Below are 536629 nucleotides of genomic sequence, written 5' to 3' on the forward strand. Positions count from 1 at the left end.
TAGGCTATGAAATGGATGAATCTCAAAAGGATTATGCTCAGTAATAGAAACCTTATACATTTAGTATGTATAGATGATTCCGTTTATAAAAAGTTCTAAAACTGGAGAAGCTATTCCATGGTGAAAAAAAATCCAAATAGTGATTAAATCGGAGTGGGGAAGTAGCAGCAGGGGATTGACTAGAACAGGACAAGAGAGAATTTTCTGCAGTGATGATAATGTTCTATATTTTAATAACTATTCAGATACACAGACAGGCACTTCTCAAAACTTATCAAATGAAGTACTGAAGATTTACATATTTTGATATACATATATTTTTCAAAAATTCCATAACAAAATAGAGAACTCCAGCTATTATATGCACAGTGAAGTATTTATAAGAGAGTATACTATTATTTGTAACTTAATCTGATTTTCATTTTAAAAAGTAGCTTGATGGATGGATAGAGGGACGACTAGATGAATAGTTATGTGATAACTATTTTTTGCAAATATAGCAAAATACTAATCATAGAGTTTAGAGAGGGATATAGAGGGATTTACCATAGAACTGTATAACTTACTCTGTATGTTGAATTTTTTTGTAATAAAGTATTGGAGGGAAAAAGACTACTATTCTGGTTGGACCACACTAATAGTGAGAATCCAATAAAAGCTTACAAAGAACTTTCCACATATTATTGTCCCAGTGTGCAGACCACCATGTCTTCCCAACTCCGATACAGCACACATTTATTAAAAGCAAAGTTTAAACAAAGATTTCTACAAGGTAGTCTGAAGTTAGGAAAAAGACAATCTCTAAACTTTTCAGAAAATGACATTTGTTCTTGGCAGGACAGATACTGAACAATTAGTGTCATTAATGTGAATTTATCAGTGGTAGCCATATCTTTAGAAATTTTCTATAGTTGGAGCTCAGTACCTGGATGGCTAGTTCTAAATACAGCAACATGTTGCCTAAAATGATAAATCATAAAACATCAAGTCATGAATAAAGACAAGACTTTCAAAAATAATGCTAACATTTGAGAATTTTAACACTAATTGCTTTAATACTATATAATTGTACATACTTTTATCCTTTAAGTTTAATTTGCTCTTGATTAGAAAGAAGGAAAAATTGTCATCTATGGTAAGATAAGATTTTTAAACAACTGTAGCAAATTCATAGTACTGCTAATATTTTTAAAGTCCCTCTAGCCCTAAATAGCTCCAGGCTGATTAAAAGCCATATTTAATTCTCATTCTCACAAATGAAATAATTTTCTACTCACAAAATGCACATGCTTTAAACTAAAAGGTGATTACATTTCCAAAGCACTTCACCAAATGGGAGACATAAATGGTTATTAATTAGAGTAAGTTATTGTTTCACTATGGTGGTTCTTTTAGATCTTTAAATTTATTGCTTTCCAATTATATAATTTACAGGAGGGAGTGAGGATCCGTTCCTTTCCTGATAAAACCCTCAATGTGGTTTGAAAGGCAGAGGACAGACACGATGAACTTAGAGGACATTAGTCTTTTTGCAAATAGAAGAAGAGATGAAGACTGTGTCAATCTAGTTGTATTTGAAAGGACCACCCACTGCAGAATGTTAAATAGTTTTTTTAACCTTTGCTTCCTTCTTTCTCTTCTTCATGATGAGCAAGATTATCAAAGAGATCTCACGGCATCATAATGTCTTCCGGTAGGTCTGATTCTTGTAAGAAAAAATGCAAGTCACATCAACACTCGTCTTGAATTTCATCCATGTATTTTTGCCCTGATTCTAACTAGGACACATGCTAGACTGCTCATGGAAGATGTGCGAGGTGGAAGGATAAAGGTTCTTGAAAATAAATGGAAGAGTTTTAAAACCAGTGATCCAAGGCACAGAGTAGGAGGTGGAGAAGATGGTAAGAGATGTAGCTTTACTTGCCACCTGTGGAGTGTCTTCTGTGTGTTCATCGCCTCAAAGGGGCCCCTCCCTCTCCTGAAGCCCTAAGGAACCCATTCCCTAGTCACTCTCCATTGTACTAGTGATTTGTAAGGTGTAAAGTGCTCAGAACATTAAAACTGTGTTCGTATATCATCAAATCATCTACCAACAGTTCCTGGGCACCTTCTCTGTGTAGGGCATTTTGGGAGATTGACAGACATGAAGAGAAATTAGAGCCTCTTCCCTAGGCAGTTTATAACACGAAAGCATGAACACAGCAAGTATTCAATCTACATCCTGGCAATCTCAGCACCTGAATGTCTGACTGCCTGGAACACCGAGGGACAGACAAATGATTCACCGAGGAGTGTTAGGAAACCGAGCTACTGTGGCCCCTAGTCTATTTGACTCTTTTCATAGAAAACTTTGCTCTATTAATGTAAAGCAAAGTACGAAATAGAAATTGGTCCAAAGAGGAGTCACTGAATAATAAAATACTAGAGTTGGGGGAAGGGGGACTCACTGAAAAATCAGTTAGTCAAGTAATTTTTTAAAGTGTGTAGTGCTCCCTAGGATTCCTCAGAGATGGAGAGAAGGAGGAAGGGAGGGTGGGAGGTGGAGAGGAGAGGGGAATATCACTGAGCTAAGCGAACTTGCTCATTTGATTCAAAGGCAGAATGGCTACGCAACTAATCCAAGACTATGCATATGCCTTTGTGCTAAATCGCTGTCGTGTCCGATTCTTTGCGGCCCCATGGACTATAGCTTGCCAGGCTCCTCTGTCCATGGAATTCTCCAGGCAAAAATACTGGAGTGGGTTGCCATGCCCTCCTCCAGGGGATTTTCCCAACCCGGGGATCAAACCTGCGTCTCCTGAAGCTCCTGCATTGTAGGCAGATTCTTTACCAGTGAGTCACCGAGGAAGCCCCCAAGACTATACAGATAGCATACAAATCTGATTTCCAGATCATGTCACTTTCAAAGGTAACTATCACACTGACTCTTTAACATCTGTGGCAATAACTATGGGTTACCATCCCAGCAGCCACCTCCTGCATGGCTCTCCCTATCCCAACCCTTTTCTTCCTTGCCATTAGAACCCTGTATTAGTCAGGTGTTGGTGTTTAGTCTCTGCAGTCATGTGTGACTCTTTGCGGCCCCATGGACTGTAGCTTACCAGGCTCCTCTGTCCCTGGGATTCTCTAGGCAAGAATGCTGAAATGGGTTGCCATTTCCTCCTCCAGGGGATTTGCCCAACCCAGGGATCAAACCTGTGTCTCTTAGGTCTCCTGCTTTGGCAGGCAGGCTCTTTACCATTAGTACCATTCAGAGGGCTGGAAAGCCCTCTGAAACCAGGGATGACTGAGTCTCTCTCCAGCCTGAAAGATGAATCTTAATCTATGGTGATTATTGTGTAGGATATAGTGGACATCTGCACTAGGCATGGGAACCCATCATCTTTTGGATAGCCTTTCTACATTTGAGGAAGATTGGGATATGCTACATGTTGGTATTACATATTCTGCCTTGCTCATGTATCAGTCAGGGCTTAAATTCAAACTCCCTTGAAGCTAGGACACAGCAGAGACTCCACCCATCAGATGTGCTTGTATAAAACTTCAATTCAAAAGTGAGCAATATGAGGAAACAGGCTATGTGTGATGTTTCCGTCTTTTGCTGACTCTGAGGAGGAATTGAGATGTCTGTCTTTTAGTGTCAAAAGTACCAGTTTTAAAGACAGTTCCTGGTTCGGAAGAGGCAACAGTTTCCTCTGGTGCTCAGTGAGAGTGGAGTGACTGAGGCTGTCTCCTATCACGCCAGTTCTGAGACATAGTCTGGGGAACTGGTTGTTAGGGATAACCTTAAAGCCTAGCTCTTAGGTCTTCCTCCAAATACAATGAGCTACCCAGTATTTGTTCAACATTTTGTAATGTATTATAGAAAGATCAAAAGCTAGACAAAAGCAAGTGTTAGTTGCTCAGTCATGTTCGACTCTTTGCAACCCCATGGACTATATAGCCCACTAGGCTCCTCTGTCCACGGAATTCTCCAGGCAAGAATACCGGAGTGGATTATCATTCCTTTCTCTAGAGGATCTTCCCAACCCAGGGATTGAACCCAGGTCTCCTGCACTGTAGGGAGATTCTTCACTGTCTGAGCTACCAGGGAAGACTGTCTAATGTCCTTTATATCATCTAATACCCAGTTTATCTGAATTTCCCTTGTTGTCTCAAATATGTCATTTCATGGTCAGCTTCCTTGAATCAGGATCCAAAAATGTTCACATTATTGAGTTTGATTGTCATGTCTTCTAAGTCTCTTATTCTAACAGTCTCCCTCCCTCCATTTTTCCCCCCACGCAATTGGTTTCTTGGAAAACGTGAATCATTTGCCCCAAATAATGGCCTATATCCTAGATTCAGCTGATTTTCCCCTTGTGGTGCTGTTAGCTAGTTCCTCTAGCTCCAGTGTTTCCTTTAAACTGGTAGTTGGACCTGCTGCTGCTAAGTGGCTTCAGTCGTGTCCGACTCTGTGCGACCCCATAGACAGCAGCCCACCAGGCTCCTCTGTCCCTGGGGTTCTCCAGGCAAGAATACTGGAGTGGGTTGCCATTTCCTTCTCCAGTTGGACCTAGAGACTTGATAATATTCAGGTTCAATTTCATGATTTTGCAAGGACACTTCACAGAATGTGCTGGTTACTTGTATCACCTCATTGTAAGGTGCACTTTGGCTGGTCCTCCTTTTAATGGTGCTAAGATTATTAGTGAGTCAAAACCAATATCCTTTATAAACTTCCTCTCCTTCGGTATCAGCCAGGATCAACTTCTGAGGCCTACAATGGAACATTCTGATTTATGTGGTAATTCATTTTCTGGGAAGTGGCATGAATAAATTCTGATCATTGAGATGTGATGGAAAGTTTGCAAGGAAATTTCTATGAGAGCTTTTCTTGCCCTGAGGATGGGCCTGAAGAAAGGACACTCTTCCTTCCAACATTCTGATATTATTGCATAAGGGTATAATGCTCAAGATTGCTACAGCCAGCATGCAACCATGAAGGGATATAATGGAACAGAAGCTAAGCTACAGAGGATGGCAGGGTCAAGACAGAACTGTGGGCACTTAATGTCATTATGCATCTAATGAAATTAAACCAAGAATTGTACTTCTTCCAAACTTCTTATGTGAGATAATAAATAGCCCTGTTTCAAAATGCTTGCTTCTTTTTAATGAGATGGTACACATAGAAAATGATAATGTTTGTATAATATGCTGGCATAGATGTTCTATGAGAGCTTATACTATATGGAAAATAAAATGCATTGAGGAGGGAATATACTGAATATAGAATTTATGTAAAATTTCCAAATAATAGCATTTCAAACATTTTAATGAGGAATTCAGACTTGCTTTTGTGAACATAATTTATTTTAATCAGAGATTTATGCTTTATGGAAATTACTGACCATAATCTGTAATAATGATATCTTCAAATACTTGAATGTGACTGTCGACTAGAAATTTTGTGAAAGTAGTTGAAGAAATGTTAAATCATTAAAAAAGACTATTTAAAAATACAATAGTTGAAATTGTATTGGTAAGTTCCACAGCTCATTTTTTTTTTTTTTGTCATTGACAATTTAGTGCTAAAATTTTTTGGATTAATAAGAAATGGATTTCTCATCTAATAAAAAAAATTCACATAAAATATTTCAAAACCATGTGGAGCTATAATTTATAGATACACTGTTAAAGTAGAGATGCTACAGCTAGCTCAGATGCCATTAGGTGGTTACAGTAGCTGCACATGCACAGAAGCATCTCATACAAATAAAGACAAATGTTTGGGCCACCACTTGGAGCTGTGCTACTAGGAGACCCTACTTTACCTTGCTGCCCCTCCTCAAAGCTCAGACTCTTCGGGCTATTCTCTCTGGGTACCGAGAACGTGAACATTCCAGCAGTTTCTCTGGAGAAGTCTCCATTCAGTGGTGGAGCACCTCCTTGGCTAAATTCAGCAAGTTATAATGATGCTGTGGAACCCACCCCCTCAGGCCAGCCTGCCAGGAGTCCCTGATGAGGCTTCTCACAGCAGAAGTGAGCCTGCAGAAGGATCCCCAGCTATCTTCGTGAGGCTAAAAGTGTTGCTATCTCACAGCACAGAATGCCATACCAGCCTCTGTTCCTCTCTTCACACCATCCCGATTTGGATCTTCTTGTACTGCTGCTGAGCACATCTGAGCTGATGCGATACTACCTAAAAATACTTTAATTGCCTTTTACTTGTAAAAGAAATATGCTGTATGCCATTTCTAATTCATAGAGTGGCTAGCTTTTAGGTGATGACCAGAGTGAAGATAACATCCTTGATGAAAAGAAGGAATTCCAATACAGCAGATGCTTTTGGTCCCTGTGCAATCTTCCCCTGGCCCCCTTCTGACGGGAATCCTCAGCCCTGGTGCACAGTTACGTGGAAGTGAAGCCTTGTCATGTACTGCCAGCACCTTCTCCCAGGCAGGTACAGATCAGAAGTGTGAAGGATGCCCAGAGGCAGAACTCGTTTGATGGTGAGAAGGGCCTGTGGAAGTACTCCAGCCTCTGGTCTTTTGAGAGGATGATTTTGGGCAGGTGTTCTCTACAGTTCTCCAGAGTCCTGGGCAACCAAGCTTCTCTCACACACAGGAGTGACCTTGATCATGCACTTCATTTTGTCTTTTCCTTTTGCCTGTCTCTTGCTCTCCTTGTTCCCGCACTCCTACTTCCCAGGATCATCTCCCAAATTAACCACCTGGATGTAAGACCTCCCAGGCTCTGATTTTAGAAGAACCCATACTAAATAATATCATATTGGAATTCTTAGCATGCAGGTTAGAATCTTATCTAATAAATGAACTGATTTTTATGAGTCTCCCCAGAATAAAATTTTTATATTTGATGAAGATACTCATTTCTTAAAAATCAAAGACAGAGTTATCTGAAGCGATTACACTGAAGCTGGATTCCCGCTGTGGTTCTGATGACAGTCCAAAACCCTGCGTGATGTCTCATTAACAATACAGGCAGCCCCCAACGTGGAGCTGACAGCGTTTCTAAAAATAGTTTCTAAATTGACTGTTTGCAACTTGAAATGTATTTTCTAAGAGAAAATATTGCCTTTTCCAATGGAGAGTGTTCCAAGTGGCAAAGCACAGCTCCAAGGCGAAGATTTATTCGCTCCTGCTTTGCTTTGCCAAAAAAGAGGTAAAAACAGTGCAGAAGTGGGCTTCTAAAGCATTCCCTTGTGAGGTAGCTATGCCTCAAGGCACAGTTAACAGTGAGAGGAGCAGAGAGGGTGCCAAAGTCAGAAGACTAGGACATAAAAGATAGTGATGACCTGAAGCTACAGTTGGGAAAGTGTGACCATAAATAGCTATGCTGGGTTAGATAGTGTCTCCCGAAATTCGTGTCCACAGTATTGGACGTGAAGCTCGCCGCACGAACTTGTCTGGAAGCAGGGTCTTTGCATATGCAATTCGTGGGGTCGCACAGAGTCGGACATGGCTGAAGCGACTTAGCAGCAGCAGCAGCAAGATGAGGTCACATGGGTCCAGATCGACCCTAAATCCAGTCACCGGCCATGTCAAGACACAGACACACACACAGAGCGAAGAAGGTCATGTGATGACACAGGGAGAGATTGGAGTAAGGCAGCTACGAGCCAAAGAAAGAGCTCCAAGGATAGCTGGGAGCCACCCCAAACTGGAAGAAACAAGGAGGGTCTCTCCTGTAGAACCTTCTTTCCTGGAGGGTATAAGACCCAACAGAAACCTTGGTTTCAGACTTCTAGCCTCCTGACCTGCAAGCTAAAGCATTTTTATTGTTTTAACCCACTTAGTGTGTGGTAATTTTTATGGCATCCCTCAGAAACTAATGTAATAACTACCAAATACTTGGAACTGGGTCTTGGATCAAAACATATTAATCATTTATTTTCGAGTATCCGTTTTCTCCCTTATTCTCAAGGCAGGGTGCAAGAGTACAGAAGAGAGCAGTGGCCACTTCCTTGTTTCTAAATTTACCAAGTAGCTGGAACATAACAGAATCTCTCATTTTACTTTCAAATGTGTGTGTAATGTGGTGAGTTAACATGTAAAGTAGTGTAATGTAACTCCATGTCGAGAGTCAGGATTCAACTCCATCTTAATGCTTCTAGTAATGGGAATGAGGAGTATTTAAGTGCTTGTTGTCCTTGTTCAGTCATGTCTGACTCTTTGCGACCTCATGGACTGCAGCACGCCAGGCTTTCCTGTCCTTCCGTACCTCCTGGAGTTTGCTCAAACTCATGTCCATTGAGTTAGTGATGCCATCCAAACATCTCATTCTCTGTCACCCCCTTCTCCTGCCCTCCATCTTTCCCAGCTTCAGAGTCTTTTCCAATGAGTTGGCTCCTCTCATCAGGTGACCAAATTATTGGAGATCAGCTTCAGCTTCAGTCCTTCCAATGAATATTCAGGGTTGATTTCCTTTAGAATTGACCAGTTTGATCTCCTTGCAGTCCAAGGGACTCTCAGGAGTCTTCTCCAGCACCACAATTCAAAAGCATCAAGTCTTTGGCACTCAGCCTTTGGCACTCAACCCAGCTCTCACATCTGTACACGACTACTGAGTGATAACAACAGCATAATTCAATCACCTTCACAACAACATTATTATAAGGTTGGTCTTAGTATTATTATCCCTCTTTGACAGAGAGGAAATTAAGCTATGTGGCCATAGCCAGGCTTTGATGCAGAAGCTGACTTCAGAGCCATGCTCTGGACCACTATGCTACATGCTTCATGAACACAGGGATGCCGTGTGAAATGATTCTTTTAAGTAAATAAAAATGTCTCAGCTACTCTCCTCACTCCTGACTCATCCTTAACCCAGTTGCCTGGAACTTGTCTCAACTAAGTGTGGGGAATGATTTGCTCTTTATTAGAATATTGGAACATTTGCTATTGTCGGAGCAAATACTGGAGTGGGCTATTTCCTCCTCTGGGGGATCTTGCTGACCCAGGAGTTGAACCAGTGTCTCTTGCTTCTCCTGCACTGGCAGACAGATGCCTTACCACTGCACAACCTGAGAAGTCCCATACAATTTTTTTTAAAGGATAAGTAACATAGTGTTCCAATTTGAGGCTTATCTATGTATTATTAAACTCAACAGTAACAATAGCACATGCACTAAAATCTGCTCTGCCTGGAAAGTCAATGCCAAGCACTTCATTACCTAAGACAGATCGAGTACACAGTTAACTCTTCCTTGAAACCTTTCTATGTGTTCTGCCATGAAATTGTCTTTCCTGAGGTGGTATGGGTTCCATGACAAGTCAAATAATTTTTACCTTTAAAGAACTGAGACTAGTACTTGTGAAGTAATTTTATTAAGGGATCCTCATCCTAATTTTTAAATGATTTGTTTGCATTTTGCTATTTTATTGTAGGCATTAAAAAAAAAAAAGACCCTACATCAAATCTTTGTATAACAAACAAGATTTGTTCATTTATCAATATGTATCCATCCACAGATAAATCATTATTTTCCTTTGATCACTTTTTGTACTTTTTCAGAGTAGAAACACTCTTGTGTATTTGGTTTAGAACCAAGTGGTGTACTTGGTATATTTGATGCTTAGAGCAGGTCATCTTCCAAGACACTTCTTCCCCAAATGAGAAAATTTTTTTCAGGAATAATCATGAAATGAAATGAATGACAATAATAGCCAGAAGAAAACACGGTGAAATTTTTCCTCTGATGAACTTTGTATCACAGGTACTAGAGAAAGAACTGTATCCAAAGGGAGTGGCAATAACTCTGAGCCATAAACTTACATTGAGACGAATGTTGTCCGTAAGCTGTGTCCAGCGTGTCAAGAGTAGCTGTATCACCGGAAGTTCTACAACCTAACTTCCTGGGGAATGCAGTGTTTCAGTTTTTTTAGTGTCTTCAGTGTTCAGTGGCTCAGTCATGTCTCTTTGCGACCCCATATACTGTAGCCCACCAGGCTCTCCTCTGTCCATGGGATTCTCCAGGCAAGAATATTGGAGTGGGCCATTTCCTCCTCTGGGGGATCTTGCTGACCCAGGGATTGAACCAGTGTCTCTTGCTTCTCCTGCCCTGGCAGACAGATGCCTTACCACCGCTCCACCTGAGAAGTCCCATACAATTTTTTTTAAAGGATAAGTAACAGTGTTCCAATTTGAGGCTTATCTATGTATTATTAAACTCAACAGTAACAATAGCACATGTTTAGAACTTAGATTAATAAAAGATTTTTTTTTTTTTTTGAGTAAAGGAGTTTTATCTCTAACATTGTTGAGAATGGTTCAGCACATAGTAACAATAAGAAAACAAACATGTCATCTCTTAATTGCCTTTATTTTTGTTCTTTAAAGGACAGAAATGGTATGGACGTAACAGAAGCAGAAAATATTAAGAAGAGATGGCAAGAATACACAGAAGAACTATAAAAAAAAAGGTCTTCATGACCCAGATAATCACGATGGTGTGATCACTCACCTAGAGCCAGACATCCTGGAATGCGAAGTCAAATGAGTCTCAGAAAGCATCACTAAGAATAAAGCTAGTGGAGGTGATGGAATTCTAGTTGAGCTATTTTAAATCCTAGAAGTTGGGTGATGCTGTGAAAGTGCTGTACTCAATATGCCAGCAAATTTGGAAAACTCAGCAGTGGCCACAGGACTGGAATAGGTTCAGTTTTCATTCCAATCCCAAAGAAAGGCAATGCCGAAGAACGTTCAAACTACCACGCAATTGCACTCATCTCACATGCTAAGAAAGTAAAGTTCAAACTTCTCCAAGCCAGGCTTCAATAGTACGGGAACCATGAACTTCCAGATGTTCAAGCTGGATTTAGAAAAGGCATACGATCCAGAGATCAAATTGCCAACATCCACTGGATCATCAAAAAAGCAAGAGAGTTGGAGAAAAATATCTACTTATGCTTTATTGACTACACCAAAGCCTTTGACTACGTGGATCACAACAAACTGTGGAAAATTCTTAAAGTGATGGGAATACCAGACCACTTTACCTGCCTCCTGAGAAATCTGTATGCAGGTCAAGAAGCAACAGTTAGAACTAGACATGAAACAACAGACTGGTTCCAAATTGGGAAAGGAGTACATCAAGGCTGTATATTGTCACCCTGCCTATTTAACTTATATGCAGAGTACATCATGAGAAATGCTTGGCTGGATGAAGCACAAGCTGGAATCAAGATTGCCAGGAGAAATATCAATAACTTCAGATGCAGATGACAACACCCTTATGGCCAAAAGCGAAGAACTAAATAGCCTCTTGATGAAAGTAAAAGAGGAGAGTGAAAAAGTTGGCTTAAAACTCAACATTCAGAAAACTAAGATCATGGCATCTGGTTCCATCACTTCATGGCAAATACATGGGGAAACAGTGGAAACAGTGACAGACTATTTTCTTGGGCTCCATAATCACTGCAGATGATGACTGTAGTCATGAAATTAAAAGACACTTGTTCCTTGGAAGAAAAGCTATGACCAAGCTAGACAGTATATTAAAAAGCAGAGACATTACTTTGCCAACAAAGGTCAATCTAGTCAAAGCTATGGTTTTCCCAGTAGTATGTATGGATGTGAGAGTTGGACTTTAAAGAAAGCTGAGCACCAAAGAATTGATGCTTTTGAACTGTGGTGTTGGAGAAGACCACAGTTGAGAGTCCCATGGACTGCAAGGAGATCCAACCTGTCAATCCTAAAGGAAATCAATCCTGAATATTCATTGGAAGGACTGATGCTGAAAGTCCAATACTTTGGCCACCTGATGTGAAGAACTGACTCATTGGAAAAGATCCTCATGCTGGGAAAGATTGAAAGCAGGAGGAGAAGGGGATGACAGAGGGTGAGATGGTTGGATGGCACACTGATGCAATGGGCATGAGTTTGAGTAGGCTTCTGGAGTTGGTGATGGACAGGGAAGCCTGGCGTGCTGAAGTCCATGGGGTCGTAAAGAGTCAGACACGACTGAATGACTGAATTGAACTGAACTGAATTTTTTCACAAAAATGTCCACCTTCTCCCCGCACATCCCCCCACCCCACCACACACACACACACACACACACACACACACACACACACACACACACACACACACAGGAAAATCATTGCTAGTCTTTGAACTGGTAGATTGAAACTTCAAATTTGGAAGTTTCATGTTGAAAATATAGCAAAATTGTATCCAGTCTGCTTTGCTGGGATGCATTTTCCCTTAGACTCTGTTAAATATATTCCTCCTCCCTCACTAGTTAACCATCTCCAGGTGTTAATCCAACCCTTGGGTCTGACAACATGTTTAGATTGACTTTAGGAATGTCAGCAATTTTCTGCCATGACAGTTCTACTTCAGACTTGGACTCAGGATCCCTGTTCAGGTAAGAAGCCTCTCCAAATTCAGAAAAGCAGGGAGATGCCTAACTTGGAACAAATGAGCATGTATAAATCACTCTTTAAATGAGTCATGGAAAAATGAAGCTTGGTGAAGAGAACCTACTTTATTAAAGCTGAAATAAAAATTTATATCTAAAATAGGCATGATGGGAGTCCCTAGAACAGACAAGTTTTTAGAAGGACAGTGTAACAACCTTCATGTTTTATTTTCTGAAGTAGCTGAACTTCAGTAAAATGAAGGCCTAAAGAGGGATACTGAGTTTGTTTAGTTGGGAACCTGAGGCCTGGACAAAATTCTCTTGTTGTTTGAACTCTAGCAGTTACTTTTCTCACCTAGATAAACACAGAAGTCCTATGCCATGATTAATATTCAAGAGTTGCATAACCCCTCTACTTGCTCATTGCAACAACTCTAGCATAATTATAAATGTAGAGGGGGTACAGATTCAATTTAAAAGTATTAATCTGTTTTCCAAGGGTCTATTATCATGAGGTTAGATGTGTCAATGTGGTCTTCCCTAGGACAGATTTTGGATGCTGCTTATCTATTCTGCTTTCGCTCTATAAAAAAAAATTTCTGGTTATCATTTACTTCTTTCTTTATCCCATAATGGAGAAACAGACGATAGTCCAGATAACTAAGTGCTCAGGTGAGCCTGTTTCCATTTAATCGAACCAGATAGCAGAAGCAATTGCAGTAATTTTTAATAATTTTTGTATTTAAAGAAGCCATTTTTGAGACATGCAGGCACAGATGCTGATGGTCATCCCTACTCTGTGAAAAGTGAACTTTCATGAGATTCTCATACTCTCAAGCTGTAATAGATAGAGTAGAGCATTCCAAACTCTTATATCCCCAGAGGGATATTTGAAATTGGGCTGTAATGAACATCTCCCGTTTGTATTAAGAGTACCCTTGCTCTGACCCCATGAGCATCCCCCGCTGTTCTCTCTCCTCTGGCAGATAACCAGATGTGGCATGTTCAATATGGGCTTCCTTTCCTCTTGGCAGATCCTGAATGAAACCAAGGGGAACAGTTACAGAACAGAAAATTGCCTACGATGGAGCACTCTTTGGTGCTACATCTGATATGATTAACAATTTATTTTGGCAATGCCCGGGATGGGTTTCATATGGTTTTCCTGAATTCAGCAGGACTCCTGCCAGGAGAATCAGGAACAGTACGAAGTAATCCAGGCTGAGGGAGAAAAAAAAAATGTGCCATCTTGCAAAGTGTTTCATAGCCTTGACTCTGTGATCTGGAAACCAGCCATCACTTCAGTCCCTCTATTTCCAACTGCTCTTCAACCCTTGTCTTACTAGACTTGAGTTGATGGATGATTTTATAATCAGCAGAGTAGACAACCTAGAGGAGAAAGCCCTGTAAGAAGAAACTTAAAACATGTGGCAACCAAACATTTTGCAATATATGAGTATTCTTAAAATATGGATATTTCATCCAAATCATCATCTTTAAGAAGTACAGTTGTGTGATATTTTGGATTTCAGAGTTAATGCCTCTTACAGAAATTTACTTTTGGCTGAAAAAGATGGTCGATGTATTATAGAGGAATGCTTCTTTCCTGGCGTTGATCTTTCCATCCATGTGGAAGGACTTCCACTGGCATTACATTCTGCTTTCCATCCTTTATTCTTCCTCAGGGTGAATTTGAGGGCTGAGCATACATTCTTGAATTCCTTCCTCTTCCCTTTCTCTTGGGAAGAAGCCCACTTGTAGAGAGAACAAGTCATTATTGCTCTCAGACACAGAATAAGTCAGCAGTGAGGGAAGCCCAGTGGCATGTAGAGATGAAGCAGGCTTTTAACTGTTAGAAAGAATTAGGAAGCCCACTTAGAGTGATTAGCCATGCTCTTAAATTTAATATTATCAATAATAAAGGTGATGGTTTGGTTGTCTACCTGTCTTAACCTCTTGTTTGACTTCTAGGTTCAGAGCATGCACAAGAAAAAGCCGAGCTAGTTATTGGTTCCCCACAAACCTCAACAGACTCTTAGTAGGTTTCATCTGCCAGAAAATATATTTTCATTTTTTTTTTGACTTAACTTTCAGGTTAATTAATGGATTAACATTTCCTTTACTCTCCAGTGGATTAAAAGAAATAGTTTGGTATTCCATTTTGAGCTTTTATAGATAAACGGACCCTCGAAATCAGTAAGACTGACGTACAGAGAACCATTTGGCTTTTACATTTTGCTATAACCCTTGTGAGTTCCTTTTCCATTCACTCAGAGCTTCAAGACTGTTCCACATTTCCCTCTACTCTTCCTGTGACTTAGATTCTTAGGAACATACTGAGGTATATAAAAGGCTCTCTAACTGGCTAGCAGTTAGGTGGGCCTAAAATTGTCAGTGAGACTCTGGGTTTTGATCTTCAACGAGATGTTAGCCAAGAAAGGCATGACCACAATTAAATATTGAAACTTGAGACAGGAAGAGGGAAGCCAAGAAGGAAAGGATAGATCTTAATTTTGATCTTCAGCTAAAAACTTTGAAATTAGTGTTTGTGGTAAGGACATATTTGAGAGTTTCCAATATCATAATTGTATCTGTAAATAGGACAGTTGTCTGTGACTATAACACACAATCAATAAGGAAAGGCCCTAACATTATTTGCTTATTTAACTTACATGCAGAGTACATCATGGAAAACACCAGGCTGGATAAAGCACAAGCTGGAATCAAGATTGCTGGGAGAAATATCAATAACCTCAGATATGCAGATGACAACACTCTTAAGGCACAAAGAGAAGAGGAACTGAGGGGCCTCTTGATGAAAGTGAAAGAGAGCAAAAAGGCTGGCTTAAAACTCAACATTCAAAAAACGAAGATCATGGCATCCAGTCCCATCACTTCATGGCAAATAGATGGGGAAACCATGGAAACAGTGACAGACTTTATTTTCTTGGGCTCCAGAATCACTGCAGATGGTGACTGCAGCCATGAAATCAAAAGATGCTTGCTCCTTGGAAGAAAAGCTATGACCAACCTAGACAGCATATTAAAAAGCAGAGACATTACTTTGTCAACAAAGGTCCCTCTAGTCAAAGCTATGGTTTTCCAGTAGTCATATATGGATGTTAGAGTTGGACCATAAAGAAAACTGAGCACTGAAGAATTGATGCTTTTGAACTGTGGTGTTGGAGAAGACTCTTGAGAATCCCTTAGACTGCAAGGAGATGAAACCAGTCAGTTCTAAAGGAAATAATTCCTGAATATTCACTGGAAGGACTAATGCTGAAGCTGAAGCTCCAGTACTTTGGGCACCTGATGTGAAGAACTAACTCACTGGAAAACACCCTGATGCTGGACAAAATTGAAGGCAGGAGGAGAAGGAGATGACAAAGGATGAGATGGTTGGATGGTATCCCAACTTGATGGACATGAGTTTGAGCAGGCTCCAGGAGTTGGTGATAGACAGGGAAGGCTGGCGTGCCTCAGTCCTTGGGGTTGCAAAGAGTGGGACATGACTAAGCGACTGAACCAAACTGAACATTATTTTTCAAAGCTCTTACATCCACAATATCTCATTTGATCCTTGCCCTGTGAAGTAAATGCTATCATCCCCATTTTATGAAAAGAGCTTGGTAAACTGCAGCCCAGGGGGATAGAGTAACTTGCTCAGAATTCCTCAACTATTAGGTATTATATTCAAACTATATTTTTTGACCTCAAACATGGTGATCTTTTTACTGTACAACTGCCTCTGTGCCTAAACACTTCAAATACATGAAACTTTGGTATACTTAAAAGAAGTAGATAAAACAGCTGGACTTAAAATAGTTGCATTTTCTTATTAGATATATTGTGGACAACACAGTCAATTTCACTCCATAATTTGAAAAATGACTAATATTCCTTTGGTTCTATGATGTATAATGATAAAGAAAATGATACAGATCATACTGGAGTACTGTTAATGTAGTGTTATTGAAAAGACATTAGAGCCTCCTTCATAAATCCTTGTCATTTAATTTTGAAAATTACACTGCTGAGGATATATCTGTGTGTGCATGGGCAACTGAAACCTGATGTCAGCCAAGTTCCATTTTATCCACTTGTTAGAGGGTATAGGACATCCAACCTCAATAAATGGAATCCTGGTGCTGTAGGAGTACATGGAGAGGGTTTTTCAGAACATCCACTTGCTTAAATGAAGAATAGTTTGTTTGATCTCGGATGCAAGAAAGAATGAGGTTTGGGGTGAGGCTGGTTGGGTGGAGGCCTGAAAAACAATTTGGCGTCATGGAGAGGAGGCACAGATGTGGTATCAGAACGTCAGTGTGTACCCTGGCTAAGGCCTAATTGACCACACATTTGTCTTTTGTCCCTTGTTCCCCAAATGCCTTGGATCTTGACTCTGCTTATCCTCCATCATCTTTCTAAATAATCCAAGCTCTCTCTGCCCTCTAGTCCCATGCCTCTTGAAAGTCCAATTTTATGTTAATTCTTGTAAATTTCCAGCACCAGCATCATCTCCATGTGGAGTGTAAGGTCAGAAGCTTCTATGGGTATGGTAATAGCTCTTGAAATACACACAACCCTTGAAATGCACATAGCTCTTTATAAAGCCCTTTTATGTATAGTATTTTATTTGGTGTTCTCAATTACTTCATGAGGTAGGCAAGGAAGATGTTGACCCCAACCTCAAAGAAGTTGAGGTTTGTAGAAGTTAATAACTGGCCAAACTATCACCATCTACTATATCTTTAAGTCTTTTCCTTCTCAACAGAGATTCATAAACCTTTGCACCAATGGTTCTTAAATATCCATGGGAATAACTCTGTAGTGATGATAAAAAATATTCCCTTCATTGTAAAGAGATAAAAAAAACAATGCTATACAATTATATTAAGTCTACTGAAGCTAACACTGTATTCAAGCGCAATAAAGTAACTATATAAATGCTTTGCTTAAAAGACAGCACCCTAATTAAGATTTTTAAGAGGATGGAGCATACGAATACATCTATTACACAGGATTTACTAGAACTCATTGTACCCACAGCAGTAGAGTGAGACCAGCTGTTGCCTGAAACATAGCAACAGCCTTATGAAGTGGAAACTGGATATTTCAGTGATTCTTGTTAAAAAACGGAAGAGTGCCTGCACGTTACCTTAATCCTTTCTTTCATTGTGTATCATTCAACCAAGTTTCATAGCACTTTCTGTCTTCCAGGTTCTGCATTTGTGTGCAGTCAGTCCTTGAATATTTGTTTAAAGCTTGAATTTGTAAAGACTGTTTGCAGCTTTGGCTCTGTCCTCCTCTAAAAATGGCATCTTTATTTGAAAAGTCTTTTGGCTTTTAATGGCTACAAATCCAAGTGATTTTTGAGTTCTAAAAGTTTATTACTTTTCTCCATTTCTTGGGAATGGGATTCCTGAGGCCCGTAAAGCGTTCTTCATTCATTGCTTTTGGTGCCTACAACTTTAGCTGAGTGAGTGAGTGAGTGAAAGTCGCTCAGTCATGTATGACTCTTTGCTCAGTCCATGTACGACCATGGACTGTAGCCCACCAACCTGGAATGCTCCAGGCAAGAATACTGGAGTGGGTAGCCATTCATTTCTCCAGGGCATCTTCCCAACCCAGGAATCAAACCCAGGTCTCTTGCATTCTTTACCACGTGAGCCGTCAACACTTGGTTAATTGCCAGTGGTCTTGGGCGCCTGCACATCTGCTTTATCAGAGAAGCATCTTATCAACACAGTGTGCTGGGAAGTATCCTGACCACCTGGTGGGATTTCATGCCTCACCTCTCTGTGGCTGCATGGCGAAGAATAGATCTATGCTGGCACCACATGTCATGGTCAGAAGGGTTGAATATTATAATCCAGACAGCAAGACGAGGCTCCAAGTCCACCCATTGTCACTGGTTTCCCTGGAAGAATCATCTCATATTTAGGGACTTGGTTTGTTCTGTGTTTCTCTCCAGTAAGAACTTTCTTTCCCCAATTGTGTCAGTTGTGTGGGTGTGTGAAGCAAAGCCAGGGACTCTGGCTTCACCCTGGGGGTGTGTGATGAGATTCTGCACAGGAAAAAGAAAACCACAGTAAATATTTCAAACAGAAAGAGACATTGGCTTAATATAGGAAATTAAGTGCTAACAAAATTCTTGGAAGGGCTGGAGAGGTTGAAATCGGGGGACATCTCCTGGCCCTTTGGCTTCAAAATCAACAATTGTAGCTATAAGCTGTAGGTCAGGAAAAGGTTGTTGTTGATGCCAGCTCTGTTCCTGCCACCGATTACCAGGCAGAAGATGTGGAGTCTGGATGCTGCTCCTTCCTTTTGTCCACTGTCTCATTTATAGGAAAATGGTCACCTTCTCTCTTCTGCCTTCCAAACGTCATGAAAGTACATTTCCCTGGCAGACCTTAACTCTCACCCAGAAACCTAGCCATTGTTGCTTAGTCGCTCAGTCCTGTCCGACTTTGTGACCCTATGGACTGCAGCATGCCAGGCTTCCCTGTTCTTCACCATCTCCCAGAGCTTGCTCAAACTCATGTCCATTGAGTGGGTGATGCCATCCAACCATTTCATCCTCTCCCCTTCTCCTCCTGCCTTCAATCTTTACTAGCATCAGGGTCTTTTCCAATGAGTCAGCTCTTCACATCAGATGGCCAAAGTATTGGAGCTTCAGCTTCAGCATCAGTCCTTTCAGGGTTGATTTCCTTTAGGAATGTCTGGTTTGATCTCCTTGCAGTCCAAGGGACTCTAAAGAGTCTTCTCCAGCACCATGGTTCAAAGACATCAGTTCTTCAGCACTCAGCTGGTTTATTGTCCAGCTCTCACATCCCCATACATGACTACTGGAAAAGCCATATCTTTGGTCATATGGATGTTTGTAGGCAAAGTACGGAAGGGCCTGGTGGGCTGCAGTCCATGGGGTCGCTAGGAGTTGGACACGACTGAGCGACTTCACTTTATTTTTTCACTTTCATGCATTGGAGAAGGAAATGGCAACCCACTCCAGTGTTCTTGCCTGGAGACGGCGGAGCCTGGTGGGCTGCTGTCTATGGGGTCGCACAGAGTCAGACACGACTGAAGTGACTTAGCAGCAGCAGCAGCAGGCAAAGTAATGTCTCTGCTTTTTAATATGCTGTCTAGGTTTTGTCACTACTTTTCTTCCAAGGAACAGGCATGTTTTAATTTTTTGGCTGCATTCACCATCCACAGTGATTTTGGAACCTAGGAGGGAACATAAGTGAAAGTAGGGATAGGTGCTTCATATCAAAGATAACACCCAGCATGGGGCTTTGATTGCTGTTTAGTGGTCCTGTTTGCTTTTTTTTTTTTTTTTTTTTTTGCACAGGAGTATAGGGAAAGACTCTTTTACAAATGGAGGTTCCAGTTGGACTCCATTGTCCCAAATCCTGGTTAGACTGAGAGTTCTTGAGAAAATCTTCCAAAGTGATATGCCTCAAAATGTTAAATCTACCAGGCCTTACTCTGGTTCTTAGATAGTTTGCCTGTTCCTGAGGGTTTGTCTGTTCCTCTGCATCATTCCACATGGTGCAGGCCAAGTAACAGGATTTGGAATTATGAAGACTAAGGCTTGAGTTTCATGTCCACCACTTTCGATCATTCATTTAATATTTCTATGCCTCAATTTCTTATTCGAACTTTGAAGAAAATCAGCAGATTATTAGTAGATTTTTGGGGAATAATGGCTTTCCAAACTGTAAAGATCATTGTGGAGATTGAAAGTGCTGGTGGCTGACAGTTTCTGCTGCATCTCTGGCTAGATATGGCTCTCAACCTGACAGTCACCTTACCCAAGGATATGCCCCGTCCTGGGACAGCCTATGTCCAGTGACTGGATAGTGGAGGTCATGGGGATAAAAAATTCTAGCCTCCTCAGCTCAATTCAGGGCAACTCTGAAGAGCCCCCAAGGTCTAGAGCTCCCCATAGGATCAGATGATGACGATTCAAGTTCTTCCACTGCCCAATCCTGCATCCCTCACCCTTCACAGATGTTGATCCTGGAGGCTGCTCCACCCAAAAACCTCCTGCACACAAATCTCTGTCTGTCTGTTTCCTAGGAAACCCAAATATCAACACTGGTTTAGCAGAAAAGGATCACAGAATTTCCAAGAAGGCCAGCAAACCAAGCGTGGAGAATGCGCTAAAAAAAAAATTCCCTATGACTGCATAGACAACTCCAGTGGAAATGCTTCTACTTCCCCCTGTACATTCTGCATCACTGACAGTACTAAGAGCTGTCACTCCTGGCTCTAGAGTGAATGTGGCTGCAACTACCTTCTCCAGAATGGATGGGGGTCAGAATCTGCAACTTTATGCCTCTAGCTTCCTGCTGGAAGTCTGGGGTGGAAACCAGGTCACCTGCCTGCACTATAGGAAATCCAGAGAGGAAGGAAGAACTCACAAAGTGGGGACTTCTTCCAATGCAGGGAGGAGATTCAAAGATGCTGGACTCACCAAAATAGAATGACAAGAGCCCATGGAAGCATCATTGTGACGTTATTATGGGATGTATGGGAATGGGTCCTTGTAAATAGGATAATTGCATTTTCTCAGAAGCCTTATGAGGTCACATTTTACCACATAATTTATCAGAGCGGCTGTTTGGGGTTAGAGATACACTCTAATGTTGGAAGTGCCTTAGGGTACATGCAAAAACCTGAAAGTACAGACCTAAAAAGGGTGCACAATAAATAATTTTTAAAAATTCTAAATACTTGCTTTCCGTAGGGTTCAAATCAGACCCATTCTTTTCTGTATAAGCACTGTTCTTGTTTGATCTCACTCAATCCATGGCTAAAATACCATCTCTATGATGGTGAGTCCAACATTTATGGTCTTAACTTCTTCACTGAGCTTCAAATTCATATATACGACCATCTTTACTTCAACACCTAAAGGGTATTAATACAACTAAAATATGTCTTGATTCTGTGCCAAATCAATTTCCCCCACTATTCTTCCATCTCAGTAAGTCACATTACCTGAGTCACTCAGGAAATGTTTTCTTTCCTTGGTGCTCTCTAACTGTAGCTGATCAGCTCTACTTGGAAACGTTCACCTCTCTCTCTGTATTGTGACTTCATAGTCATCAGCTACCTTCTCCTTGCACTTGAAAGACTTAAACAGCCTCCTGCATGAACTTCCTGCTTCCACTTACCCATTTCATCCATTCTTTACCAAGAGGGTCATGCAACCATTTTTCACTGTGAGTTGACTTAGAATAAAATCTGAATTCCCTACCACATGTGATGACAACTCACAGATTCTAGCACCGACTCAGGCCCTCTCCATCTTTCTGACCTCAATTCCAGGGTGCTCTCTCTCGTTGATTATGCTCCTCCCGTCACCAACTCCCTTTAGCTCTAGGGCCTTTCTATTCACTGTTCCCAGGCTCAAAAGGTGCTGTCTCCAGATTTCATGTGGCTGGATCCTTCCATTAAAGCCTCAACTCAAATGTCAGTTTCTCTAGAGACCTTGCTGACCACCCAATCTAAAATAGCCACCCTGAGTCACTTTCTATCAGATCAACCTGTTAGGTACTCTTCACAGCATTTCCTGCCATCTGAAATGATTGAATTATTGATTCATCATATTTCCTCTCTACTGAAATATAAGCTTATTGAAAACACACAAGAATTCCAACTTGTCTGTCTTATTTACAACTGCAACTCAAGCATCTAGAATGGTACCTGGCATAAAGAATGCATTCCATAAGTATTTCTTCAAATGTGTCAACCTAACTCATCAACCTGTCTTGTTTACATAAGTCTAGAGCACGGATTTTTAGCATACGTTCCTGTATCTTCAACAGATCTGTGAAGAGAATTCAGGAGGTTTGTAAACATTGATGGGAAAAAGTTGTACTTGTTTTTTTTCCCCCCTAACTCCTAACTGAACCCAAACCACAACAGTATTAGCGGTATCTGTGACTTTATCACCTATGTAAGTCATAGACATTTTCATATCACATTACATGACCTCAAAATACTGTTTATGTTCATCACTAGTTCACAATTGCGATGATTAGGCTCACTGCTAGATTGATATTTAATGCATGAATAAAGAAGAAAATAGAGTACTATATTACCAACCTTTTTAAAAATAACTTTAAATTTAAGATTGCTGCTGCTGCTGCTGCTAAGTTGCTTCAGTCGTGTCCAACTCTGTGCAACCCCATAGACGGCAGCCCCCCAGGTCCCCCCATCCCTGGGATTCTCCAGGCAAGAACACTGGAGTGGGTTGCCATTTCCTTCTCCAATGCATGAAAGTGAAAAGTGAAAGTGAAGTCGCTCAGTCGTGTCCAACTCTTAGCGACCCCCATGGACTCCTACCCCATGGAGCAGCCTACCAGGCTCCTCCGTCCATGGGATTTTCCAGGCAAGAGTACTGGAGTGGGGTGCCATCACCTTCTCTGAAATTTAAGACTAATAACACATAAATGTAAAATTAGTTGGTTTCCATCATAATCCTATCTATTTTATACATTAATTTAAGAAGGAGTTCATGAGCTTCACCAAAGTACCCAAGGGATTCGGGATACATATAGGTTAAGATTTAAGCTATCTAAATTTAGCTTTAAGTTAATTAAAAATAAACTAAGCTCAAAATTCATATCTTTAGTGACACCAATCACATTTAAAGTGCTCAATAACCACATGTGACTAGTGGTTACTATAGTATAGGGGTCCTCAACCTCTAGGATCTAATGCCTGATGATCTGAGGCAGAGCTAATGTAATAATAACAGAAATAGAGTGGATAATAAGTGTAATGCACTTGAATCATCCTGAAACCGTCTCCCAACCCCAGTCTGTAGAAAAAGTGTCTTCCATGAAACTGGTCCCTGATGCCAAAAAGGTTGGGGAACCACTGCATAGGGGACAATTAGAGACACAGAGTATGTCCATCTCTGCAGAAAATCCTATTGGAGAGCACTGGTCTAGGGCATAGTGCTTCATTTCTGATTTGTCTTTTCAGTGCCACGCTTTGCCCTCACCCCAGTATTATGGACTACATTTTCCCACAGTAATATTGGGATTGGGTTGGGAGTACTGTGACTTTCTCTTAAAGCTCTTGCTGTCTTCCTGTTTATGTTCAAGCATTTACTCCACCTCTAGTCTCTGACCCCCACCCCAACCATCCATGGTTCAGAGGGTGGAGCGAGCCAGGGTAGTGTGGCAATACATAATTTCTTTTACGTCATTCACACACTGCAGTCCTGGTCCTGTGCAGAGGATATAGCTGAGAATTATTAAAGATGGGTGGAGTGGCCCAGAAGGGGACAATTGGGGCCATACGCCTCTGTCTTCTTGAGAGCCTCCTGGTGCCTGTGGGGGGAACAGTGGCCATGCTGGGGCATGTGGTAGGGCCCTCTGCCAAGCTAGGTCTTGAGAAGCAGTGCGTTAGAGTGCCACGAGGACTGTGGTGGGGCTGAGTCAGCAGGGAGGACCTTGAGTCTTGTCCAAACAGAGAGACCAGACCTCAAGGGCCCCAAATGCACACTTCAGCAGTGGACTTCTGAACAGCCTGAGCTAATAGCAGATCAGTCATCACTGCAGACACTTGCTAGCTCCTGGCTATGGAGAAGTGCAAGGCTCCCTCTCCCCAGCTGACCCAAAATTTGTGAGCTTCCCACATGCCCAGATACCGTCTTGGAGAGGCAACAGGGAGAGTGATGTAAACTGGAAAAACTGACTCACTCAAAAAGACTGCTTCCTGGGATAGCCTGAGTCTACCAGGTTGGACTATAATTCAGTTCCACCAGCACTTCTCACCAGTCAGTGGCACTGGGTCAGGGGACACTTAAGGACAATTGAGTCAGTTATACAAAGTTAAGAACTTACTTTTTTCTTTTGGACACCTGAGCCTGGGACAAGTCTGAGACTGGATTTTACCTGTCCTGAATCTTACAGGCTCCCTGATTTGATGAAAATATGGTCTTAGGCATCTTCTGGCATTCGGTGAATGAGGTTCTTGTAAGAAAGACTCAGCTAAGGGGGTTGGAAGTCATCTTCTGGTGCACAATCCCAATGTCTCTTACCCTTTCCACCTTCCTGTGGAAGATTTCAGATAAATAAAAACTTGAAGGTTTCAGAACAATTCCTTCCCCAAGCAGAACACCGCTGACTTTGTTTCTAAAACAACACATTAGAGTATGAAAACTAAATTTAATTGGTTAGTAGCTTTGTGTATGTGTGTGTTTCTTTATGTTTTATCTGTTCTGAGTTGAATAATGCTCCCCCCACCCTCCCAAAAAAACTCATGTTCACCCAGAACCTCAGAATGTGCTCTTATTTGGAAACAGGGTTTTTGCAGATGTAATTAGCTAAGGTGAGGTCCTATGGGGCTAGTACTGCCTAAATTGACATGGCTGGTGTCCTTATAATGAGGGGATGACACAGAGGACACATATACACACACAGAGAGAATACAAGTGATAATAGAGGCAGTGAATGGAGTGATGTGTTTGCAAGCCAAGAAATGCCAAGGATATCCAACAAACACCAGAAGCTAGGAAGATGCAAGGAAGAATTCTTTTGTAGGTTTCAGGGGGATCAGGACCCTGCTGACATTTTGCTTTTGGACTTTAGCTTCCAGAACTGTGGAATAGTACATTTGTGTTGTTTTAAGCCACCTAATTTGTGGCATTTTGTGAAGACAGCTGGAAGAGATCATGCTGGGGTGGAGAGAGGTCATGATACTACGTGCTTGCATGTAATAATACATGCTTTGGGGGACCAGAGTGATGTAACACTTAAATAAACCCAGTCTAAATAGAATCACTGATCTTCATTAACAGTTCCCTCAAACATTGAAGAGAGTCCAAGTATAAGGTCTAGAGCCACTGTTACTAAAACCCCCTGCCCAGCCCTAACTTCCTCCCACCCAATTCCTGGTCCTCCCAAACTTTTATCTGAGTGCATTCTGTTTCTCTCCTGGTTTCTGTTTCATCTTGCCTGTCAATGAAGATCTCAATTCCCCAAACACAGTCCCGGGCTAGATCCACTCCCCACCACCCCCACCCTCTGGGGAACAGTCTTTTATTTCCCAGTCTGGTTTCTCTGGCAAATCTTTCTGCAATTCTTTTCTTTCCCTTAGATAAGTGGGTGGGGGGCAAGAAACCAAGCAGGCAAGAGGAAGAGGATAGGCTTTGAACACATTAAATGTTTTTCTCCCACCATCTTCACTGTGCACTTACAACATTTAGCCTTGGTTCAAAAAACTAAGACCATGGCATCCGGTCCCATCACTTCATGGCAAATAGATGGGGAAACAGTGGAAACAGTAACAGACTTTATTTTCTTGGGCTCCAAAGTCACTGCAGATGGTGATTGCAGCCATGAAATTAAAAGATGTTTGCTCCTTGGAAGAAAAGCTATGACCAACCTAGACAGCATATTAAAAAGCAGAGACATTACTTTGCCGACAAAAGTCCACATAGTCAAAGCTATGGTTTTTCCAGTAGTCATTTATGGGTGTGAGAGTTGGACCATAAAGAAGGCTAAGCATCAAAGAATTGATGATTTTTAACTGCAATGTTGGAGAAAACTCTTTTTTTAATTAATTTATTTTTTAAATTGAAGGATAATTGCTTTACAGAATTTTGTGGTTTTCTGTCAAAGATCAACATGAATCAGCCATAAGTATACATGTCTCCTCCCTCTTGAATCTCCTTCCCATCTCCCTCCCCATTCCACCCCTCTAAGCTGATACAGAGCCCCTGTTTGAGTTCCCTGAGACATACAGCAAATTCCCATTGGCTGTCTGTTTTACATATGTCAATGTAAGTTTCCATGTTACTCTCTACATACATTTCACCCTCTCCTCCCCTTTCCCTGCATCCATACGTCTGTTCTTGGAGAAGACTCTTGAGAGTCCCTTGGACTGCAAAGAGATCAAACCAGTCAATCCTAAAGGAAATCAACCCTGAATACTCATTGGAAGGATTGATGCTGAAGCTGAAGTTCCAATACTTTGGCCACCTGGGCTGGCTCATTAGAAAAGACCCTGATGCCGGGAAATATTGAAGGCAGGAGAAGGGTACGACAGAGGATGAGATGGTTGGATGGCATCACTGACTCAATGGACGTGAGTTTGAGCAAGCTCCAGGAGATGGTGAAGGACAGGGAAGCCTGGAGTGCTGTATTCCATGGGGTGGCAAAGAGTCGAACATGACTGAGTAACTGAACAACAGCCCTTGGAAGGGATAAGCTGAACAGTGACGCAGTTACATAGAACTTAAGCCTTTAAAATCTGTACAGTGTTGTGTAACTGAAGCTGACTATCTTCCAGTCATTTATCATACTTTCCCCTGGGCCATCAGCTTGTTTTTCTCTAAATATGGGTCAGGAAAGGGAACCAATTGGAAGACAAGAAGGGGAGTAAGGCTAAGTGTTTTAAGAGATCTTTTCCCCTTACCCTTCCTCCAAGGTTTTTTGATGCAATCTTAAATGATGTTCATTGTGGACAATGAGGGGAAGATACATGAAATGCACAATGTTTTCCTGAGAAAATGCTGTGTTATAGCTGCTTTACAATGAAGGTAGTGATTGACTGCACTACAAAGAAGGTGTGAAATAATAATAATAAAATAGAGGCTCAAAAGGGAGGGGTTATATGTATAATTATGGCTGGTTTGCATTGTTGTATGGCACATCACTGTAAAGCAATTTTCCTCCAATTAGAAGATAAATTTAAGAAAAAAATATATAAAAAATTAAAAAATAATAATTAAAAAATTTAAAAGAAGGTGTGTAATATGCAACCTAAACTCTCCCTAGAGTTTTGAAAAGGAAGATAAAATTGCGGACATTGATGGGGAAATTCTTTAGTGCCCATTTTTAATAACACGATTTCTATCATGTTTTTGAAGAACATTTTAAACTGCCTGCCTCCCTTTGTGCTTTTTAAATTCTTCAAAGGGCTGTGGAGGCTCATGGCTAGGTCTTCAGGGAGATAGTAATTAGAGACATAAGAATAGTGAGCACAACTTCACATGGAAAATGTCTCAGCTATGGTCATCATGACATGGGTTTGGGAATAAGCCACCTCATTCCACAAGACAAAATTGGGAGAAAATAACTGAGTCATAGGGATGTAGAACTGAATTCCCAGGAAGACATGAACCACTTGCTCCAGGGTGCACCTTCGATGATGCCACATTTATCACAGGGCCAGGGATTGTTTACAGAATGTTGTGTCATTCACCTCCAGTTGAAATGAGAGACATAGGAAGACTATTTTTAGGCTGATGAGTTTCAGATTTTTACATTTTCCCATCTTCAGCCCCCTTGATTACTCATGTGGAAAGCACTTTAAGGAGAGAAATTTCAGAGTTGTTTACCATGATGAAGAGACTTTGGGTGGCCCTCACGATCCCCACATCTTGGTTTTCCTGTGTTTGTGTAATTCCCTCCCTTTGAGTGTAGCTGGGACCTATGACTTGCTTCTAATATGGCAAAAGTGGTGGGGTGCCATGGGCATAATTAGATTCTGTTATATGGCAAAGTGGATGGGCTGCCACTGTCATGATTACGTTACACTGTGTAAGACTCTGTCTTGTTAGCAGATACACTGTGAAGCCTTACTCTCCTTGCTGGCTTTGAAGAATCAAGCTTCTATGAGTCCTATAGCAGTAAGTGGAGTGAGCTGAGAAGCCCACCTTTTCCTGGCTGATTCTCTAGATGAGAACCCAGTCCTAGCTACCATCTCAACTACAACCTTTTAGAAATCCCAGATAAGGTATGCCAAGACTCCTGACTTAAAGAAACTGTGAGATAGCAGATGTGTGTTGTTTTAAATTACTAAGTGTGATAATTTGTCATGCAGCTGTGAAAATTGAATACTCTTACTTTGATAACTTGTTTTTCTGACCAAGGATTCTTGGACAGGGTTTATTTCTTTAGAGTTTGAAAACCACTGGGTTTTGGTTGCTTTCATGATCAGTGTATATTGTGTCTACATACACAGGATATTTTTTCCTTTTGGTAGAATTGACCTAGGTCACAGCATCAAAGAGCCTTGTAGGAACAACAGTATTTTCCGTTTTGCACTTACCTCAAGCCATCTTGTGATTTTTAGCAGCAAGTGATTCTCAAACTCCTTCTTAGGACTGAGCTTGGCCTGAAAGCTTTGCTCAAAAATCCAATGTGACTGCTGGTGAAACTGTAATGGATTAAAACTTTTTGGAAGGTATTGTTGTAGTAGGGTTTTCCAGGTAGCACAGTGGTAAAGCATCCACCTGCCAGTGCAGGAGACAGGGATTCCATCCCTGGGACAGGAACATCTCCTGTAGTAGAAAATGGCAACCTGCTCCAGTATTCTTTCCTGGAAAATTCCATAGAGAGAGGAGCCTGGCAGACTACAGTCCATGGGGTCACAAAGAGTTAGATAAGACTGAGCGACTAAGCACTGCGCTCATAGTTGTAGTAGGTAATTAAGCTCTGAAGATTTGCATGCCATTTGACCTCGAAATTCCTTTTTTAGATCGTTATCTCAAGGATATAGTCAGGCAAATGTTCAATGTCCAAGGATGTTCATGACATCACTATTTATAATAATGAAAAATTAAAAACAACCCAAATAATCAAATATGTTAATTACCTATTAATCTATTTGATCATTTGACTGTCCACACAGTGAAATGCCAAGTAACCATTTAACCTTTTGCTGTGGATGTCTAATTTTTGGTCACAAGACAGTGCAAGCAAAAAAAATTTTTTAAACTGCAAGAGAATTTTTCCCCATTTGCATGTGTGTAAAATATAAGTACACATGGAAAATAAAACTGGATCTACATCAAAATGTTAACAGTGGTTATATCTGGGTAGTGAAATTATGGATAATTTTATTTATTAATTTCCTGGCTATGTTTTCTAATGTTTCTGCAATGTTCACACATAATTTGGTTCATTTGAAAAACTCATTGTGTGTTTTATTGATTTTTTTTTTGATGAGTCTGTCTGTTTCAAATTCCTGGTCTCTTGATGGATTAGGTCTGGCTGATGATCCAGAGACCCCATGAACCTTGCTACTTGACACTGAGAACATGGTCTCTGCGTACTAGGCCTGCATCCTCCCACTCTGTCCCCCAAAGAGTTTGCCAAATGCATGTAGCTGTCACCAGCCTTGGCTTAATCTCAGCCAACTGACTCATACTTCAACAAGAACACTATTTGAAAAGCAAATACTTCCCCACAGTATCGTGTTAGGATCAGTCCCTAAAATGCTATACAACAGATCCAACCTAAATCACCCCAGATTATGTCTATTCTGAGTGTTGGTGGTACAGATTGCTTTGTAAAAACTTTAAATGTTCAAACAGCAGAAGGCTGTAAATACACAATTATGTGTCCTATAAACACTTATTAGATTATCACTGTCATCTGTAAAACCATTTACAAAAAAACACACATTATGTATTCTTTATTGTTTAGAAAATAAAATTATTAAGTACTCTTTAGTCTTTGCTTTTATTTTCTTTCTCTAGGTTTTTCATAGATATATTTTAAGAGTAAAAAGAGATGCAGAGAGTGTGGGAGAGAAGGGTTAGGATGGCAGAAGAAAAAGAATGCTGGGGTGAAGAGTCTGGGAATTTATGGTGATTGTGTGCCTACCAAGCACCAGGAGCTGGGATGAACCTCCCACTGACAAAAGAGACAGTGGGGAGGCTCAGAGAGGGCCAGACAACACAAAGAAAGATTGGGGCAAAAAGAAGAAAGAGAAAACACAGCAAACTGGGACATTATAAGCCCAGAGCTATTGGGGAGTCACTGAACAGGAATGCTCTGCTGGGTTAGAAAGGGAGAAGGAAGTCACAGAGGCAAGACTCCCTCAAGCTTTCATTTTTACAAGCCTGTGATCTCAAATGGGCACATTTGGAAGGAGGTCAAATGTACAGTTTGTTATTCTTGTTGAAATGGGACACGGGGCTGAAGTGATGGAGGAACTAGGTAGGGTAAGGAGAGGGGAAGGAAGTGGGGAAGAGGGAAGAGAACAGAGTTACCATTTTTAGATAGTAATCTGGTCTGAGTGAGGAAGAGAAAGGGCTGGGGAGAGGCAGTAATCATTCCATTATGTGACAGTGAGGTCTCCCCTGCTTTATTAAAAGGAAAGATGGAAAGCTAAAAACAAAACAAACAAAAAAGCTTAGCCATTTTGCTCGGCTTCAAAGAGTAGGGAAATCATTGAATAATCAAGTTTCACCAAAAGAAAGACAGGAGACAGAGAGATACAGTTTGAAAGCTGTGCCCCTCCAAAATTCATATGTTGGAATCCTACCTCTTGAAGTGGTGGTGTGAAAAGACAGGGCCTTTGAGAGGGGATAAGATCACTAGGGCAGGACCATCGTGATCAGGATTTGTGTCTTTGTGAAAGACAGCTAGCTTGCCCCTTCTGCCTGTGAGGTTACAGTAGGAGACGGCTGTCTATGAAAGAACAGGTTCTCACCAGACATTGAATCTGCTGCCACCTGGATCTCAGATTTCCCACCCTCCAGAAGTGTGGGAAGTAAGTTTCTGTGGCTTTCAAGCTGCCCAGTTATGGTATTTTCTTACAGCAGCCCAAGCAGACTGACACAGAGAGACCTTGAGGTCAGGGCTCTCGGAGACAATGGGACAGCATGCCTCCTTGTGCCCTGACTGACTGACACTCCTTGCTGTCCCAGTAGCTGCCATTAGCCTGCCTCTGTTAACTCTTTGCGTCTGCCTCTACAGGTCACTCCATGGCTGCTTCCACGACTTTAACTGACAGATTCTCTGTATCCTAAGCTCAGATTCCTGAGACAAAGGACCTGATTGGTGAAGTTAGTCATTATTATCACCAAAGGAAAAAGCTTGCATGTTAGACCGCTTCATGGACTACTATCTAGCCCATAGATTGTTTGCCTTTGATCCACATGCTTGTCCTATTCAAGCAGAAGGATCGTGTGATAGAGACCTGGGCCACCCACTCCCCAAGAACCACCTAGGACTGCTTGCCCAACAAGGGACTGTGAGAGGAGAAGGAACCTGGACTGTAAATAATAGTTGTGTCTAGAACCTTGAAGATCTGAGACTTTACCTTACTTGCTGCTGCTGCTGCTGCTAAGTCGCTTCAGTCGTGTCCGACTCTGTGCGACCCATAGACGGCAGCCCACGAGGTTCCCCCGTCCCTGGGATTCTCCAGGCAAGAACACTGGAGTGGGCTGCCATTTATCTTACTTGCAAGCTAACAAATTAGTCTGCTGCATTTTCATGGGAGTTAGTAGAAGTTTGAGACTCTGGGTTCAGAAACAAAGAACAGTTTATTCCTCACAGCAATAGTAGCAACCAGAGCATCAGCCTTTGTGTCAGCTGACCCCCAGTTCCCATAGGATGATGAGAAGAGGGCCAGATGATCCTGTTGTCATGGGAACGTCATTACAGGGGAGGAACCTGAGCTTAGGGAACCTGAACATTTATAATGGCAGCAAACATTCTGCTCTTCAAACTGGAGGGAGACACTATTTCTATCTTCCAAGGCTGTTCACTATACAAGCATCCTCAAAAAGATATTCCCAAAGGGCGTCAGTCTCCCTCCTCACAAGATGTGCAAAACTCAGTAGATCCATGGAAACTATTTCTCCCAGCAAGTTTCTTTCTTGAAACACACCAAATGATGGCGTATTTGTTTTGGAGGTGGTTTATTAGAGCCCAGAACTCAGAATAAAGAAAGTACATGCGGCCACATTGAAAAAAAAAAACCAAAAACACTTTTTTTCAAGTAGTCAAAATTAATACTTGGATTTTCTTCTGGCCTCTCCTTAATGTCTTCAAAGGCTTCCTGCTTCATCTGCTCCTTGAGTCAGGGCCCCTGAACCCACTCAAAACTCACCTGCTCTGAGTCATACTCTCTTTGACTCCATTGTGATATTTCAACAAACTTTATTTTTATTTATTTATCAAACATACAAATCTATACTGCATTCTAAGCATTTTTCTATTAACTCGTTTAATGTTTGTGCCAGTCCTGGAAGGTAGGTATTAGTATTATCCCCATTCTTCAGATGAAGCTATTGTGCTATAACAGTCATTCCAATAAAATACACACTTTTTAATGGAAATAGTAATAGCTGAAGCTTTAAAAGAGTTTAGAAATGTTGAAAGGAGTTGTAGAAAAACAGGAAGCAACACTAGCCACTCTAGAAGTACTCTGGCAAGAATTTCAGGACAATGGAGAGTACACCTTTGGAGAAAGGGACCCATTAACATTCTTGCAATTTTTCTTCTAGTGTGGTCCACGTGCAGGGAGAGTCCAGAACTACCTGTTTCAACCCATCCCTTCCTGCCATTCAGAATCACTGTGAGTAGCTGGCTGGTTATTTGTCCACATCGAGGACGAGGTCTAGTTCACTGCTGTATACTCCAGTGTTCAGCCAGGACTCAGTTCCTTATAGGGGGCCCCAAAGTGCACTGAAAGACTGGCAGTCTGACCGAAAGAATGAATGGGAACCAAGAGGCTTCGACCTTCCCTTAAGCAAGAAAGACTTCCTGGACTAGAAACAACTGATGTAATTGCATCTTAAATCAAAGGGTGAAGCTATGTCTCAGTCCAAAAAGTAAGGAAGTTATTCCAGACGTATAACATAATAGGAAAAAGGAGGACCAAATGGATATTTTTTTTGAAGAATTTGATTAGAAAAACAAAACAGAGAATTAGGGAGAGAGGAAAGAGGATGTGGTTGAGGGCAAACTATATGTTCCCTAGGTCAATCAGAATCAATTTTAAAAAATCGAATGGCAGTGGGTAAAACTATCAGGCAGCCAGAGATTCTGGATGCTCCAGTTCCAGGAAATGACTAAAGAGGGAAGTTAGTAGATGAGGGAAGACTCAATAATGATGATGGCTAACACGTGTGGATAGCATGCTGTTCCAGGCAGGATTCTCACTGCTCTGCGCTTACCAACTCGTGTCAGCCCAACTCTGTGAATTAGATTCCATTATTCTAATTCACCATTTTACAAAAAAATTTTACAAAAAATAAGACTGAGTAACTGAGAGGTTAAATAACTTGTTCAAGGTCACACAGCTTGTAAGTAGCAAAGCTGAGGTTTGAAGGTAGACAGTTTGTTCAGTCTGTATCATTCACCATTTATCACCTGAAAGGGAAGCAGCCATGTCAAATAAATCAACAATTTAAGCCTTTTAAAATGCTTTTGTTATGCAGAAGTCCTCTCACCCGCCCACTCCTTATTACTACATTGCAACCCCCAAGCCCATCCCACATGGGAAGTCTAGAGCTGCCTTCTCACTAGCAGTTGGATAAGAGTTGAAAGTAGAGACTGGCAGAGACCCTTAGGAACAGGAAGCAATTCAGCTGTGCCCATACTAGACAGAGTCTTAGAAAACTAAATGTAGTGTAGGAAAAAAATAAAGATGGAGACGGAGGTGATTCCAGATTACCAGTGACTACCCTGCTTATTTAACTTATATGCAGAGTACATCATGAGAAACGCTGGACTGGAAGAAGCACAAGCTGGAATCAAGATTGCCGGGAGAAATATCAATAACCTCAGATATGCAGGTGACACCACCCTTATGGCAGAAAGTGAAGAGGAACTCAAAAGCCTCTTGATGAAAGTGAAAGTGGAGAGTGAAAAAGTTGGCTTAAAGCTCAACATTCAGAAAACAAAGATTATGGCATCCCGTCCCATCACTTCATGGGAAATAGATGGGGAAACAGTGGAAACAGTGTCAGATTTTATTTTTGGGGGGCTCCAAAATCACTGCAGATGGTGACTGCAGCCATGAAATTAAAAGACGCTTACTTCTTGGAAGGAAAGTTATGACCAACCTAGATAGCATATTCAAAAGCAGAGACATTACTTTCCCAACAAAGGTCCGTCTAGTCAAGGCTATGGTTTTTCCTGACTGGTCATGTATGGATGTGAGAATTGGACTGTGAAGAAGGCTGAGCACCGAAGAATTGATGCTTTTGAACTGTGGTGTTGGAGAAGACTCTTGAGAGTCCCTTGGACTGCAAGGAGATCCAACCAGTCCATTCTGAAGGAGATCAGCCCTGGGATTTCTTTGGAAGGACTGATGCTAAAGCTGAAACTCCAGTACTTTGGCCACCTCATGCGAAAAGATGACTCACTGGAAAAGACTCTGATGCTGGGAGGGATTGGGGGCAAGAGGAGAAGGGGACGACAGAGGATGAGATGGCTGGATGGCATCACAGACTCGATGGACGTGAGTCTGAGTGAACTCCGGGAGTTGGTGATGGACAGGGAGGCCTGGCGTGCTTCGGTTCATGGGGTTGCAAAGAGTTGGACATGACTGAGCGACTGAACTGAACTGAACTGAAAGAGACATTACTACCAATACCATGCGTGAAATTAATTTTTAAAAATCCATAAAAGTTAAAGAATGGTTAAGAGATCTATCGTTGAGCTAGATAATAGATGATATTAAGGAATTATAATTTCTCAGGTCTGATCTTGTAGGAAATGCTCTATATTCTTAGGAGATGCACATTGAATGATGCTTTGGGCTGACATAGCGATTTCTGAGGCTAACTTCCCAATGGCTCAGAAAGAAAAATAGAAAAGTTGACTGATTAGTTGATCAAATATGGCAGCATGTCGACAACAATTGTTGGATTTGGTGGAGGATAAACACATGTGCACTGAAATATTCTTTTAGTTTAAAAAAAAATTATTTTCATACATTCTGGGGGGAAGAATCTACTAGAAGGAGGCAGTGATTACTTACAGACTGGCTGAAGAAGGCAGGGAACTTGGCCAATGTGAAGGCCTTCTGAATTGAGTTACAAAGTTCAAGATTGGCCACACGGGGTTGGATGCAAATACTTTCTCAATAAAACAGAATCCAGACGTAGGACCAGACGGGAGATTTGGCAGCATTTCCAATAGAGATAGCATGGGGCAGCTGTAGAAGTCATAAAACTGCCTGGACTCATCTGTGAAGTCAAGAACAGACTCAAGATGGGGAAACATGGGTGTTCCAGTGTTTTTCTTTGAACAGCTGGAGCTGGTCCACCAGAATTGAAAGCCTTACTCCACTGCTCACTAGTCCTAGAACCCTGGGCCAGTTACTTATCTTCTCTGACACCCAGCTCCCTCCACTGGTACTTAACTCCGTTGCACATGAAGATGAACTAGAACCATGTATGGAAAATGCTTAATGTAGAGCATGGCCCCACGGTGAATGCTCAGTAAATGTTGCTGTCCTTTTCATCACACAATGGAGAAGGAGCCGGTAAAAGGGAACACTTGTTTGCCATTGACTATAGCAGCAAAAACATCCCAGCCCACATCTCCTGCAGCTCTGTTTACAATTGCATGTATGTTTTGGTGATTTAATTTCCTTCTTTTAAGTGAAATTGTGTGGCCCTGGGGTTAGCAGTGATGCTGATGAAGTTAAACAGTGGAGGAGATTAAGCTGCAGCGTGGAAAATAAACACTGAGGTCCCTCCTTCACTGTTTATCTTCAGCGATACCTCATCTTTGCCTGGGTAATTATTCAGCCGACAGTTATCCAGCATCAGCTGATAATTCCATTAGCATTACCATTTAAACCCAGCAGCTCTGGCTGTTCAGGATCCTCTGGCTGCTTGTGAAATCTTAGGGCCTCGTATCGTTTTAGAATTAAAAAGGGAAAATAAATTATTCAAATACATTAATTTTTTCCCTGAACAGACCTTGACTGTTCCTAAAAAAATTTTGCTGCCAAGAATATTATCTGTAGCCATTCAGTGCCAGCTTTAGAATGGACTTGAGGTGGGGGGCGGGGTAACTAGTCGAACATGACTAGTCCCTGGTGAGCTGGTTTCTAACTGAGGATGAGAAATAATAGGTACAGGAACATGATTTCTAATGCTTTTGAAATGTTAGAACGCTTTCTGGCAACAAAACCCAGATCATACATACAGGCAGCAGATGTGATGGTGACCCAGAGATTTACCAAAGAAAATAAATGAAGCAAATTTCACAAGAAATTACACTTTTGCTTCCATGATTTAAAATAAGAGTGTCTACTGTTCGATCAGAAGCCCTTCTGTTATGGTCTCAGAGCTGGTTGGTAGTTTTAGCAGTGTGTGAGAATTATTAGCAGTAATCTCCTGCGTGTGAGGAGCTTTACAGTTTACAAGGAGCTCCCCTCCACAGTATGGCACTTAATCCTCAAGTCCTCACAATAGCCTTGCCAGTTAGGGTTGTTACTCCTTCCCCTCCACCTCCCCCACAACAGACCCCGGTCTCCTTATCACATGAGGCCCAGAGAACTTAAATAGATATCTGACACAGTGTGTCAAATACAGAGGAGGGAGGATTTGAATGGAAGTCTTTGGACTGCAAAGATCCTACATGGCTTCTTTTTGAGAGAAGGGAAATGTTTATCATTTCATTTTCCTGTGCACAAGAGGTTTCAGGCTTTCTGTCAGAGCTAAAGATTTATCTTCTTTCAAAGATAGGAAGTCAGGGTGTCTGCAGAGCACACATTTCCCCCACCAGACCGACCCTGAGATGACCTTTACACTCATCTTCACTATCTGTTAATTCCTCATGTCTGGGTTCCCACCAAAGTGTTGACAGAATGAATGAATGAGGTGAGATAAAGGATATGTTGCACAAAGCTGACACATAGTAGGCATTCAAAAAAGCTTCTTTTAATGGAAAAACAATATTTATTTACTAACTCTGGCAGCAGATTTGGTCAGGTAAGAGGTCAAAGGGTTGACTTAAATTAGGTTGGAAGGTTGGCTGGAATTCAATTACCCATAACCCTCTAGTCTCTGCTGCCAGCCATGATGAATGGAAGCCGGCTAAAGCAGGTTGAGATTAGCAACACTGCAATCCGTTGTTTCTGGAGAATGAAGACCTGGGAATTATCTAACAAGCATTCTGAGGCTGGATGAGACTTCTTAGGTTGGAATTATCTTTGTGGATAATTTAGCCTAATAACAGCAGGGCTTGCATTTGGAGACAAAGGGCATGCATGACAAACCTGGGCAGTCCTTGCTCCTAGTTTTCCTCACAGTCACACTGGCTTAGTAGCTCCTGCCTGATGTACGTAAATTCTCATCGAGGGCTGTGGGTGGTTTGGATACAGATCTTTAGAGAATATCTTGCTCTTGGATATTTGGGACATATATTAGGGAAAAGAGGCCAATTGAAAATTGAAAAACTGCATCAGTTAAAATCAGAAAAAAATCTATCTTATCATCCATGCTTTCCTTTTTTCCAGTATGGATTTCTCTTCCCAATCTCACCCTGAGGCTTATCTAATCTCATTCCAAGATGGAGAACCCAGGACCCTGCTACAGGTTTTTGTTTGTTTGCTTGTTTGTTTTAATATAAAAGTATTCTTTTGGAGCTTTTGGAAGATATTTTGAAAATATGGTGATAGTAATGTTACCAGCTTGTTTGTTTTTTCATTATCCACTGACTTTATAGAACCTGTTTTCCAAAACTTCCAGTCCTCCTGCCTCTGTCTAGCAACTGTGTAACTTATGTTAGCAGCTGAGGGAAGCCCAAGAAGAGGCGACATTTATTCTCCCTTTTTGTTATTATTCTAACCTTGCCCCTCCGTTTCTGTCCAGCCCTGATTTCGGAGTCATAGCCTGTCCTGATTTGCATAGCTGGCTTCTGCAGGCAAGTTAAGGAATCATTAAGACACCTACCCTTTGCCCCCTCCTTGGCCCAGTTGCTTAATTAACTTAGTTAAAATGCAGCCCAGGGTTATGAGAGTAATTGCATTTATGTGTCTTAATAACTTATCTGTTACTATGCAATTGCCCACTTCACTCTAATAAAAAATATATACATGCGATGTGATGTATGGATCTTCAAGCTCACAAAATAAGCTCAAACTTGAAAGAGATCCAGACTACAACACCGTTTATTATTTTTAGAGCATTACCTAGTCATTTTGATTAATTCGCTTGGAATGCTTTTCCCTGCAGCTCCCCAGGGAGAAGGGGGGGGGAAAGATGGTAAAACATAAATTTCCTTTGGTGACAAGTTCACATCTGTTTAGAACTGTAACATGGCAAATCATTGTGAAATCTTCTAATGGATGCCTGTCCAATGCCAAATAAACCCAGGACCAAAAGCACATAAAGAAATAATTGAAAGACACTGGACTGAATCCAAAAGGCCACGGCTAATGTTTCACTTAATCTCTCTCCTGGTCTCTTCTGCCTGCGGCGGTCGCCCTACCTACAAGATTGGCACTTCAGAGCTTCCTTGCAGCTGCTTCTTGGCTGTTTGCACCCTCTAACCTCCTGGCAGAAGAATGAGATCTACTGTGAAGCCAAAAGCATAAAAGGGGGAAAGATTAGTACTCGAAATAGGAAGGTGGGTCTGTTGGAGGTTACCTCCTGCCTTTTGAAAGGGTTAATTCCCCTTGGATGGCCTTAAGGGTTGATCTGGAATGGACTTCAGCCTGCACAGGCCTGGCCCTAGGCCAGGGAGAGGTCCCCAGGTGGCACAGGTCAGGGACAGATAGATCCCAGATCCCTGGACTTCAATTTAGGGGAGGTGGGGTATAAGAGCTGGGAACAAAAGTTTAAAAAAAAAAAAGCCCATTTTCTTTTCAGTTCTTTATATTTTGGCTCTGTCTCTTGCACTGCTGACTCCAGAACATTAGAAACTAAGGGTGGGGTTGGGTGGGGCTTAGAGATCTTTTTTTTTTTTCTTTTTTTCTTAAAGGGCAAGAATAGAGAACTCTCCTGAAACATTTACATTTTGCTTGAACTTGATCAGAGTCACAAAGGAAACCATTGAGCTATGTCTGGTTGCATCTCTTTGGAACTGGCATTTCAAAGGTGGCATTAACACTGCAGAGAGGAGGAATGGAGGAATTTGACCTGCAAGATATTTATGATGTTAGTTATGCACAATTTCAACTGGTTTAAGCCAGGCTTTGAGCTTCAAGACAGTATGCCTGGAAGTGGCAACAAAATGGTCATTTATTGCTAATAAGGGTTATGTGAGTGTCCTAGGTCGTGTCCGACTCTTTGCAACCTCATGGACTGTAGCCTGCCAGGCTTCTCTGTCTATGGGATTCTCCAGGCAAGAATACTGGAGTGGGTTGCCATTCCCTTCTCCAGGGAATATTCCTGATCCAAGGATCAAACCCACATCTCTTATGTCTCCTGCTTTGGCAGGTGGGTTCTTTACCACTGGTGCCACCTGAGACATGGGAATAAGGGTTATAAGCTTCAGCTGTTTTCAAGGGTACATCCTATATTTGGATACTATATTCTACACTTCAAAAAACACATACACACACACAGACACAAACAAACAAACAAGGGCAAAAAAGTCCACTAACACTCCTTCCTCCCCACTACCCTACAAAAGAATTTTAGCTGGAGTTTCAGCCTTGGAATTTATTTTTTAAACAAGAGAGACACACTATATATTGTAAGAAAACACAATATATGAAAGTTCAAATTTGCCAAATTAAATATAGATAAATACAGCATTTTACAGAAGGATTTGTGATAGGGTCTTTTAAGTACAAAGTCTTTTTCAACTAGGGATTGATGTATATGTTAAACCTTTTACGATTTGTACAGGAAAGTTGCCCTGTGTAAATATCTTAACATGTAACATTCAGGGTATGGGGTTGAATCCCAACATATGACTGTGGCCTAATTACTCCATTCCTCTGAGCCTCAGTTTCCCCACCTGTAAAATGAAGACAATATATACCTGCCTCATAAGATTTAATGAACTGCTTGCTACACCACCCAGAAGGTGTTCCATAGCTCTTAGCTTCCTGTGGGTTCTCCTCTGCCTCCCCTGCTCCCTACTGAGACCAAGTTGGGTGGCTGGCAGGGAACAGGAAAAAAATTCAGCCCTTCTTTGTAGCTTTAGGTGTTTCAGATTTATGTCATGTAAGATGTGACTTCAAACAAATAGGATCCAGACAGCAATGGCTGTTTCTGCCTTTCTTACATTTATTTTCTAAACAAATACTTCCATAGCATTTACCATGTGATAGGTACATTGTAGGCATTTGACAAATACTGACTCATCTAACCTTTCAAAACAACCCTATGAAATGCACACTATTATTATTGCCATTTAACAGTTGAAGAAGCAAAACATAGATTGCTTAAGTAACTGGTCCAAGATCACATAACAGGTAAGTGGCACAGCCAGGATCTAGAGCCAGGCAATCTGGGTCCAGTCTCTCAGTAGGAGTCATGAACATGTTCTTTATGCTCATTAGGAAGCCCTGCTGAGCCCAGAGTAAGCTTGATGAACTACCAAAGCCAGCTCTGCACACTACAAAATAACAGCAGGGCCAAAAGTATCGACGTTGCAAAAGTCTCTGTTGATAAGCTTTGTGTAGCCACACAGATCAGGGACACCTAGATGAAGCTGGCTGAACAAGCAACAGGCTGATTTCCCAGGTCTCTGGCACTCTGCCCATCTCTCCACTCCCTCCACCTAGAGGGTGCAGCCTCCACTCAAGTTTCTTCATCCTTCCCCACCCTTTTGGCTCAGTGAATATGATTTTCTAGCTATTGCAGCCAGAGTGGATGGGAGGGTGGCAGAGGAGGCATTAAGGTAAATCGCCCCCCCCCCAAATTTTTTTTTGTTTGAAATGTTTTAATAACCTTTATTTTTTATGACAAAAGCAATCTATGTTTGTGGCAGATGTTGCAAAGGGGCTGACTCACCTCCATTTCCCACCTCCCTTCTCTCTTCAGCTTTACAGCTAGCCGTAGTCATGTGGCACCAGTCTGGCCAGTGGGACGTAAGTCTGTCCTGGAGTCCCTGGGAAAGCTCTTGTTTTCCTGAGAAAGGCACAAGTCCTTCTGGTCCCGTTTTGTACTCTGAAAACACATGTGATGACTGGAGGGGCTGTGGACGCATCAAGATCATGAAGGAAAAACCATAAAAATTTCAGACTTTGGTCCTCACTTTGTTGAGCCACTGAACCACTGAGTTTGGCTTTTTGTTACTTGTAGCCAAGAGCAATCCTATCTACACAATGTTCCATACAATGTTCTGTATCATGTTCCTTGTAGGAAAGTCAGAAAATCCAGGGGGAAAAAAAAAAACAGAGGAAAATATCAACTATATTCCTACCATCCAGAAATAACCAAAATTTGTATTCCAATACATCAGATCAGATCAGTCTCTCAGTCGTGCCTGACTCTTTGTGACCCCATGAACCGCAGCACGCCAGGCCTCCCTGTCCATCACCAACTCCCGGAGTTCACTCAGACTCACATCCATTGAGTCAGTGATGCCATCCAGCCATCTCATCCTCTGTCGTCCCCTTCTCCTCCTGCCCCCAATCCCTCCTAGCATCAGAGTCTTTTCCAATGAGTCAACTCTTTGCATGAGGTGGCCAAAGTACTGGAGTTTCAGCTTTAGCATCAGTCCTTCCAAAGAAATCCCAGGGCTGATCTCCTTCAGAATGGACTGGTTGGATCTCCTTGCAGTCCAAGGGACTCTCAAGAGTCTTCTCCAACACCACAGTTCAAAAGCATCAATTCTTTGGCGCTCAGCTTTCTTCACAGTCCAACTCTCACATCCATACATGACCACTGGAAAAACCATAGCCTTGACTAGACAAACCTTTGTTGGCAAAGTAATGTCTCTGCTTTTGAATATGCTATCTAGGTTGGTCATAACTTTCCTTCCAAGGAATAAGCGTCTTTTAATTGCATGGCTGCAGTGACCATCTGCAGTGATTTTGGAGCCCAGAAAAATAAAGTCTGACAATGTTTCCACTGTTTCCCCATCTACTTGCCATGAAGTGGTGGGACCGGATGCCATGATCTTCGTCTTCTGAATGTTGAGCTTTAAGCCAACTTTTTCACTCTCCACTTTCACTTTCATCAAGAGGCTTTTTAGTTCCTCTTCATTTTCTGCCATAAAGGTGGTGTCATCTGCATATCTGAGGTTATTGATATTTCTCCTGGCAGTCTTGATTCCAGCTTGTGTTTCTTCCAGTCCAGCGTTTCTCATGATGTACTCTGCATAGAAGTTAAATAAACTGGGTGACAATATACAGCCTTGATGAACTCCTTTTCTTATTTGGAACCAGTCTGTTGTTCCATGTCCAGTTCTAACTGTTGCTTCCTGACCTGCATACAAATTTCTCAAGAGGCAGGTCAGGTGGTCTGGTATTCCCAGCTCTTTCAGAATTTTCCACAGTTTATTGTGATCCACACAGTCAAAGGCTTTGGCATAGTCAATAAAGCAGAAATAGATGCTTTTCTGGAACTCTCTCGCTTTTTCGATGATCCAGCGGATGTTGGCAATTTGATCTCTGGTTCCTCTGCCTTTTCTAAAACCAGCTTGAACATCAGGAAGTTCATGGTTCACGTATTGCTGAAGCCTGGCTTGGAGAATTTTGAGCATTACTTTACTAGTGTGTGAGATGAGTGCAATTGTGCAGTAGTTTGAGCATTCTTTGGCATTGCCTTTCTTTGGGATTGGAATGAAAACTGACCGTTTCCAGTCCTGTGGCCACTGCTGAATTTTCCAAATTTGCTGGCATGTTGAATGCAGCACTTTCACAGCATCATCTTTCAGGATTTAGAATAGCTCAACTGGAATTCCATCACCTCCACTAGCTTTGTTCGTAGTGATGCTTTCTAAGGCCCACTTGACTTCACATTCCAGGATGTCTGGCTCTAGGTCAGTGATCACACCATCGTGATTATCTGGGTCGTGAAGATCTTTTTTGTACAGTTCTTCTGTGTATTCTTGCCATCTCTTCTTAATATCTTCTGCTTCTGTTAGGTCCATACCATTTCTGTCCTTTATCAAGCCCATCTTTGCATGAAATGTTCCTTTGGTATCTCTGATTTTCTTGAAGAGATCCCTAGTCTTTCTCATTCTGTTGTTTTCCTCTATTTCTTTGCATTGATTGCTGAGGAAGGCTTTCTTATCTCTTCTTGCTATTCTTTGGAACTCTGCATTCAGATGTTTGTATCTTTCCTTTTCTCCTTTGCTTTTCGCTTCTCTTATTTTCACAGCTATTTGTAAGGCCTCCCCAGACAGCCATTTTGCTTTTTTGCGTTTCTTTTCCATGGGGATGGTCTTGATCCCTGTCTCCTGTTCAATGTCACGAACCTCAGTCCATAATTCATCAGGCACTCTATCTATCAGATCTAGGCCCTTAAATCTATTTCTCACTTCCACTGTATAATCATAAGGGATTTGATTTAGGTCATACCTGAATGGTCTAGTGGTTTTCCCTACTTTCTTCTATTTAAGTCTGAATTTGGCAATAAGGAGTTCATGGTCTGAGCCACAGTCAGCTCCTGGTCTTGTTTTTGCTGACTGTATAGAGCTTCTCCATCTTTGGCTGCAAAGAATATAATCAATCTGATTTCGGTGTTGACCATCTCGTGATGTCCATGTATAGAGTCTTCTCTTGTGTTGTTGGAAGAGGGTGTTTGCTATGACCAGTGCATTTTCTTGGCAAAGCTTTATATACCTATAGATAAAATGCCCTTCAGAAATGCTTCCCTGAATTTTATTATTTCACTTGTAGTGTGTGCCTTCCCCTATATCACTGTCAATACTGGGGATTATCATCTTTTAAAAAGCCGTCTGTCAGTTTAATAAACTGTTTATAGACTAATTTATTTTAATTTAATAATTAAGTTTGACATACTTTCATGACAGTATCTGCCATTTCTAATTCTATTAATCACCAGTTATGCGCAGAACATGGGGCTAGTTTGCATATAATTTTTAATTCTCCCTAATCCATTATCTTTGATTTTGTGAGTAAGTAAACTACAGCTCAGAGAGATTGAATAACTTGCTTAAAATCATATAACTAGTAAGAGATCAAACTGGGTTTCATAACTAGGGCTTCTTGACTCAAAGCAGCTACTCTAATAGATAAAGGGGTAGTGGCACTGTGTAAGCTCTCAAGTGCTAGCTGGATCAGCCAGAAACCAGTAGGAAAGAGGTGGCACTCTATAAGGGATAACTGGGGAGAATTGTTTACAGGGATGTGGGGAGGGTTAAGGGACTGGAGAAGACTCTTGAGAGTCGCTTGGACAGCAAGGAGATCAAACCAGTCAATCCTAAAGGAAATCAACCCTGAATATTCATTGGAAAGACTAATGCTGAAGCTGAAGCTCCAATACTTTGGCCACCTGATGCAAAGAGCTGACTCATTGGAAAAGACTGATCCTGGGAAAGATTGAAGGCAAGACGAGAAGGGGGCAACAAGGGATGAGATGGTTGGATGGCATCACTGACTCAATGGACACGAGTTCGAGCAAGCTCCGGGAGATGGTGAAGGATAAGGAAACCTGGCCTGGCGTGCTGCAGTTCATGGGGTCTCAAAGAGTCAGACATGGCTTAGTGACTGAACGACAGCAACAGGGGCTGATGAAGTACCAAGAGATTATCAATGACTGGAAGTCACAGTCATCCCAGGTCTGAAAGGGCAGAAGGAAAAGCTCTTATGGGGATCTGGTGATATCTGTAGCTGGGGGAGAGTGGCTACCTGACAAGAGCCCTGCTCACTGATAGAGAAGCCCAGCCATTGCCAAAGCTCAGAGCAGGGGGGACACAACTCTACACCCAACTCTCATCTTCTGCTGGGGACACACTTTAACTGAATCTGACCGGAAGCCAAAGGACAAGAAATCCTGGATGAATCGTACAAGAAAACCAACCTCTGAGACACATGACAAGGGAAAGGAGGGTGGAGAATGGGGCAGGTTGGCTCTGTATTATCTTAAGAAGAACAGAACAATACTATCCTGCAACTTAACAACCATGTACATGTGTGCTCAGTCGCTTCAGTCGTGTCTGACTCTTTGTGACCCCAAGGACCATAGCCAGCCAGGGTCCTCTGTCCATAGGATTCTCCAGGCAAGAATACTGGAGCGGGTTGGATGCCCTCCTCCAGGGGATCTTCCTGACCCAAGAATTAAACCCATGTCTCTTAAGTCTCCAGCACTGGCAGATAGGTTCTTTACCACTACCACTAGAGCCACCTGGAAATCCCTTAAAACCCATGGTAAAACTTTAAAACCCATGTGCAGCTGGTATACGATGAAATGCAACCATGCAGTGAAGGGCTGAGAACAACCTGGTATATAAAAAACGTTCAGTAAAAATGAGATACTATTGTTTTCACACTTAGAAGTAGCACCAGACATGGATCGCTCCAGATTCTTCTCAGTTCAGTTCAGTCGCTCAGTCGTGTCTGACTCTTTGCGACCCCATTGAATCACAGCACGCCAGGCCTCCCTGTCCATCACTAACTCCTGGAGTTCACTCTGACTCATGTCCATCGAGTCAGTGATGCCATCCAGCCATCTCATCCTCTGTCGTCCCCTTCTCCTCCTGCCCCCAATCCCTCCCAGCATCAGAGTCTTTTCCAATGAATCAACTCTTCGCATGAGGTGGTCAAAGTACTGGAGTTTAAGCTTTAGCATCATTCCTTCCAAAGTACACCCTGGGCTGATCTCCTTCAGAATGGACTGGTTGGATCTCCCTGCAGTCCAAAGGACTTTCGAGAGTCTTCTCCAACACCACAGTTCAAAAGCATCAATTCTTTGGTGCTCAGCTTTCTTCACAGTCCAACTCTTACATCCATACATGACCACAGGAAAAACCATAGCCTTGACTAGACGGACCTTTGTTGGGAAAGTAATGTCTTTGCTTTTGAATATGTTATCTAGGTTGGATATAACTTTCCTTCCAAGGAGTAAGCGTCTTTTAATTTCATGGCTGCAGTCACCATCTGCAGTGATTTTTGAGCCCCCAAAAATAAAGTCTGACACTGTTTCCACTGTTTCTCCATCTATTTCCCATGAAGTGATGGGACCGGAGCCCTTCCCAATTTGGAACCAGTCTGTTGTTCCATGTCCAGTTCTAACTGTTGCTTCTTGACCTGCATACAGATTTCTCAGGAGGAAGGTAAGGTGGTCTGGTGTTTCCATCTTTTTCAGAATTTTATGCAGCTTGTTGTGATCCACACAGTCAAAGGCTTTGGCATACTCAAGAAAGCAGAAGTAGATGTTTTTCTGCAACTCTCTTGCTTTTTCGATGATCCAACCAGTGTTGGTAATTTGATCTCTGGTTCCTCTGCCTTTTCTAAATCCAGCTTGAACATCTGGAAGTTCATGGTTCATGTACTGTTGGAGCCTGGCTTGGAGAATTTTGAGCCTTACTTTGCTAGCATGTGACATGAGTGCAATTGTGTGGTAATTTGAACATTCTTTGGAATTGCTTTTCTTTGGGATCGGAATGAAACCTGAACTTTTCCAATCCTGTGGCCACTGCTGAGTTTTCCAAATTTGTTGGTATATTGAGTGCAGCACTTTCACTTTCAGAAAGTGAAGAGGAACTCAAAAGCCTCTTGATGAAAGTGAAAGTGGAGAGTGAAAAAGTTGGCTTAAAGCTCAACATTCAGAAAACGAAGATCATGGCAACTGGTCCCATCACTTCATGGGAAATAGATGGGGAAAGAGTGGAAACAGTGTCAGACTTTATTTTTGGGGGCTCCAAAATCACTGCAGATGGTGACTGCAGCCATGAAATTAAAAGACGCTTACTCCTTGGAAGGAAAGTTATGACCAACCTGGATAGCATATTCAAAAGAAAAGACATTACTTTGCCAGCAAAGGTCTGTCTAGTCAAGGCTATGCTTTTTCCAGTGGTCATGTATGGATGTGAGAGTTGGACTGTGAAGAAGGCTGAGCACCGAAGAACTGATGCTTTTGAACTGTGGTGTTGGAGAAGACTCTCGAGAGTCCCTTGGACTGCAACGAGATCCAACCAGTCCATTCCGAAGGAGATCAGCCCTGGGATTTCTTCGGAAGGAATGATGCTCAAGCTGAAACTCCAGTACTTTGACCACCTCATGCAAAGAGTTGACTCATTGGAAAAGACTCTGATGCTGGGAGGGATTGGGGGCAGGAGGAGAAGGGGACGACAGAGGATGAGATGGTTGGATGGCATCACTGACTCAATGGACATGAGTCTGAGTGAACTCCGGGAGTTGGTGATGGACAGGAAGGCCTGGCGTGCTGCGATTCATTGGGGTCGCAAAGAGTCGGACACGACTGAGTGACTGAACTTAACTGAACTGAACTTTCAGAGCATCATTGTTTAGGATCTGAAATAGCTCAACTGAAATTCCATCACCTCCACTAGCTTTGTTCGTAGCGATGCTTCCTATGGCCCACTTGACTTCACATGCCAGCATGTCTGACTATAGGTGAGTGATCACACTATCATGGTTATCTGGGTCATGAAGATCTTTTTTGTATAGTTGTTCTGTGTATTCTTGCCACCTCTTCTTAATATTTTCTGCTTCTGTTAGGTCCATACCATTTCTGTCCTTTATCAAGCCCATCTTTGCATGAAATGTTCCCTTGGTATCTTTAATTATCTTGAAGAAATCTCTAGTCTTTCCCATTCTATTATTTTCCTCTATTTCTTTGCATTGATCACTGAGGAAGGCTTTCTTATCTCTCCTTGCTATTCTTTGGAACTCTACATTCAGATGGGTATATCTTTCCTTTTCTCCTTTGCTTTTCGCTTCTCTTCTTTTCATAGCTGTGTGTAAGGCCTCCTCAGACAACCATTTTGCCTTTTTGCTCTCCTTTTTCTTGGGGATGGCCTTGATCACTGCCTCCTATACAATGTCATGAACCTCTGTCCATAGTTCTTCAGGCTCCCTGTCTATCAGATCTAATCCCTTGAATCTATTTGTCACTTCCACTGTATAATCCTAAGGGATTTGATTCAGGTCATACCTGAATGGTCTAGGGGTTTCCTTATTTTCTTCAACTTGGTAAACAATAATTGGGAAGAAAAGGAAGACAAAGGAAGGATAAAAGCATGGTGACCCCACTTCCTCTTTAGCATCCCTGCAGCCCACTGGTAGCTCCCAAAATATAACCATGAAGTTAGAAACCAGATTCTGGATTCAGACCGCCTGGGTTTGAATCCTGGCTCTCTCTCTCACCAACATGCACTTCAGACAATGCCTGGACTAAGAGGCTGCAGTAAACATTAGCTATCATTACTATTATTGCTTCAGTCAAACGCTTCAGAACCTGTCAGCAGATGGAGGCATTCTGAACAATGTCATTTCCTTTCCTCCTTGGAAGGTGCCAACATTTGTTCCACTCCAAGGAGGCCTCCAAGGTGGTAGAGTTTGTAAAGGATCTATCTGCCAATGCACAAGATGCCAGAGACATGAGTTCAATCCCTGGGTCAGGAAGATCCCCTGCAACAGGAAATGGTAACCCACCCCATTATTCTTGCCTGGAAAATTCCATGGACAGAGGAGCCTGCTGGGCTGCAGTCCATGGGGTCACAAAGAGTCGTACACATTGGAGCATGCAAGCGATGAAGGAGGCATCTTGTCTTAAAGCTCCTGCTCCCATTCATATCCTGTTTGAATGAATGTCACCAAGTCAGAAAAACATTTTTTAACGATTTGCAAGTCTCATAAATATACTAGAAGAAAGGGGGAAACTTCAGAATTACTAGGGCACAGGCCTCTGTTCTAGTCTTATGAAGACAGTGATGAATGGATAGATGATCTGGTTATACAAGGTTTCAACTTTGTGAGTGGGCAGTGCCACTAAAGCCAACATTGTTGTTGGTGTTGTTCAGTCACTAAGTCATGTCCAACCCTTTTCAACCCCATGGACTGCAGCACACCAGGCTTCCCTGTCCTTCACTATCTCTTCAAGTTTGCTCGAATTCACATCCATTGAGTCAGGGATGCTATCTAACCATCTCATCTTTTGCCACCCCCTTCTCCTTTTGCTTTCAATCTTCCCAAGTATCAGGGTCTTTTCCAGTGAGTCTGCTCTTCACATCAGGTGGCCAAAGTACTGGAGCTCAGTCAGCTTAAGCAATAATCCTTCCAACGAATATTCAGGGTTGATTTCCTTTAGGATTGACTGGTTTGATCTCCTTGCAGTCTGAGGGACTCTGAAGTGTCTTTTCTAGCACCACAAGTCCAAACATCAATTCTTTGGCTCTCAGACTTCTTTATGGTCCAACTCTCACATCCATGCATTACTACTTGAAAAACCATAGCTTTAACTATATGGACCTTTGTCAGCAAAGTGATGTCTCTGCTTTTTAATACGTTGTCTAGGTTTGCCATAGTTCCTTCCACAGAGCAAGTGTCTTTTAATTTTATGGCTGCAGGCATTGTTTGTAGTGATTTTGGAACCCAAGAAAATAAAATTTGTCACTGCTTCCACTTTTCCCCCTTCTATTTTCCATGATGGAATCAGAAGTCTTCATCTAAGTTTTTTTAACTTTCCATGAGTTAAATGGAGAATTATACCATTCTATAATGACAAGAGAGAAGTAATGACTGCTGCTGCTGCTAAGTTGCTTCAGTGGTGTCCGACTCTGTATGACCCCATAGACGGCAGCCCACCAGGCTCCCCCGTCCCCGGGATTTTTCCAGGCAAGAACACTGGAGTTGGTTGCCTTCTCCTTCTCCAATGCATGAAAATGAAAAGTGAAAGTGAAGGCACTCAGTCATGTCTGACTGCAGAGCATTAAAACATCTTTAACATGATTGCAATGGGTAAAAAGACATATTTTTATATATAGTCCATCAATTTAAGTGGCCTAAAACCTAATATCCCATACAATGAAATTACAAAGTAACATGGTTACTGTTACATTATGCTACTGGAGATCAGAGGAGAAATAACTTCAGAAAGAATGAAGGGATGGAGCCAAAGCAAAAACAATACCCAGTTGTGGATGTGATTGGTGATAGAAGCAAGGTCCAATGCTGTAAAGAGCAATATTGCATAGGAACATTCATGGAATGTTAGATCCATGAATCAAGACAAATTGGAAGTGGTCAAACAGGAGATGGCAAGAGTGAATGTAGATATTCTAGGATTCAGCGAACTAAAATGGACTGGAATGGGTGAATTTAACTCAGATGACCATTATATCTACTACTGTGGGCAGGAATCCCTTAGAAGAAATGGAGTAGCCATCATGGTCAACAAAAGAGTCCAAAATGCAGTACTTGGATGCAATCTCAAAAATGACAGAATGATCTCTGTTCATTTCCAAGGCAAACCATTCAATATCACAGTAATCCAAGTCTATGCCCCAACCAGTAACACTGAAGAAGCTGAAGTTGAACGGTTCTGTGAAGACCTACAAGACCTTTTAGAACTAACACCCAAAACAGACGTCCTTTTCATTATAGGAGACTGGAATGCAAAGTAGGAAGTCAAGAAACACCTGGAGTAACAGGCAAATTTGGCCTTGGAATACAGAATGAAGCAGGGCAAAGACTATAGAGTTTTGCCAAGAAAATGCACTGGTCATAGCAAACACCCTCTTCCAACAACACAAGAGAAGACTCTACACATGGACATCACGAGATGGTCAACACCGAAATCAGATTGATTATATTCTTTGCAGCCAAAGATGGAAAAGCTCTATACAGTCAGCAAAAGCAAGACCAGGGGCTGACTGTGGCTCAGATCATGAGCTCCTTATTGCCAAATTCAGACTTAAATTGAAGAAAGTAGGGAAAACCACTAGACCATTCAGGTATGACCTAAATCAAATCCCTTATGATTATACAATGGAAGTGAGAAATAGATTTAAGGGGCTAGATCTGATAGAGTGCCTGATGAACTGTGGACTGAGGTTCGTGACATTGTACAGGAGACAGGGATCAAGACTATCTCCATGGAAAAGAAATGCAAAAAAGCAAAATGGCTGTCTGGGGAGGCCTTACAAATAGCTGTGAAAATAAGAGAAGCGAAAAGGAAAGGAGAAAAGGAAAGATATAAACATCTGAATGCAGAGTTCCAAAGAATAGCAAGAAGAGATAAGAAAGCCTTCCTCAGGGATCAAAGCAAAGAAATAGAGGAAAACAACAGAATGGGAAAGACTAGAGATCTTTCAAGAAAATTAGAGATACCAAGGGAACATTTCATGCAAAGATGGGCTTGATAAAGGACAGAAATGGTATGGACCTAACAGAAGCAGAAGATATTAAGAAGAGATGGCAAGAATACACAGAAGAACTGTACAAAAAAGAACTTCACAACCCAGATAATCACGATGGTGTGATCACTGACCTAGAGCCAGACATCCTGGAATGGGAAGTCAAGTGGGCCTTAGAAAGCATCACTACGAACAAAGTTAGTGGAGGTGATGGAATTCCAGTTGAGCTATTTCAAATCCTGAAAGATGATGCTGTGAAAGTGCCGCACTCAATATGCCAGCAATTTTGGAAAACTCAGCAGTGGCCATAGGACTGGAAACGGTCAGTTTTCATTCCAATCCCAAAGAAAGGCAATGCCAAAGAATGCTCAAACTACTGCACAATTGCACTCATCTCACACACTAGTAAAGTAATGCTCAAAATTCTCCAAGCCAGGCTTCAGCAATACATGAACCGTGAACTTCCTGATGTTCAAGCTGGTTTTAGAAAAGGCAGAGGAACCAGAGATCAAATTGCCAACATCCGCTGGATCATCGAAAAAGCAAGAGAGTTCCAGAAAAACATCTATTTCTGCTTTATTGACCATGCCAAAGCCTTTGACTATGTGGATCCCAATGGGCATACTAGCCCACCTGACCTGCCTCTTGAGAAACCTATATGCAGGTCAGGAAGCAACAGTTAGAACTGGACATGGAACAACAGACTGGTTCCAAATAGGAAAAGGAGTACATCAAGGCTGTATACTGTCACCCTGCTTATTTAACTTCTATGCAGAGTACATCATGAGAAACGCTGGACTGGAAGAAGCACAAGCTGGAATCAAGATTGCCGGGAGAAATATCAATAACCTCAGATATGCAGATGACACCACCCTTATGGCAGAAAGTGAAGAGGAACTAAAAAGCCTCTTGATGAAAGTGAAAGAGGAGGGTGAAAAAGTTGGCTTAAAGCTCAACATTCAGAAAATGAAGATCATGGCATCTGGTCCCATCATTTCATGGGAAATAGATGGGGAAACAGTGGAAACAGTGTCAGACTTTATTTTTGGGGGCTCCAAAATCACTGCAGATGGTGACTGCAGCCATGAAATTAAAAGATGCTTACTCCTTGGAAGGAAAGTTATGACCAACCTAGATAGCATATTCAAAAGCAGAGACGTTACTTTGCCAACAAAGGTCCGTCTAGTCAAGGCTATGGTTTTTCCTGTGGTCATGTATGGATGTGAGAGTTGGACTGTGAAGAAGGCTGAGCGCCGAAGAATTGATGCTTTTAAACTGTGGTGCTGGAGAAGACTCTTGAGAGTCCCTTGGACTGCAAGGAGATCCAAACAGTCCATTCTAAAGGAGATCAACCTGGGTGTTCTTTGGAAGAACTGATGCTAAAGCTGAAACTCCAGTACTTTGGCCACCTCATGTGAACAGTTGACTCATTGGAAAAGACTCTGATGCTGGGAGGGATTGGGGGCAGGAGGAGAAGGGGATGACAGAGGATGAGATGGCTGGATGGCATCACAGACTCGATGTTCGTGAGTCTGAGTGAACTCCGGGAGTTGGTGATGGACAGGGAGGCCTGGCGTGCTTCGGTTCATGGGGTCGCAAAGAGTCGGACAAGACTGAGCAACTGAACTGAAACTGATGGTTAATGTATAAAGAAGGCGTAATGACTGTGTAGTCGCTGAGGTTAACCCAAAGTTCCCTAACCTAAAGTCTTGGTGTCATGTCATAGCATGGCCAGAAGGAACGTTCTAGATAAATGAATAGGCAGAGAAATGAGTAATAGAGATTATTCAGGCCCATCTCCTATGTACCAGGTGCTTGATGGTGACTCCTTTGATCATCACTGAATCTGTGTTTTATAGATAGTTTTCAGGAAGCCATATGTTCCTACAATGAAAGTATAGCTTTAAATCCAGGAATTACAAGGACCTGGATTTAAAGCTATGCTTTGCCACTTTCCAGCTGTGATTTTTAGAAAAGTTATAGAGCCTCTCTGAGTTGGAAGGAGAAAAAGGGCTAGTGTACGTAAAACCCTGGTACATAATAGGAGTCTAAGCAGTACGGTTTTTTTCTCTTGCTTTTATTAGTGGTTTTCAACTTTAGCTACGCATCATATCTTTAAAAAATACTCTATATTGTGTCCTTTCTTTGGAAGGTTGGATTTAATTGGTCTAGGGTGCAGGCTGGCCATGGGCAGGGGGATTTTGAAAAATTTCCCCTGGGGGAAATCTAAAGTGAAACTAGATTGAAAACCATTTGTCTTAATTGAATCCAGTGTCTGAAGGGAGTCAGCAGGTGACGAGATAATAGGATCGCTGATCATCTTGGGCCGTGGTATCAGAACCGGGAATTCTGGAAATGCTGATGTTCCATCTTCCGTTCAGGAAAAGGACACAGAAATCCTGCATCCCTCTGCTGACTGTCCTCCAGGAGAGCCGATTTATGCAGCTGAAGGAAAAGACTGGTGGTTTTATCTTAATGAAGGATGCCATATGGGGTAAACCAGTTTCTTAGAACTAAGTATCTGAGTCAAAGAGCCTGTGGGTGTTAATTCTTCAAATGAAATGCATGTTCCAGGAAGCACGAGAAGTCAGTTCCAGGAGTCGGTGATGGACAGGAAAGACTGGCATGCTGCAGTCCATGGTGTTGCAAAGAGTCAGACACGACTGAGTGACTGGACTGAACTGAACAAACCACATTAAATATTTCCTGATTAAATAAGCCCTAAATTCCCTTCCAACTTTATAAAATTTACTCCAATTAAAATATTGTTTAAGGTTATACTATCTGGGTGGGCTCTACTGGGAGGTTGCTAAAGGGAGGGGGACTTCTGGAGATGGAGGATCTGAGCAGGAACTCAGTTCAGTTCCGTTCAGTCGCTCAGTCATGTCTGACTCTTTGCGACCTCGTGGACTGCAGTACGCCAGGGCTCCCTGTCCATAGCCAGCTCCTGGAGTTTACTCAAATTCATGTCTGTTGAGTCGGTGATGCCATCCAGCCATCTCATTCTCTGTCTTTCCCTTCTCCTCCCGCCTTCAATCTTTCCCAGCATCAAGGTCTTTTCCAATGAGTCAGTTCTTGGCATCAGGTGGCCAAAGTATTGGAGTTTCAGCTTCAGCATTAATCTTTCCAATGAACATTCAGGACTGATTTCCTTTAGGATAGACTGGTTGGATCTCCTTGCCGTCCAAGGGACTCTCAAGAGTCTTCTTCAACACCGTAGTTCAAAAGCATTAATTCTTCGGTGCTCAGCGTTCTTTGTAGTCCAACTCTCACATCCATACAGGACTACTGGAAAAACCATAGGTCGACTAGATGGACCTTTGTTGGCAAAGTAATGTCTCTGTTTTTTAACATGTTGTCTAGGTTGGTCATAGCTTTTCTTCCAAGGAGCAAGCATCTTTTAATTTCACGGCTGCAGTCACTATCCACAGTGATTTTGCAGACCCCAAAAATAAAGTCTGTCACTGTTTCTATTGTTTCCCCATCTATTTCCCATGAAGTGATGGGACCAGATGCCATGATCTTAGTTTTCTGAGTGTTGAGTTTTAAGCCAACTTTTTCACTCTCTTTCACTTTCATCAAGAGGCTCTTTAGTTCTTCTTCGCTTTCTGCCATAGATCAGATCAGATCAGATCAGATCAGTCACTCAGTCGTGTCTGACTCTTTGTGACCCCATGAATCGCAGCACACCAGGCCTCCCTGTCCATCACCAACTCCCGGAATTCTCTCAGACTCACGTCCATCGAGTCTGTGATGCCATCCAGCTATCTCATCCTCTGTCGTCCCCTTCTCCTCTTGCCCCCAATCCCTCCCAGCATCAGAGTCTTTTCCAATGAGTCAACTGTTCACATGAGGTGGCCAAAGTACTGGAGTTTCAGCTTTAGCATCAGTTCTTCCAAAGAACACCCAGGTTGATCTCCTTCAGAATGGACTGGTTGGATCTCCTTGCAGTCCAAGGGACTCTCAAGAGTCTTCTCCAACACCACAGTTCAAAAGCATCCATTCTTCGGTGCTCAGCTTTCTTCACAGTCCAACTCTCACATCCATACATGACCACTGGAAAAACCATAGCCTTGACTAGACGAACCTTTGTTGGCAAAGTAATGTCTCTGCTTTTCAATATGCTATCTAGGTTGGACATAACTTTCCTTCCAAGGAGTAAGCGTCTTTTAATTTCATAGCTGCAGTCACCATCTGCAGTGACTTTGGAGCCCAGAAAAATAAAGTCTGACACCGTTTCCACTGTTTCCCCATCTATTTCCCATGAAGTGATGGGACCGGATGCCCTGATCTTCGTTTTCTGAATGTTGAGCTTTAAGCCAACCTTTTCACTCTCCACTTTCACTTTCATCAAGAGGCTTTTGAGTTCCTCTTCACTTTCTGCCATAAGCGTGGTGTCATCTGCATATCTGAGGTTATTGATATTTCTCCTGGCAATCTTGATTCCAGTTTGTGCTTCATCCAACCCAGCGTTTTTGATGATGTACTCTGTATATAAGTTAAATAAACAGTTTAGAGTAGGAACTAAAGGTGCTGAATCTCTAGATAGAATGAGTCATTTCAAAGAACTTGAACCTAGGCAGCCCTCGTGTGCGTGCTTAGTTGCTCATTCATGTCTGATTCTTTGAGACCCCATGGACTATAGCTCTCCAGACTACCCTGTCCATGGCGTTTCCCTGCAAGAATACTGGAGGGGGTTGCCATTTCCTCCTCCAGGGGATCTTCCCCACCTAAGGATCGAACCCACATCACCTGTGCCTCCTGCATTGCAGGCAGATTCTTACCTCTGAGCCATCAGGGAAGCCCAGGCAGCCAGGCAGTAGCTAAAAAATTCTCAGGAAAAGGAATCAGGCCAAAGAATTACAATCCTATCTCTTTCTTCTTGGAATAAATGTCTTTAAAATGGTTTTCAAAGTCTGGTATAGAAAATCCACATTTATTATCTTGTTGGAAGCCACACACTCTTTGGACCAGCAAAGCTGGCTGGAGAGGGAACCAGTGCACTCACATCCCACCCCTCCCAGCAGCTCATTGTGGATCCTGACCTGGGCAAATGGCTTCACCTCCCAGTGCCCTTGCCTGTAACATGCAGATAACAGCGCTAACCTCACAGGGCTGGTATGAGAAATAGCTAATAAAATGGGATAGAGATACGCCCAGTTTAAATGCAAACGGCTGTAAAACAACAAAAAGCATACTTAAAGATTTCCACTGCTGAGAGATTGTGGGGGATGGTGAGGGAGGAGAGACAATAGGCCTTTGAGAGAAGCTCATTTACTTTTCTCTCTAGTGTACACTTCAGTTAATCAATGAAAATACATTATTCCATGTGCCAGACACCAAGCCCGACTGGGAAACACAGAACAGTCCTGGTTCTCATGTAATTTGTTAGTCAACCATTCCAGGAAACACACGCAAAAACTCACTGAAAAGTATTTGAAATCACAGCTCGCTGCCTCTCTCTCTTTCTATGGTATTACCAAATTCTATCTCTCTTCAGAAAATAGTGCTAGAGTTATAAGAAATGCAAAGTCTTATAAGACGCATCACCACCCTTGAAGAGTTTGAAATCTCATCTTAAAGAGAAAAGGGGAAAATAGTCCAAGGCAATGTAAGACCCAAGGCCAAGTGAATATTCAACCTCTTTGGTTTGTGTTTATTTTCCATTTGAATGGCTCCCTTCTCCATTCTCTCCTTTCCTTCTTAAGACTCAATTCGACACTCCTCCCATTTTCTAGGTCTCTCTCAGGACTGATGTAAACCAACTAGTATGTTTGCAGTGCTATAAATAGCCAGGATCTATAAAGTGCCTGCCCTGTCAAAGCATTCAAATTCATCTTCTTGCACGGTTATTTACATGTAATAAAATGCTCAGATTCTAAGTATACAGCTGAGTGAGTTTTTTGACAAATACATGCACCCGGATTAACATACAGAACATTTTTATCCCCCAGGAAGTTTTCTCCAGTTCCCTTCCATCAGTTACCTCTCATCGAGAGCCCCTTGCTGTTCTGATTTCCATCACTGCAGCTTAGTTTTACCTGTAGATCTTTATATAAATGGCATTATCAGGTATGTACTCTTTTGTGTCTAGCTTTCTTTGATGCAGCATACTGTTTTTGAAATCCATTCACTTTTGTTGTATGTATCATTAATATGCTTCTTTGCACTGCTGAGTAGTATTTCTTTGTATAAATATAGGATAATGTGTTTACCCTTCAATTGTTTAGGGACATTTAGCTTGTTACCAGGTTTTTACCATTTATGACAAAGTTGTTATAAACATTCTTGTACAAGTCTTTGTGGACATATGTGGTTTTCCCCTTAGTTTTATTGAGATATAATTGACCTCATATTGTGTAAGTTTAAGATAAATAATGTGATGATTTTATACACATATATTTTGAAGTGTTTACCACAATAGAGTTAGTTAACACCTCCATCACCTCACATAATTACCATTTCTTTTCTGTGGAAAGAATATTTGAGATCTACTCTTTTAGCAACTTTCCAGCATATAATAAAACATTGTTGGAAATTCCCCAGTGGTCCAGTGGTTAAAACTCTGTGCTCTTACTGCTGAGGACCTGGGTTCAATCCCTGGTAGGTGAGCTAAGATGTGGAGGAAAATACACACACACAGTTAACTATAGTCCCCCCGATGTACATTAGATCCATAGAACTTACTCATCTTATAGATGGGAGTTTGTACCCTTTGACCAGGATCTCCCCATTTCTTCCAGCCCCAGTTCTTGGTAACCACTAATCTACTCTCTGCTCCTATAAATTTGGCTTTTTAAAATTTCACACATAAGTGATATTGTATGATGTTTGTCTTTTTCTGTCTGACTTATTTCATTTAACATTATGTCTTCAGGATCCACTCGTATCATCAAAATGACAGAATTTTCTTCTTTCTCATTGCCAAATAATATATTCATATGTATATCCCACATCTTTATTTATTCATCAGCCTGTCTAAGAAATCTTTGCCCACCCCAAGGTATTCTCTGTATCCTACCTTGAATTATTTTTGGTGGTTGGTATGTCAAAGAGTCTACTAACACCATTCTTTGGAGAGACTGCCCTCTTTGAATTATATTGGTCCCTTGGTCAAAAATCCATTGACTTTATGTGTGGGTCTATTTCTGAATTCTATTGTGTTCCATTGAGCTATTTTCAATCCTTATGTCAATACCACACTGTCTCGATTACTATAAGTTAAATGTAAGTCTTTGCATTTGTCTTCTATTGCTGTATAACAATTATCTCATTACAACAATTAGCAGCATAAAGCAACAGACAATAATTATTTCACACCATTTCTGACAGTTGGGAATGTGAGAGCACCTAAACTGAGTAGTTCCATCTCAGAATCTCTCATGAGCTTGTAGTCAAACTATTGGCCAGGACTGCAGTCATAGGAAGACTGAGCAGGGCCTGCAGAGTTTATTTCCAAGTTCACTAATGCGGCTGCTGACAGAGGCCTCAGGTTCTTGCTGGCTGGTGGCCATGAGCTTCAGTTCCTCACCATGTGGGGCTGTCCATAGGACTGTTCAGGACCGACTGGTTTCTCTCAGAACAAGTGGTCAAAGAGAGAATAAGAGAGGGAAGGAAATGAAAGAGAGAGAGATCACAATATCTTTCATAACTTAATCTGGGAACCAACATATCATCACTCTGTCATAGACTCTTGGCCACACAGACCAACCTGTTATCACCTGGGAAGGGACCACCCAAGGATAATATCAGCAAGCAGGGATGATTGGGAGCTATTTGAATGCTGGTCACAATCTTGAAATCATAATCTTGAAGTCATATGTATGAGTCACTTAACTTGGTTTTTCTCTTTCAAAATAATTTTGACTACTCTAGATTCTTTGAATTTTCAGATAAGTTTTAGAATAGGCTTGTTGATTTCTAAAAGTATACTGCTGGAACTTTCAGTGGGATAGCATTGAATCTATAGTCAGTTTGGTTAGTATTAACATCTCATCAATCTTGAGTCTTAAGTATATGAATATAGTACTTCTCTCTTTTTCTTTAGGTCTTTGGGCTTCCCTGGTGGCTCAGATGGTAAAGCCATCTGCCTGCAGTGCAGGAGACCTGTGTTCAGTCCCTGGTTTGGGAAGATCCTCTAGAGAAGGGAATGGCTACTGCTCCAGCATTCTTGCCTGGAGAATTCCATGGACAGAGAAGCCTGGCAAGCCCCAGTCCATGGGGTTGCAAAGAGTAGGACACAACTAAGCGACTTGCACTTTTCACTTCCATTTAAGTCTTTAATTTCTCTCAGCATTTTTTTCTCTTTTTTGATGTAGAAGGATTGCACATTTTAATTTATTTCTAAGCATGTTTCCTGACAATATTTTAATGAAATTAAAAATATTGTCTACCAATTGTTGCTTACATAGAGTAGCAAGACTGGGTTTTTTTGTACCTACCTTATATTCTGCAGCTTTGCTACATTCAATTATTAGTTCTAGCAGTTATTCTATAGACTCCTTAGGAGTTTCCATGAAAGCAATAAAATACACTAAAACTAGTGTTCTTCCTTTCTGATATTTATTCTTTTCATTTCTTTTTCTTCCCTTCTAGTACTGTCTCACACAAGGGTCAAAAAAGATTTTCCATAGAGGGCCTAGAAGTAAATATTGTAGGTTTTGCCCGCCATATGGTCTCTGTCACAACTACTCAGCTCTGCTGTTGTAGCCCCAAATCAGCCTTAGGCAATATGTAAATGAACGTATGTAACTGGGTTCCGGTAAAATATTCTTTCTAAAACTGAGTGACCAGGCTGGATGTGGCCGGTGAGCCCGGTTTAAAAGTATTAAGGTCATGAAAGTTAAGGAAAGACTAGGAATTTTTTTGCACTGAAGATGACAGAAGAAACATGACAATTCAATGTAGCATGTAAGCATAAATCATATCCTTTTGTTTGAAGGACCCCATTGAGATTGTTGGTGGAACTAGGTGGGTCTGAGGATTAGGTGGTAGTGGTGTCAATGTTAATTTTCTGATTTTTATGGTTGTGCTGTGATTCATGTCTTTGTGTAGAGGAAAATTGTACTCAAATATCAAAGGTGATGGGGCATTATGTCGGCAGCTCACTTTCAGATGGTTCAGGAAAAAAAGTTCTTTGTGCTATTCTTGCAAAACAAAAACTTATTATTAGGCCACATAATATAAAGAGCAATTCTAGATCTGTGGCATATAAGAAGGATAAAGCCAGAAAACTGTGAGCCTATCTAAACATCCTAAAGCTAGAATGAGGCCTGGAAAGATGGCTGTTTAGGTTTTAAATGTAGCACAACTCTGCTGACACCTCGATTTTAGACTTCTAAGCTCCATAATTATGAGGCAATAAATTTCTGGGTTTTCTTAAAGTCATCTAGTTTATGATACTTTGTGATGACAGCCTGAGAAACTACTACAGACACCTTGCCTTTGTGGTCCAACTATCATACCCACTCAGATCCTCACACCACCTCCCTCTTGAAAACTGGTGTTCTCACGAAATATGGTTCTTAGACTGCTCTGCCTTTTCCTCCTGCCTTCTTCCCCAATTTGCACTCAAAAATTCATTAAAAAAAAAAATATGGAGGCTCTACTATTTGCCAGACCCTGTTCTAGGGGCTGGGAATATAACATTTTTAAAGACTTTTATCCCCCTCATAGCAATCAAAAGCAATTGACTGCTTTTCTTACTATTTCTCCTAAATTGTTAATAAATTTCAAGAGAACACTTCATATTTCCATCATTTTTCTATAGTCTTTTTCAAAACTCTAAAAAATATCTTCCTCCACTTCTACTCCAGGTTTAGAACTTTCACACATAAAATGGCACTTTTAATTTCATAGCTACATTTCATCAGATGGAAATTACAGCATGTTAGAATTATGGAAATAGGATCTATTATAACTCACATCTTTTCCTCAAACATGATGTGCTACAATTTTATGCAGGCTTTGATTAGTATTCATGTGAACAAAATTGAATGTTTTATAAAATAGATATTATTAATATTTATTTCCCTTTTTATTTCCCTTGATAGCTGCTAATTAAAGGTCAGGTGGTCTCAGGCTCCCAGATTAAGCCTATAAGACAGAAAACTCACTGACTGATTGCCTATACTTTTGGTGATGTAGTAGTGAAAAATCTGGGCTTGGGGGATGGAGTAGGGGATGGGGCCTGCAGAAATAGCTTGAGATTCACAGATCCAGGTGGCTTGCTTTTCCTGCTGTTTCTCTTACACAGTTTGAGTTTCCTCTGGAATTTGAGCAGTAGAGTAAGACTTTCAATCTGAAAATTGGACTTTCTTAACAGTTAAGTTAGTTGTTTTGCAACCCAATGGATTGTATGCCAAGCTCTTCTGTCCATGATATTGTCCAAGCAAGAATATTGGAGTGGGTAACCATTCCCTTCTCCAGGCATCTTTCCAACCCATGGGTAGAACCCTGGTCTCCTGCATTGCAGGTGGATTCTTTACCGTCTGAGCCACCAGGAACAGTAAAAAGTTAAACCATTGAGAAGGAACTTGTCGTACACTGAAAGTTTTTGTCTCTCTGGAAATTCATACCTTAAAATTTACTTCCCAAAGTGATGGTATTTGGAGGTGAGGCCTTTGGGAGGTGATTAGGTCATGAGGGTAGGACCCTCATGAATGAGATTAGTGCCCTTATAATAGAGACCGAGGTGAGCTCCCTTGCCGCTCTGCCAGGTAAGAACACAAGGAAAAGACAGCTGTCTATGAACCAGAAAGTGGATCCTCATCAGATACTGAATCAGCCAGACCCCTGGACTTCTCAGCCTCCGGAACTGTGAGGAACAAATATTTGTTGTTTATAAGCCACTCAATCTATGATATTCCATTAGAGCAACCCAGCTGACTAAAACAAAACTTTCTAGAGCAGTTCTGAGAGACCATCAGAACTCTATCTTAGACACTAAGCCAAAACACCTGGTAAGAAATCAATGCAACTAGAATTATGTTCAACAAAAATATTCGTCAAAAGTTTCATCAATGCATAGTTGAATCCATAATTTCATAATGACTCTTTTCAATAGGTCAAGACAGTTCAATGTTAGTCTTCAAATGACATCAAACTTTTGATGTTTTCTTTTTTAAAAAAAAAGGAAAAAAGGAAGGAAGGAAGAATGGGAGTAAGTACGGGAAGAAAGAAGTAAGTTTGGAGGGTAGGAAGATGGGAAGGAGAAAAAGATATGTAAAATTTCCTTATTTTAATGCTTCAAGTATAACTGCAAAGTCAAAGACATAACTAACACTGGTGCCTCACCTCCTGATAAACACCTCACTTTTCTGATAAACACCTCACCTTTCTGATAAACAAAAGCATTGCTGAGGCTGTGTGTTCTGGGACATGCTTGGAAACAGCCACTTTCCTTGAGACACAGTGAAGACTTTAGGAGAAGACATGTCAGAATTGTACTATTTCTTGTTCACTTGCTAAGCAGAGTTGCTTACCCAGCCACAATGCTGTAGGGTGCTCCTGTTAAGGATGGATGAAGCACAAGAAGACTTGGGCCCACTGTTGTCCCTAAGGCATCTGATACTGGAGTAAGGCAACAGGGTTCACGTTTGGGCAAATCTAAAGTGACAGCAGAGCCTCAGAAAGACTGGATCTGTACCTTTGAACTTCTCCTTGGACTTCTCTGGTAGTCCAGTGGTTAAAACTTCACCTTCCAAGGCAGGGGGTGCAAGTTCAATCCCTAGTCAGGCACCTAAGATCCCACATCTCTTGAGGCCAAAACACCAAAACACTAAACAGAAACAATATTGTAACAAATTCAATACAGACTTTTAAAATGGTATAAACACACACACACACAAATAATCTTAAAAAAAATAAATAAAACATAAACTTCTCCTACCACCCTGGCCCATTGGAATGAGTCCCTCAACTGATCTGAAGCTTTCCTTTTTTTCATGAAGGGGAGATTACAGTTCCTGCCCAAGTAGGAATCTGCCTTCTCTTCCTTTCCTTACCTGGTCCCTCCCTCATGTCCTCTGTTCATCATATCCACTGGGGATGAGTAGACCTCTTCCTCAAAGCAGATTTCAGAGCAAAGAGCAGAAGATGGATCATAGATTTGGAAGTCTGACAGCAAGAGAGAGAGATGGTCTTTCTTGATCATGTACTACTTTTGTGACCCTGGGCAAACGACTTAACTTATCCAAGCTCTTAGCTATAATATGAAGACAATAATAGCACCTGTCTTTGGTTTTGTAAGGCTTCAATGAAGTGATATATTTTAAGTGCTTGGCACATATGCTCCATAAACAGTGGATATCATTATGCACTTGGCACAGAGTAAATGTTCAGAAATGAGAGCTATTATGATTTATTCATTTAAAAATGAATTTCAAGGTAAGATCATCTCTATTGATACAGGAGTACCATGTCATTTTTAAAGACCCTGTGTCAACCAGCAAACTATTTGTATCAGTTGATAGGTGTCCCCAGCAAATAACCAATCAAAACTGTCACTCCTACACTCTGGGAAATAACCAGAGTTGTCACTCCCACATTCTGGTGTGGAAGTTTGCTCATTGTTGGGGGAACTAGGGTAGGAGTGGAGGGGAAGACTAACTGAAGGAAGCAAGACTTCCTGCCTGGAGCAGGGATCGATCAGAGTAGCTTCAGGAAATTACTAGGTATATTGTCCCCTTCATTCAATATATATGTTTTGGATACCTACAAGTTTTGGGGTTTTTTTTTTTTTTTTTTTTTTGAGATTCTGAGTAGAGCATAGAATAGACATGGGTTTGCCCCATGGATTTTACAATCTAGTTGGAAAGACAATAAATAAGAAGGGAATCTAGTAAATGTACAGTTGCTGCTGTTGCTGCTAAGTCGCTTCAGTTGTGTCCGACTCTGGGCGACCCCATAGATGGCAGCCCACCAGGCTCCCCCGTCCCTGGGATTCTCCAGGCAAGAACACTGGAGTGGGTTGCCGTTTCCTTCTGCAATGCATGAAAGTGAAAAGTGAAAGTGAAGTCACTCAGTCGTCTCCGACTCCAATTTTCCAGGCAAGAATACTGGAGTGGGGTGCCATTGACAGTTGCTAACTGTGCAGTGATAGAAAAGAATGGGATGTGCTGGGAAAATAATAGGAGTGGACAAGTTTAGTTCAGGGCAAGAGGATCACTCTGAGGAAGTGTCCTCTGAACCTGCCAGGGGCAAGCAGCCCCCCACTTTCTGCTCTCCTACCTTCCTGTGGTCCCCACCTTGGTCTTCCTTCATCCTTCACTGGGCACTGTGCTTGTTGCTGAGAGCACAGATTCAGGAGCCAGAACTGCTCCTTTGGAGGGTGGGGGTGGGCAGGCGGGCCAGCAGGTGTTGATGATAGAGTGGTGGCCGGCCACACAGGAGTGGTGGCAGGGGGACTGCTCATTACACTGGGGTGTCCTTCCTCAGGCAGTTTATGAGCTTCATTGATTACAGTGCTGCAGCGTGAGGTCAGATGCAGCTGTGTGCTTTGGGGAAGGCTACTGGAGGCTAGTGATGATGCTGCAGCGTGAGGTCAGGTGCAGCTGTATGCTTTGGAGAAGGCTGCTGGAGGCTAGTGATGATGGGCGGGAGAGGGGAGTGGAGGGGGTTGATGCAGGGTTCCCACGCTATGGCCTCTTCAGGAAGGAAGGCTGAGCTAGGGCTTTAGGAGCATCATTGAGAAGCTGCTCTTAAATCCCTCCACTTTGATGGGGAGAAAATTGGGTTGTAAATTCTCACTGGGTTTGGGTGATGGGGGAGGCCACAGTTACCCTCTGGAGGCAGAGGGTAATTATATGGAAACATAATTTCATAATTGGAAAATGAAGAGCAATTCTAATCATTGTGTAATAGATAGCCATCTAGTCTCTAAATAAATGTTTACTAAGAGACTTCAATGTGCCAGGCATATCTTCCCTGCTGAACCTACAACTGTGAACAAATCAGGTAAAAATAACTGCTCTCAAAAGAAACTTGACATGTTCTTCTTGGATGTTACCAAAAAGTATTAGAGGGATTAAATTAACAAAGCATATGGCTAACATTGAGTTCCCTACAAGGCACGGGGTGCACTGGAATTCTGTGCTGAACATGACTGACATGGTTTCTCTATATCTGGAAACTTAGAGCCAGTGCCAAGATTCCTCTAAATATCCCCTCTGGACACTGAATCACCTTGTGTGATTGTTCATGCAATTCCTAGCATCTCCCCAAACCTGCTATAGAATCTCAGGAATTTGCATTTTTAAAAATTTATTTATATTTTGGCCCTAGTTCCCCGACTAGGGATTGAACTCATGTCCTCTGTAGTGAAAATTCAGAGTCTTAACCACTGGATCACCAGGGAAGTCTCAGGAGTCTGCATTTGAAATGAGCCTCTCCAAATGATTCTTCTGCCCAGTATGATTTAAGAAGTGCTGTGTGGGGCCCTTAAGTAGAGTTAACTCTTACCACATGTGCAAATGTGAACATTTTCTGTTTTATTCACCAAAGTATAACATTGATCCTAATTCTATTGATGCTTTAGGAGGAAGTTTGATTTTGCAGTGACCGTGATGTAGATCCAATAAGGACATGAGATTTTTATATTTATCAAAAGGGAGACTGATTCAGTTGAATGCTTCCATACACCTGAGTAAACAGAAACTCATAGATGCTAAAAGACTCACCTAAGGTCACATATCTGGGCAGGATGGCAGTTGCCCTGACCCTGTGCTGGGCCCTTTTACTGCCCCTGTAAAAGGCACTGGGGGTTTGAAGCAGTTGGTCTTGACTCCAGGAAAGACAGAGCTGTCCCCTACTTTCAGCCCTTAGGGACAGACATTCCTATACTGGGTGAGCACAGCCCTGACTTCCCAGGACTCTAGCACAAGTTCCAAGAGATAAGGAGCCAGGAAAGTCCAGTTTCGCCCCGGGGCAAGGGTTCCTGCCAGCTGTCTCCTCGGCTGAGCTGACCCTAGTAAGGGTGCTGGATCCTTTGAAGTCAAATGGACTTTTTAAAAATGGATTTCCTGAAGTGAGGAATAATTATTCTCATATGCGAACCTGGGAAAATGTAGGTAGTGATGCCAGTGAACAAATGCAGGTTGAAAAACAAAATTTTCTCACTGCCCAAAGAATTTCAGGGTTCTCTCCTCTTTTCCACCCACTTCCACAGGAAAAGAGCTTAAGACAAGGCAATCAAGATAGAAGAAATAACTAAAATTGGCTAAAATACAACCCCTAACTTGTTAATATATAATGACTCTAGAAGCCCTCTGCCCTCTCGTATTCTTGGGAACAGCATTGGAAATTAAAGGATATGTGTGTTTGTGTGTGTGTGTGTGTGTGTGTTACTGAGCTCAAAGGTGAATATTTAATGACTGTACCTGCATAAATAATATGGATATTTAAGCTGAGATGGTAAATTTAGAATTGTCAGCCAAACATGACAAAAGCCAAACAATTCTCTCAGGTCTGATTTACCTCAGCAGGCCTTCTATGTTCATCAGATAAACTCAGTCATTGTCAGGTCTCCCTGAGTCCTGTAATATTTGGAGAGAGTCAGAAGGTACTCTACCCACCCACATTGTAATGGGATGCTAATTTTTATCTGGCAAGTTCTTCATTGCTTTATTGTTAGTTACTGTCACCAGGTTTGATCCTTTTGGTTCTGCCCTGACCCCCCCACTGTATATTCACAGCTGCAGACGACAGAAAATCAGTTTTATTTTTCTACAGTTTTTCCCTCTAATGCAGAACTCTAACTGAAACCCACTCTTCTGTACAAGTAACTTTATAAGATGCTATTTACACAAACACAGTCTCTGTCATTTTCATGTTACTCCTTCCTTTGCAAAGAACACACACACACACACTCACACACACACTCAATTCAAGATACTTCAGTGAGTCAGTGATCAACTAGGATAGGTTTCAATTCCCACAATTTACTGACAGAGTTTTTTAGCCAACCTAACACCACCCATATGGCAGAAAGTGAAGAGGAACTAAAAAGCCTCTTGATGAAAGTGAAAGTGGAGAGTGAAAAAGTTGGCTTAAAGCTCAACATTCAGAAAACTAAGATCATGGCATCTGGTCCCATCACTTCATGGGAAATAGATGGGGAAACAGTGGAAACAATGTCAGACTTTATTTTTTTGGGCTCCAAAATCACTGCAGATGGTGACTGCAACCATGCAATTAAAAGACGCTTACTCCTTGGAAGGAAAGTTATGACCAACCTAGATAGCATATTGTAAAGCAGAGACATTACTTTGCCAACAAAGGTTCGTCTAGTCAAGGCTATGGTTTTTCCAGTGGTCATGTATGGATGTGAGAGTTGGACTGTGAAGAAAGTTGAGCACCAAAGAACTGATGCTTTTGAACTGTGGTGTTGGAGAAGACTCTTGAGAGTCCCTTGGACTGCACGGAGATCCAACCAGTCCATTCTGAAGGAGATCAGCCCTAAGTGTTCTTTGGAAGGAATGATGCTCAAGCTGAAACTCCAGTACTTTGGCCACCTCATGTGAAGAGTTGACTCCTTGGAAAAGACCCTGACGCTGGGAGGGATTGGGGATAGGAGGAGAAGGGGACGACAGAGGATAAGATGGCTGGATGGCATCACGGACTCGATGGACGTGAGTTTGAGTGAACCCCGGGAGTTGGTGATGGACAGGGAGGCCTGGAGTGCTGTGATTCATGGGGTCGCAAAGAGTCAGACACAACTGAGCAACTGAACTGAACTGAACTGAACATAAGTTGCAAATAGAAATGCCTGAAGAGTGAGGCAGACAGCAGGAAGGAGTGGGGCTACCTCAAGGAGGGGAAAGCAGTGACTAGTGGGCACACAGGATCTAACAGCAACATTGTCCAATAGAAATTTTGTGATGATAAAAATGGTCTATACCTGTACTGACCAATATGGTAGACATCAGTTACATGTGGCTATCAAACACTTGAAATATGGCTACTTGAAACTGAACTTTCAATTAAATTTCAATTTTAAGAGCTGAATGTACTAGGGGCAATCCCGTGGGACAGCATACAGGGAGTGCCTGCTCATCAGTACCAGCCAACTACTCCCATGTATGAGTACAGACTGAGGGGAGCAAGGCCTTACTTTTCTAGAGGAACCGGAAATCCCAATCTTTGTGAGAACGTCTTAATTTTAAAAACAGCAGACTAGTCTAAGCAAACCTCTATGGTTCAGTTTTAGCCAATACACATGTAGTTTGCAATTATAGATCCACTCTCCTCATCTTGTTCTCTCCTGGATCCTGCTCCTTCGATCCTACCAGAAGATTTCCACAAGTCTACCTTCATCAGCCATTTGCAACTTGGGTTTTCTTCTCCCAGCCTGTGAGGTTGGAAAAGCCACCATTTCCTATCTCCTTAGACTCTGACCTCCCTCTTCAGAGTCCTTCTTTGACCTCATCTCAGAAATGCACCCTCACTAACCAGAAGAGTAGAGCCACTTACTCCTATTACAATTCCTCTCTCCTAATACTCCCTGCAGAAACACCTGTATAGAATTCCCCTAACACCTTTAGAACATCAAGAAAGTTCATTCTGTCTTGTAGTGCACGTTCTCAGATGGTAGCGAAAAAGCCTTTGGCTACTTCCATTGCTCTTCAATGTATTGTATTGTATTGTATTGCTCTTCAATACAGAGCAGTATTTTTCAAACACTTTTTGAACGTAATGCATAGTAAGAGAGACAGTTTACATTGCAGCTTATTATAGACATTCTGTATACACACACATTTAGAAAAGTTTCACAAAACTCTATCTGTTGTTTTTCTGTGTCATGCATTCTGATATTTTCTATTCTTCTCTTTTAATTTTTAAAATTTCTTTTAACACTGACCATAGAGTCCACTAATGGGTCCCAGTCTATAGTCTGAAAACATTGCTATGGAGAGTCCAGCCCATGTTTTGTAACCAAGAAATAGTCATTGACTAATCTAAATGCTTTTTATCATTTCCTTCATCAGCCCTCAACTTCTTGCTGCTTCCCTGATATGCACACCCCATTAGTAGTAGTAAGTCAGAGACCAGCACAAATGAAATTATTCTCTAATATGCTGGGGGTCTTTGTAGTCTCCACTTAAAGAACCTCATTACACTCAGATTGTTCTTCATGGGAAGTGATTTACATTAAAAAAAAGAAAGAAAGAAAAAGATCAAACAAGTATTTTCCCTTCACAGTATATTACTTCCTGCAATTCATCAAAATTCTTTTCATGGGTAAAGGTCACTTTTCATTTATATATGGCATCTGTGTATGCTTTGTTGAAAAGGGTGTGGCTCTCAAAACATAAATCAGGCCTTGTGTGTTGATGAAAAAACTTATGAAAAGCGATGAGAGGGAAGGGAGAGCAGTAATATGGTGAAAAGAGGCACAGATGCCATCAGACTTTCCAGAACAATGAACTCAGACCTTCTGACTTCAAAAGGGAAAGATGCAAATAAAATACCTGCACAGAATTATAGGACTCTGCATTCATTTGCTACGAGCTGTAATAATTTTCCTCAAGTATTTTGAAAAAAGAAAGAAAAGCATTTGTGTCTAATGTAAAGAGTCAAAAATTGATGTTAGTCCTGGAAACACTAAACTGACTCATTAGAAAGTCTTTTCTTTTTAATTAATTAATCAATTTATTTAGTTTGGCTATGTCGGGTCTTCGTTGCTTCAGACAAGCCTTCTCTAGTTGCAGCAAATGGGGCTGCTGTCTAGCTGAGGTGCACAGGCTTCTCATCGCAGGCTTCTCCTGTTGCAGAGCACAGCCTCAGTAGTTGTGGTGCATGGGCTTAGTTGCTCTGAGGCATGTGGAATCTTCCCCAATCAGGGATTGAACCCATGTCCCCTGCAGGGAATTGGCAAGTGGATTCTTAACCAGAAAGCCTTAAAGCAAGAAATTCATGCCCCATTTCCCCGCCATAATATCGTGGTTAACAGTCTGGATACAGTATCTGAATGTCTGGATTTGAATCCCAACCCTGCTGCTTATCAGACATGTGATTTTGTACACGGCAATGGCACCCCACTCCAGTACTCTTGCTTGGAAAATCCCATGGATGGAGGAGCTTGGTGGGCTGCAGTCCATGGGGTCGCAAGAGTAGGACATGACTGAGCGACTTCACTTTCACTTTTCACTTTCATGCATTGCAGAAGGAAATGGCAACTCACTCCAGTGTTCTTGCCTGGAGAATCCCAGGGACGGGGGAGCCTGGTGGGCTGCTGTCTATGGGGTCACACAGAGTTGGACACTACTGAAGTGACTTAGCAACAGCAGCAGTTTACTTCTTAGTGCTACCATTTCCCCAGCTACATAACATGAAGAATCTCAGCACCATCCTCAGGAGGTTGTCCTGGGGATGGAATTGGCTCATATTTGGAAAGCATTGTGCCCTAGTGCCTGGTATATGGTAAGGACAATATAAGCACTTGTTAAATAAATCGTCCAAGAGAAGATTAAAATACATCAACTCTTCTGTCCCCTAGCTTCAGGGCAGGAGAAATAGGAGAAATATATATATATATATATATATATATATATATATATATGTAAAATGAGACTGAAGAAGTTATGTAACTGCTGTCCTGTTTGTTTATCTATGCACAGATTTGATACCCAAGGTGACAAAGCTTAAATGTCATCCTCTGTGAAAAATTACAAGCCATTAAGAAAGAAGAACAAGGAATAATATCTCAGTCCCTAAGCCCAGACGGAAAAGTGAACTGTGTGAAAAACATAAAACAGAGCTGTTCGTGATACCCGAAGACCAGACAAGGCAGAGAGACCACCCAGTGTCAGCCGAGGAAGAACGAACTGAGAAAGCCGAAAGCCTAAACCTGGGGGTGTGGGGAGGACGTCGGCATACCAGACACAATTTGGGAGGACAATTAAAAGCCACACGGGCAAAATTGGTTTTAAAAAAAATTCCTGGGATAGAGCTTACAGAAATGAATGATTATATGTGCAAAAGTCTACTGAAAGGGGTAAAATTAAAAACCGTAAGAGGGGCCTATCAAAGTGTGGTCCCAGAAAATTGTCTAGAGAGCTAAGAAATGTATCTCACTGAAAGACATACTCTCTAAGATAATAAAAGTCGAAATGAAAGAGGGACTCTGGATTATTCAGAAGTACCCTGCAATGCTTTGTTCTTGGTTTCCTAGAAACTGTATGTGGAAGCCTTATGAGAGTGTGGGTGTGTATACGTGTGTATGTGTATGTACCCACAAAATGTTTCCATATTCAACGTATGCATACATATATACAAATAAAGAAATGTCTCCTTTTTAAAAAACTTCTTTTTAAGTGACACCAAGAGGTGAAAAGATCACCCAGAACCAACTGACTATTGGCGGTAAACTAAACAAAACCCACACCCTGGAAAGCATAGAAATCATTACAAATTTGGGCATAGGGTCTACTTCCCTAAAGATGACCGGTTTAAACAGTTACAAAGATGGCCTGAGACTGAAAGAGAGGCCTCTGAGCTTGAACAGTGAACACCACGGGTCACAGGGAGCCACTTTGATGTCCATAGCAGCTTTGTGTAAAGAGAGCAGAGCCTCTGACCATATGGGAGTTCCTCGGTGTCTCCAGCTGCGTTCCGCCCTGACCCGTGAGTGCAGCCCCGCAGCCCGGGGCAGTGCTGTGGAACTGGGCTGATGCCGCAGATGGCTTCTGGCCTGTGAAGTTCAGCTCTACTCAGTGTCAGCTATGGAAAGAAAGGAAGTTCAGTTTAGGCTCACTGCTTGCTTTGCTTTTTGTCTCTTTTCTTTCCCCACCTCTCCTCCTGGGTCCCTTCAAACCCCAGACTGCTTGCTTCTTTCCTTCCCTTTCTTCCTCCCTTCCTTTTTTCTATAAACATCCCTCTCTCCCTCCCTGTTGACATCCTCAGGTCCGTTAGTGCGCTTGCGCCTTTCCGCCTCCTCTCCCTTCTTGGTCTCTATTTCTCTCCTCATCCAGGCACTTTTCCCAGATGCTGCTCATTCTCTCCCACATGTATTGATAGTTTCTGCAGAGCATCAGAATCACCAACTCTGGTGAAAGCAAACAATCCCAGCCAACAGTTTCATTGTCTCCAGACATTCTGAGGGAAAAACAAAAGGGGGGGGGACACCTATTAGTTGGGCTTGAAGTCTCTTCCACAATCACTTTGAATCCTGTGATTTCTTGAAAGTGTGAAAAAAATTCTCCCGATCTCTGTCTTTCCTGCATTACACAGCAATGGGGCCAGACACTGCTGCCTGCCTAACTTCACTGGTGGCCCCTTCCATCTTCCCATCTTCAAAGCCGGTCGAGTCTCGCTCAAGTTGTGTCCCTCTAACACGCTGCTTCTGTCATCCCATTTCCTTCTCTGACTCTCCTTTTAGGACCCTTGGAGTTCTACACAATCCACTCAAATAGTCCAAGATAATCTTTCCATCTCAAGATTCTTAACTTAATCATGGCTGCAGTGTTCCTTTGGCCATAAAAGTAACATATTCACAAAAAAGTGACGTTCTGAGATTAGGGTATGGACATCTTTGAGGGGGTTATTATTCTACCTACCACAGGGCTCATAAAATGTTTCCATTTCTTTTAAAATCACAAAGAAACAGACTTTCAGGTAGAAGAAAATGGTTTAACATCGATTATTAATATATTTGTCTTTATACCAATGTATGTGTATGTTAATAGCTCAGTTGTGTCTGGCTCTTTGAGACCCCATGGACTGTAGCTCACCAGGCTCTTCTGTCCATGGAATTCTCCAGGCAAGACTGCTGGAGTGGGTTTACCGTTCCCTTTTCCAGAGGATCTTCCCAACCCAGGGATTGAACCTGGGTCTCCCACACTGCAGGCAGACTCTACTGTCTGAGACACCAGGAAAGACCTCTTCAGACCAATAGAGCAAGATGTAATTTTTAGTATTAAAGAGGAAATGGGTTCCCAAATTTAAAAATGCTTGTCTCGGTGCAACATACAGGCCAATTCCTCCAGTATGGCCAAAGCAGCTTCTATGATAAGGGGAACGCAGTGGAGAGCACATGCCTTGAAATCATAAGAGGTAGGCCCTGGCCTAGCACTGCCATCAATAATTTCAGCTATTATCAGCTGAAATCTCAGCTATTATCAAGGAAATAATGTTCTGATGAAAAACACAGTTTATTAGCATCCTCTGGGATAGCACAGTGGTTACAGTAAGGGGTTTGTAGCAGACAGAACCAGAGTCACGTTATGCCTCATTCACTCATACTTGCGTGACCTTGTAAATTACATAAACTTCACAAGCATCATTTCTTCATATAGGATAATGCACCCTCATGAAATTAATGTGAATAAGTGGGATAAGGTATACAAAGTGCTTCTCACAGTACCAAGTACTGCAGCCTACCACACTCCTCCGTCCATGGGATTTTCCAGGCAAGAGTACTGGAGTAGGGTGCCATTGCCTTCTCCACCAAGTACACAGTAAGCACTTAATAAGTGGCTGCTACTGTTGTTACTATTTATTACTTTTATTATTACTATTGCAATTATTAAATAATAGTTATTATATTTTTGTCTGTATAGTTAAAAAATCACATAATCTTCTTCAAGCAATTTTTAATCTGAAAAAGCACAAATCAGTGGGGATAAGAACCTGATGGCGGGGTGGTAGGCTCAGGAGGGAGGGAATATATGTATACATATAGCTGATTCACATTGCCATACAGCAGAAACTAGTACAACACTAAAAGCAATTATAGTCCAATTAAAAATAAATAAAAAAGAACAACAACAATAAAAGAACTTGGAGGGTTCATATGTAGAAGCTGGATAAATTTGTTTCTAGCAATGATCTGGACCCAAAAAAGTAAACTGTTCTGAGCATATTGAGTGGCAGCCTGCCTTGCTCTTAAGGGTTCAATGCCTGAATTAGATGATTCTATCAGGCCAATGGACATTCTAGTGTGGAAAATGAAAAAGAGCCAACCTTCTTTCAAGATACACATTCTAAAGTCTAGAGCTACACTGTCCAACACGCACATGTGGCTACTTAAATTTAAGTTGATTAAAATTAAAAATCCAGGTCATCAGTCACACTGGTACATTTTGAATAATGAAGACCCATGTGTGGCTAGCTGTTTCTCGAGTGTATAAGGCAGATACAGAATTTTCCACTGACAGAAGTTCTATTGTATGGTGCTGATCTAGTCTAAAGTAGTTGCTCTAAAAATCAATGTGTGTGCTAAGTTGTTTCAGTCATGTCTGACTCTTTGCAACTGCACGGACTGTAGCCTGCCTGGCTCTTCTGTCCATGGAATTTTCCAGGCAAGAATACTGGAGTGTGTTGCCATGTCTCCTCCAGGGGATCCTCTTGACCCAGGGATTGAACCTGTATTATGTCTCCTGCATTAGCAGGCAGGTTCTTTACCACTAGTGCCACCTGGGGAGCCCCCAAAATCTATGTAAATAAGTCCGATTATTATTTAATATGATCTAACATGCAACTATGCAATCTAGTGGATTATAGGTCTTAGATCATTAAGTCTTAAAATACCAAGAAGATTGATCTCTTCTTCCATTTCAACTAGATGCTTTATTCCTTTATTACAGATCTTTTACAAGGATTCATAGGGATCCATGTTATAAAACTCAACATTCAAAAACTAAGGTCACGGCATCTGGTCCCATCACTTCATGGCAAATAGATGGGGAAACAATGGAAACAGTGACAGACTTTATTTTCTTGGGCTCCAAAATCACTGCAGATTGTGACTGCAGCCATGAAATTAAAAGACGCTTGCTCCTTGAAGAAAAGCTATGAACAACCTAGATAGCATATTAAAAAGCAGAGACATTACTTTGCCAACAAAGGTCCATCTAGTCAAACCTACGGTTTTTCTAGTAGTCATGTATGAATGTGAGAGTTGGACTATAAAGAAAGCTGAGTGCTGAAGAATTAATGCTTTTGAACTGTGGTGTTGGAGAAGACTCTTGAGAGTCCCATGGACTGCAAGGAGATCCAATCAGTCAGTCCTAAAGGAAACCAGTCTTGAATATTCATTGGAAGGACTGATGCTGAAGCTGAAGCTCCAACACTTTGGCCACCTGATGCAAAGAACTGACTCATTGGAAAAGACCCTGATGTTGGGCAAGATTGAAGGCAAGAGGAGAAGGGGACGACAGAGGATGAGATGGTTGGATGGCATCATCAACTCGATGGACACGAATTTGAGCAAGCTCTGGGAGTTGGTGATAGACAGGGAAGCCTGGCATGCTGCAGTCCATGGGGTCACAAAGAGTCAGACATGACTCATCAACTGAACTGAACTGATATTATCATGTTGGTTTGAATTCTGTAGTTATGATTATATAACAAATAAAGCCCCACTCCTGATGTATTCAGGTAATTTAAGGAAAAACTTTGTTACACAAAGAGTACGCTAATATAGCAAACTAACTGTTTAACCAAAAAGTTGAATTATTTAAATTTTCATTAGTCTTGGCTTTCAAACATGTTATTGCAACTCATAGGGAGAAATACATTTTCTAATATAATCTATGTGCAAGCAACACAAAAAACCATAGAAACAAAATTTCATCCAATACAACAAACCCTTACTGCAGGTGGTAAATTCTGATAGCTTCCATTTCTTCCTCTTCCTCTTCTTTCTCATTCCCTTTCTTCCCCTTTTCCTTCATTTAGTGTTGGCTATCTACTATACTGATTTCATGACCCACAAAGGGGTCATAATCTGTAGTTTGAAAAGCACTGATCTAGGTTGTAAGCTCAAATGCTTGAAGCCATGGAACAAGTAGCATATATGAATAGAAAGAGCTGTGTGGGATTATGGGAAATGGAGGGCACATATGGGAAATGAAAGGGCACAGTGGTTCCTTGGCTCCAGCCAATCTTTCCCATGTAGGAATACAGGTCTCTGTTGCTAGAATTTGTGATGGTTCAAGAAAAGCCTAATATCCAGATACTTTTGTGAGGCTTCCCAATTTAAAAGTGTAGTAAATAATTCATAAAAATTTTAAATGCTTGCCAGCTGAACAAAACAAGTATTTCACGTGGTATTGGTCGGGATAAATTAAGGATAAATTTTCTTTTTTCCTCTAAAGGAGAATCTAGACTCCCCATAAAGGGGTATAGCATAATCCTCTATCTTCTCATGACCTGATGGGGAATAAAAACAGGATCTCAGCTGAAGAAGGGAGTTGAAAGTGATATTCTCTTTTTGAATGAGGCCATGTTGGGTGCCCACTGACTGCCAAGAAGAGCAGGGAAACTCAGTCATTCCAGTAGCATAGAGTCCTCAAGAAATTGGCTTTTTTCTCAGACAATCAGGGAGGACAGAGAAGCTGAACAGCAGGTCTTGCTCAACACAGTCCCTCGGTAGTGGCCACTGGGCTCTCTGTCTTTGAAGGTCAGCTTATGTGCTTCTCTTACCTAGACTGACCAGGCATCCAGGGTACAAATACTTAGTCAATCATTTTAAAACAACTAAAGGTAAAACTTAAATTTCAAACATAAATCTCATTACTGTATAATTAGGAGATTGAGTCAGCAATCTACTTTATATTCAAGGCCTCTAGACTTTACCAAATTATGTAAAATGGTTAATATTCAAATATTTTTTAAAATGAACTTCTATTTTGGAAAAAAATTTATAGAAAAGCTACAAAAATTGTCTGAAAGCATTCTGTATATACCCACTGTTTCCCCCAGTGTTAACAGATTACATAAGCATGGCACACTTGGCATACTACAAAATTAGTATTAGTGCATTACTACTAACCAAACTATTTTATTTGGATTTCATAATTTTTTTCACTAGTCTCTTTTTTCTGTTTCAGGATGCAGTCTAGCAAACTCGTATTTAGTAGGGCTTTTTAACCAATGCTAAAAAACAACAACAATTTTATATAGTTGCACTTAATACTTTAGGACGGTAAGGAGATCAAACCAGTCAACCCTAAGGGAAGTCAACCCTGAATACTCATTGGAAGGACGGATGCTAAAGCTAGAGCTCCCATACTTTGGCCACCTGATTCAAAGAGCCAACTCATTGGAAAAGACCCTGATCCTGGGAAGGATTGAAGGCAGAAGGAGAAGAGGGCAGCAGAGGAGGAGATGGTTGGATGGCATCACCGATTCAATGGACATCAACTTGGGTGAACTCCAGGAGATGGTGAGGGACAGGGAGGCCTGGCGTGCAGTCCATGGTGTCTCAAAGAGTCGGACACAACTTAGCGACTGAACAAAGCAATACTTTAGCAAACAGTCTAGCGACCAAAGAAGAAAAACCTTGTTACGATGCACCCATTAGGCCCTAGGGAGGAGGTGTCTTTGGGACTCCACATCAACACACATCCATTGCCAGAGTGAGATGCTAACCTCATCTAGAATCTAGACAGAGTCACTGACTTCTGAGTCTCTGCCCACTGCCAGGCATGTGCTAGGTACCCAATAAACACATGCTGAATATCTACTGCTTGTCCCCAAACGAGAATTCCATACCTAAAAACCCATACGGGGACAGAAGAACCACTTCCTGCCCAGAAAGTGCTCTTTGATTAATTTCATTGTCCATATAGAACTAACACCATTTGAATATTAAAGCTTGTGTTCGCTTTCTAGGGCTGCTATAACAAAGTACCACAGTCTGGGTGGCTTAAACAAAGGAAATTTATTTTCTCACAGACCAGGAGGCCAGAAATCTGAGATTAAGGTGTCTGCAGGGTTGGTTTCATCTGAAGTCTCCCACCTTGGCTTGCAGACGTCCATCTTCTCTTCTCCGTGTCTTCTCATGGTTTTCCTCTGCACATGCCTGTGTCCCAAGTCCCTCTTCTTACAAGGACCCCAAACCACCAGGTTTGGGGCCCTCACTAAGTAACCAGAAGTTACTTTCTGTGTATATGTTTGAGTAACTGGAGAAAAATAAAGGCCCTTTCCAACAACTTGCAAAACAGGAGAGCGGGTATGAAGGTGGTGTTGCTGATAAGGTCAAAGGGCAGTGCCTAAAGCCCTTTCATCACTGAAATTCTGTGCTTCGAAGAATGTGGGTGGGTCTGAAGCGCATCTTCCTAATGCGCTTCTGTGTGTCCATCTGCGCAGGCGCAGGGGAAGTGTTACACCTTAAAAGCTTCTCCTCAAGGCTGTCCACGATGGGTGTTTGGAGACTTGGAAAAATGAAAACAATCACAGCATGCAGACATTACCAGACAGACAGGGGTCTGAAAGAAAAATTAAATAATGAACAGGCCAAAGGCACCAGGGGCAGGAATCTGAGGTGTAAGCCTTCAGTGCAGGCACGTTTATAAAGAGAGGCTGCAGGGGGAGAGCAATTCACCAGGAAGAAGCCAGCACAAAAATGGGCCCAGGAAAGCTGTCCAGGGACCCGGGAGGAAAGGGAGAGTGGCCGCCAGTGTGCGGGCTGGGCTGTTATTAGCCCAGAATTATCAGGCACCTGAAACAACAAGGTCAAGAATGTGACCCGAACGATACGTAAAATATTTGGTTAGGAAACCACGTGCTGGGAGAAAGACCTAAGAAAGAGTTAAACTGGGGCGCTTACCTTTTCTGATTGCAGAAGGAAAGGGCAATCGTTCAAGCAAAGCCTTTGGGCTGGGGGAATTCTTTTCACTGACACGCTGAAGAAGAGTGAGAGGAGACGGAGAGAGGGCAGGGCTCTGAGACCGCGGGACTTCTTGGTGTCTGCAGAGGGCAGGGGGAGGAATCTGGGGGACAGGTTGGGCCTCAGCCCCTCCCTGCATGGGCCCACAGCCCTGCCTGCTTAGGCATCCGGATTCCAGGCCTTCAGTCCTCCAGGACAAAGGGACCCTCCCCCCTTGTCAGCCTTCCTGTTCCTGGGATTGTGTGGCCCGGCCCTTTGATCAAGCTAAGGGCATTATGTCTGCGGACAACTGCTTTAAATACGAAGGTTTCAGGGCTGGCTCTCAGGTCCCCTTCGTGTTCCCAGGCAAATGGATTATGCATGACTTCTTAAGATTTCTGCTTTTCCCTCTGAAGTAACCAGGTCTCTAAACAGAGCTTTCAGACACTGTCCCAACCCTTCGAAAGAAGGTGTTGTTAAAACGTGGGCCTAGTGGATACATTCCCATTATAAATCCTCCATCTTTAAAGTGGCTGTGGCTTAAATGTTTTTTTTTATAAACTCCCACAATCGAATGAGAATCACCCAAGCCCATAGTGAATCTATGGAAAGATGCACTTAAAATAACAGGCTGGGAGCCAGGACTCCTGGTTCCAGACCTGGCTCCACAGCTTCCTGACTGAGTCATCTTTAGGCATTCAGTCCCTCTGGGTCTGAGTTTTCACTCTTTGAAAAATTAGAAGTTTAAACTTGGCAAGCTCTGGGAGCTAGATTTTAAAATTCTGTGATTCCTTCATTGAAATATGTGCTTTGACCCAGCAATGACATAAATACGATGTAGTTCATTGGCTTCAAGAAGCAGGTAAATAGAAAGAGGAAAATAAACAGCTTCAAAAACCGTTTCCGATGGTGACATGTTTCTCCACAACTTACTGATTTAATAAAAAGTTGATATCCTAACAAAGTTGGATGCAAGGTCTCTAGGTGACACTTTATGATTTTATTGGAGAAAATATAATGCAACTCTATTCTAGAAGGATCCTTTTCTCTTGCTCCTTGGATCACGACTCTTTCTAGTCAAAGGGAATCCCCTCCTCATAGCATAAGTTGCAAGACAAGAGAAATAGACATGAGATCTCCCGAGAACTGTTGAAGATTCAACATAAAATTGTATTCTTTTAACAGAGCAACCTATCCAGAACTCTATCTGAAAGTAGCTTTGCTAAGTAATGATTGGATTAAGCGCACTTGGAGAAATGTTGAGATTCTTAGAGTTGTTTTATCATCATTATTGGTGACAAAATTTCATGTCTTCTATTAGATGAACACAAAGAAATTATTCTAGTCTTACGTATCAGAACTTTTAAGAGTTCAGAAGCGCACTAAGTGTCTTTTCCTCAGGATTGCATGGGAGTAGTTTCTGGACATAAGAATCTCAGGGTTTATCTAATTCTTTTCCTGATCTTTGTTTTTAGGTTTTAAAAAGCGCTGTGAGACTTTGCAATCTCTCTGTGCTTTTATTGCAGTAAAATTCACAATGAACTAGAGGGATGACTTTAAATTTCTGAAGAAAGCCCTTGTCTCTGACTTGGTCCCTACACCAGAGACCTATTTTGATCTTTAGATCTCATCCAGAGTCAAGAGTCCATCCATTCTCACAAGCCATCACTTTATGAGGCTGATGTCTAAATCTCTGCTTCCTGATTCAATTTCTTTCTTGAGCCCATCGTATTGTACAAAACATTTCCACATGGATGTTCCTCAGGGATGCTAAATTCAAGTACTGAAGACTAATTTGTGACTTTTCCTCCAAAAAGCAGCCTCCCTGCTATCCTTTATTCTATCATGGTAACTTAGTTCTCCTGGCCACCTGACTTTACTTGACATCACCACTATCTAGTCCTCTCTCTTGCTTGCAGTTCAGTCATCAGGTCATGTCAGTTCTTCCTTCTTAGTGTCTTTTCCATACATCCTTTCTGGCCAATTCTCATTGTCATCACCTTGGTCTGAATCCTTATCCTCTGATCTTTTGTTTGCCATTTTCTGCCCAACCATCATGTAAATTCACTTCCAATGGATTCATTTACTCAGCAAATATCTGTTGAGTGCCTTCTATGTTCTCCTCAACTACCATTGATTGACATCTATGGAATTAAGATGCAAACTCCTGAACCCAACATTCAGCCCCCCCATCTCCCTACTTAAACTTGGCTTCCACTTATTCTTCTCATATGCACCTGTCTTCCCCAGACAAACAGTTCCACTCAGCTTCCTCTGAAAATATTTAGAGCATTCCCCTTCCTACCTGGAAGTTCTTTCTTCTTTCCTTGCTTAACAGTAACCATTTCTCTTATGGTAGCTGTACCAGGCAATTCCTATAACTTGATGGCTATTCTGTTGCCCTCACAACTGGCACCTGCAAAATTGTATTGCTGTATATATATCTATAGAGCTTCCCTGGTGGCTCAGAGGTTAAAGCGTCTGCCTGCAATGTGGGAGACCTGGGTTCGATCCCTGAGTTGGGAAGATCCCCTGGAGAAGGAAATGGCAACCCACTCCAGTATTCTTGCCTGAAGAATCCCATGGACAGAGGAGCCTGGTAGGCTATAATCCACAGGGTCGCAAAGAGTGGGATACGACTGAGTGACTTGTGTCTCATTGCTCTAAGTGGCCTATGAGCTCCTCAAGAGAAAGATCCAATGATTGCTTGAAGCTTTGTGATCTATTGGAATAAATTGCAAGAAGGAAGGAAAATGAACAGTTATTAAGTGCCTGCTGCTGCTGCTGCTGCTAAGTCGCTTCAGTCGTGTCTGACTCTGTGCGACCCCATAGATGGCAGCCCACCAGGCTCCACTGCCCCTGGGATTCTCCAGGAAAGAACACCGGAGTGGGTTGCCATTTCCCTCTCCAATGCAGGAAAGTGAAAAGGAAGTTGCTCAGTCGTGTCCAACTCTTCTCGACCCCATGGACTGCAGCCTACCAGGCTTTTCCGCCCATGGGATTTTCCAGGCAAGAGTGCTGGAGTGGGGTATACCAAAAACTCTCATGTGTTGGGTTTTTTTTGTTTTTTGTTTTTTTTATCCTTTCAACATCTCATTTAGTGCTGTGATCCCAGGATTGGCAAGCTATAACCTGTGAGCCAAATTTAGCACTCCAGTACTCTTGCCTGGAAAATCCCATGGGCGGAAGAGCCTGGTAGGCTGCAGTCCATGGGATCGCGAAGAGTTGGACATGACTGAGCGACTTGACTTTCACTTTTCACTTTCATGCATTGGAGAAGGAAATGGCAACCCACTCCCGTGTTCTTGCCTGGAGAATCCCAGGGACGGTGGAGCCTGGTTGGCTGCCGTCTATGGGGTCGCACAGAGTCAGACACGACTGAAGTGACTTAGCAGCAGCAGCAGTTCTTATAAAGCATTACAGAAACAGAGCCACATCCATCATTTACATTTTGTGTATGGCAAGCTTTGTACTACACTGGTGGAGCTAAGTAGCTGTGGTGGAGACTGCACGGCCAGCAAAACCTAAAACATTTACTCTTTCTCTCTAAGAAAAAGTTTGCTAGGACTTCCCTGGGGCTCCAGTGGTTAGGAGTATGCCCGCCAGTGCACTGGATGCAGGTTAGATCCCTGGTCCTGGAAGATCCTACATGCCTAGGAGCAACTGAGCCCATGAGCCACAACCACTGAGCCTGCTCCAGAGCCTGTGCTCCACGACGAGAAGCCACCACTATGAGAAATCCTGTGCACCACATCTAAAGAGGAGCCCCTGCTTGCCACAACTAGAGAAAGGTTACATGCAGCAATAAAGACTGAGCCCAGCCAAAAACAATTTTTAAAACAGAATAGAAAAAGTTAGCTGTCTAAAAATAAAAGCAGAGAAGGTAAAATCTGTTATCAACTGTTTCTATAGGTGAGGACACAGAAGTTCAGAGAGTCTGAGTAAATTGTTTAAGGTCACACAGCAAGTAAAGAACCCAGCAAAAATGTCAAGCCAGGTCCATGGATTCTAGAACTCACAAGTTTTTCATGTGACCACAGGATATACATGGGAGATAAAAGTGAAGCTATCATCTATGTAATATACCATGGCTCATCTTCATACTTTTGCAGGAAGCAATCTAGTAGCTGGAATTGCCTGGATTTTCAGACACATATCAAATCCCTATTACTGACCACATTAACATCATTTTAAAAGATATTTTCAGGGATTTCCCACCATACAGTTACCTCCCACTCCTATAATTGCTTCCAGAAGGACATGACTCCTTGAGGGCTGGAGGCAGATCTTGTTCCCTGAGCCTTCAGGTAGACCTGGCACATAATAAACCCCAACACGTGCAAGTTGCAGGATATCCATTTTCAGGAATGACTTATTTTGAGAAAGATAAGTGCTTTTCACAACCACCAGATTCAGTAGAAGTTAGTATGGAAAAGCTCCCACTGTGGGGTCACTGACCACCTAGATTCAACTCCTGTGCTGTTACTTACTAGCTCTACTATTATGGGCAAGATGCCTAATCCATGTAGACTTTTATATTTTTATCTGCAAGATGAAAATCATATAGTTATTTTGATGAGATAAAATAAGACAAGTAAAGCACTTACAGCAATTCTTGGCACAGTAGGTCATCAGCCTAGACATAAGTTGTTATTATCATTGGCTAAAGTCTTTGCATCAGTGCTCAAAAACTTAAATTCATCTTTGAAGAGGCATAGAATCACACAGAAATGGAAAAGGCAGCAAAAACAAATAAACATGGAAAGGAGACAAGAGAAAGATGATGAAGAGAACAAAGAAGTCCTTCCTCTGATTTATCTCTGAAAAAATATTTTCAAAAAATCTTTTTTTATCAGTGCATAGAGATACTTGTATTCTCAGGAAAGTATCCTGCCCTACAAAGGGAAATGAGGGGAAGGAAACATTGCTCAACAATAGTTTCAGAAGACCAGCTCCAAATATTAGTACAAAGAGGCGGGTTAAAGAATTTCTAAAGCAGCACACTTAGTCGTGTTAATTATTGCATATAATAGCCAGCAATGCCCAAACTGGCCCCTCACTGAGATTCACATCATTACCCTGAAGTAATTAAGCTTCTGCCAAGATCCCACATCATTTGAATCAGTTCTACCTGGAAAAGCTATTAGAGTTATAATCATGCCCCATTTGAAGTCTTGACTTCATGAAAGTGATTGAGAGCTTGTTGAATGAGGCAAAATTTGTCTCAGCCTCCAAGGGAGGAAAGGCATGGACCTGCTGGCGATGGCAGGCATCAGTCACTGGGTTACAAGCTCGGGTCCTTTCTGCCGACTCTCAGAAATCCAATACAGAATGAGTCCCTCATGGATTCTCAGATTATTCTTGGATCACATCATTAAGATGTGATTCCCATTGATTTCCTGTTGCCTTAACTTTTTGTTTAAGTTCAACTGTAGAAGTCTGCACTTTATCTAAAATGTTGTTTAAAAAACACACACACGCACAAGATGGGGAGTGGGAACAATTGCTCAAACTCTGAATTTCTCCTCTCTCCAGGTTTCTTTTTCCTCCAGAATATAAAAGTATCCTCTTTACACACACTTTATTCTTTAGTAATTTGGGTTTATATATTAATTAAGTGATTTCAAATGATACAAAAACAGAAGTCTATGCTTTAGTTTTGTAAAATTTAGTCCTTGGAGTTGGAAAATGCATTTGTTCTCTACAATGGATTATGTATATTCTGGACCAGTTACCAGCAAAAGGAAGTGAGAGTTGCCAATATGGTTGCTATTCTGCTCTCATGACATCAGTCTTCACAACAGGCCTCTGAGAACCCCAGATGGATCCACAAAGTCTGGTACCAGCCTTCCCACATGAAACTATCAGAAAGAGAAATTAAGAAAATTCTATTTCCAATTGCATCACAAAGAATAAAATACCTAGGAATAAATCTAACCAGAAGAAATGAAAGACTTATATTCAAAAAAAACTGTAAGACTTTGGTGAAATAAATTGAAAATACAAACAAATTCATATTTATATATTAAAAGAATTAATATTGTTAAAATGACCATACTACCCAAGGCAATCTACAGATTCAATGCAATCCCTAACAAAATATCAATGGCATTTTCATAGAAATAGAAAGAATAATTCTAAATTTGTATGAAAACACAAAAGGACCCCAAATAGTCAAAGAAATTTTGAGAAAGAAGAACATAGCTAGATTCACCCACCTCACTACAATTGACCCAAATTCATTCCTTTTTATAGCTGAGCAATATTCCATTGTATATGTGTAGCACAACTTCTTTATCCTATTATACAGAGTGAAGTTAGTCAGAAAGAGAAAAACAAATATCACATATTATTACATATATGTGGAATCTAAAAAAGTACTGAAAGTGTTAGTCTCTCAGTCATATCCGACTCTTTGTGACCCCATGGACTATAGCCCTCCAGGCTCCTCTGTCCATGGAATTCTCCAGCAAGAATACTGGACTGGGTAGCCATTGCCTTCTCCAGGGGATCTTTCTAACCCATGGATCAAACCCAAATCTCCTGCATTGCTGTCAGATTCTTTACCATCTAAGCCACCAAGGAAGGCCCACTGATGAACCTATTTACCGAGAAGAAATGGAAACAAAGATATAGAGAATGGTCTGCTGGGCACAACAAGGGAAGGAGAGGGTAAGACAAGTTGAGGAAATAGCATTGTCATACTACATTATCATATGTAAAATAGGTAACTAGTGGGAACTGCTGCATAACACAGGGAGCCCAGCCTAGCATTCTGATGACCCAGAGGGGTGAAATGGAGAGGGGGGCAGGCATAAGAGGGAAGGAATATATATTTAATTATGACAGATTGATGTTGATGTGTGGCAGGGACTATCATAACATTGTAAAGCAATTATCCTCCAATTTAAAAAAGAAAAAATGAAGAAGAAGAACAAAGCTAGCGGTATCACACTCTGATTTCACACTATTCATCAAAGCTACAGTAATCAAAACAGTATCTTACTGGCACAAAAACATATACATAGATCAAAGAGATAGAATAGGGAGCCAGAAATAAACCCACACTTATATGGTCAATTAACTTGCAACAAAGATGGTAAGAATATACAATGTGGAAAAGACAACCTCTTTAATATATGGTATTGGGAACACTCAACAGTTAGAGGCAGAAGAATCAAATGGGACTACTTTCTCACACCATATACAAACAAGCAAAACTCAAAATGGATTAAAAGCTTTAACATAAGACTTGAAACCACAGAATTCCTAGAAGAAAATGTAGGCGGTGCACTCTTTGACATTAGTTTTAGCAGTATATTTTTGGATCTGTTTCCTCAGTCAAGAAAAACAAAAGTAAAAATAAACAAATGTGACTTCATCAAACTAAAAAGCTTTTGCACAGTGAAAGAAACTATGAAACAAAAAGGTATCCTACTGAATAGGAGAAGATATTTGCAAATGGTATATTTCACAAGGGGTTGATATCTAAGATACGCAAAGAACTTATACAATTCAGCATCTCCCCCCCCACACACACAAAAAAACCTGATTAAAAAATTGGCAGAGGACATGACTATGAATAGACATCTTTCAAAGAAGACACACAGATGGCCAACAGATACATGAAAAGATACTCAACGTCACTAACCATTAGTGAAATGTAAATTAAAACCACAGTGTGACACCATCTAACAGCTATCAGAATGGCTATCATCAAAAAGCATATTCAAAAGCAGAGACATTACTTTGCCAACAAAGTTTCGTCTAGTCAAGGCTGTGGTTTTTCCTGTGGTCATGTATGGATGTGAGAGTTGGACTGTGAAGAAGGCTAGCATATTCAAAAGCGTATTAGATAGCATATTCAAAAGCAGAGACATTACTTTGCCAACAAAGGTTCGTCTAGTTAAGGTTGTGGTTTTTCCTGTGGTCATGTATGGATGTGAGAGTTGGACTATGAAGAAGGCTGAGCGCCGAAGAATTGATGCTTTTGAACTGTGGTGTTGGAGAAGACTCTTGAGAGTCCCTTGGACTGCGAGGAGATCCAACCAGTCCATTCTAAAGGAGAGCAGCCCTGGGTGTTCTTTGGAAGGACTGATGCTAAAGTTGAAACTCCAGTACTTTGGCCACCTCATGCGAAGAGTTGACTCATTGGAAAAGACTCTGATGCTGGGAGGGATTGGGGACAGGAGGAGAAGGGGACGACAGAGGATGAGATGGCTGGATGGCATCACTGACTCGACGGATGTGAGTCTGAGAGAATTCTGGGAGTTGGTGATGGACAGGGAGGCCTGGCGTGCTGTGATTCATGGGGTCGAGAAGAGTCAGACACGACTGAGCGACTGATCTGATCTGATCTAATCTGATCATCAAAAAGACAATAAAAATACAAATGTTGGTGAGGATGTGGAATAAAGGGAATCCTTATGTATTGTTGACAGGAATGTGAAGTAGTGCAGCCACTGTGGAAAACAGTATGGAGATTCCTCAAAAAATTAAAAATAAGACTGTCATATGATTGAGCAATTTCACTTCTTAATATTTACTTGAAGAAAATGAAAACAGTAATTTGAAAAGATATATGAATTCCCATGTTCACTGCAGCATTATTTGCAATAGCCTAAATATGAAAACAACCTAAGTGTCCATTGATAGATGAATGGAAGAATATGTGGTGTATGTGAGCCTTCATAACGGTGGTGTATGGCATATGTACATAGATGTGTGTGTGTATATATACATATATAGGTACAGTGGAATATCACTTAGCCATAATAAATGAAATTATGTTATTTGTGACAACATGGTTGGATCTAGAGGGTATTACACTAAGTGAAATAAGTCCAACAGAGAAAGACAAATACTACATGATAATACTTACCTGTGGAATCTAAAATACAAAACAAATAAATAAACAAACAACACAAAATGAAAACTCATTCACAGATACAAAGAATAAGTGAGTGGTTACCAGAAGGAAGGGGTGTGGGAGACTGGCAAAATAGGTTAAGGAAATTTAGAGGTACAAACTTTTATTTACATGATAAATGAGTCATAGGGATATAATATATAACATAAGAAATATGGTTGATAATATTGCATTGCTTTATATGGGGACAGATGGTTACTAGATACATTGTGATGATCATTTCACAATGTATGCAAATGTCAAATCATTACGTAGCATATTTTGATACTAACATAATGTCATACATTGACTATATATCCATTTTTTAAAAAGAACCACAATAAGTATTAGAAAAAAAGAGCAGAAATGGGGACAGAATGATGACATAGATAGTATAGAAATAAATTTGTGTCCATGGTGTTCTTATAATCATTATAACAATATTATTATGTTTCTGCTTTTTAAGGTGTATAAAACATTTAAATGGATATACTTGGAAAAGATTAATATTAAGTTTGTAATCAATGTATAATTGTTTGGGAGAATCCAATTTCCTAAACTAATAGACTTTGACTTAGCTGTATGAGGAGTAGACTGTTTCAAGGAAATATTGATAATTGAAATGTTAAAAACAAAATGAAAACAAACTCACAGAAACATCCAGAATCATGTATAACCAAATATCTAGGTACGTAGCCAAGGTGACACATAAAAATTAACTATTGTGCAGTGCTTGGCACTTAGTAAGTGCTTCTCGGGTGGCACAGCGGTAAAGAATCCACCTGCCAATGCAGAACACGCAAGAGATACAGGTTCGACCCTGGAGTAGGAATGGCAACTGTCTCCAGTATTCTTGCCTGAAAAATTCCACAGACAGAGGAGCCTGGTGAGCTACAGTCCATGGGGTGGCAAAAAGTCGGACACGACTGAGAAACTGAGCACTGTAAACCAGTGAATACTATGATTACTTTTTATCATTCTTATGAGTATGAAAAAAGAGCTTTCTTTCTCTTATTGGCTCAAATGTGTTCAAACACAATTGGCATGTTCAGAGTTAAAGGGGGAAAAAATTGCATGGTCTAAATAAAGAGTAGCAAAAATGACCAAACTGTTATTAACCTAAACCATTATTTGAACCACTGTTTTTTTCTCAGAAAGCAAAGAGGAAAAAGGACTGTTACATCTGGATAAATAGTAGCTATATGACACTCCCTCTGGGGAAAAAAAAAATTATCAGTGTTACAATTCATTTGAAAAGAATGTAACCTCCTCTATTATAAGTGGCAACACTTTCTCAGATGACTAAGATGTGGTCAGACCCTCACTTCAACCCTTTGCTCTAATTAGGGTAGTTTGGCTAAAAACTTTTCATTCATGGCCCTCAATTACTCTCACTGAAACTAAATGTTCATAGGATTTAAGAGATGGAACAAACAAGAGTCATCCACTCAAGAAGATGCTACAACAGTAGGTAAAAGATGGGGCCAAGCAGGCAGGGCTCTGAGAACTCAAATTTGTTTTTAAGAAATGCTTCTTCATCTTCTCTAATATTTGTCTTCCACCTAAGATTTTATTCATTTGTAGGAAAAGTTTTATGACTTATATATATTTAAAAAAAAAAAAACCAGATTGAAGCCACTGTTTGGCCCAGCATCACGTCTGATGCTACTATGTCCCTGTCAAGTATTCATTTAGTCTATGCTGGGGAATCCCAGAGATAGATGTTTCCCTATTTTATGAAATAGCTCATTCCCTTGCATATTTTGAGAACAGAAAATGTCAGAAAGTCCTTTATTATATTGATGCCATAGACATCTTATACATGGTGATCTTACACAAACTGTTCCCTGGAGAGAAGAGAAGGAAGGGCCTGAACAAAAGAATAAGATAGGAAGGATGGGCAAAAAAAAAAGCAACAAATAATAATCTTCGGCTGTGTTTCCAAAATTTCATCACTCAATATCCAATTTTTGCCGTATCCAGCTCTAGTTAAATTTTTTTAACTTCACTAAGGTATAATTGACATACAATTGACTGCCTATATTTAAAGTATATATACTTATGAACTCATCACCACAATTGAGATGCTGAATGTATTAATCACCCCCAAGGGTTTTTTGGTGCAACGTTGTAATCTCTCACTCCCACCCCTCTCTGACCTCTGTCAGATAGAAAGATCTGCTTTCAATCACTACAGATTCGTTCGCACTTTCTGGAATTTTATGCAAATAGAATCATTCTGTATGTACATTCTTTTTGTCTGGCTTCATTAACTCAATTGTATTGAAATTCACCCATGATGTGTGTATCACTAATGCATTTCTTTTTATGACTGAGAAATTTGCCATTGTATGAGCATACTGCAATTTGTTTATCCATTCACCTATTGATGAACCTTTGAGTTCTCTTATCTATTTGACTATTATACACAGAGGTACCAGAAACATGTTTGTACCAGTCTCTGTATGGATATATGCTTTTATTTCTGTTGTATATGCAGCAATAAGATGGCTGAATCATTGAGTAGGTGTATATTTAACTTTCTAAGAAACTGTCAAATTGGTTTTCAAATTGATTGTGAAGGAAGGAAGGGAGAGAAAGAAAGGAAAAGGAAAGAATCTAGTAGCATAAACTAGTGGACTGGACCATAGGACTCCATTTAGCAAACATGCGGCAAACCTTTATCAAGGGTAGTCTGTATTTGAAGCGTCCCTGGCACTGTTCTATAAAGAAGGTGATCCCTCTTTATCAGCTGAGCTGGGTTGTGTGGGGGATCAAAAGAGTGAGAGGTGGAAGGCATCAGATTACCTACTCTTATTTTAGGTTGAACTATATTAAAGTTTTGGAGAAGGCGATGGCACCCCACTCCAGTACTCTTGCCTGGAAAATCCCATGGGCGGAGGAGCCTGGTAGGCTGTAGTCCATGGGGTCGCACAGAGTCGGACACGACCGAATCGACTTAGCAGCAGCAGCAGCAGCAGCGTATTAAACTTCGGGCTTCCCAGGTGGTCCAAGCGGTAAAAGAATCTGCCTGCCAAGAGTACGGGATGCAGGTTCAATCCCTGGGTCAGGAAGATCTTCTGGAGAAGGAAATGGCAATCCACTCCAGTGTTCTTGCTGGGATAATACCCTGGACAGCAGAGCCTGGCAGGTTACAGTACATGAGGTTGCAAAGATTTGGACATGACTGAAGTGACTCAGTCTATATGAAAGTTCTACTTTTTTTTTTAAGTCAGAAAGTGTGGAATATCTGCAGTGTCAAAAGGATTAGCCTAGTAGAGTTGCTGATAAACACCATGACCTTGGGCATAGTCCTATGACCGAGTTAACAATTCTTGAAATTTAGTGGCTGAAAATGAAGAGTATTACAGAGGAGAAAGTTGCTCAGGCATGTCTGACTCTTTGTGACCCCATGGACTATGCTATACAGTCCATGGAATTCTCCATGGAGTGGGTAGCCTTTCCCTTCTCCAGGGGATCTTCCCAACCTTGGGATTGAACCCAGGTCTCCCGCATTGCAGGTTGATTCTTTATTACCTGAGCCACCAGGGAAGCCCAGGAATACTGGAGTGGGTAGCCTATCCCTTCTCCAGGGGATCTTCCTGAACCAGTAATTGAACCAGGATCTCCTGCATTGCAGGCGGATTCTTTACCAACTGAGCTATCAGGGAAGCCTGTAGTACAGACATAGGCTAACTGCTATTACCGATAGACTCGAGAGACCAAGATGGCCCAAACACAGTAAGCTTATGCCTCCCTCATCACACAGTCCAAAGCAGCTTCAGCTTGCCAGGAGGCTCTGTTTAACACTGAGGCAGAAGTTCTCCAACTTCAGCATTCAGCTTTCAAGGTCACTCCACGTGCCCATATCTAGCAGCAGCAGAAAAAAGTATATGAGAGGTTTTTGCGGGCCAGCTCTGGGAGTGGCCCACCTCATTTTTGCTCACATTCCACTGCAAGGGAAACTGAAAAATGCCTTTTCGTTGTGTGCCAAAAAAGAAGGGAAAAAAATGTTGGTGACTGACTGGCAATCTCTGCCTAAAAAAGGAAGACTTGAAGTAAGTTGTCAACTGGGTTAAAACATAGGAGATTAGGCACATTGACCTTTAGGAGATGTCTGGCTCTGAGTCCTCAGAATTTAAGCACAAATTCTGGAAAGACAGTTTTCCAGAGAACTTATAGAATGTCAGGTTTGGAAAAAAATCTTTTAAGCCATTTTGTAAGTCAACTTTAACAGTGATTGGTGGAAAGAAAATGCGCTGTGCTACTAACTAGCCCTGTGACCTTTGGTAAGTTTTAACCTGCCTGAGACTTAGACTCCCTTTCTAACCTATGGAGGTAAAATATGTATAATTTTTAGTGTTATTCTGAGAATTTGAGATGACTGACGTCATTACGTCATAATGACACACAGTCATTATGAAATCCAGCCAAATGGCTGGCCATGCTCCGTTAAGATGTCTCCACAGGCAGGGAGCTCAATGCTTCCAGGGTAGCCCTTTTCATTTCTATGCAGAGCTGACAGCCAGGAATGCTCTTTGTCTCAAGCAAAATCTGTTTTCACCTTGAGTCCTCCTTCTACCCACTAAAACCACACAGAATGAGGGGAATCATTCTGCATGCTAGCCCTTTGGATGACTAAAAATAGCACTTGTACTCTGAGACTTCTCTTCCAGTTTCTTCTTCTATGACTCCCTCACCATTCCTGTTGATTTTATCTGAAAAACCTAGGCTTTGTATTTATGCTCTTATAATGTGATTCACTTACACTCCAAGTAAGATCTGAGTAGCACAGAGCACAGTGGGAGCACCTTCTCTTTTGTTTAAAAAATATATTAGTCAGGGTTAGGGTAACAGCTATGGTACTGTAACAGAGACTTCGAGATACGCGCATTCAAATAAGAGAAATCTATTTTTCTCTCGTGTAAGAGTCTAGGCAGGTAAAACCACAGGCAGGTGGTCCAGGAGAGGTGTGTAGCTTATTCAAGCACTAAGGTTTCTTTTACTTTCAAGGTCTTCCTGTCAGCTAGGATGTTGTCTTTATGTATGGTTACAGTTGGCTCATCAGTGCCACATCCAGGTCCCAGCCTATGTTGAAGAAGAAGTGGTAGGTGAACAAGTGTTCTTATACGGAAGCAAATACAATGCATGCTCAACACATCTGCTCTATCCATTAGTGAGAACTTAGTCACATGGTTGCAACTAGCTGCAAGGGAGATTGGGAAACGTAATTCTTCTTTGGAGGAAGGAAAAGAGGATGGAACACTGTATTTTGCTCTAACGGAAGTAGGTGCTATTACCAGGAAGAAGGGGAGAATTGATACAGAAAGAAAACTAAGAGTCTGCCATAAGAAACTGAAAAATTAAAAGGCCCTCCAATTAAAAGAAATTAGGAATAATTAGCAAGAATAAGTAAAAATTTCTAAGAATAAGTGGTGGAAAATATTAAATAGGGTGTTGGTAGCCCAGCTATGGGGTGAGCTAGAACGTAATGACAACAAATAGCTATATGCATTGAATAGTCTTTGCCTAGAAAGTGAATGACTAAAGTTGGTGGAGGCTTCCACTGGAAAGTTGTTAGAGGTTAAATGTTTTTTTAAGTCCTATATGTTACAGTTATGAAACAATCTAGTAGAAGTCATCTTTCCAAGAAAAAAAAGGTAAGAAACCTCTATGAAATGAGAAAAATGACTATCTTTCCTGTTCTCGGAGGAAGAAAGAGATTAACTGAACGAAACAGAATTTTCCAAACTCCAGTGTCAGTGATCCTGCCCTTGGTAGAATGGGCAATTTCATCTGAAAATCCCCCAAGTGTCAATAATTGAAAAAAGCAGACAAATTGGGGAAAACAAAACATTTTCATTTTGGAGTGGGATGGGAATAATTACTGTGAAATATGCTAATTGCCTAGCTTGGTTTCTGGTGGTTTCTTGAGGTTTTAAGATTTCATTTTCATGATTCATTGGCCACAAATCATCAAAAATACCAAGAAGTAAAATATGCTTTAGGCTGAATGCATAAATTCCCCCTTAGCTTTTAGTAGGACTCAAGTATTGACATTTAGAAGGAGGAATTCTTTTTATACGATAACTGCAATCAAGCCTTAACATTATTACTGAAAAATACACCTCCAAGTGTACATACCCTATTGAACAGTAGTGAATTCAGCAAAATCATCTCATTTTTTAAAAAAGGATGCTCTACTCATCAATTTCTTTTCCATGGGGATGGTCCTGATCCCTGTCTCCTGTACAATGTCACGAACCTCATTCCACAGTTCATCAGGCACTCTGTCTATCAGATCTAGTCCCTTAAATCTATTTCTCACTTCCACTGTATAATCATAAGGGATTTGATTTAGGTCATACCTGAATGGTCTAGTGGTTTTCCCTACTTTCTTCTATTTAAGTCTGAATTTGGCAATAAGGAGTTCATGGTCTGAGCCACAGTCAGCTCCTGGTCTTGTTTTTGCTGACTGTATAGAGCTTCTCCATCTTTGGCTGCAAAGAATATAATCAATCTGATTTCGGTGTTGACCATCTCGTGATGTCCGTGTGTAGAGTCTTCTCTTGTGTTGTTGGAAGAGGGTGTTTGCTATGACCAGTGCGTTTTCTTGGCAAAACTCTATTAATCTTTGCTCTGCTTCATTCCGTATTCCAAGGCCAAATTTGCCTGTTACTCCAGGTGTTTCTTGACTTCCTACTTTTGCATTCCAGTCCCCTATAATGAAAAGGACATCTGTTTTGGATGTTAGTTCTAAAAGGTCTTGTAGGTCTTTATAGAACTGTTCAACTTCAGCTTCTTCAGCATTACTGGCTGGGGCATAGACTTGGACTACTGTGATACTGAATGGTTTTCCTTGGAAATGAACAGAGATCATTCTGTCGTTTTTGAGATTGCATCCAAGTACTGCATTTTGGACTCTTGTTGACCATGATGGCTACTCCATTTCTTCTAAGGGATTCCTGCCCACAGTAGTAGATATAATGGTCATCTGAGTTAAATTCACCCATTCCAGTCCATTTTAGTTCACTGATTCCTAGAATGTCAACGTTGACTCTAGCCATCTCCTGTTTGACCACTTCCAATTTGCCTTGATTCATGGACCTGACATTCCAGATTCCTATGCAATATTGCTCTTTACAGCATCGGACCTTGCTTCTATCACCAGTCACATCCACAACTGGGTATTGTTTTTGCTTTGGCTCCATCCCTTCATTCTTCCTGGAGTTATTTCTCCACTGATCTCCAGTGGCATATTGGGCCCCTACTGACCTGGGGAGTTCCTCTTTCAGTATCCTATCATTTTGCCTTTTCAAGACCATCCCCATGGAAAAGAAATGCAAAAAAGCAAAATGGCTGCCTGAAGAGGCTTTACAAATAGCTGTGAAAAGAAGAGAAGTGAAAAGCAAAGGAGAAAAGGAAAGATATAAGCATCTGAATGCAGAGTTCCAAAGAATAGCAAGAAGAGATAAGAAAGCCTTCCTCAGCAACCAATGCAAAGAAATAGACAAAAACAACAGAATGGGAAAAACTAGAGATCTCGTCAAGAAAATTAGATACCAAGGGAACATTTCATGCAAAGATGGGCTCAATAAAGGACAGAAATGGTATGGACCTAACAGAAGCAAAAGATATTAAGAAGAGATGGCAAGAATACACAGAAGAACTCTACAAAAAAGATCTTCACAACCAAGATAATGACGATGGTGTGATCACTCACCTAGAGACAGACATCCTGGAATGGGAAGTCAAGTGGGCCTTAGAAAGCATCACTATGAACAAAGCTAGTGGAGGTGATGGAATTCCAGTTGAGCTATTTCAGATTCTGAAAGATGATGCTGTGAAAGTGCTGCACTCAATATGCCAGCAAATTTGGAAAACTCAGCAGTGGCCACAGGTCTGGAAAAGGTCAGTTTTCATTCCAATCCCAAAGAAAGGCAATGCCAAAGAATGCTCAAACTACCGCACAATTGCACTCATCTCACATGCTAGTAAAGTAATGCTCAAAATTCTCCAAGCCAGGCTTCAGCAATATGTGAACCGTGAACTTCCTGATGTTCAAGCTGGTTTTAGAAAAGGCAGAGGAACCAGAGATCAAATTGCCAACATCTGCTGGATAATGGAAAAAGCAAGAGAGTTCCAGAAAAACATGTATTTCTGCTTTATTGACTATACCAAAGCCTTTGACTGTGTGGATCACAATAAACTGTGGACAATTCTGAAAGAGATGGGAGTACCAGACCACCTGACCTGCCTCTTGAGAAACCTGTATGCAGGTCAGGAAGCAACAGTTAGAACTGGACATGGAACAACAGACTGGTTCCAAATAGGAAAAGGAGTACGTCAAGGCTGTATATTGTCACCCTGCTTATTTAACTTATATGCAGAGTACATCATGAGAAACGCTGGGCTGGAAGAAGCACAAGCTGGAATCAAGATTTCCAGGAGAAATATCAATAACCTCAGATATGCAGATGACACCACCCTTATGGCAAAAAGTGAAGAGGAACTAAAAAGCCTCTTGATGAAAGTAAAAGAGGAGAGTGAAAAAGTTGGCTTAAAGCTCAACATTCAGAAGACGAAGATCATGGCATTTGGTCCCATCACTTCATGGGAAATAGATGGGGAAACAGTGGAAACAGTGTCAGACTTTATTTTTGGGGGCTCCAAAATCACTGCAGATGGTGACTGCAGCCATGAAATTAAAAGACACTTACTCCTTGGAAGGAAAGTTATGACCAGTCTAGATAGCATATTGAAAAGCAGAGACATTACTTTGCCAACAAAGGTCTGTCTAGTCAAGGCTATGGTTTTTCCGTGATCATGTATGGATGTGAGAGTTGGACTGTGAAGAAAGCTGAGTGCTGAAGAATTGATGCTTTTGAACTGTGGTGTTGGAGAAGACTCTTGAGAGTCCCTTGGACTGCAAGGAGATCCAACCAGTCCATTCTAAAGGAGATCAGTCCTGGGATTTCTTTAGAAGGAATGATGATAAGCTGAAACTCCAGTACTTTGGCCACCTCATGTGAAGAGTTGACTCATTGCAAAAGACTCTGATGCTGGGAGGGATTGGGGGCAGGAGGAGAAGGGGACGACAGAGGGGAAGATGGCTGGACTCATGTCCATCCATCCACCTCATGTGTCCATCCATCCACCTCATGTGAAGAGTTGACTCATTGCAAAAGACTCTGATGCTGGATCATGGACATGAGTCTGAGTGAACTCCGGGAGTTGGTGATGGACAGGGAGGCCTGGTGTGCTGTGATTCCATTGGTGATGGACAGGGAGGCCTGGTGTGCTGCGATTCATAGGGTCACAAAGAGTCGGACATGACTGAGTGACTGAACTGACTGACTGACTCATTAATTTAATTGATTTTAAAGGAGAGCAGCAAAGGCTAAGTGACCACATATTACATATGTTCTCCACTGTAATATTATAGCTGATGGTTAGTGTAATGGCAAGAAACAACGTCTGAGAAGGTAGCATGTACTAGGCTGGACTGAGAGTATGTGTCCTCATTGGCAAAATTTCCCTGGGCAAACTTTCAATTTGAATCACTTTCAGAAAAGAATAGAAGTTATCAAATCTGAAATCATTCTTTGGAATGGGGAAGTCCCCATTCTTGAGCAAAAGCACAAAAGATTTTGAAATTTGTAAATTAATGCAAAGGCAATTACTACAGGAGGGTTTAGTTCACTTCTCTTGTCATCTGCTCTGTGAGATTTCTTTCTTTTTTTCCCCCAAAGGTAATTCTCAACAGCCTCCTTCTAGAACTGGCTTTGAAGTCCTCTGCACACCTGTGTAGATTATAAAGCAGGGAGCAGAGCTTCCACACCCAAACTCTAAATTTACAATGCAGCATGAAGTTAAGACATGCCCCCTAGCATCTTGTTTAAAAGTTAAACCCAAGCTCGATATAATCTCCTGCAATGGTTAACCCTTGCCCAGATTGAGCACATAGTCCCCGTGCTGGAGAAAGAGGATAGACTCTGCTTCTATAAGCAGTAACTCTTTCCTCAGAGACACATAACATAGATCCTGAGTGAATGACTTTTGTGATAGGTGCTCTCAGAACATTATAAAGAATTTGACTGTCCCTTATTCTTTCCCTGGGGGCCAAGAGTGACAAAATGCATCCACCTGATAGTTTCCTCCACCCCTTTGGCTTCTCGGACTTTGAATTAACATGTTAATGACACTCTTGGGGGATAAAGGGACAGTTTCTCTTACCAACATTACCTGAGCCACAGCCTTTACCTTATTCTCTTTCTCCTCAGGTATCCCCACCCCTTATCCTGAGTGAAAGCATTGGAGACTAGCCTTATTTCCTGCTGTAGGTGCAAGGATGGGATTGAAGGATCCCAGAAAGAGTGCAAGAGGCTGGAACCAAAAAAGCTGGGACAAAACATTGGGGCTTGGGTTGGCTTGAGTTGGGAGAATTCTAGGACCAGGCGTCGGGGGCAATGAAGGGTCAGAGAGCTGACAGGACTGGGCAGGCAGAGACAAGGGAAGAATAGCCAGGAGAAATTGGTTGAGAGCCAAATGTTGGCCCTAGGCAGGAAGTCCCTCACATCCTTCCAGCTGGGGTGGGACCAGACCCTGGGCTTAGCCAGCCTCAGCCTTGCAGGTGCTGGCAGGGACGCAGCTGCACCTGGCTCGAGTGGGTGTGTAGGTGGGAACTACAGATAGGCACCTGGTTTCTGGCTACACACTTGGCTCTGATCCAGTGCCACTCCCTGACCCCATAAACCACGAACTCTCTGGCTCTTGCCTTGGAGTCCAAGGAGTCCTCTTCCTAGCCGGTTTCTCAGTTTGGGTTTTATCTTGTGATTTTGGCTTTGCCATAGCTCCTGATTGTTGTCGTTCAGTTCATTTGCTCAGTTGTGTCTGACTCTTTGCAACCCCATGGACTGTAGCACGTCAGGCCTCCCTGTCCCTCACCATTTCCTGGAGTTTGCCCAAATTCGTGTCCATTGAACTGGTGATGCCATCCAACCATCTCCTCCTCTGCTGCCCTCTTCTCCTTCTGCCTTCAATCATTCCCAGCAACAGGGTCTTTTCCAATGAGTCAGTTCTTCACATCAGGTGGCCAAAGTATTGGAGCTTCAGCTTCAGCATCAGTCCTTCCAATGAATGCTCAGGGTTGGTTTCCTTTAGGATTGACTGGTTTGGACTCCTTGCAGCCCAAGGGACTCTCAAGAGTCTTCTCCTAGCTTGTTCCTAATTTCATCCTCTGTGTCTAAGATCAAGCCTACTCCTGTTCCTGATCAGGCTTATAAGGACCCTTCCTGAGTTCTTTCCTCATTGGACCCCAGATTCTAGTTTCAGCCTCTAGTTAAGATGAATCTCTAAGTGGTAGGTACCATCTTGTTATCAAGAATTATTTTTTTTTTAATCTTTCTCTCAGTTTACTATTTGAACTCTTGGATCTAACCTTTATGCATGGGAAGAGATCATGACATAAAGAAGACTTGGTCAGCATCCCAAATCTTAGAACCCTCAATCAGCTCATACCACAAGACCCCTGGGAGATAGCTTTCTCTTTGTCCCCCCACCCTTCTCTGGCCTCCTCTCTGGTGGGCCATGAGCCTTTTGACCCTCCTATGGAGGTAGCCTGGGAGGCTGACCCCTAGGTTGGTTCTAGGACTGCAGCTCCCCATCTCAACCCCTTACCCACCAAGATGGAGGTAGCCTCCATCCAGCCTGTCTTCCTGCACCTGCCTTAGAACATGGACTCAAACATGATACAGAGAAGACAGAACCAAGATTATTCAACACACTATTTTTATTATAAATTTTATTTCCTCCAACCATTATATGTACTATTCTGTAGAATAGTATAATCTTACAAAATCCATTGTCAATTATGTCCATTTCAGACTTTCCCATCTTTGTGAATAGAATTGCTGTTACTAGGAAAAAATGCACATATAGAGATAATTTGCACACAGTTGGGGGGCTTCCCTGGTGGGTCAGCTGGTAAAGAATCTACCTGCAATGAGGGAGACCTAGGTTCGATCCCTGGGTTGGGAAGATCCCCTGGAGAAGGGAATGGCTACCCACTCAGTATTCTGGCCTGGAGAATTCCATGGACTGTATACGCCATGGGGTTGTAAAAAGTCCGACATGACTGAATGACTCTCACACTCAAGGTGCCCATGTAGCCCTAGGAGCCCCTCCATGAACCCTGGGTTTAGATCAGGTTAAGTTATACCTTCTAACCTTGGTCAGTTGACCTTTAGATACTTTCATGAGGCCTTTGCTGTTCATTTTGATCCAAAACAATTTTCCACAAGTTCTCTGGGCTCTGCACAGCCCTTCTTTCCAGTTCCTCTCTGTACAGTCACACCTACATTATCATCATCAACACCATCTTCATTATTAACGTCATTCCACCTGGGCTTCATCTTACCCCCTAGACCTTTTCTAGGAGACATGTTATTAGTAGCAGAAATCTAAATTTATTGACTTGAAGCTTAAAGGCACCCTCTTTAAGAAAGAGAGTATAAAAATATCTTACCATTGCAAATTTTGCCCCACCCCTCAAATCTATGTATGTATGTATATATATGTGTGTGTGTGTGTGTTAATATATAACGAAACATACACTGAGGTCCCATACATGACCTGGATAAGATCTATGAAAGTGAGGGGCCCAAAGATCAAGCCTCACTGTCTCCATGGTAAGTCCATCTCTGTATATTAGCCTGTAAGAGGCCCACAGAAGGATGGCCTGCTCGGTGACTCTCCATCATTTGGAAGGTTAGTGACTATTTCTTTTACATACAACTCAGAGCTACTATAACTTCATGTCTGTAAGAAAGCCTGCACCTGACTGTCAAGCACGGCAGTGACAGCTTATGATGATTAATTAGATTTTTAATTAATGCCTCACCACTTAATTAAGAAGGATCCCTTGGAGTAAAATCCCAACTAAATATTCTTTCTTTTATTAATGCTCCGTGCCTGATAGCAGAGGAAACGATAAGAGAAAGTGTGTGATATGTGTTGGTTTTTATTCTCCCTAGAGGTCATAAAGATAGTATCAGAACAGCTGTATGGGTTCTAATTTCTTTCTGTAAAATGTTCTCATTCTGTGGATTGCCTGGTGTCTTTTCTCTGGGATTCATTTTCATTTTTCAGCTCCTTTTCATCCAGAAACATTTACTGAGCCATTACTACATACTGGGCGTTGTTATAGATGCTCTATAGATTGAAAGAGGGTAACTGCTGTCTCTGCCTTCTGGGGAACCCTGGACCCAGAGAGGCAGCACCAGGGTGAAAAGATAACTAGGACAATGACCTAAGAAATGACCATGAACAGGGCTTGAAACTCCCTGTGGTAACAGTTCTCCAAGAAGAATCCCAAAGCTGGCTTGAGTTGTCATAGTGTCTTTGTGGACCAAGCCCAGTGCTGGACACTTTACACCCATTAATTATCACTATTTAGAGCAGAGGACGGAGAAGGCAATGGCACCCCACTCCAGTACTCTTGCCTGGAAAATCCCATGGATGGAGGAGCCTGGTAGGCTGCAGTCCATGGGGTCGCTAGGAGTTGGACACGACTGAGCAACTTCACTTTCACTTTTCACTTTCATGCATCGGAGGAGGAAATGGCAACCCACTCCAGTGTTCTTGCCTGGAGAATCCCAGGGACGGGGGAGCCTGGTGGGCTGCCGTCTATGGGGTCGCACAGAGTTGGACACGACTGAAGCGACTTAGCAGCAGCAGCAGCAGAGCAGAAGACAATGAAGCATTGAGTACCTTGCCCATGATCCTTGCCCTGGTCAAACCCCATTGCTAAATCCTCACACCACACTGGGTTGGTGGCCTGTCATTACACACATACACATCCCTTATAATAACTGTTCAACAGCCTCTCCACTACAGGTCCCATCAGAGGAGGGATTGTGTGTCTGCCTTGGTCACCACTGTATCCTCAGCACTTGGCACAGACCAGCATAACAACTCAATCAATGTTTGGTGAGTGAATTGATGGAATGAGGGGAGGAAGGAGAGGGAAAGCAAGCAAAGGGAAGAAGCAAAAAAGAGAGGAAGGATGGAAAGAAAGGAGGGAGAAATTGAAAAGCAGCAAAGCCGTGATTCTGGTCTAGGTCTGACTCCTTTGACAGTCCACATTCTTTCTGCTCTACCACACTGCCCTTCAGGATCATCAATGAGTGTGTGCATAGACTCAGAATGACTGGGAGGGAAAATACTCTCCCACGTGTAGCCTGCTTGAGAAGGCTGCAAATCATTGTCCTTCTGTGATGGTCATCAGGTCAGCAGGAGCAACACCCACAGTGGAATATGTCCCCAGTCTCTGGGGTGCCACACCACCTGTCCAGTCATGCTGGTCCCCTCTTCTAGGCTGAGTCAGTCCCAGCCTCCCCATGCACTTGGCCTCCAGAGAGGCACTGAAGCCCTGTCTATCCAGCTCAATGTGGAAAAATTCCTTGTTCTCTTTGCTCAGCCAAATCAAGATGGGCAGTTCGCTAAAGAAATTTTTACTAATGAAACTAAAAAAGGAAAGAGAAAAATAGTTTCCCAGAAGACTAAAATTGGATGAGCTTACCGAGTATATTTTGCTAAATCATGCGTACCTAAGCTCAGAGTGGTAGCACAACTCACAGGGCCAACTTTCAGATTTTGTTCCTTTATCCTACCTACCTGGGCTGAATGCTAAAATTAAATATTCAGAGCATTTCTCTCCTATGATAATTAGATTGTTGACAAGTCTTTCCAATCTAGTGGGAGCCCAAATCTCTATCAGAACCTACTCCCTGATCCTCCCACTCACACCCAGACTGTCTTCACTGGCTCTGAGCTGTGGTAAGTTCTCTCCTTTGCAACCAGGGTCAGTTTCAGGGGTGTTTGACCCATACAATTGCTCAAGGCCCCTTGCTCAGAAGGGCCTCTTGCCTGGGGTTTAATGCTCACCAGTTGCTGTCTTGAAATTCCTAATAATTTTATCTTTGAGTTTATATTTTGGAAGTGAAGCCATAAAATAACTTGTTCTCAAGGGCTTCTCCAGTGGCTCAGCTGGTAAAGAATCTGCCTGCCAATGCAGGAGATGCAAGAGGCTCAGGTTTGATCCCTGGGTCAGGAAGATCCCCCAGAGAAGGAAATGGCAAGTCACTCCAGTATTCTTGCCTGGAAAATTCCATGGACAGAGGAACCTGGTGGGTTACAGTCCATAGGGTTGCAAAGAGTCAGACTTGACTGAGCACGCACAGGCACAGCCAAGGAGTTGATAAAATGGTAGATCCAGGATTCAAACCCAGATCTGGGATGTTCCCTTAACCAATATGCTCGGAGATAGAAGGGCTCAGAGGAGAAATAACTCAGAGCTGGCATGGACAGGGAAGCGATTGCAGAGAGGGAGGGACCCAAAACAGGATATGGATAAAGGAGAGGCTTTAGGAAGAAAAAAGAGAGAAAGAGAGCTGCCGAATCAGAAACCCTGAAAGTGAGCTCAGCAATCTGTCTTAACAGCTATATGCTCAAGTTTGAGAACCGCCAAGTTTGTTAATGCATTTCAAGTGCTTAGAAAACTGTGCTTGGCACTCTAATGCTTCCTCAGTATGAAACAGTATTAATAGCTGCAGGCCCACAGATCATCACCTGCGGCTTTGACCCCACCCAGGTCCTGCCCTGGTTTCCTGAGTCCCTTAGGGGTCTCCACCCTGATGATGTGTGGCATCCGTCTTCCTGCGTGTTTCTTCAGGCCTTCCGTAACCTCCCCTGACCAGTTTGCCCAGCCCGGGGAGCTGCTGGCCCAGCTGCATGCTGGGCCTAGAGGCTGTCCTGAAGCTCAACTTACCTGGTGGAGCCACACCCTTTCCAGGTCCAGTCTTGGCAAAAATGGTCTTTCCTTAGGTGAACCTGGCTCTTGCCTAGGGCTTTGCTTGTGAAAATGCCTCTCCATGACTTAAGCCACCTTCTGGGCCATGCAGGAGGACTCAGAGCTAGGGTGGTGCCTCAAATATGTTCCTTCTTCACTCAAGCAAAGCTGTTTTGCATGAACTAAATAAAATAAATGGATGTGGTTTTTGTTTGTTTGTTTTTACTAATTGGGGAGACATCAGTTTGGACCATTTCATCTATAGAATCCATTGACTTAGCTATTGTCAACTATTTGTTGTTGACCCCATAACTGCAGCATGCCAGGTTTCCCTGTCCTTCAGTATCTCCCGGAGTTTGGTCAGACTCAGGTCCACTGAGTTGATGATGCCACCCAAACATCTCATACTCTGTTGTCCACTTCTCCTCTTGCCCTCAATCTTTCCCAGCAAGAGAGTCTTTTTCAGTGAGTTGGCTTTTGGTATCAAGTGGCCAAAGTATTGGAGTTTCAGCTTCAGCATCAGTTCTTCCAATGAATATTCAGTGTTGATTTCCTTTAGGATTGACTGGTTTGATCTCCTTGCTGTGCAAGGGACTCTCGGGAATTTTCTCTAGCACCACAATTCAAAAGCATCAACTCTTCAGTGCACAGCCTTTATGATCCAACTCTCACATCCATACAGGACTACTGGAAAAACCATAGATATGACTATATGGATCTTTGTCAGCAAGGTGATATACACATTAACAAATAAAAACTACATTTAAGTGTTTAGATTTAAAAGGTGTATAACATCACTTTGCTGCCAAAGTAATGGTGGCAACATGAATAAGCTTCATTGACCTGGGACATAAGAAAAAAATACTACCAACGCTCACTCAGCAATATCTCCATCTCCATCTAGATGTCTACTTCCTGGAGCCACTCTTCTGAAAGTACTCCCAAATGGGGTTTTGAGAGTCCTAGAGACAGAATACTAGAAATAGCCAACTTTAATCAGGGCTAGATGAAGAGCCAGCTTCACGGGCACCATTTTGAAATTTTTCATAATTTTTGAAGAAGCCCACATTTTCATTTTGCACTGGGCGAAATTACACAGCTGGTTTTGTTAAGACATCTGGGTAGAAGGGGGAAAGAACGAACCAAGAAACAAAAATCGGAATTGCAAATCAAACTCTCCATCAGCTTCCTCTCTCAGGTTGCTGACTTTAACCTCCATGACCCCCAATGGAAAGTATCACTTCGTGAGACTTCAGTGTGCCACCTGGTAGTAATGAAGAGTGTGAACTTGGATAGACCTGGAGCCTCACAGATCTGGGGAGCCAAGGGTCAGCCATGGCGACTCTTAGCAAGATCCCCAATCACCTTGCACCTCTGTTTTCTCATCTATACAGTAGCAAACCCAATAAAACATGCTTTTTATAGGCCCCAGAGGGATACTGTGAGACTCGATAGAGGAAAAGAGGGTAGAGAGCCCAGTAGACACTGGACACATAGTGAGTGCTTAGTGAACAATAACTTTAAATATGGAAGGTTATACTCTCACCAGAGTTCTTTGGTAGGGTAAGAGTAGAAAATTTGTGTCAGATGATGCAAAAAAGGCGAACTTCGTGACTTTGACTTCTCTGTTCCAGAAGTGATCTTACTCTTACTACCTATTGCTGCTGGTCTGAACGTTTTGCTGCTGCTGTTGCTTTCATTTTGATGAAATATATCATAATGGGAGCCTAAGCTTTTGACCTTAAATTCGAAGTGAGAAGAATTTTGTAGAAGATAGGAATGGGAGTGGGTGGAACTATGGGGAAATGTTCCATAAAGGAGGCTGGTGAACCAAACTCTAACCAGACATTGTCATGGCAGCATATAGGATTTGTTGTTGGTGTTCAGTTGCTGAGTTGTGTCTGACTCTTTGTGACCCCATGGACTGCAGCACACCAGGCTTCCCTGTCCATCATCAACTCCAAGAGCTTGCTTATATTCATGTCTATTGAGTCAGTGATGCCATCCAACCATCTCATCCTCTGTCATCCCCTTCTCCTCCTGCCTTCAAACTTGTCCAGCATCAGAGTCTTTTCCAATGAGTCAGCTCTTCACATCAGGTAGCAAAGTATTGGAGTTTTAGCGTCAGCATCAGTCCTTCCAAGGAATATTCAGGACTGATTTCTTTTAGGCTGGACTGGTTTGATCTTGCATTTCAAGGGCTTCTCAAGAGTCTTCTCTGACACCACAGGTCAAAAGCATCAGTTCTTCAGTGCTCAGCTTTCTTTATAGTCCAACTCTCACATTCATATGATTACTGGAAAAACCATTAACTTTGACTAGATGGACCTTTGTTGGCAAAAGTTATGTCTCTACTTTTTAATATGCTTTCTAGGTTGGTCATATCTTTTCTTCCAAGGAGTCTTTTAATTTCATGGCTGCAGTCACCATCTGCAGCAATTTTGGAGCCCCCCAAAATAAAGTCTGTCACTGTTTCCATTGTTTCCCCATCTATTTGCCATGAAGTGATGGGACCAAATGCCATGATCTTAGTGTTTTGAATGTTGAGTTTTAAGCCAGCTTTTTCACTCTCCTCTTTTACTTTCATTAAGAGGCTCTTTAGTTCTTCTTTGCTTTCTGTCAAAAGGGTGGTGTCATCTGCTTATCTGAGGTTTTTTATATTTCTCCCAGCAATCTTGATTCCAGTTTGTGCTTCATCCAACCCAGCATTTTGCATGACTGACTCTGCATATAAGTTAAATAAGCAGAGTGATAATATAGAGCTTATTTATATGACAGACTCCTTTCCCAATTTGGAACCAGTCCATTGTTCCATGTCCAGTTCTAAATGTTGCTTCTTGACCTGCATATAGATTTCTCAGGAGGCAGGAAAGGTGGTCTGGTATTCCCATCTCTTGAAGAATTTTCCACAGTTTGTTGTGATCTACACAGTCAAAGGCTTTGTTGTAATCAATAAAGCAGAAGTAGACGTTTTTCTGGTTCTCTTGCTTTTTCTATGATCCAATGGATGTTGGCAGTTTGATCTCTGGTTCCTCTGCCTTTTCTAAATCCAGCTTGAACATCTGGAAGTTCATGATTCATGTACTGTTAAAGCCTTGCTTGGAGAATTTTGAGCATTACTTTGCTAGCGTGTGAGATGTGTGCAATTGCACAGTAGTTAGAACATTCTTAGGCATTGCTTTTCTTTGGGATTGGAATGAAAACTGACCTTTTCATTGTGGCCCAGCGGGTAAAGAATCCGCTTGTGATGCAGGAGACCTGGGTTCAATCCCTGGGTTGGGAAGATCCCCTGAAGAAGGGAAAGGCTACCCACTCCAGTATTCTGGCCTGGAGAATTCCATGAACTGTATAGTATAGTCCATGGGGTCACAAAGAGTCGAACATGACTAAGTGACTTTCACTTTCACTATGTCCCAAAATGTCCATTGAGTCAGTGATGACATCCAACCATCTCATCCTCTGTCTCCCCCTTTTCCTCCTTCCCTCAATCTTTCCCAGCATCAAGGTCTTTTTCAATGAGTTGGCTCTTTACATTAGGTGGCCAAATTATTGGAGCTTCATCATCAGTCCTTCCAAGGAATATTCAGGGTTGATTTCCTTTAGTACTGACTGGTTTGATCTCTGTACAATCCAAGGAACTCCCACAAGTCTTCTCCAGTACCACAATTGGAAAGCACCAATTCTTGGGCACTCAGTCTTCTTTATGGTCCAACTCTCACATCCATACCTGACTATTGGAAAAACCATAGCTTTGACTAGACGGACCTTTGTTGGCAAAGTCTCTGCTTTTTAATACTCTGTCTAGGTTTGTCATCGCTTTCCTTCCAAGCAGAAAGTGTCTTTTAATTTCATGGTCGCAGTTACTGTCCACAGTGATTTTGGTGCCCAAGAAAATAAAACCTGTCACTGCTTCCACTTTTTCCCCTTCTATTTGCCATGAAGTGATGGGACTGCATGCCATAATCTTAGTTTTTTGAATGTTGAGCTTCAAGCCAGCTTTTTCACTCTCATCTTCCACCCTCATCAAGAGGCTCTTCAGTTCCTCTTTGCTTTCTACCAGGATCTGGCCCCCTATAAATGTGACCAGCTTCATAGTTTACATTATCCTTAGGATCTAAGGAGTTAGGGAGAGGTTGGAGTATCTATCTTCATTTGCTAAGCAGAACCTCTTTTGACAGGTTTTGACTAGGGATACAGGTTTGCCTTCTCCTGCATCAGGACGCCGGGAGGTCAGAGTGAGCCCAGAGGTTAGAGAAAATGGTGGCGGTTATTGTGATGCTCTTCCTCCCCCCCGCAACCACCACCTCTTCCTCTGTGGCTGGAGAAGGAGAGGGATTGGCTAGCCAGAAAGACTGAGTTGCCTCCCAAGGTCTTCTCTCAAAGGGTACATTTACCTCTGTCCGTTACAAACAAAAAGATCTATGCAAAATAAAAATGTTAAATCCTTAGTGTTCCTTCATCATAGGGCTTGAAAGTTGGAAGGACCTCTCAGTCTCATCTCCTTTGCCAGTGAAAATTCTTAGGCAAGAGGGAGGCCATCTTGGAGGATGTTTACAGCAGTGCCTCCCAGGAAGTTAGCTGAGGAGTCAGGCTGATGAAGCACCTGATGTGCCAGGTGGCCACACATTATGCTTGTTAATCACATTATTCACGGTGAGACTCCAGGGATATTCATGTGGATGACATACGTAGTGCTGATATAATCTCAAGTGTTTCAGTGAGAACATTTTAAAAGGCACTGTAAAGCTTTTTAGACATAAATAGAGCCAGGTTCTTAAAGCATCAAAATTGCTAAATACTACCTTGATGACGCTAAAACAGTAAAGTTTCAGAGGTTCCTAAGTTAAAATATCCAAGTGAACACTTAATTGGTGTTAAAGGGAAAGCAACCAGTTAACACCCTGATGTTGACAGTCAGAAATTTTCATGATGTAGCTTCCCCATCCCTGGGCACTATCTATAGAATTTAAGAGACTCAGAGACTGTCTAGCCAAGCCCTGATTCATTACCCCCAACCCCACCCTCAGCCCCCAGAAGAAAAAGCTCAGAATTTCCCAAAGCAGCCCAACCATAGCTACTGCATATCCCACTCAATCACTTAACCTTCTGGTGTGCCCCCCATCTCTGAATGTTGTTCTACCAAGTTGGGTCACTTACATTGTAACTTTACCTTTAAAGGCAGATGCATGATCCTGGGCCCTTCTTGACTTACATCCATATTCACGTCATTTTGCTTAAAGACACTTTTTGAGTTGGCACTGAGCTTTCCAAGTGGCTGAAGTTCCATAAGACCAATCTCAATTTTCCAACTCTTCTCCCTTTTCAACCCAGAATAATGTCTATTTTTGCTCATTTTAGCAATGACCTGTTTAATGGGAGCTGAATGACTGTGTTGTGTAGTCAGGAGTCCGAGCTGGCAGACTCCATCTACAAAGAAATGGCATAAAGAAACACTGTTCTAGATCAAGCACCTTGCACATGAGGGTAATCCCCTCCCCTCTCCCCATTTCCCCCTCCCCTCTCCCTCCTTCCCACTCTCCCCTCCCCCAGGGATTGGTACACAGGGTTAAACTGTTTGCTAACATCTCCATCTGATTTTCCCGGTTTCCTATTTGCCTCCAGGAAATCTGGCTACATGAAAACAAGGTTTATATTTTCCAAGAGACAGGTGATAAAATGATGAACTCTTCTTTTTCATTTTGGGCACTTGTTTGGCACAGGATCCCCACCCCCAAAACCTTGCTTTTCCACAAACACCTCCTGGAATTGCTAAATAATTATTTCTCTGAGATGAGAACAATATGAGGAAGACATACTTAGATCTAGCAGATAATGAAATAGCCAGGTTAGACTTAATTCTTCTTAGAACTCTTCATACAGCACTTAAGAATCTAATTCTGGCTTCAGAGCAAATCATAAAACAAATCATTTAAACAAATTAAAAAAAAAAAACCTAAGATATACTACACATCATTTGTGTGACATGATGTGAGTAGTCAAATGTTGATCAAGTACTGGGCAAATGAGGGTCACAATTTTCAGTGAAATCTAACATTGCCATGCTTGCTCTGCTATGAAGAGCTGCAGCCACCGCTCCCTGCTGTTCTGATACTGAGCCAACAGGTCTGCTAAAGGACTTCCCAGGAGGTTCAGTGGGTAAAGAACCCACCTGCCAACATAAGAGATGCGGGTTTGATCCCTGGCTCAGGAAGATTCCCTGGAGGAGGGCTTGGCAACCCACTCCAGTATTCTTGTCTGGAGAATCCCATGAACAGAGGAGTCTGGTGGGCTACAGTCCACAGGGTCGCAAAGAGCTGGACATGACTGAAGTAACAGCACGAACTCACACAGGCCTGTAAAATGGGGACTGATGACCCTACAACTCACTCGTATAAAATGGTAGCTAATTACCAGGTGCCCTGTTTGTGGTTCCCAAACTGCTTCACCTGGCTTTGAGTCGAGTCACCTAGGTAGAGTAATAGAGTGGAGTGTGGCCAAGCCAATGAAAGCCAGCACTTAAGAGACTGCCACCACCCAGGCCCAGGCCCAGCCCAAGCCCAGCCCCAGCCCCACCCCAGGGAGGCTTGGCCCCAGCCCCACCTAATCAAGCTACTGATTTGTCTTCAGGGAGGGACCCAGAGAGTGCTCTGCCAAGGTGCCCTTGTTAGGACTTGTCACTCCCTGGGACTATGCTGGTCTCCACTGCTGGGGCTTGTTTCTTGAGGCTATAAGGGTACAATTAGTTGCAACAGCTATGGCTTTATCTGTCCCTAAGCACCTCATTGATCTTGACAGTAATGACAGCAATGGAAAAAATAATATCAATATATTTGAATTGCTCAAGGATGTTTCTCCGAGGTTCAGCTGGGTGTGGTTTTTACCTGATCTTGCCAGGATTACATGAAAACCATGTTGGTTAATTTTTAAATGCTAACAGTGCCAGTTGATGGGTATGTAATGCTTGTTTCTCAAGAGTGATTGTGTTCCTGAGCATTTATTTAATCTTTTCAAAATCAAGCTTATAATTTCCACAATTCATAATGTTAAATACAATTTATCTGCTTTGAACTCAGTGTAGTACATTACGGTGTTTCTAAGAGTTGAGTGCATGTCTGAGGTTTTATTTAATTAATCAAATAATGTATTTTGAATGTCCATTTACTGCAAGGTTTAAAAGTTTTATGATTCATGAAATAACTGATCCATACGTAAAAACTATAGGAAACAGAAAAAAATGTCACTGAAGCACTGGAAGAAAGATAAATGCATTCTGACTGAAATGCAAGTCCAAAATATGAAAGGCAGAAAACTGAAAAAAGAAGAAAATACCCAGAGACTACAAAAGCAAAACTGGGAGGACTCCAAATAATTAAAAGCATGAAATATGAATAATGATCAATCTATAATCAGGAAGGAAGAATACAACATAAGAAAGATGTCATAAATGAGTATAAGATATTGCAGAGAAACAGTAAAAATACCAAATAAACAAAAACATTACATTTTAACATGGTAAAAAGTGTTTCACTCAATCCATTGTATGTCAGAGACTAACCAGGTACCCACCAACCCCATTTTCCTCTTCTTCCTGGTGCATGGCTACAAACTAAATTTCCCAAACTTCCTTGCACTCACTGTGATCATGTGACTGAGCCCCAGTCAACAGAATGTGGATCAGAAGTGGTATCTACCACACCAAGGCTTGGCCCATAAGACCTCCTATGCAATTCTCTATGCTCTTTCTCTTTTTTGTCATTTCCTAGCCAAATGATGAGGATCCAGGGGCAGACTTTGGGGCTCAAGGTCTTAGTGGAGCTGCTGAATGGAAGGAACTGATCCCTGCCATACTGAGCTGGACTACAGTGTAAACCAGAAATAAACCATTATTGGATTAAACCACTGAGCTATGGGGCTTGTTCAGTTCAGTTCAGTTCAGTTGCTCAGTCGTGTCCGACTCTTTGAGACCCCATGAATCGCAGCACGCCAGGCCTCCCTGTCCATCACCAACTCCCGGAATTCATTCAGACTCACATCCGTCGAGTCAGTGATGCCATCCAGCCATCTTATCCTCTGTCGTCCCCTTCTCCTCCTGCTCCCAATCCCTCCCAGCATCAGAGTCTTTTCCAATGAGTCAACTCTTCGCATGAGGTGGCCAAAGTACTGGAGTTTCAGCTTTAGCATCATTCCTTCCAAAGAAATCCCAGGGCTGATCTCCTTCAGAATGGACTGATTGGATCTCCTTGCAGTCCAAGGGACGCTCAAGAGTCTTCTCCAACACCACAGTTCAAAAGCATCAATTCTTCGGCGCTCAGCTTTCTTCACAGTCCAACTCTCACATCCAAACATGACCAGTCAGGAAAAACCATAGCCTTGACTAGATGGACCTTTGTTGGCAAAATAATGTCTCTGCTTTTGAATATGCTATCTAGGTTGGTCATAAATTTCCTTCCAAGGAGTAAGCGTCTTTTAATTTCATGGCTGCAATCACCATCTGCAGTGATTTTGGAGCCCCAAAAAATAAAGTCTGACACTGTTTCCATTGTTTCCCCATCTATTTCCCATGAAGTGATGGGACCAGATGCCATGATCTTAGTTTCCTGAATGCTGAGTTTTAAGCCAACTTTTTCACTCTCCTCTTTCACCTTCATCAAGAGGCTTTTTAGTTCCTCTTCACTTTCTGCCATAAGGGTGGTGTCATCTGCATATCTGAGCTTATTGATATTTCTCCTGGCAATCTTGATTCCAGCTTGTGCTTCTTCCAGCCCAGGGTTTCTCATGATGTACTCTGCATATAAGTTAGATAAGCAGGGTGACAATATACAGCCTTGACATACTCCTTTTCCTATTTGGAACCAGTGTGTTGTTCCATGTCCAGTTCTAACTGTTGCTTCCTGACCTGCATACAAATTTCTCAAAAGGCAGGTCAGGTGGTCTGGTATTCCCATAGATTAGCCCAACTAACACCCACTGAGGAGTTATCTCTTCAAGATGGATGAGTACAGGAAACATCTACGGAAAAGTTGATAGGCTACATGTACCAAATACAACTCTGTTGTCATCTCTGCTGCAATATTACTTCATCCTTTGTATTTAGCTAGGGATCTAGCTTTGTATTTAGCTTTAGGTTACTTTTATGAAAATGTGATTATTGGACCCTTCAACATCTTGGATTTGTGAAGAACAAAATTATTTATGATGTTTAGAATAAAGTAAATACACTAATAAACAAATTAAATGAATGAACAAATGAGTGGGTATTTTATTAATAGCAATTAATATACTAGATGCAGTTAAAGCTTTTTTTTAATCATACTACTTTTAATCTAATAACATAGAAGAAGTAAACAGTAAATCTTAGCAAACACTAAATCTTATCATATTAGACCCTCTTCTCTCAAAACTCTAGACTATCTTCTGTGGGAATTCTCTCCATCCTATTGACTTAATTATTACCTATGCATTGGCAATACTCAGATCTCTATCTCTAGCCTAGATTCTCCTCCTCAAGATTCAAATCATATATTCTTCCTGGAAATTTTCACTTGTGTGCCCAACATAACATTCATTCAAATGAATGAGTCATTGAGCTACAAAGGACCAATAGAAGTTACCTTCCCTGGAGACTGCTGGTTATCTTTTCAGCGTCAGCCCCCTCAGCTCCCTTTTCTGTCCAAAGAGGGCCCAGATTTGGTTCATGTGCCTGCACTTACCCATACAGCAATGTCCCTGGGGGCAGGTGACCCCACCGTCTATTCCAGGGGTGGTCTGTTTGTGCTGAGGGTAATTTATTGGTTCAGGAGTGGGCATCTGCAATGAGATGTTGAATTGTCTGCTGTCTTTCTGGGGAAAGTTTCCTTTCTTCTTAGAGAAAACTACAAGGAAAGACAAGAAAGAAAAAAAAGTCACAGGGAAAACATATAAAGTACAGAGATTAATTGCACATATTCTTGTGCCAGACTGACTGGATTTGAATCTACCACTTATAATTATGTAACATCCTGCACATTTCAGTGCCTCTGTTTTCTCATCAGCAAAAAGAGTTGTGAGAACAAAAAATGGATTAACATATGTAAAACACTTGTATGCAGAAAACACTATATAACTGTTGTTTATTATTATTTTATTATGAATGTTGTTGCTTGAAACTGCTGGCATGATCTTGCTTTGAGCCTGAGGATTAAGCATTCTCAAGAGATGCAAAGAGAATTTGAAGTAAATTTCTTCAAAATGTGTTGAAGCAAATTAATAGAATCTGGGTCCTCCATGACACAGGTGAACTTTGTACTCAATTGGACTGCAAGGGGATCCAACCAGTCCATTCTGAAGGCGATCAGCCCTGGGATTTCTTTGGAAGGACTGATGCTAAAGCTGAAACTCCAGTACTTTGGCCACCTCATGTGAAGAGTTGACTCATTGGAAAAGACTCTGATGCTGGGAGGGATTGGGTCAGGAGGAGAAGGGGACGACAGAGGATGAGATGGCTGGATGGCATCACTGACTCGATGGACATGAGTCTGGGTGAACTCCAGGAGTTGGTGATGGACAGGGAGGCCTGGCGTGCTGCGATTCATGGGGTCTCAAAGAGTCGGACACGACTGAGCGACTGAACTGAACTGAACTGAACCCTCTATAGAACATCTTGTTACACAAAATAATATAAGCTGCACTACTTTTCAAGCTTTATCGTTTAGATTAGGTTTTGTGGTATTTGCATCCAAAGGCATCCAATTTGACACATCAACTAGTACAGGGCTTTCAAAACATTCTGAAATCATGGAATCTTTTTTAAAATTTTCATAACATGAGGAATAATAAAATTAATTTCTCTTTGGAAGCATTCCAAATAAAATCGTGACTCCCTTCTGATTAAGCATCCCAGTCCAAGTCTACTTCTTTTCCCCTCCCCAGAAGTTACCACAGTTATGTCTTTTGTACCTGTTGTTTTCTGATTTTTTTCTTATATATTTACATAAAGACTTCTGTATCCAAAGTAAATACATAGCAACGTTGTGTGTGTGTTAACATAAGTGGTTTTATATTATTGTACACATCTTTCTGCAAAGTTGCTTTCTCAGACAACAATATCTTTTAGAGAGCCAGCTATGTTAGCACATTGACTGACCTCATTCTCTGTTACAAAATACTTCCAAGTGTTAATATTCCACAGCATACTTAGCCAATCATGAGGTGATGGGCTTTTAGGTTCTTTTCAATTTTGTTTTAATTTATGTTTTATAACCATCAGCAATGCTATGACCTATGTCCTCAAACCTGTCTGTTTGTCAAAGCTACATTACCAGGTGCATTAAAAGCACACGATGCTATATATTTTCAGTGACTTGTTACTCTCCTTAACATGAAGTACGTTTTTTCATCCTTGAATTCTTTTTTGTCTGATAGTGTCTTTTCACTTTGAATTACATTTTGTCTGACTGCTTCCCTTGTAGCTTAGTTGGTAAAGAATCTGCCTGCAATGCAGAAGACCTGGGTTAAATTCCTGGGATGGGAAGATCTCCTGGAGAAGGAAATGGCAAATCACTCCAGTATTCTTGCCTGGAAAATCCCATGGACAGAGGAGCCTGGCAGGCTACAGTCTATGGGGTCTCAAGAATCGGACATGACTTAGTGACTAACTGCTACTGCTAAGTCACTTCAGTTGTGTCCGACTCTTTGCGACCCCATGGACTGCAGCCTACCAGGCTACTCCGTCCATGGGATTCTCCAGGCAAGAACACTGGAGTGGGGTGCCATTGCCTTCTCCCTTAGTGACTAAACGACCACCAATATTGCTTAGTCTCTTTTGTTAGCATGTACTTTGTAAACTTTCCTTTAATTCCTGTGTTTTTTAGCTTTATGATTACCTCTTTTTCTTCCAGCTTCATTGAGATATAACTGACATTCAGCACTATATAAGTTTAAGGTGTACAGCATAATTATTTGAGTCACGTATGTCATGAAGTGGTCATCACAATAAGATTAGTGAACATCTATGATCTCAAACTGCCAAAGAATGCTGACTACCGCACAATTGCACTCATCTCACACTCTAGCAAAGTAATGCTCAAAATTCTTCAAGCCAGGCTTCAACAGTACGTGAACCATGAACTTCCAGATGTTCAAGCTGGATTTAGAAAAGATGGAGAACCAGAGATCCAATTGCCAACATTGGTTGAATCATCAAAAAAGCAAGAGAGTTCCAGAAAAACATCTACTGCTTTATTGACTATGCCAAAGCCTTTGACTATGTGGACACAACAAACTATGCACAATTCTTCAAGAGATGGGAATACCAGACTGCCTTACCTTCCACCTGAGAAATCTGTATGCAGGTCAAGGAGCAACAGTTAGAAGCTTACATGGAACAACAGACTGGTTTCAAATTGAGAAAGAGTATGTCAAAGCTGTACTTTGCTTATTTAACTTATTTGCACCCTTTTATGTACCTGATTATTTAACTTCTATGCAGAGTACATCATGAGAAACGCTGGGCTGGATGAAGCACAAGCTGGAATCAAGACTGCAGTGAGAAATATCAATAACCTCAGATATGCAGATGACACCACCCTTATGGCAGAAAGTGAAGAGGAACTAAAGAGCCTCTTGATGAACGTGAAAGAGGAGAGTGAAAAAGTTGGCTTAAAGCTCAACATTCAGAAAACTAAGATCATGGCATCTGGTCCCATCATTTCATGGCAAACAGATGGGGAAACAATGGAAACAGTAACAGACTTTGTTTTGGGGGACTCGAAAATCACTGCAGATGCTGAAATTAAAAGACACTTGCTCCTTGGCAGAAAAATCTATAACCAACCTAGAGAGTATATTAAAAAGCAGAGTCATTACTTTGCCAGCAAAGGACCATCTAGTCAAAGCTAGACGTAGTCATGCACGGATGTGAGAGTTGGACTATAAAGAAAGCTGAGCATTGAAGAATTGATGCTTTTGACCTGTTGTGTTGTAGAAGACTCTTGAGAGACCCTTGGCCTGCAAGGAGATCCAACCAGGCAATCCTAAAGGAAATCAGTCCTGAATATTCATTGGGAGGACTGATGCTAAAGCTGAAACTCCAATACTCTGGCCACCTGATGCTAAAAACTGACTCATCTGAAAAGACCCTGATGCTGGGCAAGATTGAAGGCAGGAGGAGAAGGGGACAACAGAGGATGAGATGGTTGGATGTCATCACCGACTCAATGGACATGAGTTTGAGCAAGCTCCAGGAGTTGGTGATGGACAGGGAGGCCTGGTGTACTGTGTACTGGAGTCCATGGGGCTGCAAAAAGTTAGATACAACTGAGTGACTGAACTGATACTGAATCTCTCTCACTCTTTCTTCCCTCCCTCCAACTGCCTCTTCTGTGGCAACCACCTGTTCTCTGTATCTGTAATTATATTTATATTTTGTTATGTTTTTCATTTGTTCTTTTTTATTCCACATGTAAGTAAAACAATACATTATTTGTCTCTCTGTATCTGACTTATTTCACTTAGCATAACACTCTCTAGTTCCACTCATGTTGTCAGAAATGGCAACGTTTCATTCTTTTTCATGGCAAGTAATATTCCACTATATATGTATATACCAGGTTTTCCTTATCCATTCATCTACTAATGGGCACTTACGTTGCTTTCATATTTTGGCTATTGTAAATAATGCTACAGTGAACATGCTGCTGCTGCTGCATCGCATCAATTGTGTCCGACTCTGTGCGACCCCATAGACGGCAGCCCAACAGGCTCCTCTGCCCCTGGGATTCTCCAGGCAAGAATACTGGAGTGGGTTGCCATTGCCTTCTCCGACAGTGAACATAGGGGTAGTTATAGTTTTTCTATAGTTTTTTGTTTTCTTCTGATGATATCACAAGGAATGAAAGCATTAGATCATATGGTAGTGCTATTTTTAATTTTTTGAAAAATCTTCCTGTTGTTTTCCATAATAGCCACTGCATTCCTGTATTTTCAACTGTTCTGTGTTATTTTTCTTTAAGATATTTCTTGTATAAAATGTAGGTATATTTTAAAATACAATCTCACTGTATAGATCTTCCTCAGTTTATGATGAGATTATATCCCAATAAGCCCATCGTAAGTTAAAACTATTGTTATATTGTTCCTGCTGTTCAGTCACTAAGTTGTGTGTGATGTTGCAGTTAATAAAACTAACCTACAGAACATCTTATCTTAGCGTAGCCAATCTTAATCTCAGAGCACTTCAGTGCTCAGAACACTTCTTTTATTCTAATTGGGCAAAATCATCTAACACAAAGTCTGTTTTATAGTGAAGTGTTAAATATCTCCTGTAATTTATTGAATACCGTACTGACAGTGAAAAACAGAATGGTGATCTGGGTATAGAAATGTCATAAGCAGCGTGTTGGTTGTTTACCCTCGTAATGGCGTGGCTGACTCAGAGCTGTGACTTGCTGCCCTGCCCAGCATCATGAAATAAGATTGTACCACCTATCACCCAGGAAAAGATCAAAATTCAAAGTACGATTTCTGTTGAATGCATTATCACTTCAACACCATACCAAAGTAAAAAAAATCATAAGTCGAATCATCCTAAATTGAAGACTGTGCTTGATTTTTACTGCAGCTGTGTGCATTTTAATAATATTTTTACCAATTACATGGCCTTGGTATGAAGGGCAGGTGATCAGTTCACCATCATGAAGCTAGAAGTTGTCAACCATGAAATCTTCATATATTTAAAAATTTCATGTAAACTTTATAAATTATTAAGCCATAATAATACATGTGTGTTAAAGAGGTGCCAGAATACATTTTGTTCTTTTTGTATAGAGAGAATCCCAAAGTAAATGATTATTTATGAAGTAACATTAGGATGACAATCTTGGTGGTTATAAGATGTTCTCCTTTTTGTAAAGAATTTTTTTTAAAGAGTTAATAAAATAAACACTTAATTTCATTAAGTTAATGAAGTAAAACTGCTAATTTCATTTCCTGGAACTTTATTTAAGCAAATTAAATAAATTTACAAAAAAATTAAAAGTTTCAACTGTTTTTCCCCTTATACATTGGTACACTTAGTAACAAATATGCTACTAAGAGAGTGGATACAAGAGCGCCATTTGGCAATACCCAGAAGGATAGGACTTAAGCTCAGAAATAACACTGCCTCACAAATTTAAAGCAAGAGGGGCTTCCCTGGTGGCTCAGCGGTAAAGAAACTGCCTGGCCACTGCAGGAGACATGGGTTTAGTCCCTATCTCGGAAGATCAAATATGCTGAGGAGCAACTAGGCCCATGCTCCACAGCTATTAAGCTTGTATTCTAGAGCCTGTGCTCCACAGGAGAAGCCACTGCAATGAGTAGCCCATGCACTGCAACCAGAGAGTAGCCTCCCACTCACCTCAACTGGAGAAAAGCCCATGAAGCAACGAAGACCCAGCACAGTCAAAACAAAACAAACAAAAAATGAACCAAGGAAAGAATACGGCACTTTCACAAAATCCTCAAGGCTGAACTGCCATTAAAAAAAGATCTCCAAGCACCCATAACTTTCTGTAGAAAGTTAGAAAGCTCTTTATTGGTTTTAGTTATTTTCAAACAAATTTTAACAGAGTCCTTGTGTCTCATATGGTGACCTTTGGGCCACCTGGGATATTAAGTGTTGGGAAGAGAGTAAATGTCACTAGGGCCATACCATTGGCTTAACACAAACAGCATCACTTTTCATTCATCTGTTTCATGCAAGGTTTCTCTTGAAAAAATAGCTCTTCTACGAAGAAAAAAAAAGGTCTGGTCTAATATTCCTGTCTTCAGTATGCATGTGTGCATGTGTGCATGCATGCCAAGTCACTTCAGTTGTATCTGATTCTTTGTGACCCTTGGATTGTAACCTGCCAGGCTCCTCTGTCCATAGGAATCTCCAGGAAACAATACTGGAGTGGGTTGCCATGCCCTTCTCCAGGGGATCTTCCTGACCCAGGGATGGAACCCACATCTCTTATGTCTCCTGCATTGGCAGGCGGGTTTTTTTTACCACTAGTGCTATGTGGGAAGCCCATCTTCAGTATAACTAATCCTCATTTTTTTTACAGGTTTATATAATGTGTTCTCCTTAAATGGCTTCAGAAAGCAGATTTTCTTCCAGGTCCCAAAGATACCCATTTCTTGGTGGGGAAATCATTAGTGTTTTCAGCCCAGTCCCATTTTGCTCAACTTTCAGTGTTCATGCATCTTTTTTGTAATAACCCTCATATATTTGAAGACGATTATTCAGTTACTCCTCAGTCTTCCCTGCTTGAGGCCAAATCAATCTGATGTCATTTAATCCCTTTTACAGATCTCACTTTTCAACATTTAAATCATTGCTGTGGGGTCCTCATCTCTCTGAAACATCTTCAAATTTCTTATCTCCCTCCCCTATTATCAAAATCACAACTACATACCCTCATGCTCAGTAGGTGGGAGGGAAAAGCCATCCTTTCTACTTAGTTCCTTCAGGCTCTAATTTGGTTCTTCTTTCATCCTTCAAGATTATCTTGATGGTGGTGGTGGATTAAATATGGTAACAAATTCTTTGACACTATTTCCATCCAAGTGGGATTAAATTCCCCTCCTCTTAAGTCTAGGCCGACCTGTGACTAGCCATTGACCAACACAGAATGGCAGAGAGATACTATGCTGGTTTGGGCCAGTCTTCAACAGGACTGACAACTTCTACCTTGGCCTCTTGGAGAACACATTATATAAGCCTATAAAAAAATTAGGATTAGTTATACTGAAGATGGGCTTCCCACGTAGCACACTAGTGGTAAAGAACCCACCTGCAAAAAAAAAAAAAAAAATGTAAAAAAAAAAAAAAAATCAGGCTAGCCTGAGATTACCAGGCTATGAGGAAGTTCATCCTGTCATGTAGAGAGGTCACATGGATAGCAATGCCCCACTGCCCCTAGCTCTTCCAGCCATGTCAACCCAAAGGATCATGAGAAAGAATAATGAATCGATGTGCTATGTCACGAACTTCTCATGTGGCTTATTATGCAACAAGATGATTAGAATGATGGTTTTCTTTTCCCCTTTGTGATTTATTCTCCTTTCCCCTTCTCAGGTATCTTCTTGAATGCTGACACTAGGGTCCCCATAACCAAAGGGGATCCTCCCAAGAGTTCCAACATGAATTAGCCCTACCTTATCTGTAAAAAAGAAGTGATGATTTCCCCTGCTTGTCCATGAATTTTCTTGTCTTGTATCTCTAAAATATCTGTGTTTTAAGAATACCCCAATAGACAATCCCTACTAGTGGGATTATCTCTGTGAGTATATATTCTACTTCTATCTTTCCTTAAAACAGTGTTTCCAACATCCCATTCACAGCTTATTTTCCAAAGTTGTTCAAGGTCTGTGATATTATGGATGAGGTTACAAGGTCAAGTGCATTCAAAAGAAAAACAATGGCTTCTATTGTTTGATATTAATAAGTATTTTTAATTTTATGAAGTAGATGTATAAGTTAGGGAGTTTACCGGGTCACAAAGGAAATCATAGCTGGGAAATGGTGCTGCTGGTTTAAAACCCAGGTACTTTACTTAAGTCTCACAGGATAGAAGATAGTACCAAGAGAAGCAGGAAATGTGGGAGTTTTCTCTGAACTGAGCTCACTTAAACTTAAATGTATTTCTTACACAGAAGCATTCATTTTTGCATGGCGGTATCATGACCCTTCCAATCCTATATGACTCAGAGCCAGGGGCTCAGAGATGACATCATCATTCAGTGGTGTTCTGAGTTATATCCCAAGAAGACCAAACATCAGAAAACAACTTTAAGTTTTCAAAGTTCACCTCAAAATATCTAAGAGTTCCCTTTGGAGATACCATATAGAAATGACAATTAAAAGTTCAAAAATGAAATATTTAACTTCCCCCTCAGTCTTAGAACCAGACCGATTTGGGGGATTAGTTGTTCAGACGAAGTAGAAAAGATGACCCACAGGCTAATAGATCTCTGTCACCTCACAGAGAGAGTTGTTTGTATCTGCCGGCCTGAGTAAGTTAACAAACCGCAGAAGGAAAGAGAAATGGCCTGTGGCATTAATGCTCAGCTAGAGTTGGCAGCACCAAAAAAATGTGTACTGCAAGTACTTTCTTAGTTTCTCTTTTGCCTTATAATTTACTTATTAATTTACAGACGTTTTATCTCTTTTATTCGGTTAAATATTTCTATTCCTTTAGGATTCTCATATTTAATACTTAGACAGCCAGTCACCAAACACAGAGTAACTACTCTGTCTTGGTTCATTCAGGCTGCTATAACAAAATGCCATAAACTGAATAATTTATAAACAACAGAAATGTATTTCTCACAGTTCTGGAGACTGGAAAGTCCAAGAAGAGCAAGATGCTGGCAGGTCCTGTCTGGTAGGATTCACTTCCTGGTTCATGGGTGACACTTTCCCACCATGTCCTCATATGGTGGAAGGGTTGAGGGGGCTCCCTGAGGTCTCTTTTAAAAGGACATTAATCCCAGTCATGAGGACTCCATCCTCATGACCTGATCACCTTCCAGAGCCCAATCTCCTAATAGCATCACCCTGATCATTAGAATTTCAGCTTATGAACTTGAGGGGGATGTAAATATTTGGCCCATGACATCTTCCACAATGGCCACTTCTTGGAGAAAGTCCATCTATAGGGTGAGTGAATGAGACCTGGGCTTCTGAGCTGACATCTGGGGCAGTAAATCCCCAGCAAGGGCCATGTTAAGACCTCCTTTATTTACAATACACGTAAATCAAATTATTACACTTTATGGCTTAAAGTTAGTTGTTTGTTGTTGTTTAGCTGCTAAGTCATGTTCACTCTTTTGCAACCCCATGGACTGTAACTTGCCAGGCTCCTCTGTCCATGAGATTTTCCAGGCAAGAACACTGGAGTGGGAGAACAAGATGGCAGAAGAGTAGGTGGACGTGGAGTACATCTCTCTCCATGGATATATCAAGAATACACCTTCAGACACAGGAGTGCATGCAAAACACCAGCTAAGGTGGAAGGAGTACCTGATCAGTGGAAAAGAATATATAAAAACCACGCAAAACTTGGTAGGACAAAGGAACGAGGAGGAAAAACAGGAGTGTTAGTAGGACTGGACCTGTCCTCAGCGGGTGGGGCAACTGAAGCAGGGGTCCGATCCCCACAGCAGAACAATTGTCTGGGTCAGAGGAGAACCATTTAAGGCTGAGAGTGAAACAGCTGATCTGTGGCAGCATAAATGAAATGAGAATCAGACAGTCCTTGCTGCAGCCATGTCGTCATGTCTTGTTGTGAAGTCGCTCAGTCGTGTCCGACTCTTTGCTACCCCTTGGACTGTAGCCTACCAGGCTCCTCCCTCCATGGGATTCTCCAGGCAAGAGTACTAGAGTGGGTTGCCATTTCCTTCTCCAGGGAATCTTCCCAACCTTGGGATTGAACCCGGGTCTCCTGCATTCCAGGCAGACGCTTTAACCTCTGAACCATACATACCCCAAACAGGAACGCTGGTCTCCTGGAAGGCACAGTGGCTGGGCCTGGAGTTCAGGGATTGTGGAGCAATCCCAGGGCAAGAGCTGATGTTGACTGTGGAGAGACAGACTGGGGGGATGTGAAGGAGGAGATCGTGGTGGGAAATGCTGGTGGAGGCAAGCTAGGCAGCCATGGAAGCAAGGCGATACTGCTGAGTCACACGTAGCAGGTGAAGCCATTACCATAGTCTCTCTCTACCCACACACCAGCATCGGCAGCTGAACAATAAAGCAACTGGCCCATCAAATGCCTGACGCACTGAACTACCGAGTAGGACTACACCCAGGGTGCTCCTTTCAGTGCCTGATGCACTGATTTACAGAGTAGAATCCCAGCCAGGGGGCCCCTCTATGTGACTGACAAGTCGAACAACAGAGAAGGACCCCAGGCAACGGAGCCCTCTAAGTGCCTGAATGGGCGGACCTACAGAGAATGCCTGGTCAAAGAGGCCTTCTGATTGCCAGCTACAAGAGGCTCAAAAAAAGACTCTGATGGTGAAAGACTTTATTTTGGGGGGCTCCAAAATCACTGCAATGGTGACTGCAGCCATGAAATTAAAAGACACTTGCTCCTTGGAAGAAAAGCTATGACTAACCTAGACAGCATATTAAAAAGCAGAGACATTACTTTGCCAACAAATGTCCATCTAGTCAAATTTATGTATTTTCCAGTAGTCATGTATGGATGTGAGAGTTGGACTATAAAGAAAGCTGAGCACCAAAGAATTGATGCTTTTGAACTGTGGTGTTGGAGAAGACTCTTAGGAGTCCCTTGGACTGCAAGGAGATCCAACCAGTCCATCCTAAAAGAAATCAGTCCAGAATATTCATTGGAAGGACTGATGCTGAAGCTGAAGCTGAAATTCCAATACTTTGGCCACCTGATGTGAAGAAATGATTCATTTGAAAAGACCCTGATGCTGGGAAAGATTGAAGGCAGAAAGAGAAGGGGACGACAGAGGATGAGATAGTTGGGTGGCATCACTGACTCAATGGATATGAGTTTGAGTGAACTCCGGGAGTTGATGATGGACGGGAGGTCTGGTGTGCTGCAGTCCATGGGGTCACAAAGAGTCAGACACGACTGAGCAACTGAACTGAACTGAACTGAGGGCCATAACTCTTGTGTCGGAGGCAGTCCCTGTCTCTGCACACTTGGTGCTGCCAGGATCCCCACAAGCCAAGCAGCCAAGCCACCTTCACACTTAACTCTCACTGGGGCAGAGCTGCCACAGGCAAAATAAAATCTTGCATCTATGCATGCAGGGTCACTTCGGTCATCTGACTCTTTGCAACCCTGTAGACTGTGGCCTGCCAGGCTTCTCTGTCAGAGAGGGGGTTCTCCAGGCAAGAATACTGAAGTGTATTGGCCAATACTGGTTGCCATACCCTTCTAGAGCACTATATTTCCTACTGCCCTAGCCACCAATTCCCCTGAGTACCTGGTGCTGCCAGAACCCCTGTGACCCAAGCAGCTGCACCACCTTCACACCTGGCCCTCATAGGGGCAAACCCAAGCCCTCCAGGGCAGCCTCAGAAACTAAACCCCAGTGGACAACCCACATGTAGAGGTGGAAATAAAGCCACAATTGAAACCCAGGGGTAGTATGGCTAAGGAAGAAGCCCCAAAACCTTCCCACCAGCTGTACAAGCTGCTGATTAAATCCACATGATCAACTAAGCAGACTCTGTGTCAATGGAATATATGAAAGGTCATTGAGAGCTCCCACAAAAGAAACACACTAGCTCTGATAGCTGTGGACATTGGAGGCAAGAACACACAAGAGTAGGACCAGATTAGAATCTGAGCTTCCCCACAGCAGGTCCAGAGATCAGCACAGTGTTGGAGGACATCCTAGGGAGGTAAGGTGGACTGTGACTTCCAGCGAGGGAAAGGACTCTGACAGCAGTGACTCAAGAAAAACATTTATTATTCTTAATTTTTGACTTGTTCTGTAGATTCTTTTGGATTTTTCTTTCTTTTTTATTTGTTTCCTTTCTCTCCCCTCTGTTGTAGTTGTCAATTTTATTGGCACTAAGAAATCCAATTAAGCCTGTGAGCTCTTTTATTTTTTTCTCAGTCACATTTTTTATTGTTGTCAGAAATCTCTGCCTCTACTTTGGGCTTTTGCAGTTCTGTGGAGTTTTCTCTCTTTTTTTTTTTTTCTTTTCTCTTTTTTTAATTTTAATTTTTTAAACCTATTATTATTTTTTCTATATTTATTCCTTTGTGTGCTTTTCCTACTGTTCTTTTCCCCTTGCAGTTAATCTTTAACACATATAAATGTTCTTTATCTACCTCTATTTAACTTTGCATATCTATTCTTTCTTTCTCTCCTTTCCTCTCAACATATTTGTTAGTTTTATTTTCATTGCCTTATTCCCCAATTGGCACCTTGCTTTAGTTTTGTTTTCCAGTTTGTGCTTTAATTAGTTTTATTCTGATAGATATAATTTTTGGTTTCCTTTGTTTGCCAGGTCAATCTATTGTACTTTATTTTTGTTGGACTGTTTTGATTTTGATTGTGGGCATATATGTGTATATTCAGTTACACTTTCTATTGTTATTATAAACCTCTGCCTCTATGTTGGGCTTTTGCAGTTCTATGGAGTTTTCCTTTTTTTTTTTTTTTCCTTTTTTGTTTCTTCTTCCTTTTTTTCTTTTCTCTTTTTCATAATTTTAATTTTTAATTGTTTTAAACCTATCATATGTTTCTACATTTATTCCTTTGTTTGCCTTTCCTACTGTTCTTTTTCTTGCAATTAATCTTTAATGTTTATAAATCTTCTTCATCTACCTCTATTTAACTCTGCATATATATTCTTTCTTTCTTTCCTTTCCTTTCAACATATTTGTTAGTTTTGTTTTTATTTCTTTATTCCCCACTTGGCACCTTGCTTTAGTTTTGTTCTCCAGTTTGTGCTTAAGTTAGTTTTGTTCTTAATTGATGAATATAATTTTTGATTTCCTTTTTTGCTGGGTCAATCTAGTGTACTTTATTTTTGGTGGACTGTTTCCACTTTGCTCATGGGTGTATATGTATATGTGTATATTCCATTATTTTAATTATTAGTTGCCTGATTTTGTAACAGCCATTTGTTTGGGGTTCATCTTCAGTTTCTTGTTTTGGATATTTGTTTTAATCTCTCTTAATGCCATAACAAACCACTTGTGGAATCTTCATTCCTCACCAGAGATCAAGCCCTGAGCCTTGGAGTAGGAGCACTGACTCCAAGACCCTAGACTACCAGAGAACTAACCCTCAGTTCCGTTCAGTTCAGTCACTCAGTCGTGTCTGACTCTTTGCGGAGTATCAAACAGTGAGAGCTCACACAAAGGAAACCACTTGAATACAAGACCCTGCACCACCCAATCACCAGTAGCACCCTGTGCAGGACACCTCATCTAAACAACAAACAAAACAAAAGTACAAACCCAATCATCAGCAGACAGGATTACCACCTCATTCAGCCTTGCCCATCAGAGGAGAAACAAACAAACAAAAACTCAGCACAAATCTCACCCTAAATGAAGCTCACACAAACCACTGGACCAATCTTAGGAGGGCAGACACCAAAAGGAAGAAAGAATTCAACCTTCTTCAAGGAAAGAATTCAACTTTCCTTGAAGCCTGGGAAAGGAGACCTCAAACACAATAACTTAAAAAAAAATAAATGAAAACGCAGAGAAATACTACACAAATGAAGGAACAAACTAGAAACACAAAAGTCCAAATAAATGAAGAGAAAATAGGCAAACTACCTGAAAAGGCATTCAGAATAATGATAGTAAAGATGATCAAAAACCTTGAAAACAAAACGGAGACAAGAATCAATTAACAAAGACCTAGAAGAATTAAGGAATAAACATACAAACAACACAATTACTAGAATTAAAAATACTCTAAAAGGAATTAATAACAGAATATCTGAAGCAGATATCTTTCAGTGAGCTGAAAGATAAAAGGGTGAAAATAACTTCTGAAGAGCAGAATAAATTACAAAGACTGAAAAGAGCTGAGGACAGTCTCAGAGACCTCTGGGGCCATATCAAATGCACCAACATTCGAATTATAGGGATCCCAGAAGAAGAAGAGGAAAAAAAAAAAAGGGTATGAGAAAATTTTTGAAGAGATTATGGTTGAAAATTTCCCCAACATGGAAAAGGAAATAGTCAATGAAGTCCAAGAGGCACAAAGAGTCCCATACAGGATAAACCCAAGGAGAAACACACCAAGACACATACTAATAGAACTAACAAAGACTAAACACAAAGAAGGAAAATTAAAAGCAGCAACAGAGAAGCAACAAGTAACATACAAGGGAAGCCCCATACACTTAACAGCTGATCTTTCAGCAGAAAGTCTGCAGGCCAGAAGGGAATGGCAGGATATATTTAATGCACTAGAAGGGCAAAATCTACAACCAAGATTACTGTACCTGGCAAGGATCTCATTCAAAATTGATGGAGAAGTAACAAGCTTTTCAGACAAGCAAAAGTTAAGAGAATTCAGTACCATCAAACCAGCTTACAACAAATGTTAAATGGACTTATATAGTCAAGAAATACAACAGAAGAAAAAAGATCTACAAAATCAGTCCCAAACAATTAAGAAAATGGCAATAGGAACATATGTATCAATAATTACTGTAAATGTAAATGGATTAAATGCTCCAACCAAAAGACACAGACTGGCTGAATGGACATAAAAACAAGACCCCTATATATGCTGTCTACAAGAAACCCACTTCAGACCTCAAGACACATATAGACTGAAAGTGAGAGGCTAGAAAAATATATTTGATGCAAATGGGAAGCAAAAGAAAGCTGGAGTAGTAATCCTCATATCAGACAAAATAGAACTTAAAGAAGATTACAAGAGATAAGGAAGGTCACTACATAATGATCAAGGGATCAAACCAAGAGGAAGACGTAACAATTGTAAATATCTATGCACCCAACATAGGAGCGGGAGAAGGCAATGGCAACCCACTCTGGTACTCTTGCCTGGAAACTCCTATGGGCAGAAAAGCCTGGTAGGCTGCAGTCCATGGGGTCGCTGAGTTGGACACAACTGAGTGGCTTCACTTTCACTTTTCACTTTCATGCATTGGAGAAGGAAATGGCAACCCACTCCAGTGTTCTTGCCTGGAGAATCCCAGGGACAGGGGAGCCTGGTGGGCTGCTGTCTATGGAGTCACATGGAGTCAGACATGACTGAAGTGACTTAGCAGCTGCAGCAGCAACATAGGAGCACCTCAGTACATAAGACAAACACTAACAGACATAAAAGGAGAAATTGACAGTAACACAATAATAGTAGGAGACTTTGCCACCTCACTCACACCAATGGACAGATCATCAAAATGGAAAATTAATAAGGAAACACAAGTCTTAAATGATACATTAGATGAGATGGATCTCGTTGATATCTTCAGGACATTCCATCCAAATGCGAAGAATACACCTTCTTCTCAAGTGCAATTGGAACATTCTTCAGGATAGACCACATCCTGGGTCACAAATCAAAGCTCAGTAAATTTAAGAAAATTGAAATTGTATCAAGCATCTTCAACCACGATGCTATGAGACTAGATATCATTTACAAGGAAAAAAACTGTAAGAAACACAAACACTTGGAGATTAAACAACACATTTCTAAATAACCAACAGGGTACTGAAGAAATCAAAAGGGAAATAAAAAAATTTCTAGAAACAAATGGCAATGAAAAAGCGACAACTCAAAACCTAAGGACAGCAGCAAAAGCAGTTCTAAGATAGAAGTTTATAGCAATACAATCCTACTTCAAGAAACAGGAAAAACATTGAATAGACAACCTAACCTTACACCTAAAACAACTGGAAAAAGAACAACACCTCCCCCAAAATTACTAGAAGGAAAGAAATCATAAAGATCCAAGCAGAAATAAATGAAAAATAAATGAAAGAAACAATAGTAAAGATTAGTAAACCTAAAAGCTGGTTCTTTGAGAAGATAAACAAAATTGACAAATCTTTAGCCAGACTCATCAAGAAAAAAAGAGAGAAGAATCAAATCAACAAAATTATAAATGAAAAAAGAGAAGTTACAACAGACAATGAAGAAATAAAAAGGATTAAAAGAGACTATTACAAACAACTATATGGCAATAAAACAGATAACCTGGAAGAAATGGACAGATTCTTAGAAAAGTTCTGTCTTCCAAGACTGAACCAGGAAGAAACAGAAATTATGAACAACCCAATTACAAGCACTGAAATTGAAGCTGTGATCAAAAATCTCCCAAAAAAGAAAAGCCCAGGACCAGATGGCTTCACAGGAGAATTCTATCAAACATTTAGAGAAGAGCTAATGCCTATCCTTCTAAAACGCTTTCAAAAAATTTCAGAGGAAGAAACACTTCCAAACTCATTCTACGAGGCCACCATCACCCTGGTACCAAAACCAGACAAAGACAACACACAAAAAGAAAACTAAAAGCCAATATCACTGATGAAGATAGATGCAAAAATCCACAACAAAATTTTAGCTAACAGAATTCAGCAACACAACAAAATCATACACCATGATCAAGTTGGGTTTATTTCAGGGATGTAAGGATTCTTCAATATACTCAAAACAATCAATGTGATATACCATATAAACAAATTGAAAGATAAAAACCATATGATAATCTCAATAGATGCAGAAAAAGCCTTTGACAAAATTCACCACCCATTTATGAGTAAAACTCTTCAAAAAATGGGCATAGAAGGAACCTACCTCAACATAGTAAAGGCCATATATGATAAGCTTACAGCAAACATTATTCTCAATGGTGAAAAATGGAAAGCATTCCCCACTAAGATTAGGAACAAAATAAGGGTGTCCACTTTCACCACTATTATTCAATATAGTTCTGGAAGTCCTAGCTACAGAAATCAGAGATGAAAAAGAAATAAAAGGAATTCAGATTGGAAAATAAGAAGTAAAGCTCTCACTGTTTGCAGAAAACATGACACTATACATAGAAAACCCTAAAGATAGTATCAGAAAATTACTAGAACTAATCAGTGAATTTAGCAAAGTTGCAGGATACAAAATCAGTACACAGAAATCACTTGCATTTCTATACACTAACAATGAAAACTCAGAATGTGAAATTAAGGAATCCATCCCATTCACCATTGCAACAAAAAGAATTAAGTATCTAAGAATAAACCTAACTAAGGAGACAAAAGAACTGTACACAGAAAATTAAAAGACACTAATGAGTACAGTGGAAGTGAGAAATAGATTTAAGGGCCTAGATCTGATAGATAGAGTGCCTGATGAGCTATGGAATGAGGTTCGTGACATTGTACAGGAGACAGGGATGAAGACCATCCCCATGGAAAAGAAATGCAAAAAAGCAAAATGGCTGTCTGGGGAGGCCTTACAAATAGCTGTGAAAAGAAGAGAAGCGAAAAGCAAAGGAGAAAAGGAAAGATATAAACATCTGAATGCAGAATTCCAAAGAATAGCAAGAAGAGATAAGAAAGCCTTCCTCAGCGGTCAATGCAAAGAAATAGAGGAAAACAACAGAATGGGAAAGACTAGGGATCTCTTCAAGAAAATCAGAGATACCAAAGGAACATTTCATGCAAAAATGAGCTCAATAAAGGACAGAAATGGTATGGACCTAACAGAAGCAGAAGATACTAAGAAGAGATGGCAAGAATACACAGAAGAACTGTACAAAAAAGATCTTCACGACCCAGATAATCATGATGGTGTGTGTGATCACTGACCTAGAGCCAGACATCCTGGAATGTAAAGTCAAGTGGGCCTTAGAAAGCATCACTACGAACAAAGCTAGTGGAGGTGATGGAATTCCAGTTGAGCTATTCCAAATCCTGAAAGATGATGCTGTGAAAGTGTTGCACTCAATATGCCAGCAAATTTGGAAAACTCAGCAGTGGCCACAGGACTGGAAAAGGTCAGTTTTCATTCCAATCCCAAAGAAAGGCAATGCCAAAGAATGCTCAAACTACCGCACAATTGCACTCATCTCACACGCTAGTAAAGTAATGCTCAAAATTCTCCAAGCCAGGCTTCAGCAATATGTGAACCATGAACTTCCTGATGTTCAAGCTGGTTTTAGAAAAGGAAGAGGAACCAGAGATCAAATTGCCAGCATCTGCTGGATCATGGAAAAAGCAAGAGAGTTCCAGAAAAACATCTATTTCTGCTTTATTGACTATGCCAAAGCCTTTGACTGTGTGGATCACAATAAACTGTGGAAAATTCTGAAAGAGATGGGAATACCAGACCACCTGATCTGCCTCTTGAGAAATCTGTATGCAGGTCAGGAAGCAACAGTTAGAACTGGACATGGAACAACAGACTGGTTCCAAATAGGAAAAGGAGCTCGTCAAGGCTGTATATTGTCACCCTGCTTATTTAACTTCTATGCAGAGTACATCATGAGAAACGCTGGGCTGGAAGAAACACAAGCTGGAATCAAGATTGCTGGGAGAAATATCAATAACCTCAGATATGCAGATGACACCATCCTTATGGCAAAAAGTGAAGAGGAACTAAAAAGCCTCTTGATGAAAGTGAAAGAGGAGAGTGAAAAAGTTGGCTTAAAGCTCAACATTCAGAAAATGAAGATCATGGCATCTGGTCCCACCACTTCATGGAACATAGACGGGGAAACAGTGGAAACAGTGTCAGACTTTATTTTTCTGGGCTCCAAAATCACTACAGATGGTGACTGCAGCCATGAAATTAAAAGATGCTTACTCCTTGGGAGGAAAGTTATGACCAACCTAGGTAGCATATTGTAAAGCAGAGACATTACTTTGCCAACAAAGGTTCGTCTAGTCAAGGCTATGGTTTTTCCTGTGGTCATGTATGGATGTGAGAGTTGGACTGTGAAGAAGGCTGAGGGCCGAAGAATTGATGCTTTTGAACTGTGGTGTTGGAGAAGACTCTTGAGAGTCCCTTGGACCGCAAGGAGATCCAACCAGTCCATTCTAAAGGAGATCAGCCCTGGGATTTCTTTGGAAGGAATGATGCTAAAGCTGAAACTCCAGTACTTTGGCCACCTCATGCGAAGAGTTGACTCATTGGAAAACACTCTGATGCCGGGAGGGATTGGGGGCAGGAGGAGAAGGGGATCTCAGAGGATGAGATGGCTGGATGGCATCACTGACTCGATGGACGTGAGTCTGAGTGAACTCCAGGAGTTGGTGTTGGACAGGGAGGCCTGGCATGCTGCGATTCATGGGGTCGCAAAGAGTCGGACACAATTGAGCAACTGAACTGAACTGTACTGAACTTAATGAAAGAAAAGAGAAGGCAATGGCACCCCACTCCAGTAATCTTGCTTGGAAATTCCCATGGACAGAGGAGCCTAGTAGGCTGCAGTCCATGGGGTCTCGAAGAGTCGGACACAACTGAGTGACTTCACTTTCACTTTCCCTTTCCCTTTCATGCATTGGTGAAGGAAATGGCAACCCACTCCAGTCTTCTTTCCTGGAGAATCCCAGGGACAGGGAGCCTGGTGGACTGCTGTCTATGGGGTAGCACAGAGTTGGACACGACTGAAGCGACTTAGCAGCAGCAGCAGCAATGAAAGAAATCAAAGACAACATAAACAGATGGAGAGATATTCTATGTTCCTGGGTAGGAAGAATCAATATTGTGAAAATAACTATACTACCAAATGCAATCTACAGATTCAATGCTATCCCTGTCAAATTACCAATGGCATTTTTCACAGAACTAGAACAAAAAATTTCACAATTCATATGGAAACACAAAAGACCCTGCATAGCCAAAGCAGTCTTGAGAAAGAAGAATGGAGTTGGAGGAATCAACCTTTCTGACTTCAGATTATACTACAAAGCTAGAGTCATCAAGACAGTATGGTACTGGCACAAAAACAGAAATATAGACAAATGGAACAAGATAGAAAGCCCAGAAATAAAACCATGCACCTATGGGTACCTTATTTTTGACAAAGGATGCAAGACTATACAATGGGGCAAAGACAGCCTCTTCAATAAACGGTGCTGGGAAAACTGGACAGCTACATGTAAAAGAATGAAATTAGAACACTTCCTAACACCATACACAAAGATACACTCAAAATGGATTAAAGACCTAAATATAAGACCAGAAACTATAAAACTCTTAGAGGAAAACATAGGCAGAACACTCGATGACATAAATCAAAGCAAGATCCTCTTATGACCTACCTCCTAGAGTAATGGAAATAAAAACAAAAGTAAACAAGTGGGACCTGATTAAACTTAAAAGCTTTTGCACAGCAAAGGAAACTATAAGCAAGGTGAAAAGACAACCCTCAGAATGGGAGAAAATAATAGCAAATGAATCAACTGACAAAAGATTTATTTCTAAAACATACAAGCAGCTCATACAACTCAATATCAGAAAAACAAACAACCCAATCAAAAAGTGGGAAAAAGACCTAAACAGACATTTCTCCAATGTCTTCTTCTTCAAAGAAGACATACAGATGGTTAACAAATACGTGAAAAGATGCTCAACATTGCTCATTATTAGAGAAATGCAAATCAAAACTACAATGAGATATCACCTCACATCAGTCAGAATGGCCTCATCAAAACATCTACAAACAATAAATGCTGGAGAGGGTGTGGAGAAAAGGGAACACTCTTGCACTGTTGGTGGGAATGTAAATTAATACAACCACTATGGAAGACAGTATGGAGATTCCTTAAAAGACTAGGAATAAAATCACCATATGATCCAGAAATCCCCATCCTAGGCATATACCCTGAGGAAACCAAAATTGAAAGAGACACATGTATCCCATTGTTCATTGCAGCACCATTTACAATAGCTAGACCATGGAAGGAACCTAGATGTTCATCGACAGATGAATGGATAAAGAAGTTGTGGTATATATACACAATGGAATATTGCTCAGCCATGAAAAGGAATGCATTTGAGTCAGTTCTAATGAGGTGGATGAACCTAGAACCTATGATACAGAGTGAAGTGAGTCAGAAAGAGAAAGATAAATACCATATTCTAACACATATGGCACCCCACTCCAGTACTCTTGCCTGGAAAATCCCATGGACAGAGGAGCCTGGTAGGCTGCAGTCCATGGGGTCACTAAGAGTTGGGCACGACTGAGTGACTTCCCTTTCACTTTTCACTTTCATGCATTGGAGAAGGAAATGGCAACCCACTCCAGTGTTCTTGCCTGGAGAATCCCAGGGATGGGGGAGCCTGGTGGGCTGCTGTCTACGGGGTCACACAGAGTCGGACATGACTGAAGTGACTTAGCAGCAGCAAGACATATATATGGAATCTAGAAAAATGGTACTGAAGAATTTATTTACAGAGCAGCAATGGAGAAACAGACATAGAGAACACACCTATGGACATGGGGAGAGGGGAAGAGAGGGTGAGATGTATGGAAAGAGTAACATGGAAACTTACATTACCATATGTAAAATAGATAGCCAACAGGAATTTGCTGTATGGCTCAGGAAACTCAAACAGGGGCTCTGTATCAACATAGAGGGGTGGCATAGGGAGGGAGATGGGAGGGAGTTTCAAAAGGGAGGGGATATATGTATACCTATGGCTGATTCATGTTGAGGTTTGACAGAAAACAACAAAATTCTGTAAAGCAATTATCCTTCAATTAAAAAAAAAAAAAAAAAAAAACAGAAACAGACTCACAGACATAAGGGAAAAAAAAAAAGAACACTGGAGTGGGTTGCCATGCCCTCCTCCAGGGGATCTTCCTGACCCAGGGGTAGAACCAGCATCTCCTGTGTTGTAAGTGGATTCTTTATCACTGAGCCACCATGGAAGCCGAAACTTAGTGCTGTATGTCAAACATGTCTCAGTAAAATGGGGGGAAAGGTGTGACTTATTTTATTAGCCAAGACAGGTGTGGCCAGGTGTCAATTCTTCTTTAATTTGATTGCCTTTAGACGTGCCTTCTCATTGGTCACAGGCTCTCTACAGCCCCACTTTTTTTCCCCCCATCTGAACACTTCTCACTGAAGTTACCAGTCTGGCAGGCATCTGCTTGTAGAGCCAGAGTCTATAGGACCTCCTTCCCAGAGAAGGAAGAGAACTTAAATTAGGAAAAGCTGAGAAAGACCTCTGACACGGCTTGGTTAGCTATGACCGGAAGGTTGGGGCCTATTTCCAGAAGGGGGCACAGGAAAAGAAGCTGAGCAGACAAAAGCTACAGCCCTTTCAGTGACTTAGTTCCCCTTTGACTTGGTCTCTACTGTTTCAGCTCACTGACCCTCCAAGAACATCCTGAGTCCCAGCTCACTAAGAGAGCTGACTGAGAAAGGGAGCAACCCGGAGCCACCCGTACTCCAGATGGGCAGAGATGAGGAGAGCTTCAAAGGCTATTAATTAGCCTCTAGAAGAACCATCCTCAGGTCCGGTGGTCTCCTCTGATCCAAACAGCAGCAGACAAGGGGCCATGACTTGGAACACAGGCAAGGCTACACTGTCACCTGTTTCTGCTTTAACAGAAAATGTTACTTGACAATATTTGCCCATTCTGGTTTAACAGCTGCAGTTGGAGCGAGTGTTCTTAGTTGTGTAGTGTTGACAACTTTTGTTGTTGAAGATGTGAGTGAAGTGTGCATGTACATCGACCCAATTCACTTCTGTACCATTTTTGTAAATACAATGGTTTGCACAACCTCTCAAAAACCTCTGTATTAATTTCACATATTGATAAGTAGGTGATGTGCCAACAAGAAGCACAAGAGTTTCCTATACAAAACTCCGTACATCATTAGAACTTTTGTATAGTGAGAGTGGTTTGCAATCTTGGCTTATAGAATACCACGCTGAAATCTTTGCTCCCTCTGCCTGCTGTAGACAAGCTTTTTCATTGTTATTGATATCCATGACATTCAGCGGCCTTGAGCAAATGAGGAATGTTGCTTGAAAGTGAAAGTCATTCAGTCGTGTCCAACTCTTTGCGACCTCATGGACTATACAGTCCATGGAATTCTCCAGGCCAGAATACTGGAATGGGTAGCCGTTCCCTTTCCAGGGGATCTTTCCAACCCAGGGATCAAATCCAGGTCTCCCACATTGCAGGTGGATTCTTTACCAATTGAGCCACCAGGGAATGTTGTTTAGGCATTTCTTCGGCCTAGGACTTCTATTAATATGAAAACTACAATTCGTGTAATTTATATAAACTTTTTAAACGTAGAAAGTTTCATCTGCAGAACTCCAAACCTCCCAACAGGCTGAGTGTGGAGAAGTGAACTGCGCACCAGGGGACTGAGGAACACTGCACCCCAGACACCTAGGCAGTGGCCATCAGGACACAGTGATCTTGACCTGCGCTGCGAGCAGCTGGGCCAGGCCGGCAGCCCAGCAGTGTCGCCTGACCTGCCAGCAAAGCAGGAAAATGCAGGAGAAGCCAGCACGACTTCGCCCCCTCCAGCTTCTGGGTTAGTCTGGCTGAGGGTGTAGAGTGCCAGGGAATTGGAGGGTCTGGGGCTGAGCAAGCAGAAGGAGACAGGAGCCAGTGCGTGGGGAGCTCCAGGAAACGTGTTATTTCCATGGTCAATTTGGGGAATGCGCTTCTTAGAAGCAAATATCAGTAAATGCATTTAACCAAGAATACGTTAATGGGCTTCCCAGGTGGCACTAGCGATAAAGAACCCGCCTACCAATGCAGAAGATACAGGAGACACAGGTACAGCAACCCACTCCAGTATTCTTGCCTGGAGAATCCCACGGACAGGGGAGCCTGGGTCGCAAAGAGTCAAACAGGACTGAAGCGGTTTAGCCCACACTCAAGAATACATTAACACATAAAAAGCGGATTTGGAAGAACTGGAGCCTTGCTCTAACGTTCTCCTCAATCTGTCCTGAGGAGATGCTGCGGGATGCTGAAGACATGGTATTCAGTGGTATATTTCAAAAGAAGAAACAGTAAAGCCCCTTTAAGCTTCTGTTTCAGAATTTCCCTTTTATGACTGTTTCCAACTTTGTATTCTACATACCCAAAGGTTTATATTTCTCCCCACTAAGCTCTTGGATTATCATCCCTCAAAAACTATCCCATCACCAAAAAAAAAGAAAATTTAAAAACCCTGTTACAGCCTCCATACTACATAAGGAACTACGTAAGTACTTCACAGCACTCCACAAGGCCATGCTCAGGAGGGGCTGTGAGCACTGTAAGCACTTTGGCTCCCTCCACGTGAGCACCATAATTCACACACACCTGACTGATGGGTCCAGGACAGAATTTGTCTGCTCAACACTGTGCTGATCACTTCACACGTTTCATTTAATTCTCTGAATAACTAACGTATCCTTGTCCTCATTTTCCAGGTTGTATGAAATGATGATACATTAGCACAAATTTGAATGTTAAGAGGACAAGACTGAAAAATCTGGATGATATAAAATTGCTCTAAGTAATGCAATCAACTCCTTTAGACTGTGGGACCTTAACTCTCCAGCAATGTACCCACCCCACCCTGAAGAAGGGCCTGGCCAACGGCAGCATAAACATCCGGCAGCTTGAGTGCCAAAAGCAACATTGTAAGAATGAGTATTCAGAGGGTCCCTGAGGATTTTAACACCCAAACATTTGTAGAAGGAAGTGTGGCTTTTATTTTTGGCTGTCAGAGCCTCTTTGTTAATTAAAAACCTTAATGAAACAAAGAATTTGCTACCAACTCTCCCACATCTGTCTCATTAGTAAGAGTGAAGAATAACGAGTCATCTCCTGGATGCTGCTGCTGCTAAGACGCTTCAGTCACATCCGACTCTGTGCGACCCCATGCAGCCTACCAGGCTTCTCTGTCCATGGGATTCTCCAGGCAAGAACACTGAAGTGGGTTGCCATTTCCTTCTCCAATACATGAAAGTGGAAAGTGAAAGTGAAGTTGCTCAGTCGTGTCAGACTCTTAGCGACCCCATAGACTGCAGCCTACCAGGCTCCTCCATCCATGGGATTCTCCAGGCAAGAACACTGAAGTGGGTTGCCATTTCCTTCTCCAGTGCATGAAAGTGGAAAGTGAAAGTGAAGTTGCTCAGTCGGGTCCAACCCTCAGCCACCCCATCGACTGCAGCCCACCAGGCTCCTCCGTCCATGGGATTCTCCAGGCAACAGTACGGGAGTGGGGTGCCATTGCCTTCTCCACATCTCCTGGATACCTACTATAAAACCCACAGTCCCATGACTCTGTGAAATAAGAAATCCATTTAATATGATAGTGTTATTTTCCAAAAGAGTCTGTAAACCAGGAAACTGGGCAAAGAAACATTAAGTAGGAGGAGGTTCCACTAAGTATGGTAGGAACTGGTTACACCAAGACTGTGTAGCCAAAAAGCCAGTGCCGCTGAAAACATCTCTTTGATTCTCAGAAAAGCAGGGCCAGGGAGATTCACAAACGGTCTGAATTTGACAGAGGTAATGTTCTCATTCAGAAGAGGGTTGCCGGGACCTGGAACAGCTTGTGCAGTGAATTCTAGCCTGGATACGCATTAGTCAGAAAATTTGCATCAGAGTTGCTTCTCCAATGTCGATTCTGGGGAAGAATTCTGCCAAGCCATTTTTTTTTTTTTTTTTCAGTGCATTCCCTTTTTTCATTAAGGAAATAATTTAACTTAACATGAAATTTAGAGAAAATTAACAGAGAGAAGACTAAAAGCAATCTCTGCAGTCCCACTACTTAACTTACATTGACTATTGTTAATATTCTGGTGTATTTCCTTTCAGTCCTTCTTCTTTGCATGTAATGTTTTGCTTGGTATTAGTTTTGTTTGTTTTGTACCTGGCTGTGGTTGTCCAAAATACTCACTTTGCACGCTTCTTCATTTTCTCACTTAAAATCTCATCACACACGTTTCCCTGTATGGCTATGCAGGCTTCTTAAATGTTGTTTTTAATGGCTGCCTGAATCCTGAATCCCAGGGTGGCTCCTCCCAGAGTCAGCTGCTCTGGGCTTAGAAAAAGCAAGCTCATTTTATCATGAAACAGCCTCGGCTGGTAAAGGAAATCTGCTGTCCCCAAACCTCATAATGCATTTCATTACCTCTGGATTATCAGTGTGGAATTATTCACATCACTGCCCTTAATTATCCACCTCACTGCCTTCTTCATTAGCATGGAGGGTGGAACCCAGGCTGGGCTGTATTCTCTTCAGAGCCTAGTCACTTCTGATTAGTGAGTGGCTTAGAAAATAGCCTCAGCTCAAGCAGGCCACTGCCAGTTAGCGCTCTGTACCGGCAAAGTGCGTCTCTGTGGTCCCTCTCTGGGTCAGCGGAAAGGCGATGGGGTGAGGAGTGGGGGTGGGGCTGTAGCAGGGAGGGGCAGGCAGGTCTCAGGGGCTACACTGCCCCTCTCACCTCTCCTCCCTTCGCCCCAGCCCCCAGAGCTCACTCTCCTGCTTCATCCAGCTTCCCCTCAACCGAAGAAGACAAAAGGCGTTTGGAGCTTGCTTGTGAGACAATAGCCACCTGCAATCCTATAATACTTGTCATTCCTCCACCTCCTTGGCCCTCCCCCTACTCAGGATGCCCCCTAACAAAAGGCCTCAGTTTGACCCTCAAAGCAGGCAAAAGCTGATTCAAAGTGGGGATTTGAATCTATTTCACTGAGCAGACCAAAGACCACAAGCCCGCCACATTCAATTTACTAACCCCAAAGTCAGGCAGAAACACGAGTTATCGTCTTCCTTTTTTTTTTTTTTCCTTTTTTTAAATAGAAGCCAAGTAAACTAGTCTCAAAATTATATACAGTGTTTTTAAAGGCCTGAAGCTGTATAAAAACACAGCCTCCAAAGTAGCAGAGAACCATGACAGTACTCCACCATTTTTTCAGCACGAGCTCCTGTCAGAAGCTCTTTATTCAGAGAACACACACCTTTGCAAACTCTCTACCACTGAAAAGGAATTCCTGGTAGGTAGGCATTTTTGTTGTCCTAAAGGCTAGCCTGTGAACACTACTGCTGAGTGCTACTTTTTTAAAAGGCTGGCATCGTAACCTATTGGTTTGCTTCCCATCCACGACTCAAAAATATGTATGTAAAGTCTGCTGTCTCAGGGCTGGGGCTCCTCACTCACCAGCTGGGACGGTCAGAGGCTGTTTCCTCCCCAGTCCCAAGGCGAACAGAGGCTCCTTGTCTGGAAGGAGCCTGCCAGGAAGTGCCTGCTGTTCCAGGGTAAACGTGGACATTCACTTAAGAAGTCAGGCTGTCTCGAGAATGAACTCTGATCAGACAGGATGGAGCAATTAGAGCCAGGAGCTGCGACAGTGACAAATAGGAAACTGTAGGTAATATCTGAGCTGTAGGCTGTGGCTATTCTTTGCCTAGAGCTTAAGCAAGATTGTTTGGGGGGACCGAAAGAAATGACTGGTTTATACAACAGAATATTTGATCTTCAGAAAAAATTCTCTCACCTTTTCTGACTCAAAGGCTACTAATAGTAACCTCTGGAAGACTCTTCTGTGTCATTTCATAGACTGCGCTTTCTTTAATCCTACTGGTAAATACACTTTCCTATAGTGTCACTTACATATTTACATACTTGGTTATTCTATTTTTAAGTTAAACTGTATTTTAGAGTAGTGTAAGATTCATAGCAAAATTGAGGGGAAGAGATTTCCCATATTCCCCCTGCCCACCCACGTGCACAGCCTCCCCCATTAACAACATCCCCCACCAGAGTGGTACATTTGTTACAATTGATGAACCTACATTAACACATCTCAGCACTTTAAGTCCATAGTTTACATTAGGATTCACTCTTGGTGTTATTCGTTCTGCAGGTTTGGACAAATGCATAATCTGAATCTACCATTATCATATCATACACAATATTTTTATTGCCCTAAAAATCCTCTGTGCTCCACCTAGGCCTCCCTCTGGCTCTCCCCTTGGTCTTTTACTATCTCTGTAGTTCTGCCTTTTCCCAGAATGGAAATCATACTATATGTAGCCTTTTCAGGTTGGCTTCTTTCACTCAGGAATATGCACTGACGTTTCCTTCATTTCTTTCCATAGCTTGGTAGCTCACTTCTTTTTCAGTTCAGTTTAGTAACTCAGTCGTGTCTGACTCTTTGCAATCCCATGAACCGCAGCACACCAGGCCTCCCTGTCCATCACCAACTCCCAGAGTTTACCCAAACTCATGTCCATTGAATCGGTGATGCCATCCAACCATCTCATCCTCTGTCAAAATCTCATCCTCTGTCATCCCCTTCTCCTCCTGCCCTCCATCTTTCCCAACACCAGAGTCTTTTCAAATGAGTCAGCTCTTCTGATCAGGTGGCCAAAGTATTGGAGTTTCAGCTTCAACATTAGTCCTTCCAATGAACACCCAGGACTGATCTTTAGGACTGACTGGTTGGATCTCCTTGCGGTCCAAGGGACTCTGAAGAGTCTTCTCCAATTGCACTCAGCTTTCTTTATGGTCCAACTTCTTTTTAGCACTAAATAATATTCCATTGTCTGACTGTACCAAATTTATCCATCTGCCTGTTGAAGGACATCTTGGTTGCCTCCAAGTTTTGGCAAGTATAAAAGAAAGCTCCTACAAACATCCATGTGTAGGTGTTTGTGAAGACATGGACTTTCAATGTCTTTGAGTAAATACCAAGTAATGCAATCGGATCATAGAGTAAAATTACATTTAATTTTGTAAGAAACTCATTCTTTTTTTAGCAAATATTTATTAAGTGTAAACTATGTGTTAGGCATCATGCTGAGCTGGAAATGCCTTAGAGAATACGGTAAACATGAGCTCTGATCTTGGCAGAGTGTTCTCTGTCACTATATATAGATCTAGATCTATCTATCTTATAGATCTATATATAATATCGCCTATCACTTTGTCTAGCACTTACTAGGTGGCAGGCATGCTGCCCAGTACTGTACATGCATTATCTTTTTTTAATCCTCATGACAACCATATGGAATAGAAGTTGTTTTCCCCTTTTTCCAGACGAGGAGATTCAGGTTCAGAGAGGTTACATCATTTGCCCAAACCATTCAGAGCACAGATGGCAAAGCTAGGATGTAAGACAGTCTGACTGGTTCCCAAGTCTGTGCTTTTAATCACTGCATGATGCAACCTCTCTGGTGCTTACTAACCATTTGGATGACCTCACTGGTCCAAGATCAGGCTTCCAGTGATCTCACACACGCCCACAAGGTATCACTGGAAAAAGCGGACACCTGAGAACAATGGGAAAAGCCCAAGATGTTGCTACAAAACTTCTTCAGAAAAAATTGTATTTTTATGCCAAATCCTAGAACATTAGAACTAGAGGACATCTTAGAATTTCTCTTTCTGAACAACTCAAGATCCAACTCAGAAGGTTGGCTAAATCAGATGGTATATTTGTTTAACAGGATGTTGTACAGAACAAACCAGAAAAACATGCATCAACATCCATTAACCTCCAAACATGGAATAGCATTTTTAAAAAGGAAACTGAAAAAGGATAAGAATAGCCATCCCCTTCATTTCAAGTGTAAAAGCAAGCAAAATGATGTGAGACATTGTTTGCAATCAGGTGTGGAGTATCAAGAGTACCCGTGGAAGGGACTTCCCTGGCCGTCCAGTGGTTAAGGCTCCATGCCTTAGGGACCCAGGTTTGATCCCTGGTCAGAGAACTAGATTGCATATGCCCCGCCTAGGGATTTGCATGCTGCAACAAAGATCAAAGATCCTGAATGCCGAAACTAAGACTGATTGCATCCAAATAAATAAACAAATATTTTTTTAAAACACGCATGGGAACAATAAACCCCACTAAAGAGATAGTGATTGTTTCTGGAGATGAAAAGAGGAGAATGGGATTAGGCCAGAGTTCAGAAGAGGCTGCAGAAGTATCTTAAGAAGGAAATATGGCAAAGGAGTAGAAGTTATTCAAGTGGGTGGCACTCTAAATGTTATGTCATTCTATATGAGTTTCTGTTCAAAATATCTCATAGCTTTCTAAACGGTCTAGTCCATCTCCCTTATTTTTTAAAGAAACAGAGATCCAAACTGACCCCAGATCACACAGCTGATGAGAGAGACAGTATTAAAACCCAGGTCTCCGAGATCTGGGTTGTTTCTGCCTTTCCATACCTAGTAGATTCCCTTGGGCTTTAATTCAAACTCTGTAATATAAGAATTGTGAGGCTACCATGTACCAAATGGGCTGGCCTACCCTCTAGTCCATGTTTTATGTTTCTGGGCTGTTAGTTCTCAATTTTCTTGACCTAAGAATTACATACATTTTAATACTTGGACACCTTGAAGCTGGATGTTTAGAAGACCAAAGAGTCAATTGCCAAAGGGGAGAATGATCGTGAACCACAATTCTAACATGTTTGGTTAGCAGCTTCCCTAGATAATATGATGGAGAAGGAAATGGCAACCCACTCCAGTACTCTTGCTTAGAAAATTCCATGGATGGAGGAGCCTGGTGGGCTACAGTCCATGGGGTCACAAAGAGTCGGACACGACTGAGCGACTTCATGACTTAGATAATATGAACATCATTTGAAAGATTAAATTAGAACAAAGGAGAGGAGGAGGGAGGACAGACAGCTCCTAGCAGTAGAATGGTGTCAACAGCAGTGCAAAAAGATGACATCTAAATAGCAAATAAAAACATTATGAATCCTGATACAGTGTAAGTGGCAATCTGGCCAAAAAAAAAGTTAAATTTTGAATGTTTTAGGTCAGTTGTTCTCAAACCTAGATGCATAGGAGGATCTTTGGAGAAGGTTTTTCAAAAACATCTGTATCTGGGACCCACCCCCACCAAATTCCATTCAATTGATGTGAGTTTGGCCCCGGTATTAGCATTTCTGGGCTTCCCAGGTGGCTAGTGGACAAAGAATCCTCCTGCAATGCAAAAGATGCAGGCTCAATCCCTGGATCAGGAAGATCCCCTGGAGGAGGGCATGGCATCCTAATCCAGTATTCTTGTCTGGAGAATCCCATGGATAGAGAAGCCTGGAGGGCTACAGTCCATAGGATCACAGAGAGTCGAACATGACTGAAGTGATTTAGCATGTAGGCATGTACATCTGCATTTGTACCAAGTTCTTCAAATGATTCTCAAATGATTACCAAAGTTGAGAACCATCATTTTAAGGTGTTAAGTACTAAAATTCAGCTATTGAAGAACAAATATATTTGAGGGACTCTTTACTCCCTAGTAGAACCTGGTATCAAGGTTGTACTTTGTGTGTGTGTGACTTAGTTTGGCACTCTGGAGACCCTACCTGCCCCAACACACACCCAGACACCCAGACTCTCCAACCCGGATCCTCCCACATGCAGGTCTCCTACAGTGACTTTCTAAGATCTCAGGGAGTTTTCACAGGTCTCTCTCCTATCTCCACCCCAAACCTCCTGCTTTGTTTGGAGGTTTTCCACTGATTCTACTTTCATGCATCCAGCTCTGTTCAGCCTCTTTAGAGGAACACTTCAGGTGGGTCGTCTGCTTGTCTTTCAGTCTGGCTTTACCTGTCAACACTGACTTTAGGAATTTTCCACTCTCGCCCCTGCTCCCTGTCTCTTCTGCCCAGATCCCCAGAACCCTTGTCCAGGACTCATTTTCTGGGCCCTCTCCTGCCTGTAAGTAAATTTCAGACATTGTATACTCTTTCTTAATCATTCACTCTGGAAAACAAAAATAACTTTAGTTAGTCCAAGTTTTCTTAAATAGTGGCATTGTTAGACATCAAGAATGAGCACCTTAAGAGCTGTGATGTGGGATCTGCAGAGTAAGCTGGCCCACCCTCATATCCCTGACCCATGGGTCTGGGCTTCCCTTTCAAATCCTATCACTAGACATGTTTCAGAATCTGGAGTCCTGAAACTGAAGTTAACAGGTATGAAGATTCGCTAGTCAACTGGGTAAAGTAATCAAAAGTTCAGGAAACAGGTCAGGTGGTCTGGTATTCCCATCTCTTTAAGAATTTTCCACCGTTTGTTGTGATCCTCACAGTCAAAGTCTTTAGCATAGTCAATGAAGCAGAAGTAGATGTTTTTCTGAAATTTTCTTGCTTCCTCTGTGATTCAAATATGATCCATAAAGAAGACTGAACGCCAAGGAATTGATACCTTTAAACTCTGGTGTTGGAGAAGACTCTTGAGAGTCCCTTGGACTGCAGGGAGATCAAAACAGTCAATCCTAAAGGAAATCAATTCTGAATATTCACTGGAAGGACTGATGCTGAAGCTGAAGCTCCAGTAATTTGGCCACCTGATGCGAAGAGCCAACTCATCATTAGAAAAGACCCTGATGCTGGGAAAGATTGAAGGCAGGAGGAGAAGGGGACGACAGAGGACGAGATGGTTGGATGGTATCTCCGAATCAATGGACATGAGTTTGAGCAAGCTCAGGGAGATGGTGAAAGACAAAAACCCTGGCGTGCTGCAGTCCATGGGGGTCGCAAAGAGTCAGACATGACTGAGTGACTGAACAACAACAACAACAAAATCAAACTATAGAACTTCTGAAACTATGGAAGTGGGTCATGAGTTCCATACAATTTTTTCTGAGGTATGTAATAATGAACACAATAATTGTATGTATATAACAATATAATTGTTATATATGAATGTAATAATTGTATGTATGTAATAATTGCACTGTATGTAATAATGAACATTGTCATTCATTGAGCAAGTTAAGGTTATACCAGCTTTACAGATGAAAAAATGGGGTCATCTAATTTGTCCCGAATCACTTCATTAAAAATAACTGGAATTAGTTAGGACATTAACCTGTGTCTATCCTATTCACCAATCTTTTATTTTACATAAATTATTTGTATTACAGCAACTCTCATTCATTCAGACATACATGCGTGCTCACACACACACATACTGCCATTTTTCTTTTTGACCACCTCTTCCAATTTAACTTAAAAAATTCCAGAAACCATGAGATTCACTAAAATGGGAATAATAACATAGTAGTGGCTTGCATTAAAAGAAAATAAAATGTTCCTATAAAAAAGTCAATTTCTGCAAAACAAGTCAGATTTTCCCATCTGTGATTCCAGAGCTATGTCCTCACAAAATGTTTTGACTTCAAGAAAAAATATTTAATTCAAAAAGTTGAAATGTCCTTCATCCCTGAGTAGTGCTGTGCTTTGCAGCCAGCAAGGGACTAAGCCCAGCCCACAAGAGGACAAGATGTGAAGCAGCTTTAACCTCTTCCTGTGACTCCTCGTCCAGATCCTGCAGAGGCCCAAGGGCCTAAATCTATTTCTTCTCCTAAAGTTATCACCTATAGCTCTTGCTGGTTTAATGTGAAATAAAAGAGCAGATCTGTCAAGGAGGGAGGGCATCTATGATGCTTCCATTTCTCTGGGCTATTGGGCTCACATTCTAGCCCAGTCTCCTGCCCTGGTGGTGTCTGGATGTCCTTTAAGAACACACAGATCATGGTGATGGCTGTCAGAAGATCATCAGCAGAGAAGCACACATTGCCAGGACTCCTTCCACAGCCAATGAATTGGATTCATCTATTCTTCTGTCCAGATCCTAATAAGGTATGTCTTTGTACTGTGGGAACTTTCTCTACCAAATAAGATAGGAAAACTGGAGACATCCTCTTGTGATTTTTTTTTTTTAACATGGACTATTAAGAAGCATATCTTTACACAATGGGATATTAATTAGTTCTATCAGTTCAGTTTAGTGGCTCAGTTCTGTCAGATTCTTTGCAACCCCATGAACTATAGCACATCAGGCTTCTCTGTCCATCACCAACTCCCAGAGCTTGCTCAAATTCATGTCCATCGAGTTGGTGAGGCCACCCAACCATCTCATCCTCTGTTGTCCCCTTCTCCTCCCGCCTTCAATCCTTCCCAGCATCCGGGTCTTTTCCAATGAGTCAGTTCTTCACATCAGGTGGCAAAGTACTGGAGCTTCAGCTTCAGCATCAATTCTTCCAATGAATATTCAGGACTGATTTCCTTTAGGACAGACCGGTTGGATCTCCTTGCAGTCCATGGGACTCCTAAGACTTCTCGAACACCATAGGTCAAAAGCACCAATTCTTTGGCACTCAGTTTTCTTTATGGTACAACTCTCACATCCATATATGACTACTGGAAAAACCATAGCTTTGACTAGATGAACCTTGGTCAACAAAGTAATGTCTCTGCTTTTTAATATGCTATCTAGGTTGGTCATAGCTTTTCTTCCAAGTAGTAAGTATCTTTTAATTTCATGGCTGAAATCACCATTTGCAGTGATTTGGAGCCCAAGAAAATAAAGTCTCTCACTGTTTCCATTGTTTCCCCATCTATTTGCCATGAAGTGATGGGACCAGATGCCATGATCTTAGTTTTCTGAATGTTGAGCTTTAAGCCAACTTTTTCATTCTCCTCTTTCACTTTCATCAAGAGGCTCTTTAGTTCTTCGCTTTCTGCCATCAGGGTGGTGTCATCTGCATATCTGAGGTTATGATATTTCTCCCGGCAATCTTGATTCCAGCTTGTGATTCATCCAGCCCAGAATTTCGCATGATGTACTCTGCATAAAGTTAAATAAGCAGGGTGACAAAACACAGCCTTAACATACTACTTTCTCCATTTGGAACCAGTCCATTGTTCCATTTCTGGTTCTAAATGTTGCTTTGTGACCTGCATACAGATTTCTCAGGAGGCAGGTCAAGTGGTCTGGTATTCCCAACTCTTGAAGAATTTTCCACAGTTTGTGGTGATCCTCACAGTGAAAGGCTTTAGCGTAGTCAATGAAACGATGTTTTCTGGAATTCTCTTGCTTTTTCTATGATCCAACAAATGTTGGTAATTTGGTCTCTGGTTCCTCTGCCTTTTATGAACCCAACTCAAACATTTGGAAGTTCTCAGTTCACATACTGTTGAGGCCTAGCTTGGATAATTTTGAACATTTTTTGCTAGAGTGTGAGATGAGTGCAACTGTGCGGTAGTTTCAACAATCTTTGGCATTGCCTTTCTTTGGGATTGGAATGAAAACTGACTATTTCCAGTCCTGTGGCCACTGCTGAGTTTTCCAAATCTGATGGCATATTGAGTGCAGCACTTTCACAGCATCATCTTTTAGGATTTGAAATAGTTCAACTGGAATTCCATGACCTCCACTAGCTTTGTTCATAGTGATGCTTCCCTAAGGCCCACTTGACTTCACATTCCAGGATGTCTGACTCTAGGTGAGTGATCACACCATCATGGTTATCTGGGTCATTAAGATCTTTTTTGTATAATTTTCTGTGTATTCTTGCCACCTCTTCTTAATATCTTCTGCTTGTCTTAGGTCCATACCGTTTCTGTCTTTTATTGTGCCCATCTTTGCATGAAATGTTCCCTTGGTATCTCTCATTTTCTTGGAAGATCTCTAGTCTTTCCCATTCTATTGTTTTCCTCTGTTTCTTTGCATTGATCATTTAGGAAGGTTTTCTTATCTCTCCTTGCTGTTCTTTGGAACTCTGCATTCAAATAGATATATCTTTCCTTTTCTCCTTCGCCTTTTGGTTCTCTTCTTTTCTTAGCTATTTGGAAGGCCTCTTCAGACAATTTTGCCTTTTTTGCATTTCTTTTTCTTGGGGCGGTTTTGATCACAGCCTCCTGTACAATGTTACGAACCTCCGTCCATAGTTCTTCAGGCACTCTGTCTTCTTGAATCTATTTGTCTATAATTAGTTTTATAATGTCTCATATATTAAGCCCCTTTCTGAAAGCAGACCTTTGAGTCTACAGTAAGCTGCAAAGTTGTATTTTAAAAAAAATGTTCCCTGTACTTTTCTGAGCTGATGGACCTTCCATCAGTCCTGGAAGCATATTGTGTCTGTCATTGGACACAACTTAACGACTAAACCTCCACCACCGTCCTTGGTATAGAATAGCAGACAGAATGTACCAGGGCCATAGACATCTAGAGCACAGTAAGTAAGTAATGCAGAGAAGGCAATGGCACCCCACTCCAGTACTCTTGCCTGGAAAATCCATGGATAGAGAAGCCTGGTAGGCTGCAGTCCATGGGTTTGCTGAGGGTCGGACACGACTGAGCGACTTCACTTTCACTTTTCACTTTCATGCATTGGAGAAGGAAATGGCAACCCACTCCAGTGTTCTTGCCTGGAGCATCCCAGTGACGGTGGAGCCTGGTGGGCTGCCTTCTATGGGGTCGCACAGAGTCAGACACGACTGAAGCGACTTAGCAGCAGCAGCAGCAGCAGGTAAGTAATGAGTACTCTGCAATAGATACATTGACTGATGATATGACGTACACGCCCTTGCCTCCCTTGATCCATCTCTGTTGGGTTCATGGCATTCACGATTTCCCACAATTGTGCCCCTCCCCCCAGACACCCACTGTCCCTCTCTCTTCAGTTACATTGACCTTGCTAAGATGATTCTGTTCTCTACTGAACTAGGTAATGAAGTAGTTGAAAAAAGAGGGGGGGTGTATTTTTTAATAACAAAAGACTCCAGGAAACAGTCTACTAATATTTGAGAAAAATAAACAACTGGGGTCTGACTCTACTCCCTCCCTCCCACCCCAAGTCACCACAGCTTATGACAACAGTCACTCAGAAGAGCCACAAAATTACTGACGTTGAGCCACACTGACCTCTGGTTTACATACTCCCTCTCCTATAAACAACATCCTCTCTGAACCAGTGAGGTACAGTGTGGGGTTACTTCTGACTCATTGTAGTGGGGGAAGTACTCCTGGTTCAGCCTTTGTGGTGACCATGGGAGAATGGTTGTGTCCTCCACGCCGAGGTCCTCAGGAAGTGTCACTGACACCATCACGAGATACCTTCAGAGGAATGGCTTCTGAGGCTTAGCCATGGCTATGTTTGTGGGGAAAGACCCCCTTCCCTTTCATCAGCACAGTGAAGCCACACCAGCCACTTTTTAGAATTCTAAGATTTGACCACCCAGACTTAGGATTTCAGTTGGAGCAAAACTCACCTTAGTTTCTACCCATAGGAATAAACTTTTGTACTGTGAGTGACCTGAGTATATGCAATCATTTTTTGTTTTTATTTTTTAAGTTTTTTTTAAGCTAAACTGGGCCTGCCTCATGTTTTTATATAGTTGATTTACAATGTCTTGTTAGTATTGGGAGTACAACACAGTGATTCAGTTTTATACATACATATATTATTTTTTCAAGATTCGTTTCCCTTGTAGGTTATTGCAAAATATTGGGTATAGTTCCCTGTGCTATACAGTAGGTTCCCGTTGGTTATCTATTTTGTATATAATAATGTGTATATGTTAATCCCCAGCTCTTAATTTATCCCTCCCTTCTCCTTTTCCCCTTTAGTAATCATAAGTTTATTTTCTATGTCTGTGGGATATGTGTTTTGATGTCGTTAAAATCTTAAAGTAAAAAAAAATGGAAAAAAATGAATGCATCTCTATTTACATTTTGGGGGAAAACACAGCAGAATAGAATGGAGCAATGGCTGGCACAGAGTGGCTTGAAAGCTAAATCAGGCCTGCCGTGTGTTTTTATATGAGTCACAGTTGTGAATGATTTTTATACTTTTAAATACAAGGGATAAATCAAAAGAAGAATAATAGTTCATAATATATGAAATCATATGAAATTCAGATTTTGGTGTCAAAAAATAAAGTTTTTTAGGAATCCAGCTATGCCCATTCATTTACATATTGTCCACACTGGTTTTGTACTAAAATGACTGGGTAAATTTGCTACAACAGAGGCTGATGGCCCGCAAAGCATAAAATATCCACTACTGACCCTTTACAGAAAAGTTTGTCAACTCCTGGAATAAAAAAAGAAAAAAAAATACCCAAAGTTTCACTTTCTGAAAGAATTTTTTTTCCGATGTTTTCCTGCTTTATTTCTATTGGTAAAGGAGGCCTTGCATTATTTTGTATTTTCTTAAACTCATTTTTCTCTAGTTGCTCAGTCATATCCAACTTTCTGCAACCCTATGAACTGTAGCCCTCCAGGCTCCTCTGTCTATGGGATTTCCCATGCAAGAATACTGCAGTGGGTAGCCACGTCCTTCTCCAGGGGATCTTCCTGACCAAGGGATCAAACCTGGGTCCCTCTCATTGCAGGCAGATTCCTCACTCTCTGAGCCAGCAGGGAAGCCCCTAAAAGGATATAACTTAATCACTATAGAAATAAAAAGTGGCACAAAAGAATAAAGAAGGTGTGCGTGCGTGCATGCTAAATTGCTTCAGTCATGTCCTACTCTTTGCGACCCTTTGGACTGTAGCACATCAGGCTCCTTGGTCCATGGGATTCTCCAGGCCAGAACACTGGAATGGGTTGCTGTGCCCTCCTCCAGGGGATCTTCCCAACCCAGGGATCAAACCTGCACCTCCTGTGGCTCCTGCATTGCAAGCAGATTCTTTACCTAGCCACCGGGGAAGCCCCTAAAAAAGGCAAATATCCCCTGAAAATAATCTCAATATCCAGAGAAAACAAATGCTAACATTTTAGTACATAGTCTTTCAATCTTTTTAATGTGTGTTTTCCCAGTTTTTACAAAACTGAGCTTCTGATCTGGCATTCTGCTTTCTTTCACTTAAATTATGAACATTTCCTATACACATTTCAATGTTAAAGTCAACTAAAATGAAATGTTTCTCTCTATTCCTTGAATAATGCCTTATCAGTTATTTTATCACATGATAGAAAGTGGTCTTTTTGTCTAGAAAAAAACAGAAAAGAAGACTTCCCTGGTGGCACAGTGGATAGGAATCCACCTGCCAATGCAGAGGACAAGGGTCTGATCCCTGGTCTGGGAAGATCCCACACGCCTCGGAGCAGCTAAGCCTGTGTGCCGCAACTTCTGAGCCCATGTCGTAGGGCCAGCAAGCTGCAACCACAGAGCCGGAGTGCTGCTGAAGCCTGCGCATCTAGAGCCTGTGTCCACAAGAGAAGTCACCGCAACAAGAAGCCTGTGCCCTGCCACTCCCCCGCCACCCCAAGCACCACAACTAAGAAAAAGCCCTCACAGCAACAAAGACCCAGTGCAACCAAAAGTAAAAAGTAAATACATTTTAAAAAATACAAAAGAAAGTAGTGGAAACCAATTTCCATGAGTTTAGAAGAGCAATCTTGTCGTTCTTTCAAGTTACCCACCATCTGTATGTTCTGTCTTATATTTCTTTGAAGAAATAAGACCTTTTTCTTGAGTAAGTAAACAATTAAAAATATAGATTGCCCTCTTTTAGGCTTTTGCTTTTTAATCTAACAGGAGAACAAGAATCTTTCCAGTGGGGGTCATATTGGTTTCTGGGTTGTTAAGAGTAGTATTTCTGCCTGTCTATAAAATCCTCCCTGTATCTATGTACAAATACTAACATGAAACTTAACTACACTTGCAGAGTTATGCCAGTTCCTTTGGGAGAGTGATTGTTGAAAAGCATTACTAATTTCTAGAAGGATCATGTTACTTCGTTATCAAAGGACATATATTAAAAATAAAAGTTGCTTTAAAACCATACCAAGCAACGGGTTATGGTAATGCATAACTATTATATTTAAGCCAAATTATTTCCTTAGGTCTAAGTAGTAAAGAATCAACATAAAAATATTAAAGAATGGGCGGAGGGAATCTTTGCTGCCTTGGGAGAGTTTTCCTTGCTATCACAAACGGAGATTGCCCAAATTGTTAGAAAACAAGCCACATTGAAAAGGAGTGGTTTCAGTTCCACACATGGCCCTTATTCTATGCAGAAACCAGAGTTGCTTTTGTTTTACATTACAACTTCTATTATCCAGATGGAATTGAGGGTCATTGAATCAATTTGAAAAACCAAAGTTTTTATTGTAAGTGATGCATCTCAAGGCATTGGTCCTCATTGTGGATAACCAGAGTGTGGAGTAGAATTCATTTTGGTTCCCTTAACTGTGCAGAGGGCATCAGATAAGTTTACTGTAGTGAGGACAAACTAGTGATTAGTGATCTGTAAACCTTAGCTTGCTGAAACCTCAATCTAGGCTGTTCATTGCAATTGCAGTGATTTCTATACATCCCCCACCCCAACTCCCAGAAAAAAAGAGCAAAGAAAAGATGGAGAAATGGAAGGAAGGAGGAGAGGGAGAGAGGGAGGAAGGAAGCAGGGGAGGGAAGGAGAAAGGGGGAAAGGGAGGGAAAAAGGAAGGAACATAAGAAACACTATTGACTTATACCGTCTTTCATTAGTATCTCTATGTGATAACAATGGAACCACTGCAGCTGAGGAATTCTTTGATGATTTACAGCCAAGAAGAACTTCATCCCCTGTGGACTGAAAATACATGCATGCTTTCAACTGCCTTGGGCTCTAAGCCTTTGCTGCCAGATGTAGTGTTGAAGTTAAGGAGATAATTCTTTCCATGAGGAGGAATGGGACAAGGAAACAACATCCTAGAATGCAGTTAAGAACGACCACAGAATTTGGAGGTTGAGCTGTGCTAAGTGGTCAGATTGCTCATCTGCAAAGCAGGCTGACAATGCCCCCACCACCACCTTGGGCACCTCTAGGGAGCCCAAGGGCTATGAAAGAGTTTGGAACAGAGTAGGCTAAAGACCTTGAAATGAGGATGTGCAGCAAAACCAGGGCTACCTGAAAACACGTGCCTGTAAGTCACATGTATGGACTAATATCCCTCAGAGAGGTTCAGGTGGCTTCTCTGAACTCCGAATATTTAACAGGGTCTTTTATTTATTTTTTTTTAATTTAAATTTATTTATTTTAATTAGAGGCTAATTACTTTACAATATTGTATTGGTTTTGCCATACATCAACATGAATCCACCACGGGTGTACACAGGGTCTTTTAAAGTGGATTAGCCATGTCACAGTGCAAATGCATTCCCCAACAAGGTTCTAGAGGCCATGCTTCTTCTGGAAGAAAGAAGCTTCTCCCTCTCATCTGATTTAGCACCTGCATTATACCCAGCCTCTTGAAACACAGCCAGCAAAAGGCAAACTGGGCAACTATAAAAATTATTTTCTAATAATAATTCATTCTTAGCTTCCAGCTAAATGTGACTGGCTCTGTGGCAGGCTGGCCAGGGTCCAGGCCAGGGAGAATGGAGCTGAGAGCACTGTGTGGGGAGTTGGCATACTTCCGCTTGAAACTGGGGTGCTGGGTTGGGGAAATGAAAGGTAAGCTCTAGGCATGACTGGGAAACAGAAGATGGAGCCAAACTCTGCCCCTCACCTCCATCCCCCGACCCCAGTCCATGGTTCTCTGTGAGCTAGTGAACAGAGCAAAGAAACCATAGCCACCGCCAACTCCTTTTCTCCTAGGAATCATGTAGAATAGACCCTTGTTTATCATTGTTAGAAGGTAATTTTTCAGTCACTAATTTCTAATCAGAAAAGTCTTTAGAAGATTCAGAAGACATGTGCTTTCACTGAAAAGAAAAGGTCAGGATCCTGGCAAGCTGGGTGGGTTGTGTCATCACTGCTTCCAATCTCAGGAAGCCACTAATAAACATAACTCAATTTACTAAGTGCTTAAACACATTCCTCTTTAATCACCAATCAACTCTGTGAGGTAAGACTTTATTATTCCCATTTTACAGATACAGAAACTGAGGCACAGAAGTTAATTAACTAGCCCAATGTCACACAGCTGGTCCCATAGCAATCATACCTCTGATTTTCTGAAAACATAACCTTTTAGAATATAGAGACTTCATTTCCCAGCCTCCCTTGCAGCTGAGTACAGACACAAACTAAGATCTGGCCTATGGGCTAAGAGGAGAAATGGTACAGGTTGCGTAACTTCCTGGTCTTGGCTTTAAAGGGAAGGAGCATCCCTGCTCTCTCCTCTTCCACCCTCCTGCTGCTGGAAATTTTAAAAGAGTAAGATATCTTGGGCCTTACAGTTGAAGGCATCATCCTATAGATGGTGGAATAAGATCAAACGAGCCTGGTTCTTGGGAGCCTAGAGGTGTAGACCATCCTGGGTCACCTACCTCAGAGCTATTAAGTAATGGAAAAAAATATACTTCTCTCTTGCTGAAACCTCTGATATTTGGATTTCTTTTAAATAGCCAACCTATATCCCAAATTATTTCAAAGTTGAACTGGAATTTGAACCCAGTTCTGCCTGATTCTATTAATAAAACCATGTTTTAACTACCATGTAGTTATCCCTCTAGGTGCTATTATCAGATGAGCAGTATGAATTCTTAATGGGAGAAGTATTTGTGTTTGCTTCTTAAAAATAGACGACCACTTTCTGATCCTTGATTCTAAAGAATAATGGTGTCAATTAAAGACCCTTTAGGTATGAATCTTCTATACAATAAAGTTTGTGTGGCATTTCTAGGTTATCAATAGGGCCAACAGTCTCACACTCATGGTTTCCATTAAACAAAAGAACCTGACAACCTTCCCTCTTATTTTTGCAATATGATTGAAAGTAACAGGGTGAGTCTAGAGGAGACCTCACAAAGATACATTTGTGGGCAGCTTTCGGTGCACTTTTTTACCCTTTCCAGAGGTAATTACTTTCCTGGGTAATTCCTACCCAGCCCCCTTCCTTCTGGCTCACCCTCTGCCAACTTAGGAAAGGCTCTGATCTCTGGTATCTGTCATCATGACATGCCAGCCTCCCCTTTCCTGTACCCTTTGCTCCTAGTCCAACAGTGCCAAGAATGGGCATCATAGGAGATGCCTGGGCAGAAGGATCCATTTTTATCCCCTCTTGACACACATAGTCAAGCTCAGACCCTGCCGCTCAATTAGCAGGAGTTGCTATCAATATAACCACAATGAAGTCCCTGATCTCTAATAGGAATAATACCAGATCTCTGGGGGCTGTTGGTTGAATTAAGCAAGATAATAAATGCACATGAATATGACTCACAGTAGACGCTCCGTGAATGACCGTTCCCTGAACTTAGTTGTTTCTCCACTTCTTCCTTCTCTTCTCCTCCTGAGCCAAAAAGGTTCAGTCCACATTCCAAGCTAGAATTCCTCTTATTTCACTGTCCAGCCTAGGTAATTTTTAGATGATGCCTGATGTCATATAATTGTATCTTATATTTTAAGTATCCCAGCACATTAGTAATTCATAGGCCTGAAAGGATAGGGGAAGGTGTGGTTACAGGAATGCAGAGAGCACTGCGACTGTAGCTCTAGGAGAGGCTGACCAGAGCCGTAGCTTTTCATAGAGGTCCTGGGCCACTGCCACCTCTGGGTCCAGCAGCGAGGCAACCAGAGGCATAGATACCCCATCTCCCTCTCCTCCTGCTCTCTGGCCTCATCTGATACCTCCCATTGGCTGATCCCAACCAGAAGCTGAAGAGCAAGAGGCACCCACTGAAGTATCCACATGACTTGCCTCCCAGGGACCAAGGAAAGTGGGAAAGGAAAGAGAGTGGATGTGGGCGCACAGAAGGTATCTAGCCTAGGACTCTGATGTGCACATCATCCATTTTCACACCTGGTGGGATTGGGTGGAGGTCACATAATCAAATATATTAAAATTTCCATTGCAAAACAGAAAAATTTACACAGTCCCTTATCAGGTCAAGTACTGTTGCCAAATAAAGATGAGCCCCCCTTGCCCCTAGGCCCATTAGAAGTATAGGTAAGGAATTGAGAATTGTACCTGGAAAAGAGCGGTTTTACGGTAAGTACTTTCTAAGTCACCCTCTGGGTGGGTGCCCTCGGCTTTGTGTGTTCCCTCCACCTTCCCCGGTCCTACCAGGGACCACCACTGTCTGTGTTGGTGGTCAACACCTGAGGATGTTCCCTGGAACATGGTCCCAGCACAGAAGAGGGGGAAGGGTGGGCTACGCTAGAACTGCTGTACTCACTGAGAAGGCCACAGGAAACCAGAGTCCCCAGTCCTGACTGCGTCCCCCCAGAGAAATGCTGCAGTGGCCTCTGCTTTGTGTAACTCTCTGGTACAGAGAGCACACTAGACTCTCAACAGGTATTTGTTGAATAAGTGAGCACATTAAATTATAAGTTGCATTTTCTCCCTACATTGAGCACCCCCTGTGCCTCCAGCTTCCGGCTTAAAAACAAGTCACATAGTTAGAACGTGGACTATAACAACATACATAATTTAGATACCCTCAACCCTTCCAGTCCCTAATGCCTCTATAATAGTCTGAATCACTGTCTTCCTTCAAACATGGGGAGTTCCTAATTCTCTTTCCCATGCTCTATTCTTGCCCACTTATTTCTTGGAATCCTTGGGAGTCCATATTCCATAAGCCTGTCCTGGTTGGTGCCTTTGATTGGCCATAATCCTATCTGCCCAGACATCATTATCTCAAGAGGAATATCATTCACCATATTAGGAGTGCAGACTTAGGCATGGAGAAGCCTAGCTTTGAATGCTGGCTCTCTGGCTCTACCGTGTATTGACAGACAATGTTTTTATTTATGTATTTGCTTCAAATTGACTTTCTTTATTGATATTTGTGTCCAAGATGGATTCTGACACCATATTTGTGAAGCTTTAAAAAAAGAAGTGGGGAGGAATTGGAGCTGAAAGGGAAATGTAGCTGGAAATGGCTGATACCTATAGTTAGGGTGAGGATGGCACCATGCATTGGCAGACAGTGTTTTTAACATCCCTGTGCCTCAGCCTCCTTATCTGCAAGCTGGGGATATCTCATCAAACAGCCCATTTGAGGAACAATGAATTAACACATGTAAGGTACTTAGAGGGCTGCTTGACACACGTGTGGAGATGTTAGCTGTCAGTATTGTTAGTATCGGCCTGACACGTAGTTCCATGACGTAGCCAAACCAATCTGTACCAAAGACAGACTGTAGACTCCCTCAAACAGGCATCAAGTGCCTTCAGTATTCCAAATGGCAGTTCCCCAGGTTTCAAGAAATCAAGATCTAGTTCCCATCAGCACCTCAATATATCATGAGAAAAAGATAATAGTTCAAGAAGTTTATTGACTTTAATGATTAACATTTAGAGAATCCTGAAAGAACAAAAGGAGAAATTGACCATCTAGTAATATTATTCCTCTCAATGTATCTATCAAAGTCATGGTATCTGACCCAGCTGAAGTCCAGCAACGATTAGCAAGTGATAGATTGAGTCTATGTAGATGTTAGGGTTTCCTGCTACACTTTATTTATTTAAATGATGACTGCCCTCCTTCTGAGCAACTGCTGCTGCTGCTAAGTCACGTCAGTCATGTCCGACTCTATGCAACCCCATAGACGGCTGCCTACCAGGCTCCGCCGTCCCTGGGATTCTCCAGGCAAGAACACTGGAGTGGGTTGCCATCTCCTTCTCCAATGCATGAAAGTGAAAAGTGAAAGTGAAGTAGCTCAGTCATGTCCGACTTAGCGACCCCATGGACTGAAGCCTACCAGGCTCCTCTGTCCATGGGATTTTCCAGGCAAGAGTACTGGAGTGGATTGCCATTGCCTTCTCCGAGCAACTGCAAGACATAAAAAGAGCATTTGTTGATTGTGACAAAGTTTACCAACATATGTTCTGCTCTTTTCAGGTCTAATTTGTATCAGGTTTACTTCTTTTTTAATTACTTTCAGAAGACAATACTCTTCTTGATATAGGCAAATTGCTATTGCAAATAGAATTGTCAACAATGTCAGTAAGGGTCTAATAATCCCTTATTATACCAATAATCAATTCAAATTGGGCGATTTGCAGATGTACACTGTTGTATCTCCACCCATCTGCAACCAGCAGGGCATTGTACCATCAATGTGGCACTACTGTTGAGCCGCCCAGCATCAGGGTCTTTTCCAATGAGTCAGCTCTTCACATCAGGTAACCAAGGTATTAGAGCTTCAGCATCAGCCCTTCCAATGAATATTCAGGGTTGATTTCCTTTAGGATTGACTAGTTTGATCTCTTTGCAGTCCAAAGGACTCTCAAGAATCTTCTCCAAGAGTTCAAACTTTTCCATAGTTCAAAAGTATCAATTCTTTGGTGCTAAGACTTCTTTATGGTCCAACTCTCAGATCTATACATAACTACTGGATATAGCATAGTGCACCACAATTAAAACTTCTGCTGAGCTGAAAGAAAAGATGAACTTTGAAGAGTATGACTACAATTTGTAGAAAATTATATATATGCATATATATAATTGCCTTGGATATTTTATATGGAAGGAGAATAGACTTAGATGAATCATTTGTTTAAATGTATCTGCTCTCTTCTTGTTTAATTCCAAGGAGATAACATGAAATTAAATGAACACATATCTTCCAATAGGTGATGTTTCATCCTCTCTAGCAGCAAGTCATTGCTAACATTATCAGATTTCTATGAAGGTTTACTGGAATCTTCAAAGTTGATTGTCACTTTCTCTATTGATAGAACAGATTTCTTACCCTGTAATAGTCAGATGTGTGACACACTTTCCAATCAGAAGCCAGGCCTGAAAATACAGTCTGAGGTGAAGGTGTCACATGGAGACATTTAAATCAGGCCTGGTTCCTCAGTTCATTGGGAGATGTGAGAATCTCAGCATCTGTGTCTCCAAGAACCTCCTGCAACATGAGGTTCCAAGTGGAGTTCCCAGGTTAATATAGCCGCCAAAGATTTCACATTTAGTCAGTTTCCCTTTGCTCTCAAAACCATATATCCTTTTTGTACTTTTTTCTGATTTTACTCAAATCAGGAAGTATTCACTTTACACCAAAACTTCCCCATCATTTCGTTAATGAGGAGGACAGTGTGAATGTGTTGTTCTTAGTCACTCAATCATGTCCGATTCTTTGGGACCCCACGGACTGTAGCCCACCAGGCTTCTCTGTCCATGGGATTCTCCAGGCAAGAATACTGAAGTGGGTTGCCATGCCCTCCTCCAGGGGATCTTCCCAACCCAGGGATCAAACCCAGGTCTCCCACATCACAGGCAGATTCCTTACTGTCTGAGCCACCAGGGAAGCCCAAGAATACTGGACTGGGTAGCTTATCCCTTCTCCAGGGGAACTTCCTGACCCAGGATAGAACTGGGGTCTCCTGCATTGCAGGTAGATTCTTTACCAGCTGATCTACCCGGGAAGTCGAAATTTCAAAACCTTTGGACAGGTAGAAAGGAGAAATTGAAAGTGGGAAGGGTAGTTGGAGGGGTCAGCACCTCCCCTGACCCCCAGAAGGACCACCAACGTCCCAATTACTCACATACAAGTTTAACTCTAGGGTGGCTGCCTCTATACATATTTCTTCTCTACCCACCAAATTCCAAGATCTCCGAACAATTTCTTCTCACCCTCTTTTTTTTTCTTTGCTTTTAACGAATTTGTTACTTGTAAGCAAAATGACTCAAAGACATTTTCTACAATTACCTTTAAAAAAAAAATAGCAGCAGCTGTCAGAAAGCCAAATTGGCTTGATCTTCCAAGCAGACCTGAGATAAAAGGGTAGTTCCGTTTCTCTTACTAAGATTAGGAACTGAGGTGTCAAGGGTGACGGGGTGATGTTCCCTCCGAAAGCATTTCACCTCTTCTGTAGACCATCTTGCCTTCAAATGCAAATTGAAACGGTCTTCATTAGGAAGTATTAGTTCCCGTTTTAACCTCAAGCATCAATGCCATCTGTGGTAGGCAATTACTATAATTGGCCCCTGGGCTGACAATATACCAATAAAGCAGGCTGCTGTTTCATGGGTGTGGTTTTTGGGGTATCCACCCCCTGAAATTCCCACTGGTTAAGGTACTTTCCTTGAATGAAGACATAGTTTTTCTTTTAATCTGCAAATATATAATGAACTCATCCCCCAGCTCTTCAGTCCCTTTAATTATCATGACAATGAAGACACTTAAAGATTCTAGCTCCAATTTCCACTGCCCCAGTCAGGCTCCTTATCCCCGACTATTGCCCTAAACACCTAACTCATCCCAAGCCCTCAGGTCTCATTTTCTAAAGTTAAGAGTCATTGGTCAAAGATGTGATAACATCACTGTGTGATAAGGGCCAGGTTCCAGATGTTTGCAGTCGAAGCCTTTGTAAACTCCCTCCTACTTTTGCAGCCTTTTCCCCACCACGTGTACCTAACCCAGAGATTACAGAAAACCATTTAACCTGAATCACTTTGCTCCCCCTCGTTTACATAGTTTCTTTGACTAAGAATTTCCTTTCCTGCATTCTAACACTAGCCAATTTTCCAATCTCAAAATCTGACTTATTCTCCAAAACTCTGTCAAAATGCATTTAGTAGGACTTCCAGAACCGCTATTCTTTCCTCTCACCATCATTGACTCATAAATCTATTTTTCCAGACATCCAATAAAGACAATGCATTAAACCAGTGGTTAACTGGACAATCCTTCACCTCCTACCGCCCGTCCCCAAAAAGGGACATTTAGTAATGTCTGGAGACATTTTTGGTTATCACAACTGCGGGTAGGAATTGCTGGCCTCCAAGGATGCTGCTAAACCTATTCAACACACAAGGAAGCCCTTTCCCCACAATCAAGAACCATCTGGCCCAAAACATCAACAGTACTGAGGTTGAGAAGCCCTGGATTAAAAACTGCATTCATTACTGCCCTACTTCCAAGCCCTATTAAATTGACAGTAAAGGTATGGAAAGATAAAAAATGGAAGAAGGCCAAAGTTCAGGAGAAGAGACGAAAGTGGGCCAGAGCTGTCCAAATTTTGCATATGGAAAGCAGATGGTGAAGCTGATGACTACCTTAAAGAAATCATTTAACCTAAATCACTTTGGTCCTCATTTGCTCATGTAATATGTTTGACTTAACTCAGCCATTTAAAAGAAGGCATTTGAATCAGTTCTAATGAGGTGGATGAAGCTGGAGCCTATTATACAGAGTGAAGTAAGTCAGAAAGAAAAACACCAATACAGTATACTAATGCATATATATGGAATTTACAAAGATGATAATGATGACCCTATATGCGAGACAGCAAAAGAGACACAGATGTATAGAACAGTCTTTTGGACTCTGTGGGAGAATGCGAGGGTGGGATGATTTGAGAGAATAGCATTGAAACACGTATGTCATCATATGTGAAACAGATCACCAGTCCAGGTTCAATGCATGAGGCAGGGTGCTCAGGGCTGGTGCACTGGGATGACCCTGAGGGATGGGGTGGGGAGGGAGGTGGGAGGGGGTGTTCAGGATGGGGAACACATGTACAACCATGGCTGATTCATGTCAATGTATGGCAAAACCCACTACAATATTGTAAAGTAATTAGCCTCCAATTAAAATAAATAAATTAATTAAATAAAAAAATAAACAAATGACAATCAAGTGGAATTTCTATCTACCTCATAACTCAAAATGTTTACTTCCCCATAAACACCCTGATATTATAGTAATAAAAGCATTAAAAAAAAATCTTTGACTTAGAATTGCCTTTCATACATACTAATACTCCAGCCAGTCTTCAGTTCAGTTCAGTTCATTTCAGTCGCTCAGTGGTGTCCAACTCTTTGTGACCCCATGAATTGCAGCACGCCTGGCCTCCCTGTCCATCGCCAACTCCCGGAGTTCACCCAAATTCATGTCCATCGAGTTGGTGATGTCCATCCAGCCATCTCATCCTCTGTCATCCCCTTCTCCTCCTGCCCCCAATCCCTCCCAGCATCAGAGTCTTTTCCAATGAGTCAACTCTTCGCATGAGGTGGCCAAAATACTGGAGTTTCAGCTTTAGCATGTCTTTTCAAAGAACACCCAGGACTGATCTCCTTTAGGATGGACTAGTTGGATCTCCTTGCAGTCCAAGGGACTCTCAAGAGTCTTCTCCAGCACCACAGTTCAAAAGCATCAATTCTTTGGCGCTCAGCTTTCTTCACAGTCCAACTCTCACATCCATACATGACCACTGGAAAAACCATAGCCTTGACTAGATGGACCTTTGTTGGCAAAATAATATCTCTTCTTTTGAATATGCTATCTAGGTTGGTCATAACTTTTCTTCCAAGGAGTAAGCGTCTTTTAATTTCATGGCTGCAATCACCATCTGCAGTGATTTTGGATCCCCCCAAAATAATACTGTAGTCAAAATCTACTACTTCTTCAAAACCCAATCAAAATGCCATTTCATTTGCAAACCTTTCAAAGCCCCCCTTTCTCTTCTCTCTCCATCATCCATTGATGGCATTATTGGCCAGACATCCAATTTTTCTTAAATGAAGAAAAATAAAAAGTGAAGAAAGCTGAAACCTAACTCTCTTGGGTCAAGGGATGGCATCAATAAAAGCAAACCCATTCAAAAAAAGAGAGAGAGAGTTGCAAGAGGTCCTGAAACCAAAATTTTGAGATCTACTCTTCAGTTTTGTTTTTTAAAAATCGTTATTATTTGTACTTTGTTGTTTTGGTTTTTGGCAGTCTATGTCATAAATTATACATAATTAGGAGGGAAAAAAAGGAATTGCCCAGATCATCATGATGTGTCATATGCTAACAATATAAAATAAAACTTATTCATTAACATAAAAAGCAAACCCATTCAAATCACAGCACCCTGGAAAGACTCATTAACTGCAAGACCAGTTTGCAGTGACTGGTCACTTCAGTGACCAGTTTGCAGTTATATAATAAAATAAATAAATTTATTTATTTATAAATAAATACATATAAATATATATAGGGTAATCTATTTCTGCTTTATTGACTATGCCAAAGCCTTTGACTGTGTGGATCACAATAAACTGTGGAAAATTCTGAAAGAGATGGGAGTACCAGACCACTTGACCTGTCTCTTGAGAAACTTAAACACAGGTCAGGAAGCAACAGTTAGAACTGGACATAGAACAACAGACTGGTTCCAAATAGGAAAAGGAGTATGTCAAGGCTGTATATTGTCACCCTGCTTATTTAACTTCTATGCAGAGTACATCATGAGAAACACCGGGCTGGAAGAAGCACAGCTGGAATCAAGATTGCCAGGAGAAATATAATATGCTCAGATATGCAGATGACACCACCCTTATGGCAGAAAGTGAAGAAGAACTAAAGAGCCTGTTGATGAAAGTGAAAGAAGAGAGTGAAAAAGTTGGCTTAAAGCTCAACATTCAGAAAACTAAGATCATGGCATTTGGTCCCATCACTTCATGGGAAATAGATGGGGAAACAGTGGGAACAGTGTCAGACTTTATTTTTCTGGGCTCCAAAATCACTGCAGATGGTGATTGCAGCCATGAAATTAAGACACTTACTCTTTGGAAGGAAAGTTATGACCAACCTAGATAGTATATTGAAAAGCAGAGACATTACTTTGCCAACAAAGGTCCGTCTAGTCAAGGCTATGGTTTTTCCAGTGGTCATGTATGGATGTGAGAGTTGGACTGTGAAGAAAGCTGAGCGCCAAAGAATTGATGCTTTTGAACTGTGGTGTTGGAGAAGACTCTTGAGAGTCCCTTGGACTGCAAGGGATCCAACCAGTCCGTTCTGAAGGAGATCAGTCCTGGGTGTTCATTGCAAGGAGTGATGCTGAGGCTGAAACTCCAATACTTTGGCCACCTCATGTGAAGAGTTGACTCATTGGAAAAGACTCTGATGCTGGGAGGGATTAGGGGCAGGAAGAGAAGGGGACGACAGAGGATGAGATGGCTGGATGGCATCACCGACTCAATGGACATGAGTTTGGGTGAACTCTGGGAGTTGGTAATGGACAGGGAGGCCTGGTGTGCTGCAATTCATGGGGTCGCAAACAGTCGGACATGACTGAGTGACTGAACTGAACTGAACTAAACTGAGGGCTGCAAATACCAAGACTGGTTCAAAACCTTAATACAAGGTAGCAAGATACCTTCACCCAGAAGAGTGTGAAGGTTGCCTTTCTTGTACTGGGTTTATTTTCCAGAGAAACCAACTGAAATTTTCTGTGGACAGAGGGGGCTGAGTGGGGAGCTCCCTATTGATGTCAAGGGGGTTAAGTGCACATTGAATGGAGAGACTCCTATGCCTTCCCCTTCTTGACCCCAGAGAGTTATCCTCCAGAGAAATAGAACTTTCAATAAAAAAGACCCAGAAATACAGGCATTTGTGAATCTCCCCATCTGAGTCCATTCAATCACCTGATAGCCCATAGATCAGCAAGTCCTGTGCAGACACAGAGCCTCCACCACCTTGCTAGTGCTTCATCCTCAACTCAAATATAAACGGACAACCTAGGATCAGCAGACACTTGAGGAAAATAACCGTGAGAGACAGAGACCAAACCCCAAATAAACACATGGACAAGGAACTCAGAAGAAACAGAGATCTAATAATAGTGTCGGGAGAGAGAGCAAAAGACCACTGGAAAATGACCCTAGGAAGGTGACAGAAGATTTGAACAGCATTGCCCACCAATTTGGCCTCACTGGCAAATTTGATGGGACACTCCATCAAACAACTGCAGAATATAAACGTGAAACGTGGCTCAGAGAGAGCACAAGGGAGTTGGGGTGGGCAGAGCAAGGAGCTATTGGCTGAGGAGGGAATTAATGGGCTGGAGGTGTGAAAAACCAATTGGTTTATAGAGAGAGTTGTTGTTTGCTACAGTGTGCCACATAAGCCCTTTTCTCCTCCTCACTAACTTTTGAGTGTAATCTACATTACTCTCTGTGCTGTACACGTTACTCTGTATTTCATTTTGGAGATATGAAAATGTATTGACAAAATTTGTGGTTGGCTTGGAGTGAAACCAGGGCTTCCTGTGAGAAGTCGACCATACTTGGGCTATGGTTCTCAGTCCCACCCCGGATCTTTAGGGCAGAGGAGTCAGTTCTAGTTCAGATTAAACTATCCTCTGAGAAGAGAGCAAGGTGGGCACCTCCAACCCGACGGCCGGAGAGACCGGAGGACAAGCTGGTGCCATCCTGAGGATCGTCAGATCTATCACACCTGTGGATGGGAGCTCTAAAATGATGCTTGCTTTGGGATGACTGCCTCCGAAGGTCATCTGGCTGTGTCAGTGTATGCAATGTCTGCACACTTTGTCCCAGAAACTCTCTCAGAAAATCCCAGGCCAACGGACAGTGTGTAGACTGGTGATGGAAGCACCTTAGTCCTTGAGAAATTGGATTCTGTCCCAGAAGGTGACAGGAGACCCACTGAAGAGACTAAATTCTGCTCCTTAGCCCTCTCCCAAGCACCCCCCGCCCCCCCCACCCCACCCCCCGCCCCCCAACCATGCACCGTTGCATGTACCTGGGGCTGGAGTCCTTTCGTGGGCTGACTGTCCAGCAAGTGCTGACCAAGGCTACAGACCCTCGGGGAGAACAGCAGGCCAGGACTGCAGAGGAGGCCTTGAGCTGTAGGTGGACTACACAGCAGGCATGCTGCAGACCTGGCCCACAACCCCAGGGCGGAGAAGCAACAAATTAGTGGAACGTTTGCAAGGTTCTGGTATTAGGGATTATATGAGGCCTCAAAGCCACAGAGGCCTCTCTGTGGTAGAACGCCTGCTGGCCCTCAAACGAGCATACGGTGGTGTGGTGAGAGGCTGGCTTCTATACGGCAGGTTTCTGACCACACAGCAACAGAAAGGCCAAAGACCTTTCTGTGACAGACTCGAAAGACTTCGCAGCTACTCCTAGCTATGTAAACACAATTTTGAAAATCAGGCCTAAGGGAGTGTTTGTAGCAAAATAGAAAAAAAAACAAAAAAACAAAAAAACAAAAAAAACCACTTCACCAGGGAGCAGGGAGCTCCCAGATTCTCCCCTGAGAGCAAAGTTCATTTGGAAGGAGGAAGTACACGAAGGTGGAAAGTGTTGTTTCAGGGGATGCAGCTGAGCAACATGGTTCTGAGGCTTCTGTGCGGGTTTAGGGGTGGGAGGTAAGGAGTATGCCTCAGGCCGTTGAGGTTCTGATGCTTGATGTGAACCTGTCCATGGGCCGTCCTTGCGTAGCCCCTGCCCTTAGCACACCAGCTGATTCCCACCACAGGGTCTCTGCACCCACTCTTCCCTCCTCAGATCCACGGCCAACCTTCCCTCTCCCTCTCCTGGCTGAACTCCTCTTCATATCCCGTCTTCCTATTCAGCCCATTTGTTCAGCTTCCAGGTGGGCCACCATCCCTCCTGTTTGAGTGCCTCCCATGTCAGCCTGGCCCGCCAGGCACCCTTCCACAGTCCAGGCAGAGCTGATTCTTGGGTCTTGTTTTGTCTTCTCACACTTCTTACAGAGGAAAGTCTGACAGATGAGTCCAAGGTGGCAAATATTAGCCCAGCAGGAGATACGCATACGGAGAAGGATCATGGTTTCCTCAGTAGCAGAGTAAGTTCCCAGGAAAGACCCACTTGTGCTGAGTCAACACTTTGGTGGTAAGTAGAGGGTGCCTGGTGGCTCAGATGGTCAACAATCAAACTGCCTGCAATGCAGGACACCTGGATTCAATCCCGGGGTCGGAAAGATGCCCTGGAGAAGGAAATGGTAACCCACTCCAGTATTCTCACCTGGAGAATTCCATGGACAGAGGAGACTGGCAGCTACAGTCCATGGGGTCGCAAACAGTCAGACACAACTGAGCAACTAACACTATCAGTGAGCGAGTGCAGAGGCAGAGCCTTCAGGGGCTGTGGGCAGGCAGGCTAAATCACCCTGAGTACAGCAGGGTGAGGTCCAGGTGCTGCTTGAAGAAGGGATGGAGACAACGACCTGGGGAGAAGAGGCCTAAAGGGTCAGAAACCTTTTAATAGACCCACACTCCACCCTCTCAGACCTTATGGTCCTCAGTGAAATTGCCAAGGTCTGCTATTCAGCACCTGCTTCAGGGCCGCCCCTGTAGGGGCTGCACCTGGCTATGCAGGTCATCAGGATCCATCCGCTGGGTGGAGGGAATTAATTTTCTTCATTTTTACCTTTGACAGAATTCTGAAAAATAAACATATGAGTTCCTTAAAGTCCTTTTGGAGCATATTACAGAGAAATGAAAAAGAATTGACAAATTAAATAGATACTATTGGAGCAGAGCTGACAATATTCCCAATATTTCCTTACCCTCTGTATTAGTTTGCTGGGGCTGTTATAACAGATCATGGGCTGGGTGGTTTAAATGACAAACATTTGTTTTCTTAAAATTCTGGAGAATGAAAGTCCGAGATCAAAATGTCATCTGAGTTGGTTTTTTCTGAGGCCCCTCTCTTTGGCCTGTAGATGACCATCTCTCCCTTCCCCTTCACATATGCTAATAAGGAAAACAGTCATAGTGAATTAGGGCCCACCCAAATGACCTCACTAACTTTAATTCCCTCTTTAAAGACCGCATCTCCAAACACAGTCACATTTCCAGCATACACATTTGGGGGGAACACAATCCAGCACAAAATACCTTCCACGCAGAACAACTTCTGCCTACATTGTTAGAAAGTGAAAGTGAAATTCGAAAGTCGCTCAGTCGTGTCTGACTCTCTGTGACCCCATGGACTATACAGTCCATGGAATTCTCCAGGCCAGAATACTGGAGTGGGTAGCCTTTCCCTTCTCCAAGGGGTCTTCCCAGCCCAGGGATCGAACCCAGGTCTCCTGCAGTGCAGGTGGATTCTTTACCAGCTGAGCTACAGGGGAAGCCCAAGAACACTGGAGTGGGTAGCCTATCCCTTCTCCAGTAGATCTTCCAGACCCAGGAATCGAACCGGGATCTCCTGCATTGCAGGTGAATTCTTTAACAACTAAGCTATCAGGGAAGCCCTACATTATTAGAAAAGTCACTTATAACTCCAGATCATAACACTGCCTTTGTTCCTTTCCTTCTGTTTCCAAACATTTCTCCCCAGTGTAATCCTCACTTTCTAGACATAGAAGCTCATCCTTCTAAATTTCCCATGAGCACTCAGGACCATCTTTCCAGAAACAGACCTTCTGAGAAATACACATGCCTCCAGTACACACCACAGGCAGCTGTGTTGTGTTGTGTTTTGATTCAACCTAATCCTCTAGAAAAAGCCAAGAAACCTGAAACCTGTCCATTTTGGAAACAAGTGTTGTTTTTCTTGTCTTTCTCCTACGGACTTGACCACTGAGACTCTCTTTCAGTCTCTGCCCTACCCTCAACCCCAATCTGTTAGCAGGGGTTGTGAACTTATCTGTGAACACCCTGGAGAAGATGGCAGAGTGATTGCTCAATGATATTTATCAATGGAATATGTCATTTACTTTCTTCCCTTGTAGGCTTTCAAAAACCGAGTCTGCATGGGAGGAATTGGCCCTGCTGTGTGATATTGAAGCACAGGCTGCAAAATCTTTTCTACCCCTAAAGTTCTAATCCAGAAATTATGTATGGGGAATTTTCTCTCTTCTAATTACTTCCTACATCCCAAGAAAATTTCTTACAGTAGTTTCAGTATTTTGTCTGGCCCAGATCTAGAGACTCAAATAGAGTAACCAGCCATCTTGGTTTGCCTGGGTCTGTTCCAGTTTCAGCACTGAAAATCCTGCATCCCCAGAAACCTCCAGGTTGCTGGACAAACTGAGACAGTCAGTCAGCATAGAGTCAAACAGCAAGATTCTTGATAATAATTTATTGAACACATACTAGGTATCAGGCACAATGCAAGTGCTTTATGCTTGTACTCTGACCAAATCCTGCCTGCAACTCTGGAAGCTGATGGTTCTGCAGAAGCAGATGTAATAGTTCATAGTACAGACCATAAAGAAATTCAAAGGAAAGGATTAAGAAAAAATCTAGCTAGTTTTCCATGGGCTCCTCTCACATGTGACTTTTGGAGGGGCACAGGTGTTCATATTTACCTTCCCGGAAGTAGCTGAGGGAGGAGCCAGGTTTCCTGTTGATCACATTTAATGTCACTCACTCAACTACAAGTTCTCTTTCAAACAGTTTGGAAGCACAGGCTTTGCATGGCAGCATGGGACCATAAAAAAGACCATGCAAGATGAAACAGTGCTGAGCAATCTTAATAATCAGTGGGAAATGATGTCAATTTTGTGATATTTAAATGTTTTGTCAAAACATTACAAATACTGTCAACCATAAGTATATAGGGAAACAAGAAAACACTCGTTTTAAGTGTATAGGTGAACATACTAAAGCTAATGCTTGTTTTCAGTTCAGTTCAGTTCAGTTGCTCAGTCGTGTCCGACTCTTTGCGACCCCATGAATCGCAGCATGCCAGGCCTCCCTGTCCATCACCAACTCCTGGAGTTCACGTGCTTGTTTTAGTAGATGGTAATTTAAAATATTAGAGACACTGAGAATTTAAGTGTTCTATTTCTTTGTCAAAAAATTCTCAAGAGCCATGTGAATGTGCTTGTCTTCTCATCATGTAACTTTATAATAGAGAACAAGCCTGTTTTCCTATGCCTTCGCACATTGTCGTACTTCTAAGTTTAGATTAGCTTCCAACATTTCTTCCTTTGCATTCTCAATGTTACAAAACACATCCGAGAATTCCTTTAGTTTTTGCTACCATCACTTCTCAGATAGCTTCATTCATCTTTTTAATCACAGCCACATTCCTCGTTTAATGTTAATAAGTTCCCCTTCAATAAGTTTCTCTGGCTGCATGTCTAGAACCTCTCACATTCAGCTATTTCTTCTATTTCCATGCAATTCGAATTCACTTCCAGCATTATTTTGTTGTTGTTGTTGTTTTCTTGCTTCCCTTTCGTTTTCGTTGGCCAATTCCTTCTTCTGATTATCCATGTTTGTAACATGTCATATAGGTTTATCACTTGGAGACAAGGAAGCAACGCAACTGAAGACTTTGCTGTCAGTATATGAACTTAACAACAGATACCCAGTGACCATTCACAACAGACTCTGAAAGAAGTGATGTGATTGTTCATGGTCATACTGCACATGTTATCTATGTAGGAATTTGTGGACTAAAGAACTAGCAGCAAAGCTTGTAATCTCATACAGGGCTTCCCTGTCAACTCAGATGATAAAGACTCTGACTGCAAAGCAGAAGACCCAGGTGCAATCCCTGGGTCAGAAAGATCCCCTGGAGAAGGGAATGGCTACCCACTCCAGTATTCTTGCCTGGAGAATTCCACAGACAGAGGAGCCTGGCGGGCTACAGTCCACAGGGTCGCAAAGAGTCAGACACGGCTGAGCGATGAACACTCTTCAATATATCATGTAACTGAAATTTAAACTGTGTCATTGAGATCTGGTGCTATTGAACTAAACTGTGATAAACTGAATTTTGTCCGTATTAGAACCAGGCAAAGCGAGAACCAGTGGTACTTAAATATTTCATCTCTGGCTCAGTCCCCTCCGCTTTAAAAAGAATCTATTTCCTATTCCTGTGGACCATCTCACCACTCTTTAAATTAGGGAATGCAAATATGGGCAAGGGGGAACCAATATTCAGACTCCATTTAGATCACAAAACTGGTTATTGAGTTATTTTCAGACTTTGAAATGGAAATATCAGAGAGCTTTTGTTGACTGCCCCTGTGTGCCAATAAATATTTGGTACTCAAACAAACTTTGTGACAATCATATCTATACAAATATGTGGGGTAGACAAAAGTATGCTCATTTTACAATTGAGAATACAACCTCAAAAAGATGATGTAATTTGACCAGGGTTACCTGGAGAGAGGAGCCTGACAGGCTATGGTCCACAGGGTCGCAAAGAGTCGGACATGACTGAAGAGGCTTAGCATGCACACATGCACAGATCAAGCGACTGTGCCAATATTCGAACGTGAGTCTGTCTAAATTTAAGTCCTTGCATTTGCTCTTCACTATTCTGCTTTCCATAACGTTTTACATCATTACCCCTTCATTGCCTATATGAGCGGGGTATCTGTAATTCCATTCTCTGGTGCTGTTTGTGATCTATGGTATTGTAACCAAAGCAGAGTTTAAACGAATAGTTCTGTGGACTGATCCCAGAGTTCTGGAAAACAAATTTCTTTGGGTATGTAAATTTTAAAGGTGAAAAACTTCCATAGATATCCCAGAATATTCCTGAAGGTTTCATTGGTGGCTCAGAAGAAACCTGCTACAATATTTCCAAATTGTCAGAAAAGAAATGACAGCAAAATGCTAGTGCTCAGCTTTTATTTTTGATGGTGGCCAGGAGAGAAGAACAGTTTCCCCTGGTCTGCCTGGGCCAACCAAGTTTCATCCCTGGGAGCCTGGACCAGTTCAGAGCCTCTCTAAACATGGATTTGAAGGTGATAGGAATCAGGTTTAAGGAGGCAGAATTCAGACATCTCCTAAACCACTGGCCCTCAAACTTGGCTGCACATTGGAATTACCTGGTCATCTTTTAAACCACTGATGCCTCCGCCCATACCTAGAAATGATTTCACTGGCCCTGGGTGAAGCCTGGGTATTAAGATTTTTTTTTTTTAAGTTTCCTGATGAGTTTAATATGTAACAAAGTTTGAGAAAAACTGATCTATGCAATCTAATAAAAGGTTGTTGCAGATAATAATGTCAATAACAATGATATCATTAGTACTTGGAATGCAATTTCACTGGATGAAGTTATAGCTGTGAATGATAGGGGCTAACACATGAATCACTTAAATAAATTTGAGAGGTGTTTTTTTAACCAAAGGCTATAGACTGAAATAGCTTTTTGAACTGTGGTCTTGGAGAAGAGTCTTGAGAGTCCATTGGACAGCAAGGAGAGCCAACCAGTCAATCCTAAAGGAAATCAGTCCTGAATATTCATTGGAAGGACTGATGCTGAAGCTGAAACTTCAATACTTTGGCCACCTGATGTGTAGAACTGACTCATTTGAAAAGACCCTGACGCTGGGAAAGATTGAAGGCGGGAAGAGGAAGGGGACGACAGAGGATGAGATGGTTGAATGGCATCACCAGCTCAACGGACATGAGTTTGAGTAAACCCTGGGAGTTGGTGATGGACAGGGAGGCCTGGCGTGCTGCAGTCCATGGGATTGCAAAGAGTTGGACAGATAGGCTGAAAAATAAAACTGGATGTAGTTTAAGTTTAAAAGCAAACACAAGACAATGATGTGTGTGTGTGTATGTGTGTGTGTACATGCAAACTAAGTCCTGAGATTGAGTTGACAGTCAATGAGGACTTCAGATTTATCTGTAAGAGAATACATTGATGTGTCACTTGTAGTTAAGAATAATGTAGGTTTTCTAATTTATTATTTGGGAGGCTTCAGGCACATGGACAATTGTTTATCTATCTGTGTTTGTCTGTTTCTAAAAGAGGTGTTTTATTCCTTTGAGCTACAACCTCTGAGTGGAGAAAGGACGTTTCACTCAGAGTGGGCAGAGTCGCCAGACAGTTGGAGATAACATAGGAAAAAGGAAATAAACAAGGAGTAACTTAATTTTGTCCCAGACTTTGGCATAGGCACAAAAAAATAAGTCATTCTTTCTTCCAAAAGAAAGGGCACTATTTGTAACTCTAGAGACTGTCTTGTTCTGAATCACTTGCCATCTGTTTTGTGGGAGAGACACAAGCTGATTTTTTTCCTTCAACTATCATGGAGATTTTGTTTAAACTGAAGCATTATTCAAGTGACTAAGTAAAGTGCAGAAAAACCTCCTGAGGTTGCAGAAGTGAGCAAAAATACGGCTAAGAGACTTTATTGTATACACATGTAAGGTCATAAATTATAGGGAAATGATCTAAAATGTTTGCATGGGATAGCCCCCAGAGTGATACTTATTGCCAAAAAAGAGCACCTTGAAAATATTGTAGACTACAGAACTGGAGGTGGCCCAAAAGAAAATGAGAAAAATAACTAATGTCACTTATTGAGTGGGTACAATGTTCTAGTCATATTCTAAGCACCTTGCTTCAGTGATCTCATTGTGTCCTTACAAAGCAATATGTTATGATCAGCCTGATCTCCAGATGAAGATGGGATTAACTCACCCGAGGTGATTCTATAAGAAGCAGCACGGTCCCCTAGCAAGTCACTCAGCCTCTTACCGCGCTGCCCGGCAGCAGGAAGAGTGATGTTTCCCAAAGCAGGTGCTGTGGAACACCAGGTACCATGCCAGGCACAATGGCAGAAAGAACTCCACAGCTGAATTTACAGAGCAAAACTCCTTTCTTTACTAACAATATGTCTCTAATATGTTAAGAGGAATCTGAAAGTGATTCAGATCGCAAGATTTGACTTGAGAGCTCTATTTTCACAGATTGCATGCTGTGTCAGGAGATGGAAGAGTTTCCTTATGGAGAAGATGAAATGAGATAAACCTTTTGTAGAGGGGTACTGACTAAAGGGGCCTGGCAACGATAGACCTATATATTTGTTCCTAAAGAGACTCAGCTGGAGGGAGGTCCAATGCTGGATATGGGGAGCACCAGGGACAGGAAAGGAAGATGGCACAGCAGTGGAGAACAGGGAGGATGCAGAACCAGAAGGATCAAAGCAGCAGCTGTGGTGAGCATCAAGGAAGAATGTCTCAATTTGTATGTACCAGGACACAACTCGACACAAGAGGTGAACTAAGGACTCAGGCAAAAATCAAGTTTCTAGAAGAAGGACCAGAGCTGGGGTGTGAGAATTAGGACAAATGAGAAGACATGGATCAGGGGCTGCTGCTTAAGGCTTGGGTCCCACCAGCCAGAAGACAGGTCACTTCTCGCATCTTCCCTTTGATCTGCATCAGAGTTCACTCTGCTCTTGCAGAGAAAATGCAGAGAACCTACTAGGAGCACCCTGAGGCCACGTGACCCAGTCTGGCTTCTGCCAGCCTATCCCGAGGAGTACTAGGTCAGCCTTGATTTCAGGCTCCCTTCCTCCCCGACTCCAGCGGTGCTCCTGCCTTCTGAAAGGGCATGTGCATGGCATCCTTGCCTCGGCCTTTTTCTCTCTGTCAGCATTCACTTGTTCTCACCATTGGAAGTCAAGGCTGAAAAATGTGAATTGGTTACACTGGGCTTACTGGCACTATGTACTGGTGTGCACAGCAGATTTGATTTACGATAAGTATGTCAAGCACGTCAGTTTGGTGCTTTGAAGTGTGGGTGTATGGTGGGGGGGTGTGAGGGGTGGGTACTGCATTGTGTTTTGGAGAACACTGTAGAAGTTTTGTCTATGTTTTTCACCTGGGGAATAATTCAATTCGCAGTTTGATTCCAGAGAAACCATAAAATCAATCCAGATAAAAAAAAAATCACACAATCAAGCATGCAGAAGAACCCAAGCCTTTTTCTTTTCCAGGAGAACCTCAAGTTAGAGTTTTGGAAATGAACACAAGGTTTCCAGGGAAGGAAAGTGAGCCTTCCTTGTTGGCCCTTCCTCTTCCTCATCCCCTCTTCCTCTTCTCTCTCCTCTTCCTTCCCCTTTTCTTCTTTCATCAGCCCTTTAGCTGCCAGCTACTACAGAAAAGGAAGAAAGACCTGCATCACATCAGCACTCTATCTCTTATAAAATACAACAGATTCCTTTAAAAATGGTTCCAAATGAACGTGCGCATACCCAGCCCTCGGCTTTAGTGAGGATTCTAGTTTCTGATAAAGTCAGAGTGTTAAGAGATCGTGGGATAACCCAAGTCAGGAGGTTTAAAAACCCTGACAACCACCAGTCTTGTTTCATGTCATGATTGCACCACTGGTTACCCTGATGTTGAATCAGCATTCTGCAGACCACATAAAGGTCAGGTCTATCTTCGCAAAGTGAAAGTGCTGAATTATATTGAAACTGTAGAAGAAAAAAAACAAACCAACCTTGACTTAAGTGTCTAAGTATCAGTTCTGAAAGTTTTGTTTTTATCTGGAATTACAGTAAACTCATTTTGGAATGGTTGAGGAATGTTGTCTTCTGAGTAATTTACTCTGCCACTTAATTGCAAGTTACCCCATGTACTCCCAGGCCCTTCCTTATTTCCCTGGCCTTTGCCTACCCTTGGCTAGCTCTCCTATTGGCTGCATTTACTTACAAGCCCGGACACGCCTCTGTTTCTGATTGGGGCAAGAAGTCAGTGGCCTCCAATTTATACCAAGGACCTAAGAACTCAGACATAGAGTCAAGTAGAGTTGCAGTCTGGGTGTCCTGGAGCCCCTTGGAGCACTGCTGCCCACGCTCTGCTGGGGAAGCTGGGGGAAGAGGATCAGGAGGGTCTGCGTTCAGACTTGGTCTTAGCCATAGCCACATGCTGGCTTCTATGCTCTGGGCCACAGTCTAATATCCTGGCCAAAGTACAGTTGCTGGATTACACTACCTGATGCCAATGGGTGCCAACACTATCCTTGGCTGGAGCACACACTGCCCTTTGAACCCACTATGTCTAAACCATCTGGCCTCCTTTCCCATCCAGGCCTCTGCAGTCAGAGTAGGACCCAGGTCTCTCCCTATCCCCAGAGGAGTTCCACATCTTGTCTCAACTTCCTCCTAACCAGCCACCCCACCCCAGGCTGGAACTTGCAACTCTTGTGTCCAGTTGTTCCTATCATATTGTTGTTCAGTCAGTAAGTCGTGTCCGACTCTTTGTGACCCCATGGACCGCAGCAGGCCAGGCCCTCTGTCCACCACTATCTCTCAGAGTTTGCTCAAACTCATGTCCACTGAGTGGGTGATGCCATCCAAGCATCTCATCTTCTGTCGCCCCCTACTCCTTTTGCCTTCAATCTTCCCCAGCATCAGGGTCTTTTTCAATGAGTCAGTTCCTCACATCAGGTAGCCAAAGTACTGGAGCTTCAGTTTCGGCATCAGTCCTTCCAATGAATATTCAGAGTTGGTTTTCTTTAGGATTGACTGGTTTGATCTTCTTGTAGTCCAAGGGACTCTTAAGAGTCTTCTCCAGCACCGCAGTTTGAAACCTTTGATTCTTCAGCCCTCAACCCTCTTTATGGTCCAACTCTCACATCCATACATGACTACTGGAAAAACCATAGCTTTGACTATATGGACCTTTGTCAGCAAAGTGATGTCTCTGCTTTTTAATACACTGTCTAGGTTGGTCATAGATTTTTTTCCAACGAGCAAGCATCTTTTAATTTCATGGCTGCAGTCACTGTCTACAGTGATTTTGGAGCCCAAGAAAATAAAATCTGTCATAAGGGTGGTGTCATCTGCATATCTCAGGTTATTAACATTTCTCCCAGCAATCTTGATTCCCTCTTGTGCTTCATCCAGCTCAGCATTGCACATGATGTACTCTGCATCTAAGTTAAATAAGCAGGGTGACAATATTCAGCCTTGATGTACTCCTTTCCCAATTTGGAACCAGTCCGTTGTTCCATTTCCAGTTTTAACTGTTGCTTCTTGACCTGCATACAGATTTCTCAGGAGGCAGGTAAAATATATTGCCTGGTATTCCCATCTCTTTAAGAATTTTCCACTGTCTGTTGTGATCCACACAGTCAAAGGCTTTGGCGTAGTTAGTAAAGCAGAAGTAGATGTTTTCTGGAACTCTCTTGCTTTTTTTATGATACAACAGATGTTGGCAGTTTGGTCTCTGGTCCTCTGCCTCTGCTAAATCCAGCTTGAACATCAGGAAGTTCTTGGTTCATGTACTGTTGAAGCCTATCTTGAAGGATTTTGAGCATAACCTTGCTAGAATGTGAAATGACCACGATTGTACAGTAGTTTGAACATTCTTTGGCATTGCATTTCTTTGAGATTGGAATGAAAACTGACCTTTTCCAGTCCTATGGCCACTGCTGAGTTTTCCAAATTTGCTGATGTATTGAGTGGAACACTTTAACAGCACCATCTTTTAGAATTTGAAATAGCTCATCTGGAATTCTATCACCTTCACTAGCTTTTTTTTTCATAAAAATGCTTCCTAAGGCCCACTTGAATTCACATTCCAGGATGTCTGGCTCTAGGTGAGTGACCACACCATCATGGTTATCTGGGTCATTAAGACCTTTTTTGTATAGTTCTTCTGTGTATTCTTGCCACCTCTTTTTAATCTCTCTGCTTCTGTTAAGGTCCTTACCGCTTCTGTCCTTTATCATGCCCGTCCTTGCATGAAATGTCCCTTGATATCTCCAATTTTCTTGATGAGATCTCTAGTCTTTCCCTTCTATTTTTACCTCTGTTTCTTTGCATTGTTCATTTAAGAAGGCTTTCTTATCTCTCCTTGATATTCTTTGGAACTCTGCATTCAGTTGGGTATATCTTTCTCTTTCTCTTAGCTATTTACATACTGAGGAAAGAAAAGTTTACGTAATAGTCATTCCACTGTAGTGCTTCTGTCTGGCTCCCCAAATAGACTCTAGCTTCTCAAAGCCAGGAGTTGTGTCTGGTCCTCGCATACCTATACCAGCACCAGCACAGAGCCTGCTGCATGTGTGTTTGCTGCAAACATAACTTCCATCAGCCACATCACTCTCCTCACCAAGCCTGAAGATCATGTGTCTAACATACAGCCCTGGGTACGTCTGAGGAAGGAATTATGCCAATCTGACAGGAGCTACAGTGATTGGGGATAATTGCTCCCCTTCCCTCCTTCCTACTGCCAGTACCAGGGTGAAAACATCCAGTAAATGTGGGCAAGGTCAGTAAAACCCAAGGAGCTTCCTGATGCCTCTTGTTGCTACTCCCTACAACTGTGCTATGAGCTGGGCCAGGTGGGCTGAGGCCAAGCAGAAGGGCCAGTTGAGGGTCAGAGAGACCCCTTTTCCCCCCTCAGCCCAAACCTCTACAACTTGGCCCTCCCTCATTAAGACACTGTTTTCAGGAGGCCCAGTTAAATGCATACTGCTTTCTAAAAGCCAAATGAATGACAATGAAGTCTCATTCCTTCCTTCATAGGTTCATTCATTCTACAAACATGGATTAAACACCTACTGTGTCTGACTGACTGTGCTGCATGTTGAAGAGGCATAACCTGGGCTCTCAAAGAACTCTGGGACTCCAGAAGGAAACAGACAACAATAAAGTGTGATGAGAGCTGGAAGTGGAAAGTGTCGGCTGTGAGAACATATGGGAATCAGGGCAGGACAAGGTAGAATGTGGACTACAGGCTGAAGCTGAAAAGAGCTCTGAGCAGGATGGAATTTAATTTCTTGAAGGATGTGTAGGTATTAGGCAGGTGCATCAAGAAAGTGTGGAGATCAGGGAAGAGTATCCAGTAAGATACAGAGACAGAGACCACAGCACATCCAATAAAGGACAGAGGGTCAGGAAGTGGCAAACGGAGATCTGATGAGGAAGAACCCAGAGCACATCAGGAGGTGAGTTCCAAGCTCCTGGGGCCAGGGAAGGGAACATCCTTCAGTGGAGATTGGGGGTACTGGAAAAATAGGTGGGAGGTGATGTGAAATCTTAATCCACTTCTGGCTTTACACACAAGAAAGCAGAACTATAGAGGCAAGAAATCATTAAAGTCGTACAGCGAGCAATCAGCATAGCCAGACCTGAAGCTGGGTCTCTGGACCTATGAGAGTAAGAAGAAATTAGCTCCTCAAAATGGTGAACAGCTCCAGGTCCCTCTCTGCTGGAATCCAGATTCCTATCCTCCTTCCTCCAAAAAGCTGCTTTCTCCATCGTCTGTCAAAGATAGTAAAGGCAGTCACAGGTTGCTAGAGAAGGTGGTGAAGGTTAGGAAAGGCCCTTAATAAAAGAACTAGAAGACTCCCCAGCCGTCCTCACAAAGTTTACCACAAGGTCCTTTACAGACCTTGAAAGCTCAGTCCCAGACATTATTTCTCTGGAATGATATCCTTGAGTTTATGAATGGAATGTCCCCACTTTGCATCTTTTTCCTTTGAGATTCATTATTTTCTAATACTGCTTTTACTACTCAAATTATGATAGTCCTGCTGATGCTCATGCATCCTAAGGAGGTACCATCTAGGTAGCACTCACTCTTTGTAGAATTTTCCAGCTTCCTTGTCTTTCTTTTCTAAGAAGTTAGACTCATCTTTCCAATTACTAGAATGAAACAGACACAAGACAAAGTAAATCATTCTGGAAAATCATAAATGTTATGGTTGAATAAAAAGTAATTTTAAATGAAAATACGTCTCACAAAACAAGGAAGTACATCTCTCAGGCACTGCCTCTCTAACAAACAATATGTAAAATGTAGCAAAACAGATCATAAAGATACCTAAACTACACACTGAAACTTCTTCCTAAAATATTTTTTCTTGTTTGAAGTTAGGACTTCAGAAATCTTAATTGCCTTGGTTCAACAAATTCTGAAGATTGATATACATATTCATTAATTCAGTTATTAATCCACATAGGATCAGCCTCACAATTTGAGTGGCTCTGCTGCAAAATTCAAATAGGGACCGCTTGTTCTGCGTTACTAAAAATTTCCAAGATGGCAATGGCAACCATTAAATCAAGCATTAAACTCACCTATGTGAGTGTGCAACCTGGTGCAACTACCCAGGCTGCATGCCCATGAAGTCCATCCTGCATCTGTCACATGATGGACCAGGTGATGGAATGCAGTGGGGAGTTAGACATGTGGTCTGTGTCCTCCCTCTAGAGTGCACAGAAGAAAGGAGTGAAAGGAATAATCATCTGAAGCGTGACGAGGACTAAGGTCAGGGAGGTGCCCGGTCACTTGGAAGCTCCCTCGTAGTGGATCAATGAAGAGCTCTTTAAGAAGAGGACCTGTAAGCTGAGGATGGGTGAATGACTAGGCTTCTGTCCTAGAGCAGGAGTGAAAGTCATGAGGTCAAAGGAAGAGTTTAACTAAGAGATTGGAGAAAAGACTGGAGAGCGCAGAGCTGAAGGCATTGCAGAGAAGGGAGCATGACTGTAGAAAAGAGAACACAGTGGGGTGTGTTTTGGGGAAGATGGAGATGTAGACGAGGACCAGCCCTGAAGGAAGGTTGGATTTTATCCTAAAGACAGTGAGAAGTTCTTATGGGTTTCTTAGGCTACTCTTAGCTGCACAGTGAGCCAGGAAAGGAATCAATGGTGCTGTCAGTGGAAGAAAACCAGGGGTCACTCCTGGTAAGGGGAAAACAGGAAGTTAGTCTGCACGATGGCACTGGAAGTCCTGGTTTGACAGATCATTCAGCCTTTGCGCTGGGCTATGATCCTACTAACTTGGAGCCTGTGCATCTCCACAGCCTCACCAGCAGGTCTGAAGAGTAAGAAAAATGGATTTTTCCTCTTCCACCATCAGAGCTCTGCCAGTAGAAAATGTGTTCCAAGCCTTCTATGTCATCCCTAAACAACGGTGTCCATGAAACTTGGAACTTGGTAGGTTGGTAATCAGTGCTCACTGGGAAGTTTCCCAGACCAACTTGGCACCCTTTGTGCCTATTATAACTTACCTGTTTACTGATTTGCCTTTCCTACCGAACTATTGGTTGCCTAAAAGCAAGAAATATGTCTTAAACATTTTTGTATTCTAGTTCCTCACAAGGTACGTCAGTAAATAATAGGTAATTAAATTATACTAAATACAGCTTGTACTGTACTCAGGCAGAGTACAGTATGCATTCAGTCATTTGAGGGAGACTGAACTTGAAAACTATTAAATGTGTAAAATTTTTATAAAGAAAAATTCTTATGGATTCCAAAATATTGGCTTTAAAATTCATTTGGGGGGGCCTTCCCTGACAGTCCAGTAATTAAGATGCCACATTTCCACTCAAGGGTACATAGGATTGATCCCGGTCTGGGAACTGCCAGGCTACCTAGCCAAAAAAAAAAAAAAAAATTGGGGGGGGACCCAATTTTTTTTTTAAATTTGGAGACTGTTCTGAAATGATCAAAGTATTAGTCTATTTGATAATAAGCTCCTTGGCAGACAGGACTATGTGTTTTCAACTTCTATCTCCCACAGGGCATGGCATATAGTAGGTGGCTCATTATTCAGTGAATGTGTAGATCACACATACACACACACATATATATACAATAAAAGTACAAACAGGAAATCACACCATATGAGGCATCTCAAAGACATGTGAGTGTGTAGTTATTATGCATCAAAACTCAAAAAGGTAGATGATAACATCGCTTATTTTGTAGAAGCATTTCTCCATGTGATGTTTAATAGAAAAATATATAAGGAGGGAAATGAGATGAGACACTACATACTTTTCTACTTTAAAAAGACATATAAAATGATTTAAATAAAGTGATATAACTGTACAGTCAATTCAGAGAGGAAATATTCAAGAATAAGCGATTTTCAAGAAGTATTATTTTATGATCTGACATCAGAGAAATTGTTGAAAAAATGGAAGAATCGCCCTGCCTTGGAGTCTTATTAATGAGGCAATGGGAAGGTATTTGGTGAACCACTTGTAACTAGAGACCCAGCCGGAAAAAGAGGGGGTGGAGTTTCTGAGGAACCAGACAGAAACGGGATTTTCTCAGCTGAGTTTGCAGTTTCACTTAGCTTCTGATAAAAGTCATCTCTAACAATTAATAAGAACAGATGCAATTTTTCTTATAGGTCTTTAGTGTCGGGACTATGACCAGCTTCTCAATCCTGAGTAATCCTTTCTATATCTCTTCCTTTGTCCCTGAGATCTACAGACTAGATCTACAGATAGATCTACAGATCTATCCCCAGACTCTGCTGAACTCCCCTGCTTCTTGATAACTTTCCCCCATCTCTCCATTCGTACAGCTTCTCAAGGACTAGTATAACAGGTCCCTTGAACATGTGCCCTTCGTGGAAAACAAATACAACCATTCCCTTAAGCTGGAAGAGATCTTAGAGACTAACTAACCAAAGAAACCAGGAAACTTGCAGTGACTTCTATGACATTGCAGAGCTCTTTTAGCAAAAGGATCTTACTCCCATGTTCTGAGATCACCTCTACAACTTCTCAGTGTCTAGCCCAGGAGGAGCAGGAACAGTTGGCTTCCCAAATTAATGTAGTACTTAATAATTTCATATATTAGTAGTTCAACTCTAAACCATTCTAAAAAGCAACTTTTAAATCCATCTTGCGTGTTTATTTCCCTTATGGAAATAATTTCAATGCTTCCTTGTCTTGATGAATATGTATCCAGGCATATATATAATTTTTATGTTGGCATAATCAGTGCATGTGCTTCTTATGCTTCTTTTGTTCCATGTGAACGGTCACATTAAACACTTTTGCAGCTTTCTAGAGTATCACTGAAAAAAGTGAGCAACCCAATAGAACTTTCTGTGATAATGAAAATGCCTAATACCTGCTCCTGAATGGTAGCTACTAGCCACATGTGGCTCTTAAGCATCTGAAGTGGAGCTAATGTAACTGAGGGACTGAGTTCTTATCTTATTTGATTTTAATTTATTTAAATGCAAATGTAGATAGCCACTTCTGGGTAAATGACTCCACTATTGGCCACCACAGTTCTAAAGACTCATTGTATGTGTTTCTTACAATGGATATGTAATATTTCATAGTATTGGTATCTTACTTTATTATTTCTCTGTCCTTAGGTATTCAAAAAATGCTTTTCTTTCTTTCTTTCTTTCTTTTTTGGTTATTTCAGCAAATACCGGAGAAGGCAATGGCACCCCACTCCAATACTCTTGCCTGGGAAATCCCATTGACGGAGGAGCCTGGTAGGCTGCAGTCCATGGGGTCGCTAGAAGTTGGACACGACTGAGGGTCTTCACTTTCACTTTTCACTTTCATGCATTGGAGAAGGAAATGGCAACCCACTCCAGTGTTCTTGCCTGGAGAATCCCAGGGACGGGGAAGCCTCGTGAGCTGCCATCTATGGGGTCGCACAGAGTCGGACACGACTGAAGCGACTTAGCAGTAGCAGTAGCAGTCAGAAAATACAGTGTACAGTTACATAGACACTGCTAAAAAAAAATGGTTGCTTTTATGGCATCTTTTTCTTTCGGTGTATTTGTTTAGTTCTTGCACGCATGCTAAGTTGCTTCAGTCGTGTCTTCCTCTGTGACACCATGGACTGTAGCCTGCCAGTCTCTTCTGTCCATGGGATTCTCCAGGCAAGAATGCTGGGGTGGATTCCGTTTCCTACTCCAGGGGATCTTCCCAACCCAGGGATCGAACCCTTACCTCTTATGTCTCCTACATTGGCAGGCATGTTCTTGACCACTAGTGCCACCTGGGAAGTTAAACCTCCTGCAAATGAAATTATAACTGGGTGGTGTTTTGACTAAAATATTCCTCAAAGTTTCCCCAAAGCCCCCAACTGGCTCTTTTATCCTCCCATTACATACCCTCAGAACCAAGAACTCTGTCAAGAACCCAGGTCTTCCATTCCCAAATCCTCTGGTGGAGCCTTACTCTCATCCCTTTCTCCTAGCCAACCTCCCTCATCACCCCTCACTCATGCTTTAAGGTTCCTCTTCCTCAAGCCAGGTTCATCCTTTTTCATTATCCTTAGGAACAAAGACTCAGGTCATTTTGATTTAATGGATTAGCTGCTAATCCAGACAAGATAGAGAGTGCAGGGATGTCCTGACAGTTCAGAGTCTGGGACATATCCCACAGCCCCAATCCCAAGTCCCTGCTCATGGCTGGGGAAGTGGGGAAGGGGGTTTGAAAACACAGTGTTTGAAGTCAGAGAGATCTGGTGATATGAGTGTCCCTGAGCAACCTCAGCTCACCATGATGCTTGCTGTGTTTCTCACACGCCACAGTCATCTCCATAGAGAGGATACTCGTGAAATGGCGCACAGGGAATACAAACTCACCAGCATCAATTAGGGAAGATGAATAGACCACTCTCCAGATCACTTGAATGGTGAAAGTTGCAAAAGCTGAGCAATCCCACCTCGATTTTCAGGTTGGACAATGTTAAAAATGAAGCTGGCACTAAAGGGACACAATGTGGAACTCTGAATCATGAGGTACTAAGAAGGAAACACCGCAGGTAATGCTTTAGCAGAAAAGGAAGAATGGAGCAAAATAAGGAAACTGATCACTAGATCATGTAAGATCATTGAGTTAAAGAGATACTTGTAAACTGTAATAAGCACAGGTAAGATCAATGCCTGCACAAGCATTAGGCAGACACCAACAATGCAAGGTAATCATCCTGAGCAACCAAGACAGCTTGCTGCAGTTATTGGTTCATAGATGGTCCAGAGCAAAGGTTGGGATTTGCTTATGTTTGTCCCTTCAGACATCTGTCATGTGGGGAATCAGACTGAGTTAGCCCATGGAAGATTACAGGATGAGAGCTCTGACCAAACCAAATCTGCAGCCCATCTACATCTGGAATTTTCAGGCTGCATCCTTCCTTTTGATGACGGATTTACAATGCTAAGACTTTCCTAATGTGAGGTTCCTGTACGTGGAGCTGTCCCAAGGAAATCCACTCCTGCAGAGACGAACCTTTGGAGGAAATTCTCTTTTGCACAATCTGTAGAAATTGAGCATTAATTCAGAATAGCAATATACTGTTAACAGGAAGGGAGGATATTGAGGAACTCAGGTGTAGTCTGCCACTTGATCAAATCATTTGAACTTCGCTGGGTGTCAGCTTCCTTATTTATAAAATAAGGATGTTAGGAAACATAAGTTTGTTTTTAAACTTAATTTTGACTGAACAAGTAACTTTAAACTGAATTTGACAACCTAAACCTTCTCCACCTTTTCCTCCTGAATGAATTTTACAAGGAATCCCAGTATAGAGCACAGATAAATGCAGAGATGTCTGGTTAAACCAGGGTGAAGGCTACAGCCCGTCTACTCTACTTCCTATCATCCCCTCAAGACGGCCCTGGAAGCACCTCCAGGAAGTCCAAGGACCTGGTGAAACAATCTGAGATCTCTAGACTAGAAGCTCCCCAGGTTCCCGTCTGGCTTGGACATTAAGGGTATTTAGATGCTGGATGTAGAGGTCCGTTCTTCATTGTTCTCAGTCTCCAACCTATGCATCCCCATCCCCATCTGCTATACCAGTTTGTATAAACACATGCTTCAAAGAATAAAGTTAATGAATATTTAACTTCAAAAGCATATATTTGCCTTCAACATCAGAACACATCCAGTCAAATACCTGTCTCCAAAAGAATATTTTATAAATTAAGTATAGCTTCTGATAAGCAAAATTCAGGATTTTTATGGCTCTGATATATGATGTCTTAGTTCATGTGGGATGCTATAGCAAAATACCATAGACTGAGTGGCTTTGAAACAATAGAAATTTAGTTCTCATAGTTCTGAAGGCTAGAAAGTCCAAGATTCAGAGTGTCTGATGACAACAAGCTTCCTATTTGATAGATGACTGTCCCTTTTGCTATGTCCACATGGTGGAAGGGGCAAGAGAACTCTCTGGGCCTCTTTTATAAGGGCACTAATCCTATTCATGAGGGTTCTGCCCTCATGACCCAATCACCTCCCAAAGGCCACATCTTTTAGTACCATCACCTCGGGGAACTGGGCTTCCCTGATGGCTCACATGGTAAAGAGTCTGCCTGCAATGCAGGAGACTCGAATTCAATCCCTGGTTCAGTAAGATCTCCTGGAGAAGGAAATAGCAACCTACTCCAGTATTCTTGCCTGGAAAATCCCAGGAACAGAGGAGCCTGGCAGGCTGCAGTCCACGGGGTTGCAAAGAGTCAGACAGGACTGAGCGACTAACACTTTCGCTTTCACTTTGAGGGGTTAGGATTCAACATATGACTTTGGTGGGGACACGAACATTCAGACCATAGTACGCAGTGTGTCTCATTTGGGGATCTTTGAGAGAACTGGTCCAGATCTCATAAAGGCACTTCACAGTGTCATCAGGGATCCAAGCACTTTCCAGCTCTGCTCCACGTTCTTAACACGGGGCCTTTTCTCATCCTTTTATGAAGTGCTTTCTCATTGTTCCTCTGGACCTCATCTTCACATTCCAGGCATGAAAATAAAAGAACAATGAAGGGCCCACCCTCACAAAAGTTTCTCCTTTAGAAAGGTTCTGCCCTGTAGGTTGGGAATGGCAGCCTCCCCCAAGAACTTACACTTGCACCTCAATATCCCAAACTGAAAATGTCACATGACCACCTCTCAATGAAAGAGGATCAGGGAGAAAGATGGTAGAAGGAGACTGGTCAGCCAGCCAGTAGAGACAGTGAACCAACCGAGAGATACATAGTTGATGTACCTGGAGGCGAAAAGAGGACCTCAACCTCTAGGAAACCTCTGCCTCCATCAGAGGAGCTGGAGGATGGTGAAGGGAAAAGCTGGAGAGACAGGAAACAGTTCCTCTGTAGATGATGGGATGCTTCCAGATGGTTCTAGGTTGATCTCTGTGGGGGTAGAGACAGATGAGGGAAACATCTTGATGAGGTATAACCTCAGCATCCTTCTAGGACACAGAGCAAATCTCAGTCCAGTCTATTGGCTGGTTCCTTCATCCTACAGGTTTTACAAGGTCAAGCCCCATACTGATCACTAGCATTGCCTGAGACTATGTATGAAGCCCACTGAGCTTGAGGGTCCTGTGTCACAAACCTAAGCCACATCCTAACATCAACTTTATCAGTCATAAAGATGCATTTCATCCTTGTCTGCCCTACTCCTTTATTTTGTCTCTGAATTAGTTCTGAACTCAGCAGTGGGAAGAGTCATCATTGACTGGATCTCTTCTCTCTGTGTCTAAGCAGTTCCAAGACTAGTGAGAGCTTAATAAGTAAGTGAAAAAAATGTTCGATCATTGCTCCAGGACTTCTCTGATTATGACATTTATATTCCCATATACACAGATCAAAGCAGATGGCAGGAGTATAAAACCTTTGACAAGTAAACAAGAACACAGAATTATATTAGTATTACTGCTACTAGTGAGACACCCAGCAAAGTCCCTGGAATTTTTTATTGAATGAATGAATGTTTAAAGTAATACACTTTCCAGCTCAGATTTTGGCACAGTATAAAGGAAAGGGTGAACAACTAGGAAATTTTTTTCTCTCATAGCTTCTAGTGGATGGTTAAGCAGGAAAAAAAAAAAAAAAATTACAGACAGAGCAAGAAAGAATGCTGGTTAAAATATTCCATTGTAGAAAAGGGAACCCTCCTACACTGTTGGCACTATGGTAGGAATGCATGCTGTCTATGGAGAATAGTATGGAGGTTTCTTAAAAACTAAAATTAGAGTTGCAATATGATCCAGCAATCCCACTCCTGGGCATACATTCAGACAAAACTCTAATTCAAAAAGATACATGCACTTCAATGTTCTTAGCAGCTCTATTTACAATAGCCAGACACGGAAGCAACCTAAATGTCCATTGACAGATGAATGGATAAAGAAGATGTAGTATATACACACAATGGAGTACTACTCAGCCAAATAAAAGAATGAAATAATGCCATTCCAGTAACATGGATGGACCTAGAGATTATCACTTTAAATGAAATAAGGAAGAGAAAGACAAATGCCATATGATAGCACTTATATGTGGAATCTAAAATATAACACAAATGAACTTATTTGTGAAATAGAAACATACTCACAAACATAGAAAACAAACTTATGGTTACCAAAGAGGAAAGAGGGTGGGGGAGGAATAAATAAGGAGTTTGGGATTAGCAGATACAAACTACTGATGAACAGTAAGGTTCTACTATATAGCACAGGGAACTATATTCAATATCCTGTAATAAAACATTATGGAAAAGAATATGAATATATATACATATGTATTCATATATACATATATATATAACTGGATTACTTTGCTGTACACCAGAAACTAACACATTGTAAATCAACTATACTTCAATATAAAATTAAATATATTTATATATATATTCCTCAATAACAGAACCCCTTCTCATGTTAGTATTCAAGGCAACACTCACTCCTGTGTAGTAGACAAATGATAATGTCAAGCTTTTGCTTCATGTCATGTTAGATTCAGAATTTTAATTTGTTTTGTGACATGTCTGAATGTATAATAATAAGCAAAAGTTTAATGAAGTTCTTGATTTTTAAAAATAATCTGAATAGTATTGAATGCAAAAATATAAAATTACTGTATTCACATGAATTATGAGAAAGCAGCTGAAAATATGATGTTATAAAAACTGTTATTTAAGCTACTCTCCATATTTATTCTTTCTTCTTCCTGACTTCTAGCTGGACACATGGCTGCCCAGAATGGAGACTGTATTGCCTAGACTTCCTTGAAGCTAGGTGTGACCCTATGACTAACTTCAAAGCAAAACCATGAAATACAATTCATATGTGAATTCCTACTTTCTAGAATGCAGATATGATGACTGGTGCTCCAGCAGCCATTTTGATCCATAAGGTGATTTCAGGAATAGAAGTCACACATTGGCAGAGCAACAAGATAAGCTTAAGTCCCATACACCATGGAATGCCTTACCAGGTTTGGACTTCCTCCAGACCCCTTAAACACAAGGGACATGGATAAACTAACCTGCTGTCATTTTGAGTTTTTCTATCACTTGTGTCTGATCCTAAAGAATATATACGCAAGTCTTCATAGTCACATTTTATTCATAGGCTCCACACTCATATAAACTAGGTTTGAATGCAGTTGTATATTAATTTGGACTTCCCTGGTGGCTCAGACAGTAAAACGTCTGTCTACGATGCAGGAGACCCGGGTTTGATCCCTGGGTTGGGAAGATCCCTTGGAGAAGGAAATGGCAATCCACTCCAGTACTACTGCCTGGAAAACTCATGGACAGAGGAGCCTGGTAGGCTATAGTCCATGGGGTCACAAAGAGTCGGACACGATTGAGAGACTTCACGTTCACGTATATTAATTAACATTTGTAACACTGGGTAAGTTCCACAATCTCTCCATACCTCAAGCACAGAATAAAAGTATATCCTTCTAAAGCACCTGGTAGAGTGTCTAGCAAAAGTAAATGCTAAATAAATGTTAGCTATTAAAGCTGAGGTTGATATAATGAGTCATAGTAACTACTATAATTAGCCAAAGTGAATGCACTTTCAATGTGGTCATTGAACATTTTATGTGGATCTTTTTGATGTACTAACTTTTTTTTAAGTATTGGATGATTTTTTCTATTTTGTCCTAAGTCATCTTACATTTAATCTATCGGTGAGTTGTAATCCAGAGACAAAAAAGCTACTATTCCTACAATAACACAGTTGACATTTCTTCGGTAATATTTAATAAATTTTAAGAAGGGTTAGAAATAGTAGAGACTTGAGTGATATTTGGCTGTATTGACTTTTTGCTAAAGCCCATGGAACTCCGTGAGAAATGCTCTTGTTGCTGTTCAGTGGCTGTCAAGTCCAACTCTTTGTGACCCTATGAGCTGAAGCACACCAGGTTTCCCTGTCCTTCACTATCTCCTGGAGTTTGCTCAAACTCCATTGAATCAGTAATGCTATTCAAGCATCTCATCCTCTGTTGCCCCTTCTCCTCTTGCTCTCCACCTTTTCCAGCATCAGGGTCTTTTCCAATGAGTTGGCTGTTCCCATCAGGTGGCCAAAGTACTGGAACTTCAGCTTCATCATCAGTTCTTCCAGTGAATTCTCTGGGTTGATTTCCTTTAGGATTGACTGATTTGATCTCCTTGCTGTCCAAGGAACTCTCAAGAGTCTTCTCCAGCACTACAGTTAGCAATTGCAATTGAATCCGTTGAGTAGGACATCGTGTTTGCTTGGTTATGGAGAAATGGTTGAATTTAAACATAAAAGATTCAATGAAAACCCACATAATAGAAATGTATCATTGATTTTCAAGTTGATAAGGGCAGGAAATTAAGGTGGTTAGCAAAAGGAAGCATTATGCCACTGCAGGAAGAAAATCTGTAACTGCCAAGTGATGTACCATTGTGTCAGCTTCAAGATCTCCTGGGCTTTCTCTGTAAAGGACAGACACAATTCCAAAACCAGTAGTGCTTGACAACTTTCAAAACCAACTGAAAATATCATTTCTCTAGAACAACTAAAAGAAACAAAGATACCAGTGGGAAGACATGGATTCAGGAACCAGACTTATAGTTCTGTGTGTGTTAGTCACTCAGTTGTGTCTGACTCTTTATGACCCCACAGACTGTAGCCCTCCCACTGCTCTGACCATGGTATTCTCCAGGCAAGAATACTGGAGTGGGTTGCCATTCCCTTCTCCAGGGGGTCTTCCCAACCCAAAGACTGAACCCTGGTTTCCTGAATTGCAGGCAGATTCTTTACCATCTGAGCTATCAGGAAAGCCCAGATTTATAGTTTCATGTAGAATATTTAAAACATATAAAAAGAAAGCTCAATAATTTATAATCATACATATTCATAGTATTCTTAATAATAATAATTGACCAGGCATACTCTGAAAGTATCCACAAGAAAGAAATCCCAACTAAAATTAGGTTAATCTTCAAGCTCAAGCCTAGTTCTTGGACAAATAAATCTCAGTCTCCAGGCATTAAATTCAAATCAGTAATAGGCATTGCCTGATGCTCAGTACTAAAAGTAGGATTGTGATGACGTCCTGACTTGGTATAAAGAATGCTGTGATCAGTTAGTGATGTCTTTTATGAGTACAGGACAGAGATGATGGATCTATGCACTGACTTTATTTTATATCCTCCCAGTTCAATCTTGTGCTTCGGGTCCTATCCCAGATGTTCCAGGTATCATAGCTAAGTACCTGCCTTCTTTCCCTGGATCCAAGTTCTTGTCTTGGCAACCTCCCTATTCACACCAGTCTCCTTGGAATGGAGAGACAGAGCATTCATTGTTTGCCAGTGATACAAGCCCAACTCACACTAGCTGAAGCAGAAGAAATGGGATGTATCGTCTGTTAACTACAGAGTCCAAGGATGCAACTGGTATCCAGCACAAGATGTAGAAGTTTCATCATGTAGTCAGCAGTCTATTTCTCTCTCTTCCTTTCTTCTTTTCTTAAACAGATTTTCTGTAGAGAAAGAAAAATGACCACTAGCAATGCCAGACTCACATCCACCCCACCTCAGTAATCACAGTCCAGAAGGTACAAATCTTTTCTGATGGCCCTTAAAAAAAAATTCCCAGGTAGGATTCCAATTTACCTTGATTCAGTTTCATGGACAGATAAAAACTATGAATACCAGGAGGACTGAGAACTCTGATTGGTTTCAATGTCCACCCAGGTATCTGTTAATAGGAAAAGGGCTCTGTAAAAGAGAGTATCTAAGCACAGGTGGCTTCTAAAGGAAAAGTATCTATGGACATTAGGGATCTGTAAATTACCTTAAAATCATTTGTGGTCAGAAATCCTGAGAAAGTCTTCACTCAGTGACATATACACATCCAAGAGCTGGGGCATTTTAAAAGTTCCTCTAGTAATTCTCTTAATTACCTGGTTTGGAAGCCTTTGCTTACAATGCAAGAGGAGTTCTCATTTCATAGAAAGGTTACATAGGGAGAATTTATTCTCCTTTCATCAAGGAAAACTGTCTTTCGGTTTACCAGAGAAAGACTTCTATTTTAAGAAACAAGATCTGGGAAAAGAAATGAAGCCAGGAAAGTGATTCTGCCACTCAAATCGCTTTTATGGGGGGGACATGTGCCAATCTGGAAGAAAAGGTTGGGAAGACACACCCACTGCTGACAGCCTCTCAGGGACAAGGAATAACAAGTCAGAAAACAAAGTCAGCTCAGTTCTCTGATAAAACGTATGCTCTCCCGCTACTTTGAAGTGGGACCCTGAAGACCTGCACATTGAGTGTGAAGGTCAACTGGAAGCAAATCAGCCACCACACTGCCTGCAGCTCAGTTTTACAACATCCAGAGGCTAAAAAATATTAGTCAATGCATACTTGGATTAAGGTGATCCCAGACTGCTAATACATTCACGTGATACAAAAATAAAACTTGTCTTCTGGTAAAAAGAAAATATCATCTCAGTTCTCAAATTATTTCTACAAGTTTTTAGAATAAGATGTTTGGGACACAATTAAGAATGACTAGACACACAAAAAAGACAAAATACCACGAGTGAGAACCAACGGAAATAACAGACAACAGAAACAGACCCAGAGATACTCCACATTCTAGTAGATATGGCATAGATTCTGAAACAACAATGCTTACTATGTTCAAGGAGATAAAAGATAAACTTTGAAATGTTGGCAAAGATCTGTAAACTATAAAAGTGACACTACAGCTTTGAAAAGCGATCAAATAGAAATTCTAGAACTGAGAATACAATGGCCAAAATTAAGGACTTTCGTTCTTTTTTTTTTTTTAACTTTACATAATTGTATTAGTTTTGCCAAATATCAAAATGAATCCACCACAGGTATACATGTGTTCCCCATCCTGAACCCTCCTCCCTCCTCCCTCCCCATACCATCCCTCTGGGTCGTCCCAGTGCACCAGCCCCAAGCATCCAGTATCGTGCATTGAACCTGGACTGGCATCTCGTTTCATACATGATATTTTACATGTTTCAATGCCATTCTCCCAAATCTTCCCACCCTCTCCCTCTCCCACAGAGTCCATAAGACTGTTCTATACATCAGTGTCTCTTTTGCTGTCTCATATACAGGGTTATCGTTACGATCTTTCTAAATTCCATATATATGCGTTAGTATACTGTATTGGTGTTTTTCCTTCTGGCTTACTTACTCAGCCATTAAAAAGAATACATTTGAATCAGTTCTAATGAAGTGGATGAAACTGGAGCCTATTATAGAGGACTTTCGTTCTTAAAACAAGTTTAACAGCAGATTAAACAAAGCAGTAAAGAATTAGTGAACTCAAAGATACATAAGAATAAAATGGCCAAAGTGTAGCATGGCAAAACAAAAGGTTGAAGATGAAAAGAGAACATGAGACAGAGGGTATAATGAAAAATCCTAATAGATATGCCATTGTAGACCAAAAAAAGGACAGCCAACTGTACTGAACAGGGACTTCCCAGTGGCCAGGCTTCCCTAGTGGCTCAGCTGGTAAAGAGTCCGCCTGCAGTGTGGGAGACCTAGGTTCAATCCCTGCATTGGGAAGATCCCTTAGAGAAGGGAACAGCTACCCACTCCAGTATTCTGGCCTGGAGAATTCAATGAACTGCATGGTCCATGGGGTCGCAAAAAGTCAGACACAACTGGGTGACTTACACTTTCATTTTCCCAGTGGTCCAGTGGCTAAGACTCCACACTTCCAATGCAGGGGGTCTGGGCCCAATCCCTGGTCAGAGAACTAGATCCCTCATGCCACAATTAAAAGATCTCACATGCTATAACTAAGACTCTGCACAGCCAAATAAATAAATATTCTTTTAAAGTTGCTGCCCCCCGCCCCTCACAAAAGCCCTAAATGAAATAAAGGCATATGGTAGCAAAACTGGAAGTTTTTTGAACAAAAATGAGAATTCCAAGAGCTGAAGTGAATCACAGGTCTTCAAACTAAAGAGACCCATCAAATACAGTTTTTTTTTTTTTAATTCTATGCGTTCTTAAATGTTCCTTCATCTTAAGAAGCTGTTCTCATTTATAACAACATATTCCTTTCCTTCTTTTCACATCAATTACTTTGTTTATGCATTTGTTTACAGTCTTGTCTTCCATAACCCCAACCCTCAGATATATTCTCCATGCAGACAGAGACCGAGTCTACCTTTTTTCTATTATTTCTAGAGAACATATGTGTAGTGCCTGGCTTCGGTGGTGGGCCAAGGGCAGAGATGTAAGGAGGCACTCACTGAGATTCATGCTTTACACCATGAAAATAAAGCTGGAAAGATGACAGAGAGGGGCAATCACTTGTTTTAAGCAACAACCATAAAAAAATTGACTGGTAATAGCCTTCTTGTCAACACTGGATGATGGAAAAAATAGAGCAAATCCTCAAAATTCTCAGACAAAAGAATTTTAATCTAAAATTATATACCCCATCAGCCAGCATTCAAATGGAGGGAAAAAACAGATTTTCTTGAATGTGAAAGTATAACATGCTCAGCTCCTTTCTGAAAGAATTACTTGAGAATATATTTCAGACAAATGAAAACTTGTAAGGAAGAAAAAAAAAATGGGGCACAAAAAACCCTTGTGTAGGAACTTCCCTGGTGGTCTAGTGGCTAAGACTTGGAGCTCCTGATTCAGGGGACCCAGGTTCAACCCCTGATCAGGGAACTACATCCCACATGCCACAATTTAAGATCCCACAACTAAGACCCAGAGCTGCCAATAAATATATATATATGTATATATATTAAAAAAAAAAAAAACAAACCTTATGTAGAAAGATGGGTACTTAAGTTTAAATAGTTCTGATATACAATGTAAATAAATTAATGAAATCTGGAATTAAAACCCCAGATGATTTCCTTATGGTAGGAAATGGAGAGAAGGGAAAAGTAAGAACTTCCTATGACATTTGTCTTATTATTTGGCAAGGACAAAACTATGGTTTAACTTTAGACATTGAATGAATAAGATGTATAAATAAATGTACTAGGTTTTTAATAATAATTATAGAGGGATAGAGATAGTATGAATAAAATAGAAGCAAGAAACAAAAAATCAATCTAACAATACGTATATGTGTCTGCATATATAAATATAAAATCATAAGGATTTTTTAAGCCTGGTATGATAGGCATTAAAAATTGTATCTCTGGAGGGAAAAGCAATAGAGAGAGGGGAGGTAAATAGAAATGAATGTTTACCTCTCCATATTATGATTTGAATTCTTAAGGAGGTGTGTATGCATGAGCATTATGTATGAGATTTTTAAGCATCACAGGATTTTTTTAACCCAATGAAAATCCTAATAGGAATTCTCTAGCTTTCTTTTTCTTTCCTTCTTCTCCCTCCCTCTTCCTCTTTCTTTTCACTTAGTTAGATTATTATGAAGTTCATTTGGAAAAATAATAGGCGAGCATGAGAGATTGAGCTATCACCTAAGACTTGATACTCCTACATTCTGGGGATGAGGAGGAAAACCATAAGTGAACAGAAACTCTTTGAAAATAAATCTGGCAATATATCAAGAGTCATTTTATAGGTCATGTTCTTTCACTATAATACCATGTGTAGCTTTAGAGTCTACACTAAGGAAATAAAGTTAAAGTTGAAAGTTAAGTTGCTCAGTCGCATCCGATTCTTTGCGATCCTGTGGACTGTAGCCCACCAGGCTCCTCCGTCCATGGGATTCTCCAGGTAAGAATACTGGCGTGGGTTGCCATTTCCTTCTCCAGGGGATCTTCCCGACCCAGGAATTGAACCCAGGTCTCCCGCATTGCAGGCAGAAGCTTTAACCTCTGAGCCACCAGGGAAGCCTTAAGGAAATAAAATTGAGACTAAATATTGAAACAAAGATATTTATCCCAGTCAATAAGCTTAATATCAAAAAGTTGAAAATGCTCTAAATATAAATGTTCAGAAATTATAAGTTACCACACATTTAAGTTATGATACTGTGTTAACAAGACTTTCCCCAGTAGCTCAGTGGTAAAGAATCTGCCTGCCGATACAGGATATGTGTGTTCAATCCCTGGGTCAGGAAGATCCCCTGGAGAAGGAAATGGCAACCCACTCCAGTTGTTCTTACCTGGAAAAACCCCATGGACAGAGCAGCCTGGCAGTCTATAGTCCATGGAGTTGCAAAAACTGTCAGACACAACTTAGTGGCTAAACAACAACAACTGTGTAAACACGAGTAATTATGATTGCAGGTAGTTTTTTGTAGGATTTTAAAGCAAATATCAAATATATCATCTCACTCATAAATACTTAGCATGACTCTCTAATATATCAAGGACTTTTTAAAAAATAAATCCAAGGGACTTCCCTGGAAGTCAGTGGTTAACACTTTACCTTCCAATGCAGGAGGTGCAAGTTCAATCCCTTGTTGGGGAGCTGAGAATCCACATGCCTTGTGGCCAAAAAACCAAAACATAAAAAACAGAAACAATATTGTAACAAATTCGATAAACACTTCAAAAAAAAAATCCATGAAAACAGGACAAGAAAAAAAACGACAATCATTTATTAATACCATCTAATAGTCAGTTGTGGCAAATTGCATTTTCCAGAAATGCATTTAGGTGAGCTTGCCTATAAGAAGCGAAGTGTACAGTCACTTCTCTAGGCTTGGTGCTGGCCTTAGCCACTCACTGGAAGGGTAGTTGGCAGATGCTGCCTGCCTCTAAAGGCAGGTTAGATAGGGAGGTCTCCTTGCTTCTGCCTGGTCCTCTGACAGCACTTACTCTCCAGAACTCCATCTCCAGATGGTCCCTCTCAGAATCCAGCCACACCAGGGGCCACAGGTAGGTGTTCAATCAACATTCCCAGCTGAGCCTGGACTTTCAAGTCTTCCCAGCTGCACCTGACTTTACCAAAGTTCGTATGAAAGGTCACATTCCTAGAGGAGGCCCCTTGGATCATAATCATGTGAGGATATAGCCCAGGAATTTGTATTTTAAACAGGATCAAGTAATTTTTACAACTGTCAAATCCTGATAACCACAGCCTTGAAGAGCTGTGTCCCAGGTCTCTGATTCAGTTAGGAAGGAACTTGGTGGGGGTGGGCGGAGGCGGGGAAGTGGAAAGGGAGGTAGGAAGGAAAGCAGCTGGATTGATTGTTAAGAGAAGTCAGATCCCACAATTCCTTGACATGCTAAGGGCTCTGGGCTTTATAGGATCAGCCCATAGGGAGCCAGTGAAAAGCTTTAAGGGAAGAAGGGGGTGGGGCAACAGTATAATTTTAAAAGATGACTCCTATAGCAGGGTGGAGGATGAATAGAGCTGAGTTGAGGGCAACTTGAGGGGTTTGAATCTGGGGGCAGGGAGATTAACCCAGGTGACATGTAATGAGCTCTTGACCCAGCTCAGTTACGAGGCAGACAGAGAAGGGAGAGACGTGAGGTCAAATTGGGAGGTAGAATTCACAGTACTTGGTGAGAAAAATCAAGTCTGAACTTGCAATTCCTGTTCTCTGGGCTTGCCCCAGCCCTGCAGGTAGGTGGGTCAGGTTCTTACTTCCAGTCTTTACGGGTCTGTCCCGATCCATCATAGCCCGCAAGGCCATCCCAAGTTCTGTCCCAAGATATACCATTACTGGAAGACAAACAAATATACTTCTTTTGCACTTTTATTGTCATTGCCCTAAATGCTAGACAGCTTATCTAATTAGGCTTGATAAATTAATTACTCTTAATCTTTTGTAATTACAAAAATCTAAACACTAAGTGCTGTTTCCCTGGAAGCTTTCAATTTTGCAGCCCTTTTAAAGGTTCAAGCCTAAACCACTCTCTCAGGTTACCAAACAACCTCAGGGCAGCAACTCCAAGAAAATGCAAGGGCAGAACTGACCAGCTGGTCCTTTTTGGATGCGCCTGAACTTTCACTCCATGAGAGGAATGTCACATACCCACTTTCACGGCTGCTCCAGGGGAGCAATGAAACCACACATTTTCCGAGTGAGTGATGCGTGGTCACGCAGAGGGCTTACTCAACTCATGTCCGCTGGCTGAGGGTTTTGAGGTAAATCCTTTCAAGTTTATATAGGTCACCCAGGACTTCAAAAGTAAGCTATCTAGGACTACACAGAGTGAAATCCTTGGTGGCTCAGTCAAAGAATCTGCTTGCAATGCAGAAGACCTGGGTTTGATCCCTGGGTCAGGAAGACCCCTGGAAAAGGAAATAGCAACCCACTCCAGTATTCTTACCTGGGAAATCCCACGGATGGAGGAGCCAGCCTGTGGGCTACAGTCCATGGGGTTGCAATAGTCATACATAACTTAGCGACTAAACTACCACCAGAGTGAAGTAATGGCTATTACTGATTAATCTTGGTGAAAATTCACAATACAGCAATGAGGTGGGTATTATAGAACTTTTTGCTTGATAAAATTGATTTTTTGTATATAGGAGAGATATAGAACTGCATTAACAATTGAAATAAATTATATATGTGATAAGAAGATTCAAATAACTGCTTGCAATTTACAAAGCACCTACTCATTTATTACCCCATTAGATCCTCACAAAATTCCTTAAGATAAATTGTCTTGATAGTTCCATTTTATAGATGAGGGAAGTGATGTCAGAAAGATTCGGTGATTAGCCCAAGGCCACACAGCCAACAACATTTCTGTGTCTCAACCAGCATGTTTTTATTTTGTTTTGTTTGGAGGGAGGAGCACTGTGAGACTTGTGGGATCTTAATTCCACAACCAGGAATTTAACCCAGGCCCTCAACAGTGAAAGTGCAGAGTCCTAACCACTGAACCACATGTTTTTGGTTGCAAGTAACAGAAAATACAAATAAAAATGAAGGCAATGGCACCCTACTCCAATACTCCTGTCTGGAAAATCCCATGGATGGAGGAGCCTGGTAGGCTGCAGTCCATGGGGTCGTGAAGAGTCGGACACGACTGAGCGACTTCACTTTCACTTTTCACTTTCATGCATTGGAAAAGGAAATGGCAACCCACTCCAGTGTTCTTGCCTGAAGAATCCCAGGGACGGGGGAGCCTGGTGGGCTGCCGCCTATGGGGTCGCACAGAGTCGGACACGACTGAAGCGACTTAGCAGCAGCAGTAAACAGTAAATAGAATATAGAAACTCTGTAATAGAAAAGTTTAGTGGTACAGTGGGCTTTGGGAACAGTTTGATCAGAAATCCAGCTGTTTTACTTTGGTTATCTTGAATTTATCCTTCTTTTTGCATCAGCTCTATTCTCAGGTTCTTTGTCAGTTTAGTAGCCAAATGCTGGAACAGTTTCAGGGCCCACAACACTACCCAGAAGGAGAAAGGACTTGTCTCTCTCCAGTCATCAAACATGGGACCCAGGCTTCGTTCCTACTGCACCAGTGGCCAGGGGAATGCCATGTACTGATTGGCTCAAGCCTGGAGTACAGGAACCCGTGTCCATGTTAATCAAGGCCACAACCCAGAAGTTGGAGGTTGGATCAGTCCTCTCCAAATTCCATGGCTGCTATGCCACTCAGGAAGGGTGGAATGGAGGCTGCAAAGTCCACCACAAGCCAGGACTTGAATTCTATGGGACTTGAAAGACTTAGGACTCTAAATCCTATGGGGGTTTGGGGTGGGGTTGTTTTTTCTCTAAACAGACATATTGTTATCCTTCACTTCAGGAGTTGATAACTCTAAAGTGAAGTTTTAATTTGTGTGTGTGAATGTGCCTTATGTGACCGGAAGTCCCTTCCAGCTAGTGTATACAAAGACTGGACTTGGCTCTGTGTCTGCTGCCATGATCTGTTGTCTTTTGCTTCTTTGGTTATTTTCCCAATTCATGGTCCTCTAAATTCTTTTGCCCCATTCATTTTTGTTTCAAACACCTTTTTGTTTCTTTGTGTCAGTGCCCAACCAGGAAGACAGAAACCACTCTGAATATTTAAAACAGAGGAAGTTTAATGCACTGAGATGAAAGAAACTTAAAAGCCAAACAAGGGACAGTGAGGCAGTCCAGAGACTAACCATGACAGGAAGCCGCCGCCACTCCCAGGCTGGAGGGACAAAGGGAGGAGGTGATGCTACCCAAGCCCTGGGCCTGGAATTACCCAGAGGAAGCGGGAACTGTGGCAGGTTTCCTGTGAGAGCTGGAGCCAAGGAAGAGAGGTAGCAGCTGCCAGAGATATCACCCAGTACAGAGAGAGAGAGAGAGAGAGAAATACCTCGACTTCTCCCTCCCTTCTGTTCTCCAAACTCCCACCAGAGCCTTCATGGACCAGACCCAGTTGGGAGCCAGCTGACATGGGGCCTGAGAACATCGGTCTGAAGGGTTAGGCCTCCTGAATACACCCCTGGAAGGAAGGGTGAGGAATGGATCTCAGGTCAAGCAGACCCAGAACCAGGTCATCTGCATGAAAATGTTTTGTAGGGGCTTCTCTGGTGGCTCAGTGGTAAAGAATCCACCTGCCAATGCAGAAGACACCATTCGATCCCTAATCCAGAAAGATCCCACATGCTGTGGAGCAATTAAACCTGTACACCACAACTCTTGAGCCTGTGCTCTAGAGTCTGGGAGCTGCAACTATTGGAGTGTGCTTGCCCTAGAGCTCATGCTCTGCAACAAGAGAAGCCATCATGAAGAGAAACCCATGCACTGCAACTAGAGAGTTGCCCCAGCTTGCCCCAATTAGAGAAAAGCCCGTGTGGCAACGAAGACCCAGCATGGTCAAAAGTAAATAATAAATAAATAAAAGCTTTTAAAAAAAGAAAATATTATGCATGTTCACAGTGGATATTTTAGAAAATACACAGATATGCAAAGAGCAAAAGGTAAAAATCATGATCCTGTTAGGGAATTGCAGAGGGCTACCTATTTTTCATTGGTCACTGGAGGCCCACGTTCAGGCCCTTTCTCTGTCAATAGGCCAAGCACTTTATCAATTTGATGTTTTTGTAATAAACACCCTGAGAAATTCGGTTTCTCCTCTTTATGAAGTCAAATGTGAAAAAGTAAGAAAAAGTTTATTTCTTCTAAGAAACTGATTTTTCTTTTCCCAGATAACATGAGCCATATGCTTTATCAGTTTTCCTCTTTTTGTCCATAAAGAAGTTGGACCATAAAGAAAGCTGAGTGCCAAAGAATTGATGCTTTGAACTGTGGTGCTGGAGAAGACTCTTGAGAGTCCCATGGAACTGCAAGGAGATCAAACCAGTCAATCCTAAAGGAAATCAGTCCTGAACATTCATTGGAAGGGCTGAAGCTGAAGCTCCAATACTTTGGCCACCTGATGCCAAGAGCCAACTCATTAGAAAAGACCCTGATGCTGGGAAAGATTGAAGGCAGGAGGAGAAAGGGATAACAGAGGACTTAGATGGTTGGATGGCATCACCGCCTCAATGGACATGAGTTTGACCAAGCTCCAGAAGATAGTGAAGGACAGGGAAGCCTGGAGTGCTGTGGTCCATGGGGTCGCAAAGAGTCAGACAGGACTGAGCAACTGAACAACAACAACCATGAAATTCAAGGGCACGTCTCATGCTCTAGATCAGCAACTTTTAACCTTCATGGAGGGCGTGTGCTTCTTTCCTCTTCTCCACATTCCAAAGTGGATTGTGTTGTATCAGCTCTGTGATGCATATGAACGCATGAAGCCAATGGGGACAAATATAAGCACCTGAGGGGAAGGCCCTGGAGTTACTTCCCCAGAGGGTTGCTGGGGCATCACTTACCCGGTCCAATTTTGTCCACCCTGAGCCAGCTGGCCAGCGCCGTGGAGCCGTCTGCCACTGAGGAACAGATTCTATCACCCTCCTCAACAGCAGATGGCCGCTCTGCATTAATCCATGTCATACATCATTGCTGAGGGAGACAACACCATCACTGTACAAATCACTAGCATCTTTGCTCCAACTCAGTAGGCGGGGGATTATGTGTATGTGTTCACATAGTCACCGGTTCAATAATTTTTTCAACCAGGCGACCCTATTAGCATCTTGACAATGGAAGGGGGTGGAGTGAGGGGCCACCAGGGGGATTATGGTTAGATTTCTAATTAGATTGGGCATTTTAATTAGTTTGGGCAGAGCTTTTGCAAGGAGGTAAAAGCTCCTCAAGTGAGCACCTCTCTGGTCTGTTTTAGCTTCCTTGATTCACAAGCTAGTCCCTCTTGAAATGTTTCTCTTACCCTTTGTTTATCTGAGGCTGATAGTCTGGGCATCCGGCCCAGTTTAATATAATTTTTACTGTTGCTACTGCGTCCCCAATTCTATTGAGAGGGTTATTATCTGGTTGTCTAAGACACTTTACCACGGTAATTACAGGCCCGGTACACACCCATGCTACCCCACCCCACCAGGCCTCCCCAGTCCTTTCTACTTCAAATTTCAGAAGTGAAGCTGACACTCACTCCCATTCCACCAAGACAATGAGAGTCTAGGACGCGACAGCATAGCAAAGTAGATATTTGGCAATTACCTAGATCATTTGATTGAGATAGGCAAATAGTTGATATAATTGAGGTCCTTGGATATATCTGTGGGTCTAAAGAACATGGAAAATCCCCTAGTTGCTTATAATTGGTTCCAAGTTCTATAAACACATAGGCTGCTTTTACAGCAAATTTGCTTTCCTAATTATGTTTTACATAATCTAATGCAGTTGTATTAGTTTAAATTCTCTAAGCACATACCAGTCCAAAGATATCTTCTAGTAGGTGGGAGAGGAAAACTGATCACAGATGCTCACAGTGTAGAGTAGAAAGCTGGCACTAATAACAAAGCTAAAAGCTACTGCACTAACAAAAGGAGGGAAACGCTGCAGCAAATGGTTTGAGAAATGAAGTGTGTGTGTGTACATGTGTGTGTGTGTGTCTGTGTCTATGTGTGTGTCTGTATGTGTCTGTGCATGTGTATGTGAGAAGTTCCATTCCTGGCTTCAGTACAGAGTTGGGTCAGACCCTTAGCATGACTTTAGAACACAGGCGTTGAAGGTGACTGATTATAATAGTAACCCACTTCATGGGTGTGGACATTAAGCAATGGACATGCACATCTCTGGCTTCACACCAAGGCCTAAGATGAAACTCGAGCCTGGGCTTGTCCAGGAGGTTCATGCCTCCCACAGACAGAATCCTGCTTCAGAAGCGTATTGCACTAACAATGCAACTTACTAGAAAAACAAATAGAATGCTCTAAATGTTTAAATGCATTTTCAAATATTCATCCTCCAAATATTTAGACTGAGCCAAATGGGCCAAGAGCCCAAGCTTCCTGTGCATCCTGGATGCTTCCAACCATCCCCCCAAGATCAGCAAATATATAACAACTTAAAATATTATCCTCTTGGAGCCAAAAAATAATTCCCCAGGTATTGTTCCAGGAAATCAGCTAGGTGTCTCTGTCCAAAGGCCTCCTTTGTAATGTCTGCAAGAGTTGATTACTTTTTAGTAAGTTTAAGAGATTCTCACAAAAGCCTCCTTGATACGATGGTCTGTGTCCATGGTGAAGCTGCAGCATAAAAAAGAATGGGAATGGAGATTTAGGAGTAGAGATGAGTAGGAAGTGAGAGAGAGATGCAGAAAAAGCAACAAACAGCCTATTGAAGATAGAAAGCTTGGATGTCTGAACCAAGTCTTAAAGAGGGAGTCTGAGCAAACCAGGGATCTTGTTTTGCTTTTTTCAGAGATGGGGGAAGAGGACAAGAGTGGCAGAAGCTGATTGCCTTTTGCATTTAAATTTCTCTGAATTCAGTCATCATATAATATATTTTCCTTTTCCCAAGCATATCCACACCAAAAATTCCTTTTTAAGCCTCCACAGCAAAAAAAAAAAAAAAAAGTAATAATAATTTATAGCACAGTCAGCAAAATTATCTAATTCTAGAGTTTAGCCACCTCACCTTTATCTAAGATGTTCTACAAGATAAAAGAAATACCTTTAATGTGGATCTTAATTCTAGATACTGGGGCAGTGTTTAATTCAGCTTTTCCAGTGTACTAGATATAATGGTGGAGTGAAATCTTACATACGTTAAATTTATATATATTGGATTATATGCGAGAGAAAAAGAGAGAGAATATCAATCTTAAAAAGCATATGCCCCAGAGTGAACATGAGACAGACCACCAGCATATATGTCTTGCCCCAGGTTTGTTTCCATGCCTACAAACCCTTCCCTGTGCACCCTTTTGCTTAAAAGACACATTTTTCATATATATGACCCCCAAATTTAAGCTAACTGCTTCACTGGTACTCAATCCAGAAAACAGCTGTCTGCTCCAAAGACAGAGGGAAAACTGGCTGAGAAATAGTCCACCAGGCTCCAGCATGGTACCTCCCTAAGATAGCCTCAAGGTAAGTTTTGCTTATCTGTAATTTTCATCCTGTGGCTGACTTCAGAACCTGGCCCTCCCAGCAGACACATTTCTGCTGAATGATTCCTCCCTTGAGAAAGAGGGAAATAAAAAAGAAAAGGGGTCATTTTCCTGATGTGTTTGTGTCAGAACTAGAAATTTTGCTTTCCCCATCTTCATGCCCAACTACAAAGCAGAAGACAATCGCTTTTGACTTGTTCTTAATTTGGGTACAAAATGGTCCAAAAACAAAGGGATGAGAGACAGAGTCATTCACTCATTTTTTCTTTCTTTCCTTCATCAAACATTTGCAGAATACCAGCAGCATATCAGGTACAGGATCAACAGTGAGCTAAAAGGGGAATCAAAAGACCCGATCACGACTTGGTTTACACTCAACTTGTGACACTGGAGGAATTACTGATCCCTCTAGACCTCAACTGCCTATTGTTGTTCAGTTGCCAAGTCATGTCTGACTCTTTGTGCCCCCATGGACTGCAGCATGCCAGGCCTCCCTGTCCCTCATCATCTCTCAGATTCTGCTCAAATTCATGTCCATTGCATCAGTGAGAGAGAGAGAGACAGCTCAATTGTCTACCTGACCAAAAAAAGTGAAAAGGTTCTGGCAAATAAGTTCTAGAATTCTTCTCAGTAATAAAGTTCTATGAAATTAACTTAAAAATCTTTTCTAAAACCTTAAAAGAACTAAAATAAACTTCCTTATGGCAACTTTATCTACTCCTAACAAGCACTGGAAAAGGGAAAAGCAAAGGAGAAAAGGAAAGATTTGAATGCAGAGTTCCAAAGAAGAGCAAGGAGAGATAAGAAAGCCTTCCTCAGTGATCAGTGCAAAAAAATTGAGGAAAACAATAGAATGGGAAAGACTTGAGATCTCTTCAAGAAAATTAGAGATACCAAGGGAACATTGCATGCAAAGATGGGCTCGATGAAGAACAGAAATGGTATGGACCTAACAGAAGCAGAAGATATTAAGAAGAGGTGGCAAGAATTACACAGAAGAACTATACAAAAAAGATCTTCAAAACCCAGATAATCACAACGGTGTGATCACTCACTTAGAGCCAGATGTCCTGGAATGTGAAGTCAAGTGGGCCTTAGAAAGCATCACTATGAACAAAGCTAGTGGAGGTGATAGAATTCCAGTTGAGCTATTTCAAATCTTAAAAGATGATGCTGTGAAAGTGCTGCACTCAATATGTCAGCAAATTTGGAAAACTCAGCAGTGGCCACAGGACTACAAAGGGTCAGTTTTCGTTCCAATCCCAAAGAAAGGTAATGCCAAAGAATGCTCAAACTACCACACAATTGTATTCATCTCACACACTAGTAAGTGCAAGTGAAAAGGTGAAAATGAAGTCACTCTGTCATGTCTGACTCTTTGGGACCCCATGGACTGTAGCCTACCAGGCTCTTGCGCCCATGGGATTTTCCAGGCAAGAGTACTGGAGTGGAGTGCCATTTCCTTCTCCAGTAAAGTAATGCTCAAAATTCCCCAAGCCAGGCTTCAGCAATATGTGAACCGTGAACTTCCAGATGTTCAAGCTGGTTTTAGAAAAGGCAGAGGAACCAGAGATCAAATTGCCAACATCCACTGGATCATTGAAAAAGCAAGAGAGTTCCAGAAAAACATCTATTTCTGCTTTATTGACTATGCCAAAGCCTTTGACTGTGTGGATTACCACAAACTGTGGAAAATTCTGTAAGAGATGGGAATACCACACCACCTGACCTGCCTCTTGAGAAATCTGAATGCAGGTCAGGAAGCAACAGTTAGAACTGGACATGGAACAACAGACTGGTTCCAAATAGGAAAAGGAGTATGTCAAGGCTGTATATTGTCACCCAGCTTATTTAATTTATATGCAGAGTACATCATGAGAAACACTGGGCTGGATGAAACATAAGCTGGAATCAAGATTGCTGGGAGAAATATCAATAAGCTCAGATATACAGATGACACCACCCTTATGGCAGAAAGTGAAGAACTAAAGAGGAAAGTGAAAAAGTTGGCTAAAAACTCAACATTCAGAAAACTAAGATCATGGCATCTGGTCCCATCACTTCATGGCAAATACATGGAGAAACAGTGGAAACAGAGGCAGACTTTATTTTGGGAGGCTCCAAAATCACTGCAGATGGTGACTGCAGTCATGAAATTAAAAGACGCTTACTCCTTGGAAGAAAAATTATGATCTACTCAGACAGCATATTAAAAAGCAGAGACATTACTTTGCCAGCAAAGGTCCGTCTAGTCAAGGCTATGGTTTTTCCAGTAATCATGTATGGATGTGAGAGTTGGACTATAAAGAAAGCTGAGCACCAAAGAATTGATGCTTTTGAACTGTGGTGCTGGAGAAGACTCTTGAGAGTCCCTTGGACTGCAAGATCAAACCAGTCAATCCTAAAGGAAATCAGTCCTGAATATTCATTGGAAGGACTGATGTTGAAGCTGAAACTCCAATACTTTGCCCACCTGATGTGAAGAACTGACTCATTTGAAAAGACCCTGATGCTGGGAAAGATTGGGGTGGGAGGAGAAGGGGACGACAGAGGATGAGATGATTGGATGGCATCACCGACTCAATGAACATGAGTTTGAATAAACTCTGGGAGTTGGTGATGGACAGGGAGGCCTGGCGTGCTGCAGTCCATGGGGTTGCGGAGTTGGACAGGACTGAGCAACTGAACTGAACTGAACAAGCACTGTGCCCTAAGCAGCTCTTTTCCTTCATCTTTGCTCTTCCAGGTTATCATCAATCTCCTCTCCCTGCCCCCTCTATAAGTGTTCAGCATAACAATGTACAAAACACTATAGCCATCAACTCCTCCTCTCCAACTCCTACAGCTTCCAAGTAGACACATTGATAAAATGAAGGGATTTCTTCTGAAATCTTGTTCTCAGTCTTATATGCTGTTGTTCAGGGTGATTCATGCTTCAGTGTTTTGATTAAAAGCAATGATAGTCACATGTGGACAAAAGATATGGAAATAGATTTCCTGTAAGATTAACCGCACTTTCGAATTGTGCAAATGCTTCATTTTCAATGACTGCATCATTTGTAACATGGCTTTTGTGTCATTTCATCAGCGTGATGCATTCATGCTGATGAAATGACACAAACTGAGGACTTGTTCACTCTTGGTTGTTGAACTTGGCATAGTGATAACTGGAGCATCAGTTGTCTTTATTCAACCTTATCTGAAAATAATAATAATAACAAACACTTTGTTACTCTAAGGGGGAAAAAGTCTATAAGATGCTTGAATGTTTGTGTTATTATATCAGAGAAAGTTGACTAGTATTCCTTTAGGCAATATCTCCTTCTTAGTCATTCTATTCAATTAATAAATATATATTTGAAGAAGACATATTCAATCAATAGTTGTGCTCAATTCACTCCCAGAGCATTAAGGAGAAGACCAAGAGTGTAAGATTTCTAGAAGTTAAGGAAGATAGAGTAGAAAGCTAGAATGCTTAAATTTGAATCCCACTTTTTTAGCTTACTAAATATTTGATCCCACAGAAGGTACTCTGTCATTCTGAGCTTTATATTCCACACAGGACATTAGTAACTCCTACTTTGTCTTCCTCACAAATAAACTGGCCTATAAGAAGAGAAAGAAAGTATTACACTTACGTAATACTTACTTGCCAAACACTTCACGTATTCACTCATTTAATACTTACAATAATCCCATTTTAAAAGAAATCACATCACTGAGAGGTTAAAGGATTTCCTTATAAAAGGTGGAGCTGGCACTCAAACTGAGGCAACATCCATGCATTTACCTTCATACAATAATCAATTATACAAAGGGAGCTACTAAAATGTTTTAATGAATAAAGGTGGGGGAAAAAAACATTTCTGTACCTTCTCCCACTTTTAAGAGAAATGTAGTTGGGGGGAAGACAAATGTTTGCAATATTATTAGTGCACATAATTAAGATGACTTTGCTAGGTTAATAGCATTTATGTTTTATGGTTTTCTCACAAAGTTATAATGCTTTGGACTTATTAGACTTAGAAATGGCATGCATTTATGCAACAATTTCACATTTTTCTCTTGAATTTGCATTCCAAAAAATTAAAAAAATTTTTTAATATCCTGGCACTACAAAGTGCTTAACTCAAGGGAATCTAGCATCTCTTGCTTTCTGCCTGCCTCTATGAAGCAGGCAAAAACTTGACAACCAAAGGCACCAGCAACCTTCCAGCCAACAAAGGCAGTCATTATGTTTTCTGCACTTAGGAGTTTTCACTCTGCCAGGCAGATACAGAGAGCACTCATCTCCTTCCAAATCCTAAACCTCTTCACTTCCTCTTTCTCCTTCTCTGTCTAGAGCCTTTTGAGCGAGATGGCCAATAAGCCCCTTGTTTCCATCTCTGCAGGAACAAGTGGGTACTGCTCTCAATGTCCACCAAACCGTAAGTCCTTGGAGGATACAGGAAGACATCCACCAATCTCAAGATCAAAATGCACCAGAGAAAGCCTGCAAACAAAGAAAAGGCTGCCCACCACCACTTTTTCTTACAAAACTAACCGAATCCCTGGGAATAGGAAGCAGCTTACTTTTGCATGGTGTATATACTGACAAAAGGTTCAAGAATACTTAATTTTACTTTTTAAAATGTTCTTATTATACAATAAACTACACTATTAGAAATCTTATTCTTTGCTACATATTCTCTCTCTGAACCTGATAGTAATCCTTCTATTCACAGCAATAGGAGCCAATGTTTTGGATAGGATTCGAACTCATGCCCAGCAGACCCCAAGGCTCCTACACTTTCCTTAAAAGCAGATTGTCCCTTACTGGATTCCAGAGATCCAGAGTAGATATTTATGATCATATTTTCTTAATCAGTTTATCCTACCTTCTAAAATATGTGTAATTCTACATTTTCAGGAAAACAACACAAAAATGTTCTAGAGAATGGGAGCAAAGTCTTTTTTCTTTATTTTTCAGACTTTAATCATGAAAAGCAACATATCTACTCCAAACACACTCTCTCTCTTTGATTTTATGATTCCTGTAAAGCTCACCTAGCCCCAAATGCTAGGAAGGGGCAATTGGGTAAACTCAATCAACGGACAACCAAATCAACAGAAAAGGTCATTTTGAAAATAAAATGGTTTATGATGGGGTTGACTACTGGAAAAGCAGGGTGCATGCATGTTCAGTCACTCAGTCATGTCCAACTCTTTGTGACTCCATGAACTATAGCCCTCCAAGCTCCTCTGTCCATGGAATCTTCCAGGCATGAATACTGGAGTGGGTTGTCATTTCCTACTCAGGATTATCAGAGTAACTGACTCTTTTTAACAAGTCATCATGCGTCCCAAACAGTGTTCTCCAGTCTATAATTTGCCTTCATTGTCCAACAAAGTAAGAAGGCCCAAGGGAACAGAACCTTTCACCTCTGTTGTCCATCTTCCTCCTTATTCCCCATGAAAATCCAGCAGAATTCAATCCCAAAGAGACAAACTAGTCTTGATATCTGTGGACTGGCCCAGGGCCAGTCCAACAACCCTAGCATCTGGATTGTCACTCCCCTCTGCATGGCTGTTTCCACAAAGAAAATGTTCCTTATCACTCAGTAGGAACTAGGTCATCACAGTTAACTACCCACTGGTCAATAGAATGGGCTCTGCATTCTCTTCCAGATGGGAAGATAGAAGGCATCCTGTGATACAAGGTAAAGGGTCCATAGCAATATTCTTCCTCAACAGGGAGGTAGTGGGTGAGGTGCTCAATCCCCAGGAAGGTCCATCAGCAAAGGAAGGCCAGTTTAAGAGCATTTAATGTTGTTCAACAAGTCCAACTGAAATTGGGAGTGGTTACTACTTGTAGGTATAGTATCTATCATTAGTTACTCAGGAAAGCAACATGGGAAGTCGCTACCAGGTCAGATGGCCCAAAGCATGCAGGTCAATTAAACAGCCCAAGAAGGTGACAGGAGTCATGAATGATGCCCAAAGAAGTTGACGCGCCCAGTGTGGCTGGGTATAAAGCAAGCCTCCTGATAGCTAAATGTGTTTTGAAATACTTGCAAACTACTTGGGTAAGCATCTTCCATTTTTGTGAAATATGGAAATTTCCAAGGGAAAAATATACTAAACTACTAAGCCAAAATAAAAACTGATGAAGAATGGTACCATCCACAATACTGAATGGCCTTGGAGCTTTTTGATTTGTGCATTTCTAAGTTTGGCTCAAGGCCCCATTAAAATCAAGGAGCCAATAAATAGAGCCAAGACTCACCCTTGGACCAGGACTCTGCATGAATGGAACACGGGTCATTTATGGTGTTTGGTGACTGTGAGTGCTGACAGTAGTACTACTAAGTACAATATACACACCTCCCTCTACACCCTAAAGGAGAAGGGCCTGCAGTACCTCAGAGAGAGGTTGAGGTTGTGCATGCTCAGTCATGTCTGTGACCCCATAAACTATAGCCCGCCAGGCTCCTCTGTACATGGAATTTTCCAGGCAAGAATACTGGAGTGGGTTGCCATTTCCTCCTCCAGGGAAGCTTCCCCACCCAGGGATCGAACCTGCATTTCTGGCACCTCCTAACTTGTCAGATGGATTCTTTACCACTGTGCCACCTGGGAAGCCCCCCTCAGAGAGAAAATAAAAGCAATACCTACCCCCAGCCCTGGCACTGAAATTTTATTTGACAATATGCATCAAGCATCTACCAGGTGCCAGACAGAGCTTAAGCAGGAAGTATCCACAGATGAGTAAGAAGCAGGCCCAGCCCATGAAACTCCAGACTAGAAGGAAGTCAGTTATGCGTTCCCAGTCACAGTACAGGTCCAACTGGGATGAGAACTAAACAGAAGAAAGAGTAACTAAGTTCACATGGAAATATTCTAGAAGGCTTTACAGAGGAAGTACTATTTAGCTGATCCATAAAGAATGAGTAAAAAAAATTCAAGATCTAGAAAAGGGTGGTATTCTGAGTAGAGGATAAGAGCCAAGCAAGACTCAGAAGATTGAGAGGCAGAGGCGGCTAGAGAGAGAATGAATTCTGACATGAAGGGAATTCAAGGCCTGAGACTGGAAAAGTCAGGAGAGACTGCAAATGGCCTATGATGACTCGCAATACATGTATTTGAACTTATTTTGTAGTCTGCAAATTGTAAACATTCCATATATTTGTTCCATATTTATTTTTAAATTTTTATACTTCAAATATTTACATTGTCAAGCAATTATTATGAGGAACTTGAATCCATATAACAAATAGAAGTGATGTTTTATGAATACAAACTTACTTTTATAATCTCAACTTTACTGCGTTTGCTTATTCTTAAATTAACTAATGAGAAAAAAGTGTAATCGTTTGCACATCAATCAAGTACAAATGACAGAAAGCCCCAGCCGAACTAACTCAGGGAAGAAAAACAAAAAGTGAGGGAGGAGAAAGATATATAGACTCATGTAAATCTAGAAGTGGTTCTGGGATTCTGCAAGCAGTTGATGGAGGGGCTGAAAGAATATCATCAAAGCTTTCTGTCCATTTCTCAGCTCCGTGTCCCTCCATGTTGGCGGCTCCATTCTCAAGATGGGTGTCCTCCCTGTGGCAGTCCCCGGCAGATCTAGGCTTATAACGATCTTTACGAGTTGCAATCTCCTTCTTAACAGAACCCAGCACAATCTCAGAACTAAGTCTCCGTGGCCTGATTGACTCACACACCCATCCCCAGACCTGTTCACTGTGCTCTGGACCATGATACACACTGAATGGTCATGGTGGGTCCTTCATCCTCCCAGAGTCTCCACGAACTGAGAGTGGGGACAGATGGCGTCTCAGAGGAAAACCAAGGTGCTATTGCCAGGAGAAGAAGGAAAGATGTTGGACAGGTTAAAATGAAAACAGTCTACTCTAATTTGCAAATAATATGCAAATGTTCTAAATTTGGGTTAAGGAATGACAACTGCAGGCTTGTATCAACCTTAACTTGTAGTTTGCTTCTGCATTTATTTGCATGGTATTGAGAAAATCTTGATTCACATAGGTGAGTAGTTACAAATAGTAAGTTTTTCAAACAGCATACTGGAACATTTAGGATACTTTTAAATTATTTAATAAATTTGTGCAGATTTTGAAAGCAGGCCAAAAGTTTGAGTAATAGGCAATTCAAAGTTTGATAACCCTCTACTGTGAAGAGTCTCCTCTGCTAATTTAAGTGTTCACTGGGAAGAGGTTTTTCAAATATGATGAGAAATTCAACAATATTTTCATTTATTTTATTCATTTATTTTTATTGAAGTATAGTGGATGTATATAATATTTTATGTTATAGGTGTACAACATAGTGATTCACAATTTTAAAGGTTATATTCCATTTATAGTTATTATAAAATATTGGCTATATTCCCTGTATTATGCATCATATCCTTGTAGTTTATTTTATACCCAATAGTTTGTACCTTATTCTCTACCCCTATATTGCCCCTTTCCCCTTCCCTCCCACTCCAGCCCAGGTAACCACCAGCTTATTCTCTGTGAGTCTGCTTATTTTTTGTTATATTCACTAGTTTGTTATATTTTTTAGATTCTGCATATAAATGACATCATACAGTATTTGTCTTTCTCTGTCTGACTAATTTTACTTAGCATTGCTGTTTTTCAGTTGCTCAGTTGTGTCCGACTCTTCGTAACCCCATGTTGCGAAGCACACCAGGCCTCCTTGTGCCCTACCATCTCCCAGAGTTTGCCCAAAATCATGTCCATTGCATCAGTGATGCCATCCAACCATCTCATCCTCTGTCACCCTCTTCTTCTGCTTTCAATCATTTCCAGCATCAAGGTCTTTTCCAATAAGTCGACTCTTCATATCAAGTGGCCAAAGTATCCAGGCTTCAGCTTCAGTATCAGTCTTTCCAATGAGTATTCAAGGTTGATTTCCTTTAAGATTGACTGGTTTGATCTCCTTGCTGTCCAAGGGACTCTCAAGAGTCCTCTCCAGTACCACAGTTCAAAACTATCAGTTCTTTGGTGCTCTGCCTTCTTTATGGTCCAACTCTCACAATTGTACATGACAACTGGAAAGAGCATAGGCTTGACATATGCCCTCCAAGTCCATCCATGTTTCTGCAAATGGCAAAATTACGTTCTTTTTTATGGTTGGGTAGTATTCCATTTTATATATATATATATATATATATATATATATATATATATATATGCCACATCTTGTTTATCCATTCATCTGTTAATGGACATTTAGATTGCTTCCATATCTTGGCAATTGTAAATAATGCTGCTATGAACATTGGGATGTATGTATCTTTTCAACTCAGTGTTTTCATTTTTTTCGGATATATGCTAAGGAGTGTAATTGCTAAGTCATATGATAGTTCTCGGAGAAGGCAATGGCACCCCACTCCAGAACTTCTGCCTAGAAAATCCCATGGACAGAGGAGCCTGGTAGGCTGCAGTCCATGGGGTCGCTAGAGTCGGACACGACTTCACTTTCACTTTTCACTTTCATGCATTGGAGAAGGAAATGGCAACCCACTCCAGTGTTCTTGCCTGGAGAATCCCAGGGACGGGGAAGCCTGGTGGGCTGCCGTCTACGGGGTCGCACAGAGTCAGACACGACTAAAGCGACACAGCAGCAGCAACATAGTTCTATTTTTAGTTTTTTGAGAAATCTCCATACTGTTTTCCATAGTAGCTCACCAATTTACATTCCCATCAATAATGTACAAAGGGTTCTCTTTTCTCCATATCCTCACCAACATTTGTGTTCTTTTAGATGATAGCCATTCAATATCATTTTTTAAACTCAGATATCTCAGTAACTGTGGTTCAAAGTCTGAACACAACAAAATAAATGCTTTGCAATTTGAGTCACAATTTTAAGTTTCACCTTAACTGCTGACAGGTTATCAACAACAGTGAGTGTGACGGTGATACTGCAATGCCACACGGCCAAACTGAACTCATTCAGCTCATGTAAAAACAGCAGCAAGCTGATGTGACTCTGTTGCATCAAAGTACTATATTGCCAAATTTCCTTTTGAAAAAAATAATTAGTGATTTCTTGTCTCATTTGAAACAGGAAAAACATCTCCTTGCCGCACTTAGACAGTGGATCAAAGTTTCCCTAAGACAGGAAAAATATTCTGGTGCTCACAATCTATTACATTCCAAATAGCTTTGAAAAATCTGGAATTTAAGGATCATGCCCTATTAAACTGACAATGTAGACAGTACTATTAACCACTGTTTTAAAAAATGCCATCACCTTAAGAGCTAACCTTCCAGTGCCTTTTCTAAAATCACATTTCAGGAATATAGTTCCTCAGCACTTTGCAGCAATACTGTAGGCATTCTACATTGTTTTATTTATCTTGGTGTGGATGGTACTCTTCCTTTCCTAGACTGAAAACCTCAAAGCATCAGTGCTTCGCCTTACGTACTTTCTTCCCACAGAGCTTAGTACAATGTATACTATGAGCTTAGGGCCATGTCTGATATGAGGTAGACTCAATAAATGTTCAGTGAATAAACATATTTTTTTAAACATGTTTTTTATTTACACCAAAATTAAAGGATAATATTTGCCTAGCCATTGTTTCAAATAAAATTTATGAGATTAAAATGTTTGATACCCCTACTAACAGCAGACAAAATAAAAAACCAGAAATGTACTTCCCTTAGAGAAATGTTCTCTAATTGAGTTCCCTGTGCTTTGAAGGCTGTTTTGCCCACCTGCACATTCATACTCCTCACCAGTCATTCATTCATGAAACAACTGATATACACCTACTATGTGATAATCTATGTCCTAGTCGCAGAGGATGTTTTAAAAAGGCATAGAACACATAGTCCTTGACCTTAGAAGTTTAGTCAGGACAAATCATAAAAACAAATCATCATAATGCCACCTGATATGTGCCATATATTACATGGTGTTGATGAGGCTCTTTCAGGTTGCCAGGAGAAGAGACGGGCTCTGGTGACTTGGGTGAACGTGGTGTGTTGTAAGGATACACGAGGAAGTGGGAAAGAGCAGGAAGCAGTTTTAGCAGCTGCCTGGCGGAGCTGGGAATGTCACTCAGGACATAGTATATCTCCAGCCACCTGTTTTTCTTGACATTGCTTCAGCAGTGGGCATCTGTTGCTCCCTCTCTATTGCTCTGCCAATATGGTGACTCAGCTACACTCTGCCTCTGCTTCCTCTGCTCGTGCTGCCACAGCCTCTCTGTAGTTCTTTCTCTACTCCATTGCTCCTGCTGTGTCACGGCTTCCACTGCCTGCAGTCAGGGCTTCCGGACTCCTCTCTGGGTATCAGCCCATTTCTGCCCAACCTTTCGGCTTAGTACTCCCTAACGAGTACTAAGGAGTACAATAGACCTCAAATTCAAATTGTGTGAAAGAGGCTTTGTTTGATTAGCCAGTCATCATCCGGGATACAGTGACCACGCTGGGCGGAGTTCTTGCATCAGCCAGTCTCATTGGCTATTGGACATCCCGAGTACCACTGCCTCTGGGTCAAGGTCATTTCTCGGTTCAATGTGCTATAACCAAGGAAGCAGGGCTCTGACTTACATCATGTCAACCCACGTATAGAGCACTGTCTGCAGCAGCTTGCATGGCAAGAGGGTGTGGCTCAGCCTGGCAATCACAGCTGACTCTTCTCCAGAACAATGTGCTAGTGTGTTGTTTGCCATCTTGAGTTTGACTATGTCAGCTGTTCAACTTTGCTACAAATAATGTCAGACAAAATGTTATAACAATTATTAAATTGTTGGCACCTTTTGAAACTTACTTTACATACGTAAAAATTAAAAGCAATTTGAATACCTCTACAAGAAGAAAATAGCTGAATAAATTGTATTTATAAGAAATACTATACAGTATTCCAAAGGATCATGATTTGGAGAATATATCATAACAAAGAAAAATGCTCACTGATATAATGTTAAATAAAAATCAGTACATATAACTTACATAGTATTATTAGTGAATTAATTATACATTCACCTCTGGAACTGAGAAAGATGAATTAACAAGGATTCTGGATGATGGGGTGATGTGTGAGTTTTATGTTCTTTCGTATGCACTTGTTTACTTCTCATTGTTTCAAAGGCAAAAAAAAAAAAAAAAAAACACACCTCAATTGTAAGATATATAAAATAGCATAAAAGAATACCCTTTCTTAGTAGGTAAAACCCACAAATTGGTTTGACAAAAAATACAGGAGGGATTTCCCTGGAGGCACAGTGGATAAGTATCTGCCTGCCAATGCAGGGGACACGGGTTCAATCCCTAGTCTGGGAAGATTTCACATGCTGCAGAGCACCTAAGCCTGTGTGCCACGACCACTGAACCTGAGTTCTAGAGCCCGCGAGCCACAACTACTGAGCCTTGTGCGGCAACTACTGAAGCCTGAGCACCCTAGAGCCTGTGCTCCACAGTGAAAGAAGCACTGTAATGAGAAGCCTGTGCACTGCATCGAAGAGTAGACCCTGCTCTCTGAAACTAGAGAAAACCCACACAAAAGTAACGAAGACCCAGCACAGCCAAAAGTAAATAACTTAGTTAAATTTTTATTTATTTATATATATATATATATATATATATATGATACTTTGGATCCTTCTTAGTAAAATATAGAGATTTCTTTTCTTATTCATGACCTGTAACAGCTAAGAAAACAAAGATGACAATAAAATCAAAAGCATAACAGAATAATGGGGTGGTGGCTAACCATGTGTGCGATGCTGTAGTATTCTTAAGAAGATGTCTGGGTTGTCAACATATAGTCCCTGCTTGCCCCAATCCTTTATCCATAGACCTCAACAGAATTGGGTTTCAGGGGATGCAAAATGGGGAATAGCTGGTCTGTGAACAACTGTAATCCCAAGAAAAAAATACTAATGAAAGATAATGCAAAGGAGGGTGAAGGCCCAGAATAGATGACTAATTCTGCCTGTGAGAGTAAGGGAACAATTCAGAAAGTTGTGGACATCTGATGGGAGCCTTAAGAAATATTAATTGACTTTTCAAGGGAGCTGGATAAAGGGCACCTTACTTCTATTCCTAAATACTAAACTAGTTGAAATAGAAGAATAGGGTAGATGGGAGACCAAACTGTCACCTTTACTTGATGAAGTTGATGCTGAAGAATATGGCTTTATGACTGTGGGTAAGTGGGTTTTCAAGTCTAAACCCTGAATTAGATTTATCCATACAGTCACAAGGACTGCACTGCCACACAGGCTTTCTGAGGGACAGCAAAACTCTGATAAAACCTACAATAGGAGAATCAGAGCAGAACACATATTCTCAGCAGGCAGGCTTATTCCCTACCCCGCTTCAGGAAACAAAAAAAAACAGGGAGAAGGAGGCTGAAATATACATGCTCGGTGTAGCAGGTTGAATGGTGACCTTCCTGCCCCCGGCCCACAAAAGATATGTCCACCCAGAATCTATGACTGTGACCTTATTGGAAAAAACCTTCTTCACAGATGTAATTAAGAATTTTGAAATGAGATCAGTCCTGTGGTAGGGTGGGCCCTAAATCAAATGGCAAGCATCCTTAAAAGAATAGGGCAGAGACTTCACTGGTGGTCCAGTGGCTAAGACTCCACGCTCCTAATGAAGGAGCCCTGGGTTCGATCCCTGGTCAGGGAACTAAATCCCAATGCTGTAACTAAGACTTTGCACGCTGCAACTAAAGATCCCATGTGCCACAGCTAAGACCCAGCACAGCCAAACAAGTAAATAAATAAATATTTTCCCAAAAAAGAGAAAAGGACGGAAGACAGAGAGGAGAAGGTCAGAGAATAAAGTGATATACCTACAAGCCCAGGATTGTGGATGACCATCAGAAGTGAGGAGAGGGGCCCTGGACAAGTTGTTCCTTGGAGCCTCTGAAAGAAACCAACACTGTCCACAACTTTGCTTTAGACCCCTGGCCTCCAGAAGTGCAAAAGAATAAGCTCCTCTTGTTTTAAGCCACTCAACCCGGGCTAATTTGTTACAACAATTCTCAGAGACTAATAACTCCATTTCTTCTTCTAAATTAACCATCTGTGAGAAGAGAGAGGAAGGAGAGGCCAGATTATTTCCCTTGTAGAGCTTTCTCCACATAAAAGGAAATATTATGAATGGGGAAGAGACATCTTCCCCTAAAATAATAATAAAAGTTACTAACAGTTTTTCCAGTGGTCATGTATGGATGCGAGAGTTGGACTGTGAAGAAAGCTGAGCGCCAAAGAACTTTTGAACTGTGGTGTTGGAGAAGACTCTTGAGAGTCCCTTGGACTGCAAGGAGATCCAACCAGTCCCTCCTAAAGGAGATCAGTCCTGGGTGTTCATTTGATGGACTGATGTGGAAGCTGAAACTCCAATATTTTGGCCACCTGATGAAAAGAGCTGACTCATTGGAAAAGACTCTGATGCTGGGAGGGATTGGACGCAGGAGGAGAAGGGGACGACAGAGGATGAGATGGCTGGATGGCATCACTGACTCGATGGACATGAGTCTGAGTGAACTCCGGGAGTTGGTGATGGACAGGGAGGCCTGGCGTGCTGCGGTTCATGGGGTCGCAAAGAGTCGGACACGACTGAGCGACTGAACTGAACTGAACCGAACTGAACATAGTTTGAGTGCTCGTCATACCAGCTATTGCTTTGAGTAGTTTCATAAAGAATAGAGTAGAGGCCTGTGTAAGGCAAGGGACTTCCAGGCCAAGGGTAAAGCTCTGCAGGGTTTTCCCAACACACACACTTCCTCCTCTGTTCCTATGTGACTTCTACCCGTTCCATGGGCATTAGGTCCAGCCCTGCTGGGATTCACAATCATGGGTCCCACATCCTTGAGTCACAAATAGGAGGGCATTTGTTTAATCATAAAATTTCTGTAAATACCATATAATGTGTATGAAAAACCTAAGGTATTAGTCTCCAGAGAAACAGAACCAAAGGAACTAATTTAAATGTTAATCTGACCTAAAAAACATCTTCACTGCAATATCTAGACTGGTATTTGACCAAACGACTGGTGTGCAATAGCCTAGCCAGGTGACAAGTAAAATTAACCCTCACAAAGGGCTTTTTTTTCTTTTTTTAATTTATGGTTTTTAAAATTCTGGTGAAATGCGTACAACATAAAATTTACCATTTTAATAATTTTTAAGTGTATAGTTCAGTGACATTGAGTACATTCACACTGTTGTGCAGAATTTTTTTCATCTGGCCAAACTGAAACCCCCTGTCTATTAAGTAATGACTCCCCATTTCCCCCTCCTCCAGCCCCTGGCAAAAGCTGTTCCATATTCTGTCTCTGAATTTGACTATCTAAGTACCTCATACATGTAGGCTTTCCTGACTCAGATGGTAAAGAATCTGCCTGCAATGTAGGAGACCAGGGTTCAATCCCTGGGTCAGGAAGATCCCCTGGAGAAAGGAATGGCAACTCACTCCAGATTCTTGGCTGGAGAATCCCATGGACAGAGGAGCCTGGCAGGCTACATACAGTCTATGGGGTTGCAAAGAGTTGGACATGACTGAGAGAGTAACACACACACATACACACACAAAAAAAGTACCTCAAACAAGCTTTGTCCTTTTGTGACTGGCTTATTTCACTTCAAGGTATCCTCAAGGTTCACCCATGTTTTGGTGTGTATCAAAATTCCCTTCCTTTTTAAAGCTGAGTAATATCCCACTCAGCTTTTTCCAGTAGCCATGTATGGATGTGAGAGATAAAGAAGGCTGAATGCCAAAGAATTGATACTTTCAAACTGTGGTGTTGGAGAGTCCCTTGAACTGCAAGGAGATCAAACCAATCAATCCTAAAGGAAATCAACCCTGAATATTTACTGGAAAAATTGATGCTGAAACTGAAGCTCTAATACTTTGGCCACCTGATATGAAAAGCCAACTCACTGGAAAAGACCCTGATGCTGGGTAAGATGGAGGGCAGGAGGAGAAGAGGGCAACAGAGGATGAGATGGTTGGATGGCATCACTGATTCAATGGACATGAGTTTGAGCAAGCTCCAGGAGATGGTGAAAGACAGGGAAACCTGGTGTACTGCAGTCCATGGGCTCGCAAAGAGTCACACACAAATGAGTGACTGAACAACAACAATATCCCACTACATGCATATACTCCACTTTGTTTCTCCATTCATGAGCAGGTGGGTTGCTCTTATCTTTTAGTTATTGTGAATAATGCTGCTATGAATATGAGTATGCAAATTTCTGTTTGAGACCCTGTATTCAATTCTTTTGAATACCTAGAAGTAGAGTTACTTGATCATATGATAATTGTGTTTCATTTTTTGAGGAACTGCCATACTGTTTTCCACAGTGACTGCACTATTTTACTATGATTTGGTCAGCATTTTCAAGCTGGTTTCAGAAAATGTGATTAACTCTTGCTTAAAAGAACACATATACAGTAATGCTCAGACTGTAGCCACACACCCTAAAGTGAGCAAAAGTATTCAACAAGCAATCAAAATAAATTATGGATACTGCAGGTCGACTATCCAACCTTCATTCAATCTTTCTTCTTCCCTAAGAGAATTTTCATTTTATTCAGTTACTCTTCTCTCCTCTACAGTGTCACATGCCTCAGGGGAAACTAACCTCAGCTCCAGGAATGGGTCTGATTGGTCTCAGGAGAACATTGCCCTTGTCAGGAGTTAGGCCATCCTTAGGCATGTGACTCAGTTTGAACCAAAAAAATGAGGGTGAAATTGGTAGGGCTTCTGGAAGACCATGCCTCATTCCTGGGGGAGAACCATAAAAAGAGATCCTTTCTCTTCTTCCTCTAGACATTGTCATTTCTGCATGGAATTCTTGGAATCGCTACTGTCAGGCTGCCACTAACCTGAAGATAAAGCCAACATCAACTGTGGAACAGTGGAGAGATGAAAAGAATGTAGGTTCTTCATGTTAACATCATTGAAATGCTGGATTAACTCACTCTGGAGCCCATCCTACACACTTTGGTCAACTTGATGACAGAACAAGTTGATAAAAATATCTGGCCTTCCATGAAAGAGTAATCTGGTTATAAGTATGTGAAACATGAAAACACAGAAAAGGATAAAGGAGAACAAAATATAAATTGCTCGCTATCTCACTGTATTAGAGTTCTTGGTTGCTAGCAATAGAAACCAACACTGGTTCATTTAAGTAGAAATGTAATCTATTGAGGGCCTTCCAAGTGGTGCTTCCCTATAGCCCAGGGATCTCCCTGTAGCTCAGATGGTAAAGAATCTGGCTGCAACGCAGGAGACCTGGGTTCTATCCTTAGGTCAGGAAGATCCTCTGGAGAAGGGAATGGCAACCGACTCCAGTATTCTTGCCTGGGGAACCCCATGGACAGAGGAGCCTGGCAGACTACAGTCCGTGGGTTTGCAAAGAGTCAGACATGACTGAGTGACTAACACTCCATTCAGGTGGCACTAGTGGTAAAGAACCTGCTTGCCAATGCAGGAGATGTAAGAGCTGCTGGTTGGATCCCTGGGTCGGGAAGATCCCCTGAAGGAGGAAATGGCAACCCGCTCCAGTATGCTTGCCTGGAAAATCCCATAGAGAGAAGAGCCTGGCAGGCTATAATCCATGGGATTGAACAGAATCGGACACAACTGAAGTGACTTAGCATGCACGGAATGTATTGGAAGGATTATTAAGGAAATGACAAATCCAAAGGCAGGAGAACCAGCAGTCCTTCCCATGGGATCCAGTGCCAAGCTCATCCCAAGGTACAAGATGCCACCAATGGAGTTAGCAGTACCACAGCCACTGCCACCATCATCATTTCTTCTGTCACAAGCACAACCCCATCATTGTTTCACTACCATCACCTCCACCCCTACTGTGATGACCTGCTTTCTGACTGTCCAGATGTCAAACCATGCCTGGGACTTGAGGATGCAAGTCAAGTGCCTAGGAAACCACATTTAAGGAGGCACATACCCTAAGGGTCATACAAATGCATATCAGCACTTCAAAGATTTTGAAAATGTGTGCTTCCTTAAATTTTACACTCTAACACCCTCGATGCCTCATTTGCCTCATCTTACCCCAGGTCCTGTGACACACACTCAAGTTTTGAAGTTCCAGATGGAAGCTCCAGGGTACAAGCCCAATTCATACAACCACATTCTAGTTGCTAGGCTGTGAGCGTGGAAGAGGTTCCACTTTTCACTTCCACAGACAACTAGGGCACGGAACTCTACCAAAACTCAACACAGTGGGGATTCCCAAAGAGGAATCACCTCAGAGATCAGTCACAGTTAACACAGTTTGGAGGAGTGCTTTCGGGCTTTCTTCCGCGCTTATACACTGGGGGTGAGAGTGCAAAAGATGATTTTATATTTCTCAGTGCAGTTTTTTGTTCTTAGGAAAGAATATTCTAAGGTGAAATTTACCCAAAATTTTCTCCTAACCAGCATCACACCCTGGTGTCTGAAGTACATCACCCCTGCAATATGTGATTGCGGAAAAAAAAAAGTCGATCATACATTAGATCATTGACCAATTACCAATTACCCAAGTTGCTCATACTTTTCTAAAATCATTGTGGTTTACTTTTGAAAGTCCTGTCATAGATATTTAAGTTGTTTGGGCAGGAGGGTTGACAACCCAATTCCCCATATGCACAAGCATGCTCATGACAAAATCCTACCAAAGGATCACAACACTATAAAAGAAATCCAAAGTGTGGGATTCACTAAATCCTCTGGCTGATTTCACTTTAATGGTAATACTTATAGAAAGAGGAAAAGCTTTTGAAGTGTAAGCAGTTTAACATGGAGAGAAAATAGATAGTCAAACAAATCATAAATGGGAGGAAACTGTAGAACAAAGCGATTTTCAAGCTTGCCTTTCAGGGTAACTTCTTCTTTTTGAAAACTGTGTTTACTTTAAAATTACTTAGTTTAATCTTTCTCAAAGCATGGTCAAACATCACTTTTTTTAAAAAATTCACTTTCTTTAATGGTAAAAAAAAATTATTCAGGCCTTATCTGCAGGTTTACTTGTAGTTTTACTTTGTCTTCATAAAGCTGATTCAGTTGACAGTTGCTAAGGTGATAGCCTTTTTACAAGACATTTTATTTATGGAGCATAGTTAAAGGAGAGGCATATTTTACTCACGACTTTCTAGAAAAACGATACTTGCATTTGCCATTTATGTCACTCCAGGTCAAATTTTAAAGACAGGAGAACTAATGGATGTTCTTTGACTTAATTAAATTAAGGACAAATGTACTTTGTAAACAAAAGCTTTAAAGTTTCCTAGATGGTGGCTGTTTTTTTTCATCCCTTTACTCTGACTGTTTAAGACTGTGAAAATCAGATTTTATCACTGACCTCTAAGATTTAAAGAATTATACTTTGTGTTACATGGCTCAAGAAGCACACACAAGTAGTCCAAATAAGGCTCACTTAACAAGAGTATTTTTTTGTTTGTTTTAATTTACTTGAAATTGCCTTGAGTCAAAGACGTCCTACCAATTGAATTAGTTTTATGCTTGCACATATGTTTACCATCTATTTTTGCTGTTGTCATTGTTGTCATTATTATTATGAAAGGAATCACTGAAAATGGTAAGAATAGCAGAATGATAAATCCAAAACCACTTTCTGGGTAGAACTACTTGTCCTCCATTCAACATTCCTAAGTTTCTGTAATTATTGAGGGAAATGTATCCCCAGCTCACCACCTCTAATCCCCATCTTTCCTGCCCAAAAGCTCCTAGTATAAGATTGATAAGCAGGGCTATTCAATCCTCAGGCACAGGGATATGATGTGATGGGATCCAACAGGAAGACCACAAGGGCTTCTGGGTAGATTCTCATTTCTAAAAGGAGATGCAAGATTCCTTTTCTGGGTAGATTTTCTCATTTCTATAAGGAGACACATTCCATTCTTCTCTGGATTTTGTCATCTATAAATAAAGCCTGAAACTGTTATGGACATACTGTTAAAATGTGGACAAAAATGAACATGTTGGGAACAACAGAGTTGAAAGTTGATTGAAAGAAAAGCCTAGATCCATGATAGCATTGCTCAGGAGCTGAAATAAGCCTGTAATCACTTTTCCTCCAAACTTCTTATTTTGTGAGATAATGTATCCTTACTGTTTATGCAACTGGAACTGAATTTTCTGTTACTTAGGCCAGAAGCCCCCTAACTGATGGTGACAGACTGTAAAAATGGCCATAGTTCTTCACTACTCGCTGTATCTATGGCCTGTGCAAAATACAACTTTGCTTCTCCTTCTAGCAGGAGATAATTTCTCTACCCCTTGAACATGGGCTTGTGATTGCTTTGGACAATGTTGAAAAGTTCAGAGCCTGATCCTGAAGAGGCTTTACCCAGTTGGTTTCTCACTTATGGAATCCTGCTGCCACCATATAAAGAAGCCCAGGCTAGCCTATGCAGGAGGAGAAAAACTGGAGAGTAACTCAGTTTTCCCAACCACCTCTACTGAGCCATCAAATCATCCAGGCCCGACCAACCCATGAGTTGATCACAGATACACAGTGGACTTGGCCAAGCCAACCCAGACCAGACTTTTGGCTATCCCAGGCCAAACTGCACACTACAGAATTAAGAATTAAATTAGTGACTATTATTTTAAGCTATGATGTTTTGGGATTATTTGTCATCTAGCAAAAGCTAACTGATACATGCATAAATGTAACCTGTTGCTAAGAACAACTTCCCGTATAAATTGTTGCTAAGAATAACTTCCCTTAACCACATTTCATTAAGCAATCTTTGAATATATACTTGCATTAAGCAATCTTGGCATTAGAAATGGATACATACATGTGCTGCCAAAATTAAATCATTAAATACATGTACGTGTGAGACTCTTGCACAGTTGTGGAAATGGAATAATTGAAGGCAGTACTGGAATCCTACTTTTATTTCCTAATTTTGACCTTTTATAAGATTGTCCCCATTAATTGGAGAGGGGAAGGAACAGAAAGAAAGTGTGGATATTGTATAGCATAAAACTGTACACAATCTGAAACCATTTGTATTTGCTCTCAGAAAACCATCATTGAATGTATCTATTAATACAAACCCCAAATTTCCTTAATGAAAGTGTTCCTTGGACTGGCATTGAAGGAAGATTTCATTCTCCATACAATCCTTAATCAAGTGCAAAACTAGGCAACTTGGAAACCTCTGAACCATGGTTTCAAATGAATCATGAACTCTTACAGCAGAAACTAGCCTTAGAGAACACCTAGTTCAACTCCCTTACACAACACAGCCTTCTCCATAACATCCAATTCCATTCAGCAATAATTTACTGGGCCCCTCCTATGTGCTAGTCATTAAGCAGCAGAGAATCCAAGAAGAGAAATGCACATCCCTGCTTTCAAGGAGATTACTACCCAGCAAGGAAGATAAGGCATTACAGAGAAGGTCCAAAAGCAAACTGATAAGAGACCCAAACACTAGCCTCTGTGAAGTCAAGAGTGGTCTCCTGTATAGCAGAAGTAGGCAATAGATGACACTGGACATGGGCCTTGAAGGATGGGAATGAATTGAGACAACAGAGTGGAAGGAGGAAGCTCCAGATGAAGGAAATATAAGAAGCATAGATGCTGTCGTTGTTGTTTAGTTGTTAAGTCATGTCCTACTCTTTTGTGATCCCATGGAATGTAGCCCACCAGGCTCCTCTGTCCATGGGATTTTCCAGGCAAGAATATTGGAGTGGGTTGCCATTTCCTCCACCGGGGGATCTCCCCACCCAGGGATCGAACCTGTGTCTCCTGTATCTCCTGCATTGGCAGGTGGATTCTTTACCATTGAGCCACCAGGGAAGCCTGAGCATAGATACAGATAAGAAATAACAAGAGATCAGTGAGTCGGGAGCATCAGATACTGAAAATAATCCTTAAGCATTTATCAGGTGAACATTCAGGACTTTTACCTTTCAAACCTGTCCTCTCTCCTGTTTCCTTCATGTGAATAAATGGCATGTCTATTCATCCAGCTTCTCCAGCCCAGAGCTAAGTGTACTTAATTTATTTCCTTCCCCAACCCCACATCCAAACCAACATAAAGTACAGCCAGTTCTAATCACCAAGATATGCCTAGATTCCACCTCCTTCTCACACCAGCTGAGACTAGTCCATTGTTTTTCATGGCATCCTCCTGATTTAGCCTGTTACTTCCACTCTTTTAACTCTTTCCAGTTTATTTCCTGCACAGCAGCCTGCATGAGCTTTGTAAAATTTAAATCGTTTCATATCACCCTTCCAATGTTACCTCTCTGATGGTTTCCTATTGCACTGGGAATAAAATCTGAATTTCTTACCATAAAATCAAAACTCTGGGGGCTTGTAAGATCTGACTTCTGCCTCATCTGATCTCATCTCCTACTGCTTTCCCACTTGCCGCTTATACCTTAGCCACATTGACTCTTCTTCAGTGATTCAAGGTCCTTCCCTCCTTGATGCCTTTATAGGCTCCATTTCTTTTGTCTAGAGTATAGACTCATGGCTTGTCTTCTCATTTCATTCAAGCCTCTTCTCAAATGTCATCTCCCCAAAGATGCCTTCCCTGACCATCTAAAAGAGCTCCCACCCCCATCATCTTCTATCCCTTTAATCTGCTTCATTTTCTTTTTTAACTTTACAATATTGTATTGGTTTTGCCATATATCAACATGAATCCGCCACAGGTATACACGTGTTTCCCATCCTGAACCCTCCTCCCTCCTCCCTCCCCGTACCATCCCTCTGGGTCATCCCAGTGCACCAGCCCCAAGCATCCAGTATTGTGCATCGAACCTGGACTGGCGACTCGTTTCATATATGATATTATGCATGTTTCAATGCCATTCTCCCAAATCACAATCTGCTTCATTTTCTTCCTAGTACTTATCATTACCTGAAATTACATATATATTCACTCGCTGATTTATTTTTGTCTGCATTACTACTCGTTTCCTATTGCTGTTGTAAGAAATTACCACAAACTTGGTGGCTTGAACAATGCAAACTTATTATCTTAGAGTTCAGGAGGTTGAATGTCTGAAATGGGCCTCATTGGGCTAAAATCAAGATATCAGCAGGGCTGTGTTCCTTTTGAAGAATTCATTTCCTTGTCTTTGTCATCTCACAATGTCCATCTGCATTCCCTGGCATTTGTCCTCCTTCCATCTTCTAAGTCAGCAACAGCAGGTCAAGTCCTGCTCACATGGCATCATTCTGATACTCTCTGCCTCTTTCCATCTTCGTTATTACATTGGGCCCATATAGATAATCTAAAGTAATCTTCTATTTTAAAGCCAGTTTATTAGCAAGCTCAATTCCATCTGTAGTCTTAATTCCCTTTTGCCCATATAACCTAATATATTCACCAGTTCTGGGGATTCAAACACAGACATCTTGGGGGCAGGGGTCATTATTCTCCCTACCACCCAACACATACTGAAATAGCAATTTTACTGGGAGCCAGAACCAGGTCTTTGTCACTATTCTCCTGCACCTGGCACACAGCAGTGTATATTGCTCCATATATGCTTGTTAAATGAATACTTAATGAAACATACGGTTATAAGAGCTTTATATATAAAGCTTCACAACTACTTCATTTTTACAACTACTCTATGAGGTAAAATCAATCATCATTCCCATTTTACATTTGAGAAAATGGAGGCACAGAGAAGTTAAGGAACTTGCTTAAGGCCACATAGTAAATGCCAGAGTCCAGGGCACAAACTAAAGCAAACTCTAAGGCCTTTGCTCTAACCACCGTGCTATGCCCCTTCATCCCCTTCATGGATCACAGCCTTCTTGTGGCAAAGGGGCTTGTGTAACTCAGTGAAGCTATGAGCTATGCCATACAGGACCACCCAAGATGGACAGGTCATAGTAAAGAGTTCTGACAAAAAAAAATGATCCACTGGAGGAAGGAACGACAACCCACACGGTATTCTTGATGCGAGAACCCCATGAACAGTATGAAAAGGCAAAAAGATATGACACTGGAAGATGAGCTCCCCAGATCAGAAGGTGAGCAGTATGCTGCTGGGGAAGAACAGAGGGCAATAGCTCCAGAAAGAGTGAAGCAAATGGGCCAAAGCAGAAATGATGCTCCGTTGTGGGTGTGTCTGGTGGTGAAAGTAAAGTTCAATGATGTAAAGAACAATATTGCATAGGAACTTGGACTGTCAGGTCCATGAATCAAGGTAAATTGAACATGATTAAGCAGGAGATGGCAAGAATGAATATCAGCATCTTAAGTATCAGTGAACTAAAATGTACAGGAATGGGTGATTTAATTCAGATGACCATAATATCTACTACTATGGGTAGAGAATCAGAAGAAATGGAGTTGCCCTCATAATCAAAAAAACTATCCAAAATGCAGTACTTGGCTGCAATCTCAAAACAATAGAATGACTTTGGTTCATTTCCAAGGCAAACCATTCAAAATCACAGTAATCCAAGTCTATGCCCCAACCACTAAACCTCAAGAAGTTGAAGTTGACAGGCTCTATGAAGACCTACAAGACCCTTCTCCACCCCCCAAACAGATGTCCTTCTCATCATAGGAGATTGGAATGCAAAATTACAAAGTCAAGAGATACCTGGAATAACAGGAAATTTTGGCCTTGGAGTACAAAATGAAGCAGGGCAAAGACTAACAGTTTTGTCAAGAGAACATGTTAGTCATAGCAAACACCCTTATCCAACAACACAAGAGATGACTGTATACATGGATATTACCAGATAGTCAATACCAAAATCAGATTGATTATATTCTTTGCAGCTGAAGATGGAGAAGCTCTATACAGTCAGCAAAACCAAGACCTGGAGCTGACTGTGGCTCAGATCAGGAGCTCCTTATGGCAAAATTGAGGTTTAAATTGAAGAAAGTAGGGAAAACCACTAGGCCATTAAGGTATGACCTAAATCAAATCCCTTATGATAGTACAGTGGAGGTAACAAATAGATTCAAGGGATTAGATCTGGTAGACAGAGTGCCTAAAGAACTATGCACAGAGGTTTGTAACATTGTACAGGAAGCGATGACCAAAACTATCCCCAAGAAAAAGAAATGCAACAAGGCAACACGGTTGTTTTACAAAAAGTTGAGTAAAGAAGAGAACTGAAAGGCAAGGGAGAAAGGGAAAGATACACCCAATTGAATACAGAGTTCTAGGGAATAGCAAGGAGAGATAAGGCCTTTGTAAGTGAACAATGCAAAGTAAGAGAGGAAGACAATAGAATGGGAAAGACTAGAGATCCCTTCAAGAAAACTGGAGATCAAGAGAACATTTCATGCAAGAATGGGTACGATAAAGGAGAGAGATAGTAAGAAACAGAAGCCGAAGAGATTAAGAAGAGGTGGCAAGAATACACAGAAGAACTATACAAGAAAGGTCTTAATGACACAGATAACCATGATGGTGTGGTCCCTCACCTAGAGCCAGACATCCTGGAGTGTGAAGTCAAGTGGGCCTTAGGAAGCATTACTATGAACAAAGCTAGTATAGGTGACAAAATTGCAGCTGAGCTATTTAAAATCCTAAAAGATGCTGCTGCTAAAGTGTTGCACTCAATGTATCAGCAAATTTGGAAAACTCACAAGTGGCCACATGACTGGAAAAGGTCAGTTCTCATTCCAATCCCAAAGAAGGGCAATGCCAAAGAATGTTCAAACTATTGTACAGTTTCTCTCATTTCACAAGCTAGCAAGGTTATGTTCAAAATTCTTCAAATTAGGCTTCAGCAGAACATGAACCAAGAACTTCCAGATATACAACCTGGGTTTCAAAGATGCAGAGGAACCAGAGATCAGACTGCCAACATTCGTTGGAGAAAACAAGGGAATTTCAGAAAAACATCTACTTCTGCTTCATTGACTACACTAAAGCCTTTGGCTGTGTGTGGTCCACAAAGAACTGTGGAAAATTCTTAAAGAGATGGGAATACCAGACTACTTTATCTGTCTCCTGAGAAACCTGTATGCGAGTCAAGAAGTAACAGAACCAGACATGGAATAACTGACTGGTTCAAAATTGGGAAAGGAGTACATCAAGGCTGTATGTGGTTACTCTGCTTATTTAACTTACATTCAGAGTACATCATGCAAAATGCCAGGCTAGATGAATCACAAGCTGGAATCAAGACTGCCAGGGGAAATACCAACAACCTCAGATACCAGATAATACACTCTGATGGCAGAAAGTGAAGAAGAATTCCAGAAAAACATCTACCTCTGCTTTATTGACTATGCTAAAGCCTTTGACTCTGTGGATCACAACAAACAGTGGAAAATTCTTAAAGAGATGGGAATACTAGACCACCTTACCTGCCTCCTGAGAAATCTGTAGGCAGGTCCAGAAGCAACAGTTAGAACCGGACATGGAACAACGAACTGATTCCAAATTGGAATGGAGTATGTCAAAGCTGTATATTGTCACCCTGCTTATTTAACTTATATGCAGAGTACATCATGCAAAATGCTGGACTGGATGAAGCACAGCCAGAATCATGACTGCAGGGGAAAAAATCAATAACCTCAGATATGCAGATGACACCATCCTTACGGCAGAAAGTAAAGAGGAACTAAAGAGCCTGTTGATGAAAGTAAAAGAGGAGAGTGAAAAAGCTGACTTAAAACTCAACATTAACAAAACTAAGATCACGGCATCCAGCCCCATCAATTCATTGCAAATAGAAGGGGAACAGTGGAAACAGTGCCAGATTTTACTTTCTTGGGCTCCAAAATCACTGAAGATGGTGACTGCAACCATGGAATTCAAAGACGCTTCCTCCTCAGGAGGAAAGCTGTGACAAATCTAGACAGCATGTTAAAAAAAACAGAGGCATTTTGCCAACAAAGTCCATACAGTCAAAGCTATGGTTTTTCTAGTAGTCATGTGTGGATGTGAGAGTTGGACCATAAAAAAGTTGAGAGCCAAAGAATTGGTGCTCTTGAACTATAGTGTTGGAGAAGAGTCTTGAGAGTCCCTTGGACGGCAAGGAGATCAAAGCAGTCAATCATAAAGGAAATCAACCCTGAATATTCATTGGAAAGACTGATGCTGAAGCTGAAGCTCCAATACTTTGGCCATCTGATGCCAAGAAACGACTCATTAGAAAAGACCCTGATGCTGGGAAAGATTGAAGGCAGAAGGAGAAGGGGACAACAGAGGATGAGATGATTGAATGACATCACCAATTCAATGGACAAGAGTTGAACAAACACCAGGAGATAGTGGAGGACAAAGGGGCCTGGTGTGCTGCAGTCCATGGGGTTGCAAAGAGTCAGACATGACTTAGCAACTGAACAACAAATACCCACTCCTAAAGGAATCATGGTAAAGGGAAAGGTGGGCCCTCCAAAATCTGCTTTGACTAAAGCAAGTGGCAAGTCTCAGTGGAAGGCTCAGGGAATACTATTCCCCTTCACACAAGGCTATGGGGTCTCTGTCTAGATACTGCTCATAAGAGAAACTCAGTCATTTGAGGGGAAACTTATTTCAATCTTTCAGCCAGGTCTGGTTTGCTCCACTAATCACAGCTACCCACAGGTTCCGGAGGATTCTTTCAAGCTAAACTCAAACTCTTTTTGTTTTCCTGAGTGGGCCTCTGGTGTAGAATCACTGTCTGCTTTCTTGCTGTGGTGAACTGAGTTGGACCTTGAAGAAACTCAGGAACCAACACCACCTTGGCTTCCAGGCTAGATCAGAATCAACCTTCTATAGCATTTCCCCTGAGTCTCACTCTCATCTTGCCCTAAGAGCAAAGACCCCTTGCCTCCAAACTCATTATGCAGAATGCTTCGGAGGAGGGAAAGTAAGTGAGGGACTTTTATAACCATTTCCCTCCATTCCTCCCCAAATTTCCATCTCCCAGGCCAAGAGAGGGGGTGGATGAGGCATTGTTCTAAGAGGACCCATTGTATGTTTGACAAATACCAGGACCCCTCCCTCAAGAGGCTGGGAAGAAGAAAAGAGAGTGGGTGGCCAACAGTCGGTGCTTTTATTTTCTGGCGTGTAATCCAGAACATGGATAATTCCCACAAACATAATCAAGTTAGCAATCCATGTATAATTTGGCAATATGCTTTCTAGTTAAATAACGACTTAAATTGCTTTGGGGATTTTTTAAAGGAAAATTTACTTAGTCATTTTAATAAGAATGTTCCTGGGAAACAAATTTTTCAAAGAATTTTGCAGCAAATAAGACTAAGGTCAAAGAATTATCTCTAGGTCTATGTCATAACAACTGTTCTGAGTACATTATCTCCCCTTTAATGATCCCACTACCATGCCCACACATCCTCTCTATCTATCTACCTATCTACCTACCTGCTGCTGCTGCTGCTAAGTCGCTTCAGTCATGTCCGACTCTGTATGACCCCAATAGATGGCAGCCCACCAGGCTCCCCCATCCCTGGGATTCTCCAGGCAAGAACACTGGAGTGGGTTGCCATTTCCTTCTCCAATGCGTGAAAGTGAAGTCACTCAGTCGTGTCCGACTCTAGCGACCCCATGGACTGCAGCCTACCAGGCTCCTCCATCCATGGGATTTTCTAGGCAAAAGTACTGGAGTGGGGTGCCACTGTCTTCTCCCATCTACCTACCCACCTATCTCTATTTATTTCTCACGACCATCTCAACCATATGCACACATCCATTTATATACACACTTCCATATTTCCTCCTAGTATCTCCCAATTACCCAGGAATTCTCCCAGTCCTCCTGCATGCTGTCCTGCTCTTCACTTCTACAGATAATTCCACTTGCATAATTGTAGCATTGGAATTATCCAGTTCAATTGTAATTATTCAATTATTCATTGACTGCTATCCATGTAGACTGTTATCAGTCCCTATGAATAAACTGGTATCCCAGCTCCAACACTTACTATCTCTGTGGCTTTAGGAAAAAATTATTTAACTTCTCTGAGCCTCTGCATCTGAAACTGGCATGATGATGGTACCTATCCTATGCTCAATATTGAGCATCAACCATGCACCTGACCTTGTTCTAGGTACAGAGGATACAAGAATTAAAAAAAAAAAAAAAGATGAAATTCTTATTCTTAGCAAGGTTATATTCCAGTGGGAAGGAAATGAGCATCAAAGAAACAAATTTGATAATTTCAGAGAATTGCTATTAAAGGTAATACACAGTAACATAAGGTAAGTTTAGGGAGGAGGTGCTAGCCAGCCTCAAAGAAGGGCATTCAAATGGTCGCCTCCTGGTTTTCCTGTCCTTGTACACCTCTCACTACACTGCATGGAGCTGGCTGAGGTAACCAATAGAATGTTATGGAAATTACAGTGTGTGGTTTCCAAGGACAGGTCACAAAAGACATTGCAGCTTCTATCTCTTTCTTGGGTCACTTACTCTGGGGGAAGGCAGCTGCCATGTTGTGAGAACATTCAAATGGTTTCATGGACAATCCTATGGCAAGGTGGTGATGAAAGACTAGTGCTGACCTTGCCAACAGCTAGTACTGACCTTGCCAACAGCTAGTACTGACCTTGCCAACAGCCGATGTCTACCTGCCATGTTGAAAGTGATGCTTGCAACCCTAGCAAATTCATAAAAGACTCCAAGCCGTAACAAGTCAGCCAATTTGTGCTGGAAGTCTGACCCACAAAAACTATAAGACTATCATTTTTACTGTGGTTTTTAAGCTACTAAGATTTGAAGCCATTTGGTACACGGCAATAAATAATTAATACAGAGAGTCTTAGATAGGATGATCAGGAAAGGCTTCAGTGAGCTTCATTGAGCTTGGGTCATTGTGCAGATTAAACAAATAAGACGCATGAAATGCTTAACACAGAGTCAGACTTTTGGTATCTGCTCAGTAAACACTGGCTATGGTTATTTTTATTATTTGTGGTGAGATTAGTCTTCACCCAACACCCTCCTACTACAGATGAGGATCTTGAGACCTAGGGACTTTCAGACATTTGTCCCTATCACCCAAAGCAAGTGTGAGCTGACCCAAGTCTGTGGGTTGGATCTCCTAGATTCTGCTAGAACCTAAACCAGACTTCTTCCTTCTTCACTCTGTCTCTTCTTTCCTTGCACAAAATCTGTTGAAGTGAGAACATGAGGAGGCTGCCTACAGATTACGACTCTACTGAGTCAGTTCTACCATCCATGGTCGACAGAGCAGGGCGCAGGGAGAAACTGGGTGTGGTGTGTGCAAAGGAGGAACTATTCAGTGGCTCACCCAGGAGGGCTTCTTCATAAAGGAATGGCCGCGGCCAGATGAGCACTTCTGAACCGATGTGAAACACACTCTTCTTTGCTAACCGCCACTGGGAACTCAACAGCTGTTTTTAATATTTTGATGCTAATCACCTGAAAGGCCATGGGGAGGAGGAAAGACAGAAAGGCAGATTGTCTGCACAGCCATGAGCCTATCTGTGCCTCCGCCTAAACAAATCTTTTCAGAACAGGCTGGCTCCCATATGCTGCTGTTCTCCCGCCATGGGGTCAAGGATACAGCCCACTTTCTCTCTTGGTGGCCACCACACCCATTCTCTCCCTGGGCGTTCTGTCCTCCCCTCCACCCCCATGACCAGCTGTGGAGTAGTGCGTGTCCCACATACCTCCCTCTTTCCTTGTAGCCTTCATAGATAAGCTCACAGGCTCTGCTTATTATAGAGTTCACTGCTAGTAACTGTAGAGAAATAGATAGCAAGCAAAGAAAAAAAACCAAAGTTGGGGAAATTACAAAGACTACAGAACCTTTTAACACAGCCATGTCACTCCCTTACTTAAAACCTTTCCTTTGGGTCACATCCCATTACCTACAGAACAAATCCCAAGCTCTTTCAGGAGGCACACAAAGTTCTCCAAGGTCTTGTCTGGGCTTAAATCTCTACTCTGCACTTGCAAGCCATGTGGACTTGAACAAGTTATTTCTTTGTGTCTGATTTTCTTCTGATGTAATAAAGGAATCATAATATAGAGTTGTGAGAATTAAATGAGTTAATATATATACAACCATAGGTCAGTATCTGGCACATAGTAATGTTCAAGAAATGTAATCAATTACGATGATGATGATGATGACAATGATAATGATGAAGAACATCTCTGAAACCTTGTCCATTACTCGCTGTCTACAGACCTTGAAGTACTCTCACATATGTTGTTGTTGTTGATCAGTAGCTAAGTCACGTTCAACTCTTTGCAATCCCATGGACTGCAGCATACCAGGCCCCTCTGTCCTCCACTATCTTCTGTAGTTTGCTCAAATTCACATTCATTGAGTTGGTGATGCTATCTAACCATCTCATCCTCTGCCTCTCCCTTCTCCTGTTCCCTTCAATCTTTCCCTGCTTCAAGATCTTTTCCAATAAGCCAGCTCTGCCCATCAGGTGGTCAAAGTATTATAGTTTCAGCTTCAGCATCAGTCTTTCCAATGAATATTCAGAGTTGATTTCTTTTAGGATCAATTGGTTTGATCTCCTTTGCTGTCCAAGGGACTCTCAAGACTCTTCTCCAGCACTACAGTTCAAAAGCATCAATTCTTTGGCACTCAGCCTTCTTTATGGTCCAACTCTCACATCCATACATGATTACTGGAAAAACCATAGTTTTGACTATGCAAACTTTGTTTGCAAAATGATGTCTCTACTTTTTAATATGCTGTCTAGGTTTCTCATAGGTTTCAATCCAAGGAGCAAGTGTCTTTTAATTTTGTGCTGTAGTCACCATCTACAGTGATTTTGGAGACCAAGAAAATAAAATCTGTCACTGCTTACACTTCTTCCCCTTCTATTTGCCATGAAGTGATGGGACCAGATACCATGATCTTAGTTTTGTTAATATTGAGTTTTAAGTCAGCTTTTTCATTTTCCTCTTTCACTCTCATCAAGAGGATTTTTAGTTCCTCTTCACTTTTTCTTACCATTAGAGTGGTATCATCTGCATATATGAGGTTGTTGATATTTCTCCCAGCAATCTTGATTCCAGCTTGTGATTCATCTAGCCTGGCATTTCACATGATGTACTATACATATAAGTTAAATAAGCAGCGTGACAATACACAGCCTTGGCATACTCCTTTCCCAATTTTGAACCAGTCAATTGTTCCATATAAGGTTCTAGCTGTTGCTTCTTGACCTGCATACAGGTTTCTCAGGAGACAGATAGGTAGTCTGGTATTCCCATCTCTTAAAGAATTTTCCATTTTGTTGTGATCCACACAGTCAAAGGCTTTAGTGTAGTCAATGAAGCAGAAGTAGATGTTTTCTGGAATTCTCTTGCTTTCTCTATGATCCAGCAAATGTTGCGATTTGATCTCTGTTTCCTCTGCCTTTTCTAATCCCAGCTTGTACATCTGGAAATTCTTGGTTCATATACTGCTGAAGCCTAGCTTGAAGGATTTTAAGTATAACTTTACTAGCATGTGAAATGAGTGCAACTGTATGGTAATCTGAACATTCTTTGGCACTCTCCTCCTTTGTTGGGATTGGAATGAAAATTGACCTTTTCCAGTCCTGTGACCACTGTGAGTTTTCCAAATTTGCTGACATATTGAGTACAACACTTTAACAGCATCATCTTTTAGGATTTTAAATAGCTCAGCTGCAATTTCATCACCTACATTAGCTTTGTTCATAGAGATGCTTCCTAAGGCCTACTTGACTTCACACTTCAGGATGTCTGGCTCCAGATGAGTGAGCATATCGTTGAGGTTATCAGGATCTTTAGGATCTTTTTGTAAAATTCTTCTGTGTATTCTTGCCACATATTTTACCATGCTGTTAATTACTTCCGTGCTATTTTGCTCAATTCCCCTGTATCTAGACAGACTTTACCCTCCCCTAAGCCTGGCTCACATCTGGGTCCTTAGAGAAGATTCTACTCAAGCAAGCCTCCTCTGGGAGGCATTCCATGTCCATCCTCTCATCACACACACTTGCTCAGGTATCTTCTTCTGTGCTCCTATAACAACCCATGCATACCTCCTTCAAGAAAATACGTGTAGGGAATTCCCTGGCAGCCCAGTGATCAGGACTCTGCACTTTCACTGCCAAGGGCCCAAGTTCAGTCTCTGGTCAGGGAACTAAATTCCCACCAAAAAGAGGGGAAAAAAAAGGAAAGGAAATATGTGTATATGTTAATTATCTAGAGCTGCATAACAATGTATTCCAAAACTTAATGGGGTCAAAGAATAGCCATTTTATTTGTTCAAAATGCTATGGATCAAGCTTTTAGATAAAGCTTAGCTGGGTGGTTCTGCTCCACATGGCATCAGCTGAGGTCATTCACTCAGCTGAATTCATTCAGCCCCTGGACAGAACAGAAGGCTCATGACGTGTGCACTCACGTGTCCTCAGCGGTCCTCTCACGTTGCTGCTCTGTGTGGCTAGCTTCGGCTTCTTCACCGGACTGTGGGCTTAGGGTAGATCAGCTTCTAACATGGTGGCTGGCTTGCTAAGAAGAACAATTTTAAGTGGCAAAAGCCAAAGCTGTAGCTCCTTAAGGCCCAAGCTCGAAAATTACACAACATTGCTTACACCACATTCTACTAGTCAAAGCAAGTGATAGAACAAGCTCAAATCCAAAAGGAGTAAAAAGCATGTATAGCCATCTTGAAGTCACCACCACAGGTCCCTGCCCTTAAGATGCTGAGGTCCTTGAAGGCAAAGAGATGATTCTGTATTAGTGTTGGTACCCCCAGCACCTAACTGGGAGGAGTGCCTGGTTTAGAGTAGGTGTGTAACAAGTTGATGTGTGAACTCCCACCAAACATGGAAAGCTCTAGAAGTAGGTGAACTGGTCTAACAAAACACTCAAGGCAGCTCCTCTGGCAGCTGTCAAAACCTCCCACCCACGACCTCTGCTTCTCATCAAATCCATCTTCAGTTCATTCCCAGCACAACAAAAAGTACAAGCAATGCCAAAGTCATCAATCAAGTACCAGTGTCTCTAACCAGCTTTAACACAGATAAAGCGCAGAAGTGAAAGATGTTAGTGTAGTCGGAATGTTCTATAGGCTTATCTAAGTGATAGATTAAATAAAAACATACCTGTGTAAAAATATTTTCAACCCTAGTGCTATGGGGATCCAGAGCATCCCCAACCAAAAGGTCTCTCAGTTTCCCCTGTTTGGGATAAACCCTCACCCCAACCTCACGCAAACAGCAACAAAAGCCAGCATCTAGCCCATGAGGCTCACTCCTGAGTTCCCTAAGGAAAGCCCTGTTTCTGTTGCCTATGGCTCAGGGCAGCAGCCTGAGACTACTACCAGAATACCAACCTTCCAAGAGCAGACTCCAGGGGCATTGCCTTGGGGAAGGGAAGGGATGAGTCAGCCCAGACCACCAGCAGTTGTCTGTAGAAGAATGTCCAGGCCCTGTGTACAGCCAGCAAGGGCACAGACACTCAGTTTTTAATAAGGAAACCACTGGGAGGAAAACAAACACAGTTTTAAAATATCTGAGTCAGCAAATTGACTTTTTCATTCATCTTAGAGGCCCAGGCCTTCTCCAGTAGGATCAATCAGGTCTATTCCTAACCTGGAATCTGAAATAGCTGGAGGTACTTGAGGGGAGCAGGCACAGACAGAACCCACCTGGCACTTAACAGAGGTAGAGAAGCAGCTCTTCTTCCCTCCCTGTAGCGGAGGACAACTTGGCAGAGGCTAGCCATCCTGCAAAGAATCACTTATACATGTTAGGAGTGTGCTGGATGCATGAGAAAATGACCCATTTAGCAACTCTCTAGAATCCCTGAAAATGAAGAGCGCTACCCAAATCATCATATTGTCTTTTTATGAGGCAACCAGGAGTAGACAGTGTAAGGGCAGGGAAAAATACAGACCCCTTTCCTTCACATTATAAGCTAGGCAGAATCCTGGCAGCTATAACATATAGGCAGATGGAGGAGGGACCACATTTTAAATTCCTCGGGTTACTCAGCTCCTTTTCCAGCGCCCTTCATTTCCCCCCAGAAACAGAGTAAAAAATAAGAGACCCATGCTAAACATCGGTGTATCCAACCAACAGATATTTAATGAGATATTTAACCTAAAACATATCAGGCCCTCCTCCAGAATGGAGCTAGCAAAAGAAACTAGGAGACAAGATGCCTGCTATGTTGGAATTCTCCAACAAGGAAATAAAAAGGGAATTTTAGATCATAAGTGACATGAAGAGAATAAACTAGGAGAAGTGTGATAGAGAATGGCTTCTTTAAGGAGAGAACACCTCTCTGAAAAGGAGGCATTCAGAGCCTTCAGTGATGACACAGAGAGAGCCATAACCTGAGAGAGAAGAGCCCCAGGCAGAGGGGACAGCAAGCACACCCTTGAGACAGAAATGAGCCTGCTGTCTTTAAGGAACAGAATGGAGACCAATGCAAAAATTAACAAACATGGTGTGAGATAACGTGGGTGAGATAGACAAGGGGTCTATCATGCAGGGCCTTGAATATCACAGCAAAGCATTTGAATTTTATTTTACTCCATATTCTGTCTAAATATTCCTACTCCTGGTTCTTTAGCACTGCAATGCTTTATTCATCAGAGACATGGATGCTCCCAAACAAAGGTCCTCAAAATGTAGTGCCCAGGCCAATAACATTGGCATCTCTCTGGGAATTTATTAAAAATGCAAACCTGCTGAATCAAAAACTCTGAAGGTGGGGTCCAGAAATCTGCATTTAGTAAGCCCTCCAGGTAGTTCTGATACATGGTAGTTTGAGAACTACTGCTCCAGAGAAAATAACTTTCTAGACTACTGAAACTTCCGTAAGTACAACACATTGATAAAGAAGACAAGAAAATGGGCATTATATGTTTCAGTGTGGTTCTTATCTTTTAAAAACAAAGGGAATAAAGGAAATAAAAACAATATATGACCTTTTATGAATAATTCATGATCCTCATTGTGTGGACTCTGACATGTTCTGAGGGTCTAGGAAACCAGGTAAAGCTACTTGTTCCTATACTTATTGTCCCCAAATGGCTATTCTCTGTGAGATTTTTGCTTGCTTTTGATAGCTACTCTATACCTTTCTTTGTTCTTAAGCATTGGCTTCACTTAATCAGAGTAGAACAATGAAATAAGTAATAGACATATTCAAATATAGGCCAAAATTTTATTAGATTTGTAAGACATAAAATTACTCTGTCAGTTGCTATAAAACCTTCCAAATTCTTACTCTCAATTTTTGTACTTTTCTCAGACCATAGCACTGATATAAAAGACCCATGAAAAGTTTTATGTATGTTTAATTGAAGTCCTGTAGGGTGAAGACAGAGATAATGGAACAGAAATAAGACTTGAAGAGATAACAGCTGAAACTTTTCCAAAACTAGTTGAATATATCAACTGTTAGATTCAGGAAATCCAAAACTGAAAATAAAGTAAAACTTAGGTACTTTAAAGCAAAACTGCTAAAGACCATGAACAAAGAAGATAAAAGCAGCCAGAGGAAGAAGACAGATTTCCATCAAAGAACCAATGATTAAACTGACAACTAATTTCTCAACAGTAGCCAAAAGATATCTAAGACAACGGAATTGGGAGACAAGAGAACATGGGTCATAAAAACAGATTAAGAAATTACATACAGATGCTGAAAATAGAAAGAAAGGTTGGTTTCATAGTCCTCTGAGCTACCAAACCAGGATTCTTTAAATTACCCCTGACCAGCAATGGTCAAGTCGCTCTAGAAATGAGGAATGGAAGTGTGGGGGGACAAGAAACTAGACAAGGCTTTATATAACTCTTCTTTCATATGCACACACACCGGGCAAGAGTGTTTTGTTTTTTTATTTCATCTGGACTCCCATAGCACCCTGTCCATCCCTCTTTCCCATCATGTGTAAGGCAATAAATAGTAATCGCTTTTCTGTCCACTTACACTCAGTCACATTACACTCTGAATTTATGAAAAATAAAGACAAGGTTGTATTTGTCTTTGAATCCAAATACCTAGCAGAGTGATTGACATAAGAAGCTTCCATTAAATACTGAATGAATTAATAGACAAATGAAAGAATCAATGATGTTGTTTCATTTGCAAGAACCAGAGATCTGAACCTCCTTCCCAAGTCTCCTCCTGCCTCATCCACAATTTGTCACTACCAGCTTCTTCCCAATCCTGTAGAAAGAAGCCTGGAGCCTGAGGGTACATTCCCTGGCTTCTTTTATTTCAACCAAAATATTCAATTAGTTGCCTGATATTTACCTGAATGTTGCTTCTATTTTCTTCTGCAGATCTGGGTGGGACTATTCTTGAGAGTGACTATGCTGAAAAGATATTGCCTTCCTCATGATCTACGCCACCTCCATTCTTTACTTTTGGTCAAATAACTGGGGTTAGGTTTCAAGGTAGCCCAAGTGAAGAAACGCAATGCTTGGTCCAGAAGAAAACATCCTGTCCTCAGAAGGAGCTGCAGGATTTGATGAAAATGTATCAGCCTGATCTAGGGGGACACATGTGGGAACAAGTTCAAGGATGATACACAGGAAAGGAAGGAGGAGAGCAGAATACAAAGGTGAGGGAGGGGTTGTTGACTTGGGAGCCCCCTTAAAGTTAGAATGATTGCATTTCTGAATGGCTCCTTGAAGCTTGGGCATGATGCTTTACAGTAAATTACAGGGAGAGGCTGCACTACCATGGCAGAAAATTGAGGACAGGATCAGAATGTTCAGGGAGACAGAAATGTTAGAACAAATTTATGTGAGACACATGCTTCCTGGGAGGGTTCAGGGGACAGTCCCTGCTTTAGGGCAATAAGGAGTATGTCAGTCAGGGGAAACTACATCCCTGAGAAGCTTGGAGATAACTGTCCATCGTGGGCCAGGGTGAGAAGAGGTGACCCTGCCATATAACTGGGCTCCCTAGACTCGGGGGGAATGATGGGATTCCAGAATAACAAAGGCCAAGAAGCCAGTGCTTCACCACCAGAGTCCAGGTGGACATAAAACACAAAGGCAACAAGGCCAGAGGGACAACCAGAGCTGTCGTCTGGTGCCTCCACCCACGAGGTTTTGCTGAAGGCTAATAGACCGTGGTGTTCCCGGGACTGGGACAGATGATCAGCCAATAAAGGTATTGCGTGACTTGTATAACAAGAAGGGAAAAAAAAATCAAGGGCTATCAAGAAGAACGTTGATGTGCTCATAATTTCCAGATCTGAGTCAGTACTCAGACCCCTAATCTGGGTCCCCTTGAGAAAGGGTCTGGCAATGTCTCCCACACGAGTGAAGTCTTTAGGAGTTCAGTGATCTAAGGCATGTCAGGACATCCCCTGACAGATAAAGAACACATTATTACATGTTGGGCTTACTACTACTAAGAAAGAAACACAATGCTAGCTAAGCCCCTTAAGGTTTTGGAGAAACATAATCTATAATAGGGAATATTGCTATGTATTGGGTGACTGAAGTCGTTTGAGGTCTGGAGCAAGAGAGGGCTCTGCAGTAGATCCAGGCTGCCATGTGAGGTGCCCTTGGCTCGTGTGATCTGGCAGATCCAATGATACTAGAGGTATCTGTGACAGATAGGGATCCAGGGTAGAGTCTCTGGCAAGCCCCAATAGGAGAGCCACAGGACAGACTCTTATAGCTCTTCTGGAAGGGAAAATGACTTCCTATTTGAAAAGCAGCTTCTGGCATGTGATAGGGCCATATTAGAGATACATTGCTCCCTCTGGCAACTGCCTCAATTTGGGGGGGGGGGGGTGCGGGGGTTGCTTCTCTTTATACTTAATTTCTTGAAAAATAATCTATATATTCACAATTTCCACTTATTCTCTTCTGACTTTGTTTCAAAACTACTCCAAATCAGGTTTTCACCCCCACAATCTCACTAAAACCGGTTTTTGTGAACTTTACCAACAACTTCCATGTTCCAAATACAATAACTAACTTTAAGTCCTCTTTGAACTTGATCTGTCAGCAGCCTCTGAGCCATTAGGACATGCCCTTTCTTGGGGCTTCCCTGGTAGCTCAGAAGATAAAGAATCTGCCTGCAAAGCAGGAGACACAGGTTTGATCCCTGAGTCTGGAAGATCCCCTGGAGAAGAGAAGAGTATGGCAACCCACGCTAGTATTCTTGCCTGGCGAACTCCATGGACAGAGGATCCTGGCAGGCTTACAGTTCACGGGGTCACAAAGAGTCTAACACGACTGAGTGACTAACACTTTCACTTTTCTTGAAATAGCTTCTCCCCTTGTCCCTGGGACTTTCCTCTTTCTTCCTATCTCACTGGTTCCTCCTTATCACCTTGGCTGGTTCTTCTCATGTTCTCAGCTACTAATGCTGGCATCCCCAAGGCTCAGCCTCAGGTTACTTTTCATTCCATCTATATTCTCTCTTCCTAGGTGACATTATCTCATCCACAGCTTCAATTCTTTTACATGCTTCGCATTCCCAAATTTATACCTCTAACCCTACCTCCTTCCCTCATGCATCCAACAGTCTATTAGACCTCTCTACTAGACATCTGATAGATAGACTTAATTCCAAAGACGAATTCTGGCTCCCCCACTTCCAAATATGTCCCTCCTCCAGGCTTCCCAATCTTAGTAAACAACAGCTCTACTCATCCAGCTCCTCAGACCCAAAACCTTGACTCATTTTTTGCTCCTTTCTTTCCAGGCTCACATTCCATTCATCAGAAAATCTTGCCAGTTATTCCTTCAAAATATTTAGAATCTGTTAAATCCTTAGTCTAAGCCACCATCCTCCTTGCTTAGATTCTCGTATCCTGTTTTCATGCTTCCATCTTTGCCCTATTCAATTTATTTTAAAATCAGTAGCCACAATGATCTTGCCCCACTTCTACTGAAAACCTTCCACAAGCTTCCCATTTCCTTCAGGATAAAATCCAAAGTCCTTATAGTGACCCACAAAGCCCCACAACATCTGCACAACCCATGATTCTGGATCCCCTTTGACTTCACTTCCAACACTTTCCCTGAACCCTCTCTGGACACCCCTTTTTCTTTGACATGCTTCCTTCAGTCAGCCTCAGGGCTCACTGCCTCACTTCTGCTCCAACTCCACTTCCTCAGATACACTACTCCTTTCCATCTCCTGGAGCCCTCTCTATTTCTCTTCCTAGCAGGTCTCACTACTTGGTAGATTATACAACATTAATTTTATTGTCTGGCCCAACCCAGTAGATTGTAAGTTTGGGGAGAGCAATAGCTTGTTTAATTTCTACGTCCTCAGCCCTTAGGACAGTGGTTGGAATAAGTTAAATATTGAATAGATTTTTGTTGAGTGCATGAGTAATTTTAATCCTAGTGTATAGGAGGAGAAATATAGATTAAAAATGCTTAAGACCTATATACACAATAGGACATTACTCACTCATCACAGACAATGAAATCTTCCCCTTTGCAACAACCCAGATGGACCTAGAGGGTATTGCGCTAAGTGAAATAAATCAGACAGAGCAAGACAAATACTATATGATTTCACTATACATGGAATCTAAAAAAAAAAAAAAAACAAGATAAGCAAAACAAAATAGATACAGACTCATAGATACAGAGAAACTGGTAGTTGCTAGTTCATTTCAGTCATGTCCGACTCTTTGCGACCCATGGACTGCAGCACGCCAGGCCTCCTTGTCCATCATCAACTCCCGGAGTTTACTCAAACTCATACCCATTGAGTCAGTGATGCCATCCAATCATCTCATCCTCTGTCGTCCCCTTCTCCTCCTGTCTTTAATCTTTCCCAGCATCAGGGTCTTTTCCAGTGAGTCAGTTCTTTGCATCAGGTGGCCAAAGTATTGTAGTTTCAGCTTCAACATCAGTCCTTCCAATGAATATTCAGGTAGTTGCTAGAGGGGAATTTACATCAAAATAGGTGAGAAAAATCCAGAAGTACAAACTTCATCGTAAAATAAATAAGTCATGGGGATGTAATATATAAGCACAGGGAATATAGTCAATAATATCATAAAAACTTTGTATAGTGGCTGAGTCTTGATGGTTACTAAACTCATCATGGTGTCAATTTATAATGTATATAAACGTCAAATCACTACATTGCACACCTGAAACTAATATTATAAGTCAGTGAAAGTTGCTCAGTCATGTCCGACTCTTTGTGACCCCATGGACTATACAGTCCATGGAGTTCTCCAGGCCAGAACACTGGAGTGGGTAGCCTTTCCCTTCTCCAGGGGATCTTCCGCACTCAGAGATTGAACCCAGGTCTCCCACACTGCAGGCGGATTCCTTACCAGCTGAGCCACAAGGGAAGCCCTTATATGTCAATTATACGTTAATTTAAAAATTACAAAGAAAAAACGGAAGTTATAAAATTGTTTTTGAAAAAATGATTAAGACCATTAGAAGCTCCCAGCTTGGTACCCTTCCCCAGAGCACAGGGTATATACCTTCATGCTGTTGTTTGGTTGCTAAGTTGTGTCCGACTCTTTTGCCACCCCATGGACTGTAGCCCACCCTCTGTACATGGGATTTCCCAGCCAAGAACACTGAAGTGGGTTGCCATTTCTTTCTCCAGGGGATCTTCCCCACCCAGGGATCGAATCCACGTCTCCTGTGTCTCCTGCATTGGCAGGTGGATTCTTTACCACTGAGCCACCAGGAAAGCCCATATACCTTCATAGGCCACAACAAATAGTTTTAACCAGAAAAGTGTTATCAAGCATACCAAATAACTGGTTTTATTGCTTTCACTGCTCTGAACTTAGGATATTACCTTATTTTGGAGTTTTGACACAAGATCCATTTGCTATAGCAAATTCAGACATAAACAGTCTAATCCACATATATTTTCTTTCTCCTGTGAACGGGAAGATTCCACATGGCCAGGTCTGGACTTACAGACAGACAGCAAGAGTTTCCTAGATGCCTGAGTGACATCCCCCACCCCCCTCAAAAATGCTCCCTTCTCTGGTTCAGAAGAATCTGAAATTACACAATTTACAATTCATTGACCTCTGAAAAAGTCACGCCCCAAGGAGAGCTGCAAACAAAAGCGTTCCCGAGCCAGATTCCTTGTTGACACTGGTCTCTGGTTACACCCTGGCATAAAAAGGGAGGAAATGCAGTCTTCAAAGCAGTGCATCCCCACTTTTGTCTGTCCCCAGAGGAATCCCTTCCCCCACTCCACAAGAGGAACTCTCTGGGAGTTCAGAAACACAAATACTGCCAGGGGAGGCATTTTCAAGTTACACACGATAGATAGATAGATGGATGGAGCGATCCAAAGTAACTCAGGTCTGGCTCATGTTACTTGTCTTGGACTGGGTTTAAAGCTTTAAACAATTCCTCTCAAGTATGCCCTGTTGTGAATCCCCTTTCCTGTTCAAAACCCTTTCTTGGCCCAGACCCCAGACCCCAGGAGTCACCTTCCAGAAGAATATGGCCACTCCCAGCGCCCCTCTCTCAGTCTCCTCACAAAGCACAGACTTGTCCCAAAGGACCAGGTCTGCCCCGGAGGAACAAAGCCACAAGGCTGACATCTCACAAGTAATTACCTTGTCCCCAGAATTCCAGAGAGGCCTTTCCTCAGGCTCTCCTCAGTGTCCTGGATGGTGAGTCTCCTGTTTCATCTGGTCTGGGTCAGAGGCCTGGATGAAGCACTGCCCCCATCACACACCATCAGCAGATTTCACTCGTCCACCCTGACTTCTGATCTCTTGGCTTCACCCCCCTTCTCAACACGACATTCATAGATCCCTGGACCAGATGTAAGATAAAGCAGTACTCGTCATTCCCAGTTTGGGCTGCTTGGTCCATCTATGCTAACCACATGCATCATTTTTACATAAGCCCCCAAAATGGAGACTAATGTGCTAAAGGGCAAAAGCCTGTTGGGGTCAAGGTGGTGCAGGAATTCCCACCCTGGAGACAAAGACCAGGCTCCTCTTCTGGCACCAATCTCATCACTAACATTCTTTAGAGTTTCTACCTGGTCCTCTCTCTCATCCTACTTTTAAATCTTCCTTAAAGAGTTATTTCTTCCAGGGTTCCCATGCAAACCCATGCACATCTCAGTAACTTCTGCTTGTTCTATGTACAAGCTCACAGCTCTGTCCCCTCAGCATCCTCAGCCCACTTGTTGGGTTCAGACCCTCCACTGCTCCCTTCTTGCCGTCATGCATATTCTATCATAAAGGACTTCGGAGTTCCTAAAACATGTTTATGTACCACACCTCACTGATAATCACATAACCTCTTGTCAAGTCGTCTAGGAAAGTGGGTTGTTTCCTACATTTTCACAGATGCTGAGGTTGAGATGCCGGGTAAAGGCTTTGTCCACAACCACCCAGTGGAGGAGTGAGAGAGCCCAGGGGGACGATCTTCATTCCCCACTGCTGCTTCTAAGGGTCATTCATGCTCAAGCTCATCTCCCTCCGTGGAGTGGTTCCCAGGACACCATCCTCACCCAAATTTTTCCTCTGCACACATTCATTCCCTATAAGTCGGAAATCAGACAGACCCTTATCCACATCCCAGCTCTGCCTTTAACCTGCAGTGTGACATTCAATTCAGTTCAGTTCAGTCGCTCAGTCGTGTCCAACTCTTTGTGACCCCATGAATCGCAGCACGCCAGGCCTCCCTTCCATCACCAACTCCTGGAGTTCACCCAAACTCATGTCCATCAAGTCGGTGATGCCATCCAGCCATCTCATTATCTGTCGTCCCCTTCTCCTCCTGCCCCCAATCCCTCCCAGCATCAGGGTCTTTTCCAATGAGTCAACTCTTCACATGAGGTGGCCAAAGTATTGGAGTTTCAGCTTCAGCATTAGTCCTTCCAACGAATACCCAGGACTGATCTCTTTTAGGATGGACTGGTTGGATCTCCTTGCAGTCCAAGGGACTCTCAAGAGTCTTCTCCAACACCACAGTTCAAAAGCATCAATTCTTTGACGCTCAGCTTTCTTCACAGTCCAACTCTCACATCCATACATGACCACTGGAAAAACCATAGCCTTGACTAGAAGGACCTTTGTTGGCAAAGTAATGTCTCTGCTTTTGAATATGCTATCTAGGTTGGTCATAACTTTCCTTCCAAGGAGTAAGCGTCTTTTAATTTCATGGCTGCAGTCACCATCTGTAGTGATTCTGGAGCCCCAAAAAATGAAGTCTCTCACTGTTTCCACTGTTTCCCCATCTATTTGCCATGAAGTGATGGGACCAGATGCCATGATCTTAGTTTTCTGAATGTTGAGTTTAAGCCAACTTTTTCACTCTCCTCTTTCACTTTCATCAAGAGGCTTTTTAGTTCCTCTTCACTTTCTGCCATAAGGGTGGTGTCATCTGCATATCTGACATTAGTCAAGTTATTTAACCTCTGGGAGCCTCAATCCCTTCTTTTGTACATTGAGGGTATGATGATCTCATGAGACCACTGTGAGGATTAAATGAGGATGTAATGGCACATGGTAAGTACTCAGTTAAACAGTAACTGTCATCTTCATCTTCATCACCCCTGTCTCTTATCTGAGATGGCAAGGGTCTCTTAATCATTTCCCTTGCCTCCAAGTATGCTAACCTCCCCAACCCCCTCCACCCCTCCACCCTACCATCCCACCCCCATCCAGGCTACCTCCAGGTTACCTTTCACAAACACACATACCTAGAAGAAAAATGGAGGACATTTTAAGGAAATTTTTGCTTCCATACTAACATAAGCAAAAGAATAAAAATGAATTAATTTTAAAAACCGAAATTTCACTACACCCTCCCACTCCTCACCTCCTACCCCTCACCTCTTACCCAATCTCCCAAAGAAAAAACATTTGCAAATTCTGACCAGATGTGTCATTGAGTGAGTGAGTGAAGTTGCTCAGTCATGTCCGACTCTTTGCGACCCCATGGACTATAGCCTGCCAGGCTCCTCCATCCGTGGGATTCTCCAGGCAAGAATATTGGAGTGGGTTGCCATTTCCTTCTCCAGGAGATCTTCCTGACCCAGGGATTGAACCCAGGTCTCCCGCATTGTAGGCAGATGTTTTACCATCTGAGCCACCAGGGAAGTCATTTGGAAACATATTCCTCTCCAGATAACAATGAAATCATCTCCCACCACACCTACAAGAAACAGACTGGACTCTACCTCCATCGAGTCACTCAATATTCCCCAAACAGCAGCAACTTTCTGAAGACGGTAAGAGCCAGGGTTCTGGGGTTCAGCTCCTGACTCTCCCACTCACTAGCATGTATCTGTGGGGAAGTAGCATAACCTTGGTCTGCCTCAATTTTCTCTTGATTAAAACAGGGATAAAATCTACCCTAAAACTTATATGTGAGAATTCAATGAGATAATCCAAGAAAAATAGTTGGCAGGGGGCTGCACAGAATAAACTTTCAAGTACTAGGCACTCATTATTATTAGTGTTCACTTGTTCTTTTCCCTTGCCTGAGCTAGTTCCACAGAATCCCATCGCCACAACTCCCTCCACACTTCCTGTGTGTCTAGTCATCTGCAAGACACCTCCTCCATGAAACCCTTTTGGATTGATGCTTCTGAATTCCCTTTGTGGCAGGTATATATTTTTTCTCTAGAGCCCTTTCTGCTCTAGCCTATCTGCATTTTTTTTTTCCTGGAGGCTTTCTTAACTGTATCATGAGCATCTTGAAGAAGGCAAGTTTCCTGCCCATTACAAGCAAGAAGAGAAGAAAGGAAGAAGATGGGGGTGTGGGGAGGGAAGGCGGGAAGTACCACTGATGTTGGAAATGTAAACTCTTCAAATTTTAATGGTTTACCTTAACCAAAACTTACAATGTTAAAAAGCAGAGTGAAGTAAGTTAGAGAAAAACAAATACCATATATTAACACATATATGTGGAATCTAGAAAAATGGTGCAGCTAAACCTATTTGCAAAGCAGAAATAGAGACACAGACATAGAGAAAAAAAATGTATGGACACCAAGGAGGACAACAGGAAGGTGGGATAAATTGGGAGATGGGGATTGACATATACACACTATTGATACTGATGTATAAAATGGATAACTAATAACTAACTAATGATAACCTACTGTATAGCTCAGGGAACTCTACTCAATGCTTTGTGGTGACCTAAGTGGGAAGGAAATCTAAAAAAGATGGAATATATATACACAGATAACTGATTCACTTTGCTATACAGCAGAAACCAAAACAAAATTGTAAAGCAACTGTACTCAAATAAAAATTAAAAAGAAAGAAAAAAAAAGGCATTACATTAACCCATAGATTCTCAGTACTATCCTCCCCAAAAATATTTTTAAATATTGAAGAACCTGCGTTTACATCATATCACATCTGCCTCCAACTCCATCCCTCAGTCCAGAATCCATTTGAGGAAGAGTGCCATTTTGGCCGCACTCTTTCCTAATATTCTCTTTTTTAAGGGTTTTTTAATTAAAGAAATTGTTATGAATTTGCCTATTGTGTCTATTCTTCTTTATCCAAAGATCCTGGTCCATCATCAAGCTGCTTTACCTTGAAAGAATGTGCTGTGCTGGGGGAAGAACAACAGAAACCAAGGCTATGACAGCTGTAAATGTGCACACCTGCACATCCATAACACAGATTCTGGCCCAAAGATCAAGACATTCTATTTGTCATTATATATGTTCTTTCTAGGTTTCCCTGATGGCTCAGCGGTAAACAATCCTAACGCAATGCAGGAAATTTGGGTTTGATCCCTGGGTCAGGAAGATCCCCTGGAGAAGGGAATGGTAACCCACTCCAGTGTTCTTGCCTGGGAAATCCCACGGACAGAGGAGCCTGGCAGGCTACAGTCAATGGGGTTGCAAAAGAGTCAGAGATGACGTAGCAACTAAACAACAACAAAATTTTCTTTCCAGGAATTAAATGTCTTATGGCAATGAGAAAGAAATAGTTTTTCCACATCACCATCTTCTCCTCCCAGTATCTCTACCTTCCATGTATCTATTAAAACTGGGGCTATGGTTTATACAAACAGCTCAAAGCAAATGAGGAAAATTGAACATGAACATCTGCATTTTACACAAAAAGAAATACATCTCATATCCTCTTTAGTTTGTCATGACTCCAAAGAGAGAGAGAGCCAGAAAGTCTAGATTTTGTTCTTTTCAATCTGGAATGCAAATGACAGACACCAGCCTTCCCATTTTACAAAGAGTGCCTTGGAGAGAAATGGTGATGTGCCAGGGCTGGGGGAAGAGCTGTTTTTAAAGAACCAAAGCAAAGTTGCAGAAACTGGAACGCCCAAATGTTTGCAGTGTCTCAATTGGCCAAGAAACTGGCATGAAAGCCCACAGCCAGAGCTTGTAGGTACCTGAGTGGCCAGGAAGTACAGATGTCTCTGGGCTGAATCTTGTGAACTGCAGGTGCAAGTTACCGATGGGAGGTTCAGCTGTGGGAACATGCCACGTATGTAACAAAATTCAATTGAAGGGAGCCAAGTTTAAGATCATAACCCGAACTTGAATACAGGAGGCAGCAGATTCCATAGGATTTAGTTATAAAAGGAGAATTGCCATATTTTTCCTTATGAATTAACTTCAACATTAAGTAGGTGAAAGTAGCTCCGTATTTACTTCTCATGGAGTACATTTTCAGTAACAGAGTCAGCCCTATAAAGACAAAACTCTCCTGTGTGTCATTTAGTTCTCCAAGCATTGTATCGGAACCAGCCCTATCAAAATAAAAACAGATTAACTTTGTTAAAGAATGCTTATTGACACTTGTATATTTAAGGTCCAAGTAGAAAAGAAGCAGCCAGAAATATCCTAACACTAAAACAACACGATTCTAACTTAGATTACAGTTTTGACTATTTTAATCTCCAAATTGGTTTATTCTGGTGGAATGGATTGGGGAAGATGAGGAAGGAATGTATACTTTTTTAAGCCTTTACAAGATGCTAGGCACTGTTGAGACTCCTCACAAATATCTCTGATCCTCACACCTCTCTGATCCTTGAAATAGGTATCATTATTCCTGTCTTACACAGAGGGCACTGAATCTCAGAGACACTAAGTAACTTACCCAAGATCACACAGCCAGCAAATGGCAAAATTGCCAACTTTTATACAAAATTCAAATTTTGTATAAAATTTGTATAAAATTCAAATTTTGTATGAAATTTGTATAAAATTCAAATTTTGTATAAAATGTGTATAAAATTCAAATTTTGTATGAAATTTGTATAAAATTCAAATTTTAGACAAAATTCAAACTTTTATATTTAGGATATTTCCTTGCCACATTTAACAAGAGCCCTTACATATCAGTAAGTATTGCACAGAATCTGATGCTAACTTTGGTATTAATGAAACTTTGTTAAAGTGAGGTGGTTTGGGATTAGATTTTAATACTCATTAGAAAATAATTTCTGGGGAGAGTTTATGTCATATTTTTTTATGTGTCAAAATTTGAACTTTGGGGGAGGGAGGTGGGAGGGGAGGTTCAGGATTGGGAACACGTGTACACCCGTGGCAGATTCATGTTAATGTATGGCAAAACCAATACAATATTGTAAAGTAATTAGCCTCTAATTATAATAAATTAATTTAAATTAAAAAAATTTTGAACTTTGGATTTCTACTCCAATTTGTAATCCTTTAAAAATATTATCTGCTCTAATTTAAAGGTATTTTCATGTTTTCCTTTTTAATTTTTTATGATCTAGTTCTGAAATTATAAGTCAAAAAAGAAATTCTAATTTAGCATGTGCTCTGCACTTCCAATTTTTTTAGCTATTACTAGTAGCTCCTATATACATAAACATGAGAAATCACTAAAGTAAAATTTCAGTTTTGAAATAAAGAAAAAAAAAAAAGCTAAATCACATCAAAGAAAATTAAGCACTGGAAGACACTTTCTAGAAAAAAAATATTAATATGTAATTATTTTAGGAGAAGCTACAAATCTGTTTAACCAGCCCAACCCCCCTCCCAAAATTAAATAACCTAATCAGATCACTTAGAGAAATAAGTGCTTTTTGCTGCCCTACCCTAAGCTCATACTGCTATTTAACCTGCCTTTAAACAAACAAGAATTTTTTAACATTTTCTATCCTTTAAGCAAATGTTCTTTGCTTGGCTAAATGACAATGTTCCAGAAATGCCTACCACAGAAGCATAAAAAACCCTTGGCAACATTCCAGGAGAAATTTACCCTGCATAATGTGTTCCAGCAAACGCTCAATAGCTTTTCTGGTGAACCTGCTGGTTCTGTGTGCACTTGAACAGGATCTGAAAAGAACAAAAGAAAAAACTGATAGACATTTTCCTTTTTGTTAGTCTGGTGAAGTAGCCCTCAGCTTGAATGAACAAACTTTCCAAACGTGGAAAAGTGAATGCATGTATGGCTAACCTAAACCCGGCTCTGGGCTCTGATGTCAGTTTTGCTTTACTCTTTGCTTCCCTGAAATTCAAGTATAATTATATTGTTTGTCTTTTCGTCTAATAAAATGTGCATTAGCATTTGGTTCTCCTTGGAGTGTAGTATTTGTTTAGATGAATGTATTCTTTCAAATGATTAGTAGTGCTGTCATAATGAGAATGCTTTAGATCAGACATCCACTCTCCATAGAATATTAAAAAGAGGGAGACCAGAGGAGCAAACCTCTTCAAAAGGGCTCAGAAGTGTGCTCACAATTGGCTAAGGCTATCACATTCTCCAGATATTTATGAGAATTTCACCAAGTGAAAAGACTTGAAGATGAAATCCATTTTATAAAGTGAAATAGATGCAAGTTTTAATATTTTATGCCCCTTTGCAACTTTTTCTTAGGATAAACATTTCCTACTTAAAAAATAAAACGATTGGACATTTTACAGCCTATGAAACTGTAATAAGCCCCATTTGGCCCCAATTCTCCTTGGACATGGGGGGATGCAGAGTTGGGCTGAGTTGCCCAGAATCTGTACTAAAAGCCTGTTTGACCTTAAATGCCTTGAATGGAGGAAGTGTTGTGGGAGCAGGATTCAGTAGTAATAGGAAAGGTGAAATTTTCTCCATCTGATGTTCTAGGACACACACACAGAGCTGAAACTCAACCCATTTTGCAGGCAAGACCTCCCTCTAGATACAAACGCCAGGTGCAAGGGAGAATTTAAGCCTGGGGAAGGACCAAAGGCCCTGGAGTATGCCTTCAGAGGCCTCCCACTGTCAGTCCATCAGCCTGCTCCACACAGGCTCTTTCTCTGGCTCCCTGGGGCCACTTGGAGGAGCACAGCAGGGGGACAATTGGGACTTAAAATATAGACTTCTGATGGTATTACGAGAGATACCCAGACAGGGTTGAAGAAACATCATCACACATCTTTAACGGCTAAACATAGACAGTTTAAATGTACAGTGCGCTTGTAACATTCTTCTGGCATTTCTTCATTTATTACTTTGCTGGAAACCTCCAAAAAAAAAAAAATGGAAAAGACCTACTAGAGGCCCTGACTACCAGGAAGTCATGTGGTGTATTAGGAGAAGGCAAGATCTTTACAAAACCCTCAACTTCTTCCTGCAGAAGAAAGCTGGGCCTCTAGACTCCCAGTCAACAGAGGAAATCACCAAATGCAAAAGCAGCATGAAACAGATGAAACTAAAGGGAACTTTGACTGTCATCCTTCTCCATCCTCAAGAAGTAACCATGATTCTGAGTTAAGGTGTTTCCTTCCAGGTCTTCAGAAAGTAATACACACACGCACACACAAAGAATAAATGATGTTATTTTATGTGTTTTTCTTCATACATGGTATAATGCTATGCTGGTGTTTGCATGAACGGTCGTGTCCACCTTTTCGCAACCCCATGGACTGTAGTCCGCCAGGTCCTCTGTTCATGGGATTTCCCAGGCAAGAAGACTGGATTGGTTTGCCATTTCTTTCTCCAGGGGATCTTCCTTACCCAGGGATCAAACCAGAGACTCCCATGTCTCCTGCACTGGCAGGTACATTCTTTACTGCTGCACCAGCTGGGAAACCATAATGCTATACACATCCTAAACAAATTGCTTTATTTTTTACTTTAAATTCATTTAGCAATATTTTGAAACTTATCCATGTGGCCTCATACAGATTTATTTCAATACTTCTGGCTACTGAATAGTATTCCATCTTTTGAAACCATCAGTTTTGTTTACCCATTCCCCTGCTGAAGTACATCAATTTTTGTGTGTTGCTGACCTGATGCATTCTTCCAGCCCACTTAAGCTTTCCCTTCTCAGAAGTCTGACTTTACTTCATTCTCCTTAATTGTTCCATGTTTGTGAGATCTGTCTCCCCAGACTAGAAAGTAAACATCTAAAGAGCAACTTCCACAGCCAGTATCTAAGAGAATCATTGTATCTGTGTAACAATTTGGTGAATGATGAATTTGGGGCTTTTGACTCTATCAGAAAGCTTCAACAGGAGCTTTGGCCTCACAGAGGCTCAAGAAATTCTATCTAGTTCTTTATTTCCTCTTGTTTCTTAAAAGAGAAGTTCTGTATTTTCAAAGCAGGTTCAACTAAAATTCACTTCCTTTCCTAATTTAGATTTGTGGGGGTCAACATGTCCTTAAGATGTTCCAAATCCTAATACTGGTGATACAATGAAGGTTGCGCCTTTTAAAGATGAGTGTGTGTGTGTGTGTTTGAGAGAGGGGGAGAGAGAGAGAGAGAAGGAGACAGAAATACAGAAAGAGAGAGAAAAGACAGGGAGAGAGGAGAGGGAGGGGGAGAGGAGGGGAGGAGGAAGACAGAAGGTTCCCAAACCCTCTTTGAGGAGTGGCCCTGTGGCCCCTGCTGGCCTGGAGGCAAAGCCAGACACAAAGGACTAACTCTCTTTGTAAACGAAATCTGGATAACAAGCACTATTCCTTCTTTTTCTTTAAAAATCTTATTACCCTGCCACTTTTACTTTACTCTTTTAGGTTGCTGGTGTCAAAATCATTTTCATTTCTTTTCCTGGAAACTTTATTCTCTGAGTCTTTAGTCTTCCTAAAGAAATTTAAAAAAAAATTTTTTTTTAATTGTTACTGCTCTTTCTAGGAACAATGAAGAAAGCACCAAGTCTCCACATCCACTCACCAGAAATCTTCCAAACCATTCAACTCCGGATCATGTCATAAAGAGCTGCTTGGAAAATGTGAAAACTTTGCCAAAGAGACTCACCCATTGCATTGTTTGTTAGAGGAAAGAAGAAGGTGTGGACCTATCAAAGCTGTGGAAACAAGCAAGTATTTGGGGACCTCTCTGTGTTTGTGTTAGATCATTTTTTCATCTTGTAAAATCATTTTAATTCTTTCTTAGTCACCTTCAGCAGCTTTGTTGGCTTTTTCAAGTCTGACCCCTCCCAGAATGCACACATGCTCATATACACGCAGTTCTGCAAAGAATCTCAAGGACTTAAAAAATCCGCTGGACTAGAGGAGTCCAGGTTAAGAAGATCTAAAGTAAAGTGAAATTTTCAAGAATCCAGATGTCAGCAGAAATAGTAAGTGACAGTCTCTACATGCATTGACAGTAGCTACAAAATAAAAAACAGTCTCCATCTTTGGGTTTTGGAATATATTTGGGTTTTATCTTGAGTTGGTCTTTTCAGACATGTCCATGTCCATGACATGTTGTCATCAATGTGCCACCATCTTCAATCACAAAGGTTGACTCTGTGTCTGGAAGATAATATACTGGACAAGGCACAAAACAACACTGATCACAAGGAGATGATCTCACTGAAAGTACCTACACCTGTAGCAAGTACTGGAATTAAGTGAATGAATGATCTTGCCCATCAGTGCCCTTCACTTGTTTCTTATCACATCCTTGGCATTATCTCCTTCAGCAGCTACCCTACCCTCAAAATCATCCTTAGTACTCTTTCAACTTCAAAGACTTCTCCATATGCCATCTTCCTTAGACTGAACCTATTCCAAACCCTCAAATATTCCCCAAACCACATACTCATAAGATTACTGTCATTAGAGTAACTTCCACCATGTACAGAATGACTCCTATGTGTCGGCTATGCATGCTAATATATGTATTAAATCTGTACAACAACTCTGCTAGGTAGGTAGTAGTATTTTCATTTAAAGATGAGAAACATAAGCCTCAAAGAAAAGTGATATGCTAAAGGTTACAGAGCAAAAAAAAAAAAAAAACCTGGCAGAACTGGGTTTATCCTTAATTCCATTTGACTGCAAACTCTGTCTCAGTCTTGTTAGCTGGTACCACCATCGTGCTTTTCCAGAAAATTATTAAAATTACAGAATTCTCAGTGTAGATGTGTTCTCAGCCTGCTTTGGCTCAGAATATTTGAGCAGAAAAGGATGTTAGAGATGATCTTGTCTGACTCTAACACTTTACAGATAAGGAAACTGACAACCAAGTAGGATGGGTTACTGGTCCAACCATGACCTTCCCTTTTTTAGTTCTTAAGGGGGTGGGAACCACATCCTTTGGGAAGTCACTTCATGCTCCTCCTAGCATAACTCTAAGTGCACCAAAAGCCTGTATGTGGACCTCTGATGTCCATTCCAAAAGGAGCAGAATATCAAGTCCAGAACACCTGAACAGCCAGAGCAAAGAAAGCCCAGACTCAAATGGCATCAACCTCGAAGGGAATAGAACAAGCCAAGGATGTTGCCTGGTCCTCAAAGATAGCAAAGCAATGAAGACAAGACATGTAAAACCACAGCAAAGCCCTCCCCCCAAAACCAACACCTGTATCCCAAAGCCACTTTTACCAACAGCAGTGACATGCAACCCAATTAAGCAGATAATTTCAAAGTCCTTCTCTGTAAGTCTGAGTAGCTGGAATGAGGAGGGAGAAGACAAGTCAGTGCTTGAAAGCTTGCCTTTAGGTTTGTTATCAAGAATAACAAGTGATTGCCATATTTCAAGTGTGTTTAAAAGTCCTGAATCATATAACTATTCTGCCTTGTGTTGTCCTTGAAAATGCAAAAATAGAAATGGAAGAAATTATCAAAGGGCAATAAAGCAGGGAAACAGAGATGAGGCAGGGGTGTGGGCTGCAATTCATTATTACAGATGCTTTAAACACTTACTGTATGGCAGTAGTTGACAAGCCTGGTTAAGAACAGAGCAATAAACATGCTTTCAATCTCTCTCCTAAAGAGAGACATAATAATAGGGCAAGAGAACAAAGAGTGTAACTGTTTAATAGCCATCCTTATTTTCTAAAGAAGGCAGTTTTGGTGACCCTAATGCTTTTAACATTCATTTTTTGTCCCTTTATTATATCATTAGGCTACATCAAAAACACAAAATGTGCTATTTAATAGATCATATGTAACAAGAGAGGACACATGAGGTGGGTCAATGATCAGGGCTTGCCTAATTAGCTTTAATTGATTCACTTATCTCCAAGCTTCCCTAGGCTATTTTGTAAATAAATATGATTCAATACCAGGTGTTACATAAATATTCAATGTAAATACATATACATACACATAAATGTGTTGAATATATTGTGACCATTTGTTATATCCAAGTACTAAGCCTGCCGACCAGCTAAATAAGTTCCCTAGGCTCCAAAAGTATAAATCCTGAGCCCTCCCAGGCACATGCAGAGTTTGCTCAATCCGTAAACACGTAATTATTGAACCTGCCTTCTAAAGTACCACCACACCCTGGATATGATGCAAAACCTAGCATTACAAGATAAGCTTTGTCTCAAGTTTCTGCTCGTTGTAGTGCCTGAAGTATTTGCTCATATACTCAGGGACCGAAGCAGAAGTAAACAGTCAGGCCAGTATTATAGGGACACCTGGGTTTCAAAATCGACTTTCTTCTATTGTGAAAGCAATGAATGAAGTTCAGCAGAACTCCTATAAGAATGCCGACTCATCCCACACCACGTGGGTCACAGGACTTTGACCTTAGCTCAGGCCACCCTAAGAGGCCTAGGGCCATCCCCTTCCCTGGGGAGTCAGACCCAAGCTCCCAGTCCCCTGCCGCCACACATCACCTCCTGCCTGTCTCCTGTCTGCACCCTCTTGCACTGGGCGTTAACCAAGACTGTGCTCAGATCTCCAGCCAGGGCTCTGCACGGTACATTTAACCTGCCTGGACTCATGACTCTTTATACCTTTAAAACTACAAAATCACTTCTTAGGTATGATTTTTTTTTTTATATCCTTCCCTCCCCACCAAGATATTATATAGCTAGCTGAGCAATGAAGAGCCAGAACCTGGGAGCCCAATGCCTGGGGTTGAATCCTGATCCACCACAGACTAACTGCACCTCAATTTCCCTACCTGTCATTCTTGGGTATATAAAGTGGCTCAGTCAGAAAGAATCCACCTGTAACACAGGAGACTGTCTGCAATGCAGGAGATGTGGGTTCGATCCCTGGGTCGGGAAGATCCTCTGGAGAAGGAAATGGCAACGCAGTCCAGTATTCTTGCCTGGAGAATTCCATGGACAGAGGAGCCTGGCAGGCCAACAGTCCATGCGGTCTCAAAGAGTCGGACACAACTGTGCAACTAAACAACAACAGTCAAGATGAATAGGTAAGCAAAGAGCGTAGAATAGTGCCTATGCTATGCTATGCTAAGTCACTTCAGTCGTGTCTGACTCTGTGCGACCCCATAGACGGCAGCCCACCAGGCTCCCCCGTCCCTGGGATTCTCCAGGCAAGAACACTGGAGTGGGTTGCCATTTCCTTTTCCAATGCATGAAAGTGAAAAGTCAAAGTGAAGTCGCTCAGTTGTGTCCGACTCTTAGCGACCCCATGGATTGCAGCCTAACAGGCTCCTCCGTCCATGGGATTTTCCAAGCAAGAGTACTGGAGTGGGGTGCCATTGCCTTCTCCTGGTACTCAGTAAATGCTGCCACCCAAGTGCAAGCATAATAAATGTGATCAAAAATGGTAGCTCCTATCTACCTTGGTGTTCAAGAGACAATGGGGACTGACAGGGCTGTATCTGAGCTGGCCCATCAAGGAAATGCCTGTAATGGCCAGCATTGCCTTGCGAGTTGTCCCTGCAAACACTGCAGCTGGCCTGGTGTGACCAGCTGTTTACAACTTCACGAAGAAGCAAAATCCACATGTCTGGATTTTAAGTTATTGGTTTACATTTTAAAAATTCATGTTTGAGCCAAAGAAAGCACATTTAAAGGCAGATTTAGCCCTTAAGCCACTATTTTGTGACCTCTGACATTTAGGAATCTATAATGGGGTGGTGTATGTATGTGTGCACATGTGTGCATTTTCATTTTTCTGTGTTTATCCTCTGTACTTCTTCCAGAGTTAAATATCTGAGGGGTAGTAAAAAGCATGCAGAAAGTATTCAGTTAAGATCAGCTGACCAATGAAGGTTTATTGACGAACAGACACCAGAGGAACTTTGCTGAAAGAAAACAATGAGTAAGTTAGTGTCACCCACATTCAATGCCCTCCGCATCTTCAGGTCAACAAGCCAAGCCCTGATGACACAAAGATGAACAAGATGCAGTCCCTGATCTTAAAGAATGTTATAGACTTGTGGGGACACAGACGTGTAGACAACTGTAACTGTTAACAAAACATGTGAACATGTCTTACCTCAACATCAGGAGAACCCAAGGTAGTTGGTACAGTGTGTGACTTTATACTCAATGTATAGAAGAGAAACAGGTTAAATGACTTGTCCAAGGTCACTCCAGCAGTTCATGGAGTTGTAATAAGAACTCAGCTCTGCTGACTTCAAACCCAGGGTTCTCTCTGCTGAATGCTAACGTTCTAACATAAAACACCTCTATTTCCCAGTGCCTCTACACTGGAGAAATCGGGTTCAGGAAGAGGGTCCATACCCAGTGAGTTAGATGGAGGCATTGATAGCATCATGGAAGGCAGGCTTTGAAAAGCACCTGTGAACAGTCAAATATTTTTCTTTTCATTAATTATAATTTCCCATCTACCAAAAAGAATTTGAGGCTACTTTCAACAAAGCATAATACCATATATATTTTTCATATTCAAGAAACAAAGTAATGAAGGAAAACAGAGATGAAGTCCCTGTTTCACAAAGTTGAGGGTAAGCACGAGTGGGCATAACTCCTACCTCTGAGCTTCCTGAGAGACAAAGTAAGCTGGGAAGTGATAAGATTCTGGTTTACAAAAGGAGGCAGACCAATTTTAATTTTAGCATATATTATCACCATTTGTTCTCTGAATCCACACAACAAAAATCAGTATTCTTATGGAAAACATTGATTTGAAAATGCATTTAAAAAATGAATTTATTATATTAGTAAAGCCTGTGGGTTGATCAGAAGACTTGGAAATTTTGTAACAACATACTCACTAGCACATGATTGCCAACATGAATGGTTTGGCCTGTTCTATAAAGGAAAATGGAGAATTGGCATCTTGTTTGGAAGGCTCATGCAGCAGAGTATGGGAGCGTGGAAACAGTAATGGGTGGGGGCGGGGGGGGGCAACGGTGAGTAAACGGTTGCCTTTTCATAAAGAGCACACATTTCAAGTTCTTAACTGGTGTGCTAAGTCACTTCAATCATGTCCTACTCTGTGCGACCCTATGGACTGGAGACTGCCACGCTCCTCTGTTCATGGGATTCTCCAGGCAAGAATACTGAAGTGGATTGCCATGCCCTCCTCCCGACCCAGGGATCAAATCCATGTCTCTTACATCTCCTGCATTGGCAGGCAGGTTCTTTAGTACTAGCGCCACCTGGGAAGCCCTAAAGTAGACTTGATGGCCCATACAGGGATCGAACCCACGACCTTGCCATTATTAGTACCACACTCTAACCAACTGAGCTAACCAGCCAGCTTAACTGGAACTATTGCCAAAATGGCACATCAAACACAAGATGACATTCTTCAGCTATGAGGATATTTCATCATTCATCATTCATTCAACAAACATTTACTGAGTGCCCACAGAGTGGGCATTCAAGCCCTGTCCTTAGGGATGAAGATGGGGCAATGAACAACACAGACAGAAATGCCACCTTCACCAAGCCTTCTTGAGGCAAAGCCTAGCATGTTGCACAAATTCAAGATGATTGTATACTTTGTCTATGAGAGAGCTGGAGTTCCCATAGTCACACTGGCATCCAAATCTGTTGTCCTAAAAAGGCTGCTGCTGCTGCTTGTAAGTTGCGTCAGTCGTGTCTGACTCTGTGCAACCCCATAGACAGCAGCCCACCAGGCTCCCCCATCCCTGGGATTCTCCAGGCAAGAACACTGGAGTGGGTTGCCATTTCCTTCTCCAATGCAGACTACACCTTTGTATTACTGCAGATGGTAAAACAGATGCTTGGCTTTTATCACACTATCTGGAGCCAGGAAGGGAAGCACAAACACTGATCCTAACAGGGTTGAAGCCCAAGTCCCACCTTAGGAAGCTCACAAATGGATGGAGTGTCAGCAGGCATCTCCTTCAGTCTGAGGCAATGGTTGTCCCTGCTCCACCCCATTCTAAACATGGCTTTAAGATGCAACTGGAAGAAAGAGGAGGAGGGGGAGCTAAAGCAACCACAGAAACTGTTACACATGGTAGAAAATAAACAAATCAAGTTTTCTAAGACCCACGCATGCATTTACTTAACTAATATTCATAAATCCTCACTACATATGCAAAAAGCACTGTGTTGGAAACTAAGCAAAAAGAGAGTGTGGTGGGTGGAGACGTGGTTCCTGCTCTGATATCTCTTGACTTCTAGAAAGAGAGCCAGACATTAAACAATTAATTAATTAACATAGTACAACTACTAGGAAGAACTACTGGAGTCTACAAGAACTTTACATGTGCAATGAACCTAGTGCCAAAGGTAACAGAAACCCTTTACACCATCCCACTCTCTCCCTCTCCTCCATCCCCTGCCAGCCCCCCTCCTCCTCTCTCAGACACGCACATGCACACAGACGCACACACAGGCATACTTAGCTATGATGTAATCAGGAACCACTTGTCTTCCTCTTTCAAAGAGGCAATTTTGAGCTGTAAATGCTAAAGATACTATACATACTGGCTTTTAGGCCAGCAGGCTGCAATCCTGGCAAAAAGCTGTAGCCGGAATCTCTACTCTGAGCTAAGATGCAGCCAACTACAAAGGAAAAAAAGAATATTTGAACTGATTACATCTTCAAATATTTTCTAGATCTTTGAGTTTATGGGTGTGCTTGTCCTTCTTGATACTAAATTATCAAGAATTAGAATGTTCAGGCCTCAGATATGAGTTTGCAGGACAGCATAGTGTTCAGACAAAAATGACAGCTTTTCATTGGATTCTGTGCTGTTCTATAAGCAGCTCAGTGTCAGATGCTGAAGTTAAGCTAAACTACATAAACACAGAAGATGTAAAAGTAAAATTGAAAAATTAAAACTTAAGAGTCCACATACACTGAACTTTGGCTATTCAATTAAAATGTCAAATTGGAAAAAAGCATAAGAAAAACAAGTAAGGAACATAATTTCAGACAAAATATTGAGTTGGGCAAATTTTAAAACTTTTCAAATAAGTTACATAAGTACAAAATATTTGTGATTGATAAAAATTAGGAAATACAGGTATATAGAAGAAGATAAAATACAGCCATATTTAATAACCAAAGCACTTTCCATAAAATGACGATATCAAAGTATTTAACCAATTCTTTATTATTGGGTATTTATGCTTTTTGCTAATATTTATTAACATAAATGTTTTAATGAACACATTTATGCATGCATTTCGGCACATCTCATTATTTTCTTATAATGAGCTCCTAGAAGTGGAATTTCTTAGATGGACAGTATTCAGATGTTTAAAATCAGAATTAAAGCAATAGCCAAATTCAAAATCTCTTCTTTTTAAAGTGCTTACAACACCTTCAAAATTAAGACACATCCAAAAATGGAAAGAAAACAGTCTTTAATTCCATATCAAAGTCAATATTAAAGTGTTAGTCGCTGAGTTGTGTACGACTCTTTGTAACCCCAAGGACTGTGGTCCACCAGGCGCCTCTGTCCATGGGATTTCCCAGGCAAGAATACTGGAGTGGGTTGCTATTCCCTTCTCCAGGGGATCTTTCTAACCCAAGACCTGAAACCCAGGTCTCCTGCACTGCAGGCAGATTCTTTATCATCTGAGCCACAAGGAAAGCCCCAATATTAATATTAGATATATATATAATTTGAAGATTCTGACATTTCTTAAAACCTCACCAAACACTGACAGTCAGCAATATCATATGGTTATAGATATTTCTCAGAGAGCAAACCTGTTTCTGACTATAAAACAACAAACATATTAACTGACCGTTTCATTTCTAAATTTAAAAGGCTGAACAGAAAACCAATTGCACCAAACATATCTGTAAAAATTTTAAATGTACACAATTGCATTAAACATAATAGCAGAAAGATACTGGACTGAAATGTTTATTTCTTGTTTTGGCCATGGGCAAAATCATAATCTCTCTGGATTTTAGTTCTGAGCAGAAAGACACTAGAGCTGGAAATTTCCAGAATTTTTGATTTAATAGAACTTTTCAAAAAATACTAGCATAGAATCAAAAAATAACCTTAAAATGAAAGGGAAACATAATATCAGAATAAGAAAGCATCATTTAACCTATTTTTAAAAAATCTGCTCCATTGCTCATATTTTTATCATTTTTCCTTTGAGTGTGAGAATTTGCACTAGTCTATTGACACTTAATTGAAAACAACTCCTCCTAAGTCATTTCCACTTAAAAAGTACAGTAGTTTTGTGATTCTAAATTTCAATCTAGGTTCTATGCAAAAAGGTAATCGGCAAGAAATTTTAAAAATTCAGTGTCTCCCCTCGACACAAGGGTTTGTAAAAAAAAAGAAAAGAAAAGAAAAAAAAAAGCAAAAACAAAAACAAAAAAAAAAGAAAAGAAAAAAAAAAATTCAGTGTCTCATAGTTCTTTAAGGATGCCAGAAAGCGAGTGTGGGCATTTTACTGTCAGATAGTCACTTAGTGGGAGCCTCCTGTGGCCAGGCACTGGGTTATGCAATGGAGACGCAGTGACACAAAGCCCTGCTTCTATCTTCAGAGTGTTCTTACCTAAAGGAAACAGACGCTAAAACAAACTGGCAGGAGGGCACAAAAAGTGGTGTAATATGGGAAATACATCTTGGAACATGGAGCCCTCAGCAGCACCCTACCCACTGGGCTGGAGGTGGCTAGTGGACCAGAGGTTCTGGGAAAGGTGATGCTGAAACTGAGTCTTGAAGGACAGGATGAGTGTTAGGCAGCTGAGGATGTCTTAGTAGGCAAATGCATATATATTCTAAATATATACAAAAGCATTTATATGTAACACAGATCTTTTTATGAGTTCTCTAATAGAGTTCTTTAACTCATTGCTAGTGAGCTTGACCACCTTTCATATATTTATTGGCTAAATATAGTTTTATCTATGAATTAACTTTTTACAAACTCTACAGGTCAGATATTCCTAAATCTAAGGTTCCAGAACCCCTGATACATTTGAAATTTTCTGTGTGTAATGGATGTGTTACATACATCCTTATCCTTGTTCTCAGGATAAGGTCCAAGAAATATTAAGAACTGCTGATCTTAAACTCTGTAGGCTAAGAGGAACATGTGGAAGGACAGAAGCAGGGCTAGAAGGAAGGAGGTGAAAGGGGTGATGGCAGGGTTCTGTGACTGGTTAGGTGCATGTACACACACCCAAGTGTGCACACACACACAACTTTTATTATCTTATCCTCATCAATATCAACCTTCCCAATAACACTCCCTCATTTCCCTCCCCGGAAGTCTCCACCCCGGCTGCATAGGGGCTACTAGATCACAGTAAACGGGGTTTACTTCTTACTAATATTTGTATACATATCATAGAGAATGTTTACTCAAGATGCTTCTTTATCTACATTTTGGTTCATTGTTGTTGCTGTTCAGTTGCTAAGTCATGTCCGACTCTTTGTGACCCCATGGACTGCAGCAGGCCAAGGCTTCCCTGTCCTTCACTATCTCCCAGAATTTGCTCAAACTCGTGTCCATTGAGTTGGTGATGCCATCCAACCATCTCTCCTCTGTTTCCCATTTCTCTTCCTATCTTCAATCTTTCCCAGCATCAGGGTCTTTTCCAATGAATCAGCTCTTTGCATCAGGTGGCCAAAGTACTGGAGCTTCAGCTTCAGCATCAGTCCTTCCAATGAATATTCAGGACTGACTGGTTTGATCTCCTTGAGGTCCAAAGAGCTCTCAAGACTCTTCTTCAGCACCACAATTTGAAAGCATCACTTCTGGGGCACTCAGCCTTCTTTATGGTCCGACTCTCATATCCATACATGACTCCTGGAAAAACCATAGATTTGACTATGCGAACCTTTGTCAGCAAAATGATGCCTCTGCTTTTTAATAAACTGTCTGGGTTTGTCATAGATTTTCTTCCAAGTAGAAAGTGTCTTAATTTTGTGGCTGCAGTCACAATCCATAGTGATTTTGGTTCATAGAAACATTAAAAAACTTACACATACAAGCCATAATCTATTTATTTGAACCATGGAAAAGCCATTGACTTCAATCCATAGGTGCACCACAGTTACTTTCAAAGGTAATAATTTTCCTAGCGTGTACAAAAAACTAGGTGATCACTTCCATTATACATATATATGTGCATCATGTGTCTACTGGTTTGTGAAGTAAAGTTATTTCTTATTGTGGACAATGGTCCAAAAAGTTTGAAAAAAGCTTTTCTGGAGAAGGTCAAACTTCTGAAACTCAGGCACTGTGGAGGAGAAAAGCTAGGGAGAATCAGAGAGAATAAAAGAATACCTGGATATCTTCCTCATCCTCACACTATCCTATTCCATTTTGCAAATTTGAGAGCTAAAGCCCACGGGGCTTAAATACCTTGCTCAAGTCACAGTGCCAGCACTGAACTCTAGTCTACACAGGGGGAAAAGTACAAGCATTTTGTTCTACACCTAGAAAAGGGAAAGTATCTTTTCCACTTCTTGGAGATGGCAACATTTGTAGTCACATAAAAATTTAGGAGGTATCAATAACCTCAGATATGCAGATGACACCACGCTTATGGCAGAAAGTTAAGAGGAACTCAAAAGCCTCTTGATGAAGGTGAAAGAGGAGAGTGAAAAAGTTGGCTTAAAGCTCAACATTCAGAAAATGAAGATCATGGCATCTGGTCCCATCACTTCATGGGAAATAGAAGGGGAAACAGTGGAAACAGTGTCAGACTTTATTTTTCTGGGCTCCAAAAGCACTGCAGATGGTGACTGCAGCCATGAAATTAAAAGATGCTTACTCCTTGGAAGGAAGGTTATGACCAACCTAGATAGCATATTCAAAAGCAGAGACATTACTTTGCCAAAAAAGGTTCATCTAGTCAAGGCTATGGTTTTTCCAGTGGTCATGTATGGATGTGAGAGTTGGACTGTGAAGAAGGCTGAGTGCCGAAGAATTGATGCTTTTGAACTGTGGTGTTGGAGAAGATTCTTGAGAGTCCCCTGGACTGCAAGGAGGTCCAACCAGTCCATTCCAAAGGAGACCAGCTCTGGGATTTCTTTGGAAGGAATGATGCTAAAGCTGAAACTCAGTACTTTGGCCACCTCATGCGAAGAGTTGACTCATTAGAAAAGACTCTGATGCTGGGAGGGATTGGGGGCAGGAGGAAAAGGGGACGACAGAGGATGAGATGGCTGGATGGCATCACTGACTCGATGGACGTGAGTCTGAGTGAACTCCGGGAGTTGGTGATGGACAGGGAGGCCTGGCGTGCTGTGATTCATGGGGTCACAAAGAGTCGGACACGATTGAGCGACTAATCTGATCTGATCTGAAAGTAGCATATCTCCCACTCTAGTATCATGAGTTTTATAATTTAATAAACATACTTTTATTTTAAAATATATTTTGCATTTGTAACTGCTTAATACTTTGACTCAGAAAGCAGTTCTTAACTATGGGCTGAAAAAGTCATAAATGTTTTTGTTGTGTTGTATGAATATTCAGTCGTGTCTGACTCTTGGCGACCCCATGGACTGTAGCCCACCAGGCTCCTCTGTCCATAGAATTCTCTAGGCAAGAACATTGGAGTGGGTTGCCATTTCCTCCGCCAGGGGATTTTCTGGACTGTGGGATCCAACCCACATATCGTATGTCTCTTGCATTGGCAGGCAGATTCTTTACTGATGAGCCACTTCAGGAATGATGAAAACAGTCTTGCTAGGCAAAAGCACAGAAAATGAGCAGTTCTGTATAAAGAGTACATTAGCAAAGTGTGTTAGTCTCTCAGTCGTGTCCGACGCTTTGCAACCCCATGGACTGTCCGTGGAATTCTCCAGGCAAGAATACTGGAGTGGGTAGCCATTCCCTTCTCCAGGGGATCTTCCTGACCCAGGGGCAACTGCAGACAGATTCTTTACCATCTGAGCCACAGGGATCTGGAGACAGACAGTATAAGTCCAAGTGTTACGGGACCGTGGACAAGTTTTTAAGTTTCTCTGTGCTTTTTGTTGTTGTTCAGTCACTCAGTTGTGTCTGACTCTGCGACCCCATGGACTACACACCAGGCTTCCCTGTCCTTCACGATCTCCCAGAGTTTGCTCAAACTCATGTACATTGAGTCAGTGATACCATCCAACCATCTCATGCTCTGTCCTCCCCTTCTCCCCCTGCCTTCAATTTTCCCCAGCATCGGGGTCTTTTCCAAAGAGTAGACTCTTCCCATCAGGTGGCCAAAGGATTGGAGCTTTAGTTTCAGCATTAGTCCTTCTAATGAATATTCAGGGTTGATTTCTTTAGGATTGACTGGTTTGAACTCCTTGCAATCCAAGGGAATCTAAAGCGTCTTCTCCAGCACCACGGTTTGAAGGCATCAATTCTTTAGCGCTCAGCCTTTTTATTGTCCAGTTCTCACATTAGTACATGACTATTGGAAAAACCACAGCTTTGACTATATGGACCTTTGTAGGCAAAGTTATGTCTCCACTTTTTAATACACTGTCTAGGTTTGTCATTGCTTTTCTTCCAAGGAGTAAGCATCTTTTAATTTCATGACTGCAGTCACCATCCACAGTGATTTTGAAGCCCAATAAAGTTTGTGACAGTTTCCATTGTTTCCCCAAGTATTTGCCATGAAGTGATGGGACCAGATGCCATGATCTTAGTTTTTTGAAGTTTGTTTTAACATTCTGTGCTTTAGTTTACTTATTTATAAAATGGTGCCTACCTCATGGGGTTCTTGCAAAGATTAAATGAGATTAATTCACATACAACTCTGAAAATGCTTTCTGGAATGTGATAAATGCTCAGAAATGTCAGCTGCTATAAATAAGAATGGAAATCAAGACTACTGGAGCTTGTGATATTCCCTTTTTATCTTTATTTCCCATTGGCACACATCCTCACCTTCAATGGTTTTCCTCTAGACTTTTTTACGTTCCTGAAGTAACCCCTACCCCTTTGGTCACAAGGCATTATTTTTTTCAAGAGATGGCTGAATTCAACTTGCTATTATTTTGCTAAGAATTTTTGTAGGTATGTTTATGAGGCATATTGGTCTCTACTTGTTTTTCTTTCTCTCTCTCTGTCTTGTGATGTTACTGTCAAGGTGATACTGGTCTTTTAAAATGAGTTCAGAAGTACTTCATCCTCTTATTTTCTGAGTTCGTGAAACATTGGTATGTTTCTTTTTACAGTATTTTCTGGAATTCACAAGTGAAGCCATATGGGCTTAAAATTTTCTTTGTGGGAAATTTTTTAATTTACACATTTAATTTCTTTACTAGATTTGGGATATTCAGGTTTCCTACTTCTTCAGTCATATTGGTTAATTGTATCTTCTAAGGAATTTGCCCATTCTTCTAATTGTTGAATTTATCTACATAAAATTAGTCATATATTTATCACCCTTATGATGTCTGCAGCATCTGCAGCACATCCCATTTTCATTCCTGAATTGACAGTTTGTGTCTTCTATGTCTTTTTTTCTTAATAAGTCTAGCTAGAGGTTTATACCATTTATTGAAATTTACCAACTAGCTTTTCATTTCTTTGAGTTTCTCTATTATTTTTGTCTTATATGTTATTAATTTCTGCCTGTATCTTTATTTTCTCCCTTCTACTTTATTTGTGTTTAATTTGTTCTTCCTTTCTTTTAAAGTTATAATCTTAGATTATTGATTTTAGGCCTTTCTTTTTTTCCAATATAAACATTTAACTATATAGCTCCCTCAAGATTCTGCTTTCAGTTCAGTTCAGTTCAGTCGCTCAGTCGTGTCCAACTCTTTGCAACCCCATGAATCGCAGCACACCAGGCCTCCCTGTCCATCACCATCTCCCGGAGTTCACTCAGACTCATGTCCATCGAGTCAGTGATGCCATCCAGCCATCTCATCCTCTGTCGTCCCCATTTCCTCCTGCCCCCAATCCCTCCCAGCATCAGAGTCTTTTCTAATGAGTCAACTTTTCACATGAGGTGGCCAAAGTACTGGAGTTTCTGCTTTAGCATCATTCCTTCCAAAGAACACCCAGGGCTGATCTCTTTTAGAATGGACTGGTCGTATCTCCTTGAAGTCCAAGGGATTCTCAAGAATCTTCTCCAACACCACAGTTCAAAAGCATCAATTCTTTGGCACTCAGCTTTCTTCACAGTCCAACTCTCACATCCATACATGACCACTGGAAAAACCATAGCCTTGACTAGATTCTGCTTTAACATCACATAAATTTTGATATGTTTTCATTTTCATTCAAAATACTTCTACATTTCCTTGTGATTTCTTCTTTGAACTGTGTGTGGTTTAGAAGTGTGCTGTTTAATTCCTAAATATTGAGAGATTTCCCAAATAGTTCTTATTAATTTCAAATTTAATTGCACTATGGTCAGAGGACAAATTCTATGATTTCAATACTTTTAAATTCGTTAGCACTTGTTTATGACTAACATATGGTCTATTTTGGTTAATGTTCCACGTGACCTTGAAAAGAAGGTGCAGTTTACTGTTGTTGGGCAAAGTATTCTATGAATGCCAATTAGATCCAGTTCACTGATGGTGTCATTCAAGTCTTCAATATCCCTGTGGATGTTCTGTCTTCTTTCTTGATTACTAACTGAAGACTGTTGGCTAATCCAATTGTAATTGTGGATTTTAAAATTTCCCTTTAGTTCATGAAGTTGGATTTTTAAAAAATTTCACATGTACTTTTATCTAATTTTCATAAAATTCTCATGATATACATGCTATCATTTTTATAAGGGAGCAAGCTTTCACTCCTAGATCAAATAATTTCCCCAGTGCCACACAACTGATTAATTTCAATTAATTTAAATGATTTCCAGACCTCTGACTCATTCTATCAGGTTTTGCTTCATGTATTTTGAAGTACTGTTATATTTAAGGTTATCACATCTTCCTGATGAACTGATCTCTTTATCATTATAAAAGATCCCTTCTCATTCATAGCAATATTCTTTTTTACGTTGTCTGCTTTGTCTAATATTAACACATTATTGACCAGGGGATTTGCAGAAACTAATGCCTGTGGTCAGTGATTTGTTATGTAAGTGAATATTGAAACACTGCAGTCAATAACGTTTGGGTAAAAAAGGCAAGAGAGTTCCAGAAAAACATCTATTTCTGCTTTCTTGACTATGCCAAAGTCTTTGACTGTGTGGATCACCACAAACTGTGGAATATTCTTAAAGAGATGGGAATACCAGACCACCTGACCTGCCTCTTGATAAACCTATATGCAGGTCAGGAAGCAACAGTTAGAACTGGACATGGAACAACAGACGGGTTCCAAATAGGAAAAGAAGTACAACAAGGCTGTATATTATCACCCTGCTTATTTAACTTATATGCAGAGTACATCATGAGAAATGCTTGGCTGGATGAAGCACAAGCTGGAATCAAGATTACCGCGAGAAATATCAACAACCTCAGATATGCAGATGAAACCACCCTTATGGCAGAAAGTGAAGAGGAACTAAAAAGCCTCTTGATGAAAGTGTAAGAGGAGAGTGAAAAAGTTGGCTTAAAGCTCAACATTCAGAAAACGAAGATCATGGCATCCAGTCCCATCACTTCATGGAAAATAGATTGGGAAACAGTGGAAACAGTAACAGACTTCATTTTTTTGGGCTCCAAAATCACTGCAGATGATGACTGTAGTCATGAAATTAAAAGACACTTACTCCTTAGAAGAAAAGTTATGACTGACCTAGACAGCATACTAAAAAGCAGAGACATTACTTTGCCAACAAAGATCCATCTAGTCAAAGCTATGGTTTTTCCAGTAGTCATGTATGGATGTGAGAGTTGAACTATAAAGAAAGCTGAGCACCAAAGAATTGATGCTTTTGAACTATGGTATTGGAGAAGACTCTTGAGAGTCCCTTGGACTGCAAGAAGATCCAACCAGTCCATCCTAAAGGAAATCAGTCCTGAATGTTCATTGGAATGACTGATGCTGAAGCTGAAACTCCAATACTTGGCCACCTGATGCAAAGAATTGACTCATTGGAAAAGACCCTAATGCTGGGAAAGATTGAAGGCGGGAGGAGAAGGGGATGACAGAGGATGAGATGGTTGAATGGCATCACTGACTCAATGGACATGAGTTTGAGTAAACTCTGGGAATTGGTGATGGACAGGGAGGCCTGGTATGCTGCAGTCCATGGGGTCACAAAGAGTCGGACACGACTGAGCGACTGAACTGAACTGAACAAAGGACATAATAACATGTCGCTCGTCAACAAGATTTTAATATAGCCACTCCAGCTTTCTTGTAATTGGTGTTTGTATAGCACATCTTTTTCCATCCTGTTCATTTTAACCTATCTCATCAATATATTTAAAGTGGTTTTCTCACACAAAGTATGTAATAGACTTACTGTTTTAAATCTAGTCTGACAGTCTCTGATTTTTCATTGAACTATTTAGAATATTTACATTTAATATAATTATCAGTATGGTTAAGTTCAAATATGCCATTTACTATTTGCGTTCTATTTGTCTCAACTTGTTACTCTTTCCTTTTTTCTTGGTTCTTTTGAGTTAATTGATATTCTTAGTATTCTCTTTATAAAAGCACTCTTGGTGTTATTTTTTTTAACTTACTAAATTTTTAATGATTGCTCTACACTTTACAATATGTATTTTTAATTCATAATATATGTTCAAATAATATTATACCACTTCATGTATAATGTAAAACCCTTACGAGTATGAATTACCATTTTCCCCACCCTGTTCTTCAAGCGACTGTCATACATTTTACTTCTAATTGTTTGATACATCTCAAAAATGCATTGTAATTATTTGTTCCTTAAACAGTGAGGTTAACTTTTTAAAGAAATTTTTAAAGAAAATATTGTCTATTTATCCACATATTTAGCACCTTTGGCACACTGTATTCCAAATTTCCATCTGGTATCATTTTGTTTTAGCCTGAATGATTTTCTAAAGAAAATACTTCTTATAGTATATATTAGCTGGCAACAAATTTCCTGAAATTTTGTTTGTCTGCTAAAGTTTTTATTTCACTTTTGTTTCTGCAAGATATTTTCATTCGATACAGAAGTTGACTTTTCTTTTTTAGCACTTTTAGGATGTTATTTCATTGTCTTCTGGCTGGCAAAGTTTCTGAACTGAAATCTATTGTCATGTACTTGTCGATTCTTCTGTGTGTAAGGTGGACTTTTCTCTAACTGCTTTTAAGTTTCTCTTCAATGCTAGTTTTTAGTAATTTGACTATTATGTGTCTTAATTTCTTTTTTTTAAATGAGCTCTTAAGCTTTTTGATTTATGAAATATAGTTTTCATCACGGAGAAGGCAATGGCACCCCACTCCAGTACTCTTGCCTGGAAAATCCCATGGACAGAGGAGCCTGGTAGGCTGCAGTCCATGGGGTCGCTAAGAGTCGGACACGACTAGGCGACTTCACTTTCACTTTTCACTTTCATGCATTGGAGAAGGAAATGGAAACCCACTCCAGTGTTCTTGCCTGGAGAATCCCAGGGATGGGGGAGCCTGGTAGGCTACCGTCTATGGGGTCACACAGAGTCGGACACGACTGAAGTGACTTAGCATAGCATAGCATAGCATAGTTTTCATCAAACCTTAAAGTGTTTAAGGCATTATATCTTCAAATATTTTTTCTGCCCCCTTTTCATTTCCCCATTTATGGTAGATCATTTTATATTACCCCACATATCAGTGAACCTCTTTTCCTTTATTTTTTTCAGTCTTTTTTTTCCTCTCTGTGGTTCACCTTGTATCAAATCAATTGCTATGTTTGCAGGTTTACTAATCTTTTCTTCTATAATGCCTGATCTTCTATTAATCCCATTCAGTGAAATCCTCATCTTAGATAGTATTTTTTTCATCTCTAGATGTTTCATTTAGTTCTTTTCTATATTTTTCATTTTTCTTCTGATTCTTTTAATGTTTTCCATTAAATAATAATACATAATAATAAAGCCTATTTTAATACTCTTGTCTGCTAATTATATTATCTTCTCATTTCTAGGTCTCTTTATCTTAGCTAGTTCTTCCTTTGTTATTGGGTTGTTTTTTGTTTTTTGGTGTTTTTTGGTTTTTTTTGGTCCACTTTTTAGCATGTCTTGATATTGACAAGTGTCTGCATCGTGCTGTCTTCTTTTAAAGAGCATTGGGTTTGGTTTTGATAGGTGGTGAAGTTAATTGCTCATCAGTTTCATTCTATCAAAACTTGTTTTTAAGAGATTGGCATTGTGCTATCCAGGATGGCAATTACTATATGGTTATTGAACTATGACTAATCTGAAATAAAATGTGTTATAGGTATAAAATATAAAGGTTTTGCTTCATCTATAATACACAAATTTTGAAAACTTAATGTGAGAAAAAGAATGCAAACTTCTCATTAATAATTTTTATATTGATTATATGTTCAATTGATACTTTGGATATATTGGGTTAAATAGAATATATTATTAAAATTAATTTAACCTATTTATTATTAATTTTTTACTACAGTTACGAGACATTTTAATTTACATATATGGCTTGCATTAATTATATTTCTATAGGTCAATGCTGGTCTAGAGCAGAGGTCAAACTACAACCCACAGGTTGGCCATCTATTTTTGTTAATAAAGTTTTACTGGAACATAGTCACACCCATTCACTAATGTATTGCCTGTGGCTGCCTTCATATCATAATGGCAGAACTGAGTAGTTGTGATGGAGACCATATGACCCACAAGCCAAAAATATTTGCTCTCTGTAAATTTAAGAAAATATTTCCCTGGTCTAGAGGATCTTTCACTCCAAGGATAGTTCAGACTCATTACTAATGTATAATTACTTTAGGGTCTCCATTGAATATTCCAAGGATGAACAAGGACTTACCCATTTGGCTCTCCAAGCCACAAACATTTTCTCATTTCATGTGTGCCCTGGGATTTATTCAACTTAGAGTTCACCAGTCTTTTCTGTCCAGCCCTGTAGAGTACCATTCTATACATTTCTCTCATGGTGTTCAGCAAAAGACACCCTTCACTACATATTGACACTACATTTTTCTCATAGCTCCCTCCTTCCCAGAATTCTATCCCACACTGCCTCTACTCACCTTAGCCTCCCCAAACTCTGACCTCCAGCTCATCAACTCAGCAAGGCTGCCAGGATCTGTCTGAATCTACACTCTAGAAATTGCTTCCAGGCAGAAAACCAGGGTAATTATCAAGTTCACTTTGTTTCTTTTCTCTCAAGGATCACAGTCTTATGCAGACTGTTGTCTAATGTCTAAAAACCACCTTTTCAAATTTTATCCAACCATAATTATTTACGATGAACAGTTAGGTCTGGTCCTTGTTGCTCCAACATGCCTTGAAGGGGAAAACCCTCTACTTATCTTTTGATAAGTGGAATCTTCTAGATAGTGTACTCTAGCTCTTCAGACTTTCCAAAGAACATTTGTTGAATGTAACTGACCTACAAGACCTTCTAGAACTAACACCCAAAAAAGATGTCCTTTTCATTATAGGGGACTGGAATGCAAAAGGAGGAAGTCAAGAAACACCTGGAGTAACAGACAAATTTGGCCTTGGAGTACAGAATGAAGCAGGGCAAAGGCTAATAGACTTCTGCCAAGAGAACACACTGGTCATAGCAAACACCCTCTTCCAATAACACAAGAGAAGACTCTACACATGGACATCACCAGACGGCAAACAACAAAACCAGATTGATTATATTCTTTGCAGCCAAGGATGGAGAAGCTCTATGCAGTCAGCAAAAACAAGACAGGGAGCTGACTGTGGCTCAGATCATGAACTCCTTATTACCAAATTCAGACTTAAATTGAAGAAAGTGAGGAAAAACCACTAGACTATTCAGGTATGACCTAAATCAAATCCCTTATGATTATACAGTGGAAGTGAGAAATAGATTTAAGGGACTAGATCTCGTAGACAGAGTGCCTGATGAACTATGGACAGAGGTTTGTGACATTGTATAGAAGACAGGGATCAAGACCATCCCCATGGAAAAGAAATGCAAAAAACCAAAATGGCTGTGTGAGGAGGCCTTACAAATAGCTGTGAAAAGAAGGGAAGCAAAAAGCAAAGGAGAAAAGGAAAGATATACCCATTGGAATGCAGAGTTCCAAAGAATAGCAAAGAGAGATAAGAAAGCCTTCCTCAGGGATCAATGCAAAGAAATAGAGGAAAACAATAGAATGGGAAAGACTAGAGATCTCGTCAAGAAAATGAGAGATACCAAGAGAACATTTCATGTAAAGATGGGCTCGATAAAGGACAGAAATGGTATGGACCTAAACAGAAGCAGAAGATATTACGAAGAGGTGGCAAGAATATGCAGAAGAACTGTACAAAAAAGATATTCACAACCCAGATAATGACGATGGTGTGATCACTCACCTAGAGCCAAACATCCTGGAATGTGAAGTCAAGTGGGCCTTAGGAAGCATCACTATGAACAAAGCTAGTGGAGGTGATGGAATTCCAGTGGAGATATTTCAAATCCTGAAAGATGATGCTGTGAAAGTGCTGCACTCAGAATGCCAGCAAATTTAGAAAACTCAGCAGTGGCCACAGGACTGGAAAAGATCAGTTTTCATTCCAATCCCAAAAAAAGGCAATGCCAAAGAATGCTCAAACCACCGCACAATTGTACTCATCTCACACGCTAGTAAAGTAATGCTCAAATTTCTCCAAGCCAGGCTTCAGCAATATGTGAACCGTGAACTTCCTGATGTTCAAGCTGGTTTTAGAAAAGGCAGAGGAACCAGAGGTCAAATTGCCAACAACTGCTGGATCATCAAAAAAGCAAGAGAATTCCAGAAAAACATCTATTTCTGCTTTCTTGACTATGCCAAAGCCTTTGACTGTGTGGATCACCACAAACTGTGGAAAATTCTTAAAAAGATGGGAATACCAGACCACCTGACCTGACCTGCCTCTTGAGAAACCTGTATGCAGGTCAGGAAGCAACAGTTAGAACTGGACATGGAACAACAGACGGGTTCCAAATAGGAAAAGGAGTATATCAAGGCTGTATATTGTCACCCTGCTTATTTAACTTATATGCAGAGTACATCATGAGAAACGCTGGGCTGGAGGAAGTACAGCTGGAATTAAGATTTCCAGGAGAAATATAAATAAGCTCAGATATGCAGATGACACCATCCTTATGGCAGAAAGTGAAGAAAAACTAAAGAGCCTCTTGATGAAAGTGTAAGAGGAGAGTGAAAAAGTTGGCTTAAACCTCAACATTCAGAAAACTAAGATGGCATCCAGTCCCGTCACTTCATGGGAAATCAATGGGGAAACAGTGGAAACAGTGGCTGACTTTATTTTTTGGGGCTCCAAAATCACTGCAGATGGTGATTGCAGCCATGAAATTAAAAGACACCTGCTCCTTGGAAAGAAAGTTATGACCAACCTCGACAGCATTTTAAAAGGCAGAGACATTACTTTGTCAACAAAGGTCCATCTAATCAAAGCTATGGTTTTTCCAGTAGTCATGTACAGATGTGAGAGTTGCACTATAAAGAAAGCTGAACACCAAAGAATTAATGCTTTTGAACTGTGGTGCTGGAGAAGACTCTTGAGAGTCCCTTGGACTGCAAGGAGATCCAACCAGTCCATCCTAAAGGAGATCAGTCCTGGGTGTCCATTGGACAGACTGATATTGAAGCTGAAACTCCAATACTTTGGCCACCTGATGCGAAGAGCTGACTCATTTGAAAAGACCCTGATGCTGGGAAAGATTGAGGGGAGGAGCAGGGGATGACAGAGGATGAGATGGTTGGATGGCATCACCGACTCAATGGACATGAGTTTGAGTAAACTCTGGGAGTTGGTGATGGACAGGGAGGCCTGGCGTGCTACAGTTTATGCGGTTGCAAAGAGTCAGACACAACTGAGTGACTGAACTGAACTGAACTGAAGTGACTTGTGTGGAAACAGCGGGGTAAATACAAACCCTTTCCTGATGGGTCTGCCTAAGTAGTCAATGATTTACTGTATTATTGCTGACTTGGATTTCTCATATCCAGCTTATGACAGAAAGGACAGAGATAACTTTATAGGCATTATCTGAAATCACATTAATCTCGGGCTGTGCATTTCTGAATTCATTTCTGCATTTATATCAGAGGTGCAACAAACACATTAGAAGACCCAAAAAGGACTGCCTCTTTTAAAAGTTTAGGAAGTGATTACCACAAGTGCCAGATGCTATATTAAATTAAACAGATCAAACTGACTTTCTCCAGGAGATTATAATTAAAAGAAAGAAATGATCCAAAATATAGATAGGTGATAGATGCAGATAAATATTTAGATTTTGTTTTATATTAGCAGCATTTCTTTATTAAGGCATGAAATTATAATGAGTTTACTACAACACACACACATACTCCAAAAAAATCATTTTCTTGTATCTGATTAGAAAATTTTCAAAAGAACATGGAGGAAACAATCTGTTTGTTGAAAATAAGATGAGAAGTCATAGTTTAACCAGAGAGAAGGGAATAACAGAAAGGACTTGAGAAGGGCATAATATTGAAGATGTGGGTCAAAAATTGGAGATCCAAGAATCAAATAAAGGGGCAGAAGTTAAGGCGGTCAAAGGAGAGAGAAGGAGAGGAGAGAGAAGATAGAAAAGTAAGCAATTCAGGGCACAATAGTGCCAAGGACATGGGTGATGTTCAATGAAGGTTGGGTGGATCGATGATGGATGGATGGATGGAGATATATATATATATATAAATATCTAGTGTTTATATATATGATCAATAATTACATTTATTTGTAATAATATGTTATTACATAATACAACTTATTGAACTATCTACAGAGATAAAAAGATAATTATCAAAGATCGCTCTTATTTTTGGTTTCATTCTTAGAACCCAACATAAAAAGACAAAACAAAAAAACAATTTCCACTCTCTATACTCACACCCAGAAATTGTCAGTTCTGCATCTGTAAAAGCCATAAATACATGCTCTATACTTTTAGCCATGGCTCACTTTCCATTTCCAAGGTTTCAACCTAGTGAAAACATTAAACACAGTATCACTGAAGCAAACCTCCATACAAACTAAATGCGGTATGCCCTCAGTTTCCTCGCTGTAAAGTGGGGCCAGCAATATTTACCTCACGGGCTGCTACAGCACTAAATGCAGTGATGTATATGACTGTGCCAGGTACAGTGCCTGCCACACAGCAATAAGGAACTCCTGAGTTCTGGGCATCATTCACTGCTCTGCATCCATGCTCACCTGTGATGGCCCAGATTGTGTCCCATGGCCATCCCTCTGGCCAAATCCATATGCTGAAGTCCTACTTCAGAATACGACCATATTAGGAGATGGGATCTTTAATGAAGTAATTAAGTTAAAATGAGGATTAGGGTGGACCCTTATCCAATATAAGGATATTCTTTATATATTATATCCTTATATTGTCATTATAGGAAGGGGAAATCTAAACACAGACGAGGAAAGAGGGAAGACAATGTTAAGACATAAGGAGAGACCATCCTACAAGACAAGGATCCAGGCCTGGAATAGATCATGGCCCTAACAAGGAACGGATTCTACTGACCACTTGATCTCATACTTCCAGCCTCCAGATACGTCAGAAAATAAATTTCTGTTGTTTAAGACACTTAGGTTTCCCAGGTGGCACAATGGTAAAGAATCCACCTGCCAATGCAGGAGACACGGGTTCAATCCCTGAGTTGGGAAGATCCTATAGAGAAGGGAATGGCAACTCACTCCAGTATTCCTGCCTGGGCAATCCCATGGGCAGAGGAGCCTGGAAGGCTACAGTCCATGGGGTCACAAGGAGTCAGACATGATCGAGCTCACACACATGCACATGCAAGACACTTACTCTGTGGCGCTTCTAGAAAACTAACATATCACTGAAATAAAAGCTCCATGGGAGCAGAGATTTCTCTTTTCCATTTGTTCAGTGCTGTACCCTCAGCACCTAGAACAGAGCCTGACACATAGCAAGCACCTAATAAGTAATTTTTGAACTTTTACACAAATGTTCATTCCTGAACCTGGCACAAAATATTGAGCAAATATTTGAAGACTGAATAAATGATTCTATTTCCCAAAGATCAAACCAGGACATCGGCTGAAAAAAAAAGTTATGTAAGTATATTTGTATATGCAGTGTAAAACGTTTAATATGAAATAACACTTAACAATCACCTCAATTGAAAAGGGCAAATGTCATGAAATTCAAGCTGGTCTAGGAAAATCTAGCTTTGCTTGAATAAGTTGCCAACTGTTTGATGCCCCTACTCCTTGACCTAAATTGAAGTACTATACTTAAAGCTCTCACTTGTTTTTCCAACCTCTTTCTTCCACATTTTGTTGTAACTACTGTGTTACAACAAAATCACTGCAGATGGTGACTGCAGCCATGAAATTAAAAGACGCTTACGCCTTGGAAGGAAAGTTATGTCCAACCTGGATAGCATATTCAAAAGCAGAGACATTACTTTGCCAACAAAGGTCCATCTAGTCAAGGCTATGGTTTTTCCTGTGGTCATGTATGGATGTGAGAGTTGGACTATAAAGAAAGCTGAGCACCAAAGAATTGATGCTTTTGAACTGTGGTGTTGGAGAAGACTCTTGAGAGTTCCTTGGACTGCAAGGAGAGCCAACCAGTCCATTCTGAAGGAGATCAGCCCTGGGATTTCTTTGGAAGGAATGATGCTGAAGCTGAAACTCCAGTACTTTGGCCACCTGATGCAAAGAGTTGACTCATTGGAAAAGACTCTGATGCTGGGAGGGATTGGGGGCAGGAGGAGAAGGGGACGACAGAGGATGAGATGGCTGGATGGCATCACCAACTCAATGGACGTGAGTCTGAGTGAACTCCAGGAGTTGGTGATGGACAGGGGGAGGCCTGGCGTGCTGTGATTCATGGGGTCGCAAAGAGTCGGACACGACTGAGCAACTGAACTGAACTGAACTGTGTTCATTGGAAGGACTGATGAAGCTGAAACTCCAATATTTTGGCCACCTGATGCAAAGAGCTGACTCATTTGAAAAGACCCTGATGCTGTGAAAGATTGAGGGCAGGAGAAGAAGGAGATGACAGAGGATGAGATGGTTGGATGGCATCACTGACTCAATGGACACGAGTGGGTAAACTCTGGGAGTTGGTGATGGACAGGGAGGTCTGGTGTGCTGCAGTCCATGGGGTTGCAAAGAGTCAGACTGAGTGACTGAATTGAACTGAACTGTGTTCTCTGCATCCCTTCTAGATACACCCCGCTCAGTTCAAACCCCTCCTCACACCTGAAGTCTCTTCTGACCCTATGAAGCCAAAGTGATACCACTCTTTATTTGGACTACCTGTTTAAAAAAAAAACTCATCATCTATTTCCTCATACCATCAGTTATCTTTGCATGAAGAGTCCTTTCTGGTTTCCATTTTAGATTGAAAGTCTCTGAAAACAAGGATGTTGTAAATTACTTAATTCTGCCCCTATCTAAGAAGAGGTCCAGCAAATATTGTAGATTTTTAAATTAAATCACTGGAAAACAGCATCGTCAGCACTTACACAGAAGCCCAAGCTTGAGTACAAAGAGCCAGAGAAGGCAGTGGCAAATCCAAGTCTCTTTAATAACTTGGGCACAAGTCCTACTAAAAGTGAGAAATGGAGAATTGTAGTTATTAATGGTGGAGAAGGAAATGGCAACGCACTCCAGTGTTCTTGCCTGGAGAATCCCAGGGACGGGGGAGCCTGGTGGGCTGCCCTCTATGGGGTCACACAGAGTCGGACACGACTGAAGCAATTTAGCAGCAGCAGCAGCAGCAGCAGCAGTTATTAATGGAGAACGGTGGTGTCATTAATGTCACCATTAACACCACTCTAATAAACATGGATCAGGCCCTATTTTTTAATAATGTCTATTTGATTAATGCTGGTAGTTTCCTTTCCAAGGATTATTACTATTCTTTCATCTGACTGTCTTTTTTGGATCAACTAGACAGCTTAGACAACCAAATCAGCAGCATGATGTGGAAATACGGTTGATCTCTGCCTCTTTGGGAAGCAACTAGAGTGTGTTTATGGCAATCATAGGCAAAAGAAACACTGCATAGAATTAAATACTATCAGTCATTTTTCTTGTATGAAAATATGATATGATATGATATTAATATGAAACATGACCCAATGTAAGGAAAGGTCTTTTCTCTTGATTTAACACAAAACCTCTAGGAAAAATGAGTGTGATATTCCTTAATTTGTTTTCAGACCACTTGATCTCGTCTTCATATGACCTTTACAGAATCCTGCTGTTATACTTCTTTCATTTAAATAGAACCAGGCAATAATGATAAAGATAATAGGAGAAAGGAGGGTCCTAACCTCACAGGTAAGTATGGATGCCACTATCTTCCACTATTTTAATGTTTTGCTCACTTAATTCCCAGTCTAACTTTCTCTCCATTTTTATGTGATATAAGAGGACGTTCTGAATGGAATTTTTATTGATAATAAATATAATGTTTAATTACAATATTTTCTTTGGGAAATTAGACTCTAATAACACTATTTTGAGTAAAGCTTGTATTTTCAGGAGTATAACTCAGAGATACTAAAGCAAGTGATATGCAATAATGTATAAAATATCAAAATAAAAATCAATACCATATAAATCAGAGTACTGACATCCTATTATACATAATAAATTCAAACATAAAACGATCATTTACATGGTCAAGGTAATTAGTTGTTGGAATAATATAGAATTTTCTGGTAAGTATAATGGGCTTCCAGGTGGCTCAGACAGTAAAGAATGCACCCACAGTGCGAGAGACCTGGGTTCGATCCCTGGATTGGGAAGATCTGCTGGAGGAGGTCATGGCAACCCACTCCAGTATTCTTGCCTGGGAAATTGCCATGGACAGAGGAGCCTGGCGGGCTCCTCTGACATTGCAGTCTATGGGATTGAAAAGAATCAGACATGACTGAGCAACTAAGCAAATATAATGAGACTCCTGGGTGGTGCTAATGGTAAAGAACCCACCTGTTCAATGCCATATTAAAAAGCAGAGACAGTACTTTGCCAACAAAGGATTGTCTAGTCAAAACTATGGTTTTACCAGTAGTCATGTATGGATATGAGAGTTGGACCATAAACAAAGCTAAGTGCCAAAGAATTGATGTTTTTGAACTGTGGTGTTGGAGAAGACTCTTGAGAGGCCCTTAAACTGCAAGGAGATCCAACCAATCAATTCTAAAGGAAATCAGTCCTGAATATTCATTGGAAGGACTGATGCTGAAACTGAAGCTCCAATACTTTGGCCACCTGATGCAAAGAACTGACTCATTGGAAAAGACCCTGATGCTGAGAAAGATTGAAGGCAGGAGGAGAAGGGGATGACAGAAGATGAAATGGTTGGATGGCATCACCAACTCAATGGACATAAATTTGAGCAAGCTCCTGAATTTGGTGATAAACAAGGAAGCCTGGCATGCTGCAGTCCATGGGGTCACAAAGAGTCGGACACAACTGAGCAACTGAACTGAACTGAGCTGCCAATGCAGGAGATGTTAAGAGACTCGAAATCAGTCCCTGGGTTGGGAAGATCCCCTGGAGGAGGGCATGGCAACCCCCACCAGTATTCAAGCCTGAAGAATTCCCATAGACAGAGGAGTCTGGTGGGCTTCAGTCCATAGTACTGAAAAGAGTTAGACACAACTGAAGCAACTTAGCATGCATTAAGTATAACGCTTTCAAACTGTGGTTCTGGAGAAGACTTAAGAGTCCCTTGGACAGCAGAGATCCAGCCTGTCAATCCTAAAAGAAATCAACCCTGAATATTCATTGGAAGGGCGGATGCTGAGACTGAAATGCCAGTACTTTGGCCACCTAATTCGAAGAGTCCACTCACTGGAAAAGACCTGATGCTGGGAAAGATTGAAGGCAAAAGTAGAAGGGGGCAGTGAGGACAATATTGATTCAATGGATGTGAATTTGAGCAAACTCTGGGAGGCAGTGGAGGACAGAGGAGCCTGGCATGCTGCAGTCCATGGGGTCAAAAAGAGTCAGATATGACTTATTGAATGAATAACGACAACATGAAATACAAAGAGTTGAAATAGGAACTATAAAAAGATATAGCCCTTACCCTAATACTACATATAACTTCTGGAGTTCCAGCTAACTAGAAATAAATATAAACTGCATGGGGAGCTAAGAAAGGAGGAAATTCTATAGAATTTTAATTTAATTTTTAATTTTAATTTTAATTAACTTTAATTAATTTTTAATTTAAAATTTAAAAATTCTATTGCATTTTTAAAAGCAATTTAAAAAATTTATTGAAAATTTTTTTTTAGATTCAAAAAGAAAATTTGAATTATACACATTAAAAAAATGATACAGGAAAGGTATACTTTAAAACAAGCTGTACAAACTTTGCCTTCCTGCTTTAGTTTCTAAAGACTATGAAATAGAAAGATGGCTACCTAGAACTGAAATAACATAATCAACAGCATTATTAGGGAGGGCAGCGGGCATAGCAATCACTGTGTCTGAATCAGACAATGCATTTTGCTGGGTAATCTGTACCAAATGGTCTAGATTAAATTAACTGGAATTTTTTTCCTTTTAAAAATCTAAATGTACTTTTCCTTCAACTACAGAACAAAGACAAGGGAAACACATCAAGATATATAACAAATTTTGTCATGCTAATGGCACAACTCATTTAATAGCACTACCACCCAATCACATCCACTAAGGGGCCAAGGGCTGGGCTTTGGAAAAATTCTTTCAAATGCAGCAGAATGGGGAACGCCTAGAGATACCTGGTGAGGGAAATCAAACAGATTCTACCAACAGTATCTCTCTTCAGTTCAGTTCAGTTCAGTACAGTAGCTCAGTCGTGACCGACTCTTTGCAACCCCATGAACCGCAGCACACCAGGCCTCCCTGTCCATCACCAACTCCTGGAGTCCACCCAAACCAACGTCCATCAAGTCAGTGATGCCATCCAACCATCTCATCCTCTGTCATCTCCTTCTCCCCCTGTACTCAATCTTTCCCAGCATCAGGGTCTTTTCAAATGAATCGGCTCTTCTCATCAGGTGGCCAAAATACTGGAGTTTCAGCTTCGACATCAGTCCATCAAATGAACATCCAGGACTGATCTCCTTTAGGAGGGACTGGCTGGATCTCCTTGCAGTCCAAGGGACTCTCAAGAGTCTTCTCCAACACCACAGTTCAAAAGCATCAATTCTTCAGTGCTAAGCTTTCTTTATAGTCCAACTCTCACATCCATACATGACCACTGGAAAAGCCATAGCCTTGACTAGACGGACCTTTGTTGGCAAAGTGATGTCTCTGCTTTTTAATATGCTGTCTAGGTTGTTCAATGGCACCCCACTCCAGTACTCTTGCCTGGAAAATCCCATGGACAGAGGAGCCTGGTAGGCTGCAGTCCTTGGGGTCGCTAAGAGTCAGAGACGACTGAGAGACTTCACTTTCACTTTTCACTTTCATGCATTGGAGAAGGAAATGGAAACCCACTCCAGTGTTCTTGCCTGGAGAATCCCAGGGACGGGGGAGCCTGGTGGGCTGCCGTCTATGGGGTCGCACAGAGTCGGACACGACTGAAGTGACTTAGCAGCAGCAGCAGCAGGTTGTTCATAACTTTTCTTCCAAGGAGCAAGCATCTTTTAATTTCATGGCTGCAGTCACCATCTGCAGTGATTTTGGAGCCCCAAAAAATAAAGTCAGCCACTGTTTCCACTGTTTCCCCATTGATTTCCCATGAAGTGATGGGACCAGATGCCATGATCTTAGTTTTCTAAATGTTGAGCTTTAAGCCAACTTTTTCACTCTCCTCTTACACTTTCATCAAGAGGCTCTTTAGTTCCTCTTCACTTTCTGCCATAGGGGTGGTGTCATCTGCATATCTGAGGTTATTGATATTTCTCCTGGCAATCTTGATTCCAGCTTTTACTTCCTCCAGCCCAGCGTTTCTCATGATGTACTCTGCATATAAGTTAAATAAGCAGGGTGACAATATACAGCCTTGATGTACTCCTTTTCCTATTTGGAACCCGTCTGTTGTTCCATGTCCAGTTCTAACTGTTGCTTCCTGACCTGCATACAGGTTTCTCAAAAGGCAGGTCAGGTGGTCTGATATGCCCATTTCTTTCAGAATTTTCCACAGTTTTATTGTGATCCACAGAATCAAAGAATTTGGCATAGTCAATAAAGCAGAAATAGATGCTTTTCTAGAACTCTCTTGCTTTTTCGACAATCCAGCGGATGTTGGCAATTTGATCTCTGGTTCCTCTGCCTTTTCTAAAACCAGCTTGAACATCTCGAAGTTCACAGTTCACGTATTGCTGAAGCCTGGCTTGGACAATTTTAAGCATTACTTTACTAGCGTGTGAGATGAGCGCAATTGTGCGGTAGTTTGAGCATTCTTTGGCATTGCCTTTCTTCGGATTGGAACGAAAACTGACCTTTTTCAGTCCTGTGGCCACTGCTGAGTTTTCCAAATTTGCTGGCATTCTGAGTGCAGCACTTTCACAGCATCATCTTTCAGGATTTGAAATATCTCCACTGGAATTCCATCACCTCCACTAGCTTTAGTGATGCTTCCTAAGGCCCATTTGACTTCACATTCCACGTCTGGCTCTAGGTGAGTGATCACACCATCGTCATTATCTGGGTTTTGAAGATCTTTTTTGTACAGTTCTTCTGTGTATTCTTGCCACCTCTTCTTAATATCTTCTGCTTCTGTTAGGTCCATACCATTTCTGTCCTTTATTGAGCCCATCTTTGATGAAGTGTTCCGTTGGTATCTCTAATTTTCTTGACGAGATCTCTAGTCTTTTCCATTCTATTGTTTTCCTCTATTTCTTTGCATTGATCACTGAGGAAAGCTTTCTTATCTCTCTTTGCTATTCTTTGGAACTCTGCATTCCAATGGGTATATCTTTCCTTTTCTCCTTTGCTTTTTGTTTCCCTTCTTTTCACAGCTATTTGTAAGGCCTCCTCACACAGCCATTTTGCTTTTTTGTATTTCTTTTTCTTGGGGATGGTCTTGATTCCTGTCTCCTGTACAATGTCACGAACCTCCATCCATAGTTCATTAGGCACTCTATCAGATCTAGTCCTTAAATCTATTTCTCACTTCCACTGTATAGTTATAAGGGATTTGATTTGGGTCATACCTGAATGGTCTAGTGGTTTTCTCCACTTTCTTCAATGTCAGTCTGAATTTGGCAATAAGGAGTTCATGATCCAAACCACAGTCAGCTCCCGGTCTTGTTTTTGCTGACTATGTAGAGCTTTTCCATCTTTGGCTGCAAAGAATATAATCAATCTGATTTTGGTGTTGACCATCTGGTGATGTCCATGTGTAGAGTCTTCTCTTGTGTTGTTGGAAGAAGGTGTTTGCTATGACCAGTGTGTTCCCTTGGCAGAAGTCTATTAGCCTTTGCTCTGCTTCATTCTGTACTCCAAGGCCAAATTTGTCTGTTACTCCAGGTGTTTCTTGACTTCCTCCTTTTGCATTCCAGTCCCCTATAATGAAAAGGACATCTTTTTTGGGTGTTAGTTCTAGAAGGTCTTGTAGGTCTTCATAGAACCAGCTTCTTCAGCGTTACTGGTTGGGGCACAGACTTGGATTATCGTGATATTGAATGGTTTGCCTTGGAAATGAACAGAGATCATTCTGTCGTTTTTGAGATTGCATCCAAGTACTGCATTTTGGACTCTTTTGTTGACTATGATGGCTACTCCATTTCTTCTAAGGGATTCCTGCCCACAGTAGTAGATATAATGGTCATCTGAGTTAAATTCACCCATCCCAGTCCATCTTAGTTCACTGATTTCTAGAATGTCAATGTTCACTCTTGTCATCTCCTGTTAAACCACTTCCAATTTGCCTTGATTCATGGACCTAACATTCCAGGTTCCTACGTAATATTGCTCTTCACAGCATCGAACCTTGCTTCTATCACCAGTCCCATTCACAACTGGGTGTTGTTTTTGCTTTGACTTCATCCCTTCATTCTTTCTGGAGTTATTTCTCCACTGATCTCCAGTAGCATATTGGGCACCTACTGACCTGGGGAGTACATCTTTCAGTGCCCTATCTTCTTGCCTTTTCATAATGTTCATGGGGTTCTCAAGGCAAGAATACTGAAGTGGTTTGCCATTCCCTTCTCCAGTGGACCACATTCTGTCAGACCTCTGCACCATGACCCGGCTGTCTTGGGTGGCACCACACAGCATGGCTTAGTTTCATTGAGTTAGACAAGGCTGTGGTCCATGTGATCAGATTGGCTAGTTGTCTGTGATTGTAGTTTCAGTCTGTCTGTCCTCTGATCCCTTCTCTCAGTGCCTACCGTCTTACTTGGGTTTCACTTACCTTGGAGGCGGGGTCTCTCTTCATGGCTGCTCCAGCAAAGGGCAGCCGCCACTCCTTACCTCTGACGCGGGGTAGCTTGTCTCAGCCACTGCCCCCAACCTCTGGCCCGGGGTAGCTCCTCTCAGCCATGCTCCTGCCCTGAGCACAAGTATCTCTTTAAGTATCTCTCTTCAGTTCAGTTCAGTCGCTCAGACATGTCCGACTCTTTGCAACCCCATGAATCGCAGCACGCCAGGCCTCCCTGTCCATCACCAACTCCCGGAGTTCACTCAAACTCACATCCATCGAGTCGGTGATGCCATCCAGCCATCTCATCCTCTGTCATCCCCTTCTCTTCATGCCCCCAATCCCTCCCAGCATCAGAGTCTTTTCCAATGAGTCAACTCTTCGCATGAGGTGGCCAAAGTACTGGAGTTTCAGCTTTAGCATCATTCCTTCCAAAGAACACCCAGGACTGATCTCCTTTAGAATGGATTGGTTGGATCTCCTTGCAGTCCAAGGGACTCTCAAGAGTCTTCTCCAACACCACAGTTCAAAAGCATCAATTCTTCGGCACTCAGCTTTCTTCACAGTCCAACTCTCACATCCATACGTGACTACTAGAAAAACCATAGCCTTGACTAGACAGACCTTTGTTGGCAAAGTAATGTCTCTGCTTTTCAATATGCTATCTAGGTTGGTCATAACTTTCCTTCCAAGGAGTAAGAGTCTTTTAATTTCATGGCTGCAATCACCATCTGCAGTGATTTCGAAGCCCCAAAAAATAAAGTCTGACACTGTTTCCACTGTTTCCCTGTCTATTTCCCATGAAGTGATGGGACCAGATGCCATGATCTTCGTTTCCTGAATGTTGAGCTTTAAGCCAACTTTTTCACTCTCCTCTTTCACTTTCATCAAGAGGCTTTTTAGTTCCTCTTCACTTTCTGCCATAAGGGTGGTGTCATCTGTATATCTGAGGTTATTGATATTTCTCCCAGCAATCTTGATTCCTTAAAACATGGTAAATAAATCCTCATCAGGACCTTTTCTGTCTCCTCTTGAATCTGGGAACTTCTTTAACATGCTGACTATATAGAGCCCTCATCTTCCCAGGACTAAGTGAAATATAGTGAATTGTATTTGAAAATTTTGCCAAATAAACGAATATACGGGAAAGGAGAAGAATTTGTGTGACTCTGGAAGAAATAATTTTTCATAAATCCACAACATATTAAGGGAAATGAGTTTAGGATTCAACCATTATTAATTTCAGTTTCTTTTAAATCTTCATCTTTCTTACCTCCAGCACAGAAAAGGAAACTGATTAGATAAATTACTGTGTAGCAAAAATTGTATTCCATGAGTTTTGAAAATGTTTCCCTCTTTTTTTTAGAAAGTGAGTTTCCTCTCCTAGAAGATATTGTGACCACTAGGCAGACTTACATATTCACTGGTACTGATGGCTTGCTTTATGATGGTATTGCAAATAAAATCTTTTAAATTTTTATTTATTTATTTTTGACTGCACTGGGTCGTCATTGCTTCACGAGGGCGTTCTCTAGTTGCAGAGAACAAGGGCTACTCTCTAGCTGCGATGTGCAGGCTCTCATTGTCGTGGCTTCTCTTGTTGCAGAGCATGGGCTGTAGGGCGTATGGGCTTTCGCAGTTGCTGCACACATTAGTCATGGGTTTCCCCAGTAGCACAGACAGTAAAGAATCTGCCTGCACTGCAGGAGACCCAGGTTTAATCCCTGGGTCAGAAAGATCCCCTGGAGAAGGGAATGACAACCCACTCCAGTGTTCTTGCCTGGAGAATTCCATGGACAGAAGAGCCTTGCATGGGGTCGCACAGAGTTGGACACGACAGAATAACTAACACTTCTACTTCTCTTGTTGTAGAGCACAGGCTCTAGGGCACACAGGCTTCGTTAGTTGCAGCACACGGGCTCAATAGATGTGGTTCCTGGGCTCTAAAGCATGGGCTCAGTAGGGGTGGCGCATATTATTAGTTGCCCCGCGGCATAGTGAATCTTCCCAGAGCAGGGATCTAACTGCATCCCCTACATTGGTAGGCAGGTTCTTAACCACTGGACCACCAAGGAAGTCCCTCAAATTTTTTCAATATTTCTGATAAACCTGCTAAACTTAAGAGGTGCTAGACTCCATACTGGGCTTCCCTGGTAGCTCAGACGGTAAAGAGTCTGCCTGCAGTATAGGAGACCTGAGTTCGATCCCTGGGTCAGGAAGATCCCCTCGAGAAGTAAATGGCAATCCACTCCAGTATTCTTGCCTGGAAAATCCCATGGACGCAGGAGCCTGGCAGGCTACAGTCCATGGGGTTAGAAAAAGTCGGACACAACTGAGAATCCATAATGTTCAGTAAGCAACAGATCCATTTGCAACAATAAAGAACAAAATTGAAATGTAAATCTAAGCAGTTCATATAAAACTGAGTGGCTGAAATATTCTTTAAACTATAACAAACTAAATACTATACTGATACAAGTATGAACACAATATACATTTTTATATCTTTCTTGTCTCTATCATAAGTAAGCAACTTTAAATAGACAAAGATCACCCCAAAAGTCCTGTCCACAGTTCAAAGTTCTCCATATTTCCTTCTACGTGTGCATGCATGCTAAGTCACTACAGTTGCGCCCCACTCTTCGTGACCCTATGAACTGTAGCCTGCCAGGCTCCTCTGTCCATGCAATTCTCCAGGCAAGAATATCCCCTCCTGGAAATACAGTGTCTTCAAGAAAAGGGGTGAGGGGAGATGAACCTTGGAATACATGCTGAGACAAATTTAGAGGTATTCGTGATAGAAGAAAGTACAAAGCAATGAATTAAAAATTAAACGTATGGCATGCCTCCTTTGGTATGAGAACACATAAAAACAGAAATTCAAAAGTAACTAACTGAGGGAAGAAAAACATGGCTAAAAGGGTTGGTAACTGAGTGGGGGTGGGGATGGGGCGGGGGACAGAGTCAGGGAGACAAACAGGATGCCAGGAGGTGAGAAATAAGGGTGGGGAGTAGTGGGCAATCTCAAGAGGAACTAACAAGGTCTGTTGCTTATAGTTACCCAGAAAACTTTAAGAACAATAACAGACAAACAAATGGAGCTTAAAGAAGCCCAAGAGAAGCTACCCTGGGCTGGCTGGGACCACACAGCCCCCTGTATCAATGGAGCTTGGGGAGGTGAAGATAATCTCCCACATATTCACACCCAGCGCAACTGCTGACACTTCTGTTTCCCGCTGAATCAACAGATCCTGGTGAAAGACCACAGGGAGAGGATGAGTGGACTTTGTGCTCCAGGAAGTATATTTCTATCTCTTGAGAAATAGGAACTTCAGCTCTATTCAGTCCAGTGTGCTGGGTTTTCTGGTTTTGGGGTTTGGTTTTGTTTTTTAACTTTTGCTCTTTGGAGCGGCTTTTAAAGTAAATACATGTGATTTTGAGGAAGAACTTCAGTTCCAAGAACTTGCACAGGTCCAGCTATTCAAGCAGTAGTTAAAAAGACAAAGGGTCATAAATGGAGATGGTCACCCTCTCTCACAGCCTCACCTCCAAAAGCCCCTCCTCTCCCACCACCACCCCCTAAAACTCCAAGGCACAGAACCACACCTCTGGGTCTGGGTGCCTTCAAGGGGCCACCTTGTAAAACTGTGCTTCAGGCCCTACATTTAATTAATTACACATAGCGTGCACATTACTTTCTTAGTTATTTGAAAAAGCACACCTATTACAAAAGTAATACATACTCAGAGTCAGAGGCAATTGAGCACACACACACACACACACACACACACACAAATACATGCTCACTAAAGAAAAAAATACAGAAGAGCACTTAAAGGCAAAAAAAAAAAATTACCCTCACTTTTATCACTTTGATATGATATCATGATTTTAATATCATCTGCTATTTGCAAGTCTTTTTGTATTACAAGGGCAATGAAGAATTTTCTACTCTTCATGTGGTTCCACCATATGCTTATTATTTTTCTAGACATATCAGCAAACTTCTAAAGCATTTGTGAGTGTGGACAGGCTTGCCAGGTTGGGAAACTAAGGAATGAAAGTTGAAACCTTCTTCCCCAATAAGTACCAGGGAAACTGGTGCAACTGGGCTTTCACATGGAGATAAATGCTTCACATGTCACAGTTCAGGGTTTGGCTGTAAGTATGCAACACACAATTGCATCAGCAGAAAAAGGAAGGCGGCAAGGCCTCTTCCCAAGAGTATTCACACACCATCCCTCTGCTGGCTTGGTTACTGAAGGGAGAAAACATGTGTATGTGTGTGTAGAGTAAGAGACACAGAGATAGTGTACATATATATGTGGTGTTGGAGAAGACTCTTGAGAGTCCCTTGGACTGCAAGGAGATCCAACCAGTCCATTCTGAAGGAGATCAGCCCTGGGATTTCTTTGGAAGGACTGATGCTAAAGCTGAAACTCCAATACTTTGGCCACCTCATGCAGAGTTGACTCATTGGAAAAGACTCTGATGCTGGGAGGGATTGGGGGCAGAAGGAGAAGGGGACGACAGAGGATGAGATGGCTGGATGGCATCACTGACTCGATGGACATGAATTTGAGTGAACTCCGGGAGTTGGTGATGGACAGGGAGGCCTGGCGTGCTGCGATTCATGGGGTCACAAAGAGTCAGACACGACTGAGTGACTGATCTGATCTGATCTGATACATATATTTCTCCCCATGGTACTTGTCCCATAGTTGCTGCCTCCTGCACTGCACTGTTGGAACTTTCCATTAGAGTTGTATTTAATCTCATTTTATATGCTATCATGCAACTCCCTTGTTCAGAAACCTTCCATGGATTCCCAAAGTCTGCTGGAAAAAGTTGCATCTACTTGGCATTACATTTCCCCACCCCTGCGCAGCCTCAGCTGACCTTACGTAGCTTGCCTTACACCACACCTGAGTGTTCCACACACCCCACGCCAGGGCCCCTGGGCCCCTCTGCAGACTCTAAAATGCAGTGTGGAGCCCCCCTCTAACTCCAGTAATGAAGTTATAGCACTGTTATCACCTCCTCCATGAAGATTTTTGGGAATTTCCTGACCAATGTGATTTCTTTTGCAAACCTCCTTGAAGACAGGGCCCAAACCATGCAAAATACTCATAGCTTTTGAATGAAGCAATCTACCGTTTTATCCTTTTAGGGCCCATATCATGATTCTTTTCTAAATTTTACTCATTATATTCTACACTGTGTAATAATTAAACAAATATACATATTATCTCAAATCCCTTGAATACAGAGATCATATATATATTTCTAACTCTTCTACATCCACCTCAGATCATGAATGTTCAACCAATACTTAGCAAGCTAACTTCCATCCAGGATTTAAAGGCCAGTAAAATTTCCATAATGCAAAGGAGAGGATTGGTAACATAGCCTCATTCCAAAACAAGCTGAAAAATGGGAAGTAGTTTATCTTACTTTGTGGGTCTCCCATTCTCTAATCTCTGCCTCCTAGAACAGAGAAATCTAGATATTCCCCAAAATAAAAATAAGTTACATTCTACACCTTTGTATGTGTAGGTCACTGATTTGGAAATTACAATCGATTTCCTTTTGAAATAGTATCATAGGGACTTTCCTGGTGGTCCAGTGGCTAAGATTCCATGCTCCCAATGCACAGGGCCCAAGTTCAATCCTTGGTTGCAGAAGTATATGCCACATGCCGCAACTGAGAATTCACGTGCTACAATTAAAGATCCCATATGTCACAACTAAGACTTGGTGCTGTCAAATAAATAAATATTTAAAAGGAAGGAAATCATATTATAAATAATGTTTAAGACCCCCAATAAGTGTCCCAAAGCCAAGTTCAACTCTCAATGAAGCAGAAATAGTATGTTGCAAGAAAGGGTAGAAAAATTACTTACATATTTCACTAGTACAATAACTAATAAAAACAACCAAATATAAGTGATTATTTTTAACTTGAATAATCATGATTCAAGGAAAGTAGATCTAACTATATGAAATGGATGATCTATCGAATCATTGTCTTCTGGTTGCTGACATTCACCAGTCTCTTGGGAAATGAAGATGTGGCCCAAGGACCTGGGTCTTGATCTTGATTCCCAAGTCTGGCCTCAATTCTGAGTAATTTCAATATCTACATGGAACCATGTTTAATACCCCATTCATTCTTTCCCTCGTCTCCTCATTTCCAGGTATATCCTCCACCCCCTTCTCACCCTCCATTCCCACGGCACACCCTGACCCATGCTATACCCAGGGACTGCAACAATTTTAAATGTTTAACTCACATATCCCCACTCTCTGGCTACTTACCACCTAACCTTCCAGACCATTCACTTCATTATTCCCAACACATCACTCTTCAACTTATTTGAAATGTTCAGTTCACTGATCCTTTGACCAGATCTCCAGAGTCTCCTCCTGTTTTATCTCTCCAACTTAGATTCCAAGATCCAACATTTCAACTATTTTTGTACTGCTACTGCTGCTGCTGCATCACTTCAGTCGTGTCCGACTCTGTGCAACCCCATAGACGGCAGCCCACCAGGCTCCGCCGTCCCTGGGATTCTCCAGTCAAGAACACTGGAGTGGGTTGCCATTTCCTTCTCCAATGCATTAAGTGAAAAGTGAAAGGGAAGTCGTTCAGTCGTCTCCGACCCTTAGCGACCCCATGGACTGCAGCCTACCAACCATGCTCCTCCGTCCACGGGATTTTCCAGCCAAGAGTACTCGAGTGGGTTGCCATTGGTACTACTGTCCTTCAATTATATTGTTTTGACAAACATAATCCAGGACAATTTCAGTTGTCCACCGACACAAGAAATGCTGAGAGTTCCTGGAGTGGGAGTCTGGGACATATGTCCAGTTTGATCTTTATTAAAAGTCATGGTCACCTAACTCAACCTCAGTATTTCCTGGCATTCCTAAATTGGATGGTTGGATGGATAATGTAAGTGAAAACTTGTAGAGATGCTAAAGAGAAACTCTGCAACCTTTGCAATGCTTTCAAGATGAATGACCCTTAGTTTAGCATTTCTAATTTTACTTCAAAACATGTGGATTTCCAATTTTGAGAAAGAAAAAAGTAGGAGGCATCACAACTCCTGGTTTCAAAGTATATTACAGAGCTATAGTAATCAAAACAATATGGTACTGGCATAAAAACAGATATATAGAACCATGGAACAGAATTGAAAAGCCAGAAATAAATTCACATATACACAGTCAAGTAATATTTGACAAAGGAGTCAAGTATACTCAGTGGAGAAAGTACAGTCTCTTAAATAAAAGTATTAGAAAAACTGGATACATACATGCAAAAGAATAGCCTGGCCTCCTATTTTATATCCCTCACAAAAGTTAACTCTACATGGATTAAAGACTTAAATATAAGACATGAAAACATAAAACTACTAGAAGAAAACATAAGGGAAAAACTCCTTGACACTGGTCTTGGCAACGATTTTTTGGCTATGACATCAAAAGCACAAGCAACAAACGAAAAAATTTCCAAGAAGGATTGCATCAAACTAAAAAGATTCCCACAGCAAAGGAAACAATCAACAAAATGAAACAGCAACCTATGGAAGGGAAGAAAACATTGCAAAATATTGCAAACTATCTATTTGATAATGGGTTAATATCCAAATTATATAAGGAATTCACATAACTCAATAGCAAAAAAACAAAAACAAAAAATAAATTTTAACGTGGGCAAAGCACTTGAGTAAACATTTTTCCAAAAAGGATACACAAATAGCCAACAAGGGCATGAAAAGGTGCTCAACATGGCTAATCACCAGGGAAACACAAATCAAAACCACAATGAGTATCACCTCGTGCCTGTCAGAATGGTTATTACAAATAAACACAAGAATAACAAGTGTTGGTGAGGACTGGAGAGAAGAGAACCCTTGTACACTATTCATGAGGATGTAAATTGACACAACCACTATGAAAAACAGTGTGGAAATTTCTCAGAAAGCTAAAGATAGAATACCATATTATTCAGTAATCTCACTTTTGGGTATACATCCAAGGGAAATGAAATCACTTTCTCAAAGAGATATTTGTACTCTCATGTTCATTGCATCTTTATTTATAATAGGCAAGATATAGAAACAACTCAAGTATCCATCAGTAGATGAATGGGTAAAGAAAATGTCACACACACACACACTCGAATATCACTCAGCCCTTTAAAAGAAGGAAATTCTGGGGACTTCACTACTGGTCCAGTGATTGGAAGTCTGCCTTGCAATGCAGGAGACACAGGTTCAATCCCTGGTCAGGAAACTGGGATCCCACATCCCTCAGAGCAAGTAAGCCCATGTGCCGCAACTGGAGAGTCTATTTGACTCAGTGGGGGATCCTACATAACACAGAGAAGATCCTGTGTGTTGCAAACTAAGATCGCATGCAGGCAAAAAAAAAAAAAAGGAAATTCTGCCTTTTGCAACAACATGGATGGATTCCGAGGGCATTATGCTAAGCAAAATGTCAGACAGAGAAAGACAAATACTGTATGATCTCACTTACAAATGAAATCTGAAAAAGCCAAACTCATAAAAACAGTAGAGTGGTGGTTGCCTGGAGCTGGGAGATGGGGGAAATGGAGAGATGCTGGTCAAAGGATACAAACTTCCAGCTCTAAGATGAAGAAGGTCTGGGGATTGAAGGTACAGCATGGTGTAGACAATAAACAAATTGTATTCTATACTTAAAAGTTGTTAAGAGTAAGTTTTAAATGCTATCACCATCACCACTACCCCCCAAAAAAGGGTGTGAAAGGATGGAGGTGTTAACTTATTGTAACTATTGTACCATTTTGCAATATACTTGTCTATCTAATCACCATACTGTACATCTTAAACTTACATGTGTTATAAACCAACAACATCTCAATAAAGCTGGAATAAAAAGAAACAAGAAAGAAAACATGTTTTCCTTTAGGGTAGATGTGTCTGTGTTGCTCATAATTTCACAAGCACATGACACTTTTCTGCCTTCATAATTTGGTCCATCATCACATAAGGAGAAGAAAGTTTCCTGGGAGGAACATGGAAAAGCTCTGAAAGAGAGCGGAGGAGGAAGAAAGAATCTCAAGAATATGTGTTTGTGTGTCAGAAAGAGATTGCCTGAAACAGAACTGTGATATAAGCCCTGAAAGAGAAAGTGAGGTTTATAGTGGCTTGTATCCATTAGGCTCTGAATCAATCTCAGCACAGTGTTATTGTTTAGTTGTCATCCATTAATCAACAAATACTTTTGGAAAACTTATATTTGCCAGAAACTGTTCCAGAAGTTTGGGAAACAGAAGTGAAGAAGACAATGTCCTTGCTCTCATGGATCCCAGGTTCTAATGGGGAAAAAGTTGGGTTGTTTTTTTGTTTGTTTGAAGCAAGGACAGCTAGACATCGAATGAGGAAAGGAGGGATATTTTAGATTGTGTGGTCATTCCTAAAGAGGTTATATTTGAGCTGAAAACTAATATTGAAGAAAGAGCTATCTGTATGGAAATCTGAAACCATGCCTTTTCCTTATTAATACAAGATGGGTGCCATAGCTTCAAGCATCACATCCTCACATAATTTCCAAAGTAGGTCTGATGGTTTATCCTTACAAGAGTTTCCTTTCATCAGGAAGAAACATACTTCCCATAAGCCCCAGCATACTTCCCTTCAGGTCCCATTGGTGGCTAGAACAAGGTCACATATCTACTTTCCAAACAGTCACTCCCCCCAAAGACATCAATGATTGGCTGGGAGCAAGGATGCTGTGGCTAGGAAGGGGTATCCTTCCCTGAGCACATGCTGTCCCAAACCTAAACCAAACTGGCCTGCTGTCCTCAAAGAGCAACAGTGAAATAGTTACTGCAAGGACCAAGCACAAGATATTTCATTTACCTAGGATTTATGGGTTCATCCAGCACCTCAGCTTGCATAAGGCATTGTGCTAGTGTTAGGAATAAAAAGAAGACTTAGACACCACTTGTACATCTCACTCTACTTCCCTTACCCTCCCCCTTACTATTTCAGAGGTACATGGCCACTTGCCACCCTGAAGCCTCATCTTTTCAGCCTGAATGACTTCTTCTCAATTCATGCCTCACATTTATTCATTTTACAAATATTCATCGAGCATCTGAGTCATTGGGATACAATTTTGCTAAAAAGACGGTCCATGCTCTCACAGAGTTTCTAGTTCAGTGCTGTAAAGAGTTAAATGGTCAATTACAAGAAAGAATAAAAAGTGTTAACAAGAGGTGAAGCCTGGGTGCTCTCAGAGCACTAAGGAGCCGCCTCGACTTGTCCAAAGGGACGGCAGTAAGAAAAGACATGCTATTGAAAATGTCATTTAATATTTATTTATTAAATAATAAATTTAACTAAATAACTAAATAAATTTAATATTTATTTAGAGGATGAATAGAAATTTAGGGAAATGAGAGTGGAGGTAAGGAGTCCGGGAGAAGCTGAGGCTAGTCCATCTAGGAAAAAATGAGCATGGTGCAAAGGGCCAGAGGTGGAGAGAGAGAGCTGAAAGAAAGGAAAGTGTTGGAGAAAAGAGTGGAAGGGAAGAACAGGGAGAAATGAGTTTACAATAATAAGTGGAGGCCAGGTCAACATGGAGGCTAAACTCAGATTTTATCAGCAGAGAAGCCACTGAAGGGTTTGACATGTTTAGGTTTGCCTTTTAGAAAAACGCAGTCTTAATCCTTTGCTCCAATCCCTAACTTAAAGTTCAGCCACGCTGCAAACAGGATGACCAACAAGACACTGTGGGAATGGGTTGGACTGGGTGGTAGCCAAGGAGTGGGTGGGGACTGAGGAGGTCTGGGATTGAGTGAACCGCAGGGCTGTGACCAGCAAGGCAGAAGAGGAGTTAAGGATGACTTCAGGCAGTTCTGGTTTGGGCACCTGGAGAGATGGTGGTGTCCTTCACTAGATGGATTCATTTTTGTGCAAGTTATGTTTGAGCAGTCTCCCACAGGGCACTGAACATGGTGTGTTCATTAACTAACCTTTTTTACCACTTTTCTCTTCCCTCCTGCATCTTTCACATCAAAGACACTCCCTACTTATCTTGAATAACGCTTTTTTCAGCTAGACTTATTTCACCCTTCAGGTTTTCATCATTCTGTGTCCCTTGAGTGAAGCCTGTGTTTTTGAGTCTGTACTATGAGCCAGGCATGGAAATGCAAAACAACTTCATCAGTCGTCACTAATGTTTTTTCAGCTAATACAAATCTAAGGCATCCGATCAGACATTTAAAGATGTCAATGATCAATAAGTTGCGATTAGTAATTGACACAAATCCAACTTTTTTCCTTGCACTTGTCTTTATTCACTAAGTAAAACAAAACAAAAACCCTCGTCCTTTTACATTTTAAAGATTAATTTTATGGGACAGTAGGATGGCACATAAACTGGTGTCAGTTCTGGGTGTTTTCCACGTGGTCTTTTATGTATATGCATTTTTTTTTACAATAAGCAATTTCACTACTTGAGGTTTCCCGGTACTAATTTTATAATATTGTGTAGTTACACGCTGGGGTTCCGAATATACGGTATCTCTGTTTTAAGTAGTACCATGCCTGGATGAAGCATCAAAGTGAAAATGGTGAACTTAAAGGGCCTTTAAAACATCTTGAAGCAATAACAAGCCATAGACTGCAGCAGGGGCGTTTTTAAACAGTGCACAGGACTAAAACAATTGAACCAATTTGTCTTTTGTTCTTTTTATTGCATTCTTTATTACATTAATACTGTTTAAAAAGAAACTCAAAAAGCATTAAACTCGGGTACTAAGCTCTGCAAAGTCCTCCCGGGGGCCTGGCTCCTGGGAAGGCCCCCGAGGACGCTCGCCCTCGGTCCTGGGGAGGCGACTTGTAGGGAAATGTCGCCACTCTTAGCCCTCGGCTCGCCCCAAGGTCTCCCTCCAAGCGGGAGGATCTGGACCGAAGTTTGCCAAGTTTTTCGACAAGCCCGGCTGAGCAAACGCCACTGCGCCCAGTCGCCGTTTCGCTCCAGCTGCAGGCCCGGCCGTGGGAAGTTTGCTCGGGGGTATCCGGCCCTTAAGAAAAAAGTCCCCGGGAGCCGGGGGCGCCACCGGCCGAGCCGCACCTACCCCCCGGGGCGGACGACAAGGAGGACCCGGCGCCCCGGGCACAAAGAAAGCGCGCTGGAGGATGGTGAATGACCTTGGAGACGCGGCACCGTTTTAGGGCTGCAGTCACCCCAACTGCCCTCCCTTTCCTCGCCGCTCTGTCTCTCCCGAATCTGCCCGGGTCCCCCCGCTGCAACACCAGCGGTGTCTTATTCTGGTTTTTCTTTAAGAGAGTTGTCCGCTCTGGCCACTGGGCCCAGCCCTTCCCACCGCGCCCGGGGCCGCCCTTCCCGCCGGAGCCGTCTGATTGATGGCCCCGACCGCCCCAGGTCCCCCGCCTCGGCTCGCCCGCGAGCCCGGCTGTGTGTCTTGGAAGCGGCGCAGCGGGCTGCTGCCCTGTGACGCCCGGAGCGGCCAGCGCCGCCCTTCCTTCCCCCCGGGCTCGGGCGGCGGCGCGGCGGCGGGGCCGGGCCGGGCGGGGCCGCGGGCTCCAGGGCCGAGGGCGGAGGGCGCCGGGAGGGGGCGCGGGCGGGGACTCCGGGGGGGAGGGGGAGGCGGAGGGCGGGGGCCGCGCACGCCCAGCCCCACGGCCGCGCCGCGCCTCGCGGGACAGGTTGGGCCGGCGGGGCGGCGCCCGGCTCCGGGGAATAATGAGTGTCTGTCAGGCCGTCCCCGGGTGACTGGGCGGGGCGGGGCGGAGGCGGCGCGGGAGGCGGGGGTGGCGGGGGAAGGGCGCAGGGCGGGGTGCGTGTTTGCGCGAGTGACTCGGCCGACCCCTCCGGCGGCTGCCTCCACCCAAGTGGGTGGGGACCCGCCCAGCCCGGGCGGCCGCGGCGGCTCCCTCTCCCCTCCCTGACCCTCCCACCCCAGGTCCCAGCCTCTACTTACCCCGCCAGCCCTGGGAGGCTCGCAGAGCGAGCGGCGCCGGCGTCATGTGACTGCCCGGAGTTGGTGCCAGGAGCCAGAGGGGAGCCAGGAGCGGAGCCGCGCGGAGCCGGGGCCCGAGCCGGAGCGCAGCGCGAGCGCCCGCCGAGCCGAGCCGCGCCCGCCGCACGCGCGCCTGTCCCCGTCCCTGTCCCCTGCGGCCGCCGCCCGTACTGGAGCGCTGACACCACTGCATCCGCGGGGTTCCAGGCAGCCCGGATCCGGGCCTTTATTTCTCGCCTGCAGCGCTCAGCACCGCGCCTCGAAAAGTAAGTCCCCTCTCTCTCACCTTTCCTTCTCGCCTCGACTCCCGCTGCCCCCCTTTTCGGCTAGTCCAGTTTCCTTCCCCCCCCCCCCCGGGGTGGGGGGGGGACGTGCGGTGAATGGGCTGGGGGTGCAACGCGGAGGTGGGGGCGCCCCCGGGCTTGGGAAAGTGCAACAGCTCCTCGCAGCCGGGGGCGGGGGTGGAAGAGGAGGCGAGGGGGAGGGGGGCCCCGGGTTCAGCGGTGGAAAGTGTGGGATTGAGGAGAACCGCCGTGCAGATCTGCGGGAGCGACGAGCGAGGCCAGCGGCGCCCGCCCGGGCCCGGGATAGGGCGCGGGCGGGGGCTCACCTGTGTGGTCCCCCGACCGCCTCCCGCCTGCCCGCTCGCGATTCCCTCCAAAGCCCCAGAAATCTCAGTGCTCTCCGCGTGTGGCAACGTTGTTTGGAGAAAGGTAGCGCCGAGGCCGCGCGCTCCTGCTCCTCCCCCTCCTCGTCCCCCACCCCCCGCGCCCTCCTCCTCCCCGCCCCCCGCCTGCGCCCCCTGCCGCCCCCCTTCTCGGACCGGGCGCGCTGCCGCTCACCCGTCGCTGGAGCAAACTTGGAGCAGCCTGGCGGGCCCTCTGGGAAGAAACTTGGGGCGATCGGGAGTGGAGGGAGCATCCCATTCTCGGTCCTGGAGTCCTGGAGCTGGCCAGGACCTCTGGATCCCAGAGGGCAGGGGAAAGAGCTGGCCGGGTTTGGAGAGTCGTCCTCGGGTGCAAGGAGAGAACCTGCCGCAGTGTCTGGAGGAAGGATTGCAGCGTGGCTGGAGGCGGAGAACGCCTTAGGCGACTGCCTGCAGTGTTAGGGACCCGAGCCGGGTGGGGGCCGAGGGAGGGATCTCTGGACCTGGACGCTTGGGACCTACCTTTGGAGATAGCAGACAATACCTGCAATTGTCATAGCTATTTCTTTGGCAGATAAAAGCGAGAAGAGTATTCTACTTTAAATTTTACTGCAGTATATAAAACTAGATGAAGACCGCGTGAATGGGACTTTTTTTTCCTAAGCCAGGTTAAAGGGAAATTGGTAATTGCTCACCTTCTTGTATTTCACTAAAATAAACGTACACTGAATCTGTTTTTCACTGACTCAAAATGTATTTTTCGATAGGTCATCCAAGACATTTTAAACATTGATTATGTTCTCAGAAGAGTCTGGTGAATAGAGAAAAGTATGAAGTGGTATTCTGACTTCATTTAGATTTAGTGTCTAATTATTAAACAAAATCAAGTAAGGTATAAGGCAGTTGTTCATTATAGGTTATTTCACAGAACAGTTTTGTGCTGTCCTTTTCTGAGTGCTTTATATGTATGAATTTGAGGAGCATTTTTAAAAGAGAAATTCATCTGGATGATAATCTGCATAACCCAAGAGAAGACTTGCTTTTAGTTGAAAAACAATTTTATGACACTAATATCTTGAAAATTTTGTGAGTTCGTATTTTTTAAAGAGTGGATGTGTTTTTTCTGTGGCTTGAAACATGGGGTATGGAAGTTGACTTTATTCTGTTCACAGAAACCTTAAATGGGATGTTTGATTAATTTCATTCAGTTCCCTAAAGAAGCTGATATCTCAATTTCTAGTCAGTGGGGTTTGCTGCAGAACTGTTAGAAAAAAGCAGCCTAATGTACCATGGGTGAGGTCAATGAAAATAGACTATAAGGAGCATTCTGCCTGCCTGAAGGAAAATGCAAATATGAAAATCCTAACGTGAGGATAACAAAACTAACTGCTTAGACCACAGAACCTTGTCAGGTGTAAAACATGGCAACATAGCTTTGGAGAAAGCTATTGTTTTTTTCACTGCAAAGTTTCTAAATTAAAACCCAACCTTCTGGTTGCTATGGACACAGTGATGCCTTTTTTTTTTTTTTTCCCATTTTTTCTTTTTACCTGTAGTTATATCTACACACAGATTCTTAAATCTCTGCTAATGGGAACCTAGTTAAACAGTACTGGCTAACAAAATAAAGAGAAATAATGGGGAAAGGACTAGTGAATGGATTTTGCTATCTTACAAATACCTAAAGGAAAATAGACATTTTAGAACATCTTATAAAAATCGATACTCTATTCTACAGATTGTATAACAATTTTTCAATTGGATTAAATGAAATACCAGGAACAGAATTGCATTCTCAAAAGGTGGATTTCTGTAGATGTGTGTACATGTAGAATAGATGTGCAGCGGTGTGCAAATATCTTTGTAACTCTGCAGTTGAAAAAGACTGAAAATTTGGGATGACTCTAGACGTCCCCACATTCTTTGTCTTGGGATTTAGTTCTGTGGCTCAGGAACACTTAAAACTGGTCCCATTTCGGTTATGTGGGATGATGACCCAGTGTCATCTGAATTCTCAGCTGCAGTGCTCTCTCCGTTTCCTCCTGATGCTCCGAGACTGTGCAGTATGCATTACCCCAACTCAGAATTTGACTGTAGCTAGAGACCAGCCATTGGGATGGGGGAGAAAGAGACAAAAGAAATTGGCAGGGAGGCTGGTGTTAATTAGGAAGGTTGCTGCTGCTTGAATATGATAAAATCACATGTTCACTTATGATGTTTACTGTATGTGGAAGCTCCTATTTGTAAATAGGGCAGGTCTCCTGTATAAAGCTGGTGTTATTATTCACACCCATAGAACAAACACCTCCACCCCCCTGTTGTTGTCTTAAAAAACTCCAGCTGCTCATGAATATAGGGTCAGGGAGGGCCGGCTAAATGTTTCTCTGTGCTTTCTCTCCAGCACAGCCAGCAGAGCTGTTTCCTGTTCTTTGTTTCAAGGCTGGGGTTTGCGTCATACATTCCAAGTGGCATATGTGTGCTCTTTCCTGTTTCAGGCTGTTTTCTGGTAGATCAGTAGCCCAGACCAGGCCATGGTCCCTGCCCTTAAACTCCCTGTCCCCACCCAGGGAGTTATCATGTCTCCACACACTTAGGATTGCCTAAGATGCCTGTGTTATGTCATAATGACAAAAGTCAGTTAACCTTTTTACGTACACCCTTTGCTCCAATGTGTTTATATGGGTGAATAAGTAATTTTACATTTTTTTTTTAGTTTATCAGTTCGATTTCAAGAAGTGTGTGTGTGTGTGTGTGTGTGTGTGTGTTGGCTGGAAATCTAAAGAAGGTTGTTTTGTTTGTTTTTCCTTCTTGTTTTGAGTATTGGTTTGGTGATAGGCATTCTGCCCTGGAGCTGTCAGTTTTGGATGGGGTTACACCTTACAGTTCAGAAGATCTAGCAGGATCTGAAGGATGTGGCTCGTGTTGCATCTACCACTGGACACCAGGCATAGGAGGCTTCACTGAACGGAGAACTCAAGCAGTCTTGGATTGCTTGTACTCACTTAAAAGAAGTCTTGCTTATGTTTTAAGGGAGAAACTGTATTGAAACAAATTATAAGATGTATTGAGAGCACTTCAGGATTATTTCAAGGACAAAGATTTTACTGTATCCTACATCTGATTTCCAAATTGTTTTAAGAATAAAAAGCTCAAAGAAAAGGAGAACTGGAATAAGTTCATCTAATGATAGTTTGGAAAAGTTTAACCTAATATTTTGAAAACAGAAGGAGAATGCTCTTTGTTTTTGTTTTACAATAGCAACTTTCTCATAATCTCCGCCCCATCCCACCCCCTTTTTTCTTTGGTATATTCTGTCAGTTGTGAGTAAGCAGATTTCTGGGTTAACTATTTAAAACCTACTTTAACAAACTATTTTCTCTTGGTTCTCCAGAAACAAAGTTTGCATAAAATGGTTGGAAAAGAAAAGTTTTTTGGAAATATTCTCCCTTAAACTTCTTATGTGGGGATTTTCTTTAAAATCTAGAGGAATTATCTACAGTGTTCTCTAATGGAATTAATGGAAAAAGTTTCTGAGGCAGCACATCAGGCCTTATTCTTTCCCCAAATTGGTGATCATCATCATAATAATAATGTTTTGGTTTTAGCATCTCAACCCATCACATTTTTCCTTGAGGATAAAAAGGAAAATACACAGTATGATATTAAGAAAGCTGTTAGAGTTAAATAGTAGGATATTGATAACCTTCCATGAAAAAAAGATGGCAGTTTGGAAAATTTCAATAAGATTTTTCCTTTCTTCTTCGGAGGAATCAGAATTGCAATATTAAATTGCTTGTGGGACAACAGATCTTTAAACTGAATTCATAAGTAACCCAAATTGAAGTAAGGTTTTTTATTTTAGCTCCAAAGTTAACAATCCAACTAGATTTGGTAGATGGAGTCTTTATTTGGCTTACTTTCAAATCATTCTTTCCTCCCTATTTACGGGGAGAGGGAGGTGGTTAATAAAGATGATTAGAATCTAATATTATTTTATGCGGAAGTATTCTGCAAGCTTTAACATGTAAGCCAAACAATTAGGGAAAATCGTACCAATCTGATAGTTGTTATAATCACCAAAAAAAAGTGGTGGGGCAGGGGTGGAAGGTCTCCACAGAGAAGGTAGTCTCTAAGCCATGTAAATCATCTACCTCCATCCCCTTCTTCAGATATTTGCCTTCTTCGTGTGTGCAAATCAACATTTTTGCTATAAAATAAACAGCTATCTTAAAGTGGCATTTCTTACTCTGTTTTCACACCCGGTTGTGTTTAAGAAAAATAAATAAAAGCAACCTTGCCCTTTAAATACCAGGAATTACATTATTCTGAAAATTGGGTTTCTTTCTGAAGTGCTTCAGTATCTATGGTGCTAACTTTAAAAAAGAAAATCCCTAGAGTCATAAAACAATTGATATCTGGTAGTATATCCAGCCAGAATTCATGTTGGAGTGAGTTGGAAGGAAAGGATTGTGGTGACTTCTAGCATTCTCGTTTGCAAGCCTGATCTGTCCCCTTATTAGACCTGGTTTCTCATCTGAAACAGTAATGCCGCCGCTGGAGACAGGAAACCAGACAGCAGTCTGCCCTGATAAGGGAGGGCATTGTCTAAGGGAGGGAGCCCTGCTTCCCCCTCAACTCTCCTTCCTTGAAATTTAGTAGCAATAAAAGAGATACAATACTACAAACGCGGTTTCTCAACCAGAACTAAGACTGTTTTCTCCCAAAGCAAAAACTGGCTCTGCTTTCTCTGGATTGTCACCATAGTTTAATGGCACATTAGAAAAAACTATTAGTATATTTTGTGTCTGTTGGTCAGAGTATTTAATAAATAGTAAGGTCCTTTCTCTAGCAAAGCAGGTTCCTAGAGCGATTGGAAACTCATTCCATTGTGTTGGCAGGTCGAATACATTACCATTTCCCCATCTCATTATTAAGGGGAGCCAGACACCAAATGCAGTCACTTACATGGCCCTTCAGCTTCTATGTAACCCTGGGTTTCACTGTTACCCTCTCCTGGGAAGAGGGTGCTCCTTTGAGATGCAGCCCCCTTTCAGGAGGACCAGCTTACTCTGGGACATGTCCAAGATGGTGGCCAGTCTCTGGAAGGCCTGGGGCTTTCCAGGGATGGCCTGGAGCTAGTCTCAGGCCAGATCAGTGGAGTTTGGCCAAATCTAGACAGAAGAGATCCAGTGGACACTGAGGTCAGTGCCTTCTACCCAGGAGAGCAACCAGTGGTCCAGTGTGGGGTTTTTCTCCTTTGGCACATATGCTCTAATTCTCTTAACTACTGTTCTCTGAGTCTGAAATCTGAGTCTGTTCACTGAAATCCCCTCCTTTATCTGTTCTTGCACTATACGCCCTGGTCCCTTACAAAGCTTTGAGCCCCAGAACCGCTTTCATCAGTAAGTTCAAGTTCCTATTCCAGTTCTCCAAGCAAAGGTGTTTTGTCTCCCAAGCGACGGTTTTCACATTTACTTTGTGTTTCAGAAGATGATTTTCAGACTAGTTCCACTGGCCCCTGGGCAGATTTTCCTTGTGTGACACCTGATGTACAGTCACTCTTAGGCCCTTGTCCTTCATTTTATCCTAGCATATGAGAAAGGTAGTTTGACATCGATTCATGTATTCATCCCACAAGTATTTATTGAGCACCTACTCATTAGAGCTAATCTCAGATTGCGTGCGGTCATTATTCTCAGTTATGCCACAAGGATGGAGTAGGTCCCAAGTGATCTAACCTGAAAAGCCGTTTTGAAATCATAATTGCCAGCCAGAACCTCCCCATGGCACTGCCTCCCATGGACCAGTGTGGCAGCACACACATCCCACGCCCCGCCAGCCCTGGGGGGATGCCCAAGTGTAAGATGGTTTGACTTCAAAGTGGGTCCCACAGCACAGAGTGGAGCAGAAGAACAGAAAGAGGCCTAGGTCTGCAGCAGACACACTTCTGTTCTTGGCTGCAGCTCCCACCAGCTCTGCGAATTTGGGCGAGTCATTTCACCTCTGTTCCTTCATTTCCTCATTTCTAAAATGGGGATGAGGACCTGACCCTTCCACCTTTGTACAGTTATTATGAGGATTTCCGTATTTACTTGGGTGAAGCTGCCAATTTTTTCTGAGCAGTTTTATGAACCAATTGCAGGTGCATTGGCCAGGAAGAATAGTTTGCCTAAATCGGGGCCTTCAGACTGTGTCTTTTGATGTTGCATCCAAGCCTGCACTCAGAGAAGGGGAGGCAGCAGGGGCCAGCGGGCAGGAGTTGACGTCGCCACTCCCATACATCCACTGCCCCTGGCTCCGGATCCACCATGGACGGACCTACCTGCAGAACTCTCCATTCCACTCTAGCTGTGGGTCATGCCCTGTTGCAGGAGGCCGTGGAAGTGAGAGCCAAGTCACCACCAGCCCTGAAATCAGACTGCTTTGAGTTTGCATCCCAGATCCACACCTCTAACAGCTGTGTGATCTTGGGCAGATTACTTTGCCTCTCTGTTTCAGCAGTAAAATGAGAAGGTAGTACCTCCCGTATCAAAGGCATTAAATGACACAGTCCTTGTAAAGAATGGGACCTGGAGAGTGCCAGTTGTGAAGGTGGTGATAATCAGTAGGAAACCTGTGACATCACTGAGCTCCTGGTTTTCCTTGGTCTATAGGAGTGGCATTGAAACAAAACGAACCTAATGTTTGTTAACACACATATGCACACATGCTCGCACACACACTTCAAGTTACCACATTCTTTTCTCTCTCACTGTCCTCCACCCCACCCCACCCCACCCCCGCCCTTAATTTAGGTTTTAAAATGGAGACCTTGACGCTAGACTTGTTTAGAAGAGCTCTCTGGGTGAGTAATAAAAAACAAAGGGTTAAGGTTAGGAGCAATAGGTTTTTTGAGGAAGTTTCGTTTAATAGGTTTCCTTTAGGTTAGGCCCCCTAGTCCCCTCACTCCTGTTACTTTTTTAAGGGAGATATTCAAGTGCATTTGAAGAAAAAGGTAAGTGACTGAGACTCCTATAGCTCAGGGCTTTTATATCCACTCCTTATGCCTGGCAAAACCTTGACTTAGTGGGTGTGCCTGATCTCCTTTGGGGAGCAGGAAGGGAACCCCTCTAAGGAGCTAGAAAGTAAGCCTGTGTTCAGGTGCTTCCCTTCCCGGTGGTGGTCTTGGACAGCCTATTTGGAAGGTAGAAAGGCCCACCTATCTCGGTAAGAGGAGGCGGCCTCAGATGGGCCCAGGAGCAATCAGCTGGCTGCACTGAGTGGGGAGGGCCTTGAGCTGGTCTTTGAAGAATTAGGAGGATTTAGATAAGCCGGAAGGGGATGGGCATTCCACTCTGGTTGCCCAGCATCGGGGCCAAAAATGAACAAAGGCTTTGGGGAGAGGGGGCGGGTGGAGGGGGAAACGGCAGTCAGCGTGGAGGGCTCCTGGTGGAGCAGGGGGCAGCTGGTAGGAAAGGGGGCGCTGAACATGGTGCTTGAACCTGCTCTACAAGCCCTAGGGGTGTCCCTTGGAGGAAAGTTTGGGAGTTTGGAAAAGACTCGCTGAGAAGGGGGCTTTGTGATATATACGTGGCAAGTGGCAGGTCGGGGGAAGGAATGGTCAGAATGGCTTGGAGGGTTCAAGGGGCAAGCATAGGAGACCCATGGAGGGGAGACCCAGTGACACAGTCTTGAGGTATGAGAGCCTGGCCACGGCAGTAGTAGAAATAGAAAACTTGGTGAGGAAAGCTTGAAAGATGACCTCTAGGATTCTGAGGTGAGTGGCCAGAAGATAAAGCAGTTGTGGGGCACAGCCTTTTGGGGACAAGGAGGATTTGGGTTGGGGACATGTTGAATTCTCTTACACAGCAGTGGCTCAGAGTGCTTTTCTGTTAGCTTCTGAAGGGAGAGGTCAGCAACAGCTCACGTGTGTGCATGCAGAGGTTCTGCGGCTCTGTGAAGCTTTTAGTGAAGCATCCTCAGGAGCTGGGGGAAGCAGTGCCATTTCTTTCTGGTTATTTGCAAGGTTCCAGCCGTCGCTGCTCAGGCCGGAATTTCCAGGAACTGGCAGCTGGCTGGAGCCAATTGGTCCCTCCCAGCCTCGCAGTCCGAGGGTGGGGCCCCATGGGTGGAGGCCCCTCAGGGTGGAGTGGGGTGGGTCTCCAGCGATAGGGCACCCGGTGGAGAGGCAGTGGCCTCACACAGCCCTTCTGGATTTGATTATATAACACATCACAGGAGAAAACTGAGGGCCAAGGCAGGCTGTGTAAGCCATATACACAGCAGGACTACGCACGAGGGGTGCTTTTCAACCGGGTTGGGGGTCGCTGGCCCTTAAAACTAAAAAACAAAAATTGTCGGCATGGGGAGGAAAGCTGCGTACATAACCTTAATAGGGAAAATGACTAGTGCTCGCTAAAATTGCTTTTAGAAAGATGTGGTAGGCCACTAACTAAGTGGCATTGAACTTGAGAGTTCATCTAAAGGGTATGGGTTTGTGTCCCCCCACCCCCACCCCTGCTGTACTGGGCCCTAGTCTGGAAAAGTGGAGGGACTTCGCTTGGTTGTTACCTTTGCACCTGTCCTTATTTACATGCAAAATCAATTGCTTCACTTGGTCTTTCCGAAGTACAGGGTGTGGGCAGAATCTTATCTGAAGCCATGTCCTGTTTGGACAAGTTGGACTGCCTTGGCAACTCTCCATAGGGTGGAGCAGATGGGTGGAGGCAGGAAAGTAAAATTGGGTGGCTTGTTAGCCCAGAGAGGAGAGAGGGCGGATTGTTTGCTCATGGATCATTATATTTAATCTGAAACTAAATAATTAACTTCTTTCCCATTTACAAAACATTTTGATGCAAAATAACTAATTTATGAGGGGCAAAGATTTAGAAGTGTTCCACGGAATTTTTTTCCTTTCACACCAACAGTAGAAGACTGAGGTAGGAGAAAAATCACCGAGTGACATGAAAACGAGACGCCTTTCCAGGTAGGTGCCAGCATTCAGCTGTTCTGAAAGAAGGCTCCAACTTAGAAATGTCCACTTCCATCTGTTGCCCGGCCCCTTGGATTTCTGGCCAGAGCAGCTGCCATTAAATACGCAACTCCTTGGAGCTCTTGAAAGGTTCGGGTGCAAAAGTAAAGAAAGAAAAGTTTCTTTGGAGAGGAAGTTTAGGGATGTTACCTGCCCGCCCTGGTCCTCCTCCTGACCGAGAATCTCTCTCACATACACCCACACACGCGCACACTCACCCACACACCTTTTTTTTTTTTTTTTTTTTTTTATCTTTTTTATTTTTTCCCTGAAGTTCCTTTTGGGAGTGAGAGGTGAGAGGAGGCAGCATGCTTCCTCCTTTAAAGCCCAGAGGCTTGGATGGGGTGAATGGGGCACTTAACAGATGGTGTGCTGATTTGGCCATCCTCTCTTTCTCCTTACACCTGGCTGAGGTCGGCTAGGAAACAAAAGATCAGCTTTGAAGGAGGCAGGTAGTCTGGAAGCTTAGGGTCAGGCTGGGCTGGGGGAGAAGAATCCAGGGTCCCTTTGAGTGCATTAGACAGGAGAGGAGAAGGGAGAATGTCAGAGCAAATCCCGATAGATCGCCAAGATATTTATTTCAGATACATTCTCTCTCCAGAACCCCCTCCATCCCCTGCCACACACCTCCCTCTCTCTCTTTCCCTTCCTCCCCCCCACCCCCATTCTTGTAAGGAAGGGGCAGTTATTTATAAGGTGGTTTCTGTAATAAAATGCCATAGCTTCAAGACAAGCCATTACATTTAATGTAACCTCTTACTTTAAGGCCTGTGTGTATTTCTAAGCTCTGCAGCTCATTTGTACCCTCATGAAGCAATTGTCAAGTAGGCCTCATGGAGGGCTGAAAAGGACCATGTGAGACGGAACTATATTGCTTGTGAAACTTCATGTAAGTGATTCACCAAAGCTTCTTAAGACATAAACATGCAGTTGTGCATCTTGACAAAAATCTGAGTCTTCTTATGACAGCTGAAAAGTCAGAAGTATAAGTAGAGTGTGAAGGAAAATCTGTTTCTTCCTTTTGAAGGAAAATTCTGTATTGGCCCTTCCCAGCAAAATAACAGTTGGGGAAGAAGACGTTTGTTCCGTGATGGAAAATTATTTTGGCGATTATTTCCTATATTTTTACTTTTAGGCACTTTGATAACTTAGACTTTTTTTTTTTAAACCTGTTTTGCCTATTTTTTCCCTCTTGTAAATGCAGTGTTGTTATCCTGGGATTACTAGTTTAGAATGTATGTCTCCTAAGCTAGTTTAACACAACTAAGATGAAAACCTGTTAATGTTTGGAAACTAGTTGTAAGAAAAACAGAACCACTTTTGGAGGCCTTCTAATCTCTGTGATAAGAATTCCTGAGCCTAGTTAAAACCCACTAGATTTAAAGACCCTGACTTTGGCAAACTCAATTTACTGCCTGTGTCCTAGTCTTTAAATACTTGTTTTAGCGCACCACCTAATGGTCGTACTTGGAACTGCTGTCAGGGTTATGCAGAAATAGATTTTCTATAGCATTTTAAGTTTACTTTCAGTAGCCCCAGAGCTCAGAGTGGCCCATGCATAACAAAAGCCACTAAGTTCAGAGACCCCACTTCTTCCAGTGCTGAGTTATATGGAAGGCCTTTCAGTGACATTGCAGTCACTCTTATTCTAGATCAGAACCCAAAGATAAGGTCAATGCTAGTGGCCAAAGTGGTCCATTCAGAGATGGAAACAGTAGGTACACAGTCTAGACTTGTGCAAATAAATAAAAGTCTGATTTGCATTAATGTTTTTGAGTCTTTTCCTAAATTTGATTTCTTCTAGCGTCCCTGTTATTTTTATTAAAAATTTTAACTATAGAATTAATAAATTTAAAAATGGGCACACAGGTATGTATAAATCTGCCCCCACCTCTCCCAAGAATTCCTGGTTAAAGATTAGGGTGTGTATGTCCTCCATAGCCTTTGACTTTCACTGAAAGTATAATCAGTCATTTTAGAAGCTACAAGATTGAGAGCAAAGTGCTGTTAAACATGTGAGTGGACGGTGAGTGTGGTTCTGTCTACAGTGACATTTGAATTTTGCACAGACCTTTTATTGTCAAGTGATGCTTTAGTTAGGAATGAGGTATTCTAAATTCTCTAATTACTTGTTTATTAGCTGAAATCCTTGTGTATGAGAAGTATCCCTTCATCAGTGATTGAGTTACTCTTCGAGGTACAGTTCTGAATAAACAACCCTTACAATTATTTTTTAATAAAAATGAATCCAGTTTTGTTAGGAGGGATGCTTTATGCTAGATGAATTTTTCTCTTAAGATTACAAGTGTTTCAAAGCACTAATTTCCTTAAGTTTAGATAAAACATAAAAACTAACAAAGTCATTTCACTAATGTCTTAAAATGACACAAACTATAGCAAGTTAACGTGTCATTCATTTCTGAATGGGTTCAGTACTTACTGCTGTAGACATTTGAAAAGGGCTTTATGAGCTAAATGATGGGGTTAGGATTTAAACCAAAATGAGCTCCAGACCCCATCATCTTTAATCCCACTGTGCTGCTCCTACTGGTAGTAAAGGATTCCAGGTAAGGCAAGGGATACAGATAATAGGAAACTATTGGGATGGTGCGATTATCAAGGGACAGGTCCTGCATGAGATCTCAGACAGGATGAAAGCAGCCATTACTTTTTAAACTGAATTTAGTCTGAGTTTTTTAAGGGTGTGTGTGTTGGGGAGGGGGTGATGTTGACCACTAAGGCTCAGTATTCTAGGAAAGAGGCAGGTACTTGACATTGTTCCAGAGATCAGAATCAACAAATTTAGTACTGTGTGTATAGTATTGTAGATTCAAAAATTGTGTGCATATTCAGATAAACAAAGTTTTTCTCTTTTTTTGGTTTTATTATTTTTAATCTCATTTAATTTCCCCAAAACCTTGAAGATAAATCTTTTAGGAAGGAGACAAAAGAGGTGCCCTCTGCATTTTGCGTGTAAAAAAGGGCCTCCCCGCATCCACTCCCCCATCGAGAGGGTCAAGTACAGATCTCCTGCTTGAGTTTCAAGATCAGAAGTCTTCCACTACACTCCTGAGAATGAGTGCTTTTATTTAGAAGGATTTGCAGCATTTAGTGGAGTGGATGAATCTGTAAGAGTAAATTAAATTTAAAAAGCTTGGGGGGAGGATGACCGGCCATGGGTCGAGGCTGCTGAATCATCTGACCTCATTGATATAAGCAAGCGATCTCACATCTTTTGTGTATGGTCTGCTCCGGGGCCCTGGACAGCAATTGTTAGCACCATATCCATCTGTACAGCTGCTAGGCTGGGAACTGGTTAATAATAGATCCCAAGACACAAAAGGGGTTTTCATCCTTCATTATGAAATCATCCATTTTTCACTTGCTATGGGGTTTGTTCTTACTGGGACACAGAAGAGGGTGGTAGCACCATTGATTTGAGCAGCCTGGTTTCAGATTGTGTTTGCAGATTATAATACGTCCTGTGATGTAGGAAAATATAATTTTGAAGTCAGGGCCTTATGTTGAGTTAATGATGATATTCACGTGTTGTCATGAGACCCAGGACAGTCCTTCTTCAGCAAAGCAGTGAAGCACAAGAACTACACAGTATTACTTTTATAATTGTGTGTGAAGATATCTTAGTTTAACCCATAGAGCATGGACATCACTATCGACAGGATTGCTATCAGGGAGGTGGGGGTGGGGAGTTTAAATACTGAAATACATGGGGTTTCTATACCTTTTTCAGGTGGAACTCAATCTAGAGCTTGTTCACCTTCCCACCCAAACAAAGTTGATACATAAAGACCTCACTTTTAACCAAAGTGCTGAACACTGAAACCAAATTTGGATAAGAGGGGCCTGAAGCAAGTTGTTGAAGGTCTGGGTAGTACATGGGCAGTTATTCCATAACCTGTGAAAGGCAGTTATTAATAAATGTTCATCAGACTGAATATTTTGTCTTGTGAGGAAGCAGTTGGAATGATATAGTACTAATAGCAGGCTAGTACAGAACACAGAAGAAAGGGGATAACACATGAATAAGAAAAGAAAAAGATCAAACAGGGTCAGGATGGACATTGTCTTTACATTAGGCTAAAAATCGGCTTATTTCCTAATAAGGAGAAATTGAGGCTGAATAGAAGCTAATATTCTTCATATTAAAAAAGTACTTAGAAAACAATAAGAGGCACGGGGTTTTAATTTTTCTTAAATGATCACGCACATGGCCAGTAGAGATGTTGGGAAACAGGTTCTGTTTTGTTGATGGCAATTACAGAGTATCTTTGCTAGATGATACAGCAGATGCTTTGGAAAATGTACCTGCTTCTCACTCAAGAACTCCCCTTCATAAAGTTTATCTTAAAAATTAATTAAGGACATGCACAAAGATGTAAATATTAAGATGTTCATTGCTATCTGTAATAGTGAAAATTAGAAGCAATCTGCCCAGTAAGAGGAATTTTTAAAAAATCTGGGGATTTCCCTGGTTCTCCAGTTGTTAGGACTCTGCACTCTACTGCATGGGGCCCAGGGTCCATCCTCGGCTGGGGAACTGAGATCCTACCAGCTGCTAAGCACGGTCAAAAAAAAAATCTGATTGGTTCACAGTGACACACTGAACTTGATGGTGCGAAAGCATACTTACTAGAAAAGAAACATTTTCCCAGTAATTGTTAAGGGTGCTATATAGTATGCATATTACAATCCATTTAAAAAGAGTTTGGAGGGATAAAAACAAAGATAGTTGTGGTAATTGTTTCTATATTGTCTTTTTGCCTGATTTTTCTTTTATGACATAAGATGGAAAGGAAAGTTTTTTAACATTTGTATATAATGTGAACTTCTATTGAGCTGCACAGTAATCTTATTAAACAAGCTTGGCTGCTCAGGAGGGCTGTACCTATTGTTCCAGAAATGTCAGGGTTTATGTATTTGAGTTAGAAATGCCAGTTGGCTCTCCCCTGGTTATGACCATGGAGTCTGGTCTTAATTATATAAAGTGGCATTTTCATAGGTAAGGAAAACAAATTCCAGCCATTCTGGGGGCAGGGGAGAGGAAGGACCAGAGAAGCAGGGTGAGGAAAAATTTTTTTTCAATAGTTTATATGGAAAGTAACCTCAGGATTTAGACAGACACCTTGTTTTGTTTTCCAGGCTAAACACCAGAGCACCCTAGAAAGTATAACTAAAAGAATGCTCATGTTTGACCCAGTCCCTGTCAAGCAAGAGGCCATGGACCCTGTCTCGGTGGTAAGTTTTCCAAAACTAAACACCTCTTGTTTATTCCAAGTGGTAATAATTTTACTGTGTGTTGTGTTATTCCTTAAAAGTACTCATTACCTGACAGGCATTTGATAGGCAAACTTTTAAACAGGATCCATGTTTTCTTAAACGCTATGCCCCAGTCCCCCACCCACCCCCAGGATGTCATCACAGAACTTGAGCCACAGGTACATCTGCTCACAATAGAAATAGTTTTACAGAAACCCCTTAGTTAGCAGTTTTTTAGTCTGAGCTCTCAAGATTATTGATTTTGGCAAAAAGAAAAAAAAATGGCCAGACTAGTTTTTAAAAATTAATGTGCATTTGGAACGTTAAAAAAAAAAAAAAAAAAACCTGTACACAATGTTTATCATGATTAGGAAGCAGTTTTCAAATGTACCTACAAGAAATCTTCATCAAGAATGAGTTTACTTAGAGGTATTTTTCACTCAAGATGACCACCCAGACTATATGGAGGAGTTTCTTAAACATGTTTGTGAATGTTAATCTTTTTTTGGATTGGAAACCAAAAAAAAAAAAAAGACTCCATTTTGCCTCACGTAGTGCTTAGGATATCCTTCACAAAACTCATTAAAAAAATGAAAATTGGGAGAAAAAAATCTTTGATCATTTTGCATGTAAAAATATACTAAGAATAAAATGATTTGCTTAAACTCCAAGCAGGCAGCCTCTTGGAGCTGTGACTTGGGAGAAACTAGCGAAAGAACTTGACCCTGAGAATGGAATTTTGTTTCACTCAGAAGAGTCTGTGGTGGCTGGGAGACAATTACATTCACCCTCTCTTTCAACACTTTTAGTGCTAAGCTAGCCGGGTCTTCATGCTTGTCGACCACCAGGGAAGGAGTAACGAGTCCAGTTGTTTATAGAGGTTCAACACCAGCACTGTGGAGGCTGGACAGGGCTGACAACAGAAAGGTGTCCAACTGCAAAGCCGGGAGTGGTTGAGACTTGAGGGGATCTGGTTTAGTGAATACGAAATAACACGGCCACGCTCTCAACTCTGTCTTGCTCTTTTCTTCCTCGGGCTTGGAAAATACTCACAAGGGGAAAAACTTGGCCTGAGCTGTGGCTCTGAAGGTTGGTAATGACACGCTTGCAAAAATTAGATCATCCTTATGCGCTGGCTATGGAGGTTCCTGCCAAAACTGTTTATACGAGACATGGGGGTCACTCCAAGGCCCTTGGAACTGGGTTGCCATGGAGATTTCTGCACCAGTGTTTACCACTGTGTACGCTGAAAAGTTAAGTCAGAGTGGCTTTAAGGAAATAGCATTTACATTCTTGCCTGACAGCTGTATAACCATATGATAATAAGGAGCAATAAGAATTTTATTAATCAAAAAGCTAAATTGGCTTCTAATGGTACTCATTTTGTCATCAACCCCTTCCCCCAACTATTGCATGATCATACTGGAGGAATATTAAGGTATAAAATGTTCCCATTAATTGTATCCTTGAAATATGAATAGGGTTTTAGTACCAGAGACTATGATTAATTTGGTAAATGATGTAGGCCCATCAGTGATGCATTTTACTATTCAGTATACTTCCAGAGCTTTTAATCAAGCATGAGAATGTGTCACAAGAGCCTAATTTAAAGCTAAAATGAACTTCACCATACAAGGAAATGCACTTAGCTGAAAAAAAATGGAAATAAAATGAATTTGTTGTAATAGTTGTACTTGTAATGCTGTAACATATTAATGCATGGAGTTAAAATATGTGGAAGTATTTTTGCAATTAATAGTCTTTTTCTCCTTCATGCTCTGGTTTTCAAGTTCTGCTGATGCTTATAGAATTTAATTATATTGTTTCACCAAAAGAGAGTTCCAGTCCTTACAATGAAGTTTCTTTGTTTCCACTCTTAAATCTTCAAATTTTATTTTTCCTACCTTCATAGGTGAAGTATATGAAATCTGATTTATTGTTCCTTTATTCCTTTTCTCTTTTTCATTCTGCCTTTGACCTAAAGGTTGAGGTCTTTGTTTATTCAGGTCGGTGTTCTAAACATGAAGCAGTAACATGTAAGATTGGTTTTTGCTTCAATTCCACATATGAATAAAAATATTTTACCCTGATTTACTCCCCTCTCTTACCCCTTTTCCCTAAAAGTTAAGAAGAGTAAAAATAATCTGCCTGGTTGGTGTTTTGCTATAATTCAGAGAAAGTGAGGAAATGTCATTTTTCTCTTACTAAAGTATAAACCTTCATACTGCTCACTAAACCTTGTGCCTTGAGGCAGACTAGACTTTGGATTGTCGATCCTATTAAGATTTGCAAGAACTGGGAGCAGAGTACGCCCTCCCCCACCCACCCATTCTGTGCTGTAGATCTCTGCTACTTATTGTCAATGCATTGCTGGCAAAGCCATCAGCAGCTCCCTGAGTCTCCTATTTTTTTCTTATTTATAAAATTGGAGATACTTATATGTAAAACATGAAATGGCAGGTGTATATAAAATGCATGTGTAAAGGAGTTGTTTTTACCAGTACTGCCAAAGAGGTTGAAAACTAGAATTTAATTCAGGAAATGAGAAAATAAAAATTTTTAAAGTATTCCTTCATATTCTTCTGTTCCTAAAGGAAGAATACTTCTGAAGAAGGTGTATTTTTTTCTTTAATGAAAATTATCATCTAAAAGACTCCTTACAGATTAAGAAGTACTTAAAATCAGTAGTCCCTCTGCCGTGTTCTAACAGAAACTTTTCATGACTTTTCTGAGCCTGGTAGAAAGACAGCTTTTTACTTTTGTTTGCACAGAGGGGCATGACATTTGCTGTTTCCAAAGAGTTTGTTTATAAATGCACCGCGCCTTCCTGCACTTGGAACTCCACCCTTGGTATGAAGATTCCTTTGACTTGCCATCGCCCTGTCACGGACGGTCGCATTTTTTTTTTCATATTAATGAATAGTGAAACAGAGACTCACCCACGTTTCATGCAGTCACTCCGTCCACTTAAACCATCTTGTAATGGAAAACTTCACCAAAACTATTGCCAATAAAATGAGAAACTATTAGTTCTCACTTTCATAGGAAGTGATAGCATTGGAAAATTATCCAAACCCTGTGCCTTTTTCCTCATCATACTTAAAAGAAAATTTTTTTTTTGAGAATCAAAAAATTGTTATGCTGAGCCTAGTCAGTGGTAAAAGCTTGCTCAGAGAGCATGTTGATTCACGTCATCCATTCATCCAGTGTTCTCTGAGCACTTGGGCTGGACCATCATCTCCCACTCCACTGACACTTAAATAACCCACGACAAGTAAATAACTCACGTCATGGATGTGTGAACACTTGAATGCATGTTACCACAGAGGGAAAGAACCCTTCTTAATAACAGACCTTTTGGGAAAGTAACCCCCTTGCTGCCCTTAGTGGGGGTCAGGAATGGAGGAGACCTTTGCTGGAGTCAGTAGGGCTATGGATGCCCAGCAGTGGCCAGAGGACCTTTCTGCTTCATCACTACATGCAGCTGATGTGGATTTTGCTGGTGCAGGCATACCTATTTGCATTGCTTCATTAGAACACAGGAATGCTCTGGAACAGAGAGGAAGCAACTATTACCAGTGTGTGTCCACCCAAGGCACACACCCTAGGCAAGCCCTGTGTCAGTCCTTATGCTGTGGAGAACCAGATTGTTGCAAGCTGATTGCAGTGGCTTATGTGCTCCACCCAAATGATTAAAGTAAACATGGCTCATAGAAGGTTCTGGTAAACATTGCTGTGAAGTTTGCTAGTGAGACAGTTTGAAGAACCACATTTCTTCACCCTCAGGCAAAGCAGGCAGACCAGAAATAGTTAACACTGGACTCAGTTGTGTGCCCCTGCACACAAAACAGCCCCCCTGCTTTTAGCCCCGGAGCCTTCCAAAGACCACGTGTCCAGTGTAGGGGACAGGGGGCATTCATGGGAGGGAAGACTCTCAGCAAAACTGTGCATAATGTTTATAAAATTCAGCTCTGTGTGGCTGTTTCTTTATGGCTTGAGAAACCTGAGACTGTTATTAAATTTGCAAATCCCCCAGGTTCTAAATTCCTGCTCTCCTTAAACTCACCCCACAGATAGAAAAATCCAGCAATGACAGCAAGTCCTCGTCTTGCTTCCGATGTGGTTGCCAATAACTTGGTATTAAAATCTAGGTCATAGGGATGTCTTTGAAGACTAGGGCTGAAAATAAGGGAGAAGCTACATTTCTGTGAGTAGAAACAATGAACACTGCCTCCCATTTCCTGGAGTTTTTGTTTCTTGTACCAGAACTTTTGCCCTTTAGAAAATTATATCAAGCTGGCTAAACTTTAGAACTAGGAGAAATCTTTTTTCCTCCTGTAGTTAATTACTTCCTTAAGCCCTCATTGTACATAATGTGTAATTTCTGTTCACAAACCTTGTGCCTCTTGCTTTTGCCTCTTTTAACATTTCAGTTTCAATCTATTGCATATTCATATTACTGTATATTTTGAGCCTCTCATCTTGTGTTGCACCTATGTGTGTCTTATTCTAAAGAAAGGTAGAAATAGTCTTCATTTGATCTTCGATACATAATTCAAAACTATTTTAAAAAACAACAATTTGTTTTGTGTTTCCTGATTTTATATCCTCATGTCCTTGTTTTTAAGCAATATTATTAGTGAAAATTCTCCCTCCCCACCTTTAAATTGCATTTAAATAATTTACCAAATGTTAGTAATAAAAATTGGTGTTTTTGTTCTATATCTCATCACTTAGAGCCATGCTAGTCCAAGGTCAATCTATGGCATCTTGAGTCATTCCCCAGTAACTCAGAATCTGCATTTTAACAAGATTCCCAGGTGAATCTGTGTGCTTAGTAAAGTCTGAAGAATACCTGATAACATCAAAGCCCACTGAAGTAAACACCTGTCGTATACAGCAGGAAGAAAAGACTCTGGGACCACTGTGTGTGTTAAGTTCATCTCATAGGCATCTCATTGGGTCCAATTCTAATCTTAACATCACAGTCTCCTAGAAGATGAATATCCAGTTTTGACATATCCTCATGACACTTGCATGTCTAATATTTATTTAGTAATTTTTATTGCCTTTTTTTATAGGACTGTTTTTGAATATAATAGTTATTTTGAAAGTGCAGGAATGGGATTTTAAAGCCGCACTGATGAGTTGGATGCATAGCCAGGTGGAGATTCACCCGATGAGGCCCAGAGAAGAAAGGGTGTGATCTCAGTAATCCCAGTCAAAACCACTGCTGTCCCACAGTTATTAATAACTCATATTAGTGGCCACCGAAGGGGCCAGGAAGGTTCAGAAATTAATAGTGCATTTAAGCTGTTCAATTATAAGTTCCCATTAGTGGGTTTTCTCAGTTGCATTGTGAGCTAGTGTTGCTTCAGAATCACAAATGCATCGAACTTTAGAGCCGGGAGAGAGGCACAGTATGTTATTTTTCACTCTTACTATAAAACATTCAAATATAAGTAATCCTCTGCAGGCAGACTTGACATGTTACCACTGAAAATATGTTCCCCTAAAACGCATGCAAGTAAAGGGTTTATGTCGAGTTTAATTTTTTTTAAGCATTCTACAACAGACTTTAAATTTTACTTAAGGAATAGAAGTAATTTTAATGAATTCCACGGCCAAGGACAGTACCCATAGTGTGCAATTACAATTGATTAATAGTTCAGCCTGGTAAATGAGAGTTACATTATCTTGATATTATAAGAAAGGAATGTATTTGAAGATAAATTAAGTCAGTTATGAACAGATCTTAGGTTTGGAAGAGGACTGTTTATCTCACCTCCAGTATCTTGTTAGGTTGTCCCCCAGTCTCTTGATAAAGGAGTAGCAAGAGGAGAGAGGACAAAGCCTCGGCTTGTATGCAAGTCCCTTCCAACATCACGTGTCCTTATTTGAGTCCTATTATATTTGCTCTTTCTTGTAGTTCTGTGTCATCCTCAGATTTGGAGGTTAAGTCATCTTCTACAGTGTCTCAAATTGTGAATAAATCTGTTGAACAAGTCGGGGCCAAGGACATGATCACCTTCATGTGGGTGGCCTTCTGTATATAAGTGTGTGGGGTGACTAGCCATCCTGAGTTGCATGATACTGAGGCATTTCCTCAGATGTCAGACATTTAGCACTAAAGCCAGGATTCGTGGTCACCTTAGCATGGATTGGTCAGTGGCTGGAGAGCATCCCAAGGCACCAGCACATGGCTCTGTTTGTCCATGTTATCCACGAGCATATGGGGAATGTTCTATGTCTTTATGCTCAGGTGGAGCACACTAAAGCCAAGGAGGGTATTCCTGCCAGTTAAGAAACCCCATCAGAAAAGCAATAAGGTTCCTTGGCTTGGCTGGTTCTTGGTGAATCCCAACTCCTAATGAGAAGGCCCATAAGCCTTTTATAACCTGTTTTAGAATTTTTCCAGGTGTCATCATCAATCTTAACTTTGGATGTGGCCATCACTGTGGAGAGCGCAGGGGCGGTAGCAGTGTGTAGAATTAAACTTGAGATTTTTTGTGTGTGACATAGTTACCACCTTAACTTTAGTGCCTACGTTTATTAGACCAACTCTTTAACGGTATTTTTTTTAGTGTCAAGCATATATCTAAATCCAAACCATTTATGAAAGTCCATGTAACTGTGCCTTGTTGTGTATTTTCATCTTATTTCATGTTTCACGCAAACACACCTGTCCGTTGACATGTTTCTGTCTTTTCTAATAGTCATACCCGTCTAATTACATGGAGTCGATGAAGCCCAACAAGTACGGCGTCATCTACTCCACGCCATTGTCGGATAAGTTCTTCCAGACGCCGGAAGGCCTGTCTCACGGGATGCAGATGGAGCCGGTGGACCTCACAGTCAACAAGCGGAGCTCGCCGCCCTCGGCCGGGAACTCGCCGTCCTCCCTGAAGTTCCAGTCCTCCCACAGGCGCGCCTCGCCCGGGCTGAGCCTGCCCTCGTCCAGCCCGCCGGGGAAGAAGTACTCGCCGCCGCCGCCCGGCGTGCAGCCCTTCAGCGTGCCGCTGTCCATGCCGCCGGTGATGGCCGCGGCCCTGTCCCGCCACGGCATCCGGAGCCCGGGCATCCTGCCCGTCATCCAGCCCGTCGTCGTGCAGCCTGTCCCCTTCATGTACACCAGCCACCTCCAGCAGCCGCTCATGGTCTCCTTGTCGGAGGAGATGGAAAATTCCAGTAGTAGCATGCAAGGTACCTTTCTGTTCTGCAACTCATCCACACTGCTACCGCCCCCGCGCTCTCCACCCCGCATTAATCCGGACTTGTAGGTCTTCACTACCAGGGAGTCTGAGGGAGCAGAGGAAGCAAGGGGCGGAGAACTGCTGTACTCTGAAAAGGAAATATTCGACTGAGAGACTGCCTGAGGCATTTCCTTTTTCTAAGTGTTGATCCTGGAAGAGCTCCCGAGAATCAGGCTGTCTGTTGTTTAATGCCATGAAACGATTAGTTTCACTATGTACTTGTCAACTTTGGGATAACAAGAATCTTGACTTGACATTTTGCTTTATTGAATGCCAGCATGGTTCTAGGTGCAAAAGTCTCCTAAGAATTATTTTTAGTCCAGGGCTCCCCAGCCTCCAGGCTCTAATGCCAGATGGTCTGAGGTGGAGCTGACATAATAATAGAAATAAAGTGCATGATAAATGTAACGGGCTTGATTCACCCACACCCCACACTCCCCACCCCAGTCCATGGAAAAACTGTCTTCCACAAAACCGGTCCCTGGTGCCACAAAGATTGGAGATGGCTGCTTTAGACCATGTGGTAACTAATTGCTGTTAAAAGCCAGCTTGTTTACTGATTGGTCAGAGGCAGCAGGTTGTTTTAAAAGGAGATAACCAAAAGTCATAAGGAAGAAATCCCCTGGGGGCCATGTCTTAAAAGTCCAACTTCCTACATAGTGTTTGCTAACAAAGTAAGAATTCCAGCCCCAGGTTCATTTCTGCTGTCATTTTGCCAAAGGTAGATACTCACACATGAGTGTGGTAGCTAGAAGCTGTGGGATAAACTTTTAAAGGCTGACATTGGTAAAGTGTACATAGAGTAACTTTTCTATTTTTATTTTTTAGTACCTGTAATTGAATCATATGAGAAGCCTATATTGCAGAAAAAAATTAAAATAGAACCTGGGATCGAACCACAGAGGACAGATTATTATCCCGAAGAAATGTCACCCCCTTTAATGAACTCAGTGTCCCCCCCGCAAGCATTGTTGCAAGAGTAAGTATACTGAGGTCTACCCGGCAGTTGCATAGCAGCGTGCATCTCAGAACTGGAATGGAAGCCCGAGCTTCCGACGAGGGATGTGGTGTGGATTGCTAGGACCGCCTGGTCGTTTGGGGCAGCCCCTGGGCCAGATGGAATCTCTCCAGATCAATGTGCTCTGTTATACTCCTTGTGTCACTTTTCAGTGAATCGGTCACCCTTCATTTTGCCACTTTACCCCTTAAATCGTTTTTATCCTGTTTTTTTCTGTCCTTCCAGACTGTGTGTATATAGTCCTCCCATCATCTTTATCCCAATGTGGATTGAATTTGGTGTTCTAGATATCCCACTTAAGGTTGGATCCTGAAAACTCTTTATGGGATCACTGTCCTTCCTATTGTCAGTTCTTATAAAGCACAGTGTTTCTGTGATGGGGTATGGCTTTGATCAAAAATTTCAGGCCAACCACAAAGCCCAGGAAAGATTCTCCAAAACCAGTCCTATGGCAACAGAAAGTTGACAATGTTGCTCAGAGAAGCTTGGCTTTGAAAGAACTCCTTCTCCAGTCTTTTTCATTGTGTGTGCCCTAGAATGTTCAATCTGCTTTAGAATGCCATCCAGTAGAAAGTTTACACTGTATATCCATCAGTATCCGGGCACCTGAACAGTGGTTTAACTTGCTGTCATATGAGGGCGTCACACACGGGCTATATAACGTCATTATTGTGGTTTGCACTATCCTTGACTTCTCCCAGGGTTTACACTGGGGGCTGAGCTTGCAGTAGGTACAGACATCATCTTCGGGCCCAACATCTTTGATCCCAGCTCTGCTCTCTGCCATATGTGTGACCTTGGCCTAGCCACTTAGTCCTTTGCCCCTGCTCTCTCTTTATTTACGTTATTGGTTATAATTAATTTTTCTTATGTTATGGTCCTTTCAACATCGGGTTTAAGGACCAGCTGCCTAGTACAGAGGAAGTCACTTTCCTCCCCATATCACTTTTTCTCCAGCTTTTCTGCCCCCCTTTCTACTTTATCTTCTGCATTCCTCTCTCCCTTATATAACAAATTCTGTAACAGAATATGAATTCTCTGGTTTTAGAACAGCTGTTTTCTGAAACTTCAAATAAATTCTGCTTGTATCTACATTCAACCCAAGTAGGTGCATTCGTAATAGCTCATGGGTTAATTATCATTTGAACCAAATCAGTTTTTTTTCTTTTTTTTGCGGGGGTGGGGTGGGGGGGTGAAGTTCATCCACGCTCTGATACATGAGAAGAAGAAAATGAATCTCCTGCCCCAGCTGCACCAGTAGGGAGACTGTCTGATGGTCTTTTCATTGTTACCCTTCACAATTGCATAGCACTCCTTTCCCACAAAATTTTTTTAAAAAAAGGAGCTTTTCCAAGTGTTTTCAAAGGAGTTATTTCATTTTCCCAAAACAAGCATGTGAGAGTCAGAGCAACTAGAGAACTGATGAGCCAAGACATAGTGAGTCTCCTGTAATCACACCATTAACAACAGCAGAGGGCACCTGGGCTGATCTCCTGGTTCCAGATGTGTGCTCTTCCTGCCAGTTTTAGATCATATCTAGCCAGTTGCATCTGCTTCTGTACTTGAGTGGAAGGAAAAACAGACCAACCAAAATGGGGGGCTTCCCTGGTGGCTCAGTGGTAAAGAATCCACCTGCAATGTAGGAGACATGGGTTGGATCCCTGGGTCAGGAAGATCCCTTGGAGGAGGAAATAGCAACCCACTTCTCTTGCCTGAAAATCCCATGGACAGAAGAGCCTAGTGGGCTACAATTTATGGGGTCGCAAAGAGTCAGACACAATTTAGTGACTAAACAACAACAAACCAAAATGGACACGGCTGAATTGCCTCTTTTTTAGAATGAGGTATGTCTCTGCAAGGTAACTGGTAACATGGCTTAGCACTTGTAATTGTTCATGAACAGATGATAAAAAAGATGCTCTAAAGCCAGCTGCTCACAAAGGGAGGGGTCCATTGACTATAAGGGGTTATTCCAAAGTCTAAGTTATTATGAATTACAATGTAACACATTTCTGAAGAAGAATATTTGAAGGCAATATTCTGTGCTCTGAATGCTGCTGAAAAGAAAGCATCTCTTTTTTAAGTAATATTCTTTTGATGATCTCAAGTTAAATGGCTTTTAATGATTAATGAGTAATGTCCTTCTTCTAATGCTGATCTAAGAATGCATTTTGTCTCTCAGAAAATTGAACAGAGTAGCCACAACTGGAACATGTACTCTTTAAGTAATTCTCTCACAGATGTGATTAAGTAATGTCTTGGAGTATGCCCAGTAGCAGCCCACATAGGAAACCAGCTAGCCAGGAAAGAATCACTGGAAACCAAATGCCTGGTACCATTTCAATGAGGCAGCCCCAATATTTGCCTTAGGAAGCCATTCCTTTTCAGGGGAGGACTACAGCTTTGAAATCCATTTTGCTTAATCATAAAGTTGTAGCTTTAGAAATATTTATAAAGTCACTTGGATTCCTTTTGTTATTTATTTACATGTATGAAAGTGTATTTAGAACAAAATCTTGAAGATCAGGTTTCCCCATTGAGTTGTGTGCATGAAATTGTAGCAAACTTCACACGAATGAGCTTGGACTTCCCCGATGGTCCAGTGGTTAAGAATCTGCCTGCCAATGCAGGGGACACAGGTTCGATCCCTGGTCCAGGAAGATTCCACATGCTTCATGGCAACTAAGCCTGTGGGCCATAACTACTGAGCCCACGAACCCTAGAGCCCGTGCTCCAAAATAAGAAAAGCCACCTCAATGAGAAGCTCTTGCACCCCAACTAGAGAGCAGCCCTCATTCTCCTATGACTGGAGAAAGCCTGTGAAGACCCAGTGCAGCCATTAATAAACAGCGGAAAAATTAAAAAGAGGGATCAGCTTAATTCAAAACAATGACCAGGTCTCTGGTATTTACTAGGTATTCTAACTTCCTACTTATAAAGATCTCAAAACAACCTCCTTAAAAATAAGCCGTGAAGAGAGCAAGGATGAATGAAATCCCAAGATCCTGAGCCTCAACCTATACCAATGTCTCGCCCTTTCAAGATGGACTGCTGACCCCTCTCAAGAGTATTACTGACTTCCGATGCTGCCAGCATCTCTGGACCCTAGAGTAGAGATTCATGATCTGGTGTTAGGACATCCCCCCCAAAATTCCTCAAGACTAGACAACTGTAAGGACGAAGTTTGCAAGTGGATTTCTGAACCTTGAAATATCAACAGCTACCGTTGAGCAGATTTTTCATCTGGACCAAATGTTAAGTGCTTTGTGTGCATCACTCACAGCAGCCTTCTGAGATCCAATTAATACACCCATTTTACAGAGAGGAAACTGAGGCATGGAGAGTGTAACTACCTTGCCTGGGGTCTACCTTTTAGGGTACCTTTTTTGAGCCTGACATTTTTACAAAGTGAGTAACTGAAGCAGTGATCATAATTACTACCCAGAAACTATTTGATTCCCAACCTTTAAAATCTAATAACTGGGAGAGACTTCTGAACTCATCTGGGATTCTCTCCCAGTGTCTCAGAAGCACATAAGATACGTTTAACTGTTCATTTTTTTCCTTCAGCACTTTATTTCCTAAAGTTCTCTTAAGATGAAAATTTTGAGTCATGACATTAAAGTTGAAATTTTAAAGTAAACTGATAAACTTTTTTTTTTATTGAAGGATCTTAATAATGGGCTTTTATATATAAAAAAAAAACTGTCCATAAATCTCTTCACTTATCTATTTTCTGTTACTTATACATTTATGTAACTGAAGTCCTTGTTCCCAACCCCACCCCCAACCCCCCACTAGTTCATGTTCACTTTTCCATGTATCTAAACTGGCTAAACTTCATTCTTCCGTATCATCCCTCTAAGCATCAGGGTAGGAAGGTAAAGTGAAAGTGAAGTGAAGTCGCTCAGTCGTGTCCGACCCTCAGCGACCCCACGGACTGCAGCCTTCCAGGCTCCTCTGTCCATGGGATTTTCCAGGCAAGAGTACTAAGTGATACTCAAAACTGACAGTTTAAAAAAAAAAAAAAGAAAAAAACACAGTTTTCTTTGCTAATAATTGAGAAATAAGTAAGGTCACTCGAGATAAAATGAACCTTTTTATTCTCTTCCTAGTCACTTCTTTGGGTGCCTGAAAAAGTTGTTGATAAGAGATGTATTTATTAATATATTTTTACCAAGATAAATAAGTTTTATTTCAGGAACTAAGTATTTATTTTCCTTTCCACCAGTCTTTCCCCCCTACCCGCCCCCTATGTTCTTGTATAACATTTTAAGAAGTTTAGATTCACACTTTGTCTTTTGTCCCAGTTAGAGACCCAACTACATAAGCTTGTAATGTATCAAGTAATTAGTAATTAGGGAAGCGAATGGATGGATTAGAACTTGTTAATTACTTACATCAATCAGCAGGAGAAGCCTGAGAAAACTACAAATTTTTTCTGGCTCTTCCTCATCTGCCATTTCTCTCCACCAACTTCCTTTCTGAAAAAGAGGAAGTTCATAGTAATGATGTTTAACAGGATTTTATTTCAAACCCCTCCCCCCACCCCGGAAAAGTATGAAGGCACAGGAAAAGGCGGGTGTGGGAGAGGAGGCAGGAAGGTGGGGAGGATGGCGGGCATCTGCTGAGGGCCCTGGAGCTGCACCTGGGTTCTGGGTGAGGTGCTCCCTCGCCTGACCACTAGCCCTGCCTCAAGTTCTCTCCCAAGGAGGAATACCAGTGACAGTAAAGGTCTGAGTTTGTTAAGACAGCATGCCAACTTTTTTTTTTTTTTTTGAAGATCAAAATCAAATGTAAGTCTCTTTAAGAGACTCAAACTAAATGCCAGTTACATAGAGGATAAAATAGATACATCCTACAGTGTGGTTGCCTGAGACTTAGGAGTTTGACCTCTTATGTTTTCCCCGAAAGAACAGTAAACAGAAACCAGAGCGGCCTGTGAGAAGACACAGTACAGTGTTTAGCCTCCGACCACCAAATTCTGCAAAGCAAATTTCTATTGAGGGAAAGACCCTCCCAGCACTCCACACCTCCCTCTAGCATAGCACCTAACCCTTCTTACTGTCATTACTTATCTACATGTCTGTCTCCCCCTAGAGTGTGAGCTCCTCCAGGGCAGGAACCCTGTTTTTATTCATCTTTGTGTCCCGGTGCCAAGCACAGTGCCTGGCTCATGGTAGGTGCTCACTCCATGTTTGTTGAATGAATATAGCAGTGCTTCTTGGGTTGATCAGCTAATTTCTTTCTGTTTATTTTGTTGGGTTTTTTGTTTGTTTGTTTCTGCCCAGTGTTGTTAATGCTTTTGGTAGCCTGAAGACAAGGATCTTGCACCTCACCATTTTGCATTTGACGTTGGCTTTCCTAGGAATCACCCTTCAGTCATCGTGCAGCCCGGGAAGAGACCTTTACCTGTGGAATCCCCAGACACGCAAAGGAAGCGGAGAATACACAGATGTGATTATGACGGATGCAACAAAGTGTACACTAAAAGCTCTCACTTGAAAGCACACAGAAGAACACATACAGGTATTAAGAGACTCGCTTCATTTACCTTCTTAAGAAGTACTGGAATGGAGTGTTAAATGTTCCATCTTTGAGAGATTACTACAGAGAAATTTTTTCAGGCATCTTGAAAGTTACCATAGTCAGCTACAGCTGTCTCTCGTCAGTTGTGAAGAATGATGTTTCTGATGATGATGTGTTTTTATAATAGAACATAGTCAGGGTTATCTGCATAACAAGGTCTCTCACAACCACGTGCAGTTCTCTGGTCTCTGTAGTAAGAGGGAGAGAAGGGCATGACGGTTCCACTGGGAGCAGAGGGGAAAGTGCCCTTAACCATGGGCCTGTGTTATCAAAGATGTGGCCTTCATGTAGGCTGTCATTTAATAAATGTTGTATGTTAAAGAATAGTTCTTCATGCAGAACAAGTAAATGCAACAGTTAATAGAAATGGAATTCAAATGGAAATGGAAGTCATTGAAGGGAAGAAAAGTAAAGAAATATTGGTAATTATCATCTTCTAAAAGTGAGGGAGCTTGTATGCCATTGTCTGCCATATTTGTTCTAGGGTATTTTCCAGCTTGCCAGGTGTTGAATGTAGAGCAGGCGAGGCAGATCTTATAAAAACTGTTAAATAGGTGAAGAAAACAAAGTTGTCCCCTGGGCTCATGAACAAAACATCTTAAGGAATTCATACAAAACTATTTTAAACAAACCTGATTAATTGCAGTTAGCAGTGGTGATTAATGTTTATGGGAGGCCTCATCTGACATGACCTAAAGTCTTCGATGTGAAAATCTAGCATAATAGTCATCTGCCTCTCTGTACATTTCCTTAACACAGAATGTAGGGGTTTTGGAGCCTTGTGAGTCATTCTGGTTAGAAATATTTACAAAGAGAACAATCTGGGATTCGGAAGAGGAAAGGAACTAAAGTGTCTGGCAGAGTGGAAGTGAAGTTTTTTAGTACATCCTGCAGAGGAGGCAGAGGAATCCATCCTGCACACAACTGTCCTTCGGTTTCTTCACAGTGTTACTGTGGAGAGAGCTGAGGGCAGCAACCTTGCGGTTAGGGGATCACCCAAAGATTCGGGAATGCCTCTCCAGGGGCATGAATGGGACCTGAGAGGTGGATGTTACCACATGCCAGCATAAGATTAAAAAGACACTCGGTATTTGGATAACAATTTAGATGTAGGAAAAATTATCTCTTACATGTGTATTCTGTGCAATAAAGTAGGTAGGATAAATTCTGAGTATCATCGAAATTCTAAGGAATGGCAGTCCTTTAAGGTTTCTGGAAAACCGAGGAGACAGTAAATGGAAATGAATCTGTGATGCCCATTACCCATTATTACTAGTTTAAACAGGTAAAAGTGCTGTTAGCTACCTTTTTATTAATAAAGACCTTCATACTGACTGTCCTTGTGACTTCCCCACAAGTAAGTAAATAAGTAAGTGAAAGGCACTCAGTTAGTTGTCCAACTCTTTGCGACCCCATGGACCATACAGTCCATGGAATTCTCCAGGCCAGAATACTGGAGTAGGTAGGTAGCCGTTCCCTTCTCCAGGGCATCTTCTCGACCCAGGGATCAAACCCAGGTCTCCCACATTGCAGGCAGATTCTTTACCAACTAAGCCTGTGACTCCCCAACAAGGGTCTTCTTTTTCTCACCTGTGAATTATCCTCGCCCAGGAGAGAGTTGCAGAAACCTGACATCCCCTGACAGGGTGGGGAGAAATTACTCTGTTTTCATTAAAGCATTATACTTAGGCATTGGTGGTGTTGTCTAATCAAAAAGCAAAATGTTGAAATCCCTGACAAATATTTCAGTTCATAGGGACTAAGGGACTTTACATTTTTAGAAAACTATTGAATAAGAAAATCCCACAGACTTTGAATTTGGGCTTCTCATTGAATGGATAATGCTTCATGTAGCTAAATTCCTAAATAGGTTTACAACTTGAAGGTTGGCAAATACAGATCACTGTGTATTAAGAACAAGTTTGTCGCTAATATTGAGGGCAAACCCAAAATTATTTAGTAGCCCCTTAGAGTGGGTTTCAGTGCCATAAATATGCTTTGCTGCTGCTGCTGTTGCTAAGTTGCTTCAGTTGTGTCCGACTCTGCGACCCCATAGATGGCAGCCCACCAGGCTCCGCCGTCCCTGGGATTCTCCAGGCAATATGCTTTAAGAACTCTTAAAAATCCACTCTTCCCCCCTTTTGGGGACCAGAAAGCCAATTACATATTAAGACAATTTCTTTTTCTTGTATGTACCCTAGTGGTTCATTCATACGGCACTATTATTGAGGAACAAATGTTTGATCATATCTTGGAAATAATGTTTGTCAAGAGCTATTTTTCTTAACTTTTTATTTTATATTGGAGTACGGCCTGTTAACATGGGCTTCCCTGGTGGCTCAGATGGTAAAGAATCTGTCTGCAATGCAGAAGACCCGAGTTCAATCTCTGGGTTGAGAAGATCCCCAGGAGAAGGAATGATTACCCACTCCAGTATTCTTACCTGGAGAATCCCAAGAACAGAGGAGCTTAGTGGGCTATGGTCCATGGGGTCACAAAGAGTCAGACACAACTGAGTGACTAAGCTCAAAGCCTATTGAGAGTGTTGTAATAGTTTCAGATGGACAGCAAAGGTGCTGAGCCTTACATATACGCATATGCATTCCTCCCCCAAACTCCCTTCCCACTGTCAAGAGCTTTACCTCAAAAATATTTGCTGTCTTTAATTGTTAATATCCTTTTGTTATTAGAAAAAAAAATAAGCTCCTTTCCCCCACCTCTCTGCAGGAGAAAAACCCTACAAATGTACGTGGGAAGGATGCACATGGAAATTTGCTCGGTCTGATGAACTCACAAGACATTTCCGGAAACACACTGGAATCAAACCTTTCCAGTGTCCAGACTGTGACCGCAGCTTCTCCCGCTCCGACCACCTTGCTCTGCACAGGAAGCGCCACATGCTCGTGTGAACACCTCCGCCGCCCGCCTCAGCGTGGCCCCCCACCCTCCAGCTCTCTCTCTATCCTCCTTCCCATCAGCTAACTCATTTTTTACATGTACATTTTAATTTCGATTCAGCTGGTCTGAATCTGAATTTATATCATTCAAACTTCCATATGGTCAGTAGTAAATATCCTCTAATCCTCCCTCCTCTCCTTACCACGGGTCAGACCTAAAGAATGTGAACACTTTTTTTTTTTCTGGGGATGCTAAGCAAACCCTTCTTAGAGATACGTTTAATGTAATGAAAACAAGGGAACATGTAAACTAACATAACCAATTGTCGGTTTCTCCATGTATTCCTCAAGAGAACATCAAAGTAAATGTATTAGACGTACAGTATCCAGCCTGCTAGTCCTTGCCAGAGACATCCAGACCTATGTGCCCTGTGATCATGTTTGGTGCTCCACAGCAAAAAGAAGGGCATCAGCTTTCACAGATACCTAGACTTGCAGCCAGCTGTCTGGCTAGTACAGTCAGCTCTTCCATTGTCCTTCACGTATCTGGCTTGTCAACTTGAATTTGTCACTTCATCTAAATGTACATCCTTTAACCTCCTTTGTGCCTGCAGCTACTTGGGAGGTCTTTGCCACCACTGGGAAGGGAGCCAGAGCTGCTGATTTAGGTGGGTGATGTCTGTCAGTTGAGGGGATGGATGCTCTATTTGCCTAGCATGGAGTTGGAGCAAAGAGGCATGGAACAGAAGCAGAGCAGGGTGGGCAGAGGAGGAAGCCATCTATTCCTGCTGGGCAAGGGCTTTCTGGTGAGACTTCATCATTTTGTAGCTGGGCAGAGCATTCAGAGTTTCAGTCTCTCTGCATGTTCAGCTGTGCAGAATCCTATTGCAAAGGACTTCTCCATGCACCTGTCTCCGTTTCTACAATGTCCTTAATGTGGATCACCAAGCATTGATCATAGGAATGCCACAAAAATATCTGCCCAGAAATGGTAAAAAAAATCTTTTGGGTAAGGATATGAATGGCCTTCTTTTATCCCACCTATTTAATAGCTTTTTTGCAAACAGGAAAACTTTGAGTGGTAATTGTATTCCCCTATCCAATTAATCATGGAACCTTCATATGGAAACTTTTCTGTTTGAGCTGCAAAGTGCCTATTGGCTGTCATCTGTGTTCAAAACACATATCATAAATAAGCGTCTGCTAATGCTTTAATAGATTCCTTCGATCTAAGACCTGAGTGACACTATTTGTAAATATAAATAGTTGTGAAGCACACATACCTTTCTTGATTTCTGAAAAATCTGGAAAACCACAGTTCAGGGATTCATAAATGTAGCTCAAATTCCCAAATGTTTACTGTCAGAGCTGGCGATCTCCTGTCATTATCAAATATCCCATCAGGAAAGAACAAACTGAAAATGACTCGTGTTTATGTTGAAGATTAATAGCACCATTATTTTAGGGGAAGTTTTTCAAAAGCAGGCTTTTGAGCACTATAGTGTAAATGCCAATAAAAATAATCTACGCATAGAAATGCCATTGGTCCTAAATTTGAAGAAAGTGGGCGACGGTGGTCTAGTGTGGGAGCATGTAAGTAAATGCGCATTCATCCCTCGATAAAGGAAGGAGGAGCAGAGAGAAGGACGGAATCCTGAAGATTCATCCCAGCCACAACTCAGGATCCAACGCAACCATAACTGGGAGGAATATACTGTTCAGTTGTTTTTAAAACACCAGTGCATGAGTGATTCTGGAGGCCTGCGATCGTGTGGGGAGCTTACTTTGATGGCGCCATGTTAATAAAAGTGAGTTGTAGGGACTGCGCACCTAAGAGATCCCGCTTATCAGCCCTCAGATCCAACTGAAAGGAGATGTAGTTGAGAAATGCAGAGTAATTTGTTATGTGGCACTTGGTTTTATTTTCTTTATTTTTTTCTTAAGCACTGCAAAATTTGTTTAGAATATTAAACCATCCTTATGAGGCTTTTTTTTTTTTTTGCAACTATGACGTGAATTGAGGGATTTCTTTTGAAAAATGGCTCTTGGAAAAGTAGGTATTGTCTATATTGTAGATGCTTAGTCACATTCATGCCAAAGTGTCGATAGTTTGAAATGGTTCTTCCACAACACACCGAAGAATAAAGTTGGAGTGCAAAGAACATTTTTTTTTTTTTTAAATGAGCTAACCAGTTTGTGCATGTTCTAACCCATCTTGAGGATGGGAAAAGAGTCAAAAAAGGGTAGAAAGTTGATCTTTGCATAATTAGCTTTGAGTCAAAGTCCAGCTGATAGAAAGCTTCATGGGTTCTCATGAAATTTAATTCGTGTTTGCTATAGCATATTTAAATTTTTTTCAAAAAAGCAAGCAGGACCCTGCAAAGACTTATTACATTAGTATTCAACTGATTAGATATGGTAACAAAGATACACTTCATAACAAGGATACACTTCAACTCTGAAAGTAAAGCAACCCAGGAAGCTTTTTTCTGTTCCCATACTTGCCTTTATACTTCAGTTACCAATTGGCTGTTAACCAAATTTTCCTTTTTTATATATATTTGTATTTTAATATGATAGTTGAGAAATTTAGTATCTTAGTAATTTTTAGCTGTTATTGTGGAAGACCTCCAAGACAAGACAAGGTACCCTTGAACATGTGGTTTTAATGATATGCCATGTTACTATCAATGGTGATTTTAATTTTTAATATTTTAAATTGATGAGAATGATTTGTAAACATGAAGTTGGTGTTGTATAAATTCTGTTGGTTATAGAATTTCTTTGATGATTATCCAAGTGTCCTCCTGGGGCAGAAGTCAGAAAAATTAAATCTGCAACCATCATAATTTTAGAGTTCTAAAATGTGAACCTATGTCATAAATGGGCATTAACATTCTAAATCACCTGGTTTGGAGAATGTGTTAGCAGCATAGCTATGTTCAACTAAGGAAATGGCTAAATACCAGAAGTTTCCAGAGCCTTGGAACAGATTTACAGGGGAACTCTATATGTATGTGTATATTTTATTAAACACCCATCTGCACTATTCAGTGTTGCACTAATGTGGAATTTGAAAAACTATATTGCTGATACTGTATATCTGCACATCATTCCTGATTAGATTGTTTAAAAGACAATCTCAAAGGTCTAAGGTTTTAAAATAATTTGGTTGGTTTGAAAATACACAGTCATCTTGAAGGAATCACTGTCATGCATGAAGTTGCTCAGAGTGGTCTTTATTCTCTTCTTGGTCAAGGTTAACAATTTCTAAATGATTGCAAATTCACTTAAATAATACATTTACAAAGCCATTTTACATGCATTAAACGAGGGCTACAACAATATTATGTTTTACAAATACTAGCACTTTTTTTTTTGCTGTTATGTACTTAGTGTTAGAGGGTCAAAATAATCTTTCTGCTTAGCATCTCTTAAACCATACCTGCAAATATAGCAGGATTATTACATTTACAGTACTTTAATACTTGTATAAACTATGCAGAAATTTTTAATAAAGTGTAATATATTTTATAAGCTAATAAGACTGAATGGGTAAAGGTTTTTAGCATGCATTAGTATACTTGCAAATACTGAAACATTTTGGTAATCTTTCTTACTAAAGATGTGAATGTTTAATGTTCCTTCTCTGTTTCTACTCTGTAGTCCAATGGGAATTCAGTAATGACATTTTGTCATGTCAAACTGTGAACATAAATTTGTACTGTACAGTCCTCATATACTATATACAGTATGCAATATATGTATTATATACTTGTTAATAAAACCATCAGAATATTAAATGTGATCATGTGATTACTATATATACAGTGATCACTAGGAACAAAACTTACTAGCAAAGTAACCTGAAAGAGACCCTTAGTTACAAATTTCAAAGTAAATCATCTTTTAATAGGCAGTCATTAATGGAGGGAAAGAAAAGCAGCTCTAACTGGGGGATACACTATATGAGTTAACTCAACCTTAAAGCTGTGTCCCTGGTCTTCTGATAAGAAATTTTCTAAGTACAAACCATAAACTTGGAGACAAGCCAGTATGAACCTCACCTAGTGCATTCTTGGAATATTTTATTATGATCCTGCTGCTGCTGCAAAGTCGCTTTAGTCTTGTCTGACTCTGTGCAACCCCATAGATGGCAGCCCACCAGGCTCCTCTGTCCCAGGGATTCTCCAGGCAAGAATATTGGAGTGGGTTGCCATTTCCTTCTCCCTATTATGACCCTACCTACCTCCAAAAAGAATTTTCAGTTTCATGTGTGTAATAACTTTAAATTTTTTAATAAAAGATCAAAATTCATAACTTGGACAGTGGGGAGTCAGAAATTATATCTGGATAAACATGATTTCTTTAAACCTTCAATAAGCCATGTCTGTGGACACTGCTGTGTCCTTCACATTTAGAGTTTCTAAGACAAAACCTCTCAGAACCCCTAAATGTAATTGAAGCTGGCTTTTTAGCTCTCTCAACAGCTTCCTCCAGCAGACTTCATCTTAGCAGAACACAAAATAATGTCCGACTGGTGCTGGTCACAAGATGCAACTTCATGGATTGGATGGGGGAAGGAAGATGGGGAGAGGCTGAATTCAGCCTTCGAGTACTCTCCATCAGCGTTCTCCAGGGAACTTCTCTGCTTTTATATTGTGATAGTTGACTGCAAGCTCTAAAAGTATTTTATGTGACTATTGCATTCTAATGGGATGTCACCTTGAATTAGTCCAAATGATTGGTTGCAGTCCTCCACTACATATGGGATAGAAGGTACTACCTGCTGAGTTGAAAATGCGACCTAGTCATCTAAGGAAATCTGCCTGAGTGAGTGATCAGAATGATGACAAATACAGGTTTTATGAGAAACTAAATTCTTTGAGGAATGGTTGAACAAATTAAGATGTTTAACACACACACCAAATATACAACCATTGCCCAATATTTTATATGCTGTAAGGTTGAGGAAGAGATTAGGAGCCTGGCTAGGGGCAAGTTTCAAATCGAGTATGCCTTCAAGGAAAGAAGTGGCTCTGTTAAGGGAAGGATGGGTTCAGACGGTAGTGAAAATGCCGACTAGGTGGCTCAATGGGTAAAGAATCCGCCTGCAATGCAAGAGATGCAGGAGACGCGGGTTTGATCCCTGGGTTGGGAAGATCCCCTGGATAAGTAAATGACAACCCATTCCAGTATTCTTGCCTTGTACAGTATTATCCCACAGAGGAGCTTGGTGGGCTACCGTCAAAGGATCTCAAAGAGTCGGACACAACTAAAGCTGCTGAGCAGGCATGCATAGGTGTCTGAGTTGAACGAACAGACCAGAGTGGCCTGTGTGTACACACAAAACAATAAATTGCCTTTCAAGGGTACATTTATTTTCTTGTTGTTCATTGTCTCAGTCATGTCTGACTGTATGACCCATGGACTGCTGCTGCACACAAGGCTTCCCTGTCCACTGTCTCCCGGAGTTTGCTCAAACTCTTGTCCATTGACTCAGTGATGCCATCCAACAATCTAATCCTCTATCGCCCTCTTCTGCCCTCAATCTTTCCCAGAATCAGCATCTTTTCCAATGAGTTGGCTCTTTGCATCAAGTGGCCAAAGGTATTGGAGCTTCAACTTCAGCATCAGTCCTTCTAATGAATATTCAGGGTTGATTTCCTTTAGGTTTGACATTTATTTTAAGATATATAAACTGAACCTGTTACCACTTCCTATTATCTGAGCCAATAACAGACCTGGTGGCTGAATGAGACTGCATATGCAGAGTGTGATCCCCAAGTTAAAATGATGCATGCATCATTAGAATTCTTTTTAAGCTTATTCCTTTCTTGTGGGGAATAAGTTCTCACCAAATCTAGACATACTTATTGCTTTGAGTTCTGTTTGTTTTGTTCTGGTTTTGCATTCCCTGTAGGTATCCTGAGTGATCTAGAAGACAGAAACTGGATCTGCAGGTTCCTAGACTGTATCTCTCTTTCACATTAAACATATCCAGTGTTTCTTCCTTCTCAAGACTCAGTGTATTAGTCATGGTTCTCTGGAGAAACAGAAACAATAGGACATATAGAAATGTTAAGTGTAGATATAAAGAGATTGTCAGTGTTAAATTGGAGGCTGAGAAGTCCCATGATCTGCCATTTACAAGCTAGAGACCCAGGGAAACCAATGATTAATTCTAGTCCAAAAGCCTCATAACCAGTGTAGTCAAAGGTGAAAATCCCAGTCTGGGGGCAGGAGAAGACCAATGTCACAGCTCGTGAAGACAGGAAGCAAAAGAAGCAAACTTCTCTTTAAACCTCTTAGTTTGCTGCAAGCCCCCGATTGGATGATGCCCACCCAAATTAGGGAAAAAATCTGCTTTACTGAGTGCACAGATTCAAATGCTAATCTCATAAAAAAACATTCTCACAGACACACCCAGAAACACTGTTTAATCCAAGCACTCTACAGCCCAGTCAGGTAAAGACCCTGATGCTGGGAAAGATTGAGGGCAGGAGGAAAAGGGGGAAACAGAGGATGAGATGGTTGGATAGTATCGACTCAGTGCACATGAGTTTGAGCAAACTCCGAGAGATAGTGAAGGACAGAGAAGCCTGGCATGCTGCAGTCCATGGGGTTGCAAAGAGTCAGACGTGGCTGAGCAACTGAACAACGACAACTACAACCCAGTCAAGGTGACATAAAGTTGACTGTCACACTCAGGAACTTCATCAGCCCAAGGACTTGGCTTCTAAAGAACTCTGTGTGGTAGAGGAGGCCATTGAGGACCTTTGAAGACCGTTTGCTAATATTTTCTCCCAGCTTGTGGCATGCCTTTCCATTCTCTTAACAGTATCTTTTGAATAGTGATGTGTTCAGTACTGATGAAGCTTAGTTGATCGATTTTTTTATTTTATGGATTATCTATATTTTTTTTTATGTCCTAAAAAATCTTTCAGAGAAGGCAATGGCACCCCACTCCAGTACTCTTGCCTGGAAAATCCCATGGACGGAGGAGCCTGGTGGGCTGCAGTCCATAGGGTCGCTAGGAGTCGGACACGACTGAGCGACTTCACTTTCACTTTTCACTTTCATGCATTGGAGAAGGAGATGGCAACCCACTCCAGTGTTCTTACCTGGAGAATCCCAGGAACGGGGGAGCCTGGTGGGCTGCCATCTATGGGGTCACACAGAGTCGGACACAACTGAAGCGACTTAGCAGCAAAAAATCTTTGCCTAACCCAAGATTACAAAGTTTTTTTTCTTTTTTCTTCTAGAGGTTTTATGGTTTCAGGTTTTACATTTAGGTCTATGATCCATTTGGGATTAATTTATGTATATAATGTATGAGTCAAGATCAAAATTTTAATATACATGTCCAATTGTTCCAGCATTATTTTTTTAAAGACCATTTTTTCTTCATTAAATTGCCTTTGCATATTTGTCAAAAAATCAATTATCTATATGCATGGGTCAATCTCTGGATTTTGTATTTCATTAATCTATGTGTCCATCCTTTCACCAATATCACACAATTTTGATTACAGCAGCTGAAACCAAGATCTTCTACATCAATCCATGGACATGAGTAAGTGCAAAATGCAAAACACTTTTAGAAGAACATACCCTTAACCTGTGACACAGAGAAAGCCCTACTTATTTAAGTCCATAAGTCAAACGAACAACCACTACAAGCAAGAGTCAGCAGTCACTGCAAACAGTACAACAGAAGAAAGTCATATGGTGGAATTGTCAGAAAGAATATAAAATAACTATGTTTACAGACAATGGAATTAATCAAAGCCCTGAGAAAGGAGCCTCTGGTTCAGGTCAGATATGAATAAATGCATTCCACTCTATTCCTCCTGCTAATTACAACCAAGAACTCTAGAGTAAAACATAAAAGCAACTATAAGCAGACTCTAAAAGGTGATGAGAAGATGGTAAACCAACTGGAGAACTTAGGACTTAAGGAACAATCCGGCAGTAAGTTTCTTGAGTAGTTTTTTTATTTGTTTAATATCCTGTCATATATCCTGGGACCTAGAGCCACCCATGACATGGAAGCACCATCAGGTACAAACCAAAAAAAAAAACAAAACAGAAAACAACTCTTTCTTAACAAAAGACCAAGAGGATGACTACAGGATGGAACATTTTTTACACTAACAGACCTAATCCAGGCAAATACCAAAAGTGGTGCAACACCCCCCCACACCACCCCGCTGCCCACTGTCACCATCCCCACTCTGCACAAAATGAAGGTCAAGCAAAGAAGTGGCTCCCCTTCCCTTCCTGAGAGACAGTGGGGAGGAGTTCTGTTGATGCTCCCTGCTCTGCATTAAATAAACACACAGAAGCAGCACTTCTCCCACCAAGCACGGTGCTGAGAGGTGGGGTATTGCCCTGTTAACAGTATTCACCCAGCACTAAGCAGCAAAGAGGCAACATCCCCTTCCCCTCCCAGCTAGAGAGTCAGGAAAGGATTATGGAAAGGAGGGAGTAAAAGAAAGACCTTTTAATCTAAGTCCCAGGCTCATCTCTGAGTGGCTCAAGCATTAAACTGACCTGAATCAACACATCAAAAGCTTTGCAAACTGAACCACAGTGTGGAATACCACCCAGGTTTCAGACTGGCCTCTCAGTAGTACACAGTGGGGCAGACCAGAATAGTACTGCAAAAGTTTAAAAGTTAAATTAACATTCAAACCACAGCCCACAAAAGTGGGCCAGGATGTGTGTTCTAAATCTAAATGGGTTGACTGCTTGCTAAAATAGAAGATTTAAAGAGGAACAAGAGTCTCATAACATAATACACAGAATTTCTAAAATACAGTTCAAAATTACTTGGTATAGTAAAAGCCAGGACACTCTCATCTTGTGTGAGAAAAGAAATCAACAGATACTAATGCCCAAAGATGGAAGTGTTGGAATTGCCTGATGAAGATTTTTAAGGAAGTTTCATCAAAATTCTCAAAAAAGCAATTAGAACATTCTGGAAACAAACAGAACACTAGAAAATCTCAGCAAAGAAATAGAAGATATAAAAAAAAAAAATCAAATGGAAATTTAGAACTGAGAAATACAATATCCAAAATAAAAATATTCACTGGATAAGCTCAATTACAGAGATCACAGAGGATAGAGAAAATTTAACATGTGCATGTCAGCCACTCAATCGTGTCTTTGCAACCCCCTCCAGGGGGTTGTAGCCCACCAGGTTCCTCTGTCCATGGAATTCTCCAGGCAAGAATACAGAATGGGTTGCCATTCCCTTCTTCAAGGATCTTCCCAACCCAGGGATCAAACCCAGGTTTCTTTTTAGTGTAAAAGCTCCCCAGTTTGTTGCAAGACAGAAAGGAAAAAAAAAAGCAAACTCCCGATTCTAGTAGCTGATTAAATTTGAAAAACAATAAACCCAAAGAAATCCCCATCCAGACACATCATAATCAAACTGCTGAAATGAAAGGGGAAAAACCAACAAAACAAAACAAAAAACCCAGGGTTAGATGTAACATGGATGAGACATATTACAGAATTTTTACATTGGCAACCAGATAAATAATAAATACTAGAATTGTAAACGGTTTTCCTGATGAAAACATTTAATAATAGTTCGTGTAATTTCTAAAAATTAAATGAAACTTCTCCACCTGCCCATCTGCCCAGTCCTGTTTCCCACACTCTCATGCAGGGCCCACTCTCTATTAGAGGTTTTGTTCCCCCATTAAACCACCTACATGCAAATCTCTGTCTTGGAGTGTATTTCCCAGGAGCCTAAACCCAGCTATGTGCCATCGGCCTGATGGCAGAAAGAAACATTGGTCCTCTGTCTCCACTTTCAGACCGTGATGTAGTGAGACAAGCAAATGGTGAGCTTGCTGGTAGATATCGTTAAATGTACTCCTGTCTTATATGTAACTTAATTTAAATAGCTTTGCTTTTTTAATATTTATTCATTTGTCTGCATTGGGTCTTAGTTATGGCACACCAGATCTTCAACGTAGAAGATCTTCAGGTGGAATCTTTTGTTGTGGTGCGGAGAGTCTAATTGTGGAGCGTAGGCTCAATAGTTGTGGCACCCAAGCTGTCCAGTTGTGACACATGCGCTCTGGCGTGCGTGGGCTTCAGGAGTTGTGGCGTGCAGGCTTAGTTGCTCCTCAGCATGTGGGATCTTCGCTCCCTCACCAGAAATTGAATCTGCATCCCCTGAATTGCAGGAGGATTCTTAACCACTGGACCACCAGGGATGTTCTAGCTTTGATTTTTAATTTTAGATATTTAAATATTTGATGTGTCTTCATTTTGTATTCTTGTCCCAGATGCCACAAATATTTGGAGTAGGCCTACTCATCCCTCTTTATTTCTGTTATATTTTTTAGTTTCTGTCCTAGAGGAACATCATTGGTTTTATAAAAATGATTTTGTATCTGGAAAACAAGGTGAATTTTCTTACTAGTTCTCTTCCTTTTCTGAAGTACTACTGAATTGTTTTTTTAGTAAAGATAATTATAATAACTTCAGTAATAACTATTAGTTTTCTCCTTCAATCCTCATAGCTCATATGCTTTTCTCCTCTTACAATGTTGGCTAAATTTTGCAATATCATGGTAGGTAATAGTGGTACCCTGTGGCATCCTATTTATTGTTATCTTCAAGGAAATATATAAAAATTTGTTCAATAAGCATGATTTCTGTTGTAGGATTTTTAGTATACTTGCCTTTATCTAGGCACTGAGGCTCCTTTCTTCTTCTGGTTTTCTGAGCATTTTTTGTGTAAATAGGTGTTAAACTTCAACAAATGTTCTTCCTTCATCTACTTAGATAAAACCCTTACGGATTTTCTCCTTTAGATGATTAACATGGTAATGTACAGTGATAAATTTCTTTAATGTGAAACCATTCTTACATTTCTCATGTAAATCCTGCTTATGCACAAGATATACAAATATGCATATTTTAATGAAATGTAAAATGTGTTTAAGATTTTATATCTGTGACAATAAGTGAAATGATCCTATAATTGCTTAAGGTTTCATTTACTTCCTAAACTGTGTAGAAATAAACAAAGACCAACCAGATGAGAATAGACAGGGTTATTATCCAGAGCTTGCTGAAGCAAGAGAGTCAGCCACCATCACTTGCATTTGGGAAAAGACTCAAAGGCAGGCAGAAGAGGGGGAAAGCCTTAGTGAAAAAGATGAAAGGCTGAAGGTTTGCCCTGCCTGGAGGTCGTTGACAAGGGGAGGCTGTAGGAGGGCTAACTAGTGGGCCCTTCTGTGTGATGGGTTAGGGGTACACATTTGGCTTTCTCCTGATGGTCCTAAATTAGAAATAGGGACAAAAATTAGAGAAGCTGTTAGTTATTAATCAAGTCCTGGCTATTCAGGGCTGATGATTGCAAAAGTTATTGTTGGTTTCCTGGACTGTTTGCTGGAGACAGTGGTCTAACTTTCTACAAGTCTGACTTGGAGATAGTCAGTTAGCTTCCTAAGCTGGTTACCATAGATTATGGACTAGTTTCCTGGGCCAATTATTTCCCATTTTGGGTCAGAGTTCTATTTTTATATATGATCTGGTCATCATCTGTTTGTATATTTAGACCCTTCACTGACTTTGGCAGCTTTCCCTCTTTTACAATTTTCTGAAACAACTTATAGAAGATAGAGATTCTTGAAAGTTTGGGAAAATTCCTCTGAGAACCTACCCAGGCCAAATCCTGGACAGTGGAGGTCTTTGTTTTCAATAGTCATTAAATAACCAAATAATCATTACACTATTTAAATTATCTGTTCTTCCACCAATTTTTGCCTTTCTTACTTTCCCAAAAACATATCTGCTTCATCTAAGTTATCATATTTACTTGAAACAGTTCATCATGGTAGTATTTCACAGTCATTTTCATCTCCATAACCCTACTTTTTATGTATTTCTGTCTGTTTTTTCTTTCCTTGATCAACCTTGCCAGAAATCTATCATTCCAATTTTTCAAACAGCCAAATATGTTTAGCTAATTAATCTTCTGAGGTGCTTGTGTTACTTTGGTTAGTATCTGATCCCATTAGTCTCTTTGTTACTTCCTTCCTTCTTGTTGGGTTTGCACTGTTGCTATTTTTTAACTTCTGAGAAAATTGCCTAACATTTGTTTTCAACTTCCCTTGTTTGTTTATTTTTTCAATGTATTGTTAAAGTTATGAATTTCTTTCTGTTTGCTGTAAATGGGTTCCCTAAATTTTGGCACAAAGACAGGGTAAGCCACATAATGTAATGCATGCACCATCAGGCCCATCTGACGGGTGAGTGGAGGCTCTCGGGATGAACATTGTTACCTTCCTTCTAAATATGTAGAAGACGTGGACATGCCCTTGGGTACTAGTAGGTGTAAACCCACAAAAAGTCAAGAGATCTGTGCTCACAACTCTTTTGTGTGTGTGTGGGTGGGGGGGGGGCGGTTTATTGAATTTATTACAATATTGCTTCTATTTTATGTTTTGGTTTTTTGGCGGCAAGGTATATGGGTTTAGCTCCCCCACCAGGGATTGAATCCCCACCCCGTGCATTGGAAGGCAAAGTCTTAACCATTGGACCACCAGAGAAGTCCCTGTGTTTAAGATTCTTGATATTGGTTTGTATTTTCCATAGTGGAAAATCTCCTTTAAGGAGCAAGACAAGCCTAATGTTACTGAAGGATTCCTGGAGCCATTTTATATATATATATATATATATATATATATATATATATATATATATATGCTATTAATATACAGTGTGGGTCTTCTACACACAAACAAGTTCCATTCCAAGAGCACATTTATAAGTCCAATTTGTTCATAAATCCAACAAAGTTAGCACAGTTACCCAACAAACACAACTGACTGTATAGTGACTTAGCACACATATAGTATTATACTGTAATTAATTTATAATACTTTTCACACAAATAATAGGTTAAAAACAAATACGAAAATAAAGAAAACATGCTTAATCATACAGTACAGTACCTTAAAAAGTACAGCGTACAGTACAACAGCTGACATACAGAGGCTTGCACAGGCAAGAAGAGTTACTCACTGGAGGAGGGAGGGGGGCTGGCCGATGGTAGAGCTGAAGGATCGTCAGTAATAAGAGATGGAGGGGGCAAACTGAAGTTTCACTCACACCTGACATTGATGGTTCCTGGTTCCTTGCTGGATTCAAGTCTATCTACCCTCTTGAAAAAACGATCCAGTGATGTCTGCCTAGTAGCTCTTTCTTTCTCATCATAGATAACACAGTAGCCCTGGGTTGCATTCTACATGGCGGCTGCAACCCTCATGTACAGGTCTGGGTTTGGGTCTTGTGCCTCAAAAACTAGTAACTGAAAGTGAAGTTGCTCAGTCGTGTCCGACTCTTTTCGACCCCATGGACTATAGCCTGCCAGGCTCCTCTGTCCATGGGATTTTCCAGGCAAGAATACTGGAGTGGGTTGCCATTTCCTTCTCTACAAAAACTAATAATGCCTCCTCAAGTCAAGAAAATCCCCTTGCCATTTCCTGCATCATGAATCTCTTTGGTTCCCCAGTTATTCTTCTTCCTCTTGCCGCTCTTCATCCTTCGTGTGGACCTCCAATTCCAGAAGGTCTTCATTAGTAAGCTACCCCAAGGACACAAAGCACAACGCTTGTAGAGGATGCACACACGTGACGATGCACGCCAGTCGCAGGACCTGACTCACGTGATTGGACATGTGAACACCCGTGCTCATCTTTGAAAGCTGGCAACTTGAAGGTTTATATGTAGGAGATTTACTTATAAACATTAGGAATATATATGTATATGCATATATATATATGAAGGCTGCTTTGGGTTCCCATTAGAATTCACCATTGGACCCATGCACCTGATACATAAGAAAGATAATATCACACATAAGAAAGATAATAACACCCATTAAAAGGTTTGGGTTTTTTTTGTTTCTGTTTGTTTTGGCCATTTCACATGTCTTGTGGGATCTCAATTCCCTGACCAGGGATTGTACCTAGGCCACAGCTGTGAAAACCTGGAATAACCACTAGGCCACCATGGACCTCTCAAGAGGTGAAAAGCTATTTATAAAATGATTAGAAAAAACAGGAACACTAGTCAGAGAAAAATAAGCTAGATTTTCTACTTATATACAAAAACAAATGTCTGATATAAAAGAAAAAAGCTAAATGCTAACAGGAAAAGTGTAGGAGACCATCATTGTGAGCTCCAGGTAGGGAGAGATTTTATGAACGAGACTGGAAATATATAAACCATATGGCAAAATTTTAGTGGATTTCATGGTACCAAAATTCATTTCTTTCAACAAAGTTAGCAGTAGTTAACAAAACAGATACTTCTAGTATCTATATAAAAACTGTACAAAAAACATATAAACCATTATTGTAGACTTCAAAATTGGTGTTGAGTGAGAAAAGTAGGAAACAATATTAATATTGCATGCCATCCATATGGGGCTTCCCAGGTGGCACTAGTGGTAAAGAACTTGCCTGCTAATGCAGGAGACATAAAAGATGCAGGGTCAATCACTGGGGGCAGGAAGATCCCCTGGAGGGGCGCATGGCAGCCTACTCCAGTGGTCTTGTCTGGAGAATCCCGTGGACAGAGGAGCCTGGCAGGCTACCATCCATAGGATTGCACAGAGTCAGACACGACTGAAGTAAATCGGCACTCACGCATGCCATCCATATAAATAGATGCACGTATGCACGCAAAACAAAATGACATGTTTTATATGAATATAGACATATTTAAAGTCATGACTTAAAGTGTGTATATTGGATGGAGAAGAATGACAGTAGAAAGTAAGGGAGAAAAGGGGAGAAAAGAAAGAAAGACAACTTACACTTCAGCTCAGAGCACTAGTCTAAACATGAGTACTCTATTCGATGCAAGAAAAAATTAGACTTAAAAACGTTTGTCAAATGTTTAGTCTAGCAACTAATGGACCAGTCATTAGCTCCCTCCCCAGCACCACCTCCAAGACTCACGTAAGATCGTGCCACCAAGACTAGGTAATATTTTTTTCAATCAGCAGAAGCATTGAACCTTCCTAATCAGAGCTTTCTTTTTACTACAAATAACAGTAAGGAAATAGTTGAACTGAGTGTTCGAAATGAGAAGAATCGTCTGGCTCATTTCTTTTAAAGGCTTCCCTTCCCTAATAAAACATGGAGTGAAACAATTGGTTGCATTTGAGCTTTTAATTAGACCAAATTTAATATGCCTACAAGTATTTTGCCTGCCAGGCATTGCAAAGATCTTTGCTGCTGATTTTACAAGAATTTAAGACATGGGAAGACACGTTGGCTGGGATTAAATAAGAGATTATCTTGGCAAGTGAGAATGACAAAAAAAGTCAGGGAGAAATACAACCTTATTGGAAGGGGTGGGGAGAGAGGGATGGGCTGGCAGCCATATGGAAAATAAGTCTCAGAAATGCAGTGTAATTGACTCAAGTAGATACAGTTTTGTAGAGATACATATATTTGAGAGGGGAGAGGCTTAAAAAAACATAAAACTATGAACACAAATACAAAATTTTAAAATATGAAATCAGTTATGATTGTGAACATTTATATCAAATGATAAAAGAAATCTCAGTAAACTTCAAAGGCTCATAGGTATGTTAAACATTACAAAATCTCTAACAATATCATACCGTCTCTTCACAAACTCTCTTGACCATTTCAGCAATGCTTGCTTTTCTACATTGTTTTTGGCTGCATAGCTTTTTTCTATGATAATAATTTCATAACTTTTTATAGAGTGAGAACAGAAAGACAAGTCAGTCTTTCCTCTGGTATGGTTGATTAAAATTAGATGTTTATTATTAATCATTGGATGTATGTATGACTTCACACACAAATATACATGCTTTTGTAAGAATGTTACAGGTTTGTGCCCTATAAATACAAAAATTCTGAAAAATATCTATTTCATGTGATGCCATCAAAAAGAAAAGGCATGTTATGCCTCACTTAGAATGATACTCGTTGCATTATTGAGTAGATTCTTGACAGGAAAGAACTTTTGTTTGGATCATGTATTGAGGAGAACTGAGTCCTGTCCCTGGGATTCTGCTCGCCTGATGCCTGGGAGCATTTCCCCTGGGTTAGCTTCTGACCCTGTACATTTCAAACCTCACTTCTCTTCCACTGGCACATCTGGGCCAGATGCTGAAGGATCTTCTCTTATTGCTCTACAACCTCTGGCCCTGCAGCTGCATGCAGCCACCAGGTTGAGCCAGCCCTGTGGGTGAGAAAAATATTCCTGGATGTTATTCCCACATTGACAACAACGCAGCACAAAAGTAACAAAAAAAAAAAAAAAGAAGGAAAGAAACCAGAAATTACATTCTTTTAAGCCCCCAAAAATGAAATTCCTCAGTTAGTAGTCGTTTCAGCAAATCCCCAAAGTATCCAAAGCTGCTCTTATCCTATAACCTAAGTCAAAGTCACAAAGGAAGAAGACAGCCATCTTGACCAACCTTAGTTGAAGCATTATACTTCTGCAAATATCACAAGAGCAAATGTTGAGGGACCAGGACACTGGTGCCACTTCCCCCCCATCACAATTCCCCCAGGACTTGGAAGAGCCCATGCTAGTGAAGCCCTGGAAACTTCCTTGGCTTCTCAGCAAATCCACCTGGGACTCTATAGGGCTGCAAACCTGGCTAACAATCCTGTTCAGCTGCAGACCTGGTTAGAGAATACAGACTCGAAGGCCTCTCAAGAGTGGAAAGGGAAGTGGTGTCTTTGTAAGCCAAGTGGGGTGGGATGAAGTCAGCGAGGAGAAGGGAGCGGGGAGAGGACAGAAAGAACCCCCTGAGCCCTCATTATCTCATCTTAAATGAAAAAAAATAAAATCACCCTGGGGCTGGTCCCAGCAACCAATGAGCCATTTATCATCTTTTAAAGTCTCCTGGTTTTTCAAAAAATGGTGACCAGGACCAGCTTCTTCAAATTGCTATCACTGACTTTCTGCCACAAACCTGCTTCTCCTTTTACTCTCTTTTTGACCCTTTTCATTTATTCATTTTCAAAAACTTATTTTATTGAAGTATAGTTGATTTACAATGTGTTCATTTCTGTTGTACAGCAAAGTAATTGAGTTATACATATATGTACTTTTTCATATTCTTTTCCACTGTGATTTCTCACAGGGTATTGGATACAGTTCCCTTTGCTGTACAGTAGAACCTTGCTGTTTATCCATCCTATACATAACAGTTTGCATCTGCTAACCCCAAACTCCCAATCCATCCCTCTCTCATGCTGGCAACCACAAATCTGTTCTAAACATATTTAGGCTCTTTTTAAATAAGCCACAACACACACATACACACACACACACACACACTCACACACACACACATACTTTGCATTTTCCTCTAAGTTCCTACTACCCAGGCAAACATTAAGTCACGAACTGAAATCTATCGCTTGGAATCTTGGACTGGCCACTTAGAAACTGGAAACCTTTGGTCTCCTTCCTGTTATAAAACCTCCACACATCTCCCAGACAGTTGAGGTGAGACAGCACATCAATGCCAGCCACCTACAGTGTATAGGAAGGAAGCTCCTTAAAACCTAAGGACGGTTTTCCTTCTTAAAAAAAAAAAAGAAGAAGCCTTATTTCTACACTGCTGGAGGGTAAGAGATTTGATATTCATAACTATGACCTTGGATTCCCATTTAAATCATCAAAAAACAACTGAGAAAGGACATGAACGTTAAAGTCATGTGACTTCCACTTCCATTTAGGACAGAGTAGCCTACAGGAGACCCACTCCAGTGTTCTTGCCTGGAGAATCCCAGGCACGGGGGAGCCTAGTGGGCTGCCGTCTATAGGGTCTCACAGAGGCGGACACGACTGAAACAACTTAGCAGCAGCAGCAGCAGCAGCAGCCTACAGGAGACCAAAGCTTCTGCCAGGAAAAACTGGAAAATCTAGATATGATTAAAAAAAAAATCATTCAACAGTGTCAGAGGGCTGAATGAAGTAATAAGTCTTGGGCAGTGCTGATTCTGAAGACAGGAGAACTGCAGGCTAATTGGCAGCCACTCTCCCCAGGGGCCCCTCATCCCACGAGCTGCAGAGAAAGAGTCACTTCCTCGGAGGAGGAGGACTCTGTCTTAAAAGCAGCTCTTTTCCACTTTAGACTATGATTTCTTGCAGGCAGTTTCGCCTATCTTGTTCCCTGTAGTATTCTTAACTCCCAGCACAGCTCCTGGTTGTTGGTGGTTTAGTTGCTAAGTCATGTCTGACTCTTGTGACCCCATGGACTGTAGCCCACCAGGCTCCTCTGTCCATGGGATTCTCCACATGAGACTCCTGGAGTGGGTTGCCATTTCCTTCTCCAGAGGATCTTCCTGACCAGGAAATGAACCCCAGACTCCTGCATTGCAGGCAGATTCTTTACCAACTGAGCTATGGGGGCAGCCCCAACACAGTGCCTGGTACACAGTAGATGTTGAGTGGAATATGTTGAATTCAGTTGAGTTGAGCTGAGTGGAACTGAGTTGAATCGAAACAGTGAATACTTTCTGGCTCTTTCAGATCTTCTTGATTCCAGAGGGACTTTTTCCCAAAACCTGGAGGCCCTATTCTTGTACAACTTCATCTATAGGGTCAAATCTAAGATCCTTTCTGACTAGAACTGCATCCTCTGGGTCCTGCTGTACTATCTCGAGGGCTTGGAAATGGGCGGGGTTGGGAGCCTTGCCGTCAATTTTCTATTAGTAAAATTCCAGGCCAGGTCCATGACAACACTGCTAGAGCCCCAGGCCTTCTCTCCCTGACCACACACAGTCCTAAGACTCTAACAGGAGAAGTCTAAGAACTCTGGTGGCCTAGCAGGCGTTTTCTGTTTAACTCAACCCACTTCCAAATCTCTACAAAAGGTTGTATGTTCCTCGAGTCCACCTTCTGGGCTCAGCACTTACCTGGAGATTCTAAACTAGGCTCTATTCTCATTGGGCTCTGGGCTTCCCCCAACTCTGCAGGGGCCTCAAAGTCCCCACCCTGAGGGAGCAAGAATGCTGATAGGAAACACACTCTGTGACACATACTTAAGTCCCCAATTGTGGGATACTTTAAAAGTATGTTTCTAAGTTGGCTACGCATCCTCAGAACTTGATTCCTATGCATTTTATGTCCTTTTTTTTTTTCCTTTCCAAGTATAAAGAACTGTGATGAAGCCAAGGCAACTGAGTTCTACCCCTGGTTCTGCTGCTGCATGTCCTTGTATTGTTATTGAAAGGGTGTGTGGGATCTGGCTGCTCACTGCTCAAAAGCCAATAAACAGCCAGGTTGGTGGAAAGGAAAGTTTGCTTTATTTCAGATGCCAACAACTCAGGGAGAAGGGCAGGCATCTTTTCAAAAGCCAACTCCCCCCAGCTGACAACCAGTGGGGCAAAAGGTTTTATAGACAGAATGAGGGGGCCATATGCAGGAACAGCAAGTCAGCTCTGACAGGCATCTTCAAATTGGTCATCAGTGGTCTGACCCGCTTCATCTTGATTGTTTTAGGTACAGTTAATCTTTAGTTCCAGGGTCCGTTTGTTCCCATTTCTCTGAGTCCAGTTCTCAGAACTGTAGCTGCTTGTGTTGTGGGTACAGTGTGGTCATCATGCAGCTAACTTCTTCCACCTGGTATTAGTCTCTATAGGACGCTCACAGGCTATGGCTCAGAATATTATCTATAGCCCTTGAGAAAGAACCAAAGGTCCTTGACTAAGCTTAATGACTACGTTATTGTTTTTTGGTCTCCTTTGACTGTTTCCCTTTGTTTCCATGTGTTCTCGTTTCTCTGATTAAACTTATTCATTGACTAAAGTCTTCCACAGACAAAAGGCAGGCAGAGGACATGGAGGGAAGGACCAGAGGGTCTTGATCTGTTTCAGTATCATCAGTTCTTTGAGGGCACCCTGACCCATTCACTTTGGGGTTTGGTCCTTTGGAGAGAATTTTATTTTCCTGGAGCACCTTGAGGCTTTCAGGCTCCGGGAAACATGGGGCCGATATTTACATGAGACGAGTCGGACATGACTGAATGACTTCCCTTTCACTTTTCACTTTCATGCATTGGAGAAGGCAATGGCAACCCACTCCAGTGTTCTTGCCTGGAAAATCCCGGGGAAGGGGGAGCCTGGTGGGCTGCTGTCTATGGGGTCGCACAGAGGCGGACACGACTGAAGCGACTTAGCAGCAGCAGCAACAGGCTATAAACCTAATGCCACATAATTAAATCACAATGAGAGGCCTTCAGGCACTGCGTGCTACCCACCCAAGATCCAGTGACCGAGGAATCCAAACCACTCATGAGAGGACTATTTTTGTCCCTACAGAAGCCCTACTAGTGCTGTGGGTAAGAGCAGGGGCCCCAGTGCCACGTGGCCCTTCTCTGCTACCTGACCAGCTGTATGGTCGCCTTCAATAAGTTACTTAAACCTCTCAAGGCATCAAATTTTGAAATTGTTGGAGGGATGGTATACCTATTCCATATAGGTCTATTGCAAGGATTAAATCGACCATCAGATGTCAAGTGCTAAGAATAGCCCAGGGCACAGAGAAAGCCTCTGTAAGTACTAATATGACATATTTACCCAAGTGTGGAGAGTCCTAAAAAGCTTTCTCTGACCCAAACAGCTCACACCTCTTCTGATGGGATCTTGGGCCCTCCTGGGGTCTGGATAAAGACTAGGAGAATGGGCTTGAATGCTTCCTTTCTAGGACACCATGCTGGCTGTGTATTTTTATTGTCACATCAAGGGTTTACCCACTCAGATTAATTCAGTTGACTACATTCTGCCTTTCTTGTTTACATCCAGTTCCAGGTAGAACTCTGAGGCACCTGGGGTGCAGGGTTGGGGGTTTGCTTCATCCTTAAATCCCCACTGTTTCACATAGTGCCTATAGAGTACTCTGTAAATATCTGTTTCATAAAGGCAAGCGTTTGATTTTGGTGTTTCAAGTCTCCCCCTGCAGCACATCTTGTGCAGGGGGGAACACTTGCAGATAGTCCATCTCATCAATGACTTTCTTCCTAATTTTTCAGGGAGTGACATTTTCCTGACCTCGTTTCCAGGACCTGGAAGCAATTTCCTAAAGCCCACAACTTAGAGAAGACCCATGTCCAGAGGTATGTGTACCCTACAATGGTCTTTCCTTTCCTCAAGCCCTTATCAAATCTTCCTAGTCTTTCAAGAATAAACTGAAGACTGAGAAATAGGTGACCAATAATCTCTTCTAATTTCTTTCCTTCTCCTATTTAACAGTCCATTTAAAACCTCAACCTAGAAATGGGAATTTCATGCAAAGTAGGAGTTGATGGTTTAGTTACGGCCCTCAAAAGAGATAAGGGAGCTCAAGAGATTGACCGGGGCTTCCTTGGTGGCTCAGTGTAAAGAATTCACGTGCCAGTGCGGGAGACATGGGCTCCATCCCTGGTCTGGGAAGATCTCACATGTGGAGATCCACATGCTACCTCCATACCTGTGGCCCATGCACCACAGTTATTGAGCCTGTGCTCTAGAATCTGGGAGCTGCCACTACTGAGTCCACGTGCCGCAACTACGGAAGCCTGCAAGCCCCAGGGCTTGTGCTTCACAGCAAGAGAAGCCACCACAGTGAGAAGCCCTTGCACCGCAACTGGAGAAGTGAAGTGAAGTCGCTCAGTCGTGTCCGACTCTTTGCAACCCCGTGGACTGCAGCCTACCAGGTTTCTCCATCCATGGGATTTTCTAGGCAAGAATACTGGAGAGGGTTGCCATTACCTTCTCCAGAGATCTTCCCGACCCAGGGATTGAACCCAGGTCTCCCGCATTGTAGGCAGACGCTTTACCGTCTGAGCCACCAGGGAAGTCCAGTAGCCCCCAATAGCCACAACTAGAGAAAAGCCCATGCAGAGGAAGGAAGACGCAGCACAGTCAAAAAAAGATTTAAAAATAAAAAAGAAACTGTCCAGATGGAGTTGTAAGCAGAAAGAGTCATTAGACGTGTAAATGTGCCAACGTAGGGGCTCTTCTTCGTTTGCAGATTGGCCTGTGAGCTCCTTGTGGGCAAGACCAAGGTTCTGCTCACAGAGATAGATCCAGGACCCAGCGCAGTCCCCAGCTGGATGACCTCTGTGTGTGGTTATGAATTGAGTTATTGGAACTTTCAGTGGATTAAAAACCGTCACAACAGCTTGGCTCGTAGTAAGGCATTCAACCAGTGTTTCTTCACGTGGAGTTGGTGAACAAAAAGCACTGAGGCACAACTATTTGGACCCAGAGTTTGGGATTCAGAGTCAGATAATCCCAGAATCAAATCCCAGTTTTGCTTGCTTCTTTTTGCATGCCCTGGGCCACTCCTCAGTAAAGGCACTACCTCACAGGATTGCCATGAGATGGCATGAAATCACACATGTGAAATCTACATTAGCGATTGCTGATGCTTGCTCAACAGCCTCTGGGGCCAGAGGCTGTTCTAGGGCTTTCCACTTGATCCTCATACGATCTGAAAAGGAAGGTGCCTTTTTTCCCCCACATACTTTATTTACTTGGTTGAAAGTCTTCTATGGTCCATAAAATGTTTTATGTAGTTGATCTCAACTTTGTTCACACTGATTTCAGTGAGTCAGATATTGATTTTCTATGCTCGGGACTCAGTGTGCCATTGCCAATTGATTTATTTCAAGATCAAGGTTGGCACTTTCATATCAAATCTTATTTTAAATCCTTTGGAACCAGTGTCCTAAAGTCACCAAGATAAATCCCTTTCCTCCAATATCGTGTGATATAATTCCACCTGCCCCTTCCAGGGACCACCAGGCTCCAGCACCTTAGCTGTGATGTCAGCTGGGTGCCTCCTGCTCTACCCTCAAGGAAAGTGCCTTTAACCACCCCCACCCCCCACCATACAGGTGAGGACGCTGTGCAAGAAAAAGGTAAGTCAAGTCTCCAGGGTCATTCAGCTAGTGGTAGTGATTCTGTGAGGCATACACAGCCCATAATCTTAATTAAGAGAAAGCTTCAGGCTGCCACATGTGGCTAGAAGTACTCATAAAAGGGAAGCCATTATTATTGCTTCCCTGGTGGCTCACATGGTAAAGAATCTACCTTTAATGCAGGAGACCCGGGTTGGATCTGTGGGTCAGGAAGATCCCCTGGTGAAGGGAATGGCTACCCACTCCAGTATTCTTGCCTGGAGAATTCCACAGACCGAGGAGCCTGGCACCTACAGTCCATGGGGTCACAAAGAGTAGGACACGACTGAGCAACCTACACAGGTATTATTATTGCAGTCGTCATGTTTGAGGAGCAGAGAACCCAAGTCCTCACAACTGCTCCACAACAGAGCAGTAACCCCAAGGCCTCCGCACTCAGACCTGGGCTGCCCTGGCTGGTTTCCCCGGTTGCCTTCCCCAAGGCCTGTCCTGGGCAGCCACACCCCGCATCCTCACCACACCCTGTGCTGCGCTCTCACCACCCCAGAAGTTCTGGCCACACCCTGTCTGCTCCCGGAAGGTAAACAGGGCCACTGGAGAAGGGTGGCATTGTTGTGCCTGCGGTCTTGGCCCTGGAGGCCCAGGGCTCAGGCTTATAAATGCCACAAATCAATAAGCAGTAAAAGTCAGAACAGAGGCCCTCTTGAACTTCAACTGACCTCCGCTCCCAGCCAGTTAGTCATGAGAACAAATGCTCAGGAACCGATTCCAGGAGAGAAAACTTCCACGTGGCCTCTAGTTAACTACCTTGAAGGAAGGGGTTTGCAGCCTGGAGGAGGTGAGGGGGTGTTAAGTTCTGGGGGAAAGGCAGGCAGTGTCCCAGTGTCACTCAGAGCAGAAAAAACTGCCCTGGTCCCAGTGAAATTTGCAGTTGTGAAAGAGTGCAAGACCCTTTCTTGCCCGGAGCTGCCTGCATGACTAGGTTTCATTACAACAGCTCAGACTGATGGAGGGCTTCCTGGGCACCAAGCACTGTGTTTAATCTTTACCTGCCTTAACTCACTGGAGGTGCTCAACGACCCTAGGAGGTGGATTTTATTATCTTCATTTCACAAATGAGAAAACCATGGTGCAGATAAAGGGTAAATAAACTGCCCCAGGGTTGCTCAGCCTCTATGAGGCAGATGCTAGAATGTGAACCCAGGCAATCTCCTGGGTTAGACCGTCACCTCCCTGGAGGCTGGCCTCGGGGATTTCTCTCTGTGTTTTCCCTCCTCATTCAATTTTGAATCGGAATTCTAATACAAAGATATATACAGAAAAGGATGACTTGGGGGGGCTGTTGAAGGTCCTCCTGAAACCTGCAAGGGCTCCTCAGGGCCAGCTGGGGAATGTGTTGGATGTTGGAGAAACATGCATCCCAGGGCCACCAACTCTGTTGCTGTCCCTAGATGAGAAGCCGCCAGTTAAGGTGTGGCCCCTCACCTGATCTTTACTGCAGATTATTTTGAGGGTGGAGGGAGCATCTGGCTTGGGGATAGACCTCTCAGAGTTATTTCCCCAACACTGTGAAACATACAAATTCTGCCAAATCTGGTCTCCTGGCATTTCTGTTTATGGTGCAGGTTGAAGTTTGGTTTTCTGTAGTTGCTCCTTGGAGCTAATTTCTTGCAAAGGATGTGACAAAGGTCACTGGAGAGAAAACACCTGGGCACAAGTTTCACAAGGGCGAGGCAGCCTGCACAGCATGGCCCCTCACCATAACAGTCTAAAGTAGTGGGGGTAGGACTCACATGGTCAAGGCCACCCTGAGAGCTGGGGCTAGTTTTTTGAGTGTGATAAGAAAAACCCCTGCCTCAAGTGTCTTTGTGGATTATCTGCTTGGGGTTTCTGCAGGTTTACTGGGTTTGTGGTTATCCATGCCCCTGGAGGAGAAAATGGCAACCCACTCCAGTATTCTTACCTGGAGAATCCTATGGACAGAGGAGCCTAGTGGGCTATAGTCCACAGGGTCGCAAAGAGTCAGACACGACTGAGTGACTAAACATACACACATGGCCGTTGGTGGCTCAGTGGTAAAGACTCCGCCTGCCAGATGAATGGATAAGGAAGTTGTGATACATATACACAATGGAATATTACTCAGCTATAAAAAAGGATGCATTTGAGTCAGTTCTAATGAAGTGGATGAAACTGGAGCCTATTATGTAGATTGAAGTAAGTCAGAGAGAGAAACACCAATATAGTATATTAAAGCATATATATGGAATTTAGAAAGACAGTAACGACAACCCTATATGCAAGACAGCAATAGAGACACAGATATAAAGAACAGACTTTTGGACTATGTGGGAGAAGGGGAGGGTGGGATGATTTGAGAGAATAGCACTGAAACATGTATATTACCATATGTAAAATAGGTGATCAGTGCAAATTCGATGTATGAAGCGGGGCACTCAAAGCCGGTGCTCTGGGACAACCCAGATAGATGGGGTGGGGAGAGAGGTGAGGGGGGCTTCAGGATGGGGGACACATATACACCATGGGTGATTCATGTCAGTATGTGGCAAAAACCACCACAATATTGTAAAGAACTTACCCTCCAGTTAAAATAATTTTAAAAAAGAATCTGCCCACCAATGCAGAAGACATGGGTTTGATCTGTGGGTGGGGAAGGTCCAGGGTCACTCAGGTAGAGCTGTTAGACAGTCACCTTCCTGGAGGCTGGCCTGGGGGATTTCTCTCGTGTTTTCTCTCTCATTCAATTTGGAATCAGATTTCTAATATCAAAGTATACACAGAAAAAGGATGACTTGGCAGAGCTGAGGAGGGTCCCCCTGAAACCGGCAAGGGCTCCTCCGGGCACTGGAGAATATGCAGGATGTTGGAGAAACTTCCATCCCCAGGGCCATCAGCCCTGTTGCTGTCCCTAGACTGAGAAGCCTCCAGTGTTCTTGCCTGGGAAATCCCCATTGACAGTGGAGCCTAGCGGCTACGGTCCCTGGGGTCGCAAAGAGTCAGACTCGACTCAAGGACTAAGTAACAACAGTAATGCCCATTGCAGGTCCTCCAAGAAATACACTGGATCATTCCCTTGATTACTTCCACGTATTGGGTCATTGCCTTGATTAATGCACTATAAATACTTCGAGAATGATACACAACATTGAAGATCAGGGCTTCTGCTGAAGGGTCATGAGTTGTGGTTCTCAATAGGGGAGGCATCAGGCTTTAAGAGGGAACCCAGAGTATGTGGACTATGGGCGCCCCCTGCTGGAAAGGGAAAGCTAGAAATCTGGGACCTTGAGTTCAGAGCCTGGGGTCTCCCCGGGGGGCTTTTGGAGCACCTCTTCTCCCCTCGGCTAGATGGCTCTTTTTCTTGTTTTACCGAGATTCAACTGCATGAGAGTAATGAAAGGCAAAGAGTGTGGATTCTAGAGTTTAGACGGTCTAGGTTCAAACCCTGTTCTGCCGTTGCTGTGTGACTGGGTAGATCATTAAACCTCTGTGTGCCTTACCTTCCTCATCTGTAAAATCAGGGTAATAATACTAGAACTTACCTCACAGAGAAGTTACAAGACATAAATGAAGTAATATCTCAAACACGAGATAATAAATTAAGTGAAATATGTAAATGAGTATTTTTTGTTGTTGTTCAGTCGTTCAGTCATGTCTGACTCTTGCAACCCCATGGACTGCAGCACGCCAGGCTTCCCTGTCCTTTACCATCTCCCAGAACTTTCTCAAACTCATATTGAATGAGTCAGTGATGCTATCCAATCATCTCATCCTCTGACGTCCCCTTCTCCTTCTGCCTTCAATCTTTCCCAGCAGTAGTGTCTTCTCTAATGAGTCAGCTCTTTGCCTCAGGTGGCCAAAGTATTGGAGCTTCTGCTTCAGCATCCGTCTTTCCAATGAATATTCAGGATTGATTTCCTTTAGGATTGACTGGTTTGATCTCCTTGCAGTCCAAGGGACTCTCAAAAGCCTTCTCCAACACCACAGCTCAAAAGTATCAGTTCTTCGGTGCTCAGCCTTCTTTATGGTCCAACTCTCACATTTATACATGACTACTGCAAAAACCGTAGCTTTGACTAGATGGACCTTTGTTGGCAAACAATGTAATGTCTCTGCTTTTAAAAATGTTGTCCAGGTTTGTCATAGTTTTTCTTCCAAAGAGCAAGAGTCTTTTAATTTGTGGCTTCAGTCACCATCTGCAGTGATTTTGGAGCCCAAGAAAATAAAGTCTGTCACTGTTTCCATTGTTTCCCTATCTATTTGCCATGAAATGATGGGACCAGATGCCAAGATTTTAGTTTTTTGAATGTTGAGTTTTAAGCCAACTTTTTCACTCTCCTCTTTTACCTTCATTGAGAGGTTCTTTAGTTCCTCTTCGCTTTTCTGCCATAAGGGTGGTGTCATCTGAAAATGAGTATTATAATAGTTAATTACACAATATATGGGGGTTTCCCTGGTGGTTCAAACAGCAAAGAGTATGCCTGCAATGTAGGAGACTAGGGTTCCATCCCTGGGTCAGGAAGATTCCTTGGAGAAGAGAACAGCTACCTACTCCAGTATTCTTGCCTGGAGAATTCCATGGACAAAGGAGCCTGGAAGAGTCAACTGATTGGAAAAGGCTCTGATGCTGAGAAAGATTGAAGGCAAGAGGAAAAGGGGGCAGAAGAGGATGAGATGGTTGGATAGCATCACCTACTCAATGGACATGAGTTTAGCAGACTCTGGGAGACAGGACAGGGGAGTCTGATGTGCTGCAGTCCATGGGATTGCAAAGAGTCAGACAAGACTTAGGGAATGACAACAACAACAAGATATGCTGATTATTGCTCATAAATGCTATCACCACTATTTTCACCATTATTATTAATAAAGTCTAAAAGAAAGCTTCCACCCCTCTCTCTCTCAGTCCTCAGGGTCATTCTCATGGTCATCAATAATTCTAACAATTTTGGGGTGGTGCTGCTATGCCACTCAACATGAGGAATCTTAGTTCCCCAACCAGGGATCAAACTCTTGCTCCCTGCAGTGAAAGCACAGATCCTTAATAACTGGACTACCAGAGAATTCCCAAGTTCTAACAATTTAGGAGTTGTTAACAGGGAGATAGCACAGACAGAGAGTATGGCAGAGATAACGATATGATAATGATAAACCACATCTCCCATCCCACCCTTCAGTAAACATTCAACTACTGTCTGCTTCTAGTCATTCAAACCTTGGCATGTGTCACGGGACACATCATTCTAGACACCAAAAGAAGGGAAGATGTCATTAACACTCTACCAACAAGAAAGCTTTCTCAGAGGAAAAGGTGGGATAACTTTTTGTCAGCCAGACACATTCAACATTTGCTGGGTCTGCTGGCTTTCTCTATGACGGCAAAAAAGGTGTAGCCTCCCTTTTAGTTCTGCTTTTGGGGAAATTTAATAAAGTTTTAATGTCTGAGGTAGCAACAGGTAACCACAACGAAACAATTCGTTTTCTTAGAAATTTGGAGATTATACGTATGTATATTCACATACATACATGTATTGTGTACGTATGTGAACAGGTGTACCTATATATCACATTTTAAGGCATTTGCATATATACACATTTACTGTGAAGATTTTTAAGAGTGTATGCACTACATATATTTCATGCAGAATGTCTTAAAAATGTTGATGCCCCAGGGACTTCCCTGGCGGTCCAGTGATTAAGAATCTGCCTTGCAGTGCAGGGGACATGGGTTTGATCCACGGTCCCAGAAGATGCCACATGCTGTAAGGAATCTCTGCGCTACCACTACAGAACCTAAGTTCTATAGCCCGAGAGCCGAAACTAGAGAGTAGCCCCCGCTTGCCGCAACTAGAAAAAGCCTGCACAGCAATAAAGCCCTGGCACAGTCAAAAAATAAATACAATTAAAATAAATACAAATGGTGTATTTAAAAAAAAAAATGGTTATGCCCCTCTGAATGCAATATCAGTGGTCATGGGGAGGGAGAGAGGAGTGAAAGAAAGAATTTTTGAGAGTTATAGATCTACACAAAGCACTGTATTCCTAAGGAATTTAAAAGTTGGGGAGGGCTTAGAAAGTGGTGGTGGCAGTGATGAGGGTGTAACTAAAGGATGGGACTTTTGCTTGCCGCTTCCAGGAGCTTGATTTTAGGGGTAGCTGGTAGTTATGGTAGAAAGAGCTTAGCCACCCCTTTGCCTGGAAAAACTTGCCCTTGGCATCATACTTGTGAAACACCCTGCCTGACCTCAGCACCTGGACTGAGGACCTTCTCTGAGCCACTGCAGCACCCAATACTTCTCACTCTCATGGGAGGGAGGCCATGCCTTTTTTCTCCCCTCTGTATCTCCTGCTCAGAGTTGGCATGCAATGAATATTTGTTTCGTGGATGAATGGATAAACACTCAATGGAACATGCATGAAGGCACAAGCAAATGAATGAGAAAATGAATAAGAGAAGCAGAGAGACCTGTACGTCTGGAACTGAGGATGATTCCTACGTGAGAGGTTCAAAGAGGCAGAGTCAGAACCTGGGATTAAGCATCTGCTGTGGTTTGTCTCCCAGCAGAAAGAAGGAGCAGCAGCACTTTAGTATAGCCCAAGGACATAACTTAGTGTTCTGAGTCAGCAAGTCTTTCTTCTAAGACTGGGGAATCTCCTAGCTGACAAGATAATCTCCAATGAAGCCAGAGGCGGATGGGAAGTCGCTTTTGGACAAAGTCACCCTGCAGCAGTTTAAATAAAACACAATACTATCAACACCTAGAATCCACAATCAGTACTTTCACATTCTCTCTATAGTTCAGACTTCTAACACCTTGTGAAGCAGTGTATGGGCAGCCACTCGAGATGGCCGTGCTCCTGCTCTCTGTGTGTCCCCCGCTGGACCAGCCCTGCTTCACCTCCACTCACACCCTACTCACATGGCTATCCAATCCTCCTCATCCCAGGGCTCCGTCAGTGACTGCCTATGTGCTTGTCCCCTGCCCTAGCTGCTGGTTTCCCTGGTAACTGATGAGCCAACCTGACATCAATTCCCCCTATAATGATAAGCTCCCATTCCTCCCAGTAATGAAGCATGTTGCCACGTCCTGCCTGCCGTCTGCTGTACAGAGTCGAGTGTCACTCCAGGACTTTTGCTTTGGACACGTAGGAGTCCCCATCCAATAAATCATTGATGTCACCGGGCTCCTTGGTCTTCCTGCTAGGCAATTATAAGGCTTGCAGGATGCAGCTCAATGAGTGGGTATGATTACAGATCAGAAACCTGTACCTCAAAGAGGGTGGGTGACCTCCCTAAAGTCACACAGCTGGAAAGTAGCAGAGTCAGGATTCAGTTCTGTTGGTTCCAGGATCCCCTGCAGCTATTTGGGACAACAGGGGCAATGAACCACTGGTGATGAAAGGGAAGGAAATCTACCTGTTGGTTAGGGAAACACTCACTGCTAAAAAAGACTCTGAAATTTGTAATTGCTCCAGCAGTCAAAGTTTATTTCTTCCTCGTGTACAATCTAAAGTTGCACGAAAGTCTGCTGAGCAGCTGGCTTTCCTCCAAGCAGGGATTCAGGAACCTACACTCCTTCCATCCTGTGGTTCCACCAGCCTCAATATGTGACTTCAAGCCGCCACATACATCTGCATCAGGTCGGCAGTGGGGGAGACAGCATGAAGGTCTTGGGTCAGACTTGGAAGTGGAACACATCACGCCCAAGCTCATTTCTTCAGCTAGAATTCAGTTACTTCACCGCCAATACTTAGCTACCAAGAAACTGCAAGGGAGGCTGGAAAATGTAGAACAACTCTGTGCCCTGGAAGAAAGGGAAATGAAATTGGTCAAGTTGGGCAGTCCCTGCCACCACCCATATCCTACAAGGAACATGAGATTCCAGGACAGAGCAAAAGCCCACATGTGACCTCTGCTGGGGACTTGAGTCCCTAGACGAGTTTGTAGGAAATCAAACCTTCAGCTGCACTTCAAGCTGCAAGCATGCCCAAAACCCTTCTGTAATAAGCCTTGATTGTTTTATCCTCTTGTGTGAGAGAATACTCTCCTCTACCTTCAACCTCACCAGTCTGAGCACCCCTAGGCCCATGGCTAGAGGTGGGTTCATGTCCTGAATAGACTCAAGCATATTTCCTCATTCCCTAAGAATCAGGGGTCAGTTTAGGGAAGGTCATGTGATCCAAGGAGAGCCTATTGGCCTCCTTTCCTAACCAGTTAAGAAGGCTCTCCTGTCCCTGGTTAAAAGACTATAAGAAGGAAAGTGTGCGGCAGTCTGGTGTCATGCCTGCAGCCTTGTGGAGACAGCTGGAACCATGAGGGAGCACACAGAGAATGAACCTGGACAGCTTCAGTTTTTGGATCCTTAAGGCTAGTCCTTCCCTGCCGTTTCTATAGTTTGATTGTATAACCCAATACTTTCCTCTTTGCTTCACTTAATTCAAGTCATCTGTCAGCTGCAACTCAGAGAGTGACAACTTCATACATCCAATGTGCCAGAAGACATTCTAGAAGGTAGACAGGATCAACAGCATGTCTTTTTGTGTCTAGTGCTAGCCATATTCATGTTCTCTTGCACACACACATACACACACACTATGGGCTTGTGTCCCCCATAAAAAATATGCTGAAGACCTAACCCCCAGCACTTCAGAATGTGAATTTATTTGTAAATAGGGCCTTTAATGGTCTTCCCTTGTGGCTCACCTGGTAAAGAATCTGCTTGCAGTGCAAGAGACCTGGGTTTGATCCCTGGGTTGGGAAGATCCCCTGGAGAAGGGAAAGGCTACACACTCCATTCTGGCCTGGAGAATTCCATAGACTCTATAGTCTGTGGGGTTGCAGAGTCGGACACAACTGAGTCACTTTCACTTTCACTTTTCAGGGCCTTTAACAGAGGAGACAGTGTCAGACTTTATTTTTGGGGCTCCAAAATCACTGCAGATGGTGACTGCAGCCATGAAATTAAAAGACGCTTACTTCTTGGAAGGAAAGTTATGACTAACCTAGATAGCATATTCAAAAGCAGAGACATTACGTTGCCAACAAAGGTCCGTCTAGTCAAGGCTATGGCTTTTCCAGTGGTCATGTATGGATGTGAGAGTTGGACTGTGAAGAAGGCTGAGCGCCGAAGAATTGATGCTTTTGAACTGTGGTGTTGGAGAAGACTCTTGAGAGTCCCTTGGACTGCAAGGAGATCCAACCAGTCCATTCCAAAGGAGATCAGTCCTGGGATTTCTTTGGAAGGAATGATGCTAAAGCTGAAACTCCAGTACTTTGGCCACCTCATGCGAAGAGTTGACTCATTGGAAAAGACTCTGATGCTGGGAGGGATTGGGGGCAGGAGGAGAAGGGAACGACAGAGGATGAGATGGCTGGATGGCATCACTGACTCGATGGACGTGAGTCTGAGTGAACTCCGGGAGTTGGTGATGGACAGAGAGGCCTGGCGTGCTGCGATTCATGGGGTCGCAAAGAGTCGGACACGACTGCGCGACTGAACTGAACTGAACTGAACAGAGGAGATCAAGTTAAAATAACATCATTAGATTAAGCCCTAATCTAATATGACTGGCGTCCGTATAAAAAGGGGAAACTTGAACATACACAGCACAAGATAATGTGAAGAGACAGAGACACAGGGAACACACCACGTGATGAAGAAGGCAGAAACTGGGTGATGCTTCTGCAAGCCGAGGAATGCCCAAGATTGATGGCAAACCACCAGAAACCGAGAGGCATGGAACAGAGTCTCCCCCAGCCCACAGAAGGGGCCTGCAGACACCTGATCAGACATCTAGACCTCCAGAACTGTGAAACAAGGAGCATCTGTTTTTGAAGTCAGCCAGTGCATTGCTCTCTGCTATGGCATTTACAGGGAACTAATGAACATAGTTTTTTTGGCAGATAACTTGGTGACTCTGCCAGAGTTATCTCTTCCAGGAAGAAAAGCATTAAGTGTTTTTCTCCGTCTCTGTAATCTCTCTGGAAAGCCCTTAAGGACTTCCATTTCTCCTTCTGTATTATATATTTATATGGGAGAGAGGGAAAGAGAATAAGGAAAGTTAAAGCAATGTAAGATACAGATTCTTTGTTATTAATATTTCATATATGTGTGCATGCACATGTGTGTGTGTGTGTTGGACCTAGAGGAGGAGGTTATCATAATGATAACAGCAATTGCCATGTATTGTCTACTTTATGTCGGATACAGTTCTTGGTCATTTTAAACATATTATCTCATTTACTTCCAGAAGAAAGTGAAATGTCTCTTGATGTGAGGTCAATTCAGACCTGACTTTGAATCCCAGTTCTGCTGCTTATCAGGTATTAGGCCTTGGTCATGTAATTTAACCTGCATGAACCTTTTTTCTCAGTGGAATAATAATTTCTACTTTGTGGAATTTCTGTAAGATTATGCAATAATACATATGTATAAATTGATTATCCCCTTAATAAGTGGTAAATATTACTATTCATCTTCAGAATCACCCTATATGACAGGCATTTATAATTCCAATTTTATAGATGAAGAAACTAAGTCCCATGGGCGAATAAGTGACAAAAACTAAATTAGACTAAGATCTGTCTGGTGGCTTCAAAGCCAACATCTTTCTACTATACCCACCTTGAAAAGAAAATTATCCAAAAAGCAATAATTTGTCAATCCGGCACAGTTACACTGTAAGTGAATTTGAATTACATGTATCTGAAACTGTGATACAAGACATTCATAAGGTCCCATTTTGTGCTCAAAATGAGAAATCATACAAATCCCCAGAATTAAAAATCAAGAATTGCTCAATTCCAAAGCCTGTTCAGACAAGTGAATTACAAGCTGCCACCTTGGTTCTAAAACAGAAATTCTGTCTTCATTTTGTTAGTATCTTGCGAACTACGCTGTTAGTCACAAGGCTCAAAACTTCATCAACTGATTTTGGTGACTGTTGTGTAGTTATTACTCATTTTTAAATAACCCATCACCATGTCATCAGAGTATTCATAATGTGGTGATGCAGAAAGGCACCAAGAGCAACACATTTATTCCCTTCATAAGACGTCATAAAAAGTGCTCGCTGCAGCAGCGCATATACTAGATGTCATAAAAAGGCTCTAAAGAAGAGCTGACAGCCATTATGATATGCTATGCTTGCAATTTAGCAGATTCATTTCTGCAGAATATCAGAGATCATCTAAAGAAATGAAAAGCACCATTAAAAGGAAGTTACAGGCCAATGGGTGTTGATTTATGTGCTCTGGGAACATATTCTTCCATACTTTAGTGGAAAAATTTGCTTTGAATTACATGGGTTTTGAATAGCACAAAGTCTTCAGGAATACATCCATTGCATAAAATGAACCCCCAGTGAAGATATCATCACCTTCTCCCAGGAGGGTACTTGGTAGCTATATTTCTCATTATGATTTACACTTTGAAAGTTGACTTATACATCAGTCTCCAGTGACTTTGATTATTATGAATCACCTCTGGCAATACTGAGGAAAATCAATTTCCTGGTTTGTAAGAGGTTGCTGCTAGTTAATGCAACAACCAAGTCCCTGGCATGCAATGGCATCCAGCTCACCTACCTGAACCCCAGTCTCATCTATTTCTACCCCCTTGGACAGAAGGCCAGGGCCTTCTGTGAGGCAAGTGAATCTGTACCATGGCTTGTGGCATGTAGCTTATAATACCAGCTTTCATTTATTATTGCTTTTTGTGAGTCAGGTACAACCCTAGATACTTCACATATGCTATCTCATTTTATTGACCAAACAATCCATGTGTATAGACAAGGGAGAAAACTAAGGTATAGAAATGTTGAATAATGGGTCCAGGTTATTAGGATGTGGCAGACATGGTTGTTTCGATGTTTGCATTTTAGTTTTAAATACTTCCATGTATACACTGTGATATGTGTGATATCTGGTTAAGCAACAACCCCAGTGTCTAGTCTGATGACTAATCTGCAGTTCAGGGGGTAGTAGCCTGAACTGAGGTAGTAGCCTCCCTCATCAGGAAGTCTGTGCTCCTGGTTACCATACCCACTTCAGGTATTTGTATCTTAATCATTATCTGATGTGTTGCCAGTCAGCATAGCAAGAGTCAGAAATGGGTTTTCATAGTGGCTTGTTCACTAGCATGATGGATTTTAGACACGGGATCTGATTGGAGCAATTAAAGGTATTTAAAACATGTGACTCAGCTAAAATATTTTAGAGAAATTCCCCACAATTGCACAAATGAAATCTATGGACCCTTGATATCTGTAGCTTTCACCCTTAAGGCTTCACTCTAACTGGTTCCATTGTACGGCACTGAATTCAGAGGAACCTGGCTCACTCTCCAGTCACAGCCAGCTCTCAAGGGAAGAGCCCCCTCAGTCTGGATATTTGGTGAGTCTTCTCTGAATGACTTATGTGTCATTGTCATTCAATGTATCATGTGAGGTGATGGGTAAAGCCCCTATGATAGGACAGAAAGCTGGGGCTTCCTTCCAGCTATAGAACAATTTACAGAAACAGTTCTGTACTGGTTAATAAACGTTCGCTTAATAAGTAGTCTGCCTATGGGGCAGAATTATAACCTAGTAAGCGACATTGTGAGGAAGAGAGTTATTTACCTTCACTTCAAACCTGCTGTGACTATAGAAGGAACCAAATAGACTCACGTTAGTTTCATCATTGGTATTGAACTTCTGCAGTGCAGGAGAGGCAGGTTTGATCCCTGGTTCAGAAAGGCCCCCTGGAGGAGGAAATGGCAATCCACTCCAGTATTCTTGCCTGGAAAATCCTGTGGAAAGAGGAGCCTGGTGGGCTATAGTCCATGGGATCGCAAGAGTCGGACACGACTGAGCAACTAGACCACCACCACCACCACCACTGAACCCAGCACTGATTTCAGGAGCAGTGCTCTCAACCACTGCTGCTGCTGCTGCTGCTGCTGCTAAATTGCTTCAGTCGTGTCCGACTCTGTGTGACCCCATAGACGGCAGCCCACCAGGCTTCCCCGTCCCTGGGATTCTCCAGGCAAGAACACTGGAGTGGATTGCCATTTCCTTCTCCAGTGCATGAAAGGGAAAAGTGAAGGTGAAGTCGCTCAGTCGTGTCTGACCCTCAGTGACCCCATGGACTGCACCCTATGAGGCTCCTCCATCCATGGGACTTTCCAGGCAAGAGTACTGGAGTGGTGCCATTGCCTTCTCCAGCTCTCAACCACTAGGCTAGATAGAGTTAAGCAAAAACTCCATGGCATCAACCTTTGAAACAGTGAGTAGGTAAAACAAAAGAGAATAACCCAAGATTCTGAGAAATAATCATGTACAGCTGACTTCCAACAGGGCCATACACGAAGATGTTGATCTCTCTCAGGAAGGACTGGAATGACTGAGGGGAAAAAAGACCAGTCGGCTCTCATGCTCTCCACTTGCCTCTTTGGGTCAGTATATCAGAGATCGCCATCAACTTTGACTTTGGAACAAACGGAACTGGGCTAACCCCAGCTGAGATGTTATCAAAAGGAAGTTGGATTAGACGCTTCCTATTAAACACTGGGTACTTCTTGGGAAGTACTGATATATTTTGAAAATCAGAACACTACTCTCTTCAGGAAACCTTTGCATTTATGGGAAGGGAGGGGAATTTGTTCCCTATGGAGTCTTATTTACCAGCTGCCCTGGCCTTGATCCCTGCCCTCATCTTCCTCTTTGTCCAGGTGTGCGTTCAGTTTCTGGTACTTCCTGGCTTGCCTGGTTCTCCCCCTCAGCCCCAACGAACTGAGCCTTGACTAGATTTTGAACAGAATTTCTTTACTTCTGGTTTGATTAGCGGCTTACAGAGAAAACTACCAAGTCATCCAAAACTCTGCTTGACTGCAGAGCATCTATAATAGTCACCTTGACACAAATGTTGTGAAAAACCCACAGAAAGCAGCTCTCAGACTTCAGTCCTGTCAGCCTGGGTTTCTGGTGATCAATTTCCCTGTCTTGTAGGTCCCCAGCCCAAAGAAACTGCCATCAATTCCCCCTTCATGGATATTGGGAAGTTCTGTGGCATAGAGTGACAACCACTTTTCTTCTAAGGTATTTAGCAAGCATGCCATATACCCACATATAAATCAGATTAAAGATTTATCAGCTTAAATCACTAAACCAAAATCACTAGTAATCATCATTACAGATGTTTTTAAAACTATGAAGGCCCTATACAATCACCTTCCATCTAAATCATCACTCTGGGAACTACATGGTCACCTGCTGTATTTTCTGAGGAGAAATCTATTAAACAAATAGATAAAAGGATAGAACCCAATTATAACGTCGAGTTTTAATTAAAACACAAAATTAAACATTATATTTGTTTTGATCAGTTGTAAGGATGATCCCACTGATTATTTTTATGGAAAACAGTTGCTAATTAATAAATGCCAGAGAGAGAGAGAGAGAAAAGAATAATGAATAGTGAATTCATTATTCAAACTGCCCTGGAGTCCTGGATTTAATCTGGTCCTAAACCATTCATTTCGGGCTGTGCCTTTTAAGGCTGAAGTTTTTTCACTGTCACTCAAGGCAAAAACAGAAGCCTCCTTAAATTATGTTAGAAACAGATCAGCTCCCTGATGACACACACTCCACCAGAGACAGAAAGGAAGGAAAGAATAAGTCCCGAGGTAAATTAACCCCTGATTTACAGCGTCAGGTTTTATCCCCAAGCTCCAGTGCACTGATGCCCGAAAAATTCCACCAATGACTGCACGGTCTGTCGATTCTTGAGGAGGCTGGGGAGGGGGAAGGAGGAATCCCTAGGCTCTTAAACAAATACAACCACATTTAAATGGCCCCTTTTAAAAACACAGCCTTTGTTTTTCAAAGCAGTTTTAGGTTCACAGCAAAATTGAGTGAGAAGAAAAAGAAACTGAATGGAAAGTAGAGAGATTTCCCATATACCCACTGTCCCCACATAAGCACAGGCTCTCCCACATCAGCACCAGGGTGGTACATTTGTCAGGATCGATGAATCAACATTGATACATCATTATCACCCAAAGCCTGCAGTTTACATTAGCGTTCACTTGTAGTGTGATACATTCTGTGGGTTTGGACAAATGTAAAACAACATGTATCCATCATTAGAGTATCATATAGAATCGCTTCAGTGCCTTACAAACCCCCACCTTCTGTCTGTCCATGCATTCCTCCCTAACCCCTGGCAAACACTCGTGTTTTGTACCATCTCCATAGTCTCACCTTTTTCAGAATGTCATATTAGTTGGAATATTACAACCTATAGACTTCTAAGATGGGCTTGTTTGACTTTGTAATATGTAATTAAGTCTCCTCCATGGCTTGATAGGATCCTGATTTTTAAAATAATCTTTTCTACTATACTATAGTAGATACTTATAGATATTTATGCCTTAAAACTTTAGAGGAACACTAAACAGTTCTGCTCTTTTCCTGGGATAGCCCTTCTCTTTTCTACCATCTAGGCAGGTCCAGGGATCTAAAAGAACTCATGGCCAACCACTTATTAATGTTCTTAGTGTCTATCATGGACCACTGTTCCAATTACTATGGCTGTTGAACAAATATACCCAACATTTAGTGATGCGGTAAAAACATTTATTATGCTCAAAGAATCCGTGGGTCAAGAATTTGGATATAGTACACCAAGCACACCTTGTCTCTGCCCTTCAGTGTTGCAGGCCTCAGCTAGAGGACTTGAAGGCTGGAGGCTGGAATCATCTGAAGGCTCGTCTGTCTAGCAGTTGAAGGTGGCTGTCAGCTGGCGGCATCACTGGTGAAAACATGAATCGCCTCTGAGTGGCAGGGACTTTGCCAGATCCTAGGAATTTATAGTGAAAAACCACGGTTTCTGACTGCAGGACACGAGAAATGATACCAGTGACCAGGTGAACTGGCAATACCACTAACATTTTAAGTTCTAGGGTAGAACTTAAACTGAGGTGCTTCAGAAAAGCATCACAACACACACTGGGAGCTCACAAAAGGTTTCTCAGGGAAACTGTTGCAGAAGCTTATGCAAAATCTCACCTGAGTCTGTGAAAATACAGATGTAGTTCTGTGGGATCTGACTTCAACCCAGGCCTCAGGGCTACTTCCTAAAGCCACTAGTACAGAACCTGTGGTCACACACCACCCACCTGGGTCATCACAAGTCTTTCCTGGTCTCCAGGAGAAAGATACGATGCTGGCAGAAAACTCCCACACCTTCTTCAAGGTGGCAACGTAGACCAAACCAGTGCAGGGCAGCCGCTCTGATCTCTGGGGTTACCTGGAACAGTTGACAGGGTCAGTAGGTCATAGAAATGGTCCTGTCAGAATTAATTGCTCCACCAGCTTATGCTGAAAATGGTCTGAGGTCAAAGATGGCAGAATCAGACATGGGCTAATGGCTCGATTCATAGCTCCCTTCCCCCTCCTCCTCCAGTCCAGGCTTCCAAGAGGACTCAGGAGACCCCTGTTCGAAAAAAGTCAAGTTTGCCATCTTCATTTTACAGAAAGGAAACTGAGAACCAGAGAGGTACAAGGGACTCCTGGTAGATGACTCACACCCAAGGTTAGTTTGGGTTTGTTTTGTGTTTTTATGCAAAGCACTAGAAAATATTCCTTTGAAATGTGTGAGCAAGTGTCCAATGTGCAGTGGGGTCTGGTGAGGATTATCAGTCAGTCAATTCCCTAATTGACCTCACATTTGGAGAACGGAAAGGCTACCCACTCCAGTGTTCTGGCCTGGAGAATTCCATGGACTGTATAGTCCATGGTGTCGCAGAGTCTGGGACACGACTGAGCAACTTTCACTCACTCACTTGGGTGGGATACTGCAGATGGATACAGAGGTGGCTGTCCCTACTTCTTAAATGCTTCCACCACACATGGCCGAGGAAGCCATCCTTCCCCCTTCAGCCCCCTCCAACCCGCCCACTTCCCCCTCTTGCTGCCCTGAAGCACACTCAGTTCCCTCAGGGCTGAGAGAGGCGACTGAGGCTGAATGAGTGATATAGCCTTTTAATTTGCTTTTAATTATCATGGCCTGGTAACCCTTCCAAAGACCCTTCACGGAAAGTAGTTTTATTTTTCTACTTATTAACCTCATTCACTAGACTGGAAAAAAGAATTCCCATCCCTCAAGGCCTCTCACTTTCATTCTTCTAATTCTTTTTTTTTCAGCACCAGGAAAGTAATGTGTATAAAACCAGAGCCAAGTATATTGTGGTTTCAAACACAAGCCTGTTTGGAGCAGAAGCCCGTGGGATTGCTGCGTTTCAGCCTCAGGGGACAGCCCCAGTGGCCTCAGCCTGTGAAAGGGAGGGGCCTGAATGGCCCTTTGATTCAGCCCAGATCTGGGGGTGGAGGGTGGGGAGGGAGCAGGCCTGTCATTTGACACTCTCTGTTGGGCTTGGCCCTGGGCCTTTCCCTATTCAGGCCTCCCTGGAGCCTGCAAGCCTCTCTGAGGATGCCCCTACTCGGCTAGTTGCTGCCATGCCAGAAATTCCTGGGCCCTCGGAAAGTACACCAGCCACCCCAAGGGCTCCGTGAATTCCACTAGCTTTGAGAATGCTGCTCTTCATAGAGTTCCTCCTCCTAGCACTTCCAAACACACACATACACACACAGAAACAAACACACAGAGAGATACACACACAGCCACACACACCCCACACCTTGTCCTGCTTTAATAGGGCATTAACCATGTGTTTGCTAGCTGATGTCTGAAGTTTTTATTGTTCTTGTTTGCACGGGAAACCTAAGAGTTAACCAGAAAATTCTTAGAGCTGATGAAAGAGTTTAACAACGATAAGCGACAAATATAGTTATATATATAGCTGTAAATATAGTTATAACCACAACAAATATAGGTTTGGTTATAGCTTTGGATGTTGGATGCGTTTGAACTCTGGCTTCACCACTTAGGATCTCAGACAATTTACTTAACCTCTCTGCACTTCAGTTCCCTCATCTATAAAATGTTATAATAATAAAACTTCCTTCACAGAGTCATCGGGAGACTGAGTGCATTCCGTACATACAAAATGCCTTCAACAGTATCTGGCACATAGTGGGGACTGTGTGAACGTTACCTATTATGATAAAAGTCGCTGGCTCTGAGAGTGGTATACAAAAATTGTTTATATGCCACACATTGCAGCAAATTTTAATGATATTAAAAGATATTATTTTTAAAAGATTGCATTTATATCATTTTAACAAACATAAAATAAGGTGTATAGTTACGTGAGTGCTAAGTCACTTCAGTTATGTCCAATGCTTTGTGACTCCATGGACCATACCCTGCCAGGCTCCTTTGTCCATTGGATTCTCCAGGCAAGAATACTGGAGTGGGTTGCCCTTTCCTACTCCAGGGTATCTTCCCAATCCAAGGATCGAACCCAAGTCTCTTATGTGTCCTGCATTAGCAGGCGTGTTCTTTACTACTGGCACCACCTGGGACACCATATATAGTTATAAATCTAACTAACAATGGCATGCTTTAAGAAGAAAATTATAAAATCTTATAGAGTGTAATTAAAGATGATCCAAATAAGTGAAGAGGAAGATCTCTTATTTAAAGACCTTTACTTCTTCCCCATATTAATCTTTAATTCAAAGAAAGTCCAAACAAAATGTTGACGGGGTACTTTTAGAGTGTAATATATATAGAATTGTACAAGCTGGTTCTATTAATAAATGAAGATTAAAGACCAAATAATTGAGAAGTAGAGTAATAGCAGAGGCTGACAATAGAATGCAGAAACAGAAAAGAATCCAGAAAGACACTCCTGCATTTATGGAAACCTGATAACACAGAAAAAGCGGTTTTACAGATCAGTTGGAATAGGATGAATTATTCAAAAAGCAATGCTAGGGCAATTGGTCAGCCATTAACAAAAACTCAGTTGAATTCCTGCCTTACCCATAGTCTGGACTAAAGACTTCAGTGTGAAAAGCAAAATAAAGAAGACTATCACATTCTTGGGCCAAAGAAAAATTTCTGTTTTTTCTTTCAGTTTTATTGAAATATAATTGACACACAGCAAGGAAGAATTTCTTAAACAAGACTTGGAAAGCACAAATCATAAAGGAAAAGATTGGTGACTATATCTGGGTTAAAATTAACTTCTGTTAATATTTTATTATTCTCTGGTTAACCAAGGTAGATTAATGGTCCTGACTTCCAACTCTTTCCTAGTAATAGAATAATACAAACACATTGGTGCCCTTTTTATGGCAGCTTTTCACTGCCTGCCTTCAAGGAGGCAGAATGCACTTCCACACAAGTGGGCTTGAGCTTGACCACGTGATTTGCTCTGGCCAACAGAATAACATACATGCTGCTCAGCCAGAGATGTTAAATGCCTGGTGCGATTTCCCTTGCCCACTCTCATTTATCATAAGAAGAATATGCCATGAATAGCTTCTGGTGTCTTCAAGTGAGAGCTACATGGAACAAACCTAAGCAGACTTGAAGTCTAAAACAGAGCCACCCTGGCCAACGGACATAACTGTGGGTTAGGAAGATAAAATTCTGTTGCTACAAACCACTGAGATTTTGGGGGTGATATTTTTACACAGCATTATTTTAGCAATAGCTGAGTAGCACATTAACTTAATTAAAAAATATTTTGGAAGGATATTGGGGGTTCACAGAATCAATAGCAGAATGGAGGCTTGGAAATAGGCAGGAATTAGGATATTTCTGGAGGAAAGGATTCAAACGCCAGCAGGAAGTCTCAAAGCAGGTTCTAGAAGGCTGGGGTGAAATAGAACTCCTTTCTGTTTCTTTGATCCTCCTGTCAAGATTCAAATACCAAGTAGAGAGCATGTAACTGTCCTAGCCTGCGCCATCTCTCTACCCATTAATGAAGGAGTGCTGGAATCTTGGTCACTGCTCCAAGTGGGACACATCCAGTGGGAAGAAAGAATGCCCAAAAGGAAATCATGTGCTTTTAATTTTTTTTTTTTTTTTGCCGCAACACATGACTTGTGGGATCTTAGTTCCTTGACCAGGGATTGAACCCATTCCCCCTGCATTGGAAGCACAGAGTCACAACCATAGGACCACTAGGCAAGTCTATAAATGATGTACTTTTGAAAAAAGGGGTTTGAAACTGGGCAGCCAGAAACAAGAAATGGCCATGACTCATACTGACCACTCCAGTACTCTTGCCTGGAAAATCCCATGGATGGAGGAGCCTGGTAGGCTGCAGTCCATGGGGTCACTAGGAGTCGGACACGACTGAGCGACTTCACTTTCACTTTTCACTTTCATGCACTGGAGAAGGAAATGGCAACCTACTCCAGTGTTCTTGCCTGGAGAATCCCAGGGACAGGGGAGACTGGTGGGCTGCGGTCTCTGGGGTTGCACAGAGTCGGACACGACTGAACCGACTTAGCGGCAGCAGCAGCAGCAGCAGCATACTGACCAAGCAACCTTCTGGTTATGCTATTTCTTCCACTGAGGCAGGGCCTACAGCAGAGAATACTCAGCGCTGTTTGTACTTACCTTGTCCCTTGGACAGCAAGGAGACCAAACCAGTCAATCCTAAAGGAAATCAAACCTGAATATTCATTGGAAGGACAGACGCTGAAGCTGAAGCTCCAATACTTTGGTCACCTGATGCCAAGAGCCAACTCAATGGAAAAGACTCTGATGCTGGGAAAGATTGAAAGCAGGAGGAGAAGGGGGCAACAGAGGATGAGATGGTTGGATAGCATCACTGACTCAATGGACATGAGTCAGTGTTGAGCAAACTCTGGGAGATAGTGAAGGACAGGGAAACCATGCTGCAGTCCATGGGGTCGCAAAGAGTCAGACATGACTTAGCAACTGAACGACAACAACAATATTTACTTGTCAATAATGATATTTTTCACAGTTAATTCATGCTTGGTCTTGAGAAAATGCTGTCCATTCCTTGCTAGAACTGTGTTCCTGTGACTGTGTAGGACCTCTGCATTCCAAGTGACTTAATTAAGGTAATGCTTCCTGGGGAGCGTCACTTAGCCACTCGGTGGCCTCCTCGATGTCTCCACTGAGGCCACCATTTTCCAACAGAAGAGACTAGAGGAATAGACCAGACAGAGTAAAGGGAAGAGCAGGAAGCAGGTTGGTTGGTATTAGATTTTACTTTGAAAACCTAGATATCAGAACAGGCTTTAGCTCACGTAACCAGCTGGGCATAATTGGACTAATTTTGTGTTGGGGAAGAACTCAAACAGAACTTTGTTTTAGAAGAATTATTCTTTTAGGCTGTATGGGTGGGAGAAGAGAAAGGAACAACTGGGCATGGAGTCTGTTTGTCTCTATAATGTAGCTTTTCAAGCTAGAAGTGTAATCATGGGGAACTTCTTGGAAATCAGTTTCCAACTCCCCAGAAGTCCCCTATCCAAGGCCAAGTCAAGCCCTGTTCTGCTAATCATCAGAAACTAGATGAAATCAGCTGTGTTCATGACTGCCTGGGGTGGCATCAGTGAAGGAATGGTGGTGTTTCTACATCAGGAGCTCTCAGACTGTGGGCCATGAATCCTCTGGAGAGCCTTGGAGCTGTTGCAAGAGGCTCCAAGTATATAAACATCCCAACCACAGTCTGAGGCTGGGTAGATAACATATCGTATATGTCTGCACTCAGTTCAATTCAGTTCAGTTCAGTCGCTCAGTCGTGTCCAACTCTTTGCAACCCCATGAATTGCAGCACGCCAGGCCTCCCTGTCCATCACCAACTCCCGGAGTTCACTCAAACTCATGTCCATCGAGTCGGTGATGCCATCCAGCCATCTCATCCTCTGTCGTCCCCTTATGTCTGCACTACTCTTCCCTAAATGTATGAAGAAGTGCTTGGATTTAATTCAATGAAAATTCACTTTCAAGAGTTACTAGAGTCATAAGTTTCTTGTTAGTATAGACTTTTCTCAACCAATAAGTATCACTGCCAGGTAAGTTTTCAAACTAAATATAGCTCCTGTCTCACTGATAGTGACTGCAGCCATGAAATTGACAGACACTTGCTCCTTGGAAGAAAAGCTATGAACAACCTGCTGATGTGCTCAGTCATGACCAACTCTTTGTGACCCCATACTGTAGCTTGCTAGGTTCCTCTGTCCATGAAATCTCCCAAGCAAGAATACTGGAGTGGGTTGCCATTTCCTTCTCCAGGGTGACCAACCTAGACAGCATATTAAAAAGCAGAGACATTACTTTGCCAACAATGGTCCATCTAGTCAAAGCTAGTAATCATGTATGGATGTGAGAGTTGTACTATAAAGAAAGCTGAACACTGAAGAATTGATGCTTTTGAGCTGGGTTGTTAGAGAAGACTCTTGAGAGTCCCTTGGACGGCAAGGAGATCAAATCAGTCAATCCTAAAGGAGATCAGTCCTGGGTGTTCATTGGAAGGACTGAGGCTAAAGCTGAAGCTCCAATACTTTGGCCACTTGATGCCAAGAACTGACTCATTGGAAAAAACCCCGATGCTGGGAGAGATTGAAGGCAGGAGAAGGGGACGACAGAGGATGAGATGGTTGGGTGGCATCACTGACTAGATGGACATGAGTTTGAGCAAACTTCAGGAGTTGGTGATGGACAGGGAAGTCTAGTGTGCTGCAGTCCATGGGGTTGCAAAGAGTCAGATGTGGCTGAGCGACTAAACCAAACAGTCTCACTGAATTGATGTGAGGTTTAATTGATTAGCACATGCAGGCTCTTAGTTCTTGAAACAGACTAAAAGTTCAGCAAATACAAACAATTATTTAAAGCAAGCTTCATGCTTAAAAGGGGGGAACTACTCATTTTTTATGATCTCTAGAACCATTCTTGTGCCACGGAGTTTTAACAGCTTTATGAATTATATCATAAATCTTGTGAAGAGGAAAGAAATACTTTGAAATCTGTTGATCCTGCTGCTTCTAATGCAGAAAATCCCTGTGCCTATAAACCTTTCTCAACCCTGGTAGAAGGCATCCTTGGAAAAGAGCCCGTATCTCTTTGATTGACAGCCTGAATGAGAGAGGCCGAACCCAGAGACCTCGGGACTCTAGTGCAGCATTCATGTTTCCTCCAGGGATGAACAATTAACCGCTGGCCTGGAAAATTCCATGAACAGAGGAGCCTGGCGGGCTACAGCCCTGCTGCTGCTGCTGCTAAGTCGCTTCAATCGTGTCCGACTCTGTGCGACCCTATAGACGGCAGCCCACGAGTCTTCCCCGTCCCTGGGATTCTCCAGGCAAGAACACTGGAGTGGGTTGCCATTTCCTTCTCCAATGCATGAAAATAAAAAGTGAAAGTGAAGTCGCTCAGTCGTGTCCGACTCTTCGCGACCCCATGGACTGCAGCCTACCAGGCTCCTCCGTCCATGGATTTTCCACGCAAGAGTACTGGAGTGGGGTGCCTTGTCCGCAGCCCAAGGGGTCGGAAAGAGTCAGACACGACTGAACGACTGAGCGCGCTTGCACATTCAGTCAATGCAGCTTGCCCACCGGAAAACCCAACCGCTACTACTATGGTAACCACAAGATGTCGCTGTGACCCAAAATTTCACACCAGGGCTACCCGCGCAGCCCCAACCCCTCCACCCCTCCACCCCCGGGGGTGGAGGGCAAGACCTCCGTTCATTTTCAAAGCTTTCTTTCTCAGGGCTTCCCAAACCCTTACCGAGCAAACCGAATCAGCTGAGGTCTTGTTAAAATGCATGTTCTAATTCAATAGGCCTGGGGCGGAGCCTGAAATCCTGCATTTCTAACAAGCTCTCAGGTGGTGCCGAAGCTGGAGCTTTCAGCATTTCTGCATTGTTGTTTTGATGTGGCCTGGGAGTAAGAAGTAGACCCGAAAAGCGGGCCCCATTCTACTCCTTGCCTTTCAGAGGTAGTGGAGAGGAAGAAGAAATCAAAATGAGAAACAACAAAAGAAAAAGAGGGCAGCTTTCTTTTAACGTGCCAGTCTCACGAGCCTCCTGCCGTTCTTGATCAGAAGAGTGACTGACGTGGCAGGCGCCCCAGTCAAGGTGAGCGGTAAGGAAGGTCAGAAAGGGTTTTCCCAGAGCGTTCTTTCTCTGACACGAGGGCTCATTAAATAACTTACCGCAGAACTTAGTGTTTCACTTGGTGTTTTATACCATTTGGCTGAAGCCAAATGCTTCAGCACACACTCCATAGCTCCCCGCAAAAGCCGGGTTTCCAATAGAGTTCATATAAATGGGTTGGGGGAAGCCAACCTGCGAAATGAAGCGGTGGACTAGCCGGAAGAGACGCCCGGCCGATGGTGTTGCTCTAGCATGCACAATGGGCTCTATTTTAATAACAAGAACTTCTGCTTTCTGCTTCCGGAAAGGCCCCGCGGGGAGCAATCGACGAAGTGAAACTGCTTCTAACCCTTCTCTGGGGCCCTGGCTTCAAGGTTAGATGCACGCTGCAAAATGAGAAGTTACAGTGCCTCTGAGTTGCTGCTTTTCTTGACCCTTTTTTTTTTTTTTTAAATCTGGCTTGGTTTTTCTTTTTTAGTGATCTTCGCTTATCATTTGTGTCCTTTTGGGGCCTGAAGCCCCCAAAGTCCTTTGGTTTTAAGACAGAGATTTCAAAATGAAAAACAAAGGGCTATCTATTCAGTTTTGATATATCAGTTCAGTGTAAAGCTTAGCCAGCTTTTTGCTTGTAAAGTCTCAAGAAGATCTTGGCTCTAAGTTCTTTTCTAAGATTCTGGAATTAATTTACCCCCTCCATCGTCTCCTGAGCCTCCTTAGGGGGCAAACTTGCCTATCCAATGGGCATAAAATATGCTGCAGCATGGGCTTCCCTGGTAGCTCAGATGGTTTAGAATCCGCTTGCAATACAGGAGACCCCGGTTTGATTCCTGGTGGAAAAGATCCCCTGGAGAAGGAATAGGCTACCTACTCCAGCATTCTTGGGTTTCCCAGATGGTTTAGCCGGAGCATCCTCCCACAGTGCAGGAGACCTGGGCTCGATTTCTGGGTCGGGAAGTTTCCCTGGAGGAGGGCATGGCAACCCACTCCAGTATTCTTGCCTGGAAAATCCCCATGGACAGAAAAGCCTGGCAGTCCATGGGGTTGCAAAGAGTCAGGCACGACTGAGCGACTAAGCACAGCACATGCGGCAGGGTGTCCTAGCCAAACCCAAACTGGGAAGAGAAGTTTGGCTGTTTGGGTAATGTTCACTCTTCTCTATTTGTAGGCATAAATTTATATGCATAAGTAGGGGATTGTGTTTCGGGGAGACACCAAGGAGGGGTGGGAAAGAGTACGGATAGTGGAAGGGACAGGGTGCCGTTTCATACTCCTTGCCCCCCTGGACTGGTTTAGAGCTCCCAGGAAGAATAGGAGTGAGTGCTGAACAAATGGATTTCCTTAGAGACTGGGTGAAACTCTGGATCCCAACATAGCAGCTTTGAAATGCTGAGATGTTAACACCCAGTTTTGAGGAAAGAGGTTTCATTGTTGTTTTTAATCTCATCTAGCAGATGTAGTTCAACTATTTGTTTTGATTATATAAACCACATACTTGCCTTGGGGAAGCTGATTTCTGGAACTTTTTCTAAAGAATAAAATGTTTTAAAATTCTAATTCGAACTCGCTATATACATTGTAAAGGCTAAGAAAAAAGACACAATTTTATGGTATTTGCACAGTTAAGAATCCTGAAACAATCATGTACAAAAACTGGGAACGGAAACAGCAAAGGACCAAAGTTTGTTTTTGCCCAATAGGCTAATGACTCACAATTTCACCTTCATAATTTATTATTATTAAACATCAGAAGATATTTTTTTCTTCACTTTCACTTTTCAGAAAAATATTATAGAAAAGAAGCCAACAGAATACTTGACAATGTTTTTAAGTGGGCAGAAATTTAAATTTTTTGTTATTATTTTGATTACACATACTTATGGTACTATTTTTATTGGAATGAGTATGTGGTGTTTTCCTTTCCTTGTTGTTGTTGCTCAGTTGCCCAGTCATGTCTGACTCTGCAACTCCATGGACTGCAGCACACCAGGCCTCCCTGTCCCTCGCCATCTCTCAGAGTTTGGCCAAGTTCGTGTTCATTGCATCAGTGAAGCTATCCAGCCATCTCATCCTCTGACGCCCTCTTCTCCTTCTGCCCTTGATCTTTCCCAGCATCAGGGACTTTTCCAGTGAGTCTTCTGTGTGCATCAGATGACTAAAACACTGGAGCTTCAGTTTCTGTCCTTCCAGTGAATATTCAGGGTTGATGTCCCTTAAGATTGACTAGTTTGATCTCCTTGCTGTCCAAGGGACTTTCAAGAGTCTTCTCCAGCACTACACTCTGAAGGCATCAATTCTTTGGTGTTCTTGCCTTCTTTACGGCCCAGCTCTCACAACCCTACGTGACCACTGAGAAGACCATAGTCTTGACTATATGGACCTTTGCTGGCAGAGTAATGTCTCTGCTTTTCAATATACTGTCTTGGTTTGTCATCCCTTTACTGCCAAGAAACAGTTGTCTTCTAATTTCATGGCTGCAGTCACGGTCCGCAGTGATTTTGGAGCCCAAGAGGAGGAAATCTGTCATGACTTCCACCTTGTCCCCTTCTATTTGCCATGCAGTAATGGGGCCAGATGCCATGATCTTAGTTTTTTTAATATTTAGTCTTAAGCCAGCTCTTTCACTCTCCTCCTTCACCGTCATCAAGAAGCTCTTTAGTTCCTCTTTGCTTTCTGCCATTAGAGTGGTATCATCTGCATATCTGAAGTTGTTGATGTTTCTCCTGCCCGTCTTAATTCCAGTTTGTAAGTCATCCAGCCCGGCATTTCTCATGATGTGCTTATAGATTAAACAAATAAGGTGACAGTAGACAGCTCTGTCATACTCCTTTCTAGATTTGAACCAATCAGTTGTTCCATGCAAGGATCTAACTGTTGCTTCTTGACCCGCATGCAGGTTTCTCAGGAGACAGGTTAGAGCTTTCCACAGTTTGTCATGATCCACACAGTCAAAGACTTTAATGTAGTCGATGAAACAGAGATAGATGTTTTTCTGAAATTCCCTTGCTTTCTCTATCATCCAGCGAATGTTGGCAATTTGTCTGTAGTTCTTCTTCCTTTTCTAAACCCAGTTTGGACATTTGAAAGTTCTTCATTCACATAATGCTGAAGCCTAGGACACAAGATTTTAAGCAGGACCTTACTAGCATGGGAGATGACAGCAATTGTCCAATGGTTAGCACATTCTTTGGTACTACCCTTCTTGGGAATTGGGATGAGGATTGACCTTTTTCAATGCTGTGGCCACTGCTGGGTTTTCCAGATTTGCTGACATAGGAATGCAAAACCTTGATGGCATCCTCCTTCAGGGATTTGAATAGTTCTGCTGGAATTTCACTAGCTTTATTAATAGCAGTGCTTCCTAAGACCCACTTGACTTCCCACTCCAGAATGTCTGGCTCTAGATGACTAACCACACTATCGTAGTAATCTGGTTTTTTAAGATCTTTCTTATATAGTTCTTCCGTGTATTCTTTCCATCTCTTTTTGATCTCTTCAGCATTTTGGTCTGTACCATTTTTATCCTTTATTATGCCTATAAAAGGTCTCTTTCCTTAGTGTATTTAATTAGGAAGGTTTCTGAGATTGTGTATGTAGCCACAATTACTTTTTATTTTAAAAAGTTGACTGGGTACTTTAGAGAATTGGTAGTTTTATAGTGTATATTTATGTGCACTCAAATCAATAATAAGTTTTGTTTCTGAAGGTTTATTTATCTATTTCTCTAGCAGAGTCATTTAATATGACATCAGGTTTTAAATTATTTGTCATTTTCAGATAAAACTCTAAGCACTGATAGGATTGTCTTATGTTTCCCAATTTTTTTATTGAGACATAATTCACATATAATATTACAGTAGTTTCAGATGTACAATATAATGGTTCACTATTTGTATATATTGCAAAATGATCCCTGCTGCTGCTGCTGCTGCTAAGTCACTTCAGTCGTGTCCGACTCTGTGCGACCCCATAGACGGCAGCCCACCAGGCTCCGCCATCCCTGGAATTCTCCAGGCAAGAACACTGGAGTGGGTTGCCATTTCCTTCTCCAATGCATGAAAGTGAAAAGTGAAAGTGAAGTCGCTCAGTCATGTCCGACTCTTAGCGACCCCATGGACTGCAGCCCACCAGGCTCCTCAGTCCATGGGATCTTCCAGGCAAGAGTACTGGAGTGGGGTGCCATTGCCTTCTCTGAAATGATCCTACGATGTCTAATTAACATGTCACCATACAGAGTTAAGAATTTTTCTTTCTTGTGATGAGAATGTTCAAGATCTACACGTTTAGCAACTTTCAAATATGCCATACGGTATATTAACTATAGTCACCATACTGTACATTGTATCCCCTTGGCTTACTTTATAACTAGCAATTTGTACCTTTTCATCCCCTTCACTCATTTCACTCACACCCCTACCCCTGCTTCTATCAACCATAAGTCTGTTTTCTGTATCTATGAGCTAGGGGTTTTTTTGTTGTTGTTTTTAGCTTTGTTTTAGAGTCCATGTATAAGTGAGATTATATAGTATTTGTCTGTCTCAGCCTACCTTATTTCACTTAGCATAATGTCTTCAAGGTCTATTCATGTTGTTACAAATGGCAAGATTTTTTAATGACTAAATAATAGTCCATTGTTTATATACCACATTTTCTTTATTCATTGACTATCCATGGGCATGTAGATTAGTTCCATATTTTGGCTATTGTAAATAGTGCTAAAATGAACATGAGGGTGTATATTCTTTTCAAATTAGTGGGTTTGTCTTTTTTTTTTTTTCAGATACCCAGGTATGGAATTGCTGGATCATATGGTAGTTCTTTTTAACTTTTTGAAAAAACTCCCTACTGTTTTTCATAATGGCCATACCAATGTACATTTCTATCAACAGTGCACTAAGGTTCCTTTTTCTCCACATCTTCACCAACAATTGTTATCTCTTGTCTTTTGGATGATGGCCATTCTAACAGGTGTGAACTGATCCTGTTGACTAGGTGCGACTCTGGATCCTAGCATTGCAGCTTTGAGATGCTGAGATGTTGACATCCAGTTCTGAGGAGAAAGAGACTGAATCCACCACTATGTGGGGCTCAGCGTGGCTCCTCACCACAAGATGAATGGATTTGGGATTATTAGGAGGAGCACTCTTAACATGAAGATTAACACAGTCTGGAAGGCACTTCATTCGGCCATATCAATGGTGCAAGGCTCCTTCCTGGACCTTGACAGGTCCCAGGCTAGCCCCCTGAGATAGCTGAAGTGGAGTAGACTGTGGTAGCACCGGACCATGAGTGTGGCTGACGGTGTGGAGTGTGAGCATGTGCAAGGCCCCTTGGGGTCTCATACAAGTATTCATGGGGACCGAGAATGAGGCTCCTTGATGTTGATGAGCCTTCTCTGTAGCCACAGGCAGTGAGGACTGACAGCATTTGGGTTATACACCAAATTATGCCAATTGCTTTTGTGCAACAATATCCTTCCATCCAAGAACAAGGTCCAGCAGGACAGTAGTTAGTTTCCAAGCTCATGGGAGGCTGAATAGCAGAAAAGATATGAAAGCCAGCTCTATAATCAGACTGCCTGGGTTTCTCAATGTAGTCAGACTAACCATGAAACCTTAACCTTTTATTACCTTGGGTACCTTATTATATGAGAATAATAATAAAATGTAATTCATAGGTCTATGAGAATTAACAAGTAAAACTCATGACAGCCTTAGAACAGTGACAGACATGTATAAACCCCAAGAAAGGTCAGCAGTTTGTATTATTACACGATGTACCAGGATACTTAAAACAGCATCATGGAGACTGATTCAGCTCTTTTCTAGAAACAAAAGAAGCAGGAGGAGGGCTGATTGGTCTCTGGATCCCCATGGGGCTAGTGAGTCTAGGAGTTAGAAGACAATGAGATTGCAACACTATTTATAACAGCCAGGATATGGAAGTGACCTAGATGTCCATCAGGAGATGAATGGGTCAAGAAGTTGTGGTCCTTATATACAATGGAATATACTCAGCCATAAAAAAAGAATGAATTTGAGCCCTAATGAGGTAGATGATCCTAGAGCCTGTTATACAGAGTGAAGTAAGTCAGAAAGAAAAAAACAAATATCCTATATTAACGCATACATATGGAGTCTAGAAAGATGAACCTCTTTGCAGGGGAGGAATAGAGATGCAGACATAGAGAACAGACTTGTGAGCGCGGCAGAGGAAGGAGAAGGTGGGACAAATTGAGAGAGTAGCGCTGAAACATATGCATTACCATATGTAAAATAGTTGTGTCCAACTCTTTGTGACCCCATGGACTATAGCCCGCCAGGTTCTTCCATCCATGGGATTTTCCAGGCAAGAATACTGTAGTGGCTTGCCATTTCCTTCTCCAGGGGATCTTCCCAACCCAGGGATTGAACCCCGGTCTCCAGCATTGAAGGCAGATTCTTTACCACTGAGCCACAAGGGAAGCCCCATAATACAGATAGCTAGTGGAAAGTTGCTGTATAACACAGGAAGCTCCATCTGGCACTCTGTGACAACCTGGAGGGATGGGAGGGTGGTTCAAGAATGAGGGGACGTATGTACACATATGGCTGATTCATGTTATTGTCTGGAAATGCAATTGTATATTGTATAGAAAGCAATGCAACATTGTAAAGCAATTATCCTCCAACTAAAAATAAAGAAGACAATGAGAGCCAGTAGCTGGTAGAGGTTCCTCCAGCATTTTTCTCTGGCCCATTTTTTCCCCCCAGGGTCACAGGTATTGTGCTTCCAGGATGACAAACACTTCAGTGCCTTAGGATTAGAGAGTTTGTGGGCACAGCTAAGGCTCTAACTTCCTCTTTGGGGAGAACAGAAGTTAATAATGTGGTACTCTCACCCATCATGAGGTAAAATGAGATTCTTCTTTCAGGTTTTATAAAAACCCTATGAGGAACTTCCTATAACCTTAATATGGTGGAATTTGCCTTTTTCAATATGTCAGACCCATCAGTCTCAGCACGAACTTTCACCACATCCCCGTTAGCACTCAAGGCAAAGACTGTTCTGCTGCCAATAACTTACTTTAAAACTGAAAAAAAGACATTGTGCCTCCAAGAAATAAGAAGCAATGTATGTTCTGGCTGCTTACACCAGGATATTCTCCTTCTCAAAGCTGCCTCTAGGGTGTGCAGGGTTGTAGGAAAAAAATTTTGTGGAGCTCCTGTCTATATAAATAATCTGATTTTAAAATGTTTCTAAAAGTACAGACCTATGTGAAGTATAGTGACTTATTCCTGGAGATCGGTAGAGAGGAGTCACCTGTACATTGTTTACTGTCTATTTGGTAAATCAAAAAATTCTTTACAGAGTCCAAGCACTGTCTCTTCCTGTTCAAATCCAAGAACCATCTCTTCAGGTACTTTATTGTCCAATGTAATGTTCCTGGAGAGTTTCCACCAGAAATAAATAGTAGCAATGCTGTAATTAATCACAGGACCAGGGCTCTTCAGGACCTATTTCCATTAAACAGCGTAGATCTTTTTGTGTCTTCAGTTCCCTGCTAGCATGTCTCTAACAATGGTTTTATTATTACTCATGACCCTGCATCATCTGTCCACACTGCCTTCCAATTACTCTCTCTCAAAGGTTGGTGGTACTGTGCCTTGTTGATACAAGTCTTCCAAAAAGTAGGCGGGGAAATGTAAACAAATATTTGTTTTCTGGTCTTATTAAGTTTACCATTCAGAATTTTATGGTGGAAACAGAGAATAAGGCAGATCCTAGCCTGGACTCTTGAGGCGGGAATCACTGCATCTCTAGAATGGGAGCCCTTTCGGTATTGACTGAACACACACCACTGACGGTGGGGAGGGTAGTGAGGGGTCCGTGCGTGAAGACAGAGGCTCAGCTCCACTGCTACAAAATAGGAACTTCCCTCGTCCACATGACTTAGGGCTGGAGAGCATGATTTCACCATGTCAGCAGGAGGCAAGAGAAGACAATAACCAGAAGACTCATTGGTGTTCAGTCTTGAAAGCCACGCTCCAAGGACTACTTAGTACCTGGCACATAGCCTGCAGCATGGTGGATATCACCCTGGATGCCGGAGGCTCAGGGGTCATGGCGGGGTAGCATCCACTGTCACACCTGCCTCAGGTACTGAAGACAGGAGGTGGCACCACACTCATATCACAGAGGGACACGGGCTTACATGGTGGCTCAAGCCCAAGGGTTAGTGGTAAACTGTTGGTATCCCATACCCCCAAAGTCATTCTGTGGTCAAGAGAGTTACCCCAAACCAGCATGTGTGTACCATTCTGGCCCGATCTTGAGTGATTCCACAGTTTCAACCAGCAGAAGTGAGCTGCTTGCCAGACTGTCCACCTCAGATGGGGACCCAACACCAGTCCCTGAGAACACCCATAGGCATGAAATCCAGAGCTCTGTAGGATACCTGGTTGGCCTCCTGTGTGAGGCAGAGGGTCAGGGAGCACCCTGAATGATCAAGTGAAGACCAGGGTCTATGCAGGTCTGGATCTGGGCTAGGGACATCCATCTTGGAGGACTCTGTCAGGCCTGGGCAGTACCAGACCCTAAGAATAAAACCATCACTACAGACATGCTATCAGGGAACTACAGCGAGAAAGAGAAAATTCAAGGAAGTCTCTCCAGAGATCTGGGTGTTGGGGAGAGCGGACAGAGTCTGAGATGTGGGCCACAGCAGAGACCTTGTCGAACCAGAACTTCCATTACTCCTCTTGAAGAGCTGATACAGCAATAAGAACAGAGGAAGTGATGGGGGATTGACCCATAAAACCCATTTGTGGTGATCCATATAATCGCAGACTCTGAAGTCATTCAAGGGCAACCCACAGCAAGACCCTCAGATGAAGCAGAATCCAACAGGAGGAAGTAAAGGGAAGAGCCAAGGCGGGGGCAGAGGGGACAGCCTAGTGGTGGCTGGGCCAGGAAAATGAAAGAAAGTGGAAGTCACTCAGTCAGCTCTGCCTCTTTGTGACCCCATGAACTATACAGTCATGGGAATTTTCCAGGCCAGAATACTGACGTGGGTATAGCCTTTTCCTTCTGCAGGGAATCTTCCCAACCCAGGGACTGAATCCAGGTCTCCCACATTGCAGGCGGATTCTTTACCAGCTGAGCCACAAGGGAAACCCAAGAATGCTGGAGTGGGTAGCCTATCCCTTCTCCAGTGGATCTTCCCAACCCAGGAATCGAATGGGATCTCCTGCATCGCAGTTAGATTCTTTACCAGCTCAGCTACCAGGGAAGCCCAGTCCCGGAAAATGTAAGCAAAAATATACTTGCTGAGTGTGAGGAGTGCTCCCTGACTGGTAAATCTATGTGCCTGATTTACAACAAGGCCCAGCACTGAGGTGGGTGGACTTGGCTGCCCTGCTGGACATCAGAAGAGCAGAGGAGGTCAATCAATGAAGTGTCTACAGACAAACTGTTTTTCCTTCAGAAAATCCTTGGAGAGAAGCTATGTGCCAGGCACTGTCCTGGGCAAAGGTGGAGACAACATCTGTGAGCAAAGCAGAAAAAATCTCTGCTCTAAAGGAGTTTGCATTCTAGTGGGGGAAGACAGAATAAGCAAAATAAGTAGAAAAATGATAACAGAGGGCTGAGATCAGTACCAGAGGCAGAGGGGTGGAAAATGGAGCTAGGGGACTGTGGGAAGCTTCCCCAGCAGAGCATCAGTGATAAAGTTGTCCTTGCAACCTCCTGGGGAAACCAGGATCCCAATTATTCTTCATCCTTTATATAGAGAACATGTTCTGGCTTGTGGATAAATGGTGGTTAATCTGAGAAGCAGCCCCAGGTCATGAGTTACTGATAAAACAAGCACATTGTTTTAGGTGTATTGGGTTGCCAATGCAGGATGCCTTGGTGAGTAGGGAGAGACTGCAGACAAGAATCCAAATCTCAAATAATTGTGAGGAAGACTTAGGGGTTGTCCAGCTGCTGAAATTAGAAGTTGCTGAGAGCTAAGCCTAATGTGTTATTTTTTTTAATTGTAATAAAATGTCTATTAAAAAAAGACTGTGTCTACTAAATTGAGAACTGGAATAACTGCCATGAATAGTCCAATCCTGAAAACTTTAGGGCTGTTCCAAATTAACTAATCTGTAAAAGTAAAAGTCTTTCCACTGAGTAATTTATGCAAGATTTTCAGAATCCTCATACAGTATGTCTGACTCCAGAAGCCCTGAAGCACACTGATATCAGCAGCCCAGCTGCTGGGTGCCTGGGAAGAAAGGCATTCTCTCTGTCCTCTGCCATAGCTCCACTGTGGTTTCCTAGGGTTTCCCCTTTTACCAGACAGACCAGGAAGGAGGAAGAGGGACATTCAGTCTCAGGGCTGCTGAACTCCAGCACCTCAGAGTAGACAGCCATGGGCCAAAGGGAAACATACCCTGGCTTCTAGATCCACATCGGACTTCTCCCTACACTCTCAGGGACCTTCCTGAGAACTCTTTTTTAAATGATCACTAGTGTGAGAAATTCATAAAACCACAAATCATAAGGAAATAAAGTTAGATGTGGAACCCAGTTTTAACCTGCTTAGGAGATTGGTTTTATTAGATTGAATGAGCTGAGATAGATGTTTTCCTAAGTCAAGTATATATGTGTTCAGTTGCTCGGTGTGTCCAGCTCTTTGAGACCTCATGGACTGTAGCCCATCAGGCTCCTCTGTCCATGGGATTCTCCAGGTAATAATACTGGAGTGGTTACTATGCCCTCCTCCAGGGGATCTTCAAGACCCAGGAGTCAAACCCAAGTCTCTTGCATCTCCTGCATTAGCAGGCAGATTTTTTTTTTTTTACCACTGCACCATCTGGGAAGCCTTTCGTAAGTTAAGAACAACCAAATATTGGCAAATTCACTGATTCAAGCTATATTCAGGAATCCTTCAATTATGGATTCTCTGTCTTCTCTTCCAAACTTTAACCTATGCCTGATCTTACTCTTCGGCTTCTCAGAATTCACCTTCAAATTCCACTCTCTGTCTTAAAGCTGGGCTTCCCAAGTGGCTCAGTTAATAAAGAATCCACTTGCAATGTAGGAGACGCAAGCAGATACAAGTTTCCCAGGTCAGAAAGATCCCCTGGAGGAGGGAATGGCAAGCCACTGCAGTATTCTTGCCTGGAGAATCCCATGGACAGAGGAGCCTGGCAAGCTACAGGCCATAGGGTCGCACAGAGTTAAACATGACTATGCAACCAAGCATGCGTGCACATCCTGAAGCCAGTTGAGTCCCTGCTAAGTTTCTCTAGTTAATCCAATGTCCATTCCATGAAAGTTCATTGAGCATCTTTTCTGAACCACGGACTGAACAAACTGCTGCTGATACGAGGGCAGAGGGAAGTCTGTCCTTACTTTGTGGAGCTCATAGAAGAGGGAGAATGGGTTTTAAAAACGTATGTAATCAATTTGGTGATATAAATATGTCCAAAGTGTTATAGAGAATAGAGGAGCATCATGCTTGGGAAAGAAATGAGGACGGTTTCAAAGAAGAGTCAATATTTGGATTTTGCCTGAAGGATGTATAAGATTTCCTGAACAAGCTAGGGCAGGCAAGTATCACAGGCAGGCATGATGCAAGTCCTAGAGTCTGGGCACATAAAAAGAGACGCGTGTTCTGGGAAAGGGCCAACAGTTCAAAAGGGCTCAGTGATTGGAAGCAAGGACAAGTGGTGACAGTGTCAGATCTTATAGGCATTTCCTTCCTTTATCATGCAGGTGAGCCACAGACATTTTCCTAATCGGGGAAAGAACATGTTTGTTCTTGATGCTCATTTTTGAAATATAATTTTGCAAACTTCAAGAGAGCTTGTTCTCTTTCAATGATTTGTGAGGCTAGAAGAGAAGATCAGAGAAAATGAGTAGGACATGTAGGCTTTAAAAGTTATCTTTAGGATTTCCCTGGTGGTCCAGAGGTCAAGAATCTACCTGCCAACGCAGGGGACACGAGTTTGATCGCTGGTCTGGGAAGAGTCCACATGTTGTGGGGTAACCAAGGTCATGTGCCACAACTACGGAAGCCCATGTGTCTCGAGCCTGTGCTTCTCAACAAGAGAAGCCTCCACAGTGAGGAGCCTGCACACCACAGTGAAGAGTAGCCCCCACTGGCCCCAACTGGAGAAAGCCTGTGAGAAGCAACAAAGATCTAGCATGTGCACGCATGCCACAGTGCTTCAGTCACGTCCAACTCTTTGTGACCCCATAGACTGGTGGGCTGCCGTCTATGGGGTCGCACAGAGTCGGACACGACTGAAGCGACTTAGCAGCAGCAGCAGCAGACTGTAGCCCACCAGGCTCGTCTGTCCCGTGGGATTGTCCAGGCAAGAATACTGGAGTGGGTTTCCATGCCCTCCTCCAGAGGATCTTCCCGACCCAGGGATCGAACCTGTGTCTCCGGTGGCTCCTGCACCGCAGGCGGATTCTTTGTGATTGAGATACTGGGGAAGCCCCAAAGTCTCAGTGCAGCCAACAATAAATGAATAAGTAAATAATAAAAAAACTTTATATATAAAATAATATCTTTATTGTTTTCTCAGCTTGCAAAAGAAATATAGATTCATTCTAAGCAACTCCAACATTATAGAAATATACAACATGGAAACCAACTGCTGTAATCCAAACTCCCAGAGCCAAACACCCTGTTACTACACCAATGTGCTGGTCTAGGTTCCTTTAGACTCTTATTTCAATGTATAAACCAAAATACAATTTCATCCATACCAGTTAATAAATACACAGCAACCTCAGTTTTAATAGCTATGTAATAGTCTGTTGTGTTAATGTACTGTGATTTAGTAGATCAATCCTTACTTTGTGGGCATTTGAGCTGTTTTCAATTTTTTAGGATTATAAACAATGCCAGGATGAACACAATTTTTACATAAATCTTTGCAAAATATGTTTCTATAGGATACATTCTTAGAACTCTTTCAAGGAACTGACATGAAGAAATGATAGTTTTTCATTTTAATAGATATTGCCAAATTGCCATCATAAAGGTATCAATTTGCATCCTAACAGTATATGTAGGTCCCAATCTCCCTAGGAGTGGGTGGGGCTCTACAGGCAGTCTGTTCTGATCAGAGAGATTGCAGAACCTCCAAACCCTTCATTCAGTTCTGTGAATGTCTGTAGTTCACATGTCCCTCTGGTGTCTAATAAATTAACATGAAGAGCAGCTCGAAGGTTTGCCCAAAAAAGGCCACATTTATGCCTATCCTTGGGCCATTCCAAGTATGCTTTCTTTTCCATGAGAGCTTTCAGCTCAGGATATCTGGTAGGGATGCAGTAGAGTGGAATGGGTTCCAGTAAGATAAGAATTATGTAATCAAGACTTTCATGGAAGAGATTGTGGTGGGCAAAGTAGGGTTCATAATGGCACCATTCAGTCTGGACAAAGCTGGGAGACAAAACAAAGATGGACTTGTAACTTTTCTCAATGCAGTTTATGGTATCTTCAGTCATGCTCTTGCCAGGGTCAGAGTTTCCCTCATGAAGGCAAATCAGAACAGAACCATCTTCTTTCTCCAGACTGGGAATCAATTCATACTTCACCCAGGCAGAATCATGTTCACTGTATGAAATAAACACATGGAATTGGACACTTCTTTTGAGTTGTTCCTGAGTTGTCTTCCTAACCCTGAGCCATGTCTGAGTCCATTGATGCAGCATCCTGAGATACCAGGGCAAATCAAAGTGGAGGCAGCAGAAGGCCACAGCCATCCCCAGAACGAGCATGACAACCACAATGGTGACAATCAGCAAACCTGTGTTGCAAGATATTTCTGGAAGATGAACATCCTTTAACTGAGTCCCCTTTAGATTCAAAGGGTATTCACAGATGTATGAATCTGACCATCCAACCATCATGCCTTCTGAGTATTTTCCAAGCTGAATGAAATCTCTTAATTCACAAGTACATCGGAATGGATTTCTTCCTGCATTTAGAGTTTTAACTTCCTGGCAGCTCTGGAAAAAATCCAGAGATGAGCTGAGAATTAAGTTCATTTCAACGTTCAGAACTAAGAGTCTTCTGAAATGACTGCACCCAGGAAGATCAGTTAGAAAATTAAATGCAAGATTTAACTCTCGCAAAGATGTCAGGTGAGTAATCGCTTTAGGGACAGTTTGAATTTTGTTACTATTCAGGTCCAGTATTTGAATGTTTCTAGGCAAGCACCCAAAAACAGAATCAGCAAATTTGTTGAATGACAAGTTCATGGTGACCAAGGTTTCTGGCCACAAGCAATTTTCATCATTTTCATGTTGTAACAGATTTTCACTCAGATCTAAGTGCCTCAGGGATGTGTTGCTGGCAAAGTGACTCACTAAGGAAAGTGTCTCCAATTTATTGTCCTTCAAGATGAGAGTTTTCAAATGAGGCAATTGGATAGATTTTTTAAACACATCATCTGTTAAGATATTATTAGCGAAATTTAAATATTGGAATCTTGTAGGGTACACAGGGAACAGCATGTGAGGCATTTGTGCATCTGATATTGTCAGGTTTTCTATATCCATTTTGGTAAAAAGCAAGTAGACGCTCTCCTGGGGGATATTAAAAATTCTAAAATGTACATGTTCCAGTTTTATAGTTCTCATTACAGTATTTGAGTAGTCAAATGAATTGTGGTCAAGATAAACCTTACCTCCAAAGGTCACATGTTGAATCTGAAAGTACTCTACTGATGTATGCCAAACCAATTGGAAGATGAGGAAAAGATCGTCCCAGGATAAGTCAACTTTATTAAGTAACAGAATGGATGTCTTGGCATTTTCTAAAATAGGATTTTGTTGAGATTCATAACTCGTAAACTGGCTCTTTTGCAAATCTATATTGATGACTTCTAATATTTTTGAAGTTTTGATTCCATCATGCAAAAGAACCCAGAAATTTGTGTTCACTGGTAACACAATGTGAAGTCTTGTTGTGTTTAAGATGGGCAAGCTACCTTCTTCATAATGAGATAGAGTTCTCAATCCTAATAAGACGGTATTTAGCTGCAAATGAGCAATTTTCTGAAAATCTGATTTTTGTATTTTTGCCCCACTCAAACCTAGGGTTTCCAGGTGTGACATGTTGCCAGTTTCTACGCTGATAGGCAGAGTGTCAAAGTCATTGAAGGACAGATCTAAATGTCTGAGACCTGCCAGTGAGAACCAGGTTACACTCTTCAGTCTGTTGTTAGACACATCTAAGTAGCTTAACTCCTTGTTGAATTCAAAGGTCTTGATATCCAGCTCTTGGATTCTGTTGTGGCATAGAATCAAAACTTTCAGTTTAGAGAGAGAACGGAAATCTGAATGCTGGAGTTGAAAAAGGAGATTATAAGACAAATCCAATGTGGTTGTAATTGGGGTCAAGCCTTCAGGAACCTTTGTTAAAGACATGCTGGAGAAGTTGGTAGTCAATTCCCTTTCTTCGGGCAGCTCTGAAGCCCCACTACGCACAGACGTAACAATACTACAAAATATGTAAATGCTTCTGATATGTCTCATGGTAATTCCAAGGATTTTATCACTGGTTCACCTCAGATGAATTTTATCACACATTACCTCACATGGATGAGGAAGATGAATTCAAATCCTGGGAAGACAACATACCATTAGGTGGTTATGTGATTTGTTAAACCCTGTAGGACTTTTCTTTAATGCCAACATCTGATTATATTCACCAAGAATTTGGAATAGGGTCCCAACCCATTTACTGAATCTTTGACTTCATCTCAGAGCTTGGCTCACAGATTTCCAAGCCAGTTGCTGTGTTACACCCCCATCACTGAGAAAAGTCAAGATTCTCCAAAGGGAGATAGATACATCATAATTGGCAGACGTGCCTCTCACCCAGTTCAAACAAGGAACGGCATTGCCAGGTCATGTTCAACAATCCCCACCACCACCACCACCACTACATCCCCTTTCGATAGCCTGAAAGCTTTAGGAAGATTAAAAGAAATTTTTAAAAATTAAGACATTTTTTAAAGAGCAGTTTAAGATTTACTGCAAGATTAAAGGGAAGGTACAGAGATTTTTCCTTATCCCTCCTGCCCCAACACATGCACAGCCTGCCCCATTATCAACCCCCCCCCCCAATCAGAGTGATGCATTTGTTACAACTGATGGACCTACACTGATTCATCATAGTCACCCAAAGTCCATAGTTTATGCTATGCTTAATTCTTGGTGTTGTACATTCTAAGGTTTTGGACAAAGGTATGATGACATATATCCATCCTGTCTGGTAGCATCTCCAAACCATACTGACTCTCCTGCAAATGAGGCAGTGGCCATTTGATGTCTTTTTGGACAGCAGCTACCATCCACTGATATTCCATAGACTGACCCTTAAAACCACCGCCTTGTAAGGTAAGTGCTATCACTATTCAGCCTTTATAGGTATAGAATGCAGTACTTAAAGAGGTCCTGAGACTGCACCACAGCCACAAACTTAATTCATGGTGAGGGCAGAACCTGGGCTCTTAACCACTCTGCTATCTTGTCTTCCTAGGATGAGTCAAGATAAATCTGCTTTCAAAATATGCTGTAATACATGAATCATGATAAAATTGTATCTCTCTCTAGGTCATATTGATTCTTCAATGTTTCCTAAAACACAGTTCAAGAAATCCAGTAAATAAATCTGCAAGCGCCACCCAACTTAGGTTTTAGATCAGTTACTTATAAGGACTGACTTGGATTAAGCCATTTAGTTAAGGGCTGTCTTGTTGAGCTACTGTATTTAGGAGTCACTTGTAACTCCCTACCTATGTCCCATCTAATGTATTGATACTATTGCACTTAGAATGAAATCCAGACTCCGAATGCTGAACCATAGCATCCTCCATGTGTTGCTATTGCTTCCTTCTGGGATCTCATTTCATATCGCTCTTCTCTTGGCCCTCTGCACTCCAATGACACTGCGCCTCTCTTTGTTCCTTGGCTACATCATCTTGCCCTGACCTCAGCTTGGGATGCTCTTCTGTCATCCTTCCTTGGCCAGATCTTTCTTATTATTTAGGTCTTGGCTTAAAGTATATCTCCTCTAAGAAACCTGATTTGACCACTTAATCTAAAGAGGCCATTTAGACTAACTTGCTCTTCGTTCCCTTCATCCTATTTTATTTCTCTACAAAATAGAGCACTGACCACTATCTGAAACTTTTGTTCATTTATTTATTTGTTGACTACCACTCCCACCTCTCACACCCATGAGAGAAGGGGTCTGACAATCTCGCTCACCTCTGCCTTCCAAGCAGAGAGATAGTACCTAGTACATGGCATGTGCTCAGTAAATATACATTATATATATAAGTAGATTAATGATCTCAATATTGTATTTCTTAGCACAGTGTGGTATATAATATGCTCTCAAAAATATATATCAAATGAATTAATTGGAGTTATGAATTCCTGTTATAATGTAGTACATGACGATTAGAGAATGAGTTTAGTGATAGAAATTAATATGTCTGGGTTTAAGTCCAATCTTAACATCTCACTGGCCATGATAACTTAGATTATTCATTTAACTGCTGAAAGGTTCTCTTTTTTAATTTGTAAAATGGGTTTTGTGCAAAGGCGTTGAAGAGATACTATACATAAACCCCTTGGGCTTCCCTGGTGGCTCAGACGGTATCACGCCTAGCAGGTCACAGATGGTAGTGGTTATCAGGGCCAAGACTAGGGTGATTTCAGCACAGATTTTGAGAGGCACAAAGAAACTTGTTAATCAAGATAAATAATATTTTAATAAAAATTTTAAAGTAAAGTTAATGTAAAACCCACAATGAACAAAATATCAAAAAGTTTTTTCATAAAGACAGGATTAGTACTACTTTTTCCCTTGACTTTTCTTCTTCTCAGGCTCCAGTATGGCTTGTAGGACACTGGCAGTTTATAGACATTAAGATGATGAGGTGTTTTTAACATTATTACCTCAAAGAGTACTTCAGTTCCTAACAACTCATCTTAAGTTGCTACTATGTCTAGGAGCTAGAACCCTTGAAAAGTGCAGCAAAATCTAACCCACTTGCTTTATCTGGAATCCTGTAAGTTGAGATGTTATAGCTTTCATGTTTTACTTGTCTCTTCTCTTTTTCACCCAATAACACAATCTCATCTGAAACTTACTCTAAAGAAGTAAGCGGAACTGACTCTGAACTCTTAATATAATAGAAAGGTCCTCTCTCTCAGGCAATGCATATAAATTATGCCATTTCATTTAAACATTTTAAAAAGTAGGATATAAACTTTTGATGAAAGATGCAATCAATAAATACATTTTTATTATGGTCATGCTACTCTTACTGGGTGCTGAAAGCAGATGAAAAACAGAATGATCTTTTTTTAATAGCTTATGATTTAAAAGTCCAAGTCAAGAGACACCATAAAATAAAATGAAAATCGGTGGCTTGCCAAATACTTAATCTAATCCCTCTTTTCCAAATGATGCAAAAAAATGGAGACAGGGGTTTAAAACCCATCAAATATTGGAAGATCTTTACAAAATAAGAGTAAGAATGACTGACATTTTATGCATGTTTCCTGTTTCTCTGGTTCCCTGGTGGCTCAGAGATTAAAGCATCTGCCTGGAATGCAGGAGACCCAGGTTTGATCCCTGGGTCGGAAAGATCCCCTGGAGAAGGAAATGGCAACCCACTCCTCTACTCTTGCTTGGAGAATCCCATGGAGGGAGGAGCCTGGTAGGCTACAATCCCTGGGGTCGCAAAGAGTCAGACATGACTGAGCGACTTCACTTAGCAAACTTATCACTTGGAACTGAGATAAATGCTTTCCATACATTATTTTGTTCTATCTTCTCAACAACCCAACAAAATGATGGATATTTTTATCCCCATTTTGCAAATGGAGGAGCTAGAACCAGAGGTTAAGTCACTTGCCCAAGGTGAGCCAGTGAATAATTGCTAGAGCATGAATTTGAACCCAGACCTATCTCGTCCCTTCAGAATGCAAACCGAAGGCATTTCAGACTCTGAAATGAAATAGCACAGAGTGTGATTACCGAGACTAATTCCGTTGGCAGGGTTAGAGCTGCTGTGGTCTCTTCCTCACTTCCTACATACGTGCCTCTCTCGAAGCTATCTATGCTCTGCTAGGGGTCATGAATTTCAAGAAACCAGAAAAAGGAAACCCAAACTCTCAAGCAACTGCAGGACAATTCCTCAGATCAGCAGTGGTCAATACTAAGCCCAAGGTCACTCACTAGTCATTAAGGTCACTTCAGATTAGTATAGGCAAAATAATAAATACTAAAAATCTGAACAAGGCTACTTTCTTCCCATCTATGGAATAAGCATGAAAAATCTGAAAATCTAAATAAATCCTTTCCTCCCATTTTCTTTAGAAAAGACCCCACACAGCCCTTCTCTCTTTTTCATGAGTTTTACAGCAGTCAAAGCTAGAATTCTTACCCTCAGGCTTGCAGCGGCTCCACAGAGCTACAGGTATAGAAGATTCATGCACAGGACCAGAACTGGCTACAGAAGTGGCTGAATCAAGCTCTTTCTGTGACGCGTACCCTCCTTTGCCCTCTACTGCATGCTGGTGGCATTACATGTTGCATGAGTTCATACTATCTTAGGTTATTTTTTTAAAGAATTGCAGTGAAATACTGGTAGCTCAGATGGTAAAGAATCTGACTGCTACCCACTCCAATATTCTTGCCTGGAGAATTCCATGGACAAAGGAGCCTGGTGGGCTACTGTCCATGGGGTCAACTTGGACATGACTGATCGACTAACACACACATAAAGTAAAATTGCCAGTTTAGCCATTTTAAGTGTACAGTTTAGTGGCATTAAGTATGATACATTCACATAGCTGTTCAATCATTAGTACCATCCATCTCCAGTATATATATTCTATAGAGCCCTCTCATAAAATAAAAATAAAATAAACACTTCCATTTTTTGTGTCCAAAGACATATTCTTCCCTTTCCCAGAGCCCAGCATTTTTAAACATTTTACACTCCCAGTGAATGGGGAATTTTTCTTTACTTATGTTTAAATTTAATTTTCAGAAACAAGTCAAGCCAAGTTAGAAAACGGTGAATCTGGTCCAGACAGAATAAGAAACTTCCCCAGGGCCATTCTCCAGTAAGAGATGGAGTCAAGATTTAAAACTGAGTCTATCTGACTCCAAAGCCCCAGATTTTCACTACTTCAGGTGGCCAAGGGTTTGTATACTATTCCTTCTGCCCTCACCTGGAATTTCTAGAATCTTTAAATCTTTATTTGCAATTAGCAGTAAGAATAGTAAGTTCAGAACTGTATGTGCTGATATCTTTGGCTGGTGATTATTTTTTATTCCCTTCAAAAATATTTCCCTTTTTTTTCCTTCCTTTTTTCTCCCTCTCCTCTTACTTTGGGCTTCAGAGATATCTGACCCGATATTCTTCTACCTCTGTCTGTCTGTCTGTCTGTCTGTCTTTCTCTCTCACACACACAGTCAGTCACTCATATACATTTCTTCCCTCATGCCTTCCCCTGATCTCAAACTTCTTCGTGTCGTATTTCTGCCTTCGTATATAACTTGCAACCAACAGAGAGCTTTGGATTACCTCAAGTAGTGGAGGTTTATTTTAAAGACACTACAGAAAAAGAGAGAAAGAGCCCCCAGGAAGTGAGAAGGCTCAGCACCTCACAGCCAGGCTTCACAAAGACCTGGAACACTGACTCCCCAGGACTCCCTGAGGCAGCCCTGACGCCCACCTTGTCTTGCTGTACCCGTCTAAGTGGGCAAGGGCCGTTCTCTACTCTAGTTATGACTCAGCTTCTCTTTTGACTCCTTCTGCTTCACTTTGGACTCCTAGCTTCTCTTTACTGCTGCCTTTGCTTCTATTTCTTCCTACTTTCTGCCTTTCTCAGTGTCTTAAGGGCAGAGCTGGCCTCACTGTGTGGATACTTACCCAAGATAAGAAATCTGACTTGGCTCTTTGTCTCATCATCCAAAATGGAACCTCTCCATTGGTCAGAGGACCCCCGGACCACCTAAGAGTCTACAGGCCTATTTTCCGTCTTACCTTTGGTAGGGCCTAAGTCCCCAGTGCAGACCAGTAGGAAAATCACACGACCCAAGTCAGCCCACCTGAAGGAGCTGCTTTCCTCCTAAAGCTCTTGCAGTATAGCACATAGGCTGGTGTGGAAAATATGTTGTTTTGGCAGAGCTCCTCTAGTTTAATTATAAATATCAGTAAGAGAAAATAGTCACAAGTTTTTCCTGAATTTCTGAAAAAAAAAAAATCCTCACGTGGTTAGGGAATTCAGATTGTTCATCATTCATTTACTACACTCGATGAGTATAAGGAGGGGAGAAAATTTTAAAATTTTGCAAAAGCTGGGGTGTTCTTTTCCACTGAGCCACCAGGGGAAGTGAAAGTGAAAGTCACTCAGTCGTGTCTGACAGTGAAAGTCACTCAGTTGAGTCTGACTCTTTGCGACCCTGTGGACTACACAGTCCATGGAATTCTCCAGGCCAGAATACTGGAGTGGATAGCCTTTCCCTTCTCCAGGGGCTCTTCCCAACCCAGGGGGCGAACCCAGGTCTCCTGTATTGCAGGCAGACTCTTTACCAGCTGAGCCACAAGAGAAGCCCAAGAATACTGGAGTGGGTAGCCTATCCCTTCTCCAGTGGATCTTCTCAACCCAGGAATCGAACCAGGGTCTCCTGCATTGCAGGTGTATTCTTTACCAACTGAGCTATCAGGGAAGCTGGAGCCACCAGGGAAGCCCCAAACAAATAAGTAGTGGAAGCCTAATAATTTTGCAGAGATCTGGTTCCTTATTAGTAAGGACTAGAGAAGCACTGTCCAATAGAATACAGAAAGAAGGCAAGTCATATAAGTAACTTTATCTAGTAAACAAGTTTAAAAAGACAAAAAGAAATAGGTGAAATTAATTTTGATTATATATTTTGTTTACTCCACGACATCAAAATGTTCACATGTAATATAAAAAACTACTAACGTGATATTTTACATTCTTTGTTTCATAGAATAATGTGTATTTTACACTTACAGCACATTTCAATTCAGATTCACCACATTTTAATAACTCAGTAGTGACACATGGTTAGTGGTTGCCATAGTGAACAAATAGGGTTAAAGTTTTAAGTTAATAAATGGCCATGCTACAATTAAACAACAAACTGGAACTCTAATTCACCACAAAATATTTCCCGATAATGCCAAATACTGCTGTTTCTCTTTTCCTCACCTCCCTGCTTCCAGCTTTGGCTTCCTTTCTCAGCTAACCCTGTTCACTCTACAAATGATCCTGTTGTAGAAACATCTATCAGAACCTGTGTCCTCAGAAATTTATCCTTAAGGCTTTAGGGGCAAGAAAGGGGAAAAAAATCTATACCTCTATCTATCTATGATAGAAATATGTGTCTCTGTATATAGACTATATATAGACAGCCCAGGACAATCTAGATGAACATGATGAGCAGCTCATCTCCAGTTCCACATGTGGTGACATAAAATAATGAAGAGAACAATAACTGCAATAATAATGACATCATCATAAGAGCTGACATTTATTGACCTTTTGCTTTGGGCCAAGCACTGTTCTCTGACATTACACATATTAACTCATTTAATGCTCCTAACAACAGGATGAGACTATTTTACATCCAGGGCAACAAAGCAGAGAGGCATTACATAACCACTCAGGGTGGCTAGAAGGAGGTGGAAGAGGCAGAACCCAGGCTGCGGTAGCCTATCCCGGGAGTGTCCTCCTGCCCATTGTGCACTTCCAGCCCTGGAGTGAATAGCCAGACCCTGGCTTTCCACACATTATACCTCTGGTTTCTTAACAATCTTATAAGCGAGGTATGGTTTTTATGCCATTTTCCAGATGACGAAAAGGCAGCTGGAAGAGGTTGAAGAATTCATCCAAGGACACAGTTTACAGAGAAATTGAGCTAGGCTTTAATTCCAGGATGCATATGCACAGAACCCAGCTTCATAATACTTATTCTCTACTGCTTCCACCTCTAACAGAGACCTAGTTTTGTTCTCCTAAACCCCATTTCTTTTTTGTTGTTGTTGGTTGTAAAATTTTTAAGTACAGAAAAATGTAAAACCAGAAGCAAGCATCAACCACAGGCAAGTGCTGATAATGTTTTTGTATATTTTCATCAAGACTTTTTTTCTCTGCATATTTTAAACATATTGAAACCATCCTGTACATACTATTTGGCATCCTATGTTTTTCATTTATGTTTTAATATAAGCATTCCCTTATGTTAATGAATAAATGTCCTCTACATTTTTTTTTAAGTTGTGATAAAAAAAACACATAACACAAAAGTTACCATCTTAACTGTATACAGTACTTTTAATAATTGCAAAATATGTCACTAAATGAACCCAGCACATCCTTCCACTGTTGGAAATTTGAAGTGTTTCAAATTTTTCACTGTTAACAATAACTCTGCAATTAACATGAAAGTGAAAGTCGCTCAGTCGTGTCCAACTCTTTGCAACCCCATGGACTACACAGTCCATGGAATTCTCCAGGCCAGAATACTGGAGTGGGTAGCCTTTCTCTTCTCCAGGGGATCTTCCCAACCCAGGGATCAAACCCAGGTTTCCTGTATTGCAGGCAGATTCTTTACCAGCTGAGCCCCAAGGGAAGCCCAAGAATACTAGAGTGGGTAGCCTATCCCTTCTCCAGCAGATCTTCCCAATCCAGGAATCGAACTGGGGTCTCCAGCATTGCAGGCAGATTCTTTACCAACTGAGCTATGAGGGAAGCCTTGTGAAGAAATATTTGTTCACATTTCAACTATTTCCTCAGGATAGATTTCCAGAAGTGGAATTACAGGTCAAAGGCCGTGATTTTATACACACACAGACACATATATATATAATCCAAATTACTTGGCCCTCCTATTATCATGGGCTGTAATCTGTCAGGCTTCTCTGTCCATGGGATTCTCCAGGCAAAAATACTGGAGTGGGTCGCCATGCCCTCCTTCAGAGGATCTTCCTGGCCCAGGGATCAAACCTGCATTTTTATGTCTCCTGCATTAGCAGATAGGTTCTTTACCACTAGTGCCATCTAGGAAGCCCCACATTATCACTATAAAAACATGTCCATTTCCCTGCAGTCTTATTAATATTAAAAAACTGATAAAGATGGAACTATTTTAATCTCAATTTGGTCAAGAACCCTGCAGTGAAGCGTGAGGTTAGATAACTACAACCCTTCACTGACTTCTAGTTAATAGAAGAGATTGGAGAATCTGAAAGAGTTAAGGATTGGAAGAGGGTTTTGTAGAGCGCTTTTAGTATATTATGAATTCCCTCTTACCTCAATCCTAGGAAAAGGGGCTTCAACAGAACCACTTGGAAAGGTGGCCATGTGAACTCTGCCCTTAGGGGGACATATTGTAACTAGTCTTTAATTCATAACTGGAAATCTAAAGGTTTTGGCTAGCCACTCTAAGGGTTGTTGTTGTTCAGTCGCCCAGTCATGTCTAACTCTTTGCAACCCCATGGACTGCAGCATGTCAGGCCTCCCTGTCCCTCACCATCTCCCGGAGTTTGCCCAAGTTCATGTTCATTACATCGGTGATGCCATCCAGCCATGTCATCCTCTAACACGCTCTTCTCCTTCTGCCCTCAATCTTTCCCAGAATAGGGGACTTTTCCAATGAGTCATCTGTATGCATCAGATGACCAAAATACTGGAGCTCCAGCTTCAGCATCAGTCCTTCCAGTGAATATTCAGGGTTGATCTCCTTTAAGATTGACTGGTTTGATCTCCTTGCTGTCTAACGGACTTTCAGGAGTCTTCTCCAGCACCGTAATTCGAAGGCATCAATTCTTTGGTGTTCTGCCTTCTCACAACCGTACATGACCATTGGGAAGACCATAGCCTTGACAATACAGATTTTTCAAATAATGAATTTAGGCTTGGAAAGGTCAAGTAAATTATCCAGCGCCATTCACATATAAGTAATAGAGTCAGCATTACAATCCAGACATTGAGAAGCAGAGCTTACATTCACCCAATCTGCAATGTTTCTTCTCCTTTACATGTGACATCTTTCTTATTTGCCTTACTATTCATACATATTTGTTCACATTTTGAACTGATTCTTCATCTCCCAACTTGGAATTCTTCAGCAGAAGTTTCTACAAATACAGTTTCAAGCTCCTAGTAAACTCCTTAAGACCACTGACAAGATCAGTTATTTACATAAAGGATTGATCTAACTTCTCCAAGTCTTGAGTTTGTTAAATAAACTTTAACTGACTTTATGACTCCCTTTAAGGATTTTTTTTAGACTCACAAGAAGTAACCAGTTGAATTGTGTTCTCCAAAACTCTTCTGCTGACGTCCTAAACCCCAGTACCTCATAATGTCACTTTATTTGGAAACGTAGTCAGGTAGTATATTAAACTGGGTTGTCAGGATGGGCCATAATCCGATGTGATTGGTGTCCCTATAAAAAAGGGAAATTTGGGCACAAAGAGGCATAGAGGGAAGACCATGTGAAGGAACACAGAGAGAGACAGTCATCTGTAAGCCAAGGGGAAGAGGCCTGGAGCAGATCCTTCCCTCCCACCGCTTGAGGGAACCAACCCTGCTGGAAACTTGATATTGGATTTCTACCTTCCAGGACTGAGAGATGATACATTTCTGTTGTTTAGGCCACCCAGGCTTGGAACCCTACCAAACTGATGCGTGACTAGTACTAAGCAACTGAAACTTGGTTGTGAAATCTTAAAGTTCAATACAGGAAGGGCAATCATCCTAGAGAAAACAGGAAAATCCAGCTCTAATGACTGTTGCAACATCCCTTACAGAACAAGCGCGTTCATACATTTTTAGCATATATTTCATGGTTTTAATTTGCTTTCTACTATTAATTCTCATAGAAGTATAAATGATAACTTTCATATAGCCCTATATTCTAGTCAAGACTAGACTAGTCAATCCCTAGACTTCTAGTCAAGTCTCCATAGCTTGACTTTCAAACCCCTGACAATATGATCTGTTTTGAATAATTAAATTTATTTATTTTTATTTGAAGGATAATTGCTTTTCAATATTGTTGGTTTCTGCCAAACATCAGCATCAGTATGAATCAGCCATAGGTATACCAATGACAACATGATCTTAATCTAACTGCATACTTATATTTCACTGTTGCTTTTCATAAACTTCATGGTCCAGTCAAATTAAGACAACAGTCCCAGAACAGGCCTGGGTATTCCTATCTCTTCTCTATGCATCATTCTATTTAGAATGGCCTTTCCATTCTTCATCTACACATTGAAAAATCCAAAGTTTAAGTCTTCTTTCAAGGCCCAGAGGGAAAACCATCACTTGTAAGATTTTTTTCACTTAATCTAAATGGTCTCTGAACTTCCACTTATATTTTTGTCTCATTGACTTTTATTTTAATTATCTGGATACATGTAATGTCCTATGATTGATTGTAAGTTTTTTAGGGCAAGAAACAACTAGTATATGTAAGTGTTACTTGGGTTTTTCCTCCCAAAAGTGAAGACTTAAACAAGAGCTTTGTGTATAGGTCATTCATTTTGAAGAAGTAATCTTGGGGCTCCAGAATTAGGGGCCTGAGAAGAATGAAACAGGAAGAATAGAAAACCATCCAAGAGTGAATTATTGACCTGGTTACTCCTGCTGCTGCTGCTGCTAAGTCGCTTTAGTCGTGTCCGACTCTGTGCGACCCCATAGACGGCAGCCCACCAGACTCCACCGTCCCTGGGATTCTCCAGGCAAGAACACTGGAGTGGATTGCCATTTCCTTCTCTGATGCAGAAAAGTGAAAAGTGAAAGTGAAGTCGCTCTGTCGTGTCCCATTCTTAGAGACCCCACGGACTGCAGCCTGCCAGGCCCCTCCATCCATGGGATTTTCCAGGCAAGAGTACTGAAGTGGGTCGCCACTTCTCCATGGTTACTCCTAGGAGTGAGTAAATTTCAATTCCACTGGGGATTCTGAGGAATGGTCTAGACTATGCCTCATTTAATGGCTCCCATCCCTTTAGAGATCAAGGATCTCTTCAAAGGATACACATCCAGTACATATAGTTTTGTACATATACCAGAGGGGCTAAGCAGGTTTCTATAACCATCATGTAACAGCGCTACTAGTGACATTATAAGGCATAAACTGAGAAGTAGGGTGCAGCTATGACAAGGTGCAGCTGTGACAAGTCAGTCCACACCTGTCTAGAACTGGCTGTCATACAGTGCGACCGATGAAGGTAGAAAATAGCTGATAAAACAAAGCTGAGCAAAACATCTGATAAAGTCCATTCCTTGCACTGCTCCAATCTGTTCTTACCCTATTTAAGTGGTTTTCCAAAAGATAGGGATGCTGTGTATAGAAGCGGGACACATTGGCTCCATTTCTTCTTATGATCAAAAAGGCAAATGAGCTTCTGCATTCCAGTTTAGATAACTAGGATCTCAGCAAGATCTCCGGCCACAGGAAACCAGACTCAAGTTCCATTTGGCTTGAAATGTAACATCCATCGTTTGGGACCCTGAGACAAGTAGGCAACTACAAGTAGTTTATTTCAGAGGTGATCTCGGAAACACCCTTGGAGGAATGAGACTATGAAACAAAAAGAGAAAGAAAGCCAATAAAGTCATTTCTACCATAGAAAATCAGGACTTTTCCATTCTACTGGGAGATTCGGGGAGAAGGTAAAGTAGACCCCAGGTTTGTCCCCCCAAAATGGGAGAGAAAGCTGGGTTATTTATCTGTCAATTCACTTTCCAACACTGGCTGAGGGAAGCTTCCAAGGACAACCTCCAGCATATCTGAATTGCCCTTCATGTGGACCAAGTGGCTTCTCATGGCCAAGAAGAAATTCCTTCGGGTGAAGAATCTCTAGCATTAACAATAAACAGCCTTCAACATGCAGAGAAAAATGCTGAATGGAAATGAGGAGGACACAATCGCTTTAGAAATCTGCTATAGAAACCCAAGCACAAGCTGTAAACAAGATTGCCAGGAGAAATATCAATAAACTCAGATATGCAGATGACACCACCCTTACAGAAGAAAGTGAAGAGGAACTAAACAGCCTCTTGATGAAGGTGAAAGAAGAGAGTGAAAAAGCTAGTTTAAAACTCAACATTCAGAAAATGAAGATCATGGAATCTGGTCCCATCACTTCATAGATGTGGGAAACAATGGAAACAGTGACAGACTTTATTTTCTTGTGCTCCAAAATCACTGCAGATTGTGACGGCAGCCATGAAATTAAAAAACAATTGCTCCTTGAAAGAAAATCTATGACAAACTCAGAGAGCACATTAAAAAGCAGAGACATACTTTGCTGACAAATGTCTGTCTAGTCAAAGCTATGGTTTTTCCAGTAGTCATGTATGGATGTGAGAGCTGGACCATAAAGAAAGCTGAGCACTGAAGAATTGATGGTTTTGAACTGTGGTGTTGGAGAAGACTCTTGATAGTCTCTTGGACTGCAAGGAGATCCAACCAGTCGATCCTAAAGGAAGTCAGTCCTGAATATTCATTGGAAGGACTGATGCTGAAGCTGAAACTCCAACACTTTAGCCACCTGACGTTGGAAATATACTTTGGCCAAGAACTGACATTGGAAAAAACCCTGATGCTGGGAAAGATTGAAGGCAGGAGGAGAAGGGGATGACAGAGGATGAGATGGTTGGATGGCATTACTGACTTGATAGACATGAATTTGAGCAAGCTCTGGGAGTTGGTGATGGATAGGGAAGCCTGGCATGCTGTAGTCCATGGGGTCGCAAAGAGTTGGACATGACTGAGTGACTGAACTGAACCGATAGAAACCCAGCTACAGTTGCAAAAGGCATGCAGTTTTCTACCACTGACCCTGATTGGCACACAGGAACATATATCAACTGAAGTTGTTTGAACAGGTGCTTCTCTTGATTACACGATAAACTCACTAAATTCAGTCCTAGCAGAGAAATAGATGAATCCCTTTTGTGTTAGAAATTAACTGATTCAATTGAAATTATATCATGAGGAACTGGGGCCTGAAAAGACATACACACTTTTAAAATTAATTATATATAATTATTTTATTTTTGGCTGTGCTGGGTCTTGGTTGCTGTGTGGACTTTTCTCTAGTTGTGGTGAGCAGGGGCTATTCTCTAGTTGCAGTACGAGGGCTTCTCACTGCAATGGCTTCTCTTTTTACAAAGCATGGGCTATAGGGCTCACCGGCTTCAGTAGTTGTGGCACTTGGGCGCTGTAGTTGCACTTCCGGGCTCTGCAGGCTCAGTAGCTGTGGTGCACGGGTTTAGTTGCCCTGCAGCATGTGGGATCCTCCCAGACCAGGGATCAAACCTGTCTCTCCTGCACTGGCAGGCAGATTCTTTACTGCTGAACCATGAGGGAAACCCCATATTTTTATCTACATCCTAAATTCAAAACCATGTTTATATCCATGTCGATGCAAAATAAGGTCACTGTTAGAGCTTCCAAAATCAGCAACATTTTCCCAAACGCAGCAGGGGATAAATTTTAAATCTCCGTGTTAATGTATTTCTGCTGCTTTTTCCATCAGTTTAATATTAATGGATGCTCTTAGGTTAGCCCAAAAAAGTCCGTGTTTACTCTTCTCCTTGGGCCATTCCAAATAAGTTCTCTGTGCCATGAGAGCTCTTAGCTTGTGGTAGCTGCTAGGAATGGAATACTGTGGAATGGGATCCAGCAAGATCAGGATTAAGTTATCAGATCCTTCATGGAAGAGATTGTGGTGGGCAAAGTAGAGTTCATAATGGCACCATTCGCTCTGGACAAAGTTGGGAGACAAAACAAAGATGGATTTGTAACTTTTCTCAATGCAGTTGATGATATTTTCCACAATGCTCTTGCCAGCAACAAAGTTTCTCTCATGGAGACAAATTCTTATATCTTCTTTTTCTAGGTTAGGTATTAATTCATTCTTCACCCAGGCAGAATCGTGCCCACTATATGAAATAAAAGCATGGAACTGGAGAGTTCTTTGGAGTTCTTCCAAGGGTACATTCCTGGCCCTGCGCCGGGTCTGGGTCCACTGACACACCATCCTGAGGTACCAGGGCAGATCCAGGTAGATACAGAGGACAGTCACAGCAACAGCCAGCACCAGCCCAGGGACCACAATGGTGATGATCAGCAGAGCTGTGTTGCAGGATAGCTCAGATACCTGGAAGTCCTTTAGAGGGGTTCCCTTGTAGCTTTCCGGATAGTCACACTTATAAGACTCAGGCCAGCCCTCTACCACGTCACTTGATACTTGGCCTATACTTTGGATGAAGTCTCTTAGCTCACAGGAACATTGGAATGGATTGTTCCCCGCTTTGAGGGACCTAATCTTCTGGCAGCTCTGGAAGAAATCAGCTGATGGATTGGAAATTGAGTTATAGTCAATGATCAGTATGGAAAGGCTGCTAAAGATACCACATCCAGGAAGGTGGGCTAAAGAATTGGAAGCAAGGTTGAGTTCTTGCAAAGTTTCTAGACCAGTGACATCTTTAGGGATGCTCCTTATTCTGTTATTGTGAAGATCAAGAACCTTGATCTGAGGAGGTAAACATCTGAAAACAGAGTCAGTAAGTATATTTGAAGACATATTTAAACTTAATAAATTTCTGGCCCAAGGGCAATTTCCTTCACTTTCATCATACATCAGGGAATTCTGGCTAACATCCAGTTGTTGTAGAGACTTCATTTCCTGGGTCATATGAACTATGTTTACAAGTTCTTTTAACTGATTCTTTTGTAGGATAAGTGTCTTCAAATTAGCCAAATTTGTACAGTTTATGAAAACTGTGTCTGTTAAGAGATTATTGGAAAAATTCAAATACAGAAATGGGCTAATTTGGGATGGGCAGACCATGTGGACCATGTGTGCAGCAGACACTGTGAGATGCTGGATGTTCATATTTGACAATATTTTATAGACATAACCTTGTGGAAGACTGAACACATCATGGACAACTTTGTGTATAGACAAGGCCTTCAGTGAAGTGTCAGAATAATCAAAATCTCTAGAGTCAAGGTAACCTTGTAGTTTCACATTTGAAATGGAGAAGTACTCAATGTTTGTACGCCAAACCAACTGGAGGATCGTAAAGAAGGAATTCCAAGTTATTTCAATGTTGTTTAAAGTAAGATTTGATAACCTTGAGTTCTTTTGAAGTTTTGACAGAACATTTTCGAAATAAGGACACCCATTATCATCAAGCACACATTTGATATTAGACAGTTCCAGACTCACTGTGGTGCCGACTGACACGTCCAAAATAAAATGGAATTCCTTTCCTGTGGGGAAAACAATGTGCAGACTCTGTGTCTTAAGGTCTTGAAGGCTTTCGGCATCTTCTCTTTCCCCATAAGTATCTCCTAAGACCAATAAAACCTTGCTGATGTGCAAATGAGTGATTGACTGCACACTGGATTTCTGTAACTGTGTGGCACTCAACCCCAGAAATTCTAGTTGAGACATGTTGCCAAACTCTTGGCATATGGGCAGGGCATCAAATGGATTAAATGAGAGGTCTAAGTGCTTGAGGTTCAGAGTAGGGTGGCAAGAAATCTTCTCCAAATTGTTGTGGGACAAATCCAAGTATTCCAGTTCCTGGTTGAATTTAAAAACACTCAAGTCAAGATACTGGATTCTATTATGAGAAATTATCAAAATCTTCAGCTTTGATAGTGAGAGGATGTCAGGCATCTGAAGCTCAGAAATATAGTTGTATGATATATCTAAGATGGTTGTTTCCAGGGATAAGTTTTTGGGAACATAGGTGAGACCTCTTTTTGACCTGTCAATTAAAAATTCACTTTCATCAGATAATTGAGTTCTGATCTCAAGTATTAATATAAAGATGATGGCAAAATGGAAGATGCTAGAATTTTTTTTAGTCATTTTGTAACAGTAGACATTCCTAAGGGTAGTTGCTATTCTTCAGAGCATCTGGATACAGTACAGATCCTAGGGGTAAAAAAGTCAGCATTAAATGACTATATTAAATTAAGCATGACTGACATTAAACATTTTTTTACTAGAGACTCATTAAATTAAAGCTACATTCTTGGGAGTCACACAACCTGAAACCAGGAAAATACACATATTCATAAACAGTTATACTGCTGCTGCTAAGTTGCTTCAGTCATGTCTGACCCCGTGCGACCCCATGGACAGCAGCCCAACAGGCTGCTCTGTCCACAGGATTCTCCAGGCAAGAATACTGGAGTGGGTTGCCATTTCCTTCTCCAACAGTTATACTACCTCTAATCAAATAACTTTTAATATGGATATGTAATGGATTGAATGGTGACCCTCCTCCCAAAAAAGATATGTCCACCTCCTAACCATGTCCTAATCTCCTAATTGAATATTACCTAATTTAGAAAAAGGGTATTTGTAGAGATAATTACATTAAGAGTCCTGAGAAGATCATCTTGGATTATCTAGGACTCGGCGGTCCCCAAATTTTGGGCACCAAGGATTGGTTTTGTGGAAGATAATTTTTCCTCAGACGGAGGTGGGGGTGGTTTTGGTTTTAATCTCTGCTCACCTCCTGCTGTGCCTCCCACTTCGTAATAGGTCATGGACCAGCACCAGTCCATGGCCCTGGGGTTGGGGACACCTAGTCTAGGTAGTCCCTAAATCCAATGACGATTATCCCTGTAAGAGAAAGAGGGAGTGTTATTTACAACAGCCAAATGTGGAAACAAAACTAGGTGTTCATCAATAGATGAATGATCAAGATGTTTTGTGTGTGTGTGTGTATATATATATATATATATACACACATATATATATATATATACAGTGGAATAGTAGTCATTAAAAAAATGAATTCTTGCCATTTGCAACATGAGTAGGTCTAGAAAGTATCATGCTAAGCGAAATAAGTCAAAGACAAAAACCACATCATCTCACTTATATGTGGAATCTAAAAAACAAGACAAACAAAATGAAAACAGATTCATAGATACAGAAAATAAGTGTGTGCCAGCAGAAAGAGGGATGGAAGGTGGGAGAGTGAGGGGATTAAGAAGTACAAACCACCAGTATATAATTAATAAGTTATGGGGTTGTAATATACAGCATAAGGAATATGGTCAGCAATACTGCAATAACTCTGATAAAAGATCTTTCAGAAAATGATAAAAGATAAGAAAATCCATTCATTCATTCATTTATTCAATCAGTATTTATGGATAACCTTCTGGCCATGTTTTAGGAACTAGAGATAAAGCAATGATCAAGACAAGGTTCTAATTTTCAAGAGCTTATTATCTAGAGGAAAGACAGAACATAAACATATAATAATTTCATGTAGTGATACCCACTATACAGAAAAATAAAGCAGGATAAATGAATCAAGAATAGTGGTAGGTATATAACAGTGGTTGGTGGTGGCTTTTTCAGATTGATTAGTCAGAGAGGCCCTTTCTGAGAATATGATGTTGGAGTAGAAATCAGAATGAAGTGAATGAATCATCTATGGGAAGATCTGTGGGGGAAGCATTTCCTTCTGGCAAAGGAAAAGGCAAGTGCAAAGGTCCTGAGGTAGGATTGAGGTTGGCTTGTCTCAGGCACAGTAAGGAGGCCAATGTTGGCATGGAGTGAGGTGGGTGAGGGGAGTTCAGGCCAAGAACACAGGGGGCAGATCATTGTAAGGAGTTTGGGATTCTATCCTGAGAGTGATGAGGGGGTCAGTGATCACTGAAAGGTTTTAGATGGGAGCAGTTTCCTTCTCTCTCTTATTCAGAAAACTTTTCTTCATTCATTTGTTAAGGGAAGCACTTACTGAAACCACTTGCCTTAGCCAGGCACCATAGTAACCACCTACAGGAGCTATCTTAAACAGGAAGTCCTTGGTAAGGAATGTAGAACTAACAAGCTACCACCAACCGGAAGATTTCAGGAAAGGTCAAAAGGAAAGAGAAGACACCAGTCCATGTATCCTACTAACCTCCCAGAATCCTTCTCACTGGAATCCATGTTGGCCAAGTGATGCTCACACCACTAGGAAGGACCCTGAGTCAGAATGATTGGCAAGAGACAACCGGAAACTAATTCCATCACTAATCCTGTAAAACTAATCCCATTAAACCTGAGATTTTGAGTCATGTGGCAGAGCAGTCCTCCTGGGTTCCCTTACCTTGATGCTCTCCACCCAGGTGCTCCTTCCCAATAAAGTCTCTTGCTTTGTCAGCACGGGTGTCTCCTTGGACAATTCATTTCTGAGTGTTAGACAAGAGCTCACTCTTGGGCCCTAGACAGGGGTCCTCCTTTCTGCAACACATTCATTCATCAAATATGTATGTATTCCCTATGATACAGTAGGTATTGTCCTGGGTTATGTCATTATACAAGCCCACCATTATTCAGACACTATTTTATTATCAGCATTCCCATAGCATATGAGACCAGGGGGTCATGTTGATATGAACCCTAGACAGTGAACCCTCTCACCACCAGAGACCCCCTCAGTGGGGGGGGGGGGCTACATGGCTATGCAGATATTTTAAGGAACTTATTCAAAACCTCCTAGAACCACATTATATAAGCAGGCCATTAGTATCAGCAAAAAGTTAAATTCCTCTTCACATGTCCCCTCAGATCTCTCAAGGAGAGCTGAGGGACCCAAATAATTCATGTCCCAGAAACAATCGTGGGTTGTAAAAGTTCCCCAAGTAAGACATGCAAATTTATCTAGTTGGGGGAATTTCTTGGACTTACCCTTTCACAGAGATGCCCAGTGATGCCTTGGTGATCCTGACCTCTTCAAACATCAAAGAGGGCCATGTATGCCCCCTTCATCACTGCTCATGAGGGGAGGGGACAGAGACATTATAATGTATGCGAAAAGTACAGGTGGTATTTCTATGTCATTGACTGTATTTGGCTGAAAGACCCAGAAATGTCCCAAGTCTCTCTCTTCAGCTCCCTGAAAGAGCTACCCACACCAAGGAGACATTTTTCAATGAGAATAAAAATAATACTCAGTTACTGCCTGGGCCAGTGCCTAATATCTCAAAACAGAACTATCCTGTAGAAGTTAAGTTAAAGCAAGAGCAGCTTGGGCTTAAGGCTCAAATGGGATTCTTTACTTATTCCTAAACCTGAATCCAAATCCAGGGATCTTTTAACCATCCAGCCAAACACCAGAGTTCAAGGAAGCAGTGGTCAGCACCCTCGGGTGTGATGCACAGAGTGGCCAGAGAGACAAGCGGCAGAGACGGACTCCGTGCTCAGACACGAGTGCTTAGCACACAGCGAACCCACCACAACCACAAGCAAGGAGAGAGTGGTAAGGACAGCTTGTTTCCTAAACAACAGCAACAACCACAAAAAACTACATTATAAAACTGAGATAGGCTGGGACCAGGGACCTTTTGCTGCCGTGCTATAGTGCTTGCATCTCGGCAAACATCTTCTCAAGCAACAAAAGACAAAGAAACTACAAGGGACTAAAAATAACTGCATGCATGTGCAGTTGAGACAAATCCTGGACAAAAGACACTAAAAGACCAAAAAAGCCCATCTGCTACCTCCAAAGAGCTTAGAGCAAAGACAGGGGGTCTGGAGCAAAAGCAGACTGTGTATGCCCTTGCACACAACACCAAAGGGGTCGGTAAACCACCTCAGCCACCCCTCCAGCCCCACCCCTGGACATACCTCTAACCTCACCCCCATAGAAGGAACCAGCTCACCTCCCTCTCAAGCCAGTGAACAAAGGAGCCTGTTACTTGTTCTCACTCCCTCTGCTGCAGCAGGGGCCCCAATGAAGCCTTGCCTGAATTTCTTGTCTGGCCTCTAGTCAGTATCCAATGATTGGGGAAGGCTGAGAACCCTGGTCGGTATCAAACTCCCTGTCTTCAAGCATTGAATGAAAGCATGGCTTCAGTTTTCTGCCTAGCTGAATTGGTTGACTCAAATATCTTCTATTTGCTCAACTTCCATTTTGCCCTTTCACTTGCAGTCACTATTTGAAGCCCTCAGTTTATTAAATCATTTATATTTCTATAATTAAGAAGTCAAAGTGTTGCATATATGTGTTTAGTCACTTCAGTCATGTCTGACTCCTTGCGATCCCATGGACTGTAGCCCACCAGTTTCCTCTGTCCATGGAAATCCTCCAGGCAAGAATACTGGAGTGGGTTGCCATGCCCTTCTCCAGGGGATCTTTCCAACCCAGGGATCAAACCCAGGTCTCCTGTGTTGCAGACAGATTCTTTATCACCCGAGACACCAGGTTTAGGCACTTAAAGGAGATATAAATTATATATATCAAACTTGCTATATCAGTGAAAATCAATACTTTTGTCAAGGTCCTAATGAACAGCACAGAATCTCATCTATAGTAGCAGCTCAAAATTACTTTACTGCCAGACAAAATTATTATTTGCAAAGTTAACTAGTAATAAATTGCTGTAATTTGATAGTATAAAAATATCTCCAGATGTGTTTATGTCTATTTTCATGATTGTTATAGGTTTAGCCTCACCTTTTATGATTCAGTATATCAATAAATGGGAATTGCATTTGCCAGAAGACTCTGGAGGCAGGGAGTCAAGACTTTGACTTGTCTTAATAGCTAATACTCATACAATCAATCTGGCCCATTAAGTTCAGTCCCACAAATATTTATTTAGAGTTTTCTTTGCACGAGGGCAACTAGCTATAAATTTTAACCACAGGCTGAAAGGATCAAAACCAGTTCAAGAGCTTTTCTGCTTTGTTGTCTATGTGGTTTTGTGAACTTTTGCTTTCTGTTGTAAAGAAAAACTCACAACTCTTTGGATCCAATTGGGTGTAGCCTGGGAAACATTTTCAAAACCTGTAATTCCACTTCAATAGCTGCACCCTAGGACAGTTTCCGTAGTCTGAGAAAACAGGAAAAAAATATAAATTGGGGGAATTGCCCAGAGAAAAAACTCAAATGCACCTGCCCATAAAAACAGGAGTCACTGGGCTGCACTGCCTCCAGGAGTGGTTTACCTACCAATCATTGTCCTCAGCATTTTCATTACAAAGAGATAAATGGAGGGAATAGGATAAAAAGAGCAGTGCCATCTGAATCAACCGCTAGCAGCTCTATCAGAAACCCGTGAGATGTTTGTGATCCAAATATTCATCTACTAACTCAAATCTCTTGAAAGCAAATCGTGCCTGAGATGAGGTTCGTTTAAAAAAAAAAATCCACACAAACACAAAAACCCTTTCTCTGACTCAGAACAAGCAACTGATAAATAAATGCTAGCTCAAGTCACAGTAAGTACATATCAGAAATAACGCACTTAGAAAAACACCCAGGACTTAATCATAGACATGTCTGAGATTTGGGGTCTAATAACTAGTTACACCATTTATTTTATTTTACATAATTTAAAAAGATGTTGCTTACCAAGTTGGCTTGTTCCTCTGTCCTGTTGGCAGTCTGTAGAAAAATCCAATACTTCCTCAAACATTTTATTTCGCTGGTTTGGTGTTTGTGGGTGGACTGGGGAAGCTCTTCTACGCCACCTACTGAATCCCACTGAAATTACATGACACAGTCAGTGTAAACGTATTTTCTCGTATTCATGTGTAGAAATGGTCTGTGAATCCACAGACCAGCAATTAGATAGAATCACCTCTCTGTGGCCCCCCTTCCCTGCAATCAGTTCACTAGTGTCTACACTAACAAAGTGAAGGAGGCGGTATTAATGATCCACAGATGATTTATTCAGTTCAGTTCAGTCGCTCAATCATGTCCGACTCTTTGCGACCCCAAGGACTGCAGGACGCCAGGCCTCCCTGTTCATCACCAACTCCTGGAGTTTACTCAAACTCACGTCCATCGAGTCGGTGATGCCTTATTTGCTGAATTCAAAATGCTTATCATCACCATGCTGACGGACGTGGGGGTAGAGGTGTTTCGGGTGTTTTACTTCTAACCCTTCAATCAGGCCACTATTAAAAGTGACTGAAGGTGGAAAGAAGCAGTGGTCAAGGTCAAAGCTTTGTTAAAATTCATAAGGGGAAAAAATCTCTCATGGGCTTTTACAGAATGGATGCTAATCATGTCTTTTCTGACAGATTGGGTTGCAGAGAAAATCTGGTGCTCAAATTTTCAAGCTCTCTTCAAAAACTGATTTTTAAAATCTCTATGTGGAAAATAGGCTAGCTAACAATCTCTTTTCTCCAATAAAGCTTTATGTGGTTCCTTCTTGTTGGCATGCTCAAGGAATCCAACCTGATAGCTCCACTCTGGTCTTTTAAAACAACAACAGTAACAAAATAACAAGTGGGCAAATAGAGCTGGGACATGCTAGCTTTCTTCCTCTGAACTTGTGCTCAGCTTGGTGCTACCAGATGTCCTCAACATCTTGAGGTTGCAAGCTGGTTGCAATTCTTGCTGGAATCAGCTTTTCTACCACAGGGAACAAGGCCAGCTTCCCTAAACTGAGAACCTTGAGGTGCTTTTTAACTTGTCCTATTCTCTCTCTCTCTCGGTTTCCTCCTGTCCCCTCACAATTTGTTCAAGAAGGGAGGTGTACCTATAAATATATTTCTGTGACTGAAGGAATGAACCTCCTTCTCCCTCCACTCTTACCATTACTTCTCCCAGACCTATAACTGGAGATAGGCTTGCTCTTTGATTAACAATTCAGCTTCTGGCTCCCCAAGATCCAATCAGTCCATTCTGAAGGAGATCAGCCCTAGGATTTCTTTGGAAGGAATGATGCTGAAGCTGAAACTCCAGTACTTTGGCCACCTCTTGTGAAGAGTTGACTCATTGGAAAAGACTCTGATGCTGGGAGGGATTGGGGGCAGGAGGAGAAGGGGATAACAGAGGATGAGATGGCTGGATGGCATCACTGACTCGATGGACGTGAGTCTGGGTGAACTCCAGGAGTTGGTGATGGACAGGGAGGCCTGGTGTGCTGCGATTCATGGCATCGCAAAGAGTCGGACATGACTGAGCGACTGAACTGAACTGAACTGAAAGACATTTGACATTGTGAACTAGATGTAGAAAGTGATACCCAGGAGAGAGTTCAGCAGGGCACTTTAGCACTCAAAAAGTCCTGTGTTTCCCTTCAAGCTCATCCCCACTCTGAGTTGCTCACTCGCCTCTTTTTATTCTCCCTATTATCCAGTAGGTTTGTACTCATGCTAGTGCTCAGTCGTGTTTGACTCTGCAGCACGTGGACTGTAGCCAGCCAGGCTCCTTTGTCCATGGGATTTCCCAGGCAAGAATATTGGAGTGGGCTGCCATTCCCTTCTTCAGGGGATCTTCCCCATCCAGAGATTGAACCCAAGTCTCTTGCGTCTCCTGTACTGGTAGGTGGATTCTTTACCACTGCACCAGTTAGCAGTGGACAAGCACACTTGTAAGCATGTACACCCAGGCATTGAAATATCCACCTCTTCTAAGGAATAACTTTAATTCTCAAAGAATATACCTCTTTTAAATTTTAAAAATATTTTATTTAACCCCAAATATCAAAAATATCATTTAAAATGCCACAATATAAAAATTATTAATATATATATTTTTCATTTCAAGTTTTCAAAATCCAGTGTGTATGGGACTTCCCTGGTGGTCCAGTGGGTAAGACTCAATGCTCTTAATGCAGAGGGCCTGGGTTCGATCCCTGGTCAGAGAACTAGATCCCACACGCCTCAACTAAGACTTGATACAGCCAAACTAGTTAATCAACTAATTTTAAAAAATTCAGTGTGTATTCTAAATTTACAGCACATCTCATCTGGACTACCTATATTTCAGGTGTTCCATGGTCACATGTGGCTAGTGGCTTCCATACTGGATGGCTTGAGTCTAGGTGGATTTATCATAACCGTGCAAATAAGTACAAGCCTACGTCGAGTCAACAGCAACTCAAAGAGCTAACTCAACATAGAGGTTTTGTATCTGAGACTCTAAGCACCTCTTTGCTTCTCTCAACAGCAGTTTTTGCCCACTCTTAATTCCATACCCAGGTGTTTCTTTTTGGATCCATGGCAATGTAAACATCGCCAATTAGATGTGACCTGTACTGTTGTTGTTTTTTTAACAAAAACTTTATTAAGATATAATTCATATAGCATAAAAATTTCACGCATTTGAAGTGAACAATTCAATGACCTAAGGTAAAGCCATAGAACTGTGTGACCATTACCACAACCAAACTTTTTCAACACCCTGCAAAGAGCCACACCCCTTAGCTGTCACTTTCCAATGCCCCATTTGCCTCAGACCTAGACAACCACTATGGATTGTACTAATGATCTCTATAGATTTGCCTGAGTATTTCATATAAATGGAATCATGTAAAATGTGGTTATTTGTGCTTTTTTCCACGTAGCTTAATGTTTTCAAGATTTGTCCATGTTGCAGCATGTATCAAGTTTCATTTTTTTGTTGCTAAATAACTTTTCATTGTATGGGTATACCACATTTTATTTATCCATTCATCAGCGAATGGGTATTTGTGTTGTTTACACTTATGGCTGTTACGAATATATAAAAATTCATGTACAAGTTTTGGGGAGACATTCTTTCTTGGGTATATATTTAGATATTTAAGCGTGAAATTCTACCTCGTATATAAATATGATTAGCCTTTTGAGGAGTTCCAGGCTAGCTGCATCATTTATCTTTCCACCAACAGCGTATAAGAGCTCCAATTTCTCCACATTCTTGCTAACACTTGAGCACTTCTGACTTTTACTATAGTCTTCTTATGAATGAATTGGTATCTCATTATGGTTTTAATTTGCATTTCCTTGATAACTAATGATGTTGAACATCTTTTCATGTGTAAATTAGCTGTTTGTATATCTTCTTTGCAACCTTGCTGAACTTGTTTATTAGTTCTACTAGTTTTCCAGCGGATTCCTAAGTAGTATTTTCTATAAATAAGATGATGTCACTTGCAGAATGTCATCTTCTTCCTTTCCAAGATGGATACTTTTTATAACACCTTCTTGTCTAATGGGATTCCCTGATGGCTCAGATGGTAAAGAATCCACCTGCAATGTGGGAGACCTGGGTTTGATCCCTGGGTTAGGAAGATTCCCCTGGAGAAGGGCATGGCTACCCACTCCAGTATTGTTGCTTGGTGAATTCCATGGACTGAGGAGCCTGGTGGGCTACAGTCCATAGGGTCACAAAGAATCGGACACGACTGAGTGACTTTCACTTTGACTTTTGTCTAACTGCCTTGGCTAGCACTCCCAGTACAATGTGGAACAGAAGTGATAAGAGGTTTGATGCCGAGGTTCTGAACCTATTGAGAGCAGGTTCCGAATAGTAGGGAAGAGTTTCGAGAACCATTAAGTATGAGGTTAATGATGAGTTTTCCATCTATGCTTTTATTTTTTTAAACATCAAAACCATTTTGTATTAGGGTACAGCCCACAAACAGTGTGGTAATAGTTTCTGGTGACCAGTGAAGGGACTCAGCCATACACATACATGTATCCATTCTCCCCCAAACCCGCCTTGCATTCAGGCTGGCACATAACATTGAGCAGAGTTCCATGTGCTATACAATAGGTTTTTGTTGGTTATCCATTTTAAATATAGCAGTGTGTACATGACCTTCCCAAATTCCTTAAATATTCCTTCCCCCCGCCCTCCACCACAGCCCCGCCCCTCAACCCAGCCCTGGCAACCATGAGTTAATTTTCTAAGTCTGTGAGTCTCTTTCTGTTTTGCAAGTTTATTTGTATCATTCCTTATCAGATTGTGGAATTTCCCATCCATTTCTAGTTTGTGAGTACTTTTTTCAGGAAGAGGTAGAAAGTATGGTTTCTTTTTCTGTATTATTTTTTTAAATTTATTTTTATTTTTGGCTGCTCTTGGTCTTCATTGCTGCAAGCGGGCTTTCTTGAGTTGCAGCCAGCAGAGGCTACTCTTTGCGTGGTATGCTTTGCAGTGCTTTCTCTTGTGGAGCACGGGATCTAGAACACAGGCTCAGTAGTTGTGATGGGCGAGTTAGTTGCTCCGTGGCACGTGGAATCTTCCCACACCAGGGATCAAACGCATGTCTCTTGCATTGGCAGGTGGATTCCCACCAGGGAAATCTGCAGAGTATGGTCCCTCACTCAGCAAGGAAGAAAACTAGTTTGAGGGATGCCTCTCCCAGCAGAGTCAATACAGTTGACCCTGAACAAAACAGGTTTTAGAGCGCCTAATCTGGTTATAACTTTACAGTTGGCCCTTTGTAACTGCAGTTCCTCATCCTTGGATTCAATCAATTGCAAATAGTGTGGTGCTATAGTACTTTTTTTTTTTTTGAAAAAAATCTGTAAGTGGACCAGTGCAGTTCAAACTTATCTTGTTCAAGGGTCAGCTGTACTCACAGCTGTGTTCCATTCCTTCCATCCCTCCCTCCATATTTTCTCAACAGAAAGCAAAATTCCTCTTTCCCATCTGACCCTAGAGTTCAAATTGTGCCCCATGAAGCTGGCTGGGAATGAAAAATGGCATCAATTAGACATCTGGCATTGAATTAATTCCCCCTTAACTGGTTAAAATTTTCCAGCAATTTTTTTTTAAGTTGCCACCTGAGTAAATCTTAGACCAAGGCCAATCTGTCTCCAGCTACCGACCTAAGTGTTTGGCTTCATGAAACGTTGATAAGCACCTTTGTACGCCGTCTTGGTCCAACTGTTTTATTGTCATCTTAGGATAAATTCCTGGAAAGAGTGAGTAAATGCATTGGGTGGCTTTTTATGTTTACTGACAGTTTCTGTCACTGTTGTGAATTACTTGTTCGCATCACTATATGTCTATATCAGGTTTATGTTTCTCTACTTAATTACACGTTCTCGTTTATGTTACTGACACTCACCCTCTGTCAAACTTTTTGTAAACATCTTCCCTCATTTTTTATCTTTTTATCTCATGATCTTTCAAACCAACAAATATGTACCTTTTTATATAAACAAGTAAGTTGACTTTCTCTTTGCTATTATTCTCAGTTAGTTGTGTGCTGGTGAATCAGGTTGACTTCCCAGGTGGCTCAGTGGTAAAGAATCCATCTGCCAAGCAGGAGACATGAATTCAATCCCTGGGTTAGGCAGATTCCCTGGAAAAGGAAACAGCAACCCACTCCGGTATTCTTGCCTGGGAAATCCCATGGACAGAGGAGCCTGGTAGGCTACAGCCCACAAGGCTGCACGAGTCGGGTGTGATTTGGTAACTAAGCAACAACAACCTAGGGTAAACCAGGCTACAAAAAACAAAAAGCCTCATTATTTCTTAGCACTTGCCAATATCTATGGTTCAAGTATTTCCACTATACCTGATTTCTAACTACCAACTGACCTGCTTGCAAAATTCCTTAATATTTAACCACTGGTTCTCACAAGTCTTTATAATCAGCTCCATCAGACTACTGCTACATTTTGCTTTTAGGTTAAAAGAGTTCTTCATAACAAGGTCAGATAAATATATGTGTATGTGTTCTTCTCAAGGGCTTCCAAGGTGGCTCAGTGGTAAAGAATCTGCCTGTCAATGCAGGAGACATGGATTTGATCCTTGGATCAGGAAGATCCCCTGAAGGAGAAAATGGCAACCCACTCCAGCATTCTTGCCTGGGAAATCCCATGGACAGAGAAGCCTGGCACGCTGAAGTCCATGGGGTCTCGAGAGTCGGACATGACTGAGCAACTAAGCATGCACGCACATTCTTCTTAAAGGTCATTTTTTTAGTTACTTTAATGTTACATTATCCAAGAAACGTGTTTACTGAAGAAAACTCAGGAAATACAAATAAATAAAGATAAAAATTCAAATCAATAATAATCTTACCATACAGATATATAATACATCACTATCATTTTTGTAGCAAACATGCAGACTTTTTAATATTTATATAAACATGCTTTAAGCTCTTGATGCTGGTAACTAAATTGCTAGGCAGTAAATTTGTGCAGTTTACACACATACACACACACATTCCTCAGATGGCATTGGACCAAGTATTCTGTTTTATAATCTCTTAATGTGGGAGACCTGGGTTAGATCCCTGTGTTGGGACGATCCCCTGGAGAAGGGAAAAGCTACCTACTCCAGTATTCTGGCCTGGGGAATTCCAGTACTCTGGCCTGGGTCACAAAGAGTCAGACACAACTGAGTGACTTTCACTTTCCTTTTTCTTAATTAAACCAGCTGGTTCTACAAAGTATGGTGTAGGGTATAGACTAGAACTTTTCCTATGACTTGGGTCCAAAACAAGGGACTAGGAAGTGTAATTTACCCCCTGTTCTAAGGAGAGCTGCCAACAACTGGGGCATGCACTTCCTGAAGCAGTTGAATCAGATAGTGCAAACCCCACCTCCTCGCCATCCTCACATTTTCCCCAGGCACACATGCATACAGGGGAGGCAGTGAGAGGGTCAGCAGCACTGAGCTATCTGTTTGTGATGTGAAGCTGCACCCTATGATATGGGGAAAGGAGATGAGCTTAAATGGAATTGGAGATTGAAAATGCTAAGCTACATTGCATTGTTAATACCTCAAAAGGACTGAAGAGGTCAGAAATCTGCTCACAAAAACTGCTTCATACTTAGACTTGACTGTTGAGATGCCTTGTAAACTAACTATAACTAGAAATCCCCAGAAAGTCCCTGTGGCTTTAGAAATCCCTTGAAGTCCCTTTCACTACCTATAATTTATTCTCATTCTCTTCTAATCAAACCAATCTCCAGAAATCTAGAAGAAATGGACTTCCGCTTTTCCCAGTGTGTGGGTTTTTCTTTTTTCTTTACTATGTTCTCATCCATCTGCAATGTGGGAGACCTGGGTTAAATCCCAGGGTTGGGAAGATCCGCTGGAAGACAGCATGGCAACAGACTCCAGTATTCCTGCCTAGAGAATCCCCATGGACAGAGGAGCCTGGCAGGTTGCAGTTCATGGGGTTGCAGAGTCAGACATGACTGAGTGTCAAAGCATTCTCCTTCATTTATATTGCAGTCATCCTAGTCATGTCTCTTAACCATGCTGTCACACCCCTCCATCCCATTCTCTCTGCCAATCTCTCCCTTTCCTGGACTTCAGAACTGTGAGAAATACATTACTGTTGTCTCAGCCACCCAGACTGTGGTGTGTGGCAGGGCAGTCCTAGCAGACCCATACACCGTTCCTCTCAATGATGGTCACGAGTCAGGCAGCACCCCTCCCCTCCTTCATCCCGTTCCTCATCCCCAGCCTCACGGCAGGTCTTGACAGGGGGCTCAACTTTTATTATAACTGCAAGGGGAGGTCGTTAGAACTTTTTAAGCAGCGGGGTGGCTTAAAATAATTTCTATTTTAAGAACAATTCCTCTGATTGCTGTTTGGAGAATGTATGAGGCAAGAGTAAAAAGCAGGGAACCCAGTTAGGTTACTGTAGTCATACAGGTGAGAGATATTGGTGGCTTAGTCAAGACAGACGTCAGGAAGTCAAGAAGAAATCCAAAGCCATCTCCCTACAGGTCTAGAACATCTACTTAACGACTCTTTAATCACCCTTTTGAATCCAAGCCTCTGAAGATGGGGAACATAGTTACTGGCCTCTTTCTGCCATTTTTTTAGCAGAACCTGGCTCTGTCTAATATCTATTTAAAATGTGGTGATATTTACCACCTCTGTGCAGTTTTGAGGCATTCACCAAAATTCTAACACAACCAGAGACTCCTATGCAATAATCAGTTATAAATAATTTTGGCTCTGAATTTTCTTGGCAAGCAGGAATCATGTCTTTGGCCTCAACAGCCTATAACATATATATATTTATATATAGTTGTTGTTTATTCACTCAGTCACGTCCGACTCTGCGATCCCATGGACTGTAGCCCACCAGGCTCCTCTATCCATGGGGTTTTCCAGGTAAGAAGACTGGAGCGGGTTGCCATTTCCTTCTCCAGGGGATCTTCCCAACCCAGGGATTGAACTTGCATATCCTGTTTGGCAGGCGGAATGTTAACCACTGAGGCACCTGGGAAGCCCCATATATATGTGTGTGTAAAATGCCATAAGTTGCCACTGATTAATTCCGTATTTGTATAGCAAGATCAAAAATTTTGTAAAGTATTACTCAGATGTGAAGAAAAAAGGGTCTTTAATTTCTGTATCTGGTCTATTTTCTCCCAAAGTAGAGCAGGATGACAGAGCCGACCCCAAGGCTGATGAAGATCCACAGTACTCTCCAAGCACCACTGCATACAGTTCTGAGGCTGACTTTTTCCTTGTGGCCAGCAAGTTTCATAGCCTCCTGCTCACACAACATCCACTCGGGAAAGGAGAGAGAGAGGAAAGGTCCTTGAATGACTGAGCATTCATTCGACAGAGACTGTTTCAATTTGAAACAGAATGGTTAAACCAGAGAGACTGAGTTACCTGTAATCAGCAAGTCTGAGCACTAGCTCGGTCCCCAGCCTGGTTTCCAGTTCAGCTGAAACATGGTTTTCAGTAAGTCTTCCCTGCATTCATGGAAATAATGGAGGCAGCATCCAGAAATAACTTGAAACCAGTGTCCATCAGAATCCAAGTGAATGATGGTTTCTTAAATTGGATTTCAGATGTTTTATTTTTTTTAACCTTTCACTTCATCATTTTCAGTGACTAGTCTTAATTTAATATTAAAAGCAGCTCTAATATTAGCCCAAAAGAGTCCATGCTTGCTCTTCTCCTTGGGCCATTCCAAATAAGTTCTCTGTGCCATGAGAGCTCTTAGCTTGTGATATCTATCAGGAATGGTGTTCTGTGGAATGGGTTCCAGCAAGATCAGGATTAAGTTATTAGATCCTTCATGGAAGAGATTGTGGTGGGCAAAGTAGAGTTCATAATGGCACCACTCGCTCTGGACAAAGTTGGGAGACAAAACGAAGATGGATTTGTAACTTTTCTCAATGCAGTTGATGATATTTTCCACGATGCTCTTGCCGGCAACAAAGTTCCTCTCGTGGAGACAAATTCTTACATCTTCTTTTTCTAGGTTAGGTATTAATTCATTCTTCACCCAGGCAGAGTCATGTTCACTGTATGAAATAAAAGCATGGAACTGGAGAGTTCTTTGGAGTTCTTCCAAGGGTACATTCCTGGCCCTGCGCCGGGTCTGGGTCCACTGACACACCATCCTGAGGTACCAGGGCAGATCCAGGTAGATACAGAGGACAGTCACAGCAACAGCCAGCACCAGCCCAGGGACCACAATGGTGACGATCAGCAGAGCTGTGTTGCAGGATAGCTCAGATACCTGGAAGTCCTTTAGAGGGGTTCCCTTGTAGCTTTCCGGATAGTCACACTTATAAGACTCAGGCCAGCCCTCTACCACGTCACTGGATACTTGGCCTATACTTTGGATAAACTCTCTTAGCTCACAGGAACATTGGAATGGATTGTTCCCCGCTTTGAGGGACCTAATCTTCTGGCAGCTCTGGAAGAAATCAGCTGATGGATTGGAAATTGAGTTATAGTCAATGATCAGTATGGAAAGGCTGCTAAAGATACCACATCCAGGAAGGTGGGCTAAAGAATTGGAAGCAAGGTTGAGTTCTTGCAAAGTTTCTAGACCAGTGACATCTTTAGGGATGCTCCTTATTCTGTTATTATGAAGATCAAGAACCTTGATCCGAGGAGGTAAACATCTGAAAACAGAGTCAGTGAGTGCATTTGAAGATAAATTTAACACCACTATACTCCCAACCCAGGAGCAATTTCCATTACTTCTGTCATATTCCAAAGAATTCCAGCTAACATCCAGTGTTTCCAAAGAAAGCATATCCTTAGTCATGAGACTTGCTTTGAAAAGGTCTTTTAATTCATTCTTTTGTAAGATAAGTGTCTCCAATCTAGCTAAAGTGTCACAATTTTGAAAGACACTATCTGTGAAACTATTCTGGGTAAAGTTCAAAAACTTAAATGTGCTTGGTTCCTGAGGACAAAGCATGTGTATAAAGCGTGTGTCTGATATGGTTAACATCAGAATGTTCATCTCAGAAAACACTGTGTATAATGCTGTCTGTGAAAAAATAAAAACTTTGTTTGTAATATGTTCTATTTTCAGTGCCTTCAATGTCGTTTTATAATAAGTAAAAACTTCTTCATCAATGCTTTCAACTATTGTTAAATTGTAAATATTGAGATATTCTATAGGTTTGGGCCAAAGGAACTGAAAAACTTTAACCAAACATTTCCAAGTTGTTTCCATGTGGTTGAGGGTAAAATTTAGTAAGGTTGGTCCTCCAGTGAGTCCTGATAAAAATTTAAGTAAAACTTGACAATTGTAATCATTCAATTTAATATTAGTCAGTTGTAAGCACCCTAAACTATTTGCTGATATGTTCACTTGGACAGAGAAAAAGCTATTTGGGTGAAAAACAAGGTGAAGTTTCTTTGTATTCAGAATTTGAAGACTTTCTTTCTTATTTTCTTTCATATAGTCTTCCAAATCCAGAAGGATACAACTTAGGTGCAAGTGAGCAATGGGTAGTAAATCTAATTGTTGTAACTTTGTAGCACTTAATCCTAAGAAATTCAGTTGGGTCAAGTTGCCAAATTCCTTACAGATGGGCAGGGCATCGAAGTCATTGAATGAGAGGTCTAAATGCTTGAGAGTCGTGGTGATTGGATGGCAGGATATCTTCTGCAACTGATTATGAGATAAATCCAAATATTCCAAATCATGGTTGAACTTGAAAATACTAATATCAAGGCCCTGGATTCCATTATGGGAAAGTCTCAGAACTCTCAGCCCTGAGAGAAAGCTGATATCAGACAGGTGAAGCTCAGATATGTTGTTCTGAGACAAGTCTAAGACTTTGGTTTTTGGTGGCAGGTCTTTGGGAACATGAATACGGCTTGTTTTTGACATGTCTACCACAAATTCACTTTCATCAGAGAACTGGATTATGGTTCCAAATACTAAGGCCACAATGTAAACAAAATGACAGCTTCTGATGGGAGATTCTTTGTCTTTGATCATGGCATTGAAGTGACTATCTCCCGGAGGGTTGCTGCTATTCTTCAGAACATCCTGATGTGCATCCAATTCTAGAAATATAATATATGTTAAGATACATAAACATTGGCTGATTACTCTCAATCCTCAGCTTACTAAACATGAAATCTCAACGAGTTCTTCACTTACTATCAGGATCATTTCTGATCCCATAATTTAATGTGCCATTTTTTTCCAGTTATGCAAGTTGCTGGTGCCAGGAAAGGCAATGAAGACCTTGTTATCAAAGAACTGTGGTTGTATGTTCCACTCAGGAGCCTGTCTTTGTTTACTCCAACTCAGAACTTTCTCAGGGCTGAAGCAGCCTCCTGGACAGTGTTTGGAAACCCTTAAAGGCATGTACACTACCCACAGCCACCTAGAGCCAGGGATAAGGGATGGGGCAGGCAGCACATATACCAAAACCAGAAAGAAAGAAGCTAGGAAAGAAGATACAGGGGAGTAAAAAAGGCTTTGGACAGCTCCATGTACCAAGCAATCGAGAAGGCCACATTCATGCCCAGGTCTGGACGCACACTCAGAGAAGACCTGAAAAAATCCTAAACTTCCACCTCTGGTTGACTTTTAGGCTCTGTGCAAGGGGAAAGAAGTAAAGGCTAAGTCAGAGTCATAAACAGCCTGACAAGCCCTGAAGAAGTGTTTCAACACAGAGCCAATATGCAAAGATTAGGTGTTTTTGTTTTGTTCTGTTTCCCCAGATGTTTAAGAAAACCTCTGCCAAATCACTGCTGCTGCTGCTGCTAAGTCGCTTCAGTCGTGTCCGACTCTGTGCGACCCCAGAGACAGAAGCCCACCAGGCCCACCCCCGTCCCTGGGATTCTCCAGGCAAGAACACTGGAGTGGGTTGCCATTTCCTTCTCCAATGCATGAAAGTGAAAAGTGAAAGGGAAGTCGCTCAGTCGTGTCCAACTCTTCACGACCCCATGGACTGCAGCCCACCAGGCTCCTCCGTCCGTGGGATTTTCCAGGCAAGAGTACTGGAGTGGGGTGCCATTGCCTTCTCCCTGCCAAATCACTAGCTGACCACTAAGCCAATGCAACAGAGAAATCAATGGCCACACACAAGAAGGAAAACAGTCTTTACAAAAATAATTTAGAAACATCACTAAACATGGTTCTTCCCTGGTGATCCAGTGGTTAAGAATCCACCTGCTAATGCAGGGGACAGGAGTTGGATCCTTGGTCTGGGAAGGTCCCACATGCCTCGAGGCAACTAAGCCGGTGTGCCACAACTACTGAGCCCAAGTGCCACTAAGCCAGTGCACCCTAGAGCCTGTGCTCCTCAACAAGAGAAACTTCCACAATAAGATGCCACAACTAGAGAGCCCATGTGCAGCAATAAGATCCAGCAGAGCCAAAAGTAAATAAATAAAAATGTAAAAAAAAATCCAAAAAAGAGGGGGCATATAAATACATACAGCTGATTCACTTTGCTGTACAGCAGAAACCAATACAACACTGTAAAGCAACTATACTCCAGGGAAAAAAATTATTAAACAAACAAATACACCCCGCAGCAAGCAGCAACAACAAACCCTGGGAAAGAGGAAAATCTGACTTACCACATTCTAGTATTTCCAGAGTTACCACATTATAATATTCAAACTGTCTGGTTGAAGAAAACAAGCTCGAGGCATGTGGACAAAAAAGAAAGCACTGTCCATTCACAGGGAAAAAAATTAAAAGAACAAACTTAGAGAACTGACACTACCCAACTTCAAGTCTTACATAAAGCTATAGATATCAAGACAGTGTGGTACTGATAAAAGTCTCTTTAGCAAACAGTAATGGAACCACTAGACATTCTACATGCAAAAAAGAAAAAAAAATGATGCTCTAGCTCAAGATAGATGATAGAGCTAAGTGTAAAATACAAAACTATAAAATTTCTATCAGATAATATAGGGTAAAATCTAGGTGACCATGAATTTGGCAATGACTTTTAGACACAACATCAAAAGCACAATCCATGAAAGAAAAAAATGTTAAATTGGACTTCATTAAAATTAAATTTTTCTGCTTTGCAAAGGACACTACTAAGAACGTGAAAAGACAAGCCATAGACCGGGAGAAAATGTTTGTAAAACACACATCTGATAAAGAACTTGTATCCAAAATAAATGAAGAAAAACTCAACAAAATATAAACAATGCAATTTAAAAATGGGCAAAAGATATTTCACCTAAGAAGATATACATATGGCAAATAAGGACATGAAAAGATACTCAATACCATATATCATCAGGGAACTGAAAATTAAAACAGCAATGAGGAACTGCCGCCGCTGCTGCTGCTAAGTCGCTTCAGTAGTGTCCGACTCTGTGCGACCCCATAGACGGCAGCCCACCAGGCTCCCCCGTCCCTGAGATTCTCCAGGCAAGAACACTGGAGTGGGTTGCCATTTCCTTCTCCAATGCACGAAAGTGAAAAGTGAAAGGAAGTCGCTCAGTCATGTCTGACTCTTAGCGACCCCATGGACTGCAGCCTACCAGGCTCCTCCGCCCATGGGATTTTCCAGGCAAGAGTACTGGAGTGGGTGCCATTGCCTTCTCCAATGAGGAACTACTACATACCTATTAGAATGGCCAAACAATCCGGAAACAGCACTAAATGTTGGTGTGGATATGGAGCAACAGGGACTTTCATTAACTGTTGAAATTTTAAAAGGAACAGATACTTTGGGAGACAGTCTGACAGTTTTTTTACTTAAAGCTAAACAGGGCCTCACCATATGATCCAGCAATCACACTCCTTGGTATTAACCCAAATGAACTGAAAAATCTATGTCCACACAAAATCCTGCAGATGGATGTTGACAGCTTTATTCATAACTGCCCCCAAACTGAAAGCAACAAGATGTCCTTCAACAAGTAAAAACAGTAAACAAGCTGTGGTACATCCATCCAATGGATTGTTATTCAGCAACAAAGAGAAATAACCTGTTGAGCCATGGAGGAACCAAAATTCAGATTGCTAAGTGAAGAAGTCAATCAGAAAAGGCTACCAACTGTATCATTCCAACTCTCTGATGTTCTGGAAAAGGCAAAACTAAAGAGGCATTAAGGATCAGTGGTTGACAAGAGTTAGAGGGAGGGATGAATAGGCAGAGCACATAGGATTTTTAGGGCACTGAAACTATGTCCATGTGATACTATAATGGTGGATATATGATCTTATGCATTTGTCAAAACCCATAGGACAATGCAACACAAAGAATGATTCCTAAAGTATCAGTTCAGTTCAGTCACTCAGTTGTGTCCGACTCTTTGCGACCCCATGAATCGCAGCACGCCAGGCCTCCCTGTCCATCACCAACTCCCGGAGTTTACCCAAACTCACATGCGTCGAGTTGGTGATGCCATCCGGCCATCTCATCCACTGTCGTCCCCTTCTTCTCCTGTCCCCAATCCCCCCCAGCATCAGGTTCTTTTCCAATGAGTCAACTCTTCGCATGAGGTGGCCAAAGTACTGGAGTTTCAGCTTCAGCATCAGTCCTTCCAGTGAACACCCAGAACTGATCTCCTTTGGGATGGACTGGTTGGATCTCCTTGCAGTCCAAGGGACTCTCAAGAGTCTTCTCCAACACCACAGTTCAAAAGCATCAATTCTTAAGTGCTCAGCTTTCTTCACAGTCCAACTCTCACACCCATACATGACCACTGGAAAAACCATAGCCTTGACTAGAAGGACCTTTGTTGGCAAAGTAATGTCTCTGCTTTTGAATATGCTATCTAGGTTAGTCATAACTTTCCTTCCAAGGAGTAAGCGTCTTTTAATTTCATGGCTGCAATCACCATCTGCAGTGATTTTGGAGCCCAAAAAATAAAGTCTGACACTGTTTCCACTGTTTCCCCATCTACTTCTCATGAAGTGATGGGACCGGATGCCATGATCTTAGTTTTCTGAATGTTCAGCTTTAAGCCAACTTTTTCACTCTCCTCTTTCACTTTCATCAAGAGGCTTTTTAGTTCCTCTTCACTTTCTGCCATAAGGGTGGTGTCATCTGCATATTTGAGGTTATTGATATTTCTCCTGGAAATCTTGATTCCAGCTTGTGCTTCTTCCAGCCCAGCGTTGGGAAAACCACTAGACCATTCAGGTATGACCTAAATCAAATCCCTTATGATTATAGAGTGGAAGTGAGAAATAGATTTAAGGGACTAGATCTGATAGACAGAGTGCCTGATGAACTATGGATGGAGGTTTGTGACATTGTACAGGCGACAGGGATCAAGACAATCCACATGGAAAAGAAATGCAAAAAAGCAAAATGGCTGTCTGAGGAGGCCTTACAAATAGCTGTGAAAAGAAGAGAAGCGAAAAGCAAAGGAGAAAGAGGAAAAATATTCCAGTTTGAATGCAGAGTTCCAAAGGATAGCAAGGAGAGAGATAAGAAAGCCTTCCTCAGGGATCAATGCAAAGAAATAGAGGAAAACAACATAATGGGAAGGACTAGAGATCTCTTCAGGAAATTTAGAGATACCAAGGGAACATTTCACACAAAGATGGGCTCGGTAAAGGACAGAAATGGTATGGACCTAACAGAAGCAGAAGATATTAAGAAGAGGTGGCAAGAATACACAGAAGAACTGTACAAAAAGATCTTCATGACCAAGATAATCACGATGGTGTGATCATTCACCTAGAGCCAGACATCCTGGAATGTGAAGTCAAATGGGCCTTAAAAAGCATCACTACGGACAAAGTGGAGGTGATGGAATTCCAGTTGAGCTCTTTCAAATCCTGAAAGATGATGCTATGAAAATGCTGCACTCAATATGCCAGCAAATTTGGAAAACTCAGCAGTGGCCACAGGACTGGAAAAGGTCAGTTTTCATTCCAATCCCAAAGAAAGGCAATGCCAAAGAATGCTCAAACTACCACACAATTGCACTCATCTCACATGTTAGTAAAGTAATGCTCAAATGTAAAGTATCAGTTCAGTTCAGTCGCTCAATCATGTCCGACTCTTTGCGTCCCCATGAATCGAAGCATACCAGGCCTCCCTGTCCATCACCAACTCCCGGAGTTCACTCAGACTCACGTCCATCGAGTCAGTCATGCCATCCAGCCATCTCATCCTCTGTCGTCCCCTTCTCCTCCTGCCCCCAATCCCTCCCAGCATCAGAGTCTTTTCCAATGAGTCAACTCTTCACATGAGGTGGCCAGAGTATTGGAGTTTCAGCTTTAGCATCAGTCCTTCCAATGAACACCCAGGACTGATCTCCTTTGGGATGGACTGGTTGGATCTCCTTGCAGTCCAAGGGACTCTCAAGAGTCTTCTCCAACACCACAGTTCAAAAGCATCGATTCTTCGGCGCTCAGCTTTCTTCACAGTCCAACTCTCACATCCAAACATGACCACCGGAAAAACCATAGCCTTGACTAGACGGACCTTTGTTGACAAAGTAATGTCTCTGCTTTTTAATATGCTATCTAGGTTATAGATGTTAATAATATATCAATATCAGTTCATCAATTATAATAAATAGACCACTAATGAAAAATGTTATAATAGGGAAAATTGTGTCGAGTGAAAAAAGGGATATTTGGGAATTCTCTAACCTATTTACTCAAATTTTCTATAAATCAAAAACTGCTCTAAAAAATAAAGTCCAGTCATTTAAAAAAAAAAAAGAGAGAGAAGAAAAGAAGTCAATAGAAACTGTCCCCAAAGAAGCATACGCACTGATTTGCTTGACAAAGACTTTAAATCAATTGTCTTAAAAGTTAACTACATGACCATGGTCTCTTTTCACTGGACTCAGAATACTTTATTTCTCTTTCAAAGGACAGTCCTCTTATCCCCTCAAAATGTTTTACTGGTCAGTTTAATCATCTAAAATTATTCAAAAGGGTAAACAAGGAGCTACTGCCAGAAACTACAGACATTCTTTTTTTTTTTTTTTTTCAGAAACTACAGATATTCTTGAGTCTACATCAGTATTCAATTTGGTACCGCTTCAGCCATCTGCTGTAACCAGAGATACCACCCCCCATGGGTGAAGGGTTAACAAATCCATTTCTCTCCTTATTCATGGACTAATCTGGTCTTTTTTCTGAAAACCTGAAACATGGGGAATGTCAGCTGGGTTCTCAGAAAAAAGCACTTCTGGTACAGATGACTATTTAAGGGACTCCCCTGGTGGTCCAGGGTATAAAACCCTATACTCCCAATGCAGGGGGCACAGGTTCAATCCCTGGTCATGGAACTAAGATCCCACAAAGCACAACTGATGTGGCACAACAAAGACCCAGCAAGGCCAATGCAAGTAATTTAAAAAATATGACCACTGAACAGTAAATAGCATCCAGGCTGAAAAAACTGTGTATGAACTATAAATACCACATAGGAAACCTGAGCTCTGTTTCCTCTCCTGTATCTTTCTTAGTAAAGTGGGACCAAGTGTGGCCTGGGCTTCCCAGGAGGCACTACTGGTTAAGAACCCACCTGCCAATGCAGGAGATGTAAGAGATACAGGTTGCATCCCTGGGTGTGGTAGATGCCCTGGAGAAGGAAATGGCAACCCATTCCAGTATTCTTGCCTAGAAAATCCCACGGACAGAGAAGCCTGAAGGGTTACAGTCCATAAGGTCACAACGAGTTGGACATGACTGAATCGATGCAGCACGCACGCAAGTGTGGCCTACTGGAGTCTGTGCATCTGAATTTTGAGATGAGCCTGAGAGGTCCTCCAGGTGAGTGTTACAGATCCATGCCAACAGTGGGCTAGATCTTCAGATGCTCAACTCAATTTGGCTAAAGCAATATGAAATGAAAAGGATGGGGAGGAAGGTGGTTGACAAGTCCCTGAGGCCTGATTGGAAGGCCCATCCACCAGCAGCTTGACCCCTAAATGTCTATGGCATATGACTGGGGGTGAATCCTTTTATAAGGGTAGATGAAAATGTGAGAAATCAGAGTTGGACCATAAAGAAGACTGAGCGCTGAAGAATTGATGCTTTCTAATTGTGGTGGTGGAGAAGACTCTTGAAAGTCCCTTGGACTTTAAGGAGATCAAACCAGTCAATCATAAAGGAAATCAACCCTGAATAGTCATTGGAACAATTTATGCTGAAGCTGAAGCTCCAATACTTTGACCACCTGATGCAAAGAGCTGACTCACTGGAAAAGACCCTCATGCTGGGAAAGATTGAAGGCAAGAAGAGAAGGGGGTGACAAAGGATGAGATGGTTAGATAGCATCACCAACTCAAGGGATGTGAATTTGAACAAATTCCAAGAGATAGTGGAGGACAGAAGAGCCTGGTGTACTGAAGTCTATGACGTCCCCAAGAGTCAGACATGACTTAGTGACTGAACAACAACAGATGAAGATAAGAATGAGGCCACATTTCTGTTACAAGAAAGAACTACTTACACTAACTCCATGAACTGGACTTCACCAAAACCAGCTGTAGCTGGCCTGGCAGAGATAATGCTATGCTGTGTGGAGCCATTTGAGAAGATACAGTTAATACAGGCCAACCTGGCATTGATGACTAGCTGAGGGGCGGAGGCAGACACACCAGCCCACAGACCCCCTGACTGTGACTGAGACAGAGGGGTAACTAAAGTTAGGCCAAAGGTCAAGCAAGAAGCCAATCCTAGCAATTCAGACACACTCATGAGTCTGCGCCACTCCAGCTCTGATCTGCATAGAAAAACACCTCTGGGCACCCACAGGGAACAAGAGTTGGCCAGGACAGACCAGGCCCCACAGCCACCTATCTCCCACAGCAGCGTCCTGAGAGCAGTGGTGGCAGTTGTGATGGCCACAGAGCAGTCCTACAGCTACACTAGAATGCCCACACCACAGCTGCCTGGAACCACCTACAGGCAGAGGTTAGCAGTGCCTTCACAGACCCACAAGGGGCAGCTGATATAACACACACACTCTGCTGTTTCCATTCACAGGAACATGTTTTTAGTTATAGGATCTTATTTTCAGACATAATTCCCATACAAATAGGTATGGGTTTTTCCAACTCACATTAGACCAGAAGCACCAAATTCAGAGAGGCAGGATTTGGCACTTGATAATCTGGGATCATCAAATTCCTACAGCTGACATGCTGATAAAACAGGAGATGATAGAGAAATATTAAAAAGTATATTGAAGGAATCAGAAGGCACGTCGGAATAAAGTGGGTGCATATAAAAGAGAACAGTCTTCCCAGAGCCCAGAAAGTCTCACCCTACTACAGTGGATGACAGACACTGCCTCTCATGACAATGGTACAGAGTGAATGAGAAAAGATGACCTGGTTGAGAAGAGGCAGGTATATGACCCCATGGACTCAATATTTGCTACCAGGACAAAGGGCTAGAACTGCAAAGCTTCCTCAATCCCATTTAGGGTCTGATCTCCACACAAAAAGCATCTAGGAGGCCCCAGGGGACCAGAGCAGGCAACCACATTTCTTAAGTAGGATCCTGTGTAGCTAGTATGACTGAGAACAGATTTTGACCACTTGTCGTTCAGTTTTATTAACAGAAAGACCTACTGTTCATTACTGGAGGGTATACTGGACATTGCAAAATAGTTAAGAGATGAGTAGTTTCAATAAGTCATACTTTGGAAGAGTAAAAACTCTTCTTGGTTGGGGAAATTTCATTACAAACTGGCACACAGCAGTGAAAAGTCCCTCCCTGCTCCTTCAACACAGCATTTCCCAACTGCCCATCAGTGCAGTCATAGTTCTGTCTACAAAATAAACTTTTAAAGTCACTTTTTAAAATGTTCTAAATATTCTCTGGATCAAGAAAACCACATTTTCAACTATAAACGTTAAAAATGGTGAGAGTCAACAGGGTGATGGGCACTTGCTCTAGCCACCATCTCTTGCCCTAAATCCCCAAAACGATGAAATACACACAGATATAAAATCAGAAAGGGAAGTGTTTAGGGGACCTGAAACCAAGAGAAGTCTCTGAAATCCACAAGCAGATCGAACTATGACAGACAATACCAGCCTTCCAGAGATGTCTACTTCCTAATCCCAGGATTTGTAAATATGCTGTTACATGGAAAGGGGGATTTAAAGCTGCAGGTAGCATTAAGGTTGCTAATCAGTAGATCTTAAAATTTACACGAGTGGGCCCAATGCAATCACAAGTATCTTTAGAAGTGGAAGACAGAGGCAGAAGAGGTCAGAGTGATGTGATATGAGAAGGACATGACCTTCCTTGAGGAAGGGGGCCACGAGCCAAAGTATGCAGGCAGCCTCTAGAAGCTCAAAAGGCAAGTAAGTGGATTCTCCCCCAGAGCCTCCAGAAGCAATGCAGACTTGCCAACACCTTAACTTAAACCCAAGAAGACCAACGTTGGACTGCTAGCCTACAGAACTGTAAAATGATAAAGTGTGCTTTTTAAGCTACTAAACTTGTGGTAATTTCTTACAGCAGCAAAATAAAATTAATACAGACTAGCTTGGCCCACCCCTCCAACAAGCAGGCTGTGAAAACAGATCAACAAGCAGTTATACATAAGCATCCCTGGTGGCTCAGATGGTAAAGAATCCGCCTGCGATGCAGGAGACCCAGGTTCAACCCCTGAGTCAGGAAGATCCCCTGGAGAAAAGAATGGCTACCTTTCCTTGCCTGGAGAATCCCATGGTCAGAGGAGCCTGGAAGGCTACAGTCCATGGGGTCACAAAGAGTCGGACTGAGGGACTATTATCTAACTATCACTCACAATTTGGGTTGCACAAACAAGAAGCATGACACTTCCACAAGTAAACACTGTGACAGAAAGGAACCAAACACAAACTATGAGAGACATTAACACCCAAGGAGACAGAGATAAAAGAGAAAAACAGGCATCTGTAACAGACAGGTATCCTCAGAGAGAGAAAACTCTAAAAAAGAATGGAGTAGGAATCATGAACATTAAAAACTTAATAACTGAAATGGAAGACTTACCGGATGAGTTGAACTGCAGAGTAGCACTGCTAATGTAAGAAGGAGTGAGAGAGAAGACCAAGGAGAGGCATTTCCCCAAAATACAGTCCAAGAAGCCAAAGAGATTAAATATACGAAAGAAATGCTAAAAAATTGTGGAAGACAGACCCACCATATTACTAAAGGATAGACTCCATGCTCTGAAAAAGAAACTGACTCGAATAAATTGGGAATCAAAAAGCAGCACTTTGAAAAGAAAATACAAAGTGTATTGCTAAGTCCTAATACAGACTGAAGGACATTTCACTAACAATCTGAAATTTAAATTGCCAGTGTTAACAAGGGGTTAGTGGATGGTGGAGGGAGAGGGAGAAAGTGGACCAAAAGCACGTTACAATCCTTGCCTAACTAAGAAGAAGCTATATATACCAAGTAACTCAATATTCTGTTAGAAAAATATATAAGTTTAAGTATGTATATTATAAAATTAAGAGTAATTACTATAAAATACAAATAAAAAAGATACACTCCAACTATTTGGTAGCAGGGAAAAGATCAGATATGAGAAACCCTATTCAATCTCGCTCTGCGCTGAAGAAATAACACACGATGATTAATTCAGATGTTTTGGGTTTGTAACCATGACTTATTATTAGCAAATCCATGACAATAACACAGCAATGGATTAAAGGAAAAAAAGATGAGCATCTCCATAGACGTTAAAAATTCACTTGATAAAATTCAGCATTCATCTTTGACTAAAAACATGTTAATTAAAGTATACATGCAAAAGATACTTCTAAAACTTGATAAAGACTATATCAAGTATCTGACTTAAACCAATATCCTACTCCCAAAGCATTTCCATGAAGGTCAATGTATCTGACTTAAACCAATATCCTACTCCCAAAGCATTTCCATGAAGGTCAATGTATCTGACTTAAACCAATATCCTACTCCCAAAGCATTTCCATGAAGGTCAATGTATCTGACTTAAACCAATATCCTACTCCCAAAGCATTTCCATGAAGGTCAATGTCAAGGATGCTCACTACTTCTTAAAACTGTTTATTTACTTCTCTGTCTGCACCGGGTCTTAGTTGGTGGATGCAGGATCTTTAGTTGTGGCACGTGAACTCTTCAGTTGCCGAAGGAAGAGGCTGAAGTCTCAGTCATTGGACCACCAGAGAAGTCCCTCAAGGATCCCCACCATTATTTAACACTGTTCTATAAGTTCTAGCCATTGTAATGAAGCAGGTGGCGGATGAGAGACAGGAATATTGGAATGGAGGAAATAAAATTATCATTATTTTTAATTATATGATTGTCACTGTGGAAAATCCAAGAGAAGTAGTTGAAAACCTGTTAGAACCAGTAAAAGAGAACAATACGGGGCCAGTACAAAATAAATTATTTTTTAAAAATCTGTCCAAAAGTAGCAAGCAGATTGTCAAATAAATTATGGTATCTCCATACAATTAAATACTACTGTGTGGCCTTTAAAAATAATGAAAATCTAACTTCATGGAAAACTGCTCACTATATATATGTGACAAAAGTAGTTTACTTATAAAATGTATAGCAGTTAATATGTACACATACATATGGAAAAATATAAGATACATATCAAGATATTAACAGTGGTGATCTCTGCATGGTAAAATTTTAAGAGGGGTTTATTTTCCTTTTAGTCGTTCCCTGCATCTTTCAAATTTTGGACGTTTAAAATTAAGGAGAGCACATTATTCGCTCAGAAAATTTACCTCTTCAAAATCAACAGTGAATAATATGACCAATGTCCAATTTCACAAAAATTAAAAATCATATTAAATAAAAAAATATATAACATCTAAATGAAACTTGTGATATTAGACTGAATCTTATTTTAGACAGATCTGCTGTAAAAGTTACCTGAGTAACAAGTGGAGACAGGATTTTAAGAGGCACCAGGCATTAGAGTCTGTTAAGACATAAATGCTAACTTTTATAATGTGATATGGATACATTAGGAAAATGTACTTCTTTTAGAGAGACAGAATGAAGCATTTAGAGATGAAACAATAGCATGCCTATAATTTATGATATTTAAGTATGAAAAGATACAGTGAATCAAATGGGATTTTTTTCTTAAATATTTTTTTAAAAGGCATGATTATTTTCACCTACCAAATTGGGGAAATTCAAAAATATAATACCCAAGGTTGGCAGGTGGGACTAAAATGAGAACTCTCATTTAATTCTGGCAGGAATGAAGAATTAGTACAACTTTTCTGAAAAGCAACTTGGTCACATAGATAAATTCCTTAAAAATATGCTTACCTTTATTTTAGCAATTCTACTTCTCAAAATTTCTTCTAAAGAAATATACATAAAAATATTACTATGAGGATGCTCATCAGGATGAAAAACTGAAAAAAAAAATCATAATGACTAAAAGTATAGAAAATTGTTTAATCAGTTATGTACACCCATACTATGGAACAATATATGCAGCCATAAATACTGCACTTTGTGGGGGAAAGTCTACAAAATAATGTTAAATGAATAAAAGAATACAAAATTCTGTGCATAGTAGGACTCTAGTTTTGTTAAATATGATTAAAATCTAACATATACACAACGCCTGGGGGGGAAAAGAACGGAAAGAAATAAAATGCTAATAGTGATTATCTCTAGATCTCTTAAATCATAGATGAATTTAATTTTTTCTTGTAACTTTTGTATATTTCCAAAATTTCTAATTTTGAACATCTTTTATAACGTGAAAGACTTGTCTGAAAATATAGCTAATATTAAAGAAACACACTTGTATTATTTGTGTGGGAAAAGAGAGAGAGGGAGGGAGAATTTCTTCCTCGTGATAGATAATTGACATCTCTGAATGAGAACCCACTCAAAGGTCTCTGGATGGTGTCTGTGTTCAGGGAACTGAAACACAGCCAATATGTGGGAAAGTTGATCGGCTTCCCTTATATTACCCTGCCTCCAAAACACAAAGATTCCTCCCAGATCATTTATACCCTCATGTGGTTCCTAGTGTTTACATTTAAGCCAAGAGTTTCTCTAAAAAAGAAAGGGGAAAAAAGTGAGACGAAAGAACAGATTAGAGAGCTCACAGCTTTTTTTTTTAAGGAAGTGAAAGAGACAAAAGGTTAAAAAAAATTTTTTTTTCTTTAATGCATCAAATGAAAGATGGGGGGAGACAGATGCAAGACGCTCTGTATCAAGAAAAAAAAGTAGATAAGATCTATGAAAATCAAAACTATGAAAAATGAAAGACCAGAAAAACTTGAGATTCCATAATCAAATCAACAAATATGCAAGAGAAATATTGTTTTATTTGTCAAAGTTTGGGTGAGAAAGTTGAATAAGGCAAGTTCTGGGCCGGTCACTGCCACTTCCTTCATTTAATAACTGTTTATTCTGAGTGAAGTACGCGCCAGCCCTGCCCCAGACCGTCAATGCTGGGGCGTACAAATACGAATAGCACAAGTTCGATCCCTGCTTTCAAATGCGTATAAATAAGTGACAGACACAAATAAATGATTCCAGACCGTGTTACAGCGAGAATCAAACACTCATGTCTAGTATAAAAACATATCACATGCGATAGGATAGGTGTCATGGAACTAGGAAAACGTGAAAAGACAGAATGTAGTAGACAAAAACGGAAGAAAGCAATAACATCAGTTAGCTTTTTTTCCCTTAAATATGACAAGTGCTAGTTATTTCTGTATCTTTCAAGATAGCCATATCTTCGTCTTTCTTGTATAACAGAAAGAACGTTTGCAACATTAAAAAAAAAAAAATCACCTTAAAAGCATTTTGCAAAAACTTGACCTATTTCCTATACAACCGCTAGCATTTTCTTGTTTATTTGAAGTAATTATGCCATAATTTGTAAAAGCCACAAAAGCCTTCTTACTTACCAAGATTTCTTTCTCAGAAGGAGAGAAAATAACTTCTAAAGGTACGGAAAAAGAGCTTGACAAAACGCAAGTCCTTAGTCTAAATAAAGCAGTATCGTAGAAACGGTTTTGCGCCATCTGTCGGACTTTACTGTAATTACTCCTGCACACGAATTGCCCTTCCAAGGTCCTGAGCAAAGCACATGGATCAGTAGGTTTTTCTGAGCTACAGACTTAAAGAGTAATCAAAATTTTAAATTTATATCATCACCCATCTGATAACAATGTCAATGTGAAGAAAAATGTTTTTCTAAGAGAATATTTATCTGTAAGAGTTTGCAACCTGAGTGTTAAATTGTCACCACAGTAGAAAGTTATTCAACTTAGCCTGTTTTATCATCATATTTAATATTTTTAAAATAATTGCAACTACCATGATTAAGCAATTTTGGAGCATTATTTTAGCGACCTGGGAGACTAAAATAAAATAAGCTTAGTTTCCAGAACTGTTTTTTTAAAAATCAGCTTTTAAGAAAGTTTAATAGTTAGCACATCTGGGGGAAATTGCATTCTGTTTCTCTATGTTCTGACCAACATTTGGTATGGCTAGATGTTTTCATTTTTAATTCCAGAAAAATAAGTAATAGTGAGATCCTGCAAGACTAATTAAAAATTAATTTTCTAAAGGCCATTTAGAATAATTTAGAGCAATATAAAAAAAGGTTGATGATACAAAAAGAGGATGTCTAGTTCAGGCATCCAGGATACCTTATTTCCAAGACGCTCCCTTAAATGAGGTTCTGTAAGGAACTGAACACGTGAGTTAAATAGTTATTCTATAATTAATCCCAGTCTTTGGCATTATTTCCCATCATTAAAAAAATAAGTTAAGACCCTACTGTCTGATCCACAACAAAGTTGGACATCAGGGTAAGAATCACTTCTGCTTTCAGCAGTAAAGGAAAGGCCAGCTTCTCGAGATTCATTCTTACTCATCAAACATAACGGGAAGCCTTTGCAGGCCGGGGGAGGATCAGCAAGGAGTGGCTGGATCTCTGCTAAATGAGCAGAAGAGATGGCTAGAGAGGAGTGGGTCTCTGACCCTTGGAAACCAGCTTTGTGAAACAGAGGAGAAAGGAACCAGCGATGGGTTTGAGGGAATTTCAAAGAACATGGGCCTTTAAGAAATACGCACACACACATCACTGCTGATGTGGCCGCATCACATGGTGACAAAATGTTTGTAAGGTTTGGTCACAAATGATCCTTAGGGCATTGCCTAATAACACCGGTTTCCGGGAACAAGGAGACTATCCTTGTGAGGCTATTATGATTCTGAGAAATGTCTTTAAGGAGATGACAAAACCCACAAAATTCAGGTGATATGGAAGATGGAAGTGGAACAAACAGACAATGCTGGGCAGAAGTCCTCCCAAGGCTGTGCCCTAGCTGTGTGGCCCTGGGCAAATGACTTAACCCCAAAGACTCCATTTGTTCATTCATAAGATGGGAGTGCTTATGAGTTTTTCAGACTTTCCTGGTGGCTCAGCCATTAAAGAATCAGCCTGCAATGCGGGAGAACTGAGTTCAATGCCTGGGTTGGGAAGATCCCCTGGAAGAGGGAATGGCAACCCACTCCAGTATTCTTGCCTAAGAACCCCACGGACAGAGAAGCCTGGCGGCCATGGTCCATGGGGTCATGAAGAGTTGGACACGACTGAGCGACTAACACTTATGAGTTTTAGGCAAGACAATAATAAAAAGTGGCTGAAATAGTGATTGTCCAAGAAGACAAGTCATTATAGTAAAGAGTTTTGGAATTCTATGCAAGTCTTACATTTTTTATGCTGAGGTGGAAAGACTTCAGGATATACTGTTAAATGAAGAAAAGCAAAGAAAAGAATAGGAGAGTGTGACAGCATTTACATAAAATCTGGTCCCTCAGACACCTGCATAGGTTATCTTTTTGCCAGGAGCAAGACATACACAAAGGAGACACACACACACACACACACACACACACAGAAAAGGAACAGACCAGGTGAAAACAGAGGCAGAGATTAGAAGTCTGCAGCCATAGCCAAAGAATGTCCGGAACCACCAGAAGCTAGCAGCCCTGTCAGCACCTTGATTTTGGATTTCAAGCATCCCAAAGTGTGAAAGAATCAATTTCTCTTGTTTTAAACCACCAATTTGCGGGAATATTTTATGGCAGCCACAGGCATCTAACACAAGGGTCAACATAGTTATGCTAACATCTGCATAAAAATCTTTTTTTTCTGCTGCTGCTGCTAAGTCGCTTCAGTCGTGTCCGACTCTGTGTGACCCCATAGACGGCAGCCCACCAGGCTCCCCCGTCCCTGGGATTCTCCAGGCAAGAACACTGGAGTGGGTTGCCATTTCCTTCTCCAATGCATGAAAGTGAAAAGTGAAAGTGAAGTCGCTCAGACGGGTCCGACTCCTCGAGACTCCATGGACTGTAGCCCACCAGGCTCCTCCGTCCATGGGATTGTCCAGGCAAGAGTACCAAAGTGGGTTGCCATTGCCTTTTTTTCTGAGGGGATATTTAAAAAGCTGTTACCTTTGAGCAGAAGAACCAAGGGAGGGAGATATTTTTACTCATTCTTTTATACTCTTCTGTCCTGTTTTAGTGTCTTTGCTATGTACATGCATTACTTTTATTTTTAAAAAACAAAATAGCATTATAGCAGAATAAGTAAAATAGTCTAAAGCCAGCAAATATACTGTCCACATACAGAAGCAAAGCACTACTTTAGTGATTTTTGCTCTTTAAAAAAAACTTTCTCTAAAATCAATATATAAATATCACCTACCAACAGCTTGGAAATAAATTATATGAAAATGATCAATATCATAAAATATACAAACCACTAGAAATAAAACTGATAATTCAAATATTAATATTAAAACCAAAATCTGCTGAATTTTTTTTAAAGCCACATTCCAAGAGAAACATGCAACACAAAGGTTACTTTTAGAAATATATAAAAAGTTCCCATAAATCCATATTAAAATGACTAACAAACCCAATCAGGGGTGGTGGAATTGCAAAGGATATAAACAAATGGATAACCTTCAGCTGAGAGACACCATTTACACCCCTTTGAGGGAAAAAATTAAAATATCTATGATATCCCCTTCGAACTGTGTGGTGCTGGAGAAGAGTCTTGAGAGTCCCTTTGGACAGCAAGGAGATCAAACCAGTCAATCCTAAAGGAAATCAATTCTGAGTTTTCATTGGAAGGACTGATGCTGAAGCTGAAGTTTCAATATTTTGGCCACCTGATGCAAAAAGCGGACTCATTGGAAGAGACCCTGATGCTGAGAAAGACTGAGAGCAGGAGGAGAAGGGGATGACAGAAGACGAGATGGTTGGATGGCATCCCCGACTCAATGGACATGAGTTTGAGCAAACTCCAAGAGATAATAAAGGACAGGGAACCCCGGTGTGCTGCAGTCCATGAGGTCACAAAGAGTCGGACACAACTGAGCGACTGAACAACAACAAACATAATACCCCCAATGTTGGTCAGAATGTGAGGAAACAGGAGCTCTCACATATGTCCAGAGATCCTGACTTAAACAGTCTGGGATGGAGTCGGCCATCAGTACTATTTTGAAAATTCTTCAGGTGATTCTACTCCAACCCAGTGAGGATCGGAGACCCTGAGATCTAAATGCCAGACTCTGCTCTTTACACCAGAAATCCTTGAAAGAGTTGTTTCACTCACTGTCTCTAATTATTCTCCTCCCATTCTCTCAAACCCACTCAATGCAAGTAGCCTTCCCTTCAGCTCCAGAGAAACAACCCTTGTGAAGGTCACCAATGACCACACTGCCAATCCCAAAGGTCAAGTCTCAACTTTCATCGTAACTACCAGCAGCATTTAACACAGTTAGAGGGATATGAGAAGTTTTCTTACTTGATTGCTGGAGGAATCAGGCATCCTGACTTCAGACTATACACAAAGCCACAGTAATCAAAATGGTATGATACTGGAACAAAAACAGAAATAGAAGTCAATGGGACAGAATAGAAAGCCCATAAATAAACGGACACACCTATGGTCAATGAATCTATGACAAAGGAGGCAAAACTATACAATGGAAAAAACCAATCTCTTCAATAAACGGTGCTGGAAAAACTGAACAGCTATATGTAAGGAATAGGAAATTAGAACATTCTTTAACACCATACACAAAAATAAACTCAAAATGGATTAAAAACCTATATGTAAGACCAGATACTATAAAATTATTAGAAGAAAACATAAGCAGAACACTCTTTACATAAATAGAGGCAGTATCTTTTTCAAGCTGTCTCCTAGAGTGATGGAAATAAAAACAAAAATTAACAAATGGGACCTAATTAAACTCAAAAGTGTTTACACAGCAAAGGAAACCATAAACAAAATGAAATGACAACATACAGAATGGGAGAAAATATTTGCAACCAACAAGGGATTAGTCTCTAAAATTTACAAACAACTAATGAGGCTCACTGTGAAAAAACCTGAGCGCCGAAGAATTGATGCTTTTGAACTGTGGTGTTGGAGAAGACTCTCAAGAGTCCCTTGGACTGCAAGGAGATCCAACCAGTCCATCCTAAAAGAGATCAGTCCTGGGTGTTCATTGGAAGGACTGATGCTGAAGCTGAAGCTCCAGTACTTTGGCCACATGCTGTGAAGAGTTGACTCATTGGAAAAGACTGATGCTGGGAGGGATTGGGGGCAGGAGGAGAAGGGGACGACAGAGGATGAGATGGCTGGATGGCATCACTGACTCGATGGACGTGAGTTTGAATGAACTCCGGGAGTTGGCGATGGACAGGGAGGCCTGGCGTGCTGCGATTCATGGGGTTGCAAAGAGTCAGACAAGACTGAGCGACTGAACTGAACTGAACTGAATGAGGCTCAATTAAAATAAATAAATAAGAAGACCTAAACAGACATTTTTCCAAAGAAGACATATAGCTGACCAAGAGATACATGAAAAGACATTCAACATTGCTAATTATTAGAGAAATGCAAATCAATACTATAACTAGATGTCATCTCACATCAGTCAGTATGCTGCTGCCGCTAAGTCACTTCAGTCGTGTCCGACTCTGTGCAACCCCATAGACGGCAGCCCACCAGGCTCACCGTCCCTGGGATTCTCCAGGCAAGAGCACTGGAGTGGGTTGCCATTTCCTTCTCCAATGCATGAAAGTGAAAAGTGAAAGTGAAGTCACTCAGTCCTATCCTACTCCTAGCGACCCCATGGACTGCCGCCTACCAGGCCCCTCCGTCCATGGGATTTTCCAGGCAAGAGTACTGGAGTGGGTTGCCATTGCCTTCTCCCAATAGCCATCATCAAAAAATCTACAAAGAATAAATGCTGGAGGAGGTGTGGAGAAAAGGGAACCCTCCTACACTGTTGGTAGGAATGTAAATTGGTACAGTCACTATGGAGAACTATAGGGACGTTCCTTAAAAAACTAAAAGCAAAACTTAAAAACTAAAACTAGAACTATCATAGATCCAACAATCCCATTCCTGGACATGTATCTGGAGAAAAACATGGTTTGAAAGGCTACATGCACCCCAATGTTCATTGCAACCTTGTTTACAATAGTCAAGACATGGAAGCAACCTAAATGTCTACAGATGACTGGATAAAGAAAATGTGGTACATATACAATGGAATATTACTCAGCCATTAAAAAGAATGAAATAATGCTATTTGCAGCAACGTAGATGGACCTAGACATCATCATACTAAGTGAAGTCAGACAAAGAAAGACAAATACAGTGGTGCTTATATGTAAAATCTTTTAAAAATTGTACAAATGAACTTTTTTTTACAAAACAGAAAGATTCACAGACTTTGAGAACAAACTTATTGTTGTGGGCGGCGGGGAGGAGGGGGATAGATTAGGAGTTTGGGATTGATCTATATAAAATAGATAACCAACCAGGAATTATTGTATAGCACAGGGAACTGTGCTCAGTATTCTGTAATAACCTGAATGGGAAAGAATTTGAAAAAGAATAGATACATGAATGTGTATAATTGAATCCCTTTGCTATACACCTGAAACTAACATGAGATTGTTAACTGACTATACTCCAGTATAAAATAAAAATAAAAATTTAAATTAAAAAAACGGGTGGGGAGTGGAATGCGTGATTGGGCTGTTGCCTTTCAGCAGGGTAGAGAGGGGCAGGTTTGGCAAAGGAACTTGCTGTGCCCTGTGCTAAGTCGCTTCAGTTACGTCCGACTCTTTGCGACCCTGTGGACTACAGCCTGCCAGGCTCCTCTGTCCATGGAACTTTCCAGGCAAGAATACTGGAGTGGGTCCGGTTGCCATGCCCTCCTCCAGGGCATTTTCCGGACCCAAGGATCCAACCGGTATCTCTAATGTCTCCTGCATCAGCAGGTGGGTTCTTTGACCCAAGGCACACATAAGTCACAGTCACGGTGTCTGTGGTACACCAAAACACACCTGGAATACAGTCTGCTAACACCACTGAAGAACTCAGAAAAAAATTACTGCTTTCAAAATTAAAATCTCCTTTTTATATAAAAATATACTATATATTCACAAGAATAGGTTTATACTGTACATGCGCTGTTCTAAGTTTCCCCTGCCCTCTCTTAATATTCGGCTATGGTCCGCCTTCCTTCCATATCAACAAACTGGACTTAGAGTTGTAATTTCTAACGACCACAGCATACCTGGTCGTTTCAAGTTACTAAAAATTACTTTACCAATCTTTTGTTGGGAGGACAGTTTATTTCCGGGTTGTTTTCTCTGGCATAAACAATCACAGTCAACATCCTTGGACATACATGTGTGCACATTTGACTGTTTATTTAGTACACATTGGCAGACGTGGAATTCCTGGGCCAATGCTAACACATTTGAATTTTGATCCACGTTTCCAAACTGGCCTTCTAGAAAGTGTTTTTATTCGGTTGACTGGTTTTAAATCAGATGACACTCTTAAAAACAGGGTAAGGGAAAGCTATTTAAAGCACCATGGTGGGGGGGGGGGGCGGTGGCGGAGGAGTGGGATCGAAAACTCTTACTTGAACTTGAGCAACCCCTTCCTGGTTTAACTGCGCAGTTTCCTGGGCGCTTTTAAAGGAAGCAAAGGCAACAGGAGAGCCCCAAGATCCGCCCCGGGCGGGGGTGGGCGCCCCTCCAGCTCACCAGGCGGCACGAAGTTCGGAAAAACCAAGTTTCCGATGGTTGGTCGGAAGTGCGGCCGGGACCCCCCTCCTCGAACCCAGCAGCCTGGGTGAGGATGTGCCCGGACCTCCGCCGCGCTCCGGGCCGGGATGGGGCCACGGGGGCGGGGCCCTGGTGGGGCCGCGGGGCGGGGCAGCTCGGCCAGCCCGCCCTGTCCCCCTCCCAGCCCGCCCTCCGGCCGCGTCCCCGCCAGCCCTGCCGACGTGGCGGGGCGGGACCCGGAGGCGCTCCCGCGCGCACTCGGCCGCCTGAGCGGTAAGAGCCCCGGGCACTTCTCGCCTTCACCCCCTTCCCCGGGCGGGCGCGGGGGCGGGGGGATGCGGGGACAGCTGCCGCGGGGTGATGGGGAGACCCTGCCGTCTCTGTTTATCCCGTTCGGTTCCCCGAGTCGGCAGGGGCTGGGCACCGGGCACAGGATCGGAGGGAACGGCCCTGGAGGTGAAGGTCCGGGCAGGCGCGGGCGGCGCGGCCGAGGGCCCCGCGTGGGTGCGGGCGTGTGAGTGTGTGTGTGTGAGTGTGTGTCGCTCCAGGTCCACGCTCATGCACACACCCACACGCCCGCACTCCTGCTCTGCCCCCTCGGCCGGCGTGAACCTCTGCGGAGCCTGTCTTGTGCTCCTGAAGTATTCGGTCCCAGCACAAAGCAAGTCTGAAAAAGTTTCCCCCAGGTCCCAGGTCCCAGTGAGAGGCAGGCTGCGGGGTCTCCGCAGCGGCGGGCACAGGGGAAGCAAGCCCCATCCCGGGGTTCGCCAGCCCTTGGCCTGGAAAAGCCGAGCTCCGGCCTTGCCCTCCCACCCAAGCTCATCATCCATCATCTCTCCCGCTGCAGACGCCGGCACTGCCGGCGCTTCCACCCCAGCTAGCACCCTGAGCCAGCAGCACCTCTATTCACAGCCCCCAGGTTGAGCCCCACTCCCCACCTCAACGCCCCCACCCGCCGGCCCAGTCGCTCGTCTTCTTCCCTGGAGCCAGGCTTTTCTAACCATCTCAGATCAGGCGTCTGAACTTCACTGCCCTTTCCTGGAGTAGGAAGAACTCTCTGCATGAACTGTCAGGGTGATCTCTCTGTCCTTCGATGCCATCAGTTCTCATCCTAAACGTCTTGAGAGGGTCAAGCGGGTGGCTTTTAAAATCAATGTCTCGAACTCCAGAAGACGTCGTCCACCCTGAGAAAACTAAGTAGGCAGGCTTTCTCCTCAGAGCCTTCTCTGCCCTCGTTTCCTCCCTTGCCCCTTCCCCACCTCACCTGTGTCCATTCCCTGCCTTTCCTTCCTTTGCTAAGCTCAGGAAAAAATCTGATAAACTCCTTAGGGCATAAGTTCTAAGCAAAAGAAGGGAACTTTGAGGGTGGGATCTGAGGCTTCTTGGAGCCAGTGCAGAAGGAATTTGAGGGTGGGAAGGAGCCTTGCTGATTCTCACAGATTCAGACATTATTAGACCAGGCTTACATCACACATTGTTTCTCTTTAATCAATATCAAACAATATATTTCAGTTCAGTAAATACTAGAGTGTCGGAAAACAAGCTAGGTGCTTGTTGGTCACAGTTCTGGAGGAGAGACAAATAAATGTCTATTTTTAAAAAATGATACAGAAATAAATACTCCTTAAAAATGCCATAGAAGTCTATGCAATGTATCTTCTAAAACATTGGAAGGAGTGGGGCAAATTTGGGAAGATTTCAAAGTAGAAAGTAACATTGTTGTTCAGCCCCTGAGTCATGTCAGACTCTGCCATCCCATGAACTACAGTGCACCAGGCTTCCCTGTCCTTTACTGTCTCCTGGAGTTTGCTCAAACTCATGTCCATTGAGTTGATGAAAGTGATTCTAGACATTGAGAAAAAAAAACAAAAACAGGACTTTGCCAGGCAGTTGGAGGCAGGGCATCCTGATCAGAAAACCCAGCATGAGCAAAGGTGGAGATGTTTATGAGCTGCCTGGGCAGTGATGGAAAATGTGCTGTCTGGTGAGTTGAGAGTTCCAGGAGGCTTACAGAGAAAGTGGAGCTGGACTATGAGGGGCCCCAGATGCCATGCAAAGGTGTTTAAACCTCATGTTTTTTAAACAGGGGAGCAAATAGGTCCTTATTCATGTTTCATAAAATTACCTGGCAGACGTGTGGAAGCCAACTGGAGGAAAAAGAGTCTGGGCTCTGGGAACACATACTTGTCAAGTACCATTGGAACTCTTGCAACCTGGTTAAGATCCTGTCATCCACAGTTTTTGTTCCTGGTCTTTCACTGACGGACACTTTTTAAATTTGGAGGCAGTGATCTCACACAGGGCATTTATTGTATTACCAACTTCTTATTTTGCCAAGTGAGACCATTTAACAAATCCCTGCACTCCAATACTATTTCATAAAATGAAAGATGTTTTAATACCAAGAAAAGCATGAAGGTTAAACTTGGAGATGAAGGCAGTCCTTTACGTTGAATAAATTTAGACTGATGAAACACTCTCTATCTTGTCCTCATTTTTCTGTCATCACAGGCCGGTCCCAGTCCTACAGTCTGTTATCGGGGAACAAAGTATGCAGATCGTTATGTCCACCCTTACTCTCCAGAGGAGGAAGTGAGGAAGCCCAACGAGAATGAGTGGGCTGTACACCCGCAGAGAGATAGAGAGATCAGAGCACAATTCTTTGCACCTCAGCATCCATCCCTCCCATCCCTTGATATTCCTCCATGTGGCTGTTGGCCCAGCCACATAGCATCCGTTCTGCGTGTCTAGATTCATTCCTAGCACATACTCTTTTCCCATCAGGCCTTAATAACTATCAAAGCCTCTTCCCAGTTCTCCCTTGTATGAGATCAGTCTAGTTCAGGTACTTCTTTACCTGCTGTGATGTGCTGTTTACATCATCATTTAACCATTTCGTGTTAGAGGCAGTAGTTTCCTGGACCTTCACTGACCAGGAATCAGATGGAAACAGATTATTCGTTTTCTGAAGGATGTCTTCCGTTTTAAACTTATTTTTGGAGCCATGAAATTGTTGCTCCAATACCTAGCATAGTTCTGGGAGCATTTTAGGTGATGAATGAATTGACTCACGAAAAACTAACTTATATTCCCAGCCCACAAAGGCTTCTTTATATGCCACTCTTCCTCTTCTTGGAGTTTACTGAAGAAACTTCCTTGTTTCTGTGGGTTGAGGCTCCCTAGCATCAAAGCCACAGGACACGGCTGTAATGGTCAACATTCCAAACCATAAATCAGGGCGAGTTTAAATCCGACTGCTTCTGGGGCACCCAGGCAGAGATGGGGGCCAACCCAGGACACGCATCGTGCATCCTGGCCACCCACAGTCCCTACATAGGAACAGCTGTGTCTTAGAACACACAGTTTGTAATGACTTCAGGTGGAAGGGCACTGTTTTAAAAATGACTACCTCTCTCCTGTCATAACATCCAGAGTAGACCAAGGTCTACCAGAATAAAAAAGATCTGGACGAAGCTTTCTTTTTTTGGTTTAGATTCAGGGAAAATATGGACTTGTAACAGAAAAGTTCACATACAATTAGAAGCTAAAGTAGGGCTGACCATTTTGATTATTTGAAAAGATGTAAAAATATAGTCTTCCTGAAATAAATTGTCCATAAATGTCTCCTAACAGTATTGGTTCAACTCCTTACAGCTGAATGTCACGTGTATTTCTGAAGGAATGGCTTCATGTTGATAATTGGATACAGAGTAGCCACAGGGAAGACAGGATTTGTTGCAGTCATTTTTCCACAGTTGAGGTGACCTGACCTAAGGCAGTTTGGCCATCAGAGATGGGTGAAAGTGGTAGGCTCCTCTGTGCAACTGTAGAACCACAATCCACTCTCAGGAGTTCCGCCACACACTCCTATTTATGTTAGCAACCAGGCTCAAATAGAGCCTGACAAGAACAAGTTGTATATTTGAAGATCTAGCTCTCTGTCTTTTTAGTCCTTGGGTGAGGACAGCCCTGGAGGCAGGACTCAGCTAACCCTGTAATCAGGCTTTGATGTATTCTTGCAATGAGTAGAAGAACTAGAAAAACTCTACGGCAAAGCTCAGTAGCTCCTGGATTCAGTATAATCTTTGCCCTGGAAATGGAAGAGCAGAAAGTACCTGTACAGAATTTCTTGCCAATCCACTTTAAGCACCATTTCCATTTTATCAGTGAAAAATACTTTTAATAGTGTATTGTGTTAGTTGCTCAGTCATGTCCACCTCTTTGTGACCCCATGGATTGTAGCCCCCCCATGGTCCTCTGTCCATGGATCCTCCAGGCAAGAAACCTGGAGTGGGTAGACATTCCCTTCTCCAGGGAATCTTCCCAACCCAGGGTTCGAACCTGAGTCTCCTGCATTGCAGGCAGATTCTTTGCCATCTGAGCCACTGGGGAAGCTTTTAATAGTACCCCCTGATAAATAGTGTTCAGAGAGAGGGATGGTTGAACCCTCTCACGAGGTGAACAGTCCATTACAGAATCTGAAATGGTAACTAAAGACCTTGAAAAGTATATTCCTTAATAGGACATTTAAAATGTTAACCAGCCACCCCCAGAGCATAAAATAAAACTAATCCATGTAGATGTTCCATGGTATGTGCTGAAATATTTTAGCACTAGGAACAGTATCACAACAATTTAAGGTGAAGCAGATACAAAATGTTTCTAATGCTTTTTATTCACCCACAAATGTTTATTATAACCAGGTTTATTCTCATGTTCCTGCTGATAGAGAAGTGAAATAGTTTGGAACTTCTTAATAATCCAGATTAATAATAAGGTTTTTCAAATTATCTTACAAAGAAATTAAAATATCAGTGCCTTTGACTAAATGTTGATGAACACAAAAAGGGGAATCTAAGTGATGTCCAAGTATGTGCTCAATCTCCTTATGTTCGTACTCCTAGGACCCAGGTGAGGATAAGGGTAAATTAGGAGAACTCTAGGCCATGGCAGTGAAGGAATGTCCTAGACCATGGGTCAGCAAACATTTTTTATACAGGGCCAGATAGTAACTATTTTAGGCTTTGCAATTTTGGGGGCCATGTGGTCTCTCTCGCCACTCTTCACCTCTGCTGTTGTACTCGAGAACCCACGGACGTTATATAAACAAGTGAGCATGTCTGTGTTCCAATAAAACTTTGTTTACCAAAACAGAGGGAAGGCAAATTTAGGCACCTGGCTGTAGTTTGCCAACCTCTGTCCAGGCCAGTCCTGACTGGTTTTCACAAAAATTTTATAAGCTTCCACATGACAATAGCTTTTCAATTACCCTCCCTCAATCTCATCCCTCTCCCATAAACCACAGTAACAATCCCTTTTCTGCAGGGTAGCCAGAATCACTCTTTACTCCTTTAACTAGGCATTGACCATACTTACTGACAGACCATCTCCAACCTTGAATACCCGAAACTTAACGTATCAGCCAAAGGGGAGGATGCATTCTTTGCCTTTCCCATCTGCAGACTTGTTTATAGTTGTGTTATCAGAGAATTCAAGTATTTTTGTTTAAAAAGAGACATTCTAACCCAGTTATCTTGTAGGTGAAGGAACAGAGGAAAGACAATATGGGTCATTTGAAACCACTTGCTGTAAGATAGCTCCTGAGTAGCGAATGAGGTAAAGGCATTTGCTGCTTACTTTCATTTCAAATTACACTTTAATTTTAAATCTTCCCCCAAATATTAATATAACTCAATACACATGTTTGTTGAGTTTCCTACAGTGTTCAAGAAACCATGTTAAGTGCTGTATAAAATACGAAGACAAAATAAGGAAGACTCTTGTCTTCATATAGTATTTACAACATATTAGGATAACACTCAAACGACTCTAATCAAAGATGATTGTAACCATCCGAACTGAGATAGATGCAAAGCACTCTGAGAGTTCAGAGGAAGAAAAATTATATCCAGTTAGGAGGAACAAAATATAGAGGAGACAGTTACTCTAAATGGGCCTTAAATTTGTTAAAACAACATACTGAACCAACAGCCACCTGACAGTCTTTTGTGAATGTAATATATTCACAGAATTGTATAGCCATTACCACTGTTCAGTTTTAGGACATTTTGGTCACCCACAAAAGAAATCCACATCCATTAGCAGTCATTACTCATCCCCTCTCCTTTCAGCCACTGAAAGTAAAAGTGAAGTCGCTCAGTCGTGTCCGACTCTTTGTGACCCCGTGGACTGTAGTTCACCAGGCTCCTCTGTCCGTGAGATTCTCCAGGCAAGAATCCTGGAGTAAGTTGCCATTTCCTTCTCCAGGGGATCTTCCCAACCCAGGGATCGAACTCAGGTCTCCCGCATTGCAGACAGCCACTAAAAGCCACTAATTTACTTTCTGCCTTTGTGGAATGGAGGTAGGTATTGGAGAGTCACACATAGAAGTGTGTAAAACTGTGAGAAAGGAGTAAGATTCACCAAGGGAGAGATAAAAGAAAATAGCTGGACAATTTAAGGAACAACTGTTTGAAGGGTCAAGAAGGTTGGCAGGTGCACGTGAATTGTAAGTTGGCCACCGTCATCACGTGGCCAGTATGTGAGATGGCTTCCCACATACTGTGGTTTTAACAGTGACCAGAGATTTGACCAATTGGTAAACACCGAGGTCAACAAAAATACCCACTGATTAGCCTGCAACTTGGTTTCCTATGTAGTGAGGTCATTATCTCTTTTTTAGACTACTGAAATTATCAGGCTTCCCAGGTGGTTCAATGATAAAGAATCTGCCTGCGATGCAGGAGACGTGAGTTCAACTCCTGGTCAGGAAGATCCCCAGGAGGAAGGCATGACAACCCACTCCAATATTCTTGCCTGTAGAATCCCATGGACAGAGGAGCATGGTAGGCTGTAAAGACTTGACATGACTGATTCGATTGAAAGTACACACATGCACGCAAACACAAGGAAATTATCACCTTGAACTATTTTCTGAATATATGTTATCCAATAAGGTAGCCATTAGCCACACATGTCTATATAAATTTAAGTTAAAATTATTTAAAATTAAATTTAAAAATTAGTTCCTCCGTTGCACCAGCCACATTTCAAGTATCTGATAGCTATATGTGACTCTTAGCTACCATATTTGCCATCATGAATACAGAACATTTCATCATCACTGAAAGTTCTATTGACCTTCACTGTTGTACATGGTAGCAATAATTCACAAGCTTCATAAAGAGGTTTCTGTTTTGTGTGTTATTTTGTAATGGCTCCATTCCTCATTTGGCTTAATATGTCACTTCTTTATTCCATTTCATCCTTGTGTTTCCCCATCTAAACTATTCACCAAAGAAAGCTCAGACCTTCATGGGCTGGTACCCAACAAGGCACACTTCTGTGTATGTATGTTTTTTTCAATTTGAATTTCTGACCAAATTGCAATACTAAATGTCAAGCATTTTAAAATAAGCTCTCAGGTATTTTCCATGCTTATTCTTATGGCTACAAATATAATTAAGTCATATGAAGTAAATACTTTCACAGATACAGATAATACTCTTAGTTCCTATATGTATATTTCCTCATGCCAGGTGAAAGATCCATGAAAGTTTAAAGATAGCACTGTAGGTCTGTATTAGTTCCTACTGCTACTGCAACAAAGTACAACCAACATAGTGATTTATAGCAATACAAATGTATTCTCTTAGAGTTCTAGAGTCTGAAGGGAGAATGTTTTCCTTGACTTTTCAACATCTAGTGGCCACCTGTGTTCCTTGTGGTCTGTGGTCTGTCCCTTCATCTTCTGAGTGCATCACTCCAATCTGCTTCTGTCATCACATTAGCTTTTCCTCTTTGCAGTCAGATCTCCCTCTGCCTTGCTCTGATAAGGACACTTGTGATTTCAATTAAGACCCATGCAGGTAATCCAAGATTCTTAATTGAATCATATCTTCAAAGTCCTTTTGGCCATACAAAGTAACATTCACAAGGTGAACATGGATGGAACCTGTGTCTCCTGCATCTCCTGCATTGCAGGCAGATTCTTGACAACTGAGCCACCTGGGAAGCCTGATAATTTCATTAGTCTAAAATAAAGATATAAGGACCTCACTGCATAGGAAGCCAAGTCACATTCCAAGGATTATGACATGGATATTTTGCGGGGCCATTATTCGGCCAACACAGAGGTTGCATAAAGTTTCTTCTTGGTAGCAAAAAGCTTATCTCCACCAGATTTAATTATTCAGGGCTTTGAATTAAAATTGAATAATTCAGATAAAGAGTAAGTTGTTTGTTTGTAATCCTGTTAACAGATATTAAAATGTCTGACAATGGCGATGACACGTTAGCCTCTGGAGACAAAGAAGAAATTACCAACAAGCCCAACAGTGATACTTTACCCAAAGATGCAGAAGTGCACTGTGATTCAGCTACAATTTCAAATGAGCTAACGCCAGCGAATCCCAGAAGAGATGTGCATGAAAATGAGGCTGTTCAGGGTGCAGAGACTGCTGACACTGGACTCGCTGAGGAGCCCAAAGACCTTGGCGCCACGGAGCCGCCCCTCAACGGAGAAGTGGCTGAGGATGCCCTCACTGAGTGTGTTGATGCTGTGAGCCTCGAGGCAGAACCTGGATCCGAAATACCCCTGAAAGAACAGAGTGATCCGGTAGGAGTGGTTCATTTGACTGAGTTCTTACTGATACCTACCATGGGCATAGATTTGTGCCAAGCTATGAGGTTAGGAATTGGGAATTCAGTATACACTATGACATTACCTCTATCATCAGAGATGTATTGTTTGGTGAGAAAAGGTGTATATGAGAATAATTGGTCATTTTAATATTTTCATTTTATTGATTGTATTTTTATTAACAATACCCACCACCAAATTATTGGACACAACAGGCACTCTCCTAACTACTCTATATGTTAAGTAATTCACTCCATACAACAGTTCCTTGAGGTTCTAAGTGGATATTATTAACCCCAAGTTATAGATGAGGCAATCAGGCTCAGAGATCTTAAGCAACTCAGTAAGATATTAAGCTACTCAGTAAGTGAGCTCAGTAAGGGAGCTACTCAGTAAGTGAATGATATTGTAATATTGAATATAACGAGTCCAGATTATTAACGAATCTAATTCCACCCTAAACAAGTTAATGCTTCTTTAACATCACTTAAATTTTGCTGCATATTTACAAATTTGCATATTTACGAAAAGATCTGAAACCTGCAGATTCCCCTTTTATCATCACATACCACCTTCCGGAGACAACAGCAGAACACCCTTGTGCTTCACTTTAGCGCCTGCACCTGACTCTCTGGGGGATGGCAGGCCAGTATCTCCATGTCACTACCTCATTCCACATCAGTATGACCAAGCTGGGTTTTCCTGACACCTTTCCCTCCATCCACGTGGGGACCGGAAGGGGTGGGGAGGCACTCTGCAGGACTTGAGGAGATGGGCCACTCTCCTCCGAACCTGCCTTCTAGAAGGATGCTACAGTGTAGGGGGATCGGCCCTGCTCTCCCGAAGTTGAGAGCGTCCCCTCCTTGAGGTGACTCTGCTGCATGCAGTGAGGGAGGCAGGCTAAGTGGGGAGTTGGGCAGCTGGGCTTCCATCCCCCATCTATCATTAACTCTCTTAGTTTGGGCAGGACACCAAATTTCTCTGTGCTTCAGTTTTTCCTCTGTAAAATGAAGAATTTGCCCATGAAGACCACGAGGTATCCTTCTGACTAATGTTTTGTGATTCTTTTACTCAAAAGCAGACTTCTTGGGCCTTAGTTTCCTCAAATCTTGGGCCTCAGTTTCCTCAAATTGACTCTCAGAATTATTCTAAGATGAGATGAAAGGAAGGGTTTTCCCATCACTGGAGATGTTTAAACAAAAACAAATGATCATTCTGCTGAATGTCATGGAAGGGATCTGAGGACCAGCTGGGAGTTTGGATCAGTTATGTAAACATACATGCAAAATTTTGTTTTTGAGTTCCATGATATCACAGACATTTTAAAGCCATCCATGGACCCCCTGAGGGATTAAGAATTCCTAGATCAAAGGGTCTCAACTCTAGCTGAACATTTCAACCACTGAGAGAGCTTTGAGAAATAATTGGGAGTGGGGAAGAAAGAATGACGACAGGGTGGATAGTAGTCTGAATTCTCCAGAGAAACGTAACCAATAGGATGTGCCCTCTCCCTGTACCAACCTGTGTGCCTGACTTTGGAACCTGTGTTCCTTCCATGCTGTCTTTCTACTGGGGCGCATTGGTTCCCAGTTGTTATTGTAACTGCTACTATTAATACATGCTTTTGTACATTAAAAAATATATATCTTAACCATGACATTCTGACCGAAGATGATTCAAAGAAGCTATAAGAGCTTCATTGAGTCGTGATATGTGTGCTCATGAAGGCTAGATTATACATGCCAGTTTCAGACTTCTAAAAGTTATAACAAGTTTGCTAATAAAGATAGCAAAATAAAAAGTCAGGATGCTCCTACACATCCATCTTCTTACATTTTGAGCAAATCGAATGAATTCTGCTTTTGAGAGCACTTTGTAAACCTCCTTAATGCTACAGAGAGAGAGAAAGAGCCAACTGGCAGATAGATATTCCCCTCCCGGCAACTCCCCTCCCCTACCGATAGCTTTGAAAAGGGGAGCATTTCCTTATCATGAAGCTTCACAAAGTATCTGAATGGAAGTTCAGAGACTGGCCACAGAGTTAGAGCTGTGGCTCTGCGTGTGTGTGTTGGCGGGGGCGGGGGGGCCGAGGGTGGTGGGTGGCAGGAGGCGGGGGGCGTTGCATCAGGAGCTCAGACAGAAGCAGGATTTGGGAGGAATTCCTGTGAGCATGTTGGTTCTAAGAAGACAGAAAGCTAATACAGGTGGCTGGAAGGGTCTTGAGAGGAAAACATATCTCTTTCACCCAGGTTACATTTAAACCTTCTAACTAGGTACAGATATAGTCTCTCCTTAATAATTACTAGAAAAGGGGATTCTACTCTCTCGGCAACTTATCCTTTTGTCTTAAGTTAGTATTAGAAGAATTCAGTTGGGTGCTTCATCTTCAAGCATTGTTCATTTGCTCTATTTTATTGGTTCTTCATTGCACACTTACAGGAAGTTCTTTTGCGGTGATGAAAACAACCATTTTTCTGTTAATCCAGAAGAGAATGAATTCTGCAAAAAATCTTGAATCAAAAGTTCATTTGTACGTTGCTTGGTTGGATCTTGAACACAGGTCTACTGAGGAATGACAGGTCCTTCAGGTCCTTCAAAAGCCTGTCTGGTCCTAGATGTATTTGAGTTTAAGAGAATCTCATCACCTCTTAAAAAACAGTTTCTAAGGGGAAATGCCTGTTTTTTAAAAAACCTGGCAGAATAGTCATTGAGGAAGTTGTTTCTTCTACTACACACTAGATTTTGTGATAATGGGTTTAAATGTATATGTTTTTTCTATAAGTGGTATCTAGTTACTTTGGGTCTTGGTCCCCTTAAAATTCACCTTACCAGCTTCCCCTTTGCCTGAGTCAGCATGGCAGCCATCACTTGGCAGGCAGGACGGTGTGACCAGGAGGCACTCTGGGGCCAGTGGTTCTGCCAGCTACTCAGCTGGCACGTCTTCTTTGAAGGGTCACACCATCACAGTTGATACACTCAGAGAAGCTGTCTCTGTCTTTAGGGCCCTTTCTCTTTGTCATTCATTCTGATGTACAGACTCAGAAACCATTGAGTTAAGGCTTCTTTCAGGAATCCACACCACGACATCCATAAGAGATAGTCCCCAGACCCCCTTGAACTTTGGAGGTTGGACTAGAGTCTAAATCTTTACCAGCCCCATGACACCATGTATTATGCTCCAGAAGCTGGGTAGTGTAACTATCTTCAGGATGCCTCCCATCTAGTTGGGAAAGGAAGTGTTATATGAAAGCAATTATAGTATGTCTTGGACTTCCCTATAGCTCAAACAGTAAAGAATCTGCCTGCAATGCAGGAGATCCAGGTTCTATCCCTGGGTTGGAAACATCCTCTGGAGAAGAGAATGGCAATCCACTCCAGTATTCTTGCCTGGAGAATCACATGGACAGAGAAGCCTGGTGGGGTACAGTTCATGGGGTCACAAAGATTTGGACACAACTGAGCAACTAACACTTCACTTCATAGTGTGTCTTAGTGTACTAGATATATACTAGATAGGCCAGGCACAAAGAAGCCTGAGATGGAGCACCCAAATCAATCTTAAGGAGTTGGTGAAGTCTTCATCCTCAGTTCAGAGGTGTTTGTCGTGGGTGCTAGGTTGGAATGACATTTATTCCCAGAAATCTTGTGGGACCTTTTTATGTACTAGTCTCTCCCTCTCTCTCAAAGTCACTCAGTCATGTCTGACTCTTTGCAACCTCATGGATTATAGCCTGCCAAGCTCCTCTGTCCATGGAGTTTCCTGGCAAGAATACTGGAGTAGGTAGCCATTCCCTCCTCCAGGAAATCTTCCTGACACAGGAATCAAAGCCAGGTCTCCCGCATTGCAGACAGATTCTTTACCCTCCGAGCTACGAGGGACGCCCATGTGCTAGTCTATCAGCCCCTAAAAGATCTAATCTAGTTCAAATTTCCCTAAATTCTTAGAATTAAGAAATATTACCCAGACTAAAAAAATTTCATCCCTACTGTCCTATACCAATGCATTAAAAAGCTAATCAGGAAGAAGGTAAAGAATGCAATGTTACCACTCAAAGTACTCAAAGGAAAACACAGACTACCACTCATTAGTTCTCTCCCTAGAAAAGGAAAAGCAGGGTGCTTAAGAACAGTAAAATTTCTGTCAGCAGAGACAAAAATGAGAGAACATAGGCCAAGATCTGCTGATGACAGATTTTTGCCTCTTAAATGAGTGAGTAGAGTTTGCTCCAGTTCTATTGGAGTGTTTCTCTTTTTTATGACTTGCCACATGAAGCCATCTGATTTTTCACTTGAGCAACCAGATGGTAGCTGTTACCTTTTGGTTGTATTGGACGTGCATATGCATGCTTCGGAGAAGGCAATGGCACCCACTCCAGTACTCTTGCCTGGAAAATCCCATGGACAGAGGAGCCTTGTAGGCTGCAGTCCATGGGGTCACAAAGAGTCGGACACGACTGAATGACTTCACTTTCATTTTTCACTTTCATGCATTGGAGAAGGAAATGGCAACCCACCCCAGTGTTCTTGCCTGGAGAATCCCAGGGACAGGGGATCCTGGTGGGCTGCCCTCTGTGGGGTCGCACAGAGTTGGACATGACTGAAGTGACTTAGCAGCAGCAGCAGCATTCATGCTTAGTCTCTCAGTCATGTCCGACTCTGCAACCCCATGGACTGTATCAGGCTTCTCTGTCCATGGGATTTCCCAGGCAAGAATACTGGAATGGGGTGCCATTTCCTCCTTCAGGGGATCTTCCTGACCCAGGGATCAAACCTGTGGTTCCTGCACTGGCAGACAGATTCTTTACCACTGGGCCACCTCGGAAGCTCAGTTGCATTGGACAGTGCTTCATAAATCTGGTGGTGTGTTATAATCACCGGGGAAGTTTGTTAGAAGTTTGGATTCCTGGGATCTACCCTGAAAGGTTCTTATTCTTTAAAAGATCACAGTGGAAGCTAAGACACTGTATTTTTAGTAAGTTCCCCCAGGTAATACTCTTAGTGTCAGACTGTGGACCAGTGTTTGGGAATCACTAATATTGGTACACAGAAGAACTAGTTGAGGATTCAGGTGAGATTGAGAACATGGTGAGCTCAGTATGGGACATACCATGAGACATCCATGTGAAGATATTTTGTGGATAGTTGATTATAGTAGTCTGGAGCCCAGGGGAGGTGGTGGGGAGAGATTTGGAGGCCATTAGCCATTGAGTGTTAATGGGAGTGGGTCAGATTGCCCAGGTGTTATATATAAATAAATAAAATCAAAGGCCAGGAACCTGGCCCTGAAGTCTGTGTTTCTAAGTCAGTTTGGTCATGGACAGCTCTTAGAGTCTCTTTGATAGGTTGTGGTTGCCAGTAAAGTTCATTCTATAAATTTCAAATCATGTTATACCACACTAACATTTTTTAATTAAACATTAATTAACAAAAATGTTTAAAATAGTTCATGAAAACTCATGTAGACTTGAGAATGTTCCATTGATCTGACCTTTTACATGCCTTGACCACTACTCCACGTGAAAGGTTCATTCAAGGCAAATGCCTAGAAATCTAGGAGCAGAGATTTCGTCCTTTATACTTGGCATTGAGAAACCAGAATTCTCCAGAGTTCAGAGATGAATGGAAGACCACTTAGAACAGGGTAAAATCCTTTCTTTTACCCTGTTCATGTAAAGGTAGGAAAAGGCTCTAAAATATATTTAATCACCAACTAGTGTTGAATACCTTTAATTTCACAATCTAGAACCCCTTTCAGGTATTCAGAATGCTAGTTACCATTCTACCATGTTTACCAGTTAAAGCACATTTCTGTAATTCAGTATGCTAATTTGCAAAGCCTCAGATGTTAATAGAGATGTGAATAATAGAAGTGCTCATTATAGCTGCCTCTGGAGTATGCCTTTCCTGATTAGGATGCCAGCTGACCACCTGGACTATGTGTACTTTATTGGAATGCTTGAAGCAGTTGGGTTGCAACTTAAGGAGCTCCCACAATATGTGTGGAAACTTTCTAAAGTAAACTGAAATCATCATGATAAGGGAAAGACAAAAAATGCAAGAGTAAGAAGATAGGGCATGGAAGCCAGGTCATGAGAACAGAATCTTTTAAGGATTGAAAAGTGGTTAAGCTTCTGGTGCTACTGAGAGGTCAAGAAATAAAGTGACTATAATGAGTCCATAGCTCTGACCATGAGGGAGCCCTTGTGATCTTGATAAGGATGGTTTCATGAAACAGTGACCATGGAAGAGTCACTGTGGTGGGTGGAGGGAGTGGATTCAGAAGGTAGGCACCTTTTTTAAGAGGTAAAGAAGAAAGAAAGACATGGAACAGAAACCAGACAAGTTGGGGGAAAAAAAAACCAAAACATTTTGTCATCGTGATTTTCATTTGCTTGTTTTAAGATGGAGGATGGTGCACATAATTAAATGTGGGAAGCAGCCAGTAGAGAAAGGTTGAAAAGCCAGAAGAAAAGGGAGAACCAACCTTCCCAGGCCCAGAGGAGATCAGATGGTGGTGATAATTACAACCAAGAGGAAGATACCACTTCCATTGTGATAGAAGGGAAAGAAGTAATTGTGAGTGGGGGATACAGTAAAATTAGACTTGTGTTGAAATGGGGTTTTGATATAGGCCAGTGTTTTGTCCATAAAAAAACACTACTCAGACTTTCAACTTGGTTTGAACAATTAGTATTCAATTTATTAAGGTTATAGAATCAAAATGTCAATTCTCTGTAGTATTCATCTCACAAATCTTACTCTATTTAGAAGTCTAGCATAATTGAACACTCATGTTCAAGGGGCTTTTGATTAATGCTTGGTCCTTTATGCCAACTTAAACATGGTCAAATATTTTTTATCTACATCTATAAATTTAATATACTCTATCTACTTTTTAAGTACCTCATTTACCTACTTAAACAAGATCTTGCTGAGTACTTAAGAATTGTTGTAAATCTTAAATTTATAGAGTGGACTGAATGACCCCTTAGGTTCCATCAGTTCAGTTCAGTCACTGTCTTGTCCAACTCTTTGCAGCCTCATGGACTGCAGCATGCCAGGCTTTCCTGTCCATCACCAACTCCTAGAGCTTAACACAAACTCATGGTCCATCGAGTCAGTGATACCATCCAACCATCTCTTCATCTGTCGTCCCCTTCTCCTGCCTTCAATCTTTCCCAGCATCAGGGTCTTTTCCAATGAGTCAGTTCTTCGCATCAGGTGGCCAAAATATTGGAGTTTCAGCTTCAGCATCAGTCCTTCTAGTGAATATTCAGGACTGATTTCTTTTAGGATGGACTGGTTGGATCTCCTTGCAGTCCAAGGGACTCTCAAAAGTCTTCTCCAACACCACAGTTCAAAAGCATCAATTCTTTGGCTCTCAGCTTTCTTTATGATCCAACTCTCACGTCCATACATGACTACTGGAAAAACCATAGCTTTGACTAGACAGACCTTTGTTGGCAAATTAATGTCTCTGCTTTTTAATATGCTGTCTAGGTTGGTCATAGTTTTTCTTCCAATGAGCAAGCATCTTTTAATTTCATGGCTTGCAATCACCATCTGCAGTGATTTTGGAGCCCCCAAAAATAAAGCCTATCACTGTTTCCATTATTTCCCCATCTATTTCCCATGAAGTGATGGGACCGCATGCCGTGATCTTAGTTTTCTGAATGCTGAGTTTTAAGACAACTTTTTCACTCTCCTCTTTCACTTTGATCAAGAGGCTCTTTAGTTCTTCTTCACTTTCTGCCATAAGGGTGGTGTCATCTGCATATCTGAGGTTATTGATATTTCTCCCGGCAATCTTGTAATTCATCCAGCCCCACACTTCTCATAATGTACTCCGCATATAAGTTAAATAAGCAGGGTGACAATCGCAGCCTTGACATACTCCTTTCCTGGTTTGGAACCAGTCTGTTGTTCCATGTCCAATTTTAACTGTTGCTTCTTGACCTGCATACAGATTTCTCAGGAGGCAAGTAAGGTGGTCTGGTATTCCCATCTCTTTAAGAATTTTCCACAGTTTGCTGTGATCCACACAGGCAAAGGCTTTAGCATAGTCAATAAAGCAGAAGTAGATGTTTTTCTGAACTCTCTTGCTTTTTCAATGATCAGCGGATGTTGGCAATTTGATCTCTGGTTCCTCTGCCTTTTCTAAAACCAGCTTGAACATCTGGAAGTTCACAGTTCACATACTGTTGAAACCTGGCTTGGAGAATTTTGAGCATTACTTCGCTAGCATGTGAGATGAGTGTAGTTGTGCGGTAGTTTGAACATTCTTTGGCATTGCCTTTCTTTGGGATTGGAATAAAAACTGACCTTTTCCAGTCCTGTGACCACTGCCGAGTTTTCCAAATTTGCTGGCATATTGAGTGCAGCACTTTCACAGCATCATCGTTTAGGATTTGAAATAGCTCAACTGGAATTCTATCACCTCCACTAGCTTTGTTCATAGTGATGCTTCCTAAGGCCCACTTGACTTCAAACATTATGCATAAATTTAGGTACATTTCAACTTAAAAATCAGAAGTCTGATAATTCAATTATTCATTTTTAATTGATTTTCAAAACATTGTCACTCTAATCACTCAAATTCCTTTAAGCGTCAGTAGTACAGAAAAGAAGAAATATGCACAAAATGATTAATTGTATGACTTTCATGCTTTAAAACCTTTCTGTACTTAATTTGAAATCTCCCTGGAGTTGAATGATGCATACTAACCAAGAAAGAAAGTTCCTTGGGAACAACTGAGGCCATTTTTTAGCAAATATTTTAAGAGATGCTGGCATCAGAGCAATTTACATCCTCCCAAATGTCACACTGAGCCCCTCCTTAGAACAGCTGTGTCATGAGTTACAAAACTTAAAGAGGGTTTGGTCTCATAACTTCTTCTGTCCATATCCCAAGACCAAAGCTATATACATAGTCTCTAAATCTTAATCTAGTAAAGGAAATAGGACTATCAGGTTGGTCTTTATCTTTTAAAAGAGGTACATATATTTTCTATCTTAAGTGCTGAAAACCTTTGAATTTAATGGAATTCTAAGATGTACACATATTTTTCTACTTGATAACTTAAAAATAAATAAATTTTCTATTTAATGATAAAGACCTTTAAATGGAATATCCGATATGTAAATGTCTTTTCTATTTAAAGACTTGATAGAATCTTGCACTCTTTCATCTTCTTAGGTGCATACAACACTTATAGATGTATCAATAATCTCCATTTGAGTTTTGGAGATCCCTCCTGATCAAGCCAAGTCTGATTTGCTGTTACAATATGACTCGTATTCTTCTGAGAGTTTAGGGGGAGGGGGCAGGAAGTTGACAGAGTTCTTACCAGATGGCTTCTATTTTCTCTATGGATTAGGATGTAAAGTCGTCTGTTAAAGGAGGTGGGAGTTACATGGGTGAGGATGAGGAGAAAGTTTTAAATTTTTCATATATGAAAATGGGATACCTGAGTAGATCCATGCTGCCTACTTTATAGTCTCATAAGCATGTGACATTAAAGCCACTTAAAGTGGAGACAGTACTCCACTGGATATATTTACAGTACTCCACTGGATATATTTCCAGTCCATGTCAAACAGTTTATATGGTTTTTATGTTAAATGTACACATTTTGTTATTTGAGTATTTGCCATTCTTTGTAGCTGATCAAGAAGTCACAGCTCAATGTCAAAGAAGCTTTATTAATAAAGCAATTGAAGTAGTCACTTATACTGCAAAAAGTTCTAGACTCATTTAACATTTATTTCCATTTGCTAGTCAATTACCAGCTGTCAGAGCATATTAAGTATTGTAAATTTGAGTCAGAAGCTGTCACCCCTAAGTGTATTAACTTTCCCTAATCACATAGGTAGTGATTTATCCCATGAAAGAATTATATTAATCACCAACTTACATCTGTCTTCATCATGGTATAAAATTGCCACTGGCTTCATTGCTCAAGTGAAGTAAATCAATGTAGACTCCAAAAATGAAAGCAGACTGTCATGAATCTTGAGTATTTCCATTCACATTAACAAGCTTCTCATTGTTTCCAAACAGAAAAAAAAATGTCAGCCAACTTTCATAGCTTTTTGCTTCTTAGTGTTAAAACTGTAGTTAATTATTCTTATTATTAACAGTTAACATTTCTAGAGTATTTATTATGTGTTAGCACTATGCTCACAGCTTTATGTGAATTATTTTAATTTTCACAATAAACCTGTGAGGTTATTGGTTCTTATACTCATGGCTGCATTTTGTAATGTTGATAATGACTTTAAAAGACTTGAGTAATTAACTTGTCCAAAATGGTAGAGCCTAGAGTCAAACCCAAGCAATTTAATTCCATAATGTTTACATTTAACCAGTAGTCTACACTGATGGATGGTGTTTGATATTAATTAAGTGAATCAGTTAGGGATAGCATTTGGGATTGAATCTGCATTGCAGGCAGATTCTTTACCATCTGAGCCATCAGGAAAGCTCAACTAAAATTTAACATATAATGGCTTACAAAATAGTGATTTCTTTTTTTATTTCTCATTTAACAGAATGGAGATAGGCAATAACTCATATTTGTTTAGTAGCCCACCAGGGCCAGAGCTAGTGTGATTCCCTGGCCTGTCCCTTAAGGCAGCAAAAATGGCTGCTTCAGTTTCGAGCACCGGGTTCACATTCAGGGCAGGATAAAAGGAGAGGGGAGAGTTGCCACCAGCTGTAACTGTATAATTTATCATGACAGTGAACCCTTTCTCATTTATATCTCATTGGTCAAAGCTGTTTCACATGGCTGCTCTTATCTGAAAGGGTGGAAGACTGCAGGGGGAAGGTAGTTGGGGAGGATGATGGACCAGCCTTGGGTCAAAAGTTATAGAATCTACAAACTCTGTAGGAATTTTTCACTTCCTCCTTAACTTCTTCCTTTCTTTTCTTGGAATGAAATCGCTGTAATTCTCTACCACCTAATGTATTTTTGCCTCATTTTGTAAAATGTATTCCTGGATATTAAGGGAGAGGGGTGGTTCTTTTTTTTTTTTGAGTCAGGATGCATTGGTCACAAGTTACAGAAACTATTGCACACCTGAGAAAATCGATGAATTTCAGCTAAATTCAGCTAAATTTAGCTGTTGAATAAATAAATAAGCACTCATACACCATGAACTCTTCTATGCTCTGTGGATATATCAGTGAACAAAAATATTGAGAGAAAGAGAGAAATACTGCGCTGGAATCACATAGAACCCAAAGGTAGGAAAGCCTAAGAGCTTTGAAGAGAGACAGGAACCAGGGGTTGAGAAACTACCTGGAATCCAGACAGCTTCCCTGAGCTTATCTCCTTCATTTTGCTCACTCTGCTTTCTCTTAATTCTTGGTCTGCATAGTGGATCTTCTATTCAAGCTGAACAAGAATCTGTGTCCCAATCCAAATACGTAGGAAAAAGAATTTGAATCAACTGTGCCCACCGACAGTGAGAGATACAGTTCCAGGGGTCACTGTGAGTGGGGTGGACCCCTTGAAATTTGTCTACCTCAAAAGGCTTCCTGTTGCTGCTCCCCATCTTCAAGTTTACTGATGCTTTTGTAGACAGCTTGCCTGCTACCATCCATGCCAAAGCTCCTCCTACCACCCTAGAAATTTGAAAATTAACTCTATCTACCTTGAAGAGTACATTTTTTTTCTAGTTCTGGGGAAAAAATTGCATGAGTCAAAGTTGTTTTGGAGTTTTTCAAGTCACTCTGTGCCCAAAGGTATTAAATCTTCCCCTCCCCTCCACAGCCCTGTCACTGTCTTCCAGATAATGGGAGATTTGGGTCTTGGTTGACATCAAATTCCCTTCTCACTTTAAGCCCTCAGATGCCAACACCACTAGACATCAGTTTGATTCCAAAGTACACATTGCAGCATGGATTGGTATATTCTTTTATGGTCCTTATAAACTATAATCCAGTGAGATATGGCTGTTGGTGATTTGTTTAACCTTCTCTGTGTTTCAAACGAATGGATATTTTCCCATCCAGGGATAAACGAATTGCTGACCTTGTGGCTAATCTGGTTTTTTACAGGCTTTGGATTCCTCTCCACGTGGAGGGGGATGGGCAGGCTGGGGCTCCTGGGGCAAATCTCTGCTCTCGTCAGCATCTGCCACAGTGGGTAAGCATTATACATTGCATTTGAATGGATAAAGTTCAGGGGCCAAATAGGATATGATGTTTTGATCATACCATGTACTGATAGAGTTTAACATTACCTCATGAGATATTTGGGATTCCCAAGTGGTGCAGTGATAAAGAATCCGCCTGCCAATTCAGGAGACACAGGAGACGTGGGTTCAATTCCTGTGTTGGGAAGATGCCCTGGAGGAGGAAATGGCAACCCACTCCTGTATTCTTGCCTGGAAAATTCTATGGACAGAGGAGCTTGGCAGGCTGCAGAGAGATGGACATAACTGAGGGACTAAGCGCGCACACACACACACACACACACACACACACACACACACACACGAGATAATAAGAGAAAATTGTTAGTGTTTACCAAGTGCTTCCTGTATATTGATACATTTATTCTTCAAAATAACCCTATTAGGAGGTACTCTTATTTCCTCCATTTTAGAGATAAGGAAGCTGAATTACAGAGAGGTTAAACTTTACCCAAAATCAAGAGTAGCTGAATTGGGCTTTGAACCTTGCAGTATGGCTTTTAACCATTTTATTATATTGCATCTTAGAATATAAGATTTGGGCTTTTATAATATATTCTTAAAGCTTTGTTTATCATCCACTTGAACGTTTTAAAATATACAAATAGGCTACTCTCTAAAAAGGCATTCATCACAGCATATTGAAATACAAATAGAAAAGATTCAGGTAGGAAGAAGATACTTATCAAGGCTAACAGAGTTACTATAATTGAACATTGACCTTAACTCTGAGATTCTTGCCTGCCAGTAGATTATCTTTCTCACTGAATAATAAAACAAGACTTACCTTATTTAGGGGCTTCCCAGGTAACTCAGCTGGTAAAGAATCTGCTGCAATGCAGGAGACCCCAGTTCAACTCCTAGGTCAGGGAATTCCCCCAGTAGAAAAGACAGGCTACCCACTCCAGTATTCTTGTGCTTCCCTGGTGGCTCAGATGGTAACGAGTCCACCTGCAATGCAGGAAACCTGGGTTCAAACCCTGTGTTGGGAAGATTCCCCTGGAGGAGGGCATGGCAACACACTCTAGTATTCTTGCCTGGAGAATCCCCATGGACAGAGGAGCCTCGCGGGCTACAGTCCATGGGGTTGCAAAGAGTTGGATATGACGAGCGACTCAGCACAGCACGGCACAGCTTATTTAGATAACTTTATTTTGGCTGCCAGTAGAGTGTCTTTCTCATTGAATGATAAAACAAGACAGTATATTTACATAACTTTATTTTCTTTGTATGAAATTTTTGAAGAAATGTCCTGCATTGGCTCTTATACTAAGAGAAAACATAATGACTGTATCCTCATCAGTGAAGATTTGTCACAGTTATTCTTCATGTGACCATTTCTCATGTATACTCTTCATGAACACTGAAGACATGGCATAAACATGTCTAAGATGACCTAGCCTTGACATTTCATCTTGAGGGTGGAGACTGACAGGCAGAACATAGGAAGCCACAGGTAACACCGCTTGCAGATCATCTGACTCAGGTGTCCTCATATAGTCTGTGGCATGAGGATCTTGTGATAGGCCATGAATTGGTCCAATTCACTGTTACTCCTAAATCAGTAGTCTCTGGCCCTACTCCAATGAACCGTGGTCATAGACAGTTGAAGGGGCAGGTATCTAATTTGATAGAATTTAGATGCCTAGAAGAATGGATTCATTGCATTCTCCTAATTCCATGCCTGTCAAGTATCAGGAGAGCTGTGGCAAGGAGTAGATGGTGATCAAATAAACATTGCTGTCTTCTGAGAGCCTGAAAAGCAGATTTTTTTTTTCTTTTGCTAATTGAAGGGCCAGGTATACCGTGGATACTTTGGGTTGGCCAAAGACACAAATGAACTTTTTGACCAACCCGATACATATGCAGATGGAAAAAATTAGTCAGATTAAAGTAGAGGAGCCTGTTTTGTTTTCTGAACAGGGCAGAGTCTCTTATTAGAATGAGGACGGGCACTACAAGCATCTTGCTTTCTAGGGAAAATGTTTGAGCTTTCAGTGACTCCCAAATGGATCTTGCCACTGACAGTACTCAGGACTGGCATGCTTTTGAACCAAAACTAAAAATGTGGAGTCTAAAAGTTTTTGAAATTGTGATGTCATGGAACAGTATATTACTTGATCATCAAGTTATACCACTCTCTTCATGCTTTATGTCATAAAACAGTGTAATATATTGGGTGCTTCCAGTTATAATGGTGTCCAGAACTTCCTGACCCAGGGATTGAACTGACATCTCCTGCAGCTACTGCATTGGCAGCCCATGGGGGTCACAAAGAGTCGGACACGACTGAGCGACTGAATTGAACTGAATTATGGGAGTGAATCCCATCATATTCACAATCCTGTTCACTCTCAGATTAAAAGACTCTTGTTCCCTAGAAGGAAAACTACGACAAATCTAGACAGCATATTAAAAAGTAGAGATATCACTTTGCCAATGAAGGTCAGTATACTCAAAGCTATAGTTTTTCGAGTGCTAATGCTAAGTTGCTTCAGTTGTGTCCAATTCTTTGTGACCGTATGGACTGTAGCCCACCAGGCTCCTCTGTCCATGGGATTCTCCAGGCAAGAATACTGGAGTGGGTTGCAATTTCCTTTTCGAATGGGAGAGTTGGATCATAAAGAAGACTGAGTGCTGAAGAACTAATGCTTTCAAATTGTGCTGGAGAAGACTCTTGAGAGTCCTTTGGACAGCAAAATCAAACCAGTCAATCATAAAGGAAATCAACCCTGAATATTAATTTAAAGGACCAGTGCTGAAGCTGAAGCTCTAATATTTTGGCCACCTGATGCAAAGGGCCGATTCATTGGAAAAGACCCTGATGCTGGGAGAGATTGAAGGCAAAAGGAGAAGGGGGTGGCAGAGGATGAGATGGTTGGATGGTATCACTGACTCAGTGGACATGAATTTGAGAAAACTCTGGGAGATAGTGGAGGACAAGGAGCCTAGAGTTCATGGGGTTGCAAAGAATCAGATATGACTTAGTGACTGGACAACAACAACCACCCTCAAATTGGTGGAGGTGGGGAGACATGGATATATATGTCAGGGGTGAGAATCTTGGGAGTGATCTCTCAGTTCCACCTACCACACCTCCCTTTTCTGGTTGAAATTCTCAACAGTTACACCACCAATTCCAGAATCTTAATATTTTTTAATGGCTCTAGCTACATGCTAGAATTTTGAAAAGCATTTTAATCTTGGCATTTCCCTCTTGGTTGTACCCACAACAACCAAAGGGCATATGAGGGAGAGCAAATAAATTTTGAAATATCAATACTCACTCTAAGAGTCCCATTGGACAACCTGGAGCCATCTTTAGAGAAGTAGAGACTGTGTTCATCATCACTGGTCATCACAACCTGAATGAATGCAGTAGCAAGATAGTTGAATACCATCCCTAACTCATTCACAAGGTGTGTTTGGGGGATTTCTGATTAAGATGGACTGTAACTTTACAAAGTAATAGTGGCTAAAATGATAGCAATGCATACTTTAAGGTAAGTATTTCTGTGGACCTGGTGGAGAACTAAAACCTGTAGCATGAGGGAAGGCTGAAGTCATAGGTTCCAAGGCTGGAAATAAGCAGTGGAGGTGATTGGTGATTTGACTCCCAAAGGTAACAGGGGTCATGTGTCCCACAAGTGGAGAAGTGTCAGTCAGGCTCACAGCCTGGAACAGAGGGTTGGTGAGAATAGGATTCAACCACCTTCTTACAGAAGCTTGAGGAATTTATCGACACCGTCCTAAATCATGGTCTATCTTGAGCTGCAACCTTTGGATTAAGACAGGCAAGTGAGGCAGGCCTTCCGTTATGCACACGCAATAACGGGCTTTGCAGCATTAAGTTTATTATCACAGGGCAAAGAAACTTACTGGAAAACAGAGCACTCGAAACAGCCGACAAGCTCTTGAAGGTTTATAAATTGCCTGTGGAAAATAAAGGAAGAAAATAACCACACCTTCTATTGCAATTGATTGCTACTCAGAAACCTCATGTTACCCTCAGGGTAATTCCAGTAGCAGCTAAAACTGTACAAGACACAAAGTCCCTAATGAAATTCAGAGCTGTCGATTGAGCATTACAAATAGAAACCAGTACTGTTACAGTTGTTGAAAAACTGCAGGCACAATTGTTGGAGCTGTTTAAGAGTTGGCAAGAGAGTAATTAAAGAATGGAAAGATTTAGAGGTGGTTCTCTCTTGGAAAATTCATTGTATCAGGACTCATAAAACCTGAGAGCCCTGATCCCGACTGCCACTAACCTGTGATCACAAAGAAGTGTCACTAACTAGCTTCACTATGCACTGAGCCTCTATAGGCTCAGCTTCCTTACTTGGAAAAGTATGTGTGGAACGACTTGAGAAATTCTAAGATTCCCTCCAACTTGTGAAATATAATGATTCCATAGACTATGGTTCTATGTAGCAAGAGAAAGATATTTGTAACCACTGTGCTGAGTAGAAAAATAGAGAAAATTGACTTTTTCTACACTGTATTTTTATATTTTATCTTCTGACTCACTACTTTGACCCCCAAGATTACGAGGAAATGAAAAAGCAACCTTCCCAATGCTTATATAAAATCAGACATCTCTCAGCCAACAGTTGTTTTTGGAGAGGCCGTAACTCCTGTGTTGGTTTCATTTACAGCCACACTGTTAGTCACATTCGAAGAAGACTTGGTCAGCTGCCACCCATGCCTTCGGATGAGTTCATAAAATGCAATGAAAATGGTTATTATTTAAGATCCAGGCAGAAAACAGAGGCAGAAGGAAAATGCAAGAAAAAAAAAAGAAGAAAAAGATTTTATGATAATTTCAAAGTACTATTGTGAGAAACAGATGTGATTTTCCACAAGCACCGTAGAGACTTGATTTATGTGTAGAATATATTGCTAAGTGATAGACTAGTAACCAAATGAAAGTCGACAATGCTGAGACATATGCAAATATGCCAAGGTAAAAATTCTGTAGTAAAATAGAGCAACTTATTTCCAGATACTACAAAAGGCCGACCTGTTTATTTAAAATTCTAGTTTTGACAGTTTTATGAATCTCAACACCTTTATGCTAGGGTACCTGAGAAGGGCAAGGGAGAGCTGATCTGTATGTTTACCTTTTCAAAGTTATCATTGTTCTCCTTCCCTATCCACTCGTGAGTTACGTGGCGTTTTCCTTCTGCACGTTTTAATGAACACCTTCTACCAGCACTGTCAGAAGTAATGACAGTGTTTATCACAGAGAACGGCAAACTTGTCAGAATGACGCTACAGTAAGAACCCTTTGCCAGGTATTTCACTCTCGGTATCACATGGATTTGTTTTAAAGGTGATATTGCTGATGATGTGACAATTCTCAAATATCAGTACAAAAGATCATAGGATTAATGCTTGGAGTTTGTTCACAATCCTTTCAAACTATGAATAGGGCCCAGGGATTAATGAATTCCTGTGTGGTGGCAAAGCAAACACTGTGAGTTCAGAAACTCTTTTTGTAGATTTTGATCCCAAAGAGAAGTGAGTACATGATTACAGACTGGACATCAACCAGCATAATGGAGAGAGAAGACTTTCCCGAAAGGAAGGTTGACGGGCTCCACTTTTTCTGCCATGAAGTTTACTGTCATGAAGTTTGCTTCATGTTGAGTGTAGCAATACCATCTGTGTGTTTTTCTAAACAGCTACTTCTCACAACTTTTTATAATATCTTGAATTCATTGATAGTAGAGTCTGAAAGTCAGTCAATACTTTTAAATTGTTCTATTTCCAAAATTCACCTGAAGAAGAGTAGAAATTGGTGTAACCCTCAGAAGAGCAGTTAGCACTACCGATGAAATCCTAAATTCATGAGCCTTCTATCCAGCAGCCCCAGTGTTGACTCTTTACAAAAGTTTATTAAGATAAATGTGTAAAGATGTTCAATATGGAATATACTCATCAAATAGTTACCATGCAAGGCACTATTCTAGACACTTGAGATAAAATAGTGAGCAAGTAAGAGAAGACCCTGTAGTAGAGCTTACAGACTAGTGGAAGGATGTGGACAATAAGCAGTGCACATGCTGAGTAGGAAAATTATATAGAGGGTATAGAGTGGGAAGTCTTTGAAAAATATAAAGTCAGGAGTACAGGTTAAAGAGTGGTGAGGGGTAGATCTTAATGAGGTGATATTTGAGCGAAGACATGAAAGAAGTAAGGGAGTTCATCAAGAATATAAGAAAAACCAGAAGCTACTCGTGTATCCATCCATACAGAATGTGAAACATGACAGAGTAATTCTTTGAAATGTTCTACATAACCATTAAAGAGAATGAGATAGGTCAGTGTCCCCGGTTGGATGCTCAGGGGAGAGGCAAGAATGAGTTTACTGGAGTTTTACTGGGAAGGGCTCTCAGGAGCAAGCCTTGCAAAGACAGTGAAGGACTGGGAAAGCAGAACTGGGCTTTGGGGGCTTCCCTGGTGGCTCCTGCCAATGCAGGAGACAAGAGTTCGATCTCTGATCTGGGAAGATCCTACATGCCATGGAGCAACCAAACCTGTGCGCCACAACTGTTGAGCTTGTGCCCCAGAGCCCGCAAGCCACAGCTACTGAGCCTGTGTGCCCCAGAGCCCATGCTTTGCCACGAGAGGAGCCACCACAATGAGAAGCCTGAGCACTGCAACTAGAGAGCAGGTCCCACTTGCCGCAACTAGAGAAAAGCCCTTGCAGCAATGAAGACCCAGCACAACTAAAAATAAAAGAAAACGGTTCTTTTTTAAAAAAAAATGAAGAAGAACAGGGCTTCGGGAGAAGATGAACAATAATGCAGTTGCGGCCCATCCCATAGGAAGCTTGGGGGTTGGGGTGACTCTTCAGAGATGTCCCCTATTAATGCACGGGCCAGGATTTTATATCACCAGCTCCCTCACTGACCAGTCCCTATAGTGTAGTCTTGAGGGAGCCAGTTCCCTTTGGCGAAGGGCATTGCAAAGCAAGGTGTTGAGCCAAGGGCCATCAGCACGGGAGAACAAACACCAGAATCCCAGCAGCACACACAGCCTCCACCACCATCTGCTGAGCTGAGACCCCAGTGTCTATGGTGAAGCCAGGTCTGGAACACTTATATATAAGAATGTGCTTTTAAAACCTTGTTGCTGAAAGGAATCAACAAAAAACAAATTGGACTTGTTATCTTTAAAAGGGAACAGGGTCTTGGGTAAGGTTAAGGAAGACAGGGCCACTTACTTTAAGTCTTTTAAGAGCCCCTGGCACTCCTCCTTGGAAGTCCCTCACATATCACAATAAGTATAATAAAACACATCCACACCCTTCATTAAATATATAATGTATATATAACTATGGAAGAGTTAAATTTACTTGAACTGTAGTTGACCAGTTGACTAATATTCTATTTTTTAATACATGTAAGTAAACATTATTTAATTTTTAATTTATAAACTTTCTTCATTGTCTTTTAGAACCAATACTTTTTCAGGTCTTAAATTGTTTCATGTGTGTTAAGTTGCTTCAGTCACGTCTGACTCTTTGCAACGCTATGGTCTAAAGCCCACCAGGCTCCTCTGTCTGTGGGATTCTTCAGGCAAGAATACTGGAGTGGGTTGCCATGCCCTCCTCCAAAATCATTTCATAGGCATTTGTAAGTTCATAGACTCTATTACCTGTTAGGTCAGTGGATGTTGTCTAGGGAAAAAGAGGCTAGCCCACCTTCTATTGTCTGTGTTTTTATAATCTGATTTTGCTAACATTATAAGTATCTATTTTTTAAAAATCAACCAGAAATCTTAAAGAAATGAGATTATGGCATTTTTTAAATAGTTTTTTTATGCATTCATCTTTTAAAAGAAAAAGAAAAACATGAAATGAAAAAGAAGGAAATGTTATGTTAAAATTAAAGCAATCTAAAAGACGAGAGCCTTCTGAACAAGTTAGCTGCTGCCCTCGCTGGGGACCCTTTATCATGTGGAACCAGTAGAAGTACTCTCAGGGCCACCCCGTCATCCAGGGTGCTGGCATGAAACTGCTGTTGCTCCCCTAACTTACCACTTGGTCAGAGAGACCCTCCCACCAACAACAAATTATTTTCATTCTCCAGAAAAAGGGGAGACTTCTCTTCAAAGGGGTTTTGATCTTGGTGGAAATCATAAGAAGCGAGACTGGTAAAAATTTTTGAGAATAAAACTAAACTGAAGGTGGAAGACCACACCACACAGTGTCTTGGGATCCATGCCTGAACAGCACAGAGATGATCCTAAAAGCATCGAGCTGTATCACCCCAAGGCGTGGCTGGGCAGGGCAGGCTTAGAGGAAGGTGTCACTGCTGGGTGACCTTCACCTTGCTCTTTGGTCAAAGTAAAATAACTCAAGCTAATTTTAGTGTAAACCAATGTTCTAGTGGGCTTCCCTGGTGGCTCAGATGGTAAAGAATCTGCCCACAATGCAGGAGACCTGGGTTTGATCCCTGGGTCAGGAAGACCCCCCTGGAGAAGGGAATGGCCTTTCACTCCAGTATTCTTGCCTGGAAAATCCCGTGGACAGAGGAGCCTGGCAGGCTACAGTCCATAGGGTCACAAAGAGTTGGACACGACTGAGCGACTAACACATGCAATGTTTTAAGAATGAGGAAGCTCCTGAGTAAGTGTCTGATTTGCAAGGACTTATAGAAATTGGACTAAAATGACATTTAATCAACTACAAATAGCATGTAAGACTTTATTAATATAACATTGTGATGGAGCATGTGAGAGTCAGAAAGATTGTGCTCAGATCCTGCCTCTGCCACCTCTTGGCTTTGGGATCTTAGGCAAGTGTTTTCACGTCACCAGGTATCAGTTTCCTCAATCATGAAACGAGTAGAATAATATTTCTTACTTTATCATGAAAAGATTATATGAGACAATTTACTGTACTGAAAATAGGTTCCAGTGTCTGGGACGTTGTGCTCAATAATGTTGACCCAGTACCCAGGGTTTCACATATTTCTCCTCAGTAACCTTACAAAACCCTGGGAGGTAGATGATATCATCCTCCTTTCAGAAAAGATGCAGCAGCAGAGACTCGGCAAAGTCACCAAGTCCACATGGCTGATAACTGATGGAACCAAAATTCCTCCACAAGACTCCTGACTCCTATGTTTAGGGCTTTTTCCACTGAAGTATAGATTATAAGTTAAATACCAGACAGTCATTTAGCATTTGTTTCTAATGATGCAGTATCACAGCATTATTATCTTACCATTTTTGCTTTATGCACCTTTTTACTGCAGTAAGTCAAAGGGTAGAGGATATTCATCTTTTGAATCATGGAATTTGGACGGGTTCACTTCTGGGGGGTTCATGATGTCATGTGAAGAATTCATGAGCTATACCCTAGACTATTACTCATGCTGGTTGTTTTTCTCTGTTATTGATAGACCCAAATCAGTATCTTTGAGAATAATTACTCTGTTAAAAGGCAACAATGACTCCATCTTATTCCTTGTTCTGGGCACTAGGTGTCACACTAAGTAAAGTTTTAGAAGTTATTCTTCAAAGTAGGGTGTGGCATAGAGCCTAAACCTTAGCTATAAAAAACCATAGATTTATATTTCTAGTAGAATGTTGTAAAGACGTACTTTTACTAACAAAAGAATTCAGAAAAAAAGAATTGTTAGTTAGAAAATATAATTGGAGGAACTTTTAAGTATGTGCAAATCTATATATCGATTACATCTAAATAGAGCTCTGTGTGTGTGTGTGTGTGTGTGTGTGTGTGTGTGTGTGTGTGTATTAGTGGGAGGGTAGATGGGAAGGTCAGCTCTGTATTCACTAAATCATTATTGATTACCCACTGTGCTGAGCTCCAGGAAATACAGGCATTGTCCCCACAAAGATGGAGTAAGATCAGTGCCCCTCATCCTGACTATTCTTGTGTTTGGACTGTTTTACTGCTAAAGACAAATGTCAGGGCAACTGTAGTGTGCCCTTCCTGGTTTTCCCACCGGCTTGCCTTTGGATCTGGACATATCTCCAGACCGGGCTGTCACACACAGAGGCTGTACTAAACAGATGACTAGCACTTTGAAAGAGCTTGTTAAGGCGCAACTGATTTCAGTTCAATGGTAATTGAGCACCTACAATGGGATAGGCATGCAAAAAATCAAAACATAAATGATGCATACTCACCCTGAGAGACTTAGAAAAGAAGAAAGAGGGTAAGACAGGAATATCGTTCACAGATAACATCTTGGGCTGGGAACCCCAGGTTGCTCATTGGATAGTGTGAGAAATAAGAGGAAAAAATAAACGCTTTACATGTGTTTATCATATTTGCTCCTCACAACAGCGTAGTGGAGAAACTGAGTCACAGAGAGGTTGAGAACTTCTCGAAAGTCCCCCAGCTAGGCAGACATGAAGCTGAGCTCAGACTGGAGCCCACGCCCGGGGGCTCACCACATTCTCCCACAACTGGGATATTCTCCTCCAGCTTACAGGAGCTCTGGGACATGAGTTATGGAACCTGCAGACCGTGGACTTCTATTGTATCTATGAGTCGTATTTTCTTTCCTGACAGGTCATGGATTGACAGCAGTGAAGGAAAAGGCAGGGGCCACCCTCCGGATTCATAGTGTGAACTCTGGCTCCTCCGAAGGGGCCCAACCTCATGATGAAAATGAAGTCTCTCAAAGTGAGTGGTGCGTTTATTTGGGTGTTTCTGGACTTGGGCTATATTACACCACGTGCACAAATATAGATTTCCAAGTTCAGATCAGCAAAACAAACTCTAAAAGGGTGTTTTTCTCTTTAGTAGCCGATGCAGCCGCAGATCAGAGCCCCGCAGAAAGCCAACCCACTTCTCCTTCCTCGGGGTCTCGGGGCATGTTGTCAGCCATTACCAATGCCGTTCAGAACACAGTGAGTCATTAGCTGCTTCCTCTGTTTTCCCTGAGGTCTGCCTGTGCCTTCTTTTGATATTTCTATTTACCAGTGACCTAGATACATCAGAGAAAAGATGGCCTTGCTCAAAACTTTTGATTATGGTTTTGTTATGCTTTCTCCGACAGAGTAGGCATAACCTTGGAACCAAGATGATAAGAACAAAAAGAAATACACTTTATGTTTAAAAGAAAAGAGCTGCTTAGAAAGAATATTTTTCAGTCTGATGTAACACTGCCCTTTCCAACAGCTGCAAGGACAGTCTCTGTTTACCAGGGAGGGAGGGCTCTTTCTTAGAGCTGGGACAGTTGTTCTTCCGAAATGTTCTGTGTCTCTTAACCTTCAATCTGAAAAATTATGAAGTGATTCTAAGTATGTATATACACATACCAGTAAAGAACCAGAAGCATCCCCAAGATGTTTCTAACGTGTTTCCAGATAATAAGACCAACATTCTTCCTCCATCCCTACCTCCCAGTTCCCACTCCTCTCTTTCCTTGAATAGCAGGCTCCTTCCCTGGCCCCTTCCTCTTACAGAAGCTTAAAAAGCTTTTTACTGACAAGACACTGATCAATAATGAAAAAAAGGACACACCCCAGCTGAAATGAAGCAGCTAACTAGTCTTCAGGATCAGATGAAGAGATTTACTTTCTGCTTTGTAAAATCAAACAGCTAATTTTTCATAAACTATGGCTCATTTCCAATTTATTCATTCATTCACTTTTTAAAAAAAGGTAGTTAGCTCTCATTATATACCAAGAGCTATGCTAGATGTTGGGCATAAGCTGACAGACAGGAGGGCATAATAACATCCTGGAAGATGAAGGCAACTCAACAGTTATCAGATGCAAAGGCATATGAGATGAGGGGACTGTGGACACATATGGAGGCGTCTTACTCAGACTTCATGTCAGGGCTTGCCAGAAATAGGAAATGGCTGTTCCTCTCCTTGCTACTTGAAGTACTCTAGACTAAGCAGGGAGAAGCGGATAGCTAATATGTTTTAGGAGTCAGCTAATATATTTTGGGAGTACAAGTTCAGTATGTCCACGGCAGACGTGCAGAGAGGGTTGTAGAGCTGGGAGTTGAGTGGAACGGTTTCATTATCTCTGGTACAAGGAGTGAATTCATGGTCTCCCTGAGCTACGACCCAGGCCCTCTGAGTCTGTCCTCGGCTTCCTCACATTCCTTTCCGTGTGCTCTCCAACTTTCCAGTTCTCCCTTTTTCCAAGTTCCAGCACCCCACCCCCCACCAAATCTGCCAAAGTCCCTCCATCCTCCAGTTTTATTCTCCACTGAAGTAAGCCTCAGGATGTCAGGAGAAAATAAATTTTAAATTATGCCAAAGTGTAATTGCTATTATCTCCTAGTCTTCCCAAAATATGTGCATTTAAAAAATTGTTTTCTAGTGTGATTATTGATTGGCTCCCAAATCTGAAAACAAAGTCTAAGTGTCCAAAACAGAGATGACTAATAAAGTATATTAATCAGTGAAATAGAATATTGCTATTGAAGTGATAATTTTGAAAAATGGATAATGTATATAAATAATAAAATAGTAATATTAAAATATAACTTATGCAAACTCATGTAAGGTGAGAAAACACAGATATATGCAGATTGTAATTGTAGTTGTGTAGTTGGGGTATAGACAAGGTGTTGCAAAGAAATGTATGCAGTTCTATTTGTTATGTACAGTTTATCTAAGTTAATCTTGGTTGTTGTACTCTTTTTTTAAAAAGGGAAACCGGCTGGCAAAGCGATTTGCAGAAGATAACTATATAATAGAATAATTTCTAGAGCCAGAAGCATGTAGAAATTAACCTGTCTTATTCCATGAATATACTAATTATAGGCAGTTATTGCTAGTTTCTGAAAGTATGCAAGAGCCATCGAAGCAGCCTGAGGGTCCTACACTCTAGGGCCCTAGATTAAAGAATTCCCTAAATTGGCATGACTATTTGACATTTTTATAGACTGCTCCAAATAATTCTGTTACTTGTGTTAAAATTGTTTCAAACAAAATCGGGAACTGGGTCATCTATTAATTTTTTGTCTTAGAAGCATACCTATTCATGCACACCAATAAAATTAATCCTTAAAATGTTTTGGTTTTCTTAAGCACCTTTTAAAAATAACATTGTATGTCCTACAAATTATATGATATATGCTCTTCCAAGGAAAAGAAAATAGGATTAAATCAATGATAAATCTCCTGATGAGAAAAAATTGTGACTTCATATTGCTTTTAATATTTGAAGATAGTTCATTCTAGGCGGTGCTGACTGCCTCGAAATAGCAAAACGTAAAAACCTAATCTCATGCAATTACCTCACTGGCAGGGTAAAAGCGTCTTAACTGGTGGTCTTGATGCTTTGGAATTCATTGGCAAGAAAACCATGAATGTCCTTGCAGAAAGTGACCCAGGTTTTAAGCGGACCAAGACACTCATGGAGAGAACTGTTTCTTTATCTCAGGTGGGATTATGTACTTTTGTGATTTGTTCTTTCAGTCAATAAAGTAAATAAGATTTTATTTATCTTCTTTAATAGATATTTTAAAGCACATGTCAAATTCAAAGACATGAAATAGCAGGGAGTGAAAATTGAAATTTTAATATGCTACTTTCCCCAGCCACTCTTCATGGGATACAATCATTGTTAACCATTCTTAACAGCTTCTTACAGATTCTATCAGAGACATATAGACAGGTTTAGATATAGATATGGCTGTATAGGTAAATATAGCTAAATATATATATATGTATATGCACATGTATACATACAAATTTTTTCAACCAAATGATAGCACACCAACCAACTCTTTTGTATCTTGCTTTATTAAATATAAATTATACATACTTAATAATTTCTTAAAGATAATTCCATTGATACCATTTGTCTAAGTCCATTCAGCTGCTATAGGAGAATACCATAGGCTGAGGGGTTTATAAACAATGAACATTTATTTCTCAAAATTCTGGAGTCTGGCAAGTTGAAGGTCAGAACAGCAGCAGATTCAATATCTGGTTAAGGGCCTGCTTTATGATTCAGAGACTTATGTTCTCCCAGCTTCTTCACATGGTGGAAGAAGGTGGAGGAGCTCTCTGGGTTTCTTTTATAAGGACCTGAATCCTATTCATGAGGGGTCCACCCTTGTGATCTAATCACCTCCTGAAGGCCTCACCTCCTAATACCATCACACCAGGGATTATGTTTCAACAAAAGAATTTTGGGGAAACACAAACATTCAGTTTGCAGTACCATCATATTCTGGCTCTACCAGGTTCTAGCTCCATGACCTTGAGCAGATGACTTGACCTTGAGCTAATGACTTCTGTGCTTCAGATTACTCTTCTGCACACTGGGACCATCAATGCCTATTAACAGCTTTGTTGTGAGGATTACATGAGTTAGAAGAGAACCTGACTCATAGTTCACACCCAAGAATGTTAGTTCTTATCATTGTCTTTTTATGTGTCACGATGATAGGTAAACATGCTATCTCAATGGAATCTTAGTTTACATTTCTCTTACTATATGCAAGGTTGGACTTCTCCTGTCACACTTCCAGCTGTAAAGTTTTCCTCCTTGAGAAGTATGATATGAAGAATTTAATTTATGTTTTGCTTTACTTACAGTAGTCAATTAAATTAAAAGTAATATTTATCTTATTTTCCAAATACAAAACTCTAATATTGAACTTGCTTCTTCATACTATACCTCTTCCCCCTTAAGAGTCTGACATACCAGGTCTCTCTATGTCTTACCAAAATCAGAAGCAGCAGATGCAGGATTTTATAAATTTCACTGGCAGGACAGACATGCCTTCCCATGACTCAGTGCTAGAAAGCCACAAAGGAGATATCACTGAAAACAGGTCATATCAGCTGTGGCAGCTCCTAAAAAATTTGATTTCTAGGTGATTTCTTCTTGGCTCTTCCACTCTAGGGGCTTCTCTGGTGGCTCAGGTGATAGGAAATCTGCCTGCAGTGCAGGAGACCCAGGTTCAATCCCTGGATCAGGATGATCTCCTGGAGAAAGGAATGGCTACCCACTCCAATTTTTTTGCCTAGAGAATCCCATGAACAGAGGAGCCTGGTGGGCTACAGACCATGGGGTCACAAAGAGTCAGACATGACTGAGCAACTAACACACACTTCCATAATAACCCACATGTAACCACTGTGATATTATAGTCCTGGTAGAGACTTGGCAGAGTCAGCTAGACCATTAACCTCTTGATCTTTAAAGAAGAAAATAGATTTTGTATTAATCAGTCCATTAACATCAGATGCTATAAAAATGCAAAATAAAACAAAACCAATAATAGTAATAATAACCCAGGTATCAATGTGGCTTAGAATGAAAGGGTTTATCTTTCATTCCTACAGTGTGAGCATTCCTGGGCAGCCCAGGGTCAAGAAGATCCCCTGGAGAAGGAAATGGCTATGTACTCCGGTATTCCTGCCTGGAAAATTCCATGAACAGAGGAGCCTAGTAGACTACAGTCCATGGGGTTGCAAAGAGTCAGACATGATTGAGTGACTTTCACTTTCCCTATATGTATAAATTGATACCCTTATATATTCAATATATATATATAGAAATAAAATGTGTATATATATATATATAATGTATATAATTATATTATATATACACATCTGTACTTACATATAAACATGTTATATATGTATACATAAATTTATACATATATATAAATTTGATTATAGTCAGGAAGGAGACAGTGTGGGAGGGAAATGTGACCAAGTTCAGAAACTAAGTCTTGTGAATTTTTGGCCTAAGTTTACACTCCCGCAAAGTGAAGAACTGGACCTGGTCAAGTTCCCAGATTTACCATAGTTTTTGTGGCACTATCACAATTTTTTGTCACCTCTGCTTTCAGTGTAGTTCAGTCGCTCAGTCGTGTCTGACTCTTTGCAACCCCAGTGCACTTATTTATTAAAAAAGTAAGTAGCACTGCTCATAGAAATGTGTCACCCAAGAATACACACTTGCCATCTGCATTTGTTTGTAATTACACATCTAAAAGTGAAAGGGAAAGTCACTCAGTCATGTCCAACCCTTTGCAACCCATGGACTATATAGTCCATGGAATTCTCCAGGCCAGAATACTGGAGTAGGTAGCCATTCTCTTCTCTAGGGGATCTTCCCAGCCCAGGGATCAAACCTAGGTCTCCCACATTGCAGGCAGATTCTTTACCAGCTGAGCCACCAGGGAACACTCTAGGATACATCTCAGCATTGCACCTATGATTCACATGGCCAGTTTACACTGGATGGCCACAACATTACCCCCTTCAGCCCCCTTCCAAAGAGTAATTATTCATTCATTCAATCATTCCACAAATGCATTTTGAATGTCCACCATGTGCTATACACTGTTCTAAGCATTTGAGACCATCACTGGTTAAAATTGGAGATTTTGTTCTAATGAGGAGGGACAAAGAAACAATACACATCATCTCATATTTTAGAAGATGATGAGTGCTGTTAAAAAAAGAAAGAAAAAGTAGACCAGAAAGAAGGTAAAGAATAATACCAGCTCAGTCACGTCCAACGCTTTGTGACCCCATGGACTGTAGCCCACCAGACTCCTCTCTCTGTCCGTGGGATTTCCCAGGCAAGAATACTGGAGTGGGTTGCCATCTTCTTCTCCAGGGGATCTTCCTGACCTGGGGACTGAACCCACGTCTCCTGCGTCTCCTGCACTGGCAGGTGGATGCTTGGCCACTAGCACCGCCTGGGAAGCCTGGAAAGAGGGCAACCAGGAAGCAGTTTCAGTGTCACTTTGTTACTTTACTTCACCACAACCAAGCCAGTGAGATCAGTGAGGGTAGTTGGCTTTTGTGTAAGTGTTAAAAATTCCCAGAGGTGGTTTTGAAAGTTTTAAAATTCAAACCTTGTACTTATTCAGTCTTGAAAACAGACAGGAGGGTGAATTCTTTCTGTAGCCTATTGGATTTTGGGCTAACAACCTCAGGAACTGAAAAGGAGAATGAGGCTGATTGGTTTATTGACACCTAATAAAAACCAAAATCTGTTTTTTATGATCTTCCTCTTGTGGCCTTGTAGTGGCCAGTGCATTTATGGTGCTCTTCACAGGTATTAAAGAACCCTATAAACAATGTCACAGTAACCTTGATGAGGAATCAAATAAACGGTGCTTAGAGTCAAGGAAAGGAAGTGCAGGAAATTATGAGTAACTGGTCAACTTGTGTTTACTGTCTTATTATTTAATCAATAGAAACATAACTGGAGAAAAATGATCAACCTGAAGAGGAAGTCAGTTCACAGTCATTTTTCTCAAAACCAATCTAAGAATTGATAAGCTAACATTTATTTATATTAATATTTACATTTATATTAGGTATCTGGTGAGGAATATACTATGAGCTTATGTTTTATTATTTTTTTAATTGAAGATGTTTAATAACCACACACACAAAATTTTTAAATAATTCAAATTAAATCAGATCAACTTATTTTTCCTTTGAAGTCTGCCTAGGTGTACAAGTTGCAATGAATCCTGTCACAGTAGATTGAGCTTTCCAGTGTACATTAAATTTGCTCATATAGAAAATCTGGACATTAAAAAAAATAAAATTAATCACACACACAGAAAACACTTCAGTGGAAACCACTGTTTTGCTTTCCTTCTTTTCAATCTTATTCCTGGGAGTAGAAATTTTGCTTTGTTTTGTTGTGTACATATGAACATGAAGAATTCAAAAATTAATCCAAAAAGTCATTATAGGGGAATGTGATAGTACAGTGGTTAGAGCTCCATGCTTCCATTGAAGGGAGAATGAGTTTGGTCCCTGGTCAGGGAACTAAGATTCTGCAAGCTGTGTGATGTGGTCAAAAAATAGAGAAATAAAAACTCCCCTACCTTTTTTTTTAAAAAGTCGTTTTTGCAGAAATTCCAAAGTGACTAAAACCTACTCTTCACTAGTACCAAGTCAGTGTTCATCTCCCCCTACATCTTGCAGTAAATGGGGCTTTTAAGCATACATCTAGTGTACAAATGTGTGTTTGTGCAGATGTTACGGGAGGCCAAAGAGAAGGAGAAGCAGAGGCTGGCGCAGCAGCTCACAGCCGAGAGGACCGCACACTATGGGATGCTGTTCGATGAGTATCAAGGTTTGTCACACCTGGAAGCCTTGGAAATTCTGTCCAATGAAAGCGAAAGCAAGGTATGTCTGTCCTCTCGTTGGAAGTAGCATGTTCATGACTGTGTTTTCTTAAACGTGAAAGAAAATCTGTTATTAAAATACCTCATTTTTAGAGCCTCGTTTCTGTGCTGAGGTCACAATCACTTATGGCCCGATGAGCTGCTCAGGCTCCGTATTATTTCCTCTCTGTTCCTTGCCAAGCTGTTCCCTGTCAGCAGTCCCAAGAGGACCATCCTGATACAAATCATCACTACCCCACCTCTCTGCGCAAAAGGCGTGCAGAAACCTGACTGTCGGCCCCTGGCCTGTGCCTCTCTTTGGTGCCGTGGTACCCACATCAGAGGTACTGGCCATGTCCTCATTTCTACCCGGTGGAAACAAAGCAGCTGATGTTTCTACCAGACTGCAGGGTTTAATACACTTAGTTTCACGGGTGGTATGGTTATTTATTCACTCATTTGTTAGAATGCCTGGGCCGTGAAGGGCAGGACTGTCTTACTGGGCATTAAAGCTCTGTTTAGGGATGCTCCTGAACAGAACTCTGGGAAATTACCTCACAGCCCTGCACATTCACACCCTCGCACTGTGATCCCAGAGAAACAAAACATGAAGAGTGGAAGTCAGCAGAGCTTGTGATTTCTTTTTTATTTTTAAAAAAGGATTTATGTGGTATGCATGTCCATGTCCAAATGTGTTTTTACTTAATACGTACATGGCATTTATATAATGACTAATCTGAGCACTTCAAAACTATTGACTCATTTGATTGTGTATGTTACTCTTTTGTGTGCACCTCAGGTTGACTGTGCTCTGGGGTGTTTTTCCAACGGAGGCCACAGGGCAGTATCCTCTGGACCTCCTGTGAGAAGCCCAGTAACATTCCCTGGGGAGAGGCAGGGCCTCAGCCAGGAAACTGAACTTCAAAGGAAGTTCAAGTTCCTTCCAAGGAAAGGAAGAAGGAAAAAGTGATATTTGACTCTCTCTAGGCCTCGTCTTCTCACATGTGGAATTTGGGGGGTTGAGACATTTATGAGACTCACTTTATCAGGGAAAGATGACCTCTGCCATGTAACAGGCAACCAAGAACCAAACAGGATGGACACCACCCCACCCTCCATACACACCCAAGATTTTACAGTTACAAGTTACAATGTGTTTATTTCCTTTTTAGTTATCCATCAGCCATCACTGACAGTCTTGTGGTTAAACTGTTAACCGATAATTTTTTTTTAAAGCAAAATCATGACTCATGAAGATACCTACCAAATGAACACCAATTAAAGAATTTATTTAGCTCATTAATTAAATGAAAGAACCAGTCAGATGTTATAACTGGTTCAAAGGAAGAGCCAAATAAGTACAAATTCATATAAAATAAAGCAATTTTGAAATGAATATGCAAATGGATACAAATCTGGTTTTCCATAGGAGGGGAGCTTGTCCCTCCACTGGACAAAATTTGTTCCCATGTCTATAGACAAATTATTTTGCACTGCTATCAGGTATCTACAATTTACAGAGTTATAAAACTGCTCCCATGGAATCAGAATCTGATAATATGCTAAACTGATCTAGAAAATGCCATTTTCCACTGAAACACCAACTTTTCCCTACAAAAGCAGGGTTTGGGGTCAGACATGATGTGATCAAATGCCACTTGTAGCTGTAGTATGATTTTGGACCTATCTTACCTCAATCTCCTTATCTATGAAATGGGAATGATAATAATCTACTTCATAAAAGTATTAAAAAAATTAAATGAGATAATCCATGTGAAGCTAGCTGCAACTTGCCTAGTACATAATAAGCAGTCAATGAATGTTAGCTGCCATTTTATGCATATATATGAATATACATATATAATATCAATGACATTTTATTTTTTATCCATTCTTACATATTTATTTGTTGTTATTATTGAAAACATTACAGGGAAGCACATTGCCTCAAAGCTATCATGGTAGAAGAAAGACATAAGCTGCTCCCACTGTAGGTCAGGCTATAAAAGAGCCCTGGGGTCCAAACAGCCCCAAAGGACTAATGTTGCTAGGAAGGAGGATTAGTCCCTGGAGGAGGGCATTGCCCTCTGTTTGCAGACTGCTCCCACATACTTATCTCTCTTTCCCCAGCCTGGAGATTTTCATAGTTTTTCATTGTGAGAAATGCAGAGCTTTTCTTGGTTTAGTAATAATACCTGTTGTTGTTATTGTTTAGTTGCTAAGTCTTGCCCACCAGGCTCCTCTGTCCATGGGATTTCCCAGACAAGAATACTGGAGTGGGTTGCCATTTCCTTCTCCAGGGGATCTTCCCGACCCAGGGGTCAAACCTGAATCTCCTCCACTGCAGGTGGATTCTTTATGGCTGAGCCACCAGGGAAGCCCGTAATAGTACTTACTGGATGTTATAATTAATCTTTCTAAAAAATGTGGGTCAAAAACTATATAGAGATCCCTACCCTCTTAAACCTATATTGCAAAGCAATTATCTTCCAATTAAAAAATTTTTTTAAAGCTATAGGGTTTCTCCAAGGCATGAGTGTCTGGTCAGCAGGCAGCTTTCCAGCATTTAAGGATCCAGAAGCCAGGCTCTGTCCATCTCTGGCTCCTCTAGTTCTATCCTAATGTTCGCAGACTTCTGGCAAGAATACAAATGGAGACCCTCCTGCGGTTGTCGGATTTAGCAAATAAAAATCAAGATGACTAATTAAATTTTAACTTTAGATAAACAATGAATACTTTTTTAGTACAAACATGTCCTGTGTAATATTTAAGATAGACACTCAAACCAAGAAAACATTCGTTGTTTACCTGGAATTCAATTAGACATCTTACACTTCATCAGGTAACCCAGCACATACCACATATTTAAAAGTTAAAGAGCTTTTGGAAACAAATTGTTAAAGAAAATATTTTCTGGGACTTCCCTGGAGATTCAGTGGTTAAGACTCCGTGCTTCTACTGCAGGAGGCATGGTTCAATCCCTGATTGGGGAACTAAGATCCCACGTGCCACATGGCATGGCCAGAAAAAAAAAAAGAAATTGTCATCCTTCTTTGACAAATGTACTTTCATAATGACCCAGAAGGCCAGGTTCCCATTTAGAATCTTTAGACTCCTTAAGTTTCCACGTCACCCTCCCATCTGCTCGCTTCCTTTTGTCTCCACTGTCCTGAGCTGTCTCTCACTTCAGGGAACCTCATGAGCACGTGTGAGGATGCCCCAGTTCAAGCACATACACAGCCCCTGCAGACAGCCACCTTTGTCCATTCCTTGGGCTTAGGGGTATATCGCCTGGTAGATGGTCCCTCCGTAGGGAGCACAGCCTGGGGAAGAGGTCCTTACAGACTTCAGAAGGAAACCTGCAGCCACCTGGAGAGTGATCTAGACGAGAGAGTGCGGGCTCTGGGCAGGCACGTACTCTTGCCTCTGTGGCTTCCCCTGTGTCCAAGTCTAATGTGTTGGATTTCCTTCTTCTCTAGGAACTCATTGTCTTCTTCATCCCATCAGCATGAGGAGAGAGAATATAGAGGGGAGTCCCCAGTTTTTAAAAGCTTTAACCTGGAAATGATACACATTTCCTCTGCTAACATGCCATTGGCTAAAACTTAGACAGGTGTACAGAATGATAAGGAATCTTTACTACCTACAAGACTGATACTAGGATGGCAATAGGCATGCAGTGTGGTGTACTATGACTCTTAAGGGAAAACTAATATTTTTATAGTATTTTATATACCCAATAGTTAACCAAAACACAACAAGAATCCTCAAAATGACACCCCCACACCAGACTTTCTACCCTTGTGTCCCCGACAGCACTTAGGCATGGGGGCCAAGCATATAGTCAGCATTCCATGAATATTTATTGAGGAGTGCGTAGTTATTTATTATTTATTATTGGATTGAAGTAAAGATTTAATGCACATCATCTTGACATAATGGAATGAACTAGGAAGAAGCAAGAGAGATGCTGTAATAGAAAGATGCTGACCAAAGAGTCCTTCACTAAAAAGAACCCTTCCTGGAAGATACTCAAAGCCTAAAACCCCAATGCATTCACTCCCGGGGGATGGCTACCCTCAGAATACATGGAGAAACTAAGAGGTCCCGCATGTGCATATGCATTTCCACTCAGCAGTGTACTTTGTTACCCATTTTTCTTTACTCTGAGAAAAATACTATTTAGAATTTAGATTAAGAATTTAGAATTTAAATTTAGAATTTAAAAATACTATTTAGAAAATATGCTGTTTTAAAAATAAATTAAAAAAAAAAAAAAGGATGCAAGAGACACTGGTTCCATCCCCGGTTGGGAAGATCCCACATGCCGCGGGGCAGCTGAGCTCATGTGCCACAATTAATGAGCCCATGCTCTGGAACCCTCGAGCCACAACTACTGAGCCCATGTGCAGCAGCTGCTGAAGCTCGCGTACTTCAGGGCCTGTGCTCTGCAACAAGAGAAGCCAACACAATGAGAAGCCCATGTACCTCAACTAGAGAGTAGCCCCGCTGGCTGCAACTAGAGAAAGCCCTCACACAGCACCAGCTTCCCTAGTGGCTCAGACTGTAAAGAATCTGCATGCAGTGCTGCAGTGCAGGAGACCCCGGTTTGATCCCTGGGTTGGGAAGATCCCCTGGAGGAGGGCATGGCAACCCACTCCAGTATTCTTGCCTGGAGAATCCCCATGGACAGAGGTGCCTGGCGGACTGCAGTCCATGGGGTCGCAAAGAGTCGGGCACAACTGAGTGACTAAGCACAGCATAGCACTCACGCAGCACAACCAAAAATAAAGTAAATTTTTAAAATCTACAACCCAAAGACTATGGCACCTTCTCTGCTGGCTCTCCTTCCAGAGCAAGTGTTAACCTACAGAATGAGAAATTTAAAATCTTCCTACTTTATAGTCAGACTTTACTTTTTGTATGGTTCTCCATTCACTGTGACCATTTTGGAATTTCACATCAGTCTCTGGATTCACAGAGGTTGCCTGACCATCTATCCAGGTGATTTCTAAGAGTTTCTGAAAGACGGTTGCAAAAGAGGAGTTCTGAAGAACAGTGAGCAGGGAGCGTGTCAGTTCAAGCAAGATCCTCTGTGCGGTGTCCCTGCCCACCCTCTCACTTCCCCAAAGGGCACTGCAGCCCCTCCTAGGGGGCACCTCCCCCATTACTGCATTCACACTTGGTGTGGCTGTTGTCGCTTCACGTGGGCCTCCCTCCTTCAGACTGCAAGGTCTCTGAGAAGAAAAATATGTCTTGTTACATTTTTGTAACTCCTACACAATAAAACATCTAGCAAGTGTATTTGTATGTATGTCTGTGATATACATATGTCTATTTGTTTATGTAGTTGTTTACATACCCATTTTTATTGAATTATAGTTGCTTTACAATCTTCTGTTAGTTTCAGGAATACAGCAAAGTTATTCAGTTATTCTTTCAGATTATATTCCATTATAGGTTATAACAGGATATTGAATACAACTCCCTGTGCTATATAGTAAATCTCTGTTGTGCATCTATTTTATGTGTGGTCATTTGTATCTATTAATGCCACATTCCTAATTTGTTCCTCCCTCTCTCCTTCTCCCCTTTGGTAACCATAAGTTTATTTTCTGTTTTACATATATATTTATTTTCATTATATATATAATTTATTGACCACCACAATACCTACTCTTAAGTATATCATTTAACCTTCAAAACAATCTTATGTGGTTGATGCTATTAGTTCTCACTTAGAGATAAGAGGACTGAGTCATAGAAAGGTTAAGTAAATTACCCAAAGTCACATGATTAGTAAGAATAAGAATTAGTAAGATATTAGAATCCAGGGTTGACACTGAGGTGTGTTTTTAGCCTCTTTGATGGAGCTACCACCACCATTTACTTAGCATCTGCTATGTGCATTTGTGCAATGTTCTTCACATTCATTATTTCCTTATCCTGCAAAGGATCACAGTGAAGTGTGGATCTCACTTTAAAACAGAAAACTTCCTTTGGGTGTATACCCAGAGGTAGAATTGTTGGATCATATTATAGATGTATTTTTAATTTTTTGAGGAAGCCAGAAACAATACTTCCAAGAGATATCAACAGTCCCATGTTCATTGCAGCTCTGTTCACTACAGCCAAGACATGGAAACATCCTAAATGCCCAGAAACAAATAAATGGATTAAAAAGGGTATAATATATATACACAATGGGATATTATTCAGCCATGAGAAAGAAGAACACCCTCCCAATGACAACATGAATGGACCTTGGGCTCCTTATGCTATGTGATATAACTCAGAAAGAGGAAGACAAATGTTGTATGTTATTACTTGTATGTGGAATCTAAAAAGGTCAAACTCATAAAAAGCAGTAAAATGGTGGTTAGCCCAGGATAGGCGGGAGGATACGACTGATATTGTTTACGGGTACAAACTTGCATAAGTAGTAACTTAGCCATAGAGAACTAATGTGCAGTATTAGGAATGCAGACAGCAGTTTGGTACTATAATCACCAAGCTTGCTAAGAGACTAAAATTTTAATTGTCTCAATGATGAAAAACAAAAGATAACTATGTAATGCAATAGAGGCACAAAATATAGCTACAATGGCAATCATATTACAATATACACATCTATCAAATTAACATGTTGTACATCTTAAATTTATCTTTGACATTTGACAATGTTATCCATCAAATACATTCAATTAAAAAATGAGAAAACTGAGGCCCAAGGAGTTTATGTAACTTACCCAAAGTTACACAATTAGTAGGCAGTAAATCTAACATTCAACCTAGTGTTACCTCCCACACCACAAATCACCTGGGAGAAGTGGGCACAACTGTATGTAAACATCATTAATGAGAAGAAAAGATGACAGTTATGCTGACCTATTTCTTTTTTTCAGGTTCAGTCATTTTTAGCATCACTTGATGGAGAGAAGCTGGAGGTCTTAAAAAATGACCTAATTTCCATTAAAGACATCTTTGCAGCCAAAGTATTCGAGAATGAAGAGAATCAAGAAGTGCAAGGTAAAGAAAAATAACCAGATAAAATAGCAAGACAAACTGTTGGTGTCATCCTTATGAAGCTGCCGTTAATAAGCACAGCCCTTTAAACAGGGCAGAGGCACTAATTCGGCACTCCTCTAACAGAGCTCTCCTGCTCACTTCCCAACTCTGTGCCCCTGCTCTTGTCACAGGAGCTGCTCACACTGACCTGCAACCCTCCCTTCCTCTGGGTGGGAGCTCCTGAGTCAGGCATCTTTACTTCTCTGATGTCCAGCATGTCACAGGCACACAGCAAATGCATCTGATCGAATGATGAAAGAGCACAGTGCACTCAACAGGGGCCCTAATGGCTCGAGTTTATGCTGCAGTGTCGAATTTTTTGTCTGCACGTGGAAGTCGTTGAATGTGGTTGGCGTTGATGGTGGGCAGTCTTTGAGATTTCCTTTCATATTTTTCTTCGTCCTTTTAACTTCTGTGTGTAGGAGTTAGGCTGTATTTGTAAGTGGCCTACCCTTCCCCCTGAAAGTGCAGTTCTGACAAAAGCACACAGTACCCCAGGGCCTGGAGGGTCAGGTTGTCAGTCACTGCAGTGAGCCAGATGCACCCTCCCACGATACGCTTCCAGCCAGATGATGACATGACCCAAGGAGACTAGAAGCGATCTTGTGAGAGGCGAGGCTTCCTTGAGAGGGGCCAAGATGTTTTCCAGGTTGGATGTGCTTAATGATTAGGTTGTCCATTTGGGAGCAGAATCTAGTAAAGCATTTGCTATGTACTGGAGAGTGATTGATGTCAGCACCATGCACTGCAACTGCCATCGTTTTGTGTAGGTTATGCTGAGAATTTAAGCAACCAGGGACACACAAGGCTGGCTTCTCCTAGGATCCTCTGAAGGGTCTTACATGCAACATTTTTACTACTTACTTGCTACTCGGCCTTGAACAAGGTATATAACCTTTCTGAAACTCAGTATTTTACCTATACAATGGAGAAAGTGATACCTATTCCCAAGGGCTATTGTAAGGATCAAATTAGATAATATATGTAAAAATGTATATTACAGTGCCTGGCACATGGAACTGCTCAGTGTTAGCTGTTCTAATTATCAGACATGCTAACACAATGCCAGGAAAATAGCGAAGATGCAATAAGCTATAGCTTTTATTTACAATTGTACTTATGATAATGTACATTCATATCATCCAGTCTCTGGAAGCATTTTGTGATACACACCTTTAAAAAGAAAGTCACTCAGTCTGTCCGACTCTTTGTGACCCCATGGACTATACAGTCCATAGAATTCTCCAGGTCAGAATACTAGAGTGGGTGGCCTTTCCCTTCTCCAGGGGATCTACCCAACCCAGGGATCAAACCCAGATCTCCCACATTTCAGGCGGATTCTTTACCAGCTGAGCCACAAGGGAAGCCTAAGAATACTGAAATGGATAACCTATCCCTTCTCCAGGGGATCTTCCCGGCCCAGGAATCATGTACCGGGGTCTCCTCCATTACAGGCAGATTCTTTACCAACTGAGCTATGAGGGAAGCCCGATACATACCTTTAATCAAAGCTCAAACACAGGAGCACAAATCCTTCAGCCTAGATGTTCAGGGCAGTATCATTCTAAGCATTTGCAAACTGTCATTTAAAAAATATCTCCCCCCTTATTCCCACATACTGACCTTCTGTGCCTTCAGTTTAATGAGATTTATGCTCATTGCATCAAGATACAAGAATCAATTACACTGCAGCATAGAAAAAGGGCAGTATCAAAGAGACAGTTGGAGAACAACGTTTCTGAGCATTTGCGTGTTGCTATAAAGTCACAAAGGATGACAGCCTTGTCTTTGGTTTAATAATGAAGAAACTAAGACACTGGCTGTCAAAGGTCCTATGGTTTGTATTATGGACCCAAGATGAACCAATGTAGATGCCTCTTTTCCAGAGCAACAATCACCAACAAATGCAGGCTGTTTTTCTTCAGCCTCCATCCTACGGGGGGTGTCATTCAGCACAGATAAAAAGAGGATCCCTAACATCAAAGAAATATTATTGCCTGTGTAAGTTAAGGCAGCATTGCACCCCCGACAAGTACTATTTCTTGGAGAGGACACTTGATTCAAACTGTTAAATAGAAAATGTTACTTCATGTGTTGTGTTCCAGTCTTAATACAGAGCTTCAATAAATGGGGATTTTTGAATATGACCAAAAAGCAAATTGCAGTCTTGAACAGCTTGCTTAGGAAATGGTAGATTCGTCTCTCCTTAAGTGACGGAACCCTGTTACCTCCCATAATACAATATGTTCATTTTCCTAAAGGAAATCTCCAGATTATCAAAACACTACTAATTTTAATTAATTTAATAAATAGATGTCATTTAAATGCCTAAAGAAGAACAGGAGAGAAGAATAGCAGGGTTGTCATTAAATCAATCCAGGTATGATGGAGTGTTACAAGCTCCAGAAAGGTGAGGGATTAACTAAAAGCTGTCAAGAACAATCTCATCAGTGAGAGCAAGTAGACAATCCAGGAGCCAAATTCTAGGAGAAACCAGAGCTTTTTCATCATATTTTTTCTTGTAAGCACTTATATTTCTATAATACCTCTAACACCTAAATAATTTATTTGATCATCTCAGAAAACATAATAAACTGTCATTTTTAGATAAATTTAATATTGGGCTCCTCTGTTTTTAATAATGTTAGCTAATGATTTGCATGTTTGTCTTTCCAGCAACACGTAATTTTATTACACTGCCATGGGTCTCTAATTTGGTTTCCCACTGTTGTAAGGAGATTTTTAAAAGCTATTTCCTCTTTTCACTGCCTTGGTGAAAAACTTCTCAGCAACATGTACAGACCAAGAATTGTAGTAATAGGTCTTCTTTGTTGCAACACTCTTTATCATCTGTATTTTTATCTACTTTCATTTTTCTCTGTGATGATTTTCCTAAAATGTTTGCTCTAAGTTATTGGTATATTTCTCTGTTTTATGAAACAAATGCACATTTAAAAACTGGAGATACACAGAGTACATATATCCTAATTTAGTATGGATTACTTTCAAATATTTTTAATCTCCCTATGTTTATATCTTTGTAGCATATAACAATATCGTTATATAAAACTTTAGTGTTTACAAAATGCTTACACATTTGTTTTATTTGGCCCTTACAATAACACTAAAAAGGAGATGGGTGGGTTTTCTTATCCTAAATTTACAGAAGAGGACGTGGAAGCTAAGAAGCCTTGTGACTGGCCCCAGTCACAGAGCCACTAACTGCAGGAGCTAGGGAAGAACTCCAGCCTCAAGTCAGGCTCTTTCTGCCTACACAGATGAGAAGGACCACGCAGTTGGGAAATGAGAACCTGTGGGAACTGCCCTTCTAACTTTGCCCACTTAGAGAGGGTGAGACCAAGACCTCTGACCAGCAGAGAGAGAATCTCAATTTTTGATGGAATCCCATTCGCTTTCTCTCTAATTCTCTCTTTGTAGGCCTCCAATTCTCCCTTTTTCTGCTTGTGGCTAATGCCTTTCTTATCCTGGAAGGCTAGGTTCAAGCATCACCTCCTTCTGGAAGCTTTCTTAATACCCACGATCAAGCTTTGCAACAGCCTGCTCTATCTGAGCACTCGCCTTACGGATTTTTATGATTTGCTTGTATCACTTCACCATGGACAAAGACAGCCATCTCTCGACCCCAGGGCACATGCCTCCCTCTGCTGGCCACAGCTACCCTGGCCCCCATCCATGTGACTCACTCCCCTACTCCTCTGGGCTCTTACTCAAAAGTTACTGTCTCAGCTGCTCCCCACTGGAGATTCTTAACCCCCAGCTGTCCCTATTCCTCTTCCTTGGTTTCTTCTTCTCCATAAAGCTTCTTTCCTGACTTATATGCTTTCCATCTCTAGTATCTTTATTGATCTGCTCCCCGGTGAGAATAAGTATATAAATTCTAGGGGATGATAAACTGATACAGGCCTGGCTATCTTGACAAGCTGCTGATTAACCATTTTGTCTCTAAAACAGAAACAAAGACAGGCGGACAAGTGTTAGCTACAGAATTTCTCACACAGCTCAGGCCTCTCTGAAGCTGCCATCTTCACCCACTAACGTAAGCCAGGTATTTCCTTCTCATGGGGTTTTGAGATCATGTAGTCAGGCCAGACCAGAGAAGGCAATGGCACCCCACTCCAGTACTCTTGCCTGGAAAATCCATGGACAGAGGAGCCTGGTGGGCTGCAGTCCATGGGGTCGCTAAGAGTCGGGCACAACTGAACGACTTCACTTTCACTTTTCACTTTCATGCATTGGAGAAGGAAATGGCAACCCACTCCAGTGTTCTTGCCTGGAGAATCCCAGGGGCGGGGAAGTCTGGTGGGCTGCTGTCTCTGGGGTCACACAGAGTCGGACACGACTGAAGTGACTTAGCAGCAGCAGCAGCAGCAGTCAGGCCAGACAAATGATGCTTTTATACTGTAACCTCTCCTCACCCCAGACTAGTGATACAACCCACAGTGGAATCAATTCTTTTATTGATTTATTTTTTATTAAGGTATAGTTGAATTACAGTGTTGTGTTAATTGCTGCTATACAGCAAAGTGACTCAGTTATATATGCATTCTTTTTCGTATTATTTTGTGTTATGGTTTATCACGGGATATGGAGTGTCGTTCCCTGTGCTGTGCAGTAGGACCTTGTTGTTAATCCATTCTATTCATATATATACCAGTTTGCATCTGCTAACCCCAAACTCCCACTCCTACCCTCTCCCACCCACCTCCGCCTTGGCAACCAGTCTACTCTCTATGTCCTTGATTTTGTTTCCGTTTCACAGGTAGATTCATTTGTGTCATATTTTAGATTCCACAATAAGTGATATCATATGGTGTTTGTCTTTCTCTTTCTGACTTACTTCACTTAGTACGATAATCTCTAGTTGCATGAAATCAATTCTTTAGCACTAATCAGAAACTTTAAAAATGGCCTCAACTTGTAGATTCAAATGAGAGATAGAAGATAGTAACTTTTAAAGATCTCTCCTTTTTATTGCCCATCAATGAGATTAATTTTATTTCATGTATATGACATGCTATATAATCAATATATTAGTAAATATGGTACAACTGATTAGTAAATTATTTTTCAATAAATATTCATTTTAATCACCTGTTATGTTCCAGGCACTGTGTTAGATTCTCTGGATTCAAGAATGAGCAAAACAAATACCATCTGTACTCTCAGGTAGCTTCCAATCTGGAGGGAAGACATACCATTATGAAATATTGTATGACCAGGCAGGTCCTAGGAAACCAGAGAAGTTTCTCCAGAGATATGTTGTTATAGGTATTAAGATAAAAGTAGATGATCCACGGAGACTAATTCTGCTTGCTCAGCACTGTGGCTCTGTGGACACAAAAGGGCGCCCTGGGGTATCATTAAGGGTTGCAATGCTAAGCATAACAATACTATAAGCCTTAAATACAGTGTTGTCCCAGGGCTCTCAGGCCTGAGAAATGTCATTAATTTGTTTACGCAGTCATTCAACAAATCGCTGCTGACCGTCTATGCCTGTTATGGTATACATGGTCCCTCCCTGCCTTCATGTGCCCTTCAGTCCAGCCCGGGGGCGCCCCAGCTAGAGCTGTGAGCAGCAAGGCTTTACCAGCCCCCCGCCCAGCTGCAGCCTGCTACCTCGCCACTGTGCTTGAATATCCAGGCACGGCTCATCTTCGCCCGGCAGCTGGAGGGCGGGCTGCTGCCACCCCCAACTTGTACTCTGACCGCAGGCTGTAAGTTTGGGGGAGCTGCCACATTCTGCAGGATGAAAAATAAATCATGCTTCTTACTTCTGTCATTTTCTATTTCCAGGCATAGAAGAAAACAAAGAAGAGTTTGCTAGCATGCTTACAGAGCTTCTCTTTGAATTACATGTTGCAGCCACACCTGACAAACTCAATAAGGTCAGCCCCATCTGAGTCTGAATGTTTGTTTGTTTGTTTAAAAAGGTCTTGGTTGTAAAATTCCAGAGATTCACCTGAAATAGAAAAACCCTCAAGCCCCAAATGGCACGTGGTGCGAGAGGAGTCCCAGGCCAGCAATTAAGATTTGATGAGGCAACATCAGGAAATGTAACTGTTAAGAACATGCTAGGCTGTGTGATGAGACCTGCATTTTAGTTGCAGCTTCACTGGTGTGATCTTGAACAAGTCACTTCTCCACAAAATAGGATTTTATTCAAAGCAGGGTTATCTCCAGCCTACGGGAGGAAAGAGGCTGAATTGCCAAAGGGCTTTTGCAAGTTCCATCTCCTTTCGCCTCGAAAGTGACATGCCAGAATCAGACAGAGAAAGCACACCAGCCAGAGCCAGGTCACCCGCATGACCCTTCCCACTGGAAAGCTGGTGCCTCGTCCTGTCTAAGATCTAAGGCCATCCGGGCTTTCACGGTCTGGCTTCCTCTGATAGTAACACAGGATGTTTTGCAAGTTCGTACAGGTCTTGCTATAGCATTTCTTAATAAGGTCACTGAGCATTAATTACTTAAAATGGCGTCATTTCCCCCCTTCTCTCTCTCTTTCTTTTTCTTCTTTTTAACAATGAGTGATTGACACGGGTCCTCACTCATCAAGGTGAGTGAGGAAAGGGCAGACTGAGGCAGGGAGGTGCAGAGATGAGTAATTCTTTATCTCTGATAGAGGTCACCAATTCTGGCAGGTCAGTGACTTGAACACAGTGGGGAAATTGCCTCATTCATCTCCGTGCAGCAGCTGCCACTGCTCAGACAGTGTGTGTGTGGTGCCTCCAAGGTCTCACTGGTTTACTTACATAGTCAGGTAAACCTTTGTCCCTAAAAGAGGACACACCAAGGGTAGTTTTGTTGGATTTTGTCTCCCCAAGTCTTCTCCCAGTTAACTTTCCATCAACACTCTGTGTTATGTGTTTGACGTGCAAGCTTTCAAATGAGAAGTCAGTTTCACACAAGCTCAGATAAAACTTAAGCAAACAGCTTAAACTGCAATGCAAAAGCTAGTGAGTCTGCCCTTTGAAAATCCAGGGAATAATACATAGGGAAGGTGGTTTCTGCTTGGTCAATAACTTTAAAGGCCACATGTTGCTCAAATTGCACTCATGTGAAATGAAATTAATCAAAGTTCTCTCCTCCCCCACTACCACCCTGAGGTCAGAAGACCTGGCATGGCTGGAGAGGAGCAGAGCCATCCTTCATCTTCCCAGTGTGATACATGATTAGGTTCATGAAACACTGAGGGCTTCATGAAACATGGCAGAAGAAGAGATTTGCTTTAGCAATGACCCTGGCTAAATTTCATTTATGTATATATATTTGTATGTATATATTCTATCATGCTTTTATAGTTGGTCAGGAAAAGTGAAAAATATACTATGGCTTTTCCACAGTGACTATCTGAATATCATTTTAGAATGCTTTCCAAAACTTTCTCTGGCCCTGCGGTATTATCTGCATACATTCTTTCTATTATGTCCCTTTTCTTACTGTATTTTATCAGAAAGCAACAACAAGGTGTCTTTAAGGAGGTTGAATAATTGCCCCACCACTCTTTAAACGTACCGAAAACCACCCTTCATGGATTAGGATTTGATCCATGTCATGGGATTGGCTTTTGTGTCTCTGTATTTGTACAATAGACATATTGCTTTGGTTGCGGGGGGGTCCTTTGCAGGCCATGAAAAAAGCTCATGACTGGGTGGAAGAGGATCAAACTGTGGTATCAGTAGATGTGGCTGAAGAGTCAGAAGACAAAACTGAGAATGAAGAAAAGGAAGAGAAACCTGAAAACCCTGAAGAAGACAAGATGAAAGAAAAGACAAATAAGACAGTCGAGGTAAACATGTTACAGATCATCCACCTAAGAGCAGTAATACGTACATTTTATTAGCAGCTTAATTGTAAGTGAGGCAAAGCCATTTCATTTTCATTTGTACCCTATTCCACACTAATATGAGTATTAATGTAATAAACACTAAGATCCCTCTATGCCAAGACATTTCATGACTTAGCACAGATATTGTAGCCTTCCTCCATAGCTTTACGATTATAATTTAAAGGAAAAAAGATCTTTAAGAACATAGTTGATTTATTCTTCAGGGTAAAATTCCATCCTGTATGCAAATTTGTAACCGTAAAATGTCTTTATGCCCTTCAACTAATGAGGTAATTGAAGCTTTTTTGAAAAAATTTCATTTCCATAGTTTTTATTCTGTAGTTTAATAAATTTATATGTGCATAATTTAGAAGCTGCCTGTGTTAAAAAAATGCGTTTGCAATAACTTTTACATTGAATTTTAGATAAAATGCGTTTGCAATAACTTTTACATTGAATTTTAGATAAAGAAACTTACAATTTAGATCACTCTAAAGAAAAGCGTATACTGAGGTCTATTCATTCAGCCATCCTTCTACACGCTTTCTTGCGTATCTGCCTGTTATGTGCCCAGCATCACACTGAGAACTGGGGCGTGTACATGTGTGTGCTCAGTTGCTCAGTTGTGTCTGAGTCTTTGTGACTCCATGAGCCTAACCTGCCAGACTTCTCTGTCCATGGAATTTTCCAGGCAAGAAAACTGGAATGGGTTGCCATTTCCTTCTCCAGGAGATCTTACCTACCCAGGGATCGAACCCATGTATTTTGCATCTCCTGCATTGGCAGGCGGATTCTTTACCAGTTGGGCCACCGGGGAAGCCCGAGAACTGGGGACCCAGCTATAAAGAAGGATTGTCATGTCCCTGGGACCTGGTGACACTTCTATTTTATGGTAGCATTTCCATTTAGAATAGTCTACCCATTAAACTTCGGGTAATTTTTTTAAGGTCATATTTGTTAGGTTTTCTTCCCAAGAATTATTTAATTTTTTTTTAATGTCACAAGATCTTTTAGAAAGTATCTGCTCAGTGAGTAATTTTCTGACTTATACTTTTTGCTTTCAGGAAGTATATATGCTGTCCATTGAAAGCCTGGCAGAAGTAACAGCTCGCTGTATTGAACAGCTTCATAAAGTAGCAGAATTAATTCTTCATGGACAAGAAGAAGAAAAATCAGCTCAGGACCAAGCAAAAGTTCTGATAAAGTAAATGTTACTTTTAATTCTTATTTCTCAAATTTTATGTATTTGTGTCATTCAAACGCACACAGACCCATGTACACCTTTGGCTACTACAGATTCCAGCTTCATGTCAACTAGTTCCATTGTTCTGTGGTCATCTTGAGAAATAAGGACTCTCTTAAGAAATGAACATGCTAGGGAGAATAGTAATAGTTAGCTAGACATTCCAAGAATTATTTTTGGAGAGATTTAAGGGAATATACCTTAAATCATTCAGAGCTAAGTATTTGTTTTAGTAGGTCAGGGTCTTGGAAGTACAAACTTTTGAAGATAATTACATTTTCGACATGCCACACAAATAGAGAAAAGACACCTTAATGGAATTCTCAGGTAGTTTCATAGAAATATACAAACCACCCCCACTGTTCCTAGGGACATACACCAGCTCTGCATATTCTGAATCTGGCAATGATGGTCACTATTGTAAGCCAGGTCCCTGTGGATTGCTTGTGTGTACATATTTGCTGTAATATGTTTGTTCTTCAATAAGCTACTGTTATTAGTTTATCTAGTGAAATAAAAATGTGTATATATGTAATGTTATATACATGAAAATAGCTGGTATCAAGTGTTCATTAAAATAGTTGATTATGGAAGTGAAGAATAAGCCATTAACTTTTAGGCACATGACTATATACTGTGGTATAGAGAACTAACACAGATCCAAATGCCCTCTCATTATTATAAATATATAGACACAGGGGCCAAAATAAAGAGCCTCCTAAAATATATGGGTGCACGCGCACGTGCACCCACACACACGTCTGAACACTTTCACTCAACTAGTCTTCTCTTATTACTAAATTCAGCAATGTAGGTTGGGCAGAAAATTTTTAGTGGAAAGACCTTCCCCAAACTCATTCTTAGTGTCTTCGGTGGCATTTTTCCTCACTTGTCCAGATTTGGCAAATCTGGTTTAGATTTTCATATCTAAATATGTGGAAATCAAAGATATTATAAGCCCTGCACAATCCTGCCCTTAAAATGTGTACAAAGAATATGCACTTGTCTCAGTGTAGCGGGAAAAGGAAACAGTAAATAGGAAAAGTTTAAAGTATTGAGGAAAAATCTGAGTACTATTTACGTTGGTGATTTGAAAGAGGAGGGCTGAAGTCAGAGGTTTGAGTATGGAAAGCAGAGCCGTACCCTTAGCTCCTTTCCTATTCCCAGCCCCTGACTGTCCCAACCTTACCAAGCTGCTCCAAAAAAAAACGAAGTAAGGCCTCATATATGTCTGTATAATAAGTGCCTTACCATCCATGTGCCCAAGAACATAGGCAGAACTACTCTTTGCCATCTCCAGCCTTACTCCTGACCCTTTTTTGCAGATAAGTCTTGGATGGGTGGATGGGTGGAAGGGGGGATAGATGGATATAAGGCAACATACCTGAATACACAGTTTAGACACAACCCCTTATTTATCAGAATGAAACTTACTCCCACTGACATCACTAAATCTTTTAATGTGTAAGATTCTTAACTTGGAGTTATTGTTTTGCTAATAGTATTTTAATCACTGTTCATGTAAGTATATATACTTGTTAAAAGTGGGGGGGATGATTTGGGAGAATGGCATTGAAACATGTGTAATATCATATAAGAAACAAATCGCCAGTCCAGGTTTGATGCAGGATACAGGATGCTTAGGGCTGGTGCATTGGGATGACCCAGAGGGATGGTATGGGGAGGGAGGTGGGACGGGGGTTCAGGATTGGGAACACATGTACACCCGTGGTAGATTCATGTTGATGTATGGCAAAACCAATACAATATTGTAAAGTAAAAAAAAATTGCAGTCATGGGCTTTCCCTTAGGGATTCTGTTGTATAGCATTTTGTTTATTAGGGAAACAGTAGCTACTATAAAAAATAAATCCTTAAATTTTAGTGGCTTAAAAAAAATTGGGCAATATGCACATTGTTAGGTAATTAGGTTTTCAGTTTTTGTCATCATCTTCTATATTATGACAAATACTGCTTTGTTAAATATTTGTATCTACCTTGTGTTATTTTCTTGGGGTAAAGTCCTACACATAGAAAGGCTGGAATAAACACAGAGTTTTGATGTAAGTCTTAAAAAACATATTCTATAGTATCTTTGATCTGAGGTGTCTCATAAAAACATAATCAAGATATAAAGAGACATCTGAGTTTGAATTCCAGCTCTATGATATTCTTGTCCTAAGCAAGTTACTTAACCTTCTTAAATGTCAATTTCTTCATTTATAAAATGGGAATAATCACAGACCCTAATGAAGCCATTATGAGGATTTAATGTGATTATGCATACAAACGTATTTAACATGGTACCTCAGTGACTGTTCATTATTATTTTCAAATGACCAAAATGCTGGTCCCTTGGCAATAGTCTTAAACCCCTACACATGTGGAACTCAAGCCTGGTAATTTCCTGCATATGTTTTTGCTTCTAAAAAGAGGTAGGGTGAGAATTAGATTAAATTGTGACTGTGAGTCATGGAAGAATACTAAGGGAAATTTCTACAGAGCATCTTCAAACTTGTGTGCCCTTCTTTTAAAGGAAATTCTGTATTAGTATCAATAATTGCATTAACAATCCAATTATTTTCCCTTACTAAAAATCCCCAAATCTCTTTTTTTTCCTTCTTTCAGATTAACTACTGCAATGTGCAAAGAAGTGGCCTCCTTATCAGAGAAGTTTACAAATTCTTTAACCACTGTTGGGGTAAGACTGTAATATGGGCTCTTTTTTCCACCTTTTTTTAAGGGAAGGTCTGTTAGGCGCTGTGAGATGAAGTAGAGGACGGAATGCCTTCTTTGATAGCTCCACAAGCAGAAGTGCAGCCAAGACATTTACTAAAATGAGGCTTGAGCATCTTCTTTGGCAACAGGTGGCTCGAGGCTCTCATCCGATTGAGTTCTAGACGCGACCGTATCAGTTATACAAGATATCGGGTGGGTTTTCAAAACATCTCTGGGTCTCATTTCCTTCATTTGTTAAAGAAAAAATATCAAATGAAGATTCCTTCTATTACTTAATATCTGTGATATATAATACCAAAATCTCTATTAAAATAATTCATTCTTAATATTCACATTCACTTGTCCTCAAAGCTTATTTTATAAGCCACACAAGCTTTATTGTTACACTTCAACTTTAACCAAAAGAAAAAATATTATCAACCAATCTGTAGAAGTGTTTCTGTTCTCAAAGTAACAAATTTGAGAGGTTTGGCATTCCTTGGAGATGTGGCTTCTGGTTATTTTCTTGAGAAATCAGTCATGTTATATAACTCAACCTAGTGGGACTGGAGGAAACAGTGGAAGTTATTCCTTTTCAAGCTTTCCACTTTTCCTTTAAGGCCCTGGATGCAAGGGCAGATGGTTCTTTACATGAGAAACAGCAAGTTTTGCTTCCTGTCTTAGCTAGGGTGTTTGGGTAATAAATGTATTAGTGTCCTAGGGCTGCCTTGACAAGTACCACACACTGGGTGACCAGCACAACCTCAACTATTTAAATCTGTAAAGCCCTATCTCCAAATAAGGTCACATTCTGATATACTAGAGGTAAGGCCTTCAACATCTCTCTTTGGGGACCACAATTCAATCCATGACAGGCAGTAAAGGAACTTTATTAAAGGTGGTGGAGATGTATGAGCAGCTGTGGGGACTCCTCAGCACAGGTCATGTACCTTCTCTCTGGAGCGTTGCTATTAATATTAATGTGACTCAACTCCAGCAGTTCCCAGTTCTCTCCCTTCAAATTCCAGGATCCTGGGTGAGAAGGTTTGAGAGGCTCAATAGCATGCCTCAGATATCCATCTGGTGTCACCAGTGGTGACCGAGGACAGAGTCATTGCATGTAGACCTACCTGGCTGCTGCAATGCACCTCCCCTCACCCCAGGAGAAGGGCAGTTCTCAAAAAAAAAAAAAAAAAAAAAGCAGAAATGACTGTGGACTGACTGTCAGGAGATGTATGCCTCCCACACTTCTGTAAGTGGCTTAGTTAATAAAGGATGAGCTACATACCAATGATTCATTCTGCTGTCAGAGAATATGGTCTGCCTCTCCTATTTTACAAAACACCAGCTTTTAATATTTGTCTGATTTTAAGCCTTCAGCAGCAGAGCTTCACTGTAAGCAGGTAGAGTGAAGGGGGCCTGCAGGTAGAAGCTTATTCATGGAATAGGCTTGACAAAGTGCATTTATGTGCTCAGCATTGCCTAGGTTAACTGATGCTTGTCGACCTTGGTGTTACTGCTAGATTTACAGAGAGGTGTGAAGTCTTAATCAGAATGGAATGACCTTGGTGACTTGGCTTCCCACGGCTCTACTGTATCTTCTTCTCACTCTTTCCACTTTTTTCCAGTTTACTACCTGAGACACTGAGTCCCGGAGGGGTGAACTAATTCACCCAGACTTCTCAGTTAGTCTCTCAACTCCCAGTTGGCTGCCCATCAGACTCAGGAGGCAGACAGCTAACTGGCTGTCTATGGTTTCCTAGTGATGAGGATATATATGTCTTTGTGTATATGTGCTCTATGTTTTTTATGATTCATGTTAAACATGAATTTATTTATTTATTTATTTTTAATTGAAGGACAATTGCTTTACAGTATTGCATTGGTTTCTACCAAACATCAACATGAAACAGCCATGGGTATACCTATGTTAAACATTAATTTATTTACATTGATTGGTAATATTCATGGTATTGCTTTCCATTCTCTTTAAGGTAGTGTATTCCAACACAATGCTTCTCAAACCTTAATGTGCAAGCAAATAACCTAGAGATCTTATTAAATGCAGATTTCGATTCAGTGGGTCTTGGATGAGCACTGAGAGTCTGCATTTCTAACAAGCTCCCAGGTGGTAGTAGTGCTCCTGATTCGTATCCTACTTTTTGAGTAGCAAAGTTCTAGCAGATAAGTATGTACTTGAATGAATATACACACAAAAATGAATGAATATACACACATATACACATAAAATACACACACACGCGTGTCCGAATGTTTGTATATACAAAATCAGGAATACACAAATTATCGTTTTGAAGAAGGAAAAAACCAGATCTAAAGATAGTTTATGAAATGCCATCTCACCACAACAGTACCTCTCATCTTGTGCTGTAATAAATCATTCACATCAAGTCATTGTTTCTGTTCTCTAAAAGAGCCATTATTCATAACTTGAAGTTAATGAGTGTATATTGCTCTCCAGACTCTATTTAAATTGCTTGCACATCTCATTGATTCTGAAAGCCAATGTCATTTTATTGCCCTCATTTTGATTATAATTTAGAGGTTTATTGATAATCAAATAAACATGAAAGCAAACCATAATGGATTTTCTGGTTACTTACTAAAATGACTAGGTTTTTAAAGAGTTTTTTCCCAAGACTCCATTATGCTTTCCCCAGTAAGACATTACTTAGCCCTCAGTAGAGTAATGTCAATGAAAGTGGGCTGCTCTGGGAAGATAGACTTCATTTATATCCTTTTGTTTACCATAATAACATTTTTCGAGTACCGTGAGAGAAAACAGCCTATTAAGATTGCCGTCTCTCTTTCTAGTCCCTTTAATTATTTATTGTCTAAGAGTAGATTGAACATTTTAGATAGAGAGGACCGTTGATTAATGGACCAATAGCAGACGTAATAATAATGGTTACGTGGACACTAACACTTTTTGAACACCTGCTTAACACCGAACTCTGTATTCTGCGCTTTACGTATATTTATGTTTTGCAAACTGGAATCTGCCAACCTGTTTGCAAGTTATATTCAAGAGTGTTTTAACTTTGCTGCCAACCTAGAAGACGTACCCTAAAACCAAGTACCTGTGCTTGCATTTAAAAGAAAAACAGACAGACTAGGGCTGGGACTAGGGAGGCAAGTAAAGGTACTTAACCTGTCTACCAAATTTAAGGGGACCATCTCTCAAAAAGAGACAAAGAGACAACCTTAGTCATCTAGATAGATGCAATATTTTAAAAATCAAAATGAACACCAAAAGTCATGATGAACAAAATATAAAAATTTTAAGTAAAGACTGAAGCTGACTCTGTCCAGCTCAATCTCACTCACCTCCCCCTAATCCCAGACCTGCTACAAGATTTGAATGGTTTAAAAGGTCTGAGTTTAAATTTCTAGCTACATGACCTTAAATAACTTGCTCAACCTTCCTGATTCATATTTTCTCATCTGTGAATCAGAGTTATCGTGGTCCCTGCCTACCCCCTAAGATTTCTGTGGAAATTAAATGAGATCGTGTAGGGGAAGCACCAAGTATGAAGCCTGATGTATAGTAAGCATCCCACTTCTCCCCTTCTTCTCTAAGAGATCCCTCTTAAAGCCAGCGTCTTAACACTTTGACAAGCCTTGGAGTACAAGCACCTAATCTGTCAATTTCATACTTTTGATTCCACAGAGCAACCAGAAGGCCGAGGTCCTTAACCCCATGATCAATAGTGTATTGTTAGAGGTAAGTGGCTGCCCAGAGAGAAAATGCTTCTGAATTAAACCAAATGTTAGAGCTACACGTTTTGTCTTTCTCCCAGGCAGCAAGTATTACTGCAGTTCTAAATTTTATCGTCTACAGTCTTTTCTGAGTACATTTGTATAGTTCAACCAGCTGTAAACCCTCGAGTGAAACAACAATACCTAATTTTCAAGAATTCCTGATTATAAAGAGAAATGCTAAGCTTGCACATTATTTCTGTCGCTGTTTCCTCTGGCAGAAGCACATTTCTGCTGCCAAGTTTGACACCAGATTTAACACTGTGATTATTGGCTGCAACGAGGGATTCTTGCTCAATGGTGATTTTTTGTAAAACTAGGAACTTCCCTCCATTCACAATAAACTTGGGTTTAGCCGGGTCTAAGCTCCAGACTGGCAACAAATGACAGGTAAATATTTAGCATCTGCCCATTCACTAACCAGAGGCAAGATCCTCTGTGACCACTCACTCCATGGCCTGCCCACCCACCAAGACATTGTAACATGGATATGCAGCTGCCCCACACAGCTGTGGCTTTGCCAGAAGCAGCGGTGTAAAATAAAAGAAAAGGGACCTAGGACGCCTCATTCTTGACCCATAGGCGCTGTGTTTCATCTGTGGCTAGTGGGGGAAATGCTTCTATTACGAATCAGCCATAAGGAACTGGCACTTCTGTAGCCCCATGGCACCCAACTGAAGCTGCAAGGTGCTGACAAGTTAAGTCTGAATATAAGCAGTGCATATACAGTGGTTTCTTGCTCTCTGAAGTACCTGTCAAATGCAAAATTTGGAAATTACAAAAGTGAGGGAGGGCTACATATAAATATATAGCAATGCACTTGGGAATTGGGTCTTACCTTTAAGGAAGACTACCATGGTACAGGAGTAACGGTGATGACCCTGTTACTGCTTAAGACTCAGCCTCCCAGAGGGATGGAATTGACATGCAGGGAAGATTCTGGAGGACAGAGCTAAAGGAAATCCAGGCAATCAGAGGCAGAACGTGGAACCTGAAAACCTTTTCCTTGGCCACCCAAAAGGCCTTAGCAGATGAATTACTGTCGGTCATGAAGAGTATGAAGTCAAATCGTTTATTCATTCCTTTGGTGGAAGTTTTCTCCTGTTTTAATTACCTGAAACTTTAAGTGGTCTCTTGTGGAATACTGTCTGTTAGAGCACCCACGAACATGAATAACAATGTCAAATATCCAAACCAAGTGGAGGGTACCAACATGAATGGGAAGATGACAGTATTCAAGGATTTGCCATGAATAATTGCACAATAGCTCCAGTAACCCATTATTGTTTATTCATCTATACATGTTAGTCACTCAGTCGTGTCTGACTCTTTGCCACCCCGTGGACTGTAGCCCACCAGGCTACTCTGTCCATGGGATTTTCCTGGCAAGAATACTGGAATGGGTTGCCATTTCCTTCTCCAGGGGATCATCCCAACCCAGAGATCGAATTCAGGTCTCCTGCATTGCAGGCAAATCCTTTACCATCTGAGCCACGAGAGAAGCCCTTCTTCATCTATAGGTTAGGACAAACTACAGCCTCTTTCATGCTGTGCTTTTGTGTTATTTCAAGGCAATGGGACTGATCTGGAAAAAGGATAAGTAAGACTGGACATAATGGGTATTGATTATACACACATAATCACCCTAAAGTGTAAATGTTAGTCACTCAGTCATGTCCAACACTTTGTATCCCCATGGACTCTGGTCATGGGATTCTCCAGGCAAGAATACTGGAGTGGGTTTCCATTTCCTTCTCCAGGGATCTTCCTGACACCAAGGATCAAACCCGGGTCCACTGCATTGCAGGCAGATTCTTTACCATGTGAGCTAAAGGAAATATACCCTAATATACCCTAAAAGTCTATGGAAATGGCTTGCCTCATTATAAGTGAATTCTCCTCTCTGTTAGTGTAAATAATTCAGAGCTGGTTGCAAGCCATCCAACAAAATGTGTTTATATATGCTTTAAGCAACAGCATTAAAAGAAAAATATTCTAAAATAGTGTGGGGTTTGAGGAGAAGAACATTATCAAATGGGAAGAATTGTCAAGCTGGAACTCTGACAGTAACCCCTCAATGAGTTTTCTCCATTCCCAGGGCTGCAATAGCACCACATATATACAGGATGCCTTCCAGCTGCTGCTGCCTGTCCTGCAGGTTTCACACATCCAGACCAGCTGTTCCAAAGCACAGCCGTGACCTGGCCAGACTTCATCGTGTTAAAGGAAACGGTGAGCCCTGTTGCTCCGATGTGCATTTCATGGAAGTTTTCCATGCATCCAGCCACAGACGCCCGTTTGGCAACACTGCAAGCAATTTTGCACAGACAGTATTGAAAATGCAAGTTTAAAGACAGTATCATTTCTCTTAATGTATATGGTTGTTTTTACAAATAATTATGTTTCTTTTATGTTAATTTAAACTTTAACAGCTTTGTATTGATAATTTCCTTTAATCTAGAGTTCACTCACAAATATTCATTTCCATTTTCCTGGTTAAGCATGTTATCTTTGGCAAGTCATGAGCGGACCCTAGACTTTAAATTTCCACTTTAAATTTTCCCATTCTTATAGTATGACTTTAAATCCGTTCTTATAGTGGACTTAGTTTTATTATATAAATGCCATGGGCAGAGATAACACTACTTATAGATTTTTACCTATTATAGTGAAAGGGGAATATAGGTGTCTCTTTATAGTCATTCATTCTTCAAACAAGCATATGTTGAGCTCCTACTGTGTGCTCACAGTAGAAGAACATGATCTCACCCCAGTAGAAACAGATATTCTGAAAGAGGACTTAGACAATCATTCTGAAAATGCTTTACAATACTAATAACTTTTCTAAACCTTAAAAAATTTGACGAACAAGGTAAATAAGTATTTTTTAAAATGTTCTACCCCTCAGCAGATTGGATTTTTTCACATTCCTTGAACTTTTTTATCCAAAACTTTACATATGGGATGAAAATACATATGATAAGGGATACTAAAGAATATTTTGTTTAAAACTGACTTCTTATGACCATAAATACATAATGGCATAATCACAGAGCCGGCAAGTATTTAGATAGAATATTAGAGGGATTACAACACAGTAGACCCCCAGGACTGCACTTTAAAATCTACTACAGTTGAGTCAAGCTATTCCATGAATACACAGATCACACTCCCTGGTGGCAAATGCCATCATTGCTTCTAAAGACAGAAAATATTGATGTGTGGATAAGTAAATGATATTACAATCCAAGAGGCTGCACCGAAGACCCTGCAGCCTGGAGAGGCATGGTCAATGGGCCGTTGTCCCCTCCAGCCCCAGTGCTCACTCTGGGTAGGAGTTTCATACAACATTCTTGCCTGGGAGCCCCAGTGACATCCTTCCCAGGTGCTATCACCAGGGGTCTTACCCAGTGACTCTCTTCTGGTGAAACAAAGCTTGTACGTTAGCCTCATTCATATTTGCTTTTATTCCCCTGGTAGAATAGACCAACTTTTGTTCCATATAGGTAAAGTAGGGATCTTTTCATATCATCCTACTTCTTAGCAATTTATTTTGCAATATCCTGCATTTCATTTGTGAATCTCCTGAAACAGCCAAATGGAAAATATAAGAAGTTATTTATAGTCTGGAAAAAAATTCTCTGTAGAATCAATTAAAGGTGGTTTTCCCTACTTGCTTTTTGATTGCCTGAAATGTTTCTGCTGTTAAATCTCGAGAACAATTAATTGATGACAATGTTGGATTTGCCTCTTCATAAATTTTAGACTTTTTATGTATAGAGCAGAGGAAAGGGTTGAGATTTACAATTTCCTCATATCAGAGTTTTTTTAGCATCAGGTGAACTTATAGACGTTAACAGGAAATATAAAAGAAATAGATAGTTGCAAAGGGGCTAGAAATTAGACTTTAAGCCTTCACTCATTTAGTGCATAGCAAAATTTTTAATCATGAAATGAAATATAAATCTACAAAAGAATAAGAGAATTATTTTTTAAGTGGTGACATTATTTGCATTGCACTTATATATCTTTTCAGAGAAGGCAATGGCATCCCACTCCAGTACTCTTGCCTGGAGAATCCCATGGATGGAGGAGCCTGGAAGGCTGCAGTCCATGGGGTCGCACAGAGTCGGACACGACTGAGCGACTTCACTTTCACTTTTCACTTTCATGCATTGGAGAAGGAAATGGCAACCCACTCCAGTGTTCTTGCCTGGAGAATCCCAGGGACGGGGGAGCCTGGTGGGCTGCCGTCTATGGGGTCGCACAGAGTCGGACACGACTGAAGCGACTTAGCAGCAGCAGTAGCAGTATGTATCTTTTAATGATAGGATGTGAGGATTGCCAAGTGAAAACACAGGCTGAGAGATGATTCCTGGGGCCTAGCTCCATGGTCTGTGAATTACATTATTTAAGAGAGAATCATCATTTAAAATATATCCACTCTCCAGGATTGCTCTCTTTCAATACTGTTTTTCACCATCACTTTTAAATAATTTCTTCTTTGCTTTGCTTTAAAAGCTAGCAAAGCACATGATCCAGATCTGAGCAAATGTCAATCAGTTACTGAATCAATGATTTAACAGACTTACTCTGAAAGTTTTGTATTCCTTCAATAATCCTTTACAGAAATTGCGTTCATTTCAATCTATGCAATTACCCTGAACATGCGTGCCAGCCTTCTTTTTTTTTTTTCTTACATCAAGTGCAAAAGAAGTTCTAGTCTAAATAATGAATGTAGTCTTGTGCCTATGCTTGTGCCTTATTAAATAAAAAGCTTCAAAAGCATATTTCAAATTCAAAGCAAAATGCGTCCAAGAAAATTGCTTTGGGGTATTGATACATGCAGCTCTAAAGGGCAAAATCCCAACTCTTAGAGGAAAGTATTTAATCCTGAACTTCAGACAAAAGCCTCCCTTTCCTCCGGGTCTCACACTGGGCTGTACATCAAGCCCATGGTTAAATGAGCCATGTGGCTGGATGGGCAACACCAGGGATGAGCCGCTTCAGCTGCACCCACCAAGGGGTGGACCATGGACCTCAGCTGCAGAACTCCAAGGGGAAGAGGCACCTTGGACAGATTACGTCCAGATTACGTGAGAGAAATCTGAACCCAGAAATAAGTGTCTCCTGTGTTTTGTATTAATAGAAGTCAGCTGCCCCAAGGTGATCCCATATCTGGAAAGTTAAATTCTGCACAGGCTGCCAGGCTGTGCTTAAGTTAGAAACAAAAGCAGGCAGATTCCAGTCACAGCCATCCCAGAGCTCTACGACATAACGTCTTAGGAAGTAATTCAGCAAAAATGTGAAATAAGCATGTTTCCCTTCTTTCTTAAAAAAAAAATGTATACATTTGTAATATGTATGTATGCTGAACAGATGGGGTGGATCATACACATGACTTTAATTCATATTTAATTTTATAAAAGCAGTTATTCTTCAGGGTCAAGCTAGTTTTTTGTAATGTCAAAATTGCCCTTTGATCTTCCTCTTAAGCGTGCCCTGCATTCTGATATTCAGATCCAGGCTTCAACTTGGTTTCTTAAACTGTTGGTTTGTAAAATCACATCAGAAGAAATCATAATGAAAATTCATTTCAGAACTGCAATTTTGCCTTGATTTTGTAGTTGATTAAGATTCAAAAAGCCATCAGAGTGGATTCAGACCAGCCATTCTTCACATTGAAAAAACAAAATCATGTAGTTAACCATTTGTTGTATTTTTCTAGCTATCTCATAACTTATTCAGCTTTATGTTCATTTTCTGTATATTTAAAAAACTTCCCCGGTGGCTCAGACAGTAAAGCATCTGCCTACAACGCGGGAGACCTGTGTTCGACCCCTGGGTTGGGAAGATTCCCCTGGAGAAGGAAATGGCAATCCACTCCAGTACTCTTACCTGAAAAATCCCATGGATGGAGGAGCCTGGTAGGCTACAGTCCATGGGGTCTCAAAGTCGGACATGACTGAGCGACTTTACTTCTGTATATTTGCCTGTAATAGATGCTCCACTGCAATGTCTGCTGTTAAACAAATCTGAGTTCTTTTGTGTGTATACGCGCTTAGCTCCTGAAAATCATCTGAGTTAGTCTACCCTTTGGGCATTTTACTTTTAGCAATGATTAGCTTATTACAGCCCAATAGTAAGAAATTGATGGTGTTTCTGATATTTCTGGTGTCTAGAGCCATCATAGACTGGGAATAGAACCTGATTTTGTAGGATAAGAATTTTGTGTTGGAATTAAAGCTGTTACCTTTGTCTGGATCAGAGAGTGTTTTTTCTCTGCATGAGCTGTCAGCCAAAAAGCAATAGGATTATGTCTGCCTGTGGTCACTGCTGACTCACTTGAAGGCCTGTGTCTTCTATTAGTCTCAAATAAATTCCATACTGCAAAAGAATAGTATGTATATTTCGTATATGACTCCCCTGAGAACAAAAGTTTAGGGTGATTCCCACGTGGTCTGTCTCCCTGCCCTGGGTTTTACCACTAGGTTTCTAGAGCTGCCATTTGGCGGGAAAAGTCAGCATAGAAGCCAAGAGCAAATGGATGAAACCTTGGCAAAAAAGCAAAACTAATTCTCTGCCTTTGAGTCCCTGCCATCTTGATCCTTTTTCTCTCTCAGGACTTTCTTGACAGTCATTAAGAGCCTCTCTTCTAAGATAAGCTTTTCACATCCTCTCCTCTTCTTCCCTTTCTCCTTCTCTACATTTATATTCTCCTTCCCCATTTACCTCACCAGAAAACAATCCAGCCAAAAATCTTCAATAATAATCATTAATGTGTATTTACTGTGTGCTGGGCACCGTGCTGATTGTTTTGTATATATCGTCCCATTTACTCTCTGTAAGTACCCTAATGAGTAGATACTACAATTTCCGCTGCCCAAATGAGAACATTTAGATGCAAGGAATTTTAGAACTCATCTAACCTTACACAAGTGGTAAAACAGAGCCAGGATTCAAACCCCTGTCATTTTGGCCTAAACAGTTAGTATTGTAAACTCTTCTGTAGAGCCTCTCAGCAAAAGATAAAACTAACATGTTCTTTTTAGTTATAGCTGAATACTTATGTGTTTAGCTCTCTTTATACTGTGAGGTGGATTAGTAGCTGAAAGATTTGGTCTTCTGCTGTGGTTGTTTCCATGCAACTGAGAACACACCGGGGCCAAAGAGACACAGAATGAAGCCGTGCAAGGTTATTGGGCCCCTGGGTGCTTCTCACAGCAGGCCTCCGCACCTCTTCACAGATATTTACATCATGCAGCTCCCTGGTCAGCATCAGCACTGCAGCCTGTTTCACAGGTGCCTTTGATTGTCCTAAAATGGTTCCATTTCCTCCTCCTCCCCTGTCACTGGTGCCAAGGAATCCCATTTGTAAATCGCCACCCTTCCTGGAAATCCTTAACGCTCTACTACCTACTTGGAGCTTGCGTGGTTTTATGCTTCCCTTGCCTTGAAGATTACCAATTTTAGGCAGCCTCTCTGTTGAATCTTTAGTACCATGGGCTGCGAGATACCGATAAGTATTTTAAAGATGCACTTGGTAATGCCTGCTTGTCCTTGAACTTGGTGCTGTTCCCTGTTAAGCCCAAGAAATGGTGGTGGTGGTGGTGGTGATAGAGATGATGATGGTGGTGGTGGTATTGGCAGTGATGATGATGACGATGGTGGTGTTGACACTGACGATGATGGTGGTGGTGGTGATGGTGGCTGTAATGACGCTGATGATTTTGGTGGCGGTGATAAAGATGATGGTAGTAGTTATGGTGATGATAATGATGCTGGTGGTGACAATGTCTTTATTCACAAACTACTTAACTATGTTACAGACACTTTACCTCCATGGTCTCAATTTAATTCCCAATATCATCCTTATGAGATAGCAACTATTATCATACTTATTTTCCAGATGAAAAGCAAACCTCAGAGAGATTAAATAATCTGCCTTAGATTATCCAAATGATAATCAGAAGAGATAGGATTTATATCGAGGGAGTATATAAAATGCTAGCCAGAGCCCCCAGACAAGCAGATACCTGGTCATAAAAAAAGTTGCTCATTTTCACTTGGGTTGAGTTCTTCTCTTCCAGCTAATACCTGGGCTCTTTCTCTAGCCAGTGGCCTCAGGCAGAGACAGATTGCTCCACAAATCTCCCTGTCAGAAGCCTAACCACATTTTTCCTGCCGATGCCTCCCAAGAGAAAGTGGGTAGTCTATGTGTCCCATTCTCCCTCATGTTATAAATCTCATGCTGAGCGATCCATTTATCACTGAAAACTGTGATCGCCTCTTAACACTTCTGCAAGAAAACTTTAGTCTGCTATCCTTGGGGAAAAAAAATCTGCTGCTAAGAAATGTGATGAAGGACGAGAAACCAATGATGAACTGCAGGACAAAAAGACTGGCCATTTCTGTCAGAAAGAATTATTTGGTCCTAGAGGGCATCTTAGTCAGAGGATATAGGGCATCTTATATATAGAGGATAATTTTCTTCTAGACAGCTTCACACATCCCTCCTTCACTTCTTTGGGCTTTTTAATCAAAAGCCTCCTTCTTGGTGAGGTATCTCCAGGTCAAATTTCAATCCTCCCAATATTCCCTTTCCCTGCTTTGTTTTTTTCTCCTTAGGATATATCACTGTCTACCATCATTTATATCTTACTGCTACTGAACCAAGGTCCAACTACTCACCACTCAAAAGCTATTAAAGAAGCTGGATTAGTGGAAAGGAAAGCTTGATTTTGGATGCTAGTAATGGGGAGGGGGAAGATGGACGCCAACTTCTTCCCAACAGTCAGGGAATAAGAGCTTTCATAGAGAGAGAGGGCTACATGCAGAAAGGGCACAGTCAGCTCTGACAGTCATCTTGAGATTGGTCATCTGTGGTTTGACCAGTGTCATCGTGATTGTTTTAAGTACAGCTAATCTTCAGTTCTGGGGTCAGTGTGTTCCCATTTCCTTGAGGCCAGTTCTCAGAACTGTGGCTGCTATGTCATGGCTATAGTCTGGGCATCACGTGGTTAACTTCTCCACTTGGTGGGGGTGTCAGCATTTATAACACAGCTGACAGGATATAGCTCAGAATATTATCTGCAGCCCTTGAGGAGGAACGAAAGGTCTTTGATTATGCTTAGTGACATCATTATTATTATTTGGTCTCCTCTGACTGCTTTCCTTCATTTCTGCATTTTCTCACTTCTCTGGTTAAACTTATTCTTTGGCTAAAGTTTTTCCACAGACAAAAGGCAGGCTGAGAACATGGCTGGGGGGGAAGGACCATAAGGTCTTGCTCTATTTCATTACTTGTCTGTTACTTGTCTGTTGTGTTAGGATTTAATTTCCATGAGACAGGAATTTTTTGTCTGTTAATATATTCCCAGCATGCAAAGCAGTGTTTGACTCATAATAGGGGCTAAGCAGTGATTTGTTCAATGAACAAATACATCAAAGTCTTAAGTGTTCAATCTGTAAACACTGAAAGAATGGAAACAGGTGTATGATAGGGTAATTAATGATGGAGAATATCTGGCCAAGTTAATATTAACTATAGAAATCCTTGTGTCCATGTTAATGTTATATGGTGTTGGAGCATAAATGAGCATGATTTAGGCGCTTAGAAGTACATAAACATTTTTTTTTTCATTAAAGTAAATGGAATTTACACTTTTCTACTAAGAAGAATTCACTCTATAATGGATTTTTCAAGACTCTTCATCAGGCAGGGGTAGCCTATAGTGAGAAATTAGAACCACCTATTTAGTAACCACCCTTATTTGTTAACTATGGTCTACCAATACTATGAGATATTATGCAATGGTTAAAAAAGACTAGAAAGAATGTGTCTTAGTCTGTTTGGGCTGCTGTTATAAATATACCATAGACTAGATGGCTCAAACAATAAACATTTATTTCTCTGGATAAGATCAAGGTACTGGCAGATCTGGTGCCTGGTGAGAGCCCACTTCTGGCTTTGCAGATGGCTGTCCTCTCATTGCATCTTTACATGGCAGAGAATGAAGAGACAGAGGAAGCAAGCTCTCTTATGTCTCTTCCTATAAGGGCACTGATCTCATTCATGAGGTCTCCACCCTTACTTGTAACCTAATTACTTCCCCAAAGCCATCCTCCAAATATAACCACATTGGCTTCAACATATAATTTTGGGAGGATATAAACATTCAATCCATAGCAAGATGGAACAGCTGTCTGTACTAACAGAGCTCCAGAATCACTGCATGAAAAAAGAAACCTGTGGCATGGTACTTATAGTATATTTATCTCAAATAATATGTGCATACACATAAATATACTACACACACATACACACACACACATTCCTGGAAGAAAGTCTGGAGAGATACACACAAAACTATTAATGATGCTTATGACCAAAGATGGATAGGGTTGTAGTAGGATTGGGAGAACTTCAGAATTTGACATAATAATCAAAGGGAACTCCAGTGTTATTTGTAATATTTTTATAATGAAAATGTACTAATGGATGACTTATGTAGTGAAATTTTTAAAGGTCAAAACAAGAAGGAAAAGAAAATAGCTTCTGTTGAAGAAGATAAGAGGATAGGGTCCTGCCAGGGACTTAAAGTGTAAAATACAAAGGTTATTTTTCAACAGAAGGGCCATAACTGTGAGTGAGAGCATCTTAATGATTTGGATTTCTTTGTCATCAATGTGCCTATAAAGCTCTAAGACAATTCAAAGGATTATACAGATCTCTCCTTGTTTTCTCAGAAAAGCCCAAATCAAGTATTCCAAGTGCATAGTTTGTAAAGATTGTGATGATATAAACAGAAAAAAATTGTCATTTCAATCTCACTGGAAAAAGCCAACTTCCTTAGCCAAATAGTGTAGTGTGTCTAATCTTCCTGCTAAACCTGAACAATTCTAGGTCTATGTAATGACTACAGAAGCAATTTCAGAAACTTCTGGAGGGAAACACCACACAAATGAATGAGTCTGTGGTTCCCGGTTATTAGCTTGATGCCCAAATGCTTATCATATTTGCAAGAGGCAGTTTACAATCTGCTCATCTTGACAAATGTAGCCCAAGGGGATTTAAATCCCTGCATTTGCAATTTCTATCTCTTCCTCTCCAAATTTATGGAGAAATGGTAGACACGAATAATGTGTCAGGGATGAATGAACTGAGGTCTCTGTTCCACTCCTGCAGCTCTATTTCACTCAAAGGAGAGTAATAAATAGAAAACAAAGAAAAGTCTCAGCAGATAATGAATCTGAGTCCTAACGACCTTCCCTAACTACAGAAATGGATTGTAACTTACTTGGCATTGCCCAAACTATTTGATGCCTGTAGAGAAGTATGAAAATATTTTTGACTGTTTAGGGCCACAGCTGGGCATTTTAAGTATGTCCTCTATGATTCATGAAGAGTCAAAACTACTCTTCCACAAAAAGGTGAAAGTCATCCATCAGTGGTAATGGAAAACTTGCTTCCAACCTGCCCTGTCTATTGCCTTGATGGTGGTGTGATTGATTATTAAGGAGTCTTGGACTATTCTGCAGCCCCCAAGGACCATAGTATGGCCATTTATAGAACATATGGGTGTCACAATCCAATGCCTGATATCCCACATCTCTCTTGCAAAACCACTTGATTTCTGGCCAGGTATGTAGAGTGAAAACTCACATTTACTCAAAGGAAGTCATGTGTGAAATAACAGGCTTGCTTGCTGAAAGTAACAAGTCTGTCACTTGACTGGTCATCTCCATCTGGATTGCTGCGAAGGCAGCAGTTGGTCAGTCACTGCTAGGGCATCGATACCTAATGGGAATAATATACATCAATGGTCTGAAACCACTTGGCTTAAAAGCAAAAGGCTCATTGATTTTTAAGTGCAGGAATAAAGTCCTCCATGTGTTGCCTCCAAACCATCCACCCGCTGTTGCCTTTTGTCTCTTTGAGATAGTCATATTTTTTTCTTGTTTCCGGAGCTAAAACTAAAACAAATCATGAAATAAAGTAAAAGAGGAAAATATCTATTGATTTTAATGAACCTCTACCCTTTATTCATTCAATCATCCATTCATCCATATATTCATCCAACTAGTTCACAACATTATGGCAACTGTTGTGCATTCTACCGAATAGGGTTCTACTTGAAATTCACTTTGCAGGTCTCTTACCCAAAACCATATAAATCAGTTTGAAAGACAAATATACTAATCCACTAGGTATATCCATAGTTTCTGCTTGTTGTTGTTATTGTTTAGTCACTAAATTGTGTCTGACTCATTGTGACCCCATGAACTGTGGCCTGCCAGACTCCTCTGTCCATAGGATTTCGCAGGCAAAAATACTGGAGTAGGTTGCCACTCCCTTTTCCAGGGGATCTTCCCGACCCCGGGATCCCACACACATCTCCTGCATTGGAAAGTGGATTCTTTACTTCTGAGCCACCAGGGAAGCATCCACCTATATGTTGATAACACGCAAATTTCTACCTGGAGCCCTAACATCACTCCTGGATTCCAACCATAGAGTCAGCTTCCTATCAGACATCTGTATATCAGTGTTTGGGTGTTCCACTAAACTTAATCTGAACATGTCTGAATTGAATTCATCACCTTTCCCCCCTCCTCCTATTGGATGCATAGTGTTACTTCTGCCAGAAGCCTAGTTGTCACCCTCGGCTCCTACTTTTTCCTCACCCTCAGTGCCCAATCAGCTATCGGTTATTTCTTTGTATATCTTCCTGGATCCCATTGCCTCCGTCTTGTTTCCCTTTCTTCTCATCATTCCTGTGAATGGCATAATAGATAGTGAAGGACGGCAGCATATGCCACTCCAATATATGACTGTAGGGGTTCAGGACATGCCATCCCCAAATATGCTGCTTTGGTATGTTGATTACTGTTGAGCTGTAGGCTCTTGAAAAACAGCAAATACAGGGAGAGGCTTTGAACTTCCCTTACCTACCTGAAGACAGATACTCCATAAGGGACTCAGTTGTCATAGATTCCTAAACTGGGAGTTTCAACAACCAGGGAAAATTGCCTCAATACAGAAGAGGAGACTAGCAGTTAACACCACTTCCAGACAGACTTTTATCACAAACCATCATATTTCCCATCTATTCTTCTAAGGGTCCACTCATCTTTCCAAACAATCATTTGCTCTACCCTAAGTATTTTGGCCACCTCATGCAAAGAGTTGACTCATTGGAGAAGACTCTGATGCTGGGAGGGATTGGGGACAGGAGGAGAAGGGGACAACAGAGGATGAGATGGCTGGATGGCATCACTGACTCGATGGACATGAGTCTGAGTGAACTCCGGGAGTTGGTGATGGACAGGGAGGCCTGGCGTGCTACGATTCATGGGGTCTCGAAGAGTCAGACACGACTGAGCAACCGAACTGAACTGAACTTAAGAGGCTGACATCTCCTGCCCCCTTCCCTATTTAGAATTCAGGATTTAAGTCCAAATTCTAAGCTACCTCTTTGAGTTACTCATTTTTCCCTGGGTATCACCCTTGTATACATGAGATTGCTGCTGCTGCTAAGTTGCTTCAGTAATGTCCAACTCTGTGTGACCCCATAGATGGCAGCCCACCAGGCTCCCCCTCCCTGGGATTCTCCAGGCAAGAACACTGGAGTGGGTTGCCATTTCCTTCTCCAATGCATGAAAATGAAAAGTGAAAGTGAAGTCTCTCGGTCGTGTCCGACTCTTAGCAACCCCATGGACTGCAACCTACCAGGCTCCTCTGTCCATGGGATTTTCCAGGCAAGAGTACTGGAGTCGGGTGCCATTGCCTTCTCCGGTACATGAGATTACATGTTAGTAAATTTCTGATTGTTTTTCTCTTGTCAATCTGCCTTTTACTACAGGGGTCTCAGTTAAGAACTCAGAATCAGTTCAGTTCAGTCGCTCAGTCGTGTCCGACTCTTTGGAACCCCATGAATTGCAGCACGCCAGGCCTCCCTGTCCATCACCAACTCCTGGAGTTCACCCAAACTCATGTCCATAGAGTCGGTGATGCCATCCATCCATCTCATCCTCTGTTGTCCCCTTCTCCTCCTGCACTCAATCCCTCCCAGCATCAGGGTCTTTTCCAATGAGTCAACTCTTAGCATGAGGTGGCCAAAGTATTGGAGTTTCAGCTTTAGCATCAGTCCTTCCAAAGAAGACCCAGGACTGATCTCTTTTAGAATAGACTGGTTGGATCTCCTTGCAGTCCAAGGGACTCTCAAGAGTCTTCTCCAACACCACAGTTCAAAAGCATCAATTCTTTGACGCTCAGCTTTCTTCACAGTCCAACTTTCACATCCATACATGACTACTGGAAAAACAATAGCTTTGACTAGACGGACCTTTGTTGGCAAAGTAATGCCTCTGCTTTTCAATATGCTATCTAGGTTGGTCATAACTTTCCTTCCAAGGAGTAAGTGTCTTTTAATTTCACAGCTGCAATCACCACCTGCAGTGATTTTGGAGCCCAAAAATATAAAGTCTGACACTGTTTCCACTGTTTCCCCATCTATTTCCCATGAAGTGATGGGACCAGATGCCATGATCTTCGTTTTCTGAATGTTGAGCTTTAAGCCAGCTTTTTCACTCTCCTCTTTCACTTTCATCAAGAGGCTCTTTAGTTCCTCTTCACTTTCTGCCATAAGGGTGGTGTCATCTGCATATCTGAGGTTATTGATATTTCTCCCAGCAATCTTGATTCCAGCTTGTGCTTCTTCCAGCCCAGTGTTTCTTATGATGTACTCTGCATATAAGTTAAATAAGTAGGGTGACAATATACAGCCTTGACGTACTCCTTTTCCTATTTGGAACCAGTCTGTTGTTCCATGTCCAGTTGCTTCCTGACCTGCATATAGGTTTCTCAAGAGGACTCAGAATGGTAGGGGGTAATTATTTTTCCTCCCCTATGATACCAACCTGGTGTCAGTGCAGGTATTAGTTCCCCTCTAATCACTCATTGTGGTAGTATCAGTGTAGATTCCCTAAGAGTGCAAATCTGGTTATTCCTTTAATTGAAACCTTCATTGGCGGAACCCCAGCATCTGGGAGAATACCCAAACAAAGTCCTTTATTGTCTGGTCCCTCTTACCTTTTAGGGCACCTTCATCAATTCCTCATCAACTCAAGGGCAAAACCCACAGAGATCCTTGTATATGGACCCTTGCACCACGCTCCCTCTCAGCTCTGTGTAGTGACAGTTTAACTTATGCAGGTGCTACCGTGCACTGATTGGAGCCCATCAGCGGCCCGTATGAACTGAGAAATTCGACGTTATTGATAATGTCAGAACAGTGCATTCCTAAAATCAGCATAGCATCATTAGCACAAACTGTGCTTTAATGAAATTTATCTTAGACTGGATTTTAAAAAATCTGGCTATAATATAACCCCCAAAGAGGGATGAGATTTCCTCCGGTGTATCAATCTTTTCTCACTGCAGTGATTCAAAAATGTACTCAGTGATAATCGGGAAGGAAAAAAAAAGAACTTTCCTGAGAAGTGGGTTAACCATTAATAAACCTTTTTTTTTTTTTTTAACCCTAAGGACTTCCTAAACGTTTTAATGTACTATTGTGCATTGGAACTCTCCAAAAGGGGGCTTGAAGGGGCAGCTTCTCTCTAAGTTAAACAGGGAAGCCTATATCTGGAGCAAAAATTAACAGCCACCTTCAGTGGTGTTCCTCTGAATACAGTCTGGCTTCCCTCTCTTCCAATAACTCTGTGTGTAATAAATTATTCTTTCAGTTGTGCAGTAGTATTTAAGGGCTGTCTGCTTAAACTTTAATTGGTTAAGCAGTTACAAGCTCAAATTATAGAGTATGAAAAAAATCACAATAGATCACAGTATTGTCAATTTTCCCCTGCAGAACCCTGACATTCTCAAGTTTAACAAAGCCCGTCCCTCTCCCACGTTAATTACCACAGTGTCCTTGAAACAGAATAGCATGGTTATTACTATGTCAAAGAGAGCATGCTTCCATCTCCTGCATGTCAGGAGCCCATGCGTGTGTGTGTGTGTGTGTGTGTGTGTGTTGGAGGACACATAGATCTTAAAGTAAACCCCTCTTTTCTGTACACAACTGCCCAAGTGCCTTCATATATGTTCTTTCCACTCTGTCCAACTTCTCCTTTAAGTCTCAGATTGTGTCCCTTCCTCCAGAAAGTCTTCTCTCATTTCTTCCTCCTTGATTTCAGTGTCCTTGTCTGGGCTCCAATAACATTCCATTTACTAAGTCCACAAACACTTACTGGATAATTTCTACATCAGATACCAGTACTTGTTAATGGTGCTCAGATACTAGCTTGTTTGGGGCACAGGTAAGCCAACCTGGTCCTCAGGGAGGGGGCGCTATACACCCAGGGCTCTTAGCACCAGTTCCCAAGAGAGGCAAGAAGCCTCCTCCCACCTCATTCTCCCTACTGCTCTTCCAGCACCGCCCATCCATGCAGACCAGCAAATTCTCAGGAATACAGCCTATGTGAATTCTGCCACTAAAACATGCCTTTTTTGCTCACATTGATCGAATTATTCTATTAAAAAAGCAACAACTACTACTGAATAATGAACTTTTATTCTAGCATTAGTCTGTAATTAAAAGAGCTTGAATAAAATAGACAATTTTTAAACACCCTTTTTTTTCTACTGAATTTTTCACTCTGAATAAAGAATAATGTCCAAAAAAATCTTACTGTGATGTAAGCATTAAGCACTGTCAATTTGTTTTGACATAGTGGAACTTTGTTTTGATAAATTGCTTAAAAATAAAACTTACTTTGTTTGCCAAAATAGGGTGGGGAATGGAGATGATTTCCTGTTTCTCTGTAACAAACTTCAAGCAGAAAAATGTGTTTTAAATCCAGTAAGCAGAAAAGGACTTTCTGGGCACTTAGTTCCTAGCATTTTCTAATCAATATTTGGCTGTTTTTGCATTGTAATTAGTACCTTTCACCACAGGGGATCTTGAGATGAGTTCAAAGAATTTAACTCTTAAATAATCTATTAAATGATTCACTTTTGATCCTATTTGATGAGCATCCAGAGCATCCTCTGTGCAATTCATCTCACAACTACCAACTAATCAAGTTCTTTAGATGTATTTGGTTGCATGGGTAGAGACAAGAGAAACATTTGTTGTGTAGGAGTACTTGCAGTTTGATGGTGTTCATAAGTGTATGCTCCAAGCATCACTGGGGCACAAGAGAGTCATACTACAGAACCTCCCCCACCTTGCTAGAAGTGTGTACAAAAAGATATTGGACAATCTTCTTTTCCTAAGAAAATGAATCTACTTTTATCTCCATAGCGAGAGTTAATAATTAAGATATAACAGAGTGTTAAGGGCATGGACTTTGAACTGAGACCACGTGGTTCAAATCTCAGCTCTGCCACTTAAATCTGTGTATCCTTAAGCAAGTTACTTAACCTCTCTGTGCCTTACTTTCTTCATCTGTAAATTGGGATCCTGATAAGAGTACTTACTTTCAGATATTGTGAGATAAACGAATTAACCAGTACATTTTTAGTGCCTAAAGTGGTGGTGGTGATAGTTTAGTTGCTAAGGTCGTGTCCGACTCTTTGCAACCCCATGGACTGTATAGCCCACCAGGCTCCTCTGTCCATGGGATTTCCCAGGCAAGAATACTGGAGTGGGTTGCCATTTCCTTTTCCAGAAGATCTTCCCCTCCCAAGGATTGAACCTGGGTCTCCTGCATTACAGATGGATTCTTTATCAACTGAGCCACCAGGGAAAACCTCTTCCCAATTCCTACCCTAACATTGGGCTGTTTTGGCAGCAGTTGTCTAAGCTATGATTCCCCTAAGGTGACTGAAAAAATAGAGCAGATATATATCTTTTAGTGGGAATCGAGGAAGACTTTCTCCAAATGCACACAGCTAGAAGCTAAAGTCAAAAATGGGAGATGATCACTTTAACCCATATGTTTCCCTAGAGCAAACCACTTCCTTTCCAAACATGAATTTCTTTATAGATTGTTGAAAATAGTTAAGGCTCCATATAAGGATATAAACTTATGCCTGTCTTTACCAGATGCCAAATCTCTGAAAGGACTATCTCTGAAACAAAGTTTTTAACTCCTCAAAGCAAATTATGAATTTAGGGGAGAAATGAAAATTTTAAGGTCACCATTCTGTATTAAGTATGAGAGAAAGAGGAGTAAGGCAGGCTGTGGTTTATAATAAAAAGGAATGAAAATAAAAAGCAGGCTGCACTACCCTGGACAAAGGAGACCCTGTCTATTTCCAGTTCTGTCACTGACAAGCTCTGTGATGTGACCTTGAGAGAAACCCTCAACCTCTGGGAGATTCAATTACGTCAGCTGTAAAATGAGGGCACTGACCAGATGATTTCTAAGATTTCTTACAGCTCAAACATCCTATGATTTTATGAAATAAAATAGATGTTAGAGGTTGTACATAGCAGGCTACTGAAGCAGGAAATGATCTTTTTGCAAGGATGTTACTGGTAGCTCGTGGAATCGAAGGGAAGGCTGGAGAACCAAACTCAGGATCAAGGCACTTTGGAGGGGGTGGGTGGATCCTAGGGGCTCTAAAAGCAGGAATGATGCAATTTAACTGCCAGAATGAAGAACTCAAACAATATTTTCCATTCTCATGTCACTATAAATTCAAAGTCCTGAGAAAGTGGGTCAGATTCATCTAGTTCAGGTCACATGTCACCCCTTGGCTGATGGGCAAGAAACCTCGATTTACATACAGCCTTGCCAAGACATCATTCAATGGACAAGACATAATTCCTAAGAGGAAAGTGGCATAAGATCACAAAAGAAAGATAATGACAACCATTCAGCTCTTCACTACAAACACTGTGCCTATCTTTGTACTATCACACACTGATAATCACCTTTCTATGTAGAAATAGTTGGGCTATTTTCACAGTCCATCTGAAAATAGACATATCTTTGGAGGAAATGATGGCCCTATGACAACCCTGTGGACACCCATCATGAAATGCTGGACGAGGACACACGCTGATGAAGAGCCTTGCTGCTGCTAAGTCACTTCAGTCGTGTCCGACTCTGTGCGACCCCATAGATGGCAGCCCATCAGGCTCCCTCGTCCCTGGGATTCTCCAGGCAAGAACACTGGAGTGGGTTGCCATTTCCTTCTCCAATGCATGAGCCTTAGTGTGCCTCAAAAGGTTGTCCCGAGGGGGAAGCCTGTGTTTTGTTTTCAATCAGTTTCTTTCTGCACATCTCCTTAGGATGAGGAGCATTCTAGGAGGCACTCATCCGTTGTTTCCTCTTCTTCCATGTTTACAGAGACCTGTTTTCATTCTGAGAGTCAATTTCTCTCCCTGCTTAAGGAACCAGGCCAATCTGAGTCCTTCTAACCCTGGTACTCAGCTGGTAAAGAATCTGCCTGCAATGCAGGTGACCCTGGTTCGATTCCTGGGTCAGGAAGATGCTCTGGAGAAAGGAACAGCTACTCACTCCAGTATTTTTGGGCTTCCCCGGTGGCTCAGCAGTAAAGAATCCGCCTGCAATGCAGGAGACCTGGGTTCGATCCCTGGGTTGGGAAGATCCCCTGGAGAAGGGAACGGCTACCCATTCCAGTATTCTGGCCTGGAGAATTCCATGGACTGTATAGCCAATGGGGTCACAGAGAGTCAAGACACGACTGAGCGACTTTCACTTTCACTTTCAAGCCAGTCATAATGGTCTCAATCCCCCTGTGCTGTCATCGTTGGGTTTAAGGGTAGGTCTGTGACCCAATTGCCACCTGGCCTGGAAAAACTATGACTTAGCACGCACACTTGTGACCCAACTCTAGATGCTCTGACATGAGGAGAAGTCTTTCCAGAAGGGGGCTTCCTATAACAGCTTTTCACTTTTAAAAAGAACAGAGTGGTGGAAGAATGTGCTGTGGGGCCACCATTTAGTACAAACTGTCCTTGAAACCATGAGAGGGGAAGCCTGAAGACAATGCCAACAAGTAGAAGGCAGCAGAGAGGAAAAGGAGGAAAGAACCAGGCGCTCAGTGAGGGGAGTTCTTGAGTTCACCAGCTTGGGAAACACCCTACTCAGAATTCTGTTGGGTAAGATAATGCGTCTTCTTATAATTTATGTCACTTCAACTTGGGCCTGCTATTATTTGCAGATGAAAGTATCTCAAATGATAACCTAAATATTATATTCTTTCAGTAAGCAATAAATTTATCTCCATATTTCCCTCTGGTAACAGCCTTAACTCTCAGGGTTGGGGAGGGAATAACTCATCCAGAAGACTTTGTGAAGTATTATTTTTGCCAAAATGGACTGTTTTTGCCCCACGCCCTTTCATGCACACTTCATCTTGTCCTTCAAATTAAAGAAGCTTCTAGTCCACTCTATCTTTACTAAGGTAATGATTCCTAGTTCATAGAGGATTTTAAAATGCATCCATTTGTTGTCATGCCTCTCCATTAATCAATAACATACCTATTTAGATTTTTCAAATGTAAGAACTTCCTTTCACCCATTATCCTAAGATTGCCACCCATCAGAATAGCACCAATAGTTGGAAATGGTTAAGAAAGATGTAGGGACTTCCCTGGCGGTCCAGCGGCTAAGACTCTGCACTCCCAGTGCAGGGGGCCCTGGTTTGATCCTTGGTTAGGGAACTAGATCCCACATGCTTCGACTAAGAGTTTGTGTGCCACAATTGAGAGTCCACACACTGCAACTAAAGATCCCGCAAGTTGCAATTAAGACCCAGTACAGCAGTGTCCACAGGACTGGAAAAGATCAGTTTTCATTCCAATCCCAATGAAAGGCAGTGCCAAAGAATGTTCAAACTACTGCACAATTGCACTCATCTCACACACTAGCGGGAGAAGGCAATGGCAACCCACTCCAGTACTCTTGCCTGGGAAATCCCATAGACGGAGGAGCCTGGTAGGCTGCAGTCCATGGGATCGCTAAGAGTCGGACACGACTGAGCGACTTCACTTTCACTTTTCACTTTCATGCATTGGAGAAGGAAATGGCAGCCCACTCCAGTGATCTTGCCTGGAGAATCCCAGGATGGTGGGCTGCCGTCCATGGGGTCGCACAGAGTCGGACGTGACTAAAGTGACTTAGCAGCAGCAGCAGCAGCACACACTAGCAAAGTAGTGCTCAAAATTCTCCAAGCTGGATTTAGAAAAGGCAGAGGAACCAGAGATCAAATTGCCAACATCCGTTGGATCGTAGAAAAAGCAAGAAAGTTTCAGAAAAACATCTACTTCTGCTTTATTGACTATGCCAAAGCCTTTAACTATGTGGATCACAACAAACTGTGGAAAATTCTTTAAGAAATGGGAATACCAGACCACCATACCTGCCTCCTGAGAAATGTGTATGCAGGCCAAGAAGCAACAGTTAGAACTGGACATGGAACAATACACTGGTTCCAAACCAGGAAAGGATTATGTCAAGGCTGTATATTGTCACCCTGCTTATTTAACTTATGTGCAGAGTACATCATGAGAAACACTGGGCTTGATGAAACACAAGCTAGAATCAAGAGTGCTGGGAGAAATATCAATAACGTCAGATATGCAGATGACACCACCCTTATGGCAGAAAGTGAAGAGGAACTAAAGTGCCTCTTGATGAAAGTGAAAGAGGAGAGTGAAAAAGTTGGCTTAAAGCTCAACATTCAGAAAACGAAGATCATGGCATCTGGTCCCTCACTTCATGGCAAATAGATGGAGAAACAATAGAAACAGTGACAGGCTTTATTTTTTTGGGCTCCAAAATCACTGCAGATGGTGACTGCAGCCATGAAATTAAAAGACGCTTGCTCCTTGGAAGAAAACCTAGACAGCATATTAAAAAGCAGAGACATTACTTTGCCACAAAGGTCCTTCCAGTCAAAGGTATGGTTTTTCCAGTGGTCATGTATGGATGTGAGAGTTGGACTAGAAAGAAAGCTGAGCACCAAAGAACTGATGATTTTGAACTGTGGTGTTGGAGAAGACTCTTGAGAGTCCTTTGGACTGCAAGGAGATCCAATCAGTCCATTCTAAAGGAGATCAGTCCTGAATATTCATTGGAAGGACTGATGCCGAAGCTGAAACTCCCAATACTTTGGCCACCCTTTTGCGAAGAACTGACTCACTGGTAAAGACCCTGATGCTGGAAAAGATTGAAGGCAGGAGAAGAAGGTGAGGACAGAGGATGAGATGGTGGGATGGCATCACCAACTCAATGGACACGAGTTTGTGTAGACTCTGGGAGTTGGTGATGGACAGGGAGACCTGGTGTGCTGCAGTCCATTGGGTCACAAAGAGTTGGACATGACTGAGTGACTGAACTGAACAGCCAAATAAGTAATTTTTTTTTTTTTACAAAAAAAAAGAAATAGAAAAGAGAAGTAAAATAAAAAGAGAAGGAAGTAAACAAAATCAAATCACAAGAATCAACTGTCAGAAAAATGAGTCTGAGTCTTTATTCTAGCATGTTTTATATGAAGGAAAAGAAATATAATTGGGAGAAAGAGCTATCTTCTGACAGAAGGAGAAAGGATGATGCAATTTATACAATATTTATCTCTTTTAAAATTTGATTTTATTCAATTTCAAGTAGGAACAAAAGTGTATTTTAAAATATGTGTAAGTTACATAGAATCACAACACAATGACTCCCATATATCCACTACCAAGTATACAAGAGAACACGGCAATGTGTTAGATGTCCCTGGCATGTAGATCCCCAGCCCCACTCCCTTCCACATGCCTTCGAGGTTAACATTGTGCCAAATTTACAACCAATATCTGTCAAACTCTATTGATGAGTATTGCAAAGGAGGAGCAGGTAGGGAGAAGTGAGTACCTGTCACTGGGGACTCGGAAGCTGGAAAAGATGTAATTCCTGGTCTCCTCCCAGTCTGGTGGAGAAACAGACATGAGTACAATGGTTGTGGTGTGAGGCAGGATGTGAGAAGGACTTTGATAAGAGGACTAAGCCCTAGGGAAGCACAGAAAAGAGACATTATTCCAACTGGCATCATCAGGGGCTGCTCCATGGACATGGTAGCCCATCTGCCTTTGAGGGGTGGAGAGGATTTATGCAGATGGAAGGAAAGGGAACAGTCAGAAAGGAAGCTGGAGGAACAAGGTGGTCTGAAGAATGACTGCTCCATCCAGGATGACTAAGTATGCAGGGTGCATGGAGAAGCAGAGCTTGAAACTAGGATTGAAGTAAAGCTTGAAGGGAATCTTATGGAAAATGAAAATTCTGGAAATCAAGGGCAGCAGCTGTAAGTTTGGGCAATACTGTTTTCCACACAGAGATCCGGAGGGGTGCCCTCTGCCTCTCTTCTCTCCCCGCTTCCCCTGCCACACCCTCAGACCACACCTGCATCAAATCATTGCCAAGTGCCACCAATTCTCCCCTGACACCCTCTCCTCTGGCCATCCCTCTTTCTTCCATGCTAATCCCACCATGTCTGCTCGGTATCTCAGCAATGTAGTCAGCCTTCCACCTGGTGCCATTGTTCCCTGCCCGCTCCAGTTGACACCTGAATTCCTCTGGATGGAGAGCTGGGGTCCCCGCTACTCAGCAGGACACAGAGATCAAGGAGATAAGTGTGGGGCACAGCTGGCAAGGGTCGCCTGCTGTGAGAACCACAGACACACAGAGGATGAAGCTATAAGTCATACGGAGGGG

General features: G+C 41.7%; 6 protein-coding genes and 1 non-coding gene across 29 annotated transcripts; 2 read left to right on the forward strand and 5 right to left on the reverse strand.

Moving 5' to 3' along the window:
• Nucleotides 1-82191: 82191 nt before the first annotated feature.
• LOC139183616 (putative uncharacterized protein FLJ13197) lies at nt 82192-303662 on the reverse strand. Of its 10 annotated transcripts, none has more exons than XR_011567154.1 (7): nt 302529-302639; nt 253785-253861; nt 251941-252300; nt 245315-245492; nt 191659-191808; nt 113406-113567; nt 82192-109122 (listed from the first exon to the last, which is right to left on the reverse strand). XR_011567154.1 is itself a non-coding variant. In XM_070791292.1 (5 exons), exons 1-4 carry the CDS (start codon nt 302758-302760, stop codon nt 245340-245342), a joined length of 540 nt encoding a protein of 179 aa, XP_070647393.1. In that variant the 3' UTR covers nt 187747-191808; nt 245315-245339. The 10 variants fall into 10 exon arrangements, 3 of the variants coding, with proteins under 3 accessions (XP_070647393.1, XP_070647394.1, XP_070647392.1); XR_011567148.1 differs by lacking the exon at nt 82192-109122 and adding an exon at nt 110285-112480 and having other exon boundaries at nt 251941-252018; nt 302529-302760; XR_011567149.1 differs by lacking the exons at nt 82192-109122; nt 245315-245492; nt 251941-252300 and adding an exon at nt 110285-112480 and having other exon boundaries at nt 302529-302760.
• Nucleotides 262313-262386, reverse strand: TRNAI-AAU (transfer RNA isoleucine (anticodon AAU)). The gene has a single exon. It is a non-coding gene; the product is annotated as a tRNA-Ile (tRNA).
• On the forward strand, nt 302663-338060 carry KLF3 (KLF transcription factor 3). Of its 5 annotated transcripts, none has more exons than XM_070791287.1 (8): nt 302663-302833; nt 312120-312178; nt 312990-313112; nt 317384-317479; nt 324217-324703; nt 325582-325732; nt 331140-331300; nt 334088-338060. In XM_070791287.1, exons 4-8 carry the CDS (start codon nt 317423-317425, stop codon nt 334267-334269), a joined length of 1038 nt encoding a protein of 345 aa, XP_070647388.1. In that variant the 5' UTR covers nt 302663-302833; nt 312120-312178; nt 312990-313112; nt 317384-317422; the 3' UTR covers nt 334270-338060. The 5 variants fall into 5 exon arrangements, with proteins under 5 accessions (XP_070647388.1, XP_070647389.1, XP_070647390.1 ...); XM_070791288.1 differs by having other exon boundaries at nt 313009-313112; XM_070791289.1 differs by lacking the exon at nt 312990-313112.
• Nucleotides 338061-393776: 55716 nt separating this feature from the next.
• TLR10 (toll like receptor 10) lies at nt 393777-403053 on the reverse strand. The gene is made up of 2 exons (XM_019962584.2): nt 400707-403053; nt 393777-396862 (listed from the first exon to the last, which is right to left on the reverse strand). Exon 2 carries the CDS (start codon nt 396772-396774, stop codon nt 394336-394338), a length of 2439 nt encoding a protein of 812 aa, XP_019818143.2. The 5' UTR covers nt 396775-396862; nt 400707-403053; the 3' UTR covers nt 393777-394335.
• Nucleotides 403054-403188: 135 nt separating this feature from the next.
• TLR6 (toll like receptor 6) lies at nt 403189-451453 on the reverse strand. 5 transcript variants are annotated; one of them, XR_011567155.1, is made up of 8 exons: nt 444130-444178; nt 442520-442608; nt 424226-430329; nt 418705-418836; nt 416037-416119; nt 415456-415589; nt 413860-413969; nt 403189-408895 (listed from the first exon to the last, which is right to left on the reverse strand). XR_011567155.1 is itself a non-coding variant. In XM_019962585.2 (3 exons), exon 3 carries the CDS (start codon nt 430259-430261, stop codon nt 427871-427873), a length of 2391 nt encoding a protein of 796 aa, XP_019818144.2. In that variant the 5' UTR covers nt 430262-430329; nt 442520-442608; nt 444130-444178; the 3' UTR covers nt 422641-427870. The 5 variants fall into 5 exon arrangements, 4 of the variants coding, with proteins under 4 accessions (XP_019818144.2, XP_070647395.1, XP_070647396.1 ...); XM_019962585.2 differs by lacking the exons at nt 403189-408895; nt 413860-413969; nt 415456-415589; nt 416037-416119; nt 418705-418836 and having other exon boundaries at nt 422641-430329; XM_070791294.1 differs by lacking the exons at nt 403189-408895; nt 413860-413969; nt 415456-415589; ... (2 more) ...; nt 442520-442608; nt 444130-444178 and adding exons at nt 448053-448125; nt 451328-451389 and having other exon boundaries at nt 426848-430329.
• TLR1 (toll like receptor 1) lies at nt 410344-413223 on the reverse strand. The gene has a single exon (XM_070791296.1). The coding sequence runs from the start codon at nt 413205-413207 to the stop codon at nt 410829-410831; it is 2379 nt and encodes a 792-aa protein (XP_070647397.1). The 5' UTR covers nt 413208-413223; the 3' UTR covers nt 410344-410828.
• Nucleotides 451454-451478: 25 nt separating the features above from the next.
• FAM114A1 (family with sequence similarity 114 member A1) lies at nt 451479-519217 on the forward strand. Of its 6 annotated transcripts, XM_070791301.1 has the most exons (16): nt 451551-451621; nt 456889-456964; nt 457616-457710; nt 459610-459965; nt 472054-472141; nt 482743-482856; nt 482977-483083; nt 485448-485582; nt 490169-490321; nt 497205-497328; nt 503182-503273; nt 505013-505174; nt 506278-506417; nt 509084-509156; nt 512865-512918; nt 515052-519217. In XM_070791301.1, exons 4-16 carry the CDS (start codon nt 459618-459620, stop codon nt 515151-515153), a joined length of 1692 nt encoding a protein of 563 aa, XP_070647402.1. In that variant the 5' UTR covers nt 451551-451621; nt 456889-456964; nt 457616-457710; nt 459610-459617; the 3' UTR covers nt 515154-519217. The 6 variants fall into 6 exon arrangements, with proteins under 6 accessions (XP_070647399.1, XP_070647400.1, XP_070647402.1 ...); XM_070791300.1 differs by lacking the exon at nt 457616-457710; XM_070791298.1 differs by lacking the exons at nt 456889-456964; nt 457616-457710 and having other exon boundaries at nt 451479-451621.
• Nucleotides 519218-536629: the final 17412 nt, after the last annotated feature.

This window comes from Bos indicus, chromosome 6 (assembly GCF_029378745.1).
Source record: "Bos indicus isolate NIAB-ARS_2022 breed Sahiwal x Tharparkar chromosome 6, NIAB-ARS_B.indTharparkar_mat_pri_1.0, whole genome shotgun sequence".
NCBI lineage: Eukaryota > Metazoa > Chordata > Mammalia > Artiodactyla > Bovidae > Bos > Bos indicus.

Bases quoted from the DNA above. Each gene is read 5' to 3' on its own strand.
- TLR1 (XM_070791296.1), bottom strand. From the start codon at position 413,207: ATGACTAAAAAAAATTCTAGCATCTTCCATTTTGCCATCATCTTTATA.
- TLR10 (XM_019962584.2), bottom strand. From the start codon at position 396,774: ATGAGACATATCAGAAGCATTTACATATTTTGTAGTATTGTTACGTCT.
- KLF3 (XM_070791287.1), top strand. From the start codon at position 317,423: ATGCTCATGTTTGACCCAGTCCCTGTCAAGCAAGAGGCCATGGACCCT. The intron at 324,704-325,581 runs GTACCTTTCTGT...TTTATTTTTTAG, and splicing joins TTCCAGTAGTAGCATGCAAG to TACCTGTAATTGAATCATAT. The intron at 331,301-334,087 runs GTATTAAGAGAC...ACCTCTCTGCAG, and splicing joins ACACAGAAGAACACATACAG to GAGAAAAACCCTACAAATGT.
- FAM114A1 (XM_070791298.1), top strand. From the start codon at position 459,618: ATGTCTGACAATGGCGATGACACGTTAGCCTCTGGAGACAAAGAAGAA. The intron at 497,329-503,181 runs GTAAAGAAAAAT...TTCTATTTCCAG, and splicing joins AGAGAATCAAGAAGTGCAAG to GCATAGAAGAAAACAAAGAA. The intron at 505,175-506,277 runs GTAAACATGTTA...TTTTGCTTTCAG, and splicing joins AGACAAATAAGACAGTCGAG to GAAGTATATATGCTGTCCAT.
- LOC139183616 (XM_070791292.1), bottom strand. From the start codon at position 302,760: ATGCAGTGGTGTCAGCGCTCCAGTACGGGCGGCGGCCGCAGGGGACAG. The intron at 253,862-302,528 runs GTAAGTAGAGGC...TGTTCTTTTCAG, and splicing joins AGCCTCCCAGGGCTGGCGGG to ATCCTGTTCAAGTGCACACA. The intron at 252,019-253,784 runs GTAAATTTCTCC...ATGTTCCCACAG, and splicing joins GCTGGAACACATTATGCAGG to CTGAACCTCCCATCGGTAAC.
- TLR6 (XM_019962585.2), bottom strand. From the start codon at position 430,261: ATGATCAAAGACAAAGAATCTCCCATCAGAAGCTGTCATTTTGTTTAC.